The sequence below is a fragment of the Phyllobates terribilis genome, unplaced genomic scaffold (genome assembly GCF_046119375.1).
Source record: "Phyllobates terribilis strain yellow unplaced genomic scaffold, ASM4611937v1 Scaffold_11__3_contigs__length_659146591, whole genome shotgun sequence".
NCBI lineage: Eukaryota > Metazoa > Chordata > Amphibia > Anura > Dendrobatidae > Phyllobates > Phyllobates terribilis.
Window position 1 is genome coordinate 466840042 of NW_027362771.1, and position 576716 is coordinate 467416757.

The 576716-nt window shown below is 43.4% G+C and overlaps 1 long non-coding RNA gene across 1 annotated transcript; it reads right to left on the bottom strand.

Annotated features, from left to right (window-relative positions):
- Window positions 1–45257: 45257 nt before the first annotated feature.
- On the bottom strand, window positions 45258–459571 carry LOC141165242 (uncharacterized). The gene is made up of 5 exons (XR_012251110.1): window positions 459107–459571; window positions 161560–161620; window positions 58506–58694; window positions 47791–47992; window positions 45258–46552 (listed from the first exon to the last, which is right to left on the bottom strand). It is a non-coding gene; the product is annotated as an uncharacterized lncRNA (long non-coding RNA).
- Between the last annotated feature and the right edge of the window lie 117145 nt (window positions 459572–576716).

The window sequence follows — 576716 nt, forward strand, 5'->3', positions numbered from 1 at the left end:
CGATGGAACTTTCGGTCTCTGCTGTAAGAGACAGATTGCTCTTCACAACAGGCAGTGGACAGCAAGTTAGACAGATGGGAGGCACCTAGTGGCCATCAATTTGGAATAATTTTTCAGAGATAAGACAATATACCTTTTAAATAAAGTGATTTGTATATTGACAATCTCATCATCTAATAAGATAAAGTCATCTGTGACCAAGTAAATGAATCTGTACTTACCTATAAATTCGCCATATGCAGGAAATTTAGTTCTGACTCTTCACAAGGAAATTTCTCAAGCAGAAGATTTATAGGAATGATGTATGTAAATCATTCATCAATTTAGTATGAAATTAGCCAGCCCCTTCGCTTTGGACAGAACTGGCAATTCTTGGGCAGGTTGGTGTGACTTTTTACTCTCCACACATGTGAGCGTGATCCAGGTGTAAAATATGTGATTACTGTGCTAATTGCCTGACAGTCTTTATGTGTGTATGTGTGAACGAGATAAAGAGACATAGTGAGATTTTCAGGATCTTTTAAAGAATTAGGAAAAGCTATGTGGCTTTTCTTTCAGTGTCAATGGCTGCTATCAGACATTCAAAACACTTTTTTATCATTCTTGTAAAAGAAAAAGTAAAATCAATGTTTGTTAAGATTAAAACTAAGAATGTTTTAGCTTGTAGTAGCCCTTGGCAAGTCTAAAGTCTCGATGTAACAAAGGTAATCTATCCGCTTGGCAATTCTAGACAATTTATGGACAGTGTGTTACAGAACAGCAGAAACTGATGTGCATATATTAATTGATTTAATTTACTTGCTTATATAGTGCCATTAATTCCAGCGCTTTACAGACATTATCATCACTGTCCTTCAGGGGTGGACATAACATTGGTGCCACCTGTGCTGCAGCACAAGGACCGAAGCGGTAAGGCGGCACATTTCCCTCTCCAAAGCAGGTAGAATTTTGCATTCTGAAAAGCTATTGGACTGTAAAGGTTCCATATATTGTTCCTGCACAGGGGCCATCTTCTATTTTTGTCCTCGACTGCTGTCCTCATTGGGGTCATAATCTAAATTCCCTATCAGTATGTGTTTGGAGAGAGAGAAAATCGGAAAACAGGGTGGAAACCCACACAACACCAAGAAAGAAAAGTTGTGGAAGTATAGAAATCACAGGATCGATAGACATGTTAATAATATACAAATGATGAAAAAATAGAAACAAACCTTTAAAAACGTCCAATCTCATTTAAGCTTAGCCCATGTCATCTCATCCCATTTGAGCTTTTACTTTTACTGCTGGCTTGGACAGAAGGGGAGTTCAGTAGGGAGCATCCTATAACTTCTGTGATATGTGACCTATAATGTGCTACTTAAGTTATAGATGGTGTAATATCATCTCAAACCAAGCACTTCAAATTAATGAGCCCTGAAAACTTTCAAACACTGCACAACACAACTGATATATGGTTGGAAATATTATAATAAGATTTAGGCTGTAGACTTTACATACTGGCTGTAGGAAGCATTGACATTATGATTTACACTTATAGGGAATCTCTCACCATGTTTTTGTCAATTAATCTGATAGAACCATACTGTATGATCTCCACCAGGTTTGTTTGACTCTGAAATGCTGAGGCGATTAAGAGAAAAACATTTTAAAATCCGCCAGGGACTGAGCCGCGCTGGAGACTGGCAGACAGGTGGGTTCCTGGCTGCTCCTCCCCTTCCGCTGCCCAAGAGTGACAGGTCTCTCTCTATACAGACATGCCAATCCAGGGCAGTAGGTGGAGAGAAGCCGCCGGGGACCCACCTGTGCGACTAGTCTCCAGCGCGGCTCAGTCCCCGGCAGCTTAGAAAGAAAGTTTTCTCTTCAACACCGCAGCATTTCATAGCCTGACTGAGTACACAGAGCCTGATACATACTGACCATGGATTGGGCGGAATATATCAGCTGTCAGGTTGACTTTAAAACATTGAAGTCAATGTGAATGGATACATTTTAACCCCTTTAAAGCCCATGACGTACTAATACGCGTCTGTGCCCTGGGCTTTAAGAGCCTGACCCGTATTAGTACGTCATCGCGAGCGCACACAAGCTGTGCGGGCGCGATCGCCGCCGGGTGTCAGCTGATTGTCACTATGTGCACCGCTCCCGGCACATTAACCCCTGCAATGCTGCGATAGAAGTTGATCGCAGCATTGCGGTGGTGAGGGGAGGTGATCGGTATACTCACCTCCTCTTCCGGCCTCCAGCGCTGTCTGCCGCGGCTTCCCGGGTGTTGCTATGACGACCCGATGTCGTCATGACAACATCCGGGTCACCAGGCAGGAGGCACATTGTTTGGTCATGCGCAGTGCACGACCAAACAATGTTCTCATTGTGCAGCACTGACTGCCTGCATGGCACAGGGATGGTGCTCCATCCCTATGCTATGCAGGCGATCAGAATAAAAAAAGTGAAAGTCCCAGAGTGGGACAAAGTAAAAAAATGTAAAAACTCCCAGAAAAAAAAAAAAAAATTGTAAAAATATTGTAGAAAAAAAAAAAATAATAATCCACCAAAAATAAAAATATAATGTACCCATCAATAAATATTATTATGAAAAAAAAGCCAACAAACAATAAAGTACACATATTTGGTATCGCCATGCCCGGAACGACATGACCTATAAAACTGTCCCACTAGTTAACCCCTTCAGTTAACACGGTAAAAAATAAATAAAAAACTAAGCAAAAAACAATGCTTTATCATCATACTGCCAAACAAAAAATGGAATGACACGCAATCAAAAAGATTTCCACTTTTTCATTTTTACGAATCAATTTGTGAAGCACCTGGGGGTTCCAAGTGCTCACTATGCATCTAGATAGGTGCCTTGGGGGGTCTAGTTTCAAAAATGGGGTCACTTGTGGGGGAGCTCCAATGTTTAGGCACACAGGGGCTCTCCAAACGCAACATGGTGTCCGCTAACAATTTGAGACGATTTTCCATTCAATTTGTTAGCAGACACCATGTCACGTTTGGAGAGCCCCTGTGTGCCTAAACATTGGAGCTCCCCCACAAGTGACCCCATTTTGGAAACTAGATCCCCAAAGGCACCTATTTAGATGCATAGTGAGCACTTGGAACCCCCAGGTGCTTCACAAATTGATTCGTAAAAATGAAAAAGTGGAAAAAAAAATACTTTTTCATTTTTAGGGATTAATTCGTGAAGCACCTGGGGGTTCAAAATGCTCACCACCCATCTAGATAAGTTCCCAAGGGGGTCTAGTTTCCAAAATGGGGTCACTTGTGGGGGGTTTCCACTGTTTAGGCTCATCAGGGGCTCTCCAAATGCAACATGGCGTCCGCTAATTATTCAAGCAAATTTTACAATCGAAAATTCAAATGGCGCTCCTTCCCTTCCTAGCCCTGCCGTGCGCCCAAACAGTGGTTTTCCCCCACATATGGGGTATCTGCGTGCCCAGGGAAAATTGCACAACAAATTTTGGGGTCCATTTTTTCCTGTTACCCCTGCAAAAATAAAAAAAATTGGGTCTAAAGTAACATTTTTGTGAAAAAAGTTAAATGTTCATTTTTTTCTTCCACATTCCAAAAATTCCTGTGAAGCACTTGAAGGGTTAATAAAGTTCTTGAATGTGGTTTTGAGCACCTTGAGGGGTGCAGTTTTTAGAATGGTGTCACTTTTGGGTATTTTCTGTCATAAAGACCTCTCAAAGTGACTTCAAATGTGATGTGGTCCCTAGAAAAATGGTTTTGTAAATTTTGTTGGAAAAATGAGAAATCGCTGGTCAACTTTTAACCCTTATAGCTCCATAACAAAAAAAAATTTTGGTTCCAAAATTGTGCTGATGTAAAGTAGACATGTGGGAAATGTTATTTATTAACTATTTTGTGTGACATATCTCTCTGATTTAAGGGCATAAAAATTTAAATTTTGAAAATTGCAAAGTTTTAAAAATTTTCGCCAAATTTCCATTTTTTTCACAAATAAACGCAAGTGATATCGAAGAAATTTTACCACTATCATGAAGTACAATATGTCACAAAAAAACAATCTCAGAATCAGGGGGATCTGTTGAAGCGTTCCAGAGTAATTTCCTCATAAAATCACAGTGGTCAGAATTGTAAAAATTGGCCTGGTCATTAACGTGCAAACCATCTTGGGTTGTAAAGGGGTTAAAGTGCATCAGTTTTTCATCAGTTTGAAATTGATGCAGAATTTTTTATTGCTGTAAAAATCAGCCAGCACATTGACTAAGGTTATTTAAAAGGGTTGTCCAGATGAAGGTTTTCACATGGATTTTGTGTCAGTGTGAAAAAAATCACAGCATCGGTTTCCATACAAAACATCCTTATTACATCCGATTTTAATGGATATATTACCATTACTAAAGGGGTTGTGCATTACTAGAACAACCCCTTGTTGATCTGAATGTTTGCCCTCGGGAAAATAAAAACAGTTATACTCACCTCCCGTGCCAGCGTTGTGCGTTAGCACTCTCGTTCCCGTGGCTCACGTGAGGTTGTTATGACATGTGAGCCCTGCACCCAATCAGCGCTGGCATCACTGTACCTGCCTTTGGATGTATACGTAGTCAACATGGGATGAAAGCTGCGGCTGGCCGCTCACTGCCTCTTGGTTACTGATATGTTCGATGGCGGAGACAGTGACGCCAGCATTGATTGGGAGCAGGGCTCAACAACCTAACATGAGCCCAGGGAACGCGAGTGCAGACACCTCTGGAACAGCGCCGGCATGGGAGGCGAGTATAAGTGTTTTTATTTTCACGGGGGCAAACATTCATATCCAGAAAGGGTTATCCTACTAGTGGACAACCCCTTTAACCTTGAAAACTGTATTTAAGCAGTGAAGAGAGAAGAAACAGTACAGCTTTATACACTGGGTTGTGGCCGATCTTGGGTCTGCCCAGCTTAGATATAATGCCCTTCAATAGGAGCTGAGCTGCAGTGCCTGAAAATGGCCACCACACAAGGTATGGTGGTGTGCTTTTCTGTCTACATTGTTTACAACCACCTGCTGCCATCACTACAAATAGCTAATCAATGGGGGTACTGGATGCTAGACCCCTTTTGATCTGTTGGTAATGATGTATTCTAACAATATTTATCTATTTCTAAGTAGTAGACAACCCCTTTAATGACTATGCTGATTTTTACTGTATAATATTGCTGGGATTAAAAAGGAACTTCAAATAACTTTCCTATTATGTGCTGACTACAAAACTACAAAATCAAAAAAACTATTACATATACTGTATATCTGCAACCTTCCAAGATCAGTCACAATATACTGCTAGCTATAAGTACATCAGGGACTTTCCTAGGCTCAGCCAATAAATAGACCACAAACTATGCTGTTAGCAGCTGTAGTGATTGTCTCATTTGATATAATTGCATAGAAATCTACTTTTATTCCCTAACCTTGTTTATTAAGACTGGCAGCCGAGGAGATGATATTTGGTATGAGATACACAGGCACAACTTCTCAGAATGAGTCACATTAGATTGTGAGAGATTGTATATTAGATTCCTGTTTATTTAAATGAAACGAATATAATAAAAGTAAATTATCTCATTAGAAGCAGCAATGGCAGATACTAGCAGTTTCTTTATTGGATTAACAAGGCACATCAGATTAAACAGCACAATTAAGTAGCTGTTACAATTTGGAGTAAGTTTCAAATAATTACTGTATTTCTAACCTGGTATAGATTTCTTTCTGTTTTTGTCTAAAGTTGTTGCTATATCCAAAGTTTCCTTGACATAATTGCCTCTATTTCAACATGTAATCCACATTGATCTTTGCAGTTTGTTTCTTCCCCAAAACATGTTCCTATATTAAATACAGATGAAGAGTTCAGTAATGTTCCTCCCTCATAGTAGTAGTAGTAATAGCTGACCATAAGAGCTTGCACTTTACCGGAGAGAGACAGAGAGGACACCGCTGACCATAACAGCTTACACTCTACAGAAGAGTGAGACTTACACAGTGACTTTGGAAATAGAAAATGACTCTGCAGTAAAAACTGTACTCCACTGGGAATCGCTGATCTGTGATAGATTATCGAGAGGCTCATGCGGCAATGCAAAATTAAGTTAACACACTTTTTTTTTTTTGAGAACCCCGAATTTAATCTCAAAATGTTCAAAGTCTTGTGAAACTTTCTGAAATTTTAGAAAATCAACTCAAACTCATTTCTCCGCTGATAAATCCACTCATATCTAGTATTCAGCATATTTCTGCACATGCATTTTCTTTGCATTATTTAGCTCATTAACTCCCCAGGACAGGGTGGAATGTCTCCGAGAAGTGAGCCTGCTTCTTGCATGTCAGGAGCTGGCTGTGTTATACAGCAGAACTTGCCTCTAACAGTGGTGATTGGAACTAGCTCTAATTGCTGCTGATTTTGCTGATTACGTCCAACGCTGGTGAGTGCCAGTGTCACAACGTTCTTTATGTATGAAGTTAGAGTGCTCTGCACTTGACCTATGTGATGTATTCAGCCGTCGCCACATCTCCTGTGTGATATATGCAGCACTCACAGTATCTCCTATGTGATGTATATAAAGCAGCCTAAGTGTATCTTATGTAACGTATATATAGCAGTGTCTCAGTGTATCCTATGTGATGAATAAACAGCAATGTCTTAGTGTATTCTATATATGATACATATAGAGAATTCTCTGTGTCTGCTATGTGTTGTATAAAGCAGCATCTGGTGTCTCCTATGTGATGTATACTGCAGACCCACCACTTCGTAAGATCTATAAACGTTACATGCACAGTGATTAATTCTTCACTTTGAGGAGACATGCATTGAAATATGTATCTGTGTTCAGGACAACTTACTGCTGCAAGCAGTTGTTTTAAAAACTCACTATTGCAAAGTGTCGACTGACTGACCCGACTCAAACCTGGAAAAGCAGTTGCGAGTAGCAAAACCATTCATACCATCTAACAACACATGCTTCATAAAAGAGAAGCAGCTCCAGCCATCAAGTTAAGAGTGAGTTAATTAAATGTTTGACCAAATATAGTAGCTAATTTCTAAGTTGATAATTTTGTACAGCCCGCAATTGATGTTATAAATATCCAGATGGCCATTGGCAGAAAAAAGGTTCCCCACCCTACCCTAGGGGTAATAAAATGAAATATACAGTTATATAAAAATTTACTGCACTACCAAAGTATACAGTACAAGCAATCAAAGTATGACAGATTAAAACACCGTAGGGCAGTGCTGGCGAACCTATGGCACGCGTGCCATAGGGGGCACGCAGAGCCCTCCCGGTGGGCACATGCGCCATCGCCGCAGCACTAGCACTACTGGATCGGGCCCGGCGGGTGAGAACACTGAGCCCGCCGAGTGCCGTCGCCAGCCCTGCTACTTCAACTAGATGTGCGTTCTCGGACTCACATCTAGCTGAAGTGTATTGCAGCGCACAAACATGCCAGGCCCGTGCGCCGAATACACACTGCTGGCCAATCAGAGGCCAGCAGCTAGCAGCTGACGTCAGCGTACACGCGACTGGGCGCATGGCAATGACGTCATGCACCCACCGTAGCTAGGACGCTGGAGTCAGCTGCCTTCTACAGGAGAGGATGCCGCGCGGGAGAAGAAGAAAGGTGAGTAGGAGTGTTTATGTTTTTTTTGTTTTAATATGCGATGCACAGTGGTGCCAGCAGGCTTGGGGGGGGGGAATATGTGCATGGATTGGGGGGGGAGCATATATACATGGACTGGGGGGAGCATATATACATGGACTGGCTGGGGGGGAGCATATATACAGTACAGACCAAAAGTTTGGACACACCTTCTCATTTAAAGATTTTTCTGTATTTTCATGACTATGAAAATTGTACATTCACACTGAAGGCATCAAAACTATGAATTAACACATGTGGAATTATATACTTAACAAAAAAGTGTGAAACAACTGAATAGATGTCTTATATTCTAGGTTCTTCAAAGTAGCCACCTTTTGCTTTGATGACTGCTTTGCACACTCTTGGCATTCTCTTGATGAGCTTCAAGAGGTAGTCACCGGAAATGGTCTTCCAACAATCTTGAAGGAGTTCCCAGAGATGCTTAGCACTTGTTGGCCCTTTTGCCTTCACTCTGCAGTCCAGCTTACCCCAAACCATCTCGATTGGGTTCAGGTCTGATGACTGTGGAGGCCAGGTCATCTGGCGTAGCACCCCATCACTCTCCTTCTTGGTCAAATAGCCCTTACACAGCCTGGAGGTGTGTTTGGGGTCATTGTCCTGTTGAAAAATAAATGACTCATCAGACCAAAGCACAGATTTCCACTGGTCTAATGTCCATTCCTTGTGTTCTTTAGCCCAAACAAGTCTCTTCTGCTTGTTGTCTGTCCTTAGCAGTGGTTTCCTAGCAGCTATTTTACCATGAAGGCCGGCTGCACAAAGTCTCCTCTTAACAGTTGTTGAAGAGATGTGTCTGCTGCTAGAACTCTGTGTGGCATTGACCGGGTCTCTAATCTGAGCTGCTGTTAACATGCGATTTCTGAGGCTGGTGACTCGGATAAACTTATCCTCAGAAGCAGTCATGAAAATACAGAAAAATCTTTAAATGAGAAAGTGTGTCCAAACTTTTGTTCTGTACTGTACATGGACTGGGGGGAGCATATATACATGGACTGGGGGAGGGAGCATACATATATGGACTGGGGGAGGGAGCATACATACATGGACAGGGGGAGAGGGAGCATATATATAATGGACTGGGGGAGGGAGCATATATACATGGACAGGGGGAGAGGGAGCATATATACATGGACTGGGGGAGGGAGCATATATACATGGACTGGGGGAGGGAGCATACATACATGGACAGGGGAGAGGGAGCATATATACATGGACAGGGGGAGAGAGAGAGCATATATACATGGACTGGGGGAGGGAGCATATATACATGGACAGGGGGAGAGGGAGCATATATACATGGACTGGGGAGGGAGCATATATACATGTACTGAGGGGAGCATATATACATGGACTGGGGGGGAGCATATATACATGGACTGGGGGAGGATATCTACATGGACTGTGGGGGAGCATATATATATGGATTGAGGGAAGGCAGCATATATACAAGGATGAGGGCAGCATATATACAAGGATGGGGAGGGCAGCATACACTGTGTGCAGAATTATTAGGCAAGTTGTATTTTAGAGGATTCTTTTTATTATTGATCAACCACTATGTTCTTAATCAACCCAAAAGACTCATAAATATCCAAGCTTAATATTTTAGGAAGTTGGAGTGTTTTTTTTTTAGATTTGGCTATCTTAGGAGGATATCTATTTGTGCAGGTAACTATTACTGTGCAGAATTATTAGGCAACTTAATAAAAAACAAATATAATCCCATCTCACTTGTTTATTTTCACCAGGTAAACCAATATCAGTGCACAAAATTTAGAAATAAACATTTCTGACATGCAAAAACAAAAACAAAACAATTAGTGATGAATATAGCCACCTTTCTTTATGATGACACTCAACAGCCTTCCATCCATAGATCCTGTCAAGTTGCTTGATCTGTTTTCGATCAACATTGCGTGCAGCAGCCACCACAGCCTCCCAGACACTGTTCCGAGAGGTGTACTGTTTTCCCTCCCTGTAGATCTCACATTTTATGATGGACAACAGGTTCTATATGGGGTTCAGATCAGGTGAACAAGGGGGCCATGTCATTATTTTTTCTTCTTTTAGACCTTTACTGGCCAGCCACGCTGTGGAGTAGTTGGATGCATGTGATGGAGCATTGTCCTGCATGAAAATCATGTTTTTCTTGAACGATATCTACTTCTTCCTGTACCACTGCTTGAAGAAGTTGTCTTCCAGAAACTGGCAGTAGGTCTGGGAGTTGAGCTTCACTCCATCCTCAACCCGAAAAGGTCCCCCAAGTTCATCTTTGATGATACCAGCCCATACCCGTACCCCACCTCCACCTTGCTGGCGTCTGAGTCGGAGTGGAGCTCTCTGCTCTTTAAAGATCCTGCGCCGGCCCATCCATCTGGCCCATCAAGAATCACTCTCATTTCATCAGTCCATAAAACCTTTGAAAAATCAGTCTTAAGATATTTCTTGGCCCATTCTTGACGTTTTATCGTATGTTTCTTGTTCAAAGGTGGTCGTTTTTAAGCCTTCCTTACCTTGTCCATGTCGCTTAGTATCGCACACCTTGTGCTTTTTGATACTCCAGTAACGTTGCAGCTCTGAAATATGGAAAAACTGGTGGCGAATGGCATCTTGGCAACTTCATGCTTGATTTTCATCAATTCATGGGCAGTTATTTTGCGCCTTTTTTGACCAACAAGCTTCTTGCGACCCTGTTGGCTATTTGCCATGAAACGCTTGATTGTTTGGTGATCACGCTTGAAAAGTTTGGAAATTTCAAGACTGCTGCATCCCTCTGCAAGACATCTCACAATTTTGGGCTTTTCAGAGCCCGTCAAATCTCTCTTCTGACCCATTTTGCCAAAGGAAAGGAAGTTGCCTAATAATTAAGCACACCTTATATAGGGTGTTGATGTCATTAGTCAACACCCCTCCTCATTACAGAGATGCACATCACCAGATTTACTTAATTGGTAGTTGGCTCTCAAGCCTATGCAGCTTGGAGTAGGACAACATGTATAAAAAGTATCAAAGTGATCAAAATACGCATTTGCCTAATAATTCTGCACGCGGTGTATATACATGGATGGGGGGAGGGCAGCATATATACAAGGATGGGGAGGGCAGCATATATACAAGGATGGGGGAGGGCAGCATATAAACAAGGATGGGGGAGGGAGGCATATAAACAAGGATGGGGGAGGGCAGCATATACACAAGGAAGGGGAGGGAAGCATATAAACAAGAATGGGGAGGGCAGCATATGTACAAGGATGGGGGATGGCAGCATATGTACAAGGATGAAGGGAGGGCAGCATATGTACAAGGATGGGAGGAGGACAGCATATATACAAGGTTGGGAGGGAGGGCAGCATATATACAAGGATGGGGGGAGGGCAGCATATATACAAGGATGGGGAGGCAGCATATATAGAAGAATGGGGATATATACCAAGATGGGGGTGAGCACATTCTTTATTTCTGCAGTCTTATACCCCTGCTCCTTCCTGTGGCTGCTCTATGCTGCCCTCTCCTGCTCTTTGTATCAGTTATTTGTATCAGTAAAACCTCAATATTTAGGTTAAATTGCCGTGTTGGCACTCGGCGATAAATAAGTGGGTTTTGGATTGCAGTTTGGGCACTTGGTCTCTAAAAGGTTCACCATCACTGCCCTAGGGGGTCAAAATAATAAAGTAAAAAGAGATCAAAATAATTATAAAAAAATCTTTTAAAAATATATATATATATATATAAAAAAAAAAAAAGTTTGAATCACCTCCCTTTCCCCATCAAAAAGCAAAGATATAAATAATAAGTATATTTGCTATAACCACATCTGCCTGTGTCAATGGGAAAATAAAAAATTTATGAGTATTAAAAAATGTCAACTCAAATCATTTATTCTAATAATTAACTAAATAGATTAGGTATAGGCAGAATTATACCGACCTGAAGAATCATGCTGACAGGTTATTTTTACTGTACAATGAACTCAAACAAAATACAATGTTAAAATTGAATTTTCTTCACCATTTCACCCCATTTGGATTTTTTCCCAGATTACAGTGCCTTATATGGCAATGTGAAAAGTGTACTTAAAATCTACAACTTGTCCCACAAAAAACAAGCCCTCATACAGGTATTAAAGTGACAAGTTCTTTACCATGTTAAATTTCAGTTGATTGTGAAGCATGGTCAGTGTCTCATCCATAATGTTTGGACCGGCTGTAAATCATGGTTCATACATGAATCGTGTTTCATAGCATCTAAATTCGGCTTTGGAAAGCATTCTTATTTTTTATGACAAAAAAATAGGTTTGTGATACTCCTTTCCTTTGGATTCACACACAATGTGCCACTTACATATTGGTGTCCTTTTTTATATGAGAATGCAACCTTGTCATGTTCTGTAGGTTGTTGTTCAAAATAACATGCATTTCCTAAGTCCTGAGAACAATTTCATATTTATATATATTCATTTATTTTCACTAACAAAATGAAAAGTGAAGAAATGAAAGGGAAATCTAACTTAAATATTTGGTGTGAACAATGTTTGCCTTGAAATCAGTATCAATTCTCAACACAGTACAAAGTCAGGGATTTATAGTCAGATGTATAAGTAACCAATTACAACCCCAATTCCAAAAAGTTGGGATGCTGTTTAAATTGTAAAGAAAATAAGAATGCAATGATTTGGAAATCTATTATACTGTAGCTATGTTTTACTCTCGACAGAACACAGAGCACAGATCAGAAGTTAAAAGTTTGAAATTTTTCCATTTCATATGAAAATTTTAACTTATTTAGAAACTGATAGCAGCAACACATCTTAAAACAGTTGGGACAGGCTTAACAAAAGGCTTAAAAAGTAAGTAATACTAATGAAATACTGCTGGAAGGGAGAGTGGATTATCAACTAAGTCACATAACTGTATATAAAAAGAGCATGCTAGAGAGGCAGAGTCTCTCAGTAGCAATGATGGTCAAAGGTTCACCAATCTGTGAACAGCTGTGTCTGAAAATTGTGGAATTATTTCAGAAAAATATTTCTCAATGTGAAATTGCAAAGACTTTGAATATTCCACCATCTACAGTAGATAATATCATGAAAAGATATCATGAAAAGATAATATCATGAAAAGATATCATGAAAAGGGACAAGGACGACAGTCAATATTGCATGCTCATGATCTATTGACCCTTAGGCTGAACTGTGTTAAAGGGAATCTGTCCCCACATTTGACCTATGTAAACTATTAATATGGGCATACAGGTTATAGACTGCTGAAAAAAGTCCTACCTGTATGTCTCATATCAGATGCCTTGTTGCTGATAAATCATCTTTTATCACTTTATGTAAATTACCTCTTCCAGGCTATGGGGCAGATACTGCCTGGAAGATAACTCTAACTTCAGAGATTATTTTACATGAAGGGGAGTTACCAGTGTGATGTGTGATGGCCGCTCTCTGCTCTCCTGATCTCACTGCAGAGCTGTGTGTGATTATACCTCACACATCTGCAGGCTCCTCTCAGCTCCAACTTCCATCTCACAGGCAGACAGGGTTGTAATATTGTTACAATACAGCAGAGCTCAGAGAGAAGCAAAAAATGTGTTTACAAGACAAATTGTAGCGCACGCAGGTGGTGCACGTTGTTCGTGGACCCACTGTGCATTACTGACACAGAGGGACAGCGGATATTTAGGCACCATCGGAGTGGCTTCAGGGTTAATGTGCCGCCGATGGGGCTTCAGTGTTCCCGAGACTGGTTGTAGCAGTCTGGAGACACGGAATACATGTTCATGACTGGCCATACAAAGACCAGGGACTTTGGGTTCAGGACTGGCCGCACCAGGACCAGGGATTCGGGTTGAGGCTACTGGGACCAGGGGACCTCACAACTTCACTGGTAGAACACCACACTACCTAATGACTCAATGCATTGCTTGGCACCTCCCTATTGGAGAGAGTGCCTTTTAAACAAGATGTCTCCCAGCTATTGGCCATCTTACAAATGAACACTTGCACTAAATGACTTTCAGCTATAGGGTGAGGGCATTTTACTATATGCGCGTTGCTTCTTTAAAAGCAGGGGATAGGACAGGAAGTAAGCAGGGAGGATGCCGGGGGGACCACGCTGCTCAGCTGAGGCGGTGAGTATGCCGGCAACCCATTATGGAGGGTGAAGGGGAACAGTGCAGGGGTGCCGGCAATAATGTTACACACATTTCATTTCTCCTGTTTTGTGAGGTCATTTACATATAATAAAAACATGGCTTTCTCAGGAATAAGACATCAGATCGCGGATATCAAGGTATCATTTTATTTAGCGTCCCATGACTTGCATGTCCATATAGACGACTTAGGAGGGTTGATCCTTCAGTTGATCCAACAGATTCAATTTTAAAACTGTTATGGTTCAGTCATAAAAATCACTGCATGGGCTCAGGAATACTACCAGAAATCATTGTCTATGGACACACTTTTCCATACAATCCAAAAATGTAAGTTAAAGCTCTATCATGGAAAGAACAAGCCATATATGAGCACAATCCAGAAATGTCTTCTTTTGGCCAAAGCTCATTTAAAATGGACTGAGGTAAATGTGAAAACTATTCTGTGATCAGATTAGTAAAAAAAAAATTCTGCAGACTCAAAAGGACAGATCATCCTGAAGGAGGGTGGTGGGAGATGAAGACACCGTGGCAACATAGGGGTTATGTGTAGTGTTGAGCCACCCCCGTAGTGTTCGAGTTCGGTTCGGTTCGTCGAACACCCGTGTGTTCGCCGAACTGTTCGTCGAACTGTTCGTCGAACACCTTCGAACACCGTTAAAACCAATGGCAGGCAAACAAAAACACATAGAAACACATAGAAAACACCTTCAAAGGTGTCCAAAAGCTGACAAACTGCTCAGAAGACATAACTAACACATGGAAAAGTGACAAGTACATATAGTCATGCGAAAATAAAAGAGGTGGAGGAGTAAAAGGAGGGGGAGACACAGATATAGGCATGTCATGCCCTTCTAAAATCCAAAAAGTGAGAAGCCGACACGGCCAGTCCGCTCCTGCCCGTGCCACCTCCGTGTCGCCGGGTTTGTGCCAGAGCCGCGGTGAACCCTGATGGCCAGCCCCCCTCTCCCAATACTGGTGCCTGTCCGCTGGTGGGTCGAACGAGCCCCCCTGTGGTGGAGGCAGCTCTAAGCTTTTTAATTTAAATTGTCTCTCTAATTTGAATGAATACACTTTAAATCCATTTACAAGGATCTATTGGAGGGCAAGTCTCATGCCAGCAGCCGCGTAATTCCAGCTCCAGTAGCGTCCACTAAAGCTGCTGCAGTTAAAAAGCTTTTATAAGGATCGAGCTCGGCTGTCCACCGCAAGGCATCCTACTGCCAGTCCCAGCCCCTATGCCTTGGGGTGCCTCCTGATGCTCTTCACTGAGTATCCCATGGTCCCGAAGCATTTCCTTTGAAAAAATTAAGTGTCTAAACTACAGGTGGTGTAGCTTGCTTAACAGCCGGGATAATCCGCTGACTAGCAGACACTGCTACTAGGCACAAAGTATTTCCTGGGCTAGATGCAGTTAAAAATTTGAAATTAGATACTCTCGTTGGATGCTGAGAAAGCATTCCATAGAGTCTCCTGGCACGCCATATATGATTCTCTTAAAAAGCTTGGGGTAGGGGTCTAGGGGACCCTTTTATAGCCAAAATCACGGCCCTGTATCACAATACGTCACCTAGGCTGAAGATAAATGGAACTGTAGCACCCTGAGGGCTCGGTTGCTACAGAGGTATTGCACCTCACCCAGAGGTGTGATATCTCACTCTCAGGTAAGGATGGAGTGTGGATCAGGACCCGACACCTGCATGCATTACACCACATTGCCGTGGGGCAGGGCGACCAATATGCCTCTGAGATGGGCACGACAGTCCCTGTCCCTGGCTGGAGTGGGGGGAGGGAACACTGAGGAAGGGGAACCCTGTAGTGCAGGAACAGGGAGGAAGCAGTTCCTGGGTGCATTGAGAAGGGAGTATAAAAGGTGGGCACCATCTTAGTTCAGTGCAGAGAAGTCTGAGCAGAAGTGGCAGGGAGCAGGGGCTCTGCATGAGCTCTGCTCCGGAGGCGGGCCTAGTAACAGAGGCCCAGGCCTGGAAGAGGGAGAAGGAAGGAAGAGGAGCGGAGAAGGCTCCAGGAACGAGGAATGAAGGGATCCCAGGGGTGCCGACGGGCGAGTCGCCACCGCACGCCCGAATCCACCTGCGTGGAGGGGTCAGGCCAAAGGGGGAGACCGGTCCCCGAAACTAGTGGAGGCAGGAAACGACCCTCAGCTAGAAACCGGAGGCTGTGACATTTTATGTGGCGCAGCCCCTCGCTACACCCGCTAGGAAGGCACCACATAGGGTCAGGGAAACTGGCGCCAAGTTTATCAAGAGGAGGCCCGAGGCAGCCGGACAGAAGGGTTGGTAAGAAAGGCCAGACAAAGGACACACAAAGGGGGTCCTGTGAAGCGCTCCAAAGTTATCTGGGAGTTGTCTGAGCCCCTCACCTGGTGAGCACAGTACGACGTGGGCAGCCGTTACCTGCAGACGTGGTCTGGATAATAAGAACTGTGAGTAAAGGCCCTGGACTGCATCACTGACTCCGTGTCGTTACTGCTGCTGCCCTGCACCATCACCCCCATCCTCCGCATACACTGCCCTGAGGCTATACTCCTCCCGTGGGGAGTTATGCTACGCTCTGCTGCACCCACAACACCAGCCTCAGCGGTCTGCCCTGCAGCGGCGGTTCACTCTGACCGCAATCCACGGGTGGCGTAGTCGGACATTTAAACATCAAAACCACATAAATAGTTCCGCCACTGGTTTGACCACCCTGAGCCACGGAACCGGGTCGCCGCCACGAAGACTACAACCACCAGCATCCACCAAAAAGGGTTCGGCTCCAGGTGTCCCAAGGCCCAGGGGGTGCATCAGAACATTTTCATCACCTTTCACAATCACCAATGGGACAAGGCAGGGATGTCCTCTGTCCCCTCTCTTATACATCCTAGTGACGGAGCACCTGCTCTCATCAATTCGCCATAACCCCAATATTAGGTGGATTGAGGTGGGAGGCACCGAGTACAAGTGCTCTCTATTTGCTGATGATGTCCTAGTATATATCACTCAATCACATATATCCATCCATGCTGTTATGGCTGAAATAGATCACTTTGTTACATGGTCAAATTTTAAAATCAATGCAGCGAAGTCTGAGGCCCTCGATGTCTCCCTCCCCAAATCCATATAGGATTCCATCCAGTCCAACTTTCCCTTTGCCTGGCCCTCACAGGGTATCAAATACTTAGGAATTCCTATTCATAGAGACCTCTCCCATCTATGTTATCTTAATTTTGGGCCCTTTATTGAACAACTCCATACAGACCACGGTTGGCAAGTTAGAACTGTAAGATTCACTACGTGAACCACTGGTGTTTTGTGGAAAAGCACATGTACACTGCGTTCCAAATTATTATGCAAAAAGTGTTTAGGAGTGATAAGGGAAGAATTTGTTTGTTTGTCAGTTAAACTCATTGATGGTGATGTGTGTCAGGGCTCTTTATATCACTGTAAGCAATTGCAGACACCTGTGCTAATTAGTTTGGCAGGTGTGTCCAATGAAAGGCAAGACTACTTAACAAGGCTGTCTCACATTATTAAGCAGCCTACATTTTCTGCCAAAATGGGAAAGAAAAAGGATGTGTCGGCTGCTGAGAAGCAACAAATTGTGGAGTGTTTAGGTCAAGGCATGACTACAATCAACATTGTGCAATGATCAGGATGAAGTGTCTTGGCAATCAAGAAGTATGTAGCTGATTCACAGTACACACGTGTGCGTGCTGATAAGGGCAAATTGAGGACTCTTTCCTACAGGCAATTACGTCAGGTTGAAAGAGCAGCGGCAAAAAAGCCTTGTCATAGCAGCAGACAAGTTTTTGAAGCTGCTTGTGCCTCCAACGTCCCCCGAACAACAAGATGCAGGGTCCTTCAGAGGTTTGCAGCTGTGCATACGCCATCCTGTCGACCTCCTCTATCCACTTCACACAAGCAGAAACGGCTCCAGTGGGCCAAACATTACATGAAGACTGATTTCAAAACTGTTTTGTTCACGGATGAGTGCCGTGCAGCGCTCGATGGTCCAGATGGATGGAGTGGAGGATGGCTGGTTGATGGACACCCCACGCAAACACGGCTACAGCGCCAACAACGAGGAGGTGGAGTAATGTTTTGGGCTGGAATCATGGGGAGAGAGATTGTCGGCCCCTTTAGGATCCCTGAAGGCGCTAAAGATGAACTCCATAATGTATGTGGATTTTCTCAAACAGCACTTCCTGCCATGGTTCAAGAAGAAGAACCGTGTATTTCACAGCAAGATCATTTTTCTGCATGATAATGCACCATCTCATGCTGCACATAAAACATCTGCATCTCTGGCTGATATGGGCATAAAAGGGGACAAACTTATGGTGTGACCCCCATGCCCCTGACCTGTACCCCATTCAGAACCTTTGGAGCATCATTAAAAGGAGTGTCTATGATGGCGGGAGGCAGTTCACATCTAAGCAACAGCTCTGGGAGGGTATTCTGTCCTCATGCAAAACAATTGAAGCAGAAACCGTCCAAAACCTGACAAATTCAATGGACGAGAGAGTTCAGAAGCTCCTTTCGAACAAGGGGTCCTATGTGAAAATGTAACATCACCTAGAATAAAGTTTTGAGTTGAAAACTGTTTGATTTCAGTTTCTAACAACCTGCTAATGCTTATAATTTCAAAAATGACCATTTTTTTGGTCTTTATTAAAATGAAAAGGTTGATCGAAAAGTTTGGGGGATCTAAGAGTGTGGCAACCCAGTAGTCATGATTACTTCGAATTCTGACAATATGAGGGTCATGCTGCAGGTAGTGCAGCAAGAAGGCACTTATGTGTCTTGCGCATCTCGGAGCCCCAAAATTATTTTCCGGGCTAGATGCAGCTAAAAATTATTATTAACTTTAAATCTGGTGAAGCTTTAGTATAGATGGCCTAATAGGATCAGTGCTGCACACTGCTACAAAGCCCAAATTATTTTCCAGCCAAGATACAGATAAACATGATTAGTAATTTGAAAGCTTAAAACGGTTGGTAGGGTGATTTTAACCAATCATCAAGCTTTTACTCTCCCCAGGATGACACAGGGGTAGAAAAGTCGTTTCGGATCCATGATTTGTTCATCTTTATGAACGTGAGTCTGTCTACAATATCAATGGAGAGCCGCGTGCGCTTATCTGTCAGCACACCACCAGCAGCGCTGAACACACGTTCAGACAGAACGCTGGCTGCGGGGCATGACAAGATCTCCAAGGCGTAAGTGGCTAGCTCCGGCCATTTATCCAGATTGGAAGCCCAAAAAGAGCAAGGGTCCAGTGACACAGTCGTGGCTTCAATGTTTACTTGGAGATACTCCTGTACCATCGTCTCTAGGCGTTGACTATGTGTCAGACTTCTTGTCTCCTGTGGCCTTGCAAAGGATGGGCTAAAAAAGTGGTGAAATAATTCCGCAAAATTGATGTTACCAGCAGATACTGTGGTTCTGTTACGGTTTGAGTGCTGAACACTTGACGGTCCCACGGTTGGCAAGTTGGAACTGTGAGATTCACTATGTGCACCACTGGTATTTTGTGGAAAAGCACATGTAAGATTCTGCAACAGTCTCTGCTGATACTCCTGCATGCGTGCATCCCTTTCTATGGCAGGAATAATTTCTGCAAATTTACTTTTGTACCGGGGATCTAACAGTGTGGCAACCCAGTAGTCAGGATTATTTCTAATTCTCACAATTCGAGGGTCATGTTGCAGGTAGTGCAGCAAGAAGGCACTCATGTGTGTTGCGCATCCAGGAGCACCAAGTCCCTATTGTGTTGGTGGCGAGGTAACAATCATGCTTCCTTCCTCTGTCCTCTCCCCCCAACCTCGCACAACAGAAATGTGATCAAGGTCTCCCTCATCTGATGAGTCTTCCATCAGTTCGTCCTCCACTTCTTCCTGGGCTCCTGCACCTTCCTCACTAGTTTGGCTGCTACCATGCGCCCTGGTAAAACCATCTCCCCCACCCTCACATGCCTGCCGCCTTGGTGCTGCCGACCGTCTGGACCTTGCAGATGTTAGCCCTTCCGCATACAACTCCTCCTCCTCTACTTCCTCCACCTCCTCTTGTGCCACCACCTGACTCCGAATTCTGTTTAACATGTGCTCCAGCATGTAAATCACCGGAATAGTCATGCTGATAATGGCATCGTCAGCACTAAACATCTTCGTCGCCATTTCAAAACTGTGCAGAAGGGTGCATAGGTCCCTGATCTGAGACCACTCCTCCAGCGTGATTTGCCCCACCTCTGAATCTCGTTGGCCCAGGCTATACGTCAGAACGTATTGCACCAGGGCTTGTCGGTGCTGCCACAGTCGCTGCAACATGTGCAGAGTTGAATTCCACCGGGTAGGCACATCGCATTTTAGCCGGTGAAGTGGCAGGCCCAACGACTTCTGTAGAGATGTAAGTCGCTGAGCTGCGGGATGCGAACGGCGGAAGTGAGCACACAGCGACCGTGCCCTCTGCAGAAGGCCATCTAGTCTGGGATAGTGGGCTAAAAATTGCTGGACAACCAGGTTCAACACGTGAGCAATACAAGGCATGTGTGTGACATTGCCCCGGCGAAGGGCCGCACCCAGGTTTGCAGCATTGTCGCACACGGCCTTCCCTGGTTTCAGGTCCAGTGGAGACAACCATTCATGAAATTGGTTCTCCAGAGCTGACCACAACTCCTCAGCTGTGTGACTCACATTTCCCAGACATTTCAATGTAAAAACCGCCTGATGACGTTGAGCCCTACTGCCAGCATAGTAAGGAGGTGTGCAGGATCCCTTCTGCGCAGTTAGAAAGCTTGTGGCATGACCAGACAGGCTTTGGGTGCAGGTGGAAGACCGAGAGGAGGTTGAGGAGGCAGAAGCAGTGGAGGAACTTTGACATAAAGAGGATTGACGCACAACTCGTGGGGACGGCAAGACTTGGACAGCAGCCCCTTGTCCTGCTGTCACCATAGTTACCCAGTGCCCAGTCAGCGACATGTAACGCCCCTGTCCATGCCTACTCGTCCAAGTGTCTGTGGTGAAATGCACCCTGTCACACACAGAGTTTCTCAAAGAAGCGGTGATGTTGTGTGCGACATGCTGGTGGAGCGCAGGCACACCTTTCTTTGAGAAGTAGTGCCGACTGGGCATCTGGTACTGGGGCACTGCGACGGACATAAGGTCTCGAAAATCCTCTGTGTCCACCAGGCGGAAAGGCAGCATTTCTGTAGCCAAGAGCTTGCAGATGGTGAAATTCAACCTCTTAGCTTTCTCATGGCTAGGAGGAAATGGTCTTTTACTTGTCCACATCTGAGGGACCGAGGGCTGGCTATTGTGCTTAGACGGGGTTGATAAGGGTGTCCCCGGCAAACTGCCGGTCTGTGAGGAAGATGCAGGCGGACATGTTAGGTTGCCTTGATCCAAATGTGGTGCTATCGATGTCGGACAGCGCTCAACACCAGCTGGTGTTACCACCTCCAAAGAAAATGATGACCTGCCAATCACGCTGGCTGTTGCGGGTAAAGAGGTGGCAGGTCTGCGCCCCAAAACAGGTGTGACTGCTGTCCCCCCAGTCACAGAGGATGAAGAGGCCGTGGATGCACAAGATATGGCAGACGGTGGTTGGCCCGGCCGGCTAGGCCGCATTGTAGCACACTGAGCTTCCCACTGCAACTTATGCTTCATGTCCATGTGCCGGTTCATGCATGAAGTACTCAAACTATGTATTTTTTGGCCTCTACTTAGCTTTTGCTGACAAATGTTACAGATAACACGAGTTGGGTCATCTTTATCGATCTGAAAAAATGCCCAGGCTATGCAAGGCTTAGCACCCATGCGACCTGAAGAGCCACCACGACTTGTGGTGAGAGGCAGAGTTGTGTTTGAGGATGCAGTTGTTGACGTGCTTCCAGTACTACGTCTCTGTCCAGGAAGGCGCAACCTGACCTCGTCGTCACTAGCATCTTCCTCCACCTCCTCTGCTGACCTCATCTCTTGGCTGACTGTGGGTTGACAGTAAGTGGGATCTCCAACCTCATCATCATCACCCTGTGTGTTATCACACCCGTCGTACTCAGAGCCAACCTGTTCCTGCCCTGACAAAAAACTAAAGTTGTCGCTCCAATCAGGTATTTGAGTCTTATCATCGTCTTCCTCATTGTCTCCACCAACAGGAGTTACAGTTTGGGAATGAGGGTCTACATTATGGTCAGAACCTTCTGCGTCTGGTCCGGGATCCGACTCATAAAGATTCTGGGCATCAGTGCAGATCATTTCCTCGTCTGGATTCACAGAAGCGCTGGAGTCGACCTCTGATTCCCAGGCTATAGTATGAGTAAACAGCTCTGCAGACTCAACCATCTGTTCTACCTCATACTCAGACGGGCAGCTGGAGATTTGGGAGCTGTGAGGAAGCAAGTGCGATTTGGGTGACACCTTTGAGGACTGGAGTATTTGTGATTTTGAAGTTGATGTGGAGGAGAGCCCACTTAAAGGAGCACTTGATATCCGTTGAAGCACCTGCTGTTTTTGTGCCTCATCTGGAATTTGTAGCGATTGGCGTGGCCGTAAGAAAGGGATCTTATCACATTGTCCGCTAAAAGAAGTAGACATTTTAGTTTGGCTGGAAGATGGTCTTTCTTCTGCAGATGTTACTGTTGATTTAACACCTACCCCACGGACACAACCTTTTTTCCCCTTCCCAACACGCCTATTCCCCTTTCCACCAGCAGCAGGCCTTTTTCCACTCATTTTGGTGGTTAACTAATTCACAACTCTGGAGTTGTTTGCACAAAAAAACAATGGATGGTAACCGAGCAGAGCTGAGTGGCCAAACTGTGGTATTAGGCCAAAACTATTGGCTGGGTAAGATGCAGAAAAAAATTATATTCAATTTGCAATCTGATGGAGGTCAGTATAGATGGACTAATACAACAAGTCCCACACACAGCTAGAAGCCCAATATTTTTTCAGAGGTAGATGCAGAAAAAAATATATTCAGTTTGCAACCTGATGGAGGTCAGTATAGATGGACTAATACAACAAGTCCCACACACAGCTAGAAGCCCAATATTTTTTCAGAGGTAGATGCAGAAAAAAATATATTCAGTTTGCAACCTGATGGAGGTCTGTATAGATGGATTAATAGAACAAGTCCCACACACAGCTAGAAGCCCAATATTTTTTCAGAGGTAGATGCAGAAAAAAATATATTCAGTTTGCAACCTGATGGAGGTCAGTATAGATGGACTAATACAACAAGTCCCACACACAGCTAGAAGACCAATATTTTTTCAGAGGTAGATGCAGAAAAAAATTATATTCAGTTTGCAACCTGATGGAGGTCTGTATAGATGGATTAATAGAACAAGACCCACACACAGCTAGAAGCCCAATATTTTTTCAGAGGTACTGTAGATGCAGATAAAAATTATTTTTAATTTGCAACCTGATGGAGGTCAGTATAGATGGACTAATAGAGAAAGTCTGACACACTACTAGAAGGCCAAATATTTTTTCAGAGCTAGATGCAGAAAAAAATTATATTCAGTTTGCAACCTGATGGAGGTCAGTATAGATGGATTAATAGAACAAGACCCACACACAGCTAGAAGCCCAATATTTTTTCAGAGGTAGATGCAGAAAAAAATATATTCAGTTTGCAACCTGATGGAGGTCAGTATAGATGGACTAACAGAGAAAGTCCCACACACTACTAGAAGGCCAAATATTTTTTCAGAGCTAGATGCAGAAAAAAATTATATTCAGTTTGCAACCTGATGGAGGTCAGTATAGATGGACTAATACAACAAGTCCCACACACAGCTAGAAGGCCAAATATTTTTTCAGAGGTACTGTAGATGCAGATAAAAATTATTTTTAATTTGCAACCTGATGGAGGTCAGTATAGATGGACTAATAGAGAAAGTCCGACACACTACTAGAAGGCCAAATATTTTTTCAGAGCTAGATGCAGAAAAAAATTATATTCAGTTTGCAACCTGATGGAGGTCAGTATAGATGGATTAATAGAACAAGACCCACACACAGCTAGAAGCCCAATATTTTTTCAGAGGTAGATGCAGAAAAAAATATATTTAGTTTGCAACCTGATGGAGGTCTGTATAGATGGATTAATAGAACAAGTCCCACACACAGCTAGAAGCCCAATATTTTTTCAGAGGTAGATGCAGAAAAAAATATATTCAGTTTGCAACCTGATGGAGGTCAGTATAGATGGACTAATACAACAAGTCCCACACACAGCTAGAAGCCCAATATTTTTTCAGAGGTAGATGCAGAAAAAAATTATATTCAGTTTGCAACCTGATGGAGGTCTGTATAGATGGATTAATAGAACAAGACCCACACACAGCTAGAAGCCCAAATATTTTTTCAGAGGTACTGTAGATGCAGATAAAAATTATTTTTAATTTGCAACCTGATGGAGGTCAGTATAGATGGACTAATAGAGAAAGTCCGACACACTACTAGAAGGCCAAATATTTTTTCAGAGCTAGATGCAGAAAAAAATTATATTCAGTTTGCAACCTGATGGAGGTCAGTATAGATGGATTAATAGAACAAGACCCACACACAGCTAGAAGCCCAATATTTTTTCACAGGTAGATGCAGAAAAAAATATATTCAGTTTGCAACCTGATGGAGGTCAGTATAGATGGAATAACAGAGAAAGTCCCACACACTACTAGAAGGCCAAATATTTTTTCAGAGCTAGATGCAGAAAAAAATTATATTCAGTTTGCAACCTGATGGAGGTCAGTATAGATGGACTAATACAACAAGTCCCACACAGAGCTAGAAGCCCAAATATTTTTTCAGAAGTACTGTAGATGCAGATAAAAATTATTTTTAATTTGCAACCTGATGGAGGTCAGTATAGATGGACTAATAGAGAAAGTCCGAAACACTACTAGAAGGCCAAATATTTTTTCAGAGCTAGATGCAGAAAAAAATTATATTCAGTTTGCAACCTGATGGAGGTCAGTATAGATGGATTAATAGAACAAGACCCACACACAGCTAGAAGCCCAATATTTTTTCAGAGGTAGATGCAGAAAAAAATATATTCAGTTTGCAACCTGATGGAGGTCAGTATAGATGGACTAATACAACAAGTCCCACACACAGCTAGAAGCCCAATATTTTTTCAGAGGTAGATGCAGAAAAAAATATATTCAGTTTGCAACCTGATGGAGGTCAGTATAGGTGGACTAATAGAACAAGTCCCACACACTGCTAGAAGGCCAAATATTTTTTCAGAGCTAGATGCAGAAAAAAATTAGATTCAGTTTGCAACCTGATGGAGGTCAGTATAGATGGACTAATAGAATGATGCTATGCCCAAAAGATTTTACTTCACTAGGTGCAGTAAAAAAATTGGTATTCTATACACAGGTGGTATATCTTGCAACACAGATAGGCTACTCCACTGACTAACACACTCTGCAATAGGCCAAAAAGGATTAGCTTTGCTAGATTCAGCCAAATGCTGTGAAAAAAACTTGCACAGCACTGGCACAGACCTGCCTGGCAAAAACTGATAGGAACTCATGTAACCTAGTCCTGAAAAGGACTCCAATTACAATTAGTCTTTACTCCCACAACCTATCTATTTAAGAGCACAGACCTGCCTGATAAAAGTCGTAGGAAATGCTGTAACCTAGTCCTTAAAAGGACTGCAATCACAACTATTCCCTACTCCCAAGCTATCTGTATATTTGTGCGAAAATTGGCTTGAAATTAACAAGGTATAGCGCACAAAGCAACAGCGGTGCCGTCTAACACGCAGCTGCAGCAGTGAGAAAATGGTGGCGACGGGGAAAATGGCTTGGTCTTATAGGGCAAGGACATGTGACATACACTGCCAATGACACATGCCCTTGCTTGTGTGAAAAAAAGCACTTCGCTCCGTGTGTGCGCTGCTGATAGGCTGACAGATTGCACCTCCCCACTGTAAATGCGGGAAAGAGAAAAAAAAATAGAGATCTTCATTGTTCCTGCAGAGATCCATCCCCTGCCCCTCCCCCCACCCCGCTGTACACTCAAACTGCGTATTAACATTAATTTTCGTCATTACTGAGAAAAAATCCAGTTATGATTTTGGTGCACGAACAGTTATCGAACATAACCTCGAACAGCCGAATTTTTCTCAAATTGTTCGTGTTCGCCGAACGGCTCGAACACTGCCCAAAACAGCTCGAATTTGAGATTGGCGAACAGTTCGAGTAGAACAACGCTCATCTCTAGTTATGTGTGATGTGCTAATATGTTATATTTATTTATGTGATAAAAGTGAGTGCCATGTTTTATCCCTATGGTCGGTGTTTTGTTTTGGTTCTCCTTTAGGCTTTGCCTTAAGGCCATTCCTGGGAATGCGGGAGGTCTGTCCACTAGGGGAACCATACAGGGATATAGTTTACACTGCATAGGGCACTAGGTAGTTAACAGTTGGGATAGCCCACAATTAGGGAGGGGTTAGAAGAATTTTTATAGAAAAGGTTTCCGGATGACAGTTAGTTACAGTGAATGACTCACACAGCACAGATACAGGTTCAGTGAAGTAGAGTGGAGAGAAGAAAGGCAGGACAAGGTAGGGAAACAGGTTCTAACAATTAGAAGCAGCAGTGAGAGAAGTGTTAACCAGTACAAGTTTTCTACTAGAATGAGGACACATCTAATGCTCCATCTGGATGCTGGGACAGTCATGGGTCTAAGGTCTGGAAGAGGTACTGAGAAGCAGACCTATGTCTCCCTGATGAGGAAGATGTCAGCTGGGTCACAGAGGGAGAAGGAGGAAGATGGTGGATCTCAGGACAGGACGGGGACATGGACTGTTAGGACACAGAACCAAGGGAACATCACTAAAAAGAGGCTGTGTATGCTGAAGCCATGTGTAAATGAATTGCACAGTAAAGCCAAACCTGTTAACCTGGACCCAAGGTCTCCTGTCTTGTTTGTAGCTGGATCCGGTCCCATGGACGGGGAGGTAACGAGTTAACGAAGTAGCAGTAAGTAAAGAACGAACTCTACCACACAGTACACTCCACTCAAATTCCTTTTTTAGAAGAGGGGTATCAGGGCAAAGAGAACTCAGTTCCGGCCCACTGCAAACCAGCCTTGTGCCCCCCTTCAATCCAACTTGTTATCAGCGCATAGTTCAAAAGCCTGAATTTCTGATGGTATGCGGTTGTATTAGTGCCTATGACATGGGCCGCTTACACATCTTTAAAGGTACTATCAATATTGAGCATTATATAAAGGTTTTAAAACAACATATGCACCTATCCAGGCAACGTCTATGTCAGGGAAGGCCTCACATATTTCAAAACATAAAAAAAATATACATGTGGTATTGCTGTAATCGTACTGACCTGATGAATAAAGCCACCTTATCAATTTACCACACGTGGAACGGCATAAAAAAAATCCCCAAAAAACAATCCTGAATTGCTGGTTTTTGTTCATTCTGCCTCCCAAAAACGGAATGGAAAGTGATAAAAAGATGTCATGTGCCCGAAAATGATACCAATAAAAACTTCACAGGTCCTCGACCTCCAAAGTAAATTCAGCAAATTCTGCACTCCCAAATCCAAATGTCTCCCTCCCTTCTGAGGTCCAGTGTGCCTAAACTGCAGTTAGCGTCCACATGTTTGGCATTCCTGTAGCGATGAGCGCCTGCCTATTTTATGGGTGCATGTCTTCAGAAGCATGAGCTGGGCATATTGTACTGGTCACTACAATGTACTGGTCACTACAGCGTTCTGGTCACTACAACGGCAGTTTGCAATCTTCACTTAGCAACATCCACTGCAGTTTGTTTCTGGAAAAGACCCGTGTAGTCAAAATAGTCATTACACCTGTGGATAAATTCACAAAGGGGTATAATTTCCAAAATTGCGTCACTTAAGGGGAGATACTGCTCTTCTTGCACTTAGGGGCTTAGTATATGAAGTCCGCAAACCATTCTAGGAAAATCTGCGCTCCAGGAGGCAAAAAGCGCGCCGTCTCTCCTAAGTCATACTGTATGGCTAAGCACAGTACTGCACAGCCACATGTGGGGTATTTCTACATTCAGCAGAAATTGTGGGACAAATTTTGGTGCAATTTTAACCCATTCCCCAATGTGAAAATCTGGGGCTAAAACAAAATTTTGGTGGAAAAATGTAATTATTTTTTCTTCACTGGCCAATGGTATAAAATGCTGTGACACACCCATAGTGTCAATATGATCACTGCACCCCTAGATGAATTCATTGAGAGGTGTAGTTTGTAAAATGGGGACACTTATGGTTGGGCTGATCTGGCACCTCAGGGGCTCTACCAATGTAACATTGCACCCTCAAACCAGTCCAGCAAAATCTGAACTCCAATATGACGCTTCTTTCCTTCTGAGCTTTGCAATATTCCTCAAAAGTAGTTTTCAACCATATATGGCATATCTGCGTACTTGAGAAATTGTACAACAGATTTTGGGGTCCATTTTCTCCTGTTACCTTTGTGAAAATGCAAAATTTGGGGGTAAAAAACATTCTTGCGGGAAAAATTAGATTTTTTTTATTTTCACTGCTTAACGTTATAAACTTCTGTGAAGCACCTGAGGAGTCTAGTTTCCAAAATGGTGTCACTTGTGGGGGGTTTCCACTGTTTAGGCATATCAGGGGCTCTCCAAACGTGACATGGCATCCACTAATTATTCCAGCAAATTTTGTATTCAAAAAGTCAAATGGTGCTCCTTCCCTTCCGAGCCCTACTGTGTGCCCAAACAGTAGTTTTTTCCCACATATGGGGTATCAGTATACTGATTAGAAATTGCAGAACAAATTGCATGGTGCAATTTCTCCTTTTACCCTTGTGAAAATGCAAAATATTGGGCTAAAAAACATTTGGGAAAAATGTCATTGTTTTAATTTTCATGGCTCAGCATTATAAACTTCTGTGACCTGGGGTTTCAATGTGCTCACTATACATCTATGCAAGTTCCCTGAGGGGGTCTAGCTTCCAGAATGGTGTCACTTGTGTTTTTTTTCCACTGTTTAGGCACATCAGCAGCTCTCTAAACGTGACATTGTATCCGCTAATTATGCCAGCAAATTTTACATTCGAAAAGTCAAATGGCGCTCGTTCCCTTCCAAGCCCTGCTGTATACCCAAACAGTAGTTTTCCCTCACATATTGGGTATCAGTATGCTCAGGAGATATTAATCAACACATTTTGTGGTCCATCCTGTTACCTTTGTGAAATTAAAAAATATTGGGTCTAAAGTAAAATTTTTGTGAAAAAAAAGTTAAATTTTTTCCTTCATGTTGCAAAAATTCCTGTGAAGCACCTTGAAGGGTTAATAAACTTCTTGAATGTGGTTTTGAGTACCTTGAGGGGTGCAGGTTTTAGAATGGTGTCACTTTTGGGTATTTTCTGTCATATAGCCCCATCAAAGTCACTTCAAATGTGATGTGGTCCCTGCAAAAATGGTTTTGTAAATTTTGTTGTAAAAATGAGAAATCGCTGGTCAACTTTTAACCCTTATAACTTCCTAACAACAAAATAAATTATGTTTCCAAAATTGCACTGATGTAAAGCAGACATGTGGAAAATGTTATTTATTAACTATTTTGTGTGACATAACTCTCGAATTAAGGGCATAAAAATTAAAAGTTTGAAAATTGCAAAATTTTCACAATTTTTACCAAATTTCTGATTTTTTCACAAATAAACTTAAGTCATATCAAATAAATTTTACCACTATCATAAAGTACAATATGTCATGAAAAAACAGTCTCACAATCAGTGGGATCTGTTGAAGTCTTCCAGAGTTATTACCTCATAAAGTGAGACTGGTCAGAATTAAAACAATTGGCCTGGTCAGGAAGGCGAAAACAGGATTCGGGTTGAAAGGGTTAAAACTGGGTGTCGAAAAGCCATCTACTGCATCAAGCATGAATTTGTAGATGACAACTTCATGTCATACACCAAAGCAAGATTAAACACAGCAATAAGACATAAAGTAGTTATTCTAGATCAGCAAGGTCTCTACCAGGAAAGATTTCTAAGTAGACTGGGGTTTCAAGATGTGCTGTACAAGCACTTTTGAAGAAGCACTAAAAATGAGCAATGTTGAGGACTATAAATGAAGTCCTCAGCCAAGGAAACAGTGCAGCAAATGAAACACACATTATGCTTTCTTCCCTTCAAAAGCGGAAAATATCCCGCAGTGACAACAGCTAAGAACTGGCAGCAACCATCTTGCCTGGCTACATCCATCTACCGTTTGGAGTGGTCTAAGTAAAAGTGGTCTTCATGGAAGAATTGCTGTCAAAAAGCAATACCTTCGACAAGGAAACAAGTGCATATTTGGGACTGTGTTTCAAAAAATGGAGTTGGGGATTTGAATGGGATTATTTTTGACGACAATGCTGAAAAATACAGGCAGATACTTATTTATCATGCAATACCATCAGGGAGGCTCCAAATTGATTCTGCAGCAGGGAAATGAGCCCAAACCTACAGACAATGTCATTAATAACTATCTTTATCATAGAGAACAACGAGGATTCCTGGAAGTGAGGATATGGCCCCTACACAGCTATGATCTCAGCATCATCAAGTCTGTCTGGGATTTCACAAAGGATGTGCTCAAGCCTACAACCATTCTCCAAGATGTTTGGAACAACCTTCCTGCCAAGGACCTTCAAAAACTGAGTGGAAGTGTACCTAGATGGATTGATGCTGCTTTGAAGGCAAATGGTGGTCACATTTCTCTATTGTTCATTCACTTAGCTTTTGTTAAGTGATAAAAGTAAACTATTGACTGTATTTTTTAAACCATTTTTACCTTGCACCATTTTTTCCACACATGCCTAAAACTTTTGCACTGTACTGTTTGAATATCAATCTAGAAAATATATTCTTAATCATCACATCGGTTTGAGAAGTGTTGCCCATCATGGTTATATCAGCTATGATTCCTGAGTACCATCCTTGGAAGTAGATAGGAGCATCACTAACCATAAAGACAGCAAGAGGATATGAGTGGGCTTATCTTGTGGGAGGAAGTTACTTGTCTACTTATGTGATTAGGTTAGTGTGTGAAATTCCCGTGAAAGCAGCTATGTCTTGATATTGTAGCATGACTAGAGAAATGTTGGGACTATGAGGGTGAGAGATATTAAAGGAAGGTTAAGAGAGTTGTCACATGGGCTGATGAGTTCTAGCTGTTTTGCAGCATCAAAAACGCCTATATGATCAATAAATGAAAATGAGAGTTAACTTCACCAATTAAATTACTTTTATGGCTGGTCTCTAAAGAACTAACTAATTGCATCATGAAGGCGAAATTGGTCTATGATCATCCTCCTATCTCATAACCTCTATTTGCTTTTTAAGCGCAGACAATCGGCATCGGCAGTGATGGTCTATAGAGGAAATGCTAGTGCTCTACAAGCACGATTCTGTTTGCCCAGTTTAACTTTGAACCTACATACTTTTCAACAGTTGACCAAATAGAGAGGTGTTAGTAAACTGCCAGCCTCCATCTAACACATTGGTGTACCTACAATGAAGGCAAACCAAATAGCGGCTATGGCCCTCATGATTTGGGGGCAGAGCCCAAATGTCAGCAGATTCAATAAGCACAGAGAAGTTCTGCTTCTAGGCCATCAAAGCCTGGTTATGTTTCTGGCCAACCAATCCTGTGAATGTTGTGACCCTGCCAATGTGCTCTGACTCTAAAAACAGGGTCAGGGGGTAGAGGGGCACCCTCACCAATCATTTGTCATCTTTGCCTGTGGTTGACAGATATAAGCATTGTTCAGCTGTGAATATTGTCTAGAGGCCACTGCCGAATACTGCACCTCATCTCCTATTGAAGAGAATGAGAGATAAGGAGCTTCTGTATTCTGTTCTGTACATTGCCTATATCTGGCAGCCACCATAGTGTATAGCAGCTGATTAGTTATTGTGCCGCACGTTGGATCCTCACCGATATGATACTGATGATCTATTCAATGGATAGGTCATGAAAATCATAGTAGTGCAAAATCCCTTTAAAAACTATGTAATTCAGAAATAAATGTCATTTGCCGAAAAGTCTGGATTGCTATAATTGTCCTCCTGACTAGCCATATAGATACATATGTAAAGGCTATCAATCAGGCTTGATCATAACTTGAAATTTTTTATTGTTTTAGTGTTAATTTTACAGATGAGTTATCCCCTAAGGAAAAAGATTTGGAATTAATGCCTTTTAAAAAAAGAAGAATGTTTTTTCTTTAATTGTCATCAGTCTTTTAAGAAGAACTATAATTTCTTTCATCTCTATTGAATTGCGACCACCTCAAAGATTAAATTGTTGAATACTTTGCTAATCATTTTGATGGAGACACGGCAAAATCTTTATATGATACTAATAGCTGCAAACACAATCATGTTGCTTTTGTGCTTGACAGTCATCCAGCTGCAACCCCTATAAAAGATCTATCACAACACGCAATCCATTAATTGTTAATTCAGGACAAATTCACAACACAGGCCTATAAACCTTAGATGTCAGAATCTCCCAGACTGCTGATCTCCGTAAGTCAATGCTTAAATTGCCATGCAAGAAAAAACACAAAACCTCTTTTTCCAGCTGACTCACAGATTTGTGCACTATGGGAGGCAAATGAGAAAAAAAAAGTGTCATACTATTTTAAAGAAGCCTTTTATACTCAAGACAAAAGTCCTCAGAAAATATAATTATCAAAACTACCACTGCTGATGGCTTGCTTCTTGCCCCTGCCCACCCCCCCAACAAAACATATGGGGATTTACCCTCTGATTGCATTACCACTTGAAAGATGGGAAAGGCTCTGCCATTTATTTTACTTTTTGAACCTGAAATTATTATGCTTTTCAGTATGCAGATTGCTTGTGAGTGGCGCTATAACAAAGCGTTTTCAGTTTGTTGGGGACCAGACACAGGACCACTACTAAAAGAACTATTAAGTACTTTATGTATCATTTACAGAAGACATAAAATTAACAGTTGTTTGAAATATAGTCACTTCTAGTCTAGTCCTGCCATTTTTTGGTGGAGATTGAACCATACAGGGATTTAACGGTAATAGACAAAAATGTATTACAAAAAGGGCATTATGAATTACTATCTGTATAATTTTAGTAAGAACGTCACATTTATTTTGTCTAGGGAGGTAATCACTGTAGAACATTAAAATGGCTGCTGACTTGATGCTTTGACAGAAACTTTTCCTAGGATGTTAGGACAGGTCAGGTGCCTATGAGCATGTGCACAAGGAAGCTCCACTGGTGTGACCTGGGGATAGCTTGACTGGACGTGGTATGGATGATCTCCAGGTCACAGCTTCCTACTGCACATGGTCATAGGCTTCTGTCCTAACATTGTAGGACAGGTTTCTGTCAATGTAACAGGATAGCGGCCATTTTAATATTCTACAGTGATTCCCTCCCTGGACAAAATTAATGTGATTTGCTTATTAAAGGTATTTATGATGACATTAATTTCTTTCCTTCCTTTCATTAATCCTTCCATTCATCCTTTCTCCCTTCCTTCCCTTTCCTTTCCTTACTTCCCTTTTCCATCCATCCATTCTTCCTTTCTCCCTTCCTCCCCTTTCCTATCCTTCCTTCCATTTCCTTTCCCTTCCTTCCCTTCCCCTTCCTTCCCTTCACTTTCCTTCCTCTGTTCCTCCCTCCCTTCCTTTGTTCCTCCCACTCTTTCTCTTTCTCTCCCTTGTGTCCTTCTTTCTTTCTCTTTCCTCTGTTTTTTCTTCTGTATTCCTGGAGAACCCCTTAATCAAAATTTTGGGCACATTTATCAAATCGGTCAAAAAGTAAAACCGTCTCTGTTACCCATAGCAACTAATCACAGAACAACTTTCATTTCTAAAGCTGCTATGAAAAAATGAAAGCTATGCTGTGATTGGTTGCTAGGGACAGTGCACCCATTGTTATATATATATATCCCCAAATCATAGCAGAATATTAGTTATCATCCTGTCCTTTTGCATTAAAATACTCAGTTAATGTTTTATGAAACAGGACCATGCCATCTTCTAAGAATACAAGATGATATAACATATTTGTTTATGCTTTTAATAGGCTCATAAGTTACACCAAGGTGGGGGGAAAAGTGTGATTCCTCATACTGAGGTGATCTTCACGCATTACAATAAGAAACAGGTTCTGATCGGCCCTCTTGTCTGCTACTTGATACATACTTGGGAAACATTAAGGGCCTAATAGGTTGCAAGGCAACATCACAGTTACAAAGGGAGCTGGAAAGCTAATTTATATGAAGATATAAGGCTTGTATCATTGTTTGTCGAGTAGTCGATTGTTTTATGAGAGACAACGTTGATTATATGCAGGGGCGGACATATCATTGGTGCAACCTGTGCAGCTGCACAGGGGCCCAAGAGATAAGGGGGCCACAACCACCTCCAAAGCAGGTGAAATTGTGCATTATGGTGAACTATTGAACTGCAAAAGGCCCATATATTGTACTTTCATAGGGGCCCTCTTCTGTCTATGTCCACCAGTGATTATATGTATCAAGTGGGCCCCCCCATCAAAACACAACAGTTGTTTTTCAAAGTATGGGTAACATTAATAACTTATAGTTCCCAATTATTTACACAAATTTTGGTGTAAGGCATGCTTATATTAATTGCATATGTTATATGTTCACATGTGAAATTACAAAAAGAACCATCTGCAGAGTACCCACAAATAATAGCAAACAATTAACAGTGTACTGAAAGATACTTAGTTATATCCCATATATTTATTTAATTGGAGAGGAAAATAGAAGGCAACTACTAATAGGTCAGATACTTATTGCATCTATTTTCTAATTTTTAAAGTGGAAAACGTTAGCACCAAAACTTTTCCTGCAGACTGAAATTAGTAGTTTAAAGTTTCCAAATGTTACATATAATTTATCTCAATGATCTTACAATTTATTACTATTATCAAGAAATCAAGAACTAAATCTGAATTTTAAGTAAAAAACCCTTCATGATACAGTAAGGTAAAGCACCATGAAAAATATGGTCAGTGCCTGTAATTTTTATTTAAAACTGTGTTTTTTAAGTAAAGACTATTAAATATCCAACCATTCATGGAATGAGAGATTGTGTGGTCCTACCTTAAACTGGTCTCTCTTCTTTTTCTTTATACTGGTGTACAGAGCTCTTGATCACACCATGCTTTCATCATAAGTCTTGTGACTCTGGATAAAAAGATGTGGTTTCATAAAAAATAAAATATGCTAAAGGAAAATATTGAAAAAGAAAAAAGAAGAAAAGCAAAAAAAAAAAAGACAAAGACCAGAAAAACAAATTCCCAGAGATGGAGAGGAGGAAAGTCGTTTGTGAGAGACTATTTTTGTGAGGTTGTGTGTATCTCTGTAGTGGTCTTTATTGAGGCCTGTCCTCTGTTTAGATGTCCTCTTGCCTTGAAAAGCAGCTGGTCTGTGACATCCAAATTCTTTAAAGGAAAAAAAAGAGAGAATTCTTTTCACATTTCAAGTTGCTTCTTTTTCTACCCTCCCACTGACACCATCCCATTCAGCCCGGAAGATAACTTTATTCATCAACACATCATTGTATCAAGTTCAATAGGAACACAGTATTATCATTCTTTACAGCAGGACAAGGCAGTTATATCTTACTTTACTTTTCAGAGAGCCCCTTACAACACTTACATGGTCTGATCAACGCCATGCCTCCACTGTCAGTGGCTAGGCAGTAAATGGACACTTGGATTGTTTTTCAAAGTTGCAGCTCACGGCTGCTCAGAAATAACTAGTGTATTACTCTAGAAAGAGATGTAAAGTCACATTCATATGTGAATGTTGTCTTCTTGTATCTAACTGCATCACTATGCAATCAATTAGGAGCATCTTAAGGCAGAAAAATGTCAATGGGACATCAGTGATTTCCTTTATTGCAGTATAGCTGTCAGTTAAAGGTTATCTCTTCTAGTAAAAAATTAACCATACCTAAGCCTATATGTACAAAAGACTGACTAGATGAGAACTCTGGAGTAATAATAATGAATACTATTACGTTGCCATTATGTATTAGACCAGTGAGTATTGGGTATACAGCTTCAGGGCCCTTGACTAAAGGAACCCTACTGAACAGGGTCATTGTTCCTTTTGTTAGGAAAAATGGTGACGGCTTTCTTCCATCCAGGACTACTGCGTAGATTATCTGTCATGCAGAAGATCAGATAACATACTTTGCAACACTTTGTAGACACTTTCATCACTTAAGGCCCCGTCACACTTAGCGACACTACAGCGATCCCGACAGCGATACTACTTGTCAGCGATCGTTGCTGCGTCGCTATGTGGTCGCTGGTGAGATGTCAAACAGCCAGATCTTCCCAACGACGCAGCAACGATGCGGCGACCCGTAACGATCTGTATAACGAATGACGCCTATGTGTTTCTGTGTCTGAGTCGTCAACAAGGTCGTTGGTAAGGTGTCAAACTCACCGATGCATACTACCCAGCGGGACCTCAACGATCAAAGAAATGTTCAGACCATTCCGACACGACCAGCGATCTCACAGCAGGGGCCTGGTCGCTGCTAAGTGTCAAACGTAGCGAGATCTCTACTGAGGTCGCTGTTGCATCACGAAACTTGTGACTCAGCAGCGATCTCGCTAGCGATCTCGCTTAGTGTGACTGGGGCTTTACTGTCCCTATTGTGGCACAGAATTTAAAGGGAATCTGTTGCATTCCAAAATGCTATTAACCTGAGGATAGCCCCGATAGCTGCACCGTAAGCCTGGCTACCGATAGGAAGTTAACTTTATACCTTCTGAAAGCCTCTGGCTTTCAGTCATAAAGGTGGCCAATGTGGCTTCAGTCACTGCTCAGCACATAGTGAGCAGCGGCTGTGACTGTGCCCCTTGGCACTGACTGACAGTCAGCTCAGCACTGATGCACTGCACTGCCGGCTGTCAGGCAGTAATGGGGCGTGGTTATAGCCATTGCTCACTATGTACTGAGTGGTGACTGAAGCCATGTCGGCCACGCCTCTATGACTAAAAGCTCAAGGCTGCTGGGAGGATTAAAGTTAATTTCTTCCCGAAAGCCAGGCTTTCAGTGCAGTGGCCACACAGATTTGGAGCGCTATTAACCTGCAGATTAACTTCATATAGTGTTTTGAGATGTGAAAGGTTTCTTTTAAATTCTCTATTGGTATGTCTTTTGAGGTGTGGGAGGAAACTGGAGTTACCGGAAAGAAACCCTCACAAACATAATGAGAACATACAAAGTCCTTGCAGTTTTTTTCCTGTTAGTTTATTTTAAACAAGGTGATAGGACTTTTAAATTCTAATTAATCCTTTGGTCTCTTTGATGCTTGTTACCCTATCATTAACATCTCTTAAGCAGCCAAGTTGAATATGCTTAAAATTTCAAACTATCATTAGGTCATCTCACCGATTTTTACCCTCTGTATCGTAGAAACAAGCTCTAGCTGTTAGATAAATTCCAAATGGCCATAAAATTATATATTATTCCATTACAAGGTAGTCTAGGCCAAATCATGGGTCCAAGGACCCAATCTACCAGCATCATATCGATCTATGATGCAATCAGCTAACCTAATAGTAGTAAAAAATTATTTGTTCTATTAAAATCCTTTATTTAATGGAAGTTATTTCTTATATCCTTGGAGAGTTGAAGTCATCTCATAGCTTGTTTAATGCCTTCAGGATCATGGATTTCCATATAACATAGTTCCCTATCATATCTAAGCAATCATAAAAACACATGTGTGCCATCCTCACTCTTTAACTGGGACATTTAAGCTACTGGTCCATAAATGGTTAAGAAATATGGTTACCTTACAACATAAGTTAACGCCTAGTTAAAGCCCAGCCACCAACTTATGTAAACGCAGCTCTGAAAGTCAACCCACCATAGACTTAAAGATTTGGCAGAGCTACAAGCATTCTATAAATTAAACCACTTGTCAAGAAGCAGAGATACATGGAAAATATTTCCCAAAAAGCTAATGATTTTTACCATGCAAAATCGCTCTTGTAATGATATTTTACTCTTACATTGCCTTAGTTTTCTTTACCTGTACAAAGATGAAAGTGAGTCTGTCGGTAAAAAATAACTGTTCAAACCACCCTATTCAGTGCACCTTTCCACCTGCTCCATCTATTTCCATCTTTCTCTGACTCCTCTAAAGCCAAAACTGTCAATCAAGGAAGAGGAGGGCAGAGATTGATGCAAAACAAGGAGGTAGGAAGAAGCACTGAAGTGTTTGGCTGCACCGAGGATGCACCGAGCACCTGTGCATAGTTAGTACAGTCATTTTGCTTTGTTGCTCTGAAAAACTCCTTTTAACCCCTTCCCGTTGTGTGACATAACTACATCACATGCAAAGTCGGTGTATGGAACTGTCTCAGGGGCTGCGCCTGCATCATACCCGGCATGTGCATGTAACAGCAAAGATCAGAAATGAGCTCCAATCGCTGCTGTTAACCTCTTTAATGCCGATGGGTTGCCATGTCAGTTCTCTTGTGAAGCCTAGTAGTGTTCAGCGAGTATGTCTCATTAACCCTTTCGGCGAGCACGCTCGGGTGCTCGCAAAGTATTTTGGCATGCTCGGCATTTCTTTTACGGTCGCCGTGGCTGCAAGTGTCACAGCTGTTAGACAGCTGTGACACCTGCAGGGATTGCCTGTTTGATTCCCTGCAGGTGTCACAGCTGTCTAACAGCTCACTGAAAGGGTTAATGAGACATACTCGCTCAATACTAAAGCCTAGCTACAGGCTTGGCTTCATTGGACAATGGGATTTTAGCTATATTCTTATACATAACAAGTGATCAGAGAACTGCAGGTTCAAGTCCCCTGGAGGGATTAAGATTAAAAAATAAATAAACATTAAAATCATCACTCTTTTACCCCATTTAGAAAAACATATTGCCACCTCAATAAAAGTCCTATATTGCAAAATATGAAATGATTTAATCCATATGGTAAACACCCTGTGACAGCTGTATATTTCTTGAATAATAAGATGGTTGGGTCTTAAAATTTAAACTTCACTATCATCAGCCAAAAGATAGTCAGTAGGTCTCTTAGACTATTGGCGAAACTCCATGATATCAGCGGGCTCAGACAACTTTAGTCTAATGTGCTTGGGGGTCTTAAGAGTATACCAAATGAAGGTTTCGGCCATGACTGTATATTGTAGGGGTTCACGCTCTCTGGTTGGTGCTTGGATGCACGTGGAACAGGGTTTATATCAAAACAGCATGTAGTTTATTTACCATCATAAATTTTACAGCTCCAAAATGAAAACAGCCTTCGTTTAGTATCAATGGATAATATAAGCAGTCCATTTCTTCAGGCAGAATGAATCAACATAAATATAGCAGTATAACCAACCTAAGTACTCCCAGCAGCAGCTCACACTTGAATTAAACACATTCACCAAACACACACCTCTCTATTTGGCTGCATCACACCTGTCTTTGCAGAGCAGAAAAAACAGTAGCTCTGGCTTTTTCCAGTCTCAACAAACTCCACACTACTGAGCTAACCCAGCTGCTGTTAATAGGCCTGTAAACCTTGGACTGGATCATAGGATCGACTTTTCCCAGCCATTTTCTTTTGGTTACTCCAAAAATCTGGCCCCAAATCCATTTACATTAACCCTCTCAGTAACCTATTATTACTGGTACAGCTTACATTACCGACATATATCTACCATCCATATAATATATTGTATAATGAATTTACTAGTGTAGTTTTTGGTGCAATTTTCAAAATCAGGCATGGGTATATAAGACAAATCTTATATAAAGACACATGTACACTTCATATTGTGCCTCTATATTGTTTTTAGTGAAAATTTAGCTTCCATAAAGGAGCCTTAGCCCTCCACTGTACTTTCCTATGCTCCAGATGGCATACAAACAAAACGTGGCATTCTCCATCAGACTCATAATGTACAAAGTTATACTAGAAGTTTGATAGGGCATGTATAACAATGCAAAGAAATATACAGCTATGGGTACTGTTGCCACAATGAGCCCTTACTCTTTCTTTTATACTGTTTTGCTCTTTTGGATACACTCATGTCTTTCAATTACATGAAATACATGTGGAACCACAAAAAACGTCACGTGGGAATGCAGCCTTAAACTTTCACCTATGTCTGAGCAAAAAAAACAACCAAAATAATATATGCATTTTTAAAGGCCTTTTAAAGGTGAATGAAAGAGAGAATGATCATTTGTATGGCTGACCATTCCTGATCATTGCTCACTGTAAACCTACCCAGCGGGGCATGTGGATCATTATAAGATGGGTAAACATTTTCCTTTTGTTGGCAGCACATCTTCTCATGTGAACAGGGAATGTGCTGATGATAAAAATTTAACGTATATGAAAGAGGAGGATTGAATAATAATATTAACTTCATGTAAAAAGACGTTTTATTCACGTCTGGGAAAGGGGTCCTCACATGTGGAGGGGGCTCAGAAGCTGAGCTACCTCCACACGTGGCAGATACCGGCTATATTACCTTGCCATCATCTATCTCTAACAGCCGCTGCTGGTGCCGTGTTCCATCCACAGCTGTTAACCAATTTTAATCTCTGACAGCGGCCTTTAAATGGAATGCTCATTGGTGTTTGTGTGCACGACTCCCATTAGCCCCCTTTGAGGCAATTGTGAAGAACCAAAGGATTAGTATGAAAGTCAGATGTCTACCGAAGGTCCTTGTCACTGTCATTTGGGTCATCCTGCGAAGCTCAGTCTTAAATTGAGCTCCATAGGAGATTGAGATTTTACCACACTACCCATGCTCTCTATCCTGCTAATGATCTAAGACTAACATCCTCAATAATCTGAACCTCTCACTACCATCTCCATGACTTCTCTCGTGCTGCACCAGTTCTCTGAAATGCACTGCCCAAGGCAATCCAATTAATTCCCAGTATTCCCAGTTTTAGGTGTGTCCTAAAAATGCATTTGTTTAGATCACCTCACCTCACTAATCTAACTATTCCTTCTTTATCCTTTTTCTCAGAATCTGGTCCCTCATATCATCTGTTTAAACACCCTCTATGCACTTAATAGCACTCTATGCTGCTCCCCAGTTCATGCAGCGTTATTTGAATATCCTATTTATTATAGTGATGGTAGGACCATATAATACAAGCACTTATTATCATTTACCTTTTGTTTCTCCCCTATTTCCTCATAAATTGTAAACTTGTGACCAGGGTCCATACTCCTCTTGATTTCAGTTGAATTATGTGTTACTTTGTCATGTCTGATATTGTCTGTACAAATCCTCTCTGGTTTGTAAAGTGCTGTGCAATATATTATTCACTATTTCCTGCAATACCATGGTATTGCAGTATGTAGCATAAGCGATTAAACGATCACAGGTTGAAGTCCTTTAAAGAGACAATAAAAACTAATGTAAAAACTAATGAAAAAAAGTTTTTAAAATAAAAAAGTAATAAAAGTTCAAATCACTCCTCTTTTCCACCATTAAAAATAAAGGGAAAAAAAAAACATATTTGGTATCACTGCGTTTCTAAAAGTCTGAACTCTTAAAATATGGAATTAATTAATCCAATCAGTAAATGCTGTAAAGGGAAAGACAATCAAAGCCGCCAGAATTGCACTTTTTTGGTCACCTTACCTCTCTAAAAATTTAATAATAATCAATCAAAGCACTGTATGTATACAAAATGGTATAAATAAAAATGTCAGCTCACCACTCAAAAAGCAAGCCTTTAATTAGCCCCTTCAACAGGAAAAAATGATTTACAGGTATTAAAAAATGATAATACAAACTACAAACCAAAAATCTGTTTTACAATACTCACAATAAATTTCTGTCATCACTTAAATAGAAAAACATTGAAGCATGTTTGGTATTGCTGTAATCAGACTGAGCTGAACAGTCATTTTTGTAGGTCATTTTTAATGCACAATGAACACGGTAACAATTCCCCCAAAACAATAGCAAAATTGCACTTTTTTCACCATTTCATCACTCTTGGACTTTTTTTTTACCTGTGTATGATATCTGGTAAAATAAATAGGGCCATCCAAAACTACAACTGCAAAAAAACAATCCCTCACTCATAAATGTCGATGGAAAAATGAAAAAGAAGGTGAGGAAAAAATCTAAAGCGCAAAAATGAAAAATTCCAGCTTTACAAACGCCCCTATCTACCACAATGTATAAATGAAAGTAAGCAAGTGTCGATCAACATCAAATGGTACTTTACTGTTAATAGTTTATTTGCCAAAGTCTTGTCCACATACAGTACAGGAATGCTCTTCTTTCTCAGGTTTTCCTTATATAAACAATGAAATTTGCACGTATTCATCCAATACTTTTCCACTTGTATCCTAAACACCATTTTGCTGCGTTCATAGCACAAAGAGTTGGCCCGGTAATTAAAAGTTTATTTCTGTTTTACTTTTATTATTCTTCAAAGTCATTTAAGGGTAAAACAAAGAAAATACTACAATAATAAAATGAACAAGACTTGAAAGTGGATAGTAAAAAACGCAAAAGAACATAAAGCATATGAGGAAGAGTAGGATGGTGTTGAAAAAAAAAAAAGCCAGAAAAACTGGTGCAGGTGATAAGCTTCCTCCAGCCATGACAAATTAAGTCAATTTTCAATGAGTAAACCTACTGTAGATGAAAGTAAAGAGAGAAAATCTCTTTTTCCTTGTGTGCCTGTAATGATTATTAAGACAAGAAAACCTGTGAAAGTCAGCTCTTGCAAATCACAAATTGGACTTGAATTATTTACTAGCTGCCTCCAGCCATCATATATATTAATTTTTTTATTATTTTATTTTTTGATATTTCTACTTTTTCTGGTTGATGTTTGCAGGGAGGTAGAATGTATTACCAGGGAAGTTTCTACATTGGTGAAAAGTTGCACAACACTCTTGTCATTCAAATGTTTATTGTGCAAAATCTGGGATAAGCCTCAGCATCAGAGTACCCTTTAAGTGCCTACATCTAGAGCTAATTCCCCTTAGTATTGAGATTTTCACAATGGCCTAATCCACTACCTCTTTTTTTTGTCCAAGCAAACCCGTGCTATTTTCTCTCACGTAAACTAACAAGCCTGTCCCAGCTCATAGCAGCGGAGGTCAAAGAGAGAGTCTCTGTGTTTATACATCACCCACACTTTGTGTTGCTTGGCTGAGGATAGCAAAGACGTTAAGTGCTTGCCTAGGCCTCAAACCATCTTCAGAAAGAAAAATAAGCTCTTAGATATTGGAAACATAAGATTTTATAGACTACAAATAGAAGAAATGCCAAACAGTCCTTTGTGCTTTCAGAAGCTTCCCCCGGGAGTCTGCTATCTAGAATCAAGTGTTTTCATTATTTGAACTACTTTATTAACACAAACAGGTTGGATTTGACTTATTTTGCCATCGTAGGAGTGTTTTGCCACCCATTCGCCTCGCCAGCTTGCCACAGCTGTCAATGCAAACATGTACCGTGTTGCTTATCTATCATAAATGAGAACAAAAATAAGCAGTTTTTATGGTAGTAGTAGTATTGCTAAGAGAATACTGTGATAGGCTTCTGTCCAGTGGTCATGACATGTAGGCCTCTGTGTACAGAGTTATTGTTTATATGGTTACAGACTACAAACAAAGCGTGTAGTCTGCTCCTGCAGTAATGTGTCATTGCCCCCCTAATGCTCTCACCTGCTGTAACCTACAGAAAGTAGAATGTGATTACATGTCAGAACACACAAAGACATTATTAACAAAGCATTCAGTGATTTAGTTCTCAGGGCTTATACACACGGCCAACACTGGGCTTCTATGCAGGTACATTGGGCCTCTACACAACTCCAATAATGTGGCGTTGTTGTCTGTTGTATACATGTAAGGGTGTTACAGGGGCTGTCATATGCCTCTCCCCCTTAAAACAGCATTTGCACAAAGTGTGTGATTTTATTGCATTTTTGTGATTGTTGTGAAATGTGAAACTGCATAGAGTTTTATAAGCACTAATGTACTAGGTTTAATGTAATGTATTGTGCTTAATCTATAATGAAATTTATTTGTGTATAAGATTTAGGGAAAGTATAGAATACAGTTTAATGCTTAGGCTAGAGACAGCTTGTGACTTTAGATAGATAATATAGGATATAGTATTAGGCTGATAGTTAGATTTAGGAAATATGCAGAGGCAGGCATATTAAAAGGTATAGGAAGTGGAGGACAGGGTTAGATGCAGTTAATATGTTTGGGACCAGCCCAGCATAGGAGGGGAGAAGAGTCATATATAAAGGGGGGCATTTCCTGGTTAGCTCAGTTGGAGATTAGATTAAGAGATAAATTGAAGTTAAGTGAGAGTTCAAGGCCATAGGGCTGGAGGGCACGAGAAGTACAGATTGTTCTGGCAGCATGAGAACATCATCAACTTTCTTCAGATGACATTCCTGTAACATCCGGGGCCTATGGCACTGGGAAGCGTGCCTTATTCCCTTCCAACAAGTGGAAGCCGGACGGAGGAATGTGTGAGGGAGATGGGACGGGTCTTATGGAAACTGTGAAGCCAGAGTATTCCAGGGACTAAGGGAACCATTAAGCGAAGGGTTAGCTCAGGCTGGATTAACAGAAAACATGGAAACGTACTGAGCTGTGACATCAATTGAACTCGGTCTGTTGAGTAAAGTTGGACTGTTTGATAAGAAGTGTCCCCTGATTTGTGTGCCGATGTTCCTGGACCAAAGGATGTGGAGGCAATGGAGGCCCCCGGCCTGAATGTGAGTACACTGCATTGTACACAGCATGACACAAAGGGATTAGAACACTGTTTATTTGTGGGGTGCCGGGGGTGTGAAAACACAGCCCCTCGACCATGACTATCACCCAGTGTACCTTTCATATAGATGGGTTTTTTTGCCCTGTAAGCCTGCAATGCAACAAATGGACACCTTTTGGCTCAATGCTATGATGTTGCACTACCTTCGCGAACTACATACCATACTCAGATATGTGCATCTCCCCTTATACTTAAGGTGGTACTCCCATTTTAGATATATATAGCATATCCACAGTATGCAGACTCCCTCTGGCATCTGCACCTGTTTCTAAAATATGGTAAATAGATGTGAAGCATGGTAACTTTTTCATTCTGTACAGCTGCTGTAACAGGCATGCAAGTGTGGGACCTCATGTTCTGGAGGTAAGTGCCAGCAGGGGCCTAACTATAATATGCGCAGGGGTTGCAATTGCACCCTGGCCCTGGAGACTAAGGGAACCCAAAAGGTCCCTTTGCCCCTTTGCACCTTTGCCCCAAAGACTTACTATTAAAGACCTATGATAATTGTCGGCACTGTTGGAGATTCTGCATTGGGGCCCACAAACTTGAAGTTATGCCACTGAGTGCCAGAATTAGGAATGGTATACATGCTTGATAACTTTTATTAAAGGATATGCAGGAAATTAGGAATTTTAAGTGTGTCTTGTGGAAGTATTTCCACACAATCTCTCCCCCATTTTTTAAAATCACACGCCCTCCAAGCCATATTACCTGCCCACTGAGTGATGAAACTGCCTAGCAAAGACAAAACATTCCAAAAGCAATGCTAAGAGGCTTTGAGAGGAGAGACTTACACAGTGTCTGTGAAATTTGCCACTTCTTCCAGGAGTCCCTGGGGACTGTCCTTTTTTCAGGCACATGTGCAGATAGGTGTAAATGTCAACTATGTAAATTATCCCTTTTCAATACCTGCTACATGGTCTACTGCAACACCTGCATTCTCCCCATATTTAGTGACCTGGGACAAGTATCTTTGTGTACAATGTTCCACTACTCCCATTACTAAGCAGGGATATATGAAAGGGAAAGGGGATCATGAAGGCAAAATCTAAATTGTACCACGTTTGATTCTGGCTTATAACATGAAGTAATTACCCCCCTCTACTCCTCTTTGGTCAGACCTCATCTGGAATACTATATCCAGTTCTGGGCACCATATTTTAAAAAAGACATTGAAGAACTGAAGCAAGTTCAGAGAAGACCTACCAGGATGGTGATCCGACTGCAAACAATGTTCTATGAGGAACGATTAGAGGATCTGGGAATGTTTAGCTTGCAAAAGAGAAGACTGAGAGGAGACTTAATAGCTGTCTACAAATATCTGAAGGGCTGTCACACTGCAGAGGGATCAGCTTTATTCTCATTTGCACATGGAAACACAAGAAGCAATGGGATGAAACTGAAAGGGAGAAGATACAGATTAGATATTAGAAAAAACTTTTTGACAGCGAGGTTGAACAATGAGTGGAACAGGCTGCCATGAGAAGTGGTGAGTTCTCCTTCAATGGACGTCTTCAAACAGAAGCTGGACAGACACGTGTCTGAGATGGTTTAGTGAATCCTGCATTGAGCCGGGGGTTGGACACGATGACCCTGGAGGTCCCCTCCAACTTTAACATTCTATGATTCTATGATCTTCTAAATCTCCAAGCAGTGCACCTTGGTGCATGATACACTATTCTCACTTGGTCAGTGTTTGATCAGTGTTTTTCAATTATGGAGGAATAAATAAATTTCAAAGCTTCTTCTATACTCTTCAGTGTTAAACACGGAACATCCTTGTGCTGTCTGTGATTTCCACAGACCCAAAGACTTGTAATGGTACTTTTCATCTGTGAGACCAGAAAAAAATGGACATGTCTTACTCTTTAACAATTTTGCACAGACAAACAGTGCACGAAAAAACATGGACATGTGAACAGCCCCATAAACTATAATGGATACATGTTGTATCCGTGAAAAACACCAATAAAACACGTACGTGCAACATGGATGTCTGAATCGGGCCTTAATGAGAGGCAAGATTAAGAAAGTAAGGATATCATTAGACAATTGAAAATCCTATGGTAAACCTACAGTAACATTTGTGATAGTGTATACTGGTGTATCTAGTCTAGTGTATAATGGTTGCCTTCAGTATTTTTACATTTGCACTTTTAGCTCCACTCTTATACATATTTTTCTTCTATTGTCTATCTGAGGGGGTTTTGTCATCCTTGTGGGAAAGCGTAGCTTCATTTTGTATACATTCAGTCATTGCATGGCGCCAGATAAAATGAGATTCACACTAGTGTATGTTACACTTTTCTTCCTCAGACACACTGGTTTGTACATATGCAGATAGGAGTCTGTGAACAACACGTGCCCTACAACACTGTGCTGGAAACCAGATCTCGAGCGCTCCAGCAGGACACAGAACAAACATGGGAAAGCTCTCATATGGCAGTAGGGGTTTTTCCGTCTCTCCTGGATATGAACAGTTCAGACCTCTCAGAACCTCTTGTTAAAATAAACTTCTCTTCATGGTTTTGTGAACCACTTTTTTTCTTGCCAGTGGTTTATTTTTTCTTCCTTTGATGCTTTCCTTGTTCTCACACTCATTTATTCTCTATTTCAGACAGATTTCCCTCAAGTTGCTGCAACTTATGAAAAGTAGGTTGCTGATGAGTCCTTTTTTATTTGCTTGATGCCAAGATGGCTCCTTGTGTGAGGATTGGCATCTAGCAGCTCAATTCTAAGACTTTATAGCTAATGACTTTAAGTGTGGTCAAATTTTCTTACATCTTGGGTGGGTTAAACCTGTAACAAACTCTTTTGACCTCTTACCAGTCAATCCAATTCCATCTAATGCAGTGTGACTAATATAGTAAATATTTAATCTACTTTGCTGCTGAAATGACTTTTAAAGTCCCATTTTCTCTTGTCATTCAGTATAAATGTTTTCTTATAAAGAAATTGCTGATGTAAATTCTAAATATGTGATCTGGTATTTTTAAGGATGTTTCACTGGTGCAGATGGAATATACATTAAATTTATTATGCAAAATTTGATTCAATAATTTTGTCTTACCTAATATCCTGATCTGATGTGTAAGCCACTAAGTAAAAAAGTATTAAAGAGTCCATGAGCTTTCCGATGAGCTTCTAATAATTTTGAAAGCAAGAATTGTAAGGTTTGCAACACTATTTTTTCATCAAAAATACCAGTTCCTTGGACGAAAGTCAATTGTGGCCTTTAGGATTTCCCAGGATTCAATACAACTGTCATAGTTCTGTTAGAAATAGATAAATTAAGTAAATAAATAAAATAAATAAACAGATGCTATGTGACTCTAGTGTGAGCAGACACTTAGATACACCCATACCTATAATCCAGACTGCTGTAATGTCATCATGAAAAACTAACCAGAGATCATCTCCAAGTTCATAGTTAATCAGAAATGTAGCACTTGAAATTAAATGTAAATTGTGTCTGTGTTTCCAATTAGAATTTAGTATTTAAGACAAACAAAGGATATCTGTAATACAGCAGAAAGTATATTAAATCACTCCTAGCAATTAGGCAGGGCCAGGATCAGGAGTAGGCAGGATAGGTAGTTGAGGTCTTCTTGCCTGGAGTCTTTGTAAGTTTAAGGGGTCTGTATTATTAAAGGGGTTGTCCGGTCTAAAATGACAAGTCTGCAGTCACTTTAAGTCACTTTAAGTGACTGCAGACTTGTGAATCCTCACAGCACATACACTGTGCACTGCGAGGAATCTCTGGTGTCAGAGCTGGGAACGGCAGTCACTTAACCGCAAGTATGCCATATGCACACTCCCGGACAGAATCCAACCAGATTGTTTCCGGCTTCGCGCAATACACTTGCATTGAGCGATGCTGGAAAAAGTCTAGTCAGATTCTGGCCTGAAGAATGCATATCACAATACTTTTTTAGGTCATGTGACTGCAGATCCTGACACTGACGCTGCTGAATCCTCACTGTGCGCAGTAAGGATTCACAAGTCTACAGTCATGTAAAATGACTGCAGATTTGTCATTTTAGAATGGACAACCCTTTTAAGTGTAGTCTATTCATGGGACTATAATTGCTTAGGGAGTTTAGGGTCAAGGTTTAGGGTCAAGGTTATGTGATATTATAACACAGTATATATATATACAGTATAGTGTACTTTCTTGTTATGTATAGTGCCATACTTAATTTAATAGTTTTATCTCTTATTATGTATAACACCATTCCTTATTACGTAGCATCCTGTCTGGTTATATATGGCGCCATCTCTTATTATATAGCGTATTCTGTTATTTACAGCGCTGTCCATTATTACAATAATATTATCTCTTGCTATGTAAAGCACCGTCCCTTATCTAGCATATTCTGTTTTTATTTTTGTTTTTATAGCACCCTCTCTTTATTACGTAGAGTCCTCTATTGTTAGATATACAATAAAATCACTGCTGATGGAGTATCATCTGACCAGAAGACCAGTCAGTCTCCTCCATTAAAGAATCTCTCCCCTTTTCCATCAGCAGTCATTTCATTTTATATCTAACAAGAGAGGATAATGTGAAATAATGACAGGGCGATATAAATAACAAAAATAATACGAGAAACCAATATATTAGGAACAGTGCTATGCATAACAAGAAATTATATTATGTTATAATGGGATGGCGCTCTACATAACAAGAGAGGGACCAATGTAATAAGAGACAACGCTGTAGATAATAGAGAGGAAATTATATATAGTCATGGCCGAAAGTTTGGGTACTCTTGAAATTGTTGCAGAAAATGAAGTAATTATTGCAATTACACATATTTTATTATACACGTTTATTTCCTTTGTGTGTATTGGAACAACACTAAAAACCAGAGAGATAAAAAGGCAAATTGGACATAATTTCACACAAAACCCCCAAAATGGGCCGGACAAGATTATTGACACCTTTCCAAAATTGTGGGTAAACAACTTTGTTTCAAGCATGCGATCTGTTACAACAGTGCCGTTGCCCATGAACATGTCTCCGCTCTCCACATGCAGGGACGCCGGTGTGTCACTTACCCATCCATGCTCCCCTGGCGTCTCTCTCCTCCCAGGACCTGCGCACGGCACGCATTTCTTCTGGGAGAGTGCTTAGGGCGCACGTGAGCTTCCTGCTTCTTGAAGGGGCTGAGCGCACACTTCTGAAAATGTCCCCAGCCAATGGCTGTGAGACATTAGGTATTTTCCCTTTGTGAAGGTGCCTTATCAGCTTCAGTTATCACTACATATCCTGCTACCAAGTTGTGAGGTCCCCATACCTGTGCTCTCTGAACCTGATCCTGTCCGTCCCATTTACCTGACCGTGTCCACCCTGCCTGCACTTGATCCTACCCGCCCTGCCATACCTATACCCAAACCTAGTCCTTATCCATCTGAACCAGTAGCTGTATACCTGCACCTGTGATCCCATACCTGTGGCTGTCCCATGTTCCTGTACCTGTTCTGCTTGTGCCTGAATTCTGCATCTGTCTTCAAGCCGTATCCCTCCTGCTAATCCAGTTCCTCACCAGTCCTGCTTCCTTGCCTCCTTGGGGGTCATCTGCCGTAGCTCCGGGATCTGTCCTGGAGTAGCACCTGGCATCCAACTGGATTCAAGTCTAGTCTCTAGTGAAGAACCAGGTGTTTGCTTAGTCGTACCCCCCAGGTTTTCCCCAGACTGTGGCACAATGGTTCCATAACCACGTGCGTAACATGATGCTCGTTCAAACTCACCTATGGCAAGTAACAGGTGTGTCAATATGAAAATCATGTCTGAAACCAGACAAAAAGGGAAGAAGTTGACTCAATCTTTGCATTGTGTGTCTGTGTGTGCCACACTAAGCATGATGAACAGAAAGAGGAGAAGAGACCTGTCTGAGGGTTTGAGAACCAAAATTTGGGAAAAATATCAACAATCTCAAGGTTAAAAGTCCATCTCCAGAGATCTTGATGTTCCTTTGTCCATGCTGCGCAATGTAATCAAGAAGTTTACAACCCATGGCAGTGTAGCTAATCTCCCTGAATGAGGACAACAGAGAAAATTGATGAAAGGTTACAGCACAGGATAGTCCGGATGGTGCATAAGCAGCCCCAATCAAGTTCCAAAGAAATTTGAGCTGTCTTGCAGGCTCAGGGTGCAGGAGTGTCAGCGCGAACTATCCTTCAACATTTGAATGAAATGAAACGCTACGGCAGGAGACCAAAGAAAAACCCACTGCTGACACAGATACATAAAAGCTAGACTGCAGTTTGCCAAAATGTACATGTGTAAGCCAAAATCCTTCTGGGAAAGCGCATGTGGACAGATGAGACCAAGATAGAGTTTTTTGGTAAAGAACATCATTCTATTGTTTACCAAAAACAGAATGAGGCCTACATAGATAAGAACACAGTAGCTACAGTCAAACATGGTCGAGGTTCAAAGATATTTTTGGGCTGTTTTGATGCCTGTAGCATTGGGTGCCTTGCCTGTGTGCAAGACATCATGAAATCTAAAGATTACCAAAGGATTTTGGGTTGCAATGTAGTGCCCAGTGTCAGAAAGCTGGGTTTGCATCCTAGATCAAGGAAAATTTTCAAAGACTGACTGTCACTTCCATTTGGAAGTGACAGTCAGTCTTTGATATTTGAATACATAGGCTTTCTGACTGCGCACTCCACCCATCAACCCATGGCGGTTTTAATCACAGCAGGATTCTACCTACCCATATAAATGTAAGCCATCAGCCCAGGAGAGAAATCACATTAGGTTAGGTTCCCAGCAAAAGAGGATCATCTTGTTATGGCTACTGGGCATACATGAATTGGCCAGTTTATGTGCTAAGTATCTTAGTTTTTTCCTATTTTCAAGGACAATAATGCAATTCCAATTTCTTAGTCCCAGCAGGACAATGACCCCAAACATACTTCATGAAGAACCCAGAAAAGGGTGGCAGCAAAGTGCTGGAGAGTTCTGAAGCGCCCAGCAATGAGTCAGGATCTAAATCTCATTGAACACCTGTAGAGAAATCTTAAAATTGCTGTTGGGAGAAGGCGCCTTCAAATATGAAATACCTGGAGCAGTTTGCAAAAGAAGAGCGGTCCAAAATTCCATCTGAGAGGTGTAAGAAGCTTGTTGATGGTTATAGGAAGCGATACACTTCTTGCACAGTGGCCTCCCAAATTGTCAATGTCTGCACTTGTGATAAAAATGGAAAACCATTTAAAATCCAGTGCATTTAATTACCCTAGCAGAGCTCAAGTTTTGCAAAAAAGATTGAGCAAAATCATAACGTCCACTTATAGCCTAACCTATATGTTGGGAGTTTTTCCGTCACATACTTTAATGTTACAACAGACCTACATTTAACGGACATGTGTGTTCTTTTGTCCTCCATCTGGCCACCATAACTCTGCATATTGGTTTTTTAACTGTTTAGGAAAGCTCAAAAGATTGTGCTTCCTTATATAAAGAACCACCATAAGAAATCATATACTGTGTATACGTTTTTTATTTAATTGCATCCCTATGGTGGAGGGATACTTAGCAATCCATTCAGACTATGTCCACTGTCAGGCATATACATCTCTAAAGCATAAGACAATGTTCATAAACACTGTGTTCCTAGACTAAAATAATGACTTAATAGGGGTGAGTATTTATTCATTGATCCATAATTATAGACTAGTGATTTCATGTTGATATTAGAAGTCTTTTTCCTACTGATTGACATAAAGAAACCGTATGAAATGCATAAACAAGCTTATAGAATGAATACATTTTTATAGGGTCTTCTTTAATGAAATACAATATTTTATATGTGTTCATTAATTAATACTTTACTTTTATCAGCAGCTGGTGAATTTTAAAATTTACAGGGAACGATGGCTTCCCGAGGTACAAACTATTCCTTTCATCTGATCAAGTTATAAGACTCCAATCCTGCCCTCAGCTCCTGGGCATAGAAATGGAAAGCACGATCTCGCAGGTCCATCAAACCATCACTGCATAAGAGAAACAGCAGTGAATTCAATGCTCAGCATTAGAAATCAAAAGTGACAGCTTGAAAGCTAACCCTGTTCTTCATGTTTAACAGCCACATCGAAACGGTGCAGAGTTATTACACTCACAAAGGACTCCTAACTCTTTTCATTAGGTGATGCAAACAAATGGTGAAAAGAGAATAGTTTTCTATAATGTGGGTAATATGTTATCCTGTTTATTCCATTATCTCTTAAATAACATCAACTTAAAGGAGATGATACTGAATTACACAGATCAGTTCTGATACCTGCAGACATGCACTGCAATACTCCAGTAGTTATTGATTTATCAGCCCACACTGTTGTGTTACATTGTATTCTATCAGCCCCTGCATTTCTGGCTCCTAACTGTGAATGCCCACTTAAGAGAAGTGTATATAAACTCCTTATTGCTTAGGGCACAAATACACTATGTGGCTTGCCACAATTCCGCATACTGACTACCTGCTACTCTACGGTATACATATATACAGTACTGTGCAAATGTTTTAGGCAGGTGTGGTAATAATGCTGTAGACAAGTAATAATGCTTTAAAAAATAGAACTGTTAATTGTTTTTTCTTTGGATAAGCAAAATGCACTGTGTATGAACAAAAGAGAAATAGAAATCATGTGACCACCTTTTGTCTTCAAAACAGCATCAAAGCATCAATTATTCTAGTTACACTTGCACACAGACTTTGAGAGAACTCTGCAGGGTGATTATTCCAAACACCCCGGAGAACTAACCACAGATCTGTGAATATAGGCTCATGCAAATTCTTCTGTCACGTCACATAATCCCAGACAAACCTGATGATGTTGAGATCAGGTCTCTGTGGGGGCCATATCATGTATGTTTGGAGTCATTGTCCTGCTGCAGAATAAATTTGGAGCCAATCAGACGTCTCCCTGATAGTATCGGATGATGAATAAGTATCTGCCTGTATTTTTCAGCATTGGGGACACAAGTAATCCTGATAAAATTCTCCACTATGTTTCCTGAAATGCAGCCCCAAACTTGCAAGAAACCACCAGCATACTTGACTTTTGTCTGCAGACACTCAATAATTTACCGCTCTCTAGCCCTTTAGCATACAAGCTACCTTCTGCTAGAGCCAAATATTTCCAATTTTGACTTATCAGTCCAGAACACCTGCTGACATTTTTCTGCACCCCAGTTCCTATGTGTTTGTGCATAGTTGAGATGCTTGACTTTTTTCCATGTCAATGGTATCGCTTTTTGGCTTCAGTTCTTCTTTGACAACCACTTGTGGCCAGACTTCTCCAAACAGTAGATATGTATGGCTGGATATTGCTGTTTGCTGCCAGTTCTGAGTTGATGGCACTTCTGAACATCTTCGAAAAAAAAGTAAGCATGATGTGTTTTTCATCTGTTGCACTAAGTTTTTTGGCTGACCACTGTGTTTATAGTCCTTAACGTTGCCCATTTCTTTGTGCTTCTTCAAAAGAGCTTGGGTAGTCCATTTTGAAACTGCATTCTGTTTTTAAATCTTTGCTTGTGTGAGACCTTGCTGATGCAGTATAACTACCTTGTAACTTTTTGCTATGCACATTGTGCTATCATATATATGACCTGTGCCATGAAACTTTCATCTACAACTTCACCTTTGCAGCATAGTTTAGCTGATCATCACCCAATTTTAAGCCAACCACGCAACAGTTTCTGTTTCAGTTAATGACTGTCTTTCAAGCTACATATGAAAATGATGAATATTATCATTTTTGTTGTATAATTGGTTACTCATACACCTATCTATAATCCTACAAAATCCTAATGAATTCTCTCTGTGTTTCATTGATTGGCTTAATGCACAAAATATTCTCAGGTTTACCTCTGCAGCATTGGAGGAGTGCAGAGATAATGATGCTGGGTATGTTCAGTCAGCTTCAAAGGAGCTTTTCCAAGCTCTATAACAAAGAGCTTATAAACGGTATTGCGCCTTGCCTAGGCCACCGGCCACCACTGATAGACTGCAGAATAGTTGGTAACTTAGTTAACAAATTATACACTAATAAAAGATATCTTTATTGTTATGCATTAAAACTTGTATAAATAAAAAATGTAAATGCACCTCAAATCGTGAAAACATAAAAAGGGATCATAAAACAAGAGGATTATCAAGTATTTGATGTGACGTACCCACTGGCCATGGGGTACTTGGTGCCGGGATGGTCGGTGCAGGGGATGTCACAGTGGCAGTGACCCGGTACGTGACCCAGGGCGGTCAATAAAGGGGGAGTATTGAAAGGGGATTATAGTTTTTTATATAAGTGTTTGTGATGCCACCTGTGGTATGCGGCTATAAGGAGCCACCGCTGCGGTGCAGATCCTCTGGAGCTGATGGTGATGCAGCAGAGTTTTTCAGCTCTCCACAGGCAGAGCTAAGCTCCAGGGCGGTGCAGTGATGTTATAGATGAGGTAGATGTTGCTGTGCTGTGTGGTGCAGGGTATGGCGCAGATAATAATTGTAGGACACAGTGGGGTGCAGTCTTCAAGGTTTACTCACAGTTGTCAGACTCCAGGTTCCCAGCGCAAGGGTAACCTCCCATGCTGTCCTGTGTTTACCAAGGCAGGGGTTCAGCAAACTCCCAGGTGTTTCAGGAGTACATAACGGGACCCCATTCTGTGTGCCTTCCTCGATCGTCTTCCTGCGCTGGCTCTCACCCTCCTGCCCTGCGCCTCGCAACCAGTGTCCCAACCCGGTAACCTCAAATCTTGATGGGCAACATGCATTCCCCTGGACTCTATGCAGCTACCTTTTTGGCAATTTAGTTGCGGTTGTGAGCAACTTCACCCTGAAAGTACAGAAGCCTCCGGTTTCTAGCTGAGCCTTGTAGTTCTCCACTAGTTAGGGGCCGGTCCCCTTTGCGGCCTGATCCCTCCACGTTCCTGTAGATTCGGGTGCAAGGGTGGCTTCCGCACTCGCCATGCCCCTGGGATCCCCTCACTTCTTGAGCCTTCCCTCTGCTCCCGTCCTGTTCCAGCCTGTCCTCCTGGGCCTCTCTATCTAGGCCCTCTCCTCTGAGCAGAGCTCCTGCTCCCACTAATTCTCCTCAGACTGTCCTGTCTCCTTCTCAAGTTAGGTTCCCTTTTGTACTCCTACTGAAGTGCTCCACTGTCCTTCTTCCTCCACCCACACTGACTACTTGGTTCCCCCTCACTCGGTTCCCGCCCCACTTCCAACCAGGGACAGGGCTCAGCATAAGCCAGTGCATCTTGCCCCGCCTGCTGGTCTGGAAGGGTGTAGTGTTGGATGCAGGTGGGTGGGTCCCGGGCAGTACTCCCTCCTTACCTGAGAGTGAGGTACCACACCTCTGGTTGAGATGCAGTACCTCTGTGGTGACTGAATCCGTAGGGGCGCCACAGACGCTCCCCCTGGGGCCGTGGAGTACTCGGAGCCTGGCCGGTTGGTTCTTTTGGGATAGTAATGGTGGTGTGACCTGGTCCATGGCCCTGGGCGGTCAATAACAGAGGGGAATAAAGTTTTGGGGATAAAGTTTTGTGATTCCACCAGTGTTATGCGGCTATAGATGGCCACCGCTGCTGTTCAGATCCACTGGGGCCGCTGGTGACGTAGCAGAGATGGTTCAGCTCTCCACGGATAGAGCTAGGCCCCAGGGCGGTTAAAGGAGTAGCTTTGTTGCTGGTGTAGTGCAAGGCAGGTGACGCAGCAATTAAGTCAAGGACACAGCGGGGTGCAGTCTTCAAGTTTTTACTCACAGTTCTTATGATGTTCCAGGTTACAACTTCCAGCAGGTTATAACAGCCCACCAAGTCCTGTGTCCTCCGGGGAAGTGATCCAACCAACTCTGAGATAACTTGGATGCACTTGATCGGGACCCCCTTCTTGTGTACCTTTCCCGGGTCGTCTCTCTCTGCGCTGGCTCTTGCCCTCCTGCCCTGTGCCTCACACACAGTGTCCTGAGCCAATGGCTGTGGGCCTTTTGGGGCGACGTCCTCTCTGTCCCCTTGGTTCTATATGGCCACCTTTTCAGCAAATGTGTGTGGTTTTGGCTACAGCACTTAGAGATACCTCAGCCTCCGGTTTGCTGGCTGAGTCTTGCAGTCCTCCACTAGTCTGGGGCTGGTCCCCTACTGCAACCTGATCCCTTCTCCTGACTACGGTCGGCATGAATTCTGGCACACGGGTGGACTCCGCACTTCCCGTGCCCCTAGGATCCCTTCTCTGTCTCTGGAGCCCTTCTCTGACTCCCTCGCTCCTCTCGTTTTCTCTCCTACTGGGCCCCTCTGACTGGGCCCTCACTCTGTCTTGACCCTCACTCTGTCTGGACCCTACTCCTCCATGGTCCTCATTCACTGGGCCTTTCTAAATGTTCCTACCTGTCCTTTTATACTGTCTGTCATGTAACCCACGTCACTAACTGTCACTCTACGTGGTCCCCTCTACCTTCAGTCCTTCCTTGTGTGCTCCTCTAAACTACTTCCTCCACCCACCTCCAAAGTGCATAGTATGCTTAACTCAATGCATTTCTCCTTGAAAATAGGCTCATCAGGAATACATACTGTGCAAGTTTTTTGACATTTTTTTGTATAGATGGTTCATAATACTTAGTTTATGGCTATAGTTATAATCCCCTCAGTAAAGTGCCTTGTGCATAACATGGATGCGATGTCCAAGTGGGTGGAAATCCACTCAATAGCAGGTCCTCAGGTTGTTCCTACCATACCACATGCCCACACAGTATGGTGGGAACAACCTGAGGATCAGCAATTGTGTGTGAGTTATTACAATACAATTGTTTTTTTGTATCAACTGCCTGTTATGCATATTTAAGAGTATGCATATTCAAGCAGACAAATTATTTTAGTTCTTTTTTTTCCACTGGAAAAGATTTCTGTTTATTTTTCAATTAAATTGTCATGTTTTGGATGACATTAAAGGTGGAAAAAAGTTCTGAAATGATTCTTGTTGGAATTTTTTTTTTACATGGCAAAAACCTGGCATATTAACAGGGGTGTATAGACTTTTTATACCTACTGTAGATTTTACAAGACCTCTAAAAGGTATTCTTTTATATTTAACATTAAAATGTTAGCAGTAGATATTTCAGTTTTTCTTTTTTAATAAATTTGCAAAAATTTCTACATTTCTGTTTTTTTTTCAGTCAAGATGGGGTGCAGAGTGTACTTTAATGAGTAAAAAAAATACTTTCCGTACCCACTGTAAAGCATGTCACTTCTTTCAGCTTTTTTTCAGCGTTTTTGTAGCATTTTTTCACCCATAGGAAGTAATGGGTGGTGAAAAACACACTAAAAAACGCTGCAAAAACGCATCAAAAACACAAGAAAACCTGCATTTTTGACGCAGCTGTTTTCCTGCCTGAGAAAAGTTGTCAGCAGATTTGCAGCAGATTTAGCTGCAGAAAAAAACACAACTTGTGTGAACATAGCCTTAGACTTGTTTTTCAACACATCCCACACATGCATTATTGGATTCAAATCTTGGGAATTTGGATGTCAAATCAACACTTTGAACTAATTTTTGTGTTCTTCAAACCATCCCAGAATTTCTTTTGCAGAGGTGAAACATGTCGTAGTAACATCTACATGAATGACAGAACCTAAGTTTCCGAGCAGAACATTGCTCAGAGCAGGGCTTGCCTCTTTTCCCATGGTGCTTATTGGTGCCATATCATCCCAGTTAAACAGCACACATGCTCCAGTTACCAACACAAAAGTATTTTGATTACTTATAGAATATAATAGTAGTACCATACCTTTACAAGAAGCACAGTTCAGAAACTCAATTTCTTGTTTCTAACTTGATCCATGATATCACTTTTTGAGTATATTTATGGAGTCCTTGGCCATGTAAAAGTGCTCTATTAGATAGCCATCTTGAGTTTTATACTTGGGATCAAATTTCAGATTTCAGTAGGCTTCCTGAAAATTAAAATTCCATTTTCCTGCAAGAAAAAAGTAAACAACTAAAGAAAGAAATTTTCATTATTCCACTAAATTATTTATGAGCTCTATTCCCAATTTGAATGTCTATGACAATGCTGAAAGTGTGCGCTGCCCTGTATTGCCTATGAATTTGGCGTATTTTTACATTTTTTGGCTTCTATAGTACATACCTATGGTTGGTATTGGGTTCTGTCAGTAGAGAATCTTAAGATATTCTTATTTTTTGTGACAATTTATGAATCCACAAATCTTATAGTTTTTTATTATATGGGCATATCTATATTAGGAAAGGAAAGGATGAGCAAATGATTTATAATAGTAGTCTTTAATTATCCAATAGATGGGGCGTTAAATTCATTAGTAAATTATTAACTGATCACTGATACAGCAAACAAAAAAATTAATCCCATGATTAAAGGCGGTAAGGTCTGCAATGTAAGGGTAGTGAAAAATTAGTTTCTGGTAAAATTTATAAACAATAATATCATAGTTAATATGCTTTTTATTTATTTATTTACTCACTTACAGTGCTGGCCAAAAGTATTGGCACCCCTGCAATTCTGTCAGATAGTACTCAGTTTCTTCCTGAAAATGATTGCAATCACAAATTCTTTGGTATTATTATCTTCATTTAATTTGCTTGCAAGGAAAAAACACAAAAGAGAATGAAGCAAAAATCAAATCATTGATCATTTCACACAAAACTCCAAAAATGGGCCAGACAAAAGTATTGGCACACTCAGCCTAATACTTGGTTGCACAACCTTTAGCCAAAATAACTGCGAACAACCGCTTCCGGTAACCATCAATGAGTTTCTTACAATGCTCTGCTGGAATTGTAGACCATTCTTCTTTGGCAAACTGCTCGAGTCCCTGATATTTGAAGGGTGCCTTCTCCAAACTGCCATTTTGAGATCTCTCCACAGGTGTTCTATGGGATTTAGGTCTGGACTCATTGCTGGCCACCTTAGAAGTCTCCAGTGCTATCTCTAAAACCATTTTTTAGTGCTTTTGGAAGTGTGTTTTGGGTCATTGTCCTGCTGGAAGACCCATGACCTCTGAGGGAGACGCAGCTTTCTCACACTGGGCCATATATTATGCTGCAAAATTTGTTGGTAGTCTTCAGACTTCATAATGCCATGCACACGGTCAAGCAGTCCAGTGCCAGAGGCAGCAAAGCAACCCCAAAACATCAGGGAACCTCCACCATGTTTGACTGTAGGGACCGTGTTCTTTTCTTTGAATGCCTCTTTTTTTTTCCTGTACACTCTATGTAGATGCTTTTTCCCAAAAAGCTCTACTTTTGTCTCATCTGACCAGAGAACATTCTTCCAAAACGTTTTAGGCTTTCTCAGGTAAGTTTTGGCAAACTCCAGCCTGGCTTTTTTATGTCTCGGGGTAAGAAGTGAGGTCTTCCTGGGTATCCTACCATACAGTCCCATTTCATTCAGACGTCAACGGATAGTACGGGTTGACACTGTTGTACCCTCGGACTGCAGGGCAGCTTGAACTTGTTTGGATGTTAGTCGAGGTTCTTTATCCACCATCCACACAATCTTGCGTTGAAATCTCTCGTCAATTTTTCTTTTCCGTCCACATCTAGTGAGCTTAGCCACAGTGCCATGGGCTTTAAACTTCTTGATGACACTGCGCACGGAAGACTCAGGAACATTCAGGTCTTTGGAAATGGACTTGTAGCCTTGAAATTGCTCATGCTTCCTCACAATTTGGTTTCTCAAGTCCTCAGACAGTTCTTTGGTCTTCTTTCTTTTCTCCATGCTCAATGTGGTACAACAAGGACACAGGACAGAGGTTGAGTCAACTTTAATCCATGTTAACTGGCTGCAAGTGTGATTTATTTATTGCCAACACCTGTTAGGTGCCCCAGGTAAGTTACAGGTGCTGTTAATTACACGAATTAGAGAAGCATCACATGATTTTTCAAACAGTGCCAATACTTTTGTCCACCCCCTTTTTTAGGTTTGGTGTGGAATTATATCCAATTTGGCTTTAGGACAATTCTTTTTGTGTTTTTTTCATTGAAGACAAATTAAATGAAGAGAATAATACCAAAGAATTTGTGATTGCAATCATTTTCAGGAAGAAACTGAGTATTATCTGACAGAATTGCAGGGGTGCCAATACTTTTGGCCAGCACTGTATATAGTGCCATTAATTCTACAGCATTTTACAGACATTATCGGCACTGTTCCCATTGGGGCTCATAATCTAAATTCCCTATCAGTATGTCGATGGCTTTTCGAAAATTAGAAAAAATGTGGCAACTTCTCTCTAACAAAACTGCAATACCTGGCCAAGTTGGGTGGTATTACAGTTTAGCCCCAATTGGACTAAGCTGCAACGCCCAAAATGACCTGTGGACTGGTGTGTTGCTATTTTTAGCAAAAATTTGTTATGTTTTTTCTAATCATAGACATTCCCTTTAAAATGAACCATTCAGTAGATGCTATCACATGAATATACAAATAAGACCTGTTAATATAGAATCCCTGTAATTTACAAATGACTTGTTGCTAATGGAATAAGTTCATAAACTCTGCCGACCACAATCAGAAAAAGAAACAAATCTAAATCCTGCATTTTCCTCATATGTTTGGTTCAGATGGGACCTTTAACTCTATGCATCACACATGACATTCCTGGACGATTTCTGTTGCTAGTGGGTTTCGGTGTCAGATTTGTTAGCCGAAATGTTGCCCTGATTTATACGATCCAAAAGATGAATGTCGGCTCCTGAGTGCTAACTGGTTGAAGTAACCTAATCCCAGTCAAGTAGATCATAACTAAGTCTTTGATATATCCTTAATTGACTGTTTATTTCAATCTAACCAGGTAATATCTGCAAAACTGAATCGATTTGGCAATCCTCTTGGATTTATAGGTTGTCATGGCCATTCATCCCTTGTGACCATTTCAAAAGGAAGTAGCAGGAACTGTTTTCGTGAAATAGGTGGTGCACAAGGCTTTCCTTGGACAACATGATCTCCAGGTGCGGAGCTTCTCACTATGGATGCTGTTAAACAACATCTGACGATTTTGCCAATTAAGGATATGACAGATACAATGAAAGGTGAAAGGGTCGTAGCTAGAAATCAGATTGCCTCTTAGAAAAATCTGATTGTGCTAGAAAAAAGAAAGACTCATTGCATTAAAATCTTCGACAAAAGAAAATTTACAGTTATTCAAATTTACGTCTAAATTTCTTCTTCTTTCTTGTCTATGTAATAAATCAAAAAATGGAGACAGAATTTTCATGATTATTTTGTAATATGGAGAAATTACTCACTCAACCAATATATGAAAAACTGTTATTTCCAAATAAAATATTGTCATCAAGACAATGCAGAGATTACACTGATCTATGTCAGACAGCGTTACTGAACTCTATGTTGCAATATGGTGCCTAGTGCCTAAGTGGGCATAGTTGGACATGCTATATCTATAGGCTACGTACTTCCATTATTTCAAGTCTCTTAAATACGGTTTTTAGGACTTCAATATTGATGACCTATCATTTTGTCAATAGTATTATTATTATTTATTATTGTTATAGCTCAATTTATTACATGGCGCTTTACATGGGAAAAGGGGTATACATAATAAAAAACAAGCACAATAATCTTGAACAAAATAAGTCATCGACTGGTACAGGAAGAGAGAGGACCCTGCCCCGAGGGTTCACAATCTACAAGGGATGGGTGAGGATACAGTAGGTGAGGGTAGAGCTGGTCGTGCAGCGGTAGGGTGGAGCGAGGGTTACTGCAGTTTGTAGGGTTGCCGGAACAGGTAGGTCTTAAGTATTAAAATGGTGTGGGTCTGACTTCTGACATGCCACTGATCAACTGATGAAGGCACCATGGTACACCAGAGGTGGTCCAGCTTTATGCATTTTCAGTACTTCTTTTATAAGACAAAGTTGGCAGTTGGCCAACTCAGAGTTGGCCACTTATGGACACTTCACAATGTATAGAGCTATGCCACTTCTGGCATGCGATGGTACCTTTAAGTAGCTGATCAGTTGGACTGTTGAGAATTGGACCCTCACCAATCTAATATTAATAACCTATCCTGAGGAAAGTAGTATGTCTTGACATACCTAATGCTCATCTAAACTGGCCTTAAAAGGCTTTTCCACTTTAATAAAAGTGGTCCCCAAATGCTTGTATACATGTAACATGCCAAACTCAGCAGATACTCACTCTCCCTGAGTATAGTGAAGTCTCTTGGTTTTGGCTGCAGTGTTGACTTCACATCGACTGCTCATATCACAGCTGCAGACAATCATTGAATTCAGCGACTCAACCAGTATAGATGGCACAGGGCTCCACGATATGCACTGCAGTCATGATGGAACTTCTGCAACAAAAACACATAGACTGTACCAGCAGCAAAGAACATATGTTGGACCTGGGAAGGGTGAGAACCTGACGCACTGAGCTCTGTTTCTTAGTTTACATGTATTAAAGAGTTGGGGTCCTCATTGTTTCAAGTGAAAAACCCCTTTAAGTAAACAGATTGATTGTTATGACATGGTTAGAGAGAATTTGACATTTTATCACAGACATTTGCATTTTTTTATACTACGGTAGAAGTAAAAAAAAGTCATTAAAAGTTTTCCAACTTTCCAGTTCTAATTACATAAAATGTTTACTTTTAAAAAGTTACAAGATTGCTTTCACATACATAGCAATTAACAAAGTACTAGTGTGAATATATAAAAAAGCATGTAATTACATTATTATAAGAAAACCAAGCTTTTCAATGTGATTGTTTCAGAATACATTATATTTTTACCCATTGTTTTACAATGTCAACATATTCTACACAAAAAGACTGCATGCACATTTATTCCTTGTCCTGATGGAGCACACAGTCTAATTGTTCTCTATTATATGCACATACACATAAGGCCAGTTTATAGGTAGGGCTTCCATCATATGGCGGCCTCCATCATCCTCTTGAGGGTGACTCACAGCAGCAACAAGGGATAATTGGCTTAAAAATCAAGAACAAAAGCACTTTACATTACATATCAATATTATTTAGGCACAATCCTGTTCAATTGTGTTATAAAAGCACAGTATGGCATCATTATTTAATCATTGTGGTGTTATTATTCTCATAACTGTAAAGTTGGACTCTGCACAGTACTAGGTCTGATCACTAATCATTTGGACACTGCACAGTATTTGGTTTGTAGCATTAATTGTTGTGTTTGGACCACTTTATGTAATATTTTAGTATATTTATTTTTTATTTATTCTCCTCACTTATTTAGTTCCATTAATTCCACAGGTTTTTACAGACATCACTGTCTTTAAAGACATCACTGTCCCCATTGGGGCTCACAATCTAGATTTCCTATCATTCTGTCTTTGGAGTGTGGGAGTAAACTGGAGAACCCGGAGGAAACCCATGCAAACATTGGGAGAACATACAAACTCCTTAGAGACATTGTCCTTGGTGGGATTTGAACCCAGGACCCCAGTGCTGCAAGGTTGCAGTATTAACCACTGAGCCAACGTGCTGCCCTATATGGTAACTGTATCCTTTTCCCATGTAGACTGATTTTTTCTTAGCTAGTTCAGTACCCTATTTTTTCTTCCAAAAAATAGGGTGCCCTTCACACAATTTTTGCTCAGGGACTCCCCGGGCATTGTTCGAGACCAGCATTACTCCCTTAGTCTATGTGCAGCTTCAGAGAAAGACAATACATTTGATCATGTGTTTGAGGTGCTAGAAAGATCCAGTGTACTCAGAAAAATTCATCAATAATATGCAAATAAATTGGTTAGAATAATTTTCAAGATTCCAATGCTGAAAGGCAAAAATGCAGACCACGGAACCAATAAAGTTCTCATATGAATTGCAGATTGCTATAAAGCAGATGAGCCTTATGACTCATGCACACCGACATGAAGCCTGTGTATTTTTCAACCTCTTTCCAATGTAGGTAGTAATGGTACATCTTGTCCCAATGTATGGAACAGGCTCAGTAGCTGAGCCCGCACCATACCTAGCAGATGCCAGCTGTGTTACTCATCCAGCACATGCCTGTAAAGACAGCAACTTGAACTTGCTCCAATCACTGATGTTTAACCATGTTTCAATTACTGACAGTCGCATTTAGATAACACAATTGGCAGCGCATGCATCAGTTCCCTTTTGCCCCCTCTCCCATACAATGCAATTGCAGGGTTTCAATGGTTGTTATGGCAGCCAGGGGTCTGTTGAAAGCCCCCGTGGTTGCCATCTTAGTCTTTTCCTCATAGCTTGAGAGCAGGAGCTCCTCATGGTAGCTGTTGAATTATGTGTTTACTCTGTATTGTCTGTACAAGTACCTTCTGTAATGTAAATTGCTATGGAATATGTTGACTCTTTAGAAATTAAAATTATTATTATTATTCCTCTATACACACTGCACTTTATAGGAGAACAGTAGCATTGAAGTATTGCAGTATATAGAACAAATAATAAAACTATTGTAGCTTTAAGTCCCCTAAGGGGACTAAAAAATAGAGGAGAAAGTAAAAGAAAAGTTTATAAAAATTGTAATAAATATAAAATATTCAAACCACCCCCTTATCCCAGCTTAAAAATAAAGAGATTGCCACAACCAATCTATCAAAATATAAAATTGATTATCTCGTTCTGTAAACGCTGAAAGAGAAAAAAAAAATCGAATTGCCTGAATTGCATCTTTTCACCACACCTCTATGAAAAAATGGCATAAAAACTATCAAACATTTATGTACCACAAAATAGTATCAGTAAAAAAATCATCTTGCAATGCAAAAAAGTTACAGGTCTCAGAAAACGGTGACTCAAACCAAATTTTTTCTTTCAATTTTTTTTCTCCACCTAAATAATGATATAAAAAACCTATACAGGTTTGGCATCTCTGCAATTGTGTTTACATGGAAAATTATTTTAACAGGTGATTTTTTACCAAACAATGAACACTGTAAAAACAAAACCCAAAAATTGATGGTAGGTTTGTATTTTGTCCATCAATTCACAGTATTTGGATTTTTTTTTACAATTTTCCAGTACACTATATGTCGCCATTCAAAACCACAACTTGTGCCACAAAAAAAGAGCCATTTTATAAACCAAGAAAAAAAAAACAATGACTCTTGTAAGAAGAGAGGTTAAAAATGAAATTGCAAAAATGAAAAATGGCTGTACTGAGAAAGTGTTAAAATTAATACTGATATTATGACATCACTAAATGCCCATTGACAATTATTCTCAGTCAGTTTAGTACTTCAAATAAATATTCGAATATCTCAATATTTTTTTTCCATTTAGTCTGTGCTAGACTTTTAAGAATAAGAAGAAAAGTTTTCCTCCAAGCTGTGCCAGCATCACTTCTTGTATGATAAAATGGTGATCCAAAACATATAAATTCAGCTAAAATAATGCCGCACAGTAGAACAACACTACGACAATCTCTTACAGGCGTTTTGAAAGTTTCCCAAATGTATATCTGGTACCAGAGCAAAGTAATCGAGGTGCCGTACAATTACTTTGAGTTTCTTGGTTGTGTCTGACACAGTATGTGTCACTTTTGCATTAAAAGCAGACAGTCTGTAGACTGGGTGATTATAATATCCATTTAACAGCCTGTCAGGGCAGCTAGAAAATATTCTTTGAAAATTTTTGCTTGGCTGTACCTTTTTCTCCATTCTTTGATGTATTTTAAATAAGTGGAAGGCTGTGGTGCTATTTAGCTTTGCTGCTGTCAAAACTACAAGTAAGCTGCAAAGAGCTGACTGCAGTGTTTATTTTAATTTCAACAGTCTTGAGGCGATGCCGCTTCTTCAAGAGAGCAAATACTGGCAGCGATAAGCAAACTTTTTACTCTCTCTCGAAATCTTCTCCTCTAATACTTCTCCCTGAGCTGCGGAAATTAAAATATTGCACTTTCAGCAATCAAAACTTTTATTTCGACATTCAATAGGAGGGGGGGGGGGGGAGTAGAAAAAGACTGTAATTAAGGGAAATGTTAAGTGAGTAAATACTTCTATTGCAACTCAAAAGCCGGTTTTAAGTTTAGCACTTTCTTAGTCCTGGTAGAGCTTCTTGCAGTGTTTAATGCCTGTATTCTTGAATTCATGTCTTGCCAGAAAGTTTAATCCTGAACTAGAAACTGATAGTTCTGCTCTCACCGGTGCGTGGAACAGAGGTCTGTTTCCTTCCACTGATGTCTTAGGCCTCTCCAGTTCCTAGGAGAACATTCAAAAAGTGTTTTTTTAAAACTAGCTCTTGCTAGATCTCCGTACATTGACATGTAATCTCCCCGGAGAAAACCAATCGCTATAGATTATCTTTATTTACATTAGCTACTGTCATCCTCGTGTTCCTTCTGACATGTTTATCATATGCAATATGTGTCTTACAACTTCATGCATGGTAATGTCTTATCTCCATCATTTAACTCAAGGAAGGGAACCTTTCAAGAGTTGTCAGGTTACATTTTATCGGATAGGGATTTTTCTAAGTAAATCCGTAAACTAATCCCTGTTCTGTTTAGCATGAAACCATATTCTGCATTAGAAATATGAAACCATAGGAAGAATATGGGTGATAACACCTGATTAACATATCATTGCTTTCCCATATATATAAATTAAGACTTTCAGTTGTAGTCATTTTAAGACTCCATTTCCTCAGTTAGCTGAATTATAAGGCATGAAGGATACTGATGTCACAGTATCCCTGGAAAGCTTCATAACTATCGGCCAGGGAACATACTTGGTCAACATTCTATTGATAAGTCATATCACATAAGAGTTTAAGCCCACCATAATAAAGACGTGCTGAAACCCTGAACAGAAATCAGCCCATGAAAATCATTTTCTATTTTTACAAGTTATATGTAAATCCTACTTAGCTTTTGATAATGGAAAACCTACAAAAATTGGAGAGACTATTATAGCCTACTAAAGTAAGGGTACAAAATATATAAATCTTTCTTTAACAAGAACTACAAGTGAATGAAAAAGTCGCGCAGAGCAATATACAGTATGTACAAAATATGACACCTTAAGAATGGCATTCACCAATAAGAAGGGGCATTAAATTACATAAATTGTTTAGATAGGCATAAACCCCTGGTAAGAAAAATAGAACATATGGCTGGACGGTTGAACCACAATAACCAAGTATCGAAAATGACAACAGAGCTTAGTATAGAGAATAAATTGGCAATTGTAATCCAATAAGAATCAATTAACCAAGGTGAAAAGACTACTGATTGACAAAAAAGGCAATTCATACCCTTGTATAGATCTTCTCCTGCTGGGATGATGACCACCCCAAATTTACTTTTTGATAATGCATAGGGATTTCTAAACAAGTTTACAAAGATATAGCAATGTTCTTTGGGACATGCTAAACAAAAATAGGGCTATTTGGGGCTACACATAAACTGTAAGTATTGTGGGTAAAAATAATTACTCATTGACTTTTGTGACTCTTTGATAGGCCATTCATGTTTTAGTCCTATAAAAAAGTGGGTCATCCCAATAAAAAAGTAGGTTATGCTACTTACTAATATAGTTTCAATCTGAAAATTGCCATAATCTGTAGCTACAAAATCTGTCCTTGCATTTGTGTTACATATAGGATGTTAGGCTCGAAGGTGGCGCACATGGTTCGTGGATCGACTTTGGCCCCGACTTACCCTGGAGGGGCGCAGATTCTCAAATAGGACAGGACAGCCACTTGGGACAAGTTCAGACTGTGCAGACAGGACAGCCACTTGGGACAAGTTCAGACTGTGCAGACAGGACAGCCACTTGGGACAAGTTCAGACTGTGCAGAAAGGATGGCCGCTGGGACAGGTTCAGATTGTGCAAACAGGACGGCCACTGGGACAGGTTCAGACTGTGCAAACAGGACAGCCACTGGGACATGTTCAGACTGTGCAAACAGGACAGCCACTGGGATATGTTCAGACTGTGCAAACAGGACAGCCACTGGGACAGGTTCAGACTGTGCAGACAGTACAGCCACTTGGACAGGTTCAGACTGTGCAAACAGGACGGCCACTGGGACATGTTCAGACTGTGCAAACAGGACAGCCACTGGGACGTGTTCAGACTGTGCAAACAGGACGGCCACTGGGACAGGTTCAGACTGTGCAGACAGTACAGCCACTTGGACAGGTTCAGACTGTGCAGACAGGGTGGCCACTGGGACAGGTTCAGACTGACAGGTCTCAGGACAGCAGACAGGTACCGCTGTGGAGGTTTCAGGATACAGACACCGCCAAAGCGGTCAAAGGAACAAGGACAAACTATACTAGTCTAATGGGACACAGGATAAGGCAATAAGTTTAACAGACTAAGGACGGGGGGACTTGGCAACATACAGTTGCACACACCAAACCACCTAACAGTAACTATAGGGGTTGCTCAGGCACCTCCCTATTGGGGAGGGTGCCTTTTATACAAGATGCCTCCTAGCTATTGGCTGGGAGACACTTTTCAGGTGAACACATTACTAAATGCCTCCCAGCTTTCAGCTGGGGGCATTTACCATGTGCGCGCACTGCCCCTTTAAAAACAGGGGAGCACGCGCACGCACATACTAGGCACACCGACGGGAACCAGAAGTAGCAGGAAGGCAGGAGGCTGGAGCACAATGGGGACCGCACCGAGGGCCGGGGCAGTGAATAAGTCGACATCCGTGCTTGGAGGGAGAAGGGGACACCATACAAGCACGCCGACTATGGCGCTACACCGGACAGCATATCCCAGGCAGGCATGTGGCACATTTTGTGTCTAAGGCTGTGTGCCCACTATGCGTTTTTTAAGCGTTTCCGCAGCGGCAATTCCGCTGCAGAAACTCTTAAAAATGCATGGTAGAAGGTCTGCCATGTTCCCCAATGATAATCTGCATGTGCTGTGTACATGCTGCGGAAATTTCCGCTGCGGATTATCAATGCGGAAAAATCTGCAACGCTACCGTTAATTTTGCGTAAACGTGACGTTTTCGCCGCCATTGACTTGCATTGGAATGCATGGATTCCACATCACTGCATCTCTACATGTGGAATCCATGCGTTTCAATGTGCGGATGGTACCCGGGTCTGGAGGAGAGGAGACTCTCCTCCGGACCCGGGTACCATAGAACCTGTAAAAAAAAGAATAAAATAAAAAATAAATATTATACTTACCTTCTGATGGCCCCCGGTATTCTTGTCTCTGCTTGCTGGCAACTCGCAGTAGACTAAAGGACCTGTGCTGACATCATTTAGTCATGTGACGGGTCACGCGACGCTGACGTCAGAAGGTCCTTAAATCTACCGCGAGCTGCCGGCAAGCAGAGACAAGGATACCGCGGGCCATCAGAAGGTAAGCATATATTTATTTTTGCATGGATTTATATAGTGTGACCAAGTTGTCAAGCACTTTCCAAGTGATGCTAAAATCGCCTGGAAAGCGCATGTCAACCCGCATGCGGAAATGCATGTGAAGAACGCTTCACATCCGCATGTCCCTGGCAGGAAAAATGCATGTACAATCCGCATGTACAATCCGCATGCGTTTTTTCTGCCAGGGAGATGCAGAAACGCTCAGGAAAAATCCGGAGCATTTCTGCATCGTGGGCACATAGGCTAAAGGAGCTGAAATGATTGCTTATTTCATAAGGCCAGCCAACCTTCACTTCCACAAGCAATGCATAGATAGAAAAAGGGGCTGGCTTAGCTTTTGAGAAGTCAGACAGCCATGTTCAACCGGCACAGAACTGGTAAGGTGCAGACATTTTACAAACAACCCGGAAAGGACCTGTGACTTTAGCTTGTATCTGAAGATCACCGAACCTTTCAGAGGGTAATTTACTAAATTAAACACAGTAAACACTTTTTAAATCTGAACAATCTATACAACACAATAACTTTGTAAATATATTACTTTATATTATTAATTCAAAGCCTGTATTATGACCCAAAGCTTTATTTAAAATTCTGCAGACTTCATAGCTGAAATCTCCCAAAGCAGACGTTGTTCTGGAAATTTCCATTCTGAGAAGGGTCTTTTCTAAATCTTACATGACACAGTAATCTTAAAAAAGAAAAATATTTCTCCCACTTCATTTTAAGAACTTATGTTAGCAACTGTAGATTACTTGGAATTACAACCAGCAGAATTGTGAGTGTAGCTCTGGATTATAATTCAGTAGGTAGTTTAGGATTAATCCAAGGGGTGCAATGTAATGTGCATCATCAATTTTTCATGTAGATTACAGAAGAAGTGAAATCTTAGTCTAACAGTAAAAAATAATCTGGAAAACATTCTAGATCTCTTTTAATTATTCATTTCTAGGTGTGATACCCCTCTAACATTATAATGAGGATTTCAGCTCTCGAATGTGCCAATTAAAGCTGCTTCTCTTTCTCCTTTCCCATATTATTTACTAAACCTACCCATCTAGTTCTATTTATTCATTTTCAGTTCATGCAATTTGTTTCTGATGCAGCAAACATTTGATCAGGCAAGATTGCTAAAATGATAGTATGCTGCACAATTTTTTATAGATATGATTTTACAGAAATGGAATGGCTTTTTCTGAAATAAAAATACAATGGATTCTGAAAACTACAAAGCAAGTTCAACCAACTTTCTTGTTAAAAGTGAAGTGTAAATGATAATCAGAATTTTGCTGCTCCCTGCTGAGTAGGTTAAATGTATTGGATAGGAACGCTTGCATGGATAACAAAAAGATAAAAGTCGGGTTCCCTATCTTGCAAAAGCTATGCTAAAAATACCTGCACAGACTCTCCAATTTTCCCTTATTTCTGAGTACATAATCAGTTCATCTAATCGCATTCATGAGCAAAATTAAGAACATTGGAGACATACGCATGCATCCTTGACCAGTAATGAAGGAAATCTTGTCATCCTTCTTGAAAATTGCCATCCCTGTTACTTTTTACAGTGGGAAGCAATGAAAGTTAAGAAATATAATTAAAATATTAATTATACAAATTAAATAATTTTTTTTTTCTAATTTCATCATTAGATACACGTAATATCTATGTTTGTTGATTTAGTTATGCTGGAAATATTTTCAGGCCCGTCTATTCATTGTACGTGTTTAGGAGAAAAACTCAGTAATTCGCTTGTATTAGTTCAACTACTGTCTGCCAGTCTAACTGTTTACACAGTACTGAAAAACTGACTAGTATCATTAGAAAAGAAATAGGAGAAATGTACAGGAATGACCTTGCAAATAACTTTTCTGTAGTAAGCAATTGGCTTTAAAATCATTAAAACGTCAAGTATTGTTATATAGAAATGAAATGAACATTTACTTTGATATGTTGCATACGTTTTTGTAGCAGGAAGGAGATAGGAAGAAGATCCACCAATTCACAAGATGATAACCCAAGTTCAGGTTTTATGTAACCTATAGTACATTACTTTAGTTCTTTCCTTCTGTGACATCGAGCAGAGAGTCAAGCAAATTTCTGTGCACCCTTCACAGATACATTTTTGGACAGCTAGCCACACATGTATAAGGGAGGTTCAACTAACCCCAGGTCAACAAGTCGAGAAAGAACAGGTAAAACAGCCATACTTGTCTACAGCACATCAAAGATAGAAAAAAAGACGGGTTTTTGGTGCTATATTTTATCACACCTCCAGTGTACTAGATGCAATATGTCTACAATTCACTGAATCGCTTTGAGACAAGAATAATTAGATATATACAATAGGTAGATGGTAGATAGATAGATATTAGATGATAGATATCAGATAGATAATATAATTAAAGGGAATCTGTAACCATTTGACCTAGCTAAACTATTAATATGGACATACAGGTTATAGACTGCTGAAAAAAAGGCATCTCTATATGTCTCATATAAATGACCTCTTCCAGGTTCTGGGGAGGACGCTGCCTGGAAGATAACTCTGCCTCCAGAGATTATTTTACATGAAGTGGGAGTTCCCAGTGTGAGACAAGTAACTAACACAGAACAGGAGATATGAAATTTGTCTTCTTGCCTTTTTTGCAGCTCTCTGTGCTCTGCTGTATTGTAACAATATTACAGCCCTGTATGTCTGTGAGATGGAAGCTGAGAGGAACCTGCAGATGTGTCAGGTATAATCACACACAGCTCTGCAGGGAGATCAGGAGAACAGGGAGCGGCCATCACACATCACACTGGTAACTCCATCTCATGTAAAATAATGTCTGGAGGAAGAGTTATCTTCCAGGCAGCATCCTCCCCATAGCCTGGAAGAGGTCATTTATATAAAGTGATAAAAAATGATTTATCCACAACAAGGCATCTGATATGAGGCATACAGGTAGGACTATTTTTAGCAGTCTATAACCTGTATGCTCATATTAATAGTTTACATAGGTCAAATGTGGTGACAGATTCCTTTTCATAGATAGATGATAGATAATATATATTAGATAGATAAGAGATGGATGATGGATAGATTCTGTGGCGTCGGCGTCTCTGCCTCCTGCCCGGCAGAGACGCCAATCAAATTACCGCCGCAGCCCCAGTCCGGCATCCTCCACCTCTCCATCTAACTCCCTTGCCGCGTATGCCCATGGTGCGCATAAAGCTCACAAATCCACGGACACTGTACTTAGGGCGTGCGCGCTCCCTGGCTCTTAAAGGATCCGGTCGTGCTGCCCTAGAATGTCCATGGCCGAGGAGGATTTCGGTTATTTAAGGCACCTCCTCCAAAATGGAGGTGCCTGTGCAAAGTTGTTATTAGTGTTCTTACACTCTCTCCAGCCCTCAGGTTCCAGTGTTGTCCGCCAGCCTGTCTATCAACCGTGCCCACCAGCCTGTCTATCAGCCGTGCCCGCCAGCCTGTCTTTCAGCTGTTCCCGTCAGCTTGTCTATCAGCCGTGCCCACCAGACTGTCTATCAGCCGTGCTCGCCAGCCTGTCTATCAGCCGTGTCCACCCGTCAGTCTGCCAGCCAAGCCTGCTTGTCTACCTGTGCTGCCTGCCTGCCTACCAGCCATGCTCATTTGACGTGCCTGTCAGCTTCGGCTGTCAGTTCCATGGAAGTCGCCTGCTCTCACATGAGATTGATCCCAGAGTGGCACCTGGTCTACCTTCCCGGTCCCTCCTTGGTTCACGGAGTTGGCTAAGCCGCCGTGTAGCCAGGGCCGGTCCCGGCAGTCACTTAGTTACGTCTCTCTGGTCCCTCCTTGTACCACGGCACAGTGGTTCCAACACCTGGACCCGTAACAGATTCGCTACAACCATTAACAATGGTTTACAGTATTTGCAATTTGCTGGTGGAGTGTCTGTTATTTTGTTATTGATAAATAACAAAACACAGAGTTTCTCTCTGTGTTCCAACTTATTATTTTATTGCCTTACTACTGTAAAATGTACAGTTTAAAGTGAAATAAATCCCAGGATGTAAAACAGGACTGTTTTTTTGTCACCCTTGTTTCTAGTCAGTTGTAGACCAGCATGTAGCTGCTTTATAAATGCTACATAACAGTTTTAAAGCCTCATAAAAATTTTCAAAGCACTAACATAGGGTGAACGGTCTGTTAATCAGACTTTTGGGACAGAACTTTTCAAGTACCATGTAGAATGGATTAGCAGCAAGTTCTAATTCTAATATATCACAATAGAGCTCTGTAAATATGTGTTTGTGTGAAGAGAAATAGAAAATGAAAGAGATAGAGAGAAAATGAGATAAATTGCAATTGTATAAACTAGAGCTGGTCAAATCTTTTGAAGTTCAAATTTGTCAAGTTCAACTGATTTTTCCCTAAAATTTGATTTGCAGTGAATAAATTCACTGTACTCCAATTTCTCTGCAAGGATATGTATAACACTGAGGTCTCCAGGTACTGTATCCAACACCTTTCAATCACTTTGACATTGATAAGGCTTTTTTTTGCTATTAATGTGGCCACAGCATAGAAACAGATAGTAACAGATAGTAACCCAGTAGTAAACAACATCCCATTTATTAAAGTGGTGTTCTCAAGTTATTAAATTGCTTTACTTAGTTAGCATGAAAATAAGCAAGTTTACAATTAACTTGCTTTCCCTACATGCTTTAATTCTTCTGCAATGAGAGCTTTTATCTTTCATAGTGTACAGCTGGTTTTTATGGAGCATGAACATATGTTCTAGGCCCAGTGAGGCCAGCAGTTACATTCCAGGAGTTAACTCCTAAAATACCAGTAAGCTCTTTCCAGCCCTTTGATTTAAATGCAACAGTTAGCTGCTTACCTCCTTTGCCCTACCTCACAGCTCCTGACAGGATTCTTCCTGTAGAATCACAATTCTACTTCTCCCTCCAGCATCCAGCATCAACAGTTTTCACAGCAGTTTTCCTAATTATGGCTCTCACTTTCCTGAGCCACGTGCTTGTTAAATGCACTGATATCTTTATCAAAAGACAACTGGAGAATAACCCTTTAGCATAGGACACTGACAGACTTTTCATGTTTATTTAAATTTAAAAAAATGGAAGTTCTGTGCAGAAAACTGACTCAAACTATCGGTGTCATGGTCAGAGGTAACATCATCCTCCTTTGACTGAAACAAGTATTGTGCCATATATTCCAAACTGCTCTCCACTTCCTCCCCATTAATTCGCTTGCTGGAGGCTAAGGAAGTCAACCCTCTTCCCAAAAATTACATAATAAAAAATGCTAGATAGGTACACAACACATCCAAAAAGCTAGCACCTACAGCAAGGCGCTGTACTAATATTGTGTGTATAAATGTAACATTTGACTAGAAAAACGTGCAAAAAAATATTTGCATCATGTACAAACTTTATGAGTCAGGCACTTGCAGTTAAGTGTCAAGGATTTTGGTGAATTTTCTTTTGAATTTTTTTTTAAGCTTTTCCTCTCTTCACAAAAATGCTTGCACAAACTCAGTACAGTCTCTTGTGAAAGGCAAGTACACCCACTGACACTGAATTCAGATTTTTTTTTCCATCTGTAAACTATTGTGCTGTCTTGTTTTTGCTTTTTAGTGCATTACGAATGAAGAAATAAATGTGTAATTGTAATTTAAATGTGTATAATTGTAATTCTAATGCAGCAGAACAAATGCCAGCTGCACAATCACTATATCACTGATCAATCACACAGAGTCTGCTACAGCTGCTGGCACCTCTGCTTTTTCTACCTACGCTATCAATTGAATATCTTTATAATTTACAGACTAGAACTCTCATCATCTTCACTGCTGTGATTATTTAACAAGCTACTACTATCTGGAATATTTGTCCAATGTTTTAGGGCTTTCTCTTCCTATCTCTATTGTTGAACTGTGAGCTTTGACATATTCTCATCATCTTAAAATCACAATAAAAAGGCTTCTGCATTCCTTGCCTTGGCTTTTACACAGGCTATGATAGTCTCTCCTGATTAACTGTGCTATACAAACTGTTATAATAGCAGCAAAGCATTATGGGCAGAAACGGTTTTAGAAAAAGTGGGGTCCTGGCCAAAACGTGAAAAGTGGGGCCTCAAATGCTAACATGTTACACCATAACAGAAAAACATTTGGGTCTATTTACACAAACTGATTTCAGACTCTTAAACCAACACCAGTCGACTGTATTTAAGTTGTTCACACTTGTTTTCCAGCCCTTTTAAACAGGCTGACAATGATGGAGACTGAATGATCACTATTAGATGCCTCTGTCCACATAGAGTATGATGTTATTAGTAGCATATCTCCTGTTAACACCAGGCAATGTGTAGCTGAGAACAATTACTTTTATTTCGACATAAACAATCCAATCACCCAATAAATGAGCATAATTTTGCTTGTTCATTGGGTGTTTGCTGACGTGTTTCCACCTATGAACTCTTATCTCCGATTCTGGTATTTATAAATATGGATACTACACACACTATGTTACACACATATCAGTATATAAAACAACACTCTATGTCAAACAGACATATACGAACATTGTATGCTACACACACATATGTATATACATATAGCACATACAGACATGTACTGTAAATCTATATACACAAATCACCTCCAAGCATAAATATGTATACACAGAACACATCCATACACTCATATGTATACACAGAGCACGTACATACACACATGTTTACACCGATCACATACATATACACACAGACCACATATATATTCAGAGCACATGCATACACCATGCACACATAGCACATACACATATATGTGTATACAAAGAGCACATAGATACACACAAATATGTATACACAGAGCACAGACATTCAAACATGTATACACAGAGCACAAATATACACACATATATGCATATACAGAGCAAATGCATACACATTTACATAAACAGAATAAATGCATACACATATGTATACACAGAGCACATGCATACACACATATATACATAGCACATACATACACACATGTATATACAAAGCACATACAGTACAGACCAAAAGTTTGGACATACCTTCTCATTTAAAGATTTTTCTGTATTTTCATGACTTTGAAAATTGTACATTCACACTGAAGGCATCAAAACTATGAATTAACACATGTGAAATTATATACGTAACAAAAAAGTGTGAAACAACTGAAAATATGTCTTATATTCTAGGTTCTTCAAAGTAGCCACCTTTTGCTTTGATGACTGCTTTGCACACTCTTGGCATTCTCTTGATGAGCTTCAAGAGGTAGTCACCGGAAATGGTTTTCACTTCACAGGTGTGCCCTGTCAGGTTTAGTAAGTGGGATTTCTTGCCTTATAAATGGGGATAGGACCATCAGTTGTGTTGTGCAGAAGTCTGGTGGATACACAGCTGATAGTCCTACTGAATAGGCTATGTTAGAATTTGTATTATGGCAAGAAAAAAGCAGCTAAGTAAAGAAAACGAGTGGCCATCATTACTTTAAGAAATGAAGGTCAGTCAGTCTGAAAAATTGGGCAAACTTTGAAAGTGTCCCCAAGTGCAGTTGCAAAAACCATCAAGCGCTTCAAAGAAACTGGCTCACATGAGGACCGCCCCAGGAAAGGAAGACCAAGAGTCACCTCCGCTTCTGAGGATAAGTTTATCCGAGTCACCAGCCTCAGAAATTGCAGGTTAACAGCAGCTCAGATTAGAGACCAGGTCAATGGCACACAGAGTTCTAGCAGCAGACACATCTCTACAACAACTGTTAAGAGGAGACTTTGTGCAGCAGGCCTTCATGGTAAAATAGCTGCTAGGAAACCACTGCTAAGGACAGGCAAGAAGCAGAAGAGGCTTGCTTGGGCTAAAGAACACAAGGAATGGACATTAGACAGGTGTAAATCTGATCTTTGGTCTGATGAGTCCAAATTTGAGATCTTTGGATCCAACCACTGTGTCTTTGTGCGACGCAGAAAAGGTGAACAGATGGACTCTGCATGCCGGGTTCCCACCGTGAAGCATGGAGGAGGAGGTGTGATGGTGTGGGGGTGCTTTGCTGGTGACACTGTTGGGGATTTATTCAAAATTTATGGCATACTGAACTAGCATGGCTACCACAGCATCTTGCAGCAGCATGCTATTCCATCCGGTTTGCGTTTAGTTGGACCATCATTTATTTTTCAACAGGACAATGACCCCAAACACACCTCCAGGCTGTATAAGGGCTATTTGACCAAGTGGGAGAGTGATGGGGTGATATGCCAGATGACCTGGCCTCCACAGTCACCATACCTGAACCCAATTGAGATGGTTTGGGTGAGCTGGACCGCAGAGTGAAGGCAAAAGGGCCAACAAGTGCTAAGCATCTCTGGGAACTCCTTCAAGATTGTTGAAAGACCATTTCCGGTGACTACCTCTTGAAGCTCATCAAGAGAATGCCAAGAGTGTGCAAAGCAGTCATCAAAGGAAAAGGTGGCTACTTTGAAGACCCTAGAATATAAGACATATTTTCAGTTGTTTCACACTTTTTGTTAAGTATATAATTCCACATGTGTTAATTTATAGTTTTGATGCCTTCAGTGTGAATGTACAATTTTCATAGTTATGAAAATACAGAAAAATCTTTAAATGAGAAGGTGTGTCCAAACTTTTGGTCTGTACTGTACATACATATATGTCTACAGATACCACATACATACACACAGCACATACATACACACATATGTATACAGAGAGCACATACATACATGTATACACATACATACATTCATTACTATACACAGAGCAAATACGCACACAAGAATACACAGAGCACATGCACACTTTAGAAGACTTACCAGACTGACTCTTCCTGTTCAATTCTTCTAGACTCTCACAGAGTACAGAACCTTTGGTCACATAAAAAGGTCCTACTTCACTTTTAACATCTGAAACTGCCCAGATTATGCGGGACTGCTATTATCAGTACAGTTTCTGCTTGCAATTGCTGGTAGTCCTTATAGTGATGGGGGACATTTCCCTGTCCCCCTAACACAGGCCCTGATAATTGATTTTGGGTAAGCCCACGTGGTCATGAGATCATGTCAGCTTTCTGTGACTAATGCAATCTTTAGCAATGTGTAAAAAGGCACAAAGCAATTTTTTCTTTGTAATTCATAAGGATCATATCACAGTTTGTTTGAATTTGCCATGACCTGTGAATTTCATAAAATTCAGCTTGAATTGACTTTGCTTCAAATTGATTCAATCATCTCTAGTATAAACTATTTCCATATATAATTGGAATTTATTGGACATTATGGGGCCAATTCATCCAGTCTGGTATTTTGTATGCCACTCTTGATGAAGGGTGGACAGTAGTAAGATGCACCAAACTGGTATGCTTCCCTTAATGAATTTTGAGCATCTTTCAGCCACAATGCGCCACCACGTACAAAAGGCCAGAAATGTACTACTCCAGTCCAGGTACTTGAGTATATTTCTGTTTTAATATATGGCAATTATAATGGCTTTATTTATAATGAATTTGTCATCTACACACTGTTGTAAATGGCTCAAAAATGCAAAAAGTTTCAACAATTTGAGCAACTATGAGTTGCACAAAAAATGACACCATTTAAAACAGTTTTATGGCAGAAGAAAATTGCTGAATTGGGGTGTAAAGGTATATTCTCATGCATAAGATGTGTAAACTGCAGGTAAATTGACCTGCAGTATAATTTTTGACTTCATATTACATTCTTTGCAATGCAAAATATAACATTGGGTACAGGCACAAAATTTCACACAGAAACCCATAACAAAATCTATATAATTTCTTGCAGATTTGGCTGTTGAATTAGGGATTTTCGGATTTTTTGCTATTTAATATTTGTAGCGAATCAGTACTATTTTGACATGAACTAAATTCCCCATGAGGAGGTCGTCATTCATATCTGTGTTTGCTCTTCGTTACATAAGTTCTTCTTTTCAAATTTTTACAGAAGATACAAAAGACACATGACCATAGCTGTGAAAACAATATACACAAAAAATAGAGACTATGCAGTAAAAGTGTAAGATCTCATGAAAGTCTTTGTTTATCAGTTGGGGAGCTATAAAGACAGCATGAAGTCAATTGCAACATGTTCGAAAATTCTTAAAAGCTTATAGTTCACCACAAAGAAGCCAAAATATAAGAAGATGGCAATGTCACCTCCTAAATGGATAATATGAAATTATGTTAGATGGGGTCAACTCACACTTTCTCTTTGTTTTAGAGTACATACATTCTTTATAGCATATTTTGTTATTTATTAATTCATTTGTATATTACAATATTATGAATTTGCTGTAATATATTGTCTAATATCTCTAGAGAACAGGTTAGTAAATAAGGGAAGTGATACATGTTGAATTATTTCAAATATAAAATGAGAATTGCTGAAACGTTGTAACAAGTGAGGCTCAGTATCACAACATTAAGGGCTTGAGAAACTTGGCTTGCCATCTAATACAAATGTAATTAAGAGAGCAAGTACATCAGCAGAAATCGTCTCATTAAGAGCTAATGGCGAACTGATGTCTACAACATTATTACTGACCAAGTTTGTATTTAAGCAAGAAACTGTAATTTATTCAGGATGGGATTTTTTATACCAACTGACTTTAATTAAAATTATTAAAGATAGAAGACAAATGTTTCGTTGACTGCTTGACTGCATTTTAACTGGTCACCCCTAGACCTCTCATTACCACTGCTTTTTGTACATTATCTGGACTGTGTAGGAGCTTAATCGAAGGTGTTTTTCTTAGCAAATTTCTGTGTAGGGTTGTTAATGTAAATTGACTGCTCCATTAAAGAATCTGAAACATTTTTCTTTCTGGGGAAGTTGAGCAGATGACTATAAGGGCTTTCTCGGATTCCATTGAACTATGGATATTGCATAATATCCCTTACATTTTAAGGGACATTGACTTCTAGAAAAACCCTTAAACTGTTGTTTCAGTTGAACTTGCAGCAGAATATCGGTATCAGCCTCTAACTCCTCTTTCTCCTCTCCATAGAATCTTATGAGCATCAACTGATATTTTCTATCTGACCATTGTCAAAATCTGTCTTCACTTAATACATTTTTGTCCTGTGAATTGAGAGAAATATCAGTCCAGGAGGAGAAAGAAGCCGCTTTTTCTGATAAGATATATTACAAAGTTTCCTATTTTTATGTGTGCCATTGATTCATAACATGAAAATTAAAACAAATGTTACTATGTAAAACAGTGAATGACCTTGGAGACCATTATATCAGTATATATGTTGTATGCGTCAACACATTCATTATTGTGCTGTTGCATAAAATCATGTTATACAAGAATTTTGATAATATTGCCTGAGGATACAGAATTTTTTTTGTTACATATTCCTTATTTCATGCTCCCAACTTTGATTTTCAAGAGCTAAGAAATAGAAAAAAGTTTCCAGTCATGGTCCTGAACTTCTAATTAAAAACCATAATCTTAACCAAAGAAAAACTTTACAAAGATTTAAATACAGACATGTGCATTTAATTACTTCCATTGGTCGAAGTAAGCGGAAGATACTCCTTGTAGGTACAAAATGCCATCCAGGAAGGTTTTCCCTTTTTTCGAGGGGCTTCACTGGGAATAGTGAATAATAAATAATTAAAGGTAATATCATTAGAAATTCTTAATATCCTAATTAGCAAATTTAACTTGTTTTGTCTAGGGAGGAAATCATTCTAGAATTAAAATAGCCGCTATCTTGTTACTCTAACAGAAACCTGTCCTGTTAGCACTGTTATGATCTGGTCTGGAGCAAATATTGTAACTCACTGCAGCCACTCATATTTCAGAGATACAGTGTGGATAGCAATGTGAGTAGCCTCTTTTTACCTCAGCGCCCCTGGAATCTTCAGTATTAGGTCAAAGAAACAGGAAGGACTGCAGTGTGAGCAGTCACTTCTTACCTCTGAACCCTTTACATTTTCAGTATTAGATAAGAAAGACATGGTGGACAGCAGTGTGAGCAGCCTCCTATTACTTCAGTACTCCTGCTATCTCCAGTATTACATCAGATACAGTGTGAACAGCCTCTTCTTTCCTCATCAACCCTGATGTCAAGTATTAGATCAGCTAGACAGCGTGGACAGCAGGGTGAGCAGCCTCTTTGTTCCTCAGCACCCCTGTTATGTGCAGTATTAGATCAGATAGGCATGGTGGACAGCAGTGTGAGCAGCCTCATATTACTTAAGCACTCCTGGTATCTCCAGTATTAGATCAGAAAGACAGAGTTGACAGCCGTGTGAGCAGCCTTTTCTTACTTCAGCAGTCAGCATCCCTGGTATATCTAGTATTGGATCATAAAAAAGGGTGGTCACCTTAATCTTGTCACTTGCTAAATGTATCCTGCATATTGACTCCTCAGAGTCAAAGAAAGAAGGAAAAAAAGAAATGCAACGGGGCAAAAAAAAAATGAAAAAATAAATAAATAAAAAGGTTCTATGCGAAAGTGAAAAGATGCATGAATTTTTCAAATGGGGAATATATGTTTTCACAGGATCACTGGATTGCTGCCAATTTTTTTTTTATCATCAACAGGATTTGGCCGAAGTCCTGGCATGTTTTTCAATTTTTTAACGGTTATGGGGCTGCTATTGCTTTTTTTCTTATTTTAAGAAAAAAAAAAGACTAGAGATGAATGAATTATTTTAAATTCAAATTTGCCAGCTTTAACAAATTTTCCCAAAGGATTCCATTTGCAGTGAAAAAAATTGTTGCACATTACGTTATTCAATTTATTTTATTACCCAAAAAATAAGTGTACAGCACTCTGATCTGTCCTTCCATTGCAGGCATCTCCAGCCTTTCAGCAGCGCTGCTTTCATACTTACACAGCACATGCAATCCGTGTTTGATAAAGGCCTGGGTGTATAAGGCCAAAATGTCACGTTCACTTTCGATTACTTCATGAAATAAAGATTTTTTTGCATCAGTTTTGTGCATAATTTTGAGTGCACCATTCACACTGAGTGCCGTATACTTATCTGGTGATACTATGAAATTGCATCACCGATTGGGGAACACAGATTTTCCTGGTAATATGCCATTACCCTCGACCTAAAAGTTTTCTAACAATTTGGAAAAAAATGCTATTTTTTTAAAAGAAAAATTCACTTATGTAATTCAAAGAATTTTGGTTTGATAATTTTTAACAATTTTGCCCTTTCTCACAATCCTGATCAGGGTGTTGTCAGGAAAGTTCACTCCAGATGTACACATGACCTCAGTGATACACAGCACAGGTGAACAACCTACTCCTCTGATGACATCATCTATTGGGCACCACAAAATCATCCTCATCATTTTAAATTTGGCTGATCGTTGCCTTGATGTGGGAAATAGCCTGAGCTCCTTGTGCCCCCACCTTATTCACACCTCAACATGTGCCCTGGAGCAGAGTGCTACTATCACTGCCAGTCCCTATCATCATGGCTTGGAGAGGCCATAACACAGCTTGGTATGAAAATCATGTCCTCCATCTCCTAAGGCCTAATATAATGTGAGAACAAAGGCTGACTGTTTATGTCTTCCAAAAAATCAACTAGAAGAAGTTATTCTATTGTAATATTATCCTTAGCCTATGAGGTGCTGTGGTTGGGTGACTATGGGGCAGAACAGAAATAGATGACCTTGATGGAATAAAAATTCTGTTCTATACAGTGTTATGTGTTATTGCGGCAGAGGAGGTGAACTGACTCCAAATGATAGTGTTGCTGTCAGAAGCTACACCCCTGCTATGATTAAGAATGAATGGCATGATAGATATGGCATGACAGATATATGCATGTCATCTGTGGCATGACAGATATTTCATTACACCATCCACTTTCTCGACGCTTGCCAGAAACAAGGAAGGCCAAATATGATCTACATTTTGTACAACTACTGTCGGGATGGTTGCTGCCAGCAATGCTGGTGGTGCTGCTGCTGCTAGCGGCTCCCACAAATTTTTCCATGGTATTGTTTTTTTTGTACTCTTAAACTAACACTTCCATTGCCGATGCCATGTTAACATACATTTTTGACACGTACAGTTGCATGCGAATATTTGGGCATCCCTTGTCAAAGTTACTGTTATTGTGAACAGTTAAGCAAGCTGAAGATGAAATGATCTCTAAAATGCCTAAAGTTAAAGATGACACATTTCCTTTGTATGTTAGGCAAAAAATATATATACTGTCATCTTTTACATTTTAAAAATTAAAAAAGGAAAATGGGCTGATGCAAAAGTTTGGGCACTCTTGGAGATCTGTGTGCTCAGATAGCTTTGACCAAGGTTTCAGACCTTAACTAGCCTGTTAATGTTATGGCTTGCTCACTATCAGTGCTAGGAAAGGCCAGATGATGCAAATTTCCCAGCTTTATAAAAACCCAGCCTCCTCCAACTTTGCACCATAATACAGCTGCCATGAGTTCTTCTGAGCAGCTGCCAAACACTCTGAAAATGAAAATGGTGGAGGCCCACAAAGCAGGAGCAGGCTATAAGAAGATCGCAAAGTGTTTTCAAGTTGCCCTTTCCTCAGTTAGAAATGTAATTAAAAAATGGCAGTTAACAGAAACATTGGAGGTAAAGATAGGGTCCGGAATACCAAGCAAAATTTCAGTGAGAGCTGTGGATTGCTAGAAAGGCAAATCAGAACCTCTGCAACTGCAAAAGACCTTCAGAAAAGATTTAGCAGACTCTGAAGTTGTGGTCCATTATTCTACTGTTCTGAGATACCTGCACAAATATGGCCTTCATGAAAGAGTCATCAGATAAAACCTCTCCTGCGTTCTCACCATATAATTCGGGGTCAGAAGTATGCAAAAGAACATCTAAACAAACCTGATGCATTTTAAAACAAGCCCTGTGGACAAATGACGGTAAAATAGAACTATTTAGCCACAATGATCAAAAGTATGTGTGGAGAAAAAAGGGCACAGAATTTCAGGAAAAGAACATCTCGCCAACCATTAAGCATGGGGTTGCATCAATCATCATTTGGGGTTGTGTTGCAGCCAATGACACAGGGAACATTTCACAGGTAGACAGAAGAATGGATTCAATGAAATTTCAACAAATTCGTCATGCAAACATAACACTATCTGTAGATGGCTTATACAAATGGATAATGATCCTAAACATACTTCAAAATCCACAATAAACTACCTCAAAAGGTGCAAGCTGAAGGTTTTACAATGGCCCTCAAAGTCCACTGATCTGAACATCATTGAAAATATGTGGCTAGACCTCAAAATAGAAGTGCATGCAAGAAGACGACCCAGGAATCTCACAGAATTGGAAGAATTTTCCAAGGAAAAATGGATGAAAATCCCTCAAACAGGAATTGAAAGGCTCTTATCTGGCTACAAAAAGTGTTTACAAGCTGTGATATTTTCAAAAGGGGGTACTAGGTACTAACTATGCGGGGTGCCCAAACTTTTGCATCAACCCATTTTCCAATTTTTAAAATGTAAAAGATGAAAATATATATATATTTGCCTACAATACAAAGGAAATATGTCATTTTAAACTTTAGGCCTTTTAGTCATCATTTCATCTTCAACTTGCTTAACTGTTAACTAGGCATGAGCGAACATTTCAATGTTCGGTTCAGAAAAGTTTGCCGAACAAATTGATATTCGCCGAATTTATTCGCCCAATGTTCGTCGAACATTTCCGAATCCCATAGGAGTCGATGGGGGGACAAAAAAAATGCATATACAACACCTAGAAACGGGACCAAAAGCTGCCAAAACACATCAAATAACATGTAGACACCAGGGAAGTGCCATCAATTGACCGAGAGTACAAGTACTATTATTACTGTGACAGCGACATTTATTCAGTTGCGCTTTATATGTCAACAGGAGAGAGGACCCTGCCTGAGAGGGCGCACTGTCACGGACGTGGTTTGTGGAACCACTGTGCTACGGACCCCGGAGAGCCTGGGTGGGCGTGACTAAGAGAGCACCGGACTGTTCACTAGAGCCTCTGATAGTGTGGTTAGACTTGGCTCCTGATGAACACCAGGTGCCACCACAGGACAGACCAACGGACGCGTTAGCAGCTGGACCCAGTTGGACAGAATAGATGGTGCAGCAGGCAGAGTCTGTATCAGAGTGCAGCAGGCAGAGTCTGTATCAGGAGTGCAGCAGGCAGAGTCTGTATCAGGAGTGCAGCAGGCAGAGTCTGTATCAGAGTGCAGCAGGCAGAGTCTGTATCAGAGTGCAGCAAGCAGAGTCTGTATCAGAGTGAAGGAGGCAGGGTCTGTATCAGGAGTGCAGCAGATTAAGTCTGTATCAGGAGTGCAGCAGGCAGAGTCTGTATCAGGAGTGCAGCAGGCAGAGTCTGTATCAGGAGTGCAGCAGGTAGAGTCTGTATCAGAGTGCAGCAGGCAGAGTCTGTATCAGAGTGCAGCAAGCAGAGTCTGTATCAGAGTGAAGGAGGCAGGGTCTGTATCAGGAGTGCAGCAGATAGAGTCTGTATCAGGAGTGCAGCAGGCAGAGTCTGTGTCAGGAGTGCAGCAGGCAGAGTCTGTATCAGGAGTGCAGCAGATAGAGTCTGTATCAGGAGTGCAGCAGGCAGAGTCTGTATCAGGAGTGCAGCAGGCAGCGTTTGTTTCAGAGTGCAGCAGTCAGAGTCTGTATCAGGAGTGCTGCAGGCAGAGTCTGTATCAGGAGTGCAGCAGGCAGAGTCTGTATCAGGAGTGCAGCAGGCTGAGTCTGTTTTAGAGTGCAGCAGTCAGAGTCTGTATCAGAGTGCAGCAGGCAGAGTCTGTATCAGAGTGCAGCAGGCAGAGTCTGTATCAGGAGTGCAGAAGGCAGAGTCTGTATCAGGAGTGCAGCAGGCAGAGTCTGTGTCAGGAGTGCAGCAGGCAGAGTCTGTATCAGAGTGCAGCAGGCAGAGTCTGTATCAGGAGTGCAGCAGGCTTAGTCTGTATCAGGCGTGCAGCAAGGACTGGTATGCAACCTTACACAACTTAGACTGCAGAACAGGAAGGTTCCACTACAGCCAACCCAATAGATGGAGACCCAATCAAGATTCCTCACATTTAAAAAAAATAGTGGCAGATGCCAGCAAAGTGCCATCAATTTCACTACTGTACAAATAGTGTAAATAAGACCCACACCTCTTCCAGTACAGCCCACCCAGGAGATGGAGACCTAACCAGGAGTGTTCACATTGCCCTAAATGAGGGCCCAACACCACCAAAGTGGCATCAATGTCATCAGACTACACAAGTAGTTTAACGCAGACCCATACCCTTCCCACTACAGCAAACCCAGGAGATGCAGACTTAATCAGAAGTGTATACATTTAAAAAAATAGGGCCTAAGACCACCATTTCCGTGGCCAACAGATTGGAGATGGTGGAGTGCAACCTCCTACCTTTGTCATGTGTACTATGAAACAATCTTTTACGTGACCACAACAGCGGGATTGAGGGCTGACTGCAGTGCTGAGATAGGGCAGAGTACGGTGAAATGGACAAACCGATAGACTGTGAGTGACGTGCAGGTGGAGATGTTATGGTGGATTGAGAAACGTGTGGTTTGCTCAGAGAAACAAACACACTTCCAAATATTAGCAGCAGACGGAAGCAAAGTGTAATCAATTTCACTACATTAGAAATAGTGTAAATGAGACCCACATCTCTTCCAGTACAGACAACCCAAGAGATGGAGACTTAACCAAGAGAGTTCACATTGCCCTAAATGAGGGCCTAACAAACACCACCAAAGAGGCATCAATTTCACTAGAGTATAAGTATTGCAAAGGAGGCCTAAACCAGTTCCACTACAGCCAACCCAATAGATGGAGACCCAATCAGGATTGCCCACATTTAAAAAAATTAGTGGCAGACGCCAGCAAAGTGGCATCAGTTTCACTACTGTATAAATAGTGTAATTAAGACCCAAACCTCTTCCAGTAGAGCCAACCCAGGAGATGGAGACCTAACCAGGAGTGTTCACATTGCCCTAAATGAGGGCCTAAGACCACCGAAGTGGCATCAATGTCATCAGACTACAAGTAGTTTAATGCAGACTCAAACCTGTCCCACTACAGCCAACCCAATGGATGGAGACACAATCAGAATTCTCCACATTTCCAAAAATTAGGGCCTAAAACCTGCAGCAGCAGGTTCAAGAGCAGTCACAGAAGCCATATCACAGACTGCAATTTCAAGAGATCAATGCAGCACACTCAAAACGACAACATCGCCAACTCTGTACAGTCTGCAATTGGGGTGCAAAAGTCCTTGGAGATCCATGACTTGTTCATCTTGATGAAAGTTAGGCGGTCTACACTTTCAGGGGACAGCCGGGTGTGCTTATCCATCAAGATACTACCAGCAGCGCTGAAGACACATTCAGAGAGAACGCTGGCTGCCGGGCATGATAAAACCTCCAAGGCTTGAGAGGCAAGCTCAGGCCATTCATCCATTTTTGATGACCAAAATGTAAAAGGGTCCAAACCCTCCCTGATGGTATTGCTATTGACCTCTAGATACTCTTGCACCATTCTCTCCAGTCGTTCACCACATGTCAGACCTCTGTTGTGCTGGTGCATGATCTGGTGCAAAAAATGTGTGAAAGGACTCCCAGAAATTGCTTCTGCCACTTACTCTGCTGCTGCCACTAATGTTTTGGTGTTGACAAACTGACGTGCCGGAGGTTGAAAGACTACACATGCGATGCACACTGTGTGCCTCACTGTTATCTTGGGGAAAACCTCTATTAAGGTTGCTTAAAAGGTTGTTTCGATACTCCAACATAAGCGGGTCCCTTTCTAGGGCAGGAAGCATCTGGCAAAATTGACTCTTATAACGTGGATCTAACAGAGTGGCAACTCAGTAGTCAGCATTATTTCGAATCCTAACTATACAGGGATCATGCTGCAGATATTGCATCAAGAAGGCACTCCTGTGTCTGGCTCTTCCAGGAGGTCCAAAGCCAGGCTGTATTGTGGGCTGTGCAACAGTGATGCTTGTTTCCTCCGTCCCCTCCTGCCAACCACGTTCAAACGAGAGGGGATGATTATCCTCTTCATCCTCTGACAGCTGCTCGCCCATCACTTCATCCTCCTCCATTAGTTTCTCGGTAGTGATGAGCAAGTATGTTCTGTTAACCCTTTCGCCGAGTATGCTCGGCCGAGCCACGAGTAGTTACAGATGCTCGATGATATGTTTGAATCACTCCCGTGTGCATGATTTGCGACTGTTTGATAGCTTTAGTACATGTGAGGAATGTCTATTACTTACACATTCCTCACATGTACTAAAGATGTCAAACAGTCGCAAATCATGCACACGGGAGTGATTCAAACATATCACCGAGCAGCTGTAACTACTCGGGGCTCGGCCGAGCATACTCGGCGAAAGGGTTAACAGAAACTACTCGCTCATCAATATTTCTCGGCTCTTGCACCTTCACTAACAGTTTGCCTGGTATCACCAAACCCCCTGGATCGCTGTAATCCACCGTCACTTGGCATCCGCCTGTGTGACGACAGTCTGGAAATTTGAGACATTGGTATCCCTTCCACATCCTCCTCTTCTTCTGGGGCCACCATCTCCTGCCGCAGGTTATTCAAAGTTTGCTCCAGCATGTACAGTACAGACCAAAAGTTTGGACACACCTTCTCAATTAAAGATTTTTCTGTATTTTCATGACTTTGAAAATTGTACATTCACACTGAAGGCATCAAAACAATGAATTAACAAATGTGGAATTATATACTTAACAAAAAAGTGTGAAACAACTGAAAATATGTGTTATATTCTAGGTTCTTCAAAATAGCCACCTTTTGCTTTGATGACTGCTTTGCACACTCTTGGCATTCTCTTGATGAGATTCAAGAGGTAGTCACCGCAAATGATCTTCCAACAATCTTGAAGGAGTTCCCAGAGATGCTGAGCACTTGTTGACCCTTTTGCTTTCACTCTGCGGTCCAGCACACCCCAAACCATCTCGATTGGGTTCAGGTCTAGTGACTGTAGAGGCCAGCACCCCATCACTCTCCTTCTTGGTCAAATAGCCCTTACACAGCCTGGAGGTGTGTTTGGGGTCATTGTCCTGTTGAAAAATAAATGATGGTCCAACTAAACGCAAACCGGATGGAATAGCATACCGCTGCAAGATGCTGTGGTAGCCATGCTGGTTCAGTATGCCTTCAATTTTGAATAAATCCCCAACAGTGTCACCAGCAAAGCACCCCCACACCATCACACCTCCTCCTCCATGCTTCACGGTGGGAACCAGGCATGTAGAGTCCGTCTGTTCACCTTTTCTGCGTCGTACAAAGACACGGTGGTTGGAACCAAAGATCTAAAATTTGGACTCATCAGACCAAAGCACAGATTTCCACTGGTCTAATGTCCATTCCTTGTGTTCTTTAGCCAAAACAAGTCTCTTCTGCTTGTTGCCTGTCCTTAGCAGTGGTTTCCTAGCAGCTATTTTACCATGAAGGTTTGCTGCACAAAGTCTCCTCTTAACAGTTGTTGTAGAGATGTGTCTGCTGCTAGAACTCTGTGTGCCATTGACCTGGTCTATAATCTGAGCTGCTGTTAACCTGCGATTTCTGAGGCTGGTGACTTGGATAACCTTATACTCAGGAGCAGAGGTGTCTCTTGGTCTTCCTTTCCTGGGGCGGTCCTCATGTGAGCCAGTTTCTTTGAAGCGCTTGATGGTTTTTGCAACTGCACTTGGGGACACATTCAATGTTTGCCCAATTTTTCGGACTGACTGACCTTCCTTTCTTAAAGTAATGATGGCCACTCGTTTTTCTTTACTTAGCTGCTTTTTTCTTGCCATAATACAAATTCTAACAGTAGGACTATCAGCTGTGTATCCACCTGACTTCTGCACAACACAACTGATGGTGCCAACCCCATTTATAAGGCAAGAAATTCCACTTATTAAACCTGACAGGGCACACCTGTGAAGTGAAAACCATTTCTGATGACTTCCTCTTGAAGCTCATCAAGAGAATGCCAAGAATGCGCAAAGCAGTCATCAAAGCAAAATTTGGCTACTTTGAAGAACCTAGAATATGACTAGTGTTGAGCCACCCCCGTAGTGTTCGAGTTCGGTTCGGTTCGTCGAACACCCGTATGTTCGTCGAACTGTTCGTCGAACACCTTCAAACACCGTTAAAACCAATGGCAGGCAAACAAAAACACATAGAAACACATAGAAAACACATAGAAAACACTTCAAAGGTGTCCAAAAGCTGACAAACTGCTCAGAAGACACAACTAACACATGGAAAAGTGACAAGTACATATAGTCATGCGAAAAGAAAAGAGGTGGAGGAGTAAAAGGAGGGGGAGACACAGATATAGGCATGTCATGCCCTTCTAAAATCAAGAAAGGCTGGAGTAAAAATCTAAAATCAGCCTACAAACACCCAGACGTCGTGACAAGAAAATTAAAAAAAGAAATATCTTTAGGTAGAATGGCGGTTCCATTCAGAACACTTTCCTTACAAGATGTAGTGGTATCCCCGTTGTGAGTTGTGCCAAAAATGGAACCCAATACATTCGGACTAATCCGCCATTTGTCATATCCAAGGGGCAGGTCAGTAAACGACAACATTGACGCGGAACCAAGTACAGTAGTACATACTATACATCCTTTGACAAGGGAATCAGGCGGATCAAGAAGTTGGGAAGGGTCACCCTAATGGCCAAAACAGACATTGATGCGACGTTCTGGTTACTTACTACCTGTGCCTCCAAATAGTGTCCACCTATTGGGCTGCTTCTGGGAAGGAGAATACTATATAGATCGCTGTTTGCCCATGGGGTGGTCCAGATCCTGCTCACTATTTGAGGCGTTTAGTTGCTTCCTCGAATGGGTTGTAATGGACGTTTCTAAGGGGGCACATATTATCCATTACCTCGACAACTTCTTATGCCTGGGCCCAAAAGATTCGCCACAGTGTGAATACACACGGTAGTCCACCTGTGAGAAGGAGAGAGCTGGAGGGAGGGCGGACACCACAGAGCCGAGGGGTTAGATGGAGAATGGAAGAAGGAAAGAGGGCGAGGGAGGTAAGGGAGTACAGTGGAAGGCCGACCTGAGCTCGCCCACGTTCCTGCTGGACGGGGAACAGCCCTGGGAAGAAAAGCCGCTTACGCATCCCTTTGAGGTTACGGGCGCGAGCGGGCAGAGGGACTACGCTGGAGTGCGAAGCCGACACGGCCACTTCGTTCCTGCCCGTGCAACCTCAGTGCCGCCGGGTTTGTGCCACAGCCGCGGTGGACCCTGACGGCCAACCCCCCTCTCCCAATACTGGTGCCTGTCCGCTGGTGGGTCGAGCCCCCCCGCAGTGGGGGGGGGTAACATCTGCAGAAGAAAGACCATCTTCCAGCCAAACTAAGATGTCTACTTCTTTTTGTGGACAATGTGATATGATCCCTTTCTTACGGACACGCCCATCGCTACAAATTCCAGATGAGGCACAAAAACAGCAGGTGCTTCAACGGATATCAAGTGCTCCTTCAAGTGGGCTCTCCTCCACCTCAACTTTAACATCACAAATACTCCAGTCCTCAGAGGTGTCACCCCAATCGCACTTGCTTCCTCACAGCCCCAAAGTCTCCAGCTGCCCGTCTGAGTATGGGGTAACACAGATGGTTGAGTCTGCACAGCTGTTTACTCATACTATAGCCTGGGAAACGGAGGTCTGCTCCAGAGCTTCTGTTAATCCAGACGAGGAAATGATCTGCACTGATGCCCAGAATCTTTATGAGTCGGATCCAGGACCAAATGAAGAAGGTTCTGAGCATAATGTAGACCCTCGTTCCTAAACTGTAACCCTTGTTGGTGGAGACAATGATGAAGACGATGATGAGACTCAAATACCTGATTGGAGCGACAACTCGACTTTTCGGTCAGGGCAGGAAGAGGTTGGCTCTGAGGACGACGGGTGTGAGAACACACAGGGTGATGATGACGAGGTTGGAGATCCCAGTTACTGTCAACCCACAGTCAGCCAGTTGATGAGGTGAGCAGAGGAGGTGGAGGAGGATGTGATGGGATGGGGATGACTCGGTACCCGGGCCTTTGCCTGGCCTTGGGGATGTCGTGGTGGTCGGCTCCCGGGCCTGTACCCTGGGGTCGCTCTTTAAAAGGGTGGATAATTGTTAATTTTGTAAGAGTTCGTGATGCCACCTGTGGTATCTGGTGAGAAGCACCAGCGCTGCAGCAGTCCACTGAGGCCGGTAATAAGGCAGCTCGATGGTATATCTCCCCACAGGTGGAGCTAGGCCTCAGGGCAGCATATGCAGGGGGAATGCAGGACAGGCGAGACCCAGCTGGGTCAGAGCAAGAACAGGAACAGACACTGTAGTCACTTCAGTACCTTTTACTGGTGGAAATTCAGGCACATCCCGAAGCACTGTAGGGTGAAGGGTGCATATCAGGATCCTCCCCAATGAGCGGGTGTAGGGCCTCCTGTTTCTTGCCTCTGTGTAGTAAGTTTCTGACCTGCCTGGAGCTAGGCCTAACTTTGTCTCTGTCCTGCGCTGGCTGACCTTGTGGTAGGGCCTTGTCTTGGAGTTCACGCTCCCAGTATGCGGGGCCTAAGCGTCTCCTGGCTCTGTTATGTATCAGCACCTTAGCGATCCTGGGACTTGTAGTTCTCCAGGGATTCCGGTTATGCCTTACTGGGTCATAGAGATCCCGGTAAACTAGGATCCGGTGTCCGGTAAATGCTTCGGCGTGAGCTGGTTAAGCTCCTCTGCCCCCTATGTACTAACTCTCCACTCGCCTTCGGCCTACTCGGGCCCTCACTAGGCAATACACACTAACGGCAGCTTGCCGCGCTTCACCGATCTTATGGCGCCGGCACACCTTAAGCTCTAACTGGGCTCCCTGAATCTAGCTAGCAGGAGCCTCATGCTCCACTGCTGAACTGTTAACTGAGTTCTCTAGACTAGACTGAGCTCCACTGCAGACTGACCTCTCTTAGGCTTTTCTACTGCAGGAACTCTTCAGAGGAACTGAACAGCCTAGCTCCACCTTCCCTATTTATATCCCTAACGGGCTCCTTCTGCTGGTCTGAGGTGAAAGGTGGAGATGTGTGAATGTTTAAGGGGGCCTCTTGTGGAGGATTCCATCAATGCACTCTTCTAGGATCTGTGATACCAAGCGCAGCTGGGTGTCACAGATGCTATTGACGACGAGGTTAGGTTGCGCCTTCCTGGACAGAGATGGAGTACTGGAAGCACGTCAACAACTGCATCCTCAACCACAACTCTGCCTCTGACCACAAGTCGTGGTGGCTCTTCAGGTCTCATGGGCTCTAAGCCTTGCATAGCCTGGGCATTTTTTCAGATCGATAAGGATGACCCAACTCGTGTTATCTGTAATATTTGTCACCAAAAGCTAAGTAGAGGCCAAAAAATCAATAGTTTGAGTACTTCATGCATGAGCCGTCACATGGATATGAAGCATAAGTTGCAGTGGGAAGCTCACTGTGCTACAATGCGGCCTAGCGGGCCGGGCCAACCACCGTCTGCCCCACCTTGTGCATCCGCGGCCTCTTCATCCTCTGTGACTGGGGGGACAGCAGTCACACATGTTTTTGGACGCAGACCTGCCACCTCTTTACCCGCAACAGCCAGTGTGATTGGCAGGTCATCATTTCATTTGGAAGTGGAAACACCAGCTGGTGTTGAGCGTTCTCCGACAGCGAGAGCACCACCTTTGGATCAAGGCAACCTAACGTTTCCACTTGCATCTTCCTCACAGACCGGCAGTTTGCCGGGGACACCTTACTCAACCCCGTCTAAGCACAACAGCCAACCCTCGGTCCCTCAGATGTGGACAAGTAAAAGACCATTTCCTCTTAGCCATGACAAAGGTAAGAGGTTGAATTTCACCATCTGCAAGCTGTTGGCTACAGAAATGCTGCCTTTCCACCTGGTGGACACAGAGGAGTGCCCCAGTACCAGATGCCCAGTCGGCACTACTTCTCAAAGAAAGGTGTGCCTGCGCTACACCAGCATGTCGCACACAACATCACCGCTTCTGTTATGTTCTGCTACCAAAGCTAAGGAAAGAGAGGAGATCTGTCCCTACTATAAGACTCAGCTGAATCCCTACGATGTAACAGGGAACCTGATCCTGCGATCAGACCTGCTAAAGTCCTAATCTAGTCTGTACGGAGACCTATAGATGTGAGGAGGGAATCCCTACAAGTACTAAGGACTGGGAGGAATATGGGACACCTCCTAACAGAAATAGTAGCAGACAGACGAACAAACAAAATAGATAGAACATAGAGGTCCGTAGACCAAGCAAACTAACAGAGTTAGATACAGAGCACAGGCTAGCTAGAAAGTAGATATACAATGAAGTCCAGCAAAGCCAGAAGGGCGGAGCAGGATTAAATAGGCCAACAAGGTCATGTGACCAGCAAAGGAAAAAAAAACCTAACAGCAAGGTTCTAACAGCTTCTTTGAGAAACTCTGTGTGTGACAGGGTGCATTCCACCACAGACACTTGGACGAGTAGGCATGGACAGGGGTGTTACATGTCGCTGACTGGGCACTGTTTAACTATGGTGACAGCAGGACAAGGGGCTGCTGTCCAAGTCTTGCCGTCCCTACGAGTTGTGCATCAATCCTCTTTATCTAGAAGTTCCTCCACTGCTTCTGCCTCCTCAACCTCCTCTCGGTCCTCCACCTGCACCCAAAGCCTGTCTGGTAATGCCATCCGCTTTCTAACTGCGCAGAAGGAATCCTGCACACCTCCTTACTATGCTGGCAGCAGGGCTCAACGGCATCAGGCGGTGTTTACTTTGAAATGTCTGGGAAATGTGAGTCACACAGCTGAGGAGTTGTGGTCAGCTCTGGAGACCCAGTTTCATGAATGGTTGTCTCCACTGGACCTGCAACCAGGGAAGGCCGTGTGCGACAATGCTGCAAACCTGGGTGCGGCCCTTCGCCGGGGCAATGTCACACACGTGCCTTGTATGGCTCACTTGTTGAACCTGGTTATCCAGCAATTTTTAGCCCACTATCCCGGACTAGATGGCCTTCTGCAGAGGGCACGGTCACTGTGTGCTCACTTCCGCCGTTCGCATCCCGCAGCTCAACGACTTACATCTCTACAGAAGTCGTTGGGCCTGCCAGTTCACCGGCTGAAGTGTGCAGTGCCGACACAGTTGAATTCAACTCTGCACATGTTGCAGTGACTGTGGCAGCACCGACAAGCCCTGGTGCAATACGTTCTGACGTATAGCCTGGGCCAACGAGATCCAGAGGTGGGGCAAATCACGCTGCAGGAGTGGTCTCAGATCAGGGACCTATGAAGTTGACGCGCCCCCTGGGCCGTGGGGTACCCGGAGCCGGGCCGGTAGACGCTGGGGGTTGTAGTCACTGCGGTGGTGACCCGGTCCGTGACCCAGGGTGGTCAATCCAAGGGTAATTTGTATATATGGGTTTTATAATGTCCAACTACGCCACCTGTGGAGTGCGGCCAAAGGGGCCGCCGCTGCGGAACAGTCCTCTGAAGCTGGTGGTTTTGCAGCAATGGTATTATTACTCCCCACAGGAAGAGTGTAGCTTCAGGGCAGTGTGGGTGGATGATGGTGGTTGTAGTGCAGGGAGTCAGTAATGAACACAGAGTCCGTGTGATGCAGTCCCAAGATCTTTACTCACAGTTGTTGCAGTCCAGATTACAGGTACCAGAGCAATCTCCCCCGTCTTGCTGTGCGTACTCAGTGAGGGGCTCAGTCCACCCCCAGATAGCTCCGGAGTACTTAGCAGGACCCCCTTCTGTGTGTCCTTTCTCTGGCCTTCTCCCTGCACCTCACACCCAGTGACAGTTCTATCCAGTATCCTCGGGCCTTGGCGGTCGACGTGTGTTCCGTCCCCTGGGTCCTATGTGGCTACCTTCTTAATGAGACTGGTGTGGACTTTGGCCTGCAGTACATGAAATGCTGCAGCCTCCGGTTTCTAGTTGAGCCTTGCTGTTTCTCCGCTAGTTGAGGGACCGGTTCCCCATATCTGGCCTGACCCCTCTACCTCCTGGTAGCAGCGGGCGTACGGGTGGCCTTCTGCACGGCCCGTACCCCTAGGGTCCCTTCGGTTCCTGGAGCCTTCTTGCTCCCACTCCTCTCTTCTCTCCTTCAGTCCTGGGCCTCCGAGGCTAGGCCCGCCTCCGGAGCAGAGCTCATGCAGAGCCTCAGCTCCTGTCACTTCTCCTCCTCTGACTGGGTTGCTCTTTCTAAGATGGCTTCCTATTTATACTCTCCCTGTCATGTGCTCCCGTAAGCTGCTTTCTTAACCCACACCCACTACATAGGACCCTCCCGCCAGCTAGGGACCTGGGACTGTGCTCTCCCTTAGGAGCAATCTCGCCCTACCCCCACTGCGGGTATGTGTTGGATGCAGGTGTTAGGGTCCCAAGCCATACTCCTTCCTTACCTGAGGTTGAGATACCACACCTCTGGGTGAGATGCAGTAACTCTGTGGCGACGGAACCCTCAGGGGCGCCACACACCCTTCTGCACAGTTTTGAAATGGCGACGAAGAATGACTATTCCGGTGATTTACATGCTGGAGCACACGTTAAGTCATATGCGGAAGGGATAACATCTCCAAGGTCCAGACGGTCGGCAGCACCAAGGCGGCAGGCATGGGAGGGTGGGGGAGAGGGATTAACCAGGGCGCTTGGTAGCAGCCAAACTGTTGAGGAAGGTGCAGGAGCCAAGGAAGAAGTGGAGAACGAACTGGCGATGGGCATGGAAAACTCATCAGATGAGGGAGACCTTGATCACATTTCTGTTGTGCGAGGTTGGGGGGAGAGGGCAGAGGAAGGAAGCATGATTCTTACCAACACAACAAAGACTTGGTCCTCCTGGATGTGCAAGACACATGAGTGCCTTCTTGCTGCACTACCTGCAACATGACCCTCGGATTGTCAGAATTAGAAGTAATCCCGACTACTGGGTTGCCACACTCTTAGATCCCCTACAAAAGTAAATTTGCCAAAATAATTCCTGCCATAGAAAGGTATTCACGCATGCAGGAGTATCAGCAGAGGCTGTTGCAGAATCTTACATGTGTTTTTCCACAAAACACCAGTGGTGCACGTAGTCAATTTCACAGTTCTAACTTGCCAACAGTGGGACTGTCGAGTCTTCATCGAGTCTTTACTGTAACAGTAACACAGTATCTGCTGGTAACAGCAATTTTGTGGAATCGTTTCACCACTTTTTTAGACCATCCTTTGAAAAGCCACAGGAGACAAGAAGTCTGACAACGCCTAGAGAGGATGGCACAGGAGTATCTCCAAGTGAACATCGAAGCCATGACTGTGTCACTGGACCCTTACTCATTTTGGGATTCCAATCTGGAAAAATGGCCGGAGCTCCCCACTCACGCCTTGGAGATCTTGTCATGCCCTGCAGCCAGCGTTCTCTCTGAAAGTGTTCAGCGCTGCTGGTGGTGTGCTGACAGATAAGCGCACGCGGCTGTCCACTGAGAATGTAGACAGACTCACGTTCATAAAGATGAACAAATCATGGATCCGCAAGGACTTTTCTACCCCTGTGTCATCCTGGGGAGACTTAAAGCTTGAGGATTTGGTAAAATCACCTCACCAACCGTTTTAAGCAACTCTGGAGCAATTGATTCCACTTAAGTGGTGTCTGTGCCACAATTTTTGGAAAAAATGGAGACTCTTTTTGGAGTCCCCTTGCTGTGTTTTACGTGACGTTGGCATCGTCAATTCCAGGTGGGTTGGGTCTCTCCCCCCCCCTTTTAACCGTAAGAAACTATATACACTATGGCTTGGGGTAACACAGATGGTTGAGTCTGAAGAGCTGTTTACTCAGAGGTCTGCTCTAAAGCTTCAGTGTCTGCTAGTCAGCGTAGAATTTTTAACTGCATGTAGCCTAGGCAATACTTTGGGCGTAGTAGCCCAGCTGTGAAACAAGCTGCACCGCCTGTGTATCTAATAAGAATTTTTAACTGCATTTAGCCCAGGCAATACTTTGGGCGTAGTAGCCCAGCTGTGAAGCAAGCTGCACCGCCTGTGTATCTAATAAGAATTTTTAACTGCATCTAGCCTAGGCAGACTGTGGGGACCCCCAACCAAACCCAGACGTTCAGCCCCCCTACCGCCCCCCTTTCCTTGACAGTACAATAATGTAACTCTTACAACTGGATAGGTGAGGATCGGTCACAGCTTTATTAACTCTTTATACTCATTCCATTAGAAAGGCATTTCATCCATCACTCTTAACGCTTGTTCCACTCCGTCCTGGAGTGCTGACAGGAATATGTCCAGTTCAATATCCATTAAGTGAACACCGTCGGGGCGGATGAGGCCTGATTTATCTCCTTCCAGTTGTCGGTGTTGTATCACTACACCGCCTTTATCTCTTCTAAATTTTGCCATCTGAATGTTTATTACCCGCCTTGTCCGTTCGATGGCCGTGATGTCTCGTGCACCTTGCCATACCGCTATCGGCACAATCTCTGACCATACTATAGTTAGTTTTGTGAAAAATTCTCTGAAGCGCTCAGTGTCTAGTTTCATTATTGCCATTAGTTATGCGCTCTTGTGATGACCATGGTCGTTTCCCCCGGCCTGTATAACTAAGATGACCGGACCTCTTGCCTCTCTCCCTACCTTGATTACCTCCATTAGTACCTGTGGCCATAGCAGGCCTCTAATACCTCTCCAGTTCAAATATGTGTTATGAAACTCTAATTTCCTCCCGCCTGGGCGGACTTTTGCCCTTTTTTCTGCCCAATATATATACGAGTGGCCTATCACCCACACTGTTGGCTTAGCATCACCTGTAAAAGAAGCAAACCACATTACGATAACAAGTCCGGTCTTATGTATCTCGCCAAACACGTGGATCGCCATCTCCCTATCCTCTGAACTTCCGTTTCTGACAGTCCTGCTCTTGCTGCTTCCGTGGCCGTGCCTATGCGGAATGAGTGTGTCCGGTAATCTTTGGGGTGGTTCCCTGCCGATGTTAGGCATTTATTAAATATTGCTTGGAACTGGTATCTTGATAATGGCGTTCCATCAATGTGTGATAGGAAGAAATTACTTTGTGATCTGATGGTTATATATGTTTTTACTATTGTTACCCGACTCAGTGTACCGTTTGTGGGTTGTAGAAGTACCCAAGTGCCCCTGCCCGCTGGAACCGTTTTCGATTGGCGTATGCGTAGACGTATTGCATTATTGGCTATGACTACGTCCTGGTGTAATAAGCCTCAATTGGTGGTAATTTTGGATTGAGGGACTAATTCGCTTATGCATAGCGCCCCGAAGAAGGCAATCGCAAATGCAGTAGACAGTAGTGTTGCTTCAAATTGTGAGTGTCATGTTAATGGTGTTAGGGATATGATGTGAGAAATCAGTTTTAGTGACACGGGATGGGAAGTCTACACTCCTGACTTGGCTGACCCCTTTTCCACCCTTTTATGGATTGTCTGATGATGAATCTCTTTGTCACATCTCCCCAATTCAGTAGTTGGAAGTGAAATGCTACTCCGGTCAGACACCGCTGCGCTGACGCCCCTGATATGCCCCTCATCATTAGCTGGTGGAGAAATTCTATGGTGACTTGTAATCTGGCTTGTTCACATTGGTCAACCTGTCTGCCTGCTACTAGTCGTGTTCACTCTTCCCATGCCTTACCGTATGCTTGCAACGTCGACGGGGCAACTGACGCTCTGATTAATGGCATCAACTATTCGCCACTAGATCCCATAGGGAGGGTGGGCAACTGTTGCCCAATGGGTGGGCGTTGGGGAGGAGCTCTGTCAAAATCTGCCAATTGAATTGTGATAAATCGTTACCAGCAGCGTTAGACCCCTCAGCATCGTGGCTAGCCCGGACCCATACATTGTGTTTTAGGCACAGGAATGCTATCCGGCGTAGTAGGCCTAGCACTGGGAGAGACGATGATGCCATCTTATTAATGCAGTTTGCTAGGCTGGTGTTTTTTGTTATGAAGCGTATATTTTTGCTAGCCAGGCGCGCGCCCCATATTTCTATTGCTACCACTATTGGGAAGAAAAATTATTTTCCGGGCTAGATGCAGCTAAAAATTATTATTAATTTCAAAGCTGGTGGAGCTTGGTATAAATGGCCTAATACAATGAGTACCACACACTGCTACTATGCCCAAAATTATTTTTCGGGCTACATGCAGCTAAAAATTATTATTAATTTCAAAGCTGGTGGAGCTTGGTATAGATGGCCTAATATAATGAGTACCACACACTGCTACTATGCCCAAAATTATTTTACAGGCAAGATGCAGCTAAAAATTATTAGTAATTTGAAAGCTGGTGGAGCTTAGTATAGATGGCCTAATAGAATGAATACCACACACTGCTAATATGCCCAAAAGGTTTTACTTGGCTAGGTGCAGTAAAAAATTTGTATTACATACACAGGTGGTGTAGCTTGCAACACAGATAGGCTACTCCACTGACTAACACACACTGCAAGAGGCCCAAAAGGATTTGCTTAGCTAGATTTAGCCAAATGCTGCAAAAAACACTTGCACAGCACTAGAACAGACCTGCCTGGCAAAAAGTGATAGGAACTGATGTAACCTAGCCCTCAAGAGGGCTTCAATTCCAACTAGTCACTACTCCCAACCTATCTGTCTATTTAAGAGCACAGACCTGTCTGCTAAAAGTGCTAGGAACTGCTGTTACCTAGCCCTCAAAAGGGCTGCAATTACAAACTAGTCCCTACTCCCTAAACCTTTCTGTCTATTTAAGAGAAAATTCGCTTGCAATTCACAGTTACACAATATAGAGCTAACAGCTGCAGCAGTGCCGTCTAACACTCAGCTGCAGCAGTGAGAAAATGGTGGCGACGGGGAAAATGACTGGGTCTTATAGGGCAAGGACATGTGACATACACAGCCAATGACACATGCCTTTGCTTGTGTGAAAAAAAACACTTCGCTCCGTGTGTGCGCTGCTGATAGGCTGACAGACTGCACCTCCCCACTGTAAATGCGGGAAAGAGAAAAAAAAATGGAGATCTTCATTATTTCTGCAGAGATCCATCCCATGCTCCTCCCCCCGCCCCGCAGTACACTCAAACTGTATATTAACATTGATTATCAGCATTACTGTGAAAAAATCCAGTTGCGATTTTGGTGCACGAACAGTTATCGAACATAACCTCGAACAGCCGGATTTTTTTCAAATCGTTTGGGTTCGTTGAACGGCTCGAACACCGCCCAAAACATCTCGAATTTGAAATTGGCGAACAGTTCGATTCGAACACCGCTCATCTCTAAATATGACATATTTTCAGTACAGATCAAAAGTTTGGACACACCTTCTCATTTAAAGATTTCTCTGTATTTTAATGACTATGAAAATTGTACATTCACACTGAAGGCATCAAAACGATAAATTAACACATGTGGAATTATATACTTAACAAAAAAGTGTGAAACAACTGAAAATATGTCTTATATTCTAGGTTCTTCAAAGTAGCCACCTTTTGCTTTGATGACTGGTTTGCACACTCTTGGCATTCTCTTTATGAGCTTCAAGTGGTAGTCACCGGAAATGGTTTTCACTTCACAGGTGTGCCCTGTCAGGTTTAATAAATGGGATTTCTTGCCTTATAAATGGGGTTGGGACCATCAGTTGTGCTGTGCAGAAGTCTGGTGGATACACTGCTGATAGTCCTACTGAATAGACTGTTAGAATTTGTATTATGGCAAGAAAAAAGCAGCTAAGTAAGAAAAACGAGTGGCCATCATTACTTTAAGAAATGAAGGTCAGTCAGTCTAAAAAATTGGGCAAACTTTGAAAGTGTCCCCAAGTGCAGTTGCAAAAACCATCAAGCGCTACAAAGAAACTGGCTCACATGAGGACCGCCCCAGGAAAGGAAGACCAAGAATCACCTCTGCTTCTGAGGATAAGTTTATCCGAGTCCCCAGCCTCAGAAATCGCAGGTTAACAGCAGCTCAGATTAGAGACCAGGTCAATGCCACACAGAGTTCTAGCAGCAGACACATCTCTTCAACAACTGTTAAGAGAAGACTTTGTACAGCAAGCCTTCATAGTAAAATAGCTGCTAGGAAACCACTGCTAAGGACAGGCAACAAGCAAAATAGATTTGTTTGGGCTAAAGAACACAAGAAATGGACATTAGACCAGTGGAAATCTGTGCTTTGGTCTGATGAGTCCAAATTTGAGATCTTCAGTTCCAACCACCGTGTCTTTGTATGACGCAGAAAAGGTGAACAGATGGACTCTACATGCCTGGTTCCCACCGTGAAGCATGGAGGAGGAGGTGTGATGGTGTGGGGGTGCTTTGCTGGTGACACTGTTGGGGATTTATTCAAAATTGAAGGCATACTGAACCAGCAAGGCTACCACAGCATCTTGCAGTGGCATGCTATTCCATCCGGTTTGCGTTTAGTTGGATCATCATTTATTATTCAACAGGACAATGACCCCAAACACACCTCCAGGCTGTGTAAGGGCTATTTGACCAAGCAGGAGAGTGATGGGGTGCTACGCCAGATGACCTGGCCTCCACAGTCACCAGACCAGAACCCAATCGAGATGGTTTGGGGTGAGCTGGACCGCAGAGTGAAGGCAAAAGGGCCAACAAGTGCTAAGCATCTCTGGGAACTCCTTCAAGATTGTTGGAAGACCTTTTTCGGTGACTACCTCTTGAAGCTCATCAAGAGAATGTCAAGAGTGCGCAAAGCAGTCATCAAAGCAAAAGGTAGCTACTTTGAAGAACCTAGAATATAAGACATATTTTCAGTTGTTTCACACTTTTTTGTTAAGTATATAATTCCACATGTGTTAATTCATAGTTTTGATGCCTTCAGTGTGAATGTACAATTTTCATAGTCATGAAAATACAGAAAAATCTTTAAATGAGAAGGTGTGTCCAAACTTTTGGTCTGTACTGTACGTCATGACATACTGCGTCAAAGCTTGTTGCTGCTGGCACTGTCGCTGCAAAATGTGCAGAGTGGAATTCCACCGGGTCGGCACATCGCAGATCGACCTGTTAACTGGCACGGACAAAGACCTCTGTATCGATGCTAGTCGATGACATGAAGGGTGCGAACGACAGAAGTGAGCACACAGCTTCTGTACTTTGTGAAGCAGCTCATCCAGGCCAGGATAGTGGCAGAGAAATTGCTGTACCACCAAGTTGAGGACGTGACCCATGCAAGGCACGTGTGCAAGCTTGCCTCAGTGTAGGGCCGCTAACAGGTTTGCACCATTATCGCACACGGCCTTCCCTAGCTCTAGGTTCAGCGGAGACAGCCATTGCTCAAACTGAGCCTGGAGATCTGCCCACAACTCTACACCTGTATGATTGTGATCTCCAAGGCATATTAATTTGAAGACTGCCTAATTACGGTGAGCCATGACTGCGCAGTACGGAGGCAGTGTGTATTTGCTCCGCACCCTTGGAACACGTGTCTTGTTAAGGCAGAGGTAGAGTGGAGGCCCTAGAGGAGGTGGAGGATGCAGAATCAGCCGAGGAAGTGGGAAATACAGAGGTTTCTACTGCAAGCCTTGGGGATTCCAAGATTTATGGAGCAACCCCTTCCCCGCCTGCCCCCACAGCCACCAGAGTCACCCAGTGCCCAGTCAGCGATATGTAACTCCCTTGGCCATGCTTACTTGTCCAGGTGTCTGTGGTGAAATGCACCCTGGCACGCATAGATTTAATAGAGGAACTGGTGATGTTGTCTGCGACATGCTGGTGTAGCACAGACACAGCTTTCTTAGATAAGTAATGGCGACTGGGCAATTGGTACTGGGGTACTGCGACAGCCATCAGTTTTCAGAAACCGTCTGTATCTACCAGGCGGAAAGGCAGCATTTCCGTGGCCAACAGATTGGAGATGATGGAGTTCAACCTCTTAGCTTTGTCATGCGTAGGATGAAACAATCTTTTACGTGTCCACAACTGCGGGACCGAGGGCTGGCTAAGGCGATGAGAGAGGGCGGAGTATGGTGAACCGAAAAAACTGGTGGAGCATGAGTGAGGTGCAGATATTACGGTGGATTGAGAAACATGCGGTGTGCTCGGTGAAACAAACACAGCAGGCGTGTCCGCTTCCGTAACAGCTGACGGGCTGTCACTCAGCCTGACTGGAGCGGGTAAAGAACCGGAGTTTCTGCGATGGGAGACCCGCATGAAAATACTTGGCACGATAACAAAGGAGGAGGAAGAAGCAGCGGATACGTTTGATGGGGCAGCTCATGGTTGTTGAGGTGCGCTGGTCCGCCTTTCAGCGCGGTAAGATTCCCAGCACAAAGAATGTTGTTTGAGCATGTGAACATTTTTGCATGTAGTAGTCAAATTATTGCAGTTTTTCCCTCTACTGAGTTTTTTATCGCAAAGTATGCAGATACTGTGAGTTTGCTCATCCTTTGCAGTGACAAAAAAGGCCCATGCTAGGCAACCCTTGCTGCCCCTGCGAGCTGCAGACCCGTGACCGCTGCTGGCCGCAGCCACAGTTGTGGCTAAGGATGCAGTGCTCCTTGTGCTTGCATCACTCCATGTCTGCACCAGAGGGCGAAATATAACCTCCTCATCTTCCTCCTCCACCTCCTCAGATGAGCTACTCAGCTGCGTGACTCTGGGTTCACACCAAGTAGGATCTTCAACCTCGTCATCATCCCATGTGTTATCCCATTCCTCACCCTCAGACTGACCCCTCTCCTCTTGTTGCCCTGACAGCACCGTACAGTCCGCATGAGCCTCAGGTATCTGAGTCTCATCGGGATCACCTCCCTCCCCTGCGGTTAACGTCTGGTGACGAGGATCAGGAACCTGCTAGGACCCAACTTCGTCCTACTCCGAATCCAAGCTAAAAAAATTTTGGGCATCAGTGCAGATGCTTTCCTCCTCTTGACTTTGTGACTGTTTGGAGTACACATCTGATGCCCATGGTGTAGAATGGGTGAAGAATTCTAGAGACTCGCCCATCTGTGTTTCGCTACAGTCAGTTGGTTGATTGGCCAGTTGTGACGCGGGGGGGGAAAGCATGGGTAATTGGGTTGCCACCTCTGTGGACTGTACTGCGTGTGATGTTGAGGTGGAGGAAGAAGAGGAGAGGGCACTGGAAGCAATGCTTTCCATCCACTGGAGCACCTGCTCTTTCTGGGCCTTATGAACAAGGTGTATCGCTGTGCGACTGTGAAAGGAGGGGAGTGAAGAAGGCCGTCCACTAACATAAGTTGTCAGTTGTCTTTGGATAGGATCTGTTTGTGTTGGTTCACTAGTGCTTTCACTAACATTACCACGTACCCCACGTACACCTTGAACACCAAGCCTATTCCCCCTTCCACCAGGCCCTCTTTTATCCTACTCATGTTGGTCAGATACAGTGGTAGGAGCACGCAATTAACTAAAGAAAAATAAGTTTTTTCCTGTGCAATAGCTCAGAACACACCTCAATTTCAGCGACACTAAATGACAAGGTAAGACATGGCCTGCCGTATAACGTTACAAACAGACAAAACAAATTTGTTAGTGTGCATAAGGCCGATAAAACCTACGAGATATTCTCCAAACAATATCAAACTGAGATGTCTCCTGCTGTATTACTTTAGGAACAGAAGAAATTTTTTTTTTGAATGTGAATGAGGCCTGTATGACATAGAATATATGCTCCAAAATATTTCAAACTCAGATCTAGCCAGCTGTATCATTTTACTCAAAGCAAAAAATATTTATGGGTTACTCTGCATAAGCTCTGCGTCCAGCTGACTTTGACCGCCACTGACGTAGTAGCTGGCTTATAGCACTGTATGACTTTTGACACAGGAAGAAATATTTTTTGGACTGGGCGTAGCAAGAGAAAAAAATTTATTTTTTTACTCTGAAACCACCTGAAGTTCAACTCCACTAAAATAGTATCTGACACTAAAAAAACTTTAGCGCACACAGCTTTCAATATCACAATAGCAGCAGAAAAAAAAACAGATTTTGTGCTCTGCAAGAAGAAGCTCTGCAGACTGTGCGGAGCACAATTTAAAGCCCATTAAATGAAAAGGTGCACTGTGCTTGCTTGATTACATTAGCAAATGCAAAAAAAGATTCAAGGTATACTGAGAGATGGAGCTTTATACCAGCGATGTACAGCACTATTGTATGGCATGGGCCCTCTGTTTCTAACAAAATCTCAGTATTTGCACAAGAACACCAAAAATGTGCTGAAGGGTTGCAGAGGTGCACAGGCCAGGAATTATCTACACTATCTGACTACCACACAAGCGCCCATCTATCTAGCTAATATCTCTCATTACACAGGACTACACTGAGCTGCGTCTGTCTCCAGCAGTGACATGGATATAATGGCGCTGAGGGAATATGGCCGCTTTTTATATTGAGAGGACATGTGATTTCTGCAGCCAATTGCAGAAGCCCTTATGTCTGGACAGTGTAGATGCTTCCTGCGCTATGATTGGCTGGCTGCGCTTTCCTCAGTTAAAGTTACCGCCCACAGGAAAAAAAAGAACAAAAAAAACAGGGCGCCGCTGATCTGACCTGTTCTAAGCTCTCCACAGCCCTCACACTCACCTGGCACATGTCACCGCTCATCATACACTTGCACTATGCTAACAAAACTGTTCAAAACTCCGTGGTTGCCCTGTATTTGCGGTCCCGCGCAAATTCATTGAACTTTTCAGATTTTAAGAAAATTTGCTCGCCTTTGCGATCACAAATCCGAATGTGCCATATTCATGCCGAATTTGAAACTTTCAAACATTCGCTGAACAAGTTCACTAAACACTACTGTTAACAATAACTTTAATTTTGACCAGGGGTTCCCAAGCTTTTACAAGCCACTATATATATTATTTGTGTCCAAAACTTTGTTACCACACTTAGTCAACCCAAGAAAAATATGAAATCAATAAAAAAATGCTAGGCAGGGCTCACTTGATGGACAAAAAGGAATATTCAACAAAAGTGTGATTGTAATATCGGTGTGGTGTGTATGTGTCACCACTTTGACAATTTATACAGGTATGGAAAAGAAGGTGTGGCAAAAAAAACCTGCACAGTAAATGTGATTTAATGTAATAATTTGGGTTAAGCACATAAATTTCAAGTGGTCAAAAAAGGACCACATAATAACAAATGCGAACAGGTAGGAATACCACTTAAAAATGCTACCACAGTATGTTGTACCGTTGCCAAAATAGAATATTAAAATAGATATGCAAAAAGTAAAATGTGTAATTGTGTATAGTTTTTTTCACAATTTTTGGGCGGTAGAGGATAGATATTTTTTTGCTTTATATTTTCCTCTATTAACAAAAATTGCTTAAGCCTGAAAAACTAGGTCGCTATGTGGGTACATGCATAGATGCAAAAGCCAGCAAAATTGTTGTGGTGCCTAACATTGTTAAATGCAACTAGTAAAACCAAGTATACCACATGAACTTGCTCAAGCCGTGGCGAGATCGGGAATTGCTGGCAGTCCCTTGCCTGGGAACCCGTCCCGAAGCCAAAGTGGAGGATGTCACGACTGTGGAGGCTCTATCACTGGCCCAGGAGCAGCAGTGTCGAGAACTGCTGCAGCGGAACCGTGACCTGTACTCAGAGTTGCGGGGGCGTACGCAGGTGATGGAGCATTTATTTATTGGAGCATTATCGTTATGTATTATTAGTGCTTATTTTGTTGAACCCTGCATTGGTTTATGCTGTGTCTTAATAAACCAACAGGAGATTTACGGTGCTCATGTTCAGGATTTGAAGCAGAAATTTCTGCAGCGTTTCTGCATCTCATTGGCAGGAAAAACGCTGTGGAAAAAATGCGCGGTTTGCAGTGATTTGGATGCATTTTTGACGCGTTTTTTGAAGCGTTTTTTAATGCGTTTTTGTACAACAATGAATGCTTTTTGGAGCTAAATAAAGTTATTTGAAAAGGAACATGGGACATTGCTTTAACCTTTGGATTACCGTCAGAACTGGGGTGAGTATATTGGTCAATTTAAGAATGTATCTGTTGTATTTCAAAAAGTGTTTGCTCTGTGTCTGTGTGTTTATTTAACTCTTTACTTTACTTTAATTACGTTTGGTAATGAAAGGGTCTGATTGACACCTTGTCATCACCAAACAAAAGATCTAGGTGTCAGGTAATTCCATTCACCCAATCTTCATTAGCATTCCCATTCATGTAATTTCTGGCGCAGTTGAGAGCTGCTATTTTTAGCCTAGGAAACTGCCATTGGGCAAACATGGTCCCTGACTATTATTAACAGCCCACAGCTGTTTTGTTAGCTGCTACGTCCCCACAAACAGCAACAAGCCGTGCTTTGGACGAAGCATATTTTTGCCTCGTCCAAAACGAGGTGTTCTAATGCCGCACTTTTGATGTCGGTACATGTGAATTCACCGCATATAATGACACTTCAATCAGTCATAATCTGCAGCGGAGAAAAGCGTGTCCTCTACAGAAATTGACATACTGCGTGTGAGTTTGCGTACGTGGCCACGATCAGGTACCGCTGCAGGTTTGATGCTGCATGCTTATACAGCATCAAACCCGCATTGTACAGATGTTACAGTATGGTGAATGGGATCTCTAGAAATCCCATGTCCACTATGCGTGCTTCAGAGGCTGCGAATCCCCCGTGGACACTGACATGCGGCATGTCTTTCAGGACTGCAGCATGTCAAATTCTCTTGCTGAGTCGCTAGTCTCCGCAACAGAAATTTGACCACTAGAAAGTATTAAATGGGATAAATCCACATGGTTCAGTGAACACATGTGGATTTACCTGCATTCCATAGAATGCAATGTTTTGGACGCAGCAAAAATATGCATCCAAAAAGCTGCTACGTCCGGATCGTGGGCACAGAGCCTCAAGTTTAAAAAAAAATGGCGTGGACTCCCACGTCATTTTTATAACCAGCAGAGGGAAAGCTGTCCACTGGGGGCTGATATTAGTAGCCAGGGAAGGTGCCATTAGCCAAAAATGTTCCCTGTCTGTTAATATCAGCCCACAGCTGTTTGCTTAGCTTTTACTGGCTAGATTACAGGGGGAACCCAGAAAAAAAATTGACGTAGAGTACCCCTATAAAATCTAGCCAGAAAAGGCTAAACAGACAGCTGCGGGCTGATATTAAGAGCCAGGGAAGAAGCCATGGATATTAGCCCCTCCACGGGTAATAATATCACCCCTCAGCAGTCCCCGAAATGGTGCATCCATAAGATGCGCCAAATTTGGCACTTAGCCTCTGCTGTTCCCACTGCCCTGTAGTGGTGGCGAGTTGGCTATTGGGGTTTTGGTTCACGTCAGTCTTGTATTGGCGGCTGACGTGAAGCTCAGGTTAATAATGGAGGGCGTCTATGAGACACCCCCATTGCTAACTGCGTAGTAAAGTTTACGACAATTTTTCAATAAAAGTCACAGCCAGAATAAAGTATTTTATTGAAATAAAAATACACACGGTTTTAATAATTTTTTTGTGTTATATGCTCAGTCCCCGAATCCCTCGTCCCCTGAAAAAATATAAAAATAAAAAACAACCATATCCCGCACCTGTCCGCCGTCAAGACATAATCCATTGGATTGTCCCTTGGCAATCCGTGTCACTTCTACAGCAGTGACATCTGCAACCGACCTGGGTACCACTCTATGCAGCGTTTTTGCAGTGTTTCCGCGGCCCATTGACTTTAATTGAACCGCAGCAAATCCGCAGGTATAAATATAAATATTATACCTGCGGATTTGCTGCAGTTCAATTAAAGTCAATGGGTGGGAAATGCTTCGAAAACTCTGCACAGAAAGGACATGCTGCGTTTTTAAATGCAATGCCAATCCTGAGCGGAAATTTCTGCATTATGTGCACAGCACTTCAGGATTGTCATTGCATTAGCTGGCAGACCGATTACATAGCAATTTTGATGCATTTCCGCACAGAAAAAACGCTGCGAAAATGCATCAAAAACGCTACGTGTGCACTTAACCTAACACAAGAAGCGTTCCTGTCTCTACCTCTGTGAGAGCCAAGTGAGTCACATTATCACAGTTGGTGTTTTGAATGCAGGCAATGTTCCTGGAAGAAGTGTAGTTACTACAGAGAGCATTATATCTCCAGCATATAGGCCGCCAGCCAGTGAGAGATGTCCGGCAGCATGGAGGAGATGATCAAGCACCTGGTCCCAAGCCAACAACTACAACACCAACAGCACCAGCAGCAGCTCTAGCACCACCAAGAGCAGCAGCAGCAAGCCCACAAGGAAACAACCAAGTGGCTGCTACAGCAGATTCAACTGCAGCAGCAAATGTAGCAGCAGCACCAGTAGGAGAAGCGGCAGCATATGCAACTTCTGGCAGACGCCATCCCGGGCAGACTGACCGTTCCACCCCCAGGTCCAGATGATGACTCACACGTCCGAAAGGCGATAGATAGATGATCTCGGGAGATGATATGGAAGCCTTTCTGACAATTTTTGAGAGTTTGACTGATCGGGAGAGACTTCTGCCAGAGCAGTGGGCAGAGGTGCTGGCACCATATTTGACAGGTGAATCCTAAAAGGCGTATTATGACTTAGCACTGCAGGATGCCAAGGAATATGTTAAATTAAAGACCAAAATCTTGGCACACCTGGGAGTGACTATGGCGGTTAAAACCCAATGAGTCCACAACTGGGCATATGCCAGTGACAAAACCCCTCGCTCAGAGATGTTTGACTTGCTGCATCTAGTCCAGACTTGGTTACAGCCAAAATCTTCCACTCCTGCCCAGATGGTCGACTGTGTGATGATTGATAGATTCATCCACTCCCTTTCCAGGCCAGTATAGACTTGGAATGCAGACAACCTGGTTGACCTAGTAGAAAGGTTGAAGAGAAATCCCCTGGGAAACCAGACATCATCACTTTCTCGTACTGGAATACCTAAAGGGGAGCAGGCTCAGCCGGTAGGGTGTCTAGAGCCATAAATGGGGGGCATCCCAATCCCACCGAGGGTCCCGAAAAGGCTGTTGTTAAGGACGTGGTCTGTTGGTAGTTTCACAATCCTGGACACCTAGCCGCTCGAGGCCATATGTCCCCGAAACTATGGACTGCAACATAAGGTGGCATTGTTCCTATTATGCCTATCCAACCAGTACTTTGGACTGTCAACCTGGTCAGGGGATGTAGGCATGTGACGTATCAATTAGTGTTGAGCGAGTATGTTCTGTTAACCCTTTCGCCGAGTATCCTCGGAACGCAAAAGAAACAATCATTCCTCACATGTAATAAAGCTGTCAAACAGTCGCAAATCATGCACATGGGAGTGATTTAAACATAACACTGAGAAGCTGTAACTACTCGGTGCTCACCAGAGCATACTCGGCGAAAGGGTTAACAGAACATACTCGCTCAACACTAGTATCAATTAATGGGTTTGTGGTACTTGGACTGTTGGACTCGGGAGGTCTGGTGACCCTGATTAATGCTACACTTCCCCACCAGTTGATCCCTGCCAAGTCCGTGGGCATTTGCTGTATACACGGAGATGCCAAGGACTATCCCCTGTGGCCAAAGTATCCGTGGGAACAGATTGTGATGCCCAGTCCCATGAGGTCGGGGTAGTCAAGGACTTGATACATCCGGTCATTTTGGGGCAAGACTATTCCTTGTTTTGGGATTTGTGGCAATAGATGGTTGTACTGAGTGTCTCAGAAAAAAGCCTGATCCCTCGGGAAGAAACTCCATCGAAAAGAAAGGGGGATGAGTTTCCCATGTGTCCTTGTCGGCGAGAAGGACAAGACAGTGACAGAGGAGCCCAAACTCCCTGAGTTGGAAGTGTCCGGAGAGAACTTTGGGACTGTTCAAGTTAGGGACCCTACTTTGAAGGGGGCATTTGACAATGTTACCATCGGTTTCTCAAGACCCGGGGGCAGACACCAGATATCCACACTTTGCAGTTAATGGAGAGTTATTGTATCAGGTAACCAAACTGAGGGGAGGTGAGATAGTGGAGCAGCTGTTGGTTCCAGGACCCTACCGGAGAGTTTTAGATATGGCCCATTCGCATGTTTTGGTGAGACATCTGGGTGTAGAGAAAACTCAGGAGAGGATAATATGGAAGTTCTATTGGCCCAGATGCTACTGGGAGATCCTAAATTATTGTAGGTCCTGCCCCACCTGCCAGATAACTGCTCCCTCATCTCACTTCCGTAGTCCCCTAGTCCCGTTACCTGTAATAGAGGTCCAACTCCCATTTCAGAGAATTTCGATGGACCTAGGGAATCCCTTGGTTAAATTGACATGGGGACATCAATACATCCTATTGTTCATGGACTATGCGACCTGTTACCCAGAAGCGGAACTACTAAGGAACTCTTCGGCCAAGAGTATAGCCCGGGAACTTGTCCATATTTTTGCCAGGACAGGCCTGCCAAAGGAGATCTTGATGGACCAGGGAACCCTCTTCATGAGCAAAGTGATGAAGGAGCTGTGTAAGGGTCTCCAAATTGCCCAGCTGCGAACCTTAGTCTACCATCCGCAGACACATGGCCTAGTAGAGCGTTTCAATAAGACCGTAAAGGCCATGCTCAGGAAGGTCATTGAGAAGGATGGTTCTGTTTCTTCTGTTTCTTATCTTCTCCATCAGAGAAGTTCCTCAAACCTACACTGGCTTTTCTCTGTTCGAGCCCCTGTATGGTCGACATCCGTGAAGGCTCCTAGACATCGCCAAGGAAACCAGGGAAGCCAAGGTCACACCCAAACGGAGCATCATACAGCATATCGCCCAGTTGCAGGAAAGAATGGCGAAAGTGATGCCTATCCTCTCCAGGCACAGGAGGCACAGGCAAGGGTGTATAATCGATCAGCAAGGCTGAGGCAGTTCCAGCCTCGGGACCGCGTGCTGGAACTTATCCCCATTGTTGAAAGCAAGTTCCTACCCAAGCGGCAAGGCCCATATGAGGTGGTGTAAAAACTGGGCGAGGATAACTACAAAGTACACCAGCCAGGACGAAGAAAGCCTCACCAAGTATATCACATGAATTTGCTCAAACCACGGTGAGATTGGGATTCACTGGAAGCCCCTTGCCTTGGAGCCCGTCCCAAAGCCAAAGTGGAGGATGTCATGATTGCGAAGGCTCTATCACCAGCCCAGAAGCAGCAGTGTCGAGAACTACTTCAGAGGAACCATGACCTGTTCTCAGAGTTGCCGGGGCGTATGCAGGTGGTGGAGAATGACGTGCTGACAGAGCCACATATAAAGGAGGCACCTTAGGCCATATAGAATTCTCGTAATCTCAAGCGAGGTGAAGAGAATGCTAGACTTCGGCATGATAGATGAGTCAAAAAGAGGATGGTTGAGTCCCACCGTCCTCGTGCCAATGCCCCACGGGGAGTGGCGGTCTTGCAATGACTACCGCAGGCTGAATGAAATGACCAAGTTTAACATGTACCCGATGTCCTGCATTGATGAATTCATTGAGAGGCTTGGACCTGCGAGGTACATTGCCACCCTAGACCTGACGAAGGGCTACTGGCAGATCCTCATGTCCCAGAGTGCCAAGAAGAAGGCGGCCTTCTCGACACCTGATGGGCGTCATCAGAATGCCTTTAAGACTGCAGGGGGCCCCTGCCACCTTCCAGAGGGCCATGGATAGGATCCTAGCTCCTCATAAGAAGTATGTCACAGCCTTTATCAATGATGTTGTGATCTTCAACCCAGACTGGGGTAGTCATCTACCAAAGGTACAGGCAGTTCTGGATGCTTTGAGAAAAGTGGAGTTTACTGTAGATCTGAAAAAATGTGGCATCGTGAAGTAAGAGGCCAAGTACTAAGGCTATATCATCAGGAGAGGCAAAATCAAGCCACAAGTAAACAAGGTTGAGGCTAGTGATGAGCGAGTGTATTCGCTATTTGCACGGATAGTACGGTATTCGGGTTACTCGCTATATTGCGAGTATTTGTTTACTTGCCTCGCTATATTCGGATGTCGCGCCCTGCAGTTTTGGAGCCTCATTTGCAGCCACTAAACATGCTGGGCTTCTTAACCAATCACAGTAATGCCGCAGACATCTTGGTTGTGACATTACTGTGATTAGCTGGCTGCCCAGCGTCATAGGGTCTATTTAGTCCTGTCGCCGCCATTTTGTGCACATTGCGTCTGGAGCCTGTGTACTATAAGCATAGGGAGAGATCGCTCAGCTGCTAGGGAGAGTGTTTAGGCCTCCTGATAAAACAAAAGCCCTTTTAAGGGCTACCTGCAGTGTATCCTAGTTCAGTGTTTAAAGGAGCCGCTCACTAGCTCCATAATACCACAAAAAAATAACTCTTTCAGAGCTGAAGACACACAACAAAGTCAGAGTACAGGGAAGGAGAAATTGTGTATTAGGTAGAGAGAGGTTAAAGTGTTCTTCCAGTGTCCATCTTAAAACAGCTCTTGTCAGAGGCAAAGCAATATTTTTCCAGCACACAGAGTAGTAACATTTTGTGCTACCTTTTTTTTTTAAAAGCACCGGTCTATTTTCCCCGCTGTTTTAGGGGTCAGAGCCTGGCTTCTGCTGTCCACATTAGGTCACATAAAAAGGAGGTTAGTGCCCAACGCAAAGCAGTAGTCCAAACATTTCCTACTGCCTGCTACCAAGCATGCACCAGCCCATTTTCCCCGCTGTTTTTGGTGTGACTGCCTGCCTTCTATCCACATTAGTCCACTTAAAAAGCGTTTAGTGCGCTACACAAAGCAGTAGTCCAAACATTTCCTACTGCCTGCTACCAAGCATGCACCAGCCCATTTTCCCCGCTGTTTTTGGTGTGACAGCCTGCCTTCTATCCACATTAGTCCACTTAAAAAAGCTTTTAGTGCTCTACACAAAGCAGTAGTCCAAACATTTCCTACTACCTGCTACAAAGCACACACCAGGCCATTTTCATCTCTATTTTGAGGGTGACAGCCTGCCTTCTGTCCACATTAGTCCTCTAAAAAAAAGCGTTTAGTGCTTGCTCTACACAAAGCAGTAGTCCAAACATTTCCTACTGCCTGCTACCATGCACGCACCAGCCCATTTTCCCCGCTGTTTTTGGTGTGACAGCCTGTATTCTGTCCACATTAGTCCACTTAAAAAAAGTGTTTAGTGTGCTACACAAAGCAGTAGTCCAAACATTTCCTACTGCCTGCTACAAAGCACGCACCAGGCCATTTTCCCCGCTGTTTTTGGGATGACAGCCTGTCTTCTGTCCACATTAGTCCACTTAAAAAAGCTTTTAGTACTCTACACAAGGCAGTAGTCCAAACATTTCCTACTACCTGCTACAAAGCATGCACCAGGCCATTTTCCTCTCTGTTTTGAGGGTGACAGCCTGCCTTCTGTCCACATTAGTCCACTTAAAAAAGCATTTAGTGCTCTACACAAATCAGTAGTCCAAACATTTCCTACTGCCTGCTACCAAGCAAGCACCTGCACATTTTCCCCGCTGTTTTTGGGGTGACAGCCTGCCTTCTTCCACATTAGTCCACTTAAAAAAGTGTTTAGTGCGCTACACAAAGCAGTAGTCCAAACATTTCCTACTACCTGCTATAAAGCATGCACCAGCCCATTTTCCCCGCTATTTTGGGGTGACAGCCTGTCTTCTGTCCACATTAGTCCACTTAAAAAAGCATTTAGTGCGCTACACAAAGCAGTAGTCCAAACATTTCCTACTGCCTGCTACCAAGAACGCACCAACCCATTTTACCTGCTGTTTTTGGGGTGACAGCCTGCCTTCTGTCCACATTAGTCCACTTAAAAAAGCGTTTAGTGCGATACACAAAGCAGCAGTCCAAACATTTCCTACTGCCTGCTACCAAGCACGCACCAGGCCATTTTCCCCGCTGTTTTTGGGGTGACAGCTAGCTTAGCTTGTGCCATCAACATCTGAAAATCTGTCAACAAAACCCAAAGTGCCTAAAAAGCCTGTTGTTAAGGGATGTGGACAAGAAAGTTGTTAGTGGTGCGCGAGAAGGCACTCAGTCTGTGTCAGGTCAGAAGAAGCTTGATGCATCCACTATGTTCCTGGAAAAGTTTCCCGACCTGGAACTTAAACTTGTGTGGAAGCCAGAAGAGCGAAAGAAGATTCTGTCTTGGATAGCAGACAAGGCCTCTATGCATTTGCCAAGCAGCAACAAATCTTCCACGACCACACAGTCTACTGTTGATACACAGAAGGCTGGCCCATCCAATCCTGAAGCTGATTCTCCTTCCTCCCGCCATAATCAGTCACAGGAAACATATGACCCGAAGCTTGGTCAATCTGAGGATCTGTTTGGTACGTATCCTTTGGATGGATCTGGCCTATCACCCTGCAGCATTGAAGAGGGACAAGAGGAGGTGGCGTGCGTTGATGCTCAAATATTTGATGACTTACGGCCAGAAGAAAGCCACTTGGAGGAACGTCATTTACAGTCTCCAGAGGTGGAGGCTGATGATGATGAGACACAGTTGCCATCAGGTCAGCCTACAATGTCAACTGGGAAGGAGGATGAGATGGAAGATGAGGTGGTTGATGATGAGTCCACTGATCAGACCTGGACCGTTGACACACATAGCCATGACAGCAACACAGAGGAAGATGGATATGTAGCACCAACACAGGCACCAATGGGTCGCGGTTTGCCCAGAGTGAGAACTGGGTAAACTGTTCCCAAGAGCACCCCCGCTGTGCACCAAGTCAGGGCAATGGGGCGTTCAGCTGCTGTGTGGAATTTTTTGTCTGAAAGTCCTTCAGAGAAAAGCATTGTAATCTGTAGCATCTGCCTTACCAAGTTGAGAAGAGGCCAGGGCAAAGGCAACCAGAGCACCACCAGTATGCAAAACCACATGGCAGCCAAGCACCCCAGTAGGTGGGCGAACACCAGGGTGCCAAATCTGCATCTGCGGGTCAAACCAATGCCATGTCGACTGGGCTATGTCTTTCAGAATCTGCTGTTCAGGAAGCAGGTGCTCATACCTCCTGCCCACAAGCTGCGGTTGCTCAAACATCAACCACATCCATTTCCTTGTCCCAGTGAAGTATCCATTTGTCTGTGCCTGAGAGCTTGGAAAGAAAGCGTAAATATGCAGCCACGCACCCACAGGCACAAATACTAAACTCACACATTGCCAAATTGCTATGACGCGCCCCCAGAGCCCTCGGCAGCCGGCATAGGCCCTCGGCAGCCGAGCCTATGGATGCTGGTGGGGGATATCACAGTGGCTGGCCCGCTCCGTGGCCCAGGGCGGTCAACAAAAAGGGGAATATTATTTATATGGGGTTTGTAGCTTTAGGAAGTGTTCGTGACGCCACCTGTGGAATGCAGCTAAAGGGAGCCGCCTCTGTGGAGCAGTCCTCTGAAGCTGATGTTACTGCAGCAGGGATGGCGTGGCTCTCCACAGGAAGAGCTAGCTCCAGGGCAATGTAGATTGTGTTGGTTGCGCTGGGTGTTGTAGGGAAAGATGGCGCAGCTGAAATATGGACGGAGGCAGTGCAGTGCTGTCATCCGAGTTTTTACTCACAGTTCTTATGTAAGTTCCACTGGTGCACTGTACGGGTGCTAGCCTCCAATGCATTCACCAGACCGGGGGTTCAGCTCTTCCTCAGTTCGATTAGGAGCACCTGTTGGAACCCCGCTTTCTTGTGTTCCTCTCTAGACCGTCTTCACGCTGGGTCTTCTCCCTCCTGCCCTGCGCTTCCCCACTCTCAATCCTGCTCGGGTGCTTTGAAGTCCCTCCTGTCTTACTGGAGTTCCCCGACCTGCTTGACCCTCACGGAGATTAGAATGAGGCTTCGGCAACTGGACTATGAAAGCCAGAAGCCTCCTGTTTTTCCAGCCGAGACCTGGAGTAACACGGCTGGTCCAGGGACCGGTCCCCTTCTTGCGGCCTATGATCCCTCTGTCTTCTGACAGATTTGGGGCGTACGGGTCCGTCCCGCACTCGCGGTACCCCCTAGGATCCCTTTACTAGAATGGAGCCTACTCCTCTGCTCCCCTCCTGGGCCTCTAGGACTGGGCCCTACTTATGGAGCAGAGCTCCTAAAGAGACTCTGCTCCCAGACTGACTTCTCTCACTGAACTGACCTTCTGTCCTGCCACCCTAAGATGGCTTCCCTTTTTATACCTACTGTCAAAGTTCTCCCCTAAACTGCTTCGTCCACCCACACCCACTACTGGTTCCCCCTACCTTTGGGTTCCCCCCACTCCAGCCAGGGACAGGGCTCAGCAGCAGCGCACATGCATCTTGCCCTTCCAGCCGGCCTGGAGCAGTGTAGTGTTGAACTTGAGTGTTGGGGTTCCGGACAGCACTCCCTCCTTACCTGAGAGAAGGAGACACCACACCTCTTGGTGAGGTGCAGTACCTCTGTGGCGACTGAACCCTCAGGGGCGCCACAGCTAGCTGTTGAGATGTTGCCATTTAGGCTTGTGGGAACACAGTCTTTCCGTGATCTCTTGGCTGTGGCTACCCCACGATACCGTGTTCCCAGCCGCCACTATTTGGCCCGGTGTGCCATCCCTGCATTACACAAGCACGTGTTAAACAATCTGAACCATGCTCTCACCAACGCCATAACCGGGAAGGTCCACCTAACAACAGACACCTGGACAAGTTGTTCTGGACAGGGACAATACATTTCTGTCACGGCACACTGGGTGAACCTGGTGGAGGGTGGGACAAAGGCGCAAACTGGAACATCACACATCCTACCCACGCCAAGAATAGCGGGCCCAACTTCTGTCAGGGTTTCCGCCTCTTCATATTCCACTTCTTCTTTCCCCTCCTCCTGCTCCTCATCCACTACTGAATTACTCTCCCCATCACTGCCAAGCTGGGACCTGTGCAGCAGTGCATCGGCAAAGAGGCAACACGCTCTGCTGAAGCTGATCTGTATAGGTCAGAAAGCACACACTGCAGTAGAGCTGTGGCAAGCTTTAAAACAACAGACCGATCAGTGGCTCTCCCCGCTGCACCTCCAACCCGGTCTGGTTGTCTGCGACAATGGGCGCAACCTGGTGGCGACTTTAAAGGTCGGCAAGCTGGTACACGTGCCATGCATGGCTCATGTCCTGAGCCTAGTTGTTCAGAAATTTCTGAAAACCTACCATGACTTGCCGTACCTACTTGAGAATGTGCGCCGTATTAGCGCCCATTTCCGCCATTCCTCTATCGCTTTTGCTGCTCTTACAGCACTGCAAAAGCGCTTGAATTTGCCAAGTCATCGACTCATTTGCGACCTGCTCACGCGGTGGAACTCAACATATCATATGTTGGCAAGGATTAGTGAGCAGCAGAGGGCAGTAGCTGAATACCAGCTTCAGCATGCCCAACATGTACTGCTACACGCATTGCACAAGAGGAGATTCCGTCTTATATCCAACTGACTTACGGGATCATTGAGTACCCATTTTCATTATCCCTACTGGGATAGTAAACCATGTGAAATTAGATCTTAGGAGGAGCACAAAATACTGTCATACCCTTTCCTCTTGATGCGGTTAATTTAATTTAATCACTGCTTTGGCTTTATTGGTGACATGAAGCATATTTATATTTCATCCTAAGAATAGGGACACGAACAAGATAGGAAGCATATGCATAAACTGGCCAGGGTTACACCATGAACATACACTTTAATTATGCTAATATTTGTTAATGCGTTCATACAGTTGTATCCCTCCTAAAAAATAAAAAAATGACTAAATAATGTCAACCAACTATCAGATACATCCGTGGTCTAGAGGCACTAACCATGGACGTCGCCTTGATATGGTATATGATGCCAAGGAGCGATGGGTTCGAATTACTATACATATACAAAAAACTCTTTTATACATTTTTTTACTTTTTATAACTTATGTTGAAGATATTTTAAGTCTATTTCAATTTTATACAACTCTCATCACTTTTTTTATGAGTGTCCTTCTAATGACACTATCAGACACACTGTTTTAAGGAATATGTAAAGTAAAGTTTTGGTTTAAAAAAAAAAAAAGGCTGCTGGCACTTTGGCACCAGTTTTCTTGCATTTTTTCACTTACCATGGTATATATGTTCTCTGCTGCTAACTTCTCTTAAGCTATACACTTGAAGAAGTGGACGGGACGTCCACGAAACGCGTCTGTTTTTAGCTTGTCAAAGGAATAAATTTATCATAAAAGGACTGGATCCTGTATAATTTAATTTAACGGAGGAGCGCGGATTTACCGACACCTTTCATCATTCTTCAACATGCCCATCAGGCAGAGAGTCAGCCACCACACATAACAACTGTCGAGTGGGTGTAAATTGCTGACATTTGTGATGTTCTTGAGAACTTTGAGTACTGCACCAACCTCGTGAGCGGTGATCAGGTTATTATCAGTGTAACCATCCCGCCTGTGTCTCTTGAAATAATCACTGCATAATCTCAAAGAGGAAGCTTTGAGTGCCCAGCATGTTGGTATGGAGCCAGATTTCCCAATGGGTGATACTACCCAGCCAAGCCAATATTCTGAGGCAACATTGGGTGATGAGGAAGAAGATGAGGAGGATGAGGAGGGAGAGGACTTGTTTTTCTGTGCTACCGAGGGGACTCGTAATGCTACAGAGGGGACACCAAACCCAAGGTTCATGTCTGTCCAGCCTGGATGGGCTGGAGAGGAGGAGGTGGTGGAGGAGGAGGAGGCGAGTCAGCGTGAGGAGAGGATGGGTACTGTTTCTACTGTTGGGGACACAGAACATTTGCCTTTTTGCAGCTTGGCCCACATGGCACAGTTCATGTGTGAGTGTCTGTGGCAAGACCCTCGCGTGATACACGGTACAAGGAGAAATTTCCTTCTCTCCTTTTGAAGCCACCAAAGAGTTTTACAATGGAATCATTCAAGAGGGCAATTATAGATCAGTTGCTGAAAACATTACTCTCAGACAATGCTGGTGCAGAGGTACCGGCTCTTTTCAACACCAAGGGATAATGGGGAGAGATATGAACACCAGCTCCAACAGAGAAAATGTGCACAAATTGGGCAATTTTCAATAAACCAGCACAACAGCAAGGGCTATCTGTGCCTGTAACAATGCCAAAGAGGGACAAGTTGGAGAACATGGTCAAGGGGTACTTAAGTGACCATACGTACGTCCTTTCTGACGCTTCAGTTCCCTTTAATTAATGGGTGTCTAAGCTGAACAATTGGCCCGACCTCTCCTTATATGCCTTGGAGGTGCTGGCCTGCCCGGCTGCTAGTGTGGTGTCAGACCGTGTTTTCAGTTCCGCTGGGGCAATTATCACTGATAGGCGCACATGCCTCTCCACGGAAAATGCAGACAAACTTACTCTGATTGAATTCAACAAGGACTGGATATCTCCACAGTTTGAAATCCCTCCAGATGACAGCAAGCCAACCTAAATTCACCAAAAATGCAGATTCATGCTACTGCTGTTAACGTCACCCCCTTCCTATAAAAACCTGTTTCCTTCCTTCGTCAACCATGACTCAGCCAATAGGGCTAATTTTTACAAACCCTATGCAAAGTGGACAAATCTGGAATGTACAGTGGTCTTAAAAAACTAATATTTGTCATTGGAGGCCCTTGTCACAGGTTGTGCCACATTGATACATATTCAACAGAAATGTACTGTCAGTCATCCTATTTGGCAAAAAAACATACCTGGCTTGTGTCATATTTTGACTGAGATAGGGGATACATGTTCAATAGAAATTTACACTGACTGTTGATGACCGACTGATGGCCCTCTGGAAACTTAAATTGAGGGCCACAACTACTACAGTACTCCATCGTAGATAATGTTTGTCAAGGCAGGCCCTTGTCATGGAATCTTCCTGCACCTATGACACAGCCCCCAGGAGTAATTTTTGGAAATATGATGCACATTCTGCACTGGATCAAGTAGTACAGTATCAAGAAGTCTTCTCTTGCTATATAATCTGGGGAATGTTGACAATCAAAATCTCTGAGCCATTTGGAGAAGCTTCTTTAACTCATCCTGGAGGGGGGGGCACCATATATCCTTTGTCCATTGACTTGCACAAGTGATATATTTGAGCTCGTAATCCAGTTGACTAGTGCAGCTTTATTTTTCCGGTTCACAGAGTTCAGCCATACCTGAGGATCGCAGGCCGCACTCACTGCTACTTTCTAGTACTCCATGTCTCTTGGCCTTTTTCTCTGTAGACTCTGCCCTTAAATGAGTTAAATAATAGAGTGAGGGCCTTACAATATGAAAAATTGAGGGCACTCTCAAATGTACACATGAGGGACCTCCAAAATTTCTAGAGGAGGGCACTTCAAAATGTATGTTACAGGGCCACACAAAGGCTCTCACAAAACTCAGCTTTCCTGCTTACTGCAGGCCCTCTGAACATTTGAATTTAGGGCCGCAGTATTACATGGTGGTGGAGGAGGAGGAGGGTCAAGCCCAATGCTACAAAGGGCACATTGTAAACTGCTATGGAATGTATATTCCACTATCTCATTGTCAATGATGGAGGGACCGCCCAAATGTCTAAGTAACAGCTGTCCCTCCAAAACTCATATTACAGAGCCACCTGAGGCCTCTCAGGTCAAAGATCAACATACCTACTGGTACGTACGTATGTTCTAGCTGTGCTTGTAAAATGCTGGGGAATAACAAATTAAAAATGATGTATAACAGAGGGACCTTCAAAATGTATAAGTCAGGGTCCTCCCAATTGTAAGAGGCGAAAAAAAGCCACAACAGTATGTGTGAACAAACGCTAAAAGGGATATTTTTGGGGTTTCTCTGGTTTATTTAGCCTTGTATACAAGTGATTATGCAGGAAAAACTGTTTCTTAACCTTTTTGGCCAGTTAAATGCAATTTAGGTTAGGTTTGGCAGTTGTTCTTGTGTGTCTGTAAAAGTGGCGTAGTACTGCGACAAATTTATTCCCTGAAACCATATGTGAGTTAGAAATGCATGCAGGCACATTCTTCAGGCTCTTCCCATTCTGCTTCATCACTTTCCCATCCATTTCAGCCTTTTCCTCAGGCCCCCAGACCCCTTTGTAGGGTCCAGCAGAAAATTACTTGCATTTCCCATTGACTTACATTATACTCTCTATTCGGAATGAAGATGCTATTATTACAAAGTAGTCGTTACGAGTATAGCGATTACGAATATTACGGTACTCGCTCATCACTAGTCGAGACAATATAGAAGTGGCCGCAACCACTTTCCGAGAAGCAGATGAGGGCGTTTCTTGGAATTGTAGGATATTACGGCCGTTTATCCCAAATTTCGCTATAATTGCTGCACCACTGATGGATCTCTTTAAAGGTACCAAATCGACAATGGAAAAATGAATTGCTGACGGAGAGGTGCCATTCCATGAGCAGAAGCTGGCTCTGTATAAACATCCGGTCCTGGTCGCACCAGACTTCAGCAAAGAATTCGTGGTGCAGATGGATGCTTCGGAACTTAGGTTGGGAGCTGTGCTGTCTCAAGAGATAAATGGGGAGGAACATCCCATCCTGTATCTGAGCCGGAAGCTCGCTTCCTGCGAGAAAAACTATGCCATTGTTGAGAAAGAGTGTTTTGCCATAAAATGGGCCTTGGACACGCTGAAGTATGGTATAGGTTTAAACTAGTGTCAGACCATGCACCCCTGAGATGGTTAAAGGAAAATAAGGGTAAAAATGCCTGGATGACTTGGTGGTTCTTAGGCTTCTAAGACTTTAGTTTCCATGTAGCGCATAGACCTGTGGTTAAGTTCATTAATTTCTAGTGATATTAATTCATTTTCTATATGAGTTTTGTATGTGTTATTATTATATCTACACGGCAGGTACATTTCAGTAATTAAGACATTTGTAAAACTATTGCTAGTGAGTGAGATTTTCCTGCCTATAATTGTCCACTTTTGCCCTATTTAGCTAAGAAAGATTCTGATTATTGGTTTTGTAATATATCTTTATGTGTTTAATCACAAGGCATGCAAGAAACCAGACAAGAAGGGGCAGACATATCAATAAAGTTCCATCCACTTAAATACCTTGTCCTTACCACTGGATGATTTTGTGCCCACATCTGTCCTGGGGATCGAGGGGTACTCCTGCCACATTCCCCCATATGTTTGATGTTGATAAGTGTTTGAGTCTTCTGTTTCTGACACAGAGATCCAAATCTCATGCTTTCCCTTGAAGGGAATCTGTCAGCAGGTTTTTGCTATGTAATCTATAGCATGATGTAGTGGTTAAAACACTGAATTCAGCCATGTGTCGCCTATTAGACTGTGTGCTGCTGTTTCCACACAGTGCACTTGTCAAGTTGTCTAACCACACCCCCTCCTGTGATAAGCAGCTCACTGTCAATAGACAATGTGCATAGAGAACCTGGTGTGGACTTGGTTAGCTTTCTCAGCTCTGTTTCATGCTACATCTAAGAACTCTGATTGTCTTAAAACTGCTGCACCCAGTAAACTAAGTGATACATTGTTGGAATCCAGGTCTTTTTTTTACATTATTCTGCTCCCAGAGGTAGCAAAAACTTGGTGACAGAATCCCTTTAAATAGCAAATGAGTTAAAAGTGTATTCAGCCTAAACAAGTTATCATTAGATAAGTGATAACTTGCAGGGTGTGCAAAACACAATTTTGGAACAAGATGCTTATTCCTTTCTGTAGAGGGAAACTATGGTGGTGATCAACTGCTATTTATCCCTACTGTGTGGTTTCTGTCTTGATGCAAAGATCTGATACTTAGTGTCAGTATCCATTCTTTGGCTTGTCTTTTTAGCCTGAGTGGCCCATTCCTGGCTTTGTTATGGGACTGTGTGAATTTTAGTTACTCACTTGAGTCTGATTATTAGGCCACGGCCCCACTATCAGTATTTGGTCAATATTCAGTCATTATTTTTTCTCAGGAGTGGGAGCCAATTTTAGGTCTTAATGAGAAAATTGCACGAGAATCAAATGACCACAATGGCTTCCACAAGGGTTGTAAGTCATGCAACTGCACGTCTTAGTTTAAGGACAGAAAGTAAAGAATGTGTTATTATTAAGTTACCAATATGAACATCAGTATTTTTTCCTATGTGGATCAAATACCAATATCATAAAATTCAGATAATAATAAGAACTATAATGAAGCTCGTCATAAATTAACTAACATAAAGTTTATTAATGTGAAAGTCAAAGAAACAACGACAACCTTTTAAAACAAAGGTAGCTTTATAAAAAGAATAGCAACAAACTTTTTAGTGCCCTAAGTGTAAAGGAACAGAAAAGCGTAGAGTTAACTGAGACAATGTGACAAGAGGATGAAGGCTTCACAATAACTTCTGCAGCATAGAAAAACCAGCCTATTAAATTTGCCTTCTATAAATAATGAATGATTTTTTTCATCTGCTATACGCGCCTGTCATTCCCTGTGAGAGGAGCAAAATTTTACTTGAGGCTCGATCAACGTATACTTACTGACCTTAAAGATGACTCCAGAGTTGGAAGTATGATAGTTAAAAGATACAGATGTAGCAGAACTTAGACAGGAAACTCTTGAAAAAACAAAACAAAGATAAAAAGCAGACAAATGCTAACTGCCCATGACACATTATATATATATATATATATATATATATATATATATATATATATATATGAGGGAAAATATCTATTCATCGAAGGGGATGTAGCCAAGTTTAATTATAAGCTTCAAAGACTATTTTCACAGTTGACAACTAAGTTGCTCAGACATCGTAGAACCACATGTAAGAGAAACATAACTATTGCACAAAGAAAAAGTCTTCTCAACTTTGAGTTAGTTTAACAGACTGATGCTGTTACACAGACTTCTCTATGTGTTTTGTGTTATATGTATATTTATATATAATGTATAGAGTGTCCCTAAGGTTAGCACAGCCTTCATTATAGCATGTGCCCTTACTGCAGTAGAGCAAGATCTCGTCATATTGTTCCTACTTTTATAGAAATGCTATTTTTTAGATCCTTTCTCTGCCAAATAACTATACTGTCTGCTGCTCTACATAGTCATTCTCAGGCCAATGAAGTCACTAAATAGTGATATAAATTGGATTTCTAGGCTTTTCCTTGAGACTCATTTGCCTTCATTTGGAAGTTTTCTCACTGGTGGTTTAAAGAGGTTGTCCAGCGGCTCTTAATTTTGAATGTTGACGTGAAAGGCGCTGGAATAATCCCTTTAATTCCTTGCAGCTTATAATGATTCTACCCCTTGTGTAATAGAAATCCTGAGCTCTTGATAAACTTTTTGAGGGTTTGTACTATTACACATCACATAACTAAACTTGAGTAAGAAAAGCTGCAGTGCAAAACATGAAGAAGGGTTAATGCTTGAGCCTATGATTAAACTGTAGTTTACTACCTCAGTGTCCTATAAGGCTATGTGCCCACGTTGCGGAACTGAAGCATATTTTTTACGCTTCTCCCTGGCGGGAAAATCGCATGCGGATTTTACATGCGGTTTTCCCGCCAGGTAGAAGCGTTTGTGAGGCGTCTTTGCAGCGTCTTTGCATGCATTTCCGCATGCGGGTTATCAAGCACTTCTCCAAGTGATTTAAGCATCACTTGGAAAAGTGCTTGACAACTTGTTCACACTATATAAATCCATGCAACCGGCATGGATTTATATAGTGTGACCAAGTAATAGTTAAAAAAAAGGAATCAGAATGGTAAAAAATAAAAAAATAAAGTTTATACTCACCTTCCGATGCATTCTCTGCCCCGTCCGGAGTCATGAGCGGCTCACGCTGTTGTGTGCAGGCCCTGCGGTGACGTCATTGAGTCATGTGATGGGTCACATGACTCAATGACGTGGCAGGTCCTTCACACAACAGCGCGACGGAGGGAAAACATCAGAAGATAAGTATAAACTTTATTTTATTATTTTTTTTACAGGTTCTTTGGTACCCAGGTCTAGATGAGAGTCTCCTCTCCTCCAGACTTGGGTACCATCCGCACATTGATTCCGCATGCGGAAACGCAAAATTAATGAACATGCTGCGGATTTTTGACCGCAGCATATACGCTGCGGAAAAATCCGCAGCATGGGCATTGACATTGCGGAATGCCATTGGGGACCATGGGGTGCGGATATACATGCGTTTTACAAGCGTTTATGCTGCGGAAATTCCGCAGCATATACGCTTGTAATACGCAACGTGGGCACGCAGCCTTAGACATTGCAAGGTGATCAAAATAACTTTTCATCTGGCATTCCCCTGCCAGTAAAATGATGAAACTTGAGCACTGTAGAAAATTTCTAGTCCCTGCATATACAGCATTAGACTGCTAGGGATAGTGATTGGGTATATTGGTCATTCCCTGCTTTGAATCCATTTTTTTAAATATTCTGGACAATTCCTTTAAAGGGAATCTGTCAGCAGGTTTTTCCATGTAATTTGTCAGCACCATGATGTAAGGACAGAGATCCTGATTCCAGCGATGTATCACTTAGTTTACTAGATGAAGCAGATATGTTAGAGTCACAGTTTTCTCTGCTGCAGATCCCGACCACACCACAGCTTTCTATATACATTGTATAGTGACAGAGAGCTGCTAATCAGAGCTGGGGTGTGTGGTTAGTAGTGTTGAGCCACCCCCGTAGTGTTCGAGTTCGGTTCGGTTCGTCGAACACCCGTGTGTTCGCCGAACTGTTCGTCGAACTGTTCGTCGAACACCTTCGAACACCGTTAAAACCAATGGCAGGCAAACAAAAACACATAGAAACACATAGAAAACACCTTCAAAGGTGTCCAAAAGCTGACAAACTGCTCAGAAGACACAGCTAACACATGGAAAAGTGACAAGTACATATAGTCATGCGAAAAGAAAAGAGGTGGAGGAGTAAAAGGAGGGGGAGACACAGATATAGGCATGTCATGCCCTTCTAAAATCCAAAAAGTGAGAAGCCGACACGTTCAGTCCGCTCCTGCCCATGCCACCTCCGTGTCGCCGGGTTTGTGCCAGAGCCGCGGTGAACCCTGACGGCCAGCCCCCCTCTCCCAATACTGGTGCCTGTCCGCTGGTGGGTCGAGCGAGCCCCCCTGTGGTGGAGGCAGCTCTAAGCTTTTTAATTTAAATTGTCTCTCTAATTTGAATGAATACACTTTAAATCCATTTACAAGGATCTATTGGAGGGCAAGTCTCATGCCAGCAGCCGCGTAATTCCAGCTCCAGTAGCGTCCACTAAAGCTGCTGCAGTTAAAAAGATTTTATAAGGATCGAGCTCGGCTGTCCACCGCAAGTCATCCTACTGCCAGTCCCAGCCCCTATGCCTTGGGGTGCCTCCTGATGCTCTTCACTGAGTATCCCGTGGTCCCGAAGCATTTCCTTTGAAAAAATGAAGTGTCCAAACTACAGGTGGTGTAGCTTGCTTAACAGCCGGGATAATCCGCTGACTAGCAGACACTGCTACTAGGCACAAAGTATTTCCTGGGCTAGATGCAGTTAAAAATTTGTAAGTAGATACTCTCGTTGGATGCTGAGAAAGCATTCCATAGAGTCTCCTGGCACGCCATATATGATTCTCTTAAAAAGCTTGGGGTAGGGGTCTAGGGGACCCTTTTATAGCCAAAATCACGGCCCTGTATCACAATACGTCACCTAGGCTGAAGATAAATGGAACTGTAGCACCCTGAGGACTCGGTTGCTACAGAGGTATTGCACCTCACCCAGAGGTGTGATATCTCACTCTCAGGTAAGGATGGAGTGTGGATCAGGACCCGACACCTGCATGCATTACACCACATTGCCGTGGGGGAGGGCGACCAATATGCCTCTGAGATGGGCACGACAGTCCCTGTCCCTGGCTGGAGTGGGGGGAGGGAACACTGAGGAAGGGGAACCCTATAGTGCAGGAGCAGGGAGGAAGCAGTTCCTGGGTGCATTGAGAAGGGAGTATAAAAGGTGGGCACCATCTTAGTTCAGTGCAGAGAAGTCTGAGCAGAAGTGGCAGGGAGCAGGGGCTCTGCATGAGCTCTGCTCCGGAGGCGGGCCTAGTAACAGAGGCCCAGGCCTGGAAGAGGGAGAAGGAAGGAAGAGGAGCGGAGAAGGCTCCAGGAACGAGGAATGAAGGGATCCCAGGGGTGCGGACGGGCGAGTCGCCACCGCACGCCCGAATCCACCTGCGTGGAGGGGTCAGGCCAAAGGGGGAGACCGGTCCCCGAAACTAGTGGAGGCAGGAAACGACCCTCAGCTAGAAACCGGAGGCTGTGACATTTTATGTGGCGCAGCCCCTCGCTACACCCGCTAGGAAGGCACCACATAGGGTCAGGGAAACTGGCGCCAAGTTTACCAAGAGGAGGCCCGAGGCAGCCGGACAGAAGGGTTGGTAAGAAAGGCCAGACAAAGGACACACAAAGGGGGTCCTGTGAAGAGCTCCAAAGTTATCTGGGAGTTGTCTGAGCCCCTCACCTGGTGAGCACAGTACGACGTGGGCAGCCGTTACCTGCAGACGTGGTCTGGATAATAAGAACTGTGAGTAAAGGCCCTGGACTACATCACTGACTCCGTGTCGTTACTGCTGCTGCCCTGCACCATCACCCCCATCCTCCGCATACACTGCCCTGAGGCTATACTCCTCCCGTGGGGAGTTATGCTACGCTCTGCTGCACCCACAACACCAGCCTCAGCGGTCTGCCCTGCAGCGGCGGTTCACTCTGACTGCAATCCACGGGTGGCGTAGTCGGACATTTAAACATCAAAACCACATAAATAGTTCCGCCACTGGTTTGACAACCCTGAGCCACGGAACCGGGTCGCCGTCACAAATACTACAACCACCAGCATCCACCAAAAAGGGTCCGGCTCCGGGTGTCCCAAGGCCCAGGGGGTGCATCAGAACATTTTCATCACCTTTCACAATCACCAGTGGGACAAGGCAGGGATGTCCTCTGTCCCCTCTCTTATACATCCTAGTGACGGGGCACCTGCTCTCATCAATTCGCCATAACCCCAATATTAGGTGGATTGAGGTGGGAGGCACCGAGTACAAGTGCTCTCTATTTGCTGATGATGTCCTAGTATATATCACTCAATCACATATATCCATCCATGCTGTTATGGCTGAAATAGATCACTTTGTTACATGGTCAAATTTTAAAATCAATGCAGCGAAGTCTGAGGCCCTCGATGTCTCCCTCCCCAAATCCATATAGGATTCCATCCAGTCCAACTTTCCCTTTGCCTGGCCCTCACAGGGTATCAAATACTTAGGAATTCCTATTCATAGAGACCTCTCCCATCTATGTTATCTTAATTTTGGGCCCTTTATTGAACAACTCCATACAGACCACGGTTGGCAAGTTAGAACTGTAAGATTCACTACGTGAACCACTGGTGTTTTGTGGAAAAGCACATGTACACTGTGTTCCAAATTATTATGCAAAAAGTGTTTAGGAGTGATAAGGGAAGAATTTGTTTGTTTGTCAGTTAAACTCATTGATGGTGATGTGTGTCAGGGCTCTTTATATCACTGTAAGCAATTGCAGACACCTGTGCTAATTAGTTTGGCAGGTGTGTCCAATGAAAGGCAAGACTACTTAAGAAGGCTGTGTCACATTATTAAGCAGCCTACATTTTCTGCCAAAATGGGAAAGAAAAAGGATGTGTCGGCTGCTGAGAAGCAACAAATTGTGGAGTGTTTAGGTCAAGGCATGACTACAATCAACATTGTGCGATGATCAGGATGAAGTGTCTTGGCAATCAAGAAGTATGTAGCAGATTCACAGTACACACGTGTGTGTGCTGATAAGGGCAAATTGAGGACTCTTTCCTACAGGCAATTACGTCAGGTTAAAAGAGCAGCGGCAAAAAAGCCTTGTCATAGCAGCAGACAAGTTTTTGAAGCTGCTGGTGCCTCCAACGTCCCCCGAACAACAAGATGCAGGGTCCTTCAGAGGTTTGCAGCTGTGCATACGCCATCCTGTCGACCTCCTCTATCCACTTCACACAAGCAGAAACGGCTCCAGTGGGCTAAACATTACATGAAGACTGATTTCAAAACTGTTTTGTTCACGGATGAGTGCCGTGCAGCACTCGATGGTCCAGATGGATGGAGTGGAGGATGGCTGGTTGATGGACACCCCACGCAAACACGGCTACAGCGCCAACAAGGAGGAGGTGGAGTAATGTTTTGGGCTGGAATCATGGGGAGAGAGATTGTCGGCCCCTTTAGGATCCCTGAAGGCGCTAAAGATGAACTCCATAATGTATGTGGATTTTCTCAAACAGCACTTCCTGCCATGGTTCAAGAAGAAGAACCGTGTATTTCACAACAAGATCATTTTTTTGCATGATAATGCACCATCTCATGCTGCACATAAAACATCTGCATCTCTGGCTGATATGGGCATAAAAGGGGACAAACTTATGGTGTGACCCCCATGCTCCCCTGACCTCTACCCCATTCAGAACCTCTGGAGCATCATCAAAAGGAGTGTCTATGATGGCGGGAGGCAGTTCACATCTAAGCAACAGCTCTGGGAGGGTATTCTGTCCTCATGCAAAACAATTGAAGCAGAAACCATCCAAAACCTGACAAATTCAATGGACGAGAGAGTTCAGAAGCTCCTTTCGAACAAGGGGTCCTATGTGAAAATGTAACATCACCTAGAATAAAGTTTTGAGTTGAAAACTGTTTGATTTCAGTTTCTAATAACCTGCTAATGCTTATAATTTCAAAAATGACAATTTTTTTGGTCTTTATTAAAATGAAAAGGTTGATCGAAAAGTTTGGGGGATCTAAGAGTGTGGCAACCCAGTAGTCATGATTACTTCGAATTCTGACAATATGAGGGTCATGTTGCAGGTAGTGCAGCAAGAAGGCACTTATGTGTCTTGCGCATCTCGGAGCCCCAAAATTATTTTCCGGGCTAGATGTAGCTAAAAATTATTATTAATTTTAAATCTGGTGGAGCTTAGTATAGATGGCCTAATAGGATCAGTGCTGCACACTGCTACAAAGCCCAAATTATTTTCCAGCCAAGATACAGATAAACATGATTAGTAATTTTAAATCTGGTGGAGCTTAGTATAGATGGCCTAATAGAATCAGTGCTGCACACTGCTACAAAGCCCAAATTAGTTTCCAGCCAAGATACAGATAAGCATGACTAGTAATTTGAAAGCTTAAAACGGTTGGTAGGGTGATTTTAACCAATCATCAAGCTTTTACTCTCCCCAGGATGACACAGGGGTAGAAAAGTCGTTTCGGATCCATGATTTGTTCATCTTTATGAACGTGAGTCTGTCTACATTATCAGTGGAGAGCCGCGTGCGCTTATCTGTCAGCACACCACCAGCAGCGCTGAACACACGTTCAGACAGAACGCTGGCTGCGGGGCATGACAAGATCTCCAAGGCGTAAGTGGCTAGCTCCGGCCATTTATCCAGATTGGAAGCCCAAAAAGAGCAAGGGTCCAGTGACACAGTCATGGCTTCAATGTTTACTTGGAGATACTCCTGTACCATCGTCTCTAGGCGTTGACTATGTGTCAGACTTCTTGTCTCCTGTGGCCTTGCAAAGGATGGGCTAAAAAAGTGGTGAAATGATTCCGCAAAATTGATGTTACCAGCAGATACTGTGGTTCTGTTACGGTTTGAGTGCTGAACACTTGACGGTCCCACGGTTGGCAAGTTGGAACTGTGAGATTCACTACGTGCACCACTGGTGTTTTGTGGAAAAGCACATGTAAGATTCTGCAACAGTCTCTGCTGATACTCCTGCATGCGTGCATCCCTTTCTATGGCAGGAATAATTTCGGCAAATTTACTCTTGTACCGGGGATCTAACAGTGTGGCAACCCAGTAGTCAGGATTATTTCTAATTCTCACAATTCGAGGGTCATGTTGCAGGTAGTGCAGCAAGAAGGCACTCATGTGTGTTGCGCATCCAGGAGCACCAAGTCCCTGTTGTGTTGGTGGAAAGGTAACAATCATGCTTCCTTCCTCTGTCCTCTCCCCCCAACCTCGCACAACAGAAATGTGATCAAGGTCTCCCTCATCTGATGAGTCTTCCATCAGTTCGTCCTCCACTTCTTCCTGGGCTCCTGCACCTTCCTCACTAGTTTGGCTGCTACCATGCGCCCTGGTAAAACCATCTCCCCCACCCTCACATGCCTGCCGCCTTGGTGCTGCCGACCGTCTGGACCTTGCAGATGTTAGCCCTTCCGCATACAACTCCTCCTCCTCTACTTCCTCCACCTCCTCTTGTGCCACCACCTGACTCCGAATTCTGTTTAACATGTGCTCCAGCATGTAAATCACCGGAATAGTCATGCTGATAATGGCATCATCAGCACTAAACATCTTCGTCGCCATTTCAAAACTGTGCAGAAGGGTGCATAGGTCCCTGATCTGAGACCACTCCTCCAGCGTGATTTGCCCCACGTCTGGATCTCGTTGGCCCAGGCTATACGTCAGAACGTATTGCACCAGGGCTTGTCGGTGCTGCCACAGTCGCTGCAACATGTGCAGAGTTGAATTCCACCGGGTAGGCACATCGCATTTTAGCCGGTGAAGTGGCAGGCCCAACGACTTCTGTAGAGATGTAAGTCGCTGAGCTGCGGGATGCGAACGGCGGAAGTGAGCACACAGCGACCGTGCCCTCTGCAGAAGGCCATCTAGTCTGGGATAGTGGGCTAAAAATTGCTGGACAACCAGGTTCAACACGTGAGCCATACAAGGCACGTGTGTGACATTGCCTCGGCGAAGGGCCGCACCCAGGTTTGCAGCATTGTCGCACACGGCCTTCCCTGGTTTCAGGTCCAGTGGAGACAACCATTCATGAAATTGGTTCTCCAGAGCTGACCACAACTCCTCAGCTGTGTGACTCACATTTCCCAGACATTTCAAAGTAAAAACCGCCTGATGACGTTGAGCCCTACTGCCAGCATAGTAAGGAGGTGTGCAGGATCCCTTCTGCGCAGTTAGAAAGCTTGTGGCATGACCAGACAGGCTTTGGGTGCAGGTGGAAGACCGAGAGGAGGTTGAGGAGGCAGAAGCAGTGGAGGAACTTTGACATAAAGAGGATTGACGCACAACTCGTGGGGACGGCAAGACTTGGACAGCAGCCCCTTGTCCTGCTGTCACCATAGTTACCCAGTGCCCAGTCAGCGACATGTAACGCCCCTGTCCATGCCTACTCGTCCAAGTGTCTGTGGTGAAAGGCACCCTGTCACACACAGAGTTTCTCAAAGAAGAGGAGATGTTGTGTGCGACATGCTGGTGGAGCGCAGGCACACCTTTCTTTGAGAAGTAGTGCCAACTGGGCATCTGGTACTGGGGCACTGCAACGGACATAAGGTCTCGAAAATCCTCTGTGTCCACCAGGCGGAAATGAAGCATTTCTGTAGCCAAGAGCTTGCAGATGGTGAAATTCAACCTCTTAGCTTTCTCCTGGCTAGGAGGAAATGGTCTTTTACTTGTCCACATCTGAGGGACCGAGGGCTGACTATTGTGCTTAGACGGGGTTGATAAGGGTGTCCCCGGCAAACTGCCGGTCTGTGAGGAAGATGCAGGCGGACATGTTAGGTTGCCTTGATCCAAAGGTGGTGCTATCGATGTCGGACAGCGCTCAACACCAGCTGGTGTTACCACCTCCAAAGATGACCTGCCAATCACGCTGGCTGTTGCGGGTAAAGAGGTGGCAGGTCTGCGCCCCAAAACAGGTGTGACTGCTGTCCCCCCAGTCACAGAGGATGAAGAGGCCGCGGATGCACAAGATATGGCAGACGGTGGTTGGCCCGGCCGGCTAGGCCGCATTGTAGCACACTGAGCTTCTCACTGCAACTTATGCTTCATGTACATGTGCCGGTTCATGCATGAAGTACTCAAACTATGTATTTTTTGGCCTCTACTTAGCTTTTGCTGACAAATGTTACAGATAACACGAGTTGGGTCATCTTTATCGATCTGAAAAAATGCCCAGGCTATGCAAGGCTTAGCACCCATGCGACCTGAAGAGCCACCACGACTTGTGGTGAGAGGCAGAGTTGTGTTTGAGGATGCAGTTGTTGACGTGCTTCCAGTACTATGTCTCTGTCCAGGAAGGCGCAACCTGACCTCGACGTCACTAGCATCTTCCTCCACCTCCTCTGCTGACCTCATCTCTTGGCTGACTGTGAGTTGACAGTAAGTGGGATCTCCAACCTCATCATCATCACCCTGTGCGTTATCACACCCGTCGTCCTCAGAGCCAACCTGTTCCTGCCCTGACAAAAACCTAAAGTTGTCGCTCCAATCAGGTATTTGAGTCTCATCATCGTCTTCCTCATTGTCTCCACCAACAGGAGTTACAGTTTGGGAATGAGGGTCTACATTATGGTCAGAACCTTCTGCGTCTGGTCCTGGATCCGACTCATAAAGATTCTGGGCATCAGTGCAGATCATTTCCTCGTCTGGATTCACAGAAGCGCTGGAGTCGACCTCTGATTCCCAGGCTATAGTATGAGTAAACAGCTCTGCAGACTCAACCATCTGTTCTACCTCATACTCAGACGGGCAGCTGGAGATTTGGGAGCTGTGAGGAAGCAAGTGCGATTGGGGTGACACCTTTGAGGACTGGAGTATTTGTGATGTTGAAGTTGATGCGGAGGAGAGCCCACTTAAAGGAGCACTTGATATCCGTTGAAGCACCTGCTGTTTTTGTGCCTCATCTGGAATTTGTAACGATTGGCGTGGCCGTAAGAAAGGGATCTTATCACAGTGTCCGCTAAAAGAAGTAGACATTTTAGTTTGGCTGGAAGATGGTCTTTCTTCTGCAGATGTTACTGTTGCTTTAACACCTTCCCCACGGACACAACCTTTTTTCCCCTTCCCAACACGCCTATTCCCCTTTCCACCAGCAGCAGGCCTTTTTCCACTCATTTTGGTGGTTAACTAATTCACAACTCTGGAGTTGTTTGCACAAAAAAACAATGGATGGGAACCAAGCAGAGCTGAGTGGCCAAACTGTGGTATTAGGCCAAAACTATTGGCTGGGTTAGACGCAGAAAAAAATTATATTCGATTTGCAACCTGATGGAGGTCAGTATAGATGGACTAATAGAACAAGTTCCACACACAGCTAGAAGCCCAAATATTTTTTCAGAGGTAGATGCAGAAAAAAAATATATTCAGTTTGCAACCTGATGGAGGTCAGTATAGATGGACTAATAGAGAAAGTCCCACACACTGCTAGAAGGTCAAATATTTTTTCAGAGCTAGATGCAGACAAAAAATTATTTTGAATTTGCAACCTGATGGAGGTCAGTATAGGTGGACTAATAGAACAAGTCCCACACACTGCTAGAAGGCCAAATATTTTTTCAGAGCTAGATGCAGATAAAAATTATTTTTAATTTGCAACCTGATGGAGGTCAGTATAGATGGACTAATAGAGAAAGTCCCACACACTGCTAGAAGGCCAAATATTTTTTCAGAGCTAGATGCAGAAAAAAATTATATTCAGTTTGCAACCTGATGGAGGTCTGTATAGATGGATTAATAGAACAAGTCCCACACACAGCTAGAAGCCCAATATTTTTTCAGAGGTAGATGCATAAAAAATATATATTCAGTTTGCAACCTGATGGAGGTCAGTATAGATGGACTAATAGAGAAAGTCCCACACACTGCTAGAAGGCCAAATATTTTTTCAGAGCTAGATGCAGAAAAAAATTATATTCAGTTTGCAACCTGATGGAGGTCAGTATAGATGGACTAATAGAACAAGTCCCACACACAGCTAGAAGTCCAAATATTTTTTCAGAGGTAGATGCAGATAAAAATTATTTTTAATTTGCAACCTGATGGAGGTCAGTATAGATGGACTAATAGAGAAAGTCCCACACACTGCTAGAAGGCCAAATATTTTTTCAGAGCTAGATGCAGATAAAAATTATTTTTAATTTGCAACCTGATGGAGGTCAGTATAGATGGACTAATAGAGAAAGTCCCACACACTGCTAGAAGGCCAAATATTTTTTCAGAGCTAGATGCAGAAAAAAATTATATTCAGTTTGCAACCTGATGGAGGTCAGTATAGATGGACTAATAGAACAAGTCCCACACACAGCTAGAAGCCCAAATATTTTTTCAGAGGTAGATGTAGAAAAAAATTATATTCAGTTTGCAACCTGATGGAGGTCTGTATAGATGGATTAATAGAACAAGTCCCACACACAGCTAGAAGCCCAAATATTTTTTCAGAGGTAGATGTAGAAAAAAATTATATTCAGTTTGCAACCTGATGGAGGTCAGTATAGATGGACTAATAGAACAAGTCCCACACACAGCTAGAAGCCCAAATATTTTTTCAGAGGTAGATGCAGATAAAAATTATTTTTAATTTGCAACCTGATGGAGGTCAGTATAGATGGACTAATAGAGAAAGTCCCACACACTGCTAGAAGGCCAAATATTTTTTCAGAGCTAGATGCAGAAAATAATTATATTCAGTTTGCAACCTGATGGAGGTCAGTATAGACGGACTAATAGAACAAGTCCCACACACAGCTAGAAGCCCAAATATTTTTTCAGAGGTAGATGCAGATAAAAAATATTTTTAATTTGCAACCTGATGGAGGTCAGTATAGATGGACTAATAGAGAAAGTCCCACACACTGCTAGAAGGCCAAATATTTTTTCAGAGCTAGATGCAGAAAAAAATTATATTCAGTTTGCAGCCTGATGGAGGTCAGTATAGATGGACTAATAGAACAAGTCCCACACACTGCTAGAAGGCCAAATATTTTTTCAGAGCTAGATGCAGAAAAAAATTATATTCAGTTTGCAACCTGATGGAGGTCAGTATAGATGGACTAATAGAACAAGTCCCACACACAGCTAGAAGCCCAAATATTTTTTCAGAGGTAGATGCAGATAAAAATTATTTTTAATTTGCAACCTGATGGAGGTCAGTATAGATGGACTAATAGAGAAAGTCCCACACACTGCTAGAAGGCCAAATATTTTTTCAGAGCTAGATGCAGAAAAAAATTATATTCAGTTTGCAACCTGATGGAGGTCAGTATAGATGGACTAATAGAATGATGCTATGCCCAAAAGATTTTACTTCACTAGGTGCAGTAAAAAAATTGGTATTCTATACACAGGTGGTATATCTTGCAACACAGATAGGCTACTCCACTGACTAACACACTCTGCAATAGGCCAAAAAGGATTAGCTTTGCTAGATTCAGCCAAATGCTGTGAAAAAAAACTTGCACAGCACTGGCACAGACCTGCCTGGCAAAAACTGATAGGAACTGATGTAACCTAGTCCTGAAAAGGACTGCAATTACAATTAGTCTTTACTCCCACAATCTATCTATTTAAGAGCACAGACCTGCCTGATAAAAGTCGTAGGAAATGCTGTAACCTAGTCCTTAAAAGGACTGCAATCACAACTATTCCCTACTCCCAAGCTATCTGTAGATTTGTGCGAAAATTGGCTTGAAATTAACAAGGTATAGCGCACACAGCAACAGCGGTGCCGTCTAACACGCAGCTGCAGCAGTGAGAAAATGGTGGCGACGGGGAAAATGGCTTGGTCTTATAGGGCAAGTACATGTGACATACACTGCCAATGACACATGCCCTTGCTTGTGTGAAAAACAGCAGTTCGCTCCGTGTGTGCGCTGCTGATAGGCTGACAGACTGCACCTCCCCACTGCAAATGCGGGAAAGAGAAAAAAAAATGGAGTTCTTCATTATTCCTGCAGAGATCCATCCCCTGCCCCTCCCCCCACCCCGCTGTACACCCAAACTGTGTATTAACATTAATTTTCATCATTACTGAGAAAAAATCCAGTTATGATTTTGGTGCACGAACAGTTATCGAACATAACCTCGAACAGCCGAATTTTTCTCAAATCGTTCGTGTTCGCCGAACGGCTCGAACACCGCCCAAAACAGCTCGAATTTGAGATTGGCGAACAGTTCGAGTAGAACAACGCTCATCTCTAGTGGTTAGACTATGATGCACAAGGCCAGTTGTCCTGCAGTGATAATCTCCTGCTGATAAAACACTGATTGTATTGAAACAGCAAAACAAAGCCCAGTAAGTGACACTGTCTCTGCATCTACATTGTGGTGCTCTAAAATTACATAGCAAAGATTTGGTGACAGATTCATTTTAACACACTAGTATTATCAGTGACTACTAGAGATGAGCAATTCATTTCATGCTGCTGTGGTTTTGCGTCCGGATCGATTCTTTGTGGCAGCTAGTCTTCATTTCCGCACTCATCACCTTGGGGCCTTTGGTTCTTACTAAGCCCTGGCATACGTGAAGAATGACTACCATGGGACAGTGGACTAAATACCAGACAAAGCCACGCAAAATGATTCGCTCTAGTAGGGATTGCCCACAATATTACAAAAATTGATTCAAAGTAGGGAATGACCACTGAAGCTAATCACTTGCCCTAGTAGCCCAATGCTGTATATGCAGCTATTACCGCCGAGGTTAGAAATTTGCTTCAGTGGTCATAGGCACATTCCATCACTGTAGTGGCAAGGGAGATACCAGATGAATGAAAGTTAGGCTATGTGCCCACGATGCAGAAATGAAGCAGAAAATTTCTGCAGCATTTCTGCATCTCCCTGGCAGAAAAAAACGCATGCAGATTGTGCATGTGTTTTTCCTGCAAAATACATGCGGATCCACATGCAGATTCACATGCGTTTCTGCATGCAGATTCACAAGCGCTTTCCAGGCGATAGCATCACTTGGAAAGTGCTTGACAACTAGGTTACACTGTATAAATCCATGCAAACGGCATGGATTTATACAGTGTGAACCGTAAAAATTAAAACAAATAAAGCTATACTCACCCCAGAGGCCCCGGCGTGGCTGCAGCGCTGCTTCCTGTCTGGTTCCTGGATGCCGGCATCTCGCGAGACAGAGCGGTGAAGGGCCTGCGGTCACATGACTGTGACGTCACCGCAGGTCCTCAAACGATGTCGGCATTCAGAGAGAAGCCGCCGGACAGGTGAATATAAACTTTATTTGTTATTTTATTCTTTTTTTACAGGTACAATGGTACCCAGGTCTGGATGAGAGTCTCCTCTCCTCCAGAACTGGGTACCATCCACACATAGAGACGCATAGAAGCCGCTTGTAAAAATGTACAGTCGCGGTTTCTATGCGTCTCAATGCAAGTCAATGGCGGGAGTTCCGCTGCGCTTCCGCAAAATTAAATGACATGCTGCGGATTTTTGTACGCAGCATAAACGCTGCGGAAAAATCCGCAGCATGTGCATAGAACATGCGGAATCCCCTTGGGGACCATGGGGTGCGGATTACCTAGCGTTTCACAAGCGTTTCCGCTGCGGAAATTCCGCAGCATAAACGCTTGAAAAACGCTACGTGGGCACACAGCCTTATTTTATCACATTGGCCGATAGTCAGCTTTCCATAAGTTCTGTACAATGCCTTAAAAGAAGGCACAAAAAGTACTTTTGATTTTGGTCAGATAAGGGCATGTTCACATGTGGCGTTTATGCATCTTTTTTGCTACGTATTTTATGCAGCGTTTTACAGTATCAACATAATCAATGAGTTTTCTGAAATCTCATACATACTCTGCGTTTTTTTCGCACACATATTTTGAGTCTTTCTGCGTTTTTGTATCTTCTTTCAGCGTTTTTCAGCCATTAAAATGAATGAGCTAAAAATGCAAGTAAAAATGCTGCAAAAACACACATAAAAACGAGACAAAACAGTGGGCATTGTACGTAGTGCTTTTCCTGCAACCAGTCTGGTTTTTAGTGCACAAAAAAACATGCTGCAAAAATTCAACGTATGAACATACCCTAAGGACATACTCACACATGGAAGATTTGAACTTAAAACCAGTGGGACTTTTTTAGTGGCACACCCGTGGTAAGACTTCTGCATTATATCTGCCCGTCCATTTGTGCTGGAGGACTATAGTTGGTGGAGACTATAGAGTCATATCACATTTTTATGAATTAACCACATGCTGAGTATATTCCTAAATTCCCTCATTATACATGTCTGTCCAAAGCTACCTGCATTGCTTGTGAAGCTCTACTTGCTTTTTTTATATTGTCCATCACCCTTTTCCTAATTACTGAGTTAACCTGAGACTGACAGCTGTTAATTACTTATAGATTGGAACAATGGAATTGACAATGTTCTTTTTGAAGGACAAACGAAGCAAACCCTCTGGCAATTGCTTTGAGTTAATTTCAAAGTCTAATATTAATTTAATTACCATAGCTCATTATTCGGAATCTTAAACACAATTATTAGAAGTAGATAAATATTAGTGAAAACAAATGTAGAATACTTAAGAAAATAAAATTAAAGTGCTGTAAACGAGCAGCAAGAATCCGTTTCCATCTCCCAAATCGCAAAGACAGCATCCTAATGACCTAAGCACTGGATGAAAAGTGATTAGAATTTTTATTTCTTTAATGTAGTTAATAACACAAAATTACAGTTACAAACTTTTGAAAAAAAAAAAAGTTTAAGGGAAATTATAAAGGAGATATGAGAAAGCAATTTTGCATATAACTTCTACTTTCAAATACTTGCAATTGCCCCCCATAACATCAACCCATAGGATAAACTCATACCAATGCATTCCAATATTAGTACCTTAGCCAAAAAGTATCTACATAATTTGTGTCATAGCCACCCATTAAAAGCAACCCACAAAGTGACATCATACACAGTACCAGGATGGAAAGTTCCCCCAATAATCAGTGCCTCCACAAAATAGTATCTCCATAGTGTCCACCAGTACTGCAGGCAGAAGGTGCAAACATTAATAGTGCCCTAGCCAAAATATATTACAATAATCAATTCTCCAAATTTGCGAAAAACACAAACAAATTGGAACACAGGAATCACTGACTGATCCTTTTGAACAGGCATATGACGCTGCAGAACACCTTCTACTACAAGAACAGTAAGTATTTACTTTTTTTCATCAACTCTGGGGGCAAGACCAAGTCCTCACATTTGAGTTTCACAGTTTGTGCATGACTTCTGGGTTGGATACGGGTTTAGTACTCAAAGTCTCATGGGCATATATGTGGCTGTTGAGTTTTTGCCAGGTGACCCACTAGCAATCCAGAAGTTGCTGTCCATACACAAACCATGAAACTGGAACATGTGAAACTAACCTTAATAGTTCTTATTGAAGAGATCCAGCTACTGTAGGGAGTCTTCCTGGCAATGGTCCACGGGACAAGTTATGCAAATTAGTGCTATTCCAGAAGGAAGAAAACTTTCTCAGGTATCATCTATAGGTAATCAACCTGTAAGACAATGTCTAGCCTTATAACAAAGTGATGAAACATGACAGATGTTTTGCATTTATTTACAATAGCTTTATTTTGATTTGTCATTAAATAAAATAATATTATAGACCACAGCATGCAAAGACTGGACAATAATACAACCTATGTAACACCCAAGCACTGTAGTGCATAAAAATACAGGCTAGATACTTTCTAATCAAGCTACATGTTATTCCACAAGTATATCAGAGAATGGAGTGAATGGGTTAAATCTGCACTGTCGGTATATGATGATGCAAAAGAAAGAGAAATCCAGGAATGCATTTTTTTGTCTACACGTTTCGAAGCTTCCTACTTCTTCATCAGGAGGACAAACCGGAGACCTGAAGAAGAAGTATGGAACTTTGAAATGTGCAGACAAACCGCATTCCTGGATTTCTCTTTCCTCTTCCATCATCATTTATTGGCAGCGTAGATTTAACCCATTCACTTCATTCTCTGATGTTCTCCAATATTTGGGTCTGCAGCAGCCTTGAGCTTCTACAGTGTTTTTTTTTCGCACAATCATACCAGGTGAACACTATTGCCCATAATCTCCCCATTTTTACCCGGATAAGACCCTATTGCGCTTACTGTCATTCCAGCTTTTTTACCTCAATCCACAAGTATAAGAACAGGGACAACTCTACAAAACATAGACAAAGATGCAAACATTCCACCCTATGATTCCGACCATTGTCGGTGTGGTGGAAGAATTGTACAGTTCTAGCTGCAGAGCGCTCACATAGCGTAATTAGAAGATGAGCACGTGAATTACCTGGTACAAGTCATCTGCAGGACTATTACTGATTGTGTCACTAGAATTAAATGTCAATGTTCTGCAAGTACCGTATTTTTCGGACTATAAGGCGCACATATAATCTCCGAATTTTCTCAGAAATCAAAAGTGCGCCTTATAGTCCGGTGCGCCTTATATATGGACCCGCACCTGGCTTAAGCAATACGGCCACCGTAGTCAGGATCCTCACTGAGCGCGGTGACACATACAGCTCTGTGCGCAGGAGCCCCATGCTTAAGTTTCTATACCGACTACCCCATAAATGCCTCCTGTTAAGAGACATGCTTATGATGCAGATTTTAAGCTTAAAGCTATAAGTCATGCAGTAGTGCATGGAAATAGAGCAGCTGCAAGAGAATTCAACATAAATGAATCTATGGTGCGTAAGTGGAGGAAACAAGAAGATGCCCTACGCCAGGGAAAGAAGACCAAACTGAGTTTCCGAGGAAACAAAGCAAGATGGCCACATTTGGAGGACAAAATAGAACAGTGGGTTATCGAACAAAGAGCCGCAGGTAGAAGCGTCTCCACTGTCTCTATTCGCCTAAAAGCCACAGTGATAGCACGCGACATGGAGATCAAGGACTTTCGAGGAGGTCCTTCATGGTGCTTTCGTTTTATGAAAAGGCGTAATCTCTCTATCCGCACCAGAACTACTGTCTGCCAGCAACTGCCAAAGGATTATGAAGAGAAGCTGGCCATTTTCCGCACCTACTGTATAACCAAAATAAATGAAAAGAAGATCCAACCAGAACACATCACTAACATGGATGAGGTCCCCCTCACTTTTGACATCCCCGTAAACCGTACTGTTGAGAAAACAGGGACCAGTACGGTATCTATACGTACCACAGGAAACGAGAAGTCATCTTTCACTGTAGTTCTCGGCTGTCAGGCTAATGGCCAGAAACTACCACCCATGGTCATTTTCAAGAGGAAGACTTTGCCAAAGGAACAGTTTCCTGCTGGTGTCATCATCAAGGCTAATCCAAAGGGCTGGATGGACGAGGAGAAGATGAGTGAGTGGCTGAGGGAGGTCTATGTCAGGAGACCGGATGGCTTTTTTCACAGATCCCCATCCCTATTGGTCTGTGACTCTATGCGCGCCCATCTGACCGAAGCTGTCAAAGACCAAGTGAAGAAAACTAATTCGGAGCTTGCCGTCATTCCGGGTGGATTAACCAAGGAGCTCCAGCCACTAGATATTGGCATCAACAGGTCTTTTAAAGTTAAATTGAGAGCTGCATGGGAGCATTGGATGACAGAAGGGGACCACACATTCACCAACACCGGGAGGCAACGCCGGGCGAGTTATGCCACTATGTGCAAGTGGATCGTGGATGCCTGGGAGAAGGTATCAGTCTCCAGTGTCATCCGAGCTTTCAGGAAGTCTGGAATTATCACTGAAGAAGAGCTAAACATCAGCGGCGAGACCGACTCGGATAATGATGAGGAGGACCCGAGCATGCTTGATGCCGAAATCGCCCAGCTATTAAACTCTGACACTGAAGATGAAGAGTTTGATGGATTTGTGGTAGAAGAATGAACTGAAAAAGCAAATGTATTGATTTGCAGCTATTGTGAAAGAGTTAAATAAAATTTGATTTACGGTCTGAGCCTTGTTTAATTTAATGCGCTTTATAGTCCGGTGCGCCTTATATATGGACCAAAACGTTTCAGCAGAGTTTTTTTGTTAATGCGCCTTATAATCCGGTGCGCCTTATAGTCCGAAAAATACGGTAGTAATATTTCCAAACAATGACTGATAATTGTATTGGAGCCTCTGGCCCTTAATTCACATGTATTAGTAGCTCAATGAACAATTCCCTCTTCTGGTGCTTTTCCTATTAGAATATATATCACAGAAGTATATTTCTTGTGATTACATGACTCTGTGGTTATAATAGTTACACTTATTCTGGGCATACATTGCCCCATGTAATAATGACCAGGCTATCAGGCCACTTAAAGGATGAGAACTAGCACATAGGACTATCTGAACTGCTTGATATTCCAAAGTTTTATACATTTTGCTATTTCTCTTGATTGGTTTAATAAATTGGCATATGGCATCCTATAGCTTTGTTGAGTTGGAACATGCACCATAGTGTGCCAGAATGCTGTCAATTTTGATGTCTTTTGTTTAGAACAATCATATGGTAGTATGAGATAATGGATGTCATATATTTGCTCCAAAACATAATTGAAAATTGTAGTAAATATGCTGTAATATACATTTTAGCCAAACTATGATCACTTTCTAAGTTTAGATACCAAATTGTTGAGTGTGGCATAAACATCTTCTCCACCATTCAGCCGGTGGATCTCAGTGCAGCATGTGCCATGACATCACTAGATGACACCTACCACATGGAGCTTCAGTCCACATACTGTCATACTGCACAGATCTGTGCATTGGGAGATTTTTTTTGTATTTTTGCCATCATACTGTGTGTGGGGGGCGAGAGAGGACTGTAGGGGCCTTCATAGTATGTGTGGGTGTCTGTGAGGTAATAATTCTGGGAGTGTGTGGTGGGGGCAATCACACTGCGTAAGGGGACAGTGGACGTCATGATACAGCACGTGGGGTGTCATGGAGGCCATCATAGTCTATGTTGGGGTGGCTGTGTGGACCATCATACTGTCAGGGGGGCTGTTTGGTGACATCATATTATATGAGGTGCTGTGGAGGCCATCATACCATGTTGTGGGGACATCATCCTGTAGGGTGGGTGATTGCAGGGCACCATACTTTAAGGGTGACTTGTGAAAGAATAAAACTGTGGAAGGGACTGTGGGAGCATCATACTGTGTGGGAATCAAACTGTGTGCGGAGCTGTGGTTACATCATGCTGTGAGGGTGGACTGTGGGGGCATAATACTATGTGGTAGATCATTGTGGGGGCACCATACTGTGTTGGGGGTCACTGTGTGGACAGCATACTGTGTTCAGGGCACTGTGTCAACAGCATACTGTGTTGGTACTGTGGGGGGCATCATACTTTGCTAGAGGCACTGTGAGGCATCATATTGTGTGTGTTGGGTATTGAGGAGGCACACCATGTGTGTGTGGCATGTTGGGGGGCAATATACCCTATGGGGGTCATGAAAGGGGTAACCTAAAGATACTATTTCTGTTTATGTATCACGATACATATCCTGCTCCTTGTCTTTAAAAGTTGGAAGATATACTCTTCTGTGAATGTGCCTGTGTGTTGTGACCTCACCTTCTCTGCTGAATAATTTTTTGGGGTGCAGAGCGGAGGGACACATTACGACTTTTGCTATAGAGAGGGCCATTATGTCTATGTATGGACCTATAAAAGTCTCAATAAGTGAATTTTCTTTCCTGGGACAAAATGTGCTAATAACTATGAAAATTCATTGCTAAAAGTAAATTGCAGGAATTAGATGCAGTTGTTGTGGAACATCATTTTAAACTCTGTTGTCAAACAGCATCTTGTATCATCAAGACTACCAACTGAAAAATAGACATTTACGAGGACTGTGATGTGCCCAGAAAGCTAGCTGTCAGGCTATCATTGCTATGCATTACCAGCAGCTCTGAGAATGGATGGGTTAAAGAAGCCTACATTTCATCTCCTTGTGATGTACCTTGACTATAAGTAACACAAAGGACTTCATTACAGCACTAATCAACTCCCTCACCTTTCAGACCTAAAGTAATCACAGATTTCAAATGCACAGCCAAGGAAGTCGGCTCATAATACTACAGCCATGAATATTGCAGCTGAAAGGAATTGTACAGCTGCAAAAGCGTGCTGTTTAATTCTGATCCCAATTTTCAAATTAAGGTTCTTCTTTGGCATTTCGGAATGGATTTTAGGAGATGGGTTTGCAGAGCTTCTGCCTGCATGATGCAGGATTAAGCAGGGGGAAGGCTGGAGTGGATGAGAAAATGAAGATATGACAGGGGGCACCGCAAGTTCACACAAAATTAGGCCTGCAGAATGCAAGAGAAATCCCACTGGTGACAAGTGCCATCTTCTAGGTCATTCTGCCACACTGCCTTCTGCCACTTTTTATAACAAGAACAGATAAGCGAAGTCTGGGTTTTTAGCAGCTTATTGCATGGAAAGGTAATTCAAAGGGATATGAGCGTGTCTGGATTCAGAGCTTGCATGATCCCACAAACAGAAGCGGCTGGTAAATTCATGGTCTCTCGGCATTCCTTGAAGTGTATTACTACACAGGCGCAAGCTGCCGGCTTCTTGACTTCAGGGCATACAAACTGTCCTGGCCCAGATATTAGGTTATCACTAGCCCAGGCCTTACTGGAGAGTTAGGAAATCCTCATTAAAGGTAAATATTGAAATTCAGATATACAATTGCAATGAACCGTTTTAAGCTAGCGTATATAGCCCTGGGTTTTTCAGTATAAATATATTTGGAATTATATGTAAATATATGATAAACCATAACAAGCAATTAAATGATCATTTCATATATAACAAGTAAAGTCTAAACATTTATTCAAATAGAAAAATAAACTTGTTTTTCATTTTTGCAGTAAATAGGTTATGGCATACTTGAAGGGTCTTCATAGTTACTGGTAAGTGATGGGTATATCCCCAAAAATTGCTTCCTATGTACAATACAGTTTTCTGTAATTGTTGCATAGTGTTACCCGAGTGTAATGTTTCATAAAGCATAATGGAAATTTATTGTGCTATATAAAAATTAATGATATCCGAATAATATTTGTACAGACAGAATAATATTGTAGCATCGGCGTCTCTGCCCCGTACTAGTCAGAGACGCCGTCCCTCTCACCTCCCCGCTCCTGGCGCGGCGTCCTCCAGCGCTTCTCTCCCCGCTGCTTCCGGCACGCGCTCCTTCCCCGGCAGTGTGCTTAGGTCGCGCGCGCGCTCCCCCTCTCTTAAAGGGACCGCGCGCGCCGTCCTAAGGAGTCCCCGGCCAATTGCCGGAGGACCTCCCATATATAAGGCACCTCCTCCAAAATGGAGGTGCCCGAGCAATGTTGTTGCAAAGCCTTCACTCTGCTTCAGCCCTCAGGTCCCGTTACCAGTCACCTGCCAGATTCCTTCTTGTTACCTGCCAGTCACCTGCCAGATTCCTGCTTGTTACCTGCCAGTCACCTGCCAGATTCCTGCTTGATACCTGCCTGATATCTGCTTACCTGCTTGCAAGCCTGCGGTCTGACGGTCTGCCTTCCGACACCTGTCAGTCTGTCTATGGACCAGCCTGCCCGCTCACCTGGGAGCGCTCACCTACTACCTGTCTGCTAGCCTACCTGGAGGCTCCGCCGTCACATGCTGTGACCACCTGCCTGTCCAGAGACTCTTGCCCGCTCACCTGGGAGCGCTCACCTGCTACCTGCCTGCTATCCTACCTGGAGGCACCGCCGTCACGTGCTGTGACCACCTGCCTGTTCAGAGACTCTTGCCCGCTCACCTGGGAGCGTCCACCTGCTACCTGCCTGCTAGCCTACCTGGAGGCTCTGCCGTCACTTGCCGTGACCACCCGCCTGTCAAGAGACTGTCCCCGTCACTTGCCGTGACCTCCTGCCCTTCTACCCAGAGACTGTCCCCTTCACTAGCTGTGATTACCTGCCCGCCTTCCCTGGGAGCCACCCGCTTCCTTACAAGGACTGCCCCCTTGTATAGTTGCTCAGAGGTTCCACCTCCCAGACCCGTTACAGTTTGCTCGGGCCATGGAACCCGGTCGTCCCCAGATCTCCGATCTGCACCAGGAAGTCTTACGTCAGAAATCTCAGCAGGAGGTGGTACTGTCCTATCTACGGTCCGTTAACTCTCGTCTAGGCGCATTGTGTGCCTCGTCTTTGTCTACCTCTGGTCCAGCCGTGCCCCTTTCTGTGGTACCGCAATCCAGTCCCTTCATGGTACCCGACTATGGACCTCGGCTTCTGGCACCTCCACGCTTTGCCGGCGAACCTACTTTAGCTCGGGGTTTCATAAACCAGTGCACCCTGCACTTTGAGCTATTGGCATACCAGTTCATCTCCGATCGGGCCAAGGTGGCCTTCATCATGTCCCATCTCACTGGGGAGGCACTGGCATGGCTAAATCCCCTGTGGGAGAGAGGGGATCCCCTGGTGTCCGACCTGCCGTCTTTCCTCGCTGCTTTCCGGAAAGTCTTCGATGAACCTGGACGGAAAACCTCTTCTGCCTCCTCTCTGCTACGTCTCCACCAAGGGAGTCTCACCGTGGGCCAATATGCCATACGGTTCCGCACCCTCGCTTCTGAGCTTGCCTGGGAAAATGAGGCTCTGGTGTCCGTCTTCTGGGAGGGTCTTTCCGGTTGGATTAAGGACGAGTTAGCTGGTCGGGACATTCCTACCACTCTGGATGACCTGGTGTCACTAGCTACCCGGATTGGCATCCGGTTCCAAGAACGTGCCAAAGAGACTGCCTGGGAGAAAGACTTTTCTTGCTCTGCTCCTACTTCCCTGAGACCTGCCTCTCAACCAGTCACTCCGCGGGCGCTCTCGCCTGAACCTATGCAGATCGACCAGACCAAGATGGTCAGATCTCGCCAAGAATCTCGCCGAGCCGAGGGAAGCTGTTTCTATTGTGGCAGTAAGGAGCACTTCATCCGTTCCTGCCCGGAAAAGCCGGGAAACGCCAGTGTCTAGGACCGCTCGGAGAGGTCGTCCTAGACAAAAGTAAGCCCTCTCCGTCTCTGACTTTACCGGTCTCTATTTGCTTGGGGAGAAAACCGTCACTTTGAACTCGCCCACCTGGATTCTGGAGCTGCTGGAAACCTCATATCCCAGTCTCTGGTAGAGAGATACCGTATTCCCACCAAGTCCCTGGCTGAACCATTGTCAGTCGTCTCCGTGGATGGAAGACTTCTCTCGGAGACCATCCTGCTAGTCACTGAACCCATAACCCTGCAGGTGGGAATGCTGCACTCTGAGGAAATCTCATTCCATGTGCTGTCCGGACTTTCTCACTCCCTGTTGCTAGGTCTACCTTGGCTCCAGACACACGAACCCGTATTGAACTGGCGATCCGGTGAAGTACTCCGATGGGGTCCAGACTGCCATAGGACCTGCCTGGTTCCGGTCCGCCCAGATCGCCCTCCGCCTACTCCAGCTAATTTACCAGGTCTTCCGGCTCCTTACTGACCCTATGCGGACGTCTTCGGTAAGAAGGAAGCAGAGACGTTGCCACCCCATAGGCCATTTGACTGCCCGATCGACCTGGTACCTGGCACCACTCCTCCCCGTGGGCGTATCTACCCGTTGTCTGCAGCCGAGACCCGGTCCATGTCTGAGTACATTGAAGAGAATCTAGCTAGGGGATTTATCCGAAAATCTACCTCCCCGGCTGGAGCCGGATTCTTCTTTGTCAAAAAGAAAGATGGCTCGCTACGTCCCTGTATTGACTACAGAGGACTCAATCTCATCACAGTAAAAAACAAATACCCCCTGCCGCTCATCTCCGAATTGTTTGACCGTCTCAAGGGCGCCAGGATCTTCTCCAAGCTGGATCTACGAGGAACATATAACCTGGTCCGTATCCGTCAAGGAGACGAGTGGAAGACGGCATTCAATACCCGGGACGGTCACTATGAGTACCTTGTGATGCCCTTCGGTCTCTGTAATGCTCCCGCTGTCTTTCAAGAACTAGTCAACGACATCTGCCGTGACCTCCTGTACTCCTGCGTAGTGGTATACCTGGACGATATCTTGGTCTTCTCTCCGGATCTCCCACACACCGAAGGGATGTTCGTCAGGTCCTGCTTAGGCTTCGGCAGAACCACCTCTATGCCAAATACGAGAAGTGCCTCTTCGACCAGACCTTCCTACCGTTCTTGGGCTATGTCATCTCCCAGACAGGTCTGCAAATGGATCCCGAGAAGCTCTCTTCCGTTCTAAAATGGCCTCGTCCTGAAGGTTTGAAGGCGATACAGCGATTCCTGGGCTTCGCTAATTACTATCGTCTTTTCATCCCACACTTCTCGTCTCGGACTGCTCCCATATCTGCACTTACCCGTAAGGGGGATAATCCCAGGACATGGTCGCCTGAAGCCGAGGAGGCCTTCCTTTCCTTAAAGAAAGCCTTCGCCTCTGCTCCCGTCCTGCACCGTCCGGACTGTAATAAACAATTCTACCTGGAGGTTGATGCCTCCTCCTCCGGAGCTGGAGCGGTACTCACCCAAAAATCTTCTACCGGGAGAATGGTAACCTGCGGCTTCTTCTCCAAAATCTTCTCCTCGTCTGAGCGCAACTACTCCATAGGAGACCGTGAATTGCTAGCCATCAAATTGGCACTGGGGGAGTGGCGCTATCTGCTTGAAGGGGCTCTCTACCCGGTAATTATCTACACGGATCACAAAAACCTGGCATATCTCCAAAATGCCCAGAGACTCAATCCTCGCCAGGCCCGGTGGTCGTTGTTTTTTGCCCGCTTCGACTTCATTCTTCATTTCCATCCGGCGGACAAGAACGTCAAAGCTGGTGGCCTACCCTGCGTAAGGACGTGGTTGACTTTTTCACGGCCTGCTCATCCTGTGCCCGTAACAAAGTTCCCAGACATCTTCCAGCCGGCCATCTCCTGCCCCTTCCCATACCTGCTGCTCCTTGGCAGCACATTGCTATGGACTTTATCACTGATCTTCCTATTTCTGCCAGTTGTACAGTCATTTGGGTTGTCGCTGACCGCTTTTCTAAGATGGCCCACTTCATTCCCCTGCCTGGTCTCCCATCTGCACCCGAGCTGGCTAAAGACTTTATCCGCCACATCTTCCGTCTCCATGGCCTGCCCCTCCACATCGTGTCGGATCGTGGGGTTCAGTTCACCTCACGCTTCTGGAGAGCCACATGTAAGCTGCTTGACATCACCCTGGACTTCTCCTCCGCTTACCACCCACAGTCCAATGGTCAAGTGGAGCAGATCAATCAGATCCTGACCAGTTACCTCCGGCACTTCGTTAATGCACACCATTCGGACTGGGTGGATCTCCTACCATGGGCCAAGTTCTCTTACAATAACCATGAGAGCGAATCCTCTTCCAAATCCCCGTTCTTTATAGTCGGTGGCCAACATCCCCGGATTCCACTTCCTGTCTCCATTTCTGTGGACAACCCTGCTGCGGAGTCTCTTGTCAGCGAATTTTCTACTATTTGGGAGAGTACCAGGTCCGCTCTTCTTCTGTCCTCTGAGCGGATGAAGAGATATGCTGATAAGAGACGTCTGGATCCGCCTCAATTCCGTCCGGGAGACAAGGTTTGGCTCTCGTCCAAACATGTGCGGCTCAAAGTACCCTCCTTCAAGTTAGGACCTCGATTCATCGGTCCCTTCGAAGTCCTCAGGCAAATTAACCCTGTGGCCTACAAATTAAAACTCCCGGCCACCCTACGGATTCCCAACTCCTTCCACGTATCTCACCTCAAACCGGTTGTCTTTAACTCTTTTTCCAATAATCCAGGTGCCCCTCCTGCTCCGGTTTCCGCTGATGACGTCTTTGAGGTAGAGAGTATTCTGGCCTCCAAGAGGGTAAGAGGAAAAACCTTTTTTCTGGTGGATTGAAAGGGGTTTGGTCCTGAAGAGAGAACTTGGGAACCCAGGGAGAACATCAACGCCCCGCTTCTCCTTGAAAAATTTCTTTCTGGCCAAAAAAAGAGGGGGCCTAAAGGGGGGGTACTGTAGCATCGACGTCTCTGCCCCGTACTAGTCAGAGACGCCGCCCCTCTCACCTCCCCGCTCCTGGCGCGGCGTCCTCCAGCGCTTCTCTCCCCGCTGCTTCCGACACGCGCTCCTTCCCCGGCAGTGTGCTTAGGGCGCGCGCGCGCTCCCCCTCTCTTAAAGGGACCGCGCGCGCCGTCCTAAGGAGTCCCCGGCCAATTGCCGGAGGACCTCCCATATATAAGGCACCTCCTCCAAAATGGAGGTGCCCGAGCAATGTTGTTGCAAAGCCTTCACTCTGCTTCAGCCCTCAGGTCCCGTTACCAGTCACCTGCCAGTCACCTGCCAGATTCCTGCTTGTTACCTGCCAGTCACCTTCCAGATTCCTGCTTGTTACCTGCCAGTTACCTGCCAGATTCCTGCTTGTTACCTGCCAGTCACCTACCAGATTCCTGCTTGATACCTGCCTGATATCTGCTTACCTGCTTGCAAGCCTGCGGTCTGACGGTCTGCCTTCCGACACCTGTCAGTCTGTCTATGGACCAGCCTGCCCGCTCACCTGGGAGCGCTCACCTACTACCTGTCTGCTAGCCTACCTGGAGGCTCCGCCGTCACGTGCTGTGACCACCTGCCTGTCCAGAGACTCTTGCCCGCTCACCTGGGAGCGCTCACCTGCTACCTGCCTGCTATCCTACCTGGAGGCTCCGCCGTCACTTGCTGTGACCACTTGCCTGTTCAGAGACTCTTGCCCGCTCACCTGGGAGCGTCCACCTGCTACCTGCCTGCTAGCCTACCTGGAGGCTCTGCCGTCACTTGCCGTGACCACCCGCCTGTCAAGAGACTGTCCCCGTCACTTGCCATGACCTCCTGCCCTTCTACCCAGAGACTGTCCCCGTCACTAGCCGTGACTACCTGCCCGCCTTCCCTGGGAGCCACCCGCTTCCTTACAAGGACTGCCCCCTTGTATAGTTGCTCAGAGGTTCCACCTCCCAGACCCGTTACAAATATTAGTCTATGGAGCAATACTGTACCGCTAAAAGAAATCTGATTAATATAAAATAAGAAAATAAAGTAGTGTGCTACATTATTTGCATTACTGGCATCCTTGCCAACTCTCCTGGAACTTCCGGAAGGTTTACAGAAAAATACAGCCCCTCTCAGACAAATAAGTCGACATATAATGAGTCAACACATCCTCTGGGTACCACCTATATCCATTGGAAACCTCTTGGAAGCATTTCCAGAATATTTCCTGTTCCTGACAATGAATTTCAATGTCAGTCAATGTTGATCTTGTAACTTAGGGTGCCTATCCTTGTGGGGTGCACTTACATAGTGCTGAGCAGCCCGCCTGATCTAATAGTATGGGCGTCACTAATAGGCTGTAAGCCAAACACTGTGCACTACTTGTGTGTGACTGGTGCCCAATGTACAGTGGCTTGCGAAAGTATTTACCCCCTTGACATTTTTTGTGTTTTGCTACCTCTTAACCAGGAATTTCACAGGTTTTGTTAAGGGTTTACATAAGTTCATGTAAAGAACATGCCTACAACTGTGAACATTTGGTTTTCATTTTATTGTGAAGCAAACAAAAAGGACAAAATAACTGAAAACTTCAGTGTGCAGAACTATTCATCCCGCCTAAAGTCAGTACTTTGTAGAGCCTCCTTTTGCGGCAATTACAGCTGCAAGTCGCTTTGGATAAGTTTCTATTAGCTTTCCACATCTTACCACTGCAATATTTGCCCATTCGCCAAGGCAAAACTGCTCTAGCTCCTTCAAGTTTAGACAGTTTCATCAGGTGAACAGCAATCTTCTAGTCTTAGCAAAGATTTTCAATTGGATTAAGGTCTAGACTTTGACTAGGCCACTCCAAAACTCCAAAACATTTACACGTTTCCCCTTAAGCCATGCGAATGTTGCTTTAGCAGTATGCCTTGCATCATTGTCTTGTTGAAATCACTGACAGACTGAAACAGGTTTTGCTCAAGAATAACCCCGTATTTTGCACCATCCATCTTCCCCTCTACTCGGATCATTTTCCTTGTCCCTGCTCCCGAAAAACATCCCAACAGCATGATGCTGCCACCACCATGTTTCACTGTGGGAATGGTGTTCTTGGGGTGATGAGCTGTGTTGGTTTGGCGCCAAACATAGCGTTTACCTTGGTGGTCAAAAAGTTATAGTTTGGTTTCATCTGACCACAGCACCTTTCTCCATACATTTGGGGAATCTCCCATGTTTCTTTTGCCAAACTCAAAATGAGCCTTACAATTTTTGTGTGTAAGTAAAGGCTTCTTTCTGCCCACTCTTCCATAAAGGTCACCTTTAAGCAGTGTGCAGATTCTTGTGGTCATATGGACAGATACTGCAGTCTCTGCTTGGAAACTCTGCAGCTCCTTCAGGGTTATCTTTGGTCACTGTGCTGCCTCTCTGATTAGTGCCCTACTTGCCCAGGCTGAGATTTTTGGTGGGCGGCCCTCTCTTGACAGGTTTGTTGTGGTACCATGTTCTTTCCATTTGATGATAATGGGTTTGATGGTGCTTTGGGAGATCATCAGAGATTGGGATATTGTTTTTATAACCCAACCCTAACTTGTACTTTTCATCAACTTTGTCCCTGACTTGTTTGGATTTCTACTTGGTCTCCATGATATTGTTTGGTTAGCGGTGCCTCTTTCTTAATGGTTTTGCAGCTTATGTGGCCTTTCAGAAAAGGTAAAGTGTATATACTGACAGACCATGTGACACTTAGATTGCACACAGGTAGACTTCCTTTCACTAAGCATGTGACTTATGAAGGTAATTGCTTGCACTAGAAATTTTTAAGGGATTCATAGCAAAATGGGTGAATATATATGCACTTGCCAATTTTTAGTTATTTGATCCCATAAATGTAATTTATACCTATATTTTTCTCACTTCACTTCAACAACTTAGGCTATTTAGGGCTGATTCATTACACACAAATCTTAATACAAAAATATTTAAACACAATTTGCAATGTAAAAAAAATAGGTAAAAAGCAAAGGGGGTAAATACTTTCGCAAACCACTGTAAGCCTTATCCATGTGCAATTTTAATACTAGGCGACCACCCTGTCCATGAATTGGCAGGCTGTGAGTGATTGTTTCATCAGTATTTTGCACCTATGTTACCTCCGCTTTTATCAAGGAGGCTGCTGCCTCCAGTAAGTACATTTGTTTTCTGACCTGAGTTGGTAAATTAGGCTGCCTTTTTTCTTCCATATATATATTTTTTTACAGTGAATGTCTCATCATTGGATGGAGTCCCACATTTGTGCTTTCAAGGAAGCATGGAACAGAGGTGACAAACAATGAGCTTGCCGTACTCTAAATTCTCCTGGTCAGCCAAAAGTAGGCAAGAAGGTTTGGCAAGTGTGTCATATGGTGATATATTGCAACCTGTGCAACCACACAGGGACCCAAAAGGCAAAGAGGGCCACTTCCAGCTCCAAAGAAGGTGGAATTGTGCATTATGATGAACCATTGGACCGAAAGGGTCCATGTATTGTTCTTGCGCAGGAGCCCTCCGCTGTCTGTGTCCACTTAGTTCTATTATTATGTTATGTTATTAACTAAATTTGGTTAACAAGAATCTGTCTGCAGGTTTTTGCTACCTCTTCTCAGAGCAGCCTGATGTAGGCAAAGCAAAGCTAAATCCAACAATGTATCACTTAGATAACTGGGTGCAGCCGCTCTGACACAATCACAGCTTTTAGCTTTAGCAATGCAGCAGAGCTGAGAAAGCTGCCCCCACCAACACCAGGTTCTGTATCTACAATGTCCATAGACAGGGAGGTGCTTATCACAGGAGGGGGCGTGATGGACCAGGGCTCAAATACCAGCTAGTCACAGCAATGATAAGCTACTGGTGCTAAAACAATCATTGTTAGCAAACAAAATCTGGGAGCTTGATAAGAGAGACATCACTGAAATCTGTGTTTTAACACTTACCTCATGCTGTCTTCAGATTACATAGCAAACACCTGCTGACAGATTCCCTTTAACTTTAACCATGGATGTTGTGGCTGTAAACTCTGCAAGTATGTGAGGTTGTAATATAATCATCATTGTACAATGTGAAGATCTGAGATTGTGGGTTTTAATAATCACCTAGGCAGGTTAACGATGCAAAATTATTTTATTCCTTATATCCATGGTAATACAGCAATTCCAGGTAAATGTCCAAAATACAATTGTCTCAGTTCACAAGATCCCCTCCCCGGGGCGGAAATTCAACTACCTTTGTGCCAAGCGATACTGACTGTCCCCCAACTTTTGATTGATCCACAGATTTCATATCTCCAGCCAGTATAGTCCATACTCACAGTCCACAATACTCTATATGACAAATAAAACGATAGAAGCAAAGGTATACAGTAGCAATAGTCCATTAAGAAAGTTTATCAAATCCAGATGACAGATCTCACAACTGTAGGATGCTTATCCAGCCCAGTTGGCAGCCGATCTCTACTCCATAAGCCATCAATCCATCCATTGTCCAGGTCCTCAGACTAGATCCTATCCCTTCGACGACATTCCACCAACTCTCCACTAAACATGTGGCTTCTTTTCTCCTTCACTGAGATCAGCCCCCTGAATGGGCAGAACTGGTCTTCACCTCCCCCCCCAAAGCTAAGTGTGCATTAGTAGAGGTATTTTTCTCAGGTCAAACCCATCACCTGGGTCTGCATGTGAGACTCCCTGCTGTGGTGGCTCCACTGGATCTACTTTCAACACTCACACTATGGGTCTAGTCGCTGTTTGATCAATGGTTAGAGGCAACTGAGATACTAATGAGATTACTGGAATGCTGGACACTTTACAAGTGAAATTAGTGCACATACTGACGAGCAAGCAGAACAATAAAATGCAGCAAGAAATCACTAATAAAACACAGCAATAAGATAAACAAACATCGGTGCTCCATGCTGGAAAAGTCTTTAGTAAATGGGCTGCTCCTCACATACACCTCCAATGTATTCACCTCCAATATCAGATATGTGGGAGTTTGCTTGCCAGCACCCCCACGATAAGCTATTACAAGAGGTCATGGTCTCCAATCAGCGTTCACCTTTTCAGAATGCTGCACATTCAGTAGTAGAAGTTACTCTTCTGGGTATTAGAGGCTTCTCCCAATCACTTAAGTAGAACAAAGCTGCAATACCCAACATAGCTTGTACAGATGTAAAATGTAATGTACAGAACACTGTAGTAATTCATGGGTGAGGGTGGCTAGTGTTAAAGGTGTTGTCCTGCCTTAGGCTACAAATCTGCAGTCACTCGATGTGACTTGTGAATCCTCACATCATATGCACTGTGCACTTTTAGGGTTTTCCAGTGCCAGATTGGGAACAGACGGTCATGTAACCACAAGTTTGTAACTTGCATACTTCCAGACAAATTCCAACTAGACTGTATACAGCCTCGCTTAATACACTTGCACCCATCTAGTTGGCATATGACCGCATGTACGCAAATCACACACTTGCGGCCATGTACCCGTCGGTGCCGGCACTGGAGAATCTTCACAGCGCGCAGTGAACAGAGTGACTGCAGACTTATAGCCTAAGGCTGGACAACCACTTTAAAATCAACATTGATTCCGAATATTTAAATCCCAGATAACTTTATATCGCGTTTATTACAAAATACTATTGTCTATCTGCAATAATTGACATCATCGATCAGATGACATTATTATCTCACACTTGACACATTGATCCTCGAAATCACATACAGTACCGACCAAAAGTTTGGACACACCTTCTCATTTAAAGATTTTTCTGTATTTTCTTGGCTATGAAAATTGTACATTCACGCTGAAAGCATCAAAACTATGAATTAACACATGTCTAATTATATACTTAACAAAAAAGTGTGAAACAACTGACAATTTGTCTTATATTCTAGGTTCTTCAAAGTAGCCACCTTTTGCTTTGATGACTGCTTTGCACACTCTTGGCATTCTCTTTATGAGCTTCAAGAGGTAGTCACTGGAAATGTTTTTCACTTCACAGGTGTGCCCTGTCAGGTTTAATAAGTGGGACCATCAGTTGTGTTGTGCAGAAGTCTGATGGATACACAGCTGATAGTCCTACTGAATAGACTGTTTGAATTTGTATTATGGCAAGAAAAAAGCAGCTAAGTAAAGAAAAACGAATGGCCATCATTATTTTAAGAAATGAAGGTCAGTCAGTCTGAAAAATTGGGAAAACTTTGAAAGTGTCCTCAAGTGCAGTTGCAAAAACCATCAAGCGCTACAAAGAAACTGGCTCACATGAGGCCCGACCCAGGAAAGGAATACCAAGAGTCACCTCTGCTTCTGAGGATAAGTTTATCCGAGTCACCAGCCTCAGAAATTGCAGGTTAACAGCAGCTCAGATTAGAGACCAGGTCAATGCCACACAGAGTTCTAGCAGCAGACACATCTCTTCGACAACTGTTAAGAGGAGACTTTGTGCAGCAGGCCTTCATGGTAAAATAGCTGCTAGGAAACCACTGCTAAGGGCAGGCAACAAGCAGAAGAGTCTTGTTCGGGCTAAAGAACACAAGGTATGGACATTAGACCAGTGGAAATCTGTGCTTTGGTCTGATGAGTCCAAATTTGAGATCTTTGGTTCCAACCACCGTGTCTTTGTGCGACGCAGAAAAGGTGAACGGATGGACTCTACATGCCTGGTTCCCACCGTGAAGCATGGAGGAGTAGGTGTGATGGTGTGGGGGTGCTTTGCTGGTGACACTGTTGGGGATTTATTCAAAATTGAAGGCATACTGAACCAGCATCGCTACCACAGCATCTTGCAGTGACATGCTATTCCATCCGGTTTGCGTTTAGTTGGACCATCATTTATTTTTCAACAGGACAATGACCCCAAACACACCTCCAGGCTGTGTAAGGGCTATTTGACCAAGAAGGAGAGTGATGGGGTGCTATGCCACATGACCAGGCCTCCACAGTCCCCAGACCTGAACACAATCGAGATGGTTTGGGGTGAGCTGGACCGCAGAGTAAAGACAAAAGAGCCAACAAGTGCTAAGCATCTCTGGGAATTCCTTCAAGATTGTTGGAAGACCATTTCCGGTGACTACCTCTTGAAGCTCATCAAGAGAATGCCAAGAGTGTGCAAAGCAGTCATCAAAGCAAAAGATGGCTACTTTGAAGAACCTAGAATATAAGACATATTTTCAGTTGTTTCACACTTTTTTGTTAAGTATATAATTCCTCATGTGTTAATTCATAGTTTTGATGCCTTCAGTGTGAATGTACAAATTTCATAGTCATGAAAATACAGAAAAAGCTTTAAATGAGAAGGTGTGTCCAAACTGTTGGTTTGTACTGTATGTTTTTTCTGGGTGAAGCTTTTCTTTAGTTATATCAGCTAAATGTTAGAACAAGAATGGAAAAAATCGATTAAGGATTTTAGGAATAAACTAATCTGTCTTTGATTCTGCTGGAACATTTTTTGTAAAAGGCACAAGTCCATCACTAATCATCCATGCCCCTCCTCCATGTCTTCTGTTGAATAAAAGCTTTTCATTTACACATTTGTGTTCTCTCGGCTGATACAAATGTAGAATATATAATTGCATAAATCATACCACCCAAATACCAGCTGTGGGTGTGAGCTGGCATCCATCTCAGGCAAGACATAAGTGTGTCACCCACATTTGTCACTTACAGTGTATGCGTATCCACACGTATCTTTGGCAGTGGCAGGTCATCTGATTGGGCATCTGCATCTACAACAAAGCGTTACATGAACAGTTGATATAATTCAGATTTTTTTAGCAGATGAGACACATTTTTTGCTGGTAATTAATTAGTTAACAGTATTTAAGGACCACCCATGCACAGAGTTCACATTGCTACATGGAGAATTGGACTTCCTGGCAATTAATTAACAATTAATTATTTGTGTTATTCAGATAAGTTCATTAAAATAAAAAAATTACTTTCCGACAAAATAGCAATAACGATTTGTGGATGAAAACACTGGTGTTTCCTAGTTAGATTACTTTCCACTCAACTTCACTTAAGCCCCACACTGGAAATGTGGACGAGAAAACTGTAGTTAATTGTGACATTTTAATAATGGGGAAATCAAAAACCTTTACAGGGCCATGAAAACAAATTAGTGCAAAATATGACAATTTTTGACATATCTTTCCCTCCCCTCCACACGAGGGGAGGTTTCTACAGAAAAAAAAAAAAAAAAGCAGCAATACGATTGCACATGATGCTATCAACAAGCTTCTCTGATCTCGCACTAATGAATTTTATCCAAGCCCGAACCATCTGTCTGTGAGCTTGGTGAGTGCGTTTCACATTTCCCCCAGAATGTGAATAACAGGGACGGCAGACAAGACAATTCATCTCGCTTCCCGTTACCCACACTTCTGCAATAACCTTGTTAAGTGGGATCTGTACCCACTGAAAAGCACCAGCGCTGGTTTATAGCATAAGCCTGACATACTACAGCTGAGCGGTTGCGTCCATTTCACTATCAAATAAGACTTCCTTTCTCCTTCTCGTTCTCTCTTCCGCAAAAATGGAAGAAGAAGAAAAAAGGAAGGGAAAGGGGGGGGGGGGGGCGGGTGCGACGACAAAGTTGGCAATTTGATTCAAACAAAAGAAGCTGAAAATCTATAAGCATGAAAACTCTGAAGCTTCTGGCAAATAGAATTTTAATTAGTATGCTATTTTTCTCTTAGACAGATGAGGGATGCCCCCTATTGACATAGCAGGCAGACTGGTTAAAAAAAAAGAGACAGAGGAGGGGGGTGCATAGGGTGGGGGGCAGATGCAGGGCTAGCCAGCAAACACTGCAGATTGCAAATTATATCTCAAACCCTGCCAAGTCTCCGCTTTTGGCATCAGATTTGAAATGACACCCTGGAAAAGGGATAAAGAAGCCCTCAGCTAGAGGATAAAAATGAGGGTGTTTTACGCTGCGATAAGTCTTTGCTTAAAACCCACATGGTCAGGAGTACATCAGGGCTTTAAAATATTCATAGCGAGCAGTGAAAATGAGGAGATGAAGACATATTTGTTGCTTGGTCACATGAAAACTCATTGTGCATATTAATACAACAATAGCGTTCATTTTAAAGGCGCGGGCCATTGTAATATGCCCATTGAATGCAACAAAGCTGAAGAGGTACATTACACTGGGTGCAACCAAATGGCAAATGAATGTATCAGTGCTGTGGTAATGGCTGACTCTTCTTTCAAGGTCATCAATGATTCCTTTGCCATGTTTTAATAATGTTCACACAACCCAGGCTTTATATGGCATTCTATTCTTTTCCAGCACAACTTTTATTTTTAGGGATTATATGTAAAATATTAGAGACATGGTCTAGTGACACTTAGGCTATTTTTTTTAGCATGTTTCTGTATGGAAGTCCATATGTCTCCATACTACTGTATATTCTTGATGTGTTGCCTTCGCAAAGTTCTATGTTGCCAAGTCTTTCTGCCTCAGAATTAATGCTATTGTATTGAATTTGGAGACATATGTAGTACAATATGGTGACATTTTGGCTTCTCACAACACTTTACCAACATAGAGGTATTACAGCTTAGTTTTGTATGAAATCATAAGAAGGCATCCATAGGATCTTATGGTTCATTTAGATGTATCCCAATTTTTGGACATATTTAAATGATGAAAAAAATGAAGAATGTTGTAAAAAAAAAAATTTTCTTTGTCTTGCCATTTTCCAAGACCCGTAATATTTTTAGTTTTCTGTTTATGGGGCTAATTGAGGGCTTATTTTATACTTTTTATTGATATTAATTTTGTATACATAGAGTGCTTTGATTGCTTATTATTAAATTTTTTATGGAGGTTAGGTGACATAAAACACACAACTCTGGCTTTTTGAGATTTTTCTTTCTTTACGGAGTCTACCAGTCAGGTTAATTAAATCTAGATTTTCATAGTTCGGACAAATGCGGCGATACCAAATATGTTTATTTTACATTTTTTTCCTTTCTATATTTTTAATGTTGTAAAAGGGGGGTAATTTGAAAATTTAAAACTTGTTTTATGGACATTATTTTTTTGGTCTCCTTTGGGCACTTGAACCTGTGATTGTTTAATTGCTTATATTATATACTGTAATACTCACAGTATTACAGTACATAGTGAAAATCTTGGTCTCATTCTGACACGTTATAGTATTACATTGTAAAAGTGACTCCCAGCTTACAAATAGAGCCCAGTGTGAGCCGGAAAGTCAGAATAGTCGTCACGTGACCCAGAAGAGGACAGGAGCGGCACTGAAAACCAGGGAAGATGGCAAACGGTGAGTACATTAATGCACCTACACTACACTACATATACATTTGCACAGGTTTAGCTAATAAAAAGTTTAATGGCAGTGCTTCTTTAACTGTGCATATATGGTTTCGCACACCTGCTTTTCTAGTCACATTCATACTGCGACGACAGCCACAAATTGTTTTGTGCACTTGTACCTACAGCATGTCTTGTTACATCCTTTTGAATAATCAGGGTTGAAAATGCAATTGTTATGCTAGCATAAAAAAATAAATAAATAACATACCAAAGCTAAGAATGTGGGTACAGAAGCACCACCACCACCATAGGCATCGGCCGTCCGGGCAGTAGTGCTAATAAATGCTGGCCATAATTGGCATCCTTTGCCTCTGGTAAGTGTGTTATTGTGGAGGAAGCGGAGGGCATTATGGAATATATGGCACAACACTCATCTCAGTCACACCAGCATGATGTTACCTCTGACAGTGACACCTTCAGTTTGAATCAGTGTTCTGCACAGAATAATCTGCTTGATCACAACTAAGAGGGGTCATTTTAGGCGTCTTTTTTTATTTTAAATAATATGCAAAGTCAGACATTGTACTATGTTATTAAATGGGTTGTTGGTTACTTTATATGGTAAAATAAGTTTCACAATACTAAGGCTGTGCTTGTGTTAAAGAGTTTGAAAAGGGTTGGATACCATGCTTGGAGACCTCAGTGTTTTACACTTATCTTTTTAGGGAAATTGGGGGCTTTGAACTGGGGTATTCAAATTTAAAAGTAGTCAATTGTTTCCAATGAACACCATCCTTTTCAAAGAAATTATATTGGCAAAATGATGTAACCGCATTAATAAGTGAATCATGCCTCATTCCTGGGCAACAATTTTATTTTTTGGCCATCTTAACAGGCTAAGTTAATTTCTTGGTAACAATGGCGAATTGCTGTTGGCTTTCTCTAATATAATAGAAGTATATTATAGGTTCTTTTCTATATGTAAAGCTATGCTCACATGACAGTATGGCTTACGTCTGGCATTTATTCGGGGAAAATCTGCTATATGATAGTCCCTCAACCAAATTTTATTGAAATATATTTAAAAAGGATGTGCTGATGCATAATATCTAAATGTTTGCCAGTAAAACAATCTATTTGAATGCATGCTGTATGTCAGTTTCATTAACGCTTATGGACAGGAAAATCTTCTAATTTTATGTTAATATTTGTTGTCAGTGTACACTAGAGATGAGCGGTGTTCGACTAGAACTGTTCGCCAATCTCAAAATCGAGCTGTTTTGGGCGGTGTTCGAGTCGTTCGACGAACGCGAACGATTTGCAAAAAATTCGGCTGTTCGAGGTTATGTTCGATAACTGTTCGTGCACCAAAAGCGTGTCCTGCATGTCTGGCGCTATTTAGAGCACCAATCATGCAGGGATTGTCTGCCACTCACTGTAATGCCACAGCCATGGTGGTTGTGGCATTACAGTGGTTGCCCAAATCGATGGGAACAGTGCTCCCAGTGAAACATGAAAAGCCAGCAATTCAGCAGCGGCATACACCGGTACCCGACAATTTAGAACAGAAAGAATAGAGCATCACACATAGATTAGATAGATAGAAACATGTCAGTCACATATATATGAAGTACAGTGACAGTGTTGGTTACTGTACTTGTCATTTATTATTAAATGATTTATTAAAAAAAATATTAGTGTTTTCATGCACCGTCTTTTTAAAAAAGCCGGCCAGCAATTCAGCATCGGTAACCGACAATTTATAACAGAAAGAATAGAGCTTCACACATAGATTAGATACATAGAAACATGTCAGTCTCATATATAAGAAGTACAGTGATAGTGTTGATTACTGTACTTGTCATTTAGTGTTAAAATAAAGGATTTATTAAAAAAAAAATTGGCGTGGGTTTGCCCGTAATTTTAGTCTCTAGCGGAGGTTAAGCAGACGGCTGGGGCTGATGTTTGAAGCCTGGGAAGGGGGTAATACCCAGGGAGCTTCCCAGGCTACTAATATCAGCCCCCAGCTGAATACCTAGCCTTTACTAGCTATTAAAATGGGGGACCCCAAAAAAATGACGTAGGGTCCCCCCTATTTTAATAGCTAGCAAAGGCTAGGCAGACAGCTGGGGGTTGATATTAATAGCCCAGGAAGGGTGCCATTAATATTGGCCCCCTCCCAGGCTAGAAACACCAGCCGTCAGCCGGCCCAGAAATGGGGAATCCATAGGATGCGCCAATTCTGGCACTTAGCCTCGCTCTTCCCACTGCCCTGTAGCGGTGGCAGTGGGGTAATAGGGCTGGCGTTGATGTCAGCTTATAATGCCAGCTGACATCAAGCCCAGGATAGTAATGGAGAGGCGTCTATAAGACACCCCCATTACTAACCCCATAGTGAAAGTTAAAAAAAAAACCACAAACACCCAGAATAAAGTCTTTTAATTGAAATCAACACACAATTCTTTATTGTTCTAAATTAAACCATACTTACAATCACGCCCATTCCAGCTGAAGCCAATGTCTTCTGCAATAAAAGTAAAATAATAAAGCAACATCATCCTTACCTTTCCATGGTTTCAACGACAGCTTCAGCTCTGCTACATTCACATGACAGGCTGGATCGCAGCCGAAAGCGGCCATCCAGCTTGCCATGCTGCAGACACTGAGAAGCGCAGGCATGCTTGTGCTCCTCAGTGTCTCGCTGTGACGGCATAAAGATGAGCCGAGGTCATGTCCAATGAACTCAGCTCACCTCATGCACCTCACTGACAGTGTGGGAAAATTCTCCTGCGCTTGCAGTCAGCGTGAGAGAATTCTCCTGCAGAAGTGCTGAGCGCAGGAGATTTTTCCCACGCTGTCAGTGATGTGCATGAGGTGAGCTCATGTCCAATGAACTCAGCTCACCTCATGCACGTCACTGACAGCGTGGGAGAATTCTCCTGCGCTCAGCGCTTGAGCAGGAGAATTCTCCCACGCTGGGATGGCATTGAGATGACAGGCTGGATCACAGCTGAGCGGTGCCATCCAGCTTGTCATCCTTCAGAGACACTGCAGAGCGCAAGAAGACATTGCAGAAGACATTGGCTTCAGCTGGAATGGGCGTAATGGTAAGTATGGTTTAATTTAGAACATTAAAAAATTGTGTGTTTATTTCAATTCAAGGACTTTATTCTGGGTGTTGTGTTTTTTTAAATACTTTACTAGAAATTCATGGCGGTCATGTCTAATATTGGCGTGACCCCATGAATTTCGGGCTTAGGGCCAGCTGATGATGCCTAGCTGGCCCTAACCCCTTTATTACCCAGTGAGCCACCGCACCAGGGCCCTGGATGAGTTGGGTACAGCACCAGAAGTTGGCGCTTCTATGAACGCGCCATTTTCTGGGGTGGCTGCGGACTGCAATTTGCAGCGGGGTGGGCCCAGAAAGCTTGGGCCTCCCTGCACTGCGGATTCCAGCCCCCAGCTGCCTAGTTGTACCTGGCTGGACACAATAATAGGGCGAAGCCCCACATATTTTTTTTTTTAATTATTTCATGAAATTCATGAAATAATTAAAAAAAAAAGGCTTCCCTATATTGTTGTGTCCGGCCAGGTACAAATAGGCATCTGGTGGTTGGGGGCAGCCCGTTCCTGGATGCTGTACCTGGCTGGCATACAAAAATATGATAAAGCCCACGTCAAAATTTTTGGGAAAAATATAGGGAAACCCCAAACCCCCAGATGCCTATTTGTACCTGGCTGGAAACAAAAATACAGGGAAGCCCTTTTTTTAATTATTTCATGAATTTCATGAAATAATTAAAAAAAAATTGCCGTGGGGCTTCGCCCTATTTTTGTGTCCAGCCAGGTACAGCAGGCAGGAACGGGCTGCCCCCAACCACCAGCTGCCTATTTGTACCTGACCGGACACAGCAATATAGGGAAGGCCTTTTTTTTTAAATTATTTCATGCATTTCATGAAATAATTAAAAAAAAAAATACGTGGGGCTTCGCCCTATTATTGTGTCCAGCCAGGTACAACTAGGCAGCTGGAGGCTGGAATCCGCAGTGCAGGGAGGCCCAAGCTTTCTGGCCCACCCCCTCTGCAAATTGCAGTCCGTAGCCACCCCAGAAAATGGCGTGTTCATAGAAGCGCCATCTTCTGGCGCTGTACCCAACTCACCCAGGGCCCTGGTGCGGTGGCTCACTAGGTAATAAAGGGGTTAGGGCCAGCTTGGCATTATCAGCTGGCCCTAAGCCCGAAATTCATGGGGTCACGCCAATATTAGACATGACAGCCATAAATTTCTACTAAAGTATTTAAAAAAACACAACACCCAGAATAAAGTCCTTTAATGGAAATAAACACACAATTTTTTAATGTTCTAAATTAAACCATACTTACCATCACGCCCATTCCAGCTGAAGCCAACGATCTCCTGCAATAAAAGTAAAATAATAAAGCAATCTCATCCTTACCTTTCCATGATTCCCACGACAGCTTCAGCTCTGCTACATTGACACGACAGGCTGGATCGCAGCCGAAAGCTGCCATCCAGCTTGCCACGCCACAGACACTGAGAAGCGCAGGCATGCTTGCGCTCCTCAGTGTCTCGCTGTGACGGCATCCAGATGAGCCGAGGTCATGTCCAATGAACTCGGCTCACCTCATGCATGTCACTGACAACATGGGAAAATTCTCCTGCGCTCAGCGCTTCAGCAGGAGAATTCTCTCACGCTGACTGCAAGCGCAGGAGAATTTTCCCACGCTGTCAGTGACGTGCATGAGGTGAGCTGAGTTCATTGGACATGACCTCGGCTCATCTTTATGCCGTCACAGCGAGACACTGAGGAGCACAAGGATGCCTGCGCTTCTCAGTGTCTGCGGCATGGCAAGCTGGATGGCCGCTTTCGGCTGCGATCCAGCCTGTCATGTGAATGTAGCAGAGCTGAAGCTGTCATGGGAACCATGGAAAGGTAAGGATGATGTTGCGTTATTATTTTACTTTTATTGCAGAAGACATTGGCTTCAGCTGGAATGGGCGTGATGGTAAGTATGGTTTAATTTAGAACAATAAAGAATTGTGTGTTTATTTCAATTAAATGACTTTTTTCTGGGTGTTTGTGGTCTTTTTTAACTTTGACTATGGGGTTAGTAATGGGGGTGTCTTATAGACGCCTCTCCATTACTAACCTGGGCTTGATGTCAGCTGGCATTATAAGCTGACATCAACCCCAGCCCTATTACCCCACTGCCACCGCTACAGGGCAGTGGGAAGAGCGAGGCTAAGTGCCAGAATTGGCGCATCCTATGGATGCGCCATTTCTGGGGCAGCTGACGGCTGGTGTTTCTAGCCTGGGAGGGGGGCCAATATTCATGGCACCCTTCCTGGGCTATTAATATCAGCCCCCAGCTGTCTGCCTAGCCTTTGCTAGCTATTAAAATAGGGGGGACCCCAAGTCATTATTTTGGGGGTCCCCCATTTTAATAGCTAGTAAAGGCTTAACCTGCGCTAGAGATTAAAATTACGGGCAAACCCATGCCAATTTTTTTTTAATAAATCCTTTATTTTAACACTAAATGACAAGTACAATAATCAACACTATCACTGTACTTCTTATATATGTGACTGACATGTTTTTATGTATCTAATCTATGTGTGATGCTCTATTCTTTCTGTTATAAATTGTCGGGTACCGATGCTGAATTGCCGGCGGCTTTTTTAAAGAGACGGTGCATGAAAACACTATTTTTTTTTAATAAATCCTTTAACACTAAATGACAAGTACAGTAAGCAACAATGTCGCTGTACTTCTTATATATGTGACTGACATGTTTCTATCTATCTAATCTATGTGTGATGCTTTATTTTTTCTGTTCTAAATTGTCGGGTACCGGTGTATGCCGCTGCTGAATTGCCGGCTGGCTTTTGTAAAGAGAGTGTCCTCTGAGCAGTTTGTCAGCTTTTGGACTCCTTTGAACGTGTTTTCTACGTGTTTCTATGTGTTTTTGTTTGCCTGCCATTGGTTTTAACGGTGTTCGACGGTGTTCTAAGGTGTTCGACGAACAGTTCCACGAACATCCCGGTGTTCGACGAACCGAACCGAACCCGAACACTACGGGGGTGGCTCAACACTAGTGTACACACGGGATGTTACCAACCTTTCCCAGTTCCAGCATCGTGCATGGCCAGCCAGATCCATCACTTCTCCTCTGTACTGGCAATGCTTGGGCTCTGATGATGTTATCACCTAGGTTATTTAAACCCAACTCAGCAACAGAACAACGCCTAAGTATTCAGGTTATTGATCCTATACACTGCACCAATACTGCAAACCAAACTCTGTTAATCTAGTCGTCATGGCTCCAGCACTACTACAATAAACTCAATTGTACAACTAGATTGCCAAGAGCTTTGCAAATACACTTCTTGAAGTGAGAACCGGAAAAATCATCAATAAGGTTTAATAAGTTACTAGTGTTGCAAGCCATAAGAAATAGACCTTAGCATCAAGTAAGGGGTTCCAAAGTCAATTCCAAATTGTGTTGTCCTCTCCTGTATTGTTAAGCCCATCAGGTGAGGTGGATCCTCAAAGCCCAAGGTCTAAGTGGGCACAAAGGTCATGGGCGTCAATGCAGCAGGCAGTTGAGGCATGCCGGAAACAGGTAGCAGAGCTAGTAGAGACCACAGAAAGTAGCTGAGGTCCTGGAGATTGCAGACAGACAGGAGACTGGGAACAGATAGCAGCGGTCCTGGAGACCACAGGCAAGTAGGAGAGGTCCTGGAGATGGCAAACAGGTAGCAGAGACTGCAGGAGAACAGGAGACCAGGTATAGGTAGCAAAGGTCCTGGAGACTGGGAACAGGTCCTGGAGGCTGCAAACACACAGGACTCTGGAGCACTTAGAAGTCTTAATACCAAGACACCGGTGTGTGTCTTTATACGCCATATATAGGCCCAGGTAGATGATCACATGGAGTCATGCCAGGCCATCTTCAAAGCCCAACCTGGAACACAATAGAGACCAGGAAGAGAAGAGCAAAGCCCGGTTCCGGGACAGGTGCGTAACATGTACCTCATGCTGGCCCATTAAGGGTGCCCTACCAGGCCAGTCTAACAATATATTTAAAAAATTGTACAGCCTTGCAAAAAGCAAGAATCAAATATATAATGTCCCTATGTATAAACAATGTGCCCTTCCAAGGTTTAATTGATAAGTGATTGTATCTTCATTTAATCCTCAGTTGATAACTTCAACAGCTAAAATCTAGGCACTTTATATTTAAAGCAAAGGTCGTGTTTAATCAATATGAAATACCTTCATAATTTCATGCGGTGGTATTGACTGTAACCGGTCTGATCTGCTATTCATGATTGCAGTACACAAAAATAATTCTATAATTTTCATATACAGATTAATTAATATTCCAGCTTTCATGTGCAAGTTGACAATTCCTGCTGAGCTTCAGCCTGAAAATGCTTTCTACTGACCTTGTCTGTATGTTTCCTCTAGAGTATGCGGTAAAGATCATGTCAAGGACTAAGTCAGTTAAAACGCACATGCTTACTTATTCTTTCACATCTGATTCTCCCTTTTTAGTCATAAGGATTGTAAACTATGTTATCCAGAGGTCTTATTCCTGCTATATCTACGATAGAGCTTGTCCTTCTGTATATCAGTGGTAATTTAGTATGTTAGTAAATTCAGTGTACTTATTGTATGATGTATATGGTTGTGTTATGTTCCCTGATATTTCTTATTCCATATTTACACTTCCATTTTAGCTCTAAATATATTGCATGCTGATATGTTGGAGTATAATTACTAGTGTTGAGCGAGCACTAAAATGCTCGGGTGCTCGAAGCTCGGGCCGAGCTCGCCGTGATACTCGGGTGCTCGACCCGAGCAACGAGCCCAATGTTAGTCTATGGGAGACTCGAGCATTTTTGCGGTGGCACCCCCGGCAGTATTTTAAAAGCCTAACAAGTGCCCAAAACGATAGTGACAGTGCTCAAATGACATGGGGACAGCATGGGGATCACCCCAGGAAGCATTTCTGACCCCCAGGTCACTGCTGTCAACAACGAGGTCAGAGGTATTAAGCCACTTTTACAGGCTCACAATAAAACATTCAAAAACGAAAGTGAAACTTTTTTCCTGTGAAACATGTTAAGGAACATCCTTTCCAGGGTAAAGACTTGTGTATAAGTTAAAATAAATGACCAAAAACAAAAATACTCCTCCCCACCTTTGGCTATGTTCACAAGCAGCATTTTTTATGCGTTTTTGCACTTTTGTATTGCTTTCAACTATGACAAATGCATTCACCGTGAAATGTCATTTTAACATTTTACAACCTTATCTGGCCATGTGCTGTGTGACACATGCATAAAGTGCTGAAAAGACAAGGGAACAGCATGGGGAAGACCCCTGGAAGCATTTCTGACTCCCAGGTCACTGTCTAAAAGTGTGCCCATCATAAGTGATCCTTACCGCATCAGAAGATGCAGACTTGCAACTATCCCCATGCAAGTTCTAGTCCCAGGGCAGTGTTCAATTGTACCTCCCCCATTCCTTGCAATACAAGCTCAAGTATGCAGCCTGTCACCCACCCACCCCCAGGCTGCAATACCATACTGCTTGCTTGCTTGAACTTGAAATTGGGCCTTTTAGGCATGTGGAGGCGGAATCTGGCCACCACGTCATGGCTGTGTTGGCGGCCTAGAATCCATACTCAGTCCCCAGCCGCCCGGCGGCCGGGTGTCCATACTCGGTCCCCAGCCGCCCCGCGGCTGGGTGTCCACACACGGTCCCCAGCCGCCCCTATTTCTCCTTGGAACATCCCCCCACACACTTTTCTTAGCCCGGCCTGCTTTAGGCAGCATTGGACGAGCCCACCAGAGAACGAGACTCCTCCGGTGGGCCCTGACTTCTCCATCGGTGGAGTTGAGAGTGCCAAGGTGAGGAGCATGATGATGATGACAGAAGTTAGCATCTGCTATGTTTTCTTTTAATGCAAGTGTAAGTGTGCAGCCTGCCACCCACCCACCCCCAGACTGCAATTCCATACTGCTAGCTTGCACTTGAAATGGGGCTTTTTAGTTTGGAGGAGGCCGAAGCTGGCCACTACCTCATGGCTGCTTCGGCAGCGAGGTATCCATACTCAGTCCCCAGCCACCCATATTTGTCCTGGTGTGCCTTATACATAAGATTAAGCGCGTATACCAAAACATTACCTGTGCCCTCCCCAGTGCATTTAGTGGGAAGGAGAGCCTATTCCGCTGTAGTGTGTGCATGCCAAACCCCTGTTCATGGTACATGCGAAGATGCCTCCCACCTTGCACCTGTCGTTGCAGACTTGCAACTATCCCCATTCAAGTCCTTGTCCCAGGGCAGTGTTCAATTGTACCTCTCCCATTCCTTGCAATGCAAGCGCAAGTATGCAGCCTGCCACCCACCCACCCCCAGGCTGCAATACCATACTGCTTGCTTGCACTTTAAATTGGGCCTTTTAGGCATGTGGAGGCGGAATCTGGCCACCACGCCATGGCTGTGTCGGCGGCCTGGTATTCATACTCAGTCCCCAGCCGCCTGGTGGCCGGGTGTCCCCGCTTGCTCCCCAGCCTCCAGGGGGTGGCCAGGTGTCCATACTCGGTCCCCAGCCACCCCTATTTGTCCCGGTAACCTTTCCCACACTTTTCTTAGCCTGGCCTGCTTTAGGGCAGCATTGGCTGAGCCCACCGGACTATCAGACTCCTCCGGTGGGCCCTGGCTTCTCCATCAGGGGAGTTGAGAGTGCCAAGGTGAGGAGCATGATGAGGATGATAGAAGTTAGCATCTGCTTTGTTTTGTTGTAATGCAAGCGCATGTATGTAGTAGCGGCTAGGCCTGAGGTGGTCAGCGTTTTGGCGCATATCCTACCTCCTCCGAGGATTGCTGGATGTTTTCCTGCTACTATCCAAGTTCTATGACTCCCGTTAAAACAAAGCTTCAGGTGTTAAATGATGGTAGTGGCAAAGGAGAAAGAGCAGGAGGAACAGGGACCATTCACATCAATATCAGGCCAGTCAACCAGATATGTCTTGTAGGATATGTTTCTGTAACAAAAGGAGAAGTTCGGCTACACAGTTATAGGGCATACAGTGAGTGCAATGCCTACCAAAAATTTCGAGCCACTCCAATGCCCCTTGGAAATGACATGGAGGTCAGAGGGCGTTAACTAAAACTTTTTTTCCATTTATAGCAACTGGGTCTCCCGTGCACTGTTGGCCTAAGCAGTGAATGGAAGGCTTTCCAAAAATTATGAGGAACTGCAATGCCCCTTACAAGAGCCATGTGTGGCACCCCAGGGGTCTAGTCACCACAGTAATAGAGATATTACGTCGGAGAGCAAGTGGGAGGTTACCTGGTCAGGATCCCTTAAACATGCAACATCCTCCTGCCCCAATCCTGGGAGGGGAGAATTCTGCCCTTATAAACTGGATCTGGGGCAGGGTTGAGTGAGTCAGAGAACAGTCAGAGTCAGAGTGAGAGCAAGGGAAAGTAACAGCAAGGAGCTCTGTAGGAGCTAGGAGCTAAAGACCAGGGGTTGGAAGCTGAGCAGAGCTCGCCCTGGCAGAAGACAATAGGAACCGGACACAGGAGTCCGAAGCTGTGAGGACTTATATATCCAGCAGCAGAAACCAGCCGGCAGGGGATTTCAGGTCCTCTGGCCATAGAAGCCCGGAGGCTCAGTCACAAGCAAGGGACCAGCACCGCCGTCGTGGAGCGGAGGCTAACAGAAGGCCCCAAGTCACCAGCCATACGGGTGAGCACTACACGGTACACTCAGGGACGTGGGCTACTTCTAACCGCTTACAGCAAGGTAGCCAGGAAGAGTGCAGACAGACGGGGAGGCCTACAACTCCACCTGGCCAGGGGAACTCCTGCTTGCTCACAGACTGACCAGGCCTCTTATGCTAGCCAGTACTTCCGGGAGGGTCTACCTTATAATCATCAGTAAAGACCCTGAACTGCACTGCAAAGACTCTGAGTCATTCCTGCTGCGCTCGTGCACCATCACCTCCATCATCCACACTCACTGCCCTGAGGCTATACTCCTCCCGAGGGGAGTTATCCCATTCTATGCTGCGCACACAACACCAGACTCAGCGGTCTGCCTCGCAGCGGTGGTACTCCCTGACCGCAATCCACGGGTGGCGCAGTCGGACAATTAACCTCAAAACCTAAGAAAGACTGCCACTGGTTTGACCAGCTTGAGCCACGGGACCGGGTCACCGCCACGGAGACTACAGACCCCAGAGACCCGGCACCGGGTATCCCACACACGTGTACACACGGCCCAGGGGGCGCGTCACATGCAGTACAGCATATTACAAACATAAGTCCCATTATTGGGGAGTGGGTGTCCCATGGTATTTGCTTATGCTTTCCAAGCAAAAGCTGCCAAACATTAGGACGGAGCAACTTGCAATGCCCCTTACAAGAGCCATGCAGTACAGCATATTACAAACATAAGTCCCATTATTGGGGAGTGGGTGTCCCATAGTATTTGCTTATGCTTTCCCAGCAAAAGCTGCAAAAAATTAGGACGGAGCAACTTGCAATGCCCCTTACAAGAGCCATGCAGTACAGCTTATTACAAACATAAGTCCCATTATTAAGGAGTGGGTGTCCCATGGTATTTGCTTATGCTTTCCCAGCAAAAGCTGCCAAAAATTAGGACGGAGCAACTTGCAATGCCCCTTACAAGAGCCATGCAGTACAGCATATTACAAACATAAGTCCCATTATTGGGGAGTGGGTGTCCCATAGTATTTGCTTATGCTTTCCCAGCAAAAGCTGCCAAAAATTAGGACGGAGCAACTTGCAATGCCCATTACAAGAGCCATGCAGTTCAGCATATTACAAACATAAGTCCCATTATTGGGGAGTGGGTGTCCCATAGTATTTGCTTATGCTTTCCCAGCAAAAGCTGCCAAAAATTAGGACGGAGCAACTTGCAATGCCCCTTACAAGAGCCATGCAGTACAGCATATTACAAACATAAGTCCCATTATTGGGGAGTGGGTGTCCCATAGTATTTGCTTATGCTTTCCCAGCAAAAGCTGCCAAAAATTAGGATGGAGCAACTTGCAATGCCCCTTACAAGAGCCATGCAGTACAGCATATTACAAACATAAGTCCCATTATTGGGGAGTGGGTGTCCCATAGTATTTGCTTATGCCTTGCAAGCAAAAGCTGCCAAAAATAAGGACGGAGGAACTTGCAATGCTGGCACCCTGGTGGTATAGTGGTGGTGGAGGCTGAGGATAAGGAGAAGAAGGTTAAACAGCCGAAACGAGGAAGCGTATACCCATGTGTGGGTGTGAAGCGGTGCATGTGAATACACCTCCCGAAATAACACAGTGGATTTGACTTTATGTTACCCTGCTGTCATTTGGTGGTGATGAGAAGTCTGGCCCAATCCAGCCCTTGTTCATTTTGATAAGGGTCAGCTTGTCAGCATTGTCAGTTGACAGGCGAGTGCGCTTATCAGTTATAATTCCCCCAGCGGCACTAAAAACACGCTCCGATAACACGCTAGCGGCAGGGCAGGCCAGGACCTCCAAGGCGTACAGAGCGAGTTCATTCCAAGTGTCCAGCTTGGATACCCAATAATTAAAAGGCACAGAGGAATCACGGAGGACGCTGGTACGATCGGCAAGGTACTCCCTCTTCATCTTTTGAAACTTTCCAATCCTTGTGAGAGTACCCCGCGCCTCAGGGCCTGTAAGCTGGGCGGGTGTCAGAAAACTGTCCCAGAACGTTGACAGTGTTTCCCTGCCTCTGCTGGATTGGAGTTGCATCTCTCTCGCCTGTACGCCTTGGTTGAGCAACGAACTGTGACCTCTGCCGCTAGCGTGTTCAGATGGGAATTTTTTTAAGAGTTCTGCAGCAAGGGCCTTCTTGTATTGCCCCATTTTTGTAGACCTCTCCACCTCAGGAATAAGAGAGTGAAAGTTCTCCTTGTAGCGGGGGTCTACAAGTGTCACTAACCAGTAATGAATGTCACCCAACATTTTGACAACGCGAGGGTCACGGTTAAGGCAGCGTAACATAAAGTCTGCCATGCGTGCCAGACTGGTAACGGGCAAGATTTCCGTGTCCTCACAAAGATGACGACTGACCATGCTCTCCTCCTCCTCCTCCTCTTCCTCCTCCCCCCTGTCCTCAGGCCACCCACGCTGAACCAACGGTATGACACTTGTACAGGTACTACCGTCTACAACACATGATAGCAGCTCCTGTTCTTCCTCCTCCTCCTCCTCCTCCTCTCCCTCATTGTCCCCCAATGCACATTGGGATGAGATGAGGCTGGGCTGTGTGTAATCGCCCGCTACGGCTTCTTGATCCATCTCATCATACTCTGGCTGCAATGCCTCCTCTTTAATTCTCTGCAGAGAGCGTTGCCAAAGACAGACAAGTGGGATGCTGACACTAATGATGGCGTCATCGCCACTCACCATCTTGGTGGCCTCCTCAAAGTTTGTCAGGATGGTACATATGTCAGACATCCTGGTCCACTCCTGAGGTCTTACTTGTGGAGTCTGACCTGAATATCGACGGCCTTGTTGCAGCTGGTACTCCACAACTGCTCTCTTCTGCTCACAAATCCTTTGCAACATGTGGAGGGTAGAGTTCCAACGTGTGGGGACATCACACACCAGTCGGTGTGCCTGAAGCTGCAAACGCTGCTGCAACACAGCAAGGGTGGCGGAAGCTGTAACCTACTTGTGAAAATGAGCTGACAGGCGGCATTCTTTCACGAGCAGATCTGGCAACTCGGGGTACGATTTAAGAAACCGCTGAGCCACGAGATTAAGCACATGAGCCAGGCATGGTACGTGTGTGATCTCACCTCGCCTCAGAGCCGCCACCAGGTTACGGCCATTGTCACACACGACCATGCCGGGATGTAGGTTCAGCGGTCTCAGCCACAGATCTGCCTGCTCTTTCACAGCTGTCCACAACTCACAAGCAGTGTGAGGTTTATCACCTAAGCTTATGAGTTTTAGCACAGCCTGTTGCCGCTTGGCGGAGGCAGTACTGCAATGCTTCCAGCTTGTAACTGATGTGGTGATATCTGAGGTGGAGCCTGAACATGAGGAGGAGGAGGAGGAGGAGGAGGATGCGCAGGAGCTGTGCACTGTGGGGGCAACTCTGACTGACATAGAGCCCGCAATCCTCGGTGTGGGGAGGATGTGTTCCGTCCCAAGGTCCGACTGGGTCCCGGCTTCCACTATGTTTACCCAGTGTGCCGTCAGAGAGATGTACCGTCCCTGGCCACAAGCACTTGTCCACGTGTCCGTTGTCAGGTGGAATCTCCCAGTAACTGCGTTGTTGAGGGCACGGCAGATGCTTTGGGACACGTGCTTGTGTAGTGCGGGGATGGCACACCGGGCAAAATAGTGTCGGCTGGGGACCGAGTACCGAGGGACGGCCACCGCCATAAGATTGCAGAAGGATTCCGTCTCCACCAGCCTAAAAGGCAGCATTTCCAATGCAAGCAGTCGTGAAATGTGCGAATTTAGGACTGTGGCCTGTGGGGCGTTAGCTGCGAATTTCCGCTTTCGTTCAAAGGTCTGGGATATGGACAATTGAACGCTGCGGTGGGACGTGGACGTGGACGTTGATGCTGTTTCTTGAGAAACTGCCATAACAAGTGAAGACTGAGAGGAGGGGGCATCTTTACATGCAGTATGGACAGGGGATTGCCTTGCACACACAACAGGGGGTTCTATTGCATGCACAACAATGGAAGAAGCAGTGGTGACACCCGCTGACACTGGTCGTGGACCCTTTGTTTCGCCCCACAAAGTCGGGTGCTTTGCTGCCATGTGCCTGATCATGCTGGTGGTGGTCAGGCTGGTAGTTTTGTCACCCCTGCTGATGCTGGCATGGCAGGTGGAACATATGGCCTTTTTGGGGTTATCAGCAAAGTCTTTAAAAAAATTCCAGACTCTGGAAGACCTACCGCTTGTACTGGCAACGTCCCTCGTGTTGGTGTTACGGGGAACGGTTGCCTGCCTTCTGTCTGCGGCCACCGCACTGCTTCTTCCTGCCTGTTGGGGTACTCTGCCTACCTCCCCCTGTGTGCTGCTGGCCTCACTCTGCATGTCCTCCTTCCACGTTGGGTCAGTTACTAGATCATCCACCACCTCCTCCTCTTCCACTTGCGCACCACGATCCTCCTCCTCACTTCCTGGCAATTGTGTCTCGTCATCGTCCACCTCTTGTGACAGATTGCCAACGTCGACTTCCTGTGGCCCTGGCTGTTCAAATATTTGGGCATCGCAACATGGGATCTCCTCTTCCACCACTTCAAGCGTATCAGGCGAGGGGCCCAAATATGGAAATGGACCAGTGAACAGCTCTTCAGAGTGTCCAAGTGTGGGATCACTTGCTGTCTGACGACACTCGGCATGGTGGGAGGAAGGAGCATCAGGGTGAGGAGGAGTATGCGGTCGAGACTCACGGCTACTAAGAGTTGACCGTGTGGAAGACAGACCGGAGGTGGTGGTGCCCAGGTAACTGGAAGTATTATCTGCTATCCAATTAATAACCTGTTCACACTGATCAGTTCTCAATACTGGTGTTGTTCTGTGCTTCCCTAGTAATCCGGTCAAGAAGTGGGAGCGAGAAGATGTGGCTGTTGGTTGTGGCACATTTTCACCTTGGCCGCGGCCCCGTCCTCTGCACAAACCATCACCAGAACGTCCACTTCCACGTCCCTTGCCACGCGCCTTGCCCATTGTAAATGAAGTAAAATAGCTTACACTTGCACTATCAATGGAAAAAGGGTAATAAAGAGTAGATTAGAACCGTGGAAGAGGAAAACCACAGTTATTGTTTACTGGGGTATACCACACTTTTTTAAATAGAGATATTTGCGGCTGAACAGATACCAAAGGCCCAAAACTGGATAGTACAGCGATTTGACCCGTGGAACTGCGAAACCACACTGGGATGTAGGGCCTACACAAGACTATTTTCAACAGATATATTTTTGTGTCACAACAGTCAGGAGACACTACTGTTTTTTTTTACGGAAAAAACTACCAAAACCTGAATAATAGAGATTTTTTTCCATGGGATGGCAAAACCACAGTTATTGTTTACTGGGGTATACCACACTTTTTTAAATAGAGATATTTGCGGCTGAACAGTGAGCGACACACTCAAACTGTTTTTTTTTTTAGATACAAAGGCCCAAAATGGATAATACAGAGGTTTGAACCGTGGAAGTGCAAAACAACACTTCTGTTTCTCTAGCCTACACCAGACTATTTTCAACAGTTATATTTGTGTCTGTAAAATCAGAGACACGCTTTTTTTTTGGGGGGGGGGGGGGACACACCAAAAGGTTAATAAGACGGGTATTTGTACAGTGTGAAGGAGGAAAAAAAAAGGAGGATTTAGATGAAAAAAAAAAGGATTTTTCTGGCCCCCGACACCTGGTGCTAAGTCCAGCAATTTCAGCAACAGGAGCACACAGTACTGTAATATTTTTGATTTATTTCACACATTGTGCCCCCATACCTGATTTCCTCTATAACTTGGGCTGGTATATTAGCCCTAGTTACAGTGGAAATTCACATAGCAGCATAGCAGAACTGACTCAGTGTCTTAACACCCAGAAGCTCCTGCTCTCTCTCTGCACCCAGCAATCAAATGACTGCAGTGTCCAGAGAAGAAAGCATCAACATCACTTCCGGTTACTGCACAAATAGCACTTGTTTAGAGCTGTGTATGCTATTGTCAAGAAGGCAGAGGTGGTAACAAAACATTGTTGCCTCCTCTATGGGTAGATTCCCACTTCCACAGCTGCACAACCGTTTACTATGCTGGTCTACTATGCAGTGATATTTTTTAGAAGGTCACTGCAGAGTAGAGTGGAGATTACTCCTATGTTTATAAACTATGGGAGGTAGTAGAAGTATTTAACGATCCCAGTATGGTCCCGCACACTCAGCTCTGCTGTACCAAGGTGCCAGACTGCCTACACTGTCCTGTCATTTCAAGTTTCTGTCCGCATACTCGATTATGGTGTTCCAAGGTGCTTATTGGACTAGTATTTTATATTTCTTGATATATGCACTTGTCACTCATTATTGTTATGGTTTGCTTATATAGCGCCATCATATTCTACAGCGTTTTACAGACATTATGGGCACTGTCCCCATTGGGGGTCACAATCTAAATTCCCTATCAGTTTGTTTTTAGAATGTGGGAGGAAACAGGAGAACCCAGAGGAAACTCACACAAACACGTGGAGAACATACAAGCTCCTTGCAGATGTTGTCCTTGGTGGGATTTGAACCGAAGACTCCAGCGCTGCAAAGCAACAGTGTTAACCACTGAGACACCGTCCTGCCAATTTAGTTCTTTACTGGTTATATATTCTATTCTTTATGCAATTAGCCAATATTTGGGCCATTATTTCTAACAAATGTAGTATTTTAACATTTTTATATCTCATGTACTTTTTACCAGATAATATACCTTTATTTATGCTTGTTTTATACAATTCTTTATGAAAATATATTTAAAAAAAATAATATTTTATTATTATGTTATCTGTGATTAGAAGACAGTATATTGACATGTACAGATTATTATGCACAGTCTTTATAGTAGGCCTCATATTTATGGTAGGTCTGATGTACGTGGCTCCGATGTTTAGAAAGCTGTACAGAGACACATGAAGTCCCAGCAGCTCTGCACTCTGTAGGTGCTCCAGGTGCTTTCATATGTCGCTCCAAGTGGTATTGCATTACAGGGCCCGATAGAAGTCTATGGTGCCATATTGGGACTCCATACAACTTGAAGGTTGCTCAGACCCTTATTGGGGCTATATGTATGAGTCTTTTTTTTTGCTTCTTTATTATGGAGAGGATTAGTAGCACTTCCTTTATATTAGATATAATGTGGCCAGCATCTAGTGGTGTAGTGATAGTCTACTAGTTTCTGTCAATGCTTTGTCTCCATGTCTGCTTGAATTTATTCAAAGAATATTTTTTTTGTCAAATATCTATCTATCTATCTATCTATCTATCTATCTATCTATCTATCTATCTATCTATCTATCTATCTATCTATCTGTCTCTGTCTATCTCATCTCTCTATCTGACAGATAGATAGTATACATAATGTAACACAGTTATCTGCTACATTTTGTGAAATCCACCTGTGTACATTATAACCTCCACACACAGTATGTTATTCAGACATATTACTGATGCAATTGCAAATTTTACAAGCTTTTGTAGCTCAATTTTGAGATGAACTGGGCTCTCTTTCAGCTCTTCTTAAGGTTGAAGACAGGTAGGACAGAAAGATTGTATAGTTAAGATGCCCGTTGAAATTGATGGGAAGATTCCTATTTATTAGGACTTACAATTACCACAGAGAGATTTTCCTTTCAACCACAGTGTTTTTCTTCCTTTGGGCACTCCACGAGTTTTATTTGAAGGTGAAATGAGGTGATGAACAATTTTCACACCCCGGTTGCAGAAAAGAGTTCAAATGACCGCCGGTGCCGTTTTAACTTGTCAGATTGACCAGCTTTTTCTGTCACTGGAACATTATAATGAGTAATTTTAGACAATAAAATTGATTCAATTACATTGCATTAGGCATCCGTAGGCTCAAGTTAAGATATATGATAGAGAGGCAGACAGTTTTCCAATAGTTGTGAAAGATGAGACTGTGGATATCTGATCCCCTTCCTTTCTTTACATCTAAAACTCTTTAAGTCACTGGTATCCAGGTATTTGTTTTTATTGATTATGCACATTTTATAATCAGTAAGGTTAATTAACATTTAAAGGGCTTGTTCAGCTTGAGATGAAAGTCTACAGTCAATCAACGTGGCTGTAGACTTCAGAATCCTGACTGTTGGGTGATCATGTAACTGCACGTGTGCAATTTGCAAACTTCTGCTCACATTCCAACTAGACGTGCTCATCCTATCCCAGTGCACTTCTTCTGAGAGGACGAGCACCACGTCTATACGGTTCAGGACCACAAGTGTACAAATCACATACTCGCGGTCACATGAATGCCCACTTTCTCTGACAATACTGTAGACAGGGCCAGCTCCAGGTTTTCGTGGGCCAGGGGTGAAAGAGTCTCAGTGGGCCCCTTTAGCACATACCACGATTCATGATGCACAGATACGGCGGAGAAATATAGGTATACAACGCAGGGCTCAGGCTGTCCCCTCATCTTTCACATATGCAAACATGCACGCACACGCACAGTACGCAGACATGCACACTCAGTATGCAGACATGCACACACGGTACGCAGACATGTACGCACATACACACATACACATGGTACACAGCTATGCATACGTACAATACGCAGACACGCACATACACAAATATATACACAGATACGTACACATACAGATATACATACATATTTGAACACAAATTCTTAAAAACACATAAAAATATATATGCAGTCATATACACTGACATACACAGATATTCACATCATACATGCGCACACACACACACATACATGCACATGCATACACACACATACATACATGCACACACACACACACACACACATTAGAAATATATTTAATATGGGGATTGAGGAAGCTGGGAACAAGCCTCACTCACCTGCCCCTGGCCTGTCTCTTTCCAGCTCCTCAGGTATGTGTCTGTGCAGGACCACCGGCTTGTGTTTGCTGCCACAGTCATGGCCCTGGACCATCAGGGGGCCCACTCGCCGTCAGGGCCCGGGCCGCTCCCCCAGCACCTGTACAGCACCGCCGGCGCTGCTTGATTGCCGGCACTTCACCAGACATGCGCTGTGCGGCTGTATCTGGCAGTAATAAAATGGCTGGGGCGACACACAAGCACAATTAAAGGTGCAGTGCCGACCCTGCTGGATCATTACTACCAGACACAGCCGCACAGCATGCAGCCATGTCTTGTGAAATGCTGGCAATCAAGCAGCGCCGGAGAGTGGTCCTGTACAGGTGCTGGGGGATCGGCCCGGGCCCCGGCGGCGAGTAGGCTCCCCTGATGGCCCAGACTGTAGATGTCTGTAGTTGGCTACCTGAAATATTAATTCAGTAACATTGTAAAGTATGTAGATATAGTTATTCATTTATTAGACAATTGAGCAATATCTTTAAATATTTTTTTAAAGCTGAAATTTGATAAGAAATGTAAAATTTTAGTTTTTTATCACGGTAGATAAAGGCCTCAATTTATCATTGCCTTTGCGCTTGTTTGTCTACTTTTGTGCTTTGCACCTTTTTTTGTTTGCCCCAATTCATTAGCCTTGCTGTGCCTTTACATGTGCTGTTCACCTTTTTTTCTGCTTTGTGGGTGAAGTTTATTGATTCCAGATGTTTTGCCTGATTCATCAATTTGTAACTTTTAAAAAAAAAAAAAATACAAAATTTGACTCAACTCCACTCCAGTCCTCCTTGGTGTATTTTTGAGTATGCCAGAGATTTTTGAGCCATTTTATGCGACGTTTGACTTTTGGCACCAAAAAGTCACAAAACAGTTCAAGACAATAAAAAAGATAATTTTTGATTTTGCAGCAAATTCATGAATTGGAAAGAATTTGCTGCCAAAAGTGACAACTAATACCACAAGACACAAAAGGAAAGTGATCAAAAAATGTAAATGATGAATCATAGTCTCCAAAACCAACCAAACCAAAATGTAATGATTATGTTATTTATTTTTTTACATATTGCAATGTCTTTTACTTTTGTCAGTGTCTCTCTGACTTATTAGGGCATATGGATATCAGAGAAGGAACTCCTCCACTCAGACCCCACCGTATGGGCCAGATATTAACGCTATATCTATCCCTCTGGCATTTAATGTATGCTTTCCTGACTGCCTTTGTGAGGGTTGCAGACAGGGAGAAACTGCTACCAGAGCAATGGGTAGAGCTCCTAAGTTCTAGCTCCATACCATACTGGAGAACAGCAGAAATAGTTCTATGACCTTGCCCTGCTAGATGGCAAGGAACACGGAAAGTTGAAGGCAGCGATTATGGCGTGTTTTGGCATAATCCTTGCAGTCAGAGCGCAACAAGTGCCCCACTGGCGCTACCATAGGGAAAAACCTCCCTGGTCAAAGTTGTTTGACCTGTTACATCTGGTGCAAAAATGGCTGCAGCTTGGGACTTGCTCTCCGGCATGTATGGTGGAACGAGTGGTAGTGGACCGGGTTATCCACACACTACCCATGTCCGTGCAAAGCTGGATTACCCAAGAAGATCTCCAGAATGCTGATGACCTTGTGAGCCTCATAGAAAGATACTTGGCTGTGGAGAACTCTCTGAGCAGTCAAGGGAGCCTGAGGTCACTTTTATGGCATTTCAAGTCTAGGTCTGAGGGGTGCAAAGAGACCCAGGAAGGGTCAGGGTCGATTTCAAGGGGTATATCTCGTACCATTGTCTGTTGGAGGTGTCAGGGCCTGGGTAATATAGAAGCCCATTGCTGTATGGTCTAAGAACCAATGGACTGCTCTGTAGACTGATACTTCTCATTTTTTGCACATCCTGCGTGCACCCTGGTGAGGAACCTCAGCTGTGCCAGGTGATGGTGAACAGTGTTTTTTGTGATTGGACTCCGGGATTCATGGAGTTTGGTTACCCTATTAACTGCCACACTCCCACATCTGATACTCCCACCATCTTCCCAAGGACTAAGGTGTATCCATGGAGATGCTAAGAACTATTCCATGGCCCAGGTGGACATATGCACAGACTGTGGTTCCATGCCCCACCAAGTAGGAATTGTCGATGACTTATTGCATGCTATCATTATCGAACAAGATTTTCCTTTGTTCTGGGACTTCCGGTTTAAAGCTGTAGCACCCAGTAGTGCGGTAATATGCCAGGAGAAGGCTGTGGTAACAAGGTCACATGATGTAACTGGTGAATTTCCTTTGACTGTACTGGCTAGAGAAGAGGATGAGGAAGCATCCCCTGAAGCCAATATTCCTGACCTGGAGGAGTCCCAGGACAACATTGGGACTGCCCAGAGCAGGGATTAACGGGGAAAGGCATTCTGGAAAATGTAAGGGTGTTTTCCACATTTGGCCAGGCATGATGATCTGGTGTGTCAAGGGACCAAAGTGAGGGGCCAGATAAAGGAGTGCCCACTCAAGGCACAAGAATAACAATCCATAGGGTATAAAAGGTTGACTAAAGTAAAACAATTTAAGCTTGGGAATTGGGTATTTGCACTACTGCCCACAGTCCTTACCAAGTGGCAGGGACCCTATGAGGTGGTGGAAAAGGTAAGAGAGGTCAAATATAAAATATACTGACCAGGAAAAGGGAAGCCCTTTCTGACATATCATGGCAACCTATCAAAACCCTAGAAGAATAGGGACCCACTCAAAACACCTTGCTTGTTGGCCCAGTCGAAAGCAAACATTGTGGGTGTCAAAGTGGCAGAAACTTAGTCGCCTTCCCAAAAACAGCATGACTGGAAATTGGCACACTAGAATAGGGACAGGTTCTAGAGGCTACTAGTTCTCACTCGTTACACAAGGCACAAGAAACCCACTGAGCCTCACGCTTGGATCAATGTAAAGTCATGTAGGATTTCTGAAGCCCACTGGGAGGTTTTCTTAAAGGAGGTGATACAGTGCTGGCTACACCCCCTCACAAAAAAACAGGTTAGAGCATTCCTGGGAATTATAAGCTATTGTAGGAGGTTTGCCTCTAATTTTGCCGTAATACCAGCACCTCTAACTGATCTCCTAAAGGGATCAAAATCAGTTATAGATAAGTCATCTCCAGAGGCTGACAGATCATTTCAAGAGCCTAAACTGGCCTCATGTAGGCAACAAGCGTTGGTAGTGCAGAATTTCTCCAGAGCATGAATATTCCCGACAGATACAGTACATTGGATGTTGGGCTAGGAGCTATCATGTCCCAGGAGATCAGTGGGAAATGTAAACCCGGTAACCTATATGGAATTTCAGATTCCCGGTCAATGGTACACTGTTTATCGGTTCTAGGTGCCCAGCCCCGGATTTGGGCAGGGGAATGATGTAAAAAAGCAATAGGTAAGGTTGCGGATGGCAAATATGTGTCACCAAGGTGAGTTTTGAGTCTGGGATTTAGGAGCAACCAAAAGAATCTGGATGGAAAAGGTCATTCACATAATCCAGCCTGGGGCTTATAGGCCCATTAACAGCAGCTGGGTTACCTCAGCAGTGTGGACTTGTGCTGAAGCTGAACAAAAGTGGGTTTGTCTGGCGAACACGTTTAAACTGCTGGAGCTGCTACAGTATGAAATACAGAAATCGGTAAGGCTGCTACATTTACCTTGTTTCATTGTGCCCGAAGGAAGGACAGTTTATGTTACTCATTTGTACTGGAGAAAGGCTGTTTTCGTTTTGGACCTGTAAAGTTTATGTTGGACAATAAACTTTATGCTGCTTTGATGAAGAAAACCCTATGACTGTGCATATGCAAGAGGCTACCAGAGAGCTGAAACCCCTACAATATATGTATATATATACAGTACAGACCAAAAGTTTGGACACACCTCATTTAAAGATTTTTTCGTATTTTCATGACTATGAAAATTGTACATTCACACTGAAGGCATCAAAACTATGAATTAACACATGTGGAATTATATACTTAACAAAAAAGTGTGAAACAACTGAAAATATGTCTTATATTCTAGGTTCTTCATAGTAACCACCTTTTGCTTTGATGACTGCTTTGCACACACTTGGCATTCTCTTGATGAGCTTCAAGAGGTAGTCACCGGAAATGGTCTTCCAACAATCTTGAAGGAGTTCTCAGAGATGCTTAGTACTTGTTGGCCCTTTTGCCTTCACTCTGCGGTCCAGCTCACCCCAAACCATCTCGATTGGGTTCAGGTCTGGTGACTGTGGAGGCTAGGTCATCTGGTGTGGCACCCCATCACTCTCCTTCTTGGTCAAATAGCCCTTACACAGCCTGGAGGTGTGTTTGGGGTCATTGTCCTGTTGAAAAATAAATTATGGTCCAACTAAACGCAAACCAGATGGAATAGCATGCCGCTTAAAGATGCTGTAGTAGCCATGCTGGTTCAGTATGTCTTTAATTTTGAATTAATCCCCAACAGTGTCACCAGCATAGCACCCCCACACCATCACACCTCCTCCTCCATGCTTCACGGTGGGAACCAGGCATGTAGAGTCCATCCGTTCACCTTTTCTATGTCGCACAAAGACACGGTGGTTGGAACCAAAGATCTCAAATTTGGACTCATCAGCCCAAAGCACAGATTTCCACTGGTCTAATGTCCATTCCTTGTGTTCTTTAGCCCAAACAAGTCTCTTCTGCTTGTTGCCTGCCCTTAGCAGTGGTTTCCTAGCAGCTATTTTACCATGAAGGCCTGCTACACTAAGTCTCCTCTTAACAGTTGTTAGAGATGTGTCTGCTGCTAGAACTCTGTGTGGCATTGACCTGGTCTCTAATCTGAGCTGCTGTTAACCTGCGATTTCTGAGGCTGGGGACTCGGATAAACTTATCCTCAGAAGCAGAGGTGACTCTTGGTCTTCCTTTCCTGGTGTGGTCCTCATGTGAGCCAGTTTCTTTGTAGCGCTTAATGGTTTTTGCAACTGCACTTGGGGACACTTTCAAAGTTTTCCCAATTTTTCGCACTGACTGACCTTCATTTCTTAAAGCAATGATGGCCTCTCGTTTTTCTTTATGTAGCTGCTTTTTTCTTGCCATAATACAAATTCTAACAGTCTATTCTGTAGGACTATCAGCTGTGTATCCACCTGACTTCTGCACAACACAACTGATGGTACCAACCCCATTTATAAGGAGTGAAATCCCACTTATTAAACCTGACAGGGCACACCTTTGAAGTGAAAACCATTTCCGGTGACTACCTCTTGAAGCTCATCAAGAGAATGCCAAGAGTGTGCAAAGCAGTCATCAAAGCAAAAGGTGGCTACTTTGAAGAACCTAGAGTAAAGGACATATTTTCAGTTGTTTCACACTTTTTTGTTAAGTATTTAGTTCCACATGTGTTAATTCATAGTTTTTATGCATTCAGTGTGAATGTACAATTTTCATAGTTATGAAAATACAGAAAAATCTTTAAATGAGAAGGTGTGTCCAAACTTTTGGTCTGTACTGTATATATTTGACATTGTTCAAGAAAATGAAGTATTTTTCCCAGAAAATTATTGCAATTACACATGTTTTGTTATACACATGTTTGTTTCCTTTGTGTGTATTCGAACAACTCAAAAAACAGAGAAAAAAAGGCATATTGGACATAATTTCTCACAAAATCCCATAAATGGGCCAGACAAAATTGTTGGCACCCTCAACCTAATATTTGATTTTGCACCCTTTGAAATAAATAACTGCAATCAATCGCTTCCTATAAACATCAACAAGCTTCTTACACCTCTCAACTGGAATTTGGAACACTCTTCTTTTTCAAACTGCTCCAGGTCTCTCATATTTGAAGGATGCCTTTTCCCAACAGCAATTTTAAGATCTCTCCACAGGTGTTCAATGGGATTTAGATTCGGACTCGTTGCTGGCCACTTCAGAACTCTCCAGTGCTTTGTTTCCATCCATTTCTGGGTGCTTCTTGACCTATTTTTGGGGTCATTGTCCTGCTGTAAGACCCATGACCTGGGACACAAACCCAGATTTCTGACACTGGGCACTACAATGCGACCCAAAATAGTTTTGGTAATCTTCAGATTACATGATGCCTTGCACAAAGTCAAGATACTGTAAGGCGGCAGTGTTCACACCGTGCAGTAACTGTGGCAGTGACCCAAGCAAGTCCAACATAAACAGCTTTTTTCAGCAGCTCACGGGTAAACAGAAAAGTCCTCCGTTTCGCAGCCGGGTTAACACGAGTCCTTAAACAATGGTTGCCATGGGCAATGGCCATGCCGGGCCACTCAGAACCTGACGGGTGCAGAGCCTTCCCAGGCGTAGGCTCAGCTACACAAAGGTCCGCCGAGCTTTCATCCTATACTCCTAGCAGGTCCCAACACTGAACAATACTAATCCTTACTGCAGGGTTTTTAAAGGACCTGTGGCAAGAGCCACTGGAAAACCCAGGTTGGAGGGAGGAGGCCGCCCCGCTGCCTTCCTGTAGCCTCCTCCAAGAAATGAAGGCCCTGCCAGGTTTTACTAATCTGCCTTAGCCAGATAGCCTGACCAGGTCAATGCTCACCTTCATTCCTGCATTGCAGCCGCAGGTGAGTTTGTGACTGCAATGCACTCCAATGGATTTAATAGGTCTCTGTACACATATGTACCGTCCCTCATATACGATCCCGGTCACTGCCTCACAATACCCAGTGCCAGAGGCAGCAAAACAATACCAAAACATCTTTGAACCTCCACCATATTTGACTGTAGGTACTGTGTTCTTTTCTTTGTAAGCCTCATTTCCGTATCGGTAAACAGTAGAACGATGAGCTTTACCAAAAAGCTCTATCTTGGTCTCAGTTGTCCACAAGGCACTTTCCCGGAAGGATTTTGGCTTACTCACGTAAATTTTGGCAAACTTCAGACTAGCTTTTTTATGTCTTAGAAGTGGGGTCTTCCTGGGTCTCATGCTATAGCATTTAATTTCATTCAAATGTTGACAGATAGTTTACACTGACATTGATGCACCCTGAGCATGTAGAACAGCTTGAATTTCTTTAGAATTTGATTGAGGCTGCTTATCCACCATCCATGCTATCCTGCATTGCAACCTTTCATCAATTTTTCTCAGCTTTCCACATCCAGTGAGATTAGCTACAGTACGGGTAAGTGCACACACGTTTTGCTTTTTCTGCACGTTTTCTGCACCAAAATCTGCACGAATCTGCTGATATCTTTTCTCTGGCAAGCGATTAGCTGCGTTTTTAGTTGCATTTTTAGTTGCGTTTTTGCTGCGTTTTTTCCAGCTTTTTTTTTGCTGAATTTTGTCTCATGTTCATGCTAATAAAGTTTAGTGACTACAGGGGAAAAAAATGTTGTCTCTGTCATTTCTGGCCCAAAAACGCTGCAAATATGCAGCAAAATGCGCAGGTGCATTTTTTGGTGCGTTTTTGCTGCGTATTTGTAGCGTTTTTCATCCCCCCATTACTTCCTATGGGTGAAAAAACGCTGAAAGAAGTGACATGTCACTTCTTTTAGCGTTTTTCTAATCACTGAAAATACGCAGCAAACAAAAAGCAACATGTGGGAGCAGTGAATTCTGGTTTCTCATAGACTTTGCTGGCACTGCCATACGCACCTGAAAATTTACATAAAAATCTGCAGCAAATACGCAGCAAAACACAACATATGTGCACATACCCTACCATGGGTTGTAAACTTCTTGATTATGTAGTGCTCTGTGGACAAAGGAACATCATTATCTCTAGAGATGGACTTGTAGCCTTGAGATTGCTGATATTTTTCAACTATGTTGGTTCTCAAGTCCTCAGACAGTTCTCTTATCCTCTTTCTGTTCTCTGTGCATAGTGTGGCACACACAGACACTCAAAGATTAAGTCAACTTCTCCCCTTTTTAACTGGTTTCAGGTGTGATTGTCATATTGCACACACCTGTTATTTGCTACAGGTGAGTTTGAAAGAGCATCACATACTTGAAACAAAGTTGCTAACTTACAGTTTTGGAAAGGTGCAAGAAAATGTTGGCATTTTGTGTAAATTATATCCAATATGCCTTTTTTCTCAGTTTTTTTGTGTTATTCCAATACACACAAAGGAAATAAACATATGTATATCAAAACATGTGTAATTGCAATAATTTTCTGGGAGAAATATTTCATTTTCTTGCACAATTTCAATGGTGCCAACACTTTTGACCATGACTGTATATACTCTATTAGCAGCAAGCATTACTTGAAACTGTTCTTTAAGCATATATCCATTGTAATACTCTTGTTAAAGTAGTACATTTTTACCAAAGACAGAACCAGAACCGAAGTTTAAAGATTAGCATGTACTCAAATTAACTTTCCTCTAGAAGGAAGAAGAGTATCTCACATAAGCCTAATCATGATCATGCCTTTAACACAGAGTTGTGTAATCCAGCCAACCAGTAGTCTGCTTTGTAGTGATGAAGGGCAAAAATCCTGAAACGGCAGTTTGCTGTTAGGTGTCTGTTTTAGGTGATATTAAATTGCTTTCTTCCTTCTAAATAAGTTAATTTTCATACCTTTCCTCATGGAGCTTGTGAGGAAATCTCTGTTCAATTGCTGTTTTTTTTTTAGTAAAAACCACTACCTACCTGAGCTGCATCAAAAGGCATCTCAACTAGCCGACCTGTACCTTGGTTTGTATAGGGGCAAACACTCTGAAACAGCTGTCTGCTGATGGGTGTCAGGTTGGTGTAAAGTCTGCCTGAGGCCATAGGCTCAAAAGACTGTCTCGGACAGACTTGGCACAAGCCACTCCATCTGGCAGACTCCAGAGAAATCCCAATACCCTTTAACCACCTGTACAGCGATGTGGTTTTACAATAGGACCCAGTGGAATGCCTCTATAGAGGGGTTGCCGTCCAGAGGTAGGAATAGTCACCAAGCAGGGTCAGAGCCGAGAGGTCACATCAAGGACAAAATCAGGATCCGTAAGAATAGTCAGAAACAAGTCGGGGTTGAAACAGGAATACACCAAACAAAACAGGAGCAGAAGATGCACACTTAGTCAACGAAACACTAAGATATAGCTTCCAGCAGCAAGCTGGAAAATTTAGTAGGGTGTGGTGCTCTCCAATTGGCTTGAGCAGAGAGCTGATAACTTCGGCTGAAAGCACACACACCCATACTGCCCGACTGGACAGTACCACAGGTCCTAGCCGTTCTAACCATAGTGGCTGGACACAGCCTGCTGTCCAGATCCTCTGATTCTGACATTTCTATCACCAGTGCCACACGCAGAGTGAATACAGCGGTGCCTGGTGACAGAAGCAGGAGTCGGAGGAGCAGGTTCTGGTGGAGATGTGACAGTTGGGATGACATGAGATCGTTTTCTATCTCCTGGAGGAAACTGTACTGCTATAATATACTGTTAAATGTTCATGATTTATAGACGTTTGAAATTATAAATAATATTTGAACAGCTACAGCGGAAACGTTCATTTATAATCCCATGGGTCAGAACGTCACACTTTTTGCATGTTATTTTTATATAAATGAAAAAGAGCAGGACATGGACAAAAATTGGCAAGGATTAGTACAAATCAATACTATAGACATCTGGTCTATATGTGCACCACAATTTAAACTAATAGAAATAAATATTGCTATAAAAAGTTGAGTTCTGTAGCAAAATTTAAAAATGAGAATGCCCGTTATTGGGACAGCACCAAATGAGTTTTTCTTACTTAAAATTATGTTATAATAGTAAACAACTGCATACAAAACACAAACATTTACATATACTATTCATATGTACTGTAATATCTACTATACTTCTTGTACTTTTTATATATTTTCCACATCCGTAATTTACACTTTATAGTATTTGCAACAGATGTATAATCATTTGCCAATGGTTTTCACCCTAACTAAAATATTAACATATTATATACAATTTCTATGCTTGCTCAATGTATAATAATAACCCTTTATATAGTCTCTCATGATACATACAAGGCAGAGAGAATGAAAAATAACATACAGATTTCAAGTCAGGTGTGGATGGATTAGGATTTCTGCCCCAGCCTTTATTGAGAGATTTGGAGTTTCATTAAAATTCAGAATTCCTATGGAAAGAATAAAACCCCTCCGCTATGGAGTCTTCTTTGAGAGGGCACTCAAGCTGACCCATTACAATGAAAAGACTCAATGCTTGATTGACAGGTCCCTGTACAAACATGAGTGACAGCTTCATTTCAGAAGCACATGGAGCCGAGATGAGATGTGAATTGTGCAAGGAAAGAAATGATAGAGATACTTTGTTCTGGCTAAAAGAGTGTCACTGACACACTCGGCGGCTAAAGCTCCTGTCTTTAACCCCTGCAGCCCGCATGGACTTTGACATGATGCATGACAGGTTTCAACCCTTCGACAAAGATGGATATTTATACACATGAATAACATCAAATTGAATTAATAGGTTTCATTTTTCCAGATATTCATCTGTCACACATAATATCCATAACTGCATGCATAGATATGCTAGTATACCATGGGGTAAAGTAAAAAATCTATATGGAAAGTGAAGGCATGCTAACATTCATCTATGCCTTAGGAACAAGAAAATGGTGTGCGGCGATTTAAATAATATGGAATGATTTTCTATTTTTCTACAGACAATTCGATTCATTATCCTCAGCTCCTTATATATTTAAGGTCTTGCGATCCACAGAGGATTTGTATTGTGATATTGTAGTTATCACGAACTACTGTACCAATCAGTGTGGGGCAAATGGTTAAGATCTTGTTGAAATTGCTTTCTTGGTACTGAAAGAGATGTGATTATTTTTTTGTGGGGGTGATTAGAAGCAGAAAATTAGATATCCATTGTAAGCAATAGGAGTTTTGTAGTTTACAGGTGTCATTTTTATAGTAGAGCCTTTTATAGCCCAACAGGTAGTACAAGCCATTGGTAGACCATGGTGCTTTCTTCTGTTTTCCTGGCAGCTGCTAATAATGATCTCAATCTTCTTTACTATGACAAAGCTATGTCTCACCTGATAAGGGGAATCATTGATGCTCTTGGGCTGGGTGAACACTTGTTGTGGATCACAGAGAGGTGGTGTTAGTGTGCATTGATGATTGAGTTGAGGTGAAGTGGTAGTCATGATGTAATGGGCTACAGAGGAGAGCCAGACTGGTGTAGCAGAGCTGAAATAATGATGAAAGATGCAGTAGATCTGGGACAGTGATTACTTAATGTACGCAGCAGATCTGTAGCATCGTTAATCGAAGTATCAAAGCTGGAACAGCGAAGACTGATGTAGCAGAGCTGGTACAGCAATAACTGATCTAAATATAAAGTGATCTTGAAATAGCTAGGCAATGACTAGGATAGTAGACTTGTAGCAATGTCAGTTGTAGCAGTGCCGGCACAATGATGGCTGATGTAGTAGTTCTTAACACTAAGGAGTCACAGGATGCCAACTACTTGAATACTCAGGTGGTGTACCACTGCCAGAGCCAGGTTTAATAATCCAGCCAAAGATGAATTAGAACAGAGTGCATGGTGCCAAAGCCAGGAAAGGTAAGTAATAGGAAATTCACAATATATAAGTAGAAGTAATGCATTGACTTGTAAATGCATAAATACAAATAATCTGATCTAGTATCTATCTATCTATGGACTGCTCTCAGCCAAGTCCTTTTTGGACAACAGTCATCTTCATTGAGCTCCTGAAAGCATTAACCACATCTGTGCATACATTATTTAACCAGAAGTCATATGTTGCCCTTTAGGTGTTATATAATTCTTTTGGACTGTAAAAGGATTTGATAGCACGTTCTCACAATACTGTATTCCATTGTGTTACACATAGGACAGTGAAGTACTCTACTTTTCTTCTTTCCTTCCTCGATAAACCACCATGTTCCAAGACTCCATTGCCTGCCTCATGATGGTAGCAAGGACCCGCTTGAGCTAGATCAAGAAGAATACTGTATTGTTTTTGCCAATGATAAATTATGTATTAGCTTCTTTTAAAAAATACAAACTTCCTTAAAAACTCATCAAACCACAGAATGGGGTTTTAATCTGTAAGGGGGAAGACCGGGGTGTGAGTGCTTTCAGAGCAAGGGATTCGGAACTGCCAGGGCCGTACCTCTTGTTGCAGGGGGAAGACAGACTGCAAGCAGAGTAGTCATGTGACAGGGAAGCAGGGGGTGTGTCGAGAGAGAGAGCTGGGAGGTCAGGTGACAGGGGAACTCCTGGTGTGACTGGAGAGAGGAAGAGACGAGTACGTTTTGCGCGGGAAAGCGGAGCTGGGTCCTGCTCAGCAGAGCAGCGTGAGAGGGTCCAGGCTCCTGGCTCCAGGACTGGGAGCAAGAGCCGAGTGCAGTGGACCGGAGGAGTCAGGCCAACTAGAGAAGAGACGCAGGGTTGGTGGAGCCAGGCACGTGAGGTGCCGTGTTATGGACTAGGGGCTCAGGGGGTAAAACCGGAGACCGCCCGCTGCTGCCAGAACACAGAGCATTGTTTGGGCGGGGACGCCTGAAAAATCAACACCGGCATCAGCGTGCATCTGCCTTGTGAGGAGCGAGAGTCAGCTAAGTGAAAAAAACTATTGATTATAACCGGTTTGACTCTGCTACATCCAGTTAAACTGTGAACTGTCAGTGATAGACTTTGACCTGCTTTTCCCTTGTTTTTCCCCCATATTTTCCCCTGATACTCCCTGCGTGGAGACTTACCCTATTATTATAAACTTCCCCTGTTTATTAACCCCGTATTGGCAGCTCTGTGTTTCTGTGTCACTGCATCTAAAGTACCTGTGTTACAAATCAGTGGACCATCCTACTATTCTTTAGGACATCAATTCCCAAACTCTTGTACATCTCCAGTAATTATATCCCCCCGAAGAGAGACCACAACTATCCCATACCTGTTATAGTACTGAAAGGTCTTGTTATATTTCTGAGAACCCCAAACTAGACACCACGAAAGCTTTACTACAAAATATTGCTTTAGACATGGCTCAGGGTAAACCCATTGTTTCTTTTTACATTTTCTTTTATAATGGAGTTATTCCTTTTTCCCCTTCCTCTACAAACTAAAATAGTGCACCCCTCTAAGAGTAAAGACAAACTATTATTTTACATTATTATTTCATAAGTCAATACACATGAAAATAAGCGGTAATATGTCTTATCAAAGAAATATGCCTCTTAGGCCACGTTCTCACATTCAGTATTTGGTCAGTATTTTAATCAGTATTTGTAATCCAAAACCAGGAGTGGGTGATAAATACAGAGGTGGTGACGTGTTTCTATTATATTTTTCCTCTGATTGTTCCATTCCTGGTTTTGGCTTACAAATACTGAGGTAAAATACTGACCAAATACTGATAGTGTAAATGTGGCCTTACACTAAGGGTATGTGCACACTATCCGGAGCCACCTGTGGCCACGACACAGTGGCATAGCCGGCAGCGGCTTCCGCTCATTTTATGGAAATGAGCGGCACCATTTTTTTTTTCACCTGCAGACTTTCCTCATAGAGGTTAGGTTTATGGGAAACATCCGCATGCGGATCCGCAAGAGAAATAGACATGGAAAGACGTGCCGCATGTCAGTTTCCGCGGGTGAACCGCAGACGCATAGTGGACATGGGATTTCTAGAAATCCCATCCAATATGCTGTAACATCTGGCCGCTGCGGGTTTGACGCTACATAACACGCAGCTTCAAACCCGCAGTGGCTCCTGATCATGTGCACATACCCTTACAGGACTTTTCTCTCTTTCAATTCATGGGTAAAATCATGATTCACTATAGATTGATATTCCCATTACTGAGATAGTAGATGACCGTTGATGCTTATCAAATTCTATGGCAGGAAAATGAGGGAGGAGATAGAGTCAGGCACAGACATTCTGCTGCACATTCTCCTGAAATGACAGTTACAGTTCTCCATAGAACTATATGAGCACCAACTGTCATCTCCTATTCACTCAAGACAGATTTTACCCCTGAATTGAAAATTTTGAGAATGAAAGATCAACTACAGGAGGAGAAATAAGCAAATTTCTCTAATAAAATGTAATGCACACGCCCGGGCTGAGCGGCGTGTGCGTGTGATTCCACTGGACCGTGCCGGAGAGTGAATGCCTGGAGGGGCGTAACTAGGTATTCACCCGATCCGACCAGGGTCGCACGATGGCATACGACGCCAGTGCACCAAGGAGGAACCGAGCAGAGGGACCAGGTGCTACTCCAGGACAGACCCCGGACACGGCTGTTGACCCACACAGGGGAATACAGGAACAGGCTGGTTAGGCTGGCGCACAGACTGGTGGGTATAGGCAGGCACGACTGGTATGCAGGCAGGCGGGTATGCAGGCCGGGGGGTACAGGCAAGCACAGCTAGAGTGCAGACAGGGAGGCACTAGCAGGTAGGAACACAGGCGGGATAGGACCCAGTACACACTGGGACTCAGGAACAATACAGGCAGAGGGGTACAGGCAAGCACAGCTAGAGTGCAGACAGGGAGGCACTAGCAGGTAGGGACACTGGCGGGATAGGACCCAGTACACACTGGGACTCAGGAACAGAACCACAGATGTGGCGGACAAACACAGCAGAGTGAGGCCACCCAGAGAGGTGAGCGAGAACAGGGCAGGACAAGGCCGCCTGGAGCGGTGAGCAAGAGTAGAGCAGGACAAGGCCGCCAGGAGCGGTGAGCAAAGGGTCAGAGCTGAGCGAGACTGCCGGAGCAGTGAGCAAGAGTAAAGCAGGACGAGACCGCCTGGAGCGGTGAGCAAGAGTGGAGCAAGACTGCCGGAGCAGTAAGCAAAAGGATAAGAGCGGAGCGAGACTGCCGGAGCAGTAAGCAAAAGGGTCAGAGCGGAGCAAGGCTGCCGGAGCAGCGAGCAAAGGAGTCAGAGCAGGCTAGAACCGCCGGAGCGGTAAGCAAAGGAGTCAGAGCAGGCTAGAACCGCCGGAGCGGTGAGCAAAGGAGTCAGAGCAAGCTAGAACCGCCGGAGCGGTGAGCAAAGGAGTCAGAGCAGGCTAGAGCTGCCGGAGCGGTGAGCAAAGGAGTCAGAGCAGGCTAGAACCGCCGGAGCGGTGAGCAAAGGAGTCAGAGTAGGCTAGAACCGCCGGAGCAGTGAGCAAAGGAGTCAGAGCAGGCTAGAACCGCCGGAGCGGTGAGCAAAGGAGTCAGAGCTGGCAAGGCTGAGCAGGGGGGACAGGGCTCTGTTCACACGGAACAGACAGGAAGGGAAAGGCAGAGCCAGATACCCACAGGGTACTTGCAGTGAAGTAGCGAGTGGACCACAAACTCACAAACGGGAGTACAGAGACAACAAGCAGGAGTTAGGTGCGAGTTCAGACTCTGCAGAAAAAGGAAGGGAACGGACATAGAGGCAAAACAGGTAAAGGATAGGAGAGAGTTCAGACTGGAACTGAGTGTACGGAGGAGACCGACACTGCAGCGGAATACAGGAGCGGGTCTGGGAATACGGCCCCCAGAGAGGCAGGACGAACAGGCAAGGAGCGTGTTCAGACAGGACAGACAAGATACAGGAGCGGGTCTAGGTAATCGGCCCCTAGAAGGCGGGAGGAACAGGCTAGGAGCGTGTTCAGACAGGACAGACAAGATACAGGAGCGGGTCTAGGTAATCGGCCCCTAGAAGGCGGGAGGAACAGGCTAGGAGCGTGTTCAGACAGGACAGACAAGATACAGGAGCGGGTCTAGGTAATCGGCCCCTAGAAGGCAGGAGGAACAGGCTAGGAGCGTGTTCAGACAGGCCTGGAAATACAGCCTCCAGGATAGGCAGACAAGAGAACACAGAACGGGACCTGGCACCTTCAGAGTGCAAGCACACACTGAATGAAACACTATGCTCAGGCAGGGAATGATTGGAGCAGCTGAGCTATATACCAGGTGACAGACAGCAATAGGCTGAGGACGCATAAGGGGTGTGACCCACAGCAGGTACAAAAAGCAGGAAGTGATCGGGCGCCGCCCTTAAGCAGCAGAAACAGACACAAACAGACAGCATGGAGGGAAGCCAGAGAGACATTCTGGACAGGAGATCAAGTGCGCGCTCTTGCACAGTGGGAGATGGACCACTATGCAAGGACGCCGCCAGGTATCTTACATAAAATATATTACAAAGTTTCTTATTTTCATGTGCACTATTTATTTAAGGGAAAAAAACAATCAATGGTTACTCTTTAAGAATATGTTCAGACTGAGTTTATGTACCTGGATCTAGGATTAGTATCTGCTTTAAAATCTATGGGAAAACAATACTTCAAATACTCTGAATAAGCTTCCAACAGATTTAACTTCTTCACGGCATATGGCGTACAGCTGCGTCATATGTCAAGTCCCTGCCTTTGATGGCTGTCACTTTCCTGCCTTTCGATGATCTTTCCTGGCAGATGATGGCTGAAAATCAGCCATCATGTGCCTTTAACAGCTTCAAGTAGAGCAGATCTCCACCCGTGGCTGTCAAAGTGTTAAATGTTGCTGTCAATCTCTGACAGCAACATTTAACACGCACTGGCTAGGGGGCGCGTCATTCCATGTGCCCATTGGTGCGCACCGTGACATGATCGTGGGGCACTGATGAGTTGCCATGACACCCAAAAGTCTGCTGATGACCTCCGTGTTTGTCATTACGATACTGCTGTAAAAGCCAGCTCGTAGCCGGCGTTCATAGGAGATCGTGATTTTCGCTATACTAGCAGTGCTTATGCAGATGAATGATCACAGATTCAAGTCCCCTAAAGGGATTAACAAACACAGTTAAAAGTGAAAAAAAAAGTTTTCAAAAATATGGAAAAAATAAAAAAACTCACAGAAGTTCAAATCCAAAACAAAAAGTTCAAAACCGTTTTGCCCCATTAAATATAATACAATTAAAAAAATAAAAAATACACATACGTGGTATCACTGCATTCATAAAAGTCTAATCTATCAAGATATAAAGTAAATTAATCTGATCGGTATAGAGCGTAACAAGAAAAAAAATCAAAAACGCGAGAATAACATTTTATTTGGTTGCTGTAGCATTATAATAAGATGCAATTAGAGGCGATCAAAACATTGTATCTACCCCAAAATGGTATCAGTAAAAACACCAGCTCAAGATACAAAAAAAAGGCCTCAAACAGCCCCAGATCCTGAAAATTTAAAACGTTACAGGTCTTGGAACGTGGAGTCACAAGCAAAAATTTTTTTTTTTTTTTTACAAATCTCCTAAGTTTTTTCATCACTTAAATAAAAAAGAACCTATGCATGTTTTGTATGTGCGTTATCATACTGACCTGGGGATCATATTGCCAGGTCAATTTTACTGTATACCGAACATGGTAAATAAAAAACCCAAAAAGCAATTGTGGAATTGAACTTTTTTTACAATTTCAATGCACTTGGAATTGTTTTCCAACTTTCCAGCGCATTGCATGATAAAATTAATGGTGTCAATCGAAAGTACAACTTGTCCCGCAAAACACAAGCCCTCATACAGCTATATGGACAGAAAAATAATCATGGGCAGAAGCCGTTTAGTTGGCGTGGCCTTGCTCCATGCAAATGCATGAAGCGAGGGCGTGGCCATCTAGAGGGTGTGGTCATTGAGAGGGCGTGGTCATATAGAGGGCGTGGCTGTCCAGTGACCACACACACTAGACGGCTTCTGCCCGGGAGTATGCATATCGCATACATCATTACTGCTCCCGGCTCAGAAATCGGTGAATCCTCGCAGCGCACAGTGCGTGTGTTGGGGGAATTCAAAAGTCTGTAGCCACACACAGTGACTGCAGAATTATCATTTTAGATCAGACAATTTTTTTTGGACATGCTGCTATTTATTTGCATATGTTTTTTTCTTAGTGTGGGAAACAAAAGCAAAATTTTACTTCTTGAGGTGTCTCTGCTTGAAAAGAAAACACCTCAAATTTTACATTTCTTGCTGAGAATTTTTCATCCTGAAAAATCCATGTGAAAAAACTTTGTGTAAACATTCTAATAATCCTTTGCTCCTTTTCCTCCTTTTCCTCTTTCTTCTCCCAGCATAGACATTTCATTATCGCTACTGTTGGATACAAAAGCTGAAAAAAAGTGATTAAAACTTGCGCTTATTGATTTTTGGGTAAAATAAAAGTTTCTTCAGCTCATCACTGAATCTCTGATGAGTCTTCTAGAACACAGATTTCAGCAATCTGCTCTGCCAACCAAAAAAAAACAACAACACTTGAGCAGCATCCTGTATCTGGCTTGGTAAGGAGATCCTCTCACAATGATAATAGCTGGTGATTTTTGTGTAATTTGCATTTCTTCAGCATAAGCTCATTGTAGAATCTGGTTTGGGGCTATTTTCCAAGTACATACAGTACAGATTTTTTGTTGTCATTATATGTTTTTCGAAGTGAAGTGAAACATTGGAAAAAAGCATTGTCTTCCTCCTTTCTGATGAGCTGCACATGTTGCGCTAACTAATTGCTTATTGCTTTTCAGTTTGGGGAGCGATTATGTCATAAACAAGTAGCCTTTCTCCAGTCATTCCATTTTCTCAGGGAGTTTGGGAAGACATAACACTCACATTTAGTGGAGTAAGTGTAACACTCTGCTAAATATACCCAGCAGCACTTATTCATTAAGATATAGCTGTAAGGATTACAGAAGAAAAAATGTCAATTGCACTTGTATCATGTAACGAATCTTCAGCCGGTCTAGTAATAATTGAATGCTATTGGCTTCAAAACGACTTGACAAGTGCAACTATTAAGCCCAGGAAAAAGTATTTTTACTAGTAAAAATGCTGCACCAGTCAGGAGAAAAGTCACATTTTCTATTGTCTCAATCATCTGTGCCGTAAAGAGTTGGGGCATGTGTATTGCAAGGGAAAACTGTTGTATAAATGGAATAATGGATTTGTGAATTTTATGAAAAGAACTGACCTTGGTGGTTTAATGGACATGTTTTAAAGTTTGATGCTTTTAGATTGATCAACAAGTAGCAAAACACCTTTTTTGTGGCTGTCTTTGTAGGACCTATGTACTGTTCATCAAAACTTGTTACATAAAATCAATAAAAAGTATCAAAAATCAACAAAAAGTATCAGAATAGAAACAAAAGGAATCCAGTGTTTGCCTTCAACAAGCTTTTTGTGTGCGCTGGATCTCATTTTTGGGGTCGGGGGTGAGCTATTATGTATAAATATATATATATAAATATATATATATATGTGGAAAGAACTAGGTAAGTGCAAGCCTAAAGTGGTGTATTTTGAGGCCGTACCTGCTTTAGGCCTCATTTAGGCTTCTGCTTTCTCATTTGTGAAAAAATTGACCTGTTTCTTCAGTGTTCCAGATCTATTTTTCATCTGTTTGTCGTATGATATGTTTTTTTTTAATGTATGAAATTTTTTTCCAAGCTTTTCTTACCAATTAAACAGTAAAAAATGGACAGCAGTGAACTGACACATTGATGACATCCGTTTACTCTCCATTATTTTTTACAGACCCATTGATTTGAATAGGCAAGTTTGATCTGTGACTTGGATGAAGAACGGACAAATTTCCGTAGTTTTTTTATTTTCTTAATTTGGGGGCTACACTAGGTCTGCAAGAATTCATAGACATATGAACAGCCCCATAGACTATTATGAGCACATGTCCTATTTTAAAAATGCTGATAGAACATGTATGTGAGAAATGGACATAATCATGGTGAGAGAATTTGTATGGCTTGGCAGGGGAAAAGCATGCAACGTCATGCAAACAACTCACAAATCATCAAGACCGGCATTTTTCACCTCCGTCTTGATGAGGGGCAGAGTGAAGTGCAAATCACCTTATTCATTATGAGGCACACGCCTCTCAATGAATCAGGAAAAGTGGCATGTGCCTCCATGTTTCCGATTAGAGTAAGATTTGTGATGTAAGATACGCCACGGCTCTCCATCAATTTGAATAGTGGGAGTTGCCATGTCCTGTCACACCCACATCCTACCCCTGTTCTCCCAACTTTCTCGAAACTGGGCAAAAATGTCGTGAAAACATCAAAATTGCAAAATTTTACGTAGCCTCATGTTTCATAACATTTTTGCAATATTTCAAAGGTTTTTACGCCATTGGGGCCCACAAGTGTAATTACAAAACAGAGTGAGGTGAGACAGCCATATGTACTCCTCCTCACCATGGAAATGATTGCACTCTAAGGCCACAGCCCCACTATCAGTATTTGGTCAGTATTCAATCAGTATTTTTTCTCAGGAGTGGGAGCCAAAACCAGGTGAGAAACAATCAAAGAAAAAGTATAATAGAAACAAGTTACCAATTCTGCATTTATCACCCACTCCTGGATTTGTCTCTGGCTTCTGAGAAAAAATACTGACCAAATACTGATAGTGGAGCGTGGCCTAATGTTCAGCCGACTGTCAGTCAGTGCCGGGGGCGCAGTTACAGCTGCTGCTTACTATGCACTGAGTGGTGATTGAAGCCATTCAGGCCGAACACCTGTGAGATGTCGGGAGGATTAAAGTTAATTTCCTCCTGGCAGCGGGGCTCTCAGTGCAGGCACCGGACAGCTTCAAAACACTATTAACCTGCAGAATAACCCCATATCTGCAGGTTAATAGTAGTTAGTTTACATAACAGGCTCCCTTTAAATCCAATTACATTTTCATCATAGGATAAGGCTCCAGTCTCCTCCATACTTTACAATGCAGTTTAACTTTTTCATATTTGTTGCAAACTAAAGTTTCATTCAGACTTCTATTTTTCATGTATGGGTTCTTTCCATGTTTTTAATGAATAGAACTAGGTACCTGTTAGGCCATGTACACACATTCAGTGTTTTGGTCAGTATTTGACATCAGTATTTGGAAGCCAAAACCAGGGGTGGAACAATCAAAGGAAATGTATAAGGGTATGTGCACACTATCCGTACTGTCAGTACTTTGAATGCAAGTATAGTTTATGCTGCGTCCTGAGCGCTGCAGGCAGGTGAAGCCGCATGTGTTCATTGAACCGTGTGGATTCACCGCATCCTATACATTGCACTGATCTAATTTCTCTTGCAGAGACTAGCAACTCTGCAAGAGAAATTGACATGCTGCGGTCTGGAAAGACGCGCCACATATCCGTGTCCGCGGGTGATCTGCAGGTGCACAGAGACGCATAGTGGGTATGGGATTTCTTGAAATCCTATCCACTTTGCTTGTAATGTAGAACGCTGCGGTTTGCACGCACCGCAAGTGCACTGCGTCCAATCTGCTGCTTTTCCTGACCGGGTGCACATACCCTAATAGAAACACGTCACCACTTCTGCATTATCACCCACTCCTGGTTTTGGCTTATAAATACTGAGGTATAAAAACTCACAAAATGCTCAATGTGTGCACATGGCCTTATGGTCTAAGTAGCTATTCACTTGTCTGTGTATTTTTGAGGGCCAACTGGCCTGCTGCAAAATACAGAGACAGTCCAATTTTGATGGAAGTCACAGATCAAACTCACCAATGTGAGTTGGAGGGTGTTATGATCTGCAACAAGTGCTAAGGAAAGAAGGGGGAAAGCTGTCCCTACAGTAAGACTAAGCTGAATCCCTACGATGTAGCGGGCTGCCTGTTCCTTGCGAACAGACCCACCTTAGTCCTCGGCTAGTCTGAACGAAGACCTATAGCATAAAGGAAGGGGTCCCTAAAATAACTAAGGACTGGAACAAAAATGGGACACCTCCTGAACAGAGAAGTTGTTGCAGAACACAAAAAGATAAACTGACAAAAAGGTACTAGAGGTCCAGAAGGACCAAGCGAACTGACAGAGATAGGCACAGAAGCACAAGGCTAGCAAGACAGTCAAACAACATGAAGTCCAGCAAAGCCAGAAAGGCGGAGCTGGAATATATAGGCAGATGGTCAGGTGACCGCAAAACACAAGATGGAAAAAACAAACAGGAGAGTTCTAACAGAGGGTCCATGAAAAATCGAATGCCATCCTTTTTTCATTGACTCTTTCATAGAAGAAGCTTGAAAAACATCCTTAAGGTTTTACGTGCAAAAAACTGATGAAACACTGATAGTAGAAACTGACACACTGACCAAGCGCTGATGAAAATCTGTCAGTTTTTTTTGTATGAGAAAAATCACTGATGTCTGAATGAGGCCTAAGACATTGCATGTAGTGGTAATTATTTTGCCATCTGAACAGAAGGGCAGGAAGCAAAGCAACTAAATTGCCACCAGGTAAATACCTTCCACACATATTGATGAACCATAAAATAAGTGATCCAGGAGATCCTATACTTTATACAGGATTAACACTTGGCTACATCTATATCCATTGCATCACATTACAAGACAATAATGTCGCATACATTAAATCCATCAGTACAAGATCCTGCTTCCAACTTAGTGTGTTTTGAGAGGATTTTCCATTGCAATAAGATACACAGGAGATTTCTCCAAGGAAATAAAAGTATTAAGGAATAGAAAAACAATCAATGGCAACATACATGCCAGAATGCTCACTTCGGTGTCATTTTTTCATATTACTATTTATGAAGGATGTTACAATGCAGTAAATTATTGCTTGTGTTATAATTTATGCAAGCAATATGTCAGTTATAGGTTTTCAGTAGGCAATCAATGGTGCTTCGCTGATTGTATTAGCAAAGGTACTATGAAATATTATAGCATGCAGAATAAGGAATACAAAATATACACATGAGATCAGTGGAAAAAATGTACATTATAAATATGAATAATGGAAATGCTAGTATTGCTACAAATTATTATTCTGACAACACCATTGCATAACAATTGCAATATATAAGGGATTTGCCATTTAAACCATTAAGGCTATGTTCACACATTGTGTTTTTTTTTATGAAAATTTTCAGCTGCCTTTTACAATACCAGTAAAGTCTATGAGATTTCAGAAACCTCATGCACTCACCTTGGTTTTTGTTTGATCAGGATTTTGTGTTTTGCGTGTTTTTTTTACAGAATAGAGCATGTAACTTCTTTCAGCGTTTTTTGCCCATTGGAAGTAATGGGTGGTGAAAAAAACGCTGAAAAAACGCACCAAAACCGCAGGTGTCAGTCTTTTCAGCGTTTTTTGTGCCAAAACCTAGTGAACTAGAATGAGATTTTTCTTTCCCTGAACTTTATGTACATGCATAAAGAGACAAAAGGACTCATCTGAGAAGTCCATGTTCGGAATTCAGTTCTGGTTCGCTCATCTCTAGTTGCAGGCAGTGTTCTCTGTTCTGCAACTACTTCCTCTGCTCAGAATGGAGACTCGACCCTCCTGCTCTGGGTCCCAAGTAAAGTAGACTGCAGGCTCTACACTGTGTGCCGAATTATTAGGCAAATGAGTATTTTGATCACATGATACTTTTTATACATGTTGTCCTACTCCAAGCTGCATAGGCTTGAGAGCCAACTACCAATTAAGTAAATCTGATGATGTGCTTCTCTGTAATGAGGAGGGGTGTTGACTAATGACATCAACACCCTATATAAGATGTGCTTAATTATTAGGCAACTTCCTTTCCTTTGGCAAAATGGGTCAGAAGAGAGATTTGACGGGCTCTGAAAAGTCCAAAATTGTGAGATGTCTTGCAGAGGGATGCAGCAGTCTTGAAATTTCCAAACTTTTGAAGCGTGATCACCGAACAATCAAGCGTTTCATGGCAAATAGCCAACAGGGTCGCAAGAAGTGTGTTGGCCCAAAAAGGCGCAAAATAACTGCCCATGAATTGAGGAAAATCAAGCGTGAAGCTGCCAAGATGCCATTCGCCACCAGTTTTGACATATTTCAGAGCTGCAACGTTACTGGAGTATCAAAAAGCACAAGGTGTGCGATACTCAGGGACATGGCCAAGGTAAGGAAGGCTGAAAAACGACCACCTTTGAACAAGAAACATAAGATAAAACGTCAAGAATGGGCCAAGAAATATCTTAAGACTGATTTTTCAAATGTTTTATGGACTGATGAAATGAGCGTGACTCTTGATGGGCCAGATGGATGGGCCAGAGGCTGGATCAGTAAAGGGCAGGGAGCTCCACTCCGACTCAGACACCAGCAAGGTGGAGGTGGGGTACTGGTATGGGCTGGTATCATCAAAGATGAACTTGTGGGACCTTTTCGGGTTGAGGATGGAGTGAAGCACAACTCTCAGACCTACTGCCAGTTTCTGGAAGACAACTTCTTCAAGCAGTGGTACAGGAAGAAGTCGGCATCGTTCAAGAAAAACATGATTTTCATGCAGGACAATGCTCCATCACATGCATCCAACTACTCCACAGCGTGACTGGACAGTAAAGGTCTAAAAGAAGAAAAAATAATGACATGGCCCCCTTGTTCACCTGATCTGAACCCCATAGAGAAGCTGTGGCCCATCATAAAATGTGAGATCTACAGGGAGGGAAAACAGTACACCTCTCGGAACAGTGTCTGGGAGGCTGTGGTGGCTGCTGCACACAATGTTGATCGAAAACTGATCAAGCAACTGACAGAATCTATGGATGGAAGGCTGTTGAGTGTCATCATAAAGAAAGGTGGCTATATTGATTACTAATTTTTGGGGTTTTTGTTTTTGCATGTCAGAAATGTTTATTTCTAAATTTTGTGCCCTGATATTGGTTTACCTGGTGAAAATAAACAAGTGAAATGGGATTATATTTGGTTTTTATTAAGTTGCCTAATAATTCTGCACAGTAATAGTTACCTTCACAAACAGATATCCTCCTAAGATAGCCAAATTAAAAAAAAAACACTCCAACTTCCAAAAATATTAAGCTTGGATATTTATGAGTCTTTTGGGTTGATTGAGAACATAGTTGTTGATCAATAATAAAAATAATCCTCTAAAATACAACTTGCCTAATAATTCGGCACACAGTGTATGCTGGTGAAGCCTTCCCTATACTCCATCTTTACAAACCACATAGTTCTTTATGCAATGATTACGTTTACTAGTTCCTCCTCCCCAGCCACCTGTAAGCACCAGTCTTCTTCACCCTGATATAGTGATTACAATACTTTCCATCTCCTGCCTTTGCAGCTCACATTTTGTAGTCCAGCAAACAGGAGGGGGATCGGAAGTGGAAAGGAAAGTAAGTCTGCAGACAGTGCAAATAGCTGCACAGGGGAATTTAATAATCTGTCCTGTTTATGGTTGTCCTTCACCATCATGATCCATCATGGTTGCCCTCCAAGGACTAAAAATCTTACTGCTGACACTACAGATGTCAAATCTTCTGCAGAAATAGTAAGTGCATGTGTAATGTGTGTGTTTATATACACTGGTGTGAAAAAGTGTTTGCCCCCTTCCTGATTTCTTATTGTTTGCATGTTTGTCAAACTTAAATGTTTCAGATCACAAAACAAATGTAAATATTAGACAAAGATAGAACAAGTAAACGCAAAATGCAGTTTTTAAATGAAGGTCTTTATTATTAAGGGAAAAAGAAATCCAAACCTATAGGGCCCTGTGTGAAAAAGTGATTGGCCCCTAAAACCTAATAACTGGACCAACCTTAGCAGCAACAACTGATGTCAAGCGTTTGCAATAACAGGCAATAAGTCTTTTACAACTCTCTGGAAGAATTTTGGCCCACTCATCTTTGCAAAATTGTTGTACTTCAGCCACATTGGAGGGTTTCCAAACATGAACCGTCTTTTTAAGGTCATGCCACAGCATCTCAATCTGATTAAGGTCAGGACTTTGACTAGGCCACTCCAAAATCTTAATTTTGTTTTTCTTAAGCCATTCAGAGGTGGACTTGCTGGTGTGTTTAGGATCATTGTCCTGCTACATAACCCAAGTGCGCTTCAGCTTGAGGTCACGAACAGATGGCCAGACATTCTCTTTTAGGATTTTTTGGTAGACAGCAGAATTCCTGGTTCGATTTACCACAGCAAGTCTCCCAGGTCATGAAGCAGCAAAACAGCCCCAGACCATCAAACTACCACCATATTTTACTGTTGGTATAATGCTCCTTTTCTGAAATGATGTGTTACTTCTACGCCAGATGTAACGTGACATACACCTTCCAAAAAGTTCAACTTTTGTTTTGTCAGTCCACAGAGTATTCTCCCAAAAGTCTTGGCGATCATCAAGATGTTTTCTGACAAAACTGAGACAAGCTTTTATGCTTTTTTGCTCAGCAGTGGTTTTTGTCTTGGAACTCTGCCATGCATGACATTTTTGCCCAGTCTCTTTCTTATAGTGGAGTCATGAACACTGACCTTAACTGATGCAAGTGAGGCCTTCAGTTGTTTAGTAGTGATGAGCGAGCATACTCACAAGCACTCGGTACTTGCCCGAGCATCTCAGTACTCGAGATGCTCGGAGCTCGCTGAGTACTTGCGAGATGCTCGGGCGAATGCTCGGGTCCCCTCCCTGCATGTTTGGCGCTCTTTAGGATTGCCTGCCACTCATTGTAATGCTGCAGCCATGGTGGTTATGGCATTACAGTGATTGGCTGGCCGCACAGCGTCATCAGGTCTATATCAGACCTGGCGCCGCTGTGCTCGTCACAGTCACTCCGGAATCAGGCAGGGTAGGGAGAGGTGCTGCTGAGCTAGGGAGAGATTTGCTTGTGTATTAGGTAGTGTAGGGAGAAAAATTGTAAATTACACATATCAATCTTAACAAACAGTCCTTCTGAGGACTAATCCATCTGCAGAGATATCAGGCAGGCAGTGTATATAGGCAGGCAGTGTATATAGCAGACTGCAGTGCATATAGCACAAGAGGATCCATTCCAATTCTGCCTTCGCCTGCTGTTAGATATTTCTAGACCCAGATATTTCCTGACCCAAGTCTCTGTCACACTGATCACATATACGTTTTCAGAAAATACTGACATTTCTGGCCTCCATAAAAATTTGTTTCAGTGTGTCAGTGAAGCAATTGATACCAGTTTGCTTTTCCAAATAGTTACCTACAGGCCAAGTATTTAAAACTGTGTTTTCTCCGTCACATGGATCACATATACGTTTTCAGAAAATACTGACATTTCTGGCCTCCGTTAAAAATTTGTTTCAATGTGTCAGTGAAACAATTGACACCAGTTTGCTCTTCCAAATAGTTACCTACAGGCCAGGCATTTAAAACTGTGTTTTCTGTCACGCAGATCACATATACGTTTTCAGAAAATACTGACATTTCTGGCCTCCATTAAAAAAAATTTCAGTATGTCAGTGAAGCAATTGACACCAGTTTGCTGCTCCAAATAGTTACCTACAGGCCAGGTATTTAAAACTGTGGTTTCTCCGTCACACGGATCACATATAAGTTCGCTCCAAATTCAGTCATTTGTAGTGAGCATGGAAGATATTGTCCTCCATTTAAAATGGGCAAGGCACGTGGCAAGGGACGGGGAACTGGACGTGATGGTAATGGTGCATGCAGAGGCCGAGGACAAGGCTGTGTGCAAGCTGAAATTGCGCCACAACAAACACCCACATCTTCTTGCCCGACCTTCCTGTCCCAATTCCTAGGGGACCACAGCATACCACTATTTAACCCAGAGCAGTGTCCAAAGGTTGTTGGTCGAATAGCGGATAATGCTTCCAATCACTTAGCCACCACCACCACCACCCTGTCTTTCACACGGTCAAGTCTTAGTAGCTGTGAGTCTGGACTGCATATTCCTCACCCTGATCCTCCTTCCTCCCACCATGCCTAGTGCCCGGAGACAAATGATCCCACACTTGAACACTCTGAAGAGCTGTTCACTTTCCCATTTATAGATTCGGGCCTCTTGCCCGGTCCACTTGAAACGAGGCAAGAGGAGATCACATGTAGCGATGCCCAAATATTTGAGCAGCCACTGTCACACAAAAGGAATGGTTGGAAAGTGTCACAACATGTGGACGATGATGAGACACAATTGCCAGAAAGTCAGGAGGAGGACCAGGGTGCGAAAGTGGAAGACGAGGTGGTTGATGATATAGTAACTGACCCAACCTGGCAGGAGGACATGTAGAGCGAGGACAGCAGCACAGAGGGGGAGGGAGGCAGAGCACCCCAACAGGCAGGAAGAAGCAGTGTGGTGGCCGCAGACAGAAGGCAGGCAACCGTTCCCCTTAACACCAACATGAAGGAAGTTGCCAGTACAACTGTTAGGTCTTCCCGAGTCTGGTTGTTTTTTAAAGACTCAGTCGATAACTCCAAAAAGGCCATTTGCACCACCTGCCAGGCCAGCATCATCAGGGGAGGCAAAACGACCAGCCTGACCACCACCAGCATGATCAGGCACATGGCAGCAAAGCACCCGACTTTGTGGGCCGAACCCCAGGGTCCAGGAACAGTGTCTGCGGGTGGCACCATTGCTTCTTCCGCTGTTGTGCATGCAAGCCAATCCCCTGTCCATGTTGCATGCAAAGATGCCTCCTGCCCTGCACTTGTCATTGCACACTGTCACGTAGGAGCATCAGGAAGCACGTCCACGTCCTTGTCCCTGTGCAGCGTTCAGTTGTTCATACCCCAGTCCTTGAAATGCAAGCGCAAATACACAGCCAGCGTCCCATAGGCCACACTACTAAATTCTCACATTTCACGACAACTGGTGCTCGAAATGTTGCCTTTTAGGCTCGTGGAGACGGAAGCATTCCGCAACCTGATGGCGGCAGCCGTCCCGCAGTACTCGGTCCCCAGCCGCCACTATTTCTCCCAGTGTGTCGTCCCCGCATTACACAAGCACGTGTCCCAAAACATTAGCCGTGCCCTCAATAATGCAGTTAACGGGAAAGTCCACCTAACCATGGACACGTGGACAAGTGCTTGTGAGCAGGGATGGTTCATCTCGCTGACGGCACACTGGGTTAACATAGTGGAAGCCGGGACCCAGTTGGACCTTGGGACGGAACTCGTCCTCCCGACGCCAAGGATTGCAGGCCCTAGGTTAATCAGGGTTGCCCCCATGGTCTACAGATCCTGCACCTCATCCTCCTCAGCCTCCTCCTCCTCTTCAGCCTCCATCTCCAAAATGACCACATCAGTCACAAGCTAGAAGCACTACGTGTGAACATAGCCCAAGGTGTGGAGGAGCATTTTTGTTTTTGGTTATTTATTTTGCTTTATATACAAGTCATTACCCTGGAAAGCATGTTCCTTACCATATTTCCCAGGAAAATCCATTTTGGTTTCGTTTTGGTATGTTATATTGTAAGTCCGTAAAAGTGGCATAATACCTCTGACAATTGTTGTTGACAGAAGTGACCTGGGAGTCAGAAATGCTTCCAGGGGTCTTCCCCATGCTGTTCCCATGTCATTTGAGCACTGTTCCCATCGATTTGGGCAATTTTTAGGCCCTCTGTTGACCGCCGGGGGGAGCCACCTGAAAAATGCTCGAGTTTCCCATAGACTTACATTGGGCTTGTTGCTCGCCCATCACTATTGTTTAGATGATGTTGTGGGGTCTTTTGTGACTTCTTGAATGAGTCGTTGCTGCACTCTTGGGGTAATTTTGGTTGGCCAGCCACTCCTGGAAAGGTTCACCACTGTTTCATGTTTTCGCCATTTGTGGATAATGGCTCTAACTATGGTTCGCTGGAGTCCCAAAGCTTTAGAAATGGCTTTATAACCATTTCTTATTCTTTTACATGTTTGTCGCACTTACATGTTTCAGATCACAAAACAAATTTAAATATAGATGGAAAATCTACATAAAGCACTGAACGAGGCCTAAAACGGATTACCATGGTCTGTTGAACAAACATGGCAGAGGTAACCGTGCTCTAGATCCTGCCACCATAACAAAACTGGTGGTGTTGTTTTCAAGGACCCATAAACATAGCTGTTTTAAAATATATCTGAGTCTCTAGTCTGTGACTTTCAGAGCATGTCCTATTGACCTATTGTTGATCAGACACGGCCATAAAAATGTATGGCACACTAAAGACAGACTTTGTACTTCAATGTTCTATCTGAGATTATTGCTAAAAGTTTATGTAATGAAAAAATACAGACAGTTTACCTGTTTGGCTGTGTTCACATTCGGATGATTTTATCTCACTTGTCATTTGTGTGGGATCCATGTATAATAAGTTTTTTTTAACAACAGTAGCTGCTATTAATAATATACAACACCATTTAAAATTCCCTATGTTAAAAAAATGTTTTTACGCACCCATAGACCTAAGTGGGTGAATCTGACTTGACATATGGAAGAAACTAGAGCATGCTGCATTTTTTTTTACATGCAGATCTGGTAATTCCAAAAACTCACTTATCTGCACTGCCCCATTGAATACCATTGGTCTGTGTGCTGTCTGTTTTTTCACTGACAACATTGGGACCGAAATTACACTGAACCTATTGTCTCTCTCTGTATGTACACGCAAGGGAGAGATCTGTCAATCAGTTGCTGTGGCGCTAGGAAGAGCCAGCAGAGGCGGCTCCAGACTAGTCTAGTCTCTGGCTATAGTCTCTGACCAGGTCTTCAAAGTATGTAATCTTTGAAACACTGGAGCGTTTTAGAATATAATATATCTGGCTGCAGTCCTGCTGTCAAGCTGCAATTCATGCTGCCTTTAATCTGAGCAGCATGAATTGCATGACAAGTTCCCTTTAAAAATCACCCATCCAGGACAATGTAATTCTAGTTGCTCAGATAATACATTTATAGTAAGGAAGGGTTCCCAAACACTTAGAGTAAAGTCAGTTGAAACCGCTAATGCTAACATTCAAATGTGTATGGAGGCACAGTCCAACTGATGGTTTGGAAAGATGTCGATCACACAACTAATTTCAAAATGCCAATCACATTATTCTCCCAGAGATAAGCCGCCGGTCGACATGGCAGGTTTCTCAGAGAAAACACAGGATCACTCGAAGAAGCAAACACTCCTATGTATGAGAGTGTCGACTAAGATGGCTGTCAGCCAAACCATCGGCCAAAGCATCATTCGGCCGACAGCCATCTAAGGTTTATGGCCAGCCGAAGACAAATCACAGATTACATAGCTAATATCAAACTAAGATGCCTACTCAGACACAACATGCTGCGAGGAATGAAAATAAAATGCTCCTGATTTGCACTGGGGCCTATAGAGCTGTAATAACACCAATGATTAATGTAGTTATGCCAGTTATTTTGACCAGTGGCTGTGCATATATTAGGAAATTCTCACACATGCTTAGGTGACAGCAGAATATGGGTTTGTGGAAGTTACTATAAGAGACGGGTTACTTATAAACTCCTCCTCTTGAAAAGCATCCTCACAGCATGATGCTGCCACCAACATGTTTCACGGAGGGAATGGACTTTTCAGGGTGATGTGCAGTGTTAGTTTTCCACCACACATAGCATTTTATATTTAGCCTAAAAAGTTCTACTTTGTTCTCATTTGCCAGAGCACCTTCTTCCACATGCTAGCTTTGTCCCCTACATGGCTTTTTGCAAACTGCAAACGGCACTTCTTATGGCTTGCTTTAAAAAATTCCTTTCTTCTTGCCACTCTTCCATGGAGGCTAGATTTGTGGAGTATACAACTAATAGTTGTCCTGTGGACAGATTCTCCTACTTGAGCCGTGGATCGTTGTGGCTCCTCCAGTGTAACCATGGGCCGCTTGGCTACTTCTCTTATTAGTTCTCTCCTTCTACATCTACATCTGTAGTTATACTGAGAATAAATTACACACAAGTGGACTCAATTTACTCATTATGTGACTCCTGGAGGCAATTGGTCACTCAAGATTTTATTTAGGGGTATCAGGCTACAGAGGGTTGAATATAAATCCAAGTCACAAATTTCAGATTTATATTTTTAAAATATTTATAAAGCCATGTATCATTCCTTGTACACTTCAGAAATACTTTCTACTTTGTGTTTGTATATGACATAAAATCCCAATAAAATACATTTACGTTTGTGGGTGTAACGTGAAAAAATGTGGAAGAGTTCATGGGGCATGAATTGGGGCTCACAATCTAAATCCCCTATCAGTATGTCTTTGGAGTGTGGGAGTAAACTGGAGTTCCCGGAGGAAACCCACCCAAACACGGGGAGAACATACATATACATAGTGTATATATTACTCTACGTTTAGCAATACCATGAATCCTACTTTTCTAGTTAGCAGCTAACACATGGATTCTATTGCGGAAGTAAATATTGGGTTATTATTTTATCATACTCCTCCAGTTCCACCTAAACCCTTCGATACCAAAATCAAAGGTGTATATATAAAATGTAGTATCTAATACTCCATGTATGTAGCCCAAATGCACTTTTTTGGTAAGAGTTTGTGATCCTAAATGTGAGATTAGACACCTAATGTAATTAGCAAGGCATTCACACTTCCCAGAGTGAGAATGTGGCCTCTCCCTGGAAAACATGAGTTTCACACTAATTGCTTGACACTGACAGGGTGAAGCTATTGGGTAGATTAATCAGTCCTTTGTAATTATGATGTTTTTCTTTAGATCCCTTTAGAATGACAAAACATGGCAAAGTTTATACTTTTTATGTATTCTTTGTTGTTTTTAAGTTTTCAAAAAAGTTTGTGCATCCTTTTGGGGCGCCTTGGAAATAATATCGGTATATGGGATGTCATTAATCGTTCCCTATTGTTAGTATCGTTTGTTGAAAACAGAATCATTGTTAAAATTAAACATGGTTATGGAGAGCAGGGGTGCTCTGCTTCAAAGACTTAGATTGTGCTGATTAACTTTAGCGCTTTATTTCAATATTATTACTTCTAATCTAGAAATGAAGCCTATGGAGAGAAGATAGCCCATATGTTTACAGGATCACATGAAATGGTCATCTCTTGTATTTTGAAAATGGATGTTTTTCTTTTGTCAATGGTGAAAGGCCTTGATACTCCATCTCTTTTTTGCCCCGCCACACAGTGAGTATCTTTTAAAAAATTACAGGCTGCTGTTGTGAACACTTGAGGAGAGAAAGGTTCGTCCTCTCCCCGTGAGCCATCCTGCCTAATTGTCATATGCAAATAAAAGCAATTATAAGGCTTTTAGGGTGAAAGGATGACAGCTGAGTGTGGCAGTTTGCAAGGGCCTCACCCATTTTGTTACCATAACAACAGCCTGGAAAAGGACAGGACACCTATTGGTGAAGCGGGAAAAATTTATTTCGCAAAAGGAATCTCCAGTGTCTATAGTCTGTTTCTCTGGTCTAATGAATGTCAATGTGCATAATGATTAGCTCTATTGAAAATATTTGCACAAATTACACAGCATTTAATTCTGGGCCTTTTTTCTTGTCATGAAACTATCATTTATAATCACATACTTTTGACATTAGCTTTAGCTTGGACTCCCAAAATATAACCGACAAACTATATGCACAGTTTTGATTGCAATTCTGACAATATTTAGACAATATTTATTTAACAATGCTGTACTGTCTGGGTCTATTTGACCCGAAAAAAGTTTGTGAAGCTGCAGATTATTTATTATGAGGATCTGCAAATCGTGGTTCAGCAAGTTTGTTTATGGATAGGCGTTGTTATTATGAGTGTCGAGTTTGTTTTTTTCTTTCTGTATGAAATAATGATTGTTACATACAGTGGATATGGAAAGTATTCAGACCCCTTTACATTTTTCACTCTTTGTTTCATTGTAGCCATTTGGTAAATTCTAAAAAGTTCATTTTTTTTCTCATTAAAGTGCACTCTGCACCCCATCTTGACTGAAAAAAAACAGAAATGTAGAAATTTTTGCAAATGTATTAAAAATGAAAAACTGAAAAAGCACATGGTCATAATTAGTGATGAGCGAGCATGCTCACTACTGCTTGGTGCTCGCCCAAGCATCTCACTGCTCTAGATGCTCGGCACTCACCGAGTATTTCCGGGTTGCTCGGGCGGGAACTCGGGTCCCCTCCCTGCATGTTTGGTGCTCTTTAGAGAGTCAAAGAACATGCAGGGATTGCCTGACATGCACTGTATTGCCGTAGCCATGTTGGTTGTGGGCATTACAGTGATTGGCTGGCCGCACAGTGTCATCAGGTCTATATCAGACCTGGCGCCGCCATGCTCGTCACAGTCACTCCAGATCAGACAGTGTAGGAAGAGCTGCTGCTGCATTAGGGGCAGATTTGATTGTGTATTAGGTAGTGTAGGGAGAAAAACCGTACATTACACATATCCATCTTAACAAACAGTCCTTCTAAGGACTAATCCATTTGCAGAGATATCAGCCAGGCAGTGTGTATAGGCAGGCAGGCAGTGTATATAGCAGACTGCAGTGCATATAGCACAAGAGGCTCCATTCCAAGTCTGCTTTCTGCTGCTGTTAGATATTTCTATACAAAGGCCCAGGTCTCAGGGGCCAGGAATACTTTTATTTGGATCTTAATCCTCATTATTTGCCTAAAAAGCATTCCAGAGAACACCATTTTTTCTGCGCCATTTGCTTGTTGGCACTGCAGAATACAGCCAGGTCCTTTCCATATTATAGCGTTGGAAATCCAGCTATTTAAAACTGCGTTTTCTCCGTCAACCGGATCACATATATGTTGTCAGAAAATACTGCCATTTCTGGCCTCCATTAAAAATTTCCTTTAGTGTGTCATTGAAGCAATTCACTGCAGTTTGCTGTTCAAACTACTTACCTACAGGCCAGATTTTTAAAACTCTGTTTTCTCCGTCACACGGATCACATATACGTTGTCAGAAAATACTGCCATTTCTGGCCTCCATGAAAAATTTCTTTCAGTGTGTCAGTGAAGCAATTCACACTAGTTTGCTGGTCAAACTACTTATCTATAGGCCAGGTATTTTAAACTCTGTTTTCTCCATCACACGGATCATATATAAGTTTGCTCCAAACTCAGTCATTTGAAGTGAGCGTGGAAGATTCTATCCTCCATTTAAAATGGGCAAGGCACATGGCAAGGGACGGGGAACTGGACGTGATGGTGATGGTGCATGCAGAGGCCGAGGACAAGGCCGTGGGCAAGCCGAAATTGTGCACAACAAACACCCACATCTTCTCGCCTGACCTTCCTGTCCCAATTTCTAGGGGACCGCACCACACCACTATTGAACCCTGAGCAGTGTCAAAAGGTTGTTGGTAGGATAGCGGATAATTCTTCCAGTCACTTAGCCACCACCACCACCACCCTGTCTTCCACACGGTCAAGTTTCAGTAGCTGTGAGTCTGGACCACGTATTCCTCACCCTGATCCTCCTTCCTCCCACCATGCCGAGTACCCAGAGACAACTGATCCCTCACTTGGACACTCTGAAGAGCTGCTCACTTTTCAATTTATAGATTCGGGCCTCTCGCCCAGTACACTTGAAGCGGGGCAAGAGGAGATCGCGTGTAGCGATGCCCAAATATTTGAGCAGCCACGGTCACACGAATGCGACGGTGGGAAAGTGTCACAAGAGGTGGATGATGATTAGACACAAATGCCAGAAAGTCAGGAGGAGGACCAGGGTGCGGAAGTGGAAGACGAGGTGGTGAATGATATAGTAACTGACCCAACCTGGCAGGAGGACATGCAGAGCGAGGACAGCAGCACACAGAGGGAGGGAGGCAGAGCACCCCAACAGGCAGGAAGAAGCAGTGTGGTTGCCGCACACAGAAGGCAGGCAGCCGTTCCCCGTAACACCAACACGAAGGAAGTTGCCAGTATAACTGTTAAGTCTTCCCGAGTCTGGTTGTTTTTCAAAGACTCTGCAGATAACCCCAAAAAGGCCATTTGCACCACCTGCCAGGCCAGCATTAGCAGGGGTGGCAAAACGACCAGTCTGACCGCCACCAGCATGATCAGGCACATGGCAGCAAAGCACCCGACTTTGTGGGCCGAACCCCAGGGTCCAGGAACAGTGTCAGCGGGTGTCACCACTGCTTCTTCCACTGTTGTACATGCAACAGAACCCCCTGTTGTGTGTGCAAGGCAATCCCCTGTCCATACTGCATGTAAAGATGCCCCCTCCTCTCAGTCTTCACTTGTTATGGCAGTTTCTCAAGAAACAGCATCAACGTCCACGTCCACGTCCCACCGCAGCATTCAATTGTCCATATCCCAGACCTTTGAACGAAAGCGGGAATTCGCAGCTAATGCCCCACAGGCCACAGTCCTAAATTTGCACATTTCACGACTGCTTGCATTGGAAATGCTGCCTTTTAGGCTGGTGGAGACGAAATCCTTCCGCAATCTTATGGCGGTGGCCGTCCCTCGGTACACGGTCCCCAGCCGACACTATTTTGCCCGGTGTGCCATCCCCGCACTACACAAGCACGTGTCCCAAAGCATCTGCCGTGCCCTCAACAACGCAGTTACTGGGAGAGTCCACCTGACAACGGACACGTGGACAAGTGCTTGTGGCCAGGGACGGTACATCTCTCTGACGGCACACTGGGTAAACATAGTGGAAGCCGGGACCCAGTCGGACCTTGGGACGGAACACATCCTCCCCACACCGAGGATTGCGGGCCCTATGTCAGTCAGAGTTTCCCCCACAGTGTACAGCTCCTGCGCATCCTCCTCCTCCTCCTCCTCCTCATGTTCAGCCTCCACCTCAGATATCACCACATCAGTTACAAGCTGGAAGCATTGCAGTACTGCCTCCGCCAAGCGGCAACAGGCTGTGCTGAAACTCATAAGCTTAGGTGATAAACCTCACACTGCTTGTGAGTTGTGGACAGCTGTGAAAGAGCAGGCAGATCTGTGGCTGAGACCGCTGAACCTACATCCCGGCATGGTCGTGTGTGACAATGGCCGTAACCTGGTGGCGGCTCTGAGGCGAAGTGAGATCACACACGTACCATGCCTGGCTCATGTGCTTAACCTCGTGGTTCAGCGGTTTCTTAAATCGTACCCCGAGTGGCACCATTGCTTCTTCCGCTGTTGTGCATGCAAGCCAATCCCCTGTCCATGGTGTATGCGAAGACGCCTCCTGCCCTGCACCTGTCGTTGTACACTCTCAAGTAGCAGCATAAGGAAGCACGTCCATGTCCTTGTCCCAGTGCAGCGTTCATTGTCCATACCCCAGTCCTTGGAACTCAAGCGCAAATATGCAGCCAACGCCCCACAGGCCACACAACTATATTCTCACATTTCTCACTGCTTGCGCTCGAAATGTTGCCTTTTAGGCTCGTGGAGACGGAAGCATTCTGCAACCTGATGGCAGCGGCCTTCCCTCGGTACTCGGTCCCCAGCCACCACTATTTCTCCTGGTATGCCGTCCACGCATTACACGAGCACGTGTCCCAAAACATTAGCCGTGCTCTCAACAACGCAGTTACCGGTAAAGTCCACCTAACCACAGACACGTGGACAAGTGCTTGTGGGCAGTGACGCTAAATCTCGCTGACGGCACACTGGGTTAACATAGTGGAAGCCGGGACCCAGTCGGACCTTGGGATGGAACACATCCTCCCAATGCCAAGGATTGCAGGCCCTAGGTCAATCAGGGTTGCCCCCACGGTCTACAGCTCCTGCACCTCATCCTCCTCAGCCTCCTCTGCAGCCTCCATCTCCGAAATGACTACATCAGTAACAAGCTGGAAGCACTACAGCACTGTCTTGGCCAAGCGGCAACAGACTGTGCTGAAGCAAATATGCTTAGCTGAAAAACCGCACAATGCACAATGCTGAAGAGTTGTAGACAGCTCTTAAAGAGCAGGCAGATCTGTGGCTCACACCGCTGAACCTACAGCCAGGCATGGTCGTGTGTGACAATGGCTGGAACCTGGTGGCGGCTCTGAGGCGAGGCGAGCTCACACACGTACCATGCCTGGCCCATGTGCTTAACCTCGTGGTTCAGCGGTTTATCAAATCCTACCCAGAGCTACCGGATCTGCTTGTTAAAGTATGCCGCCTGTGTGCCCATTTTAGAAAGTCAGCTACAGCTACCGCCGCCCTTGCCGTGCTTCAGCAGCATTTGCAGCTTCAAGCTCACAGACTGGTGTGTGATGTCCCCACATGTTGGAACTCTACACTGCAGATGTTGGGAAGGATTTATGAGCAGAAGAGGGCAGAGTCCACACATAAGACCTATGGAGTGGACATGGATGTCAGACATATGTACCATCCTCCAAAACTTTGAGGACTCCACCAAGATGGTGAGCGGCGATGATGCCATAATTAGCGTCACCATCCTGCTTCTCTGTCTTCTGAAACGCTCTCTGCTCACAATCAAAGAGGATGCATTTCAGGCAGAGCACGATGAGATGGAGCAAGGAACCATACAGGGTGATTACACACAGCCAAGCCTCATCTCATCCCAACGTGGATTGGGTGACAATGAGGAAGAGGAGGAGGAGGAGGAAGGACAGGAGCTAGTTTCGTGCACTGTAGACGGTACTACCTGCACAGCTGTCATACCGTCTGTTCAGAGTGGATGGTCAGAGGACAGAGAGGGGGAGGAGGAGTAGGAGAGCATGGTCAGTCATCCTGTTGGTGAGGACACGGAAGTCTTGCCTGTTAGTAGTCTGGCACGCATGGGTGAGTTTATGTTACGCTGCCTTTCCCATGACCCTCGCATTCTCAAAATTTTGGATGACAGTCATTAGTGGTTGGTGACACTTCTAGACCCACGCTACAAGGAGAACTTTCTATCTCTTATTCCTGAGGCGGTCAGGTCTACAAAAATGGGGCTGTACCAGGAGACCCTTGTTGTGGAACTATTAAAGAAATTCCCATCTGAAAATGCTGGCGGCAGAGGGCACACTTCGTTGGACAGCCAAGGAGTAAAGGCGAGAGAGACACAACTTCAATCCAGCAGAGGCAGGGGAACACTGTCAAAGTTCTGGGAGAGTTTTCTCAGACCCTTCCATCGCACAGGCCCTGAGGCGCAGGGTACTCTCACAAGGAGTGCAAAGTTTGAGAAGATGCTGAGGGAGTACCTTGCCGACCGTACCAATGTCCTCCGTGATTCCGCTGTGCCTTATAATTTTTGGGTATCCAAGCTGGATACGTGGAATGAACTGGCTCTCTATGCCTTGGAGGTCCTGGCCTGCCCTGCCGACAGCGTTTTATCAGAGCGGGTTTTTAGAGCCGCTGGTGGAATTATAACTGATAAGTGCATCCGCCTGTTAACTGAAAATGCTGACTGGCTGTCTCTTATAAAAATGAACAAGGACTGGATTGGGCCAGACTTCTCAACACCACCGAATGATGGCAGTCCTTGCAGTCACAGCATGGGCATTACCACCCGCTCCTTTATAATGGGAACATTTTTTTTACTGAGACCCTCCTCTATGTCTCTTCAAAGTGGTATTGGGCTGCGTCCAAATTTTTGGCAGCCCTTGCAGTTACTGGATACGCAATAACAGTATATGAGACCCACTTGTTAATAATGGGAACAACAAAGCATAGCCGGCTGATGACTCTCTAACAATAGCGAGGGCCGACTGCTGGCCTTTTAAGAATAGTAAGGGCTGTCTGATGGCCCTATAAAAATAGGCTTTATGACTTTCAGAGTCCCTCCATCATAAATAAAACAGGATGTGTGGCACCCCAGGGGTCTGGTTTCCACAGTAATAGCAGTATTACGTCTGTGAGCAGGTGGGAGGTCTCCTGGGCAGGAATCCTAAGCATGCCACACCTCCTGCCCAGTCCTGGGAGGGGAAGAACTTCCCCTACATAAACTGGGGCTGAAGCAGGGTTAGAGAGAGGAGTTCCAGACAGAGACGGAGTCTGGTCTGGACACGCAGAAACAGGGACAGATAGACATCAGGAGCTCTGTAGGAGCCAAGGAGAAGCGCCAGGGGCTGGAGCTGTGCAGAGCTCGCCCTGGGAGAAGGTACTAAAACCGGACACAGGAGTCCGAGGCTGTGGGGACTAAGATATACCCAGCAGCAGAATCCATCCGGCAGGGGATTCCAGGTCCTCTGGCCATAAAAGCCCGGAGGCTCAGTCACAACGAAGGGACCAGCACCGCCATCCCGGAGCAGAGGCTAACAGGAGGCCCCAGGTCACCAGCCATACGGGTGAGCACCACACGGTAACCCAGGGACGTGGGCTACTTGTAACCGCCGAAAGCAGGGTAGCCAGGAAGGGTACAGACTAACGGGAAGGCCTACAACTCCACCTGGCCAGGGGAACTCCGGCTTACTCGCAGACTAACCAGGCCCCAACTACTAGCCAGTACTCCCGGGGGAATTTGCCTTGTACCATCAGTAAAGACCCTGAACTGTACCCTCGCGTCTCCGTGCTTCCTTGTCGCACCATTAGTGCTGGGACATCCACACCATCACTCCCAACATCAACCTCATCCTCTGCCCTGAGGCTATACCCCTCCCGTTGGGGGTTATACCATCCACGCTGCACATCCGTACCACCGGCCTCAGCGGACTGCCCTGCAGCGGCGGCTTCATAGCCGCATTCAACGGGTGGCGTAGTCGGACACTAATACCATTATACCAATAACTGCCACTTAGTTTGACCACCCTGGGCACGGACCGGGTCACCGCCACACGAAGACTACTACCCCCATCGGATCCGGCTCCGGGTATTCCCCGCGCGCACGCGCGCCGCACTACAGCACTGGCCCAGGGGGCGCGTCAACTTTGGCGTAGTCGGCAGGATTTCGTGCCCGCAACCACCGGGTACTGCGTGCCTGAAAAAAGAGACTTTTATACTTACCTGTGGTGAAGTTTCCCGCCGTCCGGAGTCGTTTCCCGCCATCTGGAGCCGATTCCCGCCATCCGACGCCATCTTCTGCCTTCTTCCCGCCATCCGTGGAGTTTTCCCGCCATTGGACGCCATCTTGAGGGCGCCGCGCGGGAAGAAGAGGGGCGTGGACTCCGAAAGCCCGCGAGAACTGAAGCCCCGCCTCACGTCCGGATGTTGCGTAAGGTCCTGGAAGGAGCCCAGCAGACGCCGACGTCACAGGAGCGCGACGGAAGGTCCTCAACCCTGACGATCCACTGCGGAGCCGCGGCCTACAGAAGAGGATCATCGCAAGGTAGGCCACGGTCCACTAGGGGGGAGGAGGATGTCGGATACGGAGGAGAGCTTCACTGCTACAGCCACCGCCAGCACCACCGCTGCTGCGGTCATGCCTTTCACCATGCCCTACATCCCGGGGGCAGCCTGGCTACCCCAGTACTCAGGGGAGTCACATACCCTAAATGACTTCAGAGAAAGGCTGGATAGCCTCTTCCAGGTGTACCCCCTCACAGAAGCGCAAAAAGTGAGCATCCTGGTGGCCCAATTAATCGGGGCAGCCCAAAGGGAGGTAAAGTTCTGGCCACCTGGGAGGAAGAGGACTGTCAGAGACATACTAACCCGGCTGAAAGACACATTTGACACCCGCACCTCAGACGAAATAAAACTAAGATTTTATGGGTGCAAACAACGGGCACATGAGAGTATAAGAGACTATGCTCTAAACCTACAAGAGGCCCTGAGAGCCATTAAGCAGGCAGACCCTGACAGCGTGGGAAATGAAGATAAGCTGTTGACTGAACAATTCATTGAGGGTCTACTGTGCAATGCCCACCGAACCCAGTTGCGGGCAATGTCCTTACAGGACCCTGACCTGGACTTTGCACAGTTCAAGGACAGAGCCATCCGGATGCTCCGAGAACCGGCACCAGGTGGCGCTGTGACCGACAGGCGCCCTGCTATCACTTATCACCAGGAGACGGCGCCCTTGTCTGCAGGGCCTGTGGGAGCTCATGCGCCGGCTTTGAACAATGACCCGGCAACAGACCTGCACCATCAGGTCCAAGAGCTGACTAAGAGCGTTGCCGCGCTAACCAGAACTGTGCAGTCTTTACAGGTTTCTACTGCAGGGAAGATCGAGCTGGCATCCGGACCGGAGGAAATCCCGTGGCGCCGACCAAGGAGGACCCCACCGGCCAGAGGAAGACCCAGCGATCGATACTACGAGGACGGACGACCTATTTGCCGCCGCTGCAATCAACCCGGACATGTGGCAAGGTACTGTCATTTAAACGGGCACAACCTGGGGTAGAGGGCCAACCCCCAGGCATAAGACCATCAGGCCCATCAAACTGGCGTGATAAATACGTAGGGGGACGTCCAATCTTGCCTGTGGTACTGGATGGCATTCCTATGAGTGCCCTACTAGACACTGGGTCACAGGTCACCACCATCCCGTACGTGCTCTTCAAGCAGTACTGGAATGATTCGGACATAACCCGCTACCCAGACAACGACCTAAGTATCATCGCCAGCAATGGTCAGCCCGTGCCGCAGGTGGGATTCAAGGAGGTGACCATTAAAATCGGTAAAGTCGAACTAGTGGCACAAGGACTGATTATAGTGGACATAGACCGTCATGAGAGTCACCCTAGAATCACCCTGGGAACCAATGTAATTGAAAATTGTCTTGCAGAGGTGATTCTCATTTTACAGCAGGTTGCCAAGAACGCCAGTTCCGGCCAGCAGCGTGTGCTCCAAAAAGAGATCCGGGCACTGATGAAGCGGCAACAGGTGGAACTATCTGGTGGTGAGATAGGTAGCGTGAGAATGTGTGACCCGTTCCCTATTGCCATGCCCCCAAAAAGTGAGATGATGATTTGGTGCCGGGCAGCTATTGGTCTAAGAGGTAGAGACTACCAAGCAATGGTAGAACCCGTCTACTCAGACAGTAGGCCCACCATTTTGACAGCACGGGGGGTGGTCGATGTACGCCATGGGAGGGTGCCCGTTCGCATCATAAATATCGGTGAGAGAGAAGTACACCTGCCCCGGTATGCCACGCTAGCTAAATTGTTCACCATAAACCAGAATTCTGTACAGGCCGTGGAACCCTTGCCTCCATCTCAACCAGAGGAAGGTAACGGCTCTAAGAAACCAGTGGGGGACTGGTGTCAGCAACTACATCTGGGTACCGACTCCACTCCCTCACACCAGAAACAAGGAGTCTATCGGGTGGTTCAAGAGTACGAGAGAGTGTTTAGTAAACACCCGTTAGACTTCGGGCGAGTAAAGGGGGTAGAACACCACATCCCCACGGGAGACCATCCTCCCATAAAGGAGAGATACCGACCCGTACCCCCTGCACACTACCAACACGCCAAGGGGATGCTTAGAGACATGAAGGAGGCTGGGGTAATCAGAGACAGCTGTAGCCCCTGGGCAGCTCCACTAGTTTTAGTGAAAAAGAAGGACAACACTATGAGAATGTGTGTAGACTACAGGAAGGTCAACCGTATCACACACAAAGATGCGTACCCGTTACCAAGGATAGAAGAGTCCTTAGCTGCATTAAAATCTGCTAACTTATTCTCTACTTTGGATCTCACTAGCGGGTACTGGCAGGTTCCTGTAGCAGAGGCAGACCGGGAGAAGACCGCATTCACCACCCCGATGGGTCTCAGCGAATTTAACTGTATGCCGTTCGGGCTCTGCAACGCACCAGGAACCTTCCAACGGTTGATGGAATGCTGTCTGGGACACCGGAACTTCGAGACGGTCCTGTTATACCTGGACGATGTCATCGTCTATTCCAAGACCTACGAGGACCACCTGAAACACCTGGCAGAAGTGTTCGAAGCTCTGGCAAACTACGGCCTAAAGGTGAAACCCTCCAAGTGTCACCTCCTGAAACCAAAGGTGCAATACCTGGGACACGTGGTGAGTGCTGACGGAGTGGCTCCTGACCCTGATAAGATCACCGTGATTAAGGACTGGCCAAGACCCTCCAGCATAAAGGAAGTGCGGCAGTTCCTCGGGTTGGTAGGCTACTACCGAAGATTCATTCCCAGTTTCACCAAAATGGCAGCCCCTATGCAGGACCTCCTGATAGGTCAATCTCGAAAAGCCAAAAACCAGAAGCCGCCCTTCAGGTGGGAAAAGCTGGAAGAGGAGTCCTTCTGCCAGCTGAAGATGGCCCTCACGGGGGATGAAATCCTGGCATATCCAGACTACAGCCAGCCCTTTATCCTCCACACGGACGCAAGCAACATCGGGCTAGGAGCCGTACTGTCCAAGATCCAGCAGGGGAAAGAACGGGTAATCGCTTACGCCAGCCGAAAGCTACGGCCCACGGAGAGGAACCCTGAGAATTATAGCTCATTTAAGCTGGAGTTCCTGGCAGTAGTGTGGGCAGTGACCGAACGTTTCAAGCATTACCTTGCCTCCTCCAAATTCATTGTGTACACGGATAACAACCCGTTGACACACCTGGACAATGCAAAGCTCGGTGCCCTGGAACAGAGATGGATGGCCCGCCTGTCCAACTTTGAATTCACCATCAAATACCGGGCAGGACGCTCAAATGCCAACGCGGATGCCCTGTCTAGAATGCCGAACTTACCGGACGTAGGGGAAGATCCAGAAGATCTGGAAGAAGTTGAGCTCCCTGCGTTCCACCGTCATGGGATTACCCTGTATTCCCACCATGTGAAGGATAGGCGCTCCGCGACGTTCAATCCCTTGCCCCACTACAACTGGGCGGAGACGCAAGACAGTGATCCTGCAGTCCGCCTGGTGAAGGAAATGCTGACCCAAGTCGATGCCAGTCTGGACCCAGACGCCCCAGAGGAGACTAAGCAACTGTGGAAGGAGAAAAGTAGGCTGTTCCTCTACAGGGAGAAGTTGTGCCGGAGAATGGTTAACTCTCGAACGCATGAGTTGACCTGGCAGGTAGTGGTCGCCAGACGAGACGCGGCTATGATTCTGGAGGCGTACCACAACGGAGCAGGACATTTCGGGTGGAAGAAGCTGGAGTTCTTATTGCGTGAACGGTTCTACTGGGTAGGCATGAGAGGAGCCATCGAGAGGTGGTGCAGAGACTGTGGACCGTGCCACCTAAGAAGGAAGGACCGTGCCAGCCAGAAGACTCCCTTGCAGCCCATCATCACCCGACAGCCACTGGAACTGGTAGCCCTGGACCATGTGAAACTGGCTCCAAGCAGATTTGGGTATGTCTACGCCCTCACGATCGTAGATCATTACTCCCGGTTCCTGGTGGTGGTCCCGGTCAAGGACTTAACGGCTCAAACAGCAGCTAGAGCCTTCCAGCAGCACTTCTGCCGTCCACACGGGTACCCGGACCAAGTGCTGACAGACCAAGGGCCAGCCTTCGAAGCGGAAGTCTTCCAGGAGTTCTGCAACCTGTATGGCTGCACGAAGATAAGAACAACGCCCTATCACCCACAAACTAATGGACTCTGCGAGAAGATGAACCAGGTGGTGATAGACCTCCTGAAAACATTGCCCCTGGAAGAACGCAGTATGTGGCCTGAGAAGCTGCCTGATCTGGTGGACCTATACAACCACATCCCTGTAGGTTCTACCAACTGTACCCCGGCTTACCTAATGAGAGCGAGACCTGGTAAGCTGCCTATCGACCTGGATATGGGAGTCCTGACGCCCGAGGACACCTCGCCAGAGGCAGACTGGGATACAGAACGGCAGCAGCAGTATCGGAAAGTGCAGGAGAGCGTGGAGCGAAGTCTGTCTCAAGCTAGAGAAAGGCAAGAGAGGGCTTATAATCAGTATGCTCCCGCTGTTCCCCTGGTACCTGGAGAGCAGGTTTTGAAGAGGAAAAGACGGCTCCACAAGTTGGACGACCAGTGGGAGAAGGACCCGTACACCGTACTGCCATCAAGCCATGAGAGCCCAAAGATTTGCGTGATCAGTAAGGATGGAGGAGAAACCACAGCCGTTGACTCCAGAGACCACCTGAAGAAGTGTCCCGAGCAGCTGCAAAGCCCTGAAGAAGAAGATCAAGAAAACCCTCGACCCGCAGAGGAAAGGGAAGAAATGATCAGGACTGTACTCGGAGACTTCCCCCGGTCTTGGACACAAGTAAACGGTGCTGTCGTGGTACCCGTCCTCACCTTTCTCCAGCCAGCCCCGCAAGTGCCTACAGAAGAACCAGTAGAGCTGGAAGAGCAGCCGGCCCAAGAGGCAGAAGAGTCCACACCAGCAGTACAGGAGGATCAACCCTCTGCTAGTAGTGAGCCTGCCGTGCCCCTAGTGAGCCAAAGAGTGCGCAGAAAGTTGCCCAGCTTGCCCATAATACCTCCTACACCCTGTAGTGCAGGACCAGTGAGTGAGCTCCGTAGGTCCACTAGGGTTACCAGAGGCCAGATGCCCGTACGTTGGAGAATCTAAGTTGGCTAATTGCTTTAACTATTTTATGTTTACCTGTTTTGTTGTAGCCGTTGCTAATTATGTTTTTCAGTTACAGATTTCTTTATATGGACTGACAGGTTATGGACAGTGAGTAACCGAACTCTGTTGTAAATATGTTTGGAGCGTAACCCAGGAATGAACTACAGACTGTTAAAGACTCGGGGCAGAACAGACCCCTACCTGGTTACGGCTCCCTGTTCTTTGGTGAAATGGACACCCTTATTGCTTCCCGGTTACGGACACGCCGTGACCATCTCATGTATTTAATTGTTATTGTTTATACCCTGTTATGTTTAGTCCGGGAGTACTAAATTTCACTAGGGGGGAATGTGGCACCCCAGGGGTCTGGTTTCCACAGTAATAGCAGTATTATGTCTGTGAGCAGGTGGGAGGTCTCCTGGGCAGGAATCCTAAGCATGCCACACCTCCTGCCCAGTCCTGGGAGGGGAAGAACTTCCCCTACATAAACTGGGGCTGAAGCAGGGTTAGAGAGAGGAGTTCCAGACAGAGACGGAGTCTGGTCTGGACACGCAGAAACAGGGACAGATAGACATCAGGAGCTCTGTAGGAGCCAAGGAGAAGCGCCAGGGGCTGGAGCTGTGCAGAGCTCGCCCTGGGAGAAGGTACTAAAACCGGACACAGGAGTCCGAGGCTGTGGGGACTAAGATATACCCAGCAGCAGAATCCATCCGGCAGGGGATTCCAGGTCCTCTGGCCATAAAAGCCCGGAGGCTCAGTCACAACGAAGGGACCAGCACCGCCATCCCGGAGCGGAGGCTAACAGGAGGCCCCAGGTCACCAGCCATACGGGTGAGCACCACACGGTATACCCAGGGACGTGGGCTACTTGTAACCGCCGAAAGCAGGGTAGCCAGGAAGGGTACAGACTAACGGGAAGGCCTACAACTCCACCTGGCCAGGGGAACTCCGGCTTACTCGCAGACTAACCAGGCCCCAACTACTAGCCAGTACTCCCGGGGGAATTTGCCTTGTACCATCAGTAAAGACCCTGAACTGTACCCTCGCGTCTCCGTGCTTCCTTGTTGCACCATTAGTGCTGGGACATCCACACCATCACTCCCAACATCAACCTCATCCTCTGCCCTGAGGCCATACCCCTCCCGTTGGGGGTTATACCATCCACGCTGCACATCCGTACCACCGGCCTCAGCGGACTGCCCTGCAGCGGCGGCTTCATAGCCGCATTCAACGGGTGGCGTAGTCGGACACTAATACCATTATACCAATAACTGCCACTTAGTTTGACCACCCTGGGCACGGACCGGGTCACCGCCACACGAAGACTACTACCCCCATCGGATCCGGCTCCGGGTATTCCCCGCGCGCACGCGCGCCGCACTACAGCACTGGCCCAGGGGGCGCATCAGATGTGTCTGATGATGTGTCACACAGCACATTGCCAGATAAGGTTGTAAAATGTTAAAATGACATTTCCCGGTGAATGCATTTGTCTTAAAAAATAACGTAAAAAAACGAAAACAATAGGATCTTTCTTTAGTATAAAAAACAGCATCACCAATTTAACCTCAATGTAATTACATTGTTCAGCTCCTCCATCTCCGAAATGACCACATCAGTCACAAGCTGACAGCACTGCAGCACTGCCTTGGCCAAGCGGCAACAGTCTGTGCTGAGGATAGCATGCTTAATGCTTAATTGACAAACCGCCCAGCGCTGCAGAGTTGTTGAAATCTGTAACACAGCAGCCTGATCTGTGGCACTCACGGCTGAACATACAGCCAGACATGGTCGTGTGTGACAGTGGGCGGAATCTAGTGACGGAGAAATGACAGCCGGGGTACATACAGTTTCCCTCTATGCCAGTCCTTTCACCGAGCTAAAGAATATGGCTGTGGTGAAATACAACTCTCACTGAGAAGCTGTTTCAGATTTAAAAACATTGTGCCCACCAGAGGATTTGATTCTGAGGGATAACCTTTCTCACCTGCTTAAGAGCCTCATAGCAGCTGCAAAGTTAGCGCTATCATGAACACTCCTGAGGTAGAAGAAAAGGCACACCAGAGGATTCTCTGGTAGGATCGTTCATCCCTGCCGAGAAGCAGTCCTTGCTAAGAAAAGTGTGTGGCAAGATTCCAGGACACTCTATGGCTGCTTTTTTACTGAGGAGGAAACACACGCAAACACGGGGAGAACATACAAAGTCCTTGCAGATGTTGTCCTTGCTGGGATTTGAACCCAGGATCCCAGTGCTGCAAGGCTTCAGTGCTAACCACTGATCCAATGTGCTGCCGTTCACCCTCTAATATATAACAGGCTGGAGAAACTTGCACCTACTGCCACTCTATTTTCAGCTCCTTTGTGAGAAAATGTATTTGGGCAGCCACTCAGTCTACCAAATAAAATTCCTGAGAAGGAAATTGGGGATGGCTTCGCTACTGGTACTGGGGGCAGGGCTAATACCATGGTATTGTACCATAGTTTGCTGGAAATATTCCAGGCTGGTAGGAGGCAAGCAAATTCCCACAGAAAAGTACCAGCAGTAATGTTCAGGCCACATTTCAAGTGCAAGCAGCTTTAGAGGACTTCCTGGGAGAAATGACATGCAGGGTAGATACGGTTTCTCTCTATGCCATTCCTTTCACCGAGCTAAATACAACTCTCAGCAAAAAAAAGTTGTGGACTGGCTCCGTACCGTCCCTGGTCACATTCACCTGCCCACGTGTTTGTAGTTAGGCGGTCCTTCCCAGTAAGTGCACTGGGGAGGGCACGGGTAATGTTGCGGGACCCGTGCTTGTGGAAGGCGGATGCGATACCGGGAAATATAGTGGCGACTGGGGACCGAAAATGGACACCTGGCCGCCGCCGGCATGAGGTTGTGAAATTCTTCCGCCTCCACGAGCTTAAAAGGCCATATTTCAAGTGCAAAAAGCTGCCCAGAAATCTGGCAGTTTAGTGTTGCGGCCTGTGGGTGGGTGGGTGGCTGGCTGCATACTTGCACTTGCATTCCAAGTAACAGAAAACTAAGCAGATGGTGGCCTCTATCATCATGGCCTCACCTCGACACTATGAACTCTCCTGACGGAGAAGCCAGGGCCCGCCGTAGGAGTCTTCGGTTCTCTGGTGGGCCCGTCCAACCCTGCCGAAAAACAGCCCTGGCTAAGAAAAGTGTGGGGGAAGGTTCCCGGACACTCTATGGCTGCTTTTTTAATGTGGATCGGCCATGCTTATGCATGTTATTTCTTAAACCGCTTTACAGATCAGGCCATTGTCCATCTCTGGATTCAAGACATTAAATTCGCAAAGAAAGATGTGTGTGTGTCAAAGCCGCACCAACAAGTGCGAGTTGATGTTGGACGGGCTGCAATTGCTTCTACAACAAGCTCAATTACAAGACTTCCTGGGAGAAATGACACGCAGGATAGATACGGTTTCCCTCTATGCCAGTCCTTTCACCGAGCTAAATACAGCTCTCAGCAAAAAAAGTTGTGGACTGGCTCCGTACCGTCCCTGGCCACATTCACCTGTCCATGTGTTTGTGATTAGGCGGTCCTACCCAGTAAGTGAACTGGGGAGGGCACGGGTAATGTTGTGGGACCCGTGCTTATGGAAGGCGGAGGCGATACCAGGAAATATAGTGGCGAATGGGGACCAAGTATGGACACCCTACCGCCGCCGGCATGAGGTTATGAAACGCTTCCCCCTCCATGAGCCTAAAAGGCCACATTTCAAGTGCAAGCAGCTGTCAAAAATTTGGCAGTATAATATTTCAGCCTGTGGGTGGGTGGGTGGCTGCCTGCATACTTGAACTTGCATTACAAGGAATGGGGTAGGGACAACTGAACGCTGCAGTGGGACAGGGACGTGGACGGTAATTGTTGCAAGTCTGCAATGACAGGTGCATGGCGGGAGGCATTTTCGCATGCTTCAAGGATCACTTATGATGGGCACACATTTAGGCAGTGTCCTGGGAATCAGAGATGCTTCCAGAGGTCTTCCCCATGCTGTTCCCATGTCTTTTCAGCATTGTATGCATGTGTCTGATGATGTGTCACACACCACATTGCCAGATAAGGTTGTAAAATGTTAAAATGACATTTCCTGGTGAATGCATTTGTCTTGGTTGAAAGCAATGCAAAAGTGCAAAAACGCATCAAAAACGCTACTTGTGAACATAGCCCAAGTTGTGGAGGAGTATTTTTGCTTTTGGTTATTTATTTTGCTTTATAGACAAGTCATTACCCGGGAAAGGATGTTCCTTAACATATTTCCCAGGAAAATCCATTTTTGTTTCGTTTTTGTATGTGTTATTGTGAGTCCGTAAAAGTGGCGTAATACTCTGACAACGTTGCTGATAGCTGTGTTCTGGTGATGCAGAGATGCTTCCAGGGGTCTTCCCCATGCTGTTCTCATGTCATTTGAGCACTGTTCCCATCGGTTTGGGCAATTTTTAGACCCTCTGCAGACCGCCGGGGGGAGCCGCCTGAAAAATGCTCGAGTTTCCCATAGACTTACATTGGGCTCGTTGCTCGGGTCGAGCACCTGAGTATACCAATTTGCTCAACCCGAGCAACGAGTACCCGAGCATTTTAGTGCTCGCTCATCACTAGTCATAAGTATTCAGACCCTTTGCTCAGTATTGAGTAGAAACACCCTTTTGAGCCAGTACAGCCATGAGTCTTCTTGGGAATGATGCAACAAGTTTTTCCCACCTGGATTTGGGGATCCTCTGCCATTCTTCCTTGCAGATCCTCTCCAGTTACGTCAGGTTGGATGGTGAACGTTGGTGGACAGCCATTTCCAGGTCTCTGCAGAGATACTTAGTTGGGTTTAGGTCAGGGCTCTGGCTGGGCCAGTCAAGAATGGTCACAGAGTTGTTCTGAAGCCACTCCTTTGTTATTTTAGCTGTGTGCTTAGGGTCATTGTCTTGTTGGAAGGTGAACCTTCGGCCAAGTCTGAGGTCCAGTGCACTCTGGAAGAGGTTTTCATCCAGGATATCTCTGTAGTTGGCCACATTCATGTTTCCTCCATTGGCAACCAGTCATCCTGTCCCTGCAGATGAAAAACATCCCCATAGCATGTTGCTGCCACCACCATGTTTCACTGTTGGGATTGTATTGGGCAGGTGATGAGCCGTGCCTGGTTTTCTCCACACATACTGCTTAGAATTATCACCAAAAAGTTCTATCTTTGTCTCATCAGACTAGAGAATCTTATTTCTCATAGTCTGGGAGTCCTTCATATGTTTTTGAGCAAACTCTATGCCAGCTTTCATATGTCTTGCACTGAGGAAAGGCTTCCGTTGGGCCACTCTGCCATAAAGGTCTGACTGGTGGAGGGCTGCAGTGATAGTTGACTTTGTGGAACTTTCTCCCATCTTCCTACTGCATCTCTGGAGCTCAGCCACAGTGATCTTGGGGTTCTTCTTTACCTCACTCACCAAGGCTCTTCTCCCATGATTGCTCAGTTTGGCTGGACGGCCAGGTCTAGGAAGACTTCTGGTGGTCCCAAACGTCTTCCATTTAAGGATTATGGAGGCCACTGTGCTCTTAGGAACCTTGAGTACTGCAGAAATTCTTTTGTAACCTTGGCCAGATCTGTGCCCTGCTACAATTCTGTCTCTGAGCTCCTTGGGCAGTTCCTTTGAGCTCATGATTCTCATTTGGTCTGACATGCACTGTGAGTTGCGTGGTCTTATATAGACAGGTGTTTGCCTTTCCAAATCAAGTCCTATCATTTTAATTAAACACAGCTGGACTCCAATGAAGGAGTAGAACCATCTCAAGCAGGATCACAAGGAAATGGACAGCGTGCAACTTAAATATGAGTGTCTGAGCAAAGGGTCTGAATACTTATGACCATGTGATATTTCAGTTTTTCTTTTTTAATAAATTTGCAAAAATTTCTACATTTCTGTTTTTTTTCAGTCAAGATGGGGTGCAGAGTGTACTTTAATGAGAAAAAAATTAACTTTTTAGAATTTACCAAATGGCTGCAATGAAACAAAGAGTGAAAAATGTAAAGGGGTCTGAATACTTTCCGTAACCACTGTATGTACTGTTCAGGTCAATATGACCCGATAGTGTTTTATACAGATCTCCTGCCATATTTTCAGTCACAAAAATGATTTATAGTATCATTGAGGGTTATTTGTTGCATATAGTATTGTTTATCGATTTCTACAGTTCCTGCTGGTCCATGCGCTCGATATATTTTCAAGTTACTGCAGATGGATGGGCTTTGAGTACCGGTCTGTGCAGGTCTATTTTGCTGTCGAATATAAGCTCCTATTGTTGCTAAGCTGGTTAGTGTTTGATGCGATTTTTGTTATTATTATTGCTGTTTATTCATATGATGTTATTTTATTCCACAACACTAATTTAACCCTGTGAAAGTCGTGTGTGTCCATTATTTGGAAAGTTGGTTAAAAATGTGGGGAAAAAGTCCATTGAGTGAAGCTTAATTGTAAAACCTTGTCAACGCCTCAGATTCTGAAGATATCCAACTGGAGAAAGTGTCCGAGGATGAGGACCACATAAGTGGCTGGGAAAATGATTGTGAGAATTCTGAAGCTGAATCTGATGAGGCACAATACGCAGACAACTGGTCCGATGCAAGCAATTCAGTCTAAAAACAAAAATGTAATTTGGAACGTGCGTCCTTCTGCTCAGGCAGGAAAAATGTCCTCTGCGAACATCAGATAATTCTCTAATAACTATCTGCTATTAGAGAAGTTTGGGATAAATGGATAGAGATTCTTCCAAATTATACAATACTAGTGAAAATGTCACTGCGGATGAACAAATTGTGACATTTCGAGGTAGGTGCCCCTTCATACAATACATACCGAGTAAGCCAGCAAAGTACGGCATCAAGATACGGACTCTTTGTGACAGCAGCAGTTCATACGCTCTAAACACTCAGGTATATACAGGAAAAAAAGCCTGGAGAAAAACCTGAAAAAAATATGGGTATGCGAGTCACTTCAGATTTGACTTATGGGCTAAGAGGACAAAATGTGACATGTAACAACTTTTATACATCGCACCAACTGGAGCAACTGTTGCTAAAATGAAAACTTGAAATCCTGGGCACTGTAAAAAGAAGCAAGCCTGAAATTCCACAATGTATCCTTGATAAAAGAGATGTTCATAGTTCAACGTTTTACTTTACTGAAGATATGACAGTGGTTTTTTACAGTCCCAAAAAAACAAACAAACAGGTCATTGTGATGAGCACAATGCACCATGACAATGCAGTAAGAAGTTGAGATGACAAAAAGCCGCAGATTATATTAGATTATAATTCCACCACAGGGGCAGTTGAAACACTAGATCAACTAATAGTTACGTGCACAAGCAGATGCAAAACCAATTGGTGGCTAATGGTTTTATTTTATAACATTCTTGATGTATTTGCCTACAATGCATTTGTTTTATTGCATGAAAAACCCCCTATCAGAAAGCCAATAAACTGCATAAATGAAGACTCTTTCTGGAAGAATTATGAGTAGAGATGAGCGGTGTTCGACTAGAACTGTTCGCCAATCTCAAATTCGAGCTGTTTTGGGTGGTGTTCGAGTTGTTCGACGAACCCGAACGATTTGCAAAAAATTCGGCTGTTCGAGGTTATGTTCGATAACTGTTCGTGCACCAAAAGCGTGTCCTGCATGTCTGGCGCTATTTAGAGCACCAATCATGCAGGGATTGACTGCCACTCACTGTAATGCCACAGCCATGGTGGTTGTGGCATTACAGTGATTGCCCAAATCGATGGGAACAGTGCTCACAGTGAAACATGAAAAGCCGGCAGGCTTGCTTGCGCTACTCAGTGTCTGGCTGTGACGGCATCCAGATGAGCCAAGGTCATGTTCAATGAACTCGGCTCACCTCATGCACGTCACTGACAGCGTGGGAAAATTCTCACGCTGAAGCGCTGAGTGCAGGAGAATTTTCCCACGCTGTCAGTGACGTACATGAGGTGAGCCGAGTTCATTGTCGGCTCATCAGGATGCCGTCACAGTCAGACACTGAGGAGCGCAAGCATGCCTGCGCTTCTCAGTGTCTGCGGGATGACAGGCTGGATGGCAGCGTTCTGCTGCGGTCCAGCCTGTCATCTCGATGTAGCAGAGCTGAAGCTGTCCTGGGAACCATGGAAAGGTAAGGATGAGGTTGCTTTATTATTTTTCTTTTATTGCAGGAGATCGTTGGCTTCAGCTGGAATGGGCGTGATGGTAAGTATGGTTTAATTTAGAACAATAAAGAATTGTGTCTTTATTTCAATTAAAGGACTTTATTCTGGGTGTTTGTGTTTTTTTTTTAACTTTGACTATGGGGTTAGTAATGGGGGTGTCTTATAGACGCCTCTCCATTACTAACCTGGGCTTGATGTCAGCTGGCATTATAAGCTGACATCAACCCCAACCCTATTACCCCCTGACACCGCACCAGGGCAGCGTGGAAGAGCGAGGCTAAGTGCCAGAATTGGCGCATCCTATGGATGCGCCATTTCTGGGGCGGCTGACGGCTGGTGTTTCTAGCCTGGGAGGGGGCCAATATTCATGGCTCCCTTCCTGGGCTATTAATATCAGCCCCCAGCTGTCTGCCTAGCCTTTGCTAGCTATTAAATTAGGGGGGACCCCACGTCATTTTTTTGGGGGGGTCCTCCATTTTAATAGATAGTAAAGGCTAGGTATTCAGCTGGGGGCTGATATTAGTAGCCTGGGAAGCTCCGTGGGTATTACCCCCTTCCCAGGCTTCAAACATCTGCCCCAGCTGTCTGCTTAACCTCCGCTAGAGACTAAAATTACGGGGAACCCCACGCCAATTTTTTTTTAATAATAAATCCTTTATTTTAATACTAAATGACAAGTACAGTAACCAACACTGTCACTGTACTCATTATATATGTGACTGACATGTTTCTATCTATCTAATCTATGTGTGAAGCTCTATTCTGTCTGTTATAAATTGTCGGGTACCGCTGCTGAATTGCCGGCCGGCTTTTTTAAAGAGACGGTGCACGAAAACACTATTATTTTTTTAATAAATCCTTTACACTAAATGACAAGTACAGTAAGCAACACTGTCACTGTACTTCGTATATATGTGGCTGACATGTTTCTATCTATCTAATCTATGTGTGATTCTCTATTCCTTCTATTCTAAATTGTCGAGTACAGATGCTGAATTGCCAGCTGGCTTTTTTAAAGAGACGGTGCATGAAAACACTATTATTTTTTTTAATAAATCCTTTGCAGTAAATGACAAGTACAGTAAGCAACACTGTCACAGTACTTCATATATATGTGACTGACATGTTTCTATCTATCTAATCTATGTGTGAAGCTCTATTCTGTCTGTTATAAATTGTCGGGTACCGCTGCTGAATTGCCGGCCGGCTTTTTTAAAGAGACGGTGCACGAAAACACTATTATATTTTTTAATAAATCCTTTACACTAAATGACAAGTACAGTAAGCAACACTGTCACTGTACTTCATATATATGTGACTGACATGTTTCTATCTATCTAATCTATGTGTGATGCTCTATTCCTTCATGTCTAAATTGTCGGGTACCGGTGTATGCCGCTGCTGAATTGCCGGCCGGCTTTTTTAAAGAAAGCATCTTCTGAGCAGTTTGTCAGCTTTGGGACACCTTTGAAGGTGTTTTCTATGTGTTCCTATGTGTTTTTGTTTGCCTGCCATTGGTTTTAACGGTGTTCGACGGTGTTCTAAGGTGTTCGACGAACAGTTCGACGAACAGTTCCTCGAACATCCCGGTGTTCGACGAACCGAACCGAACCCGAACACTACGGGGGTGGCTCAACACTAATTATGAGTCACTTGTCATGACATCTATTTTAGGAGGAAATGTAAAACCTCGAAGTGAAGGGCATGGAGAGCAGCGAATATTCATTTTCTTTAGCAGCGGGGACAGTGTAGGTGGCAGCAGGCGGCTGCTGCCTCCTGTGCCCCGCTCCTTTGCTGCTACGGCTCTTCCCACACCCCACACAGTATATATATTTAACACTTGCACAGGGAACTGTCAGGGCAACTACCGGTATTCCGGTAAATTACAGACACTAAGAAGAGCTTTGCAGCTGCTGTTAAACAGGGACCTACAGACATTAACCGTTTTTCCCCTGAGCTGCAGTGGGCTACAATTCCCAGGGACCCTTGTTTCAGTCAGATGACACAGCCTGGAAGGATAGAAGGAGAGAGAGTGGATTGGATGAGGAGGGACTTGGGGGAGGGAGCTGGGCAGGAAGTAAAAGTGAAAGTTCAGAGGAGAAAGAGCGTGGCAGCTTGCTGTGAGGGACGGAGCAGTGTGGATTTGAATTCCTCTATGCTGCAGAGTGTGGCTGCCCCCTCTGAGATACCCATGCTGCTGGAGAGAGCGCGGCCTTGTCATCCTCTGAAGCAAGTTACATCAAGGACTCGGAGAGTTCTGCCGGCACTCCCACCGTATAAATGCCTGAATCCTGCCGCCCCCAACTGGTGTCCAGAGAACCATCTGACCATTTGAGACACCCAGTGAGTGCCCTTCTGAGACTTTTGGCTCTACCAGCGCTATTTACAGTGAGTACACTACAACCCAGACTATTGACATTAATATTCATCTAAGTGCACCAAAGGTTCTAATTTGCACACCAACATCCGCGGCAACTGGGCCCCAACGTTTGGACTGAGTTAATACAAAAAGGGAAAACCTGCTACATTATATTTGCAGGGTCGGAGTAGAAGTAGATTGTGATGTGTATATGACTTTTATAGAGCACTGTTACTTGTATTGTATGTTATTCCTTTAAACCCACCTTAATTCTGCTGCACAGCAATAAACCTGTTAAACGGTTTTATTCCTGTTCCCTGTGAGTGTGTACTGAGCTGTGGCAGGGGCTTCCCGAATCAGCCCCTGGCAGAGGATAACCGTCCTTCTGCAGTCCCAGAGAGAGAGCTCCAATCAAGATTTGGGTGGAGGCACTGCGCTCTAGAGAGGTGAGACCCCCCATAACACCCAATGTACCATGGTAGCCCTAAAGGGGTGTTACAGTGGAGGCACTGCTGAGATCCTGAACTAACACAGGAGTATTTACTATGGAGACTTTAACAGAGCAGGAAGTGTATTTGTGGTGTGAATAGATGGATGTTACATCTAAACAAAGCTTTGCAGTGAGTGGTGAGCTCTGTGATGAGTCTGATGAAGAGATACTGAAAATAGTTAACCGACTCACTGAACTTGCCCACCCTAAAGTGGTCGACTGCAGGATGGAAAAGGGGGGACAGTTACCCACAGCCCTGATCTCAACCGGGCAGATCTTGAGGAAAGAATACTTCCCATCCATGGTAGCCGTGTCCCCAGAGTATGGTCAACAATGGAAGAACACTTGGCCTACTGAGTCAGAAGTTGAGACCCGGCAACAGGAATCAACCACTCAGCCTAGAAAGACTATTATATGTCCCCCCTCAACTCCACTTAGAGCCAGTCCTGAAGAGACAGCGGCCCCTGCTGATGTGCTTATGACAGCTATGGAAAAGTTAGTCAGTCAGTTTGCAAAGATGCAGCCAGAAGGGAACTACCGTGATCTAAGAACTTTCTCGGATGCCCTCCCCACCCCTGCTTGAGAAGAAGGATATGATACTTGGAGGGATGTCACTTTACTGTGCTTAGAAGAGTGGCAGTGCACTGATGCCGTAAAGAAGCAGAGAATAGTAGAAAGTTTGAAGGGTACTGCTATGGAAGTGGTGCAGGCTGCTTGGCAGAGCAAGCCACTAGCAACATATCAAGATTATATGAGTGCTTTAGAAGATGCTTTTGGATCCCCTGAAGATGCTACTGATCTACTCTATAAACTCCGTACCACCTACCAACAGCCAGATGAGAAGATGTCCTACTATCTATACCGACTAGATAAGCTGGTTCATAGAATAGTATCTAAAGGTGGAGTCAGCCCTAAAGAAGTTGATCAGTGTCGTCTGGAACAAGTACTCAGAGGAGCTCTCACGCATGATCCAATTGCCCAGTGGATGAGGTCTTGTGATAGAGAGAAGATTCCTGGTTCTTTTCATGAGTTGCTTAAGGAAGTTTGCAAGGAGGAGGTTATTTTGGCCGCAAGAGAGAAGACATCCCCTCGGGTGACTACTGTTGTCCTGAAGCCAGCAGCCGACTGCCGAGAGATGGAACTGTTGAAAGTCATCGATAAACAGGGGGAGCAGATTACCCAATTGTTAAGTGCCCAGGCCAAGACAATACAGCGGCTACAAAGTGCTGCGGAGGTAGCCGAGAAGCAAACCCTGGCTTCAGGAAGTGAGAATGATGACCTCTGTAAAGTAGAGAGTAGGAAACCAGAAGGGTGTTTTGTCTGTGGGAGTCCAGGCCATATAGCTCGTCAGTGTCCGAAGAGGTGGAGCTCAAAGAACTCTTCACATCTTCCCCATCACACTCAGAGTCAGTCGGGAAACGGGAAAGGGGGGCCAGTAGAACCCCATACTGAGCCCCCCTCAGCAACTAAGACCTACTCTACCACCCCATACAATAGTGCCTCATCGAAAACACTGCCTGAAGGTTTAGTGGGACCAGCCCCACATGTCCCCGCATATATCAATGGTCAACCTTGGACAGTATTGCTGGATAGCGGGTCTCAAGTGTCCATCATCTTTGAAGGATGGTATAAGAGATATTTATCCAACATGCCTCTGAAACCGCTGTCTGGACTCGTGGTGTGGGGACTGAGTGAGCACAGCTACACCTACAGAGGGTACGTGTCCGTGACACTACGATTCCCAAAGACTGTTGTTGGAGTAGATAAAGAGATACCCATCATAGCGCTAATCTGCCCGGAGGCAGAGGCAGATTAGAGAACAACACCTGTCATAGTGGGAACAAATGCCAACATCTTCCGTACATTAGCTCAGTGGTGTCGGGAAGTTGGGGGAGAAAATTACTCGCAGACCCTATCCATCCACCCAGTCTGTCTGGAAGCCTATGTGAGAACGGAGGAGGAGAAGAGGAAACTACAGCCTGAAAGCTTTGACCCTTGTTTTGAAGGAAGTGAGCTGAAAGGAGAAGAGAGGGGGCTGGTCATCGACGGCATGATGATGCGGGGGCAGCTTTCTCTTTAGGCGAATGGGACATGGGCCTCGCCCAAGGAGTAGAGCATTGCATTCGGTTGAAGGATCAAAAGCCTTTCCGAGAGAGATCCCGAAGATTGGCCCCGGCGGATATCGAAGATGTCAGGAAGCATCTACGCGGTATGTTAGACACAGAAGTGATCATAGAGTCTAGTAGCCCCTATGCTTCCCCCATCGTGATAGCTTGGAAAAAAATGGAGCTATTCGGATGTGTGTGGATTATCGTACCTTGAACAAACGTACGGTCCCTGACCAGTACACTGTGCCCCGAATCGATGAAGCTTTGGATTGCCTGCAAGGGAGCCAATGATTTTCTGTGTTAGATTTCTGGAGTGGCTACTATCAGATACCCATGTCAAAAGAAGATCAAGAGAAGACCGCTTTTATCTGCCCCATTGGGTTCTTTGAGTTTCAGAGACTGCCTCAAGGACTGACAGATGCTCCGGCCACTTTTCAGAGATGTATGGACAAAGTAGTGGGGGACATGCACTTACGTGAGGTCCTGGTTTATCTAGATGATCTTATTGTTTTTGGGAAGACTCTAGAAGAACACAACCAGCGGTTCTTCAAGGTGCTGGATCGGTTGAAGGAGGCTGGGTTGAAGTTGTCCTTTGACAAGTGCTGGATTTGCCAGATGACTGTGAAATATGTGGGGCACATAGTCAGCAGAGAAGGAATTTCCACCGACCCCGCCAAAGTGGAGGCTGTTGTAAACTGGCCTAAGCCCACCAAACTGAGGGAGCTTAGGTCCTTTTTAGGATTTTGTGGATATTACCGAAGATTTGTACCCCAGTACTCTCGGATTGCGAAGCCGTTAACTGCCCTTACCCAGGGGTATCCCCCTTCCGGGAGGACAGCCCACTCCTCAATGTCAGGAAAGAGGGTCTACTTCCGAGTTAATGAAATTTTTGGGAAAAGATGGACACCTGTATGTGATGAGGCATTCGAGAAACTGAAGTCATGTTTGACCCAAACTCCAGTGTTGGCCTATGCAGACCCCAGTAAACCATATGTGTTACATGTAGATGCTTCTCTCGATGGACTAGGAGGGATTCTCTACCATGACAATGATGGCTGTCTGCGTCCCGTTTACTACATTAGTCAAGGATTGACTGCCAGTGAACGCAACTACCCAGCTCACAAACTGGAGTTTCTGGCTCTGAAATGGGCTGTAGTGGACACGCTGCATGACTACCTCTATGGGGTACACTTTTTGTGGTTCATACCGACAACAATCCATTAACCTACGTGAGAATCACAGCAAAACTCGATGCCACGGGGTATTGGTGGCTTGCCACACTCTCTTTGTACGATCTCAGCTTAAAATATCGACCAGGGATCAATAACATTGATGCAGACACACTCTCTCGCCTGTCTAGGGAACCCTTAAATGAGGAAGAAGAAGGAGGATGGTTAGAGGTCCCTGCCCCTGAGGTGAAGACTCTGTGCCATAGACATCAAACTAATGCCCTCTCTATGCAGTGCTGTGCTAAATTCTTAGGAGTATCCAGTGAAGCGCTCCCGTTGTTGTACTGCCGAGTGACAAATGTAACCCCAGACTCTCTCCCTCAACTAACTCGTAATCAAGTCAGAAAGGCGCAGCAGGGGGATCGGTCGGTGGGGGTAGTCCGATGGTGGGTTAAGAGGGGCTGGAGGCCCGAAAAGAATGCATTAAGAACAGAGGAGTCTGTCCTGCTGACTCTGCAGCTAGAGTCTCTAGTAGTAAGAAATGGACTACTATACCGAGAGGCAAAGCGCCAGAAGGGAGGAGTCGTAGACAGCTGGTGTTACCCACCCGATTTCGGAGGATGGTCATGAAGTCCCTGCATGATGATCATGGACATCTTGACATCGAAAAGACCACGGGTCTTGTGGCCGACCGATCTTACTGGCCTCGGATGGAAACGGATATTGAAGAATACTGCAAATCATGCTCCCGGTGTGTGTTGAGAAAAACCTTGCCTTTGAGAACTGCCCCCCTTGTGAACATTAGCAGTGATGGCCCACTTGAGCTAGTGTGCATTGATTTCCTCTCCATCGAGCCTGATGAAAGCCATGTCAGTAATGTGTTAGTGGTCACTGACCATTTCACCCGATATGCCCAAGCCTACCCCACTAAGGATCAAAGGGCAATTACTGTGGCAAAAACACTATGGGAGAAGTTCTTCGTACATTACGGGCTGCCAGCCCGCATCCATACCGATCAAGGAAGAGATTTCGAAAGTAGACTGATCAAGGAGCTATGCGCCATCTGTGCGATCAAGAAATCCAGAACCACACCATATCACCCCCAAGGGGACCCTCAACCTGAGAGGTTCAACCGTACCCTTCTGAACATGTTAGGCACTTTGGATCCCAGGAAGAAGGGATACTGGAGCAGGCATGTGAGTCAGTTGGTTCATGCCTACAATTGCAATACAAATGAGTCAACTGAATACTCGCCTTATTTCCTCATGTTTGGAAGAAAAGCCCGGCTACCAGTGGATATTAGTTTTGGGACATCCTTTGACAGTTCTAATGGGAAGACCTACTTAAAATATGTGTCCCAGCTACAAGAAGATTTGAAAAAAGCTTACAGGTTGGCAGAGCAGGCCTCTGGTTGGTCAGGGAGGCACAATAAGACTCGCTATGACTGTAGAGTTCGAGAACAAGTTTTACTGCCTAGAGATAGAGTCCTTATCCAACTTCTGGGCCTTCCTGGGAAGCACAAGCTTGCTGATCGGTGGTGTCCTGACCCTTATGTGGTGATGGAGAAGCTGCCCGGTGTCCCGGCCTACAGAGTGAAGTCCGAGAAAGGGGGCGGAGCTGACTAAACCTATCATTGACACCATCTGTTGCCTGTGGGAAAAACATCCCTTTACCACCATTGCCAACCCTAGGAGGTCATACCACCCTTCCGTGCAATAGGAGAAGTCGTAGGTGTAAACAACCACCCCAGCCTGGGGTTGCCTCAGGAGGAAGTGACAGCGAGTCTGGGGATGAATGGGGACCCGACGGTCAATGGAGCTACAGATGGACCGAGGACCCATGCCCCATAGGGCGCGGACCCTGTAAACCAGACTCCTGAAGTGGAAACACAAAAAAATCTGTATTCAGAAAAAAATTGTTTTTTTCCATTACTGAGATAAAAGATGACAGTACGTGTTTATAATGGAGAGATGAAGGAGCTAGAAGCAGACACAGACATTCTTCTGAAAGTTCTCATTTCTCAAAAAAACTGTTTTCTATAGAACATTATGAGTACCAACTGTTATCTCCTATCTTAGTAGTGGTAAAATGTGTATTTACTGAACACAGATTTTACCTGGGAATCTTGAGAATGAAGAATCAGTCCAGGAGGAGAAAGAAGCAGATCTTTTTAATAAGATATACCAAGTTTCTTATTTTTATGCATACAATTGATTCGTGAAAAAAACAAAGATTACTCTTTAATCCTCATTTAGACATCTATGAAATACGGTCCAAGAATGGGCCACAACGCATGTACTGGCCGTGGGTTTCCTGACTCCAACTTAAAAACCAGTGACATACATTTTCGTCAAAGGTCACGTGCAGGGTGTATAACGTGGTCTCATTTCCCTGTCACACCAGTAACCGGAGCTAGCTCCAATCATGGCTGTATAGCCATTTAAATCTTGATCATGGAAAGCTGATGGTTTACTATGGCAGATTGGGCCCGTAAGAAAATTGAACATAGAGTTGTATATTTTACTACCAAAACCTAACCTGCACCTGGGGCAAGTACTCTCTCCCCAGATACTCAGATGCTTCCATGTGTCAGTAGTTGATATGCTATTACTTATTATAGTGGAAAATATCTTATAACACTATAAGGATCCAGACATTTTTCATTTTTGTGACTTTGTTTTTTTCTTTCCATTGTTCCAAAAGCCATAACTTTTTTATTTTTCTGTCAATATCAATGTATTATGGCTTGTTTTTTGTAGATTTGAATGCCACTATTCACTTTACCATATAATATACTTAAAAATTGGCTGATATGGTGAGAAAAACACAATTCCGCTATTGTTTTTTTGTTTTTTTATACAGCTTAAATTTGTAGTAAAAATGACCTGGAAACTGATTTTCAATGTCAGCATAATTCTATCAATACCAACATTCTAAGATGTTTTTACATTCAAAATTATACTATACTTACATTTACAAATTTTAATTCAGAATCTTGCAAAAAAAAAAAACCATTATGTCATTACGCAAGCTAATAGGGCCTCTTCTGTATGTAACTAACAAATTAAAGCTGCATTTTGTGACGCTATAGTATGCAAACATGGAATATATGAAATTGTAATTGCATTGCTGCTATAGAAAAAAAAGTTAAGATGAAGATGCTTAGCACATAAATTGGCCAATTCATGTGTGCCCAATAGCCAGCGACAAGGTGACCTTCTTTGCTGGGAACCTTTTTAGCTTGCACCTGTTCACACCTCTGTTTGGAAGTGAGGGTTGGAAGTTTGAATACACAGGCTTTCTGATCAAGCACTCCACCCATCAGTCTATGGTGGTTTTAATCACAGCTTGATCCTACCTACCAATACAATTGTAGGCTATCAGCCCAGGAGAGGTATCCTATTAGGTTAGGGTCCCAGCAAGGAAGGTCGCCTTGTGAATGGCTGTTGGACACACATGAATTGGCCAATTTATGCCCAAAGAATCTTCATTTTAATTCTAATTTTAATCTAGAATATCAATGCAATTCCAATTTCATATATTCAATTTTTGCATAGTATAGCATCATAGAGTGCAGCTTTAATTTGTTAGTTACATATCTGATGAAAAGCAGACATGAAGTATGTACACGAAGTAATTAACAGGTAGCTGTCAATGTTGGATTACCATTTGGGCCAGCAGATGTGTCCCTGCATGCCACCATTGGCACATAGATGTTAAATGCAGGGGCATTATTGCTTTCATCTTGTGCAGCCACTCTGTCTGTATTCCGTAGACAGGATAAGGTAAAACAATATTTTAAGGTTTTTTTTAATTATAATTCTAGTTTTACAGAATCCTTGGATATATCCATGAAAGGAGAGCATATTCGCATCTGTGGGTAAAATTGCAAAATTTTGGTAGCTGACAACCCACAAGAATGCAATATCTCCCTGAATTATGCATATATCACATTCATGTGTGACATGTAGAGAATACTTGAAGGATGTTCAGTAAGATGGCAGCCATTTTGTTTCTCTAGGAGTTTTCTGGTGGAAACTATGACCCACAGCAGAAATGAAGGCTAAAACTGGATTAAAATTAAATCTAATCAGCCATTCTCCTCTTACCTCAGTAGACGGAGGAGAGAGGGTCTGGTGAAACCCTTTGTAACTTGTCATCTAACGAATATCAGTTTCAGACCACAGGAGATACAAGTATTGGCGTTTCTCCTCTGGTGTTTGCTCAAGCTAAGTTAATCCCCTTTGTTTGTCTACCTTGTTGTATTTAGTTTGTAGTTGGGCCTGATCAGTGCTCACCTCTCCCTCTCCCTATCTAGGGCCAAGCTTTAGGGACATACAGGGTTTAGGGTCCTGCTTGACGATTGGTGTGGAACCAATATGGGGATGGTAGGGTAGGCAGAGTGATTTTAGATCTGCCTAGGGGTCTTCAGTCCCCCTTTCCCTAGTGTTTGGACTTCCTCCCCTTCTTTCCTTTGTGTTGCACTTTGTCTTTCCCACACCTTGCGTGACAATATTTCCAGCATCGTTCTCCTCCACCATAAGTGCCCACGGATCCAATTTGTAAGATGTATGTGTATTTTGTTTTATACTGGTTTGTCATTATGTATGTCCATTTATTATTCCATCTTTTGTAATCTTTTTAAACACTGTACTTATTTTTGTATATTAAGGAAAACTTTTAATAAGTTTGTCCCTCGTTGTTCTAGCGTACCAACGATCTCTATGAGAGAAAATAGCTTGGTTGTGTTACCTTGTAGCCAGAGTGCAAGTAGCGAACTGTTCAGAAGCTTGGGAAAGCTGGGTAAGTGTCAGGAATCGTGATTCTGTGCTCCCACCTGGGAATGTAGCAGGTATAGTACGACGCTACTCCGGTCTCATTTAACCGCCATTCCGCCATTGTCCTGACCCTGGAGGCGGAGCTAATACGTGTGCATGGAGACTGTCCCAATCTTATGGAGCACTGCTTTCTGGTGTTGTAGGATGTGTTAGGATGCGGGACACCCTGCCTCTCACTGATTTCCCCAGGTTGCCAGGCAATGCAGGACACTGTTTTGTCTGGCACTAAGCAGTGGTGGGATTATGTTCACCTGATCATTAGGCAGGCTTTCTAATCCTACTGCCTGTTCAATGATTTGCTGTTTATTGCAGTATCTGTGTGCTGTGGTGGTGAGTGGTGCTAGCATTAGTGTTGCATTAGTTTTGCTATCTTTTCAGGGGTTTTCTCATTTTCTTTTCTGGTTTCACTTCCTGGGGTTCTTACAGAGGTACTCACCTGGTTCTTGACTAGGCACCAGCCGTGTCACCAGACGCCAGCTGTCCGGCCTGGGCCTGGGAAGGGCTCTGCCAAAGTCCCCCTTCCATTTACTGGGAGCTGGGTGAAGAGTATTCCTGGCCCTCAAGGGCTTGCCTAGCTGGGCATCTTGTGCCAAGTGCATCTGTGGCTGCGCCTTTTCTGGTTTGGTGCCAGTCTTGCTGGGTACCTCTGCAAAGCTCAAAACAGTATGCATGCGTACCACCCAATGCAGGTGTCTCAATGGCCTAGTAAAACGGTAAGCAGTGGCAGCGTAAAGTGTGGCATGGATGTGGGGACCATCTGTGGGATGCGCTTAGCTCATTGTTGGCCTATTGCGGTAGGTGATTGTTCGAGTGAGCGGTAAGCGGAGCCCCCCTTTATGGTCACATCTGAGGTCCATTTTAATGTTGTTCATTCATATTTTGCTGTCATTAAGTTTAGGCTCAGGGCTGTGCAGTAGTACAGTACAGGAGACCACAGCAAGTACTGTGCTGGTTTCCATTAGAATGAGAATAATTGTCATACACATTAAGTTAATGTGAATGATTTTTTTTAATGTGGAATAGTTTTTGTGTTTACAAACCCTTAATGTTTCTGGACTACATATGAAGCAAATTAGACATTGTCAGTTTACTATAATTTACATTTTACATTGTGAAGGGTGTGATTTGAAATTCATAAATGTGCTAAAGAGATTTTTTTTTCACAATGTAGAAAAATGCAGTTTGAGAGTTAATTAGTCTAAGTATCTGCAAATATTGTAACTGCATATAATATAAATATAGAATCTTAGATAGTAAAAAGAGTATAGAGCAAACCCATATTCTCCTAGTGCTACCAAAACTGCTTTGACTTATTGAGACGTGGACTCCACAAGATTTCTCAAGGAGTCCCTTGTGAAATAGCACTTCCAGAGTTTGGACTTGTTTTTACTGAATATCACAGAGATGCTCAATTAAATTAAGATCTGAGGAAACTGAAGGCCATTTTAACACCATGAACTCTTGTGATGTTTTGGCCGGACGTCAGCTCCACTCTCTATTATTGATGTCGCCACCTTCCTCCTTTGATGACATATCCACCTTATTCCTCAAACTAGTTCCCAGGTTCTGTATAGGTCACCATCATTATTATCATCCCTGACCCAGCTGATAGTTATCTCATTGTGGGAAATGCCCTGAGCTCCTTGCCCAAGGTAGTGATTCCCACCACTAGATTAGCCTTAATTGAGAGTGTCGCTAAAACGATGACTGATACTACTATTACCCCTACCAGCGTAACTGCCAGTTGCCACCATGCTACTACCCCGAATAATCCGACTAGGCATTTGAATAATGTCCTCCACATCCTACGTGACTGCAAGGGTTAATTTATTTCCTCATACTCAATCCTGCACTCAATCTCTGTTGTAGGATATAAAGTGAGCAGAAATCTCACCCTACCATACCCCACAAACCCTGGATACACAATACACCACCACACAGCAACACACGGGGTGATGAGTCCTCCATAATATACAGTGGTGGCCAAAAGTATTGGCACCCCTGCAATTCTGTCAGATAATACTCAGTTTCTTCCTGAAAATGATTGCAATCACAAATTCTTTGGTATTATTATCTTCATTTAATTTGTCTTCAATGAAAAAACACAAAAAGAATTGTCCTAAAGCCAAATTGGATACAATTCCACACCAAACCTAAAAAAGGGGGTGGACAAAAGTATTGGCACTGTTTGAAAAATCATGTGATGCTTCTCTAATTCGTGTAATTAACAGCACCTGTAACTTACCTGTGGCACCTAACAGGTGTTGGCAATAACTAAATCACACTTGCAGCCAGTTAACATGGATTAAAGTTGACTCAACTTCTGTCCTGTGCCCTTGTGTGTACCACATTGAGCATGGAGAAAAGAAAGAAGACCAAAGAACTGTCTGAGGACTTGAGAAACCAAATTGTGAGGAAGCATGAGCAATCTCAAGGCTACAAGTCCATCTCCAAAGACCTGAATGTTCCTGTGTCTTCCGTGCGCAGTGTCATCAAGAAGTTTAAAGCCCATGGCACTGTGGCTAACCTCCCTAGATGTGAACGGAAAAGAAAAATTGATGAAAGATTTCAACGCAAGATTGTGCGGATGGTGGATAAAGAACCTCGACTAACATCCAAACAAGTTCAAGCTGCCCTGCAGTCCAAGGGTACAACAGTGTCAACCCGTACTATCCGTCGGCGTCTGAATGAAAAGGGACTGTATGGTAGGATACCCAGGAAGACCCCACTTCTTACCCCGAGACATAAAAAAGCCAAGCTGGAGTTTGCCAAAACTTACCTGAGAAAGCCTAAAACGTTTTGGAAGAATGTTCTCTGGTCAGATGAGACAAAAGTCGAGCTTTTTGGCAAAAAGCATCAATATAGAGTGTACAGGAAAAAAAAAGAGGCATTCAAAGAAAAGAACACGGTCCCTACAGTCAAACATGGCGGAGGTTCCCTGATGTTTTGGGGTTGCTTTGCTGCCTCTGGCACTGGACTGCTTGACCGTGTACATGGCATTATGATGTCTGAAGACTACCAACAAATTTTGCAGCATAATGTAGGGCCCAGTGTGGGAAAGCTGGGTCTCCCTCAGAGGTCATGGGTCTTCCAGCAGGACAATGACCCAAAACACACTTCCAAAAGCACTATAAAATAGTTTGAGAGAAAGCACTGGAGACTTCTAAGGTGGCCAGCAATGAGTACAGACCTGAATCCCATAGAACACCTGTGGAGAGATCTCAAAATGGCAGTTTGGAGAAGGCACCCTTCAAATATCAGGGACCTGGAGCAGTTTGCCAAAGAAGAATGGTCTACAATTCCAGCAGAGCATTGTAAGAAACTCATTGATGGTTACCGGAAGCGGTTGTTCGCAGTTATTTTGGCTAAAGGTTGTGCAACCAAGTATTAGGCTGAGTGTGCCAATACTTTTGTCTGGCCCATTTTTGGAGTTTTGTGTGAAATGATCAATGATTTGATTTTTGCTTCATTCTCTTTTGTGTTTTTTCCTTGCAAGCAAATTAAATGAAGATAATAATACCAAAGAATTTGTGATTGCAATCATTTTCAGGAAGAAACTGAGTGTTATCTGACAATACTTTTGGCCACCACTGTATATTACTGTCCAATAGTCAAAAGGCCACATGCTCTCTGCATGGCTATGGATTCTTTAGAGCATACAAAGGCCAAACTTACTAAAATTGTAATCTTTAATATTAAAAATACAGTGCTTACAAGGAAAGGTATAAAAAGAGAAAATAAAGCAGCACACAAATAAACAAAATAGTTATAAAATGAAAATGTAAAAATAACAGAAATGCCTTAACATTTCCATCAAAAGTTATTCTTCTGTTTCCTTAAGGGTAGGAGAAAGGGTTTATGGATCACATTCAGCAAAGATGACTCCCACTAGAAAACACCTTTTCAATTTTAAATGTCTAGCCCTGAGATCCAGTTTCCTAGATTGCATTATTGACAGCGCAGGTTTATAACTGGTCCGTGGGCTAATTATGGGTGAGCCCAATGCACATTCATCTCACTATCCCCATTTAATACAAATTGGCTGCTGCATTTCCTGCTTGTGCCTTTATCCAAGCTGTGATAGTGCTTAATGATTGAATGCTATGCCGTATAATGTGAAAGCTGCAAGGCATTATGGAGAAGCCCACCCAGCTGCCCACGAGGTCATATGAACCTTTTATGACTGATATAATCTTCTACATTGTGCACAATGGCAGCAGTCATTTTAGTGTATTTGCGGAAAACTAGTCATAAATTGAAAACCTGAGGTTCTGCGAATTCTTAAAAAATTCAACATTAATTTGATTTGCATCGAATTGCTTCGCTCCTTTCTAATATCCACACCTTTTAAAAGTCTTGGAATACAAACGCATTAAAATCTGTGCATATCTTTATATGTCATTTTATAGAGAATAAAAACTACACCCATTATAGAAATAACAAGTTGACTTCTCCACATTTTTGAAAGGCTTTTAGTTTTTTTTTTTTTTTCATGCATTGTCTTAATTATTGGCAGCATAACATGAATCTCGTAAATTAAACAGCAAAGGACTCTGACAAAATTGGATGAAAGTCTCAGATAAGAAAAGGGTGAAATACTTTCTTGGTACAACGAATATTGAAAACATGTTAATTCATTAGGCATCTGAGATCTTCCTTATGAAAATGTTCATTGTGAAGTGTTAAGCAAGTAGAACAAATAGCATGCCACCAGCATACCAAATTACAATGAGTCACAAATGGATATTTTCTATGGCAATTTATTTCACAATTACTCTTGTGGAAGCTTTCATGAATTAAATATGAGTTCTGTCTTGAAATTAGGTGTTATAAAGCTAAATTACAAGAGGCATCCAGTAATTGAGGTGGTAGCAACACGAGGTCTGGTGAACTAATCTTTCCTAGTGTCACATGACTGACCTCCAGCCAATAACATGCCTCCTCATCACGACAACACAAGCAGCTGAGAAAAATTGATTTCTCATCTGAGCCATGTTTGATAGCTTTTGAAATCGAAAATTGAAATTAACTAACCTAAGCCCCGTCATAACAAAAGAGCAAATTAGGTATGCAAGATCATTTCCTATTGGCAGTCTGGGGGCCTGCCAATGTAAATTTGTAAATAGAGTTTAAGATGCAATGCTGCACGCTTTTTTTTTTTCTCCCTTTCGCTATTTTCTCCCTCTTATTGTAAGGAAAAACATAGTGGCTTTTCAAATTATTTATATGAGGAAATAAGCAGCACAGTGTTTAGAGATCTTTCTAGAGAATGGTTGAAATGCTTCAAATCCAGCCATGAACTAGTTTCTAAATTAATATTATTTTATTCCAGGAAAAGATTGCGGAGAGGAAAAAGGATATGGTAAGACTTTATAATTAAACTTTGCATTTTGTATGACGCAACACACTAGTCTTTATATAGATTTGGCGCCGGGCAAAAAAATAAAATGAAAAAGATATATACTGTATATTGTTGTAGATCGGATCACTCGGCTGCACAAGCAGGTAGACACAGCAACACTGTCTCTTTAAGTCTTCCACTGGTTTATTATATACATACGGCATAAACCAGTGCAAAGTACAAATAAACACGGCCCTTCGGGCAAAACAGGAAGACAAAACATAACATACAGCACAGTCCATCTGGTTGTGTGGATCCACCTGCTAAGGAATAAACAAAGATTCACCAGTTCAGCTTTCCTTATCAGGACACACCAGCACTGGAGTTCCTCCCTCCTGGCCTACTGAACACCTAATGACTCAAAAAGCTGGCTATTTATATCCCAGACCACACGATGGGGTGGAGATATGGTGAACAGCTTCCCACCCGCTCTTTAGTTGTTCACATATAATCTAGCCCTTAAAATGGCCGATTAACCCCTCTCAGTACTTAGTGTACTGGATAGTGATGAGTGAGCACTAAAATGCTCGGGTGCTCGAAGCTTGAGTCGTGCACATTGGAATACTCGGGTCAACCCGAGCAACGAGCCCAATATAAGTCTATGGGAAACTCGAGCATTTTTCTGGCGGTACCCCCGTCGGTCTGCAGAAGGTCAATAATTGCCCAAATCGATGGGAACAGTGCTCAATTAAACGTCAGGCAGGCAGAATATATAGGCAGACAGGCAGTCAGGGTATATAGGAGGGTGCATGAAAAATATAGCAGGGCACTTGGAACACACTAGTGCCCTCCGATTTTCAAGCACCCGTCTCTTTAAAAAAGCTGGCCGGCAATTCATCAGCGGCATACACCGGTACCCGACAATTTAGAACAGAAGGAATAGAGCATCACACATAGATTAGATAGATAGAAACATGTCAGTCACATATATAATAAGTACAGTGACAGTGTTGGTTACTGTACTTGTTATTTAGTGCTAAAATAAAGGATTTATTAAAAAAAAAAAATAATAGTGTTTTTGTCTCTTTAAAAAAGCCGGCCGGCAATTCATCAGCGGCATACATTGGTACCCGACAATTTAGAACAGAAAGAATAGAGCATCACACATAGATTAGATAGATAGAAACATGTCAGTCACATATATAATAAGTACAGTGACAGTGTTGGTTACTTAACTTGTCATTTAGTGTTAAAATAAAGGATTTATTAAAAAAAAAAATTGGCGTAGGGTTCCCCGTAATTTTAGTCTCTAGCGAAGGTTAAGCAGCCCTGCTGGGGCGGATGTTTGAAGCCTGTGAAGGGGGTGATACCCACGGAGCTTCCCAGGCTACTAATATCAGCCCCCAGCTGAATACGTAGCCTTTACTAGCTATTAAAATGGGGGACCCCCCAAAAAAATGACGTGGGGTCCCCCCTATTTTCTTAACTAGCAAAGGCTAGGCAGACAGCTGGGGGCTGATATTAATAGCCCAGGAAGGGTGCCATGAATATTGGCCCCCTCCCAGGCTAGAAACACCAGCCATCAGCCGCCCCAGAAATGGCGCATCCATAGGATGCGCCAATTCTGGCACTTAGCCTCGCTCTTCCCACTGCCCTGTAGCGGTGGCAGTGGGGTAATAGGGCTGGGGTTGATGTCAGCTTATAATGCCAGCTGACATCAAGCCCAGGTTAGTAATGGAGAGGCGTCTATAAGACACCCCCATTACTAACCCCATAGTGAAAGTTAAAAAAAACACAAACACCCAGAATAAAGTCCTTTAATTGAAATAAAGACAAAATTCTTTAATGTTCTAAATTAAACTCTACTTACCGTCACGCCCATTCCAGCAGAAGCCAACGATCTCCTGCAATAAAAGTAAAATAATAAACCAACCTCATCCTTACCTTTCCATGGTTCCCAGGACGGCTTCAGCTCTGCTACATTGGCATGAAAGGCTGGATCGCAGCAGAACGATGCCATCCAGCTTGCCATGCTGCAGACACTGAGAAGTGCAGGCATGCTTGCGCTCCTCAGTGTCTGGCTGTTAAGGCATCCAGATGAGCCGAGTTCATGCAAGTCACTGACAGTGTGGGAGAATTGTCCTGCACATGCGGTACCGGCAAATGACGTCACCCCTTGAGCAGGAGAATTCTCCCACTCTGGGACGGCATTGAGATGACAGGCTGGATCGTAGCAGAACGCTGCCATCCAGCATTCCATCCTTCAGAGACATTGCCTGTGCTCCTCAGTGTCTCTGAGGGATGACAAGCTGGATGGCAGCAATCTGCTACCATCCAGCCTGCCATCTCAATGCCGTCCCAGCATGGGAGAATTCTCCTGCTCAAGTGGTGACGTCATTTGCCGGCTCCGCATGCGCAGGAGAATTCTCCCACGCTGTCAGTGACGTGCATCAGGTGAGCTGAGTTCATTGGACATGAACTCGGCTCATCTGGATGCCGTCACAGCCAGACACCGAGGAGCTTCACTGAGGAGCTTCTCAGTGTCTGCGGCATGGCAAGCTGGATGGCAGCGATCTGCTGCGATCCAGCCTGTCATGTCAATGTAGCAGAACTGGAGCCGTCCTGGGAACCATGGAAAGGTAAGGATGAGGTTGGTTTATTATTTTACTTTTATTGCAGGAGATCGTTGGCTTCAGCTAGAATGGGCGTGACGGTAAGTAGAGTTTAATTTAGAACATTAAAGAATTTTGTCTTTATTTCAATTAAAGGACTTTATTCTGGGTGTTTGTGCTTTTTTTTTACTTTCACTATGGGGTTAGTAATGGGGGTGTCTTATAGACGCCTCTCCATTACTAACCTGGGCTTGATGTCAGCTGGCATTATAAGCTGACATCAATCCCAGCCCTATTACCCCACTGCCACCGCTACAGGGCAGTGGGAAGAGCGAGGCTAAGTGCCAGAATTGGCGCATCCTATGGATGCGCCATTTCTGGGGCAGCTGACGGCTGGTGATTCTAGCCTGGGAGGGGGCCAATATTCATGTCACCCTTCCTGGGCTATTAATATCAGCCCCAGCTGTCTGCCTATCCTTTGCTAGCTATGAAAATAGGGGGGACCCCACATCATTTTTTTTGGGTCCCCCATTTTAATAGCTAGTAAAGGCTAGGTATTCAGCTGGGGGCGGATATTAGTAGCCTGGGAAACTCCGTGGGTATTACCCCCTTCCCAGGCTTCAAACATCTGCCCCAGCCCTATGCTTAACCTCCGCTAGGGACTAAAATGACAGGGAACCCTACGCCAATTTTTTTTTTAATAAATCCTTTATTTTAACATTAAATGACAAGTACAGTAACCAACACTGTCACTGTACTTATTATATATGTGACTGACATGTTTCTATCTATCTAATCTATTTGTGATGCGCTATTCTTTCTGTTCTAAATTGTCGGGTACCGATGTTTGCCGCTGATGAATTGCCGGCCGGCTTTTTTAAAGAGACAAAAACACTTTTTTTTTTTTAAATAAATCCTTTATTTTAACACTAAATAACAAGTACAGTAACCAACACTGTCACTGTACTTATTATACAGTATATGTGACTGACATGTTTCTATCTATCTAATCTATGTATGATGCTCTATTCTTTCTGTTCTAAATTGTCGGGTACCGGTGTATGCCGCTGATGAATTGCCGGCTTTTCATGTTTCACTGTGAGCACTGTTCCCATCGATTTGGGCAATCACTGTAATGCCACAACCACCATGGCTGTGACATTACAGTGAGTGGCAGACAATTCCTGCATGACTGGTGCTCTAAATAGCGCCAAATATGCAGGGAGGGGACCCGAGCATCCGCCCGAGCATCTCGAAAGTACTCGGCAAGCTCTGAGCATCTCGAGTACTGAGATGCTCAGGCAAGTATGCTCGCTCATCACTAGTGCTGGAGCAAACTTCCAGATTTCAAATCACTGAAGCTAATAGCCTCAGTGAAACATATCTCCCGTCCAGTACTTTATCAGTGACTTTGTCACATATATGTATATGTATATATATATGTCTATAATATAACGCTAGATGCATCCCTCTGTCCGAAGCCTCTTTAGACTGCACAGGCGCGGTGGACAGCGTGTTATGGGCACGCACATACTCTAGCGCCACACTCCTCCCCCGGTCCATGATGGGGGCGTAGGATGGGGCGCAGCACAAAAGAGGATGGGGTGCAGTATGGGGCAGCATATACCAATAAAAATGCTATATATATATATATATATATATATATATATATATATATATATATACACACAGTGGGGAAAATAAGTATTTGATACACTGACGATTTTGTAAGTTTTCCCATCTACAAAAAAATGGAGAAAATCACATTGTATGATTTTTAAAAAAATTAACTGCATTTTATTGCATGAAATACGTATTTGATCACTTACCATCCAGCAAGAATTGTGGCTCTCACCAGTTAGTTTTTTTTTAAGAAGCCTTCCTACTCTGCACTCATTGCCTGTATTAAATGTACCTGTTTGATTGAGTATGTGGACAGGTGTCTTTTATACAGGTAACAAGTTTAATTAAATTCCAACCTCTCCACCATAGCCTGTCTAAGGACACCAGGGAAAAAATTGTAGACCTGAACAAGGCTGGGATGGGCTACAGGACAATAGGAAAGCAGATTGTTGAGAAAGCAACAACTGTTGGCGCAATTATTAGAAAATGAAAGAAACACAAGGTGACTGTCAAGCTTCCTCGGTCTGGGGCTCCATGCAAGATCTCGCCTCGTGGGGTTAGGATGATTCTGAGAAAGGTCAGGAATCAGCCCAGAACTCCATGGGAGGACCTTGCCAATGACCTGAAGAGAGCTGGGACTTTTGTCTCAACCATTCCTGTTAGTTATGCCGTCATGGATTAAAATCATGCAGGGTACGCAAGGTCCCCTGCTCACACCAGGACATGCCCAGGCCCGTTTGAAGCTCACCAATGGCCATCTGGATGATCCAGAGGAGACATGGGCGAAGGTGATGTGGTCAGATAAGTCTAAAATAGAACTTTTTGGTATCAACTCCACACGCCATGTTTGGAAGAAGAAAAATGAGTACAACCCCAAGAATACTGTCCCAACCAAGAAACATGTTGGGGGAAACATCATACTTTAGGGGTACTTTTCTGCAAAGGGGAAAAGATGACAGAATCGTATTGAAGGGAGGATGGTTGGGGTCATGTATCGCGAGATTTTGGCCAACAACCTCATTCCCTCTGTGAGAGCATTGAATATGGGTAGTGGCTGGGTCTTCCAGCATGACAATTACCCGAAATACACAGTCAACACAAATAAGGAGTGGCTCCTTAAGAAGGATTTCTAGTTCCTAGAGTGACCACACCAGTCTCCAGACCTGAACCCAATAGAAAATCTTTGGAGGGAGCTGAAACTCATTGTTGCCCAGAGACAGACCCAAAACCTAAAACATTTGGAGAAGGAGTGGGCCAAAATCCTTCCTCCAGCAGTGTGTGCAAACTTGGTTAAGAACTACAGGAAACATCTGACCTCTGTAATGGCAAACAAAGGTTTCTGTACCAAATATTAAGTTCTGTTTTTCTATTGTATCAAATTCTTATTTCATGCAATAAAATGAAATGTAATTATTTAAAAATTATACAATGTGATTTTCTGTTTTTTATTTTTAGATTCTGCCTCTCGGAGCTTAAGTGTACCTACAATAAAAAATACAGACCTCTCCATTCTTTGTAGCTGAGAAAACTTGCAAAATCGGCAGTGTATCAAATACTTATTTTCCCCACTGTATATATATGTAATTTTCTAAGTAAATTTCTAAAGACACTGAACGCATACCGTGAATCTCCGGTGACATACTTACATACTTACCTGACCAGGAGGAGCGTTGCTGCGGTGCCATTCTTCTCATCGGAGACCGGGTCAGGAGTGAAGGCGTCGGAGTCAGCGCATGTGCATAGCGCTAGCCGGCGCCATTTTACTGAAGACACATTTGCAGTGTGTCTTCAGCAAAATGGCGCCGGACAGCGTGGTATGAGCACGTGCGTACTCCAGCACCACACTATTCCCCCGGCCTCCGACAGAACAGGACACCGCAGCACTGGAGCACAGGGAAGAAAGGTGAGTATAAGTGGTTTTCTTTTGTATGTGTGCAGCGTGAAAGGGATGAGGGGGCCACACATACCAGGATTGGGGATGAGGGGGCCACACATACCAGGTTTGGGGGATGAGGGGTACCATACATACCAGGATTGGGGGATGAGGGGACCATGCATACCAGGATTGAGGGGTGAGGGGACCATGCATACCAGGATTGGGGAGTGAGGGGACCATGCATACCAGGATTGGGGGTGAGGGGACAATGCATACCAGGGATTGGGGGATGAGGGGTACCATGCATAGCAGGATTGTAGGATGAGGGGTGCCATGCATACCAGGATTGGGGAGTGAGAGGTGCCATGCATACCAGCATTGGGAATGAGGAGTACCATGCATACCAGCATAGGACTGCGGGGTACCATGCATACCAGGATGATGGATGGGGTGCCATGCATACCAGGATGAGGGGTACCATGCATACAAGAATAGGGATGAGGGGTACCATGCATACCAGAATAGCAGTATGTGGTGCCATGCATATCAGGACTGGGGGATGATGAGTGCCATGCATACCAGGATAGGGATGAGGGGGCCATACATACCAGGATTGGGGATGAGGGAGCCATGCTTACCAGGATGAGGGGTTGGGTGCCATGCATATCAGGATTGGGGAATGAGGAGGCCATACATATCAGGATTGGAGGATGAGGGGTACCATACATACCAGAATAGGGATGTGGGGTACCATGCATACCAGGATGAGGGATGGGGTGCCATGCATACCAGAATAGGGATATGGGGTACCATGCATACCAGGATTGGGGGTGAGGGGACAATGCATACCAGGATTGGGGAATGAGAGGTACCATGCATAGCAGGATTGCGGAATGAGGGGTACCATGCATAGCAGGTTTGGGTGATGAGGGGTGTCATGCATACCAGGATTGGGGGGTGAGGGGTGCCATGCATACCAGCATTGGGGATGAGGAGTACCATGCATATCAGGATAGGAATGCGGGGTACCATGCATACCAGGATGATGGATGGGGTGCCATGCATACCAAGATGAGGGGTACCATGCTTACCAGAATAGGGATGAGGGATACCATGCATACCAGGATAGGGATGAGGGGGCCATACATACCAGGATTAGGGATGAGGGAACCATGCATACCAGGATGAGGGGTTGGGTGCCATGCATATCAGGATTGGTGGATGAGAAGGCCATGAATACCAGGATTGGAGGATGAGGGGTACCATACATACCAGAAAAGGCATGTGGGGTACCATGCAAACCAGGATGAGGGATGGGGTGCCATGCATACCAGGATGAGAGATGGGGTGCCATGCATACCAGGATGAGGGATGGGATGCCGTGCATACCAGGATGAGGGGTGCCATGCATACCAGAATAGGGATGAGGGGTACCATGCATACCAGGATAGGAATGCGGGGTACCATGCATACTAGGATTGAGGGATGAGGAGGCCATACATACCAGAATTGGGATGAGGGGTGCCATGTATACCAGGATGCGGGGTACCATGCATACCAGGAGGAGGGATGGGGTGGCATGCATACCAGGATGAGGGGTACCATACATACCAGGATAGGGATGCGGGGTACCATGCATACCAGGATGAGAGATGGGGTGCTATGCATACCAGGATGAGGGGTACCATACATGCCAGGATAGGGATGAGGAGTGCCATGAATACCAGGATTGGGGATGAGGAAGCCATGCATAGCAGGATCAGGGATTGGTACCATACATACCAGGATTGGGGGATAAGGGGTGCCATACATACTAGGATTGGGATGAGGGGTGCCATGTATATCAAATTTGGGAATGCGGGGGCCATGCATACCAGGATTGGGGATGAGGGGTGCCATGCATACCAGAATTGGGTATGAGGGGTGCAATGCATACCAGGATAGGGATGAGGGGTGCCATGCTTACCAGGATAGGGATGAGGGGTACCATGCATACCAGGATAGGGATCGGGGGGGATGCATACAAGGATTCGGATGAGGGGCCATGTATACCAGGATAGGGCTGAGGGGTACCATGTATATCAGGATGAGGGATGGGGCGCCATGCATACAAGGATAGGGATGAGGGGTACCATGCATACCAGGATGAGGGGCACTATGCATGCTAGAATTGGGGATGAGGGGTGCATGCATACCAGGATTGGGGATGAGGGGTGCCATGCATTCCAGGATTGGAAGTGAGGGGTGCAATGCATACAGGACTGGGGGATGAGGAGTGCCATGCATACCAGGATAGGGATGAGGGGGCCAAACATACCAGGATTGGGGATGAGGGAGCCATGCATACCAGGATGAGGGGTTGGGTGCCATGCATATCAGGATTGGTGGATGAAGAGGCCATGCATACCAGGATTGGAGGATGAGGGGTACCATACATGCCAGAATAGGGATGTGGGGTACCATGCATACCAGGATGAGGGATGGGGTGCCATGCATACCAGGATGAGGGATGGGGTGCCATGCATACCAGGATGAGGGGTACCATGCATACTAGAATAGGGATGAGGGGTACCATGCATACCAGGATAGGAATGCGGGGTACCAAGCATATCAGGATTGATGGATGAGGAGGCCATACATACCAGAATCGGGATGAGGGGTGCCATGTATACCAGGATGAGGGGTACCATACATACCAGAATAGGGATATGGAGTACCATGCATACCAGGATGAGGGATGGGGTGGCATGCATACCAGGTTGAGGGGTACCATACATACCAGGATAGGGATGCGGGGTACCATGCATACCAGGATTAGAATTGGGGCGCCATGCATACCATGATGAGGGGTACCATACATGCCAGGACAGGAATGAGGAGTGCCATGCATACCAGGATTAGGGATGAGGAGTAACATGCATACCAGGATTGGGGATGAAGAAGCCATGCATAACAGGATCAGGGATTGGGTACCATACTTACCAGGATTGGGGGATAAGGGGTGCCATACATACCAGGATTGGGGATGAGGGGTGCCATGCATACCAGGATAGGGATAAGTGGTGCCATGCATACCAGGATAGGGATGAGGGGTGCCATGCATACCAGGATAGGGATGAGGGGTACCATGCATACCAGGATAGGGATCTGGGGGGGGGGCATGCATACAAGAATTCGGATGAGGGGCCATGTATACCAGGATAGGGATGAGGGGTACCATGTATATCAGGATGAGGGATGGGGTGCCATGCATACAAGGAGAGAGATGAGGGGTACCATGCATACCAGGAAGAGGGGTACCATACATACCAGGATAGGGATGAGGGATCCATGCATACCAGGATGAGGGGCGCCATGCATTCCAGGATTGGAAGTGAAAGGGGCCATGCATACAGGATTGGGGGTGAGGGGTGCCATGCATAGCAGGATTGGGGGTGAGGGGAGACATGCATACCAGGATTGGGGATGAGGGGTGCCATGCATACCAGGATTGGGGATGAGGGGTGCCATACATACCTGGATTGGGGATGTGGGGTGCCATGCATACCAGGATTGCGGATGAGGGGTGCCATGCATACCAGGATTGGGGATGAGGCTTGCCATGCATACCAGGATTGGGGATAAAGGGTGCCATGCATGCCAGGATTGGCGATGAGGGGTGCCATGCATACGAGGATTGGGGGTGAGGGGTGCCATGCATACAAGGATTTGGGATGAGGGGTGCCATGCATACCAGGATAGGGATGAGGGGTACCATGTATACCAGGATAGGGATGAGGGGTGCCACGCATACCAGGATTGGGGATGAGGGGTGCCATGCATACCAGGATTGGGGATGAGGGGTGCCATGCATACCAGGATTGGGGATGAGGGGTGCCATGCATACCAAGATTGGGGATGAGGGGTGCCATGCATACCTGGATTGGGGATGAGGGGTGCCATGCATACCAGGATTGGGGATGAGGGGTGCCATGCATACCAAGATTGGGGATGAGGGGTGCCATGCATACCAGGATTGGGGGTGAGGGGTGCCATGCATACCAGGATTGGAGATGAGGGTTGCCATGCATACCAGGATTAGTGATGAAGCGTGCCATGCATACCAGAATAGGGATGAGGGCAGCACATAACAGGATGGAGGAACAGGATTGGGGAGCACAAATACCAGGATGGGTGCATTACAAATACCAGGATGGGGGCAGCGCAAATACCAGGATAGGGGCAGCACATACCAGCATGGGAGACCATATACCAATAAAAATGCTCGCCACCCGGGCATAGAACGGGCTCAGTAGCTAGTCATATATGATAAACTGAGACTCTGCTGTATGTATCACATATGAGTCACTGAGACTCTGTTCTATATACATCACATAGGTTATACTGAGACTACTGTATATACAGTACATTATATAGGATACACTGAGACTGCAGTATATACATCATATAGGGGATACCGAGACTGCTGTATCTACATCACATAGGAGACACTGAGACTCCAGTATATACATCACATAGGATACACTTGTAAAGTGACCGAGGGCGGTAGCAGTGGTCAAGCTATTGCACCATAACACCCTGGTACTTTACCGTAAAATCGTGTCCCAGTCCCAATGTGCTGTCAGGTGTGGGCTGTATCACACTCATTTGTAGGCCATGGACCTCCTCTGTCTCCAGGCCTCCATCTTCAGGAGCCACAGTACATAACTCAGGGGACACCCAGTTCACTTCAACCAGCAAAAGTTTACTGAACAGTAGTGATGAGCTAGTATGTTTTGTTAACCTTTTCGCCGAGTATGCTCGGGTGAGCACCCAGTGAGCACCCAGTAGTTACAGCTGCTCGGTGTTATGTTTGAATCACTCCCGTTTGCATGATTTGCGACTGTTTGACAGCTTTAATACTTATGAGGAATGAATATTTCTTACACATTCCTCACATGTATTAAAGCTGTCAAACAGTTGCAAATCATGCACACGGGAGTGATTCACACATAACCCCGAGCAGCTGTAACTGCTCGGTGCTCACAAAGCATACTCGCTCATCACTACTGAACAGTTCAAGTTTAGTGACGGGTGAGCACTAAAATGTTCGGGTGCTCGATGCTCGGGTCGAGCAAATTGAAATGCTCGGGTGCCAAATGTAAGTCTATGGGAAACTCAAGCATTATTCACTGCTGTCAACAACGTTGTCAAAGGTATTACTCCACTTTTACGGACTCACAATAAAACAAATAAAACATAGAAAAACCAAAATAGATTTTCCTGGGAAATATGCTAAGAAACATCCTTTCCAGGGTAATGACTTGTATATAAGGCACAATAAATATACAAAAACAAAAATGCTCCTCCACACCTTAGGCTATGTTCACATGTAGTGTTTTTGATGCGTTTTTTCACTTTTGCATTGCTTTCAACAGTGACAAATGCATTCACCAGGAAATGTTATTTTAACATTTTACAACCTTATCTGGCCATGTGGTGTGTGAGATATCATCAGACACATCATGTTTCATTTAAGAAGGAGGGACTCTGAAAGTCACAAAGCCTATTTTTATAGGGCCAGCAGTCGGCCATGACTATACTCAGAGAGCCATCAACTGGCTATGTTTTATTGTTCCCATTACTAAAGAGTGGGTCTCCTATACTATTATTGCGTATGCAGTGAGTGGCAGGGCTGCCCAAAATTTGGACGCACCCCAATACCACTTTGAAAATTTGAATGCACCCCAATACCCCTTTGAAGAGACTTAGAGGAGGGCCTCCTGAAAACAATGTTTCCATTATTAGGAAGTGGGTCTTCCATTGTGTTGGCCTATGCAGTGAATGAAAGGGTTGCCAAAAATTTGGAGGCACTCCAATGCCCCTTGGAAGGGACGTGGAGGAGGGCCTCATAAAAAAATGTTCCCATTATTAGGAAGTGGGTCTCCCATTGTGTTTCCTTATGCAGTTTCTGCAAGGGTTGCCAAAAATTTGGAGGCACTCCAATACCCCTTGGAAGAGATGTAGAGGGCCTCATGAAAAATTGTTCCCATTATTAGGAAGTGGGTCTCCCATATTGTTGACCTATGCAGCGAATGCAACGGCTGCCAAATATTGGGAGGCACTCCAATGCCCCTTGGAAGAGACGTGGAGGAGGGCCTCATAAAAAAATGTTCACATTAGAAAGGAGCGGGCCTCCTATACTTGTAATGCCCATGCACTAAGTGTATGGGCTGACAAACATTTACCCCTGGGGGGCATACATGAACATACTGTATAATTTTTTTTTTTTTTTTTACTGGCATCATAAACACCCTTTAAAAAAATTATGTGGGTGTTGCATCACGGACCACGGTCACCCTGGTGATATGATGGTGGAGGATGAGGAGAAGGAGGAGGACAAGAGCAAATAGCCAAAATCAGGAAGCGTATACCCATGTCTGGATGTGAATACACCTCCCAAGAAAAGACACAGGATTTGAGTTTTTATTACGCTGCTATCATTCGGTGGTGTTGAGAAGTCTGGCCCAATCCAGCCCTTGTTCATTTTTATAAGAGTCAGCTTGTCAGCATTTTCAGTTGACAGGCGGATGCGCTTATCAGTTATAATTCCACCAGCGGCACTAAAAACCCGCTCTGATAAAACGCTGGCGGCAGGGCAGGCCAGGACCTCCAATGCATAGAAAGCCAGTTCATTCCACATATCCAGCTTGGATACCCAATACTTATAAGGCACAGAGGAATCACGGAGGACATTGGTACAGTCAGGAAGGTACTCCCTCAGCATCTTCCCAAACTTTGCACTCCTTGTGAGAGTACCCCGCACCTCAGGGCTTGTGCGATGGGAGGGGCTGAGAAAATTCTCCCAGAAATTTGACAGTGTTCCCCTGCCTCTGCTGGAATGAAGTTGTGTCTCTCTCGCCTGTACTCCTTGGTTGTCCAACGAAGTGTGACCTCTGCCGCCAGCATTTTCAGATGGGAATTTTTTTAATAGTTCCGCAACAAGGGCCTTCTGTTACAGCCCCATTTTTGCATACCTGTCCACCTCAGGAATAAGAGGTATAAAGTTCTCCTTGTAGCATGGGTATAGAAGTGTCACCAACCAGTAATGACTGTCACCCAAAATTTTGAGAATGCGAGGGTCATGGGAAAGGCAGCATAACATAAACTCAGCCATGTGTGCCAGACTGCTAACACGCAAGACTTCCATGTCCTCACCAAGAGGACAACTGACCATGCTCTCCTCCTTCTCCCTGTCTTCAGGCCATCCACGCTAAACAGATGGTATGACAGTTGTGCAGGTAGTACCATCTATAGCATAGGAAACTAGCTCCTGTTCTTCCTCCTCCTCCTCTTCCTCATTATCCCCCAATCCACGTTGGGATGAGATGAGGCTGGGCTGTGTGTAATCACCCCGTATAGTTCCTTGCTCCATCTCATCGTGCTCTGCCTGCAATGCATCCTCTTTGATTGTGAGCTGAGAGCGTTTCAGAAGACAGAGAAGCGGGATGGTGATGCTAATTATGGCGTCATCACCGCTCACCATCTTGGTGGAGTCCTCAAAGTTTTGGAGGATGCTACATATGTCTGACATCCATGTCCACTCCTGAGGTCTTATGTGTGGAGTCTGAACTGAATACCGACGGCCTTGTTGATGCTGGTACTCAACAACTGCCCTCTTCTGCTCACAAATCCTTCCCAACATCTGGAATGTTGAGTTCCAATGTGTGGGGACATCACACACCAGTCGGTGAGCCGGAAGCTGCAAACGCTGCTGAAACAAGGCAAAGGCGGCGGAAGCTGTAGGTGACCTACTAAAATGGGCACATAGGCGGCGTACTTTGACAAGCAGAGCCGGCAGCTCTGGGTAGGTTTTGAGAAACAGCTGAACCATGAGGTTAAGCGCATGGGCTAGGCATAATACGTGTGTGAGCTTCCCTCGCCTCAGAGCTGCCACCAGGTTCCGGCCATTGTCACATACGCCTTGCCTGGCTCAGGCTTTCAAGAAGAAATGCTGGTACAACATGTGCTGGCTTCACCCTTAAATAAGGGCCACCTGATTCACAACTTTTTCTTCACAGAATAATTGACTTCACTAATTGAACTCCACACTGCTATTATTTTGAACACACCCCTTTCAATTAATTATTCAAATGCACAGACTCAAAAACATGCAGATCATGAATGCTGAGTCTGTTGGTTTTCTTAGAATCTACTGCACCAACTGGTAAATTGTTTGACATGTGGTAATATAATTTCTACCAAAACCAGTGATTAATCTGGTTAGTCAAATTGGACTGCCATTATTTTGAACGCTACTGAACTATTCTGTGGTCTGGGTCACATTCCTGTGATTTATAAAATTGGAAAGAAGCATTAAAAATTTTTGCAGACTTAAATTTCTCAGCCATACATCATTGCATGGTCTGGGGCACATTTCTGTGATATACAACACTCCAAAAAAGCGTTGAAACATTTTTATGGATTTTATTTGATTTTTATTCATACACTTCTGCATTCTTTTTGTTACATTACGGTGGTATTACACTCCCAAAAAACGCTTTGACTGCTGCAGTTGACAGCAGAGGCAGAGCTACACTGTCAAAGGCCTGGGCCAATTTCATGATACGCTCCCAGCGTCCATGCCCTCATGACCAGGTATTTTTGACAAGGAGGGAAAAGTTCTAAAAGATGATCAAGCAATACCTGGCCAACCAAACCAGCATACTCCCTAATTCCTCTGTGACCTTCAGCTATTGGGTCTCAAAGCTGGACACCTGGCATGAGCTGTCCCTCTATACCTTGGAGGTGTTGTGCTGCCCTGCTGCTAGCATCTTGTCTGAGCGGATTTTTAGGACCACAGGGGGGTCATAACAAACAGATGGTTTTGCCTGTCAACAGAAAATGCTAACAAGTGCACTCTGATAACAATGAGCAAAGTCTGGCTTAGGCCCAACTTTTACTCATCACCAGCTGATAGCAGCACATAAAGTGTTTTTAATGTTCTATATTTGAATTAGGCCCACCAGTTGTTGCCTTCTAGGATCTATGGATGACCCTACTTATAATTTTTTCCTGGCTTTGCACTTTGTGTATGAGTGCTACAACTACACTTTGTTCACAATATTTGAATGAGGCAATTGGTGCCATCAAGGGTGTATGGATGACCCTGCTTGTAATTTTATGCAGGATTTGCACTTAGTGCATAGCCTTTATGAGTCTAGGAGTATAAATAAATGACAATTTGAACAGAATGTGTATGAAGCCCTCCTTTATGTGTAATACAGGGCGTATCTGAGTTGCCCTGAGTTTCTAATTTTTGGTAGTTCTTGCTTTCTTCATAAATGACACTGATATTTCCTATTTTTTAATAAAAAAATAAAATTTGGCTTACTTAAATTATAATTTTTTTAAATCCTTTTTAAATTATGCATTATATTCAAGTCATTATACAGGAAAAATGTGTGGCGCCCCTGAGGGTTCGGTCGCCACATGGGTAATGCATCTCTTTAATGCACAACAAAAATTCATATTTAATAACCAGCCATATTGGGCTTATGGTCTTTAATTGTGATCTTCATCACTGAACGTGGCTTTCTGTGTGAACCTGCAGTTGATGGGGACACGGTCCTCGTATTCTGGCCTTGAGTCGAGGAGCGGGCAAGAGTTAACGGCTGTCTCTACCCAGTCAAGGTCCCTACCCAAGAAGGCCTGGAGGGGAGCAGAGGAGTAAAGCTCCGCAGGCAAAAGGATCCCAGGGGGATGCAGACGGAGTGGTATACGCCACCTGTCCTCACTATTCTGGCCTAGTCAGAGGGATTCCTGCTGCAAAAGGGGTACCGGCTCCCGATATCAGACTCTGTCACTTCACGTCTTAGTTGGAGAAGCCTGGAGTCTCAGTGGATCCCACCGGGTAACGGAAGAAGCGGAGTCGCCACCCGTACCCTTGTTCTGTGCATAGTCCAGAGGGAGACCCGGCCTTAGTACACGCACCACATACGGACAGGAGAGGACCTAGTGGGAAAGTCTAGGAATACTCTGGTGCGGGGTCCTGACCAAAGCACATGAACTACTCGGAGGTAGTCGGACCCCCAGTCTTGGTGGCCGCAGCGTGCCGTGAGGAGCAGGGAGAAGCCTTGCAGCTGTGCATTCTACCGTGAGAAAAGCTTGGAAGACTACCCCTATGGCCTCCGGTTTCTTATTGCAACGCGGCACCGCACGACACCACATCACATCTCCCACTACAATTCCCATCCTCCTGTTCCCTCTGCCCTGAGGCCCTGCTCCACCTGTGGGGAGTAGTACCATCTGCTGCTGCCACTACATCCCGCATCAGAGGACTGAACGCAGCGCTGGTGGGGGATCACCAGAAACCACAGGTGGCGTAGTCATTGAATCCACTCGATTAACACCAAACCCTGAAAGCCCACTACATCTTTTATTGTGACGGCCCAGGGCACAGAGCGGGTCCAGGCCACGGCTACAACCCCCAACATCTGACCCGGCTCCGAGTATCCCCATCTCCCAGGGTGGGCTGTGAGCGTCACAAATGTTTCTGAACATTTTTTTTTCTGTAAAATGCAATTTCTCGTCGATTTGGAATGTTTTATTGTCATTCCTTAAAGTGGAGTAAAAATGTGACACCATTTTTCTAAGCACTGATCTGGGAGTCAGAGATGCTTCCAGGAGTCTTCCTCATGCTGTTACATTCAACACTTTCCCCATCCATTTAAACATTTTCACTGCCCCCCAGACCTCCTTGTAGGGTCTGCCGGAAAAATGATTGGATTTCCCATTGACTCCCATTATACTTGCTAATCGAAATGAGCACCTGAGCATTAGGAATTACTCTGTTTGAGAAACGAACATTTTAGTGCTCGCTCATCTCTAGTGCTCATCTCCCTATCTCACTTGAATCTTTGGATTATTCACTAATTGACTACCACTCCCATTTAAAATGAGCTTGAACACTAGTGCATTATTATAATGCAATCCAATTTTGGCCTTTTTCTGCCCATTTGTGGAATGAGCTCTGCATTCTGATCTCTTATCCCTCTGCTGTAAAGGCATAAAATGGCACTTCTTGGCAGGTCCTCATTTTCATTTTGACTTTGACAGTCCATTTTCATTGGCTGCGCTAAACCATGTGTGATGGCTGCAGGGCATTAAAGCAAAGCCTGCATGTGAAATAGTACTAAGCATTTTTTGAAGAGCCAATCTGCGCAAATCGAATTGAAAACTGTTTGAATTGGCGAGAACCTGCAAATTTGAGGAAATTGATCTTGAAGTTGATTCTCTGAGGATCAATTCATTCATCTCTACTAAATACATTTAGTTAGCAAATCAAGTTTGTTTTTGTCTAAAGAGACAGTCACTCTAGAATTAATAGGACCACCATCTTGTCATAACCTGTTTTAGAATGTTAATAGGACAGGTGCCTGTGAGCATCTGCATTAAAAAACTCAACTGTTATAATCTGGTTATAACCTATACCACATACTGTCAAGTTATCTCTAGTAGTGTTGAGCCACCCTCGTAGTGTTCGAGTTCGGTTCGGTTCGTCGAACACTCGTATGTTCGCCGAACTGTTCGTCGAACTGTTCGTCGAACACCTTCGAACACCGTTAAAACCAATGGCAGGCAAACAAAAACACATAGAAACACATAGAAAACACATAGAAAACACTTCAAAGGTGTCCAAAAGCTGACAAACTGCTCAGAAGCAGAAAATTAGATATCCATTGTAAGCAATAGGAGTTTTGTTGTTTACAGGTGTCATTTTTATAGTAGAGCCTTTTATAGCCCAACAGGTAGTACAAGCCATTGGTAGATCATGCTGGTTTCTTCTGTTTTCCTGGCAGCTGCTAATAATGATCTCAATCTTCTTTACTATGACAAAGCTATGTCTCACCTGGTGAGGGGGATCATTGATGCTCTTGGTCTGGGTGAACACTAGTGTTGAGCCACCCCCGTAGTGTTCGAGTTCGGTTCGTCGAACACCCGTGTGTTCGCCGAACTGTTCGTCGAACTGTTTGTCGAACACCGTCGAACACCGTTAAAACCAATGGCAGGCAAACAAAAACACATAGAAACACATAGAAAACACCTTCAAAGGTGTCCAAAAGCTGACAAACTGCTCAGAAAACATAACTAACACATGGAAAAGTGACAAGTACATATAGTCATGCGAAAAGAAAAGAGGCAGAGGCGTAAAAGGAGGGGGAGACACAGATATAGGCATGTCATGCCCTTCTAAAACCAAAAAAGTGCGAAGCCGACACGGCCAGTCCGTTCCTACCCGTGCAACCTCCGTGTCGCCGGGTTTGTGCCAGAGCCGCGGTAGACCCTGATGGCCAGCCCCCCTCTCCTAATACTGGTGCCTGTCTGCTGGTGGGTCGAGCGAACCCCCCTGCGGTGGAGGCAGGTCTAATCTTTTTAATTTAAATTGTCTCTCTAATTTGAATGAGTACACTTTAGTTCCTTTTACAAGGATCTATTGGAGAGCAAGTCTCATGCCAGCAGCCGCGGTAATTCCAGCTCCAGTAGCGTCCATCAAAGCTTCTGCAGTTAAAAAGCTTTTATAAGGATCGAGCTTGGCGGTCCACCGCAAGGCATCCTACCACCAGTCCCAGCCCCTGTGCCTTGGGGTGCCTCCCCGATGCTCTTCACTGAGTGTCCCAGGGGCCCGAACCATTTCCTTTGAAAAAATTAAGTGTCCAAACTACAGGTGGTGTAGCTTGCTTAACAGCCGGGATAATCCGCTGACTAGCAGACACTGCTACTAGGCACAAAGTATTTCCTGGGCTAGATGCAGTTAAAAATTTGTAATTAGATACTCTCGTTGGATGCTGAGAAAGCATTTAATAGAGTCTCCTGGCACGCCATATATTATTCTCTTAAAAAGCTTGAGGTAGGGGACCCTTTTATAGCAAAAATCATGGCCCTGTATCGCAATCCGTCAGCTAGGTTGAAGATAAATGGAACATTATCATCACCTTTCCTAATCACCAATGAGACAAGGCAGGGATGTCCTCTGTACCCTCTCTTATACATCCTAGTGATGGAGCACCTGCTCTCATAAATTCACAATAACCCCAATATTAGGGGGATTGAGGTGGGAGGCACCGAGTACAAGTGCTCTGCATTTGCTGATGATGTCTTAGTATATATCACTCAACCACATATATCCATCACTGCTGTTATGGCTCAAATAGATCACTTTGGTACATGGTCAAATTTTAAAATCAATGCAGCGAAGTCTGAGGCCCTCGATGTCTCCCTCCCCAAATCCATACAGGATTCCATCCAGTCCAACTTTCCCTTTGCCTGGCCCTCACAGGGTATCAAATACTTAGGAATTCGTATTCATAGAGACCTCTCCAGTCTATTTTATCTTAATTTTGGGCCCTTTATTGAACATCTCCATAGAGATCTTACTTCTTGGCCGGTGAAGGATTTTTCCTGGTTCGGCAGAATAAATATACTAAAAATGAACGTCCTACCTAAACTCTTATACCTCTTCCAAACTATTCCCGTGGTATTTCCCTCAAATTTTTGGAAAAGACTACGCAGTAGCTTTTGCAGATTTATCTGGGCAAGTGGGCGTCCATGCATTCGGGGGACGTTCTGATCAGACACAAACAAAAGGGGGGCCTTAGCCTTCCGGATTGTAGAAGGTATTACATGGCAGCAGTACACGCTAGAATCCTGGACTTCTTCCATCATTCAGAGGGGAAATTGTTGGTCAAAATAGCTCAATCCATTTGTCCTAAAGCTCTTACCACTCTCCCATGGTGCGCCCATTTAATTGTCCCCTCTCTTGGCCTCATGTCATATAGTACTTATGCCACTGCTTTGGCTTTGAGATCCCAAAAAAAAAGCTTATCCTCAATCGACCCCCAGGGCCCCTTGCTCCTGATTTCAGATAATCCAGATTTCCCACCAGGACTATCTGCAAATAGATTTCTCGGTTCAAATAAATCCTATCCGATATTATTTTCTCATGACATCTCCAATACTTCGCTGCTCCCCCTCAATGACTTGTTACAGGGAAGAGCCACTTCCCCGAAGGCTAATTTTGAATATAGCCAGTTACAACACTTCTATTCAACTGTGAAGAAGCGCACACATCTTCATAGAGATCTCACAAACTTTGAAAAATTGAGCCTATCATTGTCACCCCCTACACACTCCATCTCCCTACTGTATAATCTCCTCATTGCCCAGGTAACTGACAATAGGCCAGGATTCTGCGGTGCATGGGAAAGGCAACTGGGGAAGTCCTTCTCTGACTCACAATGGGATAAATGTTTCTTCCTAACACATAAAACCTCAATAGGGTCCAAAGCTCAGGAAACCTCCTTCAAAATTATCTCTAGATGGTACCGGGTACCAGCAGTCCTTCATAGATGGTATCCAGTGGTCTCAGATAGATGTTGGAGATGTGGGGAGGGGGAAGGGACAATGTCACACATATGGTGGGCATGCCCTATAATAAATGCATTTTGGGCAAAGGTGGTTCCCATGATTGAGAAAATAACTGGTTTGACTGTCCCTAATACGCCAGAAGCCCTCCTTTTATCAATGTTACCAATAAGTAAACGTAGTTATAAAAGGTCATCAATAGGCTACCTAATACAGGCGGCTAAGAATGTCATTCCACGACACTGGAAAAGCAGAGACCCACCCACTGTGGAGGAATGGTTTGCGGAGATCTCTCTCCTTAATAGGATGGAGCATCTGATTGCCATCTCACCAGCTGATGTTGATAGATACTGTGTGATTGGGAGGGATTGGATTGATTTGCAAAACTCTGACGCCTACCAACTAGCCCCCAACTAAAGTTATCCGTGATTTCGGCACAACAATGATCATAATCGCACTCTATTGATTGGTGGTCTGCCGTGGTCCGCTCCCTCTCTCTCTATCTTTCATATGGAAAAATACATGCTTGATCTGGATATTGATGGAAAAGCCTCCCTGTACCCCCAGTGTACTGTCGTTATGCATAGATTTATAGTTATACTACCCCTTTTACTATGTATATTGTATTTTCTTGTACTTTTTCAACACAAAAATCAAAAAAAACTTGAATTTGAAAAAAAAAATTGTAATTAGATCTACAGGCGGTGGCTACTCCGGTTAAAAGGGGGGGGGGAGACCCGACCCACCTGGAATTGACGATGGTAGCGTCATGTAAAACACAGCAAGGGGACTCCAAAAAGAGTCTCCATTTTTTCCCAAAATTGTGGCACAGACACCATTTAAGTGGCATCAATTGTCCCAGAGTTGCTTAAAATGGTTGGTGAGGTGATTTTCCAAAATCCTCAAGCTTTTAGTCTCCCCAGAATGACACAGGTGGGGCAGATGGTGGTTGTCCCGGCCCGCTAGGCCGCATTGTAGCACAGTGAGCTTCGCACTGCAACTTATGCTTCATATCCGTGTGACGGTTCATGCATAAAGTAATCAAACTATGGATTTTTTGGCCTCTACTTAGCTTTTGGTGACAAATGTTACAGATAACACGAGTTCGGTCATCCGTATCGATCTGAAAAAATGCACAGGCTATGCAAGATTTAGAGCCCATGCGACTCTGCTACTAGCAATACTATCAAATACTATCAAATGATTGGCTGGGTTAGATGCAGAGCATCTGGGTTTGGTTGGGGGTCCCCACAGTCTGCCTAGGCTAGATGCAGTTAAAAATTATTATTAGATACACAGGCGGTGCAGCTTGCTTCGCAGCTGGGCTAATACGCCCAAAGTATTGGTAGACTCTTTACTAAATAAGGAATTCACTGACTGTGGTGTCCCCTCCGTGGGCCGTGGCGATTGGTGGAGATTTGGTGGATGATTATAGGAGAAAGCACCTTAATAGAGAAAGTTGGTGGATTTATACTTTAAATACACGTGTACCAGCGGGTTTAAACATCAGACATGATTTGATGTATCATTATGAATGATCATTTATAGATTAGTATTATATATATGTTCCTTTTTTCTTCTTTTCTTTTTCTTTTGGATTATTTACATTTATATGCATTGTTTCTATGCTATATGATTTTAACATGGTATGTGTGTTTAAATTTCTGATTAACTCAGCCTTGAACAGGTGCATAGCAGGACATAACATATAAATACCACTTCCTTGCTGTTTTTTTGCTATGCAATGATTAAGAACCTTTAGTTCGAAACGCGTTTGCTGTTCTTCTCCAAGGTGGACTTTTAAAATATTTTTTGTATGACCCAATAAAAAGTGGATTTTAGAAGATTTGTTCAGCTGGATCTTCCTGGTTCCTCATGTTCGTCTGGTAGCACTCCTGGCTCCGTGCTGTTGATCCTCTAGGTGGGTGAGCTGATTTTTTCCTTTCTTTTTCTGCCATGTGAAGATTGGTCATCCACTTTCGCTGCCCCTTACTCAACTAATTCACAAACATCTCCCGTCGGTTTGGAGTCTTATTATGCCCAACCAAAAACATAGGCCTCACAACTAAAAAAAATTGTTCTTAGGCATCGAAATCGACACCACAGCAAGGTTGTTCAGCCTCCCATGGGAAAAAATACCAAAACATTACACCTGATCTAGGTTTTTTGCACAGTATGGAAAGTAACACTACAGCAGATGCAAGTATTACTAGGTCTCCTCGTGTTTGCGAGCCGGGTGATGCCAGTCGGAAGGGTTTTTTCTCTTCATTTATCGCCCGCAACAAAAGGGGCATCTAAACCGAGTCATACAATCAGAATCAGCAGGCAGCTACGGGCGGACTTAGAGGTGTGGAAAACCTTCTTATAATCATTCAACGGTCACATGTTATTTATGTCAGCAGAACAGTCCAACATTCAACTAAGATTATTCACCGGGGCGGCAGAATCAGGCGGATATGCAGCGATACTAAATAACCAATGGTGCACCAGCTTATGGTCTCCGTATTGGGCAGAACAAGTGCTGATAAAAAAACAGACAGTCCTGGAACTGTTTCCAATAGTGGTAGCAATAGAAATATGGGGCGCACGCCTGGCTAACAAAAATATACTCTTCATAACAAAAAACACCAGCCTAGCGCACTTCATTAATAATATGGCATCATCGTCTCTCCCAGTGCTAGGCCTACTACGCCGGCTAGCATTCCTGTGCCTAAAACACAATGTATGGGTCCGCGCTAGCCACGATGCTGAGGGGTCTAACGCTGCTGCTAATGCTTTATCACAATTCAATTGGCAGATTTTCACAGAGCTCCTCCCCAACGCCCACCCATCGGTCAACAGTTGCCCAGCCTTCCTATGAGATCTAGTGGAGAATAGTTGACACCATTAATCAGAGCGTCAGTTTCCCCGTCAATGTGGCAAGCATACGGTAAGGCATGTGAACAGTGGACACGACTAGTAGCAGGCAGACGGGTTGACCAATGTGAACAAGCCAGATTACAAGTCACCATAGAATCTCTCCACCAGCTAATGATGAGGGGCATATCAGAGGCGTCAGCGCAGCGGTGGCTGACCAGAGTAGCATTTCACTTCCAACTACTGAATTGGGGACATGTGACAAAGAGATTCATCATCAGACAATCCATAAAAGGGTGGAAAAGGGGTCAGCCAAGTCAGGTGTGTAGACGTCCCGTGTCACTAAAACTGATTTCTCACATCATATCCCTAACACCATTAACATGATACTCACAATTCGAAGCAACACTACTGTCTACTGTATTTGCGATCGCCTTCTTCGGGGCACTATGCATAAGCGAATTAGTCCCTCAATCCAAAATTAACACCAGTGGAGGCTTATTACACCAGGACGTAGTCATAGCCAATAATGCAATACGTCTATGCATAGGCAAATCGAAAACGGTTCCAGCGGGCAGGGGCACTTGGGTACTTCTACAACCCACAAATGGTATGCTGAGTCGGGTAACAATAGTAAAAACATATATAACCATCAGATCACAAAGTAATTTCTTCCTATCACACATTGATGGAACGCCATTATCAAGATACCAGTTCCAAGCTATATTTAATAAATGCATAACATCGGCAGGGAACCACTCCAAAGATTATGGGACATACTCATTCCGCATAGGTGCGGCCACGGAAGCAGCAAGAGCAGGACTGTCACAAATGGAAGTTCAGAGGATAGGGAGATGGCGATCCACATGTTTGGCGAGATACATAAGACCGGACTTGTTATCCGAACGTGGTTTGTTTCTTTTACAGGTGACGCTAAGCCAACAGTGTGGGTGATAGGCCACTCGTATATATATTGGGCAGAAAAAAGGGTGAAAGTCCATCCAGGCGGGGGGAAATTAGAGTTTCATAACACATATTTGAACTGGAGAGGTATTAGAGGCCTGCAATGGCCACAGGTACTAATGGAGGTAATCAAGTTAGGAAGAGGGGCAAGAGGTCCGGTCATCTTAGTTATACAGGCTGGGGGAAACGACCTAGGTTATCACAAGAGCGCATAACTAATGGCAATAATGAAACTAGACACTGAGCGCTTCACAAAAATAGTCAGAGATTGCGCGAAGCGCGGTATGGCAAGGTGCCCGAGACATCACCGCCATCGAACGGACAAGGCGGCTAATAAATATTTGGATGCCAAAATTTATAAGAGACAGAGGCGGACAACTGGAAGGAGATAAATCAGGCCTCATAAGGCCCGACTGTGTTCACTTAATTGATATTGGACTGGACATATTCCTGTCAGGACTCCAGGACAGAGTGGAACAAGCGTTAAGAGTGATGGATGGGGTCAGAGTCCTGCATACGAGTACGCAGGATCCTCCATGGCCTGGAAATAGAAAGGACATGTTGGAGAGTTACACTTGTTGGTCAACTTGCCTTGTGGAGACTGGAGACACAGGGCATGCTGCAACAAGCTGAATTGTTTTAGAAATAAAGTGCCTTTCTAATGTAATGAGTATAAACAGTTAATAAAGCTGTGACCGATCCTCACCCATCCAGTTGTAAAAGTTACATGATTGTATTGTCAATGAAAGGGGGGACGGTAGGGGGCTGAGCGTCTGGGTTTGGTTGGGGGTCACCACAGTCTGCCTAGGCTAGATGCAGTTAAAAATCATTATTACACAGGCGGTGCAGTTTGCTTCGCAGCTGGGTTACTATGCTGACTAGCAGACACTGACGCTTTGGAGCAGACCTCTGAGTAAACAGCTCTTCAGACTCAACCATCTGTGTTACCCCAAGCCATAGTGTATGTAGTTTCTTACGGTTAAAAGGGGGGGGAGACCCAACCCACCTGTAATTGACGATGCCAATGTCACGTAAAACACAGCAAGGGGACTCCAAAAAGAGTCTCCATTTTTTCCAAAAATTTGGGGCACAGACACCACTTAAGCGGCATCAATTGCCCCAGAGTTGCTTAAAACGTTTGGTGAGGTGATTTTAACAAATCCTCAAGCTTTTACTCTCCTCAGGATGACACAGGGGTAGAAAAGTCCTTGCGGATCCATGATTTGTTCATCTTTATGAACGTGAGTCTATCTACATTGTCAGTGGACAGCCGCGTGCGCTTATGTCAGCACACCACCAGCAGCGCTGAACACACGTTCAGAGAGAATAAAAATTATTATTAATTTGAAAGCTGGTGGAGCTTAGTATAGATGTCCTAATAGAATGAGTACCACACACTGCTAATATGCCCAAAATTATTTTACAGGCAAGATGCAGCTAAAAATTATTAGTAATTTGAAAGCTGGTGGAGCTTAGTATAGATGGTCTAATAGAATGAGTACCACACACTGCTAATATGCCCAAAATTATTTTACAGGCAAGATGCAGCTAAAAATTATTAGTAATTTGAAAGCTGGTGGAGCTTAGTATAGATGGCCTGATAGAATGAGTACCACACACTGCTACTAAGCCCAAAATTATTTTCCGGGCTAGATGCAGCTAAAAATTATTATTAATTTCAAAGCTGATGGAGCTTGGTATAGATGGCCTAATACAATGAGTACCACACACTGCTACTAAGCCAAAAATTATTTTCCGGGCTAGATGCAGCTAAAAATTATTATTAATTTCAAAGCTGGTGGAGCTTGGTATAGATGGCCTAATAAAATGAGTACCACACACTGCTACTAAGCTCAAAATTATTTTCCGGGCTGGATGCAGCTAAAAAATGTTATTAATTTCCAAGCTGGTGGAGCTTGGTATAGATGGCCTAATTGTTATGTTCTGCTACCAGAGCTAAGGAAAGAGAGGAGATCTGTCCCTACGATAGAACTCAGCTGAATCCCTACGATGTAACAGGGATAAGACAAAAAGCTGGCCAATATAAAGCTAAAGTATGAAACCTGGTATCAGGACAAGTAGTCCAGTACCGGGTTCAAATTGCCTACTCATATCAAATGGGGGAAACACGGAGAGCACAAGAGTAGTTAGCAAAGAGGCAAAATCTTTATTAATGATACATGATCACAACAGTAAAAAGTAAATAAAGAAATGACATAGCAAGGGGATCAGGAAAACACAGTGCCGAAAGCTAGACCGCCCCTGGCAAAACACTAGCTAAGCAATCCAAATTACAAAAATGCAAGTAAATCAACAGGCATAAGGAACACTCCATGGGTATATAACCACAGATAAGAACAGTAGATAAAAATGCAAGTAAATCTACAGGCATAAGGAACACCCCATGGGTATATAGCCACAGATAAGAACAGTAATAAATATCACAATTAACCCCTTTAAAAAGTCAATGAGGCAAATATACACACTCAGGGTAAGTATAACAATCACTGAGTAGTGACAATTTATGTAAACATCCAAGATAGGAGTGAGTTAAGTAACTACCCTATGCCATGTAGTGCTAGATAAAGAAATGTATAGAAAGAGTACCCGGACCTAAATGAAAACACTCACCCAGTGAGAAAATGTCCGGGATACAGGACGCTCGTTCAAGTTGCCCAGTGTCAGAGTGTCCAAAAGACAGGAAGCTCGCAAGGTGCCAGGGGAGTCAAAGACCGTGCTGCATGTGAGGACGCGCCCCGACGCGCGTTTCGCTTTCTTTTTCAAGAGGCACTGCTACTAAGCCCAAAATTATTTTCCGGGCTAGATGCAGCTAAAAATTATTATTAATTTCAAAGCTGATGGAGCTTGGTATAGATGGCCTAATACAATGAGTACCACACACTGCTACTAAGCCAAAAATTATTTTCCGGGCTAGATGCAGCTAAAAATTATTATTAATTTCAAAGCTGGTGGAGCTTGGTATAGATGGCCTAATAAAATGAGTACCACACACTGCTACTAAGCTCAAAATTATTTTCCGGGCTGGATGCAGCTAAAAAATGTTATTAATTTCCAAGCTGGTGGAGCTTGGTATAGATGGCCTAATTGTTATGTTCTGCTACCAGAGCTAAGGAAAGAGAGGAGATCTGTCCCTACGATAGAACTCAGCTGAATCCCTACGATGTAACAGGGAACCTGATCCTGCGATCAGACCTGCTAAAGTCCTAAGCTAGTCTGTACGGAGACCTATAGATGTGGGGAAGGAATCCCTACAAGTACTAAGGACTGGGAGGAAAATGGGACACCTCCTAACAGAAATAGTAGCAGACAGACGAACAAACAAAATATATAGAACATAGAGGTCCGTAGACCAAGCAAACTAGCAGAGTTAGATACAGAGCACAGGCTAGCTAGAAAGTAGTTATACAATGAAGTCCAGCAAAGCCAGAAGGGCGGAGCAGGATTAAATAGGCCAACAAGGTCATGTGACCAGCAAAGGAAAAAACCTAAGAGCAAGGTTCTAACAGTACCCCCCCTTCTAAGAGGATCCTCCGGATCCCCTAGGACCAGGCTTATCAGGAAATCTCCTGTGAAACGCTCTGATAAGTCTGGACGCGGAAACATCATCTGACCTCACCCAAGAGTTATCCTCGGGTCCGAAACCTTTCCAGGCCACAAGATACTGCAAACTACCTCTATACCGTCTAGAGTTAAGGATGCGAGAAATTTCATATTCCCCGTCCTCCACCACCGGAGGAACAGAGGCAGAGGCGTCACCATCCGACACAACAGCTTTTTTTAACAGAGAGACATGAAATACCGGATTAATTCTCCAGGAGGTAGTAACCTCCAACCTAACAGCAGATTGGTTGACAACCTGAAGCACCTTAAAGGGCCCTACAAACTTGGGACCCAATTTCTTAGAAGGAATCCTCAACCGCAGATTCCTAGAGGACAACCAAACCATGTCACCAACAGCGAACAAAACCTCCTGTCGTTTCCTATCAAAGTAGTCTTTAGATTTTCTGTTGGCCTCCTGAAGATTACCACGCACATCCGTCCAAACTCTCTCCAAATCACCGGAAAAATTCTCCTCCTCAGGCACGGCAGATCCCAACTTGGAGAACGACCCAAACGACGGATGTCTCCCAGAACAACAAAAAAAAGGCGAACAACCAGCAGAAGAAGATGTATGATTGTTCAGAGCAAATTCAGCAAGTGGCAGAAACTCAGACCACCCCTCTTGATTGTCTGCCACAAAACAACGCAAGAACTGCTCAACATCCTGGTTTTTCCTTTCTGTCTGGCCATTAGATTCAGGATGATATCCGGACGAGAACGACAAATGAACTCCCAACCTGTCACAAAAGGCACGCCAAAAACGAGCCACGAACTGAGGACCCCTATCAGAAACAATGTCAGTAGGAACGCCATGAAGTCTGACAATTTCCTTGACAAAGGCCTTAGCGAGAGTTTTAGCGCAGGGCAGTTTGACGAAGGGAACCAAGTGACACATCTTGCTAAAACGGTCCACGACCACCCAGATGACAGTAAAACCCTCAGAGGGGGGAAGGTCAGTTATAAAGTCCATAGCCAAATGTGTCCAAGGAGCACTGGGAACCTCCAAAGGACAAAGCAACCCTGCAGCAGGAGTATGTGAGGACTTAGATCTAGCACATATAGTACATTGACGCACCTACTTAATGACTTCCTTCTGCCATCCAGGCCACCAAAAACTGCGACCCACCAGTCTCTTGGTCTCAGAGATTCCGGGATGACCTGCCAACCGAGATTCGTGACACTCAACAAACAAATCTCTCCTAAAGGTCCCAGGCACAAACAACCTCCCATGAGGAGTGTTAGATGGGGCATTCTCCTGTGCTTTAAGAATCTCATCTTCCAAAACGGAGTCCAAAGCAGCTATCACAACACCTTCTTGTAAAATGTTCTCCTCTTTCTCAGCACCGACTATGGGAGAAAAACTGCGAGACAAGGCATCCGCCTTAACATTCTTAGTACCAGGGATGTAAGTAACGGAGAAATTAAACCACGAGAAAAACAGTGCCCACCTAGCCTGACGGGCATTCAGGCGCTTGGCAGCATCAAGATATATCAGATTTTTATGATCCGTAAGAACCTGAACGGGAAATTCCGCACCTTCCAAGAACTGGCGCCAGTGTTCAAATGCGAGTTTAATAGCCAATAATTCCCGATTACCAATATCGTAATTCAGTTCAGTCTCCGAAAATTTTTTTGAAAAAAAGGCACAGGGATGTAATCCATCCCCGTTATCCTGAGACAATACTGCGCCAACCCCCACAGAGGAAGCATCAACCTCAACCAAAAACGGCTTAGTCACATCAGGCTGCATAAGGATGGGAGCAGAGGTGAACCTCTCCTTGAGATACACAAAAGCTTCAATGGCCTCAGAAGACCACTGAACCGCATCAGCACCTTTCCTGGTGAGATCGGTCAGAGGTTTGACAATACTAGAAACATTTTTTATGAATTTTCTGTAATAATTGGCGAAACCTAAAAACCTCTGTATCGATTTCAAACCAATAGGCCTAGGCCATTCCTGTACAGCTTGAACTTTAACCGGGTCCATCTCAAAACCTTCACTGGAGATAATGTAACCCAAAAAACTAATTCTCTGTACAGCGAACTCACATTTCTCCAGCTTAGCAAAAAGCGAATTGTCCATTAATAACTGTAATACCTCACGTACGCTCCGCCAATTAGACTCCAGATCCGGTGAATAAATCAAAATGTCATCCAAATACACAACCACATTTTTGCCGATCAAAGGTCTAAGGATGTCATTAATAAGATTCTGGAAAAATGCAGGAGCATTAGTAAGACCAAAAGGCATAACCAGATTCTCAAAATGACCCACAGGAGTATTAAAAGCAGTCTTCCATTTGACTCACCCCCTGGGCCAGTGCTGTAGTGCGGCGCGCGGGCGCGCGGGGGATACCCGGAGCCGGATCCGATGGGGGTAGTAGTCTTCGTGTGGCGGTGACCCGGTCCGCGCCCAGGGTGGTCAAACTTAGTGGCGGTTATTGGTATGATGGTATTAGTGTCCGACTACGCCACCCGTTGAATGCGGTTATGAAACCGCCGCTGCAGGGCAGACCGCTGAGGCCGGTGGTATAGGTGTGCAGCAATGTTGATATAACCCCCAACGGGAGAGGTATGGCCTCAGGGCAGCGGATGTGAATGATGTTGGGAGTGATGGTGTGGATGTCCCAGCACTAACGGTGCGACAAGGAAGCACGGAAACGCGAGGGTACAGTTCAGGGCCTTTACTGATGGTACAAGGCAAATTCCCCCGGGAGTACTGGCTAGTAGTTGGGGCCTGGTTAGTCTGCAAGTAAGCCGGAGTTCCCCTGGCCAGGTGGAGTTGTAGGCCTTCCCGTTAGTCTGTACCCTTCCTGGCTACCCTGCTTTCGGCGGTTACAAGTAGCCCACGTCCCTGGGTATACCGTGTGGTGCTCACCCGTATGGCTGGTGACCTGGGGCCTCCTGTTAGCCTCCGCTCTGGGATGACGGTGCTGGTCCCTTCGTTGTGACTGAGCCTCCGGGCTTTTATGGCCAGAGGACCTGGAATCCCCTGCCGGATGGATTCTGCTGCTGGGTATATCTTAGTCCCCACAGCCTCGGACTCCTGTGTCCGGTTTTTGTACCTTCTCCCAGGGCGAGCTCTGCACAGCTCCAGCCCCTGGCGCTTCTCCTTGGCTCCTACAGAGCTCCTGATGTCTATCTGTCCCTGTTTCTGCGTGTCCAGACCAGACTCCGTCTCTGTCTGGAACTCCTCTCTCTAACCCTGCTTCAGCCCCAGTTTATATAGGGGAAGTTCTTCCCCTCCCAGGACTGAGCAGGAGGTGTGGCATGCTTAGGATTCCTGCCCAGGAGACCTCCCACCTGCTCACAGACGTAATATTGCTATTACTGTGGAAACCAGACCCCTGGGGTGCCACATTCCCCCCTAGTGAAATTTAGTACTCCCGGACTAAACATATTTTTGAAAACATAACAGGGTATAAACAATAACAATTAAATACATGAGATGGTCACGGCGTGTCCGTAACCGGGAAGCAATAAGGGTGTCCATTTCACCAAAGAACAGGGAGCCGTAACCAGGTAGGGGTCTGTCCTGCCCCGAGTCTTTAACAGTCTGTAGTCCATTCCTGGGTTACGCTCCAAACATATTTACAACAGAGTTCCGGTTACTCACTGTCCATAACCTGTCAGTCCATATAAAGAAACCTGTAACTGAAAAACATAATTAGCAACGGCTACAACAAAACAGGTAAACATAAAATAGTTAAAGCAACTAGCCAACTTAGATTCTCCAACGTACGGGCATCTGGCCTCTGGTAACCCTAGTGGACCTACGGAGCTCACTAACTGGTCCTGCACTACAGGGTGTAGGAGGTGTTATGGGCAGGCTGGGCAGCTTTCTGCGCACTCTTTGGCTCACTAGGGGCATGGCAGGCTCACTACTAGCAGAGGGTTGATCCTCCTGTACTGCTGGTGTGGACTCTTCTGCCTCTTGGGCCGGCTGCTCTTCCAGCTCTACTGGTTCTTCTGTAGGCACTTGCGGGGCTGGCTGGAGAAAAGTGAGGACGGGCACCACAAGAGCACCGTTTACCTGTGTCCAAGACCGGGGGAAGTCTCCGAGTACAGTCCTGACCATTTCTTCCCTTTCCTCTGCGGGTCGAGGGTTTTCTTGATCTTCTTCTTCAGGGCTTTGCAGCTGCTCGGGACACTTCTTCAGGTGGTCTCTGGAGACAACGGCTGTGGTTTCTCCTCCATCCTTACTGATCACGCAAATCTTTGGGCTCTCATGGCTTGATGGCAGTACGGTGTACGGGTCCTTCTCCCACTGGTCGTCCAACTTGTGGAGCCGTCTTTTCCTCTTCAAGACCTGCTCTCCAGGTACCAGGGGAACAGCGGGAGCATACTGATTATAAGCCCTCTCTTGCCTTTCTCTAGCTTGAGACAGACTTCGCTCCACGCTCTCCTGCACTTTCCGATACTGCTGCTGCCGCCCTGTATCCCAGTCTGCCTCTGGCGAGGTGTCCTCGGGCGTCAGGACTCCCATATCCAGGTCGATAGGCAGCTTACCAGGTCTCGCTCTCATTAGGTAAGCCGGGGTACAGTTGGTAGAACCTACAGGGATGTGGTTGTATAGGTCCACCAGATCAGGCAGCTTCTCAGGCCACATACTGCGTTCTTCCAGGGGCAATGTTTTCAGGAGGTCTATCACCACCTGGTTCATCTTCTCGCAGAGTCCATTAGTTTGTGGGTGATAGGGCGTTGTTCTTATCTTCGTGCAGCCATACAGGTTGCAGAACTCCTGGAAGACTTCCGCTTCGAAGGCTGGCCCTTGGTCTGTCAGCACTTGGTCCGGGTACCCGTGTGGACGGCACAAGTGCTGCTGGAAGGCTCTAACTGCTGTTTGAGCCGTTAAGTCCTTGACCGGGACCACCACCAGGAACCGGGAGTAATGATCTACGATTGTGAGGGCGTAGACATACCCAGAACTGCTTGGAGCCAGTTTCACATGGTCCAGGGCTACCAGTTCCAGTGGCTGTCGGGTGATGATGGGCTGCAAGGGAGTCTTCTGGCTGGCACGGTCCTTCCTTCTTAGGTGGCACGGTCCACAGTCTCTGCACCACCTCTCGATGGCTCCTCTCATGCCTACCCAGTAGAACCGTTCACGCAATAAGAACTCCAGCTTCTTCCACCCGAAATGTCCTGCTCCGTTGTGGTACGCCTCCAGAATCATAGCCGCGTCTCGTCTGGGGACCACTACCTGCCAGGTCAACTCATGCGTTCGAGAGTTAACCATTCTTCGGCACAACTTCTCCCTGTAGAGGAACAGCCTACTTTTCTCCTTCCACAGTTGCTTAGTCTCCTCTGGGGCGTCTGGGTCCAGACTGGCATCGGCTTGGGTCAGCATTTCCTTCACCAGGCGGACTGCAGGATCACTGTCTTGCGTCTCCGCCCAGTTGTAGTGGGGCAAGGGATTGAACGTCGCGGAGCGCCTGTCTTTCACATGGCTGGAATACAGGGTAATCCCATGACGGTGGAACGGAGGGAGCTCAACTTCTTCCAGATCTTCTGGATCTTCCCCTACATCCGGTAAGTTCGGCATTCTAGACAGGGCATCCGCGTTGGCATTTGAGCGTCCTGCCCGGTATTTGATGGTGAATTCAAAGTTGGACAGGCGGGCCATCCATCTCTGTTCCAGGGCACCGAGCCTTGCAGTGTCCAGGTGTGTCAACGGGTTGTTATCCGTGTACACGGTGAATTTGGAGGAGGCAAGGTAATGCTTGAAACGTTCGGTCACTGCCCACACTACTGCCAGGAATTCCAGCTTGAATGAGCTATAATTCTCAGGGTTCCTCTCGGTGGGTCGTAGCTTTCGGCTAGCGTAAGCGATTACCCGTTCTTTTCCTTGCTGGATCTGGGACAGCACGGCTCCTAGCCCGATGTTACTTGCGTCCGTGTGGAGGATAAAGGGCTGGCTGTAGTCTGGATATGCCAGGATTTCATCCCCCTGGAGGGCCATCTTCAGCTGGCAAAAGGACTCCTCTTCCAGCTTTTCCCACCTGAAGGGCGGCTTCTGGTTTTTGGCTTTTCGAGATTGACCTATCAGGAGGTCCTGCATAGGGGCTGCCATTTTGGTGAAACCGGGAATGAATCTTCGGTAGTAGCCTACCAACCTGAGGAACTGCCGCACTTCCTTTATGCTGGAGGGTCTTGGCCAGTCCTTAATCACGGTGATCTTATCAGGGTCAGGAGCCACTCCGTCAGCACTCACCACGTGTCCCAGGTATTGGACCTTTGGTTTCAGGAGATGACACTTGGAGGGTTTCACCTTTAGGCCGTAGTTTGCCAGAGCTTCGAACACTTCTGCCAGGTGTTTCAGGTGGTCCTCGTAGGTCTTGGAATAGACGATGACATCGTCCAGGTATAACAGGACCGTCTCGAAGTTCCGGTGTCCCAGACAGCATTCCATCAACCGTTGGAAGGTTCCTGGTGCGTTGCAGAGCCCGAACGGCATGCAGTTAAATTCGCTGAGACCCATCGGGGTGGTGAATGCGGTCTTCTCCCGGTCTGCCTCTGCTACAGGAACCTGCCAGTACCCGCTAGTGAGATCCAAAGTAGAGAAGAAGTTAGCAGATTTTAATGCAGCTAAGGACTCTTCTATCCTTGGTAACGGGTACGCATCTTTGTGTGTGATACGGTTGACCTTCCTGTAGTCTACACACATTCTCATAGTGTTGTCCTTCTTTTTCACTAAGACTAGTGGAGCTGCCCAGGGGCTACAGCTGTCTCTGATTACCCCAGCCTCCTTCATGTCTCTAAGCATCCCCTTGGCGTGTTGGTAGTGTGCAGGGGGTACGGGTCGGTATCTCTCCTTTATGGGAGGATGGTCTCCCGTGGGGATGTGGTGTTCTACCCCCTTTACTCGCCCGAAGTCTAACGGGTGTTTACTAAACACTCTCTCGTACTCTTGAACCACCCGATAGACTCCTTGTTTCTGGTGTGAGGGAGTGGAGTCGGTACCCAGATGTAGTTGCTGACACCAGTCCCCCACTGGTTTCTTAGAGCCGTTACCTTCCTCTGGTTGAGATGGAGGCAAGGGTTCCACGGCCTGTACAGAATTCTGGTTTATGGTGAACAATTTAGCTAGCGTGGCATACCGGGGCAGGTGTACTTCTCTTTCACCGATATTTATGATGCGAACGGGCACCCTCCCATGGCGTACATCGACCACCCCCCGTGCTGTCAAAATGGTGGGCCTACTGTCTGAGTAGACGGGTTCTACCATTGCTTGGTAGTCTCTACCTCTTAGACCAATAGCTGCCCGGCACCAAATCATCATCTCACTTTTTGGGGGCATGGCAATAGGGAACGGGTCACACATTCTCACGCTACCTATCTCACCACCAGATAGTTCCACCTGTTGCCGCTTCATCAGTGCCCGGATCTCTTTTTGGAGCACACGCTGCTGGCCGGAACTGGCGTTCTTGGCAACCTGCTGTAAAATGAGAATCACCCCTGCAAGACAATTTTCAATTACATTGGTTCCCAGGGTGATTCATGATGGTCTATGTCCACTATAATCAGTCCTTGTGCCGCCAGTTCGACTTTACCGATTTTAATGGTCACCTCCTTGAATCCCACCTGCGGCAAGGGCTGACCATTGCTGGCGATGATACTCAGGTCGTCGTCTGGGTAGCGGGTTATGTCCGAATCATTCCAGTACTGCTTGAAGAGCACGTACGGGATGGTGGTGACCTGTGACCCAGTGTCTAGTAGGGCACTCATAGGAATGCCATCCAGTACCACAGGCAAGATTGGACGTCTCCCTACGTATTTATCACGCCAGTTTGATGGGCCTGATGGTCTTATGCCTGGGGGTTGGCCCTCTACCCCAGGTTGTGCCCGTTTAAATGACAGTACCTTGCCACATGTCCGGGTTGATTGCAGCGGCGGCAAATAGGTCGTCCGTCCTCGTTGTATCGATCGCTGGGTCTTCCTCTGGCCGGTGGGGTCCTCCTTGGTCGGCGCCACGGGATGTCCTCCGGTCCGGATGCCAGCTCGATCTTCCCTGCAGTAGAAACCTGTAAAGACTGCACAGTTCGGGTTAGCGCGGCAACGCTTTTAGTTAGCTCTTGGACCTGATGGTGCAGGTCTGTAGCCGGGTCACTGTTTAAAGCCTGCGCATCAGCTCCCACAGGCCCTGCAGACAAGGGCGCCGTCTCCTGGTGATAAGTGATAGCAGGGCGCCTGTGGGTCACAGCGCCACCTGGTGCCGGTTCTCGGAGCACCCGGATGGCTCTGTCCTTGAACTGTGCAAAGTCCAGGTCAGGGTCCTGTAAGGCCATTGCCCGCAACTGGGTTCGGTGGGCATTGCACAGTAGACCCTCAATGAATTGTTCAGTCAACAGCTTATCTTCATTTCCCACGCTGTCAGGGTCTGCCTGCTTAATGGCTCTCAGGGCCTCTTGTAGGTTTAGAGCATAGTCTCTTATACTCTCATGTGCCCGTTGTTTGCACCCATAAAATCTTAGTTTTATTTCGGCTGAGGTGCGGGTGTCAAATGTGTCTTTCAGCCGGGTTAGTATGTCTCTGACAGTCCTCTTCCTCCCAGGTGGCCAGGACTTTACCTCCCTTTGGGCTGCCCCGATTAATTGGGCCACCAGGATGCTCACTTTTTGCGCCTCCGTGAGGGGATACACCTGGAAGAGGCTATCCAGCCTTTCTCTGAAGTCATTTAGGGTATGTGACTCCCCTGAGTACTGGGGTAGCCAGGCTGCCCCCGGGATATAGGGCATGGTGAAAGGCATGACCGCAGCAGCGGTGGCGCTGGCGGCGGCTGTGGCGGTGAAGCTCTCCTCCGTATCCGACATCCTCCTCCCCCCTAGTGGACCGTGGCCTACCTTGCGATGATCCTCTTCCATAGGCTGCGGCTCCGCAGTGGATCGTCAGGGTTGAGGACCTTTCGTCGCGCTCCTGTGACGTCGGCGTCTGCTGGGCTCCTTCCAGGACCTTATGCAACGTCCGGACGTGAGGCGGGGCTTCAGTTCTCGCGGGCTTTCGGAGTCCACGCCCCTCTTCTTCCCGCGCGGCGCCCTCAAGATGGCGTCCAATGGCGGGAAAACTCCACGGATGGCGGGAAGAAGGCAGAAGATTTGTCGGATGGCGGGAATCGGCTCCAGATGGCGGGAAACGACTCCGGACGGCGGGAAACTTCACCACAGGTAAGTATAAAAGTCTCTTTTTTCAGGCACGCAGTACCCGGTGGTTGCGGGCACGTAATCCTGCCGACTACGCCAAAATTGACTCACCCCCTGGGCCAGTGCTGTAGTGCGGCACGCGGGCGCGCGGGGGATACCCGGAGCCGGATCCGATGGGGGTAGTAGTCTTCGTGTGGCGGTGACCCGGTCCGCGCCCAGGGTGGTCAAACTTAGTGGCGGTTATTGGTATGATGGTATTAGTGTCCGACTACGCCACCCGTTGAATGCGGTTATGAAACCGCCGCTGCAGGGCAGACCGCTGAGGCCGGTGGTATAGGTGTGCAGCAATGTTGATATAACCCCCAACGGGAGAGGTATGGCCTCAGGGCAGCGGATGTGGATGATGTTGGGAGTGATGTTGTGGATGTCCCAGCACTAACGGTGCGACAAGGAAGCATGGAAATGCGAGGGTACAGTTCAGGGCCTTTACTGATGGTACAAGGCAAATTCCCCCGGGAGTACTGGCTAGTAGTTGGGGCCTGGTTAGTCTGCGAGTAAGCCGGAGTTCCCCTGGCCAGGTGGAGTTGTAGGCCTTCCCGTTAGTCTGTACCCTTCCTGGCTACCCTGCTTTCAGCGGTTACAAGTAGCCCACGTCCCTGGGTATACCGTGTGGTGCTCACCCGTATGGCTGGTGACCTGGGGCCTCCTGTTAGCCTCCGCTCTGGGATGGCGGTGCTGGTCCCTTCGTTGTGACTGAGCCTCCGGGCTTTTATGGCCAGAGGACCTGGAATCCCCTGCCGGATGGATTCTGCTGCTGGGTATATCTTAGTCCCCACAGCCTCGGACTCCTGTGTCCGGTTTTTGTACCTTCTCCCAGGGCGAGCTCTGCACAGCTCCAGCCCCTGGCGCTTCTCCTTGGCTCCTACAGAGCTCCTGATGTCTACCTGTTTCTGCGTGTCCAGACCAGACTCCGTCTCTGTCTGGAACTCCTCTCTCTAACCCTGCTTCAGCCCCAGTTTATATAGGGGAAGTTCTTCCCCTCCCAGGACTGGGCAAGAGGTGTGGCATGCTTAGGATTCCTGCCCAGGAGACCTCCCACCTTCTCACAGACGTAATATTGCTATTACTGTGGAAACCAGACCCCTGGGGTGCCACACATTCGTCACCCTCCTTCATGCGCAACAGATTGTATGCCCCCTTAAGGTCAATTTTAGAGAACCACTTGGCCCCCATTAACTGGTTAAACAGATCAGGAATCAATGGCAGTGGGTAAGGATTGCGTACAGTAATTTTGGTAATCTCACGAAAATCCAGACAAGGACGTAAACCGCCGTCCTTTTTTTTTACAAAAAAAAATCCAACCGCCACAGGAGACTTAGAGGGCCTAATGTGACCGGCGGCCAAACTTGTCTGTATGTATTCCTCCAAAGCCTTCCTCTCAGGAATAGTAAGGTTAAATAAACGACTTTTAGGAAGAGTCGCTCCAGGGACAAATTCAATAGAACAATCATAGTCTCTATGGGGAGGCAAAACCTGCGATTACTTCTCAGAAAAAACTCTCCAAAAATCCTGAATAGGAACAGGCAATTCTCCCCTATCCAAAGCTGCAATACGCCCGTTACAACACTTGTCATAACATTTATGGCTCCAGGATTTAATTTCACTGGTAGACCAATCCAGTACAGGATTGTGAAATTTTAACCAGGGCAATCCCAATATTACTGGAGAAGGCAAGTTATTCAAAACTACCAAATCCAATTTCTCATGGTGAACACCATTAATAGTGAGAGGAAATTCACAGACCTTGAGAGTAATATTCTTCAAAGGGGAACCATCCACAGAAACCACAGCAATGGGGGATGATAAAGGTTCGGGTTTTAAATTGAGTCTTTCCAAGAATCCCCCATCAATTACATTCAGAGTAGACCCACAATCAACAAACACCCGAAATTCCATTAATTTTTCCTGAGCAATCTTGGAAGCAGCTAAAAATACACCCTTGGAATTTAAACAGGCAATACGGGCATGACTGACCATTTTTTTTTCTTTCTTCATACGAAGCTCACAGCCTTTAATCAAATGACCAGATTTTCCGCAATAGAAACACAAGCCTTCAGAAAATCTACGGTCTTTTTCTTGAGAGCGAGGTGCCACCGATCCAATCTCCATCGGTTCACCACTGTTAGTACACACATTCTCATAACCAGAAACTGACATAGCAGAGGATTTGCTCTCATTAACCCTTGCACGCAGTCTCCTATCCACCCGTATAGCTAATTGCATAGCCTGTTGCAAATCTTCAGGTGTAGGATAAGCAATTAGCAGGTCTTTAACCCTTTCATTGAGCCCAGCAAGAAATAGACTTTTCAGAGCAGAATCGTTCCACCCTGTTTGAGTAGACCAACAACGGAAATGAGTACAATATTTTTCCACATTACCTGATCCCTGTTTCAAACGTCTCAACTCAGTCTCAGCTGATGCAACACGGTCAGGATCATCATATAATAGTCCCAAAGCAGAAAAAAAACTATCCACTGATCTGAAGCATGTATCACTAGGTTGCAAAGAAAAGGCCCACTCCTGAGGCTCTTTGCGCAAAAGTGACATAATGAACCCTATGCGCTGGGATTCATCCCCAGAGGACTTGGGTCTCAAACGAAAATACAATAAGCAAGCATTTTTAAATGAAAAAAATTCTCGGTGTTCACTAAAAAATAAATCCGGCAAACATACCTTAGGCTCCAAGAAATGTGCTCCAGGACAGTTACTCACGTGCTGACGGAGCTCGGCCACCTCCAGAGAGAGTCCCTGCAGGCGATGAGCCAAATCCTGAACCGACACCATGGTGGAACAGAAAAATCTTTCCTTAGAGAATTTGCAGGCTGGACTTACTGTTATGTTCTGCTACCAGAGCTAAGGAAAGAGAGGAGATCTGTCCCTACGATAGAACTCAGCTGAATCCCTACGATGTAACAGGGAACCTGATCCTGCGATCAGACCTGCTAAAGTCCTAAGCTAGTCTGTACGGAGACCTATAGATGTGGGGAAGGAATCCCTACAAGTACTAAGGACTGGGAGGAAAATGGGACACCTCCTAACAGAAATAGTAGCAGACAGACGAACAAACAAAATATATAGATCATAGAGGTCCGTAGACCAAGCAAACTAACAGAGTTAGATACAGAGCACAGGCTAGCTAGAAAGTAGTTATACAATGAAGTCCAGCAAAGCCAGAAGGGCGGAGCAGGATTAAATAGGCCAACAAGGTCATGTGACCAGCAAAGGAAAAAACCTAAGAGCAAGGTTCTAACACTAATACAATGAATACCACACACTGCTACTATGCCCAAAATTATTTTCCGGGCTAGATGCAGCTAAAAATTATTATTAATTTCAAAGCTGGTGGAGCTTGGTATAGATGGCCTAATACAATGAGTACCACACACTGCTACTATGCCCAAAATTATTTTCCGGGCTAGATGCAGCTAAAAATTATTATTAATTTCAAAGCTGGTGGAGCTTGGTATAGATGGTCTAATACAATGAGTACCACACACTGCTGCTATGCCCAAAAGGTTTTACTTGGCTAGGTGCAGTAAAAAATTTGTATTACATACACAGGTGGTGTAGCTTGCAACACAGATAGGCTACTCCACTGACTAACACACTCTGCAAGAGGCCCAAAAGGATTTGCTTAGCTAGATTTAGCCAAATGCTGTGAAAAACACTTGCACAGCACTAAAATAGGCATGCCTGGCAAAAAGTGATAGGAACTGATGTAACCTAGCCCTCAAAAGGGCTGGAATTACAACTAGTCACTACTCCCAACCTATCTGTCTATTTAAGAGCTTAGACCTGCCTGCTAAAAGTGCTAGGAACTGCTGTAACCTAGCCCTCAAATGGGCTGCAATTGCAAACTAGTCCCTACTCCCTAAACCTTTCTGTCTATTTAAGAGAAAATTCGCTTGCAATTCAGTTACACAATATAGCGCTAACAGCAGCAGCAGTGTCGTCTAACACTCAGCTGCAGCAGTAAGAAAATGGTGGCGACGGGGAAAATGGCTGGGTCTTATAGGGCAAGGACATGTGACATACACTGCCAATGACACATGCCCTTGCTTGTGTGAAAAAAAGCAGTTCGCTCCATGTGTGCTCTTCTGATAGGCTGACAGACTGCACCTCCCCACTGTAAATGTGGGAAAGTGAAAAAAAAATGGAGATCTTCATTATTTCTGCAGAGATCCATCCCCTGCCCCTCCCCCCGCCCCGCTGTACACTAAAACTGTGTATTAACATTGATTATCAGCATTACTGTGAAAAAATCCAGTTACGATTTTGGTGCACGAACAGTTATCGAACATAACCTCGAACAGCCTAATTTTTTTCAAATCGTTCGGGTTCGTCGAACGGCTCGAACACCGCCCAAAACAGCTCGAATTTGAAATTTTCGTACAGTTCGATTCGAACACCGCTCATCTCTAATCTCTAGGCCAGAACAGCTACTCAGTATTGAGAAAGATAGGGAAGAGAGCAGTGTGAGGAACCTTTTCATACCTCAGCACCCCTGGTATCTCCAACATTAGATAAGATAGACAGGGAAGACAGTAATGTGGGTAGCCTCTTCTTACCTCAGCACTCCTGGTATCTCCAATATTTGAGCCATTGAATATCGTGGGCTATTTTATGTAGCCATTAGTGATGAGCAAGCATGCTCGTTACTCGAGATTTACGAGCATGCTCAGGTATTTCCTGAGTATCTTCATCGTGCTCAGGTGTTATGTTTTAGTCATGCTGTGTGCATGATTTGCGACTGTTTGACAGCTTTAATACATGTAAGGAATTCCTGTTTCTTAGACATTCCTCACATGTATTAAACCTGTCAAACAGTTGCAAATCATGCACACAGCGGCCTAAAACATAACACTCGAGCACGCTGAAAATACTGAGCGAGCACCTGAGCATGCTCAGCAAAAGGGTTAACAGAACATACTCGCTCATCACTAGTAGCCATTTCACACAAAGAAACCTGCGCATCCTTCTAATTCTAATTCTCTGGCTTTGCCGAATTTTCCGTAAAAAATCGATACAGAAAACCTTCTTGCATTTGCCTTGAAAATATGTGTATAACATTCTTAGTTTTACCCAGTACATCTAGAGATGTAATCCAACTCTGTGATACAAACTGCCAGTCCTGCGATCATTTGTGCTCCACTGGGACCTGCTGATCTCTGATAACCGAGGTATAATAATCCACATGATAACCTGGGATAGACCATGTGATAGCTGCAGGGCTGGGTTGTCAACCATCCAGAAATTTCAGGACATTGCTTAAAAACATGGCACTTTTTTGTCCCGTTCATAAAAAAATGTAAGGCTTCCGTAATTTTTTTGAGGCTGAAGAAACTTATGCTGATTATTATGATTGTACTTATCATCATTTTACAGTTTACAGTGAATCCAGCTAATGTCTTCATATCAAAATTATGGGCTGTAGCTATGGATCACTGATAATCATAATGATTTGTTATGGTTTTCCAATGTGTCCGTAAAATATATTGTCTGTTCGTGTTTTTTGTTTTGTTTTTCAATTCTCAAAAATTGAATCTCAAAGTGTTTAAATTTATGAAGAACCGCAAATTTCTGGAAATTAAATTTGAAGTAGATCCTCCACAGATCGATATGCTCACTTCTAATACCTGCAATATATGATATTATATGATTCTTAAAGGTGCCTATAGAATTTAGACAGCTATCAGGCAGACTACACTGAGCATTCACATATTTTCAATGAGAATAAAGGAGAAAGAGGCATCAGAAGTGTTTGGCAGCAGTTAATCTCCCAAAGAAAACATATGGATTGGGTTTTTGAATGGAAACTGCCTGATCCTTAGCTTTCCCAACATCAGGGTAGAGGCAGTAGGACCCCACACGAATTAGATGGCCATTGGATCCCACTAATACTGGTGGCTTCAGCTGACTTTAAATTAATGTTTATGGGAGCCTTTAGAGGACCTGTCCCTCCCCTGTTTAAATGATGTAGATGGTAGAGCTATATGAACATCTTGGTTTGTGGTTTGTAGTCATTAGTAATTTTATTTCCTAGACTAATGGCATAAGTATAATTTTACCAAATTAAAGCATTATTTTACTTGAAAAAAAAGGAAATAGATTAACCAATTTTCCAACAAAACGACCAATGAATATTTTGTTGACCTCCTATAAATGTGATGTGGAATTTGCTGTAAATTCTGAATTTTTAGGATGTTCTTATTTTAAGAATGATTAGGTTTTAATACACGCTCCATTGTCTAAACAAAGGTCCATTGAGAAGTTCTAATACATAGAGCTGAATCCATGGCACAAGTTTACATAAAATACATCTGAAATAACAAACAAATTAGAAAAGCAACTAATACAATGATATTTAACAAGCAAACAAAGCTGTGATTATTACCAATATCCAACCAATTTGCATCCTAAATGAGTAAAAAAAACAAACACAGACATTTACTGATATTTAATCGAGCTGGTCTTGTTTGTATGTGGTGTGGAGAGTATACAGCAGCTATACACAGTAGGATTTATACTCCTAATTCCAGTGTGGAATTGTGATTACTGTCCTAGAGATAGATTGACTTGTATAATGACACCACAAATGACATTTTGGAATCAGACTAGATGTTCCAGCAAACTTCCCACCAGTGGCCCTGTCCTTTCTAATCGTCTCTGCTTCGACAGATGTTAAAGATCCTTATTTCCTGCCATTATTTCCTGTCAAACCCCAGTACTGTGAACGATACACTGAGTACTCACAATGAACACTTGGAAAATCACATACTTTTTGTAGCCATAAATGCAATCTCAGACAACCTCTTATTTGTATTTTGAAATGAATAGGCTACTTCAGCCTGCCTTGACATTTCTCATCCGTCAAAATGTGCTGGCAAACTTCTTTTGTTGTATGATTCTTTGTGTTCTTTGGCGATTCACAGTAGGTAGACTAGATATATTCAACAGATAAGTGAAGGCTGCCATTATGGACACTATTCACATTGCACTTATGCTTCTTTCATTCCAAACACATATATAACATATGGTATGTGCATCTGCAATATACCCAAAGGGTGCTGTGTACCGCTCATTACACAGATGCCTAAAGACTGCATGAAAGTCAAGGCTAAGCCAAGTTATTCATGCCATTAAATTACAAGTCAGGAAACATAGATCTGATGCTCTCAAATGCTTGTTTTGCTGGTGTCTGCGTTAGTCCTAATAATTAGGCTACTGTACTATAGTCTAGTTTTAAACATCTTCACATGAAATTGACTGTAATTGACCTTAGATATTTATCCCCCCCCCATGATGTACATGTGCATCACAGTCACAGTGCACGTGTATGGAATAGACTGGGGACCTGTTCCTACTCAACACAGGACAGATGACGGCTGTAATATATAGCTAGCATCTAGTTAAAACAGTAGTGGTTGGGAACAGCAGTCGTCACTGCTGTTTAACTATTTGAATGTCACTGCCAGTCTCTGATGACAGCAACATATAAACATTGCAATCACTCATGTGCGTGCTCACCAGCACCCACCGAAGCAATGGGTTACCATTGTAGCCAGAGGCTTGTGAAGGTCCCTATTTTTGTGATCTTGGTAAACTTCTGAAGCTCAGCGATAGATTGATGTTGAAATGAGACCAATAATTATGCTATGTACTGCAATAATGTAGTAATGCAGTATATAGTATAGGCCAGGGGTCTCAAACTCGGCTGGGTATATGGACCGCATATGTAAAAAAATTTAATTCGTTGCTGGTACCATTTTTTTTGTATACACCATCTGAACATTTTTGCTGTGTTTATTTTATTTATACCTTGGGTCGTTACGAATGTGACGATAATAAATGTGCAGTTTTTTGTGTTTACTTTAGTTTTATATATAAAACAGCATTTTTAGTGACAAAATATTTTTTCATGCTTTATTTTTAATTTCTTTTTTGAATTTTTACAATTTTGTTTCCTCCAATTGGCCACATACAGTAATATTGTTTTACAATTAGCACGATATAGTAATTATGGCAAACATCTAGTAATGTACCCCATCCTGGTGGTCCCAATCTTGTAGTAATGTGCCCTATCCTGCTGGTCCCAATCTCATAATAATGTGCCCCATCCTGGTGGTCCCCATCATGCAGTAATGTGCCCCATCTTGGTGGTCCCCATCTTGCAGTAATGTGCCCCATCCTGGTCCTCGTGTTGGAGTAATGTGCCCCGTCCTTGAAGTCCCCATCTTGCAGTAATGTGCCCCATACTAGTGGTCCCCATCTTGCAGTAATGTGCCCCATACTAGTGGTCCCCATCTTGCAGTAATGTGCCCCATCCTGGTGGTCCTCATCTTGTAGTAATATGCCCCATCCTGGTGGTCTCCTTCTTGCAAAATGTGCCCCATCCTGATCCTCATCTTGGAGTAATGTGCCCCATCCTGGTGGTCCCCATCTTGTAGTAATGTGCCCCTTCCTGGTCCCCATCTTGCAGTAATGTGCCCCATCCTGGTGGGCCCCATCTTGTAGTAATATGCCCCATCCTGGTGGTCCCCTTCTTGCAATAATGTGCCCCATCCTGATCCTCATCTTGGAGTAATGTGCCCCATCCTGGTAGTCCCTATCTTGTAGTAATGTGCCCCATCCTGGTGGTGCCAATCTTGCAGTAATGTGTCCCATCCTAGTCCTCGTCTTGGAGTAATGTGCCCTATCTTGGTAGTCCCCATCTTGCAGTAATGTGACCCATCCTGGTGGTCCCACTTTTGTAGTAATGTGCCCCATCCTGGTGGTCCCAATCTCGTAATAATGTGCCTCATCCTGGTGGTCCCCATTTTGCAGTAATGTGCCCCATCTTGGTGGTCCCCATCTTGCACTAATGTGCCCCATCCTGGTCCTCGTCTTGGAGTAATGTGCCCCATCCTGGTGGTCCCCATCTTGCAGTAATGTGCCCCATCCTAGTGTTCCCTATCTTTCAGTAATGTTCCCTGTCCTAGTGGTCCCCATCTTGCAGTAATGTGCTCCATTCTGGTGGTCCCCATCTTGCAGTAATGTGCCCCATCCTGGTCCTTGTCTTGGAGTAATGTCCCCCATCCGGTAGTAATGCCACATCCAGTTCCCCATCTTGTAGAATTGTCCCCATCTCTGTTCTTCACACACACATAAAAGAGAAAAAAAAAGATTCTTCTCACCTGTCCTCCGTTCCCTCAGCGTCCTTTGTGCACATGCAGCCCGCAAGCTCCACAGACCCCTTGACGATCCCGACTTGGCCCAGGAGGAGCCGCCGACAGCAGAGCTGCATTGTCGCGCAGAGACCGTCTCCCAGCACAGCATTTCCAATGCCAGCCGCCGGCCTATCAGAAGCCAGCAGCTGATATCTGCGTCCCAGTGCAGGGGCATATGACGTCACTGCCATGCGCAGATGTCAGCTGCTGGCCTCTGATTGGCCGGCGGCTGGCATTGCAAATGCTGTGCTGGGAGATGGTCTCTGCACGGCAATGCAGCGCTTCTGTCGGCGGCTCTTCCTGGACCAGGTCGGGATTGTCAAGGCGTCTGTGCCTGCTGGCTGCATAAAGCACCCTCAGGGGCCGCATGCAGCCCGTGGGTCACATGTTTGAGACCTCTGGTATAGGCGATCAAGTTATAGTGGCTTTATCCAACATGCCAACCTAAAATGAAGTTCTCCTCTGCAGAATAACATGTGCACACCTTTCCTATAATTGCAGGTGTAGTCCATGATGAAAAGGGCTGTCTGAGCTGCAAAGAATGATATACCATCTGAGCATGAGAGGGATGAACATTGGAAGACTGGACATTATCAGGAAGTTAATGGAAAGAACGAGTGTGGATCTAGTAGGAGTCGGTGAGCTGCACTAGATTGGATCTGGGAGCTTCAACTCAGGTGACTACATCATTTATTACTGAGGCATGAAGACAGAAAGGATAATTTTACTATTGTGGCAAACAAAGGGATCACAAGATAAGTACAGAGCCCCCAGCGCGTCAATGATAGGGTCATGTCTATCAGCATCAGAGGGAATTCTCTAAATTTGACCATCATTCAAGTATATGCACCAACAGCGGTTTCATCAGAGCAAGATACTGGGGACAGTTACTTTGGACCCAAAGCCAGGTCCAAAGTGCACTCAGCAGGACCCCGTAAAAGGAGATTATTTACGTTATGGGCAACGTCAACATCAATGCAATGTTGGTGAAGGAGAGGATGCAGGCGTGTTTGGCAGACACAACTTAGGGGAGAGGAGTCTGTCTTAGGACAACTTTGTGCAGTTCTGTCATGAGAATAAGTTGAGAGTCACCAATACTTTCTTCACCCAGCTGAAGTGGCACCTTTACACCTGGACATCCCAAAATGGATAGCATTGCAACCAGATGAACTTTATCCTCTGCCAGCAAAAATAGAAAAAAAATCTATTTTCTCTGAAAAAACTCTAATAGGTGCAGACTGTGGGCCTACTTCTCTTAGCCAAAGTCAGGGTCAGACTATGCAAGATCTAGCATGTAACGTTGCAGGAGAAGTTTGATGTCAGTAAAATCTGTATGCAGAATGCAATCAAAGTGATTAATAGGTTCAACCTGCTGAGGAAAAGATCAAAGGAACCATCTCTGAAACTGCCAAAGAGCAAGTCATACAAAAAGCCAATACCTGTAAAATTTGGATAACTGCAACCACCCTCCATTTCACTAGTAAAAGGTAAGAGACCAAGGCTAAGGACAGGTTGGATTGGGGAAGCAACTCAATCTCGACTGCCAAAGAGAAACCAGGAACGACAAAACAAATTCCTAATGCATGATGCATAGACCTCCAAGAAGACTATAAAAAAAACACACCAAAATTTATTTTCTATGGTAAAATAAGTAAAGAAGCCTTTGTTAGAGCACCAAACAACCATCCAAGACCATGATGGGAATGGAATTAGCAACCAGAAAGATGTGCAGAAATCATGAGAATCACAGAGGCTAAGAAGAACCAGAACTAGACCTATTGGAAAGTAAAATGGATTGGGTGGGGAGGCAACAGTCAGCTGTCAATCCAAAAAGCACCTGGCATTGATGGTATCCCTGCAGAGCTGCACAAACAAGCCCCAAGAGATGCACTGACAGAATTATGCCAGAAGATCCAGAGGACCTGCACATTGCCAAAGGACTGGAAAAGATCAGTTTTCATCCCAGTTCTAAAGAAGTAGACTGTGCCAACTATAGAAAAATCACCCTGCACCCCCATGCCAGCAAGTTGCTTCTATAGATCACTTAGGAGTGTTTGGGCAACATCATTGATGGAATACTTCCTGAAACCCAAGCTGGATTCCATAAGGACAGAGGCACTCCTGCTCACAGAAAAATTGAGGGAGTACTAGAATAAGCATTCATTATATCAAGGTATTTTGACTGTACTGAGCATGATTAGCTTTAGGAAACATTAAGTGAGTTAGGAGTTCAGGTTCACCTGATTAGGTTAATCAGGAAATTCTAAAACGATCAAGAAGCTACAGTGCAAACCAGATATCAAGAAGCAGAATAGTTCAAGATCAAAAAGGGCACAAGATAAGGATGCATCCTCTCTCCTTTCCTTTACAACCTCTATACAGAAGTAATCATGAGAAAGCTGGACTTACATGATTTGAGTGATGGGATCAAAATAGATTACTGAGGATTCTTCTGCCTGAGTTATGTAGATGATAAAACCATGCTGGAAGAGAGTGAGAAGTACCTGAAGAAGTAGATGCTGAAGTTGAAAGAAGAAAGTGAGAAGATGGGACTTTTCCTGAACATTAAGAAGACCGAAATCATGACTACCACCATTAGAAACTTCACATAATCAGGTGACCATGGGATACCTTTAGCAGGTGAGCTGGGGAAGGGAACTTTGGTCCAGCACCTTAGTGAGAGTCTCTACTGGCCTACGGAAACAGAAAGTGTCAGCCCAGTCCTGGGAGCTGTGGGTCCGAGAAGAGACAATGTAGCGAGGCTGGGGGCACATTCAATAAAGAAGTTATTCACAGGTCCTTCATTTATGTGGTTCCTGAAAAGTGGGCTTAAGATAGCGAGCACAGGTAAAGAGTAGCTAAAGTGTCATAGGAAGCTTGTAAGTCCCTAAAGCTGCTAGTGAGAAGTTTCTTCAACTGTATTGAAAATGTTTGTTGAAGACATGCCACTGCTCTGTCAGCCAAATAAAGATGCCTGCATCTCCTGATGTACTTTGTTGATGAATAAAACGGACTGTAAAGTTGAACTTGTTTTTATACACTATTATGATCTTCCGTTCATGGGGGTTGCGGGGAATCACGGCCACGCTCAGCGCAGTGGACCAGAGGAGCCAGGGGGTGTCCACAGTCACAACAGCCACACACACTAGGTCCCTGTTTTCTGTAATGTGCCGGGGTGTCGGATTCAGAACACTCACCTATGGCTACCAGCCTGATCACCGTTACAGTAGGATGCGTCTTCCTCACGAAGCACAGAAGGAGGATGGCATCGCAAGAAGAAGGGAAACACTGGATCAAGACAGCAATGCCCATTGGAGCTGACCGCCCCGTAGATGAGTATTATAAAAGGTCTTTTTCTTGTCTTTCAGGCTGGATTGGGGACATATATACAGCATATTAGAATGTTGCATATCAGGGCTGAAAGGTACTGATATTATCTCATATGGGATAAACCTGGTGACAGGTTCTGTTTAAGTGTTGAATTACACAGTACTGTGTTATCTAAGTTAATGTAACCTTTGCTAGATTTGTATATTTAAATGGATATTCCTGGACCCATCAATACATTTGTGATGAGTGGGAAATAAAAATGCCACTTTCTTTATATGTCTAACTGGGACACTTCTTTATTTGTGTAGAGGTAGTAGTCACACTATTGACGAATTTTGCAGCGTTTTTCACTGTTTTCATAACACATTAACAGTAATAACATGGAAGAGTCCAGAAGACATTTGGTGAGCTGCATATCCTGCTACATGTTCACAGACTTGCCAGTGGAAAAGCCAAACTTCACATGCCAGAAATGCAAGCTTGTGTCCCTGTTGGAGGAAAAGTTGCGAAATCTAGAAGAGAGGTTAACTACCTTGAAAATCATTAACGAAGGGGAAGAGTTCTTAGACAGAGCAGAATTAACTCTACCTGATAAAGAAAGAGAAAAAATTTGAACTGCACCTGACGAAACAGAGGAATGGAAGCATGTGACCCAGAGAAGGAGGAGGATCGAGAGGCAGTCAGCACCCATACTGCTCAGGAACCAGTACCAGGCTCTCACGCAGGAGAACCATGAAGAAATACAGCAAGATAAGACTTTGCCCACAATGAATAACCTTGTAAGCCCTCAGAATCCTCCTGGATGGAGAAAGAAAAATGTTGTGAAGAAAAAACGGAGAGTGGTGGTCATGGGGGATTCCCTGTTGAGAGGAACAGAGGCCGCTATCTGCAGACCAGACATGACCTCAAGAGAAATGTGCTGTCTTCCAGGTGCAAAAATTAAAGATGTGTCTGACAGGATATCAAGACTCTTCAGACCTACAGATCACTTCCCATTCTTCCTAATACATGTGGGGACAAATTACACTGCAAGAAGGACCTGGAAACTATCTGCAGTGACTTTGAAAACTTAGGCATGAAACTGAAAGAATTGGGAGTGCAGGTGGTCTTCTCATCCTTCTTCCCAGTGGATGGCCATGGAACAATGAGCTGGAATAAGATTCTACAGGTGAACAACTGGCTACGTTGATGGTGCCATCAACAAGGATTTGGATTTCTGGATCACGGAATGAATTACCTATATGATGGACTACTTGCTAGAGATGGGGTGCACCTTACGAAGACTGGAAAACATGTATTTGGAAGTCGCCTTGCTACACTCATCAGGAGAGCTTTAAACTAGAACTATGTGGCAAGGGAAACAAAAGGCCAGAAAAAGCTATACCACTGACAAATACTATTGAGATCTCTGCTTATAAACAGGGAGGAAATGGTTGAGGAGGTAAAAGTGGCTGGGACCCTAGGAGGTAGCGATCATGCTATTCTAGAATTTTGGATAACTAGAGGAGGAAGACATGTGAAGACTCAAACTTCAAGATTAGATTTCAGAAAGGCAGATTTTAAGCGACTCAGAAAGAGAATAGGAGGGATCCAATGGCTGGAAGTCCGTAAGGACAAAAATGTCCAGGAAGGATGGGAAATTTTTACAAATGAGATTCTCAAAGCACAATCGTTAACAATCCCGAAAAGTAGGAAGAATAGGAAGCATTTAAGGAAACTAGGGTGGATGAACACAGTACTTAAACACATGCTAAAAAGAAAGAAAGAAATGTTTATCAAATGGAAAGAGGGAGGCATATCTAAAGAAGATTATAATGCAGTCTGCAGAACCTGTAGGGCACGTATCAGGTTAGCTAAAGCTGACAATGAATTAAGGCTTGCAAGAGATGTCAAAAGCAATAAAAAAAGGATTTTGGAGGCATGTCAAAAGTTAAAGAAAAGTCAAAGATGCTATAGGATTTTTACAGGATGAAAATGGTGCAATGGTAAAGGATGTTGAGAAGGCCTAACTTTTTAATTCCTATTTTGCATCTGTTTTCTCTCAGAATGAAAATGTAACATCAACTGATCTTCACTGTCCTATTAAAGGAATAGAAGAATCCAGGTTATCTGTAAACAGAAAGATTGTGAGGGAATATTTAGCTAACATATATGAGTTCAAGTCTCCAGGTCCAGATGAATTACACCCCAGAGTACTGAAGGAGATCGTAGAAGAAATTTTAGAACTACTCTCCGTAATCTTTGAAAATTCTTGGAGATCAGGAGAAGTCCCAGAAGACTGGAGAAGAGCAAAGGTTGTTCCTATCTTCAAAAAGGGGAAGAAGGTGGACCCAGGGAACTATAGGCCGGTGAATCTGACTTCTATACCAGGAAAGATCTTTGAACAAATTATTAAACAACATGTATGTAAGTACCTGGATAAGAATGAAGTGATTAACCAGAGTCAGCATGGGTTTGTAAAGTCATGTCAAACTAACTTAATTTACTTCTATGACAGAATCACTGGGTGGATCAGGGAAATGCTGTAAATATAGTATATCTTGACTTCAGCAAAGCATTTGACAAAGTATCTCACACCATCCTTATTGAAAAAATGACCAAGTATGGAATGGACAAGACAACTGTTAGGTGGATTCATAACTGGCTTAGCAATCGGACTCAAAGAGTGGTCATAAATGGCTTCACATCCAGTTGGATGAATGTCTCAAGTGGGGTACCACAGGGCTCTGTCCTGGGACCTGTATTGTTCAACACCTTTATCAATGATTTACATGAAGGAATTGAGGGTAAACTGATTAAATTTGCTGATGACACAAAGCTAGGAGGGATAGCTAATACTAGAGAAGAGAGAGAGAGGATTCAAAAATACCTAAATAAACTGGAGCAGTGGGCAGCAACTAACAGAATGTTTTTCATCAGGGAAAAATGCAAAGTACTACATCTGGGCAATACAAATGAAAAAAGCATATACAGAATAGGGGGAACAGAGCTAAGCAACAGTACATGTGAAAAAGACTTACGTATACTATTAGATCATAGACTGAACATGAGTCAACAGTGTGATGCAGCAGCAAAAAAGGGAAATATAATTCTGGGATGTATTAACCGAAGCATACAGTCTAGATCACGTGAAGTCATTATCGCACTTTACTCCTCTTTGGTCAGACCTCATCTGGAATACTGTGTCCAGTTTTGGGCACGACATTTTAAAAAAGACATCGACAAACTGGAGCAAGTTCAGAGAAGAGCGACCAGAATGGTGACCGTTCTGCAAACCATGTGCTATGAGGAACGTTTACAGGATTTGGGAATGTTTAGCTTGCAAATAAGAAGACTGAGAGGTGACTAATAGCTGTCTACAAATATCTCAAGGGCTGTCACGTTGTAAAAGGATCATCTTTATTCTCATTTTCACAAGGAAAAACTAGAAGCAATGGGATGAAACTGAATTGGAGGAAACACAGATTAGACATTAGAAAAAAACTTTTTGACAGTGAGGGTGATCAATGAGTGGAACAGGCTGCCATGAGAGGTGGTGAGTTTCCCTTCAATGGACGTCTTCAAACAGAGGCTGGACAGACATCTGTCTGAGATGATCTAGTGAATCCTGCTTTGAGCAGGGGGTATGACCAGATGACCCAGGAGGTCCCTTCCAATTCTACCATTCTATGATTCTATGATTCTATGATTTCACTTATAGCACATGATGACTTCATCCAATGGCATTGGCTCAACATGGGAGTGGTAGTTGGGCAGAGGCAGTTGGCTTCAGAAACATTACATTCATTTTGTAAGTGACAATACATTTCTTTTTCCTTCTTTTATGTTCAATGAGGTCCTGAAATACCCTTTTAGATTTACAACCGCATATTCTCTGCTAAGTTTGGTAGAAGTGTATTCTTGCGTACAATATGAAACATATATATTTTACTATTTATGTGCACATTCTATTAAAATGTGTGACCAATGCCAACACAAGGCAAATACAGTATCGGTGAAACATTGACTTATTGAATTTTATTCTTTGTTCGCTGCTGGCTACAGACATTCACAATACTTGAAAAAATAGCATAGGTCATAGGCCCAACCTAGATCAAAGTACAAGGCAGAGCTCGATCATCATTTTTTTTTTGTTTTAACTTATGGTCTTATCACAGAAAAACTGCAAACACCAAGTTCAGATAAAAGACTTCTGAATTCTCAATTGTATAGCCAGAAAAAATTATACAAAATTGAGACATCGAAAAAGTACAGGGATAGGGGTAAAGGAGAGCAGGAAGCGTTTTGTCTTCTTGTATGCACCTTTGGTGACTAGGTGACCTAAGACAGCTCTCAAATAGGCTTCAAAATAGCTGAAAATGATTACAATTTACAACCCTATTTACAGTATGAAGTGCAACTCTGGAGCTTAAACTGCTTTGACAAGTGAAATACTGTACAGGCAGGGAAAGAGGAACAAGTACGAGTTACTATTTGGCCAGAAAACGACTTTGAGTATATAAGTGAAAAAAAAACATCCTACATTAGCATCATAATTAAAGCTCATATTGCAATACCTCCTTCTTCTCAAAATGGTTTATATGTTGAAATAAGAGGAGAGATGAGTATGGCGGCATAGAAAACATAATTTTATTAAATAGAAATTACATAATAGCATGTGCAAAACATTACATAGAAAGGGATATAAGGTGCATGGTGCCAGATATCAGGGGGTCACAAGGATGAGAGGGTAAATAAAGTATGTGGATATGGGTAGTTGCATATACGTATATTTATATATTAGAGGTGGGCATGGGATCATATATCAAAAGAACAGTGGCTGAGACCACTAAGGAGGCGCGCCGCCTTCATCACTACCTTTGTTGGGGGTCCCAGGGACCTGAGGGCTTCTTGGACAATATCCTGGGTGAGTTGCATACCTGACTATAATAGGGGGGTGGACTGGGCAAGAGTTGGATCACCTATACACCTTGACCTAACTGTATGTTTGAGTAGTAAGCAGTATACTACTGAACAGTGGTCTCAGCCACTATTTCTTTGATATATGATCCCATGCCCACCTCTAATATATATACATACAGTGGTGGCCAAAAGTATTGGCACCCCTGCAATTCTGTCAGATAATACTCAGTTTCTTCCTGAGAATGATTGCAATCACAAATTCTTTGGTATTATTATCTTCATTTAATTTGCTTGCAAGGAAAAAACACAAAAGAGAATGAAGCAAAAATCAAATCATTGATCATTTCGCACAAAACTCCAAAAATGGGCCAGACAAAAGTATTGGCACCCTCAGCCTAATACTTGGTTGCACAACCTTTAGCCAAAATAACTGCGAACAACCGCTTCCGGTAACCATCAGTGAGTTTCTTACAATGCTCTGCTGGAATTGTAGACCATTCTTCTTTGGCAAACTGCTCCAGGTCCCTGATATTTGAAGGGTGCCTTCTCCAAACTGCCATTTTGAGATCTCTCCACAGGTGTTCTATGGGATTCAGGTCTGGACTCATTGCTGGTCACCTTAGAAGTCTCCAGTGCTTTCTCTCAAACCATTTTATAGTGCTTTTGGAAGTGTGTTTTGGGTCATTGTCCTGCTGGAAGACCCATGACCTCTGAGGGAGATCCAACTTTCTCACACTGGGCCCTACATTATGCTGCAAAATTTGTTGGTAGTCTTCAGACTTCATAATGCCATGCACACGGTCAAGCAGTCCAGTGCCAGGGCAGCAAAGCAACCCCAAAACATCAGGGAACCTCCACCATGTTTGACTGTAGGGACCGTGTTCTTTTCTTTGAATGCCTCTTTTTTTTTCCTGTACACTCTATGTTGATGCTTTTTCCCAAAAAGCTCTACTTTTGTCTCATCTGACCAAAGAACACTCTTCCAAAACGTTTTAGGCTTTCTGAGGTAAGTTTTGGCAAACTCCAGCCTGGCTTTTTTATGTCTCGGGGTAAGAAGTGGGGTCTTCCTGGGTATCCTACCATACAGTTCCTTTTCATTCAGATGTCGACGGATAGTACGGGTTGACACTGTTGTACCCTCGGACTGCAGGGCAGCTTGAACTTGTTTGGATGTTAGTCGAGGTTCTTTATCCACCATCCGCACAATCTTGCGTTGAAATCTTTTGTCAATTTTTCTTTTCCGTCCACATCTAGGGAGGTTAGCCACAGTGCCATGGGCTTTAAACTTCTTGATGACACTGCGCACGGAAGACACAGGAACATTCAGGTCTTTGGAGATGGACTTGTAGCCTTGAGATTGTTCATGCTTCCTCACAATTTGGTTTCTCAAGTCCTCAGACAGTTCTTTGGTCTTCTTTCTTTTCTCCATGTGGTACACACAAGGACACAGGACAGAGGTTGAGTCAACTTTAATCCATGTTAACTGGCTGGAAGTGTGATTTAGTTATTGCCAACACCTGTTAGGTGCCACAGGTAAGTTACAGGTGCTGTTAATTACACGAATTAGAGAAGCATCACATGATTTTTCAAACAGTGCCAATACTTTTGTCCACCCCCTTTTTTAGGTTTAGTGTGGAATTGTATCCAATTTGGCTTAAGGACAATTCTTTTTGTGTTTTTTCATTGAAGACAAATTAAATGAAGATAATAATACCAAATAATTTGTGATTGCAATCATTTTCAGGAAGAAACTGAGAATTATCTGACTGAATTGCAGGGGTGCCAATACTTTTGGCCACCACTGTATGTATATGCAACTACCCATATCTACATACTTTATTTACCCTCTCATCCTTGTGACCCCATGATATCTGGCACCATGTACCTATTATCCCTTTCTATGTAATGTTTTGCACATGCTATTATGTAATTTCTATTTAATAAAATTATGTTTTCTATGCTGCAATACTCATCTCTCCTCCTTTTTCAACATATTAAATATATGAGTAGGCAACAATCGGCCCAGGGTCTGACAACCTTGTGCAGATACCGTGGTCCGTTAAGTGGGCCACTGTTTGTTCAAAATGGTTTATAGTACGAGGAGGATAGGGTAATATTTGGGTCATTCACACATATATTGGGATATACAGTTAGGTCCATATATATTTGGACAGAGACAAAATTTTTCTAATTTTGGTTCTAGACATTACCACAATGAATTTTAAACAAACAATTCAGATGCAGTTGAAGTTAAGATTTTCAGCTTTCATTTGAGGGTATCCACATTAAAATTGGATGAAGGGTTTAGGAGTTTCAGCTCCTTAACATGTGCCACCCTCTTTTTAAAGGGACCAAAAGTAATTGGACAATTGACTCCAAGGCTATTTCATGGACAGGTGTGGGCATTCCCTTCATTATGTCATTCTCAATTAAGCACATAAAAGGCCTGGAGTTGATTTGAGGTGTGGTGCTTGCATTTGGAAGGTTTTGGTGTGAAGTAAACATGTGGTCAAAGGAGCTCTCCATGCAGGTGAAACAAGCCATCCTTAAGCTGCAAAAACAGAAAAAACCCATCCGAGAAATTGCTACAATATCCGAAGTGGCAAAATCTACAGTTTGGTACATCCTGAGAAAGAAAGAAATCACTGGTGAACTCATCAATGCAAAAAGACTTGGGCGCCCACGGAAGACAACAGTGGTGGATGATCGCAGAATAATCTCCATGTTGAAGAGAAACCGCTTCACAACAGCCAACCAAGTGAACAATACTCTCCAGGAGGTAGGCGTATCAATATCCAAATCTACCATAAAGAGATGACTGCATGAAAGTAAATACAGAGGGTTCACTGCACGGTGCAAGCCACTCATAAGCATCAAGAATAAAAAGGCTAGACTGGACTTTGCTTAAAAACATCTAAAAAAGCCAGCACAGTTCTGGAAGAACATTTTTTGGACAGATGAAACCAAGATCAACCTCTACCAGAATGATGGAAAGAGAAAAGTATGGTGAAGGTGTGGTACAGCTCATAATCCAAAGCATACCACATCATCTGTAAAACACGGCGGAGGCAGTGTGATGGCTTGGGCATGCATGGCTGCCAGTGGCACTGGGTCACTAGTGTTTATTGATGATGTGACACAGGACAGAAGCAGCCGAATGAATTCTGATGTATTCAGAGCCATACTGTGTGCTCAGATCCAGCCTAATGCAGCCAAACTGATTGGTCGTTGTTTCTTACTACAGATGGACAATGACCCAAAACATAAATCCAAAGCAACCCAGGAGCTTATTAAAGCAAAGAAGTGGAATATTCTTGAATGGCCAAGTCAGTCACCTGATCTCAACCCAATTGAGCATGCATTTCACTTGTTAAAGACTAAACTTCAGACAGAAAGGCCCACAAACAAACAGAAACTGAAAACCACCGCAGTGAAGGCCTGGCAGAGTATCAAAAAGGAGGAAACACAGCATCTGGTGATGTCCATGAGTTCAAGGCTTCAGGCAGTCATTGCCAACAAAGAGTTTTCAACCAAGTACTAGAAATGAACATTTTATTTACAATTATTTAATCTGTCCAATTACTTTTGGTCCCTTTAAAAACAGGGTGGCACATGTTAAGGAGCTGAAACTCCTAAACCCTTCATCCACTTTTATTGTTGTAATGCAGCAGCTTGCTAGCATTACTGTATATGGTCCAGGATGTGTTTACCTGACCATGTACCTTCCCCTTTAAATGACTGGTCACATGACCGTGACATCACACAGGTCTTTATGCACACAGTTAAGGTCCTGTCAGTATATGAGTGTGTGTGCACGGGATGCATATATAAAGCCCTGCTTGATGGGAGACAGGTGTGTTCGGTGTGAGGCGTGAGGCCTGTGCTCCGTGTGTGTGGGACACCATTTGTGAGAGGCCTAGGGAGGCTGAGAGTGAAGCCTGGCAGCCTGAAAGGCCGAGCCTGGATCCTGTGCGTGGATGTCAGTGGCCTTTGAGGGAGAGCCGGCTTGGTGAAGAACCCTGAAAGGAGCAGGCTGGATGTCAAGTGTGGAAGACATACCAGTAGCCTACGAGGGGACGACGGCTAGAGACCCCCACCTGGGAAAGCCGCAAAGCCACAGTGGTGGCGAAATAAATGAACTGTAGCAGCCAAAACCCGGCAATGGTAATACACTTTGTTACATGGACGTTGATATGGACATTGATAATTTATTACCTTGCCGTAGGCTGTAACCTGGAGCAAGTGCGCCTGTGTGCCACTTGGCTCATGAATATTTGTAGATATGTGTGTCGGCGTGCCACGGAGTTGGACCCGGTGAACTGTGGCTTATGAAGTAATAAACTGCAGCTTTGTGAGAAAAACGTAAAGACATTGCACGTGTGCATTGATTGACGCAGCGAAGCGAGTAACCCCTATTATTATGACTAGCGCTGCCTTACATATGTTTCGAGAATGCGGGCAACGGCAGCCCGGTTGCTAGCGGCAACGACAACCCGGTTGCTAGGGGCAGCGGCACAGGACGACGAGTGTGGATACGGGCATCTTGCTGCAACTCGGCGGGGTTGCGAAGATTGTCGTCGCACTCAAATCCGGTTTTTACTGCAACTCGGCGGGGTTGCGAAGATTGGCGTTGCACTCAAATCCGGTTTTTGCTGCAACTCGACGGGGTTGCGAAGATTGGCATCGCACTCAAATCCATTTTTTGCTGCAACTCGGCGGGGTTGCGAAGATTCTCATCGCACTCAAATCCGGTTTTGCGGTGGCTCGGTGGGGCCACGAAAATTTTTCAAGAGAGAGCGGTGAAGTTCTGGTGTGTACAGTGCACCGCGATGGCTGTGAACAGAGCAGCAAATGGGTCTGACGAGTCGGACCGCATATATGAGAAACGTCTGCTGGACATGAAACTGGACATGGTGCGGGAGCTATGGGCACCATGTGGAATGGCGGCAGTGGACCATTCTATGAACTCTCCGGGGGCGCCAGTGTTGTCCCAGAGTGCCCGGGGAGGTGGTAAGGGATGTTGTAAACTGAGTCCTAAGACTACTGCTGATTTTTTGTGTAAAAATTACCCTGCCAGTGTGGTTGTTAAAAAGGGGGCGGGGTCTAAAAAAGGGCTGATTTTCGCAAGAGTGTGGACTGCAGAAAACTGGAAATTGTTACTGGTTGTGGGTTGGTACCTCCTAAAAATGACAATGTGACCGTTGATAACGGGGTAACTCCAGTAGAAGGAGGTGACGTCAAAGTGGGAGGTGACCTGTTAGTCCACAACACCATGGGGAGTGACACAGACCCCGTAGTTGACTGTGACACTATGAAAGTAAAAAGTCAGGAGGGGCTAGACGAGGGGAGAGAGTCCCCCTCTCGTCGTCGACGGCGCAAGGGCCACAAAAAGGTTGCTCCGGTAGTACTCCCTGAAAATGAAAATAAAGAGAATATAGTACTGTGTGGCTATGCTTCAAGTGTGGATCCTCCTTTAGAGGTAGAAGAGGAGATGACGTTGCCAGTAGCAACCTCCGGTACGGTACTGAGACTGACGGGTCAGGATCCGACTGCCCTGAAAGGGGAGGCGGCCAGTCATGACCAAGAGCTGGAGCATATCAGGCCGCAGTGTCAGATTGACGTGCAGCAGTTATGTGGAAACCTGGGGAACGTGTCTTCAGACCAGCTGAACCTGGAGTCTGAGCAGCAGAAAATATACCAGGTTATGAGGAACTGGCAGCGAGACATGGAGGGAAGCAACGCGGTAATTAACCATTGGAAGGAAATGTTCTACGGAATTAAGGAGGACCTCCGCAAAATAAAGGAGGAGGTTTTTCAATTACAGATTGACAAAGCGGTGTGTGAAGATGAGTTATGCGAGGTGAAAGATCGCTTCTCCCTGGTACAGTTAGAGCTGTCTGCCCTCAAAGAGGCGCTGCAGCATGAAGTTGCTGGGCGTGAACAAAACCTAGAACGATTGCGCGAACAGTTCAACTAGGAGCTGTGTGACTCCAAGAAGGAGTGTGATGAAAAGTTCGGTATGGAACTGCAACAACTTAAGAGAGATTATGAGGATCTCCTCAAGGTAAAAGAAAAACTAGAGGAGGATAAGGCGGGTGCAGAGCAAGTGCGCCAAGTGGGTGAGACCACTCTGCAAGAGACCAGTGAGGAGAATGATGATCTCCGTGGAAAGACCCTAGGTCTGGAAGCTCAGGTGAAGGAGCTACAGATGTCCTGTGAAACTCTCCAGAGTGCGGAGACGTGCCTTAAAGAAACAGTCAGCAAGATGGAAGCTGAGCGGAAAAAGATGGAGGAGTCCATCGAGAAGCCACAGACCAGGGCCAGGAGTTGGCCGCTGGTGAGGGGAGGTATGAAGCAGATACCTCCTCGAGTGATGCGAGCTTGGATGATTCGGTGGAAGTAAGAGCCGAGATCAGGAAACTCAAGGAATTGCTTCAGGCCCATTTGAAGCAAGAGAGGTCTGAGAGAACTCTACTGTTAAAAGAGCAGTTGAAGCAGGAAGAGCTTCAGAGACGGGCCGCTGAGAGGCTAGTGATGGAACTAGAAGAAGAGGTTTCTGGGCTCAAAAGTCGCCTGACAAAGTATCACTCGGTGAGCGAGGCCTCTTTGGAGAAGGAAAAGGGCAAACACGTTGTACTCACTTCCTTATACCATGAGAAGGTGGACCTGAAGAGAGCTAAGAGCAGGGTAACAGAAGATAAATATGAAGTGGAAGTGGTCAAGACGAAAATTCGTGAATTTGTAGCTGTGAGTCAGCTCAGGGTAAGCATACAGGGGGAAGAAGCTGAAAGTCAGTTGTCCCTGAACCCTGAGCTAGTTGATCGTCTGGAAACTACTGATGAGTCCGAAACGTCTTGGTACAAATGTCTCATAGATGTACCAGAGGATTTGAGGGAAGAATGCACCCGTGAGTCCGTGCATGAAGAGTTTAAGAAGGCTGTGGGAGCATGTAAGGTGTACTTGACCTCCGAAGCTAAACAGCTGGTGGTTCTGTCCATGACCGAAGTCACAGGGAAGAGGGTGGCGATCCTAAGTGATATGCATTGGCGATGTATTCGCACGAAGCGGTTTCTCCGGTTGAAGATGGAACAAGCCGTTAGACAACTGGAGCTGATGAGGAAAGCTCACAGTATGCGTAAAGAGGTCATCGGGTGCCTCATGTTCTGGTGAGAAAGCTCATTGGGAGAAGAGGTCGAGCCATGCAGATGATGGTTAAAAAGTCTGGTGTGGTGAAAGTAAGCAGTCCAAGTGATCATCAGGACTGGATACCAGACGAAGACGGCATGGTGTCCTTCTCCGCTATAGGAACAGAAGAAAGCCTAGAATATATACGCATGCTGATTGAGTACCGAGTGACCTACCTGCAGGAGGTAGAACAACTGAATCTCGCTAGACTATGAGTAGATAGACAGCATCATCTGATCAGCAGAAGATGGAAGCCGTCTAGAAATAGTGAGACCCGACAGAGAAAGGGCCCCCTAAATAACAGAACAGCTACAGCTAGAGTTAGGGACCTTTCAAGATGTCCTGAGAGTAGTGGGCGTGGGTTTAGAGGTAGTGAGACCTCCAGTAACTCAGGTTTGAGCAGCCCATACAAACGACCCCATAGAGGACGGGACACTACGGAGTCGAACCGGACCTTAGACACCAGGGCATGTGAGTCACACCGCTGTATGACTGACCGCTGGGAGCGGGGGAGGTCTGACAAGATTATGACTGACCGCTGGGAGCGGGGGAGACCTTACAAGGTTACAACTGACCGCTGGGAGCGGGGGAGCTCTGACAAGGTTACGACCCAGAAAGGGGACCTGACGAAGTCAGTGACAGTGACAAATGGTAGGTCCCTAAGGTATGGGCTAATGTCGTTGACTAAGGTTCCAGGGGCTGAGTAGCACAATTGTAAAGTACATGGTCTCTATGTGAGCTGGGGGTTATAATGTTATTGTGTATATTATGTGTTCAACCCCACAAGTTTTAACAGAGGGGGGGGATATGTCATGCAGCAGCTTGCTAGCATTACTGTATATGGTCCAGGATGTGTTTACCTGACCATGTACCTTCCCCTTTAAATGACTGGTCACATGACCGTGACATCACACAGGTCTTTATGCACACAGTTAAGGTCCTGTCAGTATATGTGTGTGTGTGCACGGGATACATATATAAAGCCCTGCTTGATGGGAGACAGATGTGTTCGGTGTGTGGGACACCATTTGTGAGAGGCCTAGGGAGGCCGAGAGTGAAGCCTGGCAGCCTGAAAGGCCGAGCCTGGATCCTGTGCGTGGATGTCAGTAGCCTTTGAGGGAGAGCCGGCTTGGTGAAGAACCCTGAAAGGCGCAGGCTGGATGTCAAGTGTGGAAGACATACCAGTAGCCTACGAGGGGACGACGGCTAGAGACCCCCACCTGGGAAAGCCGCAAAGCCACAGTGGTGGCGGAATAAACGGACTGTAGCAGCCAAAACCCGGCAAAGGTAATACACTTTGTTGCATGGACGTTGATATGAACATTGATAATTTATTACCTTGCCGTAGGCTGTAACCTGGAGCAAGTGGGCCTGTGTGCCACTTGGCTCATGAATATTTGTAGATATGTGTGTCGGCGTGCCACGGAGTTGGACCCGGTGAACTGTGGCTTATGAAGTAATAAACTGCAGCTTTGTGAGAAAAACGTAAAGACATTGCACGTGTGCATTGATTGACGCAGCGAAGCGAGTAACCCCTATTATTATGACTAGCGCTGCCTTACAATGTGGATACCCTCAAATGAAAGCTGAAAGTCTGAACTTCAACTGCATCTGAATTGTTTTGTTTAAAATTCATTGTGGTAATGTCTAGAACCAAAATTAGAAAAATGTTGTCTCTGTCCAAATATATATGGACCTAACTGTATGAGCTACTGTACTGTTTTGTAATTCTACAAAAATGTCTTAAAGCAATTTATTTGCGTTAATGCTAGAGATGTGCAAATCTGCACCAATTTGAATTTGCCAAATTTGCTCATAATTGACAGAGAAATTGGATCCACATTGAGTGTATTCGATCCAAACTGAATGAGCTGCAATTGCCATAAAGAACAAAAACAAAAATGGTTTATTATGTTCTGAGGTCTTCCAACCACAAAGTGTAATAAACAGATGTGCCAAGAAGGTATTAAGAAACATAAGTTCATATTTCTCTAGCCCCACCCCTGCCCTTGCTGATCTTCTGTTGGACTCCTTGGTTCCCACTCCACTCTAGACTCCTCTTCACTTTTAGCCAGCACTTCTGGCACCAGCTAGTCCTCAATGTGCATTGTACCATCATGATATCAGAACACATAAATGCTTCAAGCTATTGCTGGAAGTGGCAGCAAAAAGTGTAGAGGAGAGATGGTGAGCTGCAGTACCAGGAACTGGTGAGAGCTGGGTAAATATGATTGTTAATAGTGTTCTTTTAATCCCTCCAGGCCAATATGTTTATTAAGCCATGGAGTCAGGAGACCACAGTGTATAAGAAATGGTTGCTTTAATGGAAGTACATAACATACAGTGGGGAAAATAAGTATTTGATACACTGCCAATTTTGCAAGTTTTCCCACCTACAAAGAATGGAGAGGTCTGTAATTTTTATAGTAGGTACATTTCAACTGTGAGAAATCACATTGTATGATTTTTACATAATTAAACTGCATTTTATTGCATAAAATAAGTATTTGATCACATTCCAACCAGCAAGAATTCTGGCTTTCACAGACCTGTTAGTTTTTCTTTAAGAAGCCCTCCTACTCTGCACTCATTACATGTATTAATTGAATCTGTTTGAATTTATTACCTGTATAAAAGACACCTGTCCAGACAATCAATCACACTCCAACCTCTCCACAATGGACAAGACTACAGGGCTGTCTAAAGACACCAGGGACAAAATTGTAGGCCTGCACAAGGCTGGGATGGGCTACAGGAAAATAGGCAAGCAAATTGTTGAGAAGGCAACAACTGTTGGCGCAATTATTAGAAAATGTAAGAAGCACAAGATGACTGTCAATCCTCCTCAATCTGGGGCTCCATGCAAGATCTCACCTCGTGGGTTAAGGATGATTCTGATAAAGGTCAGGAATCATCCCAGAACTCCATGGTAGGACATGGTCAATGACCTGAAGAGAGCTGAGACCACAGTCTCAAACATTACCATTAGTAACACACTACACCGTCATGGATTAAAAGCCTGCATGGCACACAAGATCCCCCTGCTCATGCAAGCACATGTCCAAGCCTGTTTGAAGTTCGCCAATGACCATTTGGATGATCCAGAGGAGGCATGGGAGAAGGTCATGTGGTCAGATGAGACCAAAATAGAACTTTTTAGTATCAACTCCACTCGTCATGTTTGGAGGAAGAAGAAGGATGAGTACAACCCCAAGAACACTGTCCCAACCATGAAGCATGGTGGGGGAAACATCATACTTTGAGGGTGCTTTTCTGCAAAGGGGACAGGATGACTGCACAGTGTTGAAGGGGGGATGGATGGGGTAATGTATCGCGAGATTTTAGCCAACAACCTCCTTCCCTCAGTAAGAGCATTGAAAATGGGTGGTGGCTGTTGCCTTCCAGCATGACAATTACCAAAAACACGCAGCCAGGACAATTAAAGAGTGGCTCTTTAAGTATTTCAAGGTCCTGGAGTGGTCTAGCCAGTCTCCAGACCTGAACCCAATGGAAAATTTTTGGAGGGAGCTGAAACTCAATGTTGCCCAGTGACAGCCCCAAAACCTGAAAGATCTGAAGAAGATCTGTATGGAGGAGTGGGCCAAAATCCCTGCTGCAGTGTGTGCAAACTTGGTCAAGAACTACAGGAAACGCCTGACTTCTGTAATTGCAAACAAAGGTTTCTGTACCAAATATTAAGTTTTGATTTTCTATTGTATCAACTACTTATTTCATGCAATAAAATGCTAATTAATTATGTAAAAATCATACAATGTGATTTTCTGGATTTTTTTTTAGATTCTGTCTCTCACAGGTGAAGTGTACCTACAATAAAAATTACAGACCTCTCCATTTTTTGTAGCTGGGAAGACTTGCAAAATCAGCATTGTATCAAATACTTATTTTCCTCACAGTGTATTCATTATACATTATATATGTGTGTATGTGTGTATACGTTATATATATATATATATGTATATATATATATATATATATATATACAGTGCATTGTGAAAGTATTTGGCCCCCTTGGACTTTTCTACCTTTTGCCACATTTCTGGCTTCAAACATAAAGATATAAAATTCTATTTTTTGGGGGAAAAATTAACAACAAGTGGGACACAATCGTGAAGTGGAACAAAATTTATTGGATATTTTAAACTTTTTTACCAAATTAAAAACTGAAAAGTGGGGCATGCAATATTATTCGGTCCCTTTACTTTCAGTGCAGCAAACTCACTCCAGAAGTTCAGTGAGGGTCCCTGAATGATCCAATGTTGTCCTAAATGACTGGTAATGATAAATAGAATCCACCTGTGTGTAATCAAGTCTCCGTATAAATGCACCTGCTCTGTGATAGTCTCAGGGTTCTGTTTCAAGTGCAGAGAGCATCATGAAGACCAAGGAACACACCAGGAAGGTCCGAGAAACTGTTGTGGCAAAGTTTAAAGCCGGATTTGGATACAAAAAGATTTCCCAAGTTTTAAACATCTGAAGGAGCACTGTGCAAGCGATCATATTGAAATTGAAGGAGTATCAGACCACTGCAAATCTACCAAGACCCGGCCGTCCCTCTAAACTTTCATCTCGAACAAGAAGAAGACTGATCAGAGATGCAGCCAAAAGGCCCATGATCACTCTGGATGAACTGCACAGATCTACAGCTGAGGTGGGAGAGTCTGTCCATAGGACAACAATCAGTCGTACACTGCACAAATCTGGCCTTTATGGAAGAGTGGCAAGAAGAAAGACATTTCTCAAAGATATCCATAAAAAGTCTCATTTGAAGTTTGCCACAAGCCACCTGGGAGACACACCAAACATGTGGAATAAGGTGCTTTGGTCAGATGAAACCAAAATCAAACTTTTATGCCACAATGCAAAACCGATATGTTTGGCGTAAAAGCAACACAGCTCATCACCCTCAAAACACCATCTCCACTGTCAAACATTGTGGTGGCAGCATCATGGTTTGGGCCTGCTTTTCTTCAGCAGGGGCAGGGAAGATGGTTAAAATTGATGGGAAGATGGACGAAGCCAAATACAGGACCATTCTGGAAGAAAATCTGTCGGAGTTTGCAAAAGACCTGAGACTGGGACAGAGATTTAACTTCCAACAAGACAATGATCCCAAACATAAAGCAAAATCTACAATGGAATGGTTCAAAAATAAATGTATCCAGGTGTTAGAATGGCCAAGTCAAAGTCCAGACCTGAATCCAATCGAGAATCTGTGGAAAGAGCTGAAAACTGCTGTTCACAAACGCTCTCCATCAAACCTCAATGAGCTCGAGGTGTTTTGCAAGGAAGAATGGGCAAGAATGTCATCCTCTCGATGTGCAAAACTAATAGAGACATACCCCAAGCGACTTGTAGCTGTAATCGCAGCAAAAGGTGGCGCTGCAAAGTATTAACTCAAGGGAGCCGAACAATATTGCACGCCCCACTTTTCAGTTTTTAATTTGTTAAAAAAGTTTAAAATATCCAATAAATTTCGTTCCACTTCACGATTATGTCCCACTTGTTGTTGATTCTTCCCAAAATAATTAGAATTTTATATCTTTATCTTTGAAGCCAGAAATGTGGCAAAAGGTAGAAATGTTCGAGGGGGCCAAATACTTTCACAATGCACTGTATATATGTACGATAGATGTAAGTAGAATCATACATTTTGAGTGAAGACCTAAGGATCCTCAACTTAAAAGTGCTTGGTTAGATGATTTAATGATAGAGTGTCATGCACAGTGGTGGAACGTCATATATTAGGACAAGACTAACATGATGTTATGGAATAAGGCCATATTTACTTGATGGTTCATAGACTGTAAATGTATATTCAGTAGAAGATTATTTTGCTACAAAACCTTAGTGTATGTTCATGCTGGCTCAGTGGTTAGCACTGCAGCCTTGCAGCACTCAGGTCCTGGGTTCAAATCCCACCAAGTGCAACATCTGCAAGGAGTTTGTATGTTCTCCTTATGTTTCTGTGGGTTTCCTCTGGGTACTCCAGTTTCCTCCCACACTCCAAAGACATATTGATAGGGGACAGTGCCCATAATGTTTGTAAATTGTCTGAATTATAAAGCGATGCGAAATATGTTGGCACTATATAAATAAAATTATTATTTTTGCATGTTTTTTTGAGCCGGTCTGCTAAATAAATTGAAAAAAGCTGTAAAAATATTATATAAAGAATGGTCCTATTAATTTGTTTGGGAAAATGAATTGCTGTTCATATGTTTAGGCTTTTGATCGTCTTTTAAACACTTTCAGGCTTTCAAAAATGCCAAGCATTTAAAATAAGTAAAATGTTCATTCTTCAGGTATTTTCCACTATGAAGATTCTCAATTCTTTACAATAGAAGTAAACGAGGAAGCTTAATACATCCAGAGTCGGCCCAGCGTCTTTTACAGCATTTTGTCAGCATCTTTGCTTCAAGAATGCTAGTCTTTTCTTTAGTGCTTTATGGATTTAGAAAAAAAAATGTCCAAAAAATGTGAAAAAACGCTTCAGGTTTACAAAAAAATCCAGAGACAAGGAGTGATTGCTGAAATGTCTTTTGCTTGAAAAATGGATGTTTTTGACTTCCAGAAAAAAAAAGGCATAATGTTGAACATAACCTTGCAGTGAATGGTAAATTTTTACTTTTAAGAGAAAATCCTCTCAACTAGCAGTGTTATAGGGTTAATTGTGAGGCAAAAAATAAGTAAAAAAACATTGTAGTGAGCACTGTCATAATGAAGACAAGGATAAGAAGGTGCAGAAAACCACAGACATTTATTAAGACAGCAATTTGTTTTCAAAATCGATGTGATTTCTTCCTCATGGGAAGGGTTAATTGGAAATAGTCAATTGTTATCTCACATATAGAAACTTACAGCATACCGTCATATAATTGTATGATTATGTAGAGGATTTGGAGCGCTGTATCAGAAAAAAAATGCTCAACTGCTATAAAAGAATACAGTATTAATCAATCATGATAGAACATTGGACCTAAAATTACATGAGTGCTGCAAAATGGTCTTAAAAGATGATCATTCACTCTACGTATTTATAGTTTACACTATAATAATTTTTGGGAGGGTTTTAAAATAAACTTTTTAACGTTCTAAAGGAAACAATAGTAAACTTTGTTTCAAAACAATCTTACCTGGTCTTGCACACTCATTTGGCCATAGTATTCTTGCATTGCCTGCCACTCTTTGTAGATATACCTGTGTGATGATATGTCTTAAATAGAAATGCCATACCAGGCATAACATACCAGGTCACCATGACAAGCAGTAGATGCATGATATGGCATGGCAATGTCACTATTGATAGTGACTAGAGTTGAGCGAATTTGTTCGGCATTTCAAATTCGGGTTCGTGTTCGCGGTTCCGGCTTGTTCGAGCCAAAAAATCGGCTCCGCCCATGAACATCCCTGATTTGCGTGACAGCATGGCAAATCAGGGATGTTCATGGGCGGAGCCGAGAGCCGATTTTTTGGCGCGAACAAGCTGGAACCCTGAACACGAACCCGAATTTGAAATGCCGAACAAATTCGCTCAACATTAATAGTGACTGTGAAGTGGCAATGGGCTTCATAAATTCTGATCATAATGTTACCAAAGAACCTCATGCTAAGTTTTGCAAATTTTTGCTTAGAATTAGATCAATATTTAAGTTTTGGATGTGTGGTGGATTTGTTTTTCTACATTTTCGACTATGTAGGTTACAAGTGGACTAGTGATGCCGGAACTGGCAAAACTTAACCCTATACACATTAGACTAAGGTCTGTCAAATCCTGCCAATGTCGGCAGGATCAGTTGACAGCTTAATGTGTTTGATGGACTCTCAACTAACCCTTTGGATTTCCAAAAGCCAATCCTTTTCTTTTCTGGGAAATAAGCCCCTGGCAGCAGCTCTCCAAGGGTATGTGCACACAGCATCTTTTAAACGTCAGCATTCCAGCATAGGTTTTGAAGCAAAAGGTGCTTTAGGAAAACGCTGGTGGTGTTTTCCCTTAAGAGTCTTCTTTGATGTTTTTTTTACATGTTTTATGGTGGCTTTGCCACTAGAATTTTTGAAATTCCATATATTACATAGTGGAAGTCGACCAGAAGAATGGTCCGGCCATTTCTTTTATCTGTTGGATGGCTTTCAAAGCCTGAAGTGGTTAAAAAAGGTTACAAAAGACAGGAAAGATGCACAGCAAGTCATTTTGACATTGTTGTGCATTCATTCATTCTTTTTTGGCTGTTTTTTTTAGTACTTCTTCAGGCGGGTTCCAGTGGGAATCTACCTGAAAAAGATGATGGGTGCACAAACCCTTATAGAGAACATATTTAGCGCTCTGTCAAGCACTTCTGTGTATAGTGAACTTGGGAGAGATACCTGAATGCCTGACAATCATCAGCTACTTAATACGTATGAAGCCTTTATTAAACTTAATGCACGACAAATCTTATTTTACAGTTTTTTTATTTTATTAAACTTATTTCAAACTTTTTAATATATTATTTGGTTTAGGTGCAGAAATGTTATGTCTGAAATGTTGGTCCCATCAGCAGTCGTAATTGTATACGTGACATTCTTTAACTTGTTCTGCTATACAGAGAATGATTTGCTTCTAACTAGTTTGCGAAAATCTTTTACTTAGATTCACTTTTTTTTTTATATATAAGAAAAATGTAATAAAATGCACGTAGAGCTCTAAAAAACTAATCAAATGCATCTATGAAGTAAACCGGAAAATACACAAGATTGTTTACCGTTTGTCTCCATCTATGGGTAAATATTACATAGGTAAATCCAGCTGGGACATATGGTAGCAATGGAGTATTTCTACATTCTGTTCTCAGACACCTCTTGAGTAAGATACTAATTTAACTTTGCAACATATGTTCTCTCTCCCTATGTCCTCCATACAAATTGAAAGCAATGTGGATATATTAATTATTATGTGTAGAAAAGTGTGAAGCACAGACTGATTACTACAACTGAATATAATTTATGTATTAAGTTATGCTCACCTAGAGATGCAGAAAGTAGTAGTGAAATATATTTTAATTGCCACCGGGTTCAGCAGGAGAATCCTAGATGTAACCTACTCATTGCTATTGGAGAGCACGATCAATGCAGCAAGTTAGTAAAGGCTGACGTCTGATTCATGGTGGACACCGGAGGGAGGTGAGGTCCTACAGACTATATAAAAATGTAAACCATAGCTTTTGTTTTATAGCTGTTCACTGTATTTCACCTCCCTTAGTTTACATGTTTTAAATGTTGTGATCTGAATTGATCCTGTAAGGCTACGTGCACATATTGATTATTTGCAGCAGAATTTTATGCAACAAAACCCAGAGCCTTGGCAGGAAAAACAACGGGTAAAATGTACACAGTTTTGACCCATTTTTAATATTTTTTTATCACCATTTATTTGAATGGATGAAAAGCCTGCAAAAACGCTGAAAAATTGACCAGCTGCACAGTTAAAAAAAAAACACTTTGAAGGTTCAAATATGCAAAGGAAAAAAAAAGCTGTATGTGTATGAGATTTCAAAAATCTTATTCACTTTGCTGGTATTGTAGAAGGGCAGCATCTTTTTAGCCTTATAAATATATATATATAGATTACATAGTGAAATATAAATATTTAGTTTGTTGTTTACATCACAAATATAATCAGCAGTAGAGATGAGTTAATACATTTGAGTTTAATTAAATTCTACTTTAATTTTGCAAAAATCCGCATTTGCTAAAGAAAATTAGTTTTATAAGGATTCAGAAAACTTTTTTTAAAAAAAGAAAGGGCCATCAAAAGGGGCGTCAAAAGATTTAAAAAATCATCTTTGATCCCTCCCATTGATCCCTTCCCCTCCACTCATTGCCACCCATCCAGTCTACGCTGCATCTTCTGATTTCCCGCCACTCATACTGAGCTGAGATTTCAAGCTTTGCGCATGGAAGATCAAGGCACATGAAATTACAATGCTGTGACCTTCTACGCATTCATGCAGAAGACATGGATTCCAGCGCGAACGGCAGGGAATCAGAAGATGCAGTGATCATTGGACTGGTGGAGGTGAGCGATGAGGTGAGTATAAGGATTTTTCTTACATATGACATATATCAGGGGGCGCGAACCATTAAGACTTTTCACTATTTAATAATGTAAAAGCTTGTCTATGTGACTGTACCTCCTCAGCTAATTTTCGTTTTTTCGTTTTCATTTTTCCTCTCCCTATTTAAATAGCCAGAGCTTTTTAATTCTTGCACTGACAGACATATGAGTACTTGTTTTTTTGTGGGAAAAGATGTAGTTATGAATAACACCATTCATATTACTATATTGAGTAAGAGAAAATGGAAAAAAAATTCCAAGAGCAGTGAAATGGTGAAAAAAACTGACATTACTTTTTTGGGTTTTATTTTACAACAGTGCAGTAAAAATGATCTGGAAACATGATTATCCAGGGCAGTACAATTATGGAGATATCAAATATGTAAAACATCTTTTTACTATTTTATTGGCTTAAATGAAAGGTCAACATTTTGTAAAAAAAATGGTTTTATTGCCATTTTCATAGACCCAAAACTTTTTTATATGACCATCAATGGAGTTGTCAGCTGGTGTCTTGATTTATACAATTTTGGAATACATGCTATGCTTCAATTGCTTATTATTGCATTGATTAGCATTATAGCGTCAAGAAAAAAAAACCGCAATAGGGGGGTTTTGATTTTTTTTTTTCGTTATAGCATTTACCTATCAGTTTTATAAATTTTAGATCTCAATATATTGAACTTATCTGGAAGCAGTGATACCAAACATGTATGTATTTTTTTCATTTTTTACATTTCTTGTTAAATGGGGAGAAGGGGACTAGTTCAAATTTTTTATGTATTTATTTATTCATTTTTTTAATACTTTTTCTCTGTTTTTTACATTATTAGTGCCCTTGGGGGACTTAAACCTGTCATCATCTGATTGCTTGAACTATATGAAACAATACTGCGGTATTGCTGTATATAGTAAAAATGACAGTCTCCTTTGATGCCCAGTCACAGACTGGATGTCACAGGAACGATCTCATGATAGGCATGGGACAGTTCAGCCCCAGCAGCATTCTGTAGGTGCATCAATCGCTGCTTTTGGAGGCAGATGCTATACATTATAGCTGGCATAAGTGCTCTCTGGTGCAGGCTCTGCTTCTGAGCCCTCTCCAAAGTTCATTACATGCTTCATGATGCAACGGCTCATCATGAAGCATTAAGGGGTTAAATGCAAACAACTAATATATACGAGCATATACTGTAATACTAGCTGTCATCCCTAGATGGCTCGGCAGTAGATGGGAGTACCGTGATATAAGTGCAGGTGATATAAGTGCAGTAGAATCAGGAAGAGAGTCAGCACGTGGCTGAGGCAAAAGTCCCTTGATGCTAATGAGAAAAGAAAACTAGGTGTAAGAAAGGGAACAATTACAAAAAAAGTGCCTGGAAAAAAGGATATCTTAAATAGTATCAATAGTTTTTTTTTTTTTTTTTTATTTCAGAAATCAATAGTACACCTTGAAAGTAAGAAACATAATATATCTTATCAGACGAATCTGCTTGTTTTTCCTGGACTGATTTTTCATTCTCAATATTCTTTTCAACATGTGTAAAATCTGTATACAGTGAATACCGTTTATTATATTACTAAGAAAGGAGATGGCAGTTGGTGCTCATAAGGTTCTTTAGAGAAGGGAGGGGATTGGAGGAGGAAGGAGGAGCTAGAGGCAGACACAAACATTCTGCTGCAAGTTCTCTGGAAACAACAGTTACAGTTTATCGTAACCTGCTATGTTTTAGCTGCAGAGAAATGTGATATTCTTGGAATGTTAACAGCAGGCTCCACTTCAGCCACTTTTTAGATGTGCCTTAGGAGACTCAGAGATAGTATTGTAAAAATGCATCAGCTGAGAGGACGGTGGGCTGTGGTGCATGAGCAGGGGCATACATAGAAATCATGGTGCCACATAGCAGAAGATCTAATTGGGCCCCCCCACCAAAAAAAAGAAAAAAACACAAATTAAACAATTGTTGGGGTCACAGAAGAGCATATCTCACAATTTTCCTCCTGCTGAAGTTCTAGATTCCTTTTTCATTGCCCCCATAAAAGGTATGATGCCAACAAAAGTGTCCCCCAAACACAGTATGATACCCCCATGGTGAATTCCTCCACATGCAAAGTATAATGACCCTACTGAACCCCACCTCAACTCCCAAGGCAAAGTATGGTGACCCCAACACAGTATGATCCCCAACTGTAACCCTCACACAGCTCTCCATGCACTATAATGGGCCCACATACAGTATAATGGCCCCCACACAGTACGAAGGATCCCACACAAACTTTCACACTGTATAATTGCTTGCACACAGTATAATGGCTCCACATAACCCTCCAAATATTATAATGGCCCCACATAGCCTTCCATATAGTATAATGCAGCCTCCATGGTCCTCCATGCAATAAAATTCACCCCCATGGTCCTCCATGCAATATTATGCACCACCCTATGTTCCTCCATGCAATATTATGCACCCCCATGGACCTCCACACAATATAATGCACCACCATGGTCTTCCATACAATATAATGCACCCCCATGGTCCTCCATACAATATAATGCACCCCATGGTCCTTCATACAATATAATGCACCCCATGGTCCGCCATACAATATAATGCGGCCCCAATGGCCCTCCATACAGTATAGTGCACTTTTATGCATTCTTTAACCGTTCCTCGTAGGACATAGTTTGCAGACCGGTCACCATCCTGGTAGCTCGTCTCTGAACTTGCTCCAGTTTTTCGATGTCTTTTTTAAAATGTGGTGCCCAGAACTGGACACAGTATTCCAGATGAGGTCTATCCAAGGAGTAGTAGAGGGTTATAATTACTTCATGTGATCTAGACACTATGCTTCTCATAGTACATCCGAGAAATGTGTAGTCTGTGATTTATTAGTATACCCATGTCTTTTTCACACGTGCTGTTCCTTAGTTCTATTTCTCCCATTCTGTAGATGTAATTTTCACTTTTCTTGCCTAGATGTAGAATCTTGCATTTCACCCTGTTAAATACCATTCTATTAGTCGCTGCCCATTGTTCAAGCTTATCTAGAGCTTTCTGAGTCTTTTCTCTGTCTTCTCTAGTGTTAGCTATCTCACATAGCTTTGCATCGTCTGCAAATTTGATTAGTTTATCCTCAGTTCCTTTGTCTAGATCATTTCTAAAAATGTTGAACAACACTGGGGCCAGGACAGAGTCTTGTAGTACCACGCTTGAAACACTCTTCCAATTGGATGTGCAACCATTTATTACCAGTACCACTCTTTGAGTACGATCACTGAGCCAGTTATGAATTCACCTAACTGTAGCCTTGTCAATCCCATATTTGGACATTTTTCTCAATAAGAATAGTATGAAATATTTTATCAAATGCTTTGCTGAAGTCGAGATATATTATATCTACCCCATTTCCCTGATCCACCCAGTCGGTGATTCCATCATTGAAGAAAATTAGATTAGTCTGGCATGACTTGTTTGCAACAAACCCATGCTGACTCTGGTTAATTACTGTATTCTTATCCAAGTTCTTACATACATGCTGTTTATTAATTTGTTCAAAGATCTCTCCTGGTATAGAAGTAAGGCTCACTGGCCTGTAATTCCTGATTCCATCTTCTTTCCTTTTTTTGAAGATAGGGACAACATTTGCCCTTTTCCAATCTTCTGGGATTTCTCCTGTTGTCCAGGAATTTTCAAAGATTCTGACTAGTGGTTCTGCAATTTCCTCTATCGCTTTGAGTGCTCTATCCTATCTCATACTTTGCACTGACAAGGGGCAATACCCCAAAACACTGTGTCTGCAAATTGGGATTCTGGTTTGGCTTTTATCCTAAGTCATATCACTAGGCTCGTTAAAGGGTCAATATTGACTAGTAGGATTGCTACTTCCAATAGGTGGCACTAGAGTTTAAGTCCTCTTCCTCTCTGCAGAGACAATTTGCATATTTAATTTTCCACAGAAACATGCAAGGTGCTTAAGTCTCCTCATACTGGCATGCCAGACCTGGCCTGTCACTCTTCCACAAAGAGAAACCTTACCCCTTAGATCCCAGTGCCCTAGGATGCAATTAATCTGGGCCAGGAGATTTAAATTAATTTTTAAATTAGCTAAGTGTTCCCTCACCATCTCTTTTTTTATCGATAGTGTGGATTATTTTATTCCTTGGATACCACAGTGACGATAAGTTGATGTTACATTTGCTTTTTTAGAGAACACATGTATAAAATAGGAATTTAAAAGTTTGGCATCCTCTACATCATTTTTGACTACTTCAGCCTATTCATCCTGTAAAAATCATATAGCATCTTTGAGTTTTCATTTGCTTTTGACATACCCCAATATCCTTATTGCTTTTGGTTTCTCTTGCAAGCCTCATCTCATTACTAGTTTTAGCTCTTCTGACACTTGCCCTCATTTCCTGCAGACAGCATTATATTCTTCTTTAGCTATGCCCCCCTTTCCATTTGATATACATTTCTTTTTTCCTTCTTAGCAAGTGTTTAAGTTCTAAGATCGTCCACTATGGTCTCTGTTAGGCGCCGGTCTGGTGCTGGATTCAAAATGGATCCAGGACCTTCTGTGGTCTCCCAATTCAGTCCAGCCAAGGCTGATGCTGCTCAACATCACCATCAGCCCCAACGCCTAGCTGGTCCACGAGCACTGTTTGTCTCCCAGGTAGTTGTGACTAGCAATATTAAGCCTGGTTTGCAGAGGGAGACAGGGCTTGCGGAATCTAAGTCCAAGATTTGCCGCACTGAGCATGTCCGTGACCTGGCGGATCATGATTGGTGGGTTGGCACCCACCTGACCCGGTGACCTGGCACCGCCTGATTGGTCACGGGTGTCGTCACCAATGGTGCGACAGTGGGGCAGGGCTTAATCTTTTAAAGGCCTGCCCACAAATGGCGGCGCGCTCAGATCATTTGAGCTAGCTGTTTGTGGTGTGCACGCTTACTCTGGGCTCCTCGAAGAGCCATAGCTTTAGCTAGGCAGGTAGAAAAAGTAGGCAGGTAGCTTCGCCTCGCTGACTGGCTCTAACTAGGGGGTTCGCCTTACACCCCGAGCCGCCTGTGAGTTAATTAGAGCGGGTTTGCTCAGTCCGGTAGCACGCCGGCTGAGTGCTCGATTACCCGGAGGGAATCACACCCGCACGCTAGAGCCATCTCCTATAGCGTAGCGCCTGTACCGTAGACAGGGCTACTGCTCATAGTCCGGTCACACGTCTTCCTGCGGTTCTGGGAGATTGTGTGAACCGCTTTAGCGCCCATCCCCATAGCGTAGCGCCTGTATCAAAGACAGGGCTACTGCTGTTCCCACGGTCGCACGTCTCCCTGCGGTTCTTGGAGATTGTGCGAACCGCCTTACCCTTCCATGTGCGTTAACACAAAGGGCTAAGATAATTGTTAGGTGCGTCGCCGGTCGCTCTCTCCTCCATGCTGTAAACGGAGATAGAGCGTACCGCTATACCCTGTCTGGTGTTAAGTTAACACGGAAGGGTTTATCATTTAGTTGTCGTTTGCCTTTCCACCCGGAAAGTGTTCGGCAGCAGTCCTCTAGGCTGCATCGCGGACCCCGGGGTCGGTTGCGTTCCATTAAAAAAAGTTGTCTGCAACCGCTCCCCTTAACAGTATCTGAGCGCCAGGGTCTTGCCGAACATGGCCGACAACCAGCAGCTGCAGCGTTATATAAAGCAACTGGAGACCAGACTCAGGTCTCTGAAACAGGCGGTCCCGGTTGCTGATACCACTGCAGTAGCTACCCAGGCGGCTTCTCTAGCAGCCAACATGATAAACTCGGCTGCCACCACTGCAAGTGCCCCATTACCCCGGTTTGCTCTCCCGGAAAAATTTTCTGGGGATAGTAAACTCTGTAGGGGTTTTATAAATGTATGCTCCATTCACTTGGAGATGATGGAGGCTCGGTTCCCCTCCGAAAGAGCCAAGGTGGGATATATCATCTCATTGCTGTCTCACAGGGCTCTGGAGTGGGCTACTCCTCTATGGGAGCGGAACGACCCGGTGGTAGTAAATGCGGGTCTCTTCCTTAAGACCCTAAAAGGTGTTTTCCTGGGCCCTCAGGTCACGCATGATACGGCTCTTAAGCTCCTTGCGTTGGTCCAGGGTTCGGCCACCGCCAGTCACTATGCCGTCCAGTTCAGAACCCTGGCGGCTGAACTGGATTGGTCTGAGCGGTTGCTTATCCCGGTGTTCTGGAAGGGTCTGGCTGGGCATATTAAAGATGCTTTATCTACCAGAGAGATTCCAACCTCCCTGGAGGAGTTAATATCTCTCGCTGACCGTATAGACTTACGTCATGCAGAACACAGGTTAGAGCTAGAGGTTGGCAGTCCCCAGTACCTGTAAGCACCAGGCCTCCTTAGACCCAAATCCAAGACCTCTGACCCGGAGCATGAGGCTATGGTTGTATCCCGGACTGAGTCTAGTCCCTCTCGTTCCCGTCCTGCACATCCCTTGGAGCACCCCGTAAATAAGGGTTCCAAGCAGCCGGTAAAACGAGTAGGTCTTACCACCGTAGGTGGGGGTACATTAAATTCTGGGTTCTCTTCCTCCAAGCTATCATATAAGGTGATCTTGTCCTTTGGTGAATCTGCAGTTACTGCCAAGGCGTGGGTGGACTCTGGTGCTGAGGGCAATTTTTTATCATCTACATTTGCCCAGAGACATGCCATCTCTACTGAGCCACTCTCTAGTCCAATAAACATTAGTGTTGCCAATGGTTCACTCCTGGATGTGCAAATCACCCACCGGTCGATCCCTCTCACTATGTCATTTCCTCAGGGCCACCGGGAGGTTATCTCTTTTCTTATTATTCGCGGTGGGTTAGACGAGGTGTTGTTGGGTCTCCCCTGGTTACGGTGTCATTCTCCACTCATTGACTGGAAGTCGGGGAGAATTTCTTCCTGGAGTGGGAATTGTGCATCTCAGTGTTTGGGCAAAGTCACCCGGAGGGTAGTCTCTGATCTTTCTATCATTGCGACATCCGGTACAGATTCCTTGTCTGTTTCCAGGACCCGGTCCTTGTCTGATTGTGTCGCAAAGAATTCTCAGAAAGGGAAGATAGCTGCAGTGTCCTCCAACCCGGTTCCGTCGGGGAGGACGTTTGTTTCCCCTAATCTATGGAGTATGGTGCTCTCCTGGGCTCATGCCCCTAAGACCGGAGCTCACCTGGGGGTCAAACGTACCACTAAGTCCCTCCTACGGTCCTATTGGTGGCCCCGGTGGTGCCAGGACGTCAAGGACTTTGTTCTCGCGTGTCCCGTCTGTGCGAGAGATAAATCTTTTCGCCAGAGACCGGTGAGTCCTTCCTCCCTGTCAACTGTGAAGGATTCTATGCATAGAGAACCAGTTGTCACTGCTTCCCGTCCTAAAAGAGGGCACCCTGTACACCCGAGGGGTCACTGTATCGTGGGTCCTCTCTGTGACCCGTTGGACCACATCCTTGCCCCCCGGCTCATGGAGGAAAATGAGCGTAAAGTGGAGGGGGATGATGTTAGGCTCTGGTCTGGTGCTGGATTCGAAATAGGTCCAGGACCTTCTGTGGTCTCCCATTTCAGTCCAGCCATGGCTGATGCTGCTCAGCATCACCGTCAGCCCCAACGCCTAGCTGGTCCGCAAGCACTGTTTGTCTCCCAGGTAGTTGTGCCTAGCAATATTAAGTCTGGGTTGCAGAGGGAGACAGGGCTTGCGGACTCTAAGTCCAGGATTTGCCGCATTGAGCATTTCCATGACCTGGCGGATCATGATTGGTGGGTTGGCACCCACCTGACCCGGTGACCTGGCACCGCCTGATTGGTCACGGGTGTCGTCACCAATGGTGCGACAGTGGGGCAGGGCTTAATCTTTTAAAGGCCTGCCCACAAACATGGCAGCGCGCTCAGATCATTTGAGCTAGCTGTTTGTGGTGTGCACGCTTACTCTGGGCTCCTCGAAGAGCCATAGCTTTAGCTAGGCAGGTAGAAAAAGTAGGCAGGTAGCTTCGCCTCGCTGACTGGCTCTAACTAGGGGGTTCGCCTTACACCCCGAGACTCCTGTGAGTTAATTAGAGCGGGTTTGCTCAGTCTGGTAGCACGCCGGCTGAATGCTCGAATACCCGGCGGGAATCACACCCGCACGCTAGCGCCGTCTCCTATAGCGTAGCGCCTGTACCGTAGACAGGGCTACTGCTCAGAGTCCGGTCACACGTCTCCCTGCGGTTCTTGGAGATTGTGTGAACCGCTTTAGCGCCAATCCCCATAGCGTAGCGCCTGTATCAAAGACAGGGCTACTGCTGTTCCCATGGTCGCACGTCTCCCTGCGGTTCTTGGAGATTGTGCGAACCGCCTTACCCTTCCGTGTGCATTAACACGAAGGGCTAAGATAATTGTTAGGTGCGTCGCCGGTCGCTCTCTCCTCCATGCTGTAAACGGAGATAGAGCGTACCGCTATACCCTGTCTGGTGTGAAGTTAACATGGAAGGGTTTATCATTTAGTTGTCGTTTGCCTTTCCACCCGGAAAGTGTTCGGCAGCAGTCCTCTAGGCTGCATCGCGGACCCCGGGGTCGGTTGCGTTCCATTAAATAAAGTTGTCTGCAACCGCTCCCCTTAGCAGTCTCTTTATATGCTTCCTATTCTTCCTTCTTTTCGGGATTGTTACTGATTGTGCAGTGAGAATTTCGTTTAGCAAAATTTCCCATCTTTCTTAGATATTTCTATCCTTTAGAACATCCAACCATTACACTTTTCCTACCCTCTTCCTGAGTTTATTAAAATTATCTTTCTGAAGTCCAATCTTAAAGTCTAAGTCCTCGTAGGTCTTCCTCATCTTGTAATCCAAAATTCGAGGCTCGCATGGTCGCTGCCTCCTAAATTTCCAGCCAACTTTACTTCTTCAACCATTTCCTCCCTGTTGATAAAAATTAGGTCTCTTCTACTTTTTGAAAGATAAAGTTGCCGGCAAGAGAAGATAACAATTTTCTGAATTCATAACTTTTGTCTGAGAGAGATTCCCAACAAATATCTGGATAGTTAAAATCTCTCATGAGCACTATGTAGTACTTTTTTGAGAACAAAGACATCTGATGTAAAATACGTTCATCCATATCTTCAGTCTATCTAAGTGGTCTAAAGTAAACACCTACAATAGTGTCCTTTCTGTTCCTTTCTCCTTGTATTCTTACCCAGTTTCTACAGAGCTACCATTCTCTGAAGCTTGGATTTCTGTGGAGATATACGCTTTCCTAACATACAATGCAACACCTCCTTCTCTCTTGTTAAGCCTGTTTCCTATAAATAAGTTGTAGCCTTCAAAGTTTGTGCTCCAATCATGTGTATCATCTCACCAAGTTTCAGTGATGCCTATGACATTATATCTCTCTTCCTGTGTTAGCAGTTCCAATTCTCCTTGTTTGTTCCCATGCACTGTGCATTTGTATAGACACATCTTAGTTTGTAGTCGGTTTCTCATGCTCCTCTATTTTCATTCACAATTTGATTTCTTTGTTCTTTATTTCCACTTCTAATAGCAGGGTTCTCAACAGAATTCATTAGCTGCATACTTTTTCTGAGGTTCCATGGAGGCATTCGGAAAATCGAGGTGAAGTGAATGATGTAGCTTTTGAGAACCACTTAAGTGATGAAGGCTGTGGCAGGTAGTTGACCCATGGTAGCACTTAGTGATGGTAAGAACTAGCAGCCATTATGTTCACAATCTGATCCTTGTTGAATTTGTGGAGAATGGCTTGTTCTTTTTTTGAATAAGGACTAGAGATGAGCAAATCAGGCAAAATTCAAATTCTTCTGTTTTTGCGCATTTTCTTGCGAAATTTGATTTTCTGTGAATTCATTGTCCCTTATTATCCTCTGGGGTCTCTTCCGACACCAGAGCATAATTTATATAAGATGATGTCATGACATGTGCTCACACATCCCAAGGTTTATTAGAGGCAGAAGTTCCGGCTTAGAGTGAAGAGACTCTTGGATTCAGCGCTCGCAGGGGTGAAAAGGTGCCAGAGAGGTGAGTGGTAAGGTCATTAAAAGTATTTTTTCCATTTTTTTAACCTTTTGAACCCTCTTTGGTTTAAAAAAATGGTAGCCAGGGGCCATAATTTTGCTGAATCCATGCAGAAGTAAATTAAAAAAAGTCTGCATTTTGTTGGATGCAGATTTTTGTAATGCTAAAGTAGAATTCAATTCCACTCAAATATACAGTGGGTAAGGAAAGCATTCAGACCCCTTGTTAAGTTTTGCAACATGTAAATACTTGATACCACAAATTGTAACTTTCAACCATAAAACCTATTATCCCACTCAATGTGTTTGTTACCATTAAGCATTTGTGCTATTGTGGCACATATTTTTCTTTTTTTTATTTTTTTTTTTATTTCAATCCACCTGTTTATTTTCATATTTCAATTCATACATGGTTCCAATATATTGTATCTAGCTCTAGAAAGATTGTAATCTATTGTAGAGACTAATAGTCTAATTTTCAAGTATCAAACGTATATTACAAACACATAAAGTTCTATAGGGAACCAATTAATAGGATACAACTACAGGCAGAACACATCTGCTCCATGCAGATATTGGTCCTGTTTGCAAACTCCTTTTCTAGTGTAACTTGGCAGTGGTGCTCTGTTATCAAGCACTGTGCTGCCCATGTCCTCTAGAATATGCAATCACATCTTAATGGTATAAGACAGATGGTTGTGTCCATGGTACTGTATATTATTGCAAAATGTCATCATTGACTTGCAGTAGTCTCTAATCTAATAGCTTCAGTTGATGCCATACAGTAGCTCATACCCTCATTTTTATCTTGCTAGCTAAGATTACTTCGATACCTTTTCTCAAGATATCAATTCAAGCTCCCATGTTTTGATGAGAACAATGCCATCCAATGAAGACAATTAACCACCAAACAATGCCTTACTAAGTTATTATCCATACAAGAGGTAGTATGGTAGTATGAGTGATTAAAAATCTCATTATAAATCAAGATAAGGTAAGACTAAATAGTATATGACTCTATCACTAACAACCGGAGTCTTCCCCTCATGTTTCAAACATGCCGCAATCACACCCATCCTCAAAAAGCCCTCCCTTGACCCTTCCTCTCTGACCAGCTACCGCCCCATATCACTTCTCCCCTTTGCCTCAAAACTTCTAGAACAACATGTCCACCTTGAACTGTCCTCCCACCTCTCCTCCTGCTCCCTCTTCGACCGTCTACAATCTGGCTTCCGACCGCATCACTCGACTGAAACTGCCCTGACCAAAGTCACCAACGACCTACTAAATGCCAAATCCAAGCGACACTATTCCATCCTCCTCCTTCTGGACCTGTCATCTGCCTTTGACACAGTGGACCATTCCCTCTTACTCCAGATTCTCTCATCTCTTGGCATCACGGACTTGGCTCTATCTTGGATCTCCTCATACTTAACAGACAGGACATTCAGCGTCTCCCACTCACGCACCACCTCCTCATCTCGCCCCCTATCTGTCGGTGTCCCCCAAGGTTCAGTTCTAGGACCCCTGCTCTTCTCCATCTACACCTTTGGCCTGGGACAGCTCATAGAGTCTCACGGCTTTCAGTATCACCTCTATGCTGACGACACACAGATCTACCTCTCTGGACCCGATATCTCCTCCCTACTAACCAGAATCCCACAATGTCTGACCGCCATCTCATCCTTCTTCTCCGACAGGTTTCTAAAACTCAACATGGATAAAACAGAGTTCATCATCTTTCCACCCTCTCATTCACATCCCCCATCCGACCTATCCATCAACGTCAATGGCTGTTCACTCTCCCCAGTCCCACAAGCTCGCTGCCTTGGGGTAACCCTGGACTCTGATCTCTCCTTCAAGCCACATATTCAAGCCCTTTCCACCTCCTGCCGACTCCAACTCAAAAACATCTCCCGGATCCGTGCATTCCTCAGCAAAGACTCTGCAAAAACACTAGTGCATGCCCTCATCATATCCCGCCTCGACTACTGCAACCTCCTGCTCCGTGGCATCCCTTCCAACACTCTTGCACCTCTCCAATCTATCCTAAACTCTGCTGCTCGACTAATCCACCTGTCCCCCCGCTATTCCCCGGCCTCTCCTCTCTGTCAATCCCTTCACTGGCTCCCTATTGCCCAGAGAATTCAGTTCAAAACTCTAACCATGGCATACAAAGCCATCCACAACCTGTCTCCTCCATACATCTGTGACCTAGTCTCCCGGTACTTACCTGCACGCAACCTCCGATCCTCACAAGATCTCCTGCTCTACTCCCCTCTTATCTCCTCCTCCCACAATCGTATACAAGATTTCTCCCGTGCTTCCCCCCTACTCTGGAACTCTCTACCCCAACATATCAGACTCTCGCCGACCGTGGAAACCTTCAAAAGGAACCTGAAGACCCACCTCTTCCGACAAGCCTACAACCTGCAGTAAACACCACTGCACGACCAGCTCTACCCTCACCTACTGTATCCTCACCCATCCCTCGTAGACTGTGAGCCCTCGCGGGCAGGGTCCTCGCTCCTCCTGTACCAGTCGCTGACTCGTTTTGTTAAGATTATGTAAATGCTTTTGTTATATATATCCCTATCACATGTAAAGCGCCATGGAATAAATGGCGCTATAATAATAAATAATAAATAAAATAAAATAAATAAATAAAAATATGACAGATGGTCTCTTTATAATGTATTTTAAGAGCAGACATGCTTGGGGCTTACATAGAGCCAGCTTGTGACGCACAAACACAATTCAAATGCGAACACATTGTAATTTTAAATGAAATCTGCTTATTGGCTGGACTTTTCCAAAAAAGACTGGACTGTTTCCTGTGAATGAGCCAATGTAGTTTCTACAGATATCTTGTATGTGGGTTAAATGTTTAACACCTTGAGAACCACAATGGAGATTTGAGTTCACTACAATTTATTATAATAATTATCCTTAATTGATAATACTATGCCAATAACACAAATATTTAGGTATGTAGGAATTGCGGGTAACTTGCACTGCTGGTGATGTATCCAATAAAGGAATCCAATCCGGTATGAAAGTATCAGTGCAGTTCATTCAAAACACGTTTCGACGTACTTTCACTTTTCATCAGAAGGACCACAAAGATTGATCTTTTTGTTTCTCCTGATGAAGAAGTGTGAGCACTTCAATCTTTGTGGTTTTCCTGATGAAGAAGGAATTGAGAATAAACCACACTGTTACCCTCATACCGGATTGGATTCTTTTATTAGATACATCGCTAGCAGTACAGGTTACCCGCAATTCCTATATACCTAAATAAAATGTTGCATCTCCAACCTGTGGGTCTAAAGCAGCTAGAAGTCTAGCTACTTCCCAATAACACAAATATAGTATATTTTAAATAGATTTGTTAGGGTTTATAAAAAAAATTCTTTCAGCTTATGTGTCTATTTTAGTAAATAATTGTTTTAACCATAAAAGAACAATTCTAGTAAATCTTTCCACAGAATTCGGTGCTGTGCCATTTCTCTGTTGTTCCTCCTAGAATTTTAGGAATATATTGACAACAAGATGTTGGGAGTTGGAGTTGTGTCCCTACACGCTCTGTCACTGTCTAGTAAAGAAAAAATAACATAATTTTTCCATGGGGAATACAGAAGACCTGATAGGACCTGTTTAAAAAAAAAATTAAGAGACATCCACTGCATCTAGATGACAAAATGCTTCTACACCAGTAAAATAGGGGACAATTTACTGTAAGAGCAGTAAAAATCGGGTGTTGATCTTGGGATCTATTTTGACTGCCATATTCAGTTTTCCCTTTAACTACATAAAATTAGATTTTCTTGGATCAACAATGCCAGAAATAACTTTAAAAAGATGATATGTTAGTATATACAATATTTTCAATATTATTGTAGTGCATATACTGATGTGATAAATAGCACTGATTTATATTGCCTAGTGTAGTTTAGAAAATATTTGCATAATGTACATTTACCATTTCACCTCTTCCCGATGTAAATATACATTGGCGCTTGCTGGTCTTTGTGCACCGATGTAGTATATTTACAGTAGGTGTTTCCCTGGCAGCTGGGTCCAGTTAGCCATTAAAAGGTATCAACCACTGAGAACTCTCAAATCTTAAAATTTTTCTATCTACTGGCTAACACGGTACAAAGATATATATCTTTCCTGTATCAATATTTGGGGGAAAAAATGCAATTTTCACTTCACAACATTTACTGTGCATTAATTTCTGATAAACACCTTTGAGGTCAAAATGTTCACTTGAATTTAAGTTATCATTTCCAACATGGTGTCACTTTTGAGAGTTTTCTGCTGTTCTGGCATCCCAGTGATTTTGCAAATGTGGCCCATAATCTATTCCAAAAGCCAAATAACACTTCTTCTCCTTTGAGCCCTGCTATGTGGTCACACAGTAGTTTCTGGCTACATATAAGGCATTGACAAATCAAAGTACCTGGCACTCCAAAAATAAGTACGGGATGAATTTTATTGTAGGCAATAGTGATGAGCAAGTATGTTTTGTTAACCCTTTCGGTGAGCATGCTCGGATGCTCGCCGAGTATCTTCAGCGTGCTCGAGTGTTAGGTTTGAGTCGTGCTGTGTCCCTGATTTGCGACTGTTTGACAGCTTTAATACATGTGAGGAATGCCTAAGAAACTGTGATTCCTCACATGTATTAAAGCTGTCAAACAGTTGCAAATCATGGACACAACGTGACTCAAACATAACACCCAAGCACGCTAAAGATGCTCGGGAAACACCCGAGCATGCTCGAAAATCTCGAATAACGAGCATGCTCGCTCATCACTGGTAGGCAATCCAGAAAACATATATAACGTTTTGGCCCCAAAACTCGGACCTTCGTCAGATATGGATTGCGGCAGGGTATGTGTAAATTGTCTTGCTGATCACAGTCCATATCTACTGAAGGTCCAAGTTTTGGGGCCAAAACGTTATATATGTTTTCTGGATTGCCCACATTAAAATTCTGCACATACTTTCTTTTGGAGTGCCAAATTGATTTGTCTATACACAGAGTGAAACCCTTCTTCTGCACCACCTCAATAACCTCAATACAGGACTGCTATATATCTACAAAGCGTGCTTATGAGGTATTAGGGTGATTAGGAGAAAATATAAAACAAATTGTGGGGTCTGTTTTTCCTATTATTTCCCATGAAAATATTATTATTATTATTACTATTATTATTATTATATTATGAAAATGAAAAGTTTGGGGCTAAAATAGCATCTTAGTAGAAAAATGTAAATGATTGTTTCCATGGCCTAATGTTATAAAATTCTGTGATTTGCTTCCAAATGCTCAACACAAACCCTAGATAAATTCTTTGAGGAGTGAAGGTTAAAAAATAGTATCACTTGTGGTAGGTTTCTGTTGTTTTGGCACCTCAGCGGCCTGCAAATGTGACATGGTATTCATAATCTATTCCAGTCAAATCTGCGCACAAAAGTAAAATAGTGCTCTGTCTCTTCCCCGTGTACAGAAACTGTAATTCCTACCACATATGAGGTATTTCTACATTTTGGAGAAATCACAACAAACTAATTATGTGGTCCATTTTCTTCTCTCACCCCTGACAAAATAAAAATTTAGGGCTAAATTAACATTTTAGTGAAAAAATTTTTTTTTTAAATTTATTCAATCCAAATTTTGTTAATTCCTGTGAAGCGATTGAAGAATTAACCAACTTCTTGATTGCTGATTTGAATTCTTTGAGGGTTGCGGTTTTAGAATGGGATCACGTTGTGTGTTTTCCAATATTTAGACCTTTCAAATTCACTACAAATGTGAACAAATAAAAAATAGGTTTTGGAAATTTGCTTTTGGAAATAGGTTTTGGAATAAAAAATAGGTTTTGAAAATATGAAAAATTGCTGCTAAACTGTAAAACCTTCTAACACATTAAAAAAATATTAAAAAAGATTTGAAAAATTAAGCTTAAATAAAGTAGATATGGCATTCGGTATTTATTTTGTGGGGTATTTGTAAGCATAAAAATTCAAAGTTTAAAAATTGGAAATGTTTATACATTTTCAACAGATAATTCATAAATAAATACAAAACATATTGACTTAAATTCCCAACTGTCATAAAGAACAATGTGTCACAAAAAACAATTCTACAATTACTGGAATATGTAGATGCGCTTCAAAGTTATTTTGTTATAAATTGACACATATCAGATTTGAAAAATGGGGCATGATCATGAAGGCCAAAATTAGCTCAGGTGGGTAATAGTTTAAAGATGTTCTTATTTTATTTGAACCTGTCATGTGCATAAATTCCATTTACCTGTAAATATAATGTTTATCTGCAGGTAAATAGTATTAAAATGCCGTACTGAAAGCATGGCTATCAAAAGGAAATGAACCTATATCCTTCCAGTAGCCAATCGCTTTCAGTCACTGTACCTTGAGCGCTGGCTGTAGTCACTCTCTCAACACTGTGATTGACAGCTTGCTCTGAAGCGTGTATGTATAGAGCACAGTTCATTTTCTCCTTGTAGCCATGCTTTCAGTATGACAGCCAGGTGGCATTTTAATGCTATTTCCTGCAGATTAACCCTAAATCTGCAGGAAATAACATTTTTGCTCATTACATCTTATCTTTAAGAAATTTTAGGTCTGTAACATTATTAGTCATTATGAAAATTTCTCGACGTATTTATTAGAGATGTTTGAATCAATCCACTGTGAATTGACTTTTAGTCGAATTTCATGATATTCACATGTCCCGGCGAATTAGAACAACTTGCTCTTCGATTTGTGTAAATTGCAAAAAAATGGGCATCTCCATTTTACACATTGCATCAGTCGCAGATAGATGACATGATCTCGGATGTAACTGTGTGGGCTTCCCCAATGACTTGTAGCTAGTGATGAGCAGATCAGGCAAAATTAAAATTTGTTGGTTCATACGTTTTTTTCCCAGGAAATTCAATTCTTTGAGAAGTTATTCTCCGCAAATTTTCATGTATCTTATTAATAAGCATAATACGTAAAGAAAAAAAAAATATACTCACCTCAAAGTACTCCGCCCCGGAACATCCTCTACTCTCTGCTGCCGACAGAACTGGACCTCATGAAAGCCTGAAATACTACTCTATCTCAGCGAGAGTCCCGGGGATTATAGCATGAGCAATGTAGGATAAGGAGATGCAGTGAGGACCAAATAGGTGGCAATGAGATGCAAAGTATTTTGAGAGGTGGCTCTAAAGGATTCTTTTTTTCTTTTCTTTTTAACCTTTTGAAAACCCTTTATGGTTTTAAAAAAAGCGGCCATGGCAGTTGGACGAAAGACAATTACAAAAAATCTGCATTTTGTCGATTACAGATTTTTTAAAAAAGTCTAGTATAATTCAGTTCCACTCGACTACATTGCTCATCTCTCTTTGCAGCTATCACATCAAATCGTATATAGCAGGGACTATTATAGTCTTTATAAAAGCTTAAGCAGGGATTGCAACAGCTTTTATTTGGTGATTTTAGATTAGTGAGAGAATATGAGAGCTGAGCAATAAAGACCGGAAGACAATCCTTAAAGCAATGAACAAATGCTCAAGTTAGTAATCTGTAGAATAACTGCATGAAGATATGAGTAGTAGCCTGTGATACAGAGATGCAATCAATAGGGGGGAGGCTGGAAATTTTAATAAGCAATAAATTGAAAAAGTACTTGTAAAAACAAGCACTAACTGACAATAACCATTTATGAGGATGAGAATAACCCTTTCAGTACAACTGTATTCTTATTATTACATGGTTCTGCAGTAGTATAGTTATTATATGTGGATCATGGACAGAACACAAACTATTACTTATTTTAAGTCAATAAGTTGTAAATTTGTATTTTTTTGCATTTCATAGACACCACTCGAATGAGTTGTGACGTCTTGTTTTACTTTAAAACTGTAGCCATCTTAAGGCTTCTATCAACTTTACATTTGTTTTCAAGTCGTATTGGCAAAAAATGTTTTGTCTATAAGTGCTTTAGATGTAATAACTCATATCTCATTGGATCATGTTTAACATATAAGCCATTATCTAGAGTATCTGGCTGTCACTACACTCCCTTTACAACTAGCTCTAACTATTCCCTTGATGAAAATTGATACATCTCAACATAGCAGCCGTCTAGCTGTCTGTTTAGGAAGAAAGTAATGTTTAAATTCTCATGTAGAAAATATAGAATCTAGGGGACCTTACATTGGTAACATGACCTCCATTTGTAAGATACTTAAATGTGCAGAGTAACTAGATTACATATCAACTGAAGCCAGGAGTACAAACCCTGGCAAAAATTATGGAATCACCGGGCTCAGAGGATGTTTATTCAGTTGTTTAATGTTGTTGAAAAAAAGAAGATCACAGACATGGCACAAAACTAAAGTCATTTCAATTGGCAACTTTAGGGCTTTAAGAAACATTAAAAGAAATCAAGATTAAAAATATGGTACTCAGTAAGAGTAATTTTTTTCAGACCAAGCAGAGGGAAAAAATTATGGAATCACTCAATTCTGAGGAAAACATTATGGAATCATGAAAAACAAACACAAAAGAACACTCCAATACATCACTAGTATTTTGTTGCACCACCTCTGGCTTTAATAACATCTTGCAGTCTCTGAAGCATGGACTTAATGAGTGACAAACACTACTCTTCATCAATCTGGCTCCAACTTTCTCTGATTGTTGTTGCCAGATCAGCTTTGCAGGTTGGAGCCTTGTCATGGACCATTTTCTTCAACTTCCACCAAAGATTTTCAATTGGATTGAGATCCAGACTATTTGCAGGCCGTGACATTGACCTTATGTATTTTCTTTCAAGGAATGTTTTCACAGTTTTTGTTCTATGGCAGGATGCATTATCATCTTGAAAAATGATGTCATCATCCCCAAACATCCTTTCAATTGATGGGATAAGAAAACTGTCCAAAATATCAATGTAAACTTGGGCATTTACTGAAAATGTAATGACAGCCATCTCCCCAGTGCCTTTACCTGACATGCAGCCCCATATCATCAATGACTGTGGAAATTTGCATGTTCTCTTCATGCAGTCATCTTTATAAATCTCATTGGAACGGCACCAAACAAAAGTTCCAGCATCATCACCTTGTCCAATGCAGATTTGCGATTCATCACTGAATATGACTTTCATCCAGTCATTCACAGTCCACGATTGCTTTTCCTTAGCCCATTGTAGCTTAGTTTTTTTCTGCTTAGGTGTTAATGATGGCTTATGTTTAGCTTTTCTGTATGTAAATCCCATTTCCTTTAGGCGGTTTCTTACAGTTCGGTCACAGACATTGACTCCAGGTTCCTCCCATTCGTTTCTCATTTGTTTTGTTGTACATTTCCTGTTTTGGAGACATACAGTACAGACCAAAAGTTTGGACACACCTTCTCATTTAAAGATTTTTCTGTATTTTCATGACTATGAAAATTGTACATTCACACTGAAGGCATCAAAACTATGAATTAACGCATGTGTAATTATATACTTAACAAAAAAGTGTGAAACAACTGAAAATATGTCTGATATTCTAGGTTCTTCAAAGTAGCCACCTTTTGTTTTGATGACTGCTTTGCACACTCTTGGCATTCTCTTGATGAGCTTCAAGAGGTAGTCACCGGAAATGGTCTTCCAACAATCTTGAAGGAGTTCCCAGAGATGCTTAGCACTTGTTGGCCCTTTTGCCTTCACTCTGCGGTCCAGCTCACCCCAAACCATCTCGATTGGGTTCAGGTCTGGTGACTGTGGAGGCCAGGTCATCTGGTGTAGCACCCCATCACTCTCCTTCTTGGTCAAATAGCCCTTACACAGCCTGGAGGTGTGTTTGGGGTCATTGTCCTGTTGAAAAATAAGTGATGGTCCAACTAAACGCAAACCGGATGGAATAGCATGCCGCTGCAAGACGCTGTGGTAGCCATGCTGGTTCAGTATGCCTTCAATTTTGAATAAATCCCCAACAGTGTCACCAGCAAAGCACCCCCACACCATCACACCTCCTCCTCCATGCTTCACGGGTGGAACCAGGCATGTAGAGTCCATCCGTTCACCTTTTCTGCGTCGCACAAACACACGGTGGTTGGAACCAAAGATCTCAAATTTGGACTCATCAGACCAAAGTACAGATTTCCACTGGTCTAGTGTCCATTCCTTGTGTTCTTTAGCCCAAACAAGTCTCTTCTGCTTGTTGCCTGTCCTTAGCTGTGGTTTCCTAGCAGCTATTTTACCATGAAGGCCTGCTGCACAAAGTCTCCTCTTAACAGTTGTTGAAGAGATGAGTCTGCTGCTAGAACTCTGTGTGGGATTGACCTTGTCTCTAATCTGAGCTGCTGTTAACCTGCGATTTCTGAGGCTGGTGACTCGGATAAACGTAGCAGAGGTGACTCTTGGTCTTCCTTTTCTGGGGCAGTCCTCATGTGAGCCAGTTTCTTTGTAGCGCTTGATGGCTTTTGCAACTGCAGTTGGGGACACTTTCAAAGTTTTCCCAATTTTTCGCACTGACTGACCTTCATTTCTTAAAGTAATGATGGCCAATCGTTTTTCTTTACTTAGCTGCTTTTTTCATGCCATAATACAAATTCTAACAGTCTATTCAGTAGGACTATCAGCTGTGTATCCAGCAGACTTCTGCACAACACAACTGATGGTCCCAACCACATTTATAAGGCAAGAAATCCCACTTATTAAACCTGACAGGGCACACCTATGAAATGAAAAACATTTCCGGAGACTACCTCTTGAAGCTCATCAAGAGAATGCCAAGAGTGTGCAAAGCAGCCATCAAGCAAAAGGTGGCTACTCTGAAGAACCTAGAATATAAGACATATTTTCAGTTGTTTCACTCTTTTTTGTTAAGTATATAATTCCACATGTGTTAATTCATAGTTTTGATGCCTTCAGTGTGAATGCACAATTTTCATAGTCATGAAAATACAGAAAAATCTTTAAATGAGAAGGTGTGTCCAAACTTTTGGTCTGTATTGTATTGCATTAAGTTTCCGGTCTTGACGCTTTGTTGTCTTCCTTGATCTACCAGTATGTTTGCCTTTAACAACCTTCCCATGTTGTTTGTATTTGGTCCATATTTTGGCCACAGCTGAGTGTGAACAGCCAACATCTTTTGCAACATTGCGTGATGGTTTACCTTCTTTTAAGAGTTTGATAATCCTCTTCTTTGTTTCAATTGACATCTCTAGTGTTGGAGCCATGATTCATGTCAGTCCACTTGGTGCAACAGCTCTCCAAAGTGTGATCACTCCTTTTTTGATGTCGAATAATGAGTGGATCTAATTTGATGCAGGTGTTAGTTTTGGAAATGAAAATTTACAGGGTGATTCCATATTTTTTTCCCTCTGCTTGGTCTGAAAAAAATTACCCTTACTGGGTACCACATTTTTAATCTTGATTTCTTTTAGTGTTTCTTAAAGCCCTAAAGTTGCCAATTGAACTGACTTTAGTTTTGTGCCATGTCTGTGATCTTCTTTTTTTCAACAACATTAAACAACTGAATGAACATCCTCCGAGCCCGGTGATTCCATAATTTTTGCCAGGGGTTGTATAACTGAATGTTCTTAAAATAATACACAATAAACATGACAGGTAGAGGTTTAATTCTTGAGAACAATGATATTTAATTTAGAATTATACATGATAGGATTTTTCTTTTATTCTTTATGGAGATTTTCCATCTCATTATGTGATCTCATATTATTTAAGATATGTCTAATCTGTCAGTTAATACTGAGAATAAATGGAATGCAGAGATGCTTTAGATTTTCCTCCTCTTAACTGTCTCCTCCACTGATGCCCTAGCCACTTGCCCATGCAGAAAATTCCAGCACAACGCTATTTTCTATACCTTTAGTGTTCCCCTATTTTCTCACAGATTGTAGCTTGCGAGCAGGGTTCTCACTTCTCTTGGTATGTGTTGTATTATGTCTTTGTCTGTACAAGTCCTCTCTGAATTGTAAAGTGCTGCGGAATATGTTGGCACTATAGAAATAAAACTTATTAGTATTTTCTTGAAGCACTTCATTCTCAAGATCAATGGGTGTCACACCAGTTGGACATCCACCAAAGAGAGAGTGATGATATATCTTTGTGACACCCCATTAAGACTTTAATTACTTTATTTTGTGTTACTTATATTGCACCAACATATTCCACAAAGCTGTATATTGTAATCACTTCTCTATCATTGGGGCTACCATTTCATTTTCATTATCTAAAACATACAAAATGTTGTGGAAATGTAAACCCACTCAACAAAGATGAAATATAAAACTATGCACATGTCCTCTAATTCAAACAATAGACCTAGTGGATCAAAGACACAATCATATTGTTGTCCAATACACTCCATAATAATGTGTTGAGGGACTTACTTACTTACTGATGATATCTATTTCCAGCTGAAAGCACTTCAGAAAAACCCAACCCAACCCCAGTGGTCTTCAGTGAAGCTTCCATAGTCCGGGGTCACACTAGAGTATAACACGGCCGACTGCTATGCAATGTTTTTTCAGATAGCACTCGGCCCAATGTTATACTATGGGACAGAGCAGATCTGCGATTATTTTCTTATGCCGATTCGGCATTAGAGAGCAATGGCATCATGGTGTTATTTGCAGCGAGACTCGGCTCTTTCCTACCCATACAAGTCTATGGGTGTGTGTGAAACATTGGATGTTATCCGAATGAATTCCGATATATGCCGAGACCGGCAATGGAGGAGATGGAGAAATTACATTCTTAGTCTCCTCCGCACCTGTACTGCAATTCTCTCATGCAAGAGGATCGGATCACGGAGCACTGACACTTGGCTCACGCTCACAGCAGAGCTGGAGCCAATTGTCATTAGCATATCGCATCCTATTCTCTCGCACTGGATGTCATATGCTACTGTAAATCCAGCCACACTCTCCTGCTAGGACTTGCAGGCAATTGTTAATTTCACATAAGCAAAAAGTGTCCTACAAATTCATAATTTGAAACTTGTAATGGAAAATTACAGAAAAAATGGCTTTAAAGGGGTTGTCTAAAGTAAAGGGTCTTTTAATTAAGAAAATAATTTATATTCATGAGTAAATTCCCTGTTATTCCAGGGCTGCAACTCAGGAGGAACCTATATCTTTGTTTGCTGTCCTGTAATGATGACATTCTGACTACTCGTATGTGACACAGCAGCCAATCACAGGCCTCAGTGTTCATGCTGTTACCACTGAGGTCAGTGATTGACTGGGGCAGTAATGTGAAAATAATCAGAAATGTCATGACTGCAGGACAGCTAAAAAAACATGGAAAGACCATCTATGTGGCAGCTCTGGAGTCGTGTGGAAATATATCTGATGAATTCAAGTTATTTTAACAACTCTCTTATTTTCTGGTCAATTTAAAAAAAATGTTGACAAGCTACTTAACTACTAAGAAAAGCCATCTAAATATCTTAAAGGGAATCTGTCACTAGGTTTTTGCTACCCCATGTGAGAGCAGCATAATGTAGGGGCAGAGACCCTGATTACAGCAATGTGTCACTTACTGGGCTTATTGCTGTAGTTTTGATAAAATCACTGTTTTATCTTCTGCAGATCTACCAGTTCTCTAAATGATGAACTCTGTATAACCTCGCTCACACCACTGATTGGCAGCTTTCTGTGTACACTGTGCTTAGGCAGAAAGCTTCCGTCCAATCAATGGTGAGGGTGGGGTTATACTGAGCTCATAAATATGGAGGACTACATGGCTACAGGTTTACTAGTCCTTTACTGATGATCACCTGTTGATAAAACAGTGATTTTGTCAAAAGAACAGCAAGCATTACAGTAACTGAAAACTTTATAAAGTATTTTTGCATTTGAGAAGCTGAATTCACCCTTTCTTTGGATATCTTTACGTGTGGCCAGTGGCTCCGTGCTTCCACGTGCCATTAGCCGTCCAGGTGAGCTGGTCTATTTCTTTTATGGTTTCTGCAGGAAGGCTTGTGCTTGGAAAGTTTTGTTACAGAATAATATAATTAGATTCTTCATGTGAATTACCCCTTCAGGCAGGATAAAAATCTAACCAAAGGTACATTTTTATTTCTATTTATCAATTTCAGTAAGAAATATCAAAACATGTGCGCTACCTTTTAATAATGATCATATTAAAAATTCAATAAATAAAAATATCTCTGATCTCTTAACACAGGCGGTGTACAGGAAATTAAATAAAAAAAGGAGCCCTTGTTAATCCTTTTTGATTTCTGTAGGTAGTAGCTGGGAGCAGAATTCTTTGACTTCCTCAGTTCTCTTTTAACCATATTTTTAATCTATCACATAACAGTAATCAGGGCAATCTTTTCGTATCCTTTTATTCTCCCATAATAAAAAAAACTATAAAATAAACAGTTGAGAAAGGTTTTTGGTGTCAGTCCACGTTTGTAGTCATGGAGGGTAGAATTAGTTTAGAATAGGTGATAACCTGGTATTCTTTATCTTGTCTTTCCTGTACCTCCATAGCTCCTGCCAACACTTCGTCTGGCTGTTAGTCATTTTAAGCATTCCCCATGAGTCTTAACCTTACCCCTTTTCTCTTCTTGTCAGCTGAAATGTTTCAGAGCTGTCACAGGCTTGTTGCTTATTGATGTTACCGTGTGTTTTATGTCTTCCCTAAGATATGACAGCCCCTGACACAGAGCTGATTTCAATCTCCCTGCTTCTGGAGAGGCCTCCGACTTTACTCTAAGAATCCTAGCCACTTACATGCTTCAGAGACCATTGCTTAATAAAAATGTTTGGGTAGGATGAAATAAATGTGCATCTTTCAAAGATAGCATCCACTAGACGAGGAGAAGGAACATAGGAGTATGCAAAATAAGTGAGAAGATGCTCAACTGTTTTCCACTATTGAAGAATAAAAAATTTACTTTTGTGGGCAACTTTTTTTTAACTCTCTAATACCATAATGGTGGTCCTATAGATTGGGTAATTGTCAAGTAAACCAGATAATTTTGGGAACAGTCTAATGTGCAAGGCAGACTTTCAATTTTCCCCAAATGTCGGATGACTGGGAAAAAGAGTGGACATGTTGGATTTCAACATGCCTGATCAGTTGTTCCCATGTGACATATAGTGCAGCCAGAGATATCTGCAGCTATATAATGCCATGTATGTCATGTGAATGCTTAGAGTCAAGAGATGTAGCAATCATCTGACAATCTGGAGAGTTTATTTCAGGACATCTATTGCTACTTAAGATGAAAAAGAATCTTTTCGAGCAACTTAAATCTTTCACAGACTCAACTTTTCAACCTAGAGAATGGGAAAAACCACAATGATGATCAACAGTTTGTCTTACAGATGAAAAAAATCTTTCTCCATTCACTAAGGTTATAAAAAATGTCCTCCTATGTGAATTGTAGCTCTGAACACTACATTGCATTAGATGCATTATTGGGCCATGCTTTATTATTTCAATGTTTTTGTGGTACTATATGGCATTTCAATATTTGACTACTCTTTCAGTAAGGAAACCATTCCTATACTGATGTTTGAATAAAGTCTTCTAGTCCATGGTATACCTCATATATCACCTCTATAGTGCCTTTTTTCCTCTAAGAACAAGTCCATTATGAGATGGTATTGTTCATAGCATTCTTAATGATCAGGATTCAGGACTGCTGGAATGAGATCCGCCCAATTCAATAAGAGGCACACTCCACTTAAGGAACTGGAGTACATTTCTGGCAAAATTTACGCCACTAAAATGGTGTAAATTTTCATGAATTAGATGGGCAAACATCCCGGACCGTGCCTGTGTGCCCATATTGCCATAGCATCTGAAACAGCGGATACTGGAAGCCTGTACTAACATTTCTTCTGCGGTGTTGCTATCAGTGTATCAAGAGTGGGAGAAGAGGGTTGCATTGACAATCCAACACAATGGGCAGCACTTTGAACATATTTTATAAGTGGTCATAAACTTGTAAAAAACTCATGAAAGAATAAAGTTACGTTAAAACCAAGCACACCATTGTTTTTCTTATGAAATTTCAATAAGTTTGATGTGTCACATGACCCTCTTCCCATTGAAAAAAATAAAGTTGAATCCAAAATGACCAACTTCAAAATGGCCACCATGGTCACCACCCATCTGGAAAAGTTTTCCCCCTCCCATATACTAATGTGCCACAAACAGGAAGTTGATATAACCAACCATTCCCATTTAATTTAGGTGCATCCATATAAATGGCCCACCCTGTATATACCCTAAAATTGTATCAATTAACATGTCAGTTTGTCTTGCAGAAAACAAACTTTCACATAAATGGAGCTATTCATGGAAAAGAAAAAATTTTACACGTCTCAGAATATGGCGACACAAACCCCAAATATATATATATATTTTTATAAACTTGAACATTTTTTTTTTCTCCTCTTAAATAAAAATAAATGCAAGTTTGGTATCATACTGACTTGGAGAATCAGGTTTACAAGTCTTTTTTTTACCACACCATGAATCCTGTTAAAACAAAACCCAAAAAATATCAGAATTGCATATCTTTGGATTTTATTTCTCCTGTCATTCAAAATGACAGTTTATCCTGCAGAAAAACAAGACATCATATAACTATGTCAATGGAAAAATAAAAAATGTTTGGCTTTTGACAAAAGAGGTGGAAAAAACAAAAGCACAAACATAAAATTGCCCATTCCTGGAAGCATTAAAACAAGTGTGCAAAGAAAATTAACATTTTTCTAACATTCGCATTTTAAATATCTGTAATGTTGGGAATTTTACTTTGTTTTTGTTTTTTTGCAAAAAAAAAAAAATGTTTCCAAGAAGAAATTGCTTGTTAGTAAAACACACAAATTAGGAACCAAACTTTCTTAGACCAGCCTTGATTACTTTCAGTATATTTCTTCCATAGAAAAAATAGGATTGAGGGGATCTAACCTGCCCTCTTTGTTTATAGTGCTTCAAGAATGAAAAAAATGATATATTTTAATTCTCAGAACAGGAAAAGGTGCTGTACTTCAGTATATCATGACTCAATCCATTCAGTCACATAGACTCTGCAGCTCCTGCACCTCTCTTATCTTTATTTCCACTTATCATTTGAATCTATGTATTACTATTCACAGACTGAGATTACCACTCCCATTTTCTGTGTTCCTTAGCACTGTTACCGTAGTACATCATACTCCATTTATAGTAGTTCTCCTTTGTTTTAGGCCTTTCTCTCCATATTTGCAATGATGACCTGATGCAATCTTCCACAATGATGTGCATGGTATTTACCACAAATGCTTATATGCAGTTATGGCTGCACAAGGGGGTCCTACCAGATTCGGAAACTAGAGGTTTGCATACATTTGCTACATACATTTTAATAATTTTCCTCATTTAAAAAAATGACAAAATCAAATATTTTGGACTCATTTGTTTTATTTGCCTCTCTTTATCTTCTTTTACGACTTGAAAGAAAGACTTGTGAAAATCTGATTGTTTTAGGTCAAGTTTATGCAGAAATATAAAAAATACTGAAGCATTTACAAACTTTCACTCACCACTGTATGTCATGCAGTGACACTTCATTAACTAGCAAACTTTTATAAGAAAAGCAAAAAAAATCAACAAAGCAAAGATTAATGCACAAAATATTGCTCAAAAGAGTTTTCTACCATCGAAGTAACAAGAAGTTTTGTCTGCTAGGACAACAGGGGTTATCTGCTCAGAATATATTGATGACCTATACTATTAATCAATAACCCATTTAATTATGACCAGCACACACTACAATCATCAATACTTTCTATGCACACTGGCATCTGAATGCAAAACATGTCAAAAGATCAAAACTTTCTAAATATGGTAAACTGAGCGGTTGATTGTGTAAGAAAAGCTAAACAACAAGACACGAAGGCCATATGTGTTACAAAAGGCAGAGCATGTGCCTACTAAAGGACCCATGGAAAGAGAGGGCATGGAAAAGAACTGGGGCCAAACAGCACCAAGTCCTCCTGTCCCTGATGGTTAGTAGCCACCTCTAGAAGGGATTTCCCAACTTAATTTTTTGCCAAAGGGCTAACTTTATTTTTGACTCTCCTGAATTTTGAACAACAAAAGAAGCTGGACAGAAAGGGAACTGTGAAGACTCTTGAGAATACAGTAGTTAGCTACAAAAATAAAAAAATAAAATAACGATGACTGAGAAACAGAGGTCCACCTGGCTTACCTTTTTTCCTATAATGTTAAGTGCACAATTTTTTAATTTACAAAAGAATATGCAAATATTGCTTTGAAAAATATAGGGTGAGAATCTGATGCACATTTCCATTACTGGGATCCTTTCTGCTGGGCAAAAGTTAAAAAAAATGTGTATACTACCATATGAAAGGCATGGAGGTATGCACGGCACCATTTAACCTTAGTCACTGTTTCAACAACATTTATAGTTCAATCAACTTTTTCTCCACATTATGGACATCTTGAGATATCTAATCTATTCTACACATTGAATCATCAGCGAAAAAAAAAAAGAACCTTATCAGCAAGGATTATTATTTAAGTTGCAAACATTACAGCACAGTCTAAACTATTATAAAAAAATCTTTAATATCTTGCTACTACATTGTAAGTTATTTATTTGCAATTTTGTCAATTATGAATTTTTGTAGCTTAACGTCTTCCCGACATACAGTTATGTCATATGTCGGGTCCCTAACTTTGATTCAGGCTCGCAAGTCGAGCCTTATCTTTACCGGCAGATGATGGCTGAATTATTCAGGCATCATCTGCCTCTAACAGCCGTGGAACAGAGCTCTGTCCACGGCTGTTAACATGTTAAATCCCACTGATAATCTCTGACAGTGGCATTTAATGCACACCAACGGGGGGGGGGCGACAGTCCACGGGCCCATTGGCAGGCCCGTGACATGATCGCGGGCCGCAGTGGGTTCTAATAACAGCCGGAGGGCTGCTGAAGACCACCGTGCTTGTCACGTCAGTGCTACTGTGAAAGCCAGCCTGTAGCTAGCAGTCATATGAGACTGTGATTTTTGCTATACATAGCAGTACTGAAGCACATATGATCAGATGATCACAGCTTCAAGTCCCTTAAGGGGACTAACAAATACAGTAAAAAAATATATATATATATGAAAAAAATAAAAAAAATAAAAGTTCAAATCAACCCCCCTTTTTGCCCCATTAAAAATAAAGCAATTAAAAAAAAATAAAAATACACATTTGGTATCGCAGCATTTTTAAAAGCCTGATCTATTAAAATATAAAATAAATTAATCTGATTGGTAAATGGCGTAACAAGTAAAAAAGTCGAATCCCCCGAATTGCTTTTTGGCCGCCACAAGATTGCAATAAAATGCAATAAGAGGAGATCAAAACATTGTTTCTATCCCAAAATGACATCACTGAAAACATTAGCTCAGGATAAAAAAAATAAAACCTCACCCAGCCCCAGATCCTGAAAACTGAAAATGTTGCAAATTTCTGATTTTTTTTTCACCACTTAAATAATAAAAAAACTATACATGCTTGGTATCTGAGTAATCATACCGACATGGAGAATCATATTGCCAGGTCAGTTTATCATATAGTGAATGTGTAAATAAAAACCCCCAAAAAATGTTTTGTAATTGCACTTTTTTTTGCAATTTCAATGTATTTAGAATTTTTTCCCACTTTCCAGTGCATCACATGATAAAATGTTTTAAAACATTTTCATACATTTACTACTATTGCATATTCCTTAGTCTTTGGTTGCTATCATGTTTACTAGCCTCATCATTGATCATTTTTAGCTTCAACACAGCTCTGATATTCACAAGAAGGCAATATCAACTAAAGGGTCCAGCAGCATAAAGATTCAGTTATAGCCCTGTTCTATGGGTACGTAACATTGTTAGTTAAAAAGTATTGAGAAATAGATCCAGGTAATGCGCTCACCTGAGCGACTTGTTTAGGCACAACTCCTGTGAAAGCTCAAAATCAGTTACTGCTGCCCCTTGGTTGGGGGATGAACTCCACCAGGATGCTTCACAAGTAGAGACAATTTTTGGCTTTAGGCTGCACTACCGAAATAAAGATTCTCAATCCAGCGATATAGATAAGCGTTTTTTATTCCACAACATTTCAATGAAGGACTTGAGTCTTTTTCAAGTGTGAAAAACAACTTTCACACTTGAAAAATACTATAGTCTGGCATAGAAACATGTTGTGGAATAGCAATCTCTTATCTCTATCGCTGGATGAAGGATTTTTAATTTGGTAGTGCGGTCTAAACACTGTGAATTGTCTACTCTTGTCATACATAAAGCTGTTATTAGAGTCCATGCTTAACACACGTGCACCGATGATGTATAGCTGCACTTAAAGCCCCATTATTGGTGTAAAACAGAATGTATCACCAGACAATAACCTATTATTTTAATTAGATTTTTTGAGTTAAATGTATTTGAAAAAAAAACTAGATTTTTTTCATATAACAACCTGTATGAATAAAACAAAAAAACAAAATTAGAAATTTTTAAATTTTGCAATTCTCACATTGGCCACAGGGGCAATTTTAGACTTGTACTTCCCACCCTTTCAGGAAGTGCTTCTTTCTGCAGTCTCGTTATCATCACAGGCAGAATTACAAAGATGGTTTACTCCTCTATGTACATCTGACAGCTGATAATACAGGATCCACCATTCATAATGAGTGATGCCTCACCTGCCCCTGTTTTTCCACCTCCCTTCACAATGACTTTTGAATTGTTCATGAGATGCTTCAGCATAAAAGATAAGGTCTGAGTCAGTTTATCAATGTACATATGAATTTCCTGAAACTATGGGAAGTATGGGTGTAGTGGTCAGAGTGAAAATTGCAAGATTTCTCATTTTTATTTTTAATGTAGATTATGACATGGAAAAAAAAAACCTTTAACACAAAAACATGATATAAACCATAGTTAATTTTCTGCTGAAACATTTCCTTTAAGGGCCCATAGATACTTTGTGTTTCACCACATCATGTTCTCCACTAGAAGAAATGCTTCTAAATAAGAATATCTCTATAATACATTATGTGTTAGGAGTTTGCACCATTTTTTTCAGATTCTATATGAAACCCAGGTATAATATCACTTAATATTCTGCAGCCAACTATTCCAACTAGTACAGCTGTTCTCGGCTATGTCATGTGAAAGACAATCTTCATGTCATAAATAACCACATGTGTATCTCTGTTTTGATACCAGTTCGACTTTAATCAGCATAAACTTATTTTGCCACTTTGATTTCTCCTGGGATGCTGGTTCCCCTCCATTTAACCTTTCCTTATGCCTCTAGGATAAATTATTGTATGTGATACATACTTAGTGTACTTTGCCAACTTTCTGATCTCTACTTTGTAGATGTGACCTGTCTTGCTATTTTCCGTTGCCTGCTGTCTGCGTATTGTTAGACATGATGGTGGATATAATATGGCTCGAACGGTTAGGCATCGCTGATTGTATTATGAAACTGCAATAATTGGTTAGCACAACAGAGGTATAATACTTTATGATGAAAATCAATCTATCTCAGCGGTGGAGATATGAAAAATAACTCCGATTCTGTTGAAGAAAAGCTGCTATGTCAGTGTTTGCCTAGCAACTGATAGGTGACATGCAGAGTCTCCCATCTCCGTGTACTATCTTTTTGACAAGAGGGAAGGATCCTCCTGCGAGTTATTACCTGTAATAATACCATATGGTAAAATGTAAACAACATCTGCATATTCATGTAATAATTTCATCTGTTTAATTAGTTCCAGCAAGGCAGTTTACCCTCCAAGGCCCAGGCTGTCAGCTCAGCGATCATATATCTATGGCCTTCTGTCGAGGTTGACAGCGTCCTATTGTTTATGCTATGCTTCCTCCTTGGCAGCTAATGGAAGTGAATTCTCCAAGAGGTGGAGAGATTGTCCCTATTGATCTAAACTGTTGAAAACTAAAAAAAAAAAAAAAAAAATGCTGTCATCTTTGCACAAGGATACTAAAGACAAACTTGACAGATCAGGTGATTTGCGGCTGTAAAGTGCTTGTCAAATTGAGAGACAATAATGCGCCTTGAAAGAGTACAATTTTAATTCTCTGCATTCTGGCCAGGCCTCAGCCATTTGCAAATTAAGGCTAATATAGAAGAATCCAGGTTCAATTTCTGATTGACTTTTGATGCCCCTCAGTGCCATTTTAATGACAGGATACCCAGTGGTGCAGGAAAGCGCAGAGCCCATGTGGATTTGGCAAACAGGATTATAAAAGGCCTTACATGACAGCAAATGTTTCCGCAAGATGCACCATGAATAAGAAATGACTTGCATCTCGAAAAGGACGTACAAGGTGGCAATAATTTTTATCCAAACATTGTATTATCTTTTCACATGACACGAACAAACTGCTCAATTAATTTCTTGAGTCAGTTCACAATAATATGCCAATCCTCCCACAAAATATGGAAATAATGATTGCATAATGATAAGAACATGACACCTTGATCTATTAAACTGCATGAAAAATTATATTTTTCCTGTTCTGGTGAAAAAAAAAAGTTGGAAATATGTCGATTGAGACATTATTCCATAGAGTTGTAGACATATGGTGATTAAGTCAAGGATAGATAATTATATTATCCAGGGGAGCAGAGTTCAGGTTATAAAACATAGCCATTACATGTATATGGTAAGGGGGATAGTGTATTAGAAGAGTTGAGATAGATAGCAGGCTACAATTGGGAGTAAAAGTCAATGAGTAACTTGTAGAGTTTAAAATGATCAGCACAAAATAAAAGTGAAAGACAAAACTGTAAATTTGTAGTCACAATAAAGTTATACAGAAAATAGAAAAAGATTACAACCTTAATTGGAAATTCTTTATGGCTATTGCGTGTTTATCCACTGGGATTTGCCAAGTGGGTCAAGACTAAGTAAGGAGTCTCTATCATATCACACTACCACCTAACACAAAGATCTTAGAGTGTTTACAGGAATTTAGTCATGAAGGATGTTACTTTCCATTACACTTCCTTGAGGAAGGAAATAGTCATCTTCGAACGTACAGTTTCATCCTAAAATTGGTGCAATTTGAGTTCTCTCTAATTTTTGTGAAGTTCCATGTAAAATATGGCAACCAAAACTATCTTGTGACAGCAGTTTTTGACCAAGATAGAATATAATTAGAGTTTAAGAAGAAATTCTGATCTTAAGAAGTTATTCTCATATTATTAAATTGTGATAGTTAGACAACATGAAAACAAGCAAGTTTGCAATTGACTTGCTTTTTCTATCTGCTGTTATTCTCCTGCTGTGAGAGCTTTTATTTTACATAGCGTGCAGCTTTCAGCCAGGAACGATGATCACCAGCCTCTGGCCGAGTATGCTCAGTAGCTATATTCCAAGCTGAGGAGTTAACTCCTAACATACCAGTCATCTCTCACCAGTCCACTGATATCTATACAGAAAATAGCTGCTCACCTCCTTCCTCTCTGCTCCTGACTAAGCTGCTATCAATCCTGCATATTCATAGTCAACATCACCCACCATGGGCAGTTTCCAGGACAGTTCTTTAAGCATGACTTTCTCTTTCCTGAGCTGTGTGCTTCTTCAAATATCTCATATTGTCTCAATATGCAAACACATGGATAACAGTGCAGATTTCAGAACAATGACAGTAGGAGAAAGAAACTGATCAAAACTGTCACTCAAGGAGGAATGCCCCCCACACCAACAACACCCCACCAGCAACCAGGAAATAAGGAAACTGCAGAGCTGTGAGCTGCTCAAGAGACAACTTGGAAATCCCCCTTAAGGGCTCATTTAGACATCTGTGCAAATTGGTCCGAGATCAGTCCTCAATGTATGGACTGACCACAGCTCTCCTGACCTGAGCATAGTAGCTTTATAGAAATATATGAAGCTTTCACGCTCGGGTCAAGAGAGCCACAATCAATCGATGCAGTAGTGGTCCGTGCTTGGACTGATTGGCATGAATATCTGAATGAGCCCTTAAAGTAATATTTTCTGCTGAAAGCAAACATAAGTGCTGCATATCCTGCACGACTATTCCAGTTTATGCAGAATGTATTTTTATACTATTTATCTCAACTATGTACTGATACATATAATGATGGTATTTTCTACATGTTATAGATGAAAAATGTGCTAAAATAGGGCTACACATGGCTCTGCAGAATATGGGAATGCATTGTGGTAGCTTGAAGATCTCTTCAAAGTCACTGCAGTTAGATGAGCAGCTTATCATTTTTTTAATCACTACATACTGGGATTTCAAGAAGCAGTACCTTCTTTTTTTCTGCACAGTGTAACAAAAACTTTAAAATCTTTAAAACTTTAAGCTTTAAAATTTAAACTTTAAAATCTCTTTCAAATCAATTGCTAAGGTTTAAAATATTCTACAAAAATATTATCACAAAGTGTTTAAGTGTAGCTTTAGCCTTAGGCAAAAAAAACTTTTTAAACCCCATTAGTTTATTCCATGCTACATTAAGTAACATGAACATTTCAGTGCCAGTGTCTTTCAACAAGGCATTGATATGTTTAAAAACACTATGTACAATATGACAGAATAGTTAATATAAGAGAAATCCTGAATATGATTCACTTCACTTTCTTATATACAGATCTGCAGTACAGATGTAATATGCATATTCGCTATGTCTCCAATAATTTTAAATGATCCCATTCCCTATGTAGTATATTAATTGAAAATATATTATGTTTGAAATATAAGTTCTTCTGTCCAACACAAAATATCATTGTTCTAAACAAGGAAACGTTCTTAAGGCAAGTTTCGTGCAAGCTCTAATTGCAGCCCGTGTTAGTTTCTTCAAGAACCAATTATACCTATAATGCCAAACTGTATTATTCTTATTACAAATTACAATATCCTTCTGATTGGATCTAATGGGCATTTCAGGGCAAAGAGTTAATGGGATTTTTGTTATCAAAAATGCCTGGAGAAAGCAGGGTTATTTCATCAACGTAACTTTACACATTATTGTCTAAAAGCAATTTCACTTTCCCCAAATTTGCTGCTTGTCTGGAGATTATTAGGCTTTAGCTAAGAGAAAGCCTAATGGGCATGCTTTAATTTGAACAAAGTCCTGTAGGATCATATGCTGTCTTCTGCTTTTGATCTCAATGACCTCGATCTCTTCTTAAAGTCAGAATAAAATGCAAATATACAAAAAATTAGAACACGCAAATTACAAAAGAAAATGAAGCTACAGTAGTTAACCCAACCACCATACTGAGAATGAAAATAAAGGTTGGACAATAAAAAGTTGATCAGGAGAGGATTGTTTGGCCTGTAAATAAGAAAAACAAAGCGAATACGTGAAAAAAAGGGCTTGTGTTTTTAATTAGATCATTCTAGTACTCAGTATTTTCTTCCCCTACTTATATTCTCTTTGAAATGAGTTCACATTATATTAACACTTAAATTCTTAAGATGATGGTAAGTACTCCATAAGTAAATACCAATGTCTCGAATTGCAGAACTATATAGATTCGATAATATGTCGTGAGAGAGACTTAGGTAACTTTTGCATTAGTGGAAAGACAAGCTCAAACAGCAGAATATAAAGGAAGATATCAGAAACATAAAGAGTAGATTTTTGATATTCTCCTCATGATAATTCTACACTGTGCGGTTGCTGCCTCTGCCACATCCACCGCCACTGCAAATACAATTGAGAATAATGGCATCTGGGAACTTTTCAGTGAGGATGAGCCATAATTTCTTGAAAGGCTTAGTACTCCACTAAGTGATACGGCAGAGACTGCACCACCAGCAAATTCACCATGTGGGAGTTGAATTGACATTCAAGTGGATAACTATAAACTTAAACTTGTTTCGTTATCCCACAATCAGGGATGGATATCTAACAGTGCAATGGAGAAGAAGGAAGAGGAATAGTCCTAGAATGACAAGCAGTAGTTGTGGATGGTAATGATGGTGATGTTGACAATGACAATTTACCACATGAGGATGTGGCCTTATTGCCAGAAAAATTAACATGAGGAGAAGAAAGGAGGAGAACTTAAGCTTTGCTCACATTGCTGGCCAGCTTTTTTACAAATAAGCAGGAGATATCACTTCATGTACTGATGAAGAGCCTTATTTCCTAGTTGATTCGAGCCAAGACGTTCACTGCATATTTTGCTGCAGCATAAAATTAAGACTGCCAAAGATGCATCTATTGGGAACATGGAATAGAGCTTTTACACTCAAGATTCCCCCAAATATAACTTGCATTCACATGACTAAAGCTTTCAGGTGCTATTTAGTCTCTTTCACTAGCAGCACATGCAGCATCACCTGCTCCTGAGCTGACCTCGGAACCAGATCTGAACCCAGGACATCTTTTGGTTGGACACCATCTTTGCTCCATATTGCTGAGGCCAGCACATTCCTCCTGTGATGAAATCACCTCCTCCACAGCCCAATCTGGTTTTTAGGTTTTGTCCACCACACAGTCATCATCATCATTATCGTAATCATAATCATCATCTCTGACATGGCTGACAGTTGGCTTAGTGTAGGAAATAACCAGCTCTCTTTGTCCTCATGCCTGATTCCCACCACTAGATGTGCCCTGACTCACGGTGCCACTTCCACTGCCTTTTCACCTACAACCATGGCTCATAGAGCCAGAAAATCAGGTAGGCATTTGAATTTTGCCCTCCATCTCCTTCGGCCCCATGTCATCAAATAATGAAGGCTAAGTGTTCATTTTATCCAATAAATGTCATGGAAGAGGGGAGTAAGGAGCTGAACAAATAGAGTTATAATTAAGATTAACATCCTCCACTGTTATCCAACCTTTGACAGTAAGGAATGACCAAGGAATGCTTGGTAGTGTACATGTGACCCCCAAAAATACCTAATGTGACAACAGCTTCTCTGTAGTATTGGTGTGCCATGAATGGATTTAAAATTAGACTATTTAAACAGTTATGCTAAAACAGACCTCTACAGTTAAATGTGTATATTTATTTTATTTTTTTTCTAGTTATTTTTATTAACAAAATTGAATACCCCTTCCCAAAAATGATGTAAAACAAATACCAAATAGATACATGCCCAGAATCCAAAATGCAGCCACATGCCACAGTATGGTCATGGTGCATATAGTTGTTAAATTGAATTAGTAAAACAGTATGCAAGAAAGTAAATGTGCATCAATTTTTCATTTTTTTTTTAATAAAAATTATTTTCCCCCTTCCCATCAAAAAAATGCTATAATGCTATGTCAGTAGGTACACCCCCAGAAAAGTGAAATGCGGCAACACTCCATAGTCATGGCACTTATTGTTGATAAACTGCACTAGCAAAAGATATTTTCAAAAAGTTAAATGTGCATTTTTTGGGGGGGATTGAAGCGGGGTGTTGTGATAAGATCCAAACCCCTCTTTCTCATCAAGAACATATCTAAATGTTAAGCACCTGCATATTGGTACTGTTTTGGTGTTTCGGCATCCACCAATGTAAAATTTGACTAGTATAACAGGTGTGCAAAAAAATAAATGATTGTGAAAAAAATGTGAGGTAGACAGTTACAGTTAGGTGTTTGGAGTTTGGATAATTTTCTTTTGTTGTTTTAAAGAGCAATTATTCTACCCCCCCCCCTGCTCTTCTCAGAAAGGATTACACAAAAAATGCAAAAACTTAACAAATGTGTGACGTCACTGCATGCGCTGCAACCTTTGCAGGCGCATGTGCAGAACCTTCCCAGGCCTAGCAAACCCGAAAGCCTTGGCCTAGCAACCGAGGCCGCTGCTGATTCTGATCTGAAGATACAATGAGGGCCAGACGGATGGCTGTGAGGAGCAGAGGATTCGGAGAGGTGAGTACGCCTTTTTTTTTTTTTTATTGTTTTTAAAATTTTGATGGTCTTTTATGGTTCAGAAAAATGGCAGTCAATAGCAACCATTTTGCTAAATCTGTGCAGAAGCGAAATACAAAAACAATATCCCCATTTTGGCAAATGCAGATTTTTTTAGCAAAAATCCGAGTATAATTCAATTCTATTCAAATTTACTTGCTCATTTCTAGAATTTCCTTAAAAACTGCAAGCTTCATTATTTAAAATGTTATTAAACAGGACTTCATAAAAACTATGGGAAAACCCTCCAAAAAAACTACGGTGTCCAACACAGTTGTAAAAACTCAAAAAACAGATAGGAAAAAAGACGCTATTTTCCTGAAGCATCTTCTACTTGAAAAACTCAGGCTGTTTTGCTAAACCCTCCCTTCTTTCAAGAACCATAACTTATTTTTATTTTTCTGTCCACATAACCATATGAGGGCTTGTTTTTTGCAGGAAAATTTTTACTGTTGAATGACACCATTCATTTTATCATGTGATGCACTGGAAAGTGATAAAATAATTCTAAGTGTGTTGAAATTAGAAAAAAAAGTGCAATTTTATAATTGTTTTTTATTTTTAAATTACCATGTTTATTATACTTTAAAATTGACCTGGCAATATGGTTCTCCAGGTCAGTACAGTTATGTAGATACCAAACATGCAAAGATTTTTTTTTAACCCTAGAGCGCATACCTGGGGCCTCGCAGGCCCGCCCTGTTAATTGTTTTCTATTTTCTGCAAGATTTCTTCAGTTAGAATTTTGAAACTGTAGGTGTTCCTCAGGTATATAGTTGTTTGTCATTTCCAGTTGGTCATTTATTTATTATTTGCACACGGGCCTAAAAGGCCCCAGGTATTTGAAAGTGTAGATTTTTATGGTCATGCGTTCTAGGGTTAAGTGGTGAAAAGAAAATTGGAAATTTGTAAAAAAAATTGTAGCTTTGTCACTACTTTCCAAAACCCGTAACTCTTTCAATTTTCAGTATATGGGGCTATGTGAGGGCTTATTTTTTGCGTCATCAGCTGTCACTTTTACTCATATGATTTTGGGGTAGATATGATGTCTGGATGTTTCTTTATAGTTTTTTTAATGGAGCAAAAGGGAAGTAATTTGAACTTTTGTGTTTTTATTTTTTTCATATTTTTAAAAACTTTTTTTTTCTTTTTACTATATTTAATAGTCCCCTTTTATGAAATAAATCACAGATTGGTCATTAGAAAAAGTATTTGTAATGAGCACTATATTCACACATAAAATCATTGTTTATTATTATTCATTCAAAAATTGTAAAAAACAAACAAAACACAATTCCCTCAAAAAATATGACCATATCCAATAAAAAGATAAAAATAAAAAATCGGGTAGTGCGAAAGTAACATAGTACATAGTAACATAGGTTGAATAAAGACCTAGGTCCATCCAGTTCAACCTTTCTCCCCCAATTGTACTCCCTACACTAACATACTAACTTACTGGGACTTGGCCTCACAAATGTATTATTACCATTTTTATTTTTGCTACACTATTACAATTAAAATGAACCTGTTTATAATTTTTTAATTAGTTTTAGATTTAGTATTACTCTTGTGATTCGAGTAATGGTATTACTAAAATCCCTATACCTAAATCTGTTGATTCAGAAGAATGTGTAAAACTGAATAGCGCATTGCAGAGTTATATGTTATAATAGGCCCACATGGAATATAATGGATGCTATGCTCAAAAAATAGAGTGTACTCAAGTAAATAATGTTCAATAGGCCCACATGAAATACAATTGATGCTAAGCTCACAAAAAAAGTGTACAAAAGTATGTAAAGCTCGATGCGTTTCTCCTTAGGATAAGGCTCATCAGGAGCACATACTATGCAAGTTCATAAAGCTAAACATATGAAAATTAATTGATCACTTAGCTTGTAAAGATGTCAATTGCTTTCATGTTAAAGTGCCCCGTGCAATTTCTGCATACAGGGAGCAATGGCCTTGTGGATAAGATGCCTCATGCATGATCTGGATACAACGTCCAAATCTGGGTGGAAGTCTTGCCTAATGGCAACATAGAACTAGCCCCTACCATGTAGCCTTGTATTCACAAGGCCATTGCTCCCTGTAGTATAGTGGAAATCATGAGAAATCACGATTTCCTATGAATGCCAGGAGTATCGTAATGACAGGCATGGGAATCTTCATTAGACCCCTGGCTGCCATGGCAACCCATTGGTGCCCTGCAATCACATCATGGGTGCGCCGATGGGCACGTGGAATGATACGCCCCCCTGCTGGTGTGTATTAAGTGCTGCCTTCACAGATTAACAGCTACATTTAACAGGTTAACAGTGCTCCAATCCACCTGCTGCTGCTAAATACACATGATGGCTGATTAAATCAGATATAACCTGCCTGGAAGAATGTGATCTCAGCTTGCGAGCCTGTATCAAAGTCATGGAGCCAGCATTTGACGTACCAATACGTCATATGTCGGTAAGGGGTTAAGAGTAAAAGACATCGTGTGCACCTATCCTTATTTTATTAATAGTTTAATTTTAATGTTTGTAAAAAGTTTCAAACTTTTTTGGTTTGTGTCGGTGAAAAAAAAACGCAATTCCACCATTGCATTTTGAGTTTTCTTTTCACATTGCTGAATATGCAAGAAAAATGACTTTGTGTCAAGATTCTCCAGGTCAGTACGATTACGGTGATACCAAACATAGACCGCATTTTTTGGACTATAAGACATATTTTTTTCCTCCAAAATTTTGGAGGAAAGTGGGGGGCGCATCTTATAGTCTAGATATAATGTTGTAGATGGTTGTCCGGTAGTGGATGGTGAGGGGAGGTGCGGCAGAGGAGTGGGTCTCAGAGGCAGGAGCCATCTGCTGCAGTTAACACAGTGCCCACTGTTAAAGAAAATGAATATTCACTGCTCCCCATCCCCATAGTTCCTACCACCTCTATGCACTGAGGCCGGCGGTGGGAGTGACTATGGGCATGTGAAGCAGTAAATATTCATGCTGTTTAGTAATGGGCACACGTGACTGCCGAGCAGCTGCAGGATCCGCGGCTGCGGCTAACAGTGTGCCCACTATCAAAGTGCATGAATATTCACTGCTCCCCACACCCATGGACAGGACGCCGCTGGAGCAGAGAGAAGGTGAGTAGAATTCTTTATTATTTTTATGTGTGCTGCATGAGGGGGCCATGTATACCAGGATAGCAATGGGGGTGCCATATATAACAGAATGGAGATGGGAGTGCCATATATAGCAGGATATGGATAGAGTTGTGGGGGTGCGTGTCATATATACCGGGATGAGGGGGTGCCATATATACCAGGATGGGGATGGGGCATTCCATATATACCAGGATGAAGGTGGGTGGATGCTATATATACCAGAATGGGGATGGGGGTGCCATACATACCAGGATAGGGATGGGGGGGCATATATACCAGGATGGTGGGCCATGTGTACCAGGATGGGGATGAGGGCATGTATACTAGGGTGGAGATAGGTGCCATGTGTACCAGGATGGCGATGGGGGACCATGTATATCAGGATGGGGATGAGAGACCATGAATACCAGGATGAGGGGGCCATGTATACCAGGATGGGAATGGGGGCCATGTATACTAGGATGGGGATGGGGCAACGTATATCAATATGGGGAATATTAGTTCAAAATTGGGGGACATTACCCCTATAACAGTGTCAGCAGCAGACCCTACCCCCATAATAGTGCATCATGACCACATTTGTTGCATACATTTTTTTCTATTTTTCTCCTCTAAAACCTAGGTGCGTCTTATGGTCCGGTGCATCTTTTAGTCCAAAAAATACGGTACTTGTAAAAAATTCTGAAGTTTAAAAAAAATAAATAAATAAAAAAAGGTAGTTTGTGTCACCATTTCTGAGACTCAGGACATTTCTAAGACCTAACTTTTTTATTTTTCTTCAATGGAGCTGTGTTTTATTGATACCATTTTAGGCCACATACAACGTTTTGATTGATTTTTATTTATTGAGATAACCATTTCCTTTCATTTATTTTTTTCTTTGCAACAGTTATCATGCTGGTTAATTAATTCCATATTTTGACAGATCAGAGTTTTATGGGTCTGACAATATTAAGTGTCATTTTTTTAATTTTTAATTTTTTTCATTGTTTTCGGCTAGGAAAATGGTGTTACCTTATTGTTTTATCGTTGATTTTTTTAGCTTTTAGTATGGTTACTGTTCATAATTCCTTATTTTGGCACTCTATATAATCTACCATTTAATATATGTTGTTTTTTTATTATACCTCCAGTTAATTATTCCTAGTTAATTTTTTATTATCTCTGATATTTGATTTTCACTATATTTATCCCCGTTTTTGGATATTGCATAGATAAAAATGATCAGTTGGTTGTTATATTTCACGACACGTATTTTCATTTATGCTAACTTATTATGCTCATTTTCGCCAGTATTGGTAGCTTTGGGTGTGTTTTTTATTTGTACATTAGGGGGCTTTTTGCAGACAACTATACCATACAGACCCTCCCCACTCTTTGTATGTTCTTTAGTCTTGAGAACTTAATTATTTATTAAAACATTCTTGAATTTTGCAATTGTGCATTTATTCAATAAATTCATATATATATTTGGCCTTATAGTGTGTGGCCAAAGGGCTATGGGTTGCATTTTAATACTTAAAGGGAGTCTGTCACCTCCAAAACTGAAATTTAACTATTTAGACCTTTATACAGGGGACTTAGACCCTATAAAAATCCTACTGGTACTGTAGCCCTTAGTAAATGTGTTTTAGAGAAAACTGTTTTATTACATTTGTAAATGAGGGGGCTTCTGTGGCCAAGGGCTCAGTTGACATTTCCGTCACATCATATACACTCCGCTCCTCTCCTCATAGTGATTGGCATTGTTCCCTTTGCAGTGCTGTCTGATCTAACTCCCCAGCCCTGAACATAGACGACCACCTACATTCATGGTGTGACTGTGTACAGGGGTGAATTCTCATCCCCTTTTCCTGTGTATGGCAGCCATTCACTACACATAGGATAACAAAGTGGCGGTAAATGCTACACAAGAGAGGAATGAGAACGCGTACAGTGCCAGTGTGTATTGTGGCCGCATGCTGCTGTTATTCTACAGTCATGGCCAAAAATGTTGGCACCCTTGAAGTTGTTCCAGAAAATGAAGTTTTTCTCCCGTAAAATTATTACAGTTACACACATTTTGTTATACACATGTTTATTTCTTTTGTGCCTTTTGGAACAACACAAAAAAAATGAGAAAAAAAGGCAAATTCAACAAAATTTCACACAAAACCTCAAAAATGGGGCAAAATTGTGGGCACCCTAAACTTAATATTTGGTTGCTCACTCTTTGGAATAAATAACTGCAATCAATCGCTTCCTATAACCATCTACAAGCTTCTTACACCTTTCAACTGGAATTTTGAACCACTCTTCTTCTGCAAACTGCACCAGGTATCTCATATTTGAAGGCGCCTTCTCCCAACAGCAATTGTAAGATCTCTCCACGGGTATTCAATGTGATTTAAATCCGGACTCATTGCTTTTACATGCCACTATAAATTAGGTTATTTGAGTTGCTTTCATTGCGTTTTTAAGTGTGTTTTTTTACATGTGTTTTTATAGCATTTTTGATGCTACGTTTTTTCTATTTTTAAGTGCTTTTCAGCAGTGGAAACGCATTAAAAATCCATGTGTGTTTTTTAAATTGTGGATTTTCCACATCCAATGCATCATACTACCATCTTTAATAGTGAGCAATTTTATTACTATTATTTATTTTTTATTTATTTAAAATTGACCAAATGTATTAACTTTACAACATTAAGTTCTACAAAAAGGTTAATAGTTTCAATTTATTAGAAAATTAAAAAAAATGATAACTAACTACAGAATAGTAATAACATAACTGGATAAGGATATTACAGATAAATAAAAGGTTTGTCTCTTAAGTTTTCTATTGATTTTGTTATGTCATTTTCTTCATTTTACAGAAAGGATCACATCAATTTTTTGCAGCTGTCCTCACTCCTTGTACTGCAACAGTATGGGCATTTTTCTCAAATGGCTCTGATTTGGAGAACGAAAATCACTTTGGCCAGACAACATCTGACATTTTGTGAGAGGTCAAAGGAGACCCAATTTGGGCATCTGTGATCTCTGGTAAAAACATATTGATTCAATGTGAAAAGGCATCTTGTGGATTCACAAATGTCGTGGGAACCATTAACATACTCTAAGAGATATTTGACAAAAAGTGTTTTTTTAATGATTTTCTGAATATAAGACCTTAAAAAAGATCAGTTCCTACCAAACTGGTGTCGGTCACCATGATTTTCAGCATGTTATTGAGCTTTGCACTTAGGCCATGTGCACACATTGAGTATTTGGTGAGTTTTTACCTCAGTATTTGTAAGCCAAAACCAGGAGTGGGTGATAAATACGGAAGTGGTGACATGTTTCTATTATACTTTTCTTGTGATTGTTCCACTCCTGGTTTTGGCTTACAAATACTGAGGTAAAAACTCAACAAATACTCAACGTGTGCACGTGGCTACTGAAGAGTTCATTTTTGCAAAGCTAGAGAGCAACCATAAAGCAGCACAGCACATGCTCGACTGCCACCCAGTAAAAAACTCCTTCATAACATGGCCATTCTTATGTAGTCATGCTCATCTCTGGTATGCCAAATCATCATTGATGTTATATCTTTTGTTCACGTCATAAATATCTCATTGTAAATACCTCTTTAGGCTGTCTGCACACTTAGGGCACATGCACACATTGAGCATTTGATCAGTTTTTTACCTCAGTATTGGTAAGTCAAAACCAGGAGTGGAGCAATCAGAGAAAAGGTATAATAGAAACACGTCACCACTTCTGTATTTACAGTATCACCCACTCCTGGTTATGGCTTACACATACTGATGTAAAATACTGAACAAGTACTCAATGTGTGAACGTGGCCTCAGGGTATGTGCCCATGGCCAGGAGCCGCTACGGGTTTGACGCTTCGTTTCTATGCACAGCATAATGGATGGGATTTCTAGAAATCCCATGTCCACTATGCATCTCTGTACACCTGTGGATCATCCATGTAAACTCACAAGCGGCGCGTCTTTCAGGACTGCAGCATGTCAATTTCTCTTGCAGATTCGCATGTGGACTTTCCCCATAGATTAACGCCTATGAGGAAAGTCCGCATGTGAAAAAAAAATAAATCACACAGCTCATTTACATAATGAGGGTGGAAGCCACATGGCTATACCGCAGCATCCCGCAGCCGCAGACAGCTCCTGACAGTGGGCACATACCCTTAGAGTTTTTGGTGAGTTTTTAATGCTACGACAAAAATGCAGCTTCTTACAGTAACTGCAAAGTGGATGGGATTTATAGAAATCTGATGCCCACTGTGTTTTATTTATTTCTCTGAGTAAACTGACCTGCGGTCCGTATTTCAAATCTGCAATATGTCAATTTATCTTACATAGAGTTTTATGTGCATGTGCTCCACATGTAGACTTGTCTGTTTTTTACACGCTACATGGTCCGAAAAATGTCTCATGCTAAACAAACACAGATGACATGTGTCATCAGTGTGACATATACCGGCGCCTGGGAATCAGTGTACAGTTAGAGCTGCTCCCAAGCACCAGGTGCTTAACGCTGCCCTCATCATTGTCCCTTACTCGCGCTGTGATCAGCACGAGCAAGGGACAATGTTGGGAGCAACAGTCTGCTCCCGCAGTGTCCATGTATAAAAATAAGAATAAAATAATAAAATGCTTATACTCACCAGTCCGGGGATGTCCCCCACTGTAATCCTCTGACTTCTGACACTGAGGAGCCAGGGAGAATGAGTCGCTCCAGCCAGCGGGGCCCTGCACTGAGCAGAGCTCACTGAGTGACAGGACACCGCTCCTGAGCTCAGAGCAGCTCCAGGGCATGATTTTATTATTTTATTCTTATTTTTACACATGGACACAGCAGGAGAAGAATATTGCTCCCAACATTGTCCCTTGCTCGTGCTGATCACAGTGTGAGCAAGGGACAATGATGAGGGCAGCATTCAGCACCCAGCGCTTGGGAACAGCACTAACTCTACACTGACTCCCAGGAATCGGTACATGTGCTCCTGATGTGGCACACAGGCGGCACATGGTTGTCACACGTGGGCCACACATGAACACACGGACATGGATATCTCCGGTACTGTTTTTTCCGGTACTGGAAATATCTGGACGTGTGGAACCGGCCTAAAAGTGTGTGTACGTTTCTTACCTGCGGATTTTCCTCATCTAATGCAAGTCTCCGGGGAAAAGCTGTGCATAAAACTCAGTGAACTCACAAGAGAAATTGACACACTGCGGATTTGTTGCATCAAAAACTCACCAATTATGTAAATTAAATTGTTTTTTAAATGTTTTTTCATTCCGTTTTTGAGTGCGTTTTTTTTTACCTGCAGATTTTCCACATCTAATGCAAATCTATGGGGAAAATCTGCACAGAAAACGGCGTACTCATAAGAGAAATTGACATGTTGCAGATTTGAAACATGCACCGCAGGTCAATTTATGCTGAGTAAAAAAAATAACAGTGGGCATGAGATTTCTATAAATCCCATCCACTTTGCTGAAACTTTAGGATGCTGAGGTTTTTAAAGCAACAAAAATACGCAGCATTAAAAATGCACCAAAATCTCATCATGTGAATGCAGTCTTAGAAGGTTTTAAAGTTTATCAGCAATTTTTCACATTTTCAAAGAAATTTCCAAAATCTGTTTCTAAGGACCTGCTTCAAGTGAAGTGAATTTGAGGGGTCTACATATAGGAAACTGGATCTGTAAGATGCTACGTTTTTGATGCAGTGAAAATACACAGCGTCAAAAACTCACCAACAACTCATCGTGGGCACATAGCCTTATAGTTCCAGCAAAGTGGATGGGATTTATAGAAAAATATGTTTAGAACATGTATGAGAAAATCGTATGTGTGAAAGTGTCCTAAGTAACAGAAATATAGTGAATACACTAATATATTGCTCTAAGTTTTAAATGCTAATTATCACACTTTGGGTACAAATCCTAAATTTAGCATTTCACTTCAAATTAATTTTCTATTAAGCCTCAGAAGGCATAAGTATTAAAAGTTATTATTTATAATGTTTTTAAAAACCTCCTTCAATATATTTGTAGAAAATAGTGACAATATAAAATAAGGCACTTTCAGCCAAAGAATAGTAAGTGGCAAAATTCTCGCTCACCTTCAGTCAACCAGCAATGGACTAATTCCCAGCAGTGATTCAGTTACATTAACTTTTGGAATTCATGACAATGAACCATTCAATTAATTTAACTTTTCTTCACTGATCTTTTTACTCACATAAGTGACATAAATAACTAGCAAGCGGAAATCCTATTAATTTCCTGTAAGAGTTTTCGAAATCTGCACAGCTTACCCTGGGATAAGACACTAATAAATATCCTGGAGCAGATATTTCCTACCAATGTCCCAGTAATAATCTTTTGTTGTTTTGGATAGCTGGAAAGATCCAACTGGGAACATAAAGTGGCTTAATAGGGTATTATTTCACAAGATTTATATGCATTTAAGTACATATAGGTGTGCGTTATTATTAACAAAATTCTTTTGGTTACTATGGCCGTGTAAGTAGCCGGAGGGGGCTGGATCTTATATTTTCATATCGGATTAGAAATCTAAACTGTGATTGAAATAACTGTCTTCATGTAATGTGTAAATGCGCATAAAACACATACAAATTAAAATAATATGTTATGCAGTTGTGGCCATGGTTCATATGGGATTTTATACTCTACAATGCCATAAATGTGGTTTACATTTCCTCTATAATAAAATTTCCAGTGTAGGTTAGAGGGTTTTAGGCCATGTTCAGATAGGGTTATTTTGTGGTGGTTTTCCTGCAACGGCCAGATGTGCATCACATTAGCTAAATGTGGAATTGTAAGGCACAGTCTTGTATTGCCAATCAGCAGTTTACCCTAACTTTGGTGTTTTTTTTACATTTTTCCTATTTCATTGAAAAATTTTATGAAAGGAATGTCTCATTTATTACAAGCACAATAAATTAGTAGCCCTGTAGGAGAGAAATAATGATTATTTTCTTATATGTGGTAGCTAGTGATGGGTGAGCACTAAAATGCTCAGGTGCTCGTTGCTCGGGTCGAGCACATTGGAATACTCGGGTGCTCGACCCGAACAACGAGCCCATTGTAAGCCTATGGGAAACTCGAGCATTTTTCAGGCAGCTCCCCCCGGCGGTCTGCAGAGGGCCTAAAAATTGTCCAAATCGATGGGAACAGTGCTCTAATGGCATGGGAACAGCATGGGGAAGACCCCTGGAAGCATTTCTGACTCCCAGGTCACTGCTGTCAACAATGTTGTCAGAGGTATTACGCCACTTTTACGGACTCACAAGAAAACATACAAAAACTAAACCAAAATGGATTTTCCTGGGAAATATGTTAAGGAACATCCTTTCCAGGGTAATGACTTGTATATAAGGCAAAATAAATAACCAAAAACAAAAATACTCTTCCACACCATAGGCTATGTTCACACGTAGCGTTTTTGATGCGTTTTTACATTTTTGTATTGCTTTCAACCGTGACAAATGCATTCACCAGGAAATGTCATTTTAACATTTTACAACCTTATCTGGCCATGTGGTGTGTGACGCATTATCAGACACATTCTGTTTCATTTATGATTGAGGGACTCTGAAAGTCACAAAGCCTATTTTTATAGGGCCATCAGGAGACCTTTACTATTCTTAAAGGGCCAGCAGTCGGCCCTCACTATTCTTAGAGAGCCATCAGCCGGCCATGCTTAGTTGTTCCCATTACTAAAGAGTAGGTCTCCCACACTGTTATTGAGTATGCAGTGAGTGGCAGGGCTGCCCAAAATTTGGACGCACCTAATACCCCTTTGAAAATTTGGACACACCTCAATACCCTTTTGAAGAGACTTAGAGGAGGGCCTTCTGAAAACAATGTTTCCATTATTAGGAAGTGGGTCTCCCATACTGTTTGCCTATGCAGTGAATGCAAGGGCTGCCAAAAATTTGGACCTACTCCAATGCCCCTTGGAAAAGACGTAGAGGAGGGCCTCCTGAAAAAAAATGTTCCCATTATTAGGAAGTGGGTCTTCCATTGTGTTTTCCTATGCAGTGAATGCAAGGGTTACCAAAAATTTGGAGGCACTCCAATGACCCCTTGCAAGAGGCGTGGGGGTCAGAGGGCCTCCTGAAAACAATGTTCCCATTATTAGGAAGTAGGTCTCCCATTGTGTTTGCCTATGCAGTGAATGCAAGGGTTGCCAAAATTTGGAGGCACTCCAATGCCCCTTGGAAGAGACGTGGAGGTCAGAGGTCCTCCTGAAAACAATGTTCCCATTATTAGGAAGTGGGTCTCCCAAAGTGTTTGCCTATGCAGTGAATGCAAGGTTTGCCAAAAATTGGGAGGCACTCCAATGGCCCTTGGAAGAGACGTAGAGGGCCTCATGAAAAAATGTTCCCATTATTAGGAAGTGGGTCTCCCATAGTGTTGGCCTATGCAGTGAATGCAAGGGCTGCTAAAAATTGATAGGCAATCCAATGCACCTTGGAAGAGACGTAGAGGGCCTCATGAAAAAATGTCCCCATTAATAGGAAGTGGGTCTCCCATAGTGTTGGCCTCTGCAGTGAATTCAAGGGCTGCCAAACATTGGGAGGCACTCCAATGTCCCTTGGAAAAGACGTGGAGGAGGGCCTCATAAAAATGTTCCCATTAGAAAGGAGCGGGTCTCCTATACTTGTAATGGTTTTGAGAAGTCTGGCACAAATCCAGCCCTTGTTCATTTTTGTAAGAGTCATCCTGTCAGCATTTTCAGTTGACAGGCGGATGCCTGTTATAATTCCATCAGCGGCACTAAAAACCCGCTCTGATAAAACCCTAGCGGCAGGGTAGGCCGTGATCTCCAAGATGTAGAGAGCCAGTTCATTCCACGTGTGCAGCTTGGATACCCAATAATTATAAGGCACAGAGCAATCACGGAGGAAGTTGGTATGGTCGGCAAGGTACTCCCTCAGCATCTTCAGAAACTTTGCACTCCTTGTGAGAGTACACCGTGCCTCATGGCCTCTGCGATGGGAGGGGCTGAGAAAATTTCCCCAGAACTTTGACAGTGTTCTCCTGCCTCTGCTGGATTGAAGTTGTGCCTCTCTCGCCTGTAGTCCTTGGTTGTCCAATGAACTGTGACCTCTGCCGTCAGCGTTTTCAGATGGGAATTTTTTTAATAGTTCCGCTACAAGGGCCTTCTGGTACTGCTCCATTTTTGTAGACCTGTACGCCTCAGGAATAAGAGATATAAAGTTCTCCTTGTAGCGTGGGTCTAGAACTGTCACCAACCAGTAATAACTGTTACCCAAATTTTGAGAACGCGGGGGTCATGGGAAAGGGAGCGTAACATAAACTCAGCCATGGGTGCCAGACTGCTAGCAGGCAAGACTTCCATGTCCTCACCGAGAGGACGGCTGACCCTGCTCTGCTTCTCCTCCTCCTCTCTGTCTTCAGGCCATCCACGCTGAACAGACGGTTTGACAGTTGTGCAGGTAGTACCGTCTATAGCTCATGAAACTAGCTCCTGTTCTTCTTCCTCCTCCTCCTCTTCCTCATTGTCACTCAATCCACGCTGGGATGAGATGAGGCTGGGCTGTGTGTAATTACCCTGTATGGTTCCTTGCTCCATCTCATCGTGCTCCGCCTGCAATGCATCCTCTTTAATTGTGAGCAGAGAGCGTTTCAGAAGACAGACAACCAGGATGGTGACGTTAATTATGGTGAGATGTACCGTCCCTGCCCACAAGCACTTGTCCATGGGTTCGTGGTTAGGTGGACTTTCCCGGTAACTGCGTTGTTGAGGGCACGGCTAATGTTTAGGGACACGTGCTTGTGTCGTGCGAGGGATGGCCGCTGCCATCAGGTAACTATTTTTAACAGCGCCGACCTCATGTCAATCAGTTCACTGACACACTGCAACAAAACTTAAATGGAGGCCAGAAATGGCAATATTTTCAGCACAATTATATTTGATCCGTATGACAGACAAACCACAGTTTTAAATAGCTGGCCTGTAGGTAACTATTTTTAACAGTAAACTGGTGTCAATAACTTCACTGACACACTGAAACAAAATTTTAATGGAGGCCAGAAATGGCAATATTTTCAGCGCAATTATATGTGATCCGTTTGATGGACAAAGCACAGTTTTAAATAGCTGGCGTCTAGGTAACTTTTTTTTAACAGCAAACTGATGTCAATAGCTTCATTGACACAGTGCAACAAAATTTCAATGGAGGTCAGAAATGGCAATATTTTCAGCGCAATTATATGTGATCCGTGTGATGGACAAACCACAGTTTTAAATAGCTGGATTTTTAGCGCTGTAATATGGAAAGGACCTGGCTGTATTCTGCAGTGTCAACAAGCAAATGGCACAGATAAACGGTGTTCTCTGGATTGCTTTTTAAGCAAATAATGAGGATTAAGATCCAAAAAAAAATTATTACTGGCCCCTGAGACCTGGGCCTATGTCTAGCAATGTCTACAGCAGCAGACAGAACTGGAATGGAGCCTTTTGTGCTACAGTATATGAACTTCAGTCTGCTATATACACTGCCTGCCTGCCTATGTGCACTGCCTGCCTGATATCTCTGCAGATGGATTAGTCCTCAGAAGGACTGTTAGTTGAGATGGATATGTGTAATATACTTCTGTTGTGCCTCCACTACCTAATAAACAAGCAAATCTCTCCCTAGCTCAGCAACACCTCTCCCTACACTGTCTGATAGCAGAGTAGACTGACGAGCATGGTGGCACCAGGTCTGATATAGACCTGATGACGCTGTTCGGCCAGCCAATCACCGTAATGCCACAACCGACATGGCTGCAGCATTACAGTAAGTGGCAGGCAATCCCTTCATGTTCATTGGCTCTGTAAAGATAGGAAGCACAGAGGTAACCCTGAAAAAGCTGCAGAGTTCCCAAGCAGAGACTGGAGTATCTGTCCATACGAACACAATAAGCTGTACACTCCATAGAGGTGGTCTTTATGGAAGAGTGGGCCGAAAAAAGCCTTTACTTACACACAAAAATTCTAAGGCTTGCTTTGAGTTTGCCAAAAGACATGAGGGAGACTCCCCAAATGTATGGAGGAAGGTTCTGTGGTCAGATGGCACCAAAATTGAACTTTTTGGCCACCAAAGCAAACGCTATGCCTGGGGTCAAACCAACACAGCTCATCCCACCCTAAAAACTCTATCCCCACAGTGAAATATAGTGGTGGCAGCATCATGTTGTGGGGATGTTTTTCGGCTGCAGGGACAGGAAAAATGGTTCGAGCTAAGTGGAAGACTGATAGTGCAAAATACAGAGATATTCTTGAGCAAAACCTGTTTCAGTCTGTCAGTGATTTGAGACTCAGACGGAGATTCATCTTCCAACAAGACAATAAAGCTAAAGCAAAACTCAAGTGGTTTAAGGGTAAACATATAAATGTTGTGGAGAGGCCTAGTCAAAGCCCAGACCTTAATCTAATTGAGAATCTGTGGTCAAACTTGAAGATTGCTGTTCACCAGAGGAAACCATCTAACTTGAAGGAGCTGGAGTAGTTTTGCCTTGAGAAATATGCAAAAATCCCAGTGGCAAGATGTGGAAAGCTCATAGAGACTTATCCAAAGTGACTTGCAGCTGTAATTGATGCAAAAGGAGGCTCTACAAAGTATTGACTTTAGGGGGGTGAATAGTTATGCACACTGATGTTTTCAGTTACTTTGTCATATTTGTTATTTGCTTCACAATAAGAAGAAAACTAAATGTTCACAGTTGTAGGCATGTTCTTTACATGAACTGATGCAAACCATAAAAAAACAGTGAAACTCCAGGTTGTGAAGTAGCAAAACATGAAAAATGCCAAGGGGTTGAATACTTTCGCAAGCCACTATAAGAGAAAACTACTAACATCACAATTGTGTCTGAGTACAAAGTGATTCACCTCTCCAGAAAAGGATTTCTTTTCATTTTTATACTTTAGATAACTGTCCTGCTATGCGTTTTTTTAATTCTCTGGGAGTGAAACCCACATATCGCACATATGTCTTACACTCTATGCAGTACACCACATATAGGGAATCGCAGTTAATGAAAGCATAGACACATGTTCCAGTGGCTACCAGCACATCTATAAAAATTTTCTGGGAAAGCTTAGTAGTGCTGCGCTGCCAGATTTTTCTTTAAACAAACAGAGGGAATAGAATATTGCCCAGGGATTGACCATTTCTAGCACATTTACATCCATTATTTATAATATTTCTAAGAACAGTATCTTGTTTCAGTATAGGTAAGTATTTAAGAATGACATTTTATTTTGTTATATTGCGGATTAAAAGATGTACTGAAGGTAATTTGCTTATCAGAAATACTGGAATTTAAATTATTTTTGATTTGTTTCTATGACCATATTAAATTGTATCTCTGGGTTTCAAAATGACTTTATCATTAGCTGCATTACTTGAGCATTTAGTGTGATCCCTGCTGGCAAGTCTTTTTCTGATGACGGTGCTCTCAACCTTGAAAGTGCCATCATCAGAAGATATGTATCTGGCTCACACAAATTTAATATAAGGAATACCTTTAATGGTGTATGAGGGGAGGTTTATATAATGGCATTATATTTTTCTTCAAATAATTTGTTGCCTATCGCCAGCAAGATTTGGCACCTACCGTGGTGTCCTTTCAGGATTTTTGATTTCACAACTAATATGGTAACCTCACTTCCATTTGAAGAAACGTATCAGGGATGTTGTTCCAAACCTCTTGGAGATAGATTTTTCACAAGCCTACATCTACAGAAGATCTGTGTGTAGATCTCCAAGATGTTTGGAACAACCTCCCTGCAAAGTTTCTTCAAAAACTGTGAAAGTACACCTAGAAGAAATGATGCTTTCATGTTGTTTTGAAGGGTGCTTACAGCAAATATTAATTTGATTTAGATTTCTTTGCTGTTTGTTTAATTTTCTTTTTGTTAGTTGATTATATGTGTTATTTAGAGTGAAAATGAGCAGCAGAAAAATATCAGAGAAACGTGTAAGCAAAATGTCTTCATTCTTGTAAAAAAACAACTAAATTTACACAGTAAATTATACGAACCCTAACAGTGCCAAAAATAAATAAAATTTCCTCTTCATAAAACAGTGCCTGATAGATCTAAGCCAGTGAGAAAATAAAAAAGTTATGGCCACCATAATGAGGAGAGGGAAAAGTACCAAAATTGGTCAATTGTTAATACCTTTGGACGTCCAATGAGTAAGGGGTTAAATGCTATTTAAAATGCATGGCAGGTGACTTCTTCATGCATTTTGTTGAAGAATATAAAGAAAGTGCAAAACTGTTTTTTAACAAAATGATATAAAGCAATCATTCGACACTTCACCTCTGTGGTGCATGTGGATAAGGCTCTCACCTTCAATTGATCAATCAAAGTTTCTGCCATTCACATTATGTTTAAGCATATCTTGAAGCTCATCAAGAGAATGCCAAGAGTGTGCAAAGCAGTCATCAAAGCAAAAGGTGGCTGCTTTGAAGAACCTAGAATATAAGACATATTTTCAGTTGTTTCACACTTTTTTTTTAAGTATATAATTCCACATGTGATAATTCATAGTTTTGATGCCTTCAGTGTGAATGTACAATTTTCATAGTCATGAAAATACAGAAAAATCTTTAAATGAGAAGGTGTGTCCAAACTTTTGGTCTGTACTGTATATATTATATATAATTCCTAAACGGTCATAAAATAAAGCCAGAGGGTGAAAGGAGGGAGAGGATGGATTATTGCCTAGTGTTTGATTTCTAAAGCAAATTATGCAAAGAAAGAGTTAAAAAGTAAAGGAGTCTGAGAAATCAGAGCATCTGTACAATGCCTCCTTGCTGCTATAATGATATCAGTTGCAGCAAGTCCAATAGCTGACCTCATTATAAGGGTTTAATTGCATTGTTACAAAGTTTCACTTCTTCTCTCTGGCCTTTTTCTCTTTATGACAGCTTTAGAAAGGAATTTCAGCTTGAGGTCAAAGGAAATTAATTACTGCTTCCTTAGTCAGTACTCATCTACATTTTGAAAACTTAAGGCTTTTAGTCTGAAAAAAAATCCCTACCCCTGGCTTTTACATAAGGCCAGTGTTATTGCAGCATCAATGTACTTGAGTCATTTCTGTACAAGTGCTGTTATAGAATCTTTGACATCAGGCTCTTTGTGAGAGGCAGCTGATTACACAAGGGTGTACAGATTATAATCTAAATATACTTTCAGGAGTATTAACATGTGCTGCCGCCTTAAAAGGAAGGTGTCACACATTGCTTCTTAAATACGCTTGTTGTGGAAAATGCTAAACAGAGGCTTTAAAAAGTCAGCGTTAATAAGACCAAATCCTGTAGAATCAACAAGTGGAATCCGAGTAGGTCTGCACAAAATATGCATTTTTTTTCTTTTTAATTAGGATCTCAATCGCGTAAGAAGCTACTTTTCTGACAGATATATTACGCAAACAGTATGGCTAGTTCAGGCATACAAAGCAGATGTAGACACATTAATTAATATTTTCTTACACCATGGATGGAAATATATGTGTGATCATGATAATTATTCAAGTTAGCTCAATTCTTTGAAGAATGAGGAGAAACCATGAGTAGATGAAAAGTTCTCTGGCCCAATGTGGAATACCAATGAGCCAAGGTTGTCCTTAGTTGACTAGTTGCAGTTGTAATTGTAACTGGGCCTAACTGAAAACATATCTGACAATGTAAAGGTATAGTGGCATTTCATTCTGGACAAATCTCTAAAAATGCTACCAGTATCCACCTCCACTCTATTAATCAGTACTTACAGATGTAACAAAGCAGAGAGTAATTTGGGGTATGGGAAATGACTGTTTACTAGTTGAGGGTCCAGGTTTACATAGATGCCAATGATTGTCAAACTACCATACCTCTGGTTCCCCAACTAACTTCCTTTATGAACCACCACTTTGAGAGTCCATAACAAAGCAAAAAAAAACCCCAAAACCTGGAGTTTACCCCTGTCCACAACACGCAGTCATTTCTAAAGTGGCTAATGTATCTTGTAACAACCAATCTGGACTTCTCGTTTCCCTGCTGGAAAGATTGGGGAACAACGGAGTGAGCAGCTAGCTGTATTAGAGACTGACTTTTCCAGAGAGTGTGCAGATGGAGCATGTTTTCTGTGTTGATTGGATGATATAAAATGCAGACAAAATGCAAATATAGAAGTGCAGAAAGCAAAGAATAAGATGCACAAAGCAATAAAGGGATAGGATGAAATGAAGATCGTGTAGCCAGGTGGTAACCCAGGAAGTGCAAGCCACCAACTGTAAACCATAGAGATGTGTGCCTGCCTTACTTCCACTTGACGCAGCCAGTAGCCCTGAGAGGTTCATTTCTTGGCCCTTAAATAGTTGTTCCCAACATTGCATATTAAAACCTATGCAAAAGAGATAGTGAGTTCAAACTATGCCATTTTATTAGTTAGATTAAATGAGCCCAAATTTGCCCAAAACTTGAGCAACTCAAATTTTTCCATTGTACAGGTTTTTCATTAAATTACATATGCCCCAAAAGTTATGTTAGAAATATAACTTGCACCTCAGAAAATAAACCCTTGAAAGACTAAGTTGACGGAAAAAAACGTCCTAGCTCTCGCAAGGCAAGGGGAAAAATCTTAAATTGCCATGGAAAACTAACATCAGGTTTTAGTCCATTAGAATGTGTCTATCACTATCTAAGACATATAAACACATCTCCAAATGTATGCTTGTGTATCCCCAGTAAGGCAGCATACCTTAATAAATGGGGCAAGAACTAAAATACATTTTTAATAGTGATGGGCGAGCACTGAAATGCTCAGGTGCTCGTTGCTCGGGTTGAGCACATTGGAATACTCGGGTGCTCGACCCGAACAATAAGCCCAATCTAAGTTTATGGGAAACTCGAGCATTTTTCAGGCCGCTTCCCCCGGCGGTCAGCAGAGGGCCTTAAAATTGCCCAAATCTATGGGAACAGTGCTCAAATGGCATGGGAACAGCATGGGGAAGACCCCTGGAAGCATTTCTGACTCCCAGGTCACTGCTGTCAACAATGTTGTCAGAGGTATTACTCCACTTTTATGGACTCACAATAAAACATACAAAAACGAAACCAAAATGGATTTTCCTGGGAAATATGTTAAGGAACATCCTTTCTAGGGTAATGACTTGTATATAAGGCAAAATAAATAACCAAAAACAAAACTACTCCTCCACACCATAGACTATGTTCACATGTAGTGTTTTTGATGCGTTTTTGCACTTTTGTATTGCTTTCAACCTTGACAAATGCTTTCACCATGAAATGTCATTTTCACATTTTACAACCTTATCTGGCCATGTGGTGTGTGAGACATGATCCGACACATCCTGTTTCATTTATGAAGGAGGGACTCTGAAAGTCACAAAGCCTATTTTTATAGGGCCATCAGGCAGCCTTTACCATTCTTAAAGAGCCAGCAGTCGGCCCTCACTATTCTTAGAGAGCCATCAGCCGGCTATGCTTTGTTGTAAAGAGTGGGTCTCCTATACTGTTATTGCGTATGCAGTAAGTGGCAGGGCTGCCCAAAATTTGGACACACCACAATACCCCTTTGAAAGTTTGGATGCACCCCAATACATCTTTGAAGAGACTTAGAGGATGGCATCCTGAAAACAATGTTCTCATTATTAGGAAGTGGGTCTCCCATTGTGTTTGCCTATGCAGTGAATGCAAGGGTTGCCAAAAATTTGGAGGCACTCCTTTGCCCCTTGGAAGAGTCATTGAGGTTAGAGGGCCCCCTGAAAACAATGATCCCATTATTAGGAGGTGGGTCTTCGATTGTGTTTGCCTATGCAGTGAATGCAAGGGTTGCCAAAAATTTGGAGGCACTCCAATGTCCCTTGGAAGAGACGTGGAGGTCAGAGGGCCTCCTGAAAATAATGCTCCCATTATTAGGAAGTGGGTCTCCCATTGTGTTTGCCTATGCAGTGAATGCAAGGGCTGCCAAAAATTGGGAGGCACTCCAATGCCCCTTGGAAGAGACGTGGAGGAGGGCCTCATAAAAAAATGCTCCCATTAGAAAGGAGCAGGTCTCCTATACTTGGAATGCCCATGCACTAAGTGGGCTGACAAACATTTAGCCCTAGAGGATATACATGAACATACTATAGAAAATTATTTTTTTACGGGCATCATAAACACCCTTTAAAAAAATTATGTGGGTGTTGCATCATGGACTACGGTCACCCTGGTGATATGGTAGTGGAAGATGAGGATGAGGAGAAGGAGGAGGACAAGAGTAAATAGCAAAAATCAGGAAGCGTATACCCATGTGTGGCTATGAAAAGGTGCATGGGAATACCCCTCCCAAAAAAAGACACTGGATTTGAGTTTATGTTACGCTGCTATCATTAGGTGGTGTTGAGAAGTCTGGCCCAATCCAGCCCTTGTTCATTTTTATAAGATTCAGCCTGTCAGCATTTTCAGTTGACAGGCGGATGCGCTTATCAGTTATAATTCCACCAGCGCCACTAAAAACCTGCTCTGATAAAACGCTGGCGGCCGGGCAGGCCAGGACCTCCAAGGCATAGAGAGCCAGTTCATTCCACGTATCCAGCTTGGATACCCAATAATTATAAGGTACAGCGGAATCACGGAGGACGTTGGTACGGTAGGCAAGGTACTCCCTCAGCATCTTCCCAAACTTTGCACTCCTTGTGAGAGTACCCCGCGCCTCAGGGCCGTTTGGAGGGTCTGAGAAAACTCTCCCAGAACTTTGACAGCGTTCCCCTGCCTCTGCTGGATTGAAGTTGTGTCTCTCTCGCCTTTACTCATTGGTTGTCCAACGAAGTGTGCCCTCTGCCGCCAGCGTTTTCAGATGGGAATTTTTTTAATAGTTCCGCAACAAGGGCCTTCTGGCACAGGCTCATTTTTTTAGACCTGTCTGCCTCAGGAATAAGAGATATAAATTTCTCCTTATAGCGTGGGTCTAGAAGTGTCACCAACCAGTCATGACTGTCACCCAAAATTTTGAGAACGCGAGGTTCATGGGAAAGGGAGCGTAACATAATCTCAGCCATGCGTGCCAGACTACTAACAGGCAAGAGAGGTGTCCTCACCAAGAGGATGACTGACCATGCTCTCCTCCTCCTCCTCCTCCTCTCTGTCCTCTGGCTATCCACGCTGAAAAGACGGTATGACAGCTGTGCAGGTAGTACCGTCTATAGTGCATGAAACTAGCTCCTGTCCTTCCTCCTCCTCCTCCTCTTCCTCATTGTCACCCAATCCATGTTGGGATGAGATGAGGCTTCGCTGTGTGTAATCACCCTGTATGGTTCCTTGCTCCATCTCATCGTGCTCCGCCTGCAATGCATCCTCTTTGATTGTGAGGAGCCGCTCACCAACTTGGTGGAGTTCTCAAAGTTTTGGAGGATGGTACATATGTCTGACTTTCATGTCCACTCCTGAGGTCTTATGTGTGGAGTCTGAACTGAATACCGACTGCCTTGTTGATGCTGGTGCTCAACAACTGCCCTCTTCTGCTCTCAATTTCTTCCCAACATCTGCAGTGTAGAGTTCCAACGCGTGGAGACATCACACACCAGTCTGTGAGCCGGAAGCTGCAAACGCTGCTGAAACACTGCAAGGGCGGCGGAAGCTGTAGCTGACTTTCTAAAATGGGAACACAGGCGGCGTACTTTAACAAGCCGATCCGGCAGCTCTGGGTAGGATTTAACAAACTGCTGAACCACGACGTTAAGCACATGGGCCAGGCATGGTGTGTGTGTGAGCTCGCCTTGCCTCAGAGCCGCCACCAGGTTCTGGACATTGTCACACACGAGCATGCCTGGCTGTTGGTTCAGCTGTGTGAGCCACAGATCTGCCTGCTCTTTCAGAGCTGTCCACAACTCTTCAGCATTGTGTGTTTTTTCACCTAAGCATATTAGCTTCAGCACAGCCTGTTGCCGCTTGGCCGAGGCAGTGCAGCAGTGCTTTCAGCTTGTGATTGATGTGGTCATTTCGGAGATGGAGGCTGAAGAGGATGAAGAGGCTTAGGAGGATGAGGTGCAGGAGCTGTAGACCGTGGGGGCAACCCTGATTGACCTAGGGAACGCAATCCTTGGCGTCGGGAGGACGTGTTCCGTCCCAAGGTCCGACTGGGTCCGGGCTTCCACTATGTTAACCCAGTGTGCCGTCAGCGAGATGCACCGTCCCTGCCCACAAACACTTGTCCACGTGTCCGTGGTTAGGTGGACTTTACTGGTAACTGCGTTGTTGAGAGCACGGCTAATGCTTTGGGACACGTGCTTGTGTAATGCGCGGACGGCACACCGGGTGAAATCGTGGCGACTGGGGACTGAGTACCGAGGGACGGCTGCCGCCATCAGGTTGCGGAATGCTTCGGTCTCCACGAGCCTAAAAGGTAACATTTTGAGCGCAAGCAGTCGTGAAATGTAGTAGTGTGGCCTGTGGGGCGTTGGCTGCATATTTGCACTTGCGTTCCAAGGACTGGGATGTGGACAACTGAACGCTGCGCTGGGACAAGGACATGGACGTGCTTCCTGATGCTGCTACTTGAGAGTCTGCAAAGACAGGTGCAGGGCAGGAAGCATCTTCGCATGTACCATGGACAGGGGATTGGCTTGCATGCGCAACAGTGGAAGAAGCAATGGTGCCACCCGCAGACACTGTTCCTGGACCCTGGGGTTCGGCCCACAAAGTCGGGTGCTTTGCTGCCATGTGCCTGATCATGCTGGTGCTGGTCAGGCTGGTCGTTTTGCCACCCCTGCTGATGCTGGCCTGGCAGGTGTTGCAAATGTCCTTTTTGGGGTTATCGGCAGAGTCTTTAAAAAACAACCAGACTCGGGAAGACCTAACAGTTGTACTGGCAACTTCCTTCGTGTTGGTGTTACGGGGAATGGTTGCCTGCCTTCTTTCTGTGGCCACCACACTGCTTCTTCCTGCCTGTTGGGGTGCTCTGCCTCCCTCCCCCTGTGTGCTGCTGTCCTCACTCTGAATATCCTCCTGCCAGGTTGGGTCAGTTACTATATCATCCACCACCTCGTCTTCCACTTCTGCACCCTGGTCCTCCTCCTGACTTTCTGGCAATTGTGTCTCATCATCGTCAACCTCTTGTGACACTTTCCCACCGTTGCCTTCGTGTGACCGTGGATGCTCAAATATTTGGGCATCGCTACACGCGATCTCCTCTTGCCCCGCTTCAAGTGGACCGGGCGAGAGGCCCGAATCTATAAATGGAAAAGTGAACAACTCTTCAGAGTGTCCCAGTGTGGGATCAGTCGTCTCTGGGCACTCGGCATGGTGGGAGGAAGGAGGATCAGGGTGAGGAATATGCTTTCCAGACTCATGACTACTGAGACTTGACCGTGTGGAAGACAGGGTGGTGGTGGTGGTGGTGGCTTTGTGACTGGAAGCATTATCCGCTATCCAACCAACAACCTTTTGACACTGCCCTGGGTTCAATAGTGGTGTGCTGCGGTCCCCTAGAAATTGGGACAGTAAGGTCAGGCGAGAAGATGTGGGTGTTTGTTGTGGCACAATTTCAGCTTGTCCACGGCCTTGTCCTCGGCCTCTGCATGCACCATTACCATCACGTCCAGTTCCCCGTCCCTTGCCACGTGTCTTGCCCATTTTAAATGGAGGACAGTATCTTCCACGCTCACTACAAATGACTGAGTTTGGAGCAAATTTATATGTGATCCGTGTGACAGAGAAAACAGAGTTTTAAATACCTGGCCTGTAGGTAAGTAGTTTGACCAGCAAACTGCTGTGATTTGCTTCACTGACACACTGAAAGAAATTTTTAATGGAGGCCAGAAATGGCAGTATTGTCTGAAAACGTATATGTAATCCGTGTGATGGAGAAAACACAGTTTTAAATACCTGGCCTGTAGGTAACTGTTTTGAATAGCAAACCAGTGTCAAAAAATTTTGCTGAAACACTGATGAAATTTTTTAATGGAGGCCAGAAATGGCAGTATTTTCTGAAAACATATATGTAATCTGTGTGACGGAGAAAACACAGTTTTAAATACCTGGCCTGTAGGTAACTGTTTTGAACGTCAAACCAGTGTCAAAAAGTTTGCTGACACAGTGAAAAAAATTTTTCATGCAGGACAGAAATGGCAGCATTTTCTGACAACGTATATGTGAGCCGTGTGACGGAGAAAACACAGTTTTAATTACCAGGACTGTAGGTAACAATTTTGAACAGCAATCTGGTGTCAATTACTTCATTGACTCGCCCCCTGGGCCGTGGGGTACCCGGGACCGGGCCTTCTGGTGTACGGTGCTGATGGGGGTAGTAGTGGCAACCCGATCCTGTGGCTCAGGGTGGTCAGCCCAAATTGTGGCAGTTGATTTATCAGTGTTTTGAATGTCCGACTACGCCACCCGTGGATTGTGGTCAGAGATAACCGCCGCTGCAAGGCAGACCGCTGAGGCTGGTGTTGGTGTGCAGCACGGGGGTAGGATAACTCCCCACGGGAAGAGTGTAGCCTCAGGGCAGTGTAGGTGGATGCTGGGGGTGATGGTGTAGGCGCAGCAAAGATCACACTGAGTCCAATGGTGCAGTCCAGGGTTTTTTACTCACAGTTGTTATCCATGTCATTTCTGTCAGCAATGACTGCCCAAGCCGTGCTGCGTCCACAAGGTGAGGAGCTCGGTCAACCCCCAGGCAATTCAGGAGTATGGCACAGGACCCCCTTCTGTCCTTTCTTTGGCCTCTCGTGCCCCACCAGTGGCCAAACTTCTGTCCAGCTACCGCGGGCCGTGTCGGGTAAGCGTTGGCCTCTGCTTCCCGCTATCCTATATGGTGCCTTCCTAGCAGGTTTGGCGGGGGGTCGCACCAATAAATGATCACGACCTCCGGTTCTTGGCTGAGGGATGATTTACCTCCACCAACTTGGGAATCCGGTACCCTTCCACAGCCTGACCCTTCACCCGATATAACGCGGGTTTGCAACGGTTGCTGTCCGTTCTGCCCTCTTAGGGTCCCTTCTGCCTTCTTGTTTTTGGAGCCTTTCTACTCCTCTGTCTCTCCATCCTTCCTTCTTCATCTTCTCTTCTCCTCTCTGGCCCTGGCCTTTTCTCTAGGCCTGCCTCGTAGAGCTGAGCTCAGGCTGTCAGCTCTCTCTCCCTTCTGAACCCACTGACTCGACTTCTCTCTTGACTAAGATGGCTCCCATCTTTTATCTGCTTCTCTGTGTCTGAGCTCAGGTGACCTGCACCCAATGAGCTCCTTACTATGCTCCATAAACCGTCCCCTTCTGCTCCTACATCACTGGGTTCTCTCCCCCCTCTCCACTCCAGCCAGGGACATGGTCAGTTGTGCCTGTATAAAATGGGAGCACCGTCGAGCTGTCCCCCGGAAATGGGGTGAGTGTGTGTATGCAGCTAACTGAGCCCTGGCCCACACTCCATCCTTACCTGGAAGTGGAATATCACACCTCTGGTTGAGGTGCAATACCCCTGTAGCAACCGAACCCTCGGGGCGCTACATATGTAATCCATGTGACGGAGAAAACACAGTTTTAAATACCTGGCCTGTAGGTAACTGTTTTGAACAGCAAACCAGTGTCAAAAACTTTGCTGACACACTGAAATTTTTTTTTAATGGAGGCCAGAAATGGCAGTATTTTCTGAAAACGTATATAGAATCATAGAATCATAGAATGGTAGAGTTGGAAGGGACCTCCTGGGTCATCTGGTCCAACCCCCTGCTCAAAGCAGGATTCACTAAATCATCTCAGACAGATGTCTGTCCAGCCTCTGTTTGAAGACGTCCATTGAAGGGGAACTCACCACCTCTCGTGGCAGCCTGTTCCACTCATTAATCACCCTAACTGTCAAAAAGTTTTTTCTAATATCTAATCTGTGTCTCCTCCCATTTAGTTTCATCCCATTGCTTCTAGTCTTTCCTTGTGCAAATGAGAATAAAGATGATCCTTCTACAATGTGACAGCCCTTGACATATTTGTAGACAGCTATTAAGTCTCCTCTCAGTCTTCTTTTTTGCAAGCTAAACATTCCCAAATCCTGCAACCGTTCCTCATAGGACATGGTTTGCAGACCAGTCACCATTCTGGTCGCTCTTCTCTGAACTTGCTCCAGTTTGTCTATGTCTTTTTTAAAATGTGGTGCCCAAAACTGTACACAGTATTCCAGATGAGGTCTGACCAAAGAGGAGTAAAGACCAATAATGACTTCACGTGATCTAGACTGTATGCTTCTGTTAATACATCCCAGAATTGTATTTGCCTTTTTTGCTGCTGCATCACACTGTTGACTCATGTTCAGTCTATGATCTATTAGTATACCTAAGTCTTTTTCACATGTACTGTTGTTTAGCTCTATTCCTCCCATTCTGTATATGCTTTTTTCATTTTTATTGCCCAGATGTAGTACTTTGCATTTTTCCCTGTTAAAAACCATTCTGTTGGTTGCTGCCCACTGCTCCAGTTTATTTAGGTCTTTTTGAATCCTCTCTCTCTCTTCTCTAGTATTAGCTATCCCTCCTAGCTTTGTGTCATCAGCAAATTTAATCAGTTTACCCTCAATTCCTTCATCTAAATCATTGATAAAGATGTTGAACAATACAGGTCCCAGGACGGAGCCCTGTGGTACCCCACTTGAGACATTCATCCAGCTGGATGTGAAGCCATTTACAATCACCCTTTGAGTCCGATCACTAAGCCAGTTATGAATCCACCTAACAGTTGCCTGGTCCATTGCATACTTGGTCATTTTTTCAATAAGGATGGTGTGAGATACTTTGTCAAATGCTTTGCTGAAGTCAAGATATACTATATCTACAGCATTTCCCTGATCCACCCAGTCAGTGATTCTGTCATAGAAGGAAATTAAGTTAGTCTGACATGACTTGTTAGTTATAAACCCATGCTGACTCTGGTTAATCACTTCATTCTTATCCAGGTACTTACATACATGTTGTTTAATAATTTGTTCAAAGATCTTTCCTGGTATAGAAGTCAGACTCACCGGCCTATAGTTCCCTGGGTCCACCTTCTTCCCCTTTTTGAAGATAGGAACAACATTTGCTCTTCTCCAGTCTTCTGGGACTTCTCCTGTTCTCCAAGAATATGTAATCCGTGTGACGGAGAAAACACAGTTTTAATTGCCTGGCCTGTAGGTAACTGTTTTGAACTGCAAACCAGTGTCAAAAACTTAGCTGACACACTGAAATTTTTTTTTAATGGAGGCCAGAAATGGCAGTATTTTCTGAAAACGTATATGTAATCCGTGTGACGGAGAAAACACAGTTTTAAATAACTGGCCTGTATGTAACTATTTTGAACAGCAAACCAGTGTCAAAAACTTTGCTGACACACTGAAATTTTTTTTTAATGGAGGCCAGAAATGGCAGTATTTTCTGAAAATGTATATGTAATCCGTGTGACGGAGAAAACACAGTTTTAAATATCTGGCCTGAAGGTAACTGTTTTGAACAGCAAACCAGTGTCAAAAACTTTGCTGACACACTGAAAATTTTTTTTAATGGAGGCCAGAAATGGCAGTATTTTCTGAAAACGTATATGTAATCTGTGTGATGGAGAAAACACAGTTTTGAATAGATGGATTTTTAGCGCTGTAATATGGAAAGTACGTGGCTGTATTCTGCAGTGCCAACAAGCAAATGGCGCAGAAAAACCGTGTTCTCTGGATTGCTTTTCAATCAAATAATGAGGATTAATATGCAAAAAAAATATTCCTGGCCCCTGAGACCAGGGCCTATTTCCAGAAATATCTAACAGCAGCAGCCGACAGAACTGTAATGGAGCCTCTTGTGCTATATGCACTGCAGTCTGCTATATACAACGTGTGCCTATACACCCTGCCTGCCTGATATCTCTGCAGATGGATTAGTCCTCAGAAGGACTGTTTGTTAAGATGGATATGTGTAATGTACGGTTTTTCTCCCTACACTACCTAATACACGATCAAATCTTTCCCTGACACAGCAGCAGCTCTCCTTACACTGTCTGATCCGGAGTGACTGTGACGAGCATGGCAGCGTCAGGTCTGATATAGACGTGATGACGCTGTGCGGCCAGCCAATCACTGTAATGCCCACAACCAACATGGCTACTTCATTACAGTGCATGGCAGGCAGTCCCTGCATGTTCATTGGCTCTCTAAAGAGCACCAAACATGCGGGGAGGGGACCCGAGTTCCCGTCCGAGCAACCCGGAAATTCTCGCTTAGCTTGTAGAGCACCATGATGCTCAGGCGAGTACCAATTAGTGGTGAGCACGTTCGCTCATCACTAGTGATGAGCGAGCATGTTTTGTTAGTCCTTTCGCCGAGTATACTTGGGCGACCACTGATTATTTATAGCGTGCTCGTTGATATGTTTGAATCACTCCTGTGTGCATGATTTGCGACTTTTTGACAGCTTTGATACATGTGAGGAATGTTTGCTTCTTACACATTCTTCACATGTACTAAAGCTGTCAAACCTTCGCAAATCATGCACACGGGAGTGATTCAAACAAATCACCGAGCATGCTATAAATACTCAGTGCTCGGCCGAACATACTCGGTGAAAGGGTTAACAAAACATACTCGCTCATCACTACTCATCACTAGTCTGAACTGAATACAGACGGCCTTGTTTATGTTGGTACTCAACAACTGCCCTCATCTGCTCACAAATCCTTCCCAACATCTGCAGTGTAGAGTTCCAACGCGTGGGGACATCACACACCAGTCCGTGAGCTGGAAGCTGCAAACACTGGTGAAACACGGCAAAAGAGGTGGAAGCTGTAGGTGACTTTCTAAAATGGGCACACAGGCGGCATACTTTAACAAGCAGATCTGGCAGCTCTGGGTAGGATCTGAGAAACTGCTGAACCACGAGGTTAAGTACATGGGCAAGGCATGGCACATGTATGAGCTCGCCTTGGCTCAGAGCCGCCACCAGGTTCCGGCCATTGTCACACACGACCATGCCTGGCTGTAGGTGCAGTGGTGTGAGCCACAGATCTTACTGCTCTTTCAGAGCTGTCCACAACTCTTCAGCATTGTGCGGTTTGTCATATTAGCTTCAGCACAGCCTGTTGCCACTTGGCCGAGGCAGTGCTGCAGTGCTTCCAGGCTGTGACTGTTGTGGTCATTTCAGAGATGGAGGCTGAAGAGGAGGAGGAGGCTGAGGAGGATGAGGTGCAGGAGCTGTTGACCGTGTACCGTCCCTGCCCACAAGCACTTGTCCACGTGTCCGTGGTTAGGTGGACTTTACTGGTAACTGCGTTGTTGAGAGCACGGCTAAAGTTTTGAGACACGTGCTTGTGTAATGCACAGACGGCACACCGGGAGAAATAGTGGCGGCTGGGGACCGAGTACCGAGGGATGGCCGCCGCCATCAGGTCGCGGAATGCTTCCGTTTCCACGAGCCTAAAAGGTAACATTTCGAGAAATGTGGGAATTTAGTACTGTGGCCTGTGGGGCGTTGGCTGCGTATTTGCGCTTGCGTTCCAAGTACTGGGGTATGGACAACTGAACGCTGCACTGGGACAAGGACGTGAACCTGCTTCCTGATGCTGCTACTTGAGAGTGTGCAATGACAGGTGCAGGGCAGGAGGCATCTTCACATGCACAATGGACAGGGGATTGGCTTGCATGCACAACAGCGGAAGAAGCAGTGGTGCCACCCGCAGCCACTGTTCCTGGACCCTAGGGTTTGGCCCACAAAGTCGGGTGCTTTGCTGCCATGTGCCTGATCATGCTGGTGGTGGTCAGGCTGGTAGTTTTGCCATCCCTGCTGATGCTGGCCTGGCAGGTGTTGCAAATGTCCTTTTTGGGGTTATCGGCAGAGTCTTTAAAAAACAACCAGACACGGGAAGACCTAACAGTTGTACTGGCAACTTCCTTCGTGTTGGTGTTACCGGGAACGGTTGCCTGCCTTCTGTCTGCGGCCACCACACTGCTTCTTCCTGCCTTTCAGCCTCCCTACCCCTGTGTGCTGCTGTCCTCACTCTGCATCTCCTCCTGCCAGGTTGGGTCAGTTACTATATCATCCACCACCTCATCTTCCACTTCTGCACCCTGGTCCTCCTCCAGACTTTCTGGCAATTGTGTCTCATCATCGTCCACCTCTTGTGACACTTTTCCACTGTCGCCTTCGTGTGACCATGGCTGCTCAAATATTTGGGCATCGCTACACGCGATCTCCTCTTGCCCCGTTTCAAGTGGACTGGGCGAGTGGCCCAAATCTATAAATGGAACAGCTCTTCGGAGTGTCCAAGTGTGGGATCAGTCGTCTCCGGGCACTCGGCATGGTGGGAGGAAGGAGGATCAGGGTGAGGAATATGCAGTCCAGACTCACGGCTACTGAGTCTTGACCGTGGTGGTGGTGGTGGCAATGTGACTGGAAGCATTATCCGCTATCCAACCAACAACCTTTTGACACTGCTCTGGGTTCAATAGTTCTGTGCTGCAGTCCCCTAGGAATTGGGACAGGAAGGTCGGGCGAGAATATGTGGGTGTTTGCTGTAGCACAATTTCAGCCTGCCCATGGCCTCGGCCTCTGCATGCACCATCACCATCACGTCCAGTTCCCCGTCCCTTGCCACGCACCTTGCACATTTTAAATGGAAGACAATATCTTCTTCGCTCACTACTAGAGATGAGCGTTGTTCTACTCGAACTGTTCACCAATCTCAAATTCGAGCTGTTTTGGGCGGTATTCGAGCCGTTCGGCGAACACGAACGATTTGAGAAAAATTCGGCTGTTCGAGGTTATGTTCGATAACTGTTCGTGCACCAAAATCATAACTGGATTTTTTCTCAGTAATGATGAAAATTAATGTTAATACGCAGTTTGAGTGTACAGCGGGGTGGGGGGAGGGGCAGGGGATGGATCTCTGCAGGAATAATGAAGATCTCCATTTTTTTTCTCTTTCCCGCATTTACAGTGGGGAGGTGCAATCTGTCAGCCTATCAGCAGCGCACACACGGAGCGAAGTGCTTTTTTCACACAAGCAAGGGCATGTGTCATTGGCAGTGTATGTCACATGTCCTTGCCCTATAAGACCAAGCCATTTTCCCCATCGCCACCATTTTCTCACTGCTGCAGCTGCGTGTTAGACGGCACCGCTGTTGCTGTGTGCGCTATACCTTGTTAATTTCAAGCCAATTTTCGCACAAATCTACAGATAGCTTGGGAGTAGGGAATAGTTGTGATTGCAGTCCTTTTAAGGACTAGGTTACAGCATTTCCTACGACTTTTATCAGGCAGGTTTGTGCTCTTAAATAGATAGATTGTGGGAGTAAAGACTAATTGTAATTGCAGCCCTTTTCAGGACTAGGTTACATTAGTTCCTATCAGTTTTTGCCAGGCAGGTCTGTGCCAGTGCTGTGCAAGTTTTTTTCACAACATTTGGCTGAATCTAGCAAAGCTAATCCTTTTTGGCCTATTGCAGAGTGTGTTAGTCAGTGGAGTAGCCTATCTGTGTTTCAAGATATACCACCTGTGTATAGAATACCAATTTTTTTACTGCACCTAGTGAAGTAAAATCTTTTGGGCATAGCATCATTCTATTAGTCCATCTATACTGACCTCCATCAGGTTGCAAATTGAATATAATTTTTTTCTGCATCTAGCTCTGAAAAAATATTTGGGCTTCTAGCAGTGTGTGGGACTTGTTCTATTAGTCCATCTATACAGACCTCCATCAGGTTGCAAACTGAATATATTTTTTTTCTGCATCTACCTCTGAAAAAATATTGGGCTTCTAGCTGTGTGTGGGACTTGTTCTATTAATCCATCTATACAGACCTCCATCAGGTTGCAAACTGAATATAATTTTTTTCTGCATCTACCTCTGAAAAAATATTTGGGCTTCTAGCTGTGTGTGGGACTTGTTCTATTAGTCCATCTATACTGACCTCCATCAGGTTGCAAATTAAAAATAATTTTTATCTGCATCTACCTCTGAAAAAATATTTGGGCTTCTAGCTGTGTTTGGGACTTGTTCTATTAGTCCATCTATACTGACCTCCATCAGGTTGCAAACTGAAAATAATTTTTTGTCTGCATCTAGCTCTGAAAAAATATTTGGCCTTCTAGCAGTGTGTGGGACTTTCTCTATTAGTCCATCTATACTGACCTCCTCAGGCTGCAAATTAAAAATAATTTTTATCTGCATCTAGCTCTGAAAAAATATTTGGGCTTCTAGCTGTGTGTGGGACTTGTTCTATTAGTCCATCTATACTGACCTCCATCAGGTTGCAAACTGAATATAATTTTTTTCTGCATCTAGCTCTGAAAAAATATTTGGCCTTCTAGCAGTGTGTGGGACTTTCTCTATTAGTCCATCTATACTGACCTCCATCAGGTTGCAAATTAAAAATAATTTTTATCTGCATCCAGCTCTGAAAAAATATTTGGCCTTCTAGCAGTGTGTGGGACTTTCTCTATTAGTCCATCTATACTGACCTCCATCAGGTTGCAAATTAAAAATAATTTTTATCTGCATCTAGCTCTGAAAAAATATTTGGCCTTCTAGCAGTGTGTGGGACTTTCTCTATTAGTCCATCTATACTGACCTCCATCAGGTTGCAAATTCAAAATAATTTTTTGTCTGCATCTAGCTTTGAAAAAATATTTGGCCTTCTAGCAGTGTGTGGGACTTTCTCTATTACTCCATCTATACTGACCTCCATCAGGTTGCAAATTAAAAATAATTTTTATCTGCATCTAGCTCTGAAAAAATATTTGGCCTTCTAGCTGTGTGTGGGACTTGGTCTATTAGTCCATCTATACTGACCTCCATCAGGTTGCAAATGAAAAATAATTTTTGTATCTGCATCTAGCTCTGAAAAAATATTTGGCCTTCTAGCAGTGTGTGGGACTCATTGTATTAGTCCATCTATACCAAGCTCCACCAGCTTTTAAATTAATAATAATTTTTAACTGCATCTAGCCCTGAAAATATTTTTTCTTCCCAATAGTGGTAGCAATAGAAATATGGGGCGCTCGCCTGGCTTACAAAAATATACGCTTCATAACAAAAAACACCAGCCTAGCGCACTGCATTAATAAGATGGCATCATCGTCTCCCCCATTGCTAGGCCTACTACCCAGGCTAGCATTCCTGTGCCTAAAACACAATGTATGGGTCCGCGCTAGCCACTATGCTGAGGGGTCTAAAGCTGCTGCTAACGCTTTATAACAATTCAATTGGCAGATTTTCACAGAGCTCTTCCACAACTCCCACCCATCGGGCAACAGTTGCCCACCTTCCCTATGGGATCTAGTGGCGAATAGTTGATGCCATTAATCAGAGCGTCAGTTGCCCCGTCGACGTGGCAAGCATACGGTAAGGCATGGGAAGAGTGGACACGACTAGTAGCAGGCAGACGGGTTGACCAATGTGAACAAGCCAGATCACAAGTCACCATAGAATTTCTCCACCAGCTAATTATGAGGGGCATATCAGGGGCGTCAGCGCAGCGGTGTCTGACCAGAGTAGCATTTCACTTCCAACTACTGAATTGGGGAGATGTGACAAAGGTTCATCATCAGACAATCCATAAAAGGGTGGAAAAGGGGTCAGCCAAGTCAGGAGTGTAGACGTCCCATCCCGTGTCACTAAAACTGATTTCTCACATCATATCCCTAACACCATTAACATAACACTCACAATTTGAAGCAACACTACTGTCTACTGCATTTGTGATCGCCTTCTTCGGGGCGCTATGCATAAGCGAATTAGTCCCTCAATCCAAAATTACCACCAGTGGAGGCTTATTACACCAGGACGTAGTCATAGCCAATAATGCAATACGTCTACGCATACACAAATCGAAAACGGTTCCAGCGGGCAGGGGCACTTGGGTACTTCTACAACCCACAAACGGTACACTGAGTTGGGTAACAATAGTAAAAACATATCTAACCATCAGATCACAAAGTAATTTCTTCCTATCACACATTGATGGAATGCCATTATCAAGATACCAGTTCCAAGCTATATTTAATAAATGCATAACATCGGCAGGGAACCACCCCAAAGATTACGGGACACACTCATTCCGCATAGGCGCGGCCACGGAAGCAGCAAGAGCAGGACTGTCAGAAACGGAAGTTCAGAGGATAGGGAGATGGCGATCCACGTGTTTGGCAAGATACATAAGACCGGACTTGTTATCCTAACGTGGTTTGTTTCTTTTACAGGTGACGCTAAGCCAACAGTGTGGGTGATAGGCCACTCGTATATGTATTGGGCAGAAAAAAGGGCGAAAGTCTGCCCAGGCGGGAGGAAATTAGAGTTTCATAACACATATTTCAACTAGAGAGGTATTAGAGGCCTGCTATGGCCACAGGTACTAATGGAGGTAATCAAGGTAGGGAGAGAGGCAAGATGTCCGGTCATCTTAGTTATACAGGCTGGGGGAAACAACCTAGGTCATCATAACAGCGCATAACCAATGGCAATAATGAAACTAGACACTGAGCGCTTCAGAGAATTTTTCACAAAACTAGCGATAGTATGGTCAGAGATTGTGCCGATAGCGGTATGGCAAGGTGCGCGAGACATCACGGCCATCGAACGGACAAGGCGGGTAATAAATATTCGGATGGCAAAATTTAGAAGAGACAGAGGCGGTGTAGTGGTATGACACCGACAACTGGAAGGAGATAAAGCAGGCCTCATACGGCCCGACGTTGTTCACTTAATGAATATTGAACTGGACATATTCCTGTCAGGACTCCAGGACGGAGTGGAACAAGCGTTAAGAGTGATGGGTGGGGGTCAGAGTCCTGCATACGAGTACGCAGGATCCTCCGTGGCCTGGAAATAGAAAGGACATGTTGGAGAGTTACACTTGTTGGCCAACTTGCCGGAGTGGAGACCCAGGGCATGCTGCAACAAGCTGAATTATTTTAGAAATAAAATGCCTTTCTAATGGAATGAGTATAAAGAGTTAATAAAGCTGTGACCGATCCTCACCCATCCAGTTGTAAGAGTTACATTATTGTATTGTCAAGGAAAGGGGGGCGGTAGGGGGGCTGAACGTCTGGGTTTGGTTGGGGGTCCCCACAGTCTGCCTAGGCTAGATGCATTTAAAAATTCTTATTAGATACACAGGCGGTGCAGCTTGCTTCGCAGCTGGGCTACTACGCCCAAAGTATTGCCTAGGCTAGATGCAGTTAAAAATTCTACGCTGACTAGCAGACACTGAAGATTTGGAGCAGACCTCTGAGCTCTTCAGACTCAACCATCTGTGTTACCCCAAGCCATAGTGTATCTAGTTTCTTACAGTTAAAAAGGGGGGGGAGCGACCCAACCCACCTGGAATTGACGATGCCAACGTCACGTAAGACACAGCAAGGGGACTCCAAAAAGAGTCTCCATTTTTTCCCAAAATTGTGGCACAGACACCACTTAACCCTAGAACGCATACCTGGGGCCTCGCAGGCCCGCCCTGTTAATTGTTTTCTATTTTCTGCAAGATTACTTTAGTTAGAATTTTGAAACTCTAGGTATTCTTCATGTATATAGTTGTTTGTAATTTTGAGTTTGAGTTATTCCATGTTATTTGCACACGAGCCTAAAAGGCCCCAGGTATATGAAAGTGTAGATTTTTATGGTCATGCGTTCTAGGGTTAAGTGGCATCAATTGCCCCACAGTTGCTTAAAACGGTTGGTGAGGTGATTTTACCAAATCCTCAAGGTTTTAGTCTCCCAAGGATAACACAGGGGTAGAAAAGTCCTTGCGAATCCATGATTTGTTCATCTTTATGAACGTGAGTCTGTCTACATTCTCAGTGGACAGACGCGTGCGCTTATCTGTCAGCACACCACCAGCAGCGCTGAACACACGTTCAGAGAGAACACTGGCTGCAGGGCATGACAAGATCTCCAAGGCGTGAGTGGCGAGCTCCGGCCATTTTTCCAGATTGGAATACCAAAATGAGCAAGGGTCCAGTGACACAGTCATGGCTTCGATGTTCACTTGGAGATACTCCTGCACCATCCTCTCTAGGCGTTGACTATGTGTCAGACTTCTTGTCTCCTGTGGCCTTGCAAAGGATGGTCTAAAAAAGTGGTGAAACGATTCCACAAAATTGCTGTTACCAGCAGATACTGTGTTACTGTTACGGTTTGAGTGATGAAGACTCGACAGTCCCACGGTTGGCAAGTTAGAACTGTGAGATTCACTACGTGCACCACTGGTGTTTTGTGGAAAAGCCCATGTAAGATTCTGCAACAGCGTCTGCAGATACTCCTGCATGCGTCAATCCCTTTTTATGGCAGGAATTATTTCGGCAAATTTACTTTTGTACCGGGGATCTAAGAGTGTGGCAACCCAGTAGTCGGGATTACTTCGAATTCTGACAATCTGAGGGTCATGTTGCAGGTAGTGCAGCAAGAAGGCACTCATGAGTCTTGCGCATCCAGGAGGACCAAGTCCTTGTTGTGTTGGTAGCGAGGTAAGAATCATGCTTCCTTCCTCTGCCCTCTCCCCTCAACCTCGCACAACAGAAATGTGATCAAGGTCTCCCTCATCTGATGAGTCTTCCATGCCCATCGCCAGTTCGTCCTCCACTTCTTCCTCGGCTCCTGCACCTTCCTCAACAGTTTGGCTGCTACCATGCGCCCTGGTTAATCCCTCTCCCCCACCCTCCCATGCCTGCCGCCTTGGTGCTGCCAACCGTCTGGACCTTGGAGATGTTATCCCTTCCGCATACGACTCCTCCTCTACTTCCTCCTTCTCCTCTTGTGCCACCACCTGACTCTGAATTCTGTTTAGTGTGTGCTCCAGCATGTAAATCACCGGAATAGTCATGCTGATAATGGCATCATCGTCAGCACTAAACATCTTCGTCGCCATTTCAAAACTGTGCAGAAGGGTGTGTAGCGCCCCTGAGGGTTCAGTCGTCACAGAGTTACTGCATCTCACCCAGAGGTGTGGTATCTCACCCTCAGGTAAGGAAGGCATATGGCTCGGGACCCTAACACCTGCATCCAACACATACCCACAGTGGGGGTAGGGCAAGATTGCTCCTAAGGGAGAGCACAGTCCCAGGTCCCTAGCTGGTGGAAGGGTCCTATGTAGTGGGTGCTTAGGGGAGCAGCTTAGCGGAGCACATGACAGGGAGAGTATAAATAGGAAGCTATCTTAGAAAGAGCAAGCCAGTCAGAGGAGGAAAAGTGACAGGAGCAGAGGCTCGGCATGAGCTCTGCTCCAGAGGCGGGCCTAGCCTGGGAGGCCCAGGACTGAAGGAGAGAAGAGAGGAGTGGGAGCAGGAAGGCTCCAGGAACCAAAGGGACCCTAGGGCTATGGGCCGTGCAGAAGGCCACCCGTACTCCTGCTGCTACCAGGAGGTAGAGGGGTCAGACCAGATAAGGGGAACCGGTCCCTCAACTAGCGGAGAAACAGCAAGGCTCAACTAGAAACCGGAGGCTGCAGCATTTCATGTACTGCAGGTAAAAGTCCACACCAGTCTCACTAAGAAGGTAGCCACATAGGACCCAGGGGACGGAACACAAGTCGCCCGCCAAGGCCCGAGGATACCGGATAGAAGTGTCACTGGGTGTGAGGTGCAGGTAGAAGGCCAGAGAAAGGACACACAGAAGGGGGTCCTGCTAAGTACTCCGGAGCTATCTGGGGGTGGACTGAGCCCCTCACTGAGTACGCACAGCACGACGGGTGAGATTGCTATGGTACCTGTAATCTGGACTGCAACAACTGTGAGTAAAGATCTTGGGACTGCATCACACGGACTCTGTGTTCATTACTGACTCCCTGCACTACAACCACCATCATCCACCCACACTGCCCTCAAGCTACACTCTTCCTGTGGTGAGTAATAATACCATTGCTGCAAAACCACCAGCTTCAGAGGACTGTTCCGCAGCGGCGGCCCCTTTTGCCCCACTCCAGAGGTGGCGTAGTCGGACATTATAAAACCCATATATACAAATTACCCTTGGATTGACCGCCCTGGATCACGGACCGGGTCACCGCCACAGTGACTACAACCCCCAGCGTCTACCGGCCCGGCTCAGGGTACCCCACGGCCCAGGGGGCGCGTCAACTTCATAGGTCCCTGATCTGAGACCACTCCTGCAGCGTGATTTGCCCCACCTCTGGATCTCGTTGGCCCAGGCTATACGTCAGAACGTATTGCACCAGGGCTTGTCGGTGCTGCCACAGTCGCTGCAACATGGTCAGAGTTGAATTCCACCGTGTCGGCACATCGCATTTCAGCCGGTGAACTGGCAGGCCCAACGATTTCTGTAGAGATGTAAGTCATTGAGCTGCGGGATGCGAACGGCGGAAGTGAGCACACAGCGACCGTGCCCCCTGCAGAAGGCCATCTAGTCCGGGATAGTGGGCTAACAATTTATGGACAACCAGGTTCAACACGTGAGCCATACAAGGCACGTGTGTGACATTGCCCCGGCGATGCAGCATTGTCGCACACGGCCTTCCCTGGTTGCAGGTCCAGTGGAGACAACCATTCATGAAACTGGGTCTCCAGAGCTGACCACAACTCCTCAGCTGTGTGACTCACATTTCCCAGACATTTCAAAGTAAACACTGATGCCTTGAGCCCTGCTGCCAGCATAGTAAGGAGGTGTGCAGGATTCCTTCTGCGCAGTTAGAATGCAGGTGGCATTACCAGACAGGCTTTGGGTGCAGGTGGAGGACCGAGAGGAGGTTGAGGAGGCAGAAGCAGTGGAGGAACTTCGAGATAAAGAGGATTGACGCACAACTCGTGGGGACGGTAAGACTTGGACAGCAGCCCCTTGTCCTGCTGTCACCATAGTTACCCAGTGCCCAGTCAGCGACATGTAACGCCCCTGTCCATGCCTACTCGTCCAAGTGTCTGTGGTGAAATGCACCCTGTCACACACAGAGTTTCTCAAAGAAGCGGTGATGTTGTGTGCGACATGCTGGTGGAGCGCAGGCACACCTTTCTTTGAGAAGTAGTGCCGACTGAGCATCTGGTACTGGGGCACTGAGACGGACATAAGGTCTCGAAAATCCACTGTGTCCTCCAGGCGGAAAGGCAGCATTTCTGTAGCCAAGAGCTTGCAGATGGTGAAATTCAACCTCTTAGCTTTCTCATGGCTAGGAGGAAATGGTCTTTTACTTTTCCACATCTGAGGGACCGAGGGCTGGCTGTTGTGCTTAGACGGGGTTGAGTAGGATGTCCCCGGCAAACTGCCGGTCTGTGAGGAAGATGCAGGCGGACATGTTAGATTGCCTTGATCCAAAGCTGGTGCTCTCGATGTCAGAGAGCGCTCAACACCAGCAGGTGTTTCCACTTCCCAATGAACTGATGACCTGCCAATCACACTGGCTGTTGCAGCTAAAGAGGTGGCAGGTCTGCGTCCAAAAACATGTGTGACTGCTGTCCCCCCAGTCACAGAGGATGAAGAGGCCGCGGATGCACAAGATGGGGCAGACGGTGGTTGGCCCAGCCTGCTAGGCCGCATTGTAGCACAGTGAGCTTCCCACTGCAACTTATGCTTCATATCCATGTGCTGGTTCATGCATGAAGTACTCAAACTATGGATTTTTTGGCCTCTACTTATGTTTTGGTTACAAATATTACAGATAACACGAGTTGGGTCATCCTTATCATTCTGAATAAATGCCCAGGCTATGCAAGGCTTAGAGCCCATGCGACCTGAAGAGCCACTACGACTTGTGGTCAGAGGCAGAGTTGTGGTTGAGGATGCAGTTGTTGACGTGCTTCCAGTACTCCATCTGTGTCCAGGAAGGCGCAACCTAACCTCGTCGTCAATAGCATCTGTGACGCCCCGCTGTGCTTGGTATCACATATCCTAGAAGAGTGTATTGATGGAATCCTCCACAAGAGGCCCCCATAAACATTCACACATCTCCACCTTCCACCTCAGACCAGCAGAGGGAGCCCGTTAGGGATATAAATAGGGAAGGTGGAGCTAGGCAGTTCAGTTCCTCTGAAAAGTTCCTGCAGTAGAGAAGCCTAAGAGAGGTCAGTCTGCAGTGGAGCTCAGTCTAGTCTAGAGAACTCAGTTAATAGTTCAGCAGTGGAGCACGAGGCTCCTGCTAACTAGATTCAGTAAGGCATAACCGGAATCCCTGGAGAACTACAAGTCCCAGGATGGCTAAGGTGCTGATACGTAACAGAGCCAGGAGACGCTTAGGCCCCGCATAGTGGGAGCGTGAACTCCAAGAGAAGGCCCTACCACAAGGTCAGCCAGCGCAGGACAGAGACAAAGTTAGGCCTAGCTCCAGGCAGGTCAGAAACTTACTATGCAGAGGCAAGAAACAGGAGGCCCTACACCCGCTCATTGGGGAGGATCCTGATATTCACCCTACAGTGCTCCGGGATGTGCCTGAATTTCCTCCAGTAAAAGGTACTGAAGTGACTACCGTGTCCGTTCCCGTTCTTGCTCTGACCCAGCTGGGTCTCGCCTGTCCTGCATTCCCCCTGCATATGCTGCCCTGAGACCTAGCTCCACCTGTGGGGAGCTATACCATCGAGCAGCCTTATCACGGGTCTCAGTGGACTGCTTCAGCGCTGGTGCTTCTCACCAGATACCACAGGTGGCGTCACAAACTCTTATAAAATTAACAATTATCCACTCTTTTAAAGAGTGACCCCAGGGTACGGGCCAGGGAGCCAACCACCGCGACATCCCCAAGGCCAGGCAAAGGCCCGGGTACCGAGTCATCCCCATCCCCTGGGCTAGTCACATCCTCCTCCAACTCCTCCGTTGACCTCATCTACTGGCTGACTGTGGGTTGACAGTAAGTGGGATCTCCAACCTCGTCATCATCACCCTGTGTGTTATCACACCCGTCGTCCTCAAAGCCAACCTCTTCCTGCCCTGACCGAAAAGTCAAGTTGTCGCTCCAATCAGGTATTTGAGTCTCATCATCGTCTTCATCATTGTCTCCACCAACAGGAGTGACAGTTTGGGAACGAGGGTCTACATTATGCTCAGAACCTTCTTCATCTGGTCCTGGATCCGACTTATAAAGATTCTGGGCATCAGTGCAGATCATTTCCTCGTCTGGATTAACAGAAGCTCTGGAGCAGACTTACGTTTCCCAGGCTATAGTATGAGTAAACAGCTCTGCAGACTCAACCATCTGTGTTACCCCATACTCAGACGGGCAGCTGGAGACTTGGGAGCTGTGAGGAAGCAAGTGCGATTGGGGTGACACCTCTGAGGACTGGAATATTTGTGATGTTGAAATTGAGGTGGAGGAGAGCCCACTTGAAGGAGCACTTGATATCCGCTGAAGCACCTGCTGTTTTTGTGCCTCATCTGGAATTTGTAGCGATGGGCGTGTCCGTAAGAAAGGGATCGTATCACATTGTCCACGAAAAGAAGTCGACATCTTAGCTTGGCTGGAAGATGGTCTTTCTTCTGCAGATGTTACCCCCCCACACACTGCGGGGGGGCTCGACCCACCAGCGGACAGGCACCAGTATTGGGATAGGGGGGCTGGCCGTCAGGGTCCACCGCGGCTCTGGCACAAACCCGGCGACACGGAAGTGGCACGGGCAGGAACGAACTGGCCGTGTCGGCTTCTCACTTTTTGGATTTTAGAAGGGCATGACATGCCTATATCTGTGTCTCCCCCTCCTTTTACTCCTCCACCTCTTTTCTTTTCGCATGACTATATGTACTTATCACTTTTCCATGTGTTAGTTATGTCTTCTGAGCAGTTTGTCAGCTTTTGGACACCTTTGAAGGTGTTTTCTATGTGTTTCTATGTGTTTTTGTTTGCCTGCCATTGGTTTTAACGGTGTTCGACGAACCGAACCGAACTCGAACACTACGGGGGTGGCTCAACACTACTCACTACAAATGGTTGAATTTGGAGCGAAGTTATATGTGATCGTGTGATGGAGAAACCACAGTTTTAAATACCAGGCCTGTAGGTAACTATTTTGAACAGCAAACCGGTGTCAAAAACTTCGCTGACACACTGAAACAAATTTTTAATGGAGGCCAGAAATGGCAGTTTTTTCTGAAAATGTATATGTGATCCGTGTGACGAAGAAACGACAGTTTTAAATACCTGGCCTGTAGGTAACTATTTTGGACAGCAAACCGGTGTCAAAAACTTTGCTGACACACTGAAACAAATTTTTAATGGAGGCCAGAAATGGCAGCATTTTCTGAAAATGTATATGTGATCCGTGTGACGGAGAAACCACAGTTTTAAATACCTGGCCTGTAAGTAACTATTTTGAACAGCAAACGGGTGTCAAAAACTTCGCTGACACAATGAAATTTTTTTAAATGGAGGCCAGAAATGGCAGTATTTTCTGAAAACTTATAAATAGCTGGATTTTTAGCACTGTAATATTGAAAGGATCTGTCTGTATTCTGCACTGCCAACAAGCAAATGGTGCAGAAAAACGGTTTTCTCTGGATTGCTTTTTAAGCAAATAATGAGGATTAAGATCCCCAAAAAATTATTCCTGGCTCCTGAGACCTCGGCCTATATCTAGAAATGTCTAACAGCAGCAGCAGCAGACAGAACTGGAATTGAGCCTCTTGTGCTATATGCACTGCAGTCTACTATATACACTGCCTGCCTGCCTATTTACACTGCCTGCCTGATATCTCTGCAGATGGATTAGTCCTCAGAAGGACTGTTTGATGAGATGGATATGCGTAATATACTTCTGTTCTACCTACACTACCTAATTAACATGAGAATCTCTCCCTAGCTCAGAAGCTCCTTTCCCTACCATGTCTAATTGTGGAGTAGACTGACGAGCACAGCGGCGTCAGGTCTGATATAGACCTGATGACGCTGTGCGGCCAGCCAATCACTGTAATTTCACAACCAACATGGCTGCGGCATTACAGTGAGTGGCAGGCAATCCCTGCATGTTCATTGGCTCTTTAAAGAGTGCCAGACATGCAGGGAGGGGACCCGAGCATCCGCCCGAGCATCTCGCAATTACTCACCGAGTACTCGAGTAATCTCGAGTATTAAGATGCTCGGACGAGTACTGAGTACTTGCGACTATGCTCTCTCATCACTAATTTTTAACCATAAAGAGGCCATTCTTCCCTGATTGGCACTAATGAAGTCTCTTGCTTCATTCATAGGTTTCTCCAGGTTTCATACTTGTACTGCAGGAAACCTATTCAAGTCCCTGTTGTAGGCAGAGGCTTAAATTCCCTACTGCACATGCATTAGTCTCCAAGTGTTGCATAAATTACATGGAACTAAGGCATGTGTAAAAGGGAACTGAAGTCTTCATCATGTATCCTGGCCTTTCCACATCTTGTAACCTGAGTGACAGAGCGGCAGAAGCCTCACAGAGCTATAAGAGCTCCTAGTCCAAGGCATGGGTCAGGACATAGTCTACCACTAAAAAATAACTTGTGTCCCCTCTCCTGTCAGGTAATTAAATAAAGTACTTTTAAATTATCATCCCTTTTCACTCAGCATGTCCTGACCTCTGCACCTATTGAATTCCAACAAGAAGCCTTCTTAAAGATAAGTTCACATGCCAAAAAGATTGTTGACATGCACTTTTACCACAATCAGCATGGCTTAAAATTACTTGTTAATGGACGTCCAATTTTGACAGCAACTGCATCACCGGTTTGAACAATAAGTTTGAAAACTGTACCATTTTGCTGTAGAATTTTAGCTTGCTGTGGTCTTTATATGTTATCGTACTCACAGGATATGCCGTAAATATCACTTCCAAAAGCCTCACCTACCCACCAACTCACTTTTGTCACTTCGTGACTGCTACATTCTTCAAATGCATCAATGGATATATGGCCACTTGCAAGCACAGCCACCTTTCCTTGAAGGATACAGAAATTGGAAATATTAAAAAGAAGCTAAGGTAATTTTTACAGTAGAGGGTGCCACCAGAATCAATTGTACTGGTGGGCCTTAGGCATCCCATTCCAACACTACTGGTTTATTGGTATGCAGCGAAAGAGCTCTTGTGGTATCCTTCAGCCACAGGATTCCTTAACACGAGCAATACCTCTGCAGCCCCTATAGCAGGGGTCTCCAACCTGTTGCTCAGAAGCCAAAGGTCCCTCCCGTGCCATAGATGTGTGATTCGTGGCTTCGTGGCTGTCTGCTAGCTTGATGCATTATCTCCAGCAACCAGTTATGAAGAGCAGGTTTGTAGCCCTACACAGAATAGAAGATCTGGTTGTGCATATACTTCTGGGGGAGAAGGAGTAGAGAAATAAATCAGGTAATATGGAGATAGGATGAGACTGTTAGTCTAGTCAAAGGGGAACCTGAAGCTGGATGTGATAGTATGGAGGGAGTGTCTGATACGAGAATACCAAATAAGGGTAAAGTGGGAGCTCTTGGATGCAAGTATACTGTCTGTATGGGAGGGGGGCATAATGTCTCAATATGCTTTCTGGGGGTAAGCTTTGACGATCATCATACCGATAATGCGGGACTCTAAGTGCCACTACTGTGTTGTAGTGGAGGGGGCGCTGGATGAGGCTCGCGACCATCTCTCCAAGTTGAATGTGGCTCTCAAGGTAAAAATGGTTGGAGACTGCTGCCCTATAGCTATACACTTGTGTATTCTTTCTTAAATAGTGAGAGTTTGTGTTTATTTATTTATTTTCTTGTGTTTCATTCACTTCAGTAAAGGTTCTCTATCCAGCTATAAGTATGCATTAGGTATTAACCAGAATATCTGATAATCTGTCCTAATTAGTTTCTCTTAATCAGTTGATGCCTGTTTAAAGGAATTTTTCTGTACTTATCCTCAGCAGAATTGGAGAAACAAAGAAAAACAGAATATTCTGTCATATGAGAGGACAGAACAGAATTTTTGCATGGTCCATGATGTAATAATAAAAAAGCAGCACAATGAGTTATAGTTCTCAATTACACCTCCCATACGTAGATAATTACTCCTCAATGACTCAAATTTCTACGCCAATTATATTGAAAACTGTCCATTTAGGATGAAGAATCGAGTTCTAAATTAAATCGATGGATGACAGCAAAGTCACCTAAAAGCAATGTATGATTTCTGTGTAATCCACCTTTTATCTGAAGAGTCAAGCACAGCAAATGAAGACTGACTGATGTTTTGTGAACTTTCAGAAAAAGGTTGTAATCACAAGCCTCATTGCTCCACCTTCTATCAGTTTTCTATGAGATAACCTCCCCACCTCATCATATCATGAAATACATCTGGAAATGATGGATAAAAGTAGGTTACCGAAAGTTAATACATTTTAATTCCAAGCTCATCTTCTCATTTTCAGAATATGAAAGGCAGTAATGGATTATTGACAGTCAAATGAGGCCCCTCTATTGAGTGTATTACTGTTCTAGAAAATCTGTAACTCATCTTAGGGTTGTCAGTCACTGGAGAGACATCTAGGAAGTAAGCTGCTAAATATTTGCTTTATTAGGATTCATAGGCATGATATTTTTACCATCAGCAATTGCAAGTATTTAGGTGACAGCTGGAATTAAAATGTATTCAGATGTCGTTGTGATAGAATGAATGATATAGTTTTATTTCAAGGTGCAGTACTACCATCCAAGGACATAAGGCAGAATTAGATCTTTGTCTACTTTGACACTGAAATGAGCCAAAACAAGATGTGAAGCCAAAGCTGACAGGTATAACGCTGAATTCTGAATGCATAGACATTATATTTTCAATATGATCAAGAAGTTATGGAGTTTAAAAATCTTAAAGTGGGTTTCTCAGAACAGAAAAATTTAACCTAAGGTCAGTTGCTCACCTTGTAAATCCTGGTCAAGTGCTGCCGCTTTTGTGCTCTTTGCAGAAGTATAGCTAGCGGTTTGATTCAGGGGGTTGAAACTTCTGAGTGTTTCCTAACCAGGTAACCCTGATTACAACTATGGTCGCGTTACAGTTACAAATAGTGACTTACAGCTGATGTTCTTTCTGATGGAGTCATTCATTTTTCCTGTCTTTTCCACCTGGCCAAGACTGACATGACAACTTCTTCCAGCCAGAACTCTTCTGCAGACGTCTCATATTTTCAGCATATCTCCAACCTGCACAAGCTGCTTATCCTGCTGATACCCCAATGCTGAGCTGCTGCTGCCGTACATGTGCCTATTACTGCACCTACTGTGTGGTATTGTGCACCCTCTGGATGGTAAACAAACATCTAGAATATATTAATGCCCTGTGCACGTGTCCTAGGAAACAGTGCCCATATTTTGCCCCCTTGAAAGTAATAAAGCCTTCTGTGTGCCCCTTTGACAGTCACAATAACCAGAGTGCCCCTATAACTATAAGTACCCACTAAACATTTAACAATGTCCCTAGTTTCCCCCTGTACAGCTCCCCTCTACAAAGTATGATGCTATCTTAAACACTTAAAAACTTAAGTATAATGCCCCCTCACTGTATAGTACCCCCCACGCAGTATACTGACCCCTTAGTAGCCTCCAATCTGTTTGATGGCCCCAACATCGTACAAAGGCCCCACATTAGCTCCAACACTGTATGATGGCCCTCTCACTGTATGATAGCCCTCTCACTGTATGATGGCCCTCACAGTAGTCCTTACACTGTATGATGGCCCCCTCAGTATCCCCACACTGTATGATGCCTCCTGCAGTAGCCCTTACACTGTATAATGGCCCCCTAAGTAGCCCTCACACTGTATGATGTCCCTCTAAGTAGCCCACACTCTGTATCATCGCCCTTTAGTAGCCCCCACACTGTCATAGCCCCCTTAGTAGCCCTCACACTGTATGATGGCTCCCTCAATAGCCCCCACATTGTATTATGAACCCCTCAGTAGCCCCCACTGTGTATCAATGTCACCTTAGTAGCCACCACTCTGTATCATGGCCCCATTAGTAGCCCCCACACTGTGTCATGGACCTCTTAGTAGTCCCCACACTGTGTCATGGCCCCCTTAATAGCCCCCACACTGTATTGGCCTCGTTAGAAGCTCCCCACACTCTATGAAACTCCCCTTAGGAGACCCCACTGTGTTAGATGGCCTCCCCTTAGTAGCCCCACTGTTTGGGGGACCTATTAGTAGCCCCTACTATTTATGGGGCCCATCTTAGTAGCCCCCACTATAGAGGCCCCGTTAGTAGCCCCCACTATTTTTGTGGGGCCCCCACAAATTATGTTTTTTAAAGAAAAACAATAAACATCATATACTCACCTTACCCCAGCGAGTCCAGCAGCAGACAGTGACAGGTCCTGGGCAGACGAATTCTGTGACATCATCGCAATGGGACTCATGTCCTCCGCATGATGACATCACCGCATTCGTCTGCTGGGGACATGCCACTGTCTGCTAGGGGACCTGCCACAAGTCCTATGCTCTGGACCTGCCGTTTCTGTAGGCCGGAGGACTAAAGCTACCTACTGCCTACAGAATGGAGAACGGCAGTCAGGTGTGTACATATAAATCATGGGGCCCCATAACAGAAGTTCTATTTGGACCCCCCCAAAAGAAAAAACAATATTCCATGGGGTCACAGAAGAGCATATCTGACAACGTTGCAGCCTTTATAAAGGAATTTTCCTCCTACTAAAGCTCTAGATTCCCCTATCATTGCACTCAAAGTATAATGTCAACAAAATTGCCCCACAAGCATTGTTAGATACCCCCACAGTGAATCCCTCCACAGTACCCCCCACATGCACAGTATGATAATCCTACTGTACCCCCCCTCCCTCAACTCCCTTCGGAAAAGTATGGTGAGCCCAACACAGTATGATCCCCTAACTGAGACCCCCACACATCCCTCCATGCAGTATAATGGGCCTACATACAGTATAATGGGCCCACATCTCTCCACACTGTATAATTGCTCCAACACTGCCCTCCACACAGTATGATGGACCCCACACAAATTTTCACACTTACAATTGCTTGCATACAGTATAAAGGCTCCCACATAGTCCTTCAAATCTTATAATATCCCTCAGATAGCCTTCTATATCGTATAATGCACCCAATAGACCTTCATATAGTATAATTTACTCCCCATAGTCCTCCATATAGAATTCTGAACTCCCCATAGTCCAACATATAGTATACTGCACCCCATAGTCCTCCATATAGTATAATGCACTCCCCATAGTTATCTATACAGTATAATGCACTTCCTATAGTCCTCCATATAGTATAATGCACTCCCCATAGTCCTCTATATGATATAATGCAACCTTATTAATTTTTTTTTTTAATTAGGGAATCACAGGTTCCTGGGTGTTGCCTGGTATATTAGCTATATTTACTTGTATAGAAGGACCTACTGTGGTTATATTTCATTTGAGGTTCACCATACTGAACATCTTGCTTTTAATATTGCATGGTATTTTGGTGTTTTTTAATACAATTAATAAAATAAAAAATGTTGAGGGTTTATATCTTCACTTTAGTAAATCTATACCCTTTAGAAAATCAAGTACGTTAAAGAAAAAAAAATACAATACTCACCTCTTCTCCTTGTTCTCCCACTGCTCCGGTTTCTGCAGCGAGTGGTCTGAATGGCTGCACATCTCAGCATAATGACGTTATCGTGACCACTGTGCTGAGACATCAGACGCCGAGGAAGAATGATCATTGCTTTCAACTCTATCAGCACTCAGACCTCTGCGAGACGTAGCATCTGCTCAGTAGTTTACCTTGTATTTCTGGGCTATGTTTATTGATCTATTGCTTCCGGACTTTGGGCAACATTCTGACCATCCATTTGCCTAACCCCTTTGTTCTGATCTGTTATCTTCCTCGTATTCTGACCTCGGACCATGGCCTGACTTCTCCTTTGTCTTTTCCCTTTGGTTTACTAAGTGCTCTCTTGGTATTTGACCCAGGAACGTTTAACTACCCTGCTTCACGACCTGTCCATGAGTAGTGATTAGCACCACAATCTGATTATTGCAAGTGCGTTTAGCTCTGATATATTTGACAGTGAGTAAATTGAGAATTACATGTCTGAGATGAAAACTCAGTGCATGTAATGTAGAGTACCAGATATCGGTTTTCTATAAATAGAAATGTGAATATGTGATGTGTCCGTATCCCTCCCACAACAAATTATCCAAAAACAGAGCCGAGCCTTGCAATATTAGATCCCAGTCTTAGCCTCTCACCCAGCCAAATAAGATCTCATACTTTGCACTGACGAGGGGAAATAACCCAAAACACCGTGTCTGTAACTTGAGATTCTGATTTGGCTTTTATCCTAAGTCATATTGCAAGGCTCGTTAAAGGGTTGATATTGACTTGTAGGATTACTTCTTCCAATAGGTGGTACAAGAGTTCAAGTTCTCTTACTCTCTGAAGAGACCATTTGCATATTTAATTTCCCAGAGGAGCCTGCAAGGTGTTTAGGCATCCTCATACTGGCATGCCAGACCTGGCATGTCACTCCCCATAAGGAGAAAACATACCCCTTAGATCCCAGTCTTAGCCTCTTACCCAGCCAAATCAGATCTCATACTTTGCACTGACGAGGGGCAATACCCTGAAACAGTTGGTCTACCATTTGAAATTCTGATTTGGCTTTTATCCTAAGTCATATTGCAAGGCTCGATAAAGGGTCGATATTGACTTGTCGCATTGCTTCTTACAATAGATGGCACTAGCCAAGCCCTTTTCCTCTCTGAAGAGACAATTTGCATGATAAATAAGATGTAAATTGATTGATTTTCTCAATAAGAGCACCTAGATTACAGCACATCATCGCTCTTAGAAAATTGACAAAGACCAGCTGGTATTATAAGAGAAGAGGGAATTTACCAAGTAAGGGCTTATTCGCACATCAGTATTTGGTCAGTATTTTGCAACAGTGTTTGTATGCCAAAACCAAAACCAAGAGCAGAACATTCAGAGAATAACTGTAATTGAAAGATTGACACCTGTTCTGCTTTAGAGACACTCCTGGCTTTGGCATGCAAATACTGATGAAATACTGATGTGTGAATAAAACCTAAGTGCATATATACCGAAGCACAATAAAAACACATTTAAAAATTGACTGTGCTTCTGGAAAGAAGTCTCTTGCTCTGATGTTCATTAGAAGGTTCTTTATTGTCCACTAGTGTTGAGCCACCCCCGTAGTGTTCGAGTTCGGTTCGGTTCGTCGAACACCCGTGTGTTCGCCGAACTGTTCGTCGAACTGTTCGTCGAACACCTTCGAACACCGTTAAAACCAATGGCAGGCAAACAAAAACACATAGAAACACATAGAAAACACCTTGAAAGGTGTCCAAAAGCTGACAAACTGCTCAGAAGACACAACTAACACATGGAAAAGTGACAAGTACATATAGTCATGCGAAAAGAAAAGAGGTGGAGGAGTAAAAGGAGGGGGAGACACAGATATAGGCATGTCATGCCCTTCTAAAATCCAAAAAGTGAGAAGCCGACACGTTCAGTCCGCTCCTGCCTGTGCCACCTCCGCGTCGCCGGGTTTGTGCCAGAGCCGCGGTGAACCCTGACGGCCAGCCCCCCTCTCCCAATACTGGTGCCTGTCCGCTGGTGGGTCGAGCGAGCCCCCCTGTGGTGGAGGCAGCTCTAAGCTTTTTAATTTAAATTGTCTCTCTAATTTGAATGAATACACTTTAAATCCATTTACAAGGATCTATTGGAGGGCAAGTCTCATGCCAGCAGCCGCGTAATTCCAGCTCCAGTAGCGTCCACTAAAGCTGCTGCAGTTAAAAAGCTTTTATAAGGATCGAGCTCGGCTGTCCACCGCAAGGCATCCTACTGCCAGTCCCAGCCCCTATGCCTTGGGGTGCCTCCTGATGCTCTTCACTGAGTATCCCGTGGTCCCGAAGCATTTCCTTTGAAAAAATTAAGTGTCCAAACTACAGGTGGTGTAGCTTGCTTAACAGCCGGGATAATCCGCTGACTAGCAGACACTGCTACTAGGCACAAAGTATTTCCTGGGCTAGATGCAGTTAAAAATTTGTAATTAGATACTCTCGTTGGATGCTGAGAAAGCATTCCATAGAGTCTCCTGGCACGCCATATATGATTCTCTTAAAAAGCTTGGGGTAGGGGTCTAGGGGACCCTTTTATAGCCAAAATCACGGCCCTGTATCGCAATACGTCACCTAGGCTGAAGATAAATGGAACTGTAGCACCCTGAGGGCTCGGTTGCTACAGAGGTATTGCACCTCACCCAGAGGTGTGATATCTCACTCTCAGGTAAGGATGTAGTGTGGATCAGGACCCGACACCTGCATGCATTACACCACATTGCCGTGGGGCAGGGCGACCAATATGCCCCTGAGATAGGCACGACAGTCCCTGTCCCTGGCTGGAGTGGGGGGAGGGAACACTGAGGAAGGGGAACCCTGTAGTGCAGGAGCAGGGAGGAAGCAGTTCCTGGGTGCATTGAGAAGGGAGTATAAAAGGTGGGCACCATCTTAGTTCAGTGCAGAGAAGTCTGAGCAGAAGTGGCAGGGAGCAGGGGCTCTGCATGAGCTCTGCTCCGGAGGCGGGCCTAGTAACAGAGGCCCAGGCCTGGAAGAGGGAGAAAGAAGGAAGAGGAGCGGAGAAGGCTCCAGGAACGAGGAACGAAGGGATCCCAGGGGTGCGGACGGGCGAGTCGCCACCGCACGCCCGAATCCACCTGCGTGGAGGGGTCAGGCCAAAGGGGGAGACCGGTCCCCGAAACTAGTGGAGGCAGGAAACGACCCTCAGCTAGAAACAGGAGGATGTGACATTTTATGTGGCGCAGCCCCTCGCTACACCCGCTAGGAAGGCACCACATAGGGTCAGGGAATCTGGCGCCAAGTTTACCAAGAGGAGGCCCGAGGCAGCCGGACAGAAGGGTTGGTAAGAAAGGCCAGACAAAGGACACACAAAGGGGGTCCTGTAAAGCGCTCCAAAGTTATCTGGGAGTTGTCTGAGCCCCTCACCTGGTGAGCACAGTACGACGTGGGCAGCCGTTACCTGCAGACGTGGTCTGGATAATAAGAACTGTGAGTAAAGGCCCTGGACTGCATCACTGACTCGGTGTCGTTACTGCTGCTGCCCTGCACCATCACCCCCATCCTCCGCATACACTGCCCTGAGGCTATACTCCTCCCGTGGGGAGTTATGCTACGCTCTGCTGCACCCACAACACCAGCCTCAGCGGTCTGCCCTGGTGCGGCGGTTCACTCTGACTGCAATCCACGGGTGGCGTAGTCGGACATTTAAACATCAAAACCACATAAATAGTTCCGCCACTGGTTTGACCGCCCTGAGCCACGGAACCGGGTCGCCGCCACGGAGACTACAACCACCAGCATCCACCAAAAAGGGTCCGGCTCCGGGTGTCCCAAGGCCCAGGGGGCGCGTCAGAACATTTTCATCACCTTTCACAATCACCAATGGGACAAGGCAGGGATGTCCTCTGTCCCCTCTCTTATACATCATAGTGACGGAGCACCTGCTCTCATCAATTCGCCATAACCCCAAAATTAGGTGGATTGAGGTGGGAGGCACCGAGTACAAGTGCTCTCTATTTGCTGATGATGTCCTAGTATATATCACTCAATCACATATATCCATCCATGCTGTTATGGCTGAAATAGATCACTTTGTTACATGGTCAAATTTTAAAATCAATGCAGCGAAGTCTGAGGCCCTCGATGTCTCCCTCCCCAAATCCATATAGGATTCCATCCAGTCCAACTTTCCCTTTGCCTGGCCCTCACAGGGTATCAAATACTTAGGAATTCCTATTCATAGAGACCTCTCCCATCTATGTTATCTTAATTTTGGGCCCTTTATTGAACAACTCCATACAGACCACGGTTGGCAAGTTAGAACAGTAAGATTCACTACGTGAACCACTGGTGTTTTGTGGAAAAGCACATGTACACTGTGTTCCAAATTATTATGCAAAAAGTGTTTAGGAGTGATAAGGGAAGAATTTGTTTGTTTGTCAGTTAAACTTATTGATGGTGATGTGTGTCAGGGCTCTTTATATCACTGTAAGCAATTGCAGACACCTGTGCTAATTAGTTTGGCAGGTGTGTCCAATGAAAGGCAAGACTACTTAAGAAGGCTGTCTCACATTATTAAGCAGCCTACATTTTCTGCCAAAATGTGAAAGAAAAAGGATGTGTCGGCTGCTGAGAAGTAACAAATTGTGGAGTGTTTAGGTCAAGGCATGACTACAATCAACATTGTGCGATGATCAGGATGAAGTGTCTTGGCAATCAAGAAATATGTAGCTGATTCACAGTACACACGTGTGCGTGCTGATAAGGGCAAATTGAGGACTCTTTCCTACAGGCAATTACGTCAGGTTGAAAGAGCAGCGGCAAAAAAGCCTTGTCATAGCAGCAGACAAGTTTTTGAAGCTGCTGGTGCCTCCAACGTCCCCCGAACAACAAGATGCAGGGTCCTTCAGAGGTTTGCAGCTGTGCATACGCCATCCTGTCAACCTCCTCTATCCACTTCACACAAGCAGAAACGGCTCCAGTGGGCCAAACATTACATGAAGACTGATTTCAAAACTGTTTTGTTCATGGATGAATGCCGTGCAGCGCTCGATGGTCCAGATGGATGGAGTGGAGGATGGCTGGTTGATGGACACCCCACGCAAACACGGCTACAGCGCCAACAAGGAGGAGGTGGAGTAATGTTTTGGGCTGGAATCATGGGGAGAGAGATTGTCGGCCCCTTTAGGATTCCTGAAGGCGCTAAAGATGAACTCCATAATGTATGTGGATTTTCTCAAACAGCACTTCCTGCCATGGTTCAAGAAGAAGAACCGTGTATTTCACAGCAAGATCATTTTTTTGCATGATAATGCACCATCTCATGCTGCACATAAAACATCTGCATCTCTGGCTGATATGGGCATAAAAGGGGACAAACGTATGGTGTGACCCCCATGCTCCCCTGACCTCTACCCCATTCAGAACCTTTGGAGCATCATTAAAAGGAGTGTCTATGATGGCGGGAGGCAGTTCACATCTAAGCAACAGCTCTGGGAGGGTATTCTGTCCTCATGCAAAACAATTGAAGCAGAAACCATCCAAAACCTGACAAATTCAATGGACGAGAGAGTTCAGAAGCTCCTTTCGAACAAGGGGTCCTATGTGAAAATGTAACATCACCTAGAATAAAGTTTTGAGTTGAAAACTGTTTGATTTCAGTTTCTAACAACCTGCTAATGCTTATAATTTCAAAAATGACCATTTTTTTGGTCTTTATTAAAATGAAAAGGTTGATCGAAAAGTTTGGGGAATCTAAGAGTGTGGCAACCCAGTAGTCATGATTACTTCGAATTCTGACAATATGAGGGTCATGCTGCAGGTAGTGCAGCAAGAAGGCACTTATGTGCCTTGCGCATCTCGGAGCCCCAAAATTATTTTCCGGGCTAGATGCAGCTAAAAATTATTTTTAATTTTAAATCTGGTGAAGCTTTAGTATAGATGGCCTAATAGGATCAGTGCTGCACACTGCTACAAAGCCCAAATTATTTTCCAGTCAAGATACAGATAAACATGATTAGTAATTTTAAATCTGGTGGAGCTTAGTATAGATGGCCTAATAGAATCAGTGCTGCACACTGCTACAAAGCCCAAATTATTTTCCAGCCAAGATACAGATAAACATGATTAGTAATTTGAAAGCTTAAAACGGTTGGTAGGGTGATTTTAACCAATCATCAAGCTTTTACTCTCCCCAGGATGACACAGGGGTAGAAAAGTCATTTCGGATCCATGATTTGTTCATCTTTATGAACGTGAGTCTGTCTACATTATCAGTGGAGAGCGGCGTGCGCTTATCTGTCAGCACACCACCAGCAGCGCTGAACACACGTTCAGACAGAACGCTGGCTGCTGGGCATGACAAGATCTCCAAGGCGTAAGTGGCTAGCTCCGGCCATTTATCCAGATTGGAAGCCCAAAAAGAGCAAGGGTCCAGTGACACAGTCATGGCTTCAATGTTTACTTGGAGATAATCCTGTACCATCGTCTCTAGGCGTTGACTATGTGTCAGACTTCTTGTCTCCTGTGGCCTTGCAAAGGATGGGCTAAAAAAGTGGTGAAATGATTCCGCAAAATTGATGTTACCAGCAGATACTGTGGTTCTGTTACGGTTTGAGTGCTGAACACTTGACGGTCCCACGGTTGGCAAGTTGGAACTGTGAGATTCACTACGTGCACCACTGGTATTTTGTGGAAAAGCACATGTAAGATTCTGCAACAGTCTCTGCTGATACTCCTGCATGCGTGCATCCCTTTCTATGGCAGGAATAATTTCTGCAAATTTACTTTTGTACCGGGGATCTAACAGTGTGGCAACCCAGTAGTCAGGATTATTTCTAATTCTCACAATTCGAGGGTCATGTTGCAGGTAGTGCAGCAAGAAGGCACTCATGTGTGTTGCGCATCCAGGAGCACCAAGTCCCTGTTGTGTTGGTGGCGAGGTAACAATCATGCTTCCTTCCTCTGTCCTTTCCCCCCAACCTCGCACAACAGAAATGTGATCAAGGTCTCCCTCATCTGATGAGTCTTCCATCAGTTCGTCCTCCACTTCTTCCTGGGCTCCTGCACCTTCCTCACTAGTTTGGCTGCTACCATGCGCCCTGGTAAAACCATCTCCCCCACCCTCACATGCCTGCCGCCTTGGTGCTGCCGACCGTCTGGACCTTGCAGATGTTAGCCCTTCCGCATACAACTCCTCCTCCTCTACTTCCTCCACCTCCTCTTGTGCCACCACCTGACTCCGAATTCTGTTTAACATGTGCTCCAGCATGTAAATCACCGGAATAGTCATGCTGATAATGGCATCGTCAGCACTAAACATCTTCGTCGCCATTTCAAAACTGTGCAGAAGGGTGCATAGGTCCCTGATCTGAGACCACTCCTCCAGCGTGATTTGCCCCACCTCTGAATCTCGTTGGCCCAGGCTATACGTCAGAACGTATTGCACCAGGGCTTGTCCGTGCTGCCACAGTCGCTGCAACATGTGCAGAGTTGAATTCCACCGGGAAGGCACATCGCATTTTAGCCGGTGAAGTGGCAGGCCCAACGACTTCTGTAGACATGTAAGTCGCTGAGCTGCGGGATGCGAACGGCGGAAGTGAGCACACAGCGACCGTGCCCTCTGCAGAAGGCCATCTAGTCTGGGATAGTGGGCTAAAAATTGCTGGACAACCAGGTTCAACACGTGAGCCATACAAGGCACGTGTGTGACATTGCCCCAGCGAAGGGCCGCACCCAGGTTTGCAGCATTGTCGCACACGGCCTTCCCTGGTTTCAGGTCCAGTGGAGACAACCATTCATGAAATTGGTTCTCCAGAGCTGACCACAACTCCTCAGCTGTGTGACTCACATTTCCCAGACATTTCAATGTAAAAACCGCCTGATGACGTTGAGCCCTACTGCCAGCATAGTAAGGAGGTGTGCAGGATCCCTTCTGCGCAGTTAGAAAGCTTGTGGCATGACCAGACAGGCTTTGGGGGCAGGTGGAAGACCGAGAGGAGGTTGAGGAGGCAGAAGCAGTGGAGGAACTTTGACATAAAGAGGATTGACGCACAACTCGCGGGGATGGCAAGACTTGGACAGCAGCCCCTTGTCCTGCTGTCACCATAGTTACCCAGTGCCCAGTCAGCGACATGTAACGCCCCTGTCCATGCCTACTCGTCCAAGTGTCTGTGGTGAAATGCACCCTGTCACACACAGAGTTTCACAAAGAAGCGGTGATGTTGTGTGCGACATGCTGGTGGAGCGCAGGCACACCTTTCTTTGAGAAGTAGTGTCGACTGGGCATCTGGTACTGGGGCACTGCGACAGACATAAGGTCTCGAAAATCCTCTGTGTCCACCAGGCGGAAAGGCAGCATTTCTGTAGCCAAGAGCTTGCAGATGGTGAATTTCAACCTCTTAGCTTTCTCATGGCTAGGAGGAAATGGTCTTTTACTTGTCCACATCTGAGGGACCGAGGGCTGGTTATTGTGCTTCGACGAGGTTGATAAGGGTGTCCCCAGCAAACTGCCGGTCTGTGAGGAAGATGCAGGCGGACATGTTAGGTTGCCTTGATCCAAAGGTGGTGCTATCGATGTCGGACAGCGCTCAACACCAGCTGGTGTTACCACCTCCAAAGAAAATGATGACCTGCCAATCACGCTGGCTGTTGCGGGTAAATAGGTGGCAGGTCTGCGCCCCAAAACAGGTGTGACTGCTGTCCCCCCAGTCACAGAGGATGAAGAGGCCGCGGATGCACTAGATATGGCAGACGGTGGTTGGCCCGGCCGGCTAGGCCGCATTGTAGCACACTGAGCTTCCCACTGTGACTTATGCTTCATGTCCATGTGCCGGTTCATGCATGAAGTACTCAAACTATGTATTTTTTGTCCTCTACTTAGCTTTTGCTGACAAATGTTACAGATAACACGAGTTGGGTCATCTTTATCGATCTGAAAAAATGCCCAGGCTATGCAAGGCTTAGCACCCATGCGACCTGAAGAGCCACCACGACTTGTGGTGAGAGGCAGAGTTGTGTTTGAGGATGCAGTTGTTGACGTGCTTCCAGTACTATGTCTCTGTCCAGGAAGGCGCAACCTGACCTCGTCGTCACTAGCATCTTCCTCCACCTCCTCTGCTGACCTCATCTCTTGGCTGACTGTGGGTTGACAGTAAGTGGGATCTCCAACCTCATCATCATCACCCTGTGCGTTATCACACCCGTCGTCCTCAGAGCCAACCTGTTCCTGCCCTGACAAAAAACTAAAGTTGTCGCTCCAATCAGGTATTTGAGTCTTATCATCATCTTCCTCATTGTCTCCACCAACAGGAGTTACAGTTTGGGAATGAGGGTCTACATTATGGTCAGAACCTTCTGCGTCTGGTCCTGGATCCAACTCATAAATATTCTGGGCATCAGTGCAGATCATTTCCTCGTCTGGATTCACAGAAGCGCTGGAGTCGACCTCTGATTCCCAGGCTATAGTATGAGTAAACAGCTCTGCAGACTCAACCATCTGTTCTACCATATACTCAGAGGGGCAGCTGGAGATTTGGGAGCTGTGAGGAAGCAAGTGCGATTGGGGTGACATCTTTGAGGACTGGAGTATTTGTGATGTTGAAGTTGATGTGGAGGAGAGCCCACTTAAAGGAGCACTTGATATCCGTTGAAGCACCTGCTGTTTTGTGCCTCATCTGGAATTTGTAGCGATTGGCGCGGCCGTAAGAAAGGGATCTTATCACATTGTCCGCTAAAAGAAGTAGACATTTTAGTTTGGCTGGAAGATGGTCTTTCTTCTGCAGATGTTACTGTTGCTTTAACACCTACCCCACGGACACAACCTTTTTTCCCCTTCCCAACACGCCTATTCCCCTTTCCACCAGCAGCAGGCTTTTTTCCACTCATTTTGGTGGTTAACTAATTCACAACTCTGGAGTTGTTTGCACAAAAAAACAATGGATGGGAACCGAGCAGAGCTGAGTGGCCAAACTGTGGTATTAGGCCAAAACTATTGGCTGGGTTAGATGCAGAAAAAAATTATATTCAATTTGCAACCTGATGGAGGTCAGTATAGATGGAATAATAGAACAAGTCCCACACACAGCTAGAAGCCCAAATATTTTTTCAGAGGTAGATGCAGAAAATTTTTTTATTCAGTTTGCAACCTGATGGAGGTCTGTATAGATGGATTAATAGAACAAGTCCCACACACAGCTACAAGCCCAATATTTTTTCAGAGGTAGATGCAGAAAAAAAATATATTCAGTTTGCAACCTGATGGAGGTCAGTATAGATGGACTAATAGAGAAAGTCCCACACACTGCTAGAAGGCCAAATATTTTTTCAGAGCTAGATGCAGACAAAAAATTATTTTGAATTTGCAACCTGATGGAGGTCAGTATAGGTGGACTAATAGAATAAGTCCCACACACTGCTAGAAGGCCAAATATTTTTTCAGAACTAGATGCAGAAAAAAATTATATTCAGTTTGCAACCTGATGGAGGTCTGTATAGATGGATTAATAGATCAAGTCCCACACACAGCTAGAAGCCCAAATATTTTTTCAGAGGTAGATGCAGATAAAAATTATTTTTAATTTGCAACCTGATGGAGGTCAATATAGATGGACTAATAGAGAAAGTCCCACACACTGCTAGAAGGCCAAATATTTTTTCAGAGCTAGATGCAGATAAAAATTATTTTTAATTTGCAACCTGATGGAGGTCAGTATAGATGGACTATTAGAGAAAGTCCCACACACTGCTAGAAGGCCAAATATTTTTTCAGAGCTAGCTGCAGATAAAAATTATATTCAATTTGCAACCTGATGGAGGTCAGTATAGATGGACTAATAGAACAAGTCCCACACACAGCTAGAAGCCCAAATATTTTTTCAGAGGTACTGTAGATGCAGATAAAAATTATTTTTAATTTGCAACCTGATGGAGGTCAGTATAGATGGACTAATACAACAAGTCCCACACACAGCTAGAAGCCCAATATTTTTTCAGAGGTAGATGCAGAAAAAAATATATTCAGTTTGCAACCTGATGGAGGTCAGTATAGATGGAGTAATAGAACAAGTCCCACACACAGCTAGAAGCCCAAATATTTTTTCAGAGGTAGATGCAGATAAAAATTATTTTTAATTTGCAACCTGATGGAGGTCAGTATAGATGGACTAATAGAGAAAGTCCCACACACTGCTAGAAGGCCAAATATTTTTTCAGAGCTAGATGCAGATAAAAATTATATTCAATTTGCAACCTGATGGAGGTCAGTATAGATGGACTAATAGAGAAAGTCCCACACACTGCTAGAAGGCCAAATATTTTTTCAGAGCTAGATGCAGATAAAAATTATATTCAATTTGCAACCTGATGGAGGTCAGTATAGATGGACTAATAGAACAAGTCCCACACACAGCTAGAAGCCCAAATATTTTTTCAGAGGTACTGTAGATGCAGATAAAAATTATTTTTAATTTGCAACCTGATGGAGGTCAGTATAGATGGACTAATAGAGAAAGTCCCACACACTGCTAGAAGGCCAAATATTTTTTCAGAGCTAGATGCAGAAAAAAATTATATTCAGTTTGCAACCTGATGGAGGTCAGTATAGATGGACTAATAGAGAAAGTCCCACACACTGCTAGAAGGCCACATATTTTTTCAGAGGTAGATGCAGAAAAAAATATATTCAGTTTGCAACCTGATGGAGGTCTGTATAGATGGATTAATAGAACAAGTCCCACACACAGCTAGAAGCCCAATATTTTTTCAAAGGTAGATGCAGAAAAAAATATATTCAGTTTGCAACCTGATGGAGGTCAGTATAGATGGACTAATACAACAAGTCCCACACACAGCTAGAAGCCCAATATTTTTTCAGAGGTAGATGCAGAAAAAAATATATTCAGTTTGCAACCTGATGGAGGTCTGTATAGATGGATTAATAGAACATGTCCCACACACAGCTAGAAGCCCAATATTTTTTCAGAGGTAGATGCAGAAAAAAATATATTCAGTTTGCAACCTGATGGAGGTCAGTATAGATGGACTAATACAACAAGTCCCACACACAGCTAGAAGCCCAATATTTTTTCAGAGGTAGATGCAGAAAAAAATATATTCAGTTTGCAACCTGATGGAGGTCTGTATAGATGGATTAATAGAACAAGTCCCACACACAGCTAGAAGCCCAATATTTTTTCAGAGGTAGATGCAGAAAAAAATATATTCAGTTTGCAACCTGATGGAGGTCAGTATAGATGGACTAATACAACAAGTCCCACACACAGCTAGAAGCCCAATATTTTTTCAGAGCTAGATGCAGAAAAAAATGATATTCAATTTGCAACCTGATGGAGGTCAGTATAGATGGACTAATAGAATGATGCTTTGCCCAAAAGATTTTACTTCACTAGGTGCAGTAAAAAAATTGGTATTCTATACACAGGTGGTATATCTTGCAACACAGATAGGCTACTCCACTGACTAACACACTCTGCAATAGGCCAAAAAGGATTAGCTTTGCTAGATTCAGCCAAATGCTGTGAAAAAAACTTGCACAGCACTTGCACAGACCTGCCTGGCAAAAACTGATAGGAACTGATGTAACCTAGTCCTGAAAAGGACTCCAATTACAATTAGTCTTTACTCCCACAATCTATCTATTTAAGAGCACAGACCTGCCTGATAAAAGTCGTAGGAAATGCTGTAACCTAGTCCTTAAAAGGACTGCAATCACAACTATTCCCTACTCCCAAGCTATCTGTAGATTTGTGCGAAAATTTGCTTGAAATTAACAAGGTATAGCGCACACAGCAACAGCGGTGCCGTCTAACACGCAGCTGCAGCAGTGAGAAAATGGTGGCAATGGGGAAAATGGCTTGGTCTTATAGGGCAAGGACATGTGACATACACTGTCAATGACACATGCCCTTGCTTGTGTGAAAAAAAGCACTTCGGTCCGTGTGTGCGCTGCTGATAGGCTGACAGATTGCACCTCCCCACTGTAAATGCGGGAAAGAGAAAAAAAAAATGGAGATCTTCATTGTTCCTGCAGAGATCCATCCCCTGCCCCTCCCCCCACCCCACTGTACACTCAAACTGCATATTAACATTAATTTTCATCATTACTGAGAAAAAATCCAGTTATGATTTTGGTGCACGAACAGTTATCGAACATAACCTCGAACAGCCGAATTTTTCTCAAATTGTTCGTGTTCGCCCAAAACAACTCGAATTTGAGATTGGCGAACAGTTCGAGTAGAACAACGCTCATCTCTATTGTCCACTATGCGTTTCAATGCCATACTGACATCTTTATCAAGTGTGAAAAAGCCAACACGTGCGACTATTACAGCATATCACAAAAGCGAGTACACCCCTCACATTTTTGTAAATATTTTATTATAGCTTTTCATGGGACAACACTAAATATAGGACATTTTGATACAATATAAAGTAGTCAGTGTTCAGTTTGTATAACAGTGTAAATTTTGTGTTCTGTAAATAACTCACAGCCACTAATGTCTAAACTGCTGGAAACAAAAGTGAGTATACCCCTAAGTGAAAATGGACAAATTGTGCCAAATTAGCCATTTTCCCTCTCTGGTGTTGTGTGACTCATTAATGTTACAAGGTCTCAGGTGTGAATGGGGAGCAGGTGTGTTAAATTTGGTGTTATTGCTCTCACACTCTCTTATTCTGATCACTGGAAGTTTAACATGGCACTTCATGGCAAAGAACTCTCTTAAGATCTGAAAAAATAATGGCCTAGGCCAGTGGTGACAAACCTATGGCACGCGTGCCAGAGGGGGCGCTCAGAGTCTTCCCAGTGGACACGCGCACCATCTCCACAGCACTGCCGCCACCATCACCACTCTCCTCAGCCCGTGCGCCATCCCCTTCATCACCACCGAATTCACTCTCCTCTGCATGCACGGCCTCCCATCAGGCTGCGCGCCCTCACATCAGACCGCGCCCCCTTCCATCATGCCGACATGATAACGACCCCAAACACACCTCCAAGATGACCACTGCCTTGCTAAAGAAACTGAGGGTAAATTTGCTAGACTGACAAAGCAAGTCTCCAGAACCAAACCCTATTGAGCATCTGTGGGGCATCCTCAAACGGAAAGTGGAGGAGCACAAGGTCTCTAACATCCACCTGCTCCGTGATGTCATCATGAAGGAGTGAAAGAGGATTCCAGTGGCAACCTGTGAAGTTTTAGTGAACTCCATGCTTAAGAGAGTTAAGGTAGTGCTTGAAAATAATGGTGGCCACTAGTGATGAGCGAGTATGTTCGGTTAACCCTTTCGCCGAGTATGTTCAGCCGAGCACCGAGTAGTTACAGCTGCTCGGTGTTATGTTTGAATCGCTCCCATGTGCATGATTTGCGACTGTTTGACAGCTTTAATACATGTGAGGAATGTCCATTTCTTACAGATTCCTCACATGTATTAAAGCTTTCAGTCGCAAATCATGCACACGGGAGTGATTCAAACATAACACCGAGCAGCTGTAACTACTCGGTGCTCGCCCGAGTATACTCGCCGAAAGGGTTAACAGAACATACTCACTCATCACTAGTGGCCACACAAAATATTTACACTTTGGGCATGATTTGGCCATTTTCACTTAGGGGTGTACTCACTTTTGTTGCCAGCAGTTTAGACATTAATGGCTGTATGTTGAGTTACTTAGAGGGCACACCAAATTTACACTGTTATACAAGCTGTCCACTGACTACTTTACATTGTATCGAAAGCTCATATCTTCAGTGATATCCCATGAAAAGATATAGTAAAATATTTACAAAAATGTGAGGGGTGTACTCACTTTTGTTATATACTGTATATATATATATGTACTGTTATATATACTGTATATATACATGTATATATATATATATATATATACACTGTGTTCCAAATTATTATGCAAATAATATTTTCTCAGATTTTCCCAAATTATCTATATGAATTGCAGTCATTGCAATTTTCCAGTCAAATAACTATTAGAGTACAATTGAAAGGTTTTTGTACAAACTGCCTATGATAACAGTATATTTAAAAAAAAATAAAAAACTCAAACTGCACTCAAAATGCATGTTCCAAATTATTATGCACAGCAGAGTTTTCAACCTTTTCATTTTAATAAAGAACAAAAAAATGGTCATTTTTGAAATTATAAGCATTAGCAGGTTATTACAAACTGAAATCAAACAGTTTTCAGCTCAAAACTTTATTCTAGGTGATGTTACATTTGCACATAGGACCCCTTGTTCGAAAGGAGCTTCTGAACTCTCTCGTCCATTGAATTTGTCAGGTTTTGGATGGTTTCTGCTTTAATCGTTTTGCATGAGGACAGAATACCCTCCCAGAGCTGTTGCTTAGATGTGAACTGCCTCCCGCCATCATAGACACTCCTTTTGATGATGCTCCAGAGGTTCTCAATGGGGTTGAGGTCAGGGGAGCATGGGTGCCACACCATAAGTTTGTCCCCTTTTATGCCCATAGCAGCCAGAGATGCAGATGTGTTATGTGCAGCATGAGACTGGGCATTATCATTACAATGACTGCAATTCATATAGGTAATTTAGGAAAATCTGAGAAAATATTATTTGCATAATAATTTGGAACACAGTGTATTTATATATAATTGCATTTTCTCCTGATAGATTAATGCCTTCAAATCCTAGCCAACCCCTTTAACACGAATGATATTAACTAACAAAGTCAAAGTTAATACAAATCTTATTACTCCCAGTAAACACCTCATTCTGAAAAATGTATTTAAGAATGTCGCCGGGTTGAAAATGGATTGTTGGCATTTATTCTCTTATGAAAGGACTGACCCTTTCAGTTGACAATTAGTAGCCCCTCCACCTTTATTGTATTGATTTATTGTTTTATTCATCCAACTGTTGAGTGCTTACTTAGGCCAAGTATATGTTTGATGCAACATGTTTTTTTCGGTGATCTTGATCATGTGTGGTGTGTTTGTAAGAATGTGCAGGTGTAGATGGGGGGGTAGCGACAGCGGTCAGGGGTGTCATGCCCTAGCTTTCCAGTGGTTGTAGGGGTTAAGGTAGTTAACTAATATAATATTAGCCAGAGAATATCTGTGGGTAGCTAGCATACGTATGCATAGTAGATGCAGACCATTTTCTCACCACTTGTGATAACCATTTTAGGAATTGTATGAGCTATTCTTCTGATACTAGCTTGTAATCTGCAAGTGTGGGATGGGCATATCTATCAGAAAAGGCCTGAGGTTACATAACACAGGGAAGATTTCACTTCCCAGGAAAGTTACAGAGGCAAACTGGGCCAGCCTCTAAGGAGTAGACAAGGAAAGATGCGCTGAAGAGAGAGCTGTTTCCATAGCAAGAATGAGCCTGGCAAAATGTAGTAGTCTACTGTGGTTAGTAAAATACAGCTTGGAGGAAGAGCAAGGAGGAGAGAAAGTGAGTTGTGTCACCAAGAGTGTGGTAAGAGATTGCCATCTGAAGTGATGAGGAGCTGAAAGGCCAGGCATGCCAAGTGTATACCTGTGAGGGGTGTAGTCTGTGGAGCCATTCTTAAGGGAAGAGTTGTGTCACCTCAGAGGATGAGGGCCAGTAGTAAGAGAGCAAAATTTGGATGTCAAGAATACAAGCTGAAGTGAGAAGAGACCTGGATGCAGTAAAAGGCCATCTAAAAAGAGGACAAGATAGAGAGAAGGTCCTACTTGCAGAGTTGTGTGACCAATTAGGGCTTCATTATATGATAAAAGAAACTGTCCTTTAATTGCAAATACACTTAAGAGACGATGCTTCATTATAAGTAGTTTCCAACTTATTAAAGACTGTCTCTTGCTTCCATGTCACCCCGAAGGAAAATTTCCTGTATTATTTTCAAGTGGGCTTCTGCATACCACCTGTTGTTCCCCTTACAAGAAAATACATCATTTGTAGCTTCTGATGAAGCATTGATTGACTGATATCAGTTTAAAATAGTGATCATCCTATATAATGCCTCCTGAATAGAGATGAGGGGTGCTCGACTCGAACTGTTCACCAATCTCAAATTCGAGCTGTTTTGGGCGGTGTTCGAGCCGTTCGGCGAACACGAACAATTTGAAAAAAATTCGGCTGTTCGAGGTTATGTTCGATAACTGTTCGTGCACCAAAATCATAACTGGATTTTTTCTCAGTAATGCTGAAAATTAATGTTAATACGCAGTTTGAGTGTACGGCGGGGCGGGGGGAGGGGCAGGGGATGGATCTCTGCATAAATAATGAAGATCTCCAATTTTTTTTCTCTTTCCCACATTTACAGTGGGGAGGTGCAATCTGTCAGCCTATCAGCAGCGCACACACGGAGCGAACTGCTTTTTTTCACACAAGCAAGGGCATGTGTCATTGGCAGTGTATGTCACATGTCCTTGCCCTATAAGACCCAGCCATTTTCCACGTAGCCACCATTTTCTCACTGCTGCAGCTGCGTGTTAGACGGCACCGCTGTTGCTGTGTGCGCTATACTTTCAGTGTTAATTTCAAGCCAATTTTCGCACAAATCTACAGATAGCTTGGGAGTAGGGAATAGTTGTGATTGCAGTCCTTTTGAGGACTAGGTTACATCATTTCCTATGACTTTTATCAGGCAGGTCTGTGCTCTTAAATAGATAGGTTGGGAGTAGGGACTAATTGTAATTGCACTCCTTTTGAGGGCTAGGTTACATCAGTTCCTATCACTTTTTGCCAGGCAGGTCTGTGCCAGTGCTGTGCAAGTTTTTTTCACAGCATTTGGCTAAATCTAGCTAAGCAAATCCTTTTTGGCCTCTTGCAGTGTGTGTTAGTCAGTGAAGTAGCCTATCTGTGTTGCAAGCTACACCACCTGTGTATAGAATACAAATTTTTTTACTGCACCTAGCCAAGTAAAACCTTTTGAGCATAGCATCATTCTAGTAGTCCATCTATACTAACCTCCACCAGGTTGCAAATTAAAATTAATTTTTATCTGTATCTAGCTCTGAAAAAATATTTGGGCTTGTAGCAGTGTGTGGGACTTGTCCTATTAGTCCATCTATACTAACCTCCACCAGGTTGCAAATTAAAAATAATTTTTATCTGCATCTAGCTCTGAAAAAATATTTGGGCTTGTAGCAGTGTGTGGGACTTGTTCAATTAGTCCATCTATACTAACCTCCACCAGGTTGCAAATTAAAAATAATTTTTATCTGCATCTAGCTCTAAAAAAATATTTAGGCTTGTAGCAGTGTTTGGGACTTGTTCTATTAGTCCATCTAAACTAACCTCCAGCAGGTTGCAAAGTAAAAATAATTTTTATCTGCGTCTAGCTCTGAAAAAATATTTGGGCTTGCAGCAGTGTGTGGGACTTGTTCTATTAGTCCATCTATACTAACCTCCACCAGGTTGCAAATTAAAAATAATTTTTATCTGCATCTAGCTCTGAAAAAATATTTGGGCTTGTAGCAGTGTGTGGGACTTGTTCTATTAGTCAATCTATAATAACCTCCACCAGGTTGCAAATTAAAAATAATGTTTATCTGCATCTAGCTCTAAAAAATATTTGGGCTTGTAGCAGTGTGTGGGACTTGTTCTATTAGTCCATCTAAACAAACCTCCAGCAGGTTGCAAATTAAAAATAATTTTTATCTGCATCTAGCTCTGAAAAAATATTTGGGCTTGCAGCAGTGTGTGGGACTTGTTCTATTAGTCCATCTATACTAACGTCCACCAGGTTGCAAATTAAAAATAATTTTTATCTGCATCTAGCTCTGAAAAAATATTTGGGCTTGTAGTAGTGTGTGGGACTTGTTCTATTAGTCCATCTATACTAACCTCCACCAGGTTGCAAATTAAAAATAATTTTTATCTGCATCTAGCTCTGAAAAAATAGTTGGGCTTGTAACAGTGTGTGGGACTCGTTCTATTAGTCCATCTATACTAACTTCCACCACCTATGTATGTAATAAAATTGTTTTACTGCATCTAACCCAGCCAATACTTTTGGGCTAATACCACAGTTTGGCCACTCAGCTCTGCTCGGTTCCCATCCATTGTTTTTTGTGCAAACAACTCCAGAGTTGTCAATTAGTTAACCACCAAAATGAGTGGAAAAAGGCCTGCTGCGAGTGGAAAGGGGAATAGGCGTGTTGGGAAGGGAAAAAAAAGGTTGTGTCCGTGGGGTAGGTGTTAAAGCAACAGTAACATCTGCAGAAGAAAGACCATCTTCCAGCCAAACTAAGATGTCTACTTCTTTTAGCGGACAATGTGATAAGATCCCTTTCTTACGGCCACGCCAATCGCTACAAATTCCAGATGAGGCACAAAAACAGCAGGTGCTTCAACGGATATCAAGTGCTCCTTTAAGTGGGCTCTCCTCCACCTCAACTTCAACATCACAAATACTCCAGTCCTCAGAGGTGTCACCCCAATCGCACTTGCTTCCTCACAGCTCCCTAGTCTCCCGCTGCCCGTCTGAGTATGGGGTAGAACAGATGGTTGAGTCTGCAGAGCTGTTTACTCAAACTATAGCCTGGGAATCAGAGGTCAGCTCCAGAGCTTCTGTGAATCCAGACGAGGAAATGATCTGCACTGATGCCCAGAATCTTTATGAGTCGGATTCAGGAACAGACGCAGAAGGTTCTAACCATAATGTAGACCCTCGTTCCCAAACTGTAACTCCTGTTGGTGGAGACAATGAGGAAGACGATGATGAGACTCAAATACCTGATTGGAGCGACAACTTGAGTTTTTTGTAAGGGCAGGAAGAGGTTGGCTCTGAGGACGACGGGTATGATAACACACAGGGTGATGATGACGAGGTTGGAGATCCCACTTACTGTCAACCCACAGTCAGCCAGTCGATGAGGTCAGCAGAGGAGGTGGAGGAGGATGCTAGTAACGACGAGGTCAGGTTGCGCCTTCCTGGACAGAGACGTAGTACTGGAAGCACGTCAACAACTGCATCCTCAAGCACAACTCTGACTCTGACCGCAATCGTGGTGGCTCTACAGGTCGCATGGGTGCTAAGCCTTGCATAGCCTGGGCATTTTTTCAGATCGATAAGGATGAACCAACTCGTGTTATCTGTTACATTTGTCAGCAAAAGCTAAGTAGAGGCCAAAAAATACATAGTTTGAGTACTTAATGCATGAACCGTCACATGGATATGAAGCATAAGTTGCAGTGGGAAGCTCACTGTGCTACAATGCGGCCTAGCCGGCCGGGCCAACCACCGTCTGCCACATCTTGTGCATCCGCGGACTCTTCATCCTCTGTGACTGGGGGGACAGCAGTCACACCTGTTTTGGGATGCAGACCTGCCACCTATTTACCCGCAACAGCCAGCGTGATTGGCAGGTCATCATTTTCTTTGGAGGTGGAAACACCAGCTGGTGTTCAGCGCTGTCCGACATCGATAGCACCACCTTTGGATCAAGGCAACCTAACATGTCCGCCTGCATCTTCCTCACAGACCGGCAGTTTGCCGGGGACACCCTTCTCAACCGCGTCTAAGCACAACAGCCAGCCCTCGGTCCCTCAGATGTGGACAAGTAAAAGATCATTTCCTCCTAGCCATGAGAAAGCTAAGAGGTTGAATTTCACTATCTGCAAGCTCTTGGCTACAGAAATGCTGCCTTTCCACCTGGTGGACACAGAGGATTTCGAGACCTTATGTCCGTCTCAGTGCCCCAGTACCAGATGCCCAGTCGGCACTACTTCTCAAAGAAATTTGTGCCTGCGCTCCACCAGCATGTTGCACACAACATCACTGCTTCTTTGAGAAACTCTGTGTGTGACAGGGTGCATTTCACCACAGACACTTGGACGAGTAGGCATGGACAGGGGCGTTACATGTCGCTGACTGGGCACTGGGTAACTATGGTGACAGCAGTACAAGGGGCTGCTGTCCAAGTCTTGCCGTCCTCTTTATCTCGAAGTTCCTCCACTGCTTCTGCCTCCTCAACCTCCTATCGGTCCTCCACCTGCACAAAAAGCCTGTCTGGTCATGATACAAGCTTTCTAACTGTGCAGAAAGGATCCTGCACACCTCGTTACTATGCTGGCAGCAGGGCTCAACGTCATCAGGCAGTTTTTACTTTGAAATGTCTGGGAAATGTGAGTCACACAGCTGAGGAGTTGTGGTCAGCTCTGGAGAACCAGTTTCATGAATGGTTGTCTCCACTGGACATGAAACCAGGGAAGGCCGTGTGCGACAATGCTGCAAACCTCGGTGCGGCCCTTCGCCGGGGCAATGTCACACACGTGCCTTGTATGGCTCACGTGTTGAACCTGGTTGTCCTGCAATTTTTAGCCCACTATCCCAGACTAGATGGCCTTCTGCAGAGGGCACGGTCACTGTGTGCTCACTTCCGCCGTTCGCATCCCGCAGCTCAGTTACTTACATCTCTACAGAAGTCGTTGGGCCTGCCACTTCACTGGCTAAAATGCGATTTGCCTACACGGTGGAATTCAACTCTGCACATGTTGCAGCGACTGTGGCAGCACCCACAAGCCCTGGTGCAATATGTTCTGACATATAGCCTGGGCCAACGAGATCCAGAGGTGCGGCAAATCACGCTGGAGGAGTGGTCTCAGATCAGGGACCTATGCACCCTTCTGCACAGTTTTGAAATGGCGACGAAGATGTTTAGTGCTGACGATGCCATTGTCAGCATGACTATTCCGGTGATTTACATGCTGGAGCACATGTTAAACAGAATTCGGAGTCAGGTGGTGGCACAAGAGGAGATGGAGGAAGTAGAGGAGGAGGAGTTGTATGCGGAAGGGCTAACATCTGCAAGGTCCAGACAGTCGGCAGCACCAAGGCGGCAGGCATGTGAGGGTGGGGGAGATGGTTTTACCAGGGTGCATGGTAGCAGCCAAACTAGTGAGGAAGGTGCAGGAGCCCAGGAAGAAGTGGAGGACGAACTGATGGAAGACTCATCAGATGAGGGAGACCTTGATTACATTTCTGTTGTGCGAGGTTGGGGGGAGAGGGCAGAGGAAGGAAGCATGATTGTTACCTCGCCACCAACACAACAGGGACTTGGTGCTCCTGGATGCGCAAGACACATGAGTGCCTTCTTGCTGCACTACCTGCAACATGACCCTCAAATTGTGAGAATTAGAAATAATCCTAACTACTGGGTTGCCACACTGTTAGATCCCCGGTACAAAAGTAAATTTGCAGAAATTATTCCTGCCATAGAAAGGGATGCACGCATGCCGGAGTATCAGCAGAGACTGTTGCAGAATCTTACATGTGCTTTTCCGCAAAACACCAGTGGTGCACGTAGTGAATCTCACAGTTCCAACTTGCCAACCGTGGGACCGTTGAGTGTTCAGCACTGAAAACGTAACAGAAACACAGTATCTGCTGGTAACATCAATTTTGCGGAATCATTTCACCACTTTTTTAGCCCATCCTTTGCAAGGCCACAGGAGACAAGAAGTCTGACACATAGTCAACGCCTAGAGACGATGGTACAGGAGTATCTCCAAGTAAACATTGAAGCCATGACTGTGTCACTGGACCCTTGCTCTTTTTGGGCTTCCAACCTGGATAAATGGCCGGAGCTCGCCACTTACGCCTTGGAAATCTAGTCATGCCCCGCAGCCAGCGTTCTGTCTGAACGTGTGTTCAACGCTGCTGGTGGTGTGCTGACAGATAAGCGCACGCGGCTCTCCACTGATAATGTAGACAGACTCACGTTCATAAAGATGAACAAATCATGGATCTGAAAGGACTTTTCTACCCCTGTGTCATCCTGGGTAGAGTAAAAGCTTGATGATTTATTAAAATCACCTCACCAACCGTTTTAAGCTTTCAAATTACTAATCATATTTATCTGTATCTTGGCTGGAAAATAATTTGGGCCTTGTAGCAGTGTGCAGTACTGATTCTATTAGGCCATCTATACTAAACTCCACCAGATTTAAAATTACTAATCATGTTTATCTGTATATTGGCTGGAAAATAATTTGGGCCTTGTAGCAGTTTGCAGTACTGATTCTATTAGGCCATCTATACTAAATTCCACCAGATTTAAAATTGCTAATCATGTTTATCTGTATCGTGGCTGGAAAATAATTTGGGCCTTGTAGCAGTTTGCAGTACTGATTCTATTAGGCCATCTATACTAAACTCCACCAGATTTAAAATTACTAATCATGTTTATCTGTATCTTGGCTGGAAAATAATTTAGGCCTTATAGCAGTTTGCAGTACTGATTCTATTAGGCCATCTATACGAAGCTCCACCAGCTTTCAAATCAACAATAATTTTTAGCTGCATCTAGCCCGGAAAATAATTTTGGGGCTCCTAGATGCGCAAGACACATGAGTACCTTCTTGCTGCACTACCTGCAACATGACCCTCAGATTGTCAGAATTCGAAATAATCCTGACTACTGGGTTGCCACACTCTTAGATCCCCCACACTCTTCAATCAACCTTTTCATTTTAATAAAGAACAAAAAATGGTCATTTTTGAAATTATAAGCATTAGCAGGTTATTACAAACTGAAATCAAACAGTTTTCAACTCAAAGCTTTATTCTAGGTGGTGTTACATTTGCACATAGGACCCCTTGTTCGAAAGGAGCTTCTGAACTCTCTCATCCATTGAATTTGTCAGGTTTTGGATGGTTTCTGCTTCAATTGTTTTGCATGAGGACAGAATACCCTCCCAGAGCTGTTGCTTAGATGTGAACTGCCTCCCGCCATCATAGACACTCCTTTTGATGATGCTCCAGAAGTTCTCAATGGGGTTGAGGTCAGGGGAGCATGGGGGTCACACCATAAATTTGTCCCCTTTTACGCCCATATCAGCCAGAGATGCAGATGTGTTATGTGCAGCATGAGACGGTGCATTATCATGCATGAAAATGATCTTGCTGTGGAATACACGGTTCTTCTTCTTGAACCATGGCAGGAAGTGCTGTTTGAGAAACTCCACATACATTATGGAGTTCATCTTTACCCCTTCAGGGATCCTAAAGGGGCCGACAATCTCTCTCCCCATGATTCCAGCCCCAAACATTACTCCACCTCCTCCTTGTTGGCGCCATAGCTGTGTTTCCATGGGGTGTCCATCAACCAGCCATCCTCCACTCCATCCATCTGGACCATCGAGCGTTGCACGGCACTCATCGGTGAACAAAACAGTTTTGAAGTCAGTCTTCATGTATTGTTTGGCCCACTGGAGCCGTTTCTGCTTGTGTACAGTGGAAAGAGGAGGTCGACAGGATGGCTTACGCACAGCTGCAAACCTCTGAAGGACCCTGCATCTTGTTGCTCGGGGGACGTTGGAGGCACCAGCAGCTTCAAAAACTCGTCTGTTGCTATGAAAAGGCTTTTTTGGCACTGCTCTTTTAACCTGACGTAATTGCCTGTAGGAAAGAGTCCTCAGTTTTCCCTTATCAGCACGCACACGTGTGTACTGTGAATCAGCTACATACTTCTTGATTGTGCGATGATCAGGATGAAGTGTCTTGGCAATGTTGATTGTAGTCATGCCTTGACCTAAACACTCCACAATTTGTTGCTTCTCAGCAGCCGACACATCCTTTTTCTTTCCCATTTTGGCAGAAAATGTAGGCTGCTTAATAATGTGGGACAGTCTTCTTAAGTAGTCTTTCCTTTCATTGGACACACCTGCCAAACTAATTAGCACAGGTGTCTGCAATTGCTTACAGTGATATAAAGAGCCCTGACACACATCACCATCAATGAGTTTAACTGACAAACAAAAAAATTCTTACCTTATCACTCCTAAACACTTTTTGCATAATAATTTGGAACACAGTGTACATGTGCTTTTCCACAAAACACCAGTGGTTCATGTAGTGAATCTTACAGTTCTAACTTGCCAACCGTGGTCTGTATGGAGTTGTTCAATAAAGGGCCCAAAATTAAGATAACATAGATGGGAGAGGTCTCTATGAATACGAATTCCTAAGTATTTGATACCCTGTGAGGGCCAGGCAAAAGGAAAGTTGGACTGGTTGGAATCCTGTATGGATTTGGGGAGGGAGACATCGAGGGCCTCAAACTTCGCTGCATTGATTTTAAAATTTGACCATGTAACAAAGGGATCTATTTCAGCCATAACACAGGGATGGATATATGTGATTGAGTGATATATACTAGGACATCATCAGCAAATGCAGAGCACTTGTACTCGGTGCCTCCCACCTCAATCCACCTAATATAGGGGTTATGGCGAATTGATGAGAGCAGGTGCTCCGTCACTAGGATGTATAAGAGAGGGGACAGAGGACATCCCTGCCTGTTATGATCTGCTACACAAACTAAGGAAAGGAAGGAGATCTGTCCCTACAATAGAACTAAACTAGATCCCTACGATGTAACGGGGAACCTGATCCTGCGATCAGACCCGCTAAAGTCCTCGGCTAGTCTGAACGCAGACCTATAGATGTGGGGGAGGGATCCCTACAAGATCTAGGGACTGGGATACGTTGGACACCTCCTAGCAGAAGTAGTAGCAGTCAAAGATAAACACACAACAAAAAGCATAGAGGTCAGAAGACCTAGCAAAACTAACAGAGAACGGCAATAGAGCAACAAGCTAGCTCAACAGTAGTAAATACAAATGAAGTCCAGCAAAGCCAGGAGGGCGGAGCCGGAATAAATAGGCCAAAATGGTCATGTGACCAGCAAACTAAAAAAAACCTAACATGAGAGTTGTAACAGTACCCCCTCTTCTAAGAGGATCCTCCGGATCCCCTAGGCCCAGGCTTACCAGGAAACCTCCTGTGAAACGCTCGAACAAATCTGGGGGCAGAAACATCATCCGCCCTCACCCATGAGTTATCCTCAGGTCCGAAACCCTTCCAAGCGACGAGATACTGCAAACTCCCTCTATACCGTCTAGAATTTAGGATGCGGGAAATTTCATATTCCCCGTCCTCCACCACCGGAGGAACAGTGGCAGAGGCATCACCATCCGACACATCAGCTTTTTTCAACAGAGAAACATGAAACACCGGATTAATCCTCCAGGACGTAGGAACCTCCAGCCTAACAGCAGATTGGTTAACTATCTGAAGTACCTTAAAGGGCCCTACGAACTTGGGACCCAATTTTTTAGAAGGAATCCCCAATCGCAGATTCTTAGAGGACAACCAAACCATGTCACCAACAGCAAACAAAACCTCTTGCCGTTTCCTATCAAAGTACCTCTTAGATTTTTTGTTAGCCTCCTGAAGATTACCACACACATCCGTCCAAACTCTCTCCAAATCACCGGAAAAACTCTCCTCCTCAGGCACAGCCGAAACCAATTTGGAAAATGACCCAAAAGACGGATGTCTCCCAGAACAACAAAAAAAAGGCGAACACCCAGCAGAAGAGGATGTATGGTTGTTAAGAGCAAATTCAGCAAGTGGCAGAAACTCAGACCACCCCTCTTGATTGTCTGCCACAAAACAATGCAAGAACTGCTCAACATCCTGGTTCTTCCTTTCAGTCTGGCCATTAGACTCAGGATGATATCCGGAGGAAAACGACAAATGAACTCCCAACCTGTCACAAAAGGCACGCCAAAAACGAGCCACGAACTGAGGTCCCCTATCAGAAACAATGTCAGTAGGAACACCATGTAGTCTGACAATATCCTTGACAAAGGCCTTAGCGAGTGTCTTAGCGCAAGGCAGTTTGATGAAGGGAACCAAGTGACACATCTTGCTAAAACGGTCCACAACCACCCAGATGACCGTGAAACCTTCAGAGGGAGGAAGGTCAGTAATAAAGTCCATAGCCAGATGTGTCCAAGGTGCACCAGGAACCTCCAGAGGGCAAAGCAGCCCTGCAGTAGGAGCATGCGAAGACTTGGATCTTGCACACACAGTACATTGGTGCACCCACTTAATGACTTCCTTCTGCCATCCCGGCCACCAAAAACTGCGACCCACAAGTCTCTTGGTCTCAGAAATTCCTGGATGACCTGCCAACCGAGACTCATGACACTCAACAAACAAATCTCTCCTAAAGGTCCTAGGCACAAACAACCTCCCATGGGGAGTGTTAGATGGGGCATTCTCCTGTGCTTTAAGAATCTCATCCTCCAAAACGGAGTCCAAAGCAGCAATCACAACACCTTCTTGTAAAATGGTCTCCTCCTCCTCCTCAACACCTACCATGGGAGAAAAGCTGCGAGACAAAGCATCCGCTTTAACATTCTTGGTACCCGGGATGTAAGTAACGGAAAAATTAAACCGCGAGAAAAAAAGTGCCCACCTAGCCTGACGGGCATTCAAGCGCTTGGCAGCATCAAGATAGATCAGATTTTTATGATCAGTGAAAACCTGAACGGGAAATTCAGCACCTTCCAAGAGGTGACACCAGTGTTCAAATGCGAGTTTAATCGCCAGCAATTCCCGATTACCAATATCGTAATTAAGTTCAGTCTCGGAAAATTTTTTTGAAAAAAAGGCACAAGGATGTACTCCATCCTTGTTTTCCTGAGACAAAACCGCACCAACCCCCACCGAAGAAGCATCAACCTCAACCAAAAACGGCTTAGTCACATCAGGCTGCATAAGGATGGGAGCAGAGGTGAACCTCTCCTTTAAAAACACAAAAGCTTCAATGGCCTCAGAAGTCCACTGAACCGCATTAGCACCTTTCCTAGTGAGATCGGTCAGCGGTTTGACAATAATAGAAACATTTTTTATGAATTTTCTGTAATAATTGGCGAAACCCAAAAACCTCTGTATCGATTTCAAACCAATAGGCCTAGGCCATTCCTGTACAGCCTGAACTTTAACCGGGTCCATCTCAAAACCTTCACTGGAGACAATGTAGCCCAAAAAACTAATTCTCTGTACAGCGAACTCACATTTCTCCAGCTTAGCAAAAAGCGAATCGTCCATTAATAACTGTAATACCTCACGTACGCTCCGCCAATGAGACTCCAGATCCGGCGAATAAATCAAAATGTCATCCAAATACACAACCACATCTTTGCCGATTAAAGGTCTAAGGATGTCATTAATAAGATTCTGAAAAAATGCTGGAGCATTGGTGAGACCAAAAGGCATAACCAGATTCTCAAAATGACCCACAGGAGTGTTAAAAGCAGTCTTCCATTCATCACCCTCCTTCATGCGCAACAAATTGTATGCCCCCCGGAGATCAATTTTAGAGAACCACTTGGCCCCCACTAACTGGTTAAATAAATCAGGAATCAATGGCAGTGGGTAAGGATTGCGTACAGTAATTTTATTAATCTCACGAAAGTCCAAACAAGGACGTAAACCGCCATCTTTTTTTTTTACAAAAAAAAAACCAACAGCCACAGGAGACTTGGAAGGCCTAATGTGACCAGCGGCCAAGCTTGTCTGTATGTATTCCTCCAAAGCCTTTCTCTCAGGAATAGTAAGATTAAATAAACGACTCTTAGGAAGAGTCGCTCCAGGGACAAATTCAATGGTACAATCATAGTCTCTATGGGGAGGCAAAACCTGCGACTCCTCCTCAGAAAAAACTCTCCAAAAATCGAGAATAGGTACAGGCAATTCCCCTTTATCCACAGCAGCAATGCGCCCGTTACAACACTTGTCATAACACTTAGGGCTCCAGGACTTAATTTCATTGGTAGACCAATCCAGTACAGGATTGTGCAATTTTAACCAGGGTAATCCCAATATTACTGGAGAAGGCAAATTATCCAATACCACCAAATCCAAATTCTCTTGATGAATACCATTAATAGTGAGGGGAAATTCACAGACCTTGTGAGTAACACTCTTCAAGGGAGAGCCATCGACAGAAACCACAGCAATAGGGGATGACAAAGTTTTAGGTTCTAATCTAAGTTTTTCCAAGAATCCCCCATCAATCACATTCAGAGTAGATCCACAATCCACAAATACCCGAAATTCAATTAATTCATCCTGAGCAGCAGTAGTGGCAGATAGGAATACCCCCTTAGAATTTAAACAGGCTATACGTGCATGACTGACCATTTTTTTTTCTTTCTTCATACGAAGCACACAACTCTTAATAAGATGACCTGAATTTCCGCAATAGAAACACAAACCTTCAGAATGTCGGCGATCTTTTTCCTGAGAGCGGGGTGCCATCGCCCCAATTTCCATCGGCTCTCCATTGTCAGCACAGAACCTCTCAGGACTCGAAGCCGACATAGCAGAGGATTTGCTCTCATTAACCCTTGCACGCAGTCTCCTGTCCACCCGTATAGCTAATTGCATTGCCCCCTGCAAGTTTCCAGGTGTGGGATAAGCAATCAGTAAATCTTTAACCCTTTCACCTAGCCCTGCAAGAAACAAGCTTTTCAAAGCTGAATCGTTCCACCCCACCTGGGCAGACCACCGACGGAAGTGAGAACAATATTTTTCCACATTACCTGATCCCTGCCTCAAACGTCTTAATTCAGACTCAGCAGATGAGACACGATCAGGATCATCGTACAAAAAACCCAAAGCAGAAAAAAAACTATCCACTGAACTAAAGCACGGATTACTAGGATGGAGAGAGAAGGCCCATCCCTGAGGATCTTTGCGCAAAAGTGACATTATGAACCCTATGCGCTGTGATTCATCACCAGAGGATCCGGGTCTCAAACGAAAATATAATAGACAAGCATTTTTAAAAGAAAAAACATCTTGTTGTTCGCCAAAAAATAAATCAGGCAGACGTACCTTTGGTTCCACAAAATGCGCTCCAGGGCAGCTACTCCTGTGTTGTTGGAGCTTGGTCACCTCCAGAGAGAGTCCCTGCAAGCGTTGAGCCAAATCTTGCACCGAGATCATGATGGAAAACTGGAGGTCTTTCCCCAGAGAAAATCCTTTCCTTTTTTTTTTTTTTTTTTTTTATGGCTGGACTTACTGTTATGATCTGCTACAGAAACTAAGGAAAGGAAGGAGATCTGTCCCTACAATAGAACTAAACTAGATCCCTACGATGTAACGGGGAACCTGATCCTGCGATCAGACCCGCTAAAGCCCTCGGCTAGTCTGAACGCAGACCTATAGATGTAGGGGAGGGATCCCTACAAGATCTAGGGACTGGGATACGTTGGACACCTCCTAGCAGAAATAGTAGCAGTCAAAGATAAACACACAACAAAAAGCATAGAGGTCAGAAGACCTAGCAAAACTTACAGAGAACGGCAATAGAGCAACAAGCTAGCTCAACAGTAGTAAATACAAATGAAGTCCAGCAAAGCCAGGAGGGCGGAGCCGGAATAAATAGGCCAAAATGGTCATGTGACCAGCAAACTAAAAAAAACCTAACATGAGAGTTGTAACACTGCCTTGTCCCATTGGTGATTATGAAAGGTGATGAAAATGTTCCATTTATCTTCAGCCTAGGTGACGTATTGCGATACAGGGCCGTGATTTTGGCTATAAAAGGGTCCCCTAGACCCCTACCCCAAGCTTTTTAAGAGAATAATATATGGCGTGCCAGTAGACTCTATGGAATGCTTTCTCAGCATCCAATGAGAGTATCTAATTATAAATTTTTAACTGCATCTAGCCCATGAAATACTTTGTGCCTAGTAGCAGTGTCTGCTAGTCAGCGGATTATCCCAGCTATTAAGCAAGCTATACCACCTGTAGTTTGGACACTTAATTTTTTCAAAGGAAATGCTTCGGGCCCCCGGGACACTCAGTGAAGAGCATCGGGAGGCACCCCAAGGCACAGGGGCTGGGACTGGCGGTAGGACGCCTTGCGTTGGACCGCCAAGCTCGATCCTTATAAAAGCTTTTTAACTGCAGCAGCTTTAGTGGACGCTACTGGAGCTGGAATTCCCGCAGCTGCTGGCATCAGACTTGCCCTCCAATAGATCCTTGTAAAAGGATTTAAAGTGTACTCATTCAAATTAGAGAGACAATTTAAATTAAAAAGATTAGACCTGCCTCCACCACAGGGGGGCTCGCTCGACCCACCAGCGGACAGGCACCAGTATTGGGAGAGGGGGGCTGGCCGTCAGGTTCCACCGCAGCTCTGGCACAAACCCGGCGACACGGAGGTCGCATGGGCAGGAACGGACTGGCCGTGTCGGCTTCGCACTTTTTTGGTTTTAGAAGGGCATGACATGCCTATATCTGTGTCTCCCCCTCCTTTTACTCCTCCACCTCTTTTCTTTTCGCATGACTATATGTACTTGTCACTTTTCCATGTGGTAGTTGTGTCTTCTGAGCAGTTGGTCAGCTTTTGGACACCTTTGAAGTGTTTTCTATGTGTTCCTATGTGTTTTTGTTTGCCTGCCATTGGTTTTAACGGTGTTCGAAGGTGTTCAATGAACAGTTTGACGAACAGTTCGGTGAACATACGGGTGTACGACGAACCGAACCGAACTCGAACACTACGGGGGTGGCTCAACACTACTCCTGAACTGTGACATACAAGTTACAGTAGTCAAAGGAAGTACTTTAAGAGGAACATACATTTGCCTACAAGTAAGGCAGATGTGCCATTCAGGGACTATGCAAAAAACAATTATATTTATAATAACTGCCAAGATAATTATACGATGCAGTTAAACATTTTAGGGATTTGATGGTATTTTTGGGGGAAAAATGTGTTTTGAGACAGAGATAATAAGCACATAAAAAGTATCATTAGTGCACTAAATTCTCCTATGTAAGATAACAGGATGATACAAATCACTCGCAAGTTATTTTAAGGGTTAGTACAGTCACTGCATACAATTATTTGACAGCAGACAGACAAGTGATGAAACCGGGTAGCATGCTTCATTTCAACATCAAGCAGGTACATTTCAGCCCCACATCACCAACATTGCCTGAAGTAACATCTGCCATCTTGTTCGTCTCCCATAAGCACAGCGGCTGCTGCAAGTCAGATTATTATGTTGCGCAGGAGGTGTCTGACATGTTAATGAGACATATTAAGGAGACGTTTTAATGCATTACAAGGAGATCTTCATGTCACCGGCTACATTTCAATTCTATTTCAGCCTAAGGAAACAAATGTCAAATTGTCACTTGCAGGAAACGTCAAGACAAGACACACAGATTTCTGTTATCTTACCACTTACTTAAACTAATAATAATAAAAAAGGGACTAACTTGGAGGATTGTTCGGAGATCAGCACAGTCAATGAGAAAAGAAGTCATTTGTAACTTAAAGCCACAAGAGTAGAATATGGATGCGACAGACCTCACAGTCTTTCTTCTTACATGTCCTAACAGAGCTACTACAACCAATTGCTTAAACCATTGACATAAGTACAGAGAAGTTGAGTCCTATAGCTTTGTATATTACCATGGTATGATAGGAATATCATATCTGAATAACAATTGTTGGAGGCATAACTTGTTAAAAAAAAAAAGAAAACTAGAAGAGTTCCCCATACAATAACTAACATATGCATTTTATATAAGGTTGGGTGGGGTATCTTTGTCCACTTCAAGTCCAAGAATCCCATGTTTCCCCGAAATTAAAACCCTATCATGATTTTACAGGATTTTTGAAGTATGCTTGAAATATAAGCCCTACTCCAAAAATAAGCCCTAGTTATAGTCAGGACTGACATTTGAGGGGGGGGGACAAGCTGGTAAATTACCATGGGCCCCTACTTTCTTATGGGTCCCCAGAATTTCTATTCTGAGGTTAAAAATGCTTAAGGACTTTTGGTGACATCATAATCATGTGACCATGAAGTCACCAAAAGTCCTTTAACTTGTGGATACCTCCCAAGCTGCCGATTATTGAAGACGTCAATTCACAGGAGATTATAAAACAGGCACTTCTTCGGGAAACAACCACCAGGGTTAATAATTTCCTGTGAATTGATTTCTTCAAAAATTGACAGCGTGGGAGGAATCAACAATTTCTCCATATCTTCATTCTCATTGGTTTTGACAACCCGTGAATCCGCAGCAGCTGAGCATTGACTTAAAAACTTATAATATCATGGATGAAATTAGCACAATCTGATAAGAAGATTTTTTACTGTTGGTCGGATAAGACCCTATTTGCACTAATTTCTCCCTAGTGTTTTACAGAGGAACTAAAGAGAAGACAGGCAGATATGCAGGGCCGGTCTTGGGGGAGGGGAGGAAAACTGGGCAATTTCTCAGGGCCCCACTCTCTTAGGAGCCTCCAGAATTTCTAATGTGAGGTTAAGACTGCTTAAGGACCTTTGGTGACATCACGATCATGTGACCATGATGTCACCAAAGGTCCTTTAACTGCAGGAGTCTAGAGGAACTGAAGTGGAGACACCATATGTGCAGTGTGCGTGTGTAATATGTATGTGCAGTGCATGTGTGTGACAACATGATTATGTTTGAATAAATGTTGATATTTTTGTTCAAAAATAAATGTGGATTGTTGTTCATGAAAAAAAAATAATACATCTACTGAAAATAAACGCTAACCCATCTTTTGAAGAAAAAATAAAACAAGACCCTGATTTATTTCTGGAGAAACATTGTAGTTGTAGTCATTTTCTTTGAGTCATAAGCATGGCAACATACTGTAGAATTCTTTGGATCTCTCTGTGCTTTGTACATATACTTAGATTTATTGAATGTAAGTAAAATTAAACTTAAAAGGGATGTCCAGCCTTAGTGTACAAGGCTACAGTCACTCTATGAAACTGCAGACTTGTGAATCCTCACATTGTGCTCACTGTGCGCTGTGAGGATTCTCCGCTGCCAGCTTGGAAAGTGGAGGGTGTGTTTTTGATTTGTATATATGTAGTCACATGCTGAATAGATGGGCATGGCCTTGACAGTCTTCTAGTTGGAATGTGGCTGGAAGTATGCAAATCACATACCTGCGGTCACATGACAACCTGCTCCCGACGGCGACACTGGAGAATCCTCACAGCGCACAGGGTGCACATTGTCCAAATTCACAAGTCTACAATCACATAGAGTAGCCTAAGACAGGACAGCCCCTTTAAAGGAGTGTTAATAATTAAGTGGGTTGTGTAAACTTCTGCAGGAATGCACTGCTTCTCTACCTCCCAGCTTCCTGATTCCTGTACCTGTGTGATTGACTATTCAGAGTGGGTGCATCTTTGCACCACTAGCCCAAACTAAATTCTCTAATGCTGTAAGCAGATCCAACTTTATCTCTGCAGTATCAGATGAGTCAAGAGTCACTGAAGTCTGCTAGATAAGGAACTAATGGTGCAATCCAGGCAGCTTCACTGGAGCACTTACAATCTCTATTGGAAAGAGCTTGTAAGCACTGTGCATGTTCAGCCACTGCGCTGCCAACGGGGTATTTTTAATCACAAGCAGCACTTTTAAAATATTTCCATTAAGGAACATGAGAATAGCCCTTTAAGCACTTAATACATACTTGATTTCATAATCAATTCCAGATTACATGTACCGTACATAATACTGTTGTGTGTGTGAATCTTTTACAAAGTATTTGAAGCCTATTTTATTATAAAAGGACAAAACATCTATAGTATTGGGTATTTACATGTGGTAACTGCCAGTTACACTACTTTCTAATGGCAATGGGGAGTAGAAAAAAATTGTTGATGAAGCTTTACACAAGATAGACATCACGCTGGATTCTCTGAAAATAAATCATATATTCTCCCAGGCCCGAGATCAGGTGATCCAATTGTCAAGTACCATTTTCACCCAAGAATAATCTCATTGGTGTGAGCTAATGCCCATTTGTGTGTGTTTGCCAAAGTACACGAGCAAGAAAAATCTTTTACTTTTGACATTTCTTTCCTCAGAAACGATGCATATTTATAGAACTGAAAGTCAAGGAAAAGTCTCTGGAAAAAAATAAAGAAGAGAATTCAACTTCAATGAATGGATCTCAGAATGCTGTATTCCCTGCATCTGCTAACGTGACACCACCATCTATCAACAAGTGGATGAGACAGCAGCATCTTGGCAGGGGAAACCTAAAATGAGAACATTGCTATAAGTCTGGACAATTAGGTACACAATTGCCTGATTACTAGGTACATGATTGCACTCCGTGAAACTTTGTATTCTGGTAGAAGATAAATGATTTCCCTCTGCCTGTTCTACAACATGCATATGATTAGACATACGCCCTGAATTAATGAAGATCAAAAACATCTGTTGGCTTACGCTAATAAAGTAAAAAGGAAAGCGCAGAATGGTGGTGTTTGAAATTCTATATATTGCTAGGGATGAGCAAATGCACACACAGATTTAGTTTGGTTTGGACCTAGATTGGGGTCAGCTGAGTTCCAAATCTAGCAGTGGTTTTGCAGCTACTCTGATTCTCGCTGAATGAAGTGATTAAATGAGAAATCATCTATACATGAGGAAGGAATTTGATAGATACTTGAATGCTTGAAAGTTTAGGAAGGACGTGAAAAATGATAAGAAGATAGAATCCAATGCAATTCCTTCATTATATTAGTCCAATGGTTGATATAATATGCAACATTTGATACTTAGTTTAGTGATGAATTGAAACGTTTTAAATTATGTGAACCATAGGATTAATACAAAGAAGAAATTCAATTCTATGCTGTCATTTTCTTCACTATTTACATGTCTGACTTAAAGTCTTGGGATATATCCTTTGTCATTTTTATTTGATGGATCTATGCTATCCCCTATGTGAGGAGCTAGGCCTGCACCCTATGTCAGGTGTAATAGTGTGGGACTATCCCCTATGTCATGTCAATGTGAGGGGCCAGGGCTTTTCTGTATGTCAGGGGAAATGGTCTGGGACTACCCCCTCTAACATGTTTATGTGAGGAGATAGCCCTATGTCAGATGTAATCAGGACTATCTCCTATGTCATGTCAATTTGAAGACCTAGGACTACACCCTTTGTCAAGTGTATTCACCTGGGATTATAAACAATGTCATGTCTATATGAGGAGCCAGGACTGTATGGTGTAATGGGAATATTCCTAGGCACCTAAGGGTATGTGCACACATCAGTGTCTGATCGGTGGAGATGCGACACCCAGCACTCCCACCTATCAGCTGTTCTCAGTGTTGGCAGCGGTGGCTGAAACTAGTAAAAGAGTTGCACAGTGAAGCTCCATCTACTGTTTAGTGGGAGATGTCGGGTACTGTACATTTATTTATTTATTTTACTCTCTTATATAGCTCCATTAGTTCCACAGCGCTTTACAGACATTATGGGCAGTGTCCCCATTGGGGCTCACAATCTAAATTCACCTTCAGTATGTTTTTGGTGTGTGGGAGGAATCCGGAGAACCTGGAGGAAACCCACACAAACACGGGGAGAACATACAAACTCCTTGCAGATGTTGTCCTTGGTGGGATTTGAACCCAGGACACCAGCGCTGCAAGGATGCAGTGCTAACCACTGAGCCACCGTGTTGAAATCCTATTGACTTGAATAGTTGGCGGATGTTCACTGCCTGACAGCAGCCACTATACAGTAGACGGAGTTGTACTGTGCAGCTCTGTAACCCCTGTGTAATGGCCGTGTCTAACCATACAGGAACATGGTCTGATCATACCATATCTCCTGGGCAGGGAGAACAGGCAGGGAAATATTTTACCTCAGAAAAAGAATCAGCTGCAATCCTATGCTGCTCTGTCTGTATACTCTCTTTTGCTCTCTCATCCCCTGCCCATGAGATGTGGTATGATGAGACCATGTTCCTGTATGGTCAGACACAGCCATTACACAGTACACAGCAGGGGCACATTTATAAGATTATCTCAGCACAGGAACATTTTAATTAAACACATCCAATTGTGGAAGTCATTATCATTCCAAACTCTATTGATTAAAATGAACTTTTGTTCATGGAAAAACCCCTTTAACTGTGCTGTCTTCTTGACCATAGTGTACCCCAAATTCATGGATTTGACTTCCTCATCTTGAGTTGCATTTGAACAGAAAAGAGTGGTAAACTCACATAATTTCTATCAGAGGGCGATCGCTATTGTGGAAGTGATAGGTGATAAATATCACCACTGATACAGGAATGATCTGTACAGACTTTGAGTCAGATCCATCACAGCTTTTACACCAATATTCTGCAGATTAAAATAATTTAAAAAGTCGCACAATTTTAGCGTAACTCAAGCCTGCACTAAAATTTTGCAGCTTTTGGCATTCTCATGCTATTGTTGCCCAGCTGATGAACTGCGCTCGTCAAATTCATGAATCATGAATTTGATGAGCGGCGGTGTTAGCTACACCACAAGACTTACTCCAGCATGGATTGGAGAAGGATTTGTGGCGAGGCGCACTCAGAGGTGTATGTCGCTCTTCCGACTCTCCTGATTCATGAAGAGGCGTCGGACTCCAGAACATCTCCTCATCAAGACTGGCGTGAATGTGGAACCCCTGCGGGTCCAGTCGCCACGGAGGTACTGCCCACATCCAATACACTCCACTTCAGTAGGAAAGGGTGAGATTACTCCTAAGGCACAGCACAGTTCCTGGTCCCTAGCTGAAGGGTGGAACTAGGTAGAGGAGGTGGGTGGAGGAAGAGCATCACTGGAGCACAGAGGGTAGCAGTACAAAAAAGAGGGTGGAAGGTTCTGGAAGTGGTCAGAGAGTCAGTGGGAGAGCTGGGAGCAGGAGTTCTAGAGGAGCTCTGCTCAGGAGGAGAAGAGAGAGGAGCAGGGCCCAGTGAGAGAGGCCCAGGAGAAGGAAAGAAAGAAGAGAGGAGCAGTGAGGAGGGCTCCAGGAGAAACAGAGGGGATCCCAGGGGCACGGTGAGTGCAGAGGCCACCCATGCGCCCGAATCCACGCTGACGTGGAGGGATCAGGCGGCAGAAGGGGACCGGCCCCTAAACTAGTGGAGAACAACCAGGCTCAGCTAGACAACCGGAGGGTGCTGCATTTATCAAGGTGTCGCAGCCAAAGCCCACAATTACAACGCTGAGAAGGTGGCCACATAGGTTCCAGGGGACTGCACGTTGCTCGACAAGGCCCGAGGCCACTGGCTTGGGACACTGATTGTGAGGTGCAGGGCAGAAGGGTGAGAGCCAGCGCAGTGAGACGACCGGGAAAGGTACATAGAATGGGGTCCCGTTTAAGTGCTTCTGAAATACCTGAGAGATTGCTGGATCCCTACCCTGGTGGACACAGGACGACGTGGGCGGCTGCAGCGGTGACCAGGAACTGCCTTGAACTGTGAGTAAAACCAGAACACTGCACCCCACTGTGTCCTTGACTCATTACTGCGCCACCAGCCCTGCACTACACTGCACAGCAGACATTTAACTCATCAAATCATCACTGCACTGCCCTAGAGCATAGCTCTTCCATGTGGAGAGCTGAACCAACTCTGCTGCATCACCATCAGCTCCAGAGGATCTGCACCGCAGCAGTGGCTACATATAGCCGCATACCACAGGTGGCGTCTTGAGCACTATCTCTAAAAACTTTATTTCCCCTTTAACATCCCCTTTATTTGACCGCCCTGGGTCACGGCCCGGGTCACTGCCACTGTGACATCCCCCAGCATCGACCAGCCCCGCTACCGAGTACCCCAAGGCGCAGGGGGCGCGTCATGAAGAACACGGGTCTTAATGAATAGGGTCCTTTGACACTGAGGTATTTTATATTTTTGCTAGCTAGGATACAATATTATTTCAAAACATTGTTCTAATGTTTGATACAGTTCATTAACAGTGACAGACAGCAGCTTTACTGCCTGGAGAAAATGAATATGTGTGAGCGAGATGAAGAACAGCCACAATCTCATTAATTAATAGAACAACAAGGCTTATACAGAGGCTGTGGTTTTGAAGCAACTTGGAAAAAGTCATATATATTGATCGGCGGGGCAATGTGGTTATAATCACTTGTCTAATTCCTTTTCCATGAGGTCAGACAGTTTAAATCTGACAAGTTTCATGAGAGGGTGAAGTCATCAGTTACCTGCTTACACTGCACGCAGATACATGAAGATCAACACTGTTTTCCAACCACAGGTGTTGTTTTATAATATACAAAAATTAGAAAAAAACTTGAAATAATGTTCATGCACAAAAAGAGATAACCATTAGCTTTAGTTCCAGAGCAATAGGAGGCATGTAGCACTTTACTGAATGGACTGGTCATACCCCAGGTGCATTTCTTTAGAACTCCATGGTTAAAAAATTATACAGATCTGTGGATTTGCAGCAAAATACACCAGCACACAAGTGGAGGAGATTTTATCAAATCACAGTCACATACAGTAGTGCAGAATTTTCCTGCATGGAAATCGACCTGTAATGTGGAATATTAATCCACAGCATATCAGTTCTGACAGTGCATAGATTTGTTGCTGATTTTTCCTGTTGAATTGACCAGGGAAGTAGAAATCCTCAATCAGTTCCTAGTGTTGCTGATTTTGCTGCTGATTTTCTGCAGATTTACAGTAGAATCCACAGATGTGACTAATTGTTCATATTAAAAACTAAACAAACCACTGTGTATTCGGATAGGGTCACACAACCGTTTTCGCCCCATCCGAGAAAATTAGTTTGATTATGCTAATCACACTCTGATCTGACTCTGATGACAGTTTGATTAGAGTGTGATCCGATTTTCTCGGAGGTGGAGTGAAAGAAAAAAAGTTTCTCCACCCTTTCTATAATGTCAGTCCGTGATAATCGGACCGCACTCAGATGTCATATGAGTACGGTCCAATTTTTTTTCCATGCACTCATAGAGTTGAATGGCAAATTGTGCATGCTGCAATTTTTTCCTCGAACCGACTTGGTTAGAGGAAAAAATCGGACATGTGCACAGCCCAATAGAATAACATGGGGACTAGTGCTATCTGTCAAAACAACGAATAGTACTCATCTAGGTTATATGGTTATCTGCACGAGCCCTTCATTTTACCAATGTTCTGCACTTTTCATGCAGATACTTTCTTGGTCCTCAGGTCTTTCTCTGTTTTCATAGAAAAAAGAGGGGTCGCTCACTGGTCTATTCGGGTGCTCTAAAGAAAAAAGTAATCTAAATTGCAAAGAGAATTTCGGCACTCCATACATGAATATATAAGAAATATTATATCTAGACTGATGTCACTTTACAAAATGAAGGTTTTTTGCGCATAATTTGGCCAATTTATGTGTGCCCATCAACCACGAGAAGGTCACCTTCGTATGATGGCCAAATTATGTGCAAAAAAACTTCATTTTGTAAAGTGACATCAGTCTAGATATAATATTTCTTATATATTCATGCATGGAGTGCCGAAGTTCTCTTTGCAATTTAGATTACTTTTTTCTTCAGAGCACCCGAATAGACCAGTGAGTGACCGCTCCTGGGACATTGCAGCAGGTACGTGTTCACACTATTAGAAGTTTGACAGCCTTTTTTCTGACCATGCGTCCCTCCCACTAATTCGTTCTATTCCTTCACAGGTGGTTTTAACTAGCTCTACCAGCCCATACATTGTAGGTTTAAAGCCCAATCAGAGACATATTGTTCATACAGGCTTACAGCCCAAGAGTGGCATATCCAGTAGTAGCATAGCGTAGTTACCCATCATACGAAGGTGACCTTGTCGTGGTTGATGGGCACACATAAATTGGCCAAATTATGTGCAAAAAACCTTCATTTTGTAAAGTGACATCAGTCTAGATATAATATTTTTCTGTTTTCAAGCCTCCATCAATATTTCATTGTGCAGACATGACCACTGCAGCAAATCACAGAATGCAACGTTCACGTGTTAACACGTCATTACTAGAGCCAGAAGAACAGAGACTACCTTAAGACTAGGGGATCCTAAGCATGGGAGTAGCAGAAGGTGGGCTTGGTGACCCGTATACATATTTTATTTTTTGTATTTGTTATCTGCAGCACCACATCTACACAAAATAATCTATACAATTTCTCTGGGCAGCAAATCTGTGTGTGGACCTGATAGTAATATATATTAGGCGCAGACCATGTCAATCTTCAGCAAGAGAATTTTCAGATATTTCAGCCTTCTACCATTTGCACTTTTTTTTTCACATCTTATGTAGTAAAACAGCTTTTGAGCCTTTCCTAAGCACGAGGGCTTTTTTTCAAACGTTGTTACATTTGTCCTCAAAATAGCTAAGACTTTGGAAAAACAAGTCTATTAATTAAGATCATTCCCCAATTGCAAGCCCATATTAACCCCTAGGTCTTCAGCAACATTGGGGACCATCCAGCACGTCAATCTTTCACATTTCTACAGTTTATGGCCTGACCCTGACGCAGTAGGTAGTAGACCTCCATATAAAGCCCTATATCCATTTTAAGGCTCCCCCATAGAATACTAGTCACTTTTTTTTTAAAGATTTCTATTGTGGTACTAGACCTCTTCTATCACAATGCAATAGTTCTTCCTTTTCTTTTTGAAGTCCGGCATATTTGGTTGCTATTTGTTCGTTAAAAAAAAATAAATAAATATTACATTTTTGCTGGTGCCAAGGGCCCATGAGAATGTTCAAGCTCATACGATCGTTTGCTCATGGAGGTCTAATAAGAGAGAAGATGGTGAGACATCACAACCCTTATGATAATGTGCCATTGGCCACTGTGATAAATACTGTAAATGTACCCGCATTGATAAGTACAAAAGGAGTTTAACCTGAGCCCAGGTAACTATGCCTCAGCAAAAAAAATCTGACTAGCCCCTACTTGATGTAGGTCCCTAGCATTCAGCCCAGACAGCCTCATGAAGAATGCTGCTCTGCTTAACTGGCTAAATTAGACTACTAAGCTAGTTTGAAGTATAGTCAAAAAAGTTACTGAATCATACCACAAATGCAACAGACATTTCTTGTTCGGTTACCCCTCACCATATATTTGGGCATATAAAAATATGAAAAGGGGGAGTCTCATGAGGGTTGAGTACCAATATTAGTCCACTCGTAACATTTCCCTGTGGGAAATATGCCCACGTGGTAAGTGATTCCCCCTGAGATAAAAGCTGATTTCACTGCCAAATCTTATAGCAGGACATATGAAAATTAGTAAGTAACAAGATCAGGAAGAACTGCTCAATAAAATTGGGTTTTCCAAAGTGATCAAACTTTCTTTACAATAAGACATTTTTAAAAATATACTACACAGAAAATTAATATTCCCCCAAATATCACCCCAGCTCTATTTACAGGGTGCATACTGCACTTTATAGTCTGTGATTTGCCTATGTATCCAACATGGAAAGCTTCCACAGTTAAAGCATGCAATTTCACAAATAACATTATACCAAGTGAATAGTATGCTCAAGCAGAATCTTATCCAGAGTACTCTCTGTAGATGAAGCTTCACTTTAATACTTTCACTGATCACACTGAGGCATACTAAGAAATGTGATGCTTGTTACTTTTGGTACCAAATGGGTTAAGAGTAAGACTCATGCACATTTAAAAAAAAAAAGAAGAAGAAATGGTCACTTTTTCCCCTTCTTACAGTCATTACGGTGATCATCCAAGCTTCTACAAGGTAAATACTTCTGGAAAATAAGTGGAAATTTGCTGCAAATCAGTCGCTTTGTGCATGGCCACAAGAGCATTCTAAAATGTTTGGACACTAATACCCGTTCATTTTCCTGGTTCTATAAATAAAAGCTGCCAGCTATGTGGCAGCCTTGAAATGGTATTCTTCAGAGCTCAGCAGGAACTCTCATCCTTATTACCTCGGCAGGGGGCTAGACAGGCCCAAAACAGCAAGACAACTGAATCAAGACATTTTCAATATCTAACAAAATGACTATGGTTTAAAAGGAAGTATAAGGTTTGGAGAAATTGGACTGCTTTTGTGCTCAGCGTATTACCTTTGTTAAAAGAGTTCAAATCCTACCTAGGTTTATGGGTCTATGGATGTGTGTATGTATGTATCATATATGTGTGTGTAATATATATATATATATATATATATATATGTGTGAAACGTATATATGTATATATGTGTGTGTAATATATATATGTGTATATATATGTGTGTGTGTGTAATATATGTGTGTGAGTAATATATATATGTGTGTGTGTGTGTGTGAAATATGTATATGTATATATATACATGTGTATGTAATAGATATACATATACACATATATATGTAAATACACCCACATGCATACATATATACAATTAAAGTGTTTGATACACCCTCAATCTAAAAATGTAATTTCACAACTCATGTTAATTTTCACTTTTACAATAGAGAGGGGCCAGTACATGAAGGCTAATGGCTAATGTCGAGAAGGGGGCAGGGATTTGAATGTGCGCTTCTTTATTTGATCTTACTGATGAAATTAAGCAGTCATTTGGACTATCATTTCCAAGATTTGATAATGTCTTGCACTAGGTCACCATCTAACAAACCACAGCCTTACTGAATCAAGTGTCCCCAAAATGAAGAAACTGTTGTTGCAAGTCACAAAAAAAAAGCATGAATGAGATTTTTATTATTCATCAGTATTGTCCAAACAGATGGGCTTATTATTTTAACACAAGCCATTAAATGATGCAAAAGCCAAAATATGAGCGATGAACATTTACAGTCAAATTGCTAGCAGCTGGATCACAACTCTCAGATGGTGCAGACTTTTCTAGAAAAATATATGTTTTATAAGGATTTCAAAATAAAATCACTTGTTGCTGTATTTCAAACTAATGCATGGAAACTGCATCTATCTATCTATCTATCTATCTATCTATCCTCTTGTTATAACAGTAATCTATAGTCTATCTATCTTTCTATCTATCTATCTTTCTATCTATCCTCTTGTTATAACAGTAATCTATAGTCTATCTATCTTTCTATCTATCTATCTTTCTATCTATCCTCTTGTTATAACAGTAATCTATAGTCTATCTATCTTTCTATCTATCTATCTATCTATCTATCCTCTTGTTATAACAGTAATCTATAGTCTATCTATCTTTCTATCTATCTATCTATCTATCCTCTTGTTATAACAGTAATCTATAGTCTATCTATCTTTCTATCTATCTATCTATCTATCCTCTTGTTATAACAGTAATCTATAGTCTATCTATCTTTCTATCTATCTATCTTTCTATCTATCCTCTTGTTATAACAGTAATCTATAGTCTATCTATCTTTCTATCTATCTATCTTTCTATCTATCCTCTTGTTATAACAGTAATCTATAGTCTATCTGTTATCTTTACACTTTGTTAAGAGCTGGATTACAACAAAAATAGCTACGAAATATGTGTTTTTAAGGGTTACAAAAGCAAACAGATTCAGTTCACTTGTTGCTGTGATTTACACAAATAGATGTAAAGGAATATATCTCTCATCTATCTGTCTATCTATCTATCTATCTATCTATCTCTCATCTATCTGTCTGTCTATCTATCTATCTATCTCATATTTATCCATATTTAGCCCATATCTATCTATCTATCTATCTATCTATCTATCTATCTATCTATCTATCTATCTATTTATCTATCTATCTATCTATCTAATATCTATTCATATCTATCTATCCATATCTCTCTATCCATATCTATCTATCCATATCTCTCTATCCATCTATCTATCCATATCTATCTATCCATATCTATCTATCTATCTATCTATCTATCTATCTATCTATCTATTATCTATCTATCTATCTATCTATTATCTATCTATCTATCTATCTATCTATCTATCTATCTATCTATCCACATCTATCTATCTATCTATCTATCTCATATCTATCTAATATCTATCCATATCTATCCTATATCTATCTATCTATCTATCTATCTATCTATCTATCAATTCAATCTGTCTATCCATATCTATCTATCCCATATCTATGTATCCATATCTATCTATCTATCTATCTATCTATCTATCTATCTATCTATCTATTTATCTATCTATCTATCTATCCATATCTATCTATCCTTATCTATCCCATATCTATCTATCTATCTATCTATCTATCCCAGACTATCCATCTATCTATCATCATTACTCTATAATTATTCTAGCTATCATGCTCTAATCCATCTATCTAAGCATTTTCTCTTCTACGTATCACCGTATAATTTTTCTGTATATCATGCTATCATTTATCTTTATATTTATGCATCTATTTATTTCTTTTTCTATCTGCATGTCGAGCTGTAATGCATAACACTAAAAGACATTACTGCGTGAATATCATGTACATGCTTAACATAGCTAGTATGCTGTAGTACATTTTAGTATAGAAAGTCTTTAAACACATACATAAAGAGTACAATTCAATTCATCCAGCGAGATCAGTTGGAGTAATGATTCCAATACCATACCTATGCATTAATATCCTTTCCATATATTCTCAATAGTAATACATCAGCCTAGTAGTCAGGGAAAGGTATTCCTGTATGTAGTGGATGGAGTAATGGCACATTGCAGCACAGTCTGCACATAGCAGTGACCACACACTACACACAAGATTGATAACATGCTGGTAAAGCGCCACTCCACAATATATGTTGACAACCTAATAATCTAATTCATGTCAGCCTATTATCGGGTTGTCAGACTATTTGATATGCCTGCACGTACTCAGTGCTGCTGTAATTTTGGCAGTAGATGTGAGCAAGGAATAACATGCTCTATAATGTAAGAGGCTACTTAAAGTAAACCTCAAACCTTCTTGCATATTTTATTTGTTTTTTGACCATATGTGGTTGATCCTATACTTTGTTTTATTTACTTGAAGACAATTTTGAAGTATATATTTGCACTTTTGTGATTATCAGTAAATGATAATACAGATGCAGCAGAGCTGAGATTGTGTGCAGAATATATTTGGCCCAAATTAGTGGGATATTGTCAAAAGAGCAGCTTAATTACAGCATCACGTCTCCTACATCTGCATATAAGGCATTTGCAATAGAGCAAAAAAATCTATATTCTAAACATTTTAGAAATTAGAAAAATTACTTTAGGTTAATGAAACTTAATTTCGAGTAGTTTGATCTGAAATAAAAAAAAATGATATTTCAAAATGAAAGCGAGTAATGTGTTAATAGTAGTTTTGAGTATTATAGTGGGATTGGCTACTACGTTGGTGATTGAATACCCCAGTGATATCCAAAGGTTATCCAATGTAATTGAATTAGATGTCATGTTTTCAGATTCCCTGATCAGCCTATACAGGGGTCTTCATATAATATTAGGATATTGCTGATACATGAAAAAATACATATATGAGATGCAAGTTGTTAAATGAGAAAACCAGAGCTGGAATGTTAATGATAGCAAGCAATAAATATCACCTTACCTAATAAAACAGCAGAGATTCTCGACTGGCAGGTAGCAAATTAACTGCATCTGGTGTCAAGAGGAGTTAATTAACATTTTCTTAGATGTATTCTGTCAGTTATGGATTAAAGAGAAGCATTTGTGGATCTTCCATGTGAGCACAGAGGAATGAGAAGGATGTAGCTTGTTTTCTACTAACCGACCAATTTTTATACAATATTGTTGTTGTACAAGCTAAATGTGCCTGTGTATCATGCAGAGAACCACTTTCCCCCATAGATCTGACATCTCACTTTTAGTGCCCGCTGCTTGCTTGCTGCTAGGTAGCGCTGCAGACAGATGGATCAGCAGAAAGATAAACTGGCACATACCATAGACATAGACTTAGACAAAGCAGACATTGACCTAACCAAACCAAGCAACTGCACCAAAGAGACCTCGAAAAACTGCGGCTTCTTATGGCATAGATAAGATTTATCTTACAGCACTGATTCAGAATTAGGAATGAAAGATGAAATAGCACAAGAGGGGCTAATGTGTTTTTTCAAGCGTACCAATCGGCCTAGTGCAATGTCAAAGCCTTGGGCTAAATTTGCAGGTGGTCGAGCATCTCCTTTTCAAAAGGTTAACCTACAAAGAGCACACAAGCTCTACTCCATGTGAATGCGAGAGCAGCACCCAGGGAGCCGGGCAACAATAAGAAAATAATGACATCAACCTGACCGTGGTTAAGTACATAACACGCTGAAGGTTCACGGATGTGTGGCCCGGAACAATAAGGGGAGAGATAAAGAAGGCTGGTTGGCTAGATCCCAGCATTTATTATCCATGCTGTGAGACCAAGGGAAGGTATGATACAGGCTGCCATTTCAATTGACTGCCGGTTAATCTCTCAATTTGTGGAAGAGAAAAACAAAATAATGTATACAAAGTTCTGTTAGCGGCCCTCCATCCCTCCTTTAATGCTTTCATGTCTTTTTCTTAATTAATACATTCTTTTGCTCTTGGGTTCTCTTGTGAGAAACCACCCACCGCTGATTGCCTACCACCAACATGAAAGAGATTGGGTAACTCTTTCCCTGCCAGGCAGTATCTAACAAGACATTGCAATGTTTCAGTAATCTGGAAACCAATTGACATATTAATAAAGTGGTGGAAACAATGCCCCTGCTCTGAAGCTCCTCATATCTTTGCTGTGAAGAAACTTTGCTTCTAGACGAAGGGGTGAGTCTCGCCTTTGGAAACCATCGGAGTGATTCCTTAATATCTATTTAAAATAAAAGAACTTTCCTGCTATGATCACTACTGTAAGAATTCCTTAATATTTTCAGTAGATGTAGAAAAATATGGAAGGGGTAACTGTGTACCTTACTATTCGGCTGGATTTATAAAACCCACTAAGAAACTAGCCTCAAAATCTAAAATGAAATCCACATGCATTTTTACACATTTCAGAGCAAAATTACAACTTCCTGTAAATCCATTGCAATTTTTTTTTCTTTTAACAAAATGGCAATAACTTATAATATTTACAATTTTTGTGATTCACTAGAAACTTTTTGAAAATGTCTAGAAGAGGAGTTGTGGCTATGTGGAGTCTAAAAGTTCACCAAATTTATTAATGTCAGGGTCTAGAAGTTGGTGAAAAATATGGGTCTAAAGAAAGACAACCAAGAGGTGGCATAACTAAAAGACTCAAACAAGTCTTGGGAAGCATGGTGGCTCAGTGGTTAGCATGAGGTTTTGAGTTCAAATCCCACCAAGGACATAATTTGAAAGGAGCCTGTATGTTCTCTCCATTTTCTTCGGTTTCCTTCCACACTCCCAAAGACATACTGATAGGGTATTTAGATTGTGAGCCCCAATGGGGACAGTGATGATGATGTGGACATTAATGATGTGCATCTCACTATATTAGAATATCATCAAAAAGTTAATTTATTTCAGTTCTTCAATACAAAAAGTGAAACTCATATATTATATAGAGTCATTACAAACAGAGTGATCTATTTCAAGTGTTTATTTCTGTTAATGTTGATGATTATGGCTTACAGCCAATGAAAGCACAAAGTGAATTAAAATAATTAACAAAATACACCTGCAAATGAAGCGTTTAAAAAGGTCACTTAGTCTGTTTCAGTAAGCTCCACAATCATCGGGAAGACTGCTGACTTGACAGATGTCCAGAAGGCAGTCATTGACACACTCCACAAGGTCCCAGAGTTCCAATTTTCCTTTTGGAAATTTAGGTCCCAGAGTCTGGAGGAAGAGTGGAGAGGCCACAATCCAAGCTGCTTGAGTGAAGTTTCCACAATCAGTGATGGTTTGGGGAGCCATGTCATCTGCTGGCGTAGGTTCACTGTGTTTTATCAAGACCAAAGTCAGCGCAGCCGTCTACCAGGAAATTTTAGAGCACTTCATGCTTCCCTCTGCCGACAATCTTTTTGGAGATGGAAATTTCATTCTTCAGCGGGACTTGGCACCTGTTCACACTGCCAAAAGTACCAATACCTGGCTTTAAAACAACAGTATCACTGTGCTTGATTGGCCAGCAAATTCGCCTGACCATAACCCCATACTGAATCTATAGGGTATTGTCAAGAGGAAGATGAGACACCAGACCCAACAATGCAGACGAGCTGAAGGCTGCTATCAAAGCAACCTGGGCTTCCATAACACCTCAGCAGTGCCACAGGCTGATCACCTCCATGCCAACGCCGCATTGATGCAGTAATTAATGCAAAAGGAACCCAACCAAGTATTGCGTGTATTTACTGAACATACATTTCAAAAGGCCAACATTTTTGATTATAAAAACATTTTTCAAGCTGTTGTTATAAAGTATTCTATTTACTGAGTTAATGACTTTTGTGTTTTCATTGGCTGTAATCCATATTCATCAACATTAACAGAAATAAACACTTGAAATAGATCACTGTCTGTAATGACTCTACATAATATATGAGTTTAAATTTTTGTTTTGAAGAACTGAAATAAATTAACTTTTTGATGATATTCTAATTTAGTGAGATGCACATGTAAGCAAGTAAAATAAATAAATCAATAAAATAAATGTCTATAAAGATGAAGCAAATCTAACACACATCATACACCACTATAATGCATTTTGAGCATCTTCTATCTCAGTGTTTCCCAAACTCCGTTCGCACATCCCCAACAGATCATGTTTTCAGAGTTTTCTTAGTATTGCAAAGGTGCAATATTATTAAGGCATCAGAAACTGCCAGAGGTTCTCTCTCCTGTGCAGTACTAAAGAAATCCTGACAACACGTTCTGTTGGGGGACCATGAGGATTGAGGTTTGGGAAATACTATTCTATCTCTTCTAGATTTATGTTGTCTTTATTTTAGTCACTAGTTGTAACTCAGCCCCAAGGTTTTGAATCTGAACAATACTGTAACCATTACTATGTTACTATGTTAATTTTGGATGATTTTCCTTTAAACAAAAGTTACAATTTTAACATTCACTATTTGTTCCACAAAGATGAGGCATACCGAGGAACATCTCCTAATGACAGCTATTACACTACCCATAAAAATTGTCATCCCCAGCCTTTCCAAAGACCTTGAATGACAAATAAATATGTAGTGCCATGAAAAGTAATTCTGGATTGCCTATTTATATACCCATAGTAAATTATTTGATGGCTTCTTTTATGAACCTTCTGACTTTCCAACTTCATGCAACACAATCTCCAATGCTCAAAGAGAGAGTTCGGGGTCAATGGTTTGGATTGACACTCATCTTTCACTGATTGCAGTGATTGACATGAATAGAGACTAGTACATGCTGCTGCCTGGCTGATCAGATGAAAGTTCTTAGCAATTGAATAGAGACCATTAGAGGATTATGGAGGATGTACAGTTGTAATGGCCACTATGGCTGTTATTAGGTGGGACATGTCTTTATGATTGGTCATGTTCAACATATTGTCGTTTTTATGGCCACTGCCCTAACTGTTGTGCGATTGGACTATCCATCGGAGGAGCATCAGTGACCTGTAGGCCAGAGTGTCTTATCCATTGCAAGAGAGGTGGTGGGCTGAGGGTCAGAAAGTGACCTATAGAGATGCTGCACACACCATCACCTTGATATTACAGAAGAAGGCATGGAGGGTACCATTAAGAGCAATAGCAAAACCACGTTAACCATCTTACGATTTTGTCTTCAGTACTGCATGGCCCCAAATGCCATGTGTAGTAAATGTGGAGCCCCTGCGGGTCCAGTTGGCACAGAGGTACTGCATTTCAGCCAGAGGTGTGGTACCCCACTCTCAGGTAAGGAGGGAGTACTACCCGGGACCCACACACCTACATCCAACACTACATCACTCCCGACCAGCAGGAGGGGCAAGATGCACTTGGTCACTGCTGAGCCCTGTCCCTGGCTAGAAGGGGGGAAAGCAAGAGAGAGGGAACCATGTAGTGGGTGTGGGTGGAGGTAGAAGTTTAGGGTTCACAGAGGGTAGGAATATAAAAAGAAGGGTAGAAATTTCTAGATGAAGTTCTGCTCAGGGGAGCAGTTGAAAACAGTTCTGCTTAGGGGAGCAGTGGAGTTCTGAGGGGAGTTCTGCTTAGGAGCAGTTCAGTTCGGTCCTGCTCAGGAGAGCAGAGGAGTGTGGCCTAGTGAGAGAGGCCCAGGAGGAGGAAAGTGAGGAAAGAAGACAGGAGCAGTGAGGAAGGCTCCAGAGACACAGAAGGGATCCCAGGGGCACGGTGAGTGAAGGATGCCACCCGTGCGACCGAATTCACGCTGACGTGGATGGATCAGGCCGCAGTAGGGGACCGGCCCCAGCCTAGTGGAGTACTTTAGGTGTCAGCTAGCAAACCAGAGGTTGCAGCATTTCAGGTGCTGTAGCCACACGCTACACTTAATCGCCAAAAAGGTGGCCATAGAGGACCAAGGGGACAAAGAGGACGTCGCCTGACAAGGCCCGCGGCCACTGGCTTGGGACACTGGGTGTGAGGCGCAGGGCAGGAGGGCGAGAGCCAGCGCAGAGAGACGACCTGGAGAGGTACACAGAAAGGGGTCCCGTTAAAGTGCTTCCAAGATACCTGAGAGTTGGCTGGATCACTTCCCCGGAGGACACAGGACAACGTGGGCAGTTATAACCTGGCCACTGTAACTTGGAGCAGCTTAACAACTGTAAGTGAAGCCTGAAGACTGCACCCCACTGTGTCCTTGGCTAATTACTGCGTCACCAGCCCTGCATTACACCGCACCAACAACATGTACCTCCACAATTCATTATATACTGCCCTGGAGCTTAGTTTTGCCTGTGGAGAGCTGAACAAACTCTGATGCATCACCATCAGATCCAGTGGATCTGCACCGCAGCGGCGGCCCCATATAGCCGCATACCACGGGTGGCGTCACAAACATTTTTCCCCTTTTCTTTATTCCCAAATTGACTTTTACACTTTTCCTTCATTTGACCGCCCAGGCCACGGACCGGTTCACTGCCTCCGTGACTACCCCAGAAAAGGACCGGCCCGGCTACCGAGTACCCCATGGCCCCAGGGGGCGCGTCATAAACAATTTAGGAGCGTCAGTTATATAACTTTTTCTGGAATATCGGACCGTGTTGAGGTATAACATCCCAAAGCCTTCCCCCTTTTCCTTGTTGTAGCATTCAGAGCCACACACAACAAAATCTTCAAAGAAATCCACATATATTTCATGCAGATTTTGTTGGTGATCCAAGTAAAAATCTGTGACAGAATCTGCAGCAGATTATTTCCATCATGTTTCGATATATCCTTAACATTTCAGTCTATTAAAGGGAATGTACTTAAAGGGTAAGAGTTCATCACCAGACAGTCAACATGTTTGGATTTAACATCAAGGAACACATTTAAGTTGTTAGCTACATGACAGAATGACATGATGAACTAGAAACGTACGGAGCAATATTCTGGAAACAATCAGGTAGATTGTGTACATTAGCGCATCACACAGAGAGATAGAACAGACCTGATAAAGTATTCAGGATATGAAGAAACCTCTGAGCTGTCATTTGGGGTCTTTTACATAGAGATCTTATGAGGGAATGGCTTTTTGCTGACAATTATTTTCTAAATATGTCACATAGTTTGATATTTCAGAATATTATCTGTGAAACATTGGAGGGGCTTTCATACACAAGATTATACAGGGAGGACTCTCCAAAACAGAGTCCTGAATAGGTGAAACCATTTGTAGGAAGTTTAGTTTAGTAGTTGTATAGACCTTTAGATTGATCCAAACATGAAGTTGTACCACATACTGAGAGGTGTTTTATCTGCTAGTGAGGTAATTGAAATAAAAAAAAATCTAGTTTGGCCTCTTTTTGTTACTTTTTTGGGTAATATTTTGACTTTTTTTGTTAGACAATTGTTTATTGATCTACAAGCCTTATACTTTACAGCATAAAGTTACTATAAATTAAAAATTGAAATGAATAATATGCTTATACATTTATTAAGAAGTAAGGATTATCTGATAGGTTGATCCACAGCAAAGCAAAAAGCAGAAAAAAACACTATGGGGCATAAGCCAGATTTACTTACCTCAGTGAAAAAAGTTTCCTAACTCAATATCAATTAAATCTCTGGATAAATAACAGATCTTCAGTGACCATAAAAATGTAATACACTAACATTACACTCAAGAATGGTCTCCAGACCCCTTTAAAAAACATTTCAATAAAGCCACTGTGGCAACTTTAGTCTCATAATATCACTGCTCTTACTTTATATGCTGCATCAAATATGGAGGTTAAAAATATGTACTTTCTTGATATTAGTACAAGGGATTGCACACACCTGGTGCAGTTTATTTTGCCTGCACAGTGTATAATTGTACTTTAGACTTCTCCGCTTAATTTAATAATCTATATTGACAAATACATTTTTGCCTTTATTAAGCCCTGGTAAGAAAGCTCTAATGCCTTCTATAGAACAGCTCTAATGCTTTCTATAAGAAAGCACTAATGCCTTCTATATAACAGCTCTAATGCGTTCTATAAGAAAGCACTAATGCCTTCTATAAGAAAGCACTAATGCCTTCTATAGGACATCTCTAATGCCTTCTATAAGAAAGCACTAATGCCTTCTATAGGACAGCTCTAATGCCTTCTATAGGATAGCTCCAATGCCTTCTACAGGAAAGCTCTAATGTCTTCTAATGTCTTCTATAGGAAAGCTGTAATGCCTTCTATAGGACAGCTCCAATGCCTTCTATAGGAAAGCTCTAATGCCTTCTATAGGACAGCCCCAATGCCTTCTATAAGACAGGTCTAATGCATTCTATAGGACAGCTCTAATGCCTTCTATAGGACAGCTCCAATGCCTTCTATAGGAAAGCTTTAATGCCGTCTATAGGACAGCTCCAATGCCTTCTACAGGAAATCTTTAATGTCTTCTATAGGAAAGCTCCAGTGCCTTCTATAGGACAGTTCAAATGCCTGCTATAGGAAAGTTCTAATGCCTTCTATAGGACAGCTCTAATGCCTTCTATAAGACAGGTCTAATGCATTCTATAGGACAGCTCTATTGCCCTTTATAGGAAAGCTCCAATGCCTTCTATAGGACAGCTCTAATGCATTCTATAGGACAGCTCTAATGCCTTCTATAGGAAAGCTCCAATGCCTTCTATATGACAGCTCTAATGCCTTCTATAGGAAAGCTCCAATGCCTTCTATAGGACAGCTCTAATGCCTTCTATAGGAGAGCTTTAATGCCTTCTATAGGAAAGCTCCAATGCCTTCTATATGACAGCTCTAATGCCTTCTATAGGAAAGCTCCAATGCCTTCTATATGACAGCTCTAATGCCTTCTATAGGAAAGCTCCAATGCCTTCTATAGGACAGCTCTAATGCCTTCTATAGGAAAGCTCCAATGCCTTCTATAGGACAGCTGTAATGCCTTCTATAGGAGAGCTTTAATGCCTTCTATTGGAAAGCTCCAATGCCTTCTATCGGAAAGCTTTAATGCCGTCTATAGGAAAGCTCTAATGCCTTCTATAGGAAAGCTCCAATGCCTTCTATAGGACAGCTGTAATGCCTTCTATAGGAGAGTTTTAATGCCTTCTATAGGACAGCTCCAATGCCTTCTACAGGAAATCTTTAATGTCTTCTATAGGAAAGCTCCAGTGCCTTCTATATGAAAGCTTTAATGCCTTCTATAGGAAAGATCCAATGGCTTCTATAGGACAGCTGTAATGCCTTCTATAGGACAGCTTTAATGCCTTCTATAGGAAATCTCCAATACCTTCTATAGGAAATCTCTAATGCCTTCTATAGGACAGCTCTAATGCCTTCTATAGGACAGCTCCAATGCCTTCTATAGGAAAGCTTTAATGCCGTCTATAGGACAGCTCCAATGCCTTCTACAGGAAATCTTTAATGTCTTCTATAGGAAAGCTCCAGTGCCTTCTATAGGACAGTTCAAATGCCTGCTATAGGAAAGTTCTAATGCCTTCTATAGGACAGCTCTAATGCCTTCTATAAGACAGGTCTAATGCATTCTATAGGACAGCTCTATTGCCCTTTATAGGAAAGCTCCAATGCCTTCTATAGGACAGCTCTAATGCATTCTATAGGACAGCTCTAATGCCTTCTATAGGAAAGCTCCAATGCCTTCTATATGACAGCTCTAATGCCTTCTATAGGAAAGCTCCAATGCCTTCTATAGGAAAGCTCTAATGCCTTCTATAGGACAGCTGTAATGCCTTCTATAGGAGAGCTTTAATGCCTTCTATAGGACAGCTCCAATGCCTTCTACACGAAATCTTTAATGTCTTCTATAGGAAAGCTCCAGTGCCTTCTATATGAAAGCTTTAATGCCTTCTATAGGAAAGATCCAATGGCTTCTATAGGACAGCTGTAATGCCTTCTATAGGACAGCTTTAATGCCTTCTATAGGAAATCTCCAATACCTTCTATAGGAAATCTCTAATGCCTTCTATAGGACAGGTCTAATGCATTCTATAGGACAGCTCTAATGCACTCTATAGGACAGCTCTAATGCATTCTATAGGAAACCTGTAATGCCTTCTATAGAACAACTCTATTGCCTTCTATAGGACAGCTCTAATGCCTTCTATAGGAACTCTCCAAAGCCTTCTATAGGACAGATCTAATGCCTTCTATAGTACAGCCCTATTGCCTTCTATAGGACAGCTCTAATGCCTTCTTTAGAACAGCTCAGACGCTTTCATTAGGCTCCAGGAATTCAGTATAAAACATTATCCTAGGAGATTGTTTTTACTTCTCAGAAGCCTTATCAGTATGTATTGTAGCATCTACATCAGGGATGTGAAACTCAAAATACACAGAGGGATAAAATGAAAAATGTGGACAAAGTCACGGGCCAACCAGTATACAGTATAATGGATCCTACATAATCCTCCATACAGAATAATAGGCCCATATAGTCCCCCATACAGAATAATGTGCCCCACATAGTCCTCCATACAGTATAATGAGTCCCACATAGTCCTCCATACAGAATAATGGCCCCACATAGTCGTCCATACAGTATAATGGGCCCCACATAGTGCTCAATACAGTATAATGGCCTCACATAGTCCTCCATACAGAATAATATCCCCACATAGTCATCCATAGAGAATAATGGGCCCCACATAGTCCTCCATAGAGAATAATGGGCCCCACAGAGTCCTCCATAGAGAATAATGGGCCCCACATAGTCCTCCATACAGAATAATGGGCCCCACATAGTCCTCCAAACAGAATAATGGGCCCCACATAGTCCTCCATACAGAATAATGGCCCCACACAGTCCTCCATACAGAATAATGGGCCCCACATAGTCCTCCATACAGAATAATGGTATCATATAGGGATGGTGTTTCTGGTGTCGGGGGCCAAATAAAACCACCCTGCAGGCCAGATTTGGCCCATAGGCCAGAGTTTGACACATGTGATCTAGAGGGTTTAGAGGTCTCTAACCTCAACTGTACAATTGTTGTGACCATACAATCACTACAGGTGTATACAGTATATACATGTCACACAGCATAAAGCACTCATGGCCAATGATTTATATGTACGCATAAATAAAACAAAAACATATTGTTATGTATAGAGAGGTAATTAATATGCAATTGAAATGGCCACCATTTTGATACAGAGAGAAACCTTTTCTAAAATGGTAATAAGATAGATACCTATGAGCATGTGCAGTAAAAAACTTTGTCACCTTCCTTCATGAATACATAATTGTGTTCCAGTGGATATTCTGATCTAATACTGGAGACACTAGAGGTGCTGAAGTAAGAAGAGGTTGCTCATACTGCTGTCCATCCTGTCTATCTGATCTACTATTGGAGATATAAGGGGTGCTGAGGTAAGAAGAGGCTGCTCACACAGCTGTCCACCCTGTCTTTCTGCATTATGTTGAGCAGCTGCTGTGACATGCAGATCACTTAAGAGTACATGGTATAAGTTATTTTCTGGACACAGCACATGCTTACAAGCACCTGTTGTAATAATATTTTAATATGGGTTTCTATCAGTGTAACATGGTGGAAGACATGTTAATGTACTATAGTGATTACATTCCTAGACAAAAATGAATGATCTGCCAATTGAAGGTATATAGGTTTATTTTTAATTACATTTTCTTTATTTTTTATGGAGAACGCCTTTAAAGAGGATTTGTCACCAGATTTCAATATACAGTGGGTACGGAAAGTATTGAGACCCCTTTAAATTTTTTACTCTTTGTTTCATTGCAGCTATTTGGTAAATTCTAAAAAGTTCATTTTTTTCTGATTAAAGTAAACTCTGCACCCCATCTTGACTGAAAAAACAGAAATGTAGAAATTTTAGTAAATTTATTAAAAAAGAAAAACTGAAATATCACATGGTCATAAGTATTCAGACCCTTTGCTCAGACACTCATATTTAAGTCACATGCTGTCCATTTCCTTTTGATCCTCCTTGAGATGGTTCTACTCCTTCATTGGAGTCCAGCTGTGTTTAATTAAACTGATAGGACTTGATTTGGAAAGGCACACACCTGTCTATATAAGACCTCACAGCTCACAGTGCATGTCAGACCAAATGAGAATCATGAGCTCAAAGGAACTGCCCAAGGAGCTCAGAGACAGAATTGTGGCAAGGCACAGATCTGGCCAAGGTTACAAAAAATTTTCTGCATTACTCAAGGTTCCTAAGAGCACAGCGGCCTCCATAATCCTTAAATGGAAGAAGCTTGGGACCACTAGAAGTCTTCCTAGACCTGGCCGTCCAGCCAAACTGAGCAATCATGGGAGAAGAGCCTTGGTGAGAGTGGTAAAGAAGAACCCCAAGATCACTGTGGCTGAGCTCCAGAGATGCAGTAGGGAGATGGGAGAAAGATCAACAAAGTCAACTATCACTGCAGCCCTCCACCAGTCGGGCACTTATGGCAGAGTGGCCCGACGGAAGCCTCTCCTCAGTGCAAGACATATGAAAGTCCGCAGAGAGTGTGCTCAAAAACACATGAAGGACTCCCAGACTATAAGAAATAAGATTCTCTGGTCTGATGAGACAAAGATAGCACTTTTTGGTGATAATTCTAAGGGGTATGTGTGGCGAAAACCAGGCACTGCTCATCACCTGCCCAATACAATCCCAACAGTAAAACATGGTGGTGGCAGCATCATGCTATAGAGGTATTTTTCAGCTGCAGGGACAGGACGACTGGTTGCAATTGAAGGAAACATGAATGCGGCCAAGTACAGAGATATCTTGGATGAAAACCTCTTCCAGAGTGCTCTGGACCTCAGACTTGGCCGAAGGTTCACCTTCCAAGAAGACAATGACCCTAAGCACACAGCTAAAATAACAAAGGAGTGGCTTCAGAACAACTCTGTGGCCATTCTTGACTGGCCCAGCCATAGCCCTGACTTAAACCCAATTGAGCATCTCTGGAGAGACCTGAAAATGGCTGTCCACCAACGTTCACCATCCAACCTGACAGAACTGGAGAGAATCTGCAAGGAAGAATGACAGAGGATCCTTAAATCCAGGTGTGAAAAACTTGCTGCATCATTCCGAAGAAGATTCATGGCTGTACTAGCTCAAAAGGGTGCTTCTACTCAATACTGAGCAAATGGTCTGAATACTTATGACCATGTGATTTTTCAGTTTTTCTTTTTTAATAAATTTGCAAAAAATTCTACATTTCTGTTTTTTTTTTCAGTCAAGATGGGGTGCAGAGTGTACTTTAATGAGAAAAAAAATTAACTTTTTAGAATTTAACAAATGGCTGCAATGAAACAAAGAGTGAAAAATTTAAAGGGGTCTGAATACTTTGTGGACCCACTGTATAACTTGCATTCATTATTAACTAGATATGTTAAACTTGATGAGGCTAGTGTACTTATTTTGAAAATCCATGTCACAGTGGTATATAATCCTTTATTAAACTTTTCTTGCATTGTATTAATGTGAGCATTTTAAAAGTCGAACTATAGCTCATTTTAATATAATTGTTATACAGCCATTCTAGCATGGATATTCAAAGTATATCATCAGCCTCAGCATCATCAGTTTTCAATGATCTACGTTTGCGCTGTGAAATCTTATGATAGATCTCTTTCGCATCCTGTGTTTTATTATGCCAACTTACAATCTTAATGTCTTGAGATGAGCAATTCAGTTATTTTGCAAAAGAAATTGGATTCTCCTGAATCCAATTTTTTGGTGATTAACTTCGTACAAATTTAGAAAATTTGCTCAATTGTAAAGAACCAGGAAAGGGTTTTAAAAAATAATAATACTGCACCATTTGTTTTCCTGCTGCTACAGATAGGTCCCTGTCCTCCACCCACGGCTGTTAACCAGTTAAATCCCACTGTCAATCACTGACTGCGGCATTTAACTTGTGCCGACCGGAAGTGCTTCATTCATTCTGCTCATCGGCACACCTGTCATGTGACTGTGGAGCGCCAATGAGTTGTCATGACAGCCGGGGGTCTGCTGATGACACCCATACCAGTCACTACGATCCTCCTGTGAACCCGGCCCTGTGGCCAGTGTTCATAGAAGATTGTGATTTCTGCTATACACAGCAGTGCTGATGCACCGCTGTGTATAGCACAAGCATTCGGACTATGCCAGCTTCAAGTTCTCTAAGAGGACTATTAAATACAGTTAAAAGTGAGGAAAAAAAGTTTTTAAAAATGTGAAAAAAATTTAAAAACTCAAAAGTTCAAATCACCCCCATTTTGCCCCATTAAAATAAAACTAAACAAAAAATACACATATTTGGTATTGCTGAAAAAAAGCCTGATTTGTTAAAATATAAAATAAATTAATCCAATCGGTAAACAGTGTAAAGAGAAAAAAATCAAAATGCCAGAATTAAGTTTTTTTGGTCGCCATAACGTTGCAATAAAATGCAATAAACAGGCGATCAAAACAATGTATCTACCCCAAAATGGTATCAGTAAAAACATCAGCTCAGAGCACAAAAAATAAGCAATTACACAGCCCTGGATACTGAAAAATGTAAACCTTACGGGTCTCGGAAAATGGCAACATAAGCAAATTTTTTTTTCCTTACAAATTTTCGATTTGTTTTGACTACTGATGAGCAAGTACTAAAATGCATGGGTACTTGTTGCTCGGGTCGAGCAAATTGGAATGCGCGAGTGCCGAGTAACGAGCCCAATGTAAGGCTATGGGAAACTTGAGCATTTTTCCGGCGGCTCCCCCCGGCAGTCTGCAGAGGGCCTAAAAATTGTCCAAATCAACGAGGACAGTGCTCAAATGACATGGTAACAGCATGGGTAAGACCCCTGGAAGCATTTCTGACTCCCAGGTCACTGCTGTCAACAGTGTTGTCAGAGTTATTACGCCATTTTTACGGACTCACAATAAAACATACAAAAACAAAACTAAAATGGATTTTCCTGTGAAATATGTTAAGGAACATCCTTTCCAGGGTAATGACTTGTATATAAGGCAAAATAAATAACCAGAAACAAAAATGCATCTCCACACCTTGGGCTATGTTCACACGAAGCACTTTTGAGGCATTTTTGCACTTTTGCATCGCTTTCAAGCATGACAAATGCATTCACTGGGAACTGTCATTTTAACATTTTTCCAACCTTATCTGGCCTTATGGTGTTTGAAACATCATCAGACACATGGAGGGATTGTGAAAGTCCCAAACACTATTTTTACAGCCTTACTACTCTTAAAAGGCCAGCAGTCAGCTATGCTTAGTTGTTCCCATTATTAAAGAGTGGGTCTCCTATACTGTAATTCCATATGCAGTAACTGCAAGGGCTGCCAAAAATTTGGACGCACCCCAATACCCCTTTGATGAGATATAGAGGAGGGTCTCAGTAAAAAAAAATGTTCCCATTATAAAGGAGTGGGTCTCCAATAGTGGTAATGCCCATGCTGTGATTGCAAGGGCTGCCAATATTTTGGAAAAACCCCACTAACAATTTAAAGACACATAGAGGTTGGCCACAGTAACGAGTAAGACATGTTCCCATTAGAAAAGAGAGGGTCTGTTATACAGTTATAAGGTATGCAGTGAGTCCAACGGCTGCCAAAATTTAGGAAAAACCCTACTAACAATTTAAAGACACATAGAACTGGGCCTCAGTAACGAGTACGACATGTTCCCATTAAAAAAGAGTGGGTCCCCCAAACTTTTTGCCTATGGAGTGAATGCAATGGCTGCCAAAAATTTGGAGGAGCTCCAATGTCGCTTTCCAGAGATGTAGAGGTCAGAGGGCCTCCTGAAAACAATGTTCCCATTATTAGGAAGTGGGTCTCCCATACTGTTTGCCTATGCAGTGAAGCAACGGCTGCCAAAAATTTGGAGGAACTCCAATGCCCCATGCAAGAGACGTAGAGGTCGGAGGGCCTTCTGAAAATAATGATCACATTATTACGAAGTGGATCTCTCATACTGTTTGCCTATGCAGTGAATGCAACGGGTGCCAAAATTTTTTAGGAACTCCAATGCCCCTTGCAAGAGATGTAGAGGTCGGAGGGCCTCATGAAAACAATGTTCTACATTATTAGGAAGTGGGTCTCCCATACTGTTTGCCTATGCAGTGAATGCAGCAGCTGCCAAAATTTTGGAGGAACTCAAATGTCCCTTGCAAGAGATGTAGATATGGTGATATGGTAGATATGGTGGTGATATGGAGGAGGATGTGGAGGATAAGGATGAGGAGAAGGAGGAAGACAAGAGCAAATAGACAAAATCAGGAAGCGTATACCCATGTCTGGGTGTGAAGACAGAGGTGCGTGGGAATAGAGTTAGATCTCCCTAAAAAAGACATTGTATTTGAGTTTATGTAACGCTGCTATCATTCGGTGGTGTTGAGAAGTCTGGCCCAACCCAGCCTTTGTCTAGAGATGAGCAAATCAGTTATTTTGCAAAAGAAATTGGATTCTCCTGAATCCAATTTTTTGGTGATTAACTTCGTACAAATTCAGAAAATTTGCTCAATTGTAAAGAACCAGGAAAGGGTTTTAAAAAATAATAATACTGCTCCGTTTGTTTTCTTGCTGCTACAGGTAGGTCCCTGTCCTCCACCTATGGCTGTTAACCAATTAAATCCCACTGTCAATCACTGACAGCGGCATTTAACTCGTGCCGACCGGAAGGGCTTCATCAATTCTGCTCATCGGCACACCCGTCACGTGACTGTGGGGCGCCGATGAGTTGTCATGACAGCCGGAGGTCTGCTGATGACACCCGTACAAGTCACTATGATCCTCCTGTGAACCCGGCCCCGTGGCCGGCGTTCATAGGAGATTGTGATTTCTGCTATACATAGCAGTGCTGATACACCGCTATGTATAGCACAAGCATTCGGACAATCACAGCTTCAAGTTCCCTAAGGGGACTATTAAATACAGTAAAAAGTGAGGAAAAAAAGTTTTTCAAATATGTGTTGAGAAGTCTGGCCCAATTAAGCCTCTGTTCATTTTTTATAAGAGTCAGCCTGTCAGCATTTTCAGTTGACAGGCGGATGTGCCTATCAGTTATAATTCCACCAGCAGCACTGAAAACCCGCTCTGACAAAACGCTAGCGGCAGGGCAGGCCAGAATCTCCAAGGTGTAGAGAGCAAGTTCATGCCATGTGTCCAGCTTGGAAACCCAGTAATTATAAGGCACAGAGGAATCACCGAGGATATTGGTACGGTCGGCAAGGTACTCCCTCACCATCTTCCGAAACTTTTCCCTCCTTGGAAGAGTACCCTGCGCCTCAGGGCCTGTGCAATGGTAGGGTCTGAGAAAACTGTTCCAGAACTTTGACAGTGTTCCCCTGCCTCTGCTGTATTGCATTTATGTCTCTCTCGCTTGTACTCCTTGGTTGTCCAACGAACTGTGACCTCTGCCACCAGCATTTTCAGATGGGAATTTTTTCAATAATTCCACAACAAGGGCCTTCTCATACTGCACCATTTTATTAGGCCTGTCCTGCAAGGGAATAAGAGACAGAAAGTTCTCCTTGTAGCGTGGGTCTAGAAGTGTCACCAACCAGTAATGACTGTCACCCAAAATTTGAACAATAAGAGGGTCATGGGAAAGGCAGCGTAACATAAACTCAGCCATGTGTGCCAAACTGCTAACAGGCAATATTTCTGTGTCCTCGCTAAGAGGACGACTGACCATGCACCCCTCCTCATCCTCCTCCTCCCTGTCTTCAGGCCATCCTGTTATGTTCTGCAACTTAGAACTAAGGTATAGGAGGGAAAAGCTGTCCCTGCACTGAGACTCAGCTTTACCCTACGCTGGGGTGGGTGCCCTATTCCTTATGAATTTGATACTCAAAAGCTTCAATAGCCTCAGTGGACCATTGGACTGTATTTGCACCCTTCTTGGTGAGATCAGTAATGGATTTAGCGATGACAGAGAAATTCTTTATGAATTTCCTGTGATAATTGGCAAACCCCAAAAACCTCTGTACGGACTTCAAACCCTCAGGCTTCGGCCACTCCAGCACAGCCTGAACTTTCACCGGGTCCATCTCAAAACCATCACAAGAGACAAAGTAACCCAAAAAACGAATTTTCTGGACAGCAAACTGACACTTCTCCAATTTAGCAAAGAGTGAGTTATCTCTCAGTATCTGAAGAACTTCGCGAACTCTCTCCCAATGAGACTCAAGATCCGATGAATAAATCAAAATGTCATCCAGATAAACAATAACACTCCTACCGATCAAGGATCTCAGAATGTCATTGATGAAATTTTGAAAAAATGCAGAGGCGTTAGTGAGCCCAAAAGGCATCACCAAACACTCAAAATGTCCTTCGGGGTGTTAAAAGCTGTCTTCCATTCATCTCCATCCTTCACATGCAGCAAATTATATGCCCCACGAAGGTCAATCTTAGAAAACCATTTAGCTCTGGTCAATTGGTTAAACAAATACGGAATAAGTGGTAATGGGTAAGGATTGTGCACAGTGATCTTATTAATCTCCCAAAAATCCAAACATGGCCTTAGACCCCCATCTTTCTTTTTGACAAAAAAGAACCAACCGCCACAGGAGACTTAGACGGTTTTATGTGACCTGCAGCTAAACTTGTCTGAAGGTACTCCTTCAAAGCCTCCCTCTCGGGAATTGTCAGATTAGACAACCGGCTCTTAGGGAGTTTAGCATCAGGGACGAAGTCAATAGCGCAATCGTAATCTCTATGAGGTGGTAAAGCTTTCGACTCCACCTCTGTAAAAACCCTCCAAAAATCCTGAATGGGTTAAGGTAACTCCCCCTTCACAACAGCTGCAATGTGAACATTACAACACTTACCATAACACCCCTGACGCCAGGATCTTATGGAACCAGAAGACCAGTCCAGCAAAGGAATATGCACTTTTAACCAGGGCAACCCTAGGATGACCGGGGAAGGCAATTTAGCAAGTACAAATAAGTCAATCTGCTCCTGATGTTTCATATTTATAGTAAGCGGAAACCCAGTGACCTTTCGAAGAATGCTTCCATGCTTCAGGGGAGTAATATCAATTGCCACCACAGGAAAAGGAGACGACAAAGGTTCAGAATCAAACTTATACTTTTCAAGAATTGTTGATCAATCAAATTAAGTGCAGAACCACAATCCACCATAACCGGAAACTCAAACAACCCTGACAGGTGGTATTACCAGGAAAAAACACCCCACCAGAACGCAAAAACGCAATGCAAACGGGAGTATTATTTCTACTGTCCATTTTTTTTTCCTTCCTTAAGCGAATCTCACACTGCTTTAAAAAATGATCAGCGTTACCGCAATACAAGCAAAATCCCCCAGAGAACCTCCTGTCCCTCTCCCTGGAATGGGATGACATTGACCCGCCCTGCATAGGTTCCCCAGTGTCGGAAGCAATATCGTGATAAACAGAATCCAACAATACTGGAAACTTATCCTCATTCTGTCTAGTCCTCAACCTTCTATCCACATGGATAGCTAACTGCATGGCAACTTGCAGAGTATCAGATGCAGGGAATGCAATGAGCAAATCTTTAACCCTTTCACTCAAGCCTGTCAGAAACTGAAACTTGAGTGCAGGGTCATTCCTCCTGACCTCTGCAGACCATCGTCTGAACAGGGTGCAATAACTCTCAGCATCAAGAGAACCCTGTTTGAGACGTCTGAGCTCTGCCTCAGCTGATGTAACCCGATCAGGATCGTCATATAGCAAACCCATGGCATCAAAAAATGCCTCCACAGACCTCAGACAATATTCATCAGGAGACAAGGAAAACGCCCAGATTTGAGGTTCCTTACGCAATAGAGACATAATAATTCCTACACGCTGTAGTTCACTACCAGAAGATCTAGGTCTGAGCCGAAAATACAACAAACAAGCATTTTTAAATGAAAAAAAATCCTGTCGTTTCCCCGAGAAACACTCAGGTAATCCTACCTTAGGTTCTTCATAGCGTTCTGAAGGGTATTTACTCACGTACTGCAGAAGTTTGGCAACCTCCAGAGTCAGCCCTTTCAAGCATTGAGCAAGCTCCTGGATGGTACACATACTGAAGAAAATCCAGGAAGAGGAGGGGAGAAGAAATAAAAAACAAAAAAAACCCCTTTTTTTTTTTTAAATGCGGCTGGACATACTGTTGTGTTCTGCAACTTAGAACTAAGGAATAGGAGGGAAAAACTATCCCTGCACTGAGACTCAGCTTTACCCTACGCTGGGGTGGGTGCCCTATTCCTTATGAATAGTCCCACCGAAACTCTTGCGCTGAGCTCAAACGAAGACCTGTAGGAAAGGGAAAGGGGTCCCTAAAAGATCTAAGGACTGGGAGCAAAAGCAGGAGACCTCCTAACAGAAAAGTTAGTTGCAGAAACGAAAATTAAAGGAAACAAAACTGGTGGAACAAGAAGTCCCAGGATAACAATAGTCCAAAGCAAGAAGAACTAAACCAGGCTACTTAGCCAGAGCATGAGCGAAACAACACTGATGTCCAGCAGGGACTGGGGGCCAGGTGCTGGGTAATAAAGAGTGCAGAGATCACGTGACCAAGAAACCCAGCACCAGAGGAAAAGACCAGAAGCCAGCAAACCACAAAATAGTAAAATTACATAGATTCTAACACATCCACTCTGAACAGACGGTAGGAAAGTTGTGCAGGTTGTACAGTCTATAGTGCAGGAAACTAGCTCCTGTTCTTCCTCCTCTTCCTCATTGTCACCCAATCCACATTGGAATGAGATGAGGCTGGGCTATGTGGAATCAACCCTCTATGGTTCCTTGCTCCATCTCTTCGTGCTCCGCTTGCAATGCATCCTCTTTAATTGTGAGCAGAGAGCATTTCAGAAGATAGAGAAGCGGGATGGTGATGCTAATTATGGCTTCATCGCCGCTCACCATATTGGTGAAGTCCTCCAAGTTTTGGAGAAAGGTACAGATGTCTAATATCCATGTCCACTACTGAGGTTTTATGTGTGGAGTCTGACCTGAATACCCACAGCCTTGTTGATGCTGGTAGTCAACAACTGCCCGCTTCTGCTTACAAATCCTTCCCAACATCTGCAATGCTGCAGTCCAATGAGTGGGGACATCGCAGATCAGTCAGTGAGCTGGAAGCTGCAAACGCTGCTGAAGCACGGCAAGGGCGGCGGAAGCTGTAGATGACTTTCTAAAATGGACACACATGTGGCGTACTTTGACAAGCAGATCCGGCAAATCCAGGTAGGTTTGAGAAACTGCTGAACCACGAGAGTAAGCACGTGGGCCAGGCATGGTACGTGTGTGAGCTCGCCTCAGCTCAGAGCTGCCACCAGGTTCCGGCCATTGTCACACACAACCATGCCTGGCTGTAGGGTCAGCGGTTTCAGCTACATATATGCCTGCTCTTTCAGAGCTGTGCACAACTTCAGCGTTGTGCAGTTTGTCACCTAAGCATATTAGCTTCAGCACAGCCTGTTTCCGCTTGGCCGAGGCAGTGCTGCAGTGCTTCCAGCTTGAGACTGATGTGGTCATTTTGGAGATGGAGGCTGAAGAGGAGGAGAAGGAGGAGGTGCAGGAGCTGCAGAATGTGGGGGCAACTCTGATTGACCCAGGGCCCGCAATCCTCGGCGTCGGGAAGACGTTTTCCTTCACAAGGTCCGACTGGGTCCCGGCTTCCACTATATTAACCCATTATGCCATCAGCAAGATGTATCATCCCTGCCCACAAGCACTTGTCCATGGTCAGGTGGACTTTCCCAGTAACTCCGTTGTTGAGGGCACGGCTAATGTTGTGGGACACATGCTCGTCTAATAGGGGGACGACACACCGGGAGAAACAGTGGCAGCTGGGGACCGAGTACCAAGGGACGGCTTCTGCCATCAGGTTGCGGAAAGCTTCCATCTCCACGAGCCTAAAAGACAACATTTCAAGTGCAAGTATTCACGAAATGTGTGAATTTAGTGGTGTGGCCTGTGGGGCGTTGGCTGCATATTTGCGCTTGCGATCCAAGGACTGGGGTAGGGACAACTGAACTGCTCTGGGACAAGGACGTGGACATGCTTGCTGATGGTGCTACTTGAGAGTGTGCTACGGCACATGCAGGGTGAGAGGTAACTTGGCATGCGCCATGGACAGGGGATTGGCGTGCATGCACAACAGCGGTTGAAGCAGTGGTGTCACCCGCAGACACTCTTTCTGGACCCTCGGATTCGGTCCACTTAGTCGGGTGCTTTGCTGCCATGTGCTTGATCATGCTGGTGGTGGTCATGCTGCTAGTTTTGCTACCCCTGCTGATGATGGCCTGGCAGGTGGTGCAAATGGCCTTTTTGGGGTTATCTACAGAGTATTTAAAAAACAACCAGACTCGGGAAGACCTAACAGTTGTACTGGCAACTTCCGTCGTGTTGGCGTTACGAGGAACTCTTTCCCGCTTTGTGTCTGCGGCCACGACACTGCTTCTTACTGCCTGTTGTGGTGCTACTCCTCCCTCTCCCTGTGTGCTGCTGTCCTCGCTCTGTATGTCCCCCTGCCAGGTTGGGTCAGTTACTATATTATCTACCACCTCGTCTCCCACTTCCGCACCCTGGTCCTCCTCCTGACTTTCTGGCAATTGTGTCTGATCATCATCATCCACCTCTTGCGACAGTAATTGCACTTTCCCACCATCGCCAACGTGTGATCGTGGCTGCTCTCATATTTGGGCATCGCTACGCGCGTTCTCCCCTTGACTCGCTTGAAGCTGGCCAGGCGAGAGGCCCGAATCTACAAATGGAAAATTGACCAGCTCTTCTGAGTGTCCAAGTGTGGGATCAGTTGTCTCCAGGCACTCGGCATGATGGGAGGAAGGAGGATCAGGGTGAGGAATATGCGGTCCAGACTCACCTCTACTGAGACTTGACTATGTAGAAGACAGCGTGGTGGTGGTGGCTGGATTGACTGGAAGCATTATCTGCTATCCAACCAACAACTTTTTGACACTGCTCTGAGTTCAATAGTGGTGTACTGCAATCCCCTAGTAAATGGGACAGGAAGGTCGAGCGACAAGATGTCGGTGTTTGTTGTGGCACAGTTTCAGCTTGCCCACGGCCACGTCCTTGACCTCGGCCTCTGCATGCACCATCACCGTCACGTCCACTTCCCCGTCCTTTGCCACACACTGTGCTCATTTTAAATAGAGGATAATATTTTCCATGTTCACGACAAATGGTTGATTTTGGAACGCAGTTATATGTGATACATCTGACAGAGAACCACAGTTTTAAATTGCAGGCATGTAATTTACTAATATTATTCTACACAGAGACGTAGTGTGAATAGCTTGACCAACACACTGCAACGAAATGGATGGCAGAAATGGCTGATTTTGGAACGCTGTTATATGTGTTATGTCTGACAGAGAACCACGGTTTTAAATAGCAGGCCCGTAATTTACTAATACTATTCTTCACAGAGACCTAATGTGAATAGCTTGACTGACACACTACAATAGAATGGAAAAGGAGGCCCATATTTTCCATGTTCAGTTCAAATTTCTGGATTTTTAGCCCTGAAATATGGAACAGATCTGGCTGTATTCTGCAGTGCTAACAAGCAAATGGAGCAGAAAAAGGGGTTACTCTGGATTGCTTTTTAAGCAAATAACCAGGATTAAGATAAAAAAAAAATTTCCCTGGCCCCTGATATCTGGGGCTATGTCTACAAATATCTGTAATTATTATAGCAGCAGACAGGATGTTCTATGGACCCTCTTGTGCTATATGCACTGCAGACTGCCACATACACTGCCTGCCTAACACTGATTATATGCAGCTGGATTAGTCCTCATAAGGACTGTTTGTTTAGATGGATATATATATATATGTTGTGGAATACCTATACTAACAGGACGTTCAATGGACCCTCTTGCACTATATGCGCTGCAGTCTGCCACATACCCTGCCTCCCTGCCTAACTCCTGCTATCATCACTGAATATATGCAGCTGGATTAGTCCTCAGAAGGACTGTTAGTTCAGATGGATATATATAGGTTGCGGAATACTTTTACTAACTATAAACAAATAATTCTCTCCCTGATGCAGCAGCACCTCTCCTTACTTTGCCTTTTTCCGGGGAGACTGTGACGAGCATAGCGGCACCCGGTCTTATATACACCTGATGACGCTGTGTGGCCAGCCAATCACTGTAATGCCCATTACAATGTGTGACAGGCAATCCCTGCATGTTCATTGTCTCTCTAAAGAGCGCCAAACATGTAGGGCGGGGACCTGAGTTCTCGCCTGAGCAACCCGGAAGTACTTGCCGAGCTCTGAGCTTGTCGAGTACCGTGATGTTCTGGCAAGTACCGAGCAGTGGCGAGCACATTCGCTCATCACTAGTTTTTACCACTTAAAAAGATAACTACACATATGTGGTATCTGCATGCTCATACTAACCTGGAGAATCAGGTACATTTTAGCATATACTGAAAATGATAAATAAAAAAAAAAAAAAAACAATTATGGCAATTATGGAATTGCATTTTTTTTGCAATTTCACTGCACTTGGATTTTTTTCCCACTTTCCAGTGCATCACATGATAAAGTGGATGGTGTCATTCAAAATTACAACTCATCCTGCTAAAAAACAAGCCCACATATGGCTATGGGGACGGTAAAATAAGTTATGGCTCTTGGAATAAGGGGAAAAATGAAAGCGCAAAAAATTGAAAAATCGCAAGGTCATGAAAGGGTTAACTTTCCTATGACTTGATTGGTTTTTATATTAAGTATGAGATATCTAGATAAAAAAATAATAATAATATATAATAAAATATAGAAAAATAAAATAAAAATAAAATAAAAAGATAATAAAATATAGAAAAATTCAAAAAATAATGATATTAAATTATTACACCATATTAAAAGGATAAAACTTGGAACATACAAATAACTAAATCTTGTGATCGCCATTACTTTTATGGGAGAAGGATAGAAGGGTTATAAACACACTGATTGCTTTGCCTATGATCAAGCTTTGTACACTCCACAGAGATGTTCCTGGCATGCGGGTCCTTTTATTTATTGTGCTTCTTTGTTCTTTAGCACTTTCCTGTAGCACAAGACAAATGCAGAAACAATTTTGAAAAAGGAATATGGAAATGTCGCCTACTTAGGAAATATAACATATGATAATAGGAATTAAATTGCTCCATTTTCTCTTTACTGTCCTGCAGTAAATGTTTCAAGATTGTTATGAGGCATTACTCTAACAACCAGAAAAGTGACTCCTACTGATTATTTAAACCTGGAACAGTCACTGATCGTTAGTGCAGCGAAAGACGGGCGCTCACTGAAGACAATTATATGACCGCCTGAACTTGTCTGCAGACAATACTTCCACGAACACCCAATGATAGAGAAATAATTGGGATCTCGTTCTTTAAAAAAAATAGGTGATGCACACTCCAGAAAATACATTTATGAATGCATATTCCTTCATCTTCTTTAATTGTGCTGAAAGTATTAAAGATGAAAACAGCAAAGGCAAATGCAGCAGAGTTGAAAATGTAGTTTAACTGTTACTTTCCTGGCATCCATGACTTAGAATAGTCTCCATTAGTTGTGGTGAATGATGAAGTTTTGCCATATCTGTCTTTCCTTGCTGTAATCCAAAACGTTTCTATTGGTATTACTATAAGTAACGCATAATGATAATGAAAATAGAAATGTCAAATTTCCACTCAACATGCAATGTCCATCCATATTCTATCTATCATCATTATTGCTTCAGTTCTTTAAGCTTAATTTACATGTCCTCAGCCTATGAAGCCATAAGTTTGGGTCAGGAGACCTTCAGTTGGTCTGGGCATTGCAAAACATGAATGTGTCCTCGAAAATAATACCATTGAATATAAATAAGGATGAAAATACTGATGCAATACTGATGGAATAAGTCGTATCATGTTTCATTATATCGGCTCATTCAGACAAGTGTATTTTTAGGCTGTGTTCTATCCGTGTGCAACCTAGACTAATTGTAGTCAGTGGTCAAGTCATCTTCCAAAAAATTACAGCATGTACTATTCGGGTCTGTTTTACTGGTGAAAGGTGCATTCAAATGACCAGTTCCATACCCAAATTACAGATGTGGTTGACCTTGTGCGCAGCTCTATGTGCTCATCTGCAGAGGGGACTGGTGTAGGAGCTGCCTATGGGTGCATTCACATGATCATACTTTACAATCCCTGTTCAGGCCACAATGCTGGGCTTGACCATAAGTCTTCTGTCTTAAGCTAACAAATGTACTGACATATATGAGGTTGTTAGTTCAGGTCAAGAGACCCACAGTTGGGTGGGAATTGGAGTTTAAACACAAACCATAAAATAGGGTCATGTGAATGCACCCAAAGGCAGCTCCTACGCCCATCAATGAGGCCAATGAGTATACAGAGCTGCAGACAGTCAACCACATCTGTAATTTGAATATGTGACTGCACTGATTTTTAATGTGACCATTTTAACCCAACCTATATCTGTGTTGTGGACCTAAGGCCACGTTCAGACCTTCATAACATATCTTTTCTCTGGACCTCATTATGCTGCTGTGTTTAAACTGCAGCTATTCCGTGGCGCAAACTCATGCAAGAATACAGTAAAGAGGTATCTGTTTAGGGCTGACATTTTCATTGGTCACTTCAGTAAGGGTGGAAGTTGCAACATGGGTTCTCCTGGTGGTGTAGCGCCCCGAGGGTTCGGTCGCTGCAGGGGTTTTGCACCTCTGCCAGAGGTGTGGTATTCCACTCCCATGTAAGGATGGAGTATGGATCAGGGCTCAGTTAGCTGCATACAGCACACACACCCCATTTCCGAGGGACAGCTCAACGGTGCTCCCACTAGACAGAAGTGCAGGCACGACTGACTATGTCCCTGTCTGGAGTGGGGAGGGGGGTGGAACACCCAGTGCTGTAGGGGCAGATAGGGGTTGGTTCCTGAGCGTAGGTAGGAGCCCATTGGTTGCTGGTCACCTGGGCTCATGGCTAGAGGGAGGTATAAAAGGTGGGCACCATCTTAGCTCTGAGAGAAGTCCTGTCCAGAGAGGAGAAGACAGGGAGTAGAGGCTCTGTAGGAGCTCTACTCCAGGAGGGCCTAGTGAGAGGCCGAGGAGGAGGTGAAGGGGAGCAGTGATTAAGTCTCATCCCAGCTCCACGAGGAAGGAACAGACAGGAACGGAAAGGAACAGAGAAGGAGAAGAAGAGACAGAGAAACAGAAGGGCTCAGGAACAAGAAGGTGGAAGGGACCCTAAGAACCCACGAGAATCCAGGGTGCAGGGTCAGGCAGATTAAGGGTACCGGATACCAAGTTAGTGGAGGAGAAACAACCTTCAGCCAAAGACCGGAGGTCGCGATCATTTATTGGTGCGACACCTCATCAAACCTGCTAGGAAGGCACCATATAGGACAGCGGAGGACGGGGCCCACGTTTAACCGCACAAGTCCGCGGTAGCTGGACAAAAGTGGGTCACTGGTGAGGCAGGCCAGAGGAAGGATTAAAGGGGGTCCTGATCCTGAGCCATACTCCTGAGCTGTCTGGGAGTTGACCGAGCCCCTCATCTGGTGGACGCCGCACGGCTCGGGCAGTCATTCTCTGCAGAAGTGACTTGGATATTAACCGTGAGTAAAGACCCTGGACTGCAGTACGTTGTCTTTGTGCTTTTTCGCTCCTCCGGCACTGCCGGTACTGGGACTCTCACCACCATCACCCCCACCATCCACTACACTGCCCTGGGGCCGCACTCTTCCCGTGGGGAGTCACACCATCCCAGCTGCATACATCATCGGCCCCAGTGGTCTGCCCTGCAGTGGCGGTTCCTAATAACCGCAATCCATGGGTGGCGTAGTCAGACATCTCTTAAAACATCTAAAAGACTGCCACTGGTCTGACCACCCTGAGCCACGGGACCGGGTCGCCACTGCTACACCTATCGTCTCCCTATTGCCCGGTTCTGAGTGCCCCACGGCCCAGGGGGCGAGTCAGCTTTGGCGTAGTCGGCAGGATCGTTACCCACCCGCCACAAGCGGGTATTGCGCGCCTGAAAAGAGACTGTTTTATTGTACCAAAGATGGCGCCCGCCTCAGAAGAATGAGTGCCATAATGTGCGTGCCAAAAGACAACAGGAAGCCACCTCCCATCGTGGGCCAGGTCCCAGAATGGCGCCAAAGAAGGAGCCCACCCCCAATAGCCATGAGAGCGGCTGTGGAGATGTCCGTCAATGTGGGGGGGCTGCCCCTGAGAGTGATTGTCAGCAGAATGCCCCAGGACCACCCCCCCTGAGGGCGGAAAGAGAAGAAAACTGTAGGGCAGGGCGCGGTCTGGATCAGTCTGGCCAGGCCGCACCCGGAGATGGAGAAAGGAGCCAGCTCCAACACCTTGGCAAGGGGCCTGCTGCAGGCCACACCACCATGCAGCTTCACAGAGCTGTTAGCGCACCTCCCCAAGGAAGACCCCGAGTATGCGCGGGCTGCGCTGGAGGAGCTGGACCGGAGGATGGTCCGGGCGCAGCAGGACCTGATTGCCGGGTGGAAAGAAGAAATGGCCCGGCGGGCTGTGATCCCGCAGCGGGAGGCGCCGTCGACATCCAGCAGCACACCAGCCACCGAGGGCAGTGAAGGCAGAGCGGAGGCTGAAGACGATGCCGCAGAGGGGGCCGCGACAGCAGAGGCAGGTAACGGAGACGCCCCTACCCCGAACCCTGGGGCCGCCGATCTGCCCCTGCACCCCTTCGCAGAGCCCGACGTACCTGTACACACCATCGACACCGTGCCTCCACCGCCACCAACCGGTTCCCAGGTCATCGACGCCGCCAGTGAGCCCCGCCCCACGCCGTGCCCTCCGACCCCGGGCGTGCTCAGCAGACCACAATCGCAGGCCTGGTCGCAAGGCCTAGCGCCCCCGGGCGCCGCTGCCCCTTCAGAGCCCCCTGCTTCCGTTGTATCACCCCTGGGTGCAACCAGGAAGCCAGCACCGCGGGCCTGGTCACAAGGCCGCGTACCCCCGGGCTCCGCCAACCCGCTCGCGCCCCCTGCCTCTGCAGTACCACCTCTGGGCGCTGATCTTTTCGCCCAACATACCAGTCCGGATGAGCTTCCTTTCATCTGGCCCCCCGAGTATGTTAACCCCCGCCTTCGGAGGAGCCCGCCCGCGGAGGTTGGAGTATCATCTGAGCCCCTCATACCTGCTCCGGCGCCTCAGGAAGCCCCCCAGCCACCGTTGGAGGACGCCCAGTTCGAATGGGACCCCACCGGAGAAAATCTGATGGGGTTCACCTAAGAAACCTGGGCTGACGCCGCCCGTCAACGGGAGTACTGCTGCCAACAGCTGAAGATTATGAGGAGCAAGGAGCGGCTGGAGGGTATCGCTACCAGTGAACAGTAGCATACCAGTGTAAATAGTTACCTGTCAGGGTACAGAGAACTGTTTTGGGACTGTTTCAAATTGAGTGTGGTCCCCGTTGGGACTGATATAGGACTGTTTGAAAGTTGCCCCATCCCCTAAGTTACCTGGCTGAGGACTGAGAACAGCCATCCCTCTTCCCTACCTCGCTGAGGACTGAGAGCAGCCATTCCCCTTCCCAAAACCGGCCGAGGACTGGTAACGGCCAATCCCTTGTATATAGTTGCGCTTCCTAAAGCGCCCCCTACTGGTTTTATATAAAAACCGCAACGTTTACCTCAAGACAAGTTTACTGGACTGTTGCACCTTTAAGAAGAAAGAACATCTGGTCGCAAGTTGCACCGCGGCCAGGATACAAGAATATGCTGTATTTGAAAATGTTTTACATGAGAAAGTTTTATATGCTGCTAGGTGATAATGCAAATGTTTTATATGATGTTTTATGTGATAAAAGAGTTCCGGTAGTATTAACAATGACAAAGAAAAGTGTTTCCCATAAAGGGAATTGAACAATGTCGTCCGTTTCTGATGTAGAAGGTTATTGAAAAAGTTTTGCATGTCCTGAAATTAACTGTTTTTGCTCTTTTCCAGCCCGAGGACGTGCTGTGCTTTACCAGGGGGGAATGTAGCGCCCCGAGGGTTCGGCCGCTACAGGGGTATTGCACCTCTGCCAGAGGTGTGGTATTCCACTCCCAGGTAAGGATGGAGTATGGATCAGGGCTCAGTTAGCTGCATACAGCACACACACCCCATTTCCGAGGGACAGCTCAACGGTGCTCCCACTAGACAGAAGTGCAGGCACGACTGACTATGTCCCTGTCTGGAGTGGGGAGGGGGGTGGAACACCCAGTGCTGTAGGGGCAGATAGGGGTTGGTTCCTGAGCGTAGGTAGGAGCCCATTGGTTGTTGGTCACCTGGGCTCATGGCTAGAGGGAGGTATAAAAGGTGAGCACCATCTTAGCTCTGAGAGAAGTCCTGTCCAGAGAGGAGAAGACAGGGAGTAGAGTCTCTGTAGGAGCTCTACTCCAGGAGGGCCTAGTGAGAGGCCGAGGAGGAGGTGAAGGGGAGCAGTGATTAAGTCTCATCCCAGCTCCACGAGGAAGGAACAGACAGGAACGGAAAGGAACAGAGAAGGAGAAGAAGAGACAGAGAAACAGAAGGGCTCAGGAACAAGAAGGTGGAAGGGACCCTAAGAACCCACGAGAATCCAGGGTGCAGGCTCAGGCAGATTAAGGGTACCGGATCCCAAGTTGGTGGAGGAGAAACAACCCTCAGCCAAAGACCGGAGGTCGTGATCATTTATTGGTGCGACACCTCATCAAACCTGCTAGGAAGGCACCATATAGGACAGCGGAGGATGGGGCCCACGTTTAACCGCACAAGTCCGTGGTAGCTGGACAAAAGTGAGTCACTGGTGAGGCAGGCCAGAGGAAGGATTAAAGGGGGTCCTGAGCCATACTCCTGAGCTGTCTGGGAGTTGACCGAGCCCCTCACCTGGTGGACGCCGCACGGCTCGGGCAGTCATTCTCTGCAGAAATGACTTGGATATTAACCGTGAGTAAAGACCCTGGACTGCAGTATGATGTCTTTGTGCTTTTTCGCTCCTCCGGCACTGCCGGTACTTGGACTCTCACCACCATCACCCCCACCATCCACTACACTGCCCTGGGGCCGCACTCTTCCCGTGGGGAGTCACACCATCCCAGCTGCATACATCATCGGCCCCAGCGGTCTGCCCTGCAGCGGCGGTTCCTAATAACCGCAATCCACGGGTGGCGTAGTCGGACATCTCTTAAAACATCTAAAAGACTGCCACTGGTCTGACCACCCTGAGCCACGGGACCGGGTCGCCACTGCTACCCCCATCGTCTCCCTATTGCCCGGTTCCGAGTGCCCCACGGCCCAGGGGGCGAGTCAGTGGAATGCTAAGAATGGGTATCCTCCCACTGGAAGGCCTCCTTCACATGTCCTGGTGATTCCTGTACAGGAAAAAACAGTACTGGTGAGATCCGTGGACCGTGTATATGTGTCATCCGTGTATCTTTATGTGACATCTGTGTGACATCCATGATCTATCCGTATGTCTGTGTGACATCCATGTGTCCGTATGGAGCGTCTGTGTTTTGTCCGGAAAAAAAGGAAGCTATTTAAAAATTTATTTATAAAGTTTAATTCCAAGAAATTTAACAACACATGACTTACAGGAGGGAGAACAGATGATAGATATGAGATAGAAAGCTACAAAAATGTCATTGATATCTATATAATCAGTGCTTTACATGTGTTATTGTCGCTACTTTGATGTATCTACTAAATAAATAAAATAAATAAAACGGCTTGGGCGCTTGCATAATTTTCATAACCAGCAGAGGGAAAGCCGACCACTGGAGGCTGATATTACTAGCCAAGGAAGGGGCCATTAGCCAAAAAAGTTCCCTGGCTATTAATATCAGTCCACAGCTGTTTGATTAGCGTTTACTGGCTAGATTACAGTGGGACCCCAGAAAAAAATTGATGTAGGTCCACTTATAAATTCTTACCAGCAGGGGCTAAACAGACAGCTGTGGACAGGTATTAATAGCCATGGAAGGGACCATGGATACTAGTCTTCTCTGAGGCTAATAATATCAGCCCTCAGCAACCCCAGAAATGGTGCATTAATAATAATGGTGCGGCGGTAAGTGGGGTAATAGGGTTGGGGTTCATGCCAGCTTTGTATTGGCAGCTGATATGAAGCCCGGGGGTTAGTAATGGAGAGGCGTCTATATCTATAAGACACCCCTATTACTAACCCTATAGTAAAAGTTTGGAAAAAAACACAAAGCCTGAATAAAATCATTTATTTGAAATAAACTCCACATTGTTTTACACATTTATTTAAAAATAAAAAACACATTTATACTCACCTTCCGCCTATTCCTCTGAAGCCATTGAAAAAAAATTAAAATAATAAACAACAAAAATACTCACCTTCACACCTAATCCCCTGAAATCCTTGTCCCCTTTAAAAAAAAACAAAATAAAAAAACAACAATATCCCTCACCTGTCCGACATACTGTCCCACACCATAATCCATCTCTGCGATATTTGGTTTACAACCTGAACAGTGGCATGAGGCTACTGTCCAGGCTGCAAACCATTACACAATGAGCTGCTGCAAGTGCAGCTTCAGTGATGAGCGGTGATGTCATAGAGGTTACTGCCGGTCAATGAAGCTGCGTTTCCATGGGCAGTTCACTGGGGGCCGGGACGATGAACTGCGTGACCTCAGCGAGATCACCGCTAACACCGTGAGAAAATTCTCACAGTACTCTCGCGGGGTTCTCATTGAGTTCTGCGCAGTTCATCGTCCTGGCTCACAGTGACATGAGCCTGGGAATGCAGCTTCAGTAACGAGCGGTAACCTCTATGAGCTCACTGCTCGTCACTGAAGCTGCACTCTCAGCACCTCATTGTCTCATGGTTTGCAGCCTGGATGGTAGCATCATGCCGCTCTTCAGGTTGTAAACCAAATATCGTAGAGATGGATTATGGCATGGAATAGTATGTCGGACAGGTGAGTATTATGGTTGTTATTTATTTTAGTTTGACTTCCATGCAGATTTCTCTATACCTCTCTGCTTCTATTTACTAATGGTATATGACCCAGCTTTCCCATATTGACTATAGATGAGCGGTGTTCGACTTGAACTGGTCGCCAATCTCAAATTCGAGCTGTTTTGGGCGGTGTTCGAGTCGTTCGGCGAACACGAACGATTTGAAAAAAATTCGGCTGTTCGAGGTTATGTTCGATAACTGTTCGTGCACCAAAATCATAACTGGATTTTTTCTCAGTAATGATGAAAATTAATGTTAATACGCAGTTTGAGTGTACAGCGGGGCGGGGGGAGGGGCAGGGGATGGATCTCTGCAGGAATAATGAAGATCTCCATTTTTTTTTTCTCTTTCCCGCATTTACAGTGGGGAGGTGCAATCTGTCAGCCTATCAGCAGCGCACACACGGAGCGAAGTGTTTTTTTTCACACAAGCAAGGGAATGTGTCATTGGCAGTGTATGTCACATGTCCTTGCCCTATAAGACCCAGCCATTTTCCCCGTCGCCACCATTTTCTCACTGCTGCAGCTGCGTGTTAGACGGCACCGCTGTTGCTGTGTGCGCTATACCTTGTTAATTTCAAGCCAATTTTCGCACAAATCTACAGATAGCTTGGGAGTAGGGAATAGTTGTGACTGCAGTCCTTTTAAGGACTAGGTTACAGCATTTCCTATGACTTTTATCTGCCAGGTCTGTGCTCTTAAATAGATAGATTGGGAGTAAAGACTAATTGTAATTGCAGTCCTTTTCAGGACTAAGTTAGATCAGTTCCTATCAGTTTTTGCCAGGCAGGTCTGTGCCAGTGCTGTGCAAGTTTTTTCACAGCATTTGGCTAAATCTAGCAAAGCTAATCCTTTTTGGCCTATAGCAGAGTGTGTTAGTCAGTGGAGTAGCCTATCTGTGTTGCAAGTTACACCACCTGTGTATAGAATACCAATTTTTTTACTGCACCTAGTGAAGTAAAACCTTTTGGGCATAGCATCATTCTATTAGTCCATCTATACTGACCTCCATAAGGTTGCAAATTGAATATATTTTTTTTCTGCATCTACTTCTGAAAAATATTTGGGCTTCTAGCTGTGTGTGGGACTTGTTCTATCAGTACATCTATACTGACCTCCATCAGGTTGCAAATTGAATATAATTTTTTTCTGCATTTAGCTCTGAAAAAATATTTGGCCTTCTAGCAGTGTGTGGGACTTGATCTATTAGTCCATCTATACTGACCTCCATCAGGTTGCAAATTGAATATAATATTTTTCTGCATCTAGCTCTGAAAAAATATTAGGCCTTCTAGCAGTGTGTGGGACTTGTTCTATTAGTCCATCTATACTGACCTCCATCACGTTGCAAATTGAATATAATATTTTTCTGCATCTAGCTCTGAAAAAATATTTGGCCTTCTAGCAGTGTGTGGGACTTGTTCTATTAGTCCATCTATACTGACCTCCATCAGGTTGCAAATTGAATTTAATTTTTTTCTGCATCAACCTCTGAAAAAATATTTGGGCTTCTAGCTGTGTGTGGGACTTGTTCTATTAGTCCATCTATACTGACCTCCATCAGGTTGCAAATTGAATATAATATTTTTCTGCATCTAGCTCTGAAAAAATATTTGGCCTTCTAGCAGTGTGTGGGACTTGTTCTATTAGTCCATCTATACTGACCTCCATCAGGTTGCAAATTGAATATAATATTTTTCTGCATCTAGCTCTCAAAAAATATTTGGCCTTCTAGTAGTGTGTGGGACTTGTTCTATTAGTCCATCTATACTGACCTCCATCAGGTTGCAAATTGAATATAATTTTTTTCTGCATCTAGCTCCGAAAAACTATTTGGCCTTCTAGCAGTGTGTGGGACTTGTTCTATTAGTCCATCTATACTGACCTCCATCACGTTGCAAATTGAATATAATATTTTTCTGCATCTAGCTCTGAAAAAATATTTGGCCTTCTAGCAGTGTGTGGAACTTGTTCTATTAGTCCACCTATACTGACCTCCATCACGTTGCAAATTGAATATAATTTTTTTCTGCATCTAGCTCTGAAAAAATATTTGGGCTTCTAGCTGTGTGTGGGACTTGTTCTATTAGTCCATCTATACTGACCTCCATCAGGTTGCAAACTGAATATAATTTTTTTCTGCATCTACCTCTGAAAAAATATTTGGCCTTCTAGCAGTGTGTGGGACTTGTTCTATTAGTCCATCTATACTGACCTCCATCACGTTGCAAATTGAATATAATATTTTTCTGCATCTAGCTCTGAAAAAATATTTGGGCTTCTAGCAGTGTGTGAGACTTGTTCTATTAGTCCATCTATACTGACCTCCATCAGGTTGCAAATTGAATATAATTTTTTTCTGCATCTACCTCTGAAAAAATATTTGGTCTTCTAGCTGTGTGTGTGACTTGTTCTATTAGTCCATCTATACTGACCTCCATCAGGTTGCAAATTGAATATAATATTTTTCTGCATCTAGCTCTGAAAAAATATTTGGCCTTCTAGCAGTGTGTGGGACTTGTTCTATTAGTCCATCTATACTGACCACCATCAAGTTGCAAATTGAATATAATATTTTTCTGCATCTAGCTCTGAAAAAATATTTGGGCTTCTAGCAGTGTGTTGGACTTGTTCTATTAGTCCATCTATACTGACCTCCATCAGGTTGCAAATTGAATATAATATTTTTCTGCATCTAGCTCTTAAAAAATATTTGGGCTTCTAGCAGTGTGTGGGACTTGTTCTATTAGTCCATCTATACTGACCTCCATCAGGTTGCAAATTGAATATAATATTTTTCTGCATCTAGCTCTGAAAAAATATTTGGGCTTCTAGCAGTGTGTGGGACTTGTTCTATTAGTCCATCTATACTGACCTCCATCAGGTTGCAAATTGAATATAATTTTTTTCTGCATCTAGCTCTGAAAAAATATTTGGCCTTCTAGCAGTGTGTGGGACTTGTTCTATTAGTCCATCTATACTGACCTCCATCAGGTTGCAAATTGAATATAATTTTTTTCTGCATCTAGCTCTGAAAAAATATTTGGCCTTCTAGCAGTATGTGGAACTTGTTCTATTAGTCCATCTATACTGACCTCCATCACGTTGCAAATTGAATATAATTTTTTCCTGCATCTATCTCTGAAAAAATATTTGGGCTTCTAGCTGTGTGTGGGACTTGTTCTATTAGTCCATCTATACTGAACTCCATCAGGTTGCAAACTGAATATAATTTTTTTCTGCATCTACCTCTGAAAAAATATTTGGCCTTCTAGCAGTGTGTGGGACTTGTTCTATTAGTCCATCTATACTGACCTCCATCACGTTGCAAATTGAATATAATATTTTTCCGCATCTAGCTCTGAAAAAATATTTGGCCTTCTAGCAGTGTGTGGGACTTGTTCTATTAGTCCATCTATACTGACCTCCATCAGGTTGCAAATTGAATATAATTTTTTTCTGCATCTACCTCTGAAAAAATATTTGGGCTTCTAGCTGTGTGTGGGACTTGTTCTATTAGTTCATCTATACTGACCTCCATCAGGTTGCAAATTGAATATAATATTTTTCTGCATCTAGCTCTGAAAAAATATTTGGCCTTCTAGCAGTGTGTGGGACTTGTTCTATTAGTCCATCTATACTGACCTCCATCAAGTTTCAAATTGAATATAATATTTTCTGCATCTAGCTCTGAAAAAATATTTGGGCTTCTAGCAGTGTGTTGGACTTGTTCTATTAGTCCATCTATACTGACCTCCATCAGGTTGCAAATTGAATATAATATTTTTCTGCATCTAGCTCTGAAAAAATATTTGGGCTTCTAGCAGTGTGTGGGACTTGTTCTATTAGTCCATCTATACTGACCTCCATCAGGTTGCAAATTGAATATAATATTTTTCTGCATCTAGCTCTGAAAAAATATTTGGCCTTCTAGCAGTGTGTGGGACTTGTTCTATTAGTCCATCTATACTGACCTCCATCAGGTTGCAAATTGAATATAATATTTTTCTGCATCTAGCTCTGAAAAAATATTTGGGCTTCTAGCAGTGTGTGGGACTTGTTCTATTAGTCCATCTATACTAACCTCTATCAGGTTGCAAATTGAATATAATATTTTTCTGCATCTAGCTCTGAAAAAATATTTGGCCTTCTAGCAGTGTGTGGTACTTGTTCTATTAGTCCATCTATACTGACCTCCATTAGGTTGCAAACTGAATATAATTTTTTTCTGCATCTAACCCAGACAATAGTTTTGGCCTAATACCACAGTTTGGCCACTCAGCTCTGCTCGGTTCCCATCCATTGTTTTTTTGTGCAAACAACTCCAGAGTTGTGAATTAGTTAACCACCAAAATGAGTGGAAAAAGGCCTGCTGCTGGTGGAAAGGGCACTAGGCGTGTTGGGAAGGGGAAAAAAGGTTGTGTCCGTGGAGTAGGTGTTAAAGCAACAGTAACATCTGCAGAAGAAAGACCATCTTCCAGCAAAACTAAAATGTCTACTTCTTTTAGCGGACAATGTGATAAGATCCCTTTCTTATGGCCACGCCAATCGCTGCAAATTCCAGATGAGGCACAAAAACAGCAGGTGCTTCAACGGATATCAAGTGCTCCTTTAAGTGGGCTCTCCTCCACATCAACTTCAACATCACAAATACTCCAGTCCTCAGAGGTGTCACCCCAATCGCACTTGCTTCCTCACAGCTCCCAAATCTACAGCTGCCCATCTGAGTATGGGGTAGAACAGATGGTTGAGTCTGCAGAGCTGTTTACTCATACTATAGCCTGGGAATTAGAGGTCGGCTCGAGAGCTTCTGTGAATCCAGACGAGGAAATGATCTGCACTGATGCCCAGAATCTTTATGAGTCGGATCCAGGACCAGACGCAGAAGGTTCTGACCATAATGTAGACCCTTATTCCCAAACTGTAACTCCTGTTGGTGGAGACAATGAGGAAGACGATGATGAGACTCAAATACCTGATTGGAGCAACAACTTTAGTTTTTTGTCAGGGCAGGAACAGGTTGGCTCTGAGGACGACGGGTATGATAACACACAGGGTGATGATGATGAGGTTGGAGATCCCACTTATTGTCAACCCACAGTCAGCCAAGAGATGAGGTCAGCAGAGGAGGTGGAGGAGGATGCTAGTGACGACGAGGTCAGGTTGCGCCTTCCTGGACAGAGACGTAGTACAGGAAGCACGTCAACAACTGCATCCTCAAACACAACTCTGCCTCTGACCACAAGTCGTGGTGGCTCTTCAAGTCGCATGGGTGCTAAGCCTTGCATAGCCTGGGCATTTTTTCAGATCGATAAAGATGACCCAACTCGTGTTATCTGTAACATTTGTCAACAAAAGCTAAGTAGAGGCCAAAAAATACATAGTTTGAGTATTTATGCATGAACCGGCACATGGACATGAAGCATAAGTTGCAGTGGGAAGCTCACTGTGCTACAATGTGGCCTAGCCGGCCGGGCCAACCACCGTCTGCCACATCTTGTGCATCCGCGGACTCTTCATCCTCTGTGACTGGGGGGACAGCAGTCACACCTGTTTTGGGACGCAGACCTGCCACCTATTTACCCGCAACAGCCAGCGTGATTGGCAGGTCATCATTTTCTTTGGAGGTGGAAACACCAGCTGGTGTTCAGCGCTGTCCGACATCGATAGCACCACCTTTGGATCAAGGCAACCTAACATGTCCGCCTGCATCTTCCTCACAGACCGGCAGTTTGCCGGGGACACCCTTCTCAACCCCGTCTAAGCACAACAGCTAGCCCTCGGTCCCTCAGATGTGGACAAGTAAAAGATCATTTCCTCCTAGCCATGAGAAAACTAAGAGGTTGAATTTCACCATCTGCAAGCTCTTGGCTACAGAAATGCTGCCTTTCCACCTGGTGGACACAGAGGATTTTCGAGACCTTATGTCCGTCGCAGTGCCCCAGTACCAGATGCCCAGTCGGCACTACTTCCCAAAGAAAGGTGTGCCTGCGCTCCACCAGCATGTCGCACACAACATCACCGCTTCTTTGAGAAATTCTGTGTGTGACAGGATGCATTTCACCACAGACACTTGGACGAGTAAGCATGGACAGGGGCGTTACATGTCGCTGACTGGGCACTGGGTAACTATGGTGACAGCAGGACAAGGGTCTGCTTCCAAGTCTTGCCGTCCCCACGAGTTGTGCGTCAATCCTCTTTATGTCAAAGTTCCTCCGCTGCTTCTGCCTACTCAACCTCCTCTCGGTCCTCAACCGGCACCCAAAGCCTGTCTGGTCATGCCACAAGCTTTCTAACTGCGCAGAAGGGATCCTGCACACCTCCTTACTATGCTGGCAGTAGGGCTCAACGTCATCAGGCGGTTTTTACTTTTAAATGTCTGGGAAATGTGAGTCACACAGCTGAGGAGTTGTGGTCAGCTCTGGAGAACCAATTTCATGAATGGTTGTCTCCACTGGACCTGAAACCAGGGAAGGCCGTGTGCGACAATGCTGCAAACCTGGGTGCGGCCCTTCGCCGGGGCAATGTCACACACGTGCCTTGTATGGCTCACGTGTTGAACCTGGTTGTCCAGCAATTTTTAGCCCACTATCCCAGACTAGATGGCCTTCTGCAGAGGGCACGGTCGCTGTGTGCTCACTTCCGCCGTTCGCATCCCGCAGCTCAGCGACTTACATCTCTACAGAAGTCGTTGGGCCTGCCACGTCACCGGCTAAAATGCGATGTGCCTACCCGGTGGAATTCAACTCTGCACATATTGCAGCGACTGTGGCAGCACCGACAAGCCCTGGTGCAATACGTTCTGACATATAGCCTGGGCCAATGGGATCCAGAGTTGGGGCAAATCACGCTGGAGGAGTGGTCTCAGATCAGGGACCTATGCACCCTTCTGCACAGTTTTGAAATGACGACGAAGATGTTTAGTGGTGACGATGCCATTATCAGCATAACTATTCCAGTGATTTAAATGCTGGAGCACATGTTAAACAGAATTCGGAGTCAGGTGGTGGCACAAGAGGAGGTGGAGGAAGTAGAGGAGGAGGAGTTGTATGCGGAAGGGCTAACATCTGCAAGGTCCAGACGGTCGGCAGCACCAAGGCACCAGGCACCAGGCATGAGAGGGTGGGGGAGATGGTTTTACCAGGGCGCATGGTAGCAGCCAAACTAGTGAGGAAGGTGCAGGAGCCCAGGAAGAAGTGGAGGACGAACTGATGGAAGACTCATCAGATGAGGGAGACCTGGATCACATTTCTGTTGTGCGAGGTTGGGGGGAGAGGACAGAGGAAGGAAGCATGATTGTTACCTCGCCACCATCAGAACAGGGACTTGGTGCTCCTGGATGCGCAAGACTCATGAGTGCCTTCTTGCTGCACTACCTGCAACTTGACCCTCGAGTTGGGAGAATTAGAAATAATCCTGACTACTGGGTTGCCACACTGTTAGATCCCAGGCACAAAAGTAAATTTGCAGAAATAATTCCTGCCATAGAAAGGGATGCTCGCATGCAGGAGTATCAGCAGAGACTGTTGCAGAATCTTACATGTGCTTTTCCACAAAACACCAGTGGTGCACGTAGTGAATCTCACAGTTCCAACTTGCCAACCGTGGGACCGTCGAGTGTTCAGCACTCAAACCGTAACAGAAGCACAGTATCTGCTGGTAACATCAAGTTTGCGGAATCATTACACCACTTTTTTAGCTCATCCTTTGCAAAGCCACAGGAGACAAGAAGTCTGACACATAGTCAACGCCTAGAGACGATGGTACAGGAGTATCGCCAAGTAAACATTGAAGCCATGACTGTGTCACTGGACCCTTGCTCTTTTTGGGCTTCCAATCTGGATAAATGGCCGGAGCTCGCCACTTACGCCTTGGAGATCTTGTCATGCCCCGCAGCCAGCGTTCTGTCTGAACGTGTGTTCAGCGCTGCTGGTGGTGTGCTGACAGATAAGCGCACGCGGCTCTCCACTGATAATGTAGACAGACTCACGTTCATAAAGATGAACAAATCATGGATCCGAAACAACTTTTCTACCCCTGTGTCATCCTGGGGAGAGTAAAAGCTTGATGATTGGTTAAAATCACCTCACCAACCGTTTTAAGCTTTCAAATTACTAATCATGTTTATCTGTATCTTGGCTGGAAAATAATTTGGGCTTTGTAGCAGTGTGCAGTACTGATTCTATTAGGCCATCTATACTAAGCTCCACCAGATTTAAAATTAAAAATAATTTTTAGCTGCATCTAGCCCGGAAAATAATTTTGGGGCTCCGAGATGCGCAAGACACATAAGTGCCTTCTTGCTGCACTACTTGCAACATGACCCTCAGATTGTCAGAATTCGAAGTAATCCTGACTACTGGGTTGCCACACTCTTAGATCCCCCACACTCTTCGATCAACCTTTTCATTTTAATAAAGACCAAAAAAATGGTCATTTTTGAAATTATAAGCATTAGCAGGTTATTAGAAACTGAAATCAAACAGTTTTCAACTCAAAACTTTATTCTAGGTGATGTTACATTTGCACATAGGACCCCTTGTTCGAAAGGAGCTTCTGAACTCTCTCGTCCATTGAATTTGTCAGGTTTTGGATGGTTTCTGCTTCAATTGTTTTGCATGAGGACAGAATACCCTCCCAGAGCTGTTGCTTAGATGTGAACTGCCTCCCGCCATCATAGACACTCCTTTTGATGATGCTCCAGAGGTTCTGAGTGGGGTAGAGGTCAGGGGAGCATGGGGGTCACACCATAAGTTTGTCCCCTTTTATGCCCATATCAGCCAGAGATGCAGATGTGTTATGTGCAGCATGAGACGGTGCATTATCATGCATGAAAATGATCTTGCTGCGGAATACACGGTTCTTCTTCTTGAACCATGGCAGGAAGTGCTGTTTGAGAAACTCCACATACATTATGGAGTTCATCTTTACACCTTCAGGGATCCTAAAGGGGCTGACAATCTCTCTCCCCATGATTCCAGCCCAAAACATTACTCCACCTCCTCCTTGTTGGCGCTGTAGCCGTGTTTGCGTGGGGTGTCCATCAACCAGCCATCCTCCACTCCATCCGTCTTGACCATCGAGCGTTGCACGGCACTCATCCGTGAACAAAACAGTTTTGAAATCAGTCTTCATGTAATGTTTGGCCCACTGGAGCTGTTTCTGCTTGTGTGCAGTGGATAGAGGAGGTCGACAGGATGGCGTACGCAGAGCTGCAAACCTCTGAAGGACCCTGCATCTTGTTGTTCGGGGGACGTTGGAGGCACCAGCAGCTTCAAAAACTTGTCTGCTGCTATGACAAGGCTTTTTTGCCGCTGCTCTTTTAACCTGACATAATTGCCTGTAGGAAAGAGTCCTCAATTTGCCCTTATCAGCACGCACACGTGTGTACTGTGAATCAGCTACATACTTCTTGATTGCCAAGATACTTCATCCTGATCATCGCACAATGTTGATTGTAGTCATGCCTTGACCTAAACACTCCACAATTTGTTGCTTCTCAGCAGCCGACACATCCTTTTTCTTTCACATTTTGGCAGAAAATGTAGGCTGCTTAATAATGTGGGACAGCCTTCTTAAGTAGTCTTGCCGTTCATTGGACACACCTGCCAAACTAATTAGCACAGGTGTCTGCAATTGCTTACAGTGATATAAAGAGCCCTGACACACATCACCATCAATGAGTTTAACTGACAAACAAACAAATTCTTCCCTTATCACTCCTAAACACTTTTTGCATAATAATTTGGAACACAGTGTACATGTGCTTTTCCACAAAACACCAGTGGTTCACGTAGTGAATCTTACAGTTCTAACTTGCCAACCGTGGTCTGTATGGAGTTGTTCAATAAAGGGCCCAAAATTAAGATAACATAGACGGGAGAGGTCTCTATGAATAGGAATTCCTAAGAATTTGATACCCTGTGAGGGCCAGGCAAAGGGAAAGTTGGACTGGATGGAATCCTGTATGGATTTGGGGAGGGAGACATCGAGGGCCTCAGACTTCGCTGTATTGATGTTAAAATTTGACCATGTAACAAAGTGATCTATTTCAGCCATAACAGCAGGGATGGATATATGTGATTGAGTGATATATACTAGGACATCATCAGCAAATAGAGAGCACTTGGACTCGGTGCCTCCCACCTCAATCCACCTAATATTGGGGTTATGGCGAATTGATGAGAGCAGGTGCTCCGTCACTAGGATGTATAAGAGAGGGGACAGAGGACATCCCTGCCTTGTCCCATTGGTGATTATGAAAGGTGATGAAAATGTTCTGACGCGCCCCCTGGGCCTTGGGACATCCGGAGCCGGACCCTTTTTGGTGGATGCTGGTGGTTGTAGTCTCCGTGGCGGCGACCCGGTACCGTGGCTCAGGGCGGTCAAACCAGTGGCGGAACTATTTATGTGGTTTTGATGTTTAAATGTCCGACTACGCCACCCATGGATTGCGGTCAGAGTGAACCGCCGCTGCAGGACAGACCGCTGAGGCTGGTGTTGTGGGTGCAGCAGAGCGTAGCATAACTCCCCACGGGAGGAGTATAACCTCAGGGCAGTATATGCGGAGGATGGGGGTGATGGTGCAGGGCAGCAGCAGTAACGACACGGAGTCAGTGATGCAGTCCAGGGCCTTTACTCACGGTTCTTATTATCCAGACAACTTCTGCAGATAACTGCTGCCCACGTCGTACTGTGCTCACCATGTGAGGGGCTCAGACAACTGCCAGATAACTTTGGAGCGCTTCACAGGACCCCCTTTGTGTGTCCTTTGTCTGGCCTTTCTTACCAACCCTTCTGCCCGGCTGCCTCGGGCCTCCTCTTGGTAAACTTGGCGCCAGTTTCCCTGATCCTATGTGCTGCCCTCCTAGCGGGTGTAGCGAGGGGCTGCGCCACATAAAATGTCACAGCCTCCGGTTTCTAGCTGAGGGTCGTTTCCCGCCTCCACTAGTTTCGGCGACCGGTCTCCCCCTTTGGCCTGACCCCTCCACGCAGGTGGATTCGGGCGTGCGGTGGCGACTCGCCCGTCCACACCCCTTCGATCCCTTCGTTCCTCGATCCTGTAGCCTTCTCCGCTCCTCTTCCTTCCTTCTCCCTCTTCCAGGCCTGGGCCTCTGTTACTAGGCCCACCTCTGGAGCAGAGCTCATGCAGAGCCCCTGCTCCCTGTCACTTCTGCTCAGACTTCTCTGCACTGAACTAAAATGGTGCCTACCTTTTATACTCCCTTCTCAATGCACCCAGGAACTGCTTCCTCCCTGCTCCTGCACTACAGGGTTCCCTTCCTCAGTGTTCCCTCCCCCCACTCCAGCCAGGGACAGGGACTGTCTTGACCATCTCAGGGGCATATTGGTCGCCCTGCCCCACGGCAATGTGGTGTAATGCATGCAGGTGTCGGGGTCCTGATCCACACTCCATCCTTACCTGAGAGTGAGATGTCACACCTCTGGGTGAGGTGCAATACCTCTGCAGCAACCGAGCCCTCGGGGTGCTACAGTTCCATTTATCTTCAGCCTAGGTGACGCATTGCGATACAGGGCCGTGATTTGGGCTATAAAAGGGTCCCCTAGACCCCTACCCCAAGCTTTTTAAGAGAATAAAATATAGTGTGTCCAGGAGACTCTATGGAATGCTTTCTCAGCATCCAACGAGAGTATCTAATTACAAATTTTTAACTGCATCTAGCCCAGGAAATACTTTGTGCCTCGTAGCAGTGTCTGCTAGTCAGCGGATTATCCCGGCTGTTAAGCAAGCTACACCACCTGTAGTTTGGACACTTAATTTTTTCAAAGGAAATGCTGCGGGACTACGGGATACTCAGTGAAGAGCATCAGGAGGCACCCCAAGGCATAGGGGCTGGGACTGGCGGTAGGATGCCTTGCGGTGGACAGCCGAGCTCGATCCTTATAAAAGCTTTTTAACTGCAGCAGCTTTAGTGGACGCTACTGGAGCTGGAATTACGCGGCTGCTGGCATGAGACTTGCCCTTCAATAGATCCTTGTAAAAGGATTTAAAGTGTATTCATTCAAATTAGAGAGACAATTTAAATTAAAAAGCATAGAGCTGCCTCCACCACAGGGGGGCTCGCTCGACCCACCAGCGGACAGGCACCAGTATTGGGAGAGGGGGGCTGGCCGTCAGGGTCCACCGCGGCTCTGGCACAAACGGAGGTGGCACGGGCAGGAACGGACTGGCCGTGTCGGCTTCTCATTTTTTGGATTTTAGAAGGGCATGACATGCCTATATCTGTGTCTCCCCCTCCTTTTACTCCTCCACCTCTTTTCTTTTCGCATGACTATATGTACTTGTCACTTTTCCATGTGTTAGTTATGTCTTCTGAGCAGTTTGTCAGCTTTTGGACAGCTTTGAAGGTGTTTTCTATGTGTTTCTATGTGTTTTTGTTTGCCTGCCATTGGTTTTAATGGTGTTCGACGAACAGTTCGACGAACAGTTCGGCGAACACAAGGGTGTTCGACGAACCGAACCGAACTCGAACACTACGGGGGTGGCTCAACATTAATCTTGACTTCCATGCATATTTCTCTATACCTCTCTGCTCCTATTTACTAATGGTATGTGACCCAGCTTTCCCATTTTGACTTCCATGCAGATTTCTCTATACCTCTCTGCTCCTATTTACTAATGGTATGTGACCCAGATTTCTCATCTTGACTTCCATGCAGATTTCTCTATACCTCTCTGCTCCTATTTACTAATGGTATGTGACCCAGCTTTCTCATCTTGACTTCCATGCAGATTTCTGTATACCTCTCTGCTCCTATTTACTAATGGTATGTGACCCAGCTTTCCCATCTTGACTTCCATGCAGATTTCTCTACACCTCTCTGCTCCTATTTACTAATGGTATGTGACCCAGCTTTCCCATCTTGACTTCCATGCAGATTTCTCTATACCTCTCTGCTCCTATTTACTAATGGTATGTGACCCAGCTTTCCCACCTTGACTTCCATGCAGATTTCTCTATCCCTCTCTGCTCCTATTTACTAATGGTATGTGACCTCAAGCTACACCAGCTACCCCCCACTTTCATTTATGACCTTGTTTACTTAACTTTTGAGTATCCAGCATCTGGTTCAGCCTTAATCAGCTGATCAAGATGAGCACAGACCACTCCCCTCTGGTTCACAGCTTAATGCATTCTGTTACAAATATATTGTGGGCCAGGAGTCTGTGTCAGACTTTACAAATACAAAGAAATAGTCGGCACTCCGTAGTCCTCGTTAGTAATAGTGGTGCAAGTGGAGAGATTGCAAATAAAATGAAGAAATCCCAGCACTCACATGTATTCGATCAGTTCATTTATTCCACATGTAGGAAAACTACAACAAGACGTTTCAGCCCCTCACAGGCTTTTTTCAATTGAAACGTGAGGGGCTGAAACGTCTTGTAGTTTTCCTACATGTGGAATAAATGAACTGATCGAATACATGTGAGTGCCCGGATTTCTTCATTGTGTCAGACTTTAGTCTGTGGCCATTAGCTGAAGTGTGAGAAATTTGAATTAATCCAGAATTGAACCTGAAGGGAACTGAAGGTAACTGGATACTTTGTCACAGTAAACAATATTTGTCTTTGTTTTCACTCTCACCCCCTTAATCCTTCACTTCTTACAACCACCCCTAATCCCTACACCAGGTAAGGAACTCTTAATCTCTCCCTCCATTCTACCCATCCATCTCACCTCTTCCTCAGAGCTATTTCTCAACATACAATCCTTTGTCTCCAAACACAGACAGCCACCTCATGCCCTCTCCTGCTCCCACCTACTAACGCATTCTCTGCTCCTCCTTACTGCCGGCGGCATCTCTCCACATCCCGGCCCTCCTCACCACATCACTTCCGCCTCCTACCCACAATCTATTCCAAACTCTTGTAACCCTTCTAACCTTATACCCATCCTCCCTGCCCCTGCTTCCCCAGTCCCCCTAACAGGAGCTCTATGGAACGCTTGCTCCTTCTGCAACAAACTTTCCTACATTCACGATTTCTTCATCACTAACAAGCTTTCCTTCCTCGGCATCACTGAAACCTGGCTCACCCCCTCTGACACGGCCTCTCTTGCTGCACTTTCGTATGGCGGATTCCACCTCTCCCATACCCCCCGCCCCACCGACAAGCACGGTGGAGGAATAAGTTTCCTCCTCTCAGATAACTGCTCCTTCACCCATATCCCACTGCCGCCCTCAATTACTCTCCCCTCTTTTGAAGTGCACTGCGTGCGTATCTACTCCCCCTCCAACCTCCAACTGGTTGTCATCTACTGCCCCCCAGGATCAACCACCACTTTCTTTGACCACTTCACCACTTGGCTACTTCATTTCCTCTCCGTTGACATCCCCACTATCCTCATGGGCGACTTTAACATCCCCATTGACACTTCCCTCTCAGCTGCCTCTAAGCTTCTATCCCTCACTTCATCCTTCGGTCTTACTCAGTGGTCTTCCACACCCACCCACAAAGACGGCCACACACTGGACATCATCTTCACCCGCCTCTGTTCCCTATCTAACCTCTCTAACTCACCTCTCCCTCTTTCTGACCACAACCTACTCACATTCTCTACTCTCTCCTCTCCAGGGCAACAATCCCTACTACACAAACTTGCATACCCTCGCAGAAATCTCAAACACCTTGACCTACACTCACTCTCTGAATCCCTCCTCCCTCTTACAGACATTAGTTCCTTACATGATGCAGATGTTGCTGCCACTTTATACAACACCACAACTGCTGCAGCTCTCGATTCGGTCGCCCCCTCACACATACCAAGGCTCGCACAATCAACAGACAACCCTGGCACACCAGCCTAACTAAAGAACTGCGACGGGCCTCCAGGGTTGCTGAGCATAGATGGAAAAGGTCCCACTCCAATGAGCACTTCATCGCATTCAAACAGTCCCTCACTACCTTCAAGTCCACACTCACTGCAGCAAAACAAACATACTTCGCATCTCTCATATCCTCCCTGTCTAACAACCCCAAACAACTATTCAACACCTTCAATTCTCTCCTCCGTCCAGTGCCTAATCCCTCTCCTCTTATTTCAGCCGAAGACTTTGCCTCATTCTTCAAGCAGAAGATTGACCAAATCAGACAAAGCTTTTGCCTAAAGCCCCCACAGCCCCTCCCCACACCTACTCAACCCTCTTCCTCCAAAACCACCTTCTCCACCATTTCTGAAGATCAACTTTCCTCTTTACTCTCCAAATCACACCTCACCACCTGTAAACTTGACCCAATCCCGTCCCACCTCATCCCAAACCTTACCACTATCTTCATCGCAAATCTAGCCCACCTCTTCAACTTGTCACTAACAGCTGGTGTCTTCCCCTCATGCTTCAAACATGCCTCAATCACACCCATCCTCAAAAAGTCCTCCCTTGACCCATCCTCTGTGTCTAGCTATTGCCCCATAGCACTTCTCCCCTATGCCTCAAAACTACTGGAACAACATGTCCACTCTGAGCAGTCCTCCCACCTCTCCTCCTGCTCCATCTTCGACCGCCTACAATCTGGTTTCCGACTGCACCATTCTACTGAAACTGCACTGACTAAAGTCACCAACGACCTACTAACCGCCAAATCAAAGCGACACTACTCTGTCCTCCTCCTAGACCTGTCATCTGCCTTTGACACAGTGGACCATTCCCTCTTACTACAGACTCTCTCATCTCTCGGCATCACAGACTTGGCCCTTTCCTGGATCTCCTCATACCTAACAGACAGGACATTCAGTGTCTCCCACTCACACACCACCTCCTCATCTTGCCACCTATCTGTTGGCGTGACCCAAGGTTCAGTTCCAGGACCACTGCTCTTCTCAATCTACACCTTAGGCTTGGGACAGCTCATAGAATCTCATGGCTTTCATTATCACCTCTATGCTGATGAAACACAGATCTACCTCTCTGGACCCGATATCACCTCCTTACTAACCAAAATCCCACAATGTCTGTCTGCTATTTCATCCTTCTTCTCTGCCAGATTAACATGGACAAAACAGAATTCATCATCTTTCCTCCATCTCATTTGACCCCCCCAACTGACCTATCTATCAACGTCAATGGCTGCCCACTCTCCCCAGTCCCTCAAGCTCGCTGCCTTGGGGTAACCCTGGACTCTGAACTCTCCTTTAAACCACATATCCAAGCCCTTTCCACTTCCTGCCGACTCCAACTCAGAAATATCTCCCGGATCCGCACATTCCTCAACCCTGAATCTGCAAAAACACTAGTGCACGCCCTCATCATCTCCCGCCTTGACTACTGCAACCTTCTGCACTGTGACCTCCCCTCTAACACTCTCGCACCCCTCCAATCTATCCTAAACTCTGTTGCCTGACTAATCCACCTGTCCCCCCGCTATTCCCTGGCCTCTCCTCTCTGTCAATCTCTCCACTGGCTCCCCATTGCTCAGAGACTCCAGTTCAAAACCCTAACCATGACATACAAAGCCATTCACAACCTGTCTCCTCCATATATCTCTGACCTAGTCTCCCGTTACATACCCGCACGGAACCTCCGATCCTCACAAGATCTCCTTCTCTACTCCCCTCTTATCTCCTCCTCCCACAACCGTATGCAAGATTTCTCCCGTGCTTCCCCCCTACTCTGGAACTCTCTACACCAACATATCAGGCTCTCGCCTACCATGGAAACCGTCAAAAGGAACCTGAAGACCGAACTCTTCCGACAAGCCTACAACCTGCAGTAACCACCGCTCCACCATACCGCTGCATGACCAGCTCTACCCTCACCTACTGTATCCTCACCCATCCGTTGTAGACTGTGAGCCCTCGCGGGCAGGGTCCTCGCTCCTCCTGTACCAGTCACTGTCACATTGTGTTCAAGATTATTGTAATTGTTCTTGAATTATACCCCTTTTTCACATGTAAAGCGCCATGGAATAAATGGCGCTATAATAATAAATAATAATAATAAAGGTGAGTATAATGTGTTTTTTTATTTTATTCTTAATTTTACACTGGATGTAGACAGCGGGGGCAGCCTACAACTATCAACATTGTCCCTTGCTCTCGTTGATGTCAGCGCGAGCATGGAACAATGATGAGTGCTTCCTCCAGTAGCTGGCGCCGGGGATCAGCGCCAACAGTTCCGCTTATTCCCAGGCACCGGTATGTGTTATGCTGATTACACACGGATGTCATCAGCGTTTCTGCAGGTTTTTTACATGGCCAAAAGGTCTGTGTAAAAAAACTGACAGGTGTGCACACCCGTTGAATACAATGGGTGTGTGTATGTCCGTATTTGTGGCCCTTTAAAAATGGGCCACATACGAACATACAAAACAGACATGCAAAGGGGGCCTAAGAGAGTGGATAACTGTGCAGCAGCCTACTGGCTCTCTGCAGGAGATGCACAACATAATAAGAAGCACCAGACATGCGGGCCAATCTTTATGAGTGGTGTAGCATAGGCCAGTCTTAAAGGGGTTTTCCCAAGAACAAAAGTTCATTTTAATCAATATCTGTGTCTGACTGTGTAGGGAACATGGTCTGATCATACCACAGCACAGGAGGAAGGAAAATACAGTACAGATATTTCAGCATGGGATTGCAGCTGATTCTTTCTTTGAAGCAAAACATTGTTTAAAAACAGGCAGTGAAATGTTTTACCTCACAAAAAAAAATCAGCTGCGATCCCATGCTGTAATGTCTGTATACTCTTTTGCATCCTCCCCTGCCCAGGAGCTGTGGTATGATCAGACCATGTCCTTGTACGGTCAGACACAGCCATTGATTAAAATAATCTTTTGTTTGTGGGAAAACCCCTTTAATCAAGCACTTGCTGGAGTACTCTGGCTTAATGAATCAGGCACATCTAATATCCAGTGCGCACCGTTGCAAGAAATGTATGTTAGCTGGGCGCTGTAATACGTTTATGGGGTAAGTTACGCCGTAACTTATGATATATTTGATGAGTGGGTGTGACAATGTCCTGTCCCGCCTCTTCTATGATGATATTAGCATAGGTAGCTGGGACTGGCGTGTACACACCAAAAGTTGCAATATTTTTGCACACTTTCCAACTTGTGCAAATATCTTGCGCCTTATTAAGGATATGGAGTTTATGCCACATTTCTGGCATAAGCATCTTAATGAATCGGCCCCTATGTACAGTACAGACCAAAGGTTTGGACACACCTTATTTAAAGATTTTTCTGTATTTTCATGACTTTGAAAATTGTACATTCACACTGAAGGCATCAAAACTATGAATTAACATGTGGAATTATATACTTAACAAAAAAGTGTGAAACAACTGAAAATACTGTATGTCTTATATTCTAGGTTCTTCCAAGTAGCCACCTTTTGCTTTGATGACTGCTTTGCACACTCTTGGCATTCTCTTGATGAGCTTCAAGAGGTAGTCACTGGAAATGCTCTTCCAACAATCTTGAAGGAGTTCCCAGAGATGCTTAGCACTTGTTGGTCCTTTTGCCTTCACTCTGCTGTCCAGCTCACCCCAAACCATCTCGATTGGGTTCAGGTCTGGTGACTGTGGAGGCCAGGTCAACAGGCGTAGCACCCCATCACTCTCCTTCTTGGTCAAATAGCCCTTACACAGCCTGTAGGTGTGTTTGGGGTCATTGTCCTGTTGAAAAATAAATGATGGTCCAACTAAACGCAAACCGGATGGAATAGCATGCCGCTACAAGATGCTGTGGTAGCCATGCTGGTTCAGTATGCCTTCAATTTTGAATAAATCCCCAACAGTGTCACCAGCAAAGCACCCCCACACCATCACACCTCCTCCTCCATGCTTCACGGTGTGAACCAGGCATGTAGAGTCCATCCGTTCACCTTTTCTGCGTCGCACAAAGACACGGTGGTTAGAACCATATATCTCAAATTTGGACTCATCAGACCAAAGCACAGATTTCCACTGGTCTAATGTCCATTCCTTGTGTTCTTTAGCCCAAACAAGTCTCTTCTGCTTGTTGCCTGTCCTTAGCAGTGGTTTCCTAGCAGCTATTTTACCATGAAGGCCTGCTGCACAAAGTCTCCTCTTAACAGTTGTTGTAGAGATGTGTCTGCTGCTAGAACTCTGTGTGGCATTGACCTGGTCTCAAATCTGAGCTGCTGTTAACCTGCGAATTCTGAGGCTGGTGACTTGGATAAACTTATCCTCAGAACTAGAGGTGACTCATGGTCTTCCTTTCCTGGGGCGGTCCTCATGTGAGCCAGTTTCTTTGTAGCGCTTGATGGTTTTTGCAACTGCACTTGGGGACACATTCAAAGTTTGCCCAATTTTTCGGACAGACTGACCTTCATTTCTTAAAGTAATGATGGCCATTCATTTTTCTTTACTTAGAATTTGCATTATGGCAATAAAAAAGCAGCTAACAGTCTATTCAGTAGGACTATCAGCTGTGTTTCCACCTGACTTCTGCACAACACAACTGATGGTCTCTACCCCATTTATAAGGCAAGATATCCCACTTATTAAACCTGACAGGGCACACCTGTGAAGTGGAAACCATTTCCGGTGACTACCTCTTGAAGCTCATCAAGAGAATGCCAAGAGTGTGCAAAGCAGTCATCAAAGCAAAAGGTGGCTACTTTGAAGAACCTAGAATATAAGACATATTTTCAGTTGTTTCATACTTTTTTGTTAAGTATATAATTCCACATGTGTTTATTCATAGTTTTGATGCCTTCAGTGTGAATGTAGAATTTTCAAAGTCATGAAAATACAGAAAAATCTTTAAATGAGAAGGTGTGTCCAAACTTTTGGTCTGTGCTGTATTTATTTCATATTTTAATGAAATGACAGATACACTTTAACATTTCATGTATTTCATGTTTCAGTGTAGCTGCATTACTGATGCACTCGTTACTAGTATAATGTAATGAACTAGAAGCTGTTATGCACACGCCCGGGCTAAGCGGCGTGTGCGTGTGATTGGTAGTGATTCCACTGGACCGTGCCGGAGAGTGAATGCCTGGAGGGGCGTGACTAGGTATTCACCCGATCCGACCAGGGTCGCACGACGGCATACGACGCCAGTGCACCAAGGAGGAACCGAGCAGAGGGACCAGGTGCTACTCCAGGACAGACCCCGGACACGGCTGTTGACCCACACAGGGGAATACAGGAAAAGGCTGGTAGGCTGGCACACAGACTGGTGGGTATAGGCAGGCACGACTGGTATGCAGGCAGGCGGGTATGCAGGCAGGGGGGTAAAGGCAAGCACAGCTAGAGTGCAGACAGGGAGGCACTAGCAGGTAGGAACACAGGCGGGATAGGACCCAGTACACACCGGGACTCAGGAACAATACAGGCAGAGGGTTACAGGCAAGCACAGCTAGAGTGCAGACAAGGCTGAGCAGGGAGGACAGGGCTCTGTTCACACGGAACAGACAGGAAGGGAAAGACAGAGCCAGATACTCACACAGTACTTGCAGAGACAACAAGCAGGAGTTAGGTACGAGTTCAGACTCTGCAGAAAAAGGAAGGGAACGGACATAGAGGCAAAACAGGTAAAGGACAGGAGAGAGTTCAGACTGGAACTGAGTGTACGGAGGAGACCGACACTGCAGAGGGATACAGGAGCGGGTCTGGGAATACGGCCCCCAGAGAGGCGGAACGAACAGGCAAGGAGCGTGTTCAGACAGGACAGACCAGACACAGGAGCGGGTCTAGGAAATCGGCCACTAGAAGGCGGAACGAACAGGCAAGGAGCGTGTTCAGACAGGACAGACCAGACACAGGAGCGGGTCTAGGAAATCGGCCACTAGAAGGCGAGAGGAACAGGCTAGGAGCGAGTTCAGACAGGACAGACCAGACACAGGAGCGGGTCTAGGAAATCGGCCCCTAGAAGGCGGAAGGAACAGGCTAGGAGCGAGTTCAGACAGGACAGACAAGATACAGGAACGGATCTAGGTAATCGGCCCCTAGAAGGCGGGAGGAACAGGCTAGGAGCGAGTTCAGACAGGACAGACAAGATACACAGAAAGGACTCAGTTCAGAAACGGGAGCTGATACCGCAAAGCAGGAGACATACAGGACTCAGTTCAGACACGGGAGCTGATACCGCAAAGCAGGAGACATACAGGACACAGTTCAGACACGGGAGCTGATACCGCAAAGCAGGAGACATACAGGACTCAGTTCAGACACGGGAACTGATACAAAAAGCAGGAGACAAGAGACGGGACCTGGCACCTTCAGAGTGCAAGCACACACTGAAGGAAACACTATGCTCAGGCAGGGATAGAAGGGAGCTGCTGAGCTATATACCAAGTGACAGACAGCAATAGGCTGAGGACGCACAAGGGGTGTGACCCACAGCAGGTACAAAAGGCAGGAAGTGATCGGGCGCCGCCCTTAAGCAGCAGAAACAGACACAAACAGACAGCATGGAGGGAAGCCAGAGAGACATTCTGGACAGGAGATCAAGTGCGCCCTCTTGCACAGTGGGAGATGGACCACCATGCAAGGACGCCGCCAGGTATGTTACAGTACCTCCCCCCTTACGCCCCCTCTTCTTCAGGCCTGCCAGAATCTTCCGCAGGGAATTCGAGGACCAGTCGTTCACTGGGTTGGAGGGGGACAGAGACTTAAGGGTAATCTCTGCTTCGAGGTACATCTTGTCAAGCTCACAGGAAGAAATAGACGGGTTATCAGGTACATAATGAGGAAAAGTCACTGTCTCTTTGTTATCTGGTGGTATCCCGGAGGATTCAGGAAACAACTGGAGGTCCTCCGCCGGGTCAGAAGAGTGCAGAGGCTCAGAGAAAACAACTGCTTCAGAGTACACTAGGTCGGACTCACTGGAGGAAGCAGGCGAGGTATCGGGTACCGAGTATCGGAAAGTCTCTGTCCATTCACCACCAGGTGGCACCCCGAAGGGTTCTGGAGACAGCTGGCGGTCCTCCGCCTGGTCAGAGGGGTGTAGAGACTCACGGGTAACCTCTGCTTCAGAGTACACTAGGTCGGACTCACTGGACGAAGCAAGCGAGGTATCAGATCCAGGATATAGGAAAGTCTCTGTCCATTCACCACCAGGTGGCACCCCGAAGGATTCTGAACACAACTGGAGGTCCTCCGCCTGGTCGGAGGGGTGTAGAGACTCAGGAGTAACCTCTGCTTCGGAGTACACTAAGTTGGACTCACTGGACGAAGCGAGCGAGGTATCAGGTACAGAGTATAGGAGAGTCTCTGTCCTTTCGCTACCAGGTAGCACCCCGAAGGGTTCAGGAGACAACTGGAGATCCTCCGCCTGGTCGGAGGGGTGTAGAGACTCGGAGGTAACTACCACTTTGGGGTACCCATTGTCAGGCTCACAGGACGAAGCGGACAAAGTATTGAGTACCGGGTGTAGAGAAGTCTCTCTCCATTTGTCATCGAGTGGTATCCCGGAGGGTTCAGGAGGCAACAGGGGATCCTCCGCCAGGTAGTAGAGGTGCACAGACTCTGAGGTAACCACAGCTTTGGAGCATCCTTGGACATGCACACCGGTTAAAGAGAAAGAAGCATCTGATGCCGGGTGCAGGAAGTTCTCCTGTGTGGAGTCTGGATGGGCAGAAGTCTCTTCGGCCAGGAGAACTGGTGCACTACCCACGCACATTACCCATTGGGGTTTCTCCGGGATACAGGGAGATGAAGCTTCAGTAGGGACTTCAAGGTTGGGGTCAGGAGGTCTCAGGGAGGACAGACCCTGGCGTGACGGCTTGCCTCTAAGTCTAGCACGTCTGGACTGCCTCTTGAGGTTGAGAGAAGTATTCCGGAAAGCGTAGTCACCCTGTGAGGATTCTGGGTGGGCAGTAGTCTCATTGGGCTGGAGGACTATTGCGCTACCCACACACATTACCCGTCGGGGCTGCTCCGGGATATTGGGAAGTGAAGCTTCAGCAGGGGCTTCAGAGTTAGGGTCCTCGAAGACCATACGAAAGGCCACCAGGAAGGCCTGCAGGTCAAGGATGACAGGATCCCATGCTTCCCATAGGGGGGTGACCCATTTCAAGGCATCACCCGCTAGGTAGTCAATCATAAAGGCCACTTTAGCCCAATCGGAAGGAAAATAGAGAGGGTAGGCCTTAAAGTGTAGCATGCATTGCTCCACAAATGCACGACACTGTCTTGGATCCCCATAGTAACGTGGCGGATCCGCAGGAACGAGGGCTGATAGATCCATCTGGACGGGTGCGTAACTCGCCTGGAACTCAGCTAAAGGGGGGAAAAAAAAAATTTATTTATTTTATTTTAATGCATGTATTCGCTGGAAAAACTTCTCAAAGAGCGAAGGCCGTGGGGCTCAACGGGAACCATGGCCTGAGCATGCTGTTATGCACACGCCCGGGCTAAGCGGCGTGTGCGTGTGATTGGTAGTGATTCCACTGGACCGTGCCGGAGAGTGAATGCCTGGAGGGGCGTGACTAGGTATTCACCCGATCCGACCAGGGTCGCACGACGGCATACGACGCCAGTGCACCAAGGAGGAACCGAGCAGAGGGACCAGGTGCTACTCCAGGACAGACCCCGGACACGGCTGTTGACCCACACAGGGGAATACAGGAACAGGCTGGTAGGCTGGCACACAGACTGGTGGGTATAGGCAGGCACGACTGGTATGCAGGCAGGGGGGTAAAGGCAAGCACAGCTAGAGTGCAGACAGGGAGGCACTAGCAGGTAGGAACACAGGCGGGATAGGACCCAGTACACACCGGGACTCAGGAACAATACAGGCAGAGGGTTACAGGCAAGCACAGCTAGAGTGCAGACAAGGCTGAGCAGGGAGGACAGGGCTCTGTTCACACGGAACAGACAGGAAGGGAAAGACAGAGCCAGATACTCACACAGTACTTGCAGAGACAACAAGCAGGAGTTAGGTACGAGTTCAGACTCTGCAGAAAAAGGAAGGGAACGGACATAGAGGCAAAACAGGTAAAGGACAGGAGAGAGTTCAGACTGGAACTGAGTGTACGGAGGAGACCGACACTGCAGAGGGATACAGGAGCGGGTCTGGGAATACGGCCCCCAGAGAGGCGGAACGAACAGGCAAGGAGCGTGTTCAGACAGGACAGACCAGACACAGGAGCGGGTCTAGGAAATCGGCCACTAGAAGGCGGAACGAACAGGCAAGTAGCGTGTTCAGACAGGACAGACCAGACACAGGAGCGGGTCTAGGAAATCGGCCACTAGAAGGCGAGAGGAACAGGCTAGGAGCGAGTTCAGACAGGACAGACCAGACACAGGAGCGGGTCTAGGAAATCGGCCCCTAGAAGGCGGAAGGAACAGGCTAGGAGCGAGTTCAGACAGGACAGACAAGATACAGGAACGGATCTAGGTAATCGGCCCCTAGAAGGCGGGAGGAACAGGCTAGGAGCGAGTTCAGACAAGACAGACAAGATACACAGAAAGGACTCAGTTCAGAAACGGGAGCTGATACCGCAAAGCAGGAGACATACAGGACTCAGTTCAGACACGGGAGCTGATACCGCAAAGCAGGAGACATACAGGACACAGTTCAGACACGGGAGCTGATACCGCAAAGCAGGAGACATACAGGACTCAGTTCAGACACGGGAACTGATACAAAAAGCAGGAGACAAGAGACGGGACCTGGCACCTTCAGAGTGCAAGCACACACTGAAGGAAACACTATGCTCAGGCAGGGATAGAAGGGAGCTGCTGAGCTATATACCAAGTGACAGACAGCAATAGGCTGAGGACGCACAAGGGGTGTGACCCACAGCAGGTACAAAAGGCAGGAAGTGATCGGGCGCCGCCCTTAAGCAGCAGAAACAGACACAAACAGACAGCATGGAGGGAAGCCAGAGAGACATTCTGGACAGGAGATCAAGTGCGCCCTCTTGCACAGTGGGAGATGGACCACCATGCAAGGACGCCGCCAGGTATGTTACAGAAGCAAAATGTTCCAGCAAACTGATAGCTACATTTTAATCATTTACTAAATGCTTAATTATGAGCCACTGTTTAAAGAGTAATCGTCATTTTAATTTTTATTTCATAAATAAATAAAAATAAGCAACTTTGTAATATACAGTATATTATCAGAGAAACCTGTTCTTTCTCTGCTGTGACTGATCAGTCAATATCAAAATTCTCAATTTTGAGGTAAAATTTGTATTCAATGAAGACAGACTTTCCCAAAAAAATTAGAATATCATCAAAAAGTTAATTATTTTCAGTTCTTCAATACAAACAGTGAAACTCATATATTATATAGAGTCATTACAGACAGAGTGATCTATTTCTAGTGTTTATTCCTGTTAATGTTGATGATTATGGCTTACAGCCAATGAAAACACAAAAGTCATTATCTCAGTAAATTAAAATAACAAAAAAACACCTTCAAAGGCTTCCTAAGTGTTAAAAAGGTCCCTTCGTCTGTTTCAGTAGGCTTCACAATCATGGGGAAGACTGCTGACTTCACAGATGTCCAGAAGGCAGTCATTGACACACTCCACAAGGTCCCAGAGTTCCAATTTTCATTTGGAAATCAAGGTCCCAGAGTCTGGAGGAAGAGTGGAGAGGCACACAATCCAAGGAACTTGAAGTCTAGTGTGAATTTTCCACAATCAGTGATGGTTTGGGGAGCCATGTCATCCGCTGGTATAGGTCCACTGTGTTTTATCAAGACCAAAGTCAGCGCAGCCGTCTACCAAGAAATTTTAGAGCACTTCATGCTTCCCTCTGCCGACAAGCTTTTTGGAGATGGAAATTTCATTCTCCAGCAGGACATGGCACCTGTCCACACTGCCAAAAGTACCAATACCTGGTTTATATACAACAGTATCACTGTGCTAGATTGGCCAGTAAACTCGTCTGACCTTAACCCCATAGAGAATCTATGGGGTATTGTCAAGAGGAAGATGAGAGTCACCAGACCCAACAATGCAGACGAGCTGAAGGCTGCTAACAAAGCAACCTGGGCTGCCATAAAACCTCAGCAGTGCCACAGGCTGATCGCCTCTATGCCACGCCGCATTGAGGCAGTAATTGATGCAAAAGGAGCCCCGACCAAGTATTGAGTGTATTTACTGAACATACAGTACAGACCAAAACTTTGGACACACCTTCTCATTTAAAGATTTTTCTGTATTTTCATGACTATAAAAATTGTACATTCACACTGAAGGCATCAAAACTATGAAATAACACATGTGGAATTATATACTTAAGAAAAAAGTGTGAAACAACTGAAAATATGTCTTATATTCTAGGTTCTTCAAAGTAGCCAGCTTTTGCTTTGATGACTGCTTTGCACACTCTTGGCATTCTCTTGATGAGCTTCAAGAGGTAGTCGCCGGAAATGGTTTTCACTTCACAGGTGTGCCCTGTTAGGTTTAATAAGTGGGATTTCTTGCCTTATAAATGGGGTTGGGACCATCAGTTGTGTTATGCAGAAGTTTGGTGGATACACAGCTGATAGTCCTACTGAATAGACTGTTAGAATTTGTACTATGGCAAGAAAAAAGCAGCTAGGTAAAGAAAAACGAGTGGCCATCATTACTTTAAGAAATGAAGGTCAGTCAGTCCGAAAAATTGGGAAAACTTTGAAAGTGTCCCCAAGTGTAGTTGCACAAGCCATCAAGTGCTACAAAGAAACTGGCTCACATGAGGACCGCCCCAGGAAAGGAAGACCAAGAGTCACCTCTGCTTCTGAGGATAAGTTTATCCGAGTCACCAGCCTCAGAAATCGCAGGTTAACAGCAGTTCATATTAGAGACCAGGTCAATGCCACACAGAGTTCTAGCAGCAGACACATCTCTTCAACAACGGTTAAGAGGAGACTTTGTGCAGCAGGCCTTCATGGTAAAATAGCTGCTAGCAAACCACTGCTAAGGACAGACAACAAGCAGAAAAGACTTGTTTGGGCTAAAAAACACAAGAGATGGACATTAGACCAGTGGAAATCTGTGCTTTGGTCTGATGAGTCCAAATTTGAGATCTTTGGTTCCAACCACCGTGTCTTTGTGCGACGCAGAAAAGGTGAACGGATGGACTCTACATGCCTGGTTCCCACCGTGAAGCATGGAGGAGGAGGTGTGATGGTGTGGGGGTGCTTTGCTGGTGACACTGTTGGGGATTTACTCAAAATTGAAGGCATACTGAACCAGCATGGCTACCACAGCATCTTGCAGCGGCATGCTATTCCATCCAGTTTGCGTTTAGTTGGACCATCATTTATTTTTCAACAGGACAATGACCCCAAACACACCTCCAGGCTGTGTAAGGGCTATTTGACCAAGATGGAGAGTGATGGGGTGCTACGCCAGATGACCTGGCCTCCACAGTCACCAGATCTGAACCCAATCGAGATGGTTTGGTGTGAGCTGGACCGCAGAATGAAGGCAAAAGGGCCATCAAGTGCTAAGCATCTCTGGGAACTCCTTCAAGATTGTTGGAAGACCATTTCCGGTGATTACCTCTTAAAGCTCATCAAGAGAATGCCAAGAGTGTGCAAAGCAGTCATCAAAGCAAAAGGTGGCTACTTTGAAGAACCTAGAATATAAGACATATTTTCAGTTGTTTCACACTTTTTTGATAAGTATATAATTCCACATGTGTTAATTCTTAGTTTTGATGCCTTCAGCGTGAATGTACAATTTTCATAGTCATGAAAATACAGAAAAATCTTTAAATGAGAAGGTGTGTCCAAACTTTTGGTCTGTACTGTACATTTCAGTAGGCCAACATTTCGGATTTTAAAAACATTTTTCAAGCTGTTGTTATAAAGTATTCTAATTTACTGAGATGATGACTTTTGTGTTTTCATTGGCTGTAAGCCATAATCATCAGCATTAACAGAAATAAACACTTGAAAAAGATCACTCTGTTTGTAATGACTCTATATAATATATGAGTTTCACTTTTTGCATTGAAGAACTGAAATAAATTAACTTTTTGATGATATTCTAATTTAGTGAGATGCACATGTACTATGATTGTTAATTGTTTGACCAATAGGGCATTCATAAATTACCATAATAAAGAAGTAGAGTTACTCAGCAGAACATCTCAGCTCCTTATGTCACACCCAGCATCACCTTTGTCCATGTGATGTGATTACTTGGTGGGTCTCAGGGATCAAGCCCACACAAATCGCATATCTCAGCTATATATATGACCCCTTATTATTTTTATAGAGCTGCTTTCATTACCAAGGTCTTCGGAAAACAGTTAAAGGCCATCTTAAGAATCTGCAAGATTTTTTTTATGAATCACATGTTGCAATAGTATATTTCATCAGCATTCTATATTTTTATAGTATATGGTTGATCAAGATGCCAATGAACCAATCAAATAAAATCAATATCAATTGAATTAGTATAGAATATATAAAAATAATGAGTAACTGGAAAAGAAGCACCCTTTAAAATACTAATGTCTCCTAAAATAATTAAAACTGAATAGGATTTCTGAAAGAAAATAATACAATATTAATGTACAAATGATTGAAAACCAGTACATTAATTGTTTTAACGTAATTAATTATCTAGAAACCACAGGGGGATGTTTTGTCATTTTCTTCCACAGTTTCCCATTTACTATAAAGGTTGTTTCCAGCATGAAGTACATTGAATGTCACATATCTCAATGCTGAAATAATGCCAAGTAGATGACATTCTTAAGAAAACTCACTCTAGACAAAAGCAAAACAGTCTCCTACCCTTTACCTGCTAAGTATGATGTGTATTATTTAGGCTCAAGAAGACATAAAAATGATAAAAACCTGTTACAGATATTCACAAAAGTATGGTACATTTTATAAAAAAAAATATTAGTGCAATATGCATGCTTCTTCTTTATACATCAGATGATAAAAATACATATTTAGAGCACACATATAGTACAACCTCATAAACATGGATGTATTTGTGAATCATATAATAGGGATCCCGAATACGCAGCTATATTAGATGATGTGTATTAAAACAAATTGCTTGATAGAATATTTTAGTAATTTCAAAAAGTTGTGCAGCTTCTTTTCCCCATACAGGCTAAAAAATGTCTAATAAATCATAAAAAAAATAAGTGACTTTCAAGCAACCTGTATTCTACGTCAGTTTTCATGCGTACAAAGCATACTGTACCACACCTCCGCACAAACGGATGTCACATTTTTTTTTAATTTTTGGAGTCGTACTGAATTGGACAATTGCTTTATTATAAACGGACACACAGAGGTACAGTATAGGTAACATGCACCTCTATGAGAGCCCTCTTTACCTACCACACAAAAAAACATATTCATTTTTGTGAATGAGATCTAGAAAAATTATAATTATCTATGAGTCATGTGACTAAATATTCTTTTCTATTTCCATACCCTGTTTTTATAAATTATTATTTAAGTTTAAATTGACAAGATGAGACCTGACAAAAGAATCCTCCAAATGTTATTTTTAAAAATTTTCCAGAGCTTTATTCTTATTGAAAAAGGAAATTGTTATCGTGACACAGCGAAAGCCGCAGGATGGCAGTTAATGTGCTATTAATGTCAAATGTGTAAACACGTGTAAAATTATTGAATTGTAATGCATGAAAATTACAGAGATCAAGCATAGGAGAGATAAAAAGGAAACAGCATATGTCTCATAAATAATTCTTTACATTATGCTTACTGTGAAGGCAGAGCACACATGAAATGAGCCAAACCATCCCAAAAGTTTTGGGCCTAAGATAGGGAACTGTATAACAACAACTAAAAAAATAGGATTACTCACCCCTTGTATGCTCATTATGCTCCAGTATCACTACTACAGGTGTGATGATACCCATGACTGCTGAAAACTAAGCATCGTTTTATTAACCCATAGGGAAATACCTTGCATTTATGTTCTTTGGACCAAATAATCATTAGAGACCTGCTGGAATTACTCCAAAAGTGCATTTATTTTCAAGACCTAACATTACGCACATATCAGTAAATCAAAAGTGTAATTATATTTCTTAAAGAATCCCTCCCATTAACGTTTTTGTCCTCTTAATATACTGCAATCATCATATTATATAGCACTGTGTACTTACAATTTTTCATTTTGCCTTTCTACCCAGTTAATTCTTCTCCTTTCCATTAGGTCTATGACATCACGTTATTAAAAACAGACTAGCTGAATCCTTCTAAGGTCTGTGTAGAATCAGGAAGTATCTCTTCTCTGCATGAGTCATCATAATAACTACAATTCTACATCACTGCAAATTGAATCGCTCATCTCTAGGTCACAAGTTATTGCCACCAAGTAAAAAAGCAGATAGGATCAATCGGGGTTTGAGCACACTCAATATAGGCCCCATGACAGCTGTAGGGTTGGTCTTTATAATATGTATACCCTTGATAAAATTCAAAGTGTATCCAATTTTAAGTGTTTAGTGAAATTCTCTTTTATGGTATAGAAACTTTAAAAGATACATACATCCGTAGGTAACAAAACTCCTCTAAACTATTTTATGGTCGCCATGGTGTATATATTGCTAATCTTTAGATTTCTAGCTCTAACTTTTGTAATGTGTTTGCTATTCCAACTCTTCCATTGACCCAGAAAGAAGTAGTAATATAAGGCTTGATATTACTATTTCATATAACTAGTATATTTAATTTTGAGAAGCTTAATCAATTTACTGATAATATTACTACTCTCCTATATCATTTCATCATTTCTTTTTCACAATGGCCTGTATCGATCTTTTCTTTGAACCTGCCATTGCAACTTTAATAACCTCTTGCAATGAAGGGTTAACAGTTTTGGCATTCCAAAAGCATCTGCTTGAGATTACAATAATTGGGAGTCTGTTAAAAAAAGAAGAAACCAAATAACACAAGACCCACTCACAATGCCATACCTCTCATTTAAGCATTTTATCTCAACTTAATATATCATCTTTAATCACTACTCTGTATACTGCTTGAACTGTGACCTATGACATTCACCCAAATGGCGTCTCCGGCAGCGCGCACCCTGTCCAGATGCTGAGAGATACTTCTTCATTAGCAAGATCTACTTCACCTTTAAAAAATCCTGTGCTTCCTGTTTGTATCTAGTCAGATAGAGACGTCTTGGGTCATAATGACATTTTGGAGTAAGCCTTCGACTATAAAGAAAGTCAATTACATCCTTAGGTCTTCTGCAAAAGAGATGTCATCATGGGTAGAAGGAGCAAATGAACTAGTGTCAACTTGTTAGGGCTGCAAAGGTAACTGCAGCCATCGGATCTTGAGACAAGTAGGATGGAGAATCCTATCATTACTGACACCAAAGAGCTTACCGGTGTCAAAGGTTCCTCTTGTCACAAAAGTTCAGGTGTTGCTAAATTCATTAGTGTGTCATTTTCAGGAGACATGATGTCATTTCTGTTGTCTGCGGGGAAGGGAACCACTGTAGTCTCCTTGCTCCTGTCAACACCCTGTCATCTTGATATCTTTTCTTGTATCTTCCTTTATTGGCATCTGCAGGAAAAAAAGGGAATATAATAAATTAGTTTAAAAAAAAAGAAGAGAAAGAAATTCTAACTTGACATTTATCTTTTTCAAACCAGAACGGTTTAGAAAAAATATTTTATGAATTGACATTTTCTATCTGTAATGCTATATAACATTTCTTACTTGTATTTTTTTTTATAAATATGGGCAGATATTTGGGGAAAAACAATACATGATGGGTGTATGGATGAGAAGGATTAATCAAGGTGATGGATATTAAGGGCTCGTGCACATGACCAAATTTCTCTTACGAGTGCTATCCGTGGTTTTAGCTGATAACACTCGTACTTATGATGTTCTATGGGGCTGTGCACATTTCAGATTTTTTTTCATCGGACCGCGGAAAAAAATTAAAATATGTCCAAATTTTGATCCAAATGTCTGCTCAAAATCAGCAATGCTAGTCTATGGGTCAGCGGGAAAAAAATCAGATAACACTTAGATGACATCTGAATGTGGTCTGATTTTCATGGACTGACAGACTAGGAGAAGGTGGGGAAATTTTTCTTTCGCTCCACGTCTGAGAAAAACTGATGCCACTATGATCAAACCTTGATCGGAATAATCGGACCGTTTTTCTCGGATACGGAGAAATCGATTTTGTGAACCTACTCTTATGGTTAGATTTGGGTTGTGTGGACTCATAGCTGTTTTTGTTTGTTTTTCTGTTTACCACTACATATACAAGTGAATGGGGTTATGTTTCCAATTCATTCGTCCTACAAAAATTTTTTTTTTTGCTTTACTACTAGTGCAATGATAGATATTGAGAGGCATAGTTCTAGGAATCCTGTTCAGTAAGAGTATGAAGGTAATATTTAATCACTATATGGTGGCAACACTTCGTCCTGGTATAGCAGCACCAGACAAGTTCTCATTTTGAGAGAATTTTTCATGAATTTAATTTGTTCGCTCACAGTGAACCCATCAACATCTTATTATAGTATTACCAAGCAAACACCTTTTGCCTAAAACTGGACTCCTGGAAGATATTTTAACATCTAGTTGTACTTTAAAGGATATATAAAAATTTCCGGTATATTATTGCAATAAAAAGAAACAACAATATGAAGAAAGTGTTAAAGCCAGGCTGTCAGCCAAACTGACCACATAGCAGTGTAATGGATGTTGCCATCATAAAAAGAAGATTTTATTAATTTTCTAATCCGATCCTCTGTTGCCTCCTCTCCCACAAAAACAGTTTAGTGCAACATGCAAGTTAGGGTGCTCAGTGCACCATTCCACCCACATATTTTGCATCCCTTCACCGCCTTTCATGCTGATTGACAGCGCTGGCTTCAGAGGATGTCTGAATATAAAGCTCAGACGTGCTCACTGGCGGTATAGCGGATCATTCTTGGGTGTAGCTGCGCAATAAGTAACATCAACAGTAGTTTTTTGTAGTATGCAATGGAGGGTTGGGGGTTTTGTGGGGTTGGCACCTACTGAATTGCGCACTCTTATCCAAACAAGGTTTTAATAATGACCTATGCCTGGGTTCCCTTCACTTCCCCAGTTCAGATGAGGCCTAGCTTGTCACACAGAGAAGTGAGACACAAGTGATAGGGACCATTTATATAAAACGTACACCTTGCCGTGGTTGCATGGCTTTTGCACTTATTGATCAAAAACATGTTATCTAAGTACTTCATAATTTTAACATGTATAGCAATAGTGGAATTCATGTATTCACTAATCACAGTGTAATGTTGCATGCTGTATAAACAGCAGCAGAGAGAAGCTAGGCATAGTAGTGTGCAAAACTGCTCCAGACCAGCTACATTGAGAGCATGCTCAAGCATTGTCTTCAAATAGCTGCCATCAATATAGAGGGATGCAAAGTATGGGTATAGGTGGGTGGAATGGTGCACCGAGGCTTTTAGTTATGGTAAGAGTGCACCCAAATTTGCATATTTCAATATGCGTCTTTTTGTGAGCAATGGAGGAATGGATTAGAGGACTAAAAAAAATTATTCCTTATTATAAGGCTATATGGTTACTTTGAACTGTAATTTTGGACTACAGATTGCCTTTAATGCAAAACCTACAAAAGACAAAAAATATCTCATACCCTACCATCATTGTATATAAATGTAAAGCAAAGTTGCATATGAAATATAGGGTACTTAGTGAACTATTTTAGATCAAAAAAGTATACAAACCATCCCACCAGCGACAAGCTGACCCTAAATTGGGACGGTCCTACACTGTCTATATTAAAAACCTTACTGTATATCAAAGTTGAAGTAATGCATATAAAAGGGTAGACAAATAGAACCGGGTCCCAATATCAGACCACCTAAGCCTGTGGTAAGCTACATATATACTAACCAGCTGAACAAGGGGGATACCACACCCATAATTTGCACAGAATGCAAACAAGACAAAAAACCAAGCAAAGTGAACTGAGGTCTAAGATGGTACACATGCAAGAAATAGGAGCATGTTAACACTAGCAAAAAGATGTAAAACCTACAAATGACAAAAAATATCTCATACCCTACCATCATTATATATAAATGTAAAGCAAAGTTGCATATGAAATATAGGGTACTTAGTGAACTATTTTTGATCAAAAAAAGTATACAAGCTGTCCCACCAGCGACAAGCTGACCTTAAATTGGGACGGTCCTACACTGTCTATATTAAAAACCTTACTGTATATCAAAGTTGAAGTAATGCATATAAAAGGGTAGACAAATAGAACCGGGTCCCAATATCAGACCACCTAAGCCCATGGTAAGCTACATATATACTAACCAGCTCAACAAGGGGGATGCCACACCCCTAATTTGCACAGAATGCAAACAAGACAAAAAACCAAGCAATGTGAACTGAGGTCTAAGATGGTACACATGCAAGAAATAGGAGCATGTTCACACTAGCAAAAAGATGCAAAACCTACAAAAGACAAAAAATATCTCATACCCTACCATCATTATATATAAATGTAAAGCAAAGTTAGATATGAAATATAGGGTACTTAGTGAACTATTTTTGATCAAAAAAGTATACAAGCCATCCCACCAGCGACAAGGTGACCCTAAATTGGGACGGTCCTACACTGTCTATATTAAAAATCTTACTGTATATCAAAGTTGAAGTAATGCATATAAAAGGGTAGACAAATAGAACCGGGTCCCAATATCAGACCACCTAAGCCCGTGGTAAGCTACATATATACTAACCAGCTCAACAAGGGGGATGCCACACCCCAAATTTGCACAGAATGCAAACAAGACAAAAAACCAAGCAATGTGAACTGAGGTCTAAGATGGTACACATGCAAGAAATAGGAGCATGTTCACACTAGCAAAAAGATGCAAAACCTACAAAAGACAAAAAATATCTCATACCCTACCATCATTATATATAAATGTAAAGCAAAGTTGCATATGAAATATAGGGTACTTAGTGAACTATTTTTGATCAAAAAAAGTATACAAGCAGTCCCACCAGCGTCAAGGAGACCCTAAATTGGGACGGTCCTACACTGTCTATATTAAAAACCTTACTGTATATCAAAGTTGAAGTAATGCATATAAAAGGGTAGACAAATAGAACCAAGTCCCAATATCAGACCACCTTGCATGTGTACCATCTTAGACCTCAGTTCACATTGCTTGGTTTTATGTCTTGTTTGCATTCTGTGCAAATTAAGGGTGTGGCATCCCCCTTGTTGAGCTGGTTAGTATATATGTAGCTTACCATGGGCTTTGGTGGTCTGATATTGGGACCCTGTTCTATTTGTCTACCCTTTTATATGCATTACTTCAACTTTGATATACAGTAAGGTTTTTAATATAGACAGTGTAGGACCGTCCCAATTTAGGGTCACCTTGTCGCTGGTGGGACGGCTTGTATACTTTTTTTGATCAAAAATAGTTCACTAAGTACCCTATATTTCATATGCAACTTTGCTTTACATTTATATATAATGATGGTAGGGTATGAGATATTTTTTGTCTTTTGTAGGTTTTGCATCTTTTTGCTAGTGTGAACATGCTCCTATTTCTTGCATGTGTACCATCTTAGACCTCAGTTCACATTGCTTGTTTTTTTGTCTTGTTTGCATTCTGTGCAAATTAGGGGTGTGGCATCCCCCTTGTTGAGCTGGTTAGTATATATGTAGCTTATCACGGGCTTAGGTGGTCTGATATTGGGACCCGGTTCTATTTGTCTACCCTTTTATATGCATTACTTCAACTTTGATATACAGTAAGGTTTTTAATATAGACAGTGTAGGACCGTCCCAATTTAGGGTCACCTTGTCGCTGGTGGGACGGCTTGTATACTTTTTTTGATCAAAAATAGTTCACTAAGTACCCTATATTTCATATGCAACTTTGCTTTACATTTATATATAATGATGGTAGGGTATGAGATATTTTTTGTCTTTTGTAGGTTTTGCATCTTTTTGCTAGTGTGAACATGCTCCTATTTCTTGCATGTGTACCATCTTAGACCTCAGTTCACATTGCTTGTTTTTTTGTCTTGTTTGCATTCTGTGCAAATTAGGGGTGTGGCATCCCCCTTGTTGAGCTGGTTAGTATATATGTAGCTTATCACGGGCTTAGGTGGTCTGATATTGGGACCCGGTTCTATTTGTCTACCCTTTTATATGCATTACTTCAACTTTGATATACAGTAAGGTTTTTAATATAGACAGTGTAGGACCGTCCCAATTTAGGGTCACCTTGTCGCTGGTGGGACGGCTTGTATACTTTTTTTGATCAAAAATAGTTCACTAAGTACCCTATATTTCATATGCAACTTTGCTTTACATTTATATATAATGATGGTAGGGTATGAGATATTTTTTGTCTTTTGTAGGTTTTGCATCTTTTTGCTAGTGTGAACATGCTCCTATTTCTTGCATGTGTACCATCTTAGACCTCAGTTCACATTGCTTGGTTTTTTGTCTCTTTTGCATTCTGTGCAAATTTGGGGTGTGGCATCCCCCTTGTTGAGCTGGTTAGTATATATGTAGCTTACCACGGGCTTAGGTGGTCTGATATTGGGACCCGGTCTATTTGTCTACCATTTTATATGCATTACTTCAACTTTGATATACAGTAAGGTTTTTAATATAGACAGTGTATGACCGTCCCAATTTAGGGTCACCTTGTCGCTGGTGGGACGGCTTGTATTCTTTTTTTGATCAAAAATAGTTCACTAAGTACCCTATGTTTCATATGCAACTTTGCTTTACATTTATATATAATGATGGTAGGGTATGAGATATTTTTTGTCTTTTGTAGGTTTTGCATCTTTTTGCTAGTGTGAACATGCTCCTATTTCTTGCATATGTACCTTCTTAGACCTCAGTTCACATTGCTTGGTTTTTTGTCTTGTTTGCATTCTGTGCAAATTAGGGGTGTGGCATCCCCCTTGTTGAGCTGGTTAGTATATATGTAGCTTACCACGGGCTTAGGTGGTCTGATATTGGGACCCGGTTCTATTTGTCTACCCTTTTATATGCATTATTTCAACTTTGATATACAGTAAGGTTTTTAATATAGACAGTGTAGGACCATCCCAATTTATGGTCACCTTGTCGCTGGTGGGACGGCTTGTATACTTTTTTTGATCAAAAATAGTTCACTAAGTACCCTATATTTCATATGCAACTTTGATTTACATTTATATATAATGATGGTAGGGTATGAGATATTTTTTGTCTTTTGTAGGTTTTGCATCTTTTTGCTAGTGTGAACATGCTCCTATTTCTTGCATGTGTACCATCTTAGACCTCAGTTCACATTGCTTGGTTTTTAGATTGCCTTTAATGGTAGGTTCACATGAGTGTGCAAAAAAATCGCTCAGAGTTTCATCCAGAAAAGTGGGACAATTTTTTTCTCACTTGTCTTCCATATACAATCTGTTTTTTTTACTCAGCAACAGCTATTAATCATTTACAGGATCATTTACAGTTTCCTATACTACAGTCATGGCCAAAAGTATTGAGAATGAGACAAATAGTAATTTTTCCAAAGTTTACTACTTCATTTTTTGTAATGGCAATTTGCATATACTCCTGAATGTCAAAGAGTGATCAGCTTAACAGCAATTACTGTACTTGCAAAGTCAATATTTGCCCAGAAAATGAACTTTAACCCCCAAAACACATTTCAACATCATTGCAGTCCTGCCTTAAAAGGAGCAGCTAACATTGTTTTAGTGATTGATCCATTAACACAGGTGTGGGTGTTGATGAGGAGAGGGCTGGCGATCAATCAGTCATGATTAAGTAAGAATGACATCACTGGACACTTTAAAAGGAGGCTGGTTCTTGGTATCATTGTTTCTCTTCAGTTAACCATGGTTATCTCTAAAGAAACACGTGCAGCCATCATTGCACTGCACAAAAATGGCCTAACAGGGAAGACTATCGAGGCTACAAAGATTGCACCTCAGTCAACAATCTATCGCATCATCAAGAACTTCAAGGAGAGAGCTTCCATTGTTGTCAAAAAGGCTCTAGGGCGCCAAAGAAAGACCAGCAAGCACCAGGACCGTATCTTAAAACTGTTTCAGCTGCGGGATCGGACTACCAGCAGTGCCAAGCTTGCTCAGGAATGGCAGCAGGCTGGTGTGAGTGCTTCTGCACGCAGTGTGAGGCGGAGACTCTTTGTGCAAGGGCTGGTTTCAAGGAGGGCAGCAAAGAAGCCACTTCTCTCCAGAAAAAACATCAGGGACCGACTGATATACTGCAAAAGGTACAGGGAGTGGACTGCTGAGGACTGGGGCAAAATCATTTTCTCTGATGAATCCCCTTTTCAATTGTTTGGGACATCTGGAAAACAGCTTATTCGGAGAAGAAGAGGTGAACGCTACCACCAGTCTTGTCTCATGCCAACTGTAAAGCATCCTGAAACCATTCATGTGTGGGGTTGCTTCTCAGCCAAGGGAATCGACTCACTCACAGTCTTGCCTAAAAACACAGCCATGAATAAAGAATGGTACCGGAATGTCCTCCAAGAGCAACTTCTCCCAACCATCCAAGAGCAGTTTGGCGCCCAAAAATGCCTTTTCCAGCATGATGAAGCACCTTGCCATAAAGCAAAGGTGATAACAAAATGGCTCATGGAACAAAACATAGAGATTTTGGGTCCATGGCCTGGAAACTCCCCAGATATTAATCCCATTGAGAACTTGTGGTCAATCATCAAGAGACGGGTGGACAAACAAAAACCAACAAATTCTGGCAAAATGCAAGCATTGATTATGCAAGAATGGACTGCTATCAGTCAGGATTTGGTCCAAAAGTTGATTGAGAGCATGCCAGGGAGAATTATAGAGGTCTTCAAGAAGAAGGGGCAACACTGCAAATATTGACTTGCTGCATTAACTCATTCTAACTGTCAATATAACCTATTGGTACTCATAATATGATTGCAATTATATTTCTGTATGTGATATAAACATCAGACAAACACTAATAAAAACCAGAGGCCAGCAGATCATGTGAAAATATAATTTTGGTGTCATTCTCAAAACTTTTGGCCATGACTGTACAGAATTGTAATGTATCCGTAAAAATCAGATGCTGTACTGTGGTTCCCTATGGCATCCGATTTTTTTTCTACCACCCATAGACTTGAATGGATGAGCCTCATCCGATGTACGGAAGAAACTAGTGCACGCTGCAATTTTTTTCACACGTAGAATCGGTCAGTGAAAAAGCTTACTCATCTGCACTGCCCCATGGATAACATTGGTCTGAGTGCTGTCCGCTCTCCGTTATTTCCACGGACAGCATTCGATCTGAAAATATGGTCGTGTGAACAAGCCCTAAAGTTGGGAGGGAGTTTAGGGGTTTAAAAACAGTTTGCCCTAAACTTTGAATTAATAAACCACCCCTGGAGTGAAACATTATGGTTCTTCTTAATTAGTATTCTGCCAGCACTACGGGCATAGAAGAGCAGGAAGAAAGAGAAGAAGACCAGCCCGCACTTCCTGTAAACCGCCTCAAGGTTTCTGCTGCTAGAGACAGATTACCCTTCATAACCGATAATGGACAGGTGCATCAGACAGGCCTATCCTGGCTCATTGACAGGTGATGATCCAATATATACAAGTCAATAGGCTGTTGTATATTGGTATGTTTGCACATCCCGACGAGTATTGGCGAGAATAAAACGTTCATTAATACGATCGTTCTGTCCTCATACAGCATCATGCTAGCAGCGTATCTCCTATTTACACAGGTTAATGCATAAATGATCTAATCACCTGCGAGAAAAAAAGCGTATTACTTGTTCACCAGGTGACTGCTGACATGGGAACGAAAGAAAAAAAAGCGTGATCTTATTTTTTCACAGCTTGATGTTTTTTAAAAAAAGTAATTTAAAAAATACTCTTAGACCACCCATTTAATGCATAATTCTAATGTGTCCAAGTTTGCTTTACTAATGGATAAAGTATATTTTACAGCTAGCCTAAAGAACAATATGATCTGACAACCATACTTTATCAAGCAAAGACTTTTAAAACCGTCACCTCCTCCATCATCAGTCCCCATCAGCCTACAGCGCTTAGTGACTACAGAGGAGTATATAGCTAAGCATATTGCTTGGTGATATATACAAAGGGCAAAGCAATGTTAATTAGTTAATTACAAGTTAAATGGAGACATTCTTAAGCACCGGCAGGTCAGTGGACTTTAAGGACTGAGTCACACAGTCATGCACTAAGCAATAGTGACATATGGGTAAATTTATTGAAGTAAGAGCCATCATTGCTCTTTACAGGTCATTCACATAGACAGCTATTTAGGGCGCCATTAAAAATCTCTGGACCTTGGAAAAGCAAAGGCCACTCACTCCATAAAATGTATTATGATAATGTTTATGTGCAAAGTATCCCGAATGTGTATAGCTCAGTCCCTCTGAAAATGATGGCACATTTCTATACAGATATGAGAAGATAAAATAACTTAGAGCAAATCTACTAAATATTTTTTTTTTATGTGAAGTACTTGCTTATATGACATGATCTTTTATGTAGATTTAATGGAGCAGATTTATTAATACCGGTTAAACTGGATGAAAAAGAACTAGATAAGAAAAAAACTTCACAAATTTAAAGGGGTCCAAATTGATAAGTCTGCAGTCAATCTGTGTGACTGCCGACTTATGAATCCCTCCAGCGCATGCACTGCGCGATAAGGGGATTCGCTGGTTTCTGAGCCAGGATTGGAGGGTATGTATGAGTTATACATACTCCCAGCCAGAGCCCGTCCGGTGGAACAAGTATGGAGCAAGGCCACTCCCTCTAGTTGGCTACGCCCACTGGATGGTCATGTCACTAGTCTGGGCATGGACTCGCTAAATACAAGTGTATAGAAGAGATGCAGTGCCCTCTAGAAGGGCTCTGATCGGGAGTATGTATAACACATACATACCCTTTGGTCCCGACTCAGAAACCGCAGCACCCCGCAGAGCACAGTGTGTGTGTGCTGGGGGATTCATAAGTCTGCAGTCACACAAAGTGACTGCAGACTTATCAGTTTGGACCGGACAACCCCTTTAACACAATGGTGCCCACTACTGTATATAACAAATTTGAGTTTCTCTTCTTTATGCCACTTAATGGCTAGCAAACATTCCTTTGTTATTTCACACCCGAAAAATGGCACACACTGTTAACAAATATTGTTGAGTGAATTTGTTCGACATTTCAAATTCGGGTTCGTGTCCAGGGTTCCAGCTCGTTAGCGCCAAAAAATCGGCTCCACCCATGAACATCCCTGATTTGCCATGCTGTCACGCAGAGAACATTAAACATCATTCATCTTTAAAATAAAATAAAACTTCTACAAGTCCTTGAGTTCTTCTCTTCTACTACATTTTTGTTCTGTTCTATTAAAAATTTTATTTAGATCTTTTTCAGGAGACTGTTGGCACAAAATGACTGTTCAAACCAAGCACAGGTTCTCACTGCACCTTTATTTGATCCCATAATCCTTGTGTGACAGCTGTGGCTTTACAGGAGCCAGAGAATGGCAGAGAGAAATATAGACAGGTAGGTAGAAAAGAGTACTTAACTATTTGTCCATGGTAAGGGTGTACTGTTCTTTATTTGTACAGTCATTTTGTTCTGTTAAATTCTGTTTTAGTGTAACTGTGGCACCCTGCTACCACAGGTACCACAGGACCCAAAAGGGTGCATGGACGGACTTTTCCACAAGAGGCCCTCATTAAATAACAGACACCTCCAACCTTCCACCTCATACCACCAGAGGGAGCCCTGTTAGGGATATATATACTGGAGGGTGGAGTTAGGTAGGCAGAGTGTGCTGGCACTTGAGATCAGTGAAGAGGCAGCTCCTGTTGAGCTGCTGTGCTGAGGGCAAGCCAAGGCCTAAAGCACGTGCTGAAGCCTGAGGGCCTAGAGCGTGGCCGGAGGCAAGGAGAGGAGGGAGGAGTTAAGGGGGCAGAGGAGCATCTAAAGCTCACCCCAGAACACAAGCCGGACACTGTGTCTGCGCCTATAGGGTCCTCTACGCCCAGTAGGAATAACCAGTATACCAGGAGGATTCCAGACCCCTGGTCTATCTGAAGCTACAATCATCTACAGAACTAGGTACCATGAAGGCCCAAGCATCCGGGGATAGTGGGAGCCAGAGAACAGTTCTTACTACCAAGCAGACAGGTGAGAGAGTGAAACAGTACAGAAGCTAGGCCTAGTTCCAGGCTGGTCAGGAGCTTCAAAGAGAGAGAGGAAGAAACGGATAAGGAGGCCTACTACCCGCTCACTGGGGAGAGTCCAGAAGTGCACCGTTCCTACTAAGTACCCTGGACCATACCTGCCGTTTACACCAGTAAAGGTACTGAAGCGAATCCCCTGTGTGCGTGTCCGTCATTCCCCCTGACCCGACTGGGCCACCTCTCACCTGCATCCCTTCCATCAACCCTGCCCCGGGGCCCGCTCCGCTTGTTGGGAGCAGAAACATCTCAGCCGCCATCCCATCACCCCCGGAGGTCTGCAGCAGCGCTGGTACCCATTACCAGGAACCACAGATGGCGTCACGAGACAAAACCGTTTATCATCCCTTCAAGCAACAACCCCTTTTTAAGAGTGACCCCAGGGTACGGGCCCGAGAGCCGACCGCCGTGACATCCCAAGAAGGTAAAGGCCCAGGTACCGAGTCCCCCATATCCCCCTGGGCGAGTCATAACTACTGAAGAAAAATATTTAGATTTGAGAGTCCTCAGTGGTTGATACCTTTTAATGGCTAACTGATGGTAACAAATTGCAAGCGACCTGAGTAGTCTCGACAGCTTGCAATTTGTTACCATCTTTTCAGTTAGCCATTAAAAGGTATCAACCACTAAGGACTCTCAAATCTAAATATTTTTCTATCTACTGGCTTACACGGTACAAGAATATATATTTTCCCTAACTACTGAAGAAAAAATCTTTCCAAGAGCTCATGCATATAGGTGTTTTGCAGTCTGGTACTCTGTAATACAAGACTCATAGAGGTGTATGGGTTTTACTTTTCCTCTGTATACCTTTAGTTTATACAAAAAACACAGAGTTTATTCTCTTGGATTCATCCAGAATGACATAGAAAAAAGACCAAAATGCCATTTTCTATCAGATATCATCATACATAGAAGTCCATTCTGGAAACATTGCTTTTCTCTATGATATATTCCAATATGAGTGATTATGGCTCAATGCAAGAAAATGCTGCAGAACTGAAAATCCAACCTTAGCCATTTTAACTCAGCCAAATGCAGGCCTTGATCTAAAAAATAGAGACATTCCCCTTTTTTTTATCTACTCCTGTCTACCTAGCAGAAAAAGACAACTGACATATAGTAATCTGTGAATGATTTTCATGTATTTTATGTTTCTGTTCACAGGGGTTTAACATTGCATGAACACCACTGCCAATGGACCGTGAAGCCATCTGATTCTGCATTTTCATATTGCATCTGCAAGGATACTGACAAGCTGGAAGACATATACATGCAAAAAAAAATCATCAAGAATAAACCATTACTTAAGAAGATCAACTTAAAAAATACATTTATGATTATTATTCTAATTAGTATTTTCATTTTTAAGGAAACATATTATGATGGAGATTCATATTCACTTGTATTTTTTTTATATGTAACACTATCCCATATTCTTTCTAACAGTGGTCAAGTGTTTCATTTTTAATGAGTGAAAACGGCACTTTAAATGATATCCTACATATAGCAACAAATGCTTTCTAACTGCATACATTTCATGATTACAGGGATTCTCCCCTTCTAGCTTTTTCGTTGCAGAATTAACAGGGTGAAAGGTGTCAACATGGTGAATTTATTGTCAGCATCTCCCAGTCCGTTAGAGCGGGAGCACTAATGGTTGACCTTGAGATTCGACCACTCGAGCCTGATGAAGGTCAGGTCCTGGCTTCTCCAGAGTATTATGACCCTTCCATTCTTGCTCTCACAGGCCTAACCTCTTACTGGCTGATCTTTGACCAATTTATTAAGCGAACACCTGCTTTGGTTTGTGACCAAGGGGCTTTCGATCGCCAGTTTCCATGATATCTTGTTTATTATTAGCAGAAGAAATTGCAAATATCAATTCGGTTATAAGAAGGCTGCCTTCTAAAAGTGATTTCACGAAACCAAGAAATATGAATCAATCCTCTTGGCTTCATTAATCAAACAAGGGAAGTAGCAGATGTATTATTCCTTTGGCTGAACAATTACAAAAAAATGATTAAATGCAAGAAAGAAAGAAATAGAGTTGAAATATAGCCCTATGATGTCAGCTGCTATAACAGTCTCTGGCGCCAACAAGTATCTCCTAAATTCATAGTTATTTATCGTGCTAATTGTACACTTTTGCCTCCCACAATCACAATTTATATGTGATGTTACGTTACTAAAGAAATAAACTCTGCAGTTTTTGAATCTGGCCTAGTGGGGCTGATAAATTGTAGTGCTACATGCATAGACGTTATTAATGGCCGCAGGACGTGGTAAAAAAAATTACATTTAAAAAAAATATTTTACTAATAACTGAAATGTATAAATGTGTATGAGATTTAGCCCCCAAAAAAGGCCATATTTTAGACTTTCTTAAGTAAATGATGCAGTAGGCACTAATTGAAATTTGCATGCCCTTGAGACAAAAGATTCAACAGTAGGAGATCTTGATGAATAAACAGCGCTAAGTAAAGGAAGAGAAGAAAGCTGCTTAAAAGAGATCAGCGGATATTTTGAAATTCGAATTCGCTGACTTCATGGAAATTTCCCCCAAAACTTAATTTATGTTGGGGAGAGGAGATTAAGAGAACACAGCTGACCATAAGAGCTTACACGTTACAGGCGAGAGAGTAAAAGAGAGGACCCTATTGATCCCAAGAGCTTATACTCTACAGGTGAAAAAGATGACCATGCTGATCATGAGAGCTTACACTCTACAGGAGAGAGAGGACTCCACTAGCCATAAGAGCTTACATTCTACATGTAAGAGAGAGAGGGAGGACCCCGATGACCATAAGAGCTTATACTCTACAGAAGAGAAAGACTTACTTAGTGTCTCTGGAGATGGAAAACGACTCTGCCGTACAAACTGTGCTGCACTTGGAGCCGCTGATCTGTGATGACCAGGAACGGACCACCGCTGTACAAGGTATGATAATCCATAAGCTGTCATAACTGCAGAGTATTATGGGGAGGCCCTTGTGGCAACCCAAAGTGACGTTAGCCCGCTCTCTGATACTTCAGCAGTGTGGGAAATGGTGAGGGGGAAGGTTTTTTTTTGAAAATTTCAAATCAAATCTCATAATGTTCAAATTTGAGCGAAACTGTGAAATTCTGAAAATTTTACTTAAACTCAACCCAACCTTGGATTGATCCACTCATCTCAAATTCTTACCCCATAAAACTTTAGATGTCAACTTTTTGTCAATATGATTTCCTTGATTTGTAGCCAATACCCTTTTCTTCTACCTTAACTTGGCCATTTACTGAGTTTTATGTGTTGTGTGGTCACATCTTTTATAATCCTGATGTGTAATCTCAAGAATATGTAAACCTCCTTCTGACTATGTTCTTCTATGCAGTTATCACTGGATGTAGTGAATTAAAATAGGGCTTTTTAATGCATTGAATACAGTGCTAACCAGAAATGTTTCGACTCCTGAGGGGGTTTTCTCAACCAACTTTAGAAAAATTCACAAGGAGCTGAAATGTTACTGACTACCACTGTATTTGATGAACAAATAGTCCTATTCCCTACCTCCACCTTCCCTACCTCCACTGGAGTGATGTGGTTTCTTTCTATGTTGTTTTTGAAGTGGGGCTTCTGAACTTAGAACCAGACATTGTGAGCATAATCAGAGATTAATGGCTTTCTAATATATAGAAATATGTTTCTGTGCTTCTCATTTCTGTATTTCTACCCAACAGTGTCTACTGAGCCTATAGACAACACATGTAATATTCAATTGGTTATTAGAGTGATATAAAGTGGCCAAATACATTAGAATAACATCAGCTTCCAATTTTTGGGAACTTGCCAACACTCTTCTGAAAGCAGATGTCTTCGGAGAGAAGGATCGGGCATTTGGATTTCAATGTTGCTCACTTCTCAGGGGAGATGCTAATACCAATGATATCTGAAATTAGATTATACTTCTTTCCCCATTTAGAGTACACACATGCTTGGCTGTACTGAGCGTGCATGTGTATCAGGGCTGGTCGGGAGGAATACTTTATAATGTGCGAAGGCTTATTTGGAAAAAAGCCATCAAATCATAGAATCATAGAATGTTAAAGTTGGAGGAGATCTCCAGGGTCATCGTGTCCAACCCCCTGCTCAATGCAGGATTCACAAAACCATCTCAGACTGATATCTGTTCAGCCTTTAAATGGTTAGCTTTAGATATAGCATAGGTACATTTAACTTATATCTGTCTCTTTTGTGCATTATTTGTTTACCTAAGTTTACCTAAGATAACCTATCATGAAACGATATCTCATCATGTACAGTTGCCACCAAATGACCCAGGCATAGATGTATTAAAGATTAATAAGAAAAATCGCCGCACTACTGCTAAAACATAGGTGCTCGAGTAGGGGCCTAACCCGCAATATGAAAAATAGCCTCGGCACTCAAATTTTGAAAATTGATATGAGATTTATTACAGTCCAAATCCAAATTAAACAAAAACAGACGTTTCGGCCTCACTCTGTGGCCTTCATCAGTGTAGTCTATAATCAAAAATGAACATAGCAAATTACATTACAAAGCATAATTTTACATCAAAGTACGTTCAGAAATGAAAGATTATACACATGGTGAAAAATTAGTCAATGTGAGCACCCTGCACTCATCTGACGCGACAGGTTATATTGAGCAGCTCCGTTGTCCTCATTTGCCTTATGTATTTGTGGAACGCACACCTCATCACTCGTGGAACGCATCAGTCTTCCGTATTGCGCTTACGTCACATCCGGTCACGTCACATCCGGAAACGTCATTTCCGGTCCCGTGGAACGCACGCTGTACCGATAGTACAGCACTGTGCGTTCCACCCACACTGACCACCAATCTGACGCTCCTCACTGGTGCACGAGACGCGCACCTCCCCCTCTTAGGTACATATAAACCAGGTAGATGCACCTGTAGGGTCACCCTCTTCATGACCAGCGGTGGACACTGCGTTAGAACCATAGGACCACATCTCAAGACTTACAGGTACACCCCACAAGCTACATGTGTGATATTCCTATTTACTCTATGATATTAGTATCTCATCCCATGACTTACATCCCTCTACAGGACTGACATCAGTTTCAAGAGGCATTTGCCCATACTACCTTTCCCCACTCCAATCCACTTGGTATGTGCCATATACTAGAGTTTTCCTCCATGATATGTTTTGCGTATCCTATGCTCACATCGACTCATTTTTCACCATGTGTACAATCTTTCATTTCTGAACGTACTTTGATGTACCATTATGTTTTGTAATGTAATTTGCTATGTTCATTTTTGATTATAGACTACACTGATGAAGGCCACAGAGTGAGGCCGAAACGTCTGTTTTTGTTTACTTTGGATTTGGACTGTAATAAATCTCATATCAATTTTCAAAATTTGAGTCCCGATTCTATTTTTCTTAGATGTATTAAAGGACTTGTCCTCTACTCAGAGAATCCTTTCTCAATTGCTATATTACTCTATGCAAAGTACCAACAGCCTGTACTCACTTCTGGTGTGGGTGCCCTTTCAGCAATGTCAGCACCTCACCGGGCTTGCAAGACATTGTTATGTTACATGAGCCTTGCTGCCAATCAGTGGCAACTTCACTCTCATTTCGTTCGGACATAAATGACATTCGGAAGAAGTCAGAAATAAGTAGCAGCTCTCATTTTTTCAAAGTCTCAGTTTTGTCCAAAGGAAGTGAAATAACTGCTGATTGGCTGCAGGGCTCATAATAACATCACCCAAACCCCGGGAGACCAGGTGCCAATGTCACTGGAATGACAATGGCGCCCGCACCAGAGGTGAGTATAGGCTATTACTTTACAATGGGGAATATAGCAAATGAGAAAGTGTAGTCTGAGTAGTGGAAAAACTGATGAACAACTCTAATCTGATGCATTTGTACTGTCCTTGTACAACGTAAAAAGAACATATAGATCCCAGAATGTTATGCCGTGAAGAACTGTCCCAAGCAGGCTCCTCCTGGACCTATAGCAGTGTGAACTGTAATCTTGCTGGAACATGAATAGAAGACTTGTTGTACAGTGAAAACAAGGATTTGCAGACTGATCAGTAGGAGACAAAGATCTATATCTGTGGAGATTACGCTTGTGCTTTTAACCTCTTCATGACTTTGGGAAGAAAGAATGCAGTCCCATTTTTGGAATCTGGCATGTGTAACTTCATATGGTAGTAACTTCATGTCAATAGCAAATTTAGGTTGAAATGTTTTAAGTTTATTAAAAACTATAATTTTAGAAACTAAAATCTGAAAAATGTGTGATCTTCAAACTTTTAATGTTCTGCTCTTAAAACAGATTCAGTCATTTTACACAAAGCAGTCAATAATTAAATGGAACCTGTCACTTCAGAAAATGCTACGTTCCCATTATTAGGAAGTGAGTCTCCCATAGTGTCTGCATATGCAGTGAATGCAAAGGCTGCCAAAAATTGGGAGGCACTCCAATGCCCCTTGGAGAGACGTAGAGGGCCTCATGAAAAAATGTTCCCATTATTAGGAAGTGGATCTCCCATATTGTTGGCCTATGCAGTGAATGCAAGGGCTGCCAAAAATTGGGAGGCACTCCAATGCCCCTTGGAAAAGATGTGGAGGAGGGCCTCATGAAAAAATGTTCCCATTAGAAAGGAGCGGGTCTCCTATGCTTGTAATGCCCATGCACTAAGTGTATGGGCTGACAAACATTTGCCCCTGAGGGGTATACTTGAACATAGTGTATAAAAAATTTTTTTTACAGGCATCATAAACACCCTTTAAAAAAATTATGTGGGTGTTGCATCATGGATCACGGTCACCCTGGTGATATGGTGGTGGAGGATGAGGATGAGGAGAAGGAGGAGGACAAGAGCAAATAGCCAAAATCAGGAAGAGTATACCCATGTGTGGGTGTGAAGAGGTGCATTGGAATACACCTCCCAAAAAAAGACATTGGATTTGAGTTACGCTGCTATCATTCTGTGGTGTTGAGAAGTAAGGCCCAATCCAGCCCTTGTTTATTTTTATAAGAGTCAGCCTGTCAGCATTTTCAGTTGACAGGCAGATGCGCTTATCAGTTTTAATTCCACCAGTGGCACTAAAAACCCGCTCTGATGAAACGCTAGCGACAGGGCAGGCCAGGACCTCCAAGGCGTATAGAGCCAGTTCTTCCACGTGTCCAGCTTGGATACCCAATAATTATAAGGCACAAAGGAATCACGGAGGACATTGGTACTTTCGGCAAGGTATTCCCTCAGCATTTTCCCAAAACTTTGCACTCCTTGTGAGAGTACCCCGCGCCTGAGAGCCTGTGCGATGGGAGGCGCTGAGAAAACTCTCCCAGAACTTTGACAGTGTTCCCCTGCCTCTGCTGGATTGGAGTTCTGTCTCTCTCGCCTTTACTCCTTGGTTGTCCAACGAACTGTGATCTCTGCCACCAGCATTTTCAGATGGGAATTTTTTTAATAGTTCCCCAAAAAGGGCCTTCTGGTACTGCCCCATTTTTGTAGATCTTTCTGCCTCAGGAATAAGAGATAGAAAGTTCTCCTTGTAGTGTGGGTCTAGAAGTGTCACCAAGCAGTAATGACCGTCACCCAAAATTTTGAGAACGTGAGGGTCACGGGAAAGGCAGCGTAGCATAAACTAAGCCATTAGTGCCAGACTGCTAACAGGCAAGACTTCCGTGTCTTCACCAAGAGGAGGACTGGCCATGCTCTCCTCCTCCTCTCTGTCCTCAGGCCATGCACGCTGGAAAGACGGTATGACAGTTGTGCAGGTAGTACCGTCTATAGAGCATGAAACTAGCTCCCGGTCTTCCTCCTCCTCCTCCTGGCAACTTCTGTCATGTTGGTGTTATGGGGAATGGTTGCCCACCTTCTGTCTGAAGCTACCACACTGCTTCTTCCTGCCTGTTGGGTTACTCTGCCTCCCTCCCCCTGTGTGCTGCTGTTCTCGCTCTGCATGTACTCCTGCCAGGTTGGGTCAGTTACTATATCATCCACCACCGCGTGTTCCCCTTCCGCACCCTGGTCCTCCTCCTGACTTTCTGGCAATTGTCTCATCATCGTCCACCTCTTGTGACACTTTCCCACCATCGCCTTCATGTGACTGTGACTGCTCAAATATTTGGGCATCGCTACATGCGATCTCCTCTTGCCCCGCTTCAAGTGGACCAGGCGAGAGGCCCGAATCTATAAATGGAAAAGTGAACAGCTCTTCGGAGTGTCCAAGAGTCGGATCAGTTGTCTCCAGGCACTCGGCATGGTGGGAGGAAGGCGGAACAGGATGAGGAATATGCGGTCCAGACTCACGGCTATTCAGATTTGACTGTGTGGAAGACAGGGTGGTGGTGGTGGTGGCAAAGTGACTGCAAGCATTATCCGCTATCCAAGCAACAACTTTTGACACTACTCTGAGTTCAATAGTGGTGTGCTGCAGTCCTCTAGTAATTGGGACAGGAATGTCGGGCGAGAAGATGTGGGTGTTTGTTGCGGCACAATTTCAGCTTGCTCACAGCCTCGGCCTCTGCATGCACCATCACCATCATGTCCAGTTCCCCGTCCCTTGCCACGTGCCATGCCCATTTTAAATGGAGGACAATGTCTTCCATGCTCACTACAAATGGCTGAATTTGGAGCGAACTTATATGTGAACCGTGTGGCGGACAAACCACAGTTTTAAATAGCTGGCCTGTAGGTAACTATTTTTAACAGCAAACTGGTGTCAATAACTTCGCTGACACACTGAAACAAAATTTTAATGGATGCCAGAAATGGCAAAATTTTCAGCGAACTTATATGTGATCTGAGTGATGGACAAACCAGTTTTAAACAGCTGGCCTGTAGGTAACTATTTTTAACAGCGACCTCGTGTCAATAAATTTGCTGACACACTGCAACAAAATTTCAATGGAGGCCAGAAATGGCAGAATTTTCAGCGCCATAATATGTGATCCGTGTGACGGACAAACCACAGTTTTAAATAGCTGGTTTTTAGCACTGTAATATGGAAAGGACCTGGCTGTATTCTGCAGTGCCAACAGGCAAATGGCACAGAAAACGGTGTTCTCTGGATTGCTTTTTAAGTAAATAATCAAGATTAAGAGAAAAAAATATTATTCCTGGCCCCTGATACCAGGGGCTATTTCTACAAATATCTGTAAAATCACCAGCAGACAGAACTGGAATGGACCCTCTTGCTATATGCACTGCAGTCTGCTATATACCCTTCCTGCCTGCCTAGCACTGATATCTCTGCAGCTGGATTAGTCCTCAGAAGGACTGTTAGTTGAGATGGATAGGTAGAGAATCTTGTAGAATACCTACACTAACTAATAAACAACCAAATCTCTCCCTAGCTCAGCAGCACCTCTCCCTACACTGCCTGATTGCGGAGTAGACTGTGACAAGCATAGCGGCGCCAGGTCTGATATAGACCTGATGTCGCTGTGCGGCCAGCCAATCACTGTAATGACACAACCAACATGGCTGCAGCATTACAGTGTGTGGCAGACAATCCCTGCATGTTGAATGGTGCTCTAAAGAGCGCCAAACATGCAGGGAGGGGACCCAAGCATCCGCCCGAGCATCTCAGAAGTACTCGGCGAGCTCCAAGCATCTCGAGTACTGAGATGCTCTGGCGAGTACCGAAGAAATGAGAAAATATTATCGGGGATTTTGATTGCTTGACCAGTCAGGTGTTAAATTTATCAAGGGGGTTCTGCATGTTGGTCAGTGCCTTTAGTGTTAAATTCATACTCTAATATGTAGCCTGTCCATGTAAGAATCCATATAATCCTCAAATCCATGATAATGGGTCTAATTGCATTATATGATATACAATATATACAGTATGTGAAGTCCACACACCCCTGTTAAAATGTCAAGATTTTGTCATGTAAAATAATCATACTTGGAAGAATTATTTCAAAACTTCCACCTTTCCACCTTTAATGTAACTGTACAGTTCAATTAAGAAACAAACTGAGATATTTTCACGTGGAAAATAAAAATAAAGAACTAAAGTAACATGGTTGCATAAATATGCACACCCTTAAACTAATATTTTGTTGAAGTACCTTTTGAATTTATGACAGCATTTTGTCTTTTTGGTTAACCACTTCGCACCAGAGCCTGTTTTTGCCTTCGTGACCGGGCCAATTTTTTCAATTCTGGCCACTGTCACTTTATGAAGTCATTTCTCTGAGAATGTTTTTTCGTGACATACTGTACTTCATGACAGTGGTAAAATTTATTTGATATCACTTGCGTTTATTTGTGAAAAAAATGGAAATTTGGCGAAAATGTTGAAAATTTTGCAATTTTCAAACTTTGAATTGTCATGCCCTTTAATCAGAGATATATGTCACACAAAATAGTTAATAATTAACATGTCCCAGATGTCTACTTTACATCAGCACAATTTTGGAACCAAAATTTTTTTTTTGTTAGGAAGCTATAAGGGTTAAAAGTTGACCAGCGATTTCTCATTTTTCCAACAAAATTTACAAAAACATTTTTTTAGGGACCACATCTTATTTGAAGTGACTTTGAGGGGCTTTTATGACAGAAAATACCCCAAAGTGACACCATTCTAAAGACTGCAACCCTCAAGGTGCTCAAAACCACATTCAAGAAGTTTATTAACCCTTCAGGTGTTTCACGGGAATTTTTGGAATGTGGAAGAAAACAATGAACATTTAACTTTTTTCAAAAAAATGTTGATTTAGACCCAATTATTTTATTTTCACAATGTCAACAGGAAAAAATGGAATACTCAATTTGTAGTTCAATTTCTCATGAGCGCGCTGATACCCCATATGTGAGGGAAAACCACTGTTTGGGCACACTGCAGGGTTCGGAAGGGAAGGAGCTCCATTAGACTTTTTGAATGTAAAATTTGTTTGAATAATTAGCAGACGCCATGTTGCATCTGGAGAGCCCGTGAGTTGCCTAAAGAGTGGAAACCCCCCACAAGTGACACCATTTTGGAAACTAGACCCCTTAGGAAACTTATCTAGATGTGTGGTGAGCACCTTGAACCCCAAGGTGCTTCACAGAAGTTTATAATATTGAGCTGTAAAAATAAAATTTTCACATTTTTCCCACAAAAAGGTTTTTCATCCCTTAATTTTGCATTATCATAAGGGTAATAGGATAATTTGCACCATGAAATTTGTTGTGCAATTTCTCCTGAACACGCCGATACCCCATATGTGCAGGCAAACCAATGTTTGGGCGCACGGCAGGGTTTGGAAGGGAAGGAGCGCCATTTAACTTTTTGAAGGTAAAATTTGCTTGAATAATTAGCGGACGCCATGTTGCATTGGGGAGCCCCTGATGTGCCTAAACAGTGGAAACCCCCCACAAGTGACACCATTTTGGAAACTAGACCCCTTAGGGAATTTATCTAGATGTGTGGTGAGCACCTTGCACCCCCAGGTGCTTCACAGAAGTTTATAATATTGAGCCGTAAAAATAAAATTTTCACATTTTTCCCACAAAAAATGTTTTTCATTCCCTAATTTTGCATTATCATAAGGATAACAGGAGAAATTGCACCATGAAATTTGTTGTGCAATTTCTCCTGAGTAAGCCGATACCCCAAATGTGGGGGAAAACCTCTATTTGGGTACACTGCAGGGTTCGGAAGGGAAGGAGCGCCATTTGACTTTTTGAATATAAAATTTGTTTGAATAATTAGCGGACGCCATGTCGCATTTGGGGAGCCCCTAATGTGCCTAAACAGTGGAAACCCCCCACAAGTGACACCATTTTGGAAACTAAACCCCTTAGGGAACTTATCTAGATGTGTGGTGAGCACCTTGCACCCCCAGGTGCTTCACAGAAGTTAATAATATTGAGCCGTAAAAATATAATTTTCACATTTTTCCCACAAAAAATGATTTTCATTCCCTAATCTTGCATTATTATAAGGATAACAGGAGAAATTGCACCATGAAATTTGTTGTGCTATTTCTCCTGAATACGCCGATACCCAATATGTGGGGGAAAACCACTGCTTTGGTGTATGGCAGGGTTCGGAAGAGAAAGGAGCGCTATGTTGGCTGGGATAGGTTGCAGACACCATGTCACATTTGAAGAGTCGCTGACATGCCGAAACAGCAGAAACCCCCACAAGTGACCCCATTTTGTAAACTATACCTCTCACGGAATTCAACTAGTTAAGTAGTGAGTATTTTTTAATTTTTAAGTTTATACCATTGGGCAGTGAAAAAAAACATAATTATATTTTTACCGCAAAAAAATGTTTTACCCTCAGATTTTACATTTTCACACAGGGCAATGGGTAAAATTGGTGCCGAAATGTGTCACACAATTTCTTCTAAAAGTGGCAATACCCCATATGTGACTGTATCGTACCGCTTAGCCATACAGCGAGATCTTGGAGGGACGGAGCGCTTTTTGACAATAGGAGAACAAATTATTGTAGAATAGGCATTTGGATATGGGAGCACAAAATTTTCTTAATTTCTTTTGGGGGGCAAGGGCCATTTCGCTTTTCCAGAGCCTTTCTGCTACCAGAAACTTGGAATATTTTTAACAGATGACGGACCTGAGTGGGGACTAGCTTTTTTTGAGGACTGAGTTGAAGCTTTTATTGGGAACATTTTACGTAACATTTATCCGGCGCTCTAGGCTGAGCACTTACATCGGGGTTTCCATCTAAATTTCCAAGTGATGTAATTCAGATGAAACCCCTGCGGGATCCATTCACTGTAATGAGGCAACAGAGTTACTCTGGACTCCGTCTGGCCTCTGTTTAGCGGTGTCCTTTTTTTCAGAAGTGCACAAAACTGTGGCCAACCGCACTTTTATGCACACCTAAAAAAACTGACAACGTGGGATCACAGTCCAGATGGCATCCACAGTGGCCTATATCTGCCTCATTACAGGGAATCTTCCGTCATGGGTTCCATCTGAATCACGTATTTCAGAGATTTACACGGAAACTCTGGTGTAAGCGCTCAGCGCAGAGCGCAGGATAAATGTGAGCAGAGCCTTACTGCGATCTTTGGGAGACATAATAAACAAATCAGTAGCAGGTGAAGAATTGGTTTTATTTATTTTTTACGCCGTTCCTCGCGCGGTATAAGTGATGAGATTACTTTATTCTTCGGGTCGGTGCGATTACTGAGATAGCAGATTTATATCGGGTTTTTATGATTGACAGCTGTCACACACTGAGAGACGCTTTTTTTTGCAAAATCTAGTTTTTGCATCGCCATATTTTGAGAGCTATAATTTTTCCATATTTCGGCCGACAGAGTCATGTGATGGCTTGTTTTTTGCGGGATGAGTTGACATTTTTATTGGTATCATTTTTGGGTACATCACATTTTTTGATCGCTTTCTATTCCTTTTTTTGGGAGGTAAAATTAACAAAAACCAACAATTCAGCAATTGTTTTTTGAGTTTTTTTTTTATGCCGTTCTGCGTGTGGTAAAAGTGATAAGGCGGCATTATTCTTCGGGTCAGTACGTTTACAGAAATACTACACTTACTCTATTTTTTTTTATGTTTTGCCACTTTTACACAATAAAACAATATTATAGAAAAAATATTTTTTTTGCATCGCTTTATTCTGAGGGCTATAACTTTTTTATTTTTCGGCTGATGGAGCTGTATGGCGGCTTTTTTTTTGTGGAACCAGATGACGTTTTCAGCGGTACCATTTTTATTTCCATTTTGCTTTTTGATCGTATTTTTTTACACTTTTGTTTGGCGATATGATGAAAAAGCATAGTTTTTTGCTCCGTTTTTTATTTATTTTTATTACGGTGTGCACAGAAGGAGTTACTTAGTGTGACAATTTTATAGATCGGGTTGTTTCGGACGCGTCAATACCAAATATGTGTACTTTTTTTGTTTTTGCATAAATATCCGGATTTATTGGTTTAATATTTTATTTATTTATTTTTATTTATTTTGTGATTTTTTTTAAACAGTTTGAAAACATATTTTAGACTTTTTTTTACATTTTTACTTAGTCCCTGTATGGGACATTAATTTTTATTTTTCTAATCACTGATGTCATGCAATGTAATAGACATGTATTACATTGCATGACATCTTTTCTGACTGTTTCACAGTCAGTGTCTCCTGTTGGACTCAGCTACAGGGCTGAGCTCAGCAGAACACCATATATGGCGGATCTGGAGGCGGTCATGTGACCTCCAGCTGCCATATCAGCGGCAGGTCCTGGAAGATATCAGGGGGCCGTCGGAGAGGTAAGTTGACGACCCCCTCTCCTCTCACTATCTTCTATATGCCGCGATCACTATAGATTGCGGCATATAGAAGATAGCAAAGGGTTAACATGATTGGGACCTGATCCAATCAGGTCCCGATGATGTCCCCTGTCAGAGCTATCGCTCTACACCGGAACCGCAGCGCTTGCAGGACCCTGGGGGTCCTGAGGGCTGCGGGACCACCCACTGTTTTTAAACGTCAGCGCTGCACAGAGCCCAGGCAGCGCCGACGTTTATGTACAGTGGGCGGTCCTGAACCGGTTAAGATTCTATCAGCATGGAACATCTGGATTTGGTAATCTTTGTCCACTCTTCCTTGCAGTTGCGCTCCAATTCTGTTTGATTGCAAGGGCATCTCCTGTGTACAATGCCCTCTTCAGGTCACCCACAGATTTTCAATTGGATTCTGGTCTGGGCTCTGGCTGGGCCATTCCAAAACTTTGACCTTATTATAGCAAAGCCATTTTTGTTGATGTGCAAGTATGATTAGGGTCTTTGTATTGCTTAAATGTGAAATTTCTCTTTATCTTAATCTTCTTAGAAGAGGCCTAAACATTTTTACGCCAAATTGCCTGATATTTGGAACAGTTCATAATTTCTTCCACTTTTACTAAAGTTCCAGTTGCATATGCTGAAAAGCAGCCCCAAAACATAAAGCTTCCTCAACCATACTTCACTCTCAGTATGGTATTCTTTTTGTGATACACAATGTTGACTTTGCGCCAAAGATACATGCAGTACACAACCACTACTTGCCAAAACTAGGCACTTCTAGACATGTCTAGACATGTCTGGACGCTGCCTGCAGAGGCTGTAGAATCTGCTTGCAAAGATTCTGCAAGTTTTTTCAAATCTAATCCACTATAGACTACTACCGTGCTATCTGATATAGCTACAATGTCTCATTGGAACTGTTGCGATACCTTCTGTTACATTAGTAGAGCGTACATGCTTAAGCTCAAAAGACGCACTATGACAACTCTCAACATGAAAGCCTATGAGCTGTACTTTAGATGCAAGATTGGTGATTAGAACAAATCTTGGGCTCCTCACATCTGTTGTGCAACATCCCAATATGCTTTCAGCTATGAGAGCAGTGCCACATGATGATACTCTTCCAGTACCAAAGCCACCAGAGACATGGAGCCTAGAGGAGTCTCCGATAAAGATGTTGCAGTCCATGGGTCAGAGATGGGGAATAACGCTGATTCAGACTTTGAGCCATGCATGTCTGGTGAGCCTCATTTTATAACACAGCCAGAACAGAATGACTTACATTTGTCAAAAGCAAATGCAAGTGCAGAATTACTGGCTTCAAAACTTGAAAAATGGCATTTGCTGTCACCTGGTACAAAAGTTTCTGTCTTTCGAAGCCACCAAGATGACTTAACACAGTTTTTTAAACAGATTGACAACCTGTGCTTCGGCACAGACATTAATGGGTTGTTTGCAACTTTAGGTTGTGAGCATGAGTTGAAATAGTGGCGTCTCTTTATTGACTCATCAGTGTTAATCTGCTGCATCCTGTTTGTGCATTTTTGTCTGGACATGGTATTTTAAGCATGACTGCTTTTTCTCTCTTCCATTGATGTTTTTATTGATTTTTAGTCCTTTTTTCAGTGAATTGTTTTTGAATTTAGTGTAGATATTCGCAAGAAATTGAGAACCCTTTCACATTTGGAATTCTTCCCTGAAAATCTTGTTGCAGTCAGTGACGAACATGGCGGTTTCACCAAGATATTGTCACGATGGAAAAACGTTATCAAGGCTACTGGACCCCATCAATGCTAGTTGACTATTTCTGGACACTAATATAGGATGCACCGGACGTTGAGTACAAACAAAAATCATCAGCAAACGCTTTTTGTTCATTTGAATTAATGCTGCGGGTGACATTTAAATGCTTCATAATCAGTAAAACTTAATCTCATGTTTCTTAAAATTTCTACGTGATACAGACTATCTTAAATTATATTTCTGCTTAGCTCCATGGCTTTATCATAACTACCTCAAATTTTCAAAGAAACAAATCTTTCGAAAACATTTGTTCTTCAGTGTAACAATGGAATGCCTTTGCTGTGTTATAAGCTATTTATGGACCATGGCTTTTGCTGTAAAATGCATCTAAAAAAATGTCAAGAAAATCCTACTCGAAAAGCTAATTTTTATTGGGAGTTAATCAGAATTATGTTAACCGCTTCGCGACGCCCCACTGTATATAAACGTCGGCGCTGCCTGGGCTCTGTGCAGCGCCGACATTTAAAAACGGTGGGTGGTCCCGCAGCACTCTGGACCCCCAGGGTCCTGCAAGCGCTGCGGTACCGGTTCAGAGCGATAGTTCTGACATGTGCCATCATGGGGACCTGATTGGATCAGGTCCCCATGATGTTAACCTGTTCCTATCTTCTAGATGCCGTGATCCATAGCGATCGCGGCATTCAAAAGATAGTGACAGACGGTGGTCGGCGATCGGGACCCCCCACATACCTTAGTAGCGGCGGGGATCCCGGTGCTGTGACCTCTGACATCATCGAGACCTGATTGGCTCATGTCTCGATGATGTCAGCATCACACCAGCCAATCAGAGAGATCACTAGGGAAGTTTGTTTTAGCAACAAACTTTCCCGGGCGATCTGGCTGATAAATACACTGTTTCTCCTCCGATCTCAGTGAGAGAGCAGAGGAGAAACAGTGTGACAAGAGCTGTCAGCCTTGCCACAGTAAAAGTGAAAAAAATAAAATAAAAAAGAAAGTAAGAGTTAGGGTTAGTCAGTCCTGTCAGATCTGTCAGTCAGTCAGTCCTGTCAGATCAGTCAGTCAGTCAGTCCTGTCAGATCAGTCAGTCCTGTCAGATCTGTCAGTCAGTCAGTCCTGTAAGATCTGTCAGTCAGTCAGTCCTGTCAGATCAGTCAGTCAGTCAGTCCTGTCAGATCTGTCAGTCAGTCAGTCCTGTCAGATCAGTCAGTCAGTCCTGTCAGATCAGTCAGTCCTGTCAGTCAGTCAGTCCTGTCAGATCAGTCAGTCCTGTCAGTCAGTCAGTCAGTCAGTCAGTCCTGTCGGTCCTGTCAGTCAGTCCTGTCAGTCAGTCCTGTCAGTCAGTCAGTCCAGTCAGTCAGTCCTGTCAGATCAGTCCAGTCAGTCCTGTCAGATCAGTCAGTCAGTCCTGTCAGATCAGTCCAGTCAGTCCTGTCAGTCAGTCAGTCCTGTCAGTCAGTCAGTCCTGTCAGTCAGTCAGTCCTGTCAGATCAGTCCGGTCAAAAAATATAAAAATAAAATGGCCCGTCAGACTTATACCGCAGAGGAGGTGTATGCCCTGCTATGTTCTGACACTGATGACAGTGCAATCTCAGATGGAGATGTGGATTTTGAGGACTTTAGTAGCGGCGACACTGAGAGCTCAGAAATGAGCAGTGATTCTGGTCCATCCTCAAGCCCAAGGACCAGTACAGCAAGAGGGGCAAATAGCGCTACTGGAGAAACGTCTCCAAATCAGGGAACACTGCCCAGTACAAGCGCTGTCCCTGCTACCAGTGAATTGGCGCACGCCAGTGTACAAGGGGCTTTGCCACATGATCTAGCATTTCCCAGATGGGAGGCTTCGGATTCGGCTGCTCCATTCAGCCCTGATTTCAACGCCACTCCTGGTATAAATGTGGAGGTGGAAGATTTTGGACCAATTCATTTTTTTAATTTGTTTTTTACAGACAGCTTGCTAGAGCATATTGTCGTGCAAACAAATTTATATGTGTCCCAATTCATAAGCCAGAATCCCCGATCTTACTATGCTAGGGCAAATTTATGGACACCAACTAATGTCCCAGAAATAAAAAATTTTTTAGGACTTACATTTGCCATGGGGCTTGTTAAAAAACCGAGCATTCGATCCTACTGGTCCAACCACCCTGTTCAAGCCACCCCTATGTTTTCAGTTGTTCTTACTAGGACCCGTTATGAAATGCTCATGCGGTTTTGGCATTTTAACGACAATAGTCAATGCCTGCCCAGAAATGCCCCAGAACATGACAGGTTATATAAAATTAGACTCATCATTGAAAATTTGTCAGAAAAATTCTTAAGGCTCTACACCCCAACACAAAATATTTCTATAGATGAGTCCCTTGTAAAATTCAAAGGAAGACTGCACCTCAAGCAATTTATCCCATCTAAAAGGGCAAGGTTTGGAATAAAGATGTATAAAATGTGCGAAAGTTCAACTGGATACACATCCGCTTTCCGCATATATGAGGGGAAAGATAGCCAGCTAAACCCACCAGGATGCCCTACTTATCTGGGGACATCTGGAAAAATTGTTTAGGAGCTGATAAGTCCATTTTTTCAAAAAGGCTACAATCTGTACGTGGACAATTATTACACCAGTATACCCCTATTTAAAAGTCTGGTTGAACACAACATCGGGGCTTGTGGGACCATCCGTAAAAACCGTCAGGGGTTTCCACAACCATTGGTCAACCAAAAGTTTCAAAAGGGGCAGTCAGGGGCTGTACGCAACGGAGAGCTGCTTGCCCTGAAATAGGGATAAGAGGGATATTTTTGTCCTCAGCTCGATCCACACAGATGCCACAAGGGCCACTGTAGAACTAGGATCCACCACTCCGAAGCAAAAACCTGTGTCAGTCATTGACTACAACAAACACATGGGGGGTGTGGACCTTGCAGACCAGGTTCTACAGCCATACCAGGTATCAAGAAAGTCCTATACCTGGTATAAAAAGTTGGTTATTTATTTGTTTCAGGTGGCCACGTACAATTCTTTTGTGTTGTACAAAGAAGCAGGAAATTCAGATCCTTTTCTTGACTATCAAGAAAAGGTAATTGAAAATCTTGTTTTTCAAAGTGTTAGCCCCGCTCATCCATTAGAATCTGAGGATGTGAAAAGACTCACTGAGTGACATTTTATTGAAACAAGAAGGAACCCCCAGAAAAGATGTCCTGTATGTACTAAGAGAGGAATGAGGCGTGATACCCGCTACTATTGCCCACAATGCCCATCATTGCCAGCCTTATGTGTCACTGACTGCTTTAAAATCTTCCACACAGAACCCAAACATTTGGTTCATTTAGTGAATGACACATTCGAGTAGAGCTCACTTAATTTCCAGGGGTGGGGGTGGGGTTTCTCCAGAATCTAAACCTTCCATTGTGTGCTTGTTTCAGGAAATCATCCATTGAGTTAAAATGGTCACTAAACCCATAGATGAATACCCAGAGGGGTGTCATTTCCAAAATGGGGTCACTTCAGGGGGGATTCTTTAATTCTGGTACTTAGCGCCTCTGAAAAGTGCCAAAACAGCAGAATTCCCCCTGAAGTGACCCCATTTTGGAAATGACACCTCTCTGGGAATTCATCTATGGGTTTAGTGACCATTTACCTATCTACTTATTTTCCCACCACTAGATTAATTTATACAGAGGAGTAGATTGTAAAATTAGGCCACTTGTTGGGGGTTTCCTCTGTTTAGGCACCCCAGGGGCTCTCCAAATGCAACATGGCGTCCGCTATCGAGCCCAGCCAAATTTCCATTCCAAAAGTCAAATGGCGCTCCTTACCTTCCGAGCCATGCCGTGCGCCCAAACAGTGGCTTTGCACCACATATGGGGTATCAGCGTGCTCAGGAGAAATTGCACAACACATTTTGGGGTCCATTTTTTCTGGCTGCCCTTGTGAAAATTAAAAATTTGAGGCTAAATTAGCAGTTTTGTGTTAAAAATGTGATTTTTTATTTTCACACTTCAACATTATAAAATTCTGTGAAGCCCCTGGGGGTTCAATAAGCTCACCACACATCTAGATAAGTTCATTGAGGGGTCTAGTTTCCAAAATGGGGTCACTTGTTGGGGGTTTCCTCTGTTTAGGCACCTCAGGGGCTCTCCAAATGCAACATGGCGTCCGCTATCGATTCCAGTGAAATTTCCATTCCAAAAGTCAAATGGCGCTCCTTACCTTTCGAGCCATGCCGAGCGCTTAAACAGTGGCTTTGCACCACATATGGGGTATCAGCGTGCTCAGGAGAAATTGCACAACTCATTTTGGGGTCCATTTTTTCTGGCTGCCCTTGTGAAAATTAAAAATTTGAGGCTAAAGTAGCAGTTTTGTGTTAAAAATGTGTTTTTTTATTTTCACACTTCAACATTATAAAATTCTGTGAAGCCCCTGGGGGTTCAATGTGCTCACCACACATCTAGATAAGTTCCTTGAGGGGTCTAGTTTCCAAAATGGGGTCACTTGTTGGGGGCTTCCTCTGTTTAGGCACCTCAGGGGCTCTCCAAATGCAACATGGCGTCCGCTATCAATTCCAGTCAAATTTCCATTCCAAAAGTCAAATGGCGCTCCTTACCTTCCGAGCCATGCCGTGCGCCCAAACAGTGGCTTTTCACCACATATGGGGTATCAGCGTGCTCAGGAGAAATTGCACAACACATTTGGGGTCCATTTTTTCTGGCTGCCCTTGTGAAAATTAAAAATTTGAGGCTAAATTAGCAGTTTTGTGTTAAAAATGTGTTTTTTTATTTTCACACTTCAACATTATATAATTCTGTGAAGCCCCTGGGGGTTCAATGTGCTCACCACACATCTAGATAAGTTCCTTGAGGGGTCTAGTTTCCAAAATGGGGTCACTTGTTGGGGGTTTCCTCTGTTTAGGCAACTCACGGGCTCTCCAAATGCAACATGGCGTCCGCTATCGATTCCAGTGAAATTTCCATTCCAAAAGTCAAATGGCGCTCCTTACCTTCCGAGCCATGCCGTGCGCCCAAACAGTGGCTTTGCACCACATATGGGGTATCAGCGTGCTCAGGAGAAATTGCACAACACATTTTGGGGTCCATTTTTTCTGGCTGCCCTTGTGAAAATTAAAAATTTGAGGCTAAATTAGCAGTTTTGTGTTAAAAATGTGTTTTTTTATTTTCACACTTCAACATTATTAAATTCTGTGAAGCCCCTGGGGGCTCAATGTGCTCACCACACAACTAGATAAGTTCCTTGAGGGGTCTAGTTTCCAAAATGGGGTCACTTGTTGGGGGTTTCCTCTGTTTAGGCACCTTAGGGGCTCTCCAAATGCAACATGGCGTCCGCTATCGATTCCAGTGAAATTTCCATTCCAAAAGTCAAATGGCGCTCCTTACCTTCCGAGCCCTGCCGTGCGCCCAAACAGTGGCTTTGCACCACATATGGGGTATCAGCGTGCTCAGGAGAAATTGCACAACACATTTTGGGGTCCATTTTTTTCTGGCTGCCCTTGTGAAAATTAAAAATTTGAGGTTAAAGTAGCAGTTTTGTGAAAAAATGTTAAATGTTCATTGTTTTCTTCCACACTCCAAAAATTCCTGTGAAGCACCTGAAGGGTTAATAAACTACTTGAATGTGGGTTTGAGCACCTTGAGGGGTGCAGTTTTTAGAATGGTATCACTCTTGGGTATTTTCTGTCATAAAGGCCCCTCAAAGTCACTTCAAATAAGATGTGGTCCCTAAAAAAATGTTTTTGTAAATTTTGTTGTAAAAATGAGAAATCGCTGGTCAACTTTTAACCCTTATAGCTCCCTAACAAAAAAAAATTTTGGTTCAAAAATTGTGCTGATGTGAAGTAGACATATGGGAAATGTTATTTATTAGCTATTTTGTGTGATATATCGCTCTGATTTAAGGGCATGAAAATTCAAATTTGAAAATTGCTAAATTTTCTAAATTTTTGCCAAATTTCCAACTTTTTCACAAATAAACACAAGTGATATCGAAGAAATTTTACCACTATCATGAAGTACAATATGTCACGAAAAAACATTCTCAGAATCAGGTGAATCCGTTGAAGCGTTCCTGAGTAATTACCTCATAAAGTGACAGTGGTCAGAATTGAAAAAATTGGCCCTGTCACGAAGGCAAAAACAGGCTCTGGTGCGAAGTGGTTAAATGATGGGAGCTGTCTACTCATTACTGATTGGTTAATTCTAAATACAACCACATCTCCAATTATAAGAGGTGTTCACATTTATGCAACCACACTATTTTCCACCTCAAAATTATTTCAATTTGTTTCTCAATGGATTTGTATAGATTATGAGTGACATTAAAGAAAGTTAAGAAAAGGAAAAAGTTCTGAAAAGACCTTTTTTAGTATGAATTTTTCACATGTCAAAAATCTGCCATTTTAACAGTGGTGTGTAGACTTTTTATATCTATATCACATTATTCCTTAATGCTACCCTCATTTTCATATAACGTTGTGCCTTTTTCTTATTTTCTGTGCATATTAAGGCACCTGCAGTCGGTGGAAGTGTTAAGTGCGCGTTGTTCATTGTAGTAAAAGACATTCAAAACCTTGTCTTCTACAGAATGAACATCCTGATGTATCTCAGCCATTAGCAGGGAAAACAAGGTAAAGCATCCCAGTACTATTGTTTCTTCATTGAGAATTCAAAGGGTTTAATTATTTATATGTGAATTTTCCAGCCTTTTCTCAGGCATATGTTACAAATTAATTTAAGTTGTGTTCACTGTGTTAGGTGTAAAGCTACATAGGTTACTGGTTCAAGTTATTCAACACCACAGATACATCTTTAGTCCCAAGAGTTTGCTCTAATGTGACCCTACTTTCCAGTAAATTAGGTTTTCGTTAAGTAATGCTGATGCCTTGCAGCTGTTTCTAATGCCATGACATACTTTGCCCTCTTGACCACAAGTATAGTATCTATTACAAAAGACCATTCCTGCATAGAGGACAGTAGTCTAACTGGTGGAGCAAGATTTCTAAAATGATAAGTGTTTTGAAGCCCAGGTGAAATGAGACAGCACTTAATGAATTTGCTATGATTTAAGATTCAGATGTTGAGAGGTATGCACCTCTATTTCACACTATGCACCCCTATATCACACTATGCACCCCATGTCACGCTAGGCACGCCCATGTGACATGATGCACCCCCATGACACACTATGCACACCCATATCACACTATGCACACTCATAGCACACTATGCAAACTCATAGCAACTCATTTCATACAATGCACCCTCCATGACATGCCACATTATGCACCCTTCATGACACACTATGCACCCCTCATAGCATACTATGCACACCCATATCACACTATTCACACCCATATCACACTATGCACACCCATAACACATTATGGACACCCATGACACATTATGTACTTTCATAATACACTGTGCACCCCCATGTGAGACTGTGCACACCCATATCACACTATGCACATGACGCTCCCCCTGGGCCGTGGGGTACTCGGTGCCGGGCCAGTCGTTGCTAGGGGAGATGTCACAGTGGCGATGACCCGGTCCGTGACCCAGGGCGGTCAATCAAAAGCAGAATATTTACAGGGGATTTATAGTTCTTATTTACAGCTCGTGACGCCACCTGTTGTATGCGGCTATATAGAGCCGCCGCTGCGGAGCAGGTCCTGTGGAGCAGGTGTAAATGCAGCAGAGTTGGTTTAGCTCTCCACAGGTAGAGCTTAGCTCCAGGGCAGTGTAAATGTTAAAGATGTTGCTGTGTAGTGCAGGGGGTGATGGCGCAGCAGTAATAATTGACAGAGACAGTGGAGTGCAGTCTTCAGAGTTTACTTACAGTTGTTAAGTTCCTCAGGTTGCACTTTCTGGATTACGACCTCCCACGTCGTGCTGCGTTCACCAGGCAGGGGTTCAGCAAACTCCCTGGTGTTTCAAGAGTGCCAGACAGGACCCCGTTCTATATGCCCTTCTCAGCCATCTTCCTGCGCTGGCCCTCACCCTTATTGCCCTGCGGCTCTCCAAACAATGTCACAAGCCGGTATCCTCGGATCTTTCTGGGTAACCTGGAGTTCCTTGAATCCTATGTGGTTACCTTTTTGGCGACTTGAGTGCGGATGTGACAACTGCACCCTGAAAGTACAGAAGCCTCCGGTTCCAGTTGAACTTTGTAATTCTCACTAGTTAGGGGCCGGTCCCCTCTGCAGCTTAATCCCTCCACTGCCTGGCAGATTCGGGCGTACGGGTGGGCTTCAGCACTGCCCGTACCTCTAGGATACCTTCTTCGTTCCTGGAGCCTTCCTCCTGCTCCTCTCTCTCTGTCTTCAGTCTTGGGCCTCTCTGGCTAGGCCCTCCTCCTGAGCAGAGCTCCTACAGAGCTCCTGCTCCTCTCACTATCCTCCTCTGACTGATCTGTCCTTTTAAGATTGCTTCTCTCTTTATACTATTCCTAACAAGTGCTCCCCTGATCTTCTTCCTCCACCCACACCCACTACATGGTTCCCCCTACTTTGGTTCCCCCCCACTCCAGCCAGGGACAGGGCTCAGCTGGGAAGCAACGCATCTTGCCCCTCCTGCTGGTATGGAGTAGTGTAGTGTTGGATGCAGGTGTTAGGGTCCTTGGCAGTACTCCTTCCTTACCTAAGAGTGAGATACCACATCTCTGGGTGAGATGCAGTACCTCTGTGGTGACTGAACTTGCAGGGGCGCCACACACACCCATGTCACACTATGCCCACCCATGACACACTATGTACTTTCATAATACACTTAATACACTGTGCACCCCAATGTCACACTATGTATACCCATGTCACACTTTGCACATCCATGTCACACTATGCACATCCATGGTACACTATGCACACTCATGTCACACTATGCACACCCATGTCACACTATGCTCACCAATGTCACACTATGCACATGCATGTCACACTATGCACACGCATGTCACACTATGCACCCCCATGACATGACACACTATGCACCCCACATAACACACAATGCACCCTTCATAACACACCATGCACAACCATGTCACACTATGCACCCCACATGTCACATTATGCACACCCATGATACACTTTGGAAACCCATGTTACATTATGCACACCCATGACACACTATGCACACCCATGACAGACTATGCACCCCCCATGTCACATTATGCACACCCATGACACACTTTGTACACCCATGTCACATTATGCACACCCATGACACACTATGCACACCCATGACAGACTATGCAGACTTATGAATAGGTTTCACAACTGAACCAATTGGTCATTTTTGTCTACTAGGGACATACAGTCAACTCAGAATTTTTGTTAATTCTTTCCATAACAAAATAGCAGATTTGCTGGATAAACATGTGAGTCTAAGAACAGGAGCACAGCTAGAGGGAGACCAACAGGGCATGTTTATTGGGTGTTTGGAGCAAAGAGGGTGCCAAAAAGCCATCATAGTTTTTCTAGAGTTAGACCACCAAACAAAATCATTGCATAGGTGAAGGAGAGTCTATCTACAGTTCTACAAAATACCAGGAAAAGAAATCCCCTAGTAATGATAACAGTATTAACTTCATGTCATGACCATGTCTTAGTAACAGCAAAAGCAGCTGTAGTTATGCGGTACCCCTTAAACAGCTCCTTACATCTCAGCTTCATAGCTTAGTAATTAATACTCCATAGAGTGCATTAGGCTATGTGCCCACGATGTAGAAATGAAGCAGAAAATTTCTGCAGCATTTCTGCATCTCCCTGGCAGAAAAAACGCATGCAGATTGTGCATGCGTTTTTCCTGCAGAATACATGCGTAATACATGCGGATTCACATGCGTATCCACATGCGTTAACGCATGTGTTTCCGCATGCGCACTGACAAGCACTTTCCAGGCGATAGCATCACTTTGAAAGTGCTTGACAACTAGGTCACACTGTATGAATCCATGTAAACGGCATGGATTTATACAGTGTGATCGTAAAAATAAAAAAAATAAAGCTATACTCACCCCCGTTGCCCCAGCGTGTGCTGCAGCGCTCGTCCTGGCTTCTTCCGCATCGCGAGACAGCCTGCGGTCACATGACCGCGACGTCATCTCAGGTCCTGGAAGGAGATGCGCTGCCGGCAAGCAGAGAGAAGCCGCCGGACAGGTGAATATAAACTTTATTTTTTATTTTATTCTTTTTTTTACAGGTACAATGGTACCCAGGTCTGGATGAGAGTCTCCTCTCCTCCAGACTTGGATACCATCCGCACATTGAGACGCATGTTATCCGCTTGTACAAATGTTCAGACGCGGATATTATGCGTCTCAATGCAAGTCAATGGCGGCGCTTCCGCAAAATTAATGAACATGCTGCGGATTTATGAGCGCTGCAGAAACGCTGCGGAAAAATCCGCAGCATGTGCAATGACATTGCGGAATGCCATTGGGGACCATGGGGTGCGGATTACCAAGCGTTTTTGAAGCGTTTCCGCTGCGGATATTCCGCAGCGGAAACGCATGAAAAACGCATCGTGTGCATGCAGCCTTAATGTGTTATTATTGAGTTATGTAGAGTTACCAATAATTTAAAGTACAACTTTTTTCTTAGCTATACAATCTTACAATAATTTCTAATTAAAATCAATATAAATTGTTGAATATGTAAATGCTTTGCTTTTCTTATCTTGCCTAGACTTTTAATTATAAATTGCTCTATTCTCCATTCAAGCTAAATTCTCCGTTCATAAACCCTGTTTGATTTCTAGTGCAAAATGTAGTGTATTGTGGGAATATATGAAGCTTTGTAATATATCTTATGTAGATCTAAATGTGGGGAACATAGCGCACAATAGGGTGATAACTAGTGTTAAGCGAACATGCTCGACACTGCTCGGTACTCGCCCGAGCATCACGCTACTCGGGATGTTCGGCGAGCATCGAGCATTTCCGGGTTACTCGGGCGGGAGCTCGGGTCTCCGCACTGCATGTTTGGCGCTCTTTACAGAGCCAATGAACATGCAGGGATTGCCAGCCAGTCACTGTAATGCCGCAGCCATTTTGTTTGTGGGCATTACAGTGATTGGCTGGCCGCACAGCGTCACCTTGAGTATTTAATACCGGGCGCCGCCATCTTGGACACAGTCGCTCCGGATCAGACAGTGTAGGGACAGCGCTGCTGATTTAGGGAGAGATATATCCTGCAAAATAGTTAGTGTAGGGTCTGTAAAGGCTGCCAGATCAAACAAACAGTCCTTCTCAGGACTAATATCCATCCCAGGTATATCAGGCAGGCAGGCAGTCAGGCTGTATAGGAGACGCAGTGGTTATACCAGCAAACGCTGCATTACAGTCCTGTGTGCTGCTCCTGTTGCTGAAATTGCTGGACTTAGCTCCAGGTCCCGGGGGCCAGGAAAAATCCTTTTTTTTTATCTAAATCCTCTTTTTTTTTTCCTTCACAATGTACAAATACCCATCTTATTAACCTTTTGGTGCCCCCCCCCCAAAAAAAAAGTGTGCCTCTGATTTTTCAGACACAAATATATCTGTTGAAAATAGTCTGGTGCAGGCCAGAGAAATAGAAGTGTGGTTTTGCAGTTCTATGGGCCATTTCTATCTAAAAAAAAACAGTTTGAGTGTGTCGCTCACTGTTCAGCCGCAAATATGTATATATTTTAAAAAGCCTGGTATACACCAGTAAATTATTACTGTGGTTTTAATGTTCCACGGTAAAACATCTCTATTATCCTGTTTTTGGCATTTTTTGCTGTATAAAAATAATAAGTGTCTCCCTGATTTTTCAGACACAAATATATCTGTTGAGAATAGTCTGGTGTAGGCAAGAGAGACAGAAGTGTGCTTTTGCTGTTCCACGGTAAAAAATCTCTATTATCCTGCTTTTTGCATTTTTTGCTGTAAAAAATAAATAAATAGTGTCTCCCTGATTTTTCAGACACAAATATATCTGTTGAAAATAGTCTGGTGTAGGCCCGAGAAATACAAGTGTGGTTTTGCAGTTCCACGGTACAAACCTCTGCATTATCCACTTTTGGGCCATTTGTATCTAAAAAAACAGTTTGAGTGTGTCGCTCACTGTTCAGCCGCAAATATATATATATTTTAAAAAGCCTGGTATACACCAGTAAATTATTACTGTGGTTTTGATGTTCCACGGTAAAACATCTCTATTATCCTGTTTTTGGCATTTTTTGCTGTACAAAAATAGTAATAGTGTCTCCCTGATTTTTCAGACACAAATATATCTGTTGAAAATAGTCGGGTGTAGGCCAGAGAGACAGAAGTGTGCTTTTGCTGTTCTACGGTAAAAAATCTCTATTATCCTGCTTTTTGCATTTTATGCTGTAAAAAAAAAAAAATAGTGTCTCCCTGATTTTTCAGACGCAAATATATCTGTTGAAAATAGTCTGGTGTAGGCCCGAGAAATACAAGTGTGGTTTTGCAGTTCCACGGTATAAACCTCTGTATTATCCACTTTTGGGCCATTTGTATCTAAAAAAAACAGCTTGAGTGTGTCGCTCACTGTTCAGCCGCAAATATATATATATTTTAAAAAGCCTGGTATACACCAGTAAATTATTACTGTGGTTTTGATGTTCCACGGTAAAACATCTCTATTATCCTGTTTTTGGCATTTTTTGCTGTATAAAAATAATAATAGTGTCTCCCTGATTTTTCAGACACAAATATATCTGTTGAAAATAGTCTGGTGTAGGCCATAGAGACAGAAGTGTGCTTTTGCTGTTCCACGGTAAAAAATCTCTATTATCCTGCTTTTTGCATTTTTTGCTGTAAAAAAAAAAAATAGTGTCTCCCTGATTTTTCAGACACAAATATATCTGTTGAAAATAGTCTGGTGTAGGCCCGAGAAATACAAGTGTGGTTTTGCAGTTCCACGGTACAAACCTCTGTATTATCCACTTTTGGGCCATTTGTATCTAAAAAAAACAGTTTGAGTGTGTCGCTCACTGTTCAGCCGCAAATATATATATATTTTTTAAAAAGCCTGGTATACACCAGTAAATTATTACTGTGGTTTTGATGTTCCACGGTAAAACATCTCTATTATCCTGTTTTTGGCATTTTTTGCTGTATAAAAATAATAAGTGTCTCCCTGATTTTTCAGACACAAATATATCTGTTGAAAATAGTCTGGTGTAGGCCAGAGAGACAGAAGTGTGCTTTTGCTGTTCCACGGTAAAAAATCTCTATTATCCTGCTTTTTGCATTTTTTGCTGTAAAAAAAAAATAAGTAGTGTCTCCCTGATTTTTCAGACACAAATATATCTGTTGAAAATAGTCTGGTGTAGGCCCGAGAATTACAAGTGTGGTTTTGCAGTTCCACGGTACAAACCTCTGTATTATCCACTTTTGGGCCATTTGTATCTAAAAAAAACAGTTTGAGTGTGTCGCTCACTGTTCAGCCGCAAATATATATATTTTTTTTAAAAAGCCTGGTATACACCAGTAAATTATTACTGTGGTTTTGATGTTCCACGGTAAAACATCTCTATTATCTTGTTTTTGGCATTTTTGCTGTATAAAAATAATAAGTGTCTCCCTGATTTTTCAGACACAAATATATCTGTTGAAAATAGTCTGGTGTAGGCCAGAGAGTCAGAAGTGTGCTTTTGCTGTTTCACGGGAAAAAATCTTTATTATACTGCTTTTTGCATTTTTTGCTGTAAAAAAAAAATAAATAGTGTCTCCCTGATTTTTCAGACACAAATATATCTGTTGAAAATAGTCTGGTGTAGGCCCGATAAATACAAGTCTGGTTTTGCAGTTCCACGGTACAAACCTCTGTATTATCCACTTTTGGGCCATTTGTATCTAAAAAAAACAGTTTGAGTGTGTCGCTCACTGTTCAGCCGCAAATATATATATATTTTAAAAAGCCTGGTATACACCAGTAAATTATTACTGTGGTTTTGATGTTCCACGGTAAAACATCTCTATTATCCTGTTTTTGGCATTTTTTGCTGTATAAAAATAATAAGTGTCTCCCTGATTTTTCAGACACAAATATATCTGTTGAAAATAGTCTGGTGTAGGCCAGAGAGACAGAAGTGTGCTTTTGCTGTTCCACGGTAAAAAATCTCTATTATCCTGCTTTTTGCATTTTTTGCTGTAAAAAAAAAAAAGTAGTGTCTCCCTGATTTTTCAGACACAAATATATCTGTTGAAAATAGTCTGGTGTAGGCCCGAGAAATACAAGTGTGGTTTTGCAGTTCCACGGTACAAACCTCTGTATTATCCACTTTTGGGCCATTTGTATTTAAAAAAAACAGTTTGAGTGTATCGCTCACTGTTCAGCCGCAAATATATATATATTTTAAAAAGCCTGGTATACACCAACAAATTATTACTGTGGTTTTGATGTTCCACGGTAAAACATCTCTATTATCCTGTTTTTGGCATTTTTTGCTGTATAAAAATAATAATAGTGTCTCCCTGATTTTTCAGACACAAATATATCTGTTGAAAATAGTCTGGTGTAGGCCAGAGAGACAGAAGTGTGCTTTTGCTGTTCCACGGTAAAAAATCTCTATTTATCCTGCTTTTTGCATTTTTTGCTGTAAAGAAAAAAAATATTGTCTCCCTGATTTTTCAGACACAAGTATATCTGTTGAAAATAGTCTGGTGTAGGCCCGATAAATACAAGTGTGGTTTTGCAGTTCCACGGTACAAACCTCTGTATTATCCACTTTTGGGACATTTGTATCTAAAAAAAACAGTTTGAGTGTGTCACTCACTGTTCAGCCGCAAATATATATATATTTTAAAAAGCCTGGTATACACCAGTAAATTATTACTGTGGTTTTGATGTTCCACGGTAAAACATCTCTATTATCCTGTTTTTGGCATTTTTTGCTGTACAAAAATAGTAATAGTGTCTCCCTGATTTTTCAGACACAAATATATCTGTTGAAAATAGTCTGGTGTAGGCCAGAGAGACAGAAGTGTGCTTTTGCTGTTCTACGGTAAAAAATCTCTATTATCCTGCTTTTTGCATTTTTTGCTGTAAAAAAAAAAAAATAGTGTCTCCCTGATTTTTCAGACGCAAATATATCTGTTGAAAATAGTCTGGTGTAGGCCCGAGAAATACAAGTGTGGTTTTGCAGTTCCACGGTATAAACCTCTGTATTATCCACTTTTGGGCCATTTGTATCTAAAAAAAACAGCTTGAGTGTGTCGCTCACTGTTCAGCCGCAAATATATATATATTTTAAAAAGCCTGGTATACACCAGTAAATTATTACTGTGGTTTTGATGTTCCACGGTAAAACATCTCTATTATCCTGTTTTTGGCATTTTTTGCTGTATAAAAATAATAATAGTGTCTCCCTGATTTTTCAGACACAAATATATCTGTTGAAAATAGTCTGGTGTAGGCAAGAGAGACAGAAGTGTGCTTTTGCTGTTCCACGGTAAAAAATCTCTATTATCCTGCTTTTTGCATTTTTTGCTGTAAAAAAAAAAAAATAGTGTCTCCCTGATTTTTCAGACACAAATATATCTGTTGAAAATAGTCTGGTGTAGGCCCGAGAAATACAAGTGTGGTTTTGCAGTTCCACGGTACAAACCTCTGTATTATCCACTTTTGGGCCATTTGTATCTAAAAAAAACAGTTTGAGTGTGTCGCTCACTGTTCAGCCGCAAATATACATATATTTTAAAAAGCCTGGTATACACCAATAAATTATTACTGTGGTTTTGATGTTCCACGGTAAAACATCTCTATTATCCTGTTTTTGGCATTTTTTGCTGTATAAAAATAATAATAGTGTCTCCCTGATTTTTCAGACACAAATATATCTGTTGAAAATAGTCTGGTGTAGGCCAGAGAGACAGAAGTGTGCTTTTGCTGTTCCACGGTAAAAAATCTCTATTTATCCTGCTTTTTGCATTTTTTGATGTAAAAAAAAAAATAGTGTCTCCCTGATTTTTCAGACACAAATATATCTGTTGAAAATAGTCTGGTGTAGGCCCGAGAAATACAAGTGTGGTTTTGCAGTTCCACGGTACAAACCTCTGTATTATCCACTTTTGGGCCATTTGTATCTAAAAAAAACAGTTTGAGTGTGTCGCTCACTGTTCAGCCGCAAATATATATATATTTTTTAAAAAGCCTGGTATACACCAGTAAATTATTACTGTGGTTTTGATGTTCCACGGTAAAACATCTCTATTATCCTGTTTTTGGCATTTTTTGCTGTATAAAAATAATAATAGTGTCTCCCTGATTTTTCAGACACAAATATATCTGTTGAAAATAGTCTGGTGTAGGCCAGAGAGACAGAAGTGTGCTTTTGCTGTTCCACGGTAAAAAATCTCTATTTATCCTGCTTTTTGCATTTTTTGCTGTAAAGAAAAAAAATATTGTCTCCCTGATTTTTCAGACACAAATATATCTGTTGAAAATAGTCTGGTGTAGGCCCGAGAAATACAAGTGTGGTTTTGCAGTTCCACAGTACAAACCTCTGTATTATCCACTTTTGGGCCATTTGTATCTAAAAAAAACAGTTTGAGTGTGTCGCTCACTGTTCAGCCGCAAATATATATATATTTTTTAAAAAGCCTTGTATACACCAGTAAATTATTACTGTGGTTTTGATGTTCCACGGTAAAACATCTCTATTATCCTGTTTTTGGCATTTTTTGCTGTATAAAAATAATAAGTGTCTCCCTGATTTTTCAGACACAAATATATCTGTTGAAAATAGTCTGGTGTAGGCCAGAGAGACAGAAGTGTGCTTTTGCTGTTCCACGGTAAAAAATCTCTATTATCCTGTTTTTTGCATTTTTTGCTGTAAAAAAAAAAAATAGTGTCTCCCTGATTTTTCAGACACAAATATATCTGTTGAAAATAGTCTGGTGTAGGCCCAAGAAATACAAGTGTGGTTTTGCAGTTCCGCGGTACAAACCTCTGTATTATCCACTTTTGGGCCATTTGTATCTAAAAAAAACAGTTTGAGTGTGTCGCTCACTGTTCAGCCGCAAATATATATATATTTTAAAAAGCCTGGTATACACCAATAAATTATTACTGTGGTTTTGATGTTCCACGGTAAAACATCTCTATTATCCTGTTTTTGGCATTTTTTGCTGTATAAAAATAATAATAGTGTCTCCCTGATTTTTCAGACACAAATATATTTGTTGAAAATAGTCTGGTGTAGGCCAGAGAGACAGAAGTGTGCTTTTGCTGTTCCACGGTAAAAAATCTCTATTTATCCTGCTTTTTGCATTTTTTGATGTAAAAAAAAAAAAATAGTGTCTCCCTGATTTTTTAGACACAAATATATCTGTTGAAAATAGTCTGGTGTAGGCCCAAGAATTACAAGTGTGGTTTTGCAGTTCCACGGTACAAACCTCTGTATTATCCACTTTTGGGCCATTTGTATCTAAAAAAAACAGTTTGAGTGTGTCGCTCACTGTTCAGCCGCAAATATATATATATTTTTTAAAAAGCCTGGTATACACCAGTAAATTATTACTGTGGTTTTGATGTTCCACGGTAAAACATCTCTATTATCCTGTTTTTGGCATTTTTTGCTGTATAAAAATAATAAGTGTCTCCCTGATTTTTCAGACACAAATATATCTGTTGAAAATAGTCTGGTGTAGGCCAGAGAGACAGAAGTGTGCTTTTGCTGTTCCACGGTAAAAAATCTCTATTATACTGCTTTTTGCATTTTTTGCTGTAAAAAAAAAATAAATAGTGTCTCCCTGATTTTTCAGACACAAATATATCTGTTGAAAATAGTCTGGTGTAGGCCCGAGAAATACAAGTGTGGTTTTGCAGTTCCACGGTACAAACCTCTGTATTATCCACTTTTGGGCCATTTGTATCTAAAAAAAACAGTTTGAGTGTGTCGCTCACTGTTCAGCCGCAAATATATATATTTTAAAAAGCCTGGTATACACCAATAACTTATTACTGTGGTTTTGATGTTCCACGGTAAAACATCTCTATTATCCTGTTTTTGGCATTTTTTGCTGTATAAAAATAATAATAGTGTCTCCCTGATTTTTCAGACACAAATATATCTGTTGAAAATAGTCTGGTGTAGGCCCGAGAATTACAAGTGTGGTTTTGCAGTTCCACGGTACAAACCTCTGTATTATCCACTTTTGGGCCATTTGTATCTAAAAAAAACAGTTTGAGTGTGTCGCTCACTGTTCAGCCGCAAATATATATATATTTTTTAAAAAGCCTGGTATACACCAGTAAATTATTACTGTGGTTTTGATGTTCCACGGTAAAACATCTCTATTATCCTGTTTTTGGCATTTTTTGCTGTATAAAAATAATAATAGTGTCTCCCTGATTTTTCAGACACAAATATATCTGTTGAAAATAGTCTGGTGTAGGCCCGAGAAATACAAGTGTGGTTTTGCAGTTCCACGGTATAAACCTCTGTATTATCCACTTTTGGGCCATTTGTATCTAAAAAAAACAGCTTGATTGTGTCGCTCACTGTTCAGCCGCAAATATATATATATTTTAAAAAGCCTGGTATACACCAGTAAATTATTACTGTGGTTTTGATGTTCCACGGTAAAACATCTCTATTATCCTGTTTTTGGCATTTTTTGCTGTATAAAAATAATAATAGTGTCTCCCTGATTTTTCAGACACAAATATATCTGTTGAAAATAGTCTGGTGTAGGCCAGAGAGACAGAAGTGTGCTTTTGCTGTTCCACGGTAAAAAATCTCTATTTATCCTGCTTTTTGCATTTTTTGATGTAAAAAAAAAAAAATAGTGTCTCCCTGATTTTTCAGACACAAATATATCTGTTGAAAATAGTCTGGTGTAGGCCCGAGAATTACAAGTGTGGTTTTGCAGTTCCACGGTACAAACCTCTGTATTATCCACTTTTGGGCCATTTGTATCTAAAAAAAACAGTTTGCGTGTGTCGCTCACTGTTCAGCCGCAAATATATATATATTTTTTAAAAAGCCTGGTATACACCAGTAAATTATTACTGTGGTTTTGATGTTCCACGGTAAAACATCTCTATTATCCTGTTTTTGGCATTTTTTGCTGTATAAAAATAATAAGTGTCTCCCTGATTTTTCAGACACAAATATATCTGTTGAAAATAGTCTGGTGTAGGCCAGAGAGACAGAAGTGTGCTTTTACTGTTCCACGGTAAAAAATCTCTATTATACTGCTTTTTGCATTTTTTGCTGTAAAAAAAAAATAAATAGTGTCTCCCTGATTTTTCAGACACAAATATATCTGTTGAAAATAGTCTGGTGTAGGCCCGAGAAATACAAGTGTGGTTTTGCAGTTCCACGGTACAAACCTCTGTATTATCCACTTTTGGGCCATTTGTATCTAAAAAAAACAGTTTGAGTATGTCGCTCACTGTTCAGCCGCAAATATATCTATTTTAAAAAGCCTGGTATACACCAATTACTTATTACTGTGGTTTTGATGTTCCACGGTAAAACATCTCTATTATCCTGTTTTTGGCATTTTTTGCTGTATAAAAATAATAATAGTGTCTCCCTGATTTTTCAGACACAAATATATCTGTTGAAAATAGTCTGGTGTAGGACAGAGAGACAGAAGTGTGCTTTTGCTGTTCCACGGTAAAAAATCTCTATTTATCCTGCTTTTTGCATTTTTTGCTGTAAAGAAAAAAAATATTGTCTCCCTGATTTTTCAGACACAAATATATCTGTTGAAAATAGTCTGGTATAGGCTCAAGAAATACAAGAGTGGTTTTGCAGTTCCACGGTACAAACCTCTGTATTATCCACTTTTGGGCCATTTGTATCTAAAAAAAACAGTTTGAGTGTGTCGCTCACTGTTCAGCCGCAAATATATATATATTTTTTAAAAAGCCTGGTATACACCAGTAAATTATTACTGTGGTTTTGATGTTCCACGGTAAAACATCTCTATTATCCTGTTTTTGTCATTTTTTGCTGTATAAAAATAATAAGTGTCTCCCTGATTTTTCAGACACAAATATATCTGTTGAAAATAGTCTGGTGTAGGCCAGAGAGACAGAAGTGTGCTTTTGCTGTTCCACGGTAAAAAATCTCTATTATCCTGCTTTTTGCATTTTTTGCTGTAAAAAAAAAAAAATAGTGTCTCCCTGATTTGTCAGACACAAATATATCTGTTGAAAATAGTCTGGTGTAGGCCCGAGAAATACAAGTGTAGTTTTGCAGTTCCACGGTACAAACCTCTGTATTATCCACTTTTGGGCCATTTGTATCTAAAGAAAACAGCTTGAGTGTGTCGCTCACTGTTCAGCCGCAAATATATATATATTTTTTAAAAAGCCTGGTATACACCAGTAAATTATTACTGTGGTTTTGATGTTCCACGGTAAAACATCTCTATTATCCTGTTTTTGGCATTTTTTCCTGTATAAAAATAATAATAGTGTCTCCCTGATTTTTCAGACAGAAATATATCTGTTGAAAATTGTCTGGTGTAGGCCAGAGAGACAGAAGTGTGCTTTTGCTGTTCCACGGTAAAAAATCTCAATTATCCTGCTTTTTGCATTTTTTGCTGTAAAAAAAAAAAAATAGTGTCTCCCTGATTTGTCAGACACAAATATATCTGTTGAAAATAGTCTGGTGTAGGCCCGAGAAATACAAGTGTGGTTTTGCAGTTCCGCGGTACAAACCTCTGTATTATCCACTTTTGGGCCATTTGTATCTAAAAAAAACAGTTTGAGTGTGTCGCTCACTGTTCAGCCGCAAATATATATATATTTTAAAAAGCCTGGTATACACCAATAAATTATTACTGTGGTTTTGATGTTCCACGGTAAAACATCTCTATTATCCTGTTTTTGGCATTTTTTGCTGTATAAAAATAATAATAGTGTCTCCCTGATTTTTCAGACACAAATATATCTGTTGAAAATAGTCTGGTGTAGGCCAGAGAGACAGAAGTGTGCTTTTGCTGTTCCACGGTAAAAAATCTCTATTTATCCTGCTTTTTGCATTTTTTGCTGTAAAAAAAAAATAAGTAGCGTCTCCCTGATTTTTCAGACACAAATATATCTGTTGAAAATAGTGTGGTGTAGGCCCGAGAAATACAAGTGTGGTTTTGCAGTTCCACGGTACAAACCTCTGTATTATCCACTTTTGGGCCATTTGTATCTAAAAAAACCAGTTTGAGTGTGTCACTCACTGTTCAGCCGCAAATATATATATATTTTTTAAAAAGCCTGGTATACACCAGTAAATTATTACTGTGGTTTTGATATTCCACGGTAAAACATCTCTATTATCCTGTTTTTGGCATTTTTTGCTGTATAAAAATAATAAGTGTCTCCCTGATTTTTCAGACACAAATATATCTGTTGAAAATAGTCTGGTGTAGGCCAGAGAGACAGAAGTGTGCTTTTGCTGTTCCACGGTAAAAAATCTCTATTATCCTGCTTTTTGCATTTTTTGCTGTAAAAAAAAAATAAGCAGCGTCTCCCTGATTTTTCAGACACAAATATATCTGTTGAAAATAGTCTGGTGTAGGCCCGAGAAATACAAGTGTGGTTTTGCAGTTCCACGGTACAAACCTCTGTATTATCCACTTTTGGGCCATTTGTATCTAAAAAAACAGTTTGAGTGTATCGCTCACTGTTCAGCCGCAAATATATATATATTTTAAAAAGCCTGGCATACACCAATAAGTTATTACTGTGGTTTTGATGTTCCACGGTAAAACATCTCTATTATCCTGTTTTTGGCATTTTTTGCTGTATAAAAATAATAATAGTGTCTCCCTGATATTTCAGACACAAATATATCTGTTGAAAATAGTCTGGTGTAGGCCCGAGAATTACAAGTGTGGTTTTGCAGTTCCACGGTACAAACCTCTGTATTATCCACTTTTGGGCCATTTGTATCTAAAAAAAACAGTTTGAGTGTGTCGCTCACTGTTCAGCCGCAAATATATATATATTTTTTAAAAAGCCTGGTATACACCAGTAAATTATTACTGTGGTTTTGATGTTCCACGGTAAAACATCTCTATTATCCTGTTTTTGGCATTTTTTGCTGTATAAAAATAATAATAGTGTCTCCCTGATTTTTCAGACACAAATATATCTGTTGAAAATAGTCTGGTGTAGGCCCGAGAAATACAAGTGTAGTTTTGCAGTTCCACGGTATAAACCTCTGTATTATCCACTTTTGGGCCATTTGTATCTAAAAAAAACAGCTTGATTGTGTCGCTCACTGTTCAGCCGCAAATATATATATATTTTAAAAAGCCTGGTATACACCAGTAAATTATTACTGTGGTTTTGATGTTCCACGGTAAAACATCTCTATTATCCTGTTTTTGGCATTTTTTGCTGTATAAAAATAATAATAGTGTCTCCCTGATTTTTCAGACACAAATATATCTGTTGAAAATAGTCTGGTGTAGGCCAGAGAGACAGAAGTGTGCTTTTGCTGTTCCACGGTAAAAAATCTCTATTTATCCTGCTTTTTGCATTTTTTGATGTAAAAAAAAAAAAATAGTGTCTCCCTGATTTTTCAGACACAAATATATCTGTTGAAAATAGTCTGGTGTAGGCCCGAGAATTACAAGTGTGGTTTTGCAGTTCCACGGTACAAACCTCTGTATTATCCACTTTTGGGCCATTTGTATCTAAAAAAAACAGTTTGAGTGTGTCGCTCACTGTTCAGCCGCAAATATATATATATTTTTTAAAAAGCCTGGTATACACCAGTAAATTATTACTGTGGTTTTGATGTTCCACGGTAAAACATCTCTATTATCCTGTTTTTGGCATTTTTTGCTGTATAAAAATAATAAGTGTCTCCCTGATTTTTCAGACACAAATATATCTGTTGAAAATAGTCTGGTGTAGGCCAGAGAGACAGAAGTGTGCTTTTACTGTTCCACGGTAAAAAATCTCTATTATACTGCTTTTTGCCTTTTTTGCTGTAAAAAAAAAATAAGTAGTGTCTCCCTGATTTTTCAGACACAAATATATCTGTTGAAAATAGTCTGGTGTAGGCCCGAGAAATACAAGTGTGGTTTTGCAGTTCCACGGTACAAACCTCTGTATTATCCACTTTTGGGCCATTTGTATCTAAAAAAAACAGTTTGAGTATGTCGCTCACTGTTCAGCCGCAAATATATATATTTTAAAAAGCCTGGTATACACCAATAACTTATTACTGTGGTTTTGATGTTCCACGGTAAAACATCTCTATTATCCTGTTTTTGGCATTTTTTGCTGTATAAAAATAATAATAGTGTCTCCCTGATTTTTCAGACACAAATATATCTGTTGAAAATAGTCTGGTGTAGGCCAGAGAGACAGAAGTGTGCTTTTGCTGTTCCACGGTAAAAAATCTCTATTTATCCTGCTTTTTGCATTTTTTGCTGTAAAGAAAAAAAATATTGTCTCCCTGATTTTTCAGACACAAATATATCTGTTGAAAATAGTCTGGTATAGGCCCAAGAAATACAAGAGTGGTTTTGCAGTTCCACGGTACAAACCTCTGTATTATCCACTTTTGGGCCATTTGTATCTAAAAAAAACAGTTTGAGTGTGTCGCTCACTGTTCAGCCGCAAATATATATATATTTTTTAAAAAGCCTGGTATACACCAGTAAATTATTACTGTGGTTTTGATGTTCCACGGTAAAACATCTCTATTATCCTGTTTTTGTCATTTTTTGCTGTATAAAAATAATAAGTGTCTCCCTGATTTTTCAGACACAAATATATCTGTTGAAAATAGTCTGGTGTAGGCCAGAGAGACAGAAGTGTGCTTTTGCTGTTCCACGGTAAAAAATCTCTATTATCCTGCTTTTTGCATTTTTTGCTGTAAAAAAAAAAAAATAGTGTCTCCCTGATTTGTCAGACACAAATATATCTGTTGAAAATAGTCTGGTGTAGGCCCGAGAAATACAAGTGTAGTTTTGCAGTTCCACGGTACAAGCCTCTGTATTATCCACTTTTGGGCCATTTGTATCTAAAGAAAACAGCTTGAGTGTGTCGCTCACTGTTCAGCCGCAAATATATATATATTTTTTAAAAAGCCTCGTATACACCAGTAAATTATTACTGTGGTTTTGATGTTCCACGGTAAAACATCTCTATTATCCTGTTTTTGGCATTTTTTCCTGTATAAAAATAATAATAGTGTCTCCCTGATTTTTCAGACAGAAATATATCTGTTGAAAATAGTCTGGTGTAGGCCAGAGAGACAGAAGTGTGCTTTTGCTGTTCCACGGTAAAAAATCTCTATTTATCCTGCTTTTTGCATTTTTTGATGTAAAAAAAAAAAAAATAGTGTCTCCCTGATTTTTCAGACACAAATATATCTGTTGAAAATAGTGTGGTGTAGGCCCGAGAAATACAAGTGTGGTTTTGCAGTTCCACGGTACAAACCTCTGTATTATCCACTTTTGGGCCATTTGTATCTAAAAAAACCAGTTTGAGTGTGTCACTCACTGTTCAGCCGCAAATATATATATATTTTTTAAAAAGCCTGGTATACACCAGTAAATTATTACTGTGGTTTTGATGTTCCACGGTAAAACATCTCTATTATCCTGTTTTTGGCATTTTTTGCTGTATAAAAATAATAAGTGTCTCCCTGATTTTTCAGACACAAATATATCTGTTGAAAATAGTCTGGTGTAGGCCAGAGAGACAGAAGTGTGCTTTTGCTGTTCCACGGTAAAAAATCTCTATTATCCTGCTTTTTGCATTTTTTGCTGTAAAAAAAAAATAAGTAGCGTCTCCCTGATTTTTCAGACACAAATATATCTGTTGAAAATAGTCTGGTGTAGGCCCGAGAAATACAAGTGTGGTTTTGCAGTTCCACGGTACAAACCTCTGTATTATCCACTTTTGGGCCATTTGTATCTAAAAAAAACAGTTTGAGTGTATCGCTCACTGTTCAGCCGCAAATATATATATATTTTAAAAAGCCTGGCATACACCAATAAGTTATTACTGTGGTTTTGATGTTCCACGGTAAAACATCTCTATTATCCTGTTTTTGGCATTTTTTGCTGTATAAAAATAATAATAGTGTCTCCCTGATTTTTCAGACACAAATATATCTGTTGAAAATAGTCTGTTGTAGGCCAGAGAGACAGAAGTGTGCTTTTGCTGTTCCACGGTAAAAAATCTCTATTTATCCTGCTTTTTGCATTTTTTGCTGTAAAGAAAAAAAATAGTGTCTCCCTGATTTTTCAGACACAAATATATCTGTTGAAAACAGTCTGGTGTAGGCCCGAGAATTACAAGTGTGGTTTTGCAGTTCCACGGTACAAACCTCTGTATTATCCACTTTTGGGCCATTTGTATCTAAAAAAAACAGTTTGAGTGTGTCGCTCACTGTTCAGCCGCAAATATATATATATTTTTTAAAAAGGCTGGTATACACCAGTAAATTATTACTGTGGTTTTGATGTTCCACGGTAAAACATCTCTATTATCCTGTTTTTGGCATTTTTTGCTGTATAAAAATAATAAGTGTCTCCCTGATTTTTCAGACACAAATATATCTGTTGAAAATAGTCTGGTGTAGGCCATAGAGACAGAAGTGTGCTTTTGCTGTTCCACGGTAAAAAATCTCTATTATACTGCTTTTTGCATTTTTTGCTGTAAAAAAAAAATAAATAGTGTCTCCCTGATTTTTCAGACACAAATATATCTGTTGAAAATAGTCTGGTGTAGGCCCGAGAAATACAAGTGTGGTTTTGCAGTTCCACGGTACAAACCTCTGTATTATCCACTTTTGGGCCATTTGTATCTAAAAAAAACAGTTTGAGTGTATCGCTCACTGTTCAGCCGCAAATATATATATATTTTAAAAAGCCTGGTATACACCAATAAATTATTACTGTGGTTTTGATGTTCCACGGTAAAACATCTCTATTATCCTGTTTTTGGCATTTTTTGCTGTATAAAAATAATAATAGTGTCTCCCTGATTTTTCAGACACAAATATATCTGTTGAAAATAGTCTGGTGTAGGCCCGAGAATTACAAGTGTGGTTTTGCAGTTCCACGGTACAAACCTCTGTATTATCCACTTTTGGGCCATTTGTATCTAAAAAAAACAGTTTGAGTGTGTCGCTCACTGTTCAGCCGCAAATATATATATATTTTTTAAAAAGCCTGATATACACCAGTAAATTATTACTGTGGTTTTGATGTTCCACGGTAAAACATCTCTATTATCCTGTTTTTGGCATTTTTTGCTGTATAAAAATAATAATAGTGTCTCCCTGATTTTTCAGACACAAATATATCTGTTGAAAATAGTCTGGTGTAGGCCCGAGAAATACAAGTGTGGTTTTGCAGTTCCACGGTATAAACCTCTGTATTATCCACTTTTGGGCCATTTGTATCTAAAAAAAACAGCTTGATTGTGTCGCTCACTGTTCAGCCGCAAATATATATATATTTTAAAAAGCCTGGTATACACCAGTAAATTATTACTGTGGTTTTGATGTTCCACGGTAAAACATCTCTATTATCCTGTTTTTGGCATTTTTTGCTGTATAAAAATAATAATAGTGTCTCCCTGATTTTTCAGACACAAATATATCTGTTGAAAATAGTCTGGTGTAGGCCCGAGAAATACAAGTGTGGTTTTGCAGTTCCACGGTACAAACCTCTGTATTATCCACTTTTGGGCCATTTGTATCTAAAAAAAACAGTTTGAGTATGTCGCTCACTGTTCAGCCGCAAATATATATATTTTAAAAAGCCTGGTATACACCAATAACTTATTACTGTGGTTTTGATGTTCCACGGTAAAACATCTCTATTATCCTGTTTTTGGCATTTTTTGCTGTATAAAAATAATAATAGTGTCTCCCTGATTTTTCAGACACAAATATATCTGTTGAAAATAGTCTGGTGTAGGCCAGAGAGACAGAAGTGTGCTTTTGCTGTTCCACGGTAAAAAATCTCTATTTATCCTGCTTTTTGCATTTTTTGCTGTAAAGAAAAAAAATATTGTCTCCCTGATTTTTCAGACACAAATATATCTGTTGAAAATAGTCTGGTGTAGGCCCGAGAAATACAAGTGTAGTTTTGCAGTTCCACGGTACAAACCTCTGTATTATCCACTTTTGGGCCATTTGTATCTAAAGAAAACAGCTTGAGTGTGTCGCTCACTGTTCAGCCGCAAATATATATATATTTTTTAAAAAGCCTGGTATACACCAGTAAATTATTACTGTGGTTTTGATGTTCCACGGTAAAACATCTCTATTATCCTGTTTTTGGCATTTTTTCCTGTATAAAAATAATAATAGTGTCTCCCTGATTTTTCAGACAGAAATATATCTGTTGAAAATAGTCTGGTGTAGGCCCGAGAAATACAAGTGTGGTTTTGCAGTTCCACGGTATAAACCTCTGTAT